General features: G+C 48.4%; 44 protein-coding genes and 3 long non-coding RNA genes across 102 annotated transcripts; 22 read left to right on the top strand and 25 right to left on the bottom strand.

Moving 5' to 3' along the window:
- Positions 1–18,546: 18,546 nt before the first annotated feature.
- On the bottom strand, positions 18,547–32,937 carry gata3 (GATA binding protein 3). 15 transcript variants are annotated; one of them, XM_078100533.1, is made up of 7 exons: positions 32,539–32,937; positions 27,921–28,351; positions 26,592–27,125; positions 24,612–24,668; positions 24,409–24,455; positions 22,255–22,380; positions 18,547–20,054 (listed from the first exon to the last, which is right to left on the bottom strand). In XM_078100533.1, exons 2-7 carry the CDS (start codon positions 28,153–28,155, stop codon positions 19,764–19,766), a joined length of 1,290 nt encoding a protein of 429 aa, XP_077956659.1. In that variant the 5' UTR covers positions 28,156–28,351; positions 32,539–32,937; the 3' UTR covers positions 18,547–19,763. The 15 variants fall into 15 exon arrangements, with proteins under 15 accessions (XP_077956659.1, XP_077956658.1, XP_077956664.1 ...); XM_078100532.1 differs by lacking the exon at positions 32,539–32,937 and adding an exon at positions 28,477–32,308; XM_078100538.1 differs by lacking the exon at positions 32,539–32,937 and adding an exon at positions 28,477–32,308 and having other exon boundaries at positions 26,649–27,125.
- A 6,016-nt stretch (positions 32,938–38,953) lies between these two features.
- On the top strand, positions 38,954–40,870 carry LOC144406113 (uncharacterized). Its single transcript, XR_013467298.1, has 2 exons — positions 38,954–39,675; positions 39,765–40,870. It is a non-coding gene; the product is annotated as an uncharacterized LOC144406113 (long non-coding RNA).
- Positions 40,871–77,783: 36,913 nt separating this feature from the next.
- atp5f1c (ATP synthase F1 subunit gamma) lies at positions 77,784–81,418 on the bottom strand. 3 transcript variants are annotated; one of them, XM_040173539.2, is made up of 10 exons: positions 80,895–81,418; positions 80,310–80,344; positions 79,858–79,989; positions 79,563–79,770; positions 79,150–79,293; positions 78,997–79,061; positions 78,742–78,897; positions 78,184–78,280; positions 78,068–78,094; positions 77,784–77,923 (listed from the first exon to the last, which is right to left on the bottom strand). In XM_040173539.2, exons 1-9 carry the CDS (start codon positions 81,011–81,013, stop codon positions 78,088–78,090), a joined length of 963 nt encoding a protein of 320 aa, XP_040029473.2. In that variant the 5' UTR covers positions 81,014–81,418; the 3' UTR covers positions 77,784–77,923; positions 78,068–78,087. The 3 variants fall into 3 exon arrangements, with proteins under 3 accessions (XP_040029473.2, XP_040029474.2, XP_040029475.2); XM_040173540.2 differs by lacking the exon at positions 78,068–78,094; XM_040173541.2 differs by lacking the exons at positions 77,784–77,923; positions 78,068–78,094 and having other exon boundaries at positions 78,180–78,280.
- On the top strand, positions 81,387–84,457 carry kin (Kin17 DNA and RNA binding protein). The gene is made up of 12 exons (XM_040173537.2): positions 81,387–81,701; positions 81,777–81,871; positions 81,965–82,008; positions 82,108–82,230; positions 82,514–82,698; positions 82,796–82,844; positions 82,936–82,987; positions 83,071–83,197; positions 83,285–83,410; positions 83,500–83,599; positions 83,688–83,788; positions 84,224–84,457. Exons 1-12 carry the CDS (start codon positions 81,588–81,590, stop codon positions 84,281–84,283), a joined length of 1,176 nt encoding a protein of 391 aa, XP_040029471.1. The 5' UTR covers positions 81,387–81,587; the 3' UTR covers positions 84,284–84,457.
- On the bottom strand, positions 84,365–90,581 carry itih2 (inter-alpha-trypsin inhibitor heavy chain 2). Its single transcript, XM_040173536.2, has 21 exons — positions 90,191–90,581; positions 89,888–89,920; positions 89,644–89,682; positions 89,172–89,344; positions 88,986–89,090; positions 88,735–88,897; positions 88,562–88,669; positions 88,347–88,475; positions 88,109–88,225; positions 87,804–87,972; positions 87,599–87,724; positions 87,340–87,521; positions 86,944–87,129; positions 86,726–86,865; positions 86,346–86,518; positions 85,869–86,021; positions 85,666–85,779; positions 85,375–85,573; positions 85,111–85,283; positions 84,750–84,861; positions 84,365–84,679 (listed from the first exon to the last, which is right to left on the bottom strand). Exons 1-21 carry the CDS (start codon positions 90,320–90,322, stop codon positions 84,532–84,534), a joined length of 2,874 nt encoding a protein of 957 aa, XP_040029470.2. The 5' UTR covers positions 90,323–90,581; the 3' UTR covers positions 84,365–84,531.
- Positions 90,582–91,161: 580 nt separating this feature from the next.
- On the top strand, positions 91,162–102,338 carry itih5 (inter-alpha-trypsin inhibitor heavy chain 5). Its single transcript, XM_040173535.2, has 14 exons — positions 91,162–91,658; positions 91,739–91,783; positions 92,233–92,396; positions 93,169–93,270; positions 93,902–94,158; positions 94,270–94,439; positions 94,705–94,821; positions 96,044–96,215; positions 96,324–96,633; positions 98,904–99,580; positions 99,744–99,797; positions 100,744–100,860; positions 100,957–101,334; positions 101,944–102,338. The coding sequence occupies exons 1-14, from the start codon at positions 91,545–91,547 to the stop codon at positions 102,201–102,203; spliced, it is 2,937 nt and encodes a 978-aa protein (XP_040029469.2). The 5' UTR covers positions 91,162–91,544; the 3' UTR covers positions 102,204–102,338.
- A 204-nt stretch (positions 102,339–102,542) lies between these two features.
- Positions 102,543–110,131, bottom strand: tmem110l (transmembrane protein 110, like). Of its 2 annotated transcripts, none has more exons than XM_040174708.2 (8): positions 108,929–110,131; positions 106,911–106,995; positions 106,667–106,762; positions 106,459–106,580; positions 105,556–105,668; positions 104,628–104,711; positions 104,392–104,517; positions 102,543–103,682 (listed from the first exon to the last, which is right to left on the bottom strand). In XM_040174708.2, the coding sequence occupies exons 1-8, from the start codon at positions 109,104–109,106 to the stop codon at positions 103,554–103,556; spliced, it is 933 nt and encodes a 310-aa protein (XP_040030642.2). In that variant the 5' UTR covers positions 109,107–110,131; the 3' UTR covers positions 102,543–103,553. The 2 variants fall into 2 exon arrangements, with proteins under 2 accessions (XP_040030642.2, XP_040030644.2); XM_040174710.2 differs by having other exon boundaries at positions 106,947–106,995.
- Positions 110,132–112,162: 2,031 nt separating this feature from the next.
- On the top strand, positions 112,163–137,339 carry sfmbt2 (Scm like with four mbt domains 2). Of its 3 annotated transcripts, none has more exons than XM_040174245.2 (21): positions 112,163–112,305; positions 117,503–117,667; positions 117,919–118,016; positions 120,220–120,460; positions 122,173–122,193; positions 127,442–127,530; positions 127,646–127,895; positions 128,131–128,228; positions 128,766–128,867; positions 129,457–129,687; positions 130,614–130,740; positions 130,902–131,015; positions 131,094–131,136; positions 131,933–132,012; positions 133,802–133,941; positions 134,286–134,395; positions 134,595–134,770; positions 134,861–135,036; positions 135,712–135,960; positions 136,053–136,175; positions 136,498–137,339. In XM_040174245.2, the coding sequence occupies exons 1-21, from the start codon at positions 112,188–112,190 to the stop codon at positions 136,636–136,638; spliced, it is 2,892 nt and encodes a 963-aa protein (XP_040030179.2). In that variant the 5' UTR covers positions 112,163–112,187; the 3' UTR covers positions 136,639–137,339. The 3 variants fall into 3 exon arrangements, with proteins under 3 accessions (XP_040030179.2, XP_040030180.2, XP_040030181.2); XM_040174247.2 differs by lacking the exon at positions 112,163–112,305 and adding an exon at positions 115,934–116,065; XM_040174246.2 differs by lacking the exon at positions 122,173–122,193.
- Positions 137,340–147,460: 10,121 nt separating this feature from the next.
- prkcq (protein kinase C, theta) lies at positions 147,461–161,108 on the top strand. Of its 3 annotated transcripts, none has more exons than XM_040172689.2 (18): positions 147,461–147,592; positions 150,722–151,076; positions 154,960–155,159; positions 155,446–155,506; positions 156,478–156,658; positions 156,752–156,783; positions 156,875–156,960; positions 157,201–157,330; positions 157,659–157,768; positions 157,967–158,087; positions 158,182–158,354; positions 158,436–158,609; positions 158,686–158,777; positions 158,887–158,949; positions 159,022–159,160; positions 159,372–159,560; positions 159,779–159,907; positions 160,033–161,108. In XM_040172689.2, exons 2-18 carry the CDS (start codon positions 150,959–150,961, stop codon positions 160,189–160,191), a joined length of 2,157 nt encoding a protein of 718 aa, XP_040028623.1. In that variant the 5' UTR covers positions 147,461–147,592; positions 150,722–150,958; the 3' UTR covers positions 160,192–161,108. The 3 variants fall into 3 exon arrangements, with proteins under 3 accessions (XP_040028623.1, XP_077956653.1, XP_040028624.1); XM_078100527.1 differs by lacking the exon at positions 147,461–147,592 and adding an exon at positions 147,729–147,878; XM_040172690.2 differs by lacking the exon at positions 147,461–147,592 and adding an exon at positions 150,452–150,642.
- Positions 161,109–162,544: 1,436 nt separating this feature from the next.
- On the bottom strand, positions 162,545–177,100 carry tbc1d30 (TBC1 domain family, member 30). Its single transcript, XM_078100526.1, is given in 17 exon segments — positions 162,545–163,855; positions 165,145–165,222; positions 165,475–165,496; positions 165,498–165,617; positions 165,620–165,683; positions 166,457–166,609; positions 166,724–166,830; positions 166,914–167,019; positions 167,181–167,349; positions 167,493–167,591; positions 167,972–168,041; positions 168,257–168,442; positions 169,051–169,176; positions 169,437–169,502; positions 169,587–169,648; positions 174,401–174,565; positions 176,310–177,100. Coding segments are annotated over 17 exon segments (3,252 nt in total). The 5' UTR covers positions 176,809–177,100; the 3' UTR covers positions 162,545–162,695.
- A 278-nt stretch (positions 177,101–177,378) lies between these two features.
- gnsa (glucosamine (N-acetyl)-6-sulfatase a) lies at positions 177,379–184,646 on the top strand. The gene is made up of 14 exons (XM_040172691.2): positions 177,379–178,098; positions 178,909–178,968; positions 179,050–179,256; positions 179,863–179,928; positions 180,450–180,548; positions 180,673–180,840; positions 180,938–181,020; positions 181,109–181,227; positions 181,336–181,439; positions 181,511–181,612; positions 181,753–181,863; positions 181,947–182,057; positions 182,160–182,320; positions 182,892–184,646. The coding sequence occupies exons 1-14, from the start codon at positions 177,937–177,939 to the stop codon at positions 182,962–182,964; spliced, it is 1,626 nt and encodes a 541-aa protein (XP_040028625.2). The 5' UTR covers positions 177,379–177,936; the 3' UTR covers positions 182,965–184,646.
- Positions 183,246–188,999, bottom strand: LOC120816984 (adipocyte plasma membrane-associated protein). Its single transcript, XM_040172692.2, has 9 exons — positions 188,900–188,999; positions 187,873–187,962; positions 187,612–187,733; positions 187,362–187,463; positions 187,069–187,221; positions 186,868–186,983; positions 186,135–186,295; positions 185,862–186,057; positions 183,246–185,362 (listed from the first exon to the last, which is right to left on the bottom strand). Coding segments are annotated over exons 1-9 (1,158 nt in total). The 5' UTR covers positions 188,902–188,999; the 3' UTR covers positions 183,246–185,146.
- Positions 189,000–190,697: 1,698 nt separating this feature from the next.
- Positions 190,698–220,659, bottom strand: rassf3 (Ras association domain family member 3). 4 transcript variants are annotated; one of them, XM_040175487.2, is made up of 7 exons: positions 220,047–220,659; positions 215,378–215,490; positions 198,525–198,632; positions 197,828–198,001; positions 195,352–195,439; positions 194,122–194,234; positions 190,698–194,012 (listed from the first exon to the last, which is right to left on the bottom strand). In XM_040175487.2, exons 1-7 carry the CDS (start codon positions 220,534–220,536, stop codon positions 193,848–193,850), a joined length of 1,251 nt encoding a protein of 416 aa, XP_040031421.1. In that variant the 5' UTR covers positions 220,537–220,659; the 3' UTR covers positions 190,698–193,847. The 4 variants fall into 4 exon arrangements, with proteins under 4 accessions (XP_040031421.1, XP_040031422.1, XP_040031423.2 ...); XM_040175488.2 differs by lacking the exon at positions 220,047–220,659 and adding an exon at positions 217,422–217,650; XM_040175489.2 differs by lacking the exon at positions 220,047–220,659 and adding an exon at positions 216,185–216,516.
- Positions 220,660–221,400: 741 nt separating this feature from the next.
- Positions 221,401–224,549, bottom strand: LOC120818426 (uncharacterized). The gene is made up of 7 exons (XM_040175491.2): positions 224,407–224,549; positions 223,271–223,622; positions 222,642–222,767; positions 222,425–222,495; positions 222,086–222,241; positions 221,872–221,985; positions 221,401–221,790 (listed from the first exon to the last, which is right to left on the bottom strand). The coding sequence occupies exons 2-7, from the start codon at positions 223,611–223,613 to the stop codon at positions 221,749–221,751; spliced, it is 852 nt and encodes a 283-aa protein (XP_040031425.2). The 5' UTR covers positions 223,614–223,622; positions 224,407–224,549; the 3' UTR covers positions 221,401–221,748.
- Positions 224,550–226,242: 1,693 nt separating this feature from the next.
- On the bottom strand, positions 226,243–258,086 carry dgki (diacylglycerol kinase, iota). 12 transcript variants are annotated; one of them, XM_040175482.2, is made up of 34 exons: positions 257,627–258,070; positions 245,124–245,232; positions 242,894–242,989; positions 241,218–241,292; positions 240,716–240,772; positions 240,514–240,582; positions 240,348–240,416; positions 239,958–240,074; positions 239,422–239,496; positions 238,957–239,052; positions 238,418–238,500; positions 238,187–238,247; positions 237,989–238,102; positions 236,352–236,477; positions 236,129–236,207; positions 235,864–235,919; positions 235,393–235,455; positions 234,492–234,565; positions 234,249–234,360; positions 234,057–234,143; positions 233,702–233,814; positions 232,691–232,753; positions 231,930–232,030; positions 231,585–231,664; positions 231,345–231,389; positions 231,067–231,136; positions 230,886–230,926; positions 230,650–230,774; positions 230,512–230,537; positions 229,905–229,942; positions 229,575–229,695; positions 229,427–229,463; positions 229,228–229,327; positions 226,243–229,033 (listed from the first exon to the last, which is right to left on the bottom strand). In XM_040175482.2, the coding sequence occupies exons 1-34, from the start codon at positions 257,845–257,847 to the stop codon at positions 228,926–228,928; spliced, it is 2,907 nt and encodes a 968-aa protein (XP_040031416.2). In that variant the 5' UTR covers positions 257,848–258,070; the 3' UTR covers positions 226,243–228,925. The 12 variants fall into 12 exon arrangements, with proteins under 12 accessions (XP_040031416.2, XP_040031418.2, XP_040031417.2 ...); XM_040175484.2 differs by having other exon boundaries at positions 240,514–240,579; XM_040175483.2 differs by having other exon boundaries at positions 241,218–241,289.
- Positions 242,245–245,589, top strand: LOC144406112 (uncharacterized). Its single transcript, XR_013467297.1, has 2 exons — positions 242,245–242,356; positions 244,878–245,589. It is a non-coding gene; the product is annotated as an uncharacterized LOC144406112 (long non-coding RNA).
- A 2,500-nt stretch (positions 258,087–260,586) lies between the features above and the next one.
- creb3l2 (cAMP responsive element binding protein 3-like 2) lies at positions 260,587–278,141 on the bottom strand. Of its 2 annotated transcripts, none has more exons than XM_078100518.1 (12): positions 277,225–278,141; positions 265,804–266,047; positions 265,499–265,716; positions 265,342–265,420; positions 265,011–265,213; positions 264,778–264,924; positions 264,584–264,642; positions 264,257–264,325; positions 263,511–263,610; positions 263,191–263,320; positions 262,455–262,689; positions 260,587–262,357 (listed from the first exon to the last, which is right to left on the bottom strand). In XM_078100518.1, the coding sequence occupies exons 1-12, from the start codon at positions 277,321–277,323 to the stop codon at positions 262,282–262,284; spliced, it is 1,659 nt and encodes a 552-aa protein (XP_077956644.1). In that variant the 5' UTR covers positions 277,324–278,141; the 3' UTR covers positions 260,587–262,281. The 2 variants fall into 2 exon arrangements, with proteins under 2 accessions (XP_077956644.1, XP_040029908.2); XM_040173974.2 differs by having other exon boundaries at positions 265,499–265,713.
- Positions 278,142–278,632: 491 nt separating this feature from the next.
- ssbp1 (single-stranded DNA binding protein 1) lies at positions 278,633–282,352 on the bottom strand. The gene is made up of 8 exons (XM_040173973.2): positions 282,132–282,352; positions 281,425–281,499; positions 280,940–281,003; positions 280,626–280,683; positions 280,408–280,548; positions 279,748–279,835; positions 279,485–279,573; positions 278,633–279,389 (listed from the first exon to the last, which is right to left on the bottom strand). Exons 3-8 carry the CDS (start codon positions 280,961–280,963, stop codon positions 279,346–279,348), a joined length of 444 nt encoding a protein of 147 aa, XP_040029907.1. The 5' UTR covers positions 280,964–281,003; positions 281,425–281,499; positions 282,132–282,352; the 3' UTR covers positions 278,633–279,345.
- LOC120817594 (bile acid-CoA:amino acid N-acyltransferase) lies at positions 282,180–287,243 on the top strand. 2 transcript variants are annotated; one of them, XM_040173971.2, is made up of 11 exons: positions 282,180–282,312; positions 284,287–284,492; positions 284,588–284,687; positions 284,764–284,954; positions 285,048–285,211; positions 285,302–285,421; positions 285,517–285,599; positions 285,722–285,815; positions 286,191–286,271; positions 286,636–286,774; positions 286,867–287,243. In XM_040173971.2, exons 2-11 carry the CDS (start codon positions 284,300–284,302, stop codon positions 286,989–286,991), a joined length of 1,290 nt encoding a protein of 429 aa, XP_040029905.2. In that variant the 5' UTR covers positions 282,180–282,312; positions 284,287–284,299; the 3' UTR covers positions 286,992–287,243. The 2 variants fall into 2 exon arrangements, with proteins under 2 accessions (XP_040029905.2, XP_040029906.2); XM_040173972.2 differs by having other exon boundaries at positions 282,216–282,339.
- A 32-nt stretch (positions 287,244–287,275) lies between these two features.
- c4h12orf56 (chromosome 4 C12orf56 homolog) lies at positions 287,276–293,826 on the bottom strand. Of its 2 annotated transcripts, XM_040173969.2 has the most exons (14): positions 293,262–293,826; positions 291,875–292,070; positions 291,279–291,294; positions 290,163–290,352; positions 289,925–290,080; positions 289,674–289,753; positions 289,429–289,573; positions 289,236–289,330; positions 288,820–288,909; positions 288,657–288,732; positions 288,489–288,563; positions 288,321–288,398; positions 288,021–288,202; positions 287,276–287,683 (listed from the first exon to the last, which is right to left on the bottom strand). In XM_040173969.2, the coding sequence occupies exons 1-14, from the start codon at positions 293,511–293,513 to the stop codon at positions 287,572–287,574; spliced, it is 1,743 nt and encodes a 580-aa protein (XP_040029903.2). In that variant the 5' UTR covers positions 293,514–293,826; the 3' UTR covers positions 287,276–287,571. The 2 variants fall into 2 exon arrangements, with proteins under 2 accessions (XP_040029903.2, XP_040029904.2); XM_040173970.2 differs by lacking the exon at positions 288,489–288,563.
- Positions 293,827–295,812: 1,986 nt separating this feature from the next.
- Positions 295,813–302,427, top strand: cd9b (CD9 molecule b). Of its 2 annotated transcripts, none has more exons than XM_040175453.2 (8): positions 295,813–295,968; positions 299,202–299,304; positions 300,002–300,099; positions 300,392–300,466; positions 300,583–300,684; positions 301,022–301,111; positions 301,355–301,438; positions 301,849–302,427. In XM_040175453.2, exons 1-8 carry the CDS (start codon positions 295,900–295,902, stop codon positions 301,912–301,914), a joined length of 687 nt encoding a protein of 228 aa, XP_040031387.1. In that variant the 5' UTR covers positions 295,813–295,899; the 3' UTR covers positions 301,915–302,427. The 2 variants fall into 2 exon arrangements, with proteins under 2 accessions (XP_040031387.1, XP_040031388.1); XM_040175454.2 differs by lacking the exon at positions 295,813–295,968 and adding an exon at positions 297,325–297,574.
- Positions 302,428–302,888: 461 nt separating this feature from the next.
- On the bottom strand, positions 302,889–309,613 carry tmem243b (transmembrane protein 243, mitochondrial b). 3 transcript variants are annotated; one of them, XM_040175456.2, is made up of 6 exons: positions 309,385–309,613; positions 308,263–308,310; positions 306,405–306,718; positions 305,978–306,028; positions 305,367–305,471; positions 302,889–304,966 (listed from the first exon to the last, which is right to left on the bottom strand). In XM_040175456.2, the coding sequence occupies exons 3-6, from the start codon at positions 306,480–306,482 to the stop codon at positions 304,847–304,849; spliced, it is 354 nt and encodes a 117-aa protein (XP_040031390.1). In that variant the 5' UTR covers positions 306,483–306,718; positions 308,263–308,310; positions 309,385–309,613; the 3' UTR covers positions 302,889–304,846. The 3 variants fall into 3 exon arrangements, with proteins under 3 accessions (XP_040031390.1, XP_077956642.1, XP_040031389.1); XM_078100516.1 differs by lacking the exon at positions 309,385–309,613 and adding an exon at positions 308,897–309,105; XM_040175455.2 differs by lacking the exon at positions 309,385–309,613 and adding an exon at positions 308,542–309,062.
- A 1,973-nt stretch (positions 309,614–311,586) lies between these two features.
- Positions 311,587–316,684, top strand: dclre1c (DNA cross-link repair 1C, PSO2 homolog (S. cerevisiae)). 2 transcript variants are annotated; one of them, XM_040175450.2, is made up of 15 exons: positions 311,587–312,121; positions 312,230–312,281; positions 312,452–312,536; positions 312,783–312,842; positions 312,942–312,997; positions 313,089–313,190; positions 313,303–313,375; positions 313,675–313,815; positions 313,900–314,001; positions 314,189–314,325; positions 314,494–314,548; positions 314,763–314,851; positions 314,972–315,069; positions 315,237–315,323; positions 315,408–316,684. In XM_040175450.2, the coding sequence occupies exons 1-15, from the start codon at positions 312,013–312,015 to the stop codon at positions 316,157–316,159; spliced, it is 1,998 nt and encodes a 665-aa protein (XP_040031384.2). In that variant the 5' UTR covers positions 311,587–312,012; the 3' UTR covers positions 316,160–316,684. The 2 variants fall into 2 exon arrangements, with proteins under 2 accessions (XP_040031384.2, XP_077956640.1); XM_078100514.1 differs by lacking the exon at positions 312,452–312,536 and having other exon boundaries at positions 311,873–312,121.
- Positions 316,685–316,694: 10 nt separating this feature from the next.
- Positions 316,695–318,949, bottom strand: LOC120818415 (overexpressed in colon carcinoma 1 protein homolog). Its single transcript, XM_040175459.2, has 6 exons — positions 318,741–318,949; positions 318,276–318,300; positions 318,056–318,091; positions 317,862–317,938; positions 317,540–317,612; positions 316,695–317,176 (listed from the first exon to the last, which is right to left on the bottom strand). The coding sequence occupies exons 1-5, from the start codon at positions 318,802–318,804 to the stop codon at positions 317,557–317,559; spliced, it is 258 nt and encodes an 85-aa protein (XP_040031393.1). The 5' UTR covers positions 318,805–318,949; the 3' UTR covers positions 316,695–317,176; positions 317,540–317,556.
- A 1,674-nt stretch (positions 318,950–320,623) lies between these two features.
- lamb1b (laminin, beta 1b) lies at positions 320,624–335,428 on the top strand. The gene is made up of 33 exons (XM_040175447.2): positions 320,624–320,772; positions 321,086–321,264; positions 322,477–322,612; positions 323,414–323,487; positions 324,018–324,206; positions 324,343–324,406; positions 325,067–325,272; positions 325,408–325,528; positions 325,614–325,802; positions 326,139–326,315; positions 326,522–326,634; positions 326,742–326,821; positions 326,909–327,044; positions 327,128–327,286; positions 327,410–327,540; positions 327,626–327,746; positions 327,935–328,121; positions 328,225–328,368; positions 328,453–328,684; positions 328,769–328,932; positions 329,143–329,367; positions 329,495–329,712; positions 330,063–330,159; positions 331,065–331,431; positions 331,509–331,693; positions 331,774–332,015; positions 332,106–332,312; positions 332,386–332,530; positions 332,609–332,816; positions 332,988–333,129; positions 333,214–333,390; positions 333,517–333,676; positions 333,761–335,428. The coding sequence occupies exons 1-33, from the start codon at positions 320,724–320,726 to the stop codon at positions 333,895–333,897; spliced, it is 5,361 nt and encodes a 1,786-aa protein (XP_040031381.2). The 5' UTR covers positions 320,624–320,723; the 3' UTR covers positions 333,898–335,428.
- On the bottom strand, positions 334,444–337,230 carry eri1 (exoribonuclease 1). The gene is made up of 7 exons (XM_040175451.2): positions 336,784–337,230; positions 336,324–336,505; positions 335,978–336,194; positions 335,816–335,899; positions 335,626–335,735; positions 335,425–335,539; positions 334,444–335,301 (listed from the first exon to the last, which is right to left on the bottom strand). Exons 1-7 carry the CDS (start codon positions 336,859–336,861, stop codon positions 335,059–335,061), a joined length of 1,029 nt encoding a protein of 342 aa, XP_040031385.2. The 5' UTR covers positions 336,862–337,230; the 3' UTR covers positions 334,444–335,058.
- An 825-nt stretch (positions 337,231–338,055) lies between these two features.
- tmcc3 (transmembrane and coiled-coil domain family 3) lies at positions 338,056–357,159 on the bottom strand. Of its 2 annotated transcripts, none has more exons than XM_040174301.2 (5): positions 356,625–357,159; positions 341,773–341,958; positions 340,753–341,531; positions 340,181–340,316; positions 338,056–340,068 (listed from the first exon to the last, which is right to left on the bottom strand). In XM_040174301.2, the coding sequence occupies exons 1-5, from the start codon at positions 356,667–356,669 to the stop codon at positions 339,763–339,765; spliced, it is 1,452 nt and encodes a 483-aa protein (XP_040030235.1). In that variant the 5' UTR covers positions 356,670–357,159; the 3' UTR covers positions 338,056–339,762. The 2 variants fall into 2 exon arrangements, with proteins under 2 accessions (XP_040030235.1, XP_077956641.1); XM_078100515.1 differs by lacking the exon at positions 356,625–357,159 and adding an exon at positions 350,247–350,600.
- Positions 357,160–357,960: 801 nt separating this feature from the next.
- fgd6 (FYVE, RhoGEF and PH domain containing 6) lies at positions 357,961–372,720 on the bottom strand. Its single transcript, XM_078100513.1, has 21 exons — positions 372,456–372,720; positions 368,836–370,837; positions 366,365–366,476; positions 365,735–365,802; positions 365,616–365,646; positions 363,602–363,753; positions 363,108–363,264; positions 362,663–362,750; positions 362,080–362,130; positions 361,913–361,971; positions 361,725–361,796; positions 361,578–361,646; positions 361,399–361,482; positions 361,211–361,290; positions 361,028–361,130; positions 360,787–360,945; positions 360,587–360,689; positions 360,165–360,259; positions 359,936–360,064; positions 359,709–359,857; positions 357,961–359,606 (listed from the first exon to the last, which is right to left on the bottom strand). Exons 1-21 carry the CDS (start codon positions 372,463–372,465, stop codon positions 359,564–359,566), a joined length of 3,816 nt encoding a protein of 1,271 aa, XP_077956639.1. The 5' UTR covers positions 372,466–372,720; the 3' UTR covers positions 357,961–359,563.
- A 269-nt stretch (positions 372,721–372,989) lies between these two features.
- vezt (vezatin, adherens junctions transmembrane protein) lies at positions 372,990–383,128 on the top strand. Of its 4 annotated transcripts, none has more exons than XM_040174536.2 (12): positions 372,990–373,245; positions 374,761–374,886; positions 376,832–376,921; positions 377,030–377,214; positions 377,454–377,738; positions 378,514–378,672; positions 379,108–379,255; positions 379,340–379,692; positions 380,345–380,538; positions 380,663–380,769; positions 380,860–381,067; positions 381,592–383,128. In XM_040174536.2, exons 1-12 carry the CDS (start codon positions 373,210–373,212, stop codon positions 382,113–382,115), a joined length of 2,415 nt encoding a protein of 804 aa, XP_040030470.2. In that variant the 5' UTR covers positions 372,990–373,209; the 3' UTR covers positions 382,116–383,128. The 4 variants fall into 4 exon arrangements, with proteins under 4 accessions (XP_040030470.2, XP_040030471.2, XP_077956638.1 ...); XM_040174537.2 differs by having other exon boundaries at positions 373,008–373,245; positions 378,526–378,672; XM_078100512.1 differs by having other exon boundaries at positions 373,009–373,245; positions 376,832–377,214; positions 378,526–378,672.
- A 1,792-nt stretch (positions 383,129–384,920) lies between these two features.
- LOC120817817 (methionine aminopeptidase 2) lies at positions 384,921–390,985 on the top strand. Its single transcript, XM_040174379.2, has 11 exons — positions 384,921–385,129; positions 387,199–387,291; positions 387,381–387,443; positions 387,562–387,664; positions 388,420–388,581; positions 388,761–388,942; positions 389,056–389,150; positions 389,230–389,326; positions 389,447–389,550; positions 389,770–389,885; positions 389,988–390,985. The coding sequence occupies exons 1-11, from the start codon at positions 384,973–384,975 to the stop codon at positions 390,238–390,240; spliced, it is 1,425 nt and encodes a 474-aa protein (XP_040030313.1). The 5' UTR covers positions 384,921–384,972; the 3' UTR covers positions 390,241–390,985.
- Positions 390,986–391,304: 319 nt separating this feature from the next.
- usp44 (ubiquitin specific peptidase 44) lies at positions 391,305–398,257 on the bottom strand. Of its 4 annotated transcripts, none has more exons than XM_040174794.2 (7): positions 397,879–398,016; positions 396,224–396,317; positions 394,417–396,127; positions 393,615–393,813; positions 393,394–393,502; positions 392,732–392,982; positions 391,305–392,630 (listed from the first exon to the last, which is right to left on the bottom strand). In XM_040174794.2, the coding sequence occupies exons 3-7, from the start codon at positions 395,956–395,958 to the stop codon at positions 392,506–392,508; spliced, it is 2,226 nt and encodes a 741-aa protein (XP_040030728.2). In that variant the 5' UTR covers positions 395,959–396,127; positions 396,224–396,317; positions 397,879–398,016; the 3' UTR covers positions 391,305–392,505. The 4 variants fall into 4 exon arrangements, with proteins under 4 accessions (XP_040030728.2, XP_077956636.1, XP_040030727.2 ...); XM_078100510.1 differs by having other exon boundaries at positions 396,232–396,317; positions 397,879–397,969; XM_040174793.2 differs by lacking the exon at positions 396,224–396,317 and having other exon boundaries at positions 397,879–398,257.
- Positions 398,258–403,378: 5,121 nt separating this feature from the next.
- Positions 403,379–418,759, bottom strand: ntn4 (netrin 4). Its single transcript, XM_078100508.1, has 10 exons — positions 417,300–418,759; positions 415,478–416,028; positions 411,080–411,358; positions 408,604–408,730; positions 408,261–408,446; positions 405,369–405,582; positions 405,170–405,255; positions 404,865–404,933; positions 404,606–404,779; positions 403,379–404,495 (listed from the first exon to the last, which is right to left on the bottom strand). Exons 1-10 carry the CDS (start codon positions 417,343–417,345, stop codon positions 404,356–404,358), a joined length of 1,872 nt encoding a protein of 623 aa, XP_077956634.1. The 5' UTR covers positions 417,346–418,759; the 3' UTR covers positions 403,379–404,355.
- A 1,347-nt stretch (positions 418,760–420,106) lies between these two features.
- Positions 420,107–422,001, top strand: snrpf (small nuclear ribonucleoprotein polypeptide F). The gene is made up of 4 exons (XM_040175440.2): positions 420,107–420,288; positions 420,741–420,866; positions 421,349–421,413; positions 421,709–422,001. Exons 1-4 carry the CDS (start codon positions 420,286–420,288, stop codon positions 421,773–421,775), a joined length of 261 nt encoding a protein of 86 aa, XP_040031374.1. The 5' UTR covers positions 420,107–420,285; the 3' UTR covers positions 421,776–422,001.
- A 105-nt stretch (positions 422,002–422,106) lies between these two features.
- On the top strand, positions 422,107–424,862 carry amdhd1 (amidohydrolase domain containing 1). Its single transcript, XM_040175438.2, has 9 exons — positions 422,107–422,346; positions 422,636–422,742; positions 422,820–422,884; positions 422,963–423,240; positions 423,309–423,534; positions 423,619–423,743; positions 423,867–423,960; positions 424,041–424,201; positions 424,585–424,862. The coding sequence occupies exons 1-9, from the start codon at positions 422,210–422,212 to the stop codon at positions 424,688–424,690; spliced, it is 1,299 nt and encodes a 432-aa protein (XP_040031372.2). The 5' UTR covers positions 422,107–422,209; the 3' UTR covers positions 424,691–424,862.
- Positions 424,863–425,078: 216 nt separating this feature from the next.
- LOC120818399 (tetraspanin-9) lies at positions 425,079–429,242 on the bottom strand. Its single transcript, XM_040175439.2, has 9 exons — positions 429,018–429,242; positions 428,189–428,220; positions 427,193–427,273; positions 426,895–427,086; positions 426,606–426,680; positions 426,413–426,514; positions 426,191–426,322; positions 425,929–426,012; positions 425,079–425,420 (listed from the first exon to the last, which is right to left on the bottom strand). Exons 3-9 carry the CDS (start codon positions 427,253–427,255, stop codon positions 425,349–425,351), a joined length of 720 nt encoding a protein of 239 aa, XP_040031373.1. The 5' UTR covers positions 427,256–427,273; positions 428,189–428,220; positions 429,018–429,242; the 3' UTR covers positions 425,079–425,348.
- Positions 429,243–429,499: 257 nt separating this feature from the next.
- Positions 429,500–439,217, bottom strand: LOC120818394 (endosome/lysosome-associated apoptosis and autophagy regulator family member 2). The gene is made up of 22 exons (XM_040175431.2): positions 438,940–439,217; positions 436,782–436,902; positions 436,504–436,693; positions 436,267–436,414; positions 436,043–436,132; positions 435,849–435,954; positions 435,582–435,731; positions 435,345–435,433; positions 434,758–434,938; positions 434,441–434,569; positions 434,098–434,188; positions 433,868–433,970; positions 433,610–433,747; positions 433,188–433,460; positions 432,583–432,756; positions 432,104–432,293; positions 431,916–432,012; positions 431,748–431,849; positions 431,461–431,587; positions 431,045–431,223; positions 430,767–430,932; positions 429,500–430,665 (listed from the first exon to the last, which is right to left on the bottom strand). Exons 1-22 carry the CDS (start codon positions 439,039–439,041, stop codon positions 430,594–430,596), a joined length of 3,018 nt encoding a protein of 1,005 aa, XP_040031365.2. The 5' UTR covers positions 439,042–439,217; the 3' UTR covers positions 429,500–430,593.
- A 1,307-nt stretch (positions 439,218–440,524) lies between these two features.
- On the top strand, positions 440,525–444,054 carry klhl42 (kelch-like family, member 42). Of its 2 annotated transcripts, none has more exons than XM_040175433.2 (3): positions 440,525–441,738; positions 441,804–441,997; positions 442,293–444,054. In XM_040175433.2, the coding sequence occupies exons 1-3, from the start codon at positions 440,975–440,977 to the stop codon at positions 442,745–442,747; spliced, it is 1,413 nt and encodes a 470-aa protein (XP_040031367.2). In that variant the 5' UTR covers positions 440,525–440,974; the 3' UTR covers positions 442,748–444,054. The 2 variants fall into 2 exon arrangements, with proteins under 2 accessions (XP_040031367.2, XP_040031366.2); XM_040175432.2 differs by having other exon boundaries at positions 441,804–442,007.
- Positions 444,055–444,715: 661 nt separating this feature from the next.
- On the top strand, positions 444,716–458,469 carry nrip2 (nuclear receptor interacting protein 2). The gene is made up of 6 exons (XM_040175437.2): positions 444,716–445,365; positions 451,798–452,127; positions 455,537–455,619; positions 456,083–456,177; positions 456,270–456,322; positions 457,012–458,469. The coding sequence occupies exons 1-6, from the start codon at positions 445,207–445,209 to the stop codon at positions 457,126–457,128; spliced, it is 837 nt and encodes a 278-aa protein (XP_040031371.2). The 5' UTR covers positions 444,716–445,206; the 3' UTR covers positions 457,129–458,469.
- Positions 458,470–460,976: 2,507 nt separating this feature from the next.
- Positions 460,977–466,908, bottom strand: itfg2 (integrin alpha FG-GAP repeat containing 2). 2 transcript variants are annotated; one of them, XM_040175436.2, is made up of 12 exons: positions 466,421–466,908; positions 466,042–466,137; positions 465,921–465,962; positions 465,668–465,839; positions 465,450–465,589; positions 465,191–465,339; positions 464,997–465,091; positions 464,847–464,900; positions 464,141–464,232; positions 463,931–464,048; positions 463,522–463,695; positions 460,977–462,555 (listed from the first exon to the last, which is right to left on the bottom strand). In XM_040175436.2, exons 1-12 carry the CDS (start codon positions 466,514–466,516, stop codon positions 462,488–462,490), a joined length of 1,296 nt encoding a protein of 431 aa, XP_040031370.2. In that variant the 5' UTR covers positions 466,517–466,908; the 3' UTR covers positions 460,977–462,487. The 2 variants fall into 2 exon arrangements, with proteins under 2 accessions (XP_040031370.2, XP_077956633.1); XM_078100507.1 differs by having other exon boundaries at positions 464,847–465,091; positions 466,421–466,906.
- A 2,917-nt stretch (positions 466,909–469,825) lies between these two features.
- ascl1a (achaete-scute family bHLH transcription factor 1a) lies at positions 469,826–471,645 on the top strand. Its single transcript, XM_040175423.2, has 2 exons — positions 469,826–470,735; positions 470,825–471,645. Exon 1 carries the CDS (start codon positions 470,114–470,116, stop codon positions 470,717–470,719), a length of 606 nt encoding a protein of 201 aa, XP_040031357.1. The 5' UTR covers positions 469,826–470,113; the 3' UTR covers positions 470,720–470,735; positions 470,825–471,645.
- A 1,111-nt stretch (positions 471,646–472,756) lies between these two features.
- Positions 472,757–506,883, bottom strand: LOC120818181 (uncharacterized). Of its 4 annotated transcripts, none has more exons than XM_078100503.1 (15): positions 506,034–506,883; positions 502,977–503,042; positions 498,844–499,027; positions 496,857–497,306; positions 496,282–496,770; positions 493,385–493,537; positions 491,112–491,297; positions 488,999–489,075; positions 488,278–488,383; positions 484,611–484,853; positions 478,293–478,363; positions 478,039–478,149; positions 477,691–477,788; positions 475,076–475,145; positions 472,757–474,265 (listed from the first exon to the last, which is right to left on the bottom strand). In XM_078100503.1, the coding sequence occupies exons 1-15, from the start codon at positions 506,199–506,201 to the stop codon at positions 474,014–474,016; spliced, it is 2,724 nt and encodes a 907-aa protein (XP_077956629.1). In that variant the 5' UTR covers positions 506,202–506,883; the 3' UTR covers positions 472,757–474,013. The 4 variants fall into 4 exon arrangements, with proteins under 4 accessions (XP_077956629.1, XP_077956630.1, XP_077956631.1 ...); XM_078100504.1 differs by having other exon boundaries at positions 491,112–491,294; XM_078100505.1 differs by having other exon boundaries at positions 496,282–496,767.
- Positions 476,266–481,009, top strand: LOC144406111 (uncharacterized). Its single transcript, XR_013467296.1, has 3 exons — positions 476,266–476,603; positions 476,691–476,788; positions 476,975–481,009. It is a non-coding gene; the product is annotated as an uncharacterized LOC144406111 (long non-coding RNA).
- A 7,627-nt stretch (positions 506,884–514,510) lies between the features above and the next one.
- Positions 514,511–522,093, top strand: pah (phenylalanine hydroxylase). The gene is made up of 13 exons (XM_040175200.2): positions 514,511–514,740; positions 515,908–516,030; positions 517,656–517,839; positions 518,886–518,974; positions 519,466–519,533; positions 519,753–519,949; positions 520,101–520,236; positions 520,330–520,399; positions 520,670–520,726; positions 520,876–520,971; positions 521,041–521,174; positions 521,274–521,389; positions 521,742–522,093. Exons 1-13 carry the CDS (start codon positions 514,681–514,683, stop codon positions 521,783–521,785), a joined length of 1,374 nt encoding a protein of 457 aa, XP_040031134.2. The 5' UTR covers positions 514,511–514,680; the 3' UTR covers positions 521,786–522,093.
- Positions 522,094–523,072: 979 nt separating this feature from the next.
- th2 (tyrosine hydroxylase 2) lies at positions 523,073–526,578 on the top strand. The gene is made up of 12 exons (XM_040175198.2): positions 523,073–523,410; positions 523,778–523,952; positions 524,070–524,158; positions 524,254–524,321; positions 524,396–524,446; positions 524,534–524,679; positions 524,881–525,016; positions 525,105–525,174; positions 525,281–525,337; positions 525,611–525,706; positions 525,805–525,938; positions 526,143–526,578. Exons 1-12 carry the CDS (start codon positions 523,078–523,080, stop codon positions 526,300–526,302), a joined length of 1,515 nt encoding a protein of 504 aa, XP_040031132.2. The 5' UTR covers positions 523,073–523,077; the 3' UTR covers positions 526,303–526,578.
- A 2,886-nt stretch (positions 526,579–529,464) lies between these two features.
- Positions 529,465–538,181, bottom strand: nup37 (nucleoporin 37). The gene is made up of 10 exons (XM_040174648.2): positions 538,026–538,181; positions 537,582–537,808; positions 537,386–537,507; positions 534,568–534,640; positions 534,278–534,372; positions 531,275–531,365; positions 530,640–530,821; positions 530,483–530,533; positions 529,744–529,837; positions 529,465–529,671 (listed from the first exon to the last, which is right to left on the bottom strand). The coding sequence occupies exons 2-10, from the start codon at positions 537,735–537,737 to the stop codon at positions 529,558–529,560; spliced, it is 978 nt and encodes a 325-aa protein (XP_040030582.1). The 5' UTR covers positions 537,738–537,808; positions 538,026–538,181; the 3' UTR covers positions 529,465–529,557.
- A 195-nt stretch (positions 538,182–538,376) lies between these two features.
- parpbp (PARP1 binding protein) lies at positions 538,377–547,186 on the top strand. Of its 2 annotated transcripts, none has more exons than XM_040174645.2 (11): positions 538,377–538,475; positions 538,819–538,974; positions 539,452–539,688; positions 539,790–539,894; positions 540,603–540,773; positions 540,868–541,022; positions 542,620–542,803; positions 542,926–543,107; positions 543,855–543,936; positions 545,984–546,170; positions 546,399–547,186. In XM_040174645.2, the coding sequence occupies exons 2-11, from the start codon at positions 538,825–538,827 to the stop codon at positions 546,710–546,712; spliced, it is 1,767 nt and encodes a 588-aa protein (XP_040030579.2). In that variant the 5' UTR covers positions 538,377–538,475; positions 538,819–538,824; the 3' UTR covers positions 546,713–547,186. The 2 variants fall into 2 exon arrangements, with proteins under 2 accessions (XP_040030579.2, XP_040030581.2); XM_040174647.2 differs by having other exon boundaries at positions 538,452–538,695.
- On the bottom strand, positions 547,153–549,137 carry pmch (pro-melanin-concentrating hormone). Its single transcript, XM_040174650.2, has 3 exons — positions 548,831–549,137; positions 547,742–547,862; positions 547,153–547,630 (listed from the first exon to the last, which is right to left on the bottom strand). The coding sequence occupies exons 1-3, from the start codon at positions 549,059–549,061 to the stop codon at positions 547,581–547,583; spliced, it is 402 nt and encodes a 133-aa protein (XP_040030584.1). The 5' UTR covers positions 549,062–549,137; the 3' UTR covers positions 547,153–547,580.
- Between the last annotated feature and the right edge of the window lie 987 nt (positions 549,138–550,124).

Below are 550,124 nucleotides of genomic sequence, written 5' to 3'. Positions count from 1 at the left end.
TCCTAATGAGGCGAGAAGCCTCGCCGGATCGGACCTCAGACGCATGAGTAAATAACACCCCGGGGAATGCTGGGAAATTAACAAAGCACGTTTCGCTCTGAATCGTTCATACGTAATTGTACACGGAGAAGGAATGAAAGCATCCGTCAGAGGCGGAATCCACCCGTAATCGAGCCAAAAAGAAAACTATTAAGTGGTTTGACCTCAGCGATGCTGTCCAGGCATTTTTGGGCCTATTAGCTAAAAAGACATCAGTAAGTTATGGAAAGAGAGAGAGAGAGGATTGACTTTCCTTTCATGCTCTGATTTACAGCCGTGTGTCACGTTAGTTGAAGGAATTTAATATAAAGTGATCGATGTGTCCTGGCAACGGCGTGACGAAAGGCTCGGCATGAGCAGGTACGTTTCCATTTGACAGCACACGCTGCGCAAAAATATCCGCTGAGTTAAATACGCTATATCTTGTTTGTTCCAGCGTCACCTGTGAAATTCAGAAGCAGAAGTTAAACTGGCCGACGGCTGAAGGCAGGTAAACAAGGCGTAACACCTGAGTCATGTTTCTGTAAAATAAGGAAGCTTTCTCTCAACGTGAAACGCAAACGCAACGGCAATAGCGATCGATCGCTGCAGGGAACCTGATAAGATGTGCAAAATAAAAAATAGGAATCAATGCACAACTTTAAGTGTGCAGATAAAGACATAAGAAATAGAAATATGTGCGGCCTGTCTGGTGTGAAGTGTGCGTGTGGCTTCGCCTGTCCATCACAGATCGGTACCAACGCCAACGTCACACGCGGCCAATCCCCCCCCCCAACGGTATCTCTGCCGGTTACACGCCGCCCTCTTATCCGACACCAACCTCGCTTCCCGCTCACAGAAACGATGCTAACGTTAGCTCGGCGCCGCCGTCGCACTGCAAAAAAAAAAAAAAAAAAAGCCCCCAGTGCATAACTCACACACAAACACACACAAACACACATCTCTCATGCAAACAAACGCGCACACACAGAGGGAGATTGCATCTGTGCCGGCTACTGCCGGCCTCACTTTGATGAGCCAAGGAGCCAAGAGTCTGGGTGCTGGATTAAGATGGCTGATCTAGATTCACACACACACACACACACACACACACACACACTCTCGCTCACTCCCTCGAGGGGTTAACCCTGATCCCCAATTCATTTAAATTGAGTAGTCTTTTTTTTTGTTGTTGTTTAAAGAGAACACAATGACTCCCTCCACAATGGGTAAAAAGTGCACCTTTGAGATTAGCCCACATCAACAAACACTTAGTCACCTGAGAGGAGGCCCTTCTCCCGCGTCTTCTCCGCCTCGCACACAACGGGCCGGGCCCGTCTTTAGTCTGGGCCCGTTAATAAATGATGTCTGGGGTCTAAAGGAATGATCCATATTTATTAGAGCAGCCGGAGGCTTGTGTGACTGTGGCTGTGTTGTGTTACACAGCGGAAAGCTCACTTGATTCTTATGGAAGCCGACACCAGCGGCCATTCAGTAAAAGAGAAAAAAAAAAAAAAAGAAAAAGGCCGGGGTGGTTACGGGTGGATTGATGCAGATTGATTCGCGGTCCGAGCGTCGAGCTCGCCGCGTCTGTCAATCACAAAGTGGTCTTTAATTCAGGACCCGACTGCTTGAAGCGTGGGGCCGTAAAACGCCGCCACAGAGCGAACCGCTCGGTTACCAAGACAGAAGTAAGTGACTTAAAAGAAGAAGTTTAGATGACGGAAAGTCAGTTAAAGCAGAAGAACGTTGTATTCATGGCGTCTTTTTTTCTGTTGTTTCCATAACAATGCAAAATCTGGGAACTGAGAGCTCCGATTGCTCACAAACAATGGTTGATTGTTTGCTGCTGTCTTACGTTGGACGTTTAAAGTCCAAACATTTGCACGTTTTTGAAATTGTATCTAAGGAGGAAGAAAAAAAAATGCAATCGCTAATTCATTTTCTGTCCGCATTTCGTTTATTGAGGTTTGAGTTCTCAGCTACACACACACAAAGAAAAAAAAATGAAACCATCATCGGTGTGTCTGTCAGCGAGGGATTTAGGAACAAATGGGTCGGGTTAACACGAAGCAGGTAGTACAGGTGGAGAGAGGGACGCCTGAGGAGCTGGTCCGGCACCGCGGGATTACCAAAGACTTTGAGTGAAAGGCAGCGAGAGCGCTTAAGTATCCACCTGATCCCTCGCCCACAAACGCACCAATCACTTAAACATCCACACCTGTAATTAGCCATTCTGCCCACTGCCAGCAAGCGTGTGTCTGTGTGTGTCTGTGAGCTTCCTCAGGCTTTGACTTTATGTTCCCGGGATCAGCGGACGAATCACACAGCCGCCACGACTGGAAAGCGTCTCCATCCATCCCTCCGATCTCCAGACGTGAAGTCATTAACTACGACGCAAACTCCTCCCGCACGTGGAGCTTTTTCTTCCCCGTTAATGCTCATCAAGCAGCCGCACTGTGCACAGAGGAGGGGGGTGCGAGGGGGTGCGAACGCAGAAGAAGAGAGGAAGATGAGACACGAGAGGAGACTGCCAAGCTCCTTGCACCTCCTCATTGCCCCTCGAGCGTGGATTTACTCGTCCGTTATTGTGCAAGCGTCTCACGCGTTTATTGTCCCGTTCGGCGGAGGCATTACTCAACAGATTCCTCCGTCGTCTGCTTGCAGTTTAACGCCGAACATCCAAAGAGGGGCATAAAGACGGGGGAAATAATCAGTGTAATTGCACACGCCACACTCACAGGGCAACGCGGCTAGGGATGTAAGCTGTTGCATTATCACCATTTCAACAACATGAGCTCTTAACTGTGTAACTTAGGGAGGCCTCGGGGCGCAGACGTGTTCTGACTGTTTGCTCCGAGAGCCAATGAAGTCTGGGCGCTCCCCGCACTTTGCGGTGGTTTTGTACCGAGCGCTTCACGGTATTTAACATAAGCCATTTGTAGTCACATACGAGAGATGTAATTGGATCATAATTCTCGGCGTGAGATCTCCTCCTGTACCTGAGGAGAGGAAAGGAGAGACTTGGCCTTCATCTAGACTCGAGTTCTCTCGTCCAAGCGGCGCACGAAGCTCCCCGGAAAGCGAGACGGAAAACGACCGGCGCGGCATCGAGCTCGGCGAACGCCGCGAACGTGCAGAATATTCGCCTGCACATGTTTTGCATCAAAAACGGGGCGGGAAAAACGAAAAAACGCTTTCTCAGCGATATGTTTGAATAAACCGACCAGGAAGCCGTAGGTCTGTCTGAGGTAAGTCGATCGGGCCTCAGCGGCGACCGGGCCGAGCCGTTCCTCTTCTTTGCAGCAGCACGGTAGCGCTAGCATGCTAAAAAAAGAGCGCGTGGAAGAGGAACAGAGGTCGTAGAAGACGAATCATTCCACAATGATTTGGTCGAGGAAGCGGGTTCCCTTTGGAGCGTTTCCAAGGCTCCATATTTAACAATCGCAGGAGCACTATCATTACATCTTTATTTCTTCTAATAAACCCTGGCAAGTGTGACTGGGTGAGTCACACCTCCCACACGCAGTCAGACACGCGGTCGGTCACAATGGCAATAACGTTTTTGCTGGATCAAAGCATGTGAATTTGTGCAGTGTGGTTTAGATCGTGAGTCTATTTGCTTCGTCGTCATTACACAAATCCATTAGATAAAAATAGGTACAGAGGTAAAAATAACCAGTCACTGGACTGAGACTTCGTAATTATAAGTAAATGCAGGAAAGGAAGCCATTAGCCATCACTTCATACAACATCGATGCTTTACGGCGGCTGCCTCGCCGTCATCCAACACCACTCAAACGAACCACAGCACATTGAAACCTATTGACTCCCAACAAACATGTGACCAGAGCCGGTGGCTGATGAGTCTGGGAAGACTTCCTCGGGCTCCGTCGCCTCCGTCTACAGGCCCCTATTTGTGCAAACAACCAAAGGCGTCACTCAGAAAGATCCACGATCCAAGTTCAGACCTCAGCAAACTACGCGATGTTCGCGGCACCTTTTCACCACCAACACTTACCGATTTCAGGGTGCCGCTCCGTTCCCTCCCGTTGGAAAATAACAAACATGTAGTGAATGTGTTGATATCGTGACACGACTGCTTGATTAAACGTGTCTTTCTGTTGCCCACAGTGACTCAGAACAACAACAGTAACCACGGCAGCAGAAAATATGGAAATTCTTATTCCTATTTAGTGCAGCCAGTGAGTGTGAAGGAGCGTTGACCTGCGTGTAAACTATATTCCTACATCCGAGTGTGACAGGCTGCTTACAGTTGCCTCTGCAACTCAGTACTGCCTGCTGTGTGTGTGTGTGTGTGTGTGTGTGTGTGTGTGTGCCTGTGTAACAGAGCCCTGGTTGGGCCTGAGTGGTTCTGATCCATCCATGGCCGGCGTTCGCATCCAGGGCTTCTCGATTCCGCTGTGTGTGTGTGTGTGTGTGTGTGTCTGCATGTGTGCGTCCTGGCAGGAGGCTGGCAGCCAGTGCAGCCACGACTGGCACTGGGCCGGCCACCCCCCCCCTCCCCGCCTCCCCCAGCCTCCCCCTGCTACCCCCCTCCCCTCTCTGTCTGAGAGCACAATGGGCGATCCGGTAAAACAATACAGGCCCGGGAACAAGGCCCTCTACAGCGAGCGACACACTATCCCTGAAAGAGAAACAAGCCAAACAGAAAGCTGATTTCTGCCCTTCCGCCACTTCGCTCGTGACCTGCTGCTCCTCTCAGGGCCAAACGTACCGATCCAGCCCGAAGACCAAAGTCACCGTCTGCATCTCTTCAAAGGATCGGAGCTTTCGTCCTACTTTGCTCTCCGGAGAGGATTCGCTCTCAATCATTTCACTTTTGGGACTCAAGCACTTCTGGTGCGAAACTGGGGTGGGGGGGGGGCATCATTACTTGATTGGCATTGTATGTGTGACAACAGCTGATTGAGGAATAAGTGTCCTTAGTGGACGTGGACATTTGCATAAGAAGAGTATTTAAACCAAGAGGCTGTGACGTTAGCCACCTAGCTAGCCGACTAGCCGACTTATTAATGTACAACAAATAGCAAATGTATTTTCTCTTTCACATCCACGGTTTGATCAAAATTTGAACTGGAAATTGAAGGTAAAAGTCTGTGTGTGGAAAACAAATCAATGATATTACCACATGGCTGCCAGCGCCAAGAAGAAACACATTTCTGATGAATAATCATCAGTAATGTGGAAATGGAACGACTGATTGTGACTTCATGTATTGTTGCCTTTTAAACCCAGAGAAGCAGATGAGCCCCGTTAGGTTACCGGAGACGAGCTCCGTATCTGATCCCCCCCGACTCAAAGGAAACTTCTGCGACCATCAACGCGTTCAAGTCACGTCCACTAAGCACACATGTTGTTTGGAAGTCACGTTAAGGTTTCAACACGGCCGACCGGTGACTCAGTCGTTTCTCTTCAGAGGAAAACCCCCGTTCACACATTTTGACTAACCGACAGTGGAGGGGGCGGCGCCAGGCGGCGGCGGGACGGACGGTTTTAGCTGGAAGTGATCAGGTGTGCGTGTGTTGCTCAACAACAGCTTTGAGTTAACTGAATAAAAGCAGCTCGCACACGGTAACGGACACATTCCCATAATGACACGCGTGCTTTGAGCTGTATAAACAGTCAACATGGAGGAAGCCCCTCCCCCTTCCCCCACCCCCTCCAGAATAACACACACACACACACACGCACACACACACCGAGCTCTGACCCGGCCCTGCGGGTCTGACAGGTAAAGGTGAGTGGAGCAACCTGTCGATGCAGGTAGGGAAACATTCCACAATCAGCCCCGACACACACACACACACTAAATACACACACACACACAGGGGAGGGAGGGGACGACTGTACTGGTTCCCTCACTTCTTCTTCCCGTGGACCCGAGTCCTCCGAAACCTCCGGACCCCCATCAGGACTCTGCGGCGTCACTTGTTTGCAGATGGAATCTCTCTCTCTCTCTCTCTCTCTCTCGCCTCCCGTCGGGAATGACTGACACATTTTATCACACCTATCGCGAGCCAACACACACACACACACACTCCTCAGTTATATTACCACTTATGACACATTACACAGCCGATAAGATCCCCGGCGCTGATAGCGTCACCCGGCCCCAGAAAAGGTCGACAGAATGGGTTTTTATGTGGGGTGGGGGGGGGGGGACATGCGCTTAAAACATGGCAACATGTCACGCTAGAGCGTTGTACAGAAGAGGTGTGACGGCTTTTCTATGACACCCTATTTCTATGATGCATATTAAACATAATGTGCTGTATTCTACTTTTGGACTTTATGCTAATAGTTGTGAGCCCCCCGAAATATTCAAATTTCTTTAATAAAAATAATCAAAACTTCATAAAATATGTTACAATGACTTTTACCGTGAAGAATCACAATAATTCATTTGTGTTTTATATTAAATTGCAACAGCAATTCGTACACATAATATCGTACTTTGATTGATTTGATTTGATTTCACATCAAACCGCTCATGTCTTGTAATATCTGCAGGTTTATTGGCAATAATGTCCTCGTCTCTCATTGTCTCCCGATATCCAAGAAGGTAAAAACATCTAAATCAATCGTCATCGTGGCCTCGCTGCGTCTGCGTCTGAAGGCGAGAGGCAGAAGTTCAGCCGCTTCGCTGCGTTTCAAGTCAAATCTTGTCTCATTCGTTGCGACAGCAGAGGAATGTGAGCAGCGTGTTCAAAGTAAGACCGACCGCTTTAATGACTAAAACATCGGCCCACAGTTGAAGTCCAAGGTTGATTTCACCAGCACAACACTGACACTTTTCTTTAAACGCTTGTCGTCGTACTTCCAGTCACATGACGTCGGCCCGAAACCCCTTTTCCCTCCATGCACTTCGCTTCGCCTCCCGACTGAACTAAAGCAAGTGTGACTCCGCGCACACGCGTGTGTGCTCAGGTATGAGTGGACCGGTGTGTGTGTGTGTGTGTGTGTGTGTGTGTCAGTACGCTTGCATGCAAATGTGTGACCTCGAGCTTTACGAAAGAAAAAAAAATGGGTTGAGTTGGAAATCAAGAATGTTAATGTTGCGAGCCGCCCGGCAGCGAATCAACCAATGACTCCTCTGTTAATGAACATGTGAGCATTCCTTCATGCAGCAGCGCGTCCCTTTCGCCTCCAGCACACGCACACACACACACACACACACACACACACCTGTCTCTGGCTGTCCCACCTGTTCCTGTCTTTTTGTCCCTGCCTCCAGCATCGCGGCAGAAGGCAGGTGATGGTTCGAGTCGGCAGCAGCGATCGAGTTTTTAACTCCCGGTAGGTGGTCAGGTGTGTGTGAACCTTTGGTATGACCCCCCCCCCCACACGCCTTGGCCTTGCCGTGAATGGAGCTTTAAATGAGGACCATTATCCGGTTGCACGAGCTCCCCAAACTGAAGTCCCGGCGGACCTGAGGGGCCGGCGAGGGCGTCCGCTGTGGCTCTTCAGCCAGGAGTTAGGAGAAGAAAGGCAGGCGGGGGGGGGGGGGGGGGGGGGCGGGGGTGAGGGGGCATCCATTACGGCTCTGGGGGATGTAATGTCCAGATGGCCAGGTGCTTTCGGAGGGGACCCGTCCCACCCTGCAACAATCCCAGCTTTCATCCAGGGGCAAGCCCCCCGGACCCTCCACCCGGCCGGGACCCCGGTGGACACGCAGGGCTGGTCAAGCGGAGAGAAGAGGAGGAAGAGGAGTGGTGGACCTGGAGAGTCATTTGGGCTTCCTATGAAAACGATTAGCCCGGCCAGGAGCTCCGGGCGCGCCGGTTCAGAGGAGCGCCGTGCGTCAGGAATCTGAGATCCTGGAGCTTCAAACCCGTGACGCTCGATGCTTAAATGATTCCAGGACTTGACTGACTTGATGACTCCATCGTCTCAATGCTGCTTATCTTTGAGGGCCGGAGTTACCCGAAAGGAAATCTATTTTTGCTCAAGAGCTCGGCGTCATCGCAACCCTTCGCCACTCACGCAAACACGCGTACGAAACCGACAACAAGCACCTCAAACAGAAAGAGCACCCGGGGGACACGCAATCGACGCTTCAAGTCCCTCCATTGTGAACGTCAGAGTCCAATGGGCCTCCAAGTGGATGCACTCGCACAGAGAACCTGTTCTGAGGCCGCTAATTAAAACCCAAACAGGCGGCCACATTGATTCGAGAGGTCCACGCCACCAATCCACGTCAAACGTACGAAACTCTCCCTCCACAAAGCGTGGGCCCGGACACTGGGAACATGACCACGAGGAAGGAAACGAACACAACCAGAGGCGAATATGACACCCGTCATCCTCAGACTGCATTCTGACGGGAATGAAAATAAACCTTCTAGGAATCCTAAAAATGTTTATGCCGAGTAAAACCCCACCGAAAAACATTCTTTCAGCGGCCCGCCTGTCAGCAAGCCGTCACGCTCCACTTTCAACTGTACTTTCGGTTGGAGAGACAAAGGTGATCACGAGGCCTCCGCGGCGAGAAGGCGAAGACAAAGGGAGCAGGGGGCGCCGCAGCGCTTTGGTTTTTTCGATAAACACGGTGCAACGCGAGCACCAAGCGCGGACGCAGCCAAGCGTTTTCTTTGGTGGAAAAAAGAACATATGACAGAAGTTGGGTGACGGCTAAGTGTTCAGTTTTTAGCGATGAGAAGACGGAAAGGGGGATGAAATCAGACACTGCAGCAAAGGGTAGAGGTGTCTTCCTGAGTTTCAGTTGCCACCATAATTACCAAAACCTCCGACAACCTGCTCTACGGGTTCAGGAGGAGGAGGAGGAGGAGGAGGAGGAGGAGGAGGAGGAGGAGGAGGAGGAGGGTTCGGGCTGCCAGGGATTGACCGGGAGCAAACAGACAGTGGGGTGTCTGTTTGACACGTGTTAATAACTCATAAACATCCCGCCCCCCCGCGTCCCCTCGTGTCCTCACCCTTCAGGATGGTCGCTGCGAGGCATCGGCGGCCGGGTGACGAAGAGTTCAACTCGCCTGCTGAGAGCAAACCTCATAAATACACGTCAGCGTGCGTGAGAAGACATTCAGCACAACGTGAAAAGAAAATAAATGGAGTCCACTGTGTTTGTAGGAGGGAAGGACGTGGACTTATTCCATTCCCCGTGCGTCGCATTTAACGCCTAACCTGTTTGGTTAAGAGCAGTTCAGGCCTCCTCAGGCTTCACCTGGTTAGACGAGAGCGTTCTCGTCTCCTGATTACTTCAGGCGTATCAGAATAGTGTCGCACCACTCAACCCGTTTCCACCCGATTAATAAGTGTGAAATACACAACAAACAAGCTTTATAAAACGTCCGGCTCGTCCGAACCCTCTTTACCCAACTTCTCTCGGCATGTTTTTCTTTTTCTTTCCACTGGGCCGACAATTACAGGGACATCTTCATCTTCCTGGAATGAAAACTAAAGATCTATATGAAAGAATAAGGACCACTTAGGGGAGGATCGTGTTGAGGGGAAGCCCTGCTTTGGGGAGGAGAATAACAGCAGAGGACTAAAGCGGTGATGGAGATTGATACAATAAAGAAAAGCGGAGCAAAAAGAAGATTGATGGCTGAGTGATGAGAAGCGTTTTCCTTCCCTGAAGACTCCCTGGCCGCCCTCCTCTTCCCTCTCGTTCTCTTTCCTCCCCCCGGGCCTCTCTCTCTCTCTCTCTCTCTCCCCCTCCTGCGTGTCCGGACGGGCTCCAGGTAAAAACTGGTCACCCGAGTCCTCCTCTGCATGGAGCCCCGCCCCCATCTCCCCTTTTGCTCACCTGCCCCCGGGGCGAGCCGAGCCCCCCCCTCCATCTGGCAGCGGGAGGTGGAACAGGAGATCCTCACCGGGACGAGGCGCGGCGTTCTGCACCCAAGAAAACGTGACGTGAAACAAAGCCGCCGCTGTGGAGCCAAACTTTCGTGTGCAACAACTTTTTTTTTTGGTCGCTTTACAACAAAATTGTTTCCAAAAAAACGAACCCATGTGTGCATTCGACAGTCCAAACTTTTGTTCGCGGCGCTGCTCTCGGGCGACAACGGGCCAGCTCTCTCTCCCTCCCTCTCCCCCTCCCTCCCTCCCTCCCTCTCTCTCGTTAAGCTGCAGATGTGTTAATGTGCGTGATCAGGCTTTTTGAGACATTTGAAGAAACAGTCGGGTGAGAAGCAGAGAAAAGGAAAAGGGGGATGAAAGAGGATGAAGAAGAGCTCATTTCTGCTGACACGGACGGGCTGCTTAAAGGGGACGGCGAGCCAGGGGGGGCGGGCGGCGGAGAGCGACCGAGCCACAATGGAAGCACAATGGAAACCCTCCTCCCCCCCAACGCCAGCCATCTCCCCTCGCTGGGTTTTTCATCCCACCGTCGGCCCTGCCAGGCGACGACGTGGGCCAGGCTTGTTCAGCAGAGCCGAAATAAGACAACACCAAAAAACACCAACTGGGGTGTGTGTGTGTGTGTAGAGGGGGAGGGAAGGGGAGGCAAACAGCTTACACTTTCATTTTACCAGCAAACTAGTTCGGGGCTAAATCCTCCTCCAACGGTTTGGGGGGGGGGGAAACACTAACCCCCACCCGCCCCTTCCTCCGCCTCTCGAACTGCACCCCGACCTGTTTATCCACTGGCGACGCGGCGCGGCGTTCCGTTGCTGCTTCCTGGTTCACGGCCGGCGATCAGGAGGCGTTCAGATAAACAAGCTCTTGTCTCGCTTGGTCCGGGTGTTGACAGCGTCGCATTCTGCTCCTCTGCTCTTACGCAATGCAAATTTTTTTTTTCGCCGGGGTTAAGGCACATCTCTGCCTGTGTGTGTCTGTGTGTGTCTGTGTGTGTCTGTGTGTGCTTTACTTTGCTTATTCTGCAGCCTAAGAATTGCTTGCGCCGGCACCATTAAGTGAGACGAGATGAGCGGCTCATCTGTCCGTCGCAGTGGGAACCACAGCCGCCCCCCTTCACACACCGGGAGCGAGGCCCTGATGGAAACTTCTCCAAACTCAGAATTACACCGTCGCCTCACGCCGGGACCAGAGGGTCTCGAACGCACAACCACACAAATCAAACTCGCCGATGGCTTTGGTCTTCCAAAAATGGAGAGCTTGTGTTCTCAGTCCTCCGCTTTAATCTCGAGGAGATGCATTTGAGGCAGAAGATGGTCAGAAGGAGTGGCGGTGGCGCCTCTGTCCGCCGGCTTTGCGCGACTGTCACTCGAGGTCAAGGTCTATTGGCGGCATTCTTATCTCTTCCCCCGACATTTAGACTGCACTTAGGTAAATTAGCGGCCGCAGTGGACGCACGGATCGTCCTTCCTGGAGTTTGTCTTCATGTCGCGGCCTCCTCTGACTGCATGGCGAGACGCCTGTGCTGCCGTACGGTTCCTTTCTGGTTCCAGGTTTGGTTCCCGGTGCACAGTTTCTAATCTGCTCTTCACTAAAACACTCTTATCATTTAAAACTCTGTTGAATGCATACGTTTCTTTTATGGCACTATAGTGTTTGCTCCTGAGTGCAGTCATTTCATTATTTGAGCTATGAGCTCACGTGCTAACTTGACTTTTCAGAGCTGAAGGTTTGACTGACAGGCACTGAATATTTGAGGCCGCTGCAGGCCACAATACGCAATCTATTGAACTTCCATAAATTACCTTCGGCAGATGAATCACATATGAAATAATTGTCAGTCATAAATGGCTTTTTTTAATTTCCCCAAATTCCATCCTATTTGTTTGCACGATACAGCGTCTCGCGCGGCGCCGGCAACATGCAGGACGAACCGAAGCGCTAACGTCTGGCTGCTAATCATTAAACCGCCGGGCCTCCACGGCGATGTGATCACAGACCCTCCGTGACCTCCTGCCAGCGCCGCGGGTCTGTACGGGCCGCAGCGGTCAACCCGGGCCAGCGCTACCTCAGGAAGGGAGATTTCGCTGTGAAAACAGCAGCCGTCTCCGCTGGCTGCCTCCAGTACAAACACTCCCAGGGGGTGGGAGGTGGGGTGGCTGTGGGAGCAGAACCGGGGGGAGGAGGGGGGCAGTTTGAAAAGCACATTTCGTTTCTCTCAGCATTGCGTCATCTGATGATCACAACTCTACCCGGTCCACAACTTACACAAACAACTTCATCAATAGGAGTCATGTTGCAATTGAGGTGACGACATCTTGAAACAAGGAAGTCTGTTAATATTAATCTGCTAAACTTTGCTCGGCGTCACCGCTGGTTTTCCGCCGAGCAGGAAACACACTGATAATTCTCACACGGCACACGACCGTTTACCTGCGGATAAGCAACGTATCCTCTTACATTGTGTCCTACGAAAAAAAGGCAACAGCAGCAGTTTTTAATGTCCAAATGTTGGTTGTTCACACGGCGGCACATGTTGACTCCTCGTGCCGAAGCGGGCCCGGTATGTGGAGTATGTCATGCTGGAGCTTTTACCGGCAGTCCATCGACACACAACATTCTGCGGTCGGTCCGCCGCGGAGGACAAAGGAGCAGAGGCGAGAGGCCTCGACCCTCCAACGTGGACGGAAGTCTCCGGCGAGTGGAGGAGAGAGAAGGTCGCACTGACGTGCTTTCTCGCTTCCCCTCGTCGCTTCGCCGGGCGCTGCAGATTGTCAGAACAGGTCCTGCTGTGCTGGCCGGCGATTGGCTGCAGCCGACTTTTTTTTTTTACCTAGTAATGCTTGTCTCATTGGCCCAAAGGGAAACAATGGCATGTGTAAACAGCCCCGGGGCTCCGGACAGTTGACCGACACAGCACTCCCTTTGTTAGTCGGCTAGCTACTCTAACTGTTGCCGCACGCATGATCGCACACGTCCTCTCGGGTTGCACTTACAGTTGGGACTTTTATGGCGTAGAAGCTGCCAATGAGCAGTAAACTGTGTCTTCAAAGTGAGCAAAGGAACCTCACTCCTGCACAGCAGTAGGAATTCTTCCATGAAGGTCTGGTAGTGTCAACAATGGATTCCCCCGAAGTGATTGTCGGGTTGTCTCCAACTGGAAAAGGCCCCAAGTCGCGTGTTTGCCTTTCGATTGTCGCGCGGGAGGGTAAATGAATCGCCGTGAGTCGCTAAATTCTATTCCGAACCAATGTGCAGCGTTTTGGCATCGGATAATCCTCCAAACCCGTGCATCTATTTTTCAAGCTGGCCTTTTCTGATTCTATTTCCCCGTCTCGTCCACGCGCTCCGACTCGCAACTTGACAAATTACCGCGGCTTTGTCGCCCTTTAGGATCTGAAGCGCCGGCATCTGGCTGGAGGCCAATTCCAGCGCAAACTACGTTGTTATTACGCTTTCGAGGTTAATGTCGTAGAAGGACGTAGTCTCACAAACACAAGACGCTCACCCGGGAGACTGCTACTAATGTCCCGTGTGAAACCGGGTCGACAGTGACTCATTTAATCCTAGCTTTGCTACGTCATTTAGCTTCTTTAGGATTCGTGGTGAGCCTGATAATTAGAACCCAAACCATGTGTTTCTCCTCAGCCGAGCCGAGTACTGCTGCTTCGTTGCGTGATTAAACCATGAAACAGACCTGAAAAGAAACGGCTTTCATGTAATACCCCCAAAATGTTTCTTTCCTGTGATACGCAGACGTTAGCAAACGTTAGCAAAGCGTTAGCAAACGTTAGCATGCTAGCTAGCCAAAACTAAGACGTCAATTGTGACTGCAAACCTCATCTCTTTTTTATTGTTTTTTTCTGTTCTGCATCCTGTGGACACATTTCTCTATCAACTTATTATATTTACTTTGACATTTCAAAGTATAGTTGCCGGTTTTGTAGAATTGTGTCTTAACGCAGATATGAAAAATAACCGATCTGTTGTGCAGTGGGATGAGAGCTTCTGCCTCCTTGAATGTGACTTTTCATGCCAAGAATTTCTGCATGGCAGATGTTTCTTCCTCCCAATTTTCTTTTGGCACGGATGGCAAGCCGAGGCTTCGGTCTAAACCTCTGTGAAATATATCTTATTTTATACGTATGAAATCGCAGGAGAAACCAGACAAAAAAAACTGAAATAGGTTAAACGTGAACTCATCCCGAATAAACTATGCAACATCTGTCCCGTGATCTCGACTTCTCACTCAGTCCATAGAGGTGATTAAAGCCTGACTTGGCCCAGTTAAAAAAGGAGCGGTGCTCTCTTAAAACACGCCTTTTGCACGTGGTGCCAAGATGTGATCAAACACGATGCATGTCCCAAACCCACATAATGACACACTAATACCAACACCTGCCCGCACTACTTGGCTGTGGATTTGCGACTCGGCTCAGAGGTGCCAATCAGCCGTCCGCCGTCCGCCGCTCTCTGTCCGGGTGACTCGGCGGTGGAGGCGTTTTTTTTCGCGGCGCCGGTTCAACCCCCCCGTTGACGGTTTGTGCAAGCGGCCCCATGCAAATGTGCCGCTGCTGCTCCCGCTACGGTTTTGACAGGCGGGTTCCAGTTTTTCCGGAGGGCCGGGAGGGGAGGGCTGTCTGTCACGCGGGGACGAGGCAGCGAGACGTGTCCGGAGGACCACGCGGTGCAGCGGCGTGCACGAGAACTCGCTGCACGGGGATCGGAAGGCCAACATTTGAGTTGAAGAAAGAACAGAAAAACACGCTTTTTATTTATTTATTCTATTTGTGTTTTTTATTGAAAACTTTTGGTGAAATAATACACTTTTTATAGTTTTTATAGATTCTAAAGGGAACCACAAAAGTTAAAGAACCAAGCTGCAGGTGCTCTGATTGTTGTGCACCAGTGGACCGTTTTGTTCGTTTCGTTGTGTCCTGGCACTTTATTTTTAGCTGCATAATACAAGTGACTTTATTTGCTTTTAAATTCCTCTATGCTTCTTGGAATCATTCCAGCACAATTTCACAAATCACAAATTTGCTGAAGCTAAGCTAACGGTCAGCATAGCTGTAACTAAATATTTGACGCAGAGATGTGACAGCGCAGGCTGCCTGAAGCATTGTGCTAAACACGTAGTCTTTTTGCCGTGTGTTTTAACTGTTGCGTACAGGGTTACTGTGGAGTAAAGATATATTTATTGTTCAGGAGAAATCAAGCAGCAAAGGTTCTCTTTTGCTCATAAACTCAAAAGCAAGAGACGATAAGAAATAAGAATAATTCACTTTTTTTTATCGTTAACATTTCGCACCACTTCTGTTTAACCCGAACTCCCCTTCGAACGCGTCGCCTCTTCCTCGTCCCCCTGCGACGCGTTCTGTCATCCGCGCCCCGCTTGGTGAACCGCTGAACTTCGCGCCACCCTCCATGACCCCCGCTGGTCCGTCTCCCCGAGTCCTCGCTGCTCGAATTCGAGAGAAATCCGAGTCATGGGAGGAGGTCGGAATGCAGATGTGCACTAATTCACGTGAACACTTTGAGCATTTCAAACTCATCTGTTGACAAATCTGTCGTCGGCAGCAGCCTCCCGAGCCTGTTGCTAGTCTGTGAGAGGGAGTGTGTGTGTGCGCGCCTGTGTGTGTGTGTGTGTGTGTGTGTGCGTGTGTGTGTGGGAGTTAGGCACGTTGTCTGCTAGGCCGTCCAAGGAGCCCCAGGGCACCTCAGCAAAAGAGATAATTATCTTTTATCTGCCATGTTGTGACGGGAGATTATGGTTCAAATTTACGATTGTTAAGGAGACAAAGCAACGCGAGGCGGCTCTTTTCAAAAGTGGCGAGGAGGGGGGGGGGGGGGGGGGGGGTCTCGAACAAGTGAAGGGAACTCCCACAATGCCGCCGCGGCTCATCCCTCATGTTTCAGGCTTCAGGTCTTTGGAAACAAAGGGACGGGATCACGGCGACAAGAGCCGTTTACTTTGAAAGAAGAACTGTGGTAATCCCGTGGTGTTTTAGGGAGGATGCTGAATGAGCAGCGCATCGCTTCTCACGTGGGTATCAAAGTGATATTGAGATGAGATGGAAGATATTAATGAATCCAATAAGATCCCAGTTAGCTCACTGTGGGAGGATGAAGTAGACTTCAAATACCCTTAAATTAACGCTTAAATTATCCCTTAAACGGCCTTGGATTTGTTAGTTGGCTGAATATGTGTCATCACAGTCGTGACAGTGTTGAGAGTTTGTCATCTCATTATAACATTGTGACATTGATACAATAACCTCTATGGAACTATTAATGTTGCAGGTTTTCAGGCGTTTTGATTACAGAATTTTCAGTGTACTTTTGAATTTTTGGTGACAGATTCTCTTGTGTATCCGTTAAACGTGTGGCGGCAGATGTTAGCGTAGCTTAGCATAGACACCGGACACTAGGTTAAATAGTTTGCCCATCTCAGTGTTTCAAACATTATTTGAAGAGCAAGAATAAATAATCTATGTTAATTATTCAGCTTCAGCGGTGCAGGATGTTTTGCTCTGAGGGAGCATCACACAAAAGGTGACGTCTGGGCCGGGATTGAATCTCCAGCCAGTGGAGGCCTGGAAAATTGAACAATTTTGTCTTTTTTCCGCTTTATTTTAAGGTTTAGGAACAAACAAAATAATGTTGGTCACAACAGAATCCTCTGTCTTCTATTTAAATGCTCAAATCAGTACAAAATGTCAATGACAAACAGCCGTACAGACCCAAATGGTTTCTCTCAGCATGGAAACACATGCACATGCATACGTGTTGTAACGTACGTATCTGTTCATATCGTTCACTCTTGATTGTATATTTTTATCTCAATCGTTTGCACCAATGTACCAAGTGAAATCCCTCTAATGTGTAACATACGTAGCAATAAAAGGCTTCTGATTCAGATAAACACTTGTTTGTTCCTTTACTGAATCACAATACAAGGCTCACGTCACAAACCCGACACTCACACGCGGAACTCGTCTTCAAATTCCGCGTTTGTGCTCAACCCCCCCCCCCCCCGATCGATCGATGACCCCGAGTCTGACCCGACCTCTGCCGGACGGTGACAGCGGCGATGCCCGGATGGAGACGGACTATTCCTCACAGCCGATTACACCCGCGGGTCTGTCATCGTCCTCACCTGCAAGACGAGAGGCAGACGCAGGAAGAGAGAGAGACAGACAGCCGGGGGGAGAGAGACAGACAGCGGGGGGAGAGAGACAGACAGCGGGGGGAGAGAGAGAGACAGCGGGGGGAGAGAGACAGAGACAGAAGTAAGTGGCCTGCGACTACGATGATGGAGGGAAGAGGAGAAGAGATCACAAAGAGTTCGTCGCCCCCCCCGTTCGTCCTCACCTGAGCCCGTTGCTCTGCATCCACTCAAAGGGGGCGGGGGGGTCAGCCAAAGGCCACGGGGTCCCACGGCGGGGCAAAGCACTCCTCAATCCCTCTATCCACACACACTCACCGTTCCCATTCTCATCCCACGTGCCCCCTTGACCTCACTGTTGAAACACAGAAGCAAATCCCCCGATTGGTCACGGCGGCTCAGAAACAAATGACGCCCGAATGCCTGACTTCTGTTCGGCCTTTTTCCTGCGGCTTTGGCGGTCCGCTTGTCCAAATATATTCCGATATTGCAAAATGTGGATCCCAACGGCGGTAGGTGGGAAAGAGTCGTCCCGTGCAGTTCAACAACAGCTTTCCGGGGCCCGAAAAGGCCGCCGACCTTAACGGGCCAGAAGTAAGAAGCGAAGGAAGCCGTCTGAGGAACGCAGCGGGCGTCGGGGGAGGTTTATCCGCGTGTTATGAATCCCCGCGGCGTGGAACCAGCACCGGGATGAAAGGCCGAAGGACTTTGCTTTGGATGTTCGGCGAGCTTTCGCAGGTGGAAACTTGCTGGAAGAGAACGACTTTCAAAGGGCTCGCGGTCACACTGCCGTCACCGCCGCTCACCCGGGATGTGTTGTGGATCTTTTATTTACATCTGGCGACACTGCAGCAGTTTTTGTTGTTATTATGAATTGATGGCAGCAGGTTCCACTATGGAAATACGTTTTCTGTTACGCGTTTCACTCCCGGGCCTTTAGGAGCCTTTTTACTCTCTTTATACTTTTACTTTCACCCGAGTTTATTTATTGTGATCTAGCTCTTTATTGTTTAGTCGTGGCGCCGTGGCGCTCGGTCACACGGGGACTTTTCCTGCGTTGAGCTAATGAGACCTGTTCTCAGCATCAGAAGGTGGAGGAAACACACCGTGTGCTCCGTTCGTGGGTCGAAACCAACGGCGTTCCTCTTATTCCGCCCAATGAATCATTGGAAAAATGTGCCACGAATGTAAGTGAAATAAATGGTGGCTGCGGGTCTGATGTGTGCGCGTGCGGCGCCGTGTGTCGGTCAGCGTGTATTCATGTGCCATGAGACAAAAGACCCGTCTGGCCTCTGTGACCCTGACGTTTGATTTGTTCCTCCATCGGCTGGTTATTTCTGCTCTTCCTGTTTGCAGCTCAGCTGACCGTACGAGTGGTTTGGGTGAAGAATGTATATACACATTAATATAAATATACATATATATATATATATATATATATATATATATATATATATATATATGTCTGAAAGATCACACAGTGCATAGGAGACAGAAAGGACGGCTCTCGACCACAGCGCTAACATGTCAACAGAGATTAAACTAGTTTATTATTTTCAAAGAGGGAAAAAAAATACGAAACAAAAAAGCAGTCATATTTTACACTAGTGATTATTATTAAATTTTTACAACCATTCAGTCTGCATAACATAAAGAAATAATTCTACATCTTTGTTTATTTCGTATTTTTGGTACTCTGATTTATACATACAAATAACAAATACAGGAACTTTTTTCACAATGCATATAATCTGTGGGCAGGAAGAAAGTCTTTCAGAACAAATGTGTGTGCGTGTGTGTGTGTGTGTGTGTGTGTGTGTGTGTGTGTGTGTGTGCGTGCACGCGTCAACACAAACCAATTGCCCGAGACCTATAGCACATCCAAAAGTAGAAACAAAAAAAGAAGAGAGCCGCTGACTCTCTGCAAACTTAATGCAACACAATTCACGCAGGCAACAAACAGAGGCCTGCCCCCCCCCCCCCCCCCTCCCCCCTCTCTCCCCCGTTTCCCTCCCTCTGGCACTCGGAGGCGTCCTCTCGTCTCTCCTACTCGTACCCTTCTCGTCGCTAGCTGCCCGGGGGCATGTTTCCTTTTTTGTTTTTCTCACTAAAATTAAAAAGTCTTCATTAAATGTACTGTATTTCATACAATTTGTACAAATATATTCAACGTCTGTCTCCCCTCGTCTCCAGCCAGAGGAGGAGGAGGAGGAAGAAGAAGGAGGAGGAGGGGAGTGGGCGGGGGGGGGAGGGGGTGTTTCCTGTTACACAGGTGCAAAGTGAAGGGAGGCGGGTTTAGAGAGAGTTCATTGTAAAAGTTTTTCAATGTTCTCGTGGTGTTCGTGTGTGTGTGTGTGTGTGTGTGTGTGTGAGGGGGGAGGGATGGCTTTTTGTACACAAATGGAGCTCCTCATCATGTGGAGCAGCTGGGAGGGCATGTTGGCGGCTTGAGGAAAGCGACCCCCCCCCCCTCCCACCTCAAGAGGCCGGGGGGCCGCGGTCAAGTCTGCAGAGCATTCACATCGCAGAGGTACACTTTGATTTTATAAAAATAAGATACAACTGAGGACAAAGGAGGCGAAGGCCTGCTGATCTCTCGCCGTAGCTCGGATGGCGGTGGGACAAAAGGAGGTGGGGGGGGGGGTCAGGGGAGTCGGGGGCCGTTTATTTGTCTTTGGGGATGTGAAGCAGAGGTACCGAGGGACGCGGCGGCGAGGCCTGCGGCGGCGCGCGGGGCCTAGCCCATGGCTGTGACCATACTGGAGGGGTGGTGGGGGGCGAAAGAGAGGCCGGAGGAGGGGTGCATGGGGGTGGGGGTGCTCAGCATGTGGCCGGAGTGCGAGAAGGGGGGGAAGGAGGACATGTGACGGGACAGGGCGGCCGGGCTGAAGGAGCTGCTCTTGTCCATCAGGCTCTTGGAGAAGTCGTCCATGCCGTCTTGGGACTTTTTGCTCTTCTTGGACTTGCTGGACATCTTCCGGTTCCTGGTCTGGATGCCTTCCTTCTTCATGGTCAGAGGTCGGTTGATCTGCTCTCGAGAGGAGACAGAAAGGAGGCAGATTAGTATTTTGTCGCGTCCGTCAGAAGGCAAACGGCGGCGAATCCCGTGAGTGAGGCGGAGTTTCAGAATAAGACAGAAAATGTGACCCACTTAGTTTCCTCTGTGGATTCTGGGGTTTTGGGAGACATAATGATATGTAATGGAGTCCCATTACGGGCCGATCTGACTGTCCCGTCGTGAAACGGATGATTGTTTATACTCGTGTGTGTGTGTGTGTGTGTGTGTTGGGGGGGATTTAAACGCTGAAGTGTATCTGAGGCTGCGACCGTGCCAGGGAGAAAACGGGGGAGACGGAGAGACACCGCGTGCAGAAACCGAGACAGAGAAAGCCTCTGGCAGCCAACGTCGACCACGGGGACACATGGCCACGACGGCGCCGCCTCGGCCAAGTCCTCCTCTGCACCTTCCTCCTCCTCCTCCTCCTCCTCCTCGACCGCGTGGCCCGTCTCCTGGCTCAAACTGCCCACCGCCGTCGTCTTCCAGCACCGGTTTAGCCGAGAGAGCCGGGTGAAGGAATTCCGGCCACGGGCCGCGTCACCAGGAGTGGACGCTGGATGAGCGGCTTCCTGCCGAAGGGCGGGGGGGAGGAGGGGGGAGGGGGCGCCAATTTCACGTGAACGGCAGAGGTTTGTGGTTTCATTCTCTAAGATGTGGGTTACCGGGCCCCCGCAGAGGGAAGGACCCCTCCCCCCCTACCCCGGGCCCTCGGGGGCCGCCCCCCCCCACCCGGCACATCAAACGAGGCGCAACGCCAAGGCGTTTGAGTCAGTGACCGCCGCAGAAACGCACAGCGCGAGACCTTCACATCCTCCCCCCCCCCCCCCCCAAACACCAGCAGCTAACCACCAGAAGCCCCCGTCCCCCCCCCGAGCAGAGAGGTGTCAAACACTTCAGTCAGAGACGGAGGAGATGAGAAAGACATCTTTTGACATGCGGTGACTGAAATGATCACTAGAGCCGGTCTGGTGTTCACGGGCGACAACGAGGCCTCGTGTTTGTGGCAACTGGTTTTTTTTTGTTTTCACAAGCGGCTTATGTAAACGGTGTTTTCGGGCACACACACACGCACACACACACGCACACGCGTGCAGGCGAGCGAGGACTTCGATGAACTCCCCATGAAGAATGTGGAATCTGTTTCAAAGGGAACGAGCCCCAAACAAGAGTCCGGATTTACCCCGAAATAAACTCCCGATTTACGCGCAGGGTCGGGGGGGGGGGGGGTCAGTTCACATGCTAACATGCTAACGTGCTAACGTGCGAGCGGGAAATATTATTCCTATCTCCCTGTTTCCCCCCCCTTTTTCTTTTTTCAATCCGCCCGTCCAAATGTGACTCTACGGCGCCTCTTTGCCAAAAGCAACAAGGGGAAATGATTTAACAGGGAGCGCTCGCGTGACAAGCCGGGCAGGATACTCCTGGGGGGGGGAGTGGTGCGTGGGGGGGGGGGGGGGGGTATCGGCAACCTGTATCTGTGGTCAGAGGGGAAAATATTACCTACATGTGGCCTTTGAGCAGTTCTTCTTCTTATTATACGTTTAGGCCACAATGGACGTTTGATTAAAAGTGACAGTTTTCTGCACAGGAGGGAGAGAGAGGGAGAGAGAGTGGGGGGGAGGGGGGGGGGAGATAAACAGGTCCCCTGGGTTTCAGATTGAGGATGTGAAATGATGTGGTGTGGGCCGCTAACCAAACCCCAAAACGAATCAGGCGGATTGGTGGTCAGGACGGGAGGACGGGAGGGGGTGAGGGGGTGAGGGGGGGACTCGGGGTCCCTGCGCGCTTGGAACCAAAAGAAATATGAAGGAGAAGAAGAAAAAGAGGGTCTGGGAATTAATGGAATTATAATTAAGCCCCCCCCCCTCCTTTAATATTCAAAGGCAAGGCGGCTGCGGGCTTAGTTCACTTCGGTCAAACGCATTTTAGATTCCCGCTTAATGCCAATAAATCATATTAATTCTACGGTATTTGTTATCGTCGTGCCCCGGAAGGTCTCTGCAGGGACCGGTCCGATCCGGGGCGCACGTGACCCTACACACACACACACACACACACACACACACACACACACACACACACACACACACACACACACACACACAGCCGCGGAGGTGCGCGCTGACCACGCCCCCTCCCCCGCCCGCCGGCAGGAAGCTTCGTTACTTACATTGTGCAGCTTGTAGTACAGGCCGCAGGCGTTGCACACCGGGTCCCCGTTGGCGTTTCTCCGCCACAGCGTCGTCGTTGTCGTCTGGCAGTTGGCGCACGACGTCCCCGCCCGTCTGGCCGCGGACTGCGCCACGCAACACGCGGGAGGGAGGGAGAGAGGGAGAGAGAGAGAGAGGCCCGAGAACGTCACATGACCACGCAATGACCCAATCAACAAGCAGATTTATTCTGACACGTTCGACGCCGGTAGTCGCGGCGCGTCGCTTCTTTAGAAAGCGCTGAAATGCAGATCGGGCGATTTATTTGGAAATTTGGAAACTTTCTGGGCTCCGGGTTTAAATAGATTAAGATTAAGTTTGTGTCATAACAGATCTGTATACGAGGCGTCTTACATTTCCATAAATAAAATAAAGAAAGTATTTATTTTCTTTCATTGCATACTAACTGCATTATTTGTGTTTCACTCGTGTGCATTAAGTAAAGCTGTTCAAAGCCAGTGCTGGTGAATAAAGGCTGTATTCTGTACACACTCTTAATGTACTTCATATTCTGCATTCAGGGCAAGCTAAAAAAATACTTTCAAATAAAGACTGAAATAGCAAAAACAGAGCTGCTTTCACTCGAGGCTAAAAATAGAGCACATACCTCCTAGAATAAATATTTACAGAAGACATAAAGAGCAGTGGTTTGAAATGGGAGAGCTATTAAATCTGATTAAATTGCCCCCCCCCCCACACCTTAAAGTTCATCCTTGTGCTACGAGGGCTTGTTTTAAACGTCGACCTCGTGGCGTTAAACAATAGAAGTGAAGAGGCCCGGGACATATAGATTCCAACACGGGACACCGTGGATAGCAGAGATGAACACATCATGCACTGAAATGAACCATATGAGCATACAATTGCGCGCCGATTAAAAGCATAATAATGGAAAAGGAAAATAAGTGGTTATTCTGAGCTTCGCCGCGGGCTACCATGCAGGGAAAGTCTTCCCATGGATTTAGCTGCCTGTCTGCGGCCCAGCTTGCTGCAGAGGCCTGACATTGATGTTATAATCTCTAAAAAACAATCAATAGACAGGTGACCGCAAAGGACACACTAAGGTAAAAGTAAAGGGACTACATTATCTCTTCCAATTATACACACGTGGTGGCCTAATCACCCCTGCTGCTGCTGCATGTGTGCTGCCAATAACCAATCAGATTGGAGGAATAAGCCTCTTTAAGTCCACATATGATGCGTTTTGCGTCTGCTTCTGATATTTACTTTCTGGATTTTTTTCCTATTAGACCAATTTACTAAATGCTTCAAAACGTTTCTGCCCAATTCAACGTTAAATATGAGCAGGAAAGACATCGGTTGGTTAACCTTATTCATTACAACTCAAATCCTCCTCTCGTGTATTTTTTTAATTTTTTTTGTGGCCTATAAATAACTTCCGGCCCTCCATAAATAAAAAAAAAACCGACAAGGTCAAATGTTGCGTGGCAATCACGCACCTGACCCGCGTATTTAAGGACAGATTCTAACGCTAAACAATCTCAAGTCGTGACTGCGCGCTGGCCCCCCCGCGGCCCCTCTCTGTTATGACTGGGAAGCGGGCTGTGTTGTTAAAGGCGACTTATCTGCGCTGCTCAGATATCCGGCAGCCCTTTCCTGGGGAGGAAGGTTTTCACATTAGAGGAGAGAGAAAAGGTCCAGAGCGGCACTGGACGGCCATCTTTGCCTCGAGAGATTTTTTTTGGTTGTCTTTTTCACAAAAAGGCATGAAGGGGAGGGAGGGGGGGGGGGGGACTTCTCTAAAGCTCGCGAGAGGGCCTTTCCCTAAAAATAACTGCAAAAAAAAAAAAAAAAGCTCCACCTGAAGCAATTGTAAGAATTGCAAAAAAAAAAAAAAAAGTATCGTAAATACTAGAATGTGAAAATAATGTTCATACGATGGAGCTCATTGAATGCAGGCCTGCAGCCACAACTTAACGGAGGCAATGCAACTCCAAAATACACATTCGGTCCTAGTGTTTGAACAGAATACTGTGAATCAATGACAATTTTAGCAAATAAAAAAAATAGCAACGTCATTGCATTTATAAAAAAAAAAAAATTAAAAAAAACTGTGCAGTTTTTTTTCTAAGGTAGTATCTGAAAACAGAGACCTGCACTTGTCGAGTCAATTTCCTGCAGCTAATAGGCCTACTTCTTCCTGGATAGGGGAAAAACAGAGAGAGAGACGGAAATGTCATCAATAGAGAAATGTGGTGGAGACGTACCAGCCGCCGCTTGGGTTTGATGAGAGGCCGATTCTGCCCGTTCATCTTGTGATAGAGTCCGCAGGCGTTACACAGGTAGTGACCCGTACCGTCCCGCCTCCACAGCGGAGTAGACGTGGCCCCGCAGTTCACACACTCTCTACCTTCTGCAAGAGCGCACACACGCAAACACGCACACACACACACACGCAAACACGCACAGGACACGGAAACCAGGTCAGTTGGTCCCTTCAAAAGTGATTCTTGATGCACGTAAAGTTGTGATTGCATCGAAACAATAATGTGGCATTGCAAATTAGTTCTACTGCAGCAGACATGATTTATAGCACTCGCACAAATACACAGGCACATATGTGGTGAACACAGCAGTTGTGTTGAGGTCCATAGGGCATTTTTATTTTCTTAAAATATTACTAAATGTTCAGGAACAGGATATTCAGACTACGCCCAATTAACTTTGGTCCTTATAGATAATAATGTAATAAATATCCTCCTTCTTTCTTTCCTCAGCCAATCTCTCGTCATGATAATAATAACATTAATAATAGATAATAGTATGTAGTATGCAAATAGTGTCTTTCAACGCGCTGCGTCCTTTGTTGTGGGGTGATTGACATCGCATGTTTGAGTGACACTTCAAGTGACGCCGACAGGTGAGACGCGCACTGACAGTTTGATTATGAACGGGCCTGAAACTGAAACGAGGTTGCTGGATTATTTGAAAGCAGAGACCCACACAGGGATTTTTTTCGTGCAACGCAGAGGGCATTTTGCATTTTCATGCAGCCACACTTCCCCTTTTTTTCTGCGAGATGCAAAAACACAAAGCTCGACTTCTTCACACATACAGAGAGAGAGAGAGACGTGCTGCGGGTCGACGCTACAGAAGTGTGTTTGCGTGGTGTGTGTATGTGTGTGTGTGGGTGTTTTACAAAGTAAAAACGGTCAGGGATCGTGCAGAGCGCTGCAGTACAAACAGGCCTCTCCATTGCAGACTTTGCATGTCGCTGACGGCGCGTTCAGGCTTTCCAGAGAAAGGAAGTTTACATCATCCTTAAAAGAACGGTTAATACTCATCAGATCTGGAAATGTCTTAAAAACGCACATTATCTCACATTATCCTCCGATTAAAAATCTGTATTTGCATTAGGAGTGTGATGTAAAATAATCCCGATGATATGCATCAACTAATCCACTGTTTTTCTATAGCCGCTGATATTAATCTCATTAAAGGAAGAAAAAAAAACTGCTTTTCAACAACCTTTAAAATAATTATCCCGCGCTACTAATTTGGAAGGATACCCCCCCCCCGTGTGTCTCTCTCCCTCGGCGGCCCGCTCTCTTCCCTGTGAGTGAACGAGCAGCATCCGGTGCTCCACCGCTGGATAAACAATGCAACTGTGGCGCGCACTGGTCTGACAGTAATGGGATTATCTTAAACATATAAACGGGGCGACACAGCCCAGAGAGCGTCCCCCCCCCTCCCCCCCTTCCCCCACTCTCCCTCTCTCTCCCTCGCTGTTAGTGTGGAGGAGAAGGGGGGGGGTGACACGAATTAATGTACAGCATTAAACTCTGAACTCTGTTGAGCATTTATTTTGTGGGGGATTTCAAGGAAGAAGGGAGAATAAAATAGTTTTAAAATGTATTTTGATATTTTTCACTCTAAATATATTTAATGTATTTATGAATACATTAAATATATTTTCATTTGTATTTTAACGTTCAGTATAAAGTCTAAAAAATATTTTTAATTGTATTATTACCGTTATTCTGCATTAATATATTTAAATACGTGCATAAAATATGTTTTCGTGGAAAATCTATAATTATTATCTGACGATGAAAGAAAGAGCATTGTGGTATTTTAATGCGCCTGCTTAGTGCAGGTCGACCCGTTTGGCCTTCAGCCCCCAAAAGAAGAGCTTTTCCATGAGAGGGATGAATGAGCTGCTCCTGGGCATTTCTCCTTTTTTTTTAAGTATGAGATTAAACATGGCTGATCATTAAGGCTGCACATCTGGGGAATAACGTTAGATCAAAAGGGAATGTAATAAAGCGCAGCCTACCTGAACAGGACCTTGCTTTTGGTCTTGTTTTGGAACCATAACTAGAAGGTGACCCACCTATCAGGCTACTTGGTGGGAAGAGGCCTGGGCCGTATTCGGGGACATAGGATGGGTATGTGGCGATGGGGTGGTGGTGGGCAGAGGATGACCCTGCTCCGATTGATGCCACGCTCCGGCTGTGAGCCGACTCCAGTTTCATACTCTCGGCCAGGGTCACCTGGTACTTTATGCACTCTTTATCCTCCTGCCGCCCGGAGCTGGTCCCCGGGTTGGAAATGCCCGGGTCCGGGGACACGTCTTTCGGCGGGGTCGGGGGAAACGTGAAGAGGTGCGGACTGGAGTGGCCGGTGGACAAGGAGGAGGAGGAGGCCGGGGGGTAGACGGACAGGCTGGTCGGGGAGCCGTGGTGCAGGGGGTTCTTGGGGAAGGGGCTCAGGTTCCAGGGAGAAGTGCTGTGGTGCGGCGCGATGCCTTTGCTCCCCTCCAGCCAGGGCAGAGAGCCGTGCAGTAACGAGGGACGGCACACCTGGCTACCTGGGGCAGCACAGAGACACAAGAAACCATCAGCGACCTGGCGACCGAAGGCCCGGACGCACAGCAGCTCACATTTACGCACTGATTTACCGCGCGCGTATACGTTTGATCGACAATATGGAACACGGCGACTTCATTTCCAGCTGCTCTTAAAAAAATAAGCGGAGGCTGCGGCCGCGTAGAGAAGACGAGTTTCTCTACGTGGCCCCGTTTTCTCCACGCAGGCCCCTTTTGACTGTCGCGATTGACTGTTGAGGAAGTTATAGTGTGCAAAATAGGGAACTTCCCAAATGACTACGTGTCTGCGAATGAGACGCTGCGATGAGCATAAATATTGCCCATGCGATCGGAAGTGAAAAAATGCTACTTGAGGTGACACGAATATTCAGTTTTTTTTCTAAACGCCTGTGCCAATACGTCTTTATTTTTAACTCAACACTTGAGAATATAAAAAAAAAAAAAAAGAAAAAAAAATTACGCGCAGGCTGTTTGAAAAAAAAAATCTTTTGATGTGTGTTTGTGTCAGATTAATGTAGCGTTTTATTCGCGTCTGTGAAGTTCAGGATGTCATAATATGCACAGAGACCAAAGAAACGCTCACGGTGGTTTCGCAACACAACGCGCTCTCGGTTTAAAACCAAGTCGGGTGTGGATCCCCGCCAGATAATACAAATATAACCCCCAACGCACTGACAGAATCTCCTGCGGGTCGGGGGGGGGGGGAGGAGGCCGGATCCCACCTGGATGCGCGGTGCACATTATCGAAGAAAAGGCCTAAAGAGGCCGTTTACTCACTGTGAGGAGGAGGCGGGTACCGCTGGACGGCTCGCACCGAGTTCCCGTAGTACGGAGAGACGTGGTTCCCCTGTGCGTCGATATTAAACAGTACATCCACATCGTCAGCGAGCTGATACTGCGAAGGGTCCATGTATGAGTGGCCGAGGCCCGGGTGATGCGAGCCGGGATGCTGCTCGTTCAACACCGCCGGATGATGGCTCATCCATCGCGGCTGGTCCGCACTTACTTCCATCGCTTTGCTTCTTTTTTTTTAATGCTGCTGTTTTTTTTTTCTGTCTTTAGTAAATGTTCATGCGCGCCGAAGCAAACTGGTGCAAGTCAAGTTGAGAAAGAAGCAGTCCCAAATCCGTGTTTCTTTATATTTTTTTTTGGAGGAGGGGGGGGGGGGGGGGGTTAAATCCACAGGTTCTGCGCTTGCTTCCGATCACCTGGAGACAAGAGAGGAGAGTTGAATTGTCTCATTTTCACCAAATTGTTTACACGCAGCGCGAATGAAACAGACTCAAACGAATTCGCCCGCAACGACAAACAAATATTTAAACACGAAACATACCCCACATTGCAAATGCAACAAAAGGCGTCTGTCATATAAATACGTCCAAAGTGGAATGCCGGCCCACGAACGGAGTTCCTCAACTTCTCCTCTCTTACGAAGAAAAAAAAAAAAGAAAAAAGAAAAAAGGAAAGAATGCGAGCGTCGGAGGCTCAACAAGTAGCGCGGGGCGCGCGTTCGTAGCGGGCGGCTCCGGTGCGCACTGACCAGCACCAGCGAGGTAAAGTCACTGATCAAATCTCTGTTTGTGCGCAGTTGTAGCCCTCTCCATTAACTCCGCTCCCCCCTCCCTCTCTCTCTCTCTCTCGTCTGTGTGGCTGTTGCTCGCTCAACCTCGCTTCACCTCTCTCTCTCTCTCTCTCTAGCTCCCCCTTTTTCTCTCTTTTTTTTTTTTTACAGTGAAGGCATTCTTTCAGGATGGCGCCAGGCAGCTCAATGCTCGCAGACAGCTGTGGCGCGACGCAACTTAAGGAGGGTCTGTCAGTGTCATCAGTTACGGGGAGGGGCTTGTCCTAATTGAATATAACGTGAGCCAAGGAGGGAAGTGCTGCACCATTTCTTTTTTTTTCAATGACTTTGCCAAAAATCTACGTGTATTATTTAAAGAAATATTATAGTTTTACATATGTCTCATAGAAGTTCTGCATCTAAACAAGTTTATATTAAATATATGTGTAGATGTTATACCCTCCCACTGCTCATGAAAGCATAATACGTTTGAGTAAAAGTAGTAAAAATAAAAGTGGTTTTGTCATACAGAGAGAAAGGGGGGGGCTCCTGTTGCTCCGGGCCGGCGGCGCGTTGCGGGACGTTCGCGCTTTTAAATTGTGTGACAGTGCGTCCTCTCGCGGTCACAGGAGCATTATTCCCCCACCGAGGATGGACGCGGGAGCCCGAGAGTCACAGCTCACTAAATAAGCCCGATGCGGCCCTTTAGTGGCGGCCGGTTAGCGCACCAACATCTGCGCAGTAACCTCCTCTCGGGCTGACCAGCCACGGCGGCCGGTGCCATTATTTATTCACAACGTGCATTAAATGCAACGCGATATTCGGGATTCCTGTGGTGAAAGTCGGCGTCTCCTCGGGGAAGGATTCTATGTCGGACGGGTCCAGTCGGTCTTCTCCGTATTCTATCAAATTGGCAGTGTGAGAGTAGAGATCTCGTGTGTGTGTGTGTGTGTGTGTGTGTGTGTGCAGTCGGGGCAGCCACGGCGACGCCGGTGGAGGTGACGTCACCGCGGCGTGTAAAAAAATAAATAAAAAATAAGAGTCAGGAAATGAAACCCCCTCCGCGGCGCGCCGGTGGGCACATGCAGCGGGAGCGCGCACGCCCGTGCACCACGTAGGTATCAGCAGCAGGATCCGGTGACTGAAAACCGCAGGTAGGCTCTGTCTAATTGGGGGGGGGGGGGTGATGATTCCGCACCAACACGCATCAAAATCAGTTGAAATAAATTTCAACACAAGGCCGCGCGACTCCAGTGTGCGTTTGATTCGACCGCAGTATATAATTCCCCCCCCCCCCCCTCCTTTTGATATGGAGACTTGGCGCAGCCTTGTTCTTTTCCCTTCTCCTGGACAGACCTACCTGCAGGAGGGGGGGGGGGGGGGGGGGGGTCCGTGCTGAAGGCTGAACTTGGACGCAAACTGCTGTCGCTGCTTTTGTCAAACTGTCAGCGGACTCGTGTAATTATCCTCTTGAAAAGTCGCGCGCAGCCATTATCCACCAAGTGCCCGTTAGAGGTGCGCGCGTGGCGGTGATTATGTTTGCGCTTTTTGTTTGTTTGTTTCTTGACTGGATGCATCCAAGCACCGGAATAAGACAAATACTTTTTTTTTTTTTTAAAAGGTTGTCATTCATAATCCCCAAAAATACTGAGAAATTGTGGCTTCACTTTCCTTTTTTCTCATCACTGGGTCGAGAACAAGTCCCCTCCGTGGGTGTATTTTTTTTTTTGCAGCTAATGGCCTACAAACAGCAGCGCGTGGTGTGCGTAAAAGGAGCAGCTCTGCGCCTGATGGCGAGATATGCGACTATGTCAGATGGCTGTGATTAAAATCCACACATGGCACAGTTTCTTTCTCTACATCGCGGCTGAGAATTTAAGACACGAGTGGATTATTCTATTGCCAGTGTGGAGGATGAAATGCTTCAGATAACGTCGGTGTGTGTGTGTGTGTGTGTGTGTGTGTGTGTGTGTGTTTACTTTGTCCCCACAATTATGGCCGCATCCGCAATTACAATCATTGTTTTTCCTCATAAATAATAATTCCTTCCGTCAGCTGATTAAGCAGAGGTCATATACATTAAAATCCCACAACAACAATCTGTAGAATTGTAATAAACGATCAATCAAACTACTATTTTAGAAAAAAAAATATTTTAAACGTGTTGTATTCATTTTGAAATATATGATAGATAAATGCTTTTTACAATCAGAAGCATGAGACATGAGAAATAAATTAACACTATTAATAATTAAATCCGTGTGTGTTACTGTTTCCATGTGGAGTCAAAGGCTTTAGCATCCGGCTCCCGTTTTTCAATGATAACCATGAATCCAAATAATAGGACACTATTGCATTTTATCACAACGTACAAATAAAAAATATATAAAATGAAAAATACAACTTTACAAAGCATTAGACGGAATGAAGCACTGAGTGAGTGCAGAGCTGCGTGTGTGCACAACAACTGAAGATGAAAAGGCATGGGATACACAATATACACATACTGGTGAAATTGTCATTTATAAACATTTAGAAACCGGGTTAACGAACCTTTATGTAACAGTGCCCCCCCCCCCCCCCGCACCCCCATGTGAGTCATCTGTCACCTTTCTAGTCTTTTCAAGAAAGCTGCAGCTGTTATTCTGTCAGCATGAGAACCGACTCGGCTTCTTAGAACAAAACCAGGGCGGCAAATTCTGCTGCTTCACTGCGCGGATTTCTTAGAATGATTCAAATGAGAACTTTACGGGCTGTGAGACAATTCAGCTTTTTCTTCGAGTGTTAAAAAAAAAAAAAAAAAGGGAAAAGCAGCAGTTTTTATTTAGTGAGACGGTCTGCCGATAGACTGCGTCGCGATGCTTATCGACGTCTGTGTCGCACTGATGTAATCTGCCGTTTAGCGCACGGGGCCTTTTCACCTCTGAGCCTCCGGATCCGCCACAGAAACAAAGTCATTCATACATGCAGCTGTTCGGTCATTCTGCCGCAAACACCAGGGGTTATTTATGCCATGTAAATTAAATCAAAGCGCAGAATTCAGCCTCTTCATATTAAAACAGCGCAACGTGCCCGCTGCCCCTCTGGACTTATTAATAATAATTTATAAATATTTCCATCACAGCACAAAATCGAGCAAGTCACAGCAAATATCCGCCTCCTCTACATCCTCTCTGCCGTATCAGGACGGATCGACCAAAGGCGACGTGGAGGGAAGTAATAATAAACAGGAACGGAACGCAGCCCCGGAAAACCCGAAACCTCTTTGTGACCCGCCGGCGAGGCAATCAGATCAATTTCACGGCTCGTGAGGGATTCTACGTGCACACCGCCAACCCGAGCGCTGCATTAGGTCGTTAAAAGCCCTCATCTGGTTCTGAGGTGAGTTAGCTGTATAGGTGGTGGGGGTCAGGGGGGGGGGGGGGGCGGCCGTTTTACGCATCTCGTTTGAAGTGGAAACGGCCCGATGGTTTTGGAAGGAAGAAGAAGCTCGTTCAGGTCAGCGGCAACAATGGCGGACGTTGTGGATATTCTGGCCAGTGTCATCAACACTGCAGACCCCCCCCCCCCCCCCTCTTTAGATATTGTAGCCACACCATACCCCCCCCCCCCCCCCCCCCCTCTCCCCTTTTTATTTTTTTTTTAATATATATTTTTTCAGCCGGCAGAATTCGTTTATTTTCCGTTTTACTTTTTTTTTTATCCTCCCGGTCACAAAAGTTTCCCGTCGTCCGCAGAGGAGCGAAGGGGAAGAGGAACAGAGGAAAGGAGAGGAGGAAACGAGGAAAGGAGCCCATCGGACGCGATGCAGAGCGGATCTAAATATTCACTGACCTGCGGCGGACGAGCGGACGCTCGCGTTTTCTTTTTTTTTTTTTTGTCCCCTCCTGCGTGCAGACGTGAAGAAAGAGCGACGTGCAGGATGGAAACGCCGATGGCATTCAGAGAGAACAAACGCACGCGCTCTCACGTCGGCGGTGGCGGTGGTGTCAGTGCGCGCGTCCTCGGTCCGGGAGTCACATCATCATCGCGCATAACGCGTCGCGAGGAAGAGACACGCGCGCACAATAGGCTGCAGCGGGCAGGCTGCACGCGCGTTATGGGCCAACCAAGAGGCGGCCCTCTCTGCCGCGCGCGCGTCCTCTTCCGGGTCTGGAGGCGTCACAGGTTAGAGGCTGAGACGCCCAATTAAAGGCAGTGGAAACCAATCACAACGTCACAATTTGACCTCTTTGACAGGCACACGTGTTTACTGCTTATATTCTAACATGGAATGCTCACACGTATATGGCTGCTATTATTTATGCTGTATTTCCTTTTGTTTTTGTTATACTATTTCTAAAAATCAATGTAAAGAGACCTGACCAGGTGTCGCCCATTGACACCAGCCGGATGTAAATGCCTCATCGTTATCAGGTGTCATGGAGCAGCATGTACATACACACGTGTATTGGGCAGAAAATACGTATATGCATGGTCGCGTGGGAGAAGAAATCATGTTTTAATCGTGCAAACTGAGGCTACACCGGCGCCCGAGCCAGCGTGCACGCGTAGGTGTATTATCTATAAAGCCAACTAATAAGAACGGAGCGTGCGCACTTTGTGTGCCTTTTGCGGGTATTTCAGTCCCTCCGTGACACGCAGGATGTTGCGCCTCCTTTTGTGCTCCGCAGATGAAGCCACGCGGCTGCTGTCTGATCGACAACACGAGATCCGCGCCAAACGCCACAGCAATTAGAGCCCGACGTGTGCGCGAACGAGTCGGTTTTCTTTTTAAAACGGCACAGCTTTATTTATTTTTATTTTTTTTTTCTACGTGCACGTGCACTCAAACCCGCAGCGACAGAGGCCTGCTAGACCACGGTTCATTGAAAGGAGCACCAAGCAAATCCGATCCCGCTCCCTGTGAAACGCACTGAGGGAGGAGAGGGGAGGATGCTGCAGGCTTTGTGTCTCTCAGCGTAAACTGATCACTCTCAAATCTATCTTTTTTGGGGGGGGGGGGAGGAATTCAATTAAGGTAATAAATTAGCGATAATATGCGAACAAACGTCGTTTCATAAACTTGCAACGAATGCATCTGTATGTGTTTTTTTTTTTTTAATAAACCGATGAATAATTCAGTATTTACACGCAGTGGAGCTTTTCATTTACGGAATTAGTATTTCAACATCTAAATAGAATTAGGAAATAACACATCCAGATAGCAGCGATTTATTAATCTGCCTCTTGACGTAAATCAAGTGCTTATTTCGGGGTAATTATTGGCTCTTCCATTTTAATGTAAAGGTGAAGTTAATAAGTGATAAATGCGCGTACTGATTGCTTTGATACAATTGCTACAAACGTGTAAACCGAATTCATGCCACAGATAATTAAAGCATATTATAGGTGAAATAAAAAGATTAATTATAAGGGGTGAATAAGGAGAATCAATTTGTTGTCCTGTTCTGATAGAATTTAATAAAGGAGAAAAAATCACTCTGGGATTTTGAAAGGGAGCGGATAAGAAATGACGTGCTTTTGGGGGTTTGGAGGGGTAAGCGGAGGGGGGGGGGGGGGGTTCCGAAGAGTCGATCCTTAATTAACTGCAAATGCTTTCGGGTTTACCGTCTCCGTTACCCGTCCACACAGAATCACTCCGGTCTCTACCGGTTTTTGGTCGTTACGAACAAATCGCGTGATTAATTTGGAATTTAACGCGAGCTCCCTGCGTGACAACAAAAAAAACTCGTTGGTCCACAACAACAACAACAACAACAAGAAGCAGCCCCGCACGCGGGCCTTTCTCCATCCCAGCTGGTAATCCCACCGGCGAGCCGCCAAAACGTCACCTTCATATTCTGATTAAACAGTCCCATGCAACTCCCACCTTTGTAAGGTTAATTTTGGCAGTTTTCAAACTGTGCAGCTGCACGAGATCCAGTGAACACCGCACCCCCCTCTGCCCACCCTCCCCCCTCTGCCCCCTCTTCCCCCTCTTCACCCCGCCTGCACCGTGGCTTCTCTGCCCCGCTATGGCGCTTAAACGGAGTAAATCATCCGCGGTCACCCGCTTTTATAGCTTCCCGGTGCAGCCTAAATTTTATTAGACACTTCCCACTCCAAAAGTGAATGAAAAGCTGCCGCATCTACCCCCTCCCCCCAATCCCCCCCCCCCCCCCCCTGCCTACACGATTCTTCGCTTTAAATGTCGAATAAGATGACCTTAATTTGAGACAAAACACCTCCAAAAATGTACGGGCCACGTATTATCTATTTACTTATTTATTTCCCCTCAATGTGTTTTATTATTCTCGTCCTGCGCCCTCCAAACGTTAAGCCACGTGTCTGCGTGTCTTTGTGTGCGCGCGCGCGCGTGTGTTTTCACGGCGGCTTCTCCCTGCGATTTTATTTTAAAATATTAGGCCGAGGTGGGGAGAATTATAAACGACTCCGCTCTTATCTGCTGCCTTCACGTATCCAGGATCACAGAAGCTGATTAAGAAAGAAGTCACAGCCAACGCTGGATTCATAATGATTTGGAATAATGAATCCTTATCTCCCCTCTGCAGATTATCAGCCTTTCAGCGCGCCATGTTTTGTTACATGGGATAATTTATTGCATCTAATACATCACAATGAATCTGATGGGGGGAAAGTGATGGCCATGTTAGGAGAGGGGCTGTTTTTTTTTACATCCCGGGGCAATGAAATGCCTTTACGATTTTTAATTGGTAAAATATAAGGGGAGGGGTGGGATCTGATAAAAAAAATAGAAACACAGAGGTATAATCTTGCCTGCTAGTGTTCCAGCAGCACTCTGCACTATAATTAGTGTGTCAATTTCAACCTGAAATTAGCAGCATCGACCTGCCATCTAACGCCGGTGGAGTCGCATGGATCCTAATTTCGCATGATTTATTTTTCACCAAGAAGAGATAATTAATCATAAACACTGGAAAAACACCGCAGCACAGTGGAGATAACAAAATATTTGCATCTAAAAAGATTCGATGAAGCTAATTCGTGCCCCCCCCCCTCATCATCTCAAGCCCACCTGATCGAGCCACCGCTGCAGTTCCCATGAGCGCCTCCAAGACTCTTTTTTTCTTCTTTAATTTTCCATGATTAATCTTGGTGATGTATCATTAATCACTACGTAAGGGCGGCTACAGTGAGGAGGAACCTGTATTCGTTGGGTTGTGGATGCGTGGGGGGGTGTCGTTGGGAAGTGTGCCATCTTTCCTCTTTTTATTCTGAAAGGAGTGGGAGGTGCAGCCCGGTGGTCTCGCGAATACGCGCAGCAACATACCAGTAATAATAATTCATATACTCCATATTTTCTTATTATTACTGGATCATCATTCTTTGTTTGGAAGCCGTCATTGGCGCGTTGCCCGCGCAGCTCGCAGGTTTTTTTGGGATGGCGCCGTGTTTAAACTTGCTCACCGCGCCAGGATAAATTAGCATTTTATTTGCAGCTGTAATTAGCTGATCAGCATCTCTCTCTCTCTCTCTCCCCCCTGTCTCTCTCTCTCTCCATCTTTCTTCTCATTATGATTGTGTGTCCTCGCGCCTCTGTCTCCTCTCCCCCATCCCTCATTTCCCAATGTCCTGGCAGCGCCGCCAGATGTTTATCTGGACTTTATACCCAGGGACACTGCCACGTCAAATAAACCAGGGATGGACACTTACAGCCCCCCCCCCCCCCCCCCCCATTCTCCTCCTTTCCTGGCTGAGCAGAACAACCCTGGACTGGGTGCCATTGTGTGTCCAGCGAGGGGAGACCAACAACCAGATCACGTTGGTCGTTGCTTGGGGGGGGGGGGGGGGGGGGGTCTCCAAAAGGCCTCGTGGAAGAGATTCTCTTGTCTGTGCAGAAACAGGCCGCATAGGAGGCCAGATAGAGATGTGGAAGATGAGTGTGTAATGAGATGCAAGGCGTGGGGAGGTGGGGGGAAGGTGGTGGGGGGGGGGGGCAAACATCCAGTCAGGACTCCTCCCAGGAGAGAGCAGCACAATGCAACCTGCCTGTTATCTGCAGGGGAATGTACTCTCCCTTTAATGAGCAGTCGTTTATTAAAAAACACTCTCTTCACCTCATAATTGAAAAAGACCCCCCCCCCCCCCCCCCCCACACACACACACACACGCGCGCGCACACACGCACAATGCGGCTCCACGACACAGAGGACGTATATCTCAATGTAGATCACCTGTGCTGCAGCAATCACAACAACGCGTCCCCAGCTGGCCGATGATACGCAAATATTTATCCGGCGATAAGGAGCCGCGGCGATGGCAGATAAGCTGTTTGCAGCGCGTCGGTCTCAGCAAATTCAGCCCGACGTTCTCCTGCCGACCAACCCCCCCCCCTGTTCCCTGCTCCATAGCGCCTTAATAGTGGAGACTCCCGTAAGCCGCTTTAGTCAATGGCTGTTTGTGGAGTCTGGAAGCGAAAGGAAAGGAAGGAAGAAAGAGGAGAGATGGAGGGGGGGGGGGGGGGGGGGGGGATGAATGGACGAGCGGCTTGGTTTCCCTCGCAGTGCACGGAACAAATAGTTCACGTTCAACGTGCACACGCGGCCCGGCGACTCTCTGGCGCTGCGGGGCCGAGCCGAGCCGGGCTAAAGTGTCCCCAAAGCCTTTTTTCGGAGGGGTGTAAGTCCCCCCGGGTATCGGGTTCCCCAGACCCCCCCGCACCCCCTCCCTCGCCTTAAATGACTGTCAAAGAGGCGAATATCAAATTGCACGCAGGGTCTTTCTCTCGTGCCAACCTGCGCATGCGTGAATGTGAATAAAGAACGTATTTCTCCTCATCTAATTGATAGTGGCTCTTCAGCAATAATTTAAACACGTGGGGGATTTTAATCTCTGTTTTACTGAATTTACACACATACAATAATTGCTATTGGAAGGACAAATATCATGAATAATGCTGTGTTTCTGCTGCGTTTTTTTTTATATCATGCTAACGTTGGGGAATTTTTTTTCAGGTTTAATACATTAATAACATGATAAATATATATAGTTGTATTAAATAGTGGGGGCTTTCTGAGGGGAGTTTGCTTACATGTTAATAGAAACACAGAAGAATTGAGTGAAGCGCTTCAATAACAAACACAACTCTGCAAACTCCAGAAAATAACAATATTAAAGGTGGTAGCCAACCTAAGGGGTGAGGCCCCCAACATGGGTCACAAGAAAAACCCAGAAACCATTTTCATGATATGTTTATATGTATTTTTTATTATGGTTTTCTTTCTGCTCGAGAGTAACTAAATGCTTTGTAGGCGTCTGATCATGTCGGTTAATCCAAACGAAAAAATCCGAGAGTTGCGTATTAAAAGTTAGTGAGATCGCGCGTTTTTCTAAATTACCTTTTAGTTCAATAATGGAAACCAGGAAATGTTCAGAAGAAAATAAACCCCCCTTAAGAGACACATTTTTGCACATATACTCGTTGATTGGTGTGTAAGAATCAACGCTGCAGTATAATAAAACTGCAAACAAAGATTACAACCCCAAGGGTTTGTCTGCTCTGTAGTCGCTGTAAAACCTGAGGTAAGTGTGATGCTTTTATGCACACATGAGGTCCATCGTTGAGACGATAAATGCAAACCCAAGGTTAAAAAATTCTCTTCATTTCACTCGCTTTTCCAAATTAGACACACCGGCGTGTTGGAAATAACCGCGTGTAGCCTTATCTACAGAGGGCCTATATGCATTGTCATTAATCTTCACCAGGCTAATTAAATTAATCCATCGCCTCTTGGCATTGGAATATAACGACCTGCACTAAATCCACTGCAGGATAACAGATTTGTTTTTTTAAAACCAAGAGTACCTCTCTGCTTTAATGGTTCACCAACGGCAGCAGGCCGGATTCATTATCAGGCTAATTTATTTTATTTTCTAACAGATGATTCTAAATAAAAAGCACCTCGTGTTTCTTGGGGGAGTTTTTCTTCGCAAGCGGAAGGATGTTGGAGAGTTGTGGTTTTGATTGACAGTCCATCCGCAGGATCATGTTTAATCCCTGGCTCTCTCGAGCCTGTTCAGAACTCATTTCTCCACCGCGAGATGGGGGACTCAGATGGTTGCCGGGGCAACGCCGATAGCGCTAAGCCATTTCCATTTTCTGCGAATAAGGGAAGGGGGGGGGGGGGGGTGGGGGGAGGGGGCTGGGGGGCATTTGCAACAGAGGTCGTCACAAAGTCATGGACAAACACAAGAGGGGCTCATTACTCGGAAGTGAACCGATTACTCGTCACTTTGCTCAAAAGCGCCGTCGCTGCTCTTTACGAGAAGTGTCCTCTTTTCTCAAGTCAGTCATGCGTTCTGATTCTAATATTCTATCATTCTAATACTGCATCTTGAAGTAAAATCACAGCAGTGTTATGGGGTTTTTAAAGTACTGATTCTGCAGAATAATGGCCTCTGTGACTTTAACCCTTGACATATTCATCATAAGGACTAAAATGCATCATAAAAAAAAGTTAATTCATTTGACAAATCAAGTAAAATAAACAAATGAACAGTTTGTACAAAGTATTCAAACAACCGGTGACAACAGCTGGTTTCATGTCAAATCTTAACCTGTTGAGTGACAGTCAATCTCAAATAAATGCAGTATTAACAAGTCTTCTTCTAGATAGCAGGAAGTTGTAGCAAAATTAAGGGACTAGTAAAGTAAAGTACAAGTACCTCAGATTTACTAGAACATGACTTGAGTGAATGTACTTGGTTGCATTCAACCTGCCACGTATCTCGAGTCAAATAAACCTCGTAGATGGTGTAAACTGATATGTAGTGAAGATAGAAGGAGGTGTCGGTTTATTTCTGAGAGAGAAGTGAGCTGCTTGTCCTTTATTCAGTCAAGTCACGTGACTTGTTGCCAAAAATGGCGGCGCGAGTGTTGATCGTGTTGGAATACAGGAAAAGCAGCTCCGTAACCAACGGAGCGGCGACAGCTTCGCCACGCCAAAGGTAAAGACGAGGGAACAAAGGTCACGTGTCAAAACCGACACGCGACACCCTTTTTCTCCCCGCCTCATTTCCTTCCCGTCTCTCTCCAGCGCCCCGGCGACGGCGTCCGCGAGCAGGCGCAGACGAACTGGCGGAGACGAGGCGGCCTTTCTGATCAAAGCGCGGCCGCGTTTGAGGCTGACGGCGGGCCTTCGTCGCGAGGACCCACACCGAGCACACACAGTACACACTTCCTTACAGTGAGAAAACCTTTCAATCCGGCTTCCTTTTTTGGGGGGAATTTAAATCAACCTCACCCGCATCGTGAATCCTGCACCCGTGTCTCCCTTGAGGGAGGGAGGGAGGGAGGGAGGAAGGGAGGTGGGTGCTTACATAAAAACCTGGTTGTCGCCGGCAGGGCGTTAATGCACCGCTTGTTACTTTTAATTAAGTAGCCTGCGGCCGAGCGATCAGCGAGATCAAGGGCCAGTTATTTAAATAAAGTCAACTCCTGGCGGGAGAGAGTCGGCTCCATCGTGGCGCCGTTAATTCAGAGAGCGCCTCTCGGTTCGACGCCACACCTGTCGGGGCGCAGCCCGCTCCTCGCGCCGTCCTGGCAACGGCGGTCTCGGGATTTTCTTTTTTTTTCCCACAACCGACCAAAACGTAGTTTCTGGGCGGAGAGGGCCGCCGGCCGTCTGTGTCTGCACGATAAGGAGGAAAGTTAGGTGAAGGACAACAATCGGGTGGAGGGGTGATGATAATAAGGCTAATAAGGTATCTCTGCGCAGCACATTGTTTAAGAGTCGGCACGTCGCCTACGAGGCTGCTTAAATTAAGCCCCATCCGGCAGGTTTTAACACTGAATATGCAACACATGGCCGACAACGAATGGTGTAATTGCGGATGGTGCTTTGGGCCTGCCTCTAAACGGGAAAAAGCTATCAGAAATATTCAAACTGCCCCTCTTTTCACATCACACAGCCAACAGCTTTTGAAAGCTGATGTTTGAAAAGTAATTGATAAAAAGAGGGAGAAGATCCACAGGCGGAGGAGATAGAAGAGCCGCTCTGGGCCTGGAAGGCTGCCGCGGTCGACACATCTGACGAAAGGTCGGGACGTTGTTTCAAAACCGCACTTCTCCAAGTGAGGCGGGTCTGTTATGCAGTTTGAACTTTTTGAAGAACATCTAATTATACTTTTATTAAAAAACAAAGACGCCCCGATTTGGACCCGCTGTTCTGTTAAGATGCATTCAAATCAAGCTGCATCCATTTATTGGTGTCATTTCATTTTATTTGGGCGATGCTGATGTTGAAATACATGCAGCCGTTTCACAACTGCATGAATGAGTCCAGTCATTCAATTAAATGTACACAAAGGTTTGAAACATCCATTTGAACACTAAAGCTGTATTTGCATGATTTGGCCGTAAGTAATTTCTTTATTCGCTCGTCGTGTGAACCGGCAGATGGATGGCGATTCATTCACTGAATCCCAGCGGTGATGTCAGAGCAGGTGTTTCCCCCCCAGATGTTAAAGGTAAAAACGCTGCCTGCTTATTTAGGCTTGAATTACGCTCCAATTTTCCCGTACAATAACAAGTAGCTTCTTCCACGGTTCGCTCAGGTGACGCTGAGACGGGGTTGAAAGGTCAGCGAGGGGGCGGTTTCTAAGAGCAAGAATGAGCTTCTTTTAAAAGACACAAAGTGGAATTTGGAGGGGGAAATGGTGAAATGGTTACGGGCCATGTTTCGTTTGTGTGCTGATGGTGAGCATTCTGCTGATCTTCAGCATTAGAGAGCGAGAAGAAGACGGTGAGACAGGGAACATAGATGTAAACATGCTTTAGTAAAGAGGAGTCGGTCCATTTTTACTTCAAAACACAACAGCGGCAGCTTTGATTTAACACTCAAAGTCATTTTACCGAGTTATTATTCCTTAACTATGAACGAAACAAGGTTCAAATCCAATATTCTTTTTCCTTGAGGTCCCGTTAAGAGGATTACGGCTCATGGTCACAGATACTGTCCAAACAAAACGACTAAAACCTGTCTGAAGCCAACTGGGACACATTGAGACATCAAACACAGCAGGCGGGAGCCACTGTGATTACAGATAACCTGTTAAATAATTCCCCCCCAAAAAAACACGCCAACACTGGAAAGTCCCCCTCCAAACCCTTGGAGCACGCGTGAGTCCGGAGCGAGCGACGCCTCCAACGCTCAGGTGGTAGATGAACTCATTAGACACTATCGTCCCATCTGCTTCTCCCCCTTCAAAAACAGATTACCGTCACATCTGACCTCGGGGTATTTCTTCCAAGCAAAACAACAGGTGAGAGATGAAGAGCGCGCTGTTGTTTTTACGTTACCTTTTAACCCCCTTTGGTAACTCTTCGTCCCGGGCCGACAGCTTCCTCGTCTGCCTTTTGGAAACAGTTTGGCGGCGAGAAAGAAAAGGCGCATTGGAGGCCGACTTAACAGATCTGGCCCGAGTTCTCGCCACGTGAGAGAAAAGCGCCTCTGCTGCAATCGGGACAAAAGCTCATGTGGAAAACATTCCTTATCAAGTGTCCAACACGAGGCGGCAAACTGCTGCCGTCTGTGTGCTTTTGCTTCGAGGAACCGGCGAACATTTCGCTTTGATCGGTCTTATCGCGGAGCAGAACTCGCCGATTGTTCTCGTCCGTCATTACGTGCTGAGGCGTTTAAAGCTAATGCATGAAAAAAGGTCATGAGAGCGATCGGGGGGCGACGTCGGGAGATTAGTGCGGTTTTCAGCGGGTGGAAGATGGGACAACATCCAAAATGGCAGCCCGGCAACAACGAGGAGGGAACGAGCATCTGGGCGCTTGGGGACGTCAACCTGTCCACTGGAAAGAAGAAGATGGATGAAAGCGGAGACAGAGGCTCACTAACTGGAAGCCCCCCGGCGGGCATCTGCCACTCAACCCATGCAGATCCGGTTTGATTTTTGACTCCTTAATACTTGATTGTATTATCTGGGCTGTTGATGGGAAAAAAACGTGCTCCTCAGACGAGCAGATGCACAGCAGATTGCGCTTTATGAGCAGTTCACGGAGACTTAATTGTGAGATCAAAGTTAACAGCGCTGCATCGGCGCGAGGCGGAGCACATTTCATCAGGCTGGGAGATATCAGCGCAATAATAGTGTCATCTGCACACACCGCGAGGCTCCATCTCGGTCTGTCTTAATAACGCACAATACGCAGGAGGAAACCCGTGCAGCCCGAAATAGGAAGGTTCCAGAATAAAAAATAAAAAAAATCTCTTAATAATGCAGAAGTGTTTTGTAATTGACGACTACATTCAAATAAGAAACCCTCTCCAGTCGGAAAACCAGCTTCATGTGACGTCAGAACGCCGTGTTTTCTAAAGCTGTAGGTGTTTACTAAGATACCGCGTTATATTGTGTACAGCTGTAACTGAATTGACATTCAGAGCATTAACAAAGCAGCCAGCAAGTGTTGGCTGTGTTCAGATAAAGACGGAACAAAGTCTCTTTTCCTGCGTGATGTCAGAGCTTTACTGTGCTTTGTTCAAATGGAACAAAGATGTGAATAGTTACTCGCAGATCAGTGTTTGGGGTAGGGGAAGAACTCAGAAAAGGCCGGACCGGCACGCGGTGCACGTGTTCTGAGTTTTGTTCCAGGCCCGCGTGCAGACGTCTCCTTTAGCGCTGCGCCGCTTTGAAGGTCCGTTTCAGCTAGAAGCCTCATTAGCAACACAAGCAGGAGAGTTCATAGCATCGAGGTCGTCTCCGTCCATTCTGTGGCCGTATTTGGACGTTTTCGGCCCGTCTGGTCACGTGACCGCTCCGTCAAGGGACGTCTGCTTTTTCCCTCACAATGTCACGGTGATTGACAGGAATCATTAGCCGACACCAGGGGTGTCCTTTGAAGGGGCCGCTCTCCCGTCTCACCTCAGACCCTCGTGGCCTTTGCTTTGCCAGACAGACGGACTTCCTCTCTGCAGAGAGCGAGCTCTTGAAGGACACATGCTCCAGGGTTGGATTTCCTCTGGAGGATAACATACCTTCTCGTGAAGGAAAAGCAAAGTATTTTGTCCTTGTGTTACATGATAAAACTCTCAGAAATGCTAAATGATCAGAATCGTTGAGGACAACAGAGGCGAAATCAACGGTTTGGGGCTGCCAGGTAGCTGCATGATTGACAGGCCACATGAGCGCCTCACAGGAGGCGTGGCCGACTGCCGCTGTGGCTGCGCGCGCTGACCCTACGCGACCCCCGCTGCAACCCGCCGGTCTCGGATTGGCCGACTCATTTTTTTATGTCTCGTCTGAGCGACGATGTCCTCTCTCGCCCCCTCAAAACGTCACGCACTCACATATCGGTTTACTCACGCGGCGCTCGCGTGAAAAGATCGTCCGACCGCTCGGTGGCCCCCGCCGGAGGGTGAGGTTAATGACGGGGAGGCGTCAGGCTTAAAGTGAAGCCAGTCCTTCAGGTTTTAATGCTGCATTCTCACTAACATCCACCAGGGGGAGCGTCCTCCGATTGTGTAGAAGTCTATGAGAAAAAAACTCAACTTCTCGGTTGATTTGAGTGAGAAAATATGGTCTCAATCTCCAGTTTCAGATACGTATCATTTGCAAAATGATTTTCCAGGAGAGGAAGGTTTCAATCGTGGTGACTCAGTTGAAGTACGTCTCGTCGCCGATAAAAAGACAAAATGTGAATCGGCCCCTTTAGAAATCTACACACATTTTTCAGTGGATTAAAAAACAACCAACTATAATAATGAGTAAAAGCTGACAGCTGATATAAACAAACCAAATTCCGCATTCGGTTTGCTGAGCTCGTGTTTTTAAAGTTGAATAAAAGAATCCGTTTGGATACACGCTTTGTCCTTTTGCAACGAGCGCGTCGTGAAGTGAGGAAGCATCGCCTTGATCCGACCTCCGTCCCACACCTGCCCAGACCTCGCCGCCCGCCAGACGCTGCAGCAGGTGATTCTGTTGTTGCAACAAGTGCGTGACAACGAGCCTGAAAGACACGCAAAGAGAAAGAAGGCTGCCCGCCGGGGGAAGCGGGGAGTAATGGTGTTGTGTCGCCCTGCGGTTTGGGGCCGGGGGACGAAGATGAAATGGGCTTTTAGTCGTGGAGGAAACTGAGGGAATCAAACACTTCCTGGCTTTAAAGTGGAAACAGCGGAGACTTCCTCCCTCATATGCAGGTAGACGAGGGAACAAAGACGCAGAGTCTAAACACCGAGACTCTCGCCCGTCACCATCTCGGCCTCGGGAGGGCCTGTGTGTGTGTGTGTGTGTGTGTGTGTGTGCGCCTCTCCTGGGGTTGGTAACACACACCGCGCTGGTGCCGTTTTGGGGGGGGGGGGGGGGGGTGTCGGGGTTGGGGGCAACTTCTGTGGAGCTCATTCCACAACCGGTCACAGGGTTAAGTGCCGCAGTCATACACACTCAAGCAGACACACACATATGAACACTGGAGCCTTTGAGACGAATGTACAGAGTAGACGCCACCAGGGGGGGGGGGGGGTCACACACACACACACACACACACACACACACACACGCACACGCACACACACGGGGTAGCAGAAAGGAGAGTCTGACCACACAGGCTGCAGGCGCTTTATGCCCAACATCCTTTAATTGACATGTAATTCTGGGCCATTGTAGAAACCGTACTGATGTCGTAACAGCAGGAAGCTAATTTCATGGATGAAACGCATGGCTAAATACTTCTAGATATAGGTGACAATATATATATCATTTACAACAACAAAAAGTCACATTGTGATTGCATTACTTTTAGGACTAAACCAGTAAATAGCTTGACTTTGATCTCTTAAAGGTACAGGTACATGTAGCATTAAGGGGGACGCTATTGAAAACATTGAATATGGAATATCATCAAGTGTGTATACTGACCGGAAAAAAAGAATCGGCGTATACGTGCGTACAGAGGTTCTCTTCAGGGGGCCACCGTGGTTTTGGGTTTTCATCACGGCCACCGTAGTTCTCCTTCACGCTCGACACACGCGACTAAAGTTTCATCGGGTTGCAATCTGCAAACTCACCAACAGATGTCCCCGAATCCTGCACACTAGACCGTTAACGTTCAATCCGTGACACACTTTAGTTCCACCTCTTGAGCCGCAGTAAACCAAATAAAAGAGGTCTACCACATGTCTGTCTGTTGGAATATTGGACCACGCATTCCACCCACAAGTGACTCGGTTTATGTTTTAGTCGCCGTCTTCGCCGGGTACCGCCCTCGCTAGCCGGTCAGCGTTCCAGGCGAAGGGTCGGGGGGACGCACTCTGAGGCTGTGCTATTTGCGCCCTGCAGACGGGTGGATCGCGCGGCTCCAGTGGAGGCTGGTGCGGCGCTGCGGCTTGGCTGGGCTGCGTAGCGTCTGTCTTTGTGTCTTTGTGTCGGGGGGTAAACCCCTGCTGCTGCCGAGCTTTTGTCTCCTCCTGATCGCCGCTAATGCTGCAGCACTAATTGTTTAACACAGAAACACGTCTTTTCTCCCTTTAATGTTTTTGTTTTTATTGTCGGCGGTGCATTTATTACAAAACCTTTGTGGATTTCGAACACACGCCTCCCTCTCCTCTTCCTCACCATCCTCTCTCTCTCTCTCTCTCTCTCTAAAATGCCCGCCCTGAGAAAGAGAGGAGAGAAAAAAGACGAAAATGTGAGCATCAGCAGAAAAACGGATGTCTGGCAAGTTGCATCATTTTCAGAAACAAACAGTGTGAAACCGTGTTAGCCAGCCCATTAGCATATATACATAAAGACCGTGTGTGCGCGGCTGTCTCCAAAATAAAAGGAAAACACAAAAAGGGACGAGCGTTACTCTCCGCTACCCGTGACGGACGCTTCTCAAAGAGATAGCGCTCTGGGTAAACATGTGATCGCCCCAGATCCAATCAGCTCAAACAAAGGGGATAAGCAATGGAGCCGGGTGAATGTGATCACGCGTGTTTCCGCGCGCGCTCCGTGATGTAGGTGTGCATCTGTGCCGTGTTGTTGGTAGACGGAGTGCAGGAGGGAAATAAAAAAGCCGAGCGCCGCGGTTATCATTTGCATCATAATGGCAAAGTGATATGAATAGTGCTGCGTCGATGCTAAGCTCTTAACGGGCGCGGAAATTGCTTACCTTCAAGAAATGTGTCGCCACGTTGGCGCCCGTGCGCCAGTATTGTTTCACGGTTTCATCATACCTTCTCTCGCCCCTCGCCAAGGTATCGTAGGAGTGATTTGGAGGCCGCGCCGCCTCTTGAAATAGGTAACGGGGATAAGACGAGCGGGAAATTTGGGTGGATCAACTTTTCATTCCGCGTTTCTTTTGTCACTTCCCAGTTTGAAATAAACCGCCCAACTTTCAGCCGAGGAGACGAAGACACACACGGAATAATAGAATAAAGAGGCGACTTCTGGTCGTCGAGGGAAGTCCGCGCTTTACTGCACCGATGTGGTGATGACTCGCTCATTGGCGACGCCTAATCGCCACGCGCTCGCCGAACAGCAAAGACCTCAGCCGGTCCAGCTGGGAAACAACAAGTTCATTACTACATTTGATCAGTCAAATAGGCACGAAAAAACATTAGAGGACACACCCAAAGACAGCGAGTCCCCCCTCCTCCCCCGTCCAACCCCCGCATCCTCAGCCTCCCCCCTCCGTCGTCCCCCCAGGAGGCTACAGAGGCCCTGTACTTCCCCGATAAGACCCTCTCACAGGGACAAAGGAGGAGGTGGTGGGGGCGTAGGGGGAGGGGGGGAGGGATGGTTGTTGGGGGGGCAGGGGGGGGGGGTGGGGCTTCAGGGTCACCTCAACGGCGTGCTCCTGATAGCGCTATCAGCTTATGCTAATCACCAGCTAAGTGTTTCGGGAACGAGGGGGGGCGCTCTCCTAAAACATGCGCCTCCTACTTAACCTGCGTCGTATCGCGATGAGCCCCCGCTCACTCAAACCGCCGCCGCTCTTTATTTAACGAGTGACGGGACACAGAGAGAGTCCAAATTGATTAAGCGTGTCACAAATTGATGTTAAGCGCCATCGCAGATACAGCCCCCCCGCCCCCCCCTCACCTCCTCTTACCTCTCTTTTTTTTGGACCAACTTGGCTTTTTGAGGGTATTGTTCCGCCGATAATGGCGAGGACGGGGACGGGGTGTCGGAGCCGCTTTGGATGTCTCGGCTGGATACGGTGAACACAGAGCGAGCGCGTAATGTAATGTAAGGCGCCATTGTTAGCCGGGCTTACTGTACATGACAGGTGAAAGATAAAGAGGTGTGCGGGGGCCACGCTTCCACTCGACCTGGGAATTTAAGATGAAAAACTGGGCTGATAAACGCGCCTCAGGAACAGAAGATTTAGATAAAAGTCCCCGAGAAAGTTGAATGGGAGACTTGGGTGTGAAGCATTTAGGATGAGACCTTTTTGCTCCATCGCTTCACGGCTCGATCACTTCGCCTTGAATCTTTTTGTGGAAACCTGCCTCTCCTCGACCTTTTTAGAACTCTCCGTGCTCACCTGCGTCTTTCACAAGTCTTTCAATCAAACTTAATTCCTCGGTTATCTCATAACTTTATCACTTTGGGTTCAGAAGTATCCAAATCTTTCAATACTGCTGTGTAAAAATACTCTGTTAGAAGTCAAAGTCCTGCGTTCAGAATCTAAATGTGACACAATATGCTTAAAGTTCCAGGAGCAAAAGTACTCGAGCGGCCCACTTCAGAAATATATATATGATATTACTGTGTTACAATTATCGCTTGCAGCTGGTACCAGTGGGACTAGTTGTGCATTACATACTGACATTAATGTGTATTATTACTTTATATTTTGTATGAATACACTAAATCTGCAAAGTAACTAAATCCAATACATATTCCTAAAGTATATTTGCCTCCAAAATGTGGTATAATGAAATGAAAAGATCCTTAAACACTTACCTACAAACCCATGATGAACTACTTTTTAGAAATGTTAATAATTGCAAGCTAAGCAATTATCTCATTGCGATTTGAATGACTTCCTGATCAGGTCCTTCACATTAAAAGCCTTCCGGCGGCTCAAAAAGACCAGTCTGCACCTCCCTGTTTTCAATGGGATCAATCTGGAGGAGTTTTGCCATTTCACCACCGTCACCCCCCCCACACCCTCCCACTCCCCCCCTCCCTCCCTCCCCCGCTAAACTCTGAAAAGGAAGTTTGGTCGGGCGCCATATCTCCTCCTCGCTCCCCTTGTCCATCCGTGTGTTCCTCCTCCTTCCCTCAGCCTCTACTCCTGCTCAGATAGAGGCGCTTTGGGGAACTCGGGGGACACGAGGTGAGGTCCACAGATAGAGGGCCCCATTGTGGTCCAACGGGAGATGCATTGTAGCTGGATTTGTCCAGTTTTATGTAAAAGCAATACTCTTTTCACCTGAACTAATACAAGCTGTGGCGTAAGCCCCTTACTGCCATGTGCTGCATTTTCCCCCTAATCTCTCTGGATTCAGCAGCGTCCCCACATACCTCGGGGCACTCACTGATAAAGCCTTAACTCGACGCTACTCTCCCTCTCTGCACTCACCCGGCCTCCTCTGCGCTCTCTCGCCCCGTCTGCCTGCCTCCTCTTTTCTCTTCCCCAGGACACCGATGAAGCAGCCTAGCAAAAAATTAAAGTGATCAAGAGATTTAGAGGAACGAGGAGAAAATCACTTTGTGAATTCCATCTCGGAGAGGAGATGAGAAATGTCGAGGGAGAGGGGGGTGGGGGGGGTGACCGGTCGGTGGGATTTGTGAACTGAGAGTAAATCGGCTTCGGCATCGTCTGCTGCGATGAGGACAAACACACATCGAATCTGCTTCCAACTGTAATCACCCAAGTTTACTCTTTTATGCTTTTCAAGAGACTTTAGTTAATTAAAATAACAACAGATGTGTATTCCATTAAACGAAATAGACGCTTTGTTCTCTGACTCGTCACCGCTCTGGTTAAAACCTCTCTCTTATGATTGGGGGTCGTATCAGGCTCATGAAAACTGAGTCAAGATGTGAACCAAAGTCGGACCCTCTGAGCTTCTTTCTGCCAACTGGACGATTAGTTCATTTTGGTGGAGAATTTTATCGTCCGCGTGAATGAAAACCAAACTTTTAGTGCTAAAGCATCTCTGGTGGGATTATAAAACACCTTGTTCCCCCTGAGAAACAGCCCACAGCTGTGTTCATCTCCCACCAGCCTGATCTGAATCAACAAAGAAGGGAAAATCAGGATATATAAATTATGCAAAACGTATCGATACAAAGATCCCGTTTTACATTTACATGCTTTTTATGCAATGCGATTTGTTTGTGAATACAGCATATTTCAACTGATAATTTTTATTTATTGTATTCAAATCCATGTCCACATCCCGACTATTTCATTGCCTACAGATGAAGTTTAACAACTAAAAGCTTAAGACGCAGAAATAAAAAAAGCACAAATGGCATTTTATTAAAGCGTAATCCAGCGTTTATCAGACTTAAAAGCTGAGGTGCCTCCTTCTGAGGTAGCGCGGCGCCTCTCTTCCGTCGGCCTTGATTTGTCAAAACAATTCCGGATCCCGCAGAAGCTTCTGTAGGTCCTCCTCCTGAGCCACACAAGGCACACGGCGCTGACAGCATCTCTATTCAAACCAAGACCCCGTCAAGAGAGATTATCTGTTGCACCGAGCCCACACAGGGATCTCCTTGCCAAAAGCTGCAGATATTTCACCAGCGACCGGCGCTTTAGCATCAATTCATGTCCTCGGAGGTCTTCCCCGCTCTTCAGCGTGACTTCTAAAAGTGTTTCTGTTTTCTTCTATCTTCGCCTAATCTACCTTGTCTCATCGTTGCAGGTTTATGGAGTTTGAACAATCCTCCTTCACCACGTCCTTGCTTTGGTCCCTTCCCTTCCTCCTCTCTGCCGCTGTGGTTTTATCTCGTCCTTGTGCTCGTGCCCTCCCTCCCCCTCCTCCTCTTCTTCCTGCTTCTTATAGCAAAGGCTTGAGTTTCCTTTGAAGACATTTTTATTCAGTTTCCTCCTTTGCCGGCGCAGGTTGAACAGGAGGCCGCACGCAGACTGTCTCAATGAGAAGTCGACGTTAGTCGCTGTTACGTCACCCTTTGGTTTGTGTAGCGTTTCGAAGTGACACGAGCGGGCGAAGCTATCACCGAACACTGAACACGACATTTCTAGGCAACCAAAATATTTCAATGAGCTTTTGTGAAGGACGAAAAAGCGTGGTAGCAGCCTGTCAATCACAAGGCAGCCCACCCTAAAGCATACCTTGCTTCTGTTTGACTCTGAATTTACCATCATTTAGGGAATGAATCAAGAGAGAAGTAGAGTCATTTTCCCATAGACGTCTATGGGACCAGAGGAGTCGCCCCCTGCTGGTCACTGCAGAGAACGCAGCATTAAAGGCACTTCAGCATCTGATTTCTCAAATGTCTCAAAATGAGTGACATTTTGGTAACGTTTAAGCGTGTGGAGGCAGACACTGTGGGTGGGGAGCTTCAGCTGTGGGTGGTGTGTGTGTGTGTGTGTGTGTGTGTGTGTGTGTGTGTGTGTGTGTGTGTGTGTAGGTGGGAACGTATCACTGCTCTCCATCAGAAAATCTCTATCAGCAGATAAAACAAGGCGGAACAACACCTTGGACAAGATACGCCGACACTAATCTCCAACACTTATCAACGTTTCCCTGCTAATATCTCCTCTAGTTTTCCCTCCTGTACTCCCCCCCCCCCCCCCCCCCCCCCGCCCACACTCACCCGACCCCGTCCCTGAACACACAAATGTGCATCGCTTCCGCTCCACTCCCACCACGCCGCATTTGCAATGTGCTTTGGTGTGATACTGAAAGAGGGCAATTCAGCTCCTCATAAAGACCCGACCATAATCTCCTCCCAGCGACAGGTCCACCTGTCCCACCCACACACCCCCGCGCACCTCAAACGTACGCACGCGGCCTCGCCACGCCGCGCCTAACACACATACGCGGTGACAAGTTAAAGCCGCACCCAGAACGACACGCACCATTATAAATAGTCTAATCTATATGGTAATAGTGTTGTATTCTACAAGCAGAGAATAGGGGTAAGATAACATTGTGACTTCGGGGTTTGTACTGCCTTCTATGGTAATTGTTATCAAAGGTTATTTGGGATGACATCGGCGGCTCCTTGTGATTGGCTAGGCCCCGTTATTTACGATATGAATTATGATAACCGCGACGTCTCTCTGCTCCTCTCCCTCGCCGGCCGCCAGATACAATAAATTGCTATCGTTAATCACAGCGCTTTGTTCTGCCATGATTACCCCTGCGCCGCAATAAGAATTTTATTTAAGGAAGAATATGGATTTGTCATCCTTCCGGCGGCAAAATGAAACCGACAATATTTTACGTCCTGACATTTAATTTGTAAAAGCGGACGCAGGCCGCATTTGCATTTTATGACGCCCTTTCCCTCTCGCACCAATCCATCCCTCTTCCCTCCTCCTCGACGTCTTCCTCTCCCTTTATACGGAGGGGAGAGCTGACATTTCTGGATCGGGTTGGAACGAGAGCAGAGGAAAGGGAGGAAGGCGAGGCGACCAATGCTTTTGAATGTCGGCCAGAGTTTTGGGGTTAGGGTTAGGTTACGCTGTTGATTGGAACATAATGGGAGAAGGCAAAGCTTCTTAAAGTGTAAACTACAACTTCTAGAGATTACTTCAACTGAAGCCCTATATTCCACTTGGGTGGGACTCTTCTTTGTAAACGTGGTGCACACGTCGTTCCCAACACGTCGTTCCCCAACGCAGCGTTCCCAACACAACGTTTCCACCACGACGTTCCCCAATGCGACGTTCCCAACACAACGTTCCCAACACAACGTTTCCCAACAAGACGTTCCCAACACAACGTTCCCCGACATTCGTTCTTCCGCCGCAAAACTAAGGACACACCTCTTCAGACTCTACCTCGACTAAAAGACTAACAAATTGTAGCACTTGAATTGTACTTGTAACGCCACTTATCTATAGCAAATTGTAAATTGGCTTATTTGAGGAAATTGCACTTTCTTGTTCTTGTTCTTCTGAGTTTGTTATTGTAAGTCGCTTTGGATAAAAGCGTCAGCTAAATGACATGTAATGTAATGTAACATAGAGTTCCTAACTCAACATTTCCTTAACACGGCGTTCCACAGCACAACGTTCCCATCACAACTTTACCCAACACGGCGTTCCCAACACAACATTCCCAACAAGACGTTCCCAACACAACGTTCCCCGACAAAACGTTCCTAACACAGCGTTCCCAACACAACGTTCCCAACACGACGTTCCCACAACGACGTTCCAAACACGATGTTCCAAATACAACGTTCCTCAACAAGACGTTCCCAACACGACGTTCCCAATGCGATGTTCCCAACTCAACGTTCCCCTACAAGACGTTCCCACCACGACAATCTCCAATGTGACGTTCCCAACACAATGTTCCCAACACACCGTTCCTCAACACAACGTTCCCAATACAACATTCCCCATGGGAAGACGTTCCCACTACAACGTTCTGGAATTCGACGTTCCCAACACGACGTTCCCAATACAACGTTCCCAACACGACGTTCCCACCGTGACGTTTCCCAACACAACATTCCCAACAAGATGTTCCCAACACAACGTTCCCTGACAAAATGTTCCTAACACAACGTTGCCAACACGACGTTCCCAACACGACGTTCCCAACACGACATTCCCAATGCGACGTTCCCAACACAACGTTCCCACCGTGACGTTCCCCAACACACCCTTCCCCAACACAACGTTCCCAATACAACATTCCCCAACAAGATGTTCCCACCATGACATTCTCGACATGACATTCAACCTTCCCAACACAACGTTCCCCAACAAAACATTCCTAACACGACCTTCCCAACACAACGTTCCCACCGTGACGTTTCCCATTGCGACGTTCCCAACACAACCTTCTTTGAAGGCCCCACACCGCAGAGATGTCCAACGGTTGAATATCCACAATGTCTCGGTATTAATGGAGAGGGTCTTAATAAACAGATGTACTGCTGTTTACTGTCGCACTGCTGCAGGGATCCATATTTTAACAGTCAACACACACACGCACAAACTCACACACACTTTGAGGGCTCTCCGGGAGATAACCGCAGTGAAGTCGAGCTGTTTCCTTTTCCTGTTTGTGTGGTGCCAGGCGAGCCACCCTGCTGCCACCGAGGAATGTTGATAATGCTGGCCCTGGGCTTTGCTACACACACACACACACACACACACAGCCCTACACAACACAACACACAGAAACACAAACAGAAGACGCCCATGTTATTCCACCAACGGCTAAAACCCTAATACATGTAAACATGACGGGGAATAAACTCCTTGAAAAAAGAAAAAAAGCCTCCAGAGGAGAGTAGACTTTGAATGACTTTGACCCTGCTTTGCCTCACAGACACACACACACACACACACACACACACACACACACACACACACACACACTCTCTCTCTCTTTCTCTCAGCTCCACCTTCCTCCCACTTGCCTGACCTTCCAGTCCAGGGTGGATGGAAGGAGACAGCGAGCCCACTGGAACCTCCGGCTAAGTTATGCAGGAGTGAGCTTTGAATAATTGTCCTGCAATATGAGTGTCTCTGATTAATTGCCTGAGATAAGGTCTGCCGCCCCCCCCCCCCCCCCCTCCTTCCATCTGAACTACCCCCCCACCCCCATCTCCTCCCTCCTCCCCTCCATCCCTCCCAGGCCTGCCTGAGCTCCCACAATCAGCCCGGACTACAGAGAGAGAGAGAGAGAGAAACTATTTAACTGACCCTGTCATCTCGGAGCACGATGACGGCTGTCCTAATTACTCAACAATAACAAAGGGCCTCATTTAGCTGTGACGGCCGCCTGCAATCAGCCGCTCTATGAATAACTTAACAAATAGGAATGAGGGGGAAAAAACGTATTTACAGGCACATTAATTCAAGGCAGAAAGACAATACGTGTCACCTCCAGCTAACTCGGGTTTCAGGTGACAATTACTAGGTGTGTGTGTGTGTGTGGAGGCACGTTTGTGTGCATGTAAAGGCTTTTGCGCATGCATGCAAGCTAGAGTTGGACTAATCAAACATTTATTATTAGTCTAATAAAATGTTTATAAAAATAAATGTGTGTCACAAACGTGTTGGTGAGACCTTCACAATTTAGCAGAAGAATTTTGATAATTGTGGAATTAAAAAGAGACGATTTTTTTAAATTAAATCTCCGTGGTTGGATATCAGGTTAAAACGTTTTTAAAAAGTCACCTTTATTTCTTAAAGTTTTCCCATGTTAGGTATTGTAAGAAATAACAAGAAAGGAAGAAAGGAAGTGAATTGACGCCGGTAACATTTGAAATACAGGACTCGTGTTGTTCAGTAAATAATACGCGTGGTAAAATCTCCCATAAGAGAAACTCTTCTTCTAGTTCATCGCTCCTTCGTCTCAGTCGATCCACGAGGGATCTCTTTCCAAAAGCTCTCTGTCTGCAGCTTCCTGGCTGACTCGAACCAAATCTCAGACCCCCTTTATTTTTAAATCTTTTCTTTTGCTGAATTTTGCCTCCTTTTTTCACCGGAGCTCTATTTTCCTTACAGTGATAATTTGTAAAATTTGAATTAAACTATTAACACAAAAAAGTCACAGACACATTTAACGCCTAAAACAGTGTACATTCTGCGTGTAATATTACATTAAACACAAATAACTGTACCGTACTGTATAACTGTACTAACTGATTGTGATGAAACAACTTCTATTGATCTGTTTCGTTTTTTTCAGGTAATCCAGAAAAGCTGTTCTCACACATTAGTGTATTTTCACACTGTTTATTAGTACTTTATGTAAAAGATCTGCGTGCTTCTTCCATCCCGGGTCCTACGATGACCTTGCAAGCGTCTCCATATTAAATGAACCGCATCTGCCTATCGGTGTATCGATCATATCAACCTTCTCATCCCGCTGTGCCTCTGCAGACTTTTACGGTGTTATTGATTGATGTGTGCGTTGTATTCATCATATCGGGGGGGGGGGGGGGGCGTGCCACTGGCCGCACCAGATCTGAATCTGAATAAGCAGGAACGTATCAGCCGTGCAGACATGCTGGTCTGAGCTCAGACGGTGCGTTTGATTCTGTGTCTGCGCGTCTCAGAAGGCGAGGAAGTCACCCGCCACCAAAGTATCAGCTTCTGTGGGCGCAGATAGCACCTGGATTTTGTTGAGCGGACTATTTGCATATCAAACGCCCCCCCCTCCCCCCCACCACCCCGCATTAGAAGACACAGGCCGAAAAGAAGCGCATTTCCTTCAGGAAAATATATATAAACTAAACAAGGGAGGGGAAAGAGTTATAATGGAGGCGGGCGACCTGTGTGGAGCTTCGTTTACTGATAAACACACACGGCCTTTATTGTGCTACAATAAACGGGCAAACCTGGCAACAAATGGACAAACACAGAGCGGGCGGTGAGGACAAGTTAAGTTTTGACTGCAATTTCAGGGTTTTGAGGGAGAGAAGATAAAGCGGGAAAGGGGAGAAAGGGGGGGGAGGTAGACGGGGAGGGGGTGCGAGCGTACACTTGACACTCAGCTAATGGTAAATCCTCAGCTTTATACTGTAATTTACTGCGCAGCCTTCAGGCCAAACTGCCTTTGAAGTGCTCCGAAATGTCAAATCAATTATTACTTAAATGAAAAAAAAAAAAATTCAATTTACGCGTTTCATGATAATCGGTAACATTTCGTGATAGAAAAAAAAAAGAGCAAAGCAATTTGAGGCGATTTGAGCCCCGGCTTCATTTTTCTGTGCAATTCTTTTTTTTTCATTCATCCTACTCAGATATGCTGATTGGAATGTAAAGTTGTTGATGATTGCGTCTTTTCTCCGGCTTTCTTGTGTCGGCGCGTTTCGCAGCGTAAGGAAAATCAATTTGGCGCCATAATACTCTTCATCAATTGGCACTGGGCGATAATGATGTTCCACACCTGAGAGTGTTAGCGGTGAACAATGCGCCTCCTTCATGACTCATTACGCTCTAATGGTGCAGACCCGCCGAATTACACTCTCGCCGCGCCGGCGCGCTTTGTTCGAGGACAGGTGGAGCCGCCGACGCCGCGCGGTGACGTCTGTATCGGCGAACTGGGGGGTGGGGGGGGCGCTTGTACGAGCCGCGGCGTCGTTGAGACTTTTGATGTTTCCATGATTAGGTCTTCAGTAGATGTGGAGGGCCACTTCGTCCTTTAATGGAATCTAGCCGCGAGTGAGATGGAGGAGGATGTTCCTTGTGGTCTCAAAGCGGCGCGGGGCTCCTTGGTGGCTCCATGCCGACGCCGAAGGGCCGCTTTGGCGCCTGAGTCCAACGCACCGGGCTTTTTGACTCATTGTGGCGCACGCCGAATCCGTTGGAGTGTGTGAAGTCGACGAATCCCTCTCATATTCTACTGCGAGCAGGAGATACGGCTCGTACGCCGGTGGGGGGGCCAAGACGTTCCCACCACGACATTCTCCAATGCAACGTTCCCCAACACACCGTTCCCCAACGCGACGTTCCCAACGCGACGTTCCCAACGCGACGTTCCCAACGCGACGTTCCCAACGCGACGTTCCCAACGCGGCGTTCCCAACACGGCGTTCCCAACGCGGCGTTCCCCAAAGCGGCGTTCCAAACACAACATTCCCAACAAAAAACACAGAAAACACCATTACATTGTGGTTTCAAAAGGGTTTATTATTTTGGTTGATGCCTCAGCAGTGACTTTTCCAAAAGTATTTATATTATGACCAAAAATAAGAAGTTCCAGGGAAGAATTGGGGGGATTATTGTCTCTAAACTCGACGCAGGCAGAACAAGAAGTCGGCAGAGACGGAGCGAGACACACTGCCAAGCGCCCACATCTCCTTCTCTCCCGTTTCCCTCCCTTTTGTGTACCGTGTGGAATAACATACCTTCCCTCCCCTCCTCCCCTGCGTCTCTGCGAGGCGATCAGGGCCCCTGATAGCGATGCCGATTACCAAACCACAGGAGCCGCCCGCACACCAAAACAAAGTGTTTTTCAGCTTCTGTTTTTTCAAGGGCCTGGCGCCACCCGGAGCACCGTAAACAATCAACACGGGGGCCAACGCCGGGGCACCGGGGACGCCGGAGGGGGGGCGGCGGGCGCTGGTGGGCGGCGTCGGCTCACCGTCGCAGGTACGGTGAGTCACTGCGAGCGGCGTGCGGGGGGCAGAGTGACGGCTTCCTGTGAACTTCACGTCAACTCGACTCACCCTCGATCCCCGACCTCACCTCTGCTGTCTGAGGCCTTCACAAAGACAGCCCCCCCCCCCCCCAACCCCCGCCAAAACAGAAACATGCGTGTGCGTGTGCTACCTTCGGCCGAGCGGAGCGTTTGAAAGCGGCGCGGCCTCCCTATCTTTACATCTCCCGTGGCCGACTCGTAGCCCCGACTTGCGTCGAAGCAGTTCCGCTAAACGGTGGACTCGTAGCAAATTGACTATTACTTCAAAGTGGCCTGTGATTATGTCCCTGAGTGATTAGGCCGGCGAGGGGGGGGGGGGGGGGTTGTTAAGAGAGAGCCACTTGAGCATTGCCAGTGAACCAGTGAAGGAATGCCGGCGCTGTGCCGACCGGCGAGGGGGAAAACGCTCAAATCCCACCAAAGGAAAGCGGGAAGAGGAAAAGCACGTTGGAGTCACACCAGAGCGAGAAGCACGGAGTCAATAAGAGAAGCCAAATGGGATGAAATAGTTTAACGTGAACGAAGAAGTCAAAACGGAATACGGCCACGCTGTGACGCGCACGCGCTCACGTGCGCGCTCGGCGCGGCCGGGGCAGCGAAATCATTAGCGAAGCACATCAGGGGACGAGACCCCCGAACGCTTCCATTACATCCCAACTGTTACCACATTTTACAACTTTTCAGCACCAAACTGTTCTTGTCTGGTCTCTCGCCCCTTCATCTCCACATCAAACAGACGGTGTGGAGAATAGAGTCAGGGGGGGTCTGGGGGGGGGACGAGCCCCCGAACGCCCGTTTTAATGGGAATAATAAGCTTCTATCTCAGGCAATTAGGTCTGCGTTCGATGCTTATCTCAGAGCGGAGGTCCGCTGTGCCATCTAAAGAAAATGTTAGCGTTTGAAAAAATCCGTCACGTAAACAAGATAAAGGGGGGGGCACGTACGCGTACGCTCGCCACCTATCGCGTCCAACCTGGGCTTTGTTCTGGGAGGGGTAAGTGACTCCGGGCTCACATGCTCGCTGGGTCGCTGAAACAGGTCGATATTTCCTATTTATTGACTTTCAAAAGAAAATATACAAGTTTCCCCTTTTAGCAGCATTTCAGTGAATGCTCTTCGGTTCAAAGTCTGGACCTGCAGATCATTAAATCCACTCTTGTTGGTAGGTAATCAATACTTAGATACTTGTAAAAAGTGTAACTGTGACTTCATAGTTTACATAAAGCAGATTCATTCAAGAAAACAGATAAATATCTACAAATATCAATACATCCGGGAGGATGTGGAGTGGAGGCGGGCGGAGGCTTTCAGAAAGTAGTTCCTGGTTTCTGTGGCGACACGAAGGAGAGAACGCGGATGTCTCACACATTCCGCCGCTGGCGTTGTTTTAACAGCGGCAGGTCACGACCGGCGCTTTGTTTTCTCGCCCGGGTCGTGAACTGTTCCCGGCCGGCGTCGTCGCGGGCCGCCGAGTCCTCGACCCTGAAATACAACATTTCAGACACGCTCACGCCTTCACGCCGCCGCACGCGCGCCCACGCAGTCCGCCACGCGGGTTCATTTGCCTGATTTACCTGTCAAATTATTTGCAGTGTGTTTAAGTAGCCGAACGCTCTTCTGTGTGTTTTCGTTTCGCTGAGGCCCCTCAGACGCCGAGAGCCAACGCCGCCGCGGGGGGTCACGACCCCGGCCGCAGTGACTCAGGGGTCACGGGGTCGGGTCAATCGGAGGGGAATGTTATCCAAAGCGCGGGCGTTTATTTGTTTAATTTTGACCTGACCCGGGTGTCTGCCTCTGATCGAGATGACGGCGGATTAGACGAAGACGGAGAGAGAGACTCGCTGCTTCAAATTAGGCTGGAAAAATAATCCTGCGTTGCCTCAACTCAATATCGTACTTTAAACCTACTGTCAAAAGTCAAATAAGCTTCACGGACCACAAAAACACTCAGTGGCCGGACGTGCCGAATATTTATCCTCTTTGCAAACCACTTTTCTCCTTTCTGTTTCAATCTGCTGAACCACTTCGACACCAGACGAGTGTCCGATTCACACGGGAGGAGCTCACAGGACCTGCAGGAGCTCACAGGAAGACCTGCAGGAGTTCACAGGACCTGCAGGAGCTCATAGGAAGACCTGTAGTTCACAGGACCTGCAGGAGCTCATAGGAAGACCTGTAGTCCACAACTTTCTAATGAAACACCTCTGGACACCTGCAGGAGACCAAGGTGGACAAAGCTGAACTTCTTTCCAGAGGGACGAACTTCAACGTCTCCTCCTGGTGGCCCAAACCTCCACCTGCTCCTCCCACCAGACCCCCGGATGACTCTTCACCCCCGCAACGTCGGAGGCAACGCAACAGTGCGCTTCATTCGCTGTGTGAGTACCTGCCGAGGTGTGTGTGTGTGTGTGTGTGTGTGTGTGTATGTGTGTGTGTGTGTGTGTGTGTGTGCGTGTGAAGGTACAGCCCAAACAGAGCGGCGCCAGCAGTCTGCCCTTCCCTTGAGAACGTAACGGCTGAGTGGCGTCGGAAGGAGAGACGGACGGGACGCGGGGAGGCGGGGTGAGTGGGGGCGGGGGGGGGGGGGTTCAGGTAAAGGCTTTCAGGTGAGGCTGCAGGTGACTCTTTGACCTTGGCCAACGTGACTCACCGGCTTCTTCCTCAAAGAACAAGTCCGGCCCTCCACAAAGAATTCACCAGCAAATAAACGTGATATTCCCGTGTGCTCCCTCCGTCAGAAATGCCTTTCTGCTGCGCTCGGCAGTAACCAAACGGCAAAAAACATTTACCCACAATCCCGCGGGCCTTTCCCCTCCACCGGGTTGCACTTCACGGCGTTTTTTTTTTTTTTTTCCTCTCTTTCTAAATCAGACGTTTTAAAAACTGGCCGAGTTTGAGTTCGAAGGAGCCAAAAAGGACGGAAACTCAATCGGGTTATCAAGCGCTCCTGTGTTTTCTTTGACTCTTAAACACTTTCTAAACACCAGCTAGTACGAGGGGGGGGGTGAAATATCATCCTGCTCTTTCTGTACCAAAATTACCAAACGGTATATTTAAGGAAGGGGGGGGGGGCTCTCAAAGCTACGCTTGTCAACATCATCCTCTCCCGTCTGATGGAGGGAAACCTGTCAGATTCAAACCGACAACCCTAATAAAAAACAAAAGCAGCGCTGTTGAGACGGCTCTAATTCCCCTGACAGCCCCCCCCCCCCCCTCCCCCAGTCCCACTTACGCTTATTATGGGCTATAAATACGCCAGTTACCATGGCTAGAATGTCAACGCTGTTTGCCCTCGTTAAGACACATAATTACATCATTTACATCTCGTTTCCTCAACCAAAATTGGGATCCATTATGCGCCTCCGCACCGCCGCTCCAAATACCCCCCCCCCCCCCCTCTTCCTCCTCCTCCTCGCTGACGAGTCTTCATCCAATCAGGCGCGTTGGGACGGGGACGAGGCTCCCAGGAGCCGGACGGGGACCACAGGCGGACGGACAGAATGCCGGCGCAGAAAGATGAGACAGGAAGTAGTGCAAGCGGAGGGTTTTACGTCCGGGGGGGGGGGGGACGTTTTGGTGTCAAACGGATTCTGCAGCGGCCGGTCTGCGTTTAGGAGGCGGGACTTAACAGAAGAGGAATAGGTTGACTTTTGGGGAGGAAAATAAATAAGACAATAATAAGATTTCTTATACGTTGGCCGGTTAGCTTAGCTTAGCGCAAAGCCTTGCTACGTCTACACAAAACTAACTGCCAATCGAATTGAATTTTTTGGGATAATTTGTGATTTATTTTAAACTTGAATATATATTATATTATATAACTTATTTAGCTAATGTGTGAGCTTTAAGCGCTACAGGTTTGTCGCCCTTTTTGATGCTGCAAGCTAACATCGATATTAATACTGTAATCATAAAGTGATGTTTCCCAGAAAAAGACTCAATCATACCAAATAAATATATATATATGTATATATATATATATATATGTAACCTCTGGGGAGGGCGAGCACGGAGAGACGCACACACACACACACACACACACACACACGCACAACCTCCATGTCCGAGGACGCCACAGACAAAACAACGGGGGAGATACGTGAGTGTCTCAGACAACAACAATCTGTGGATCACAGCGACTTCATTCCTCACATGGTCGCCGGGCTCCAGCGCCTGTCTGTCCACGTCACAGCCGCCGAAAACGACGACGACGACAACAACAACAACAACGACAACGACAACGTTGCACAGAGGTGGCTTCCCTCTCTCTCCTGATCCCTTTGCCTCCTTTCTCTTCTCTACTCCTTCATTCTCCCTCCTACTAACTATCTCCACCGGCTTACCGTGATATGGTGGGAGTCTGGTATATTGTGCGTCTGTGTGTGTGTGTGTGTGTGTGTGTTATAACAGTATTACAGCAGTTGTGTATGAAAACAGCAGATAAGAGAGCAGGATGATGAAATGTGAAGCAACAACACATGACCCAGCTTAAAGATCTCTGATAAAAACAAACACGCTATGTGCCGGGGACAAACAAACACACACACACACACACACACGCAGCCGTGAGAGCACACGCGTCTGAATGCACGTGCACACACACACACACACACACGAGGCGTACTCACGTTTCAACAGATAAATACACACAAGCTGTGAGGTAAATGTTACACGCAGAAAATGTAGCGCCGTTTTTGTGATTATGTGTGTGTGTCTCTGCATGTCTGTGTGTGTGTGTGTGTGTGTCTGTGTGTGTGTGCTCAGTAATGACACACGGTGGCCGGTTCAGCATTGTAAATGAAAAAGACTCGATAAGATCGGTGAGGACGGGCCGAGTGACTCGGGTCTGTGTGGGTGGATCGCACTGTGTGTGTGTGTGTGTGTGTGTGTGTGTGTGTGTGTGTGTGTGTGTGTGTGTGTGTGTGTGTGTGTGAAGGGGGGGGGGGGATTGGAGGGGGGGTTGAAGCAATGGATCATGGGAAAATACTACTTTCCACTGCTGCAAACTGCCCCAAAGTCCAGTGTGGACTGACGACCGGTGTGGAATTAAGACGTATAATCCAAAATAATCCCGTAAAGAGAATTAAGGTGCGAAGGAGAAGCTTGTTTTAAATATCCTTAAATATATTTTTATCAGGCTTGTTGCTGCGTAGCAACCTGCTGGCTGTATCAAGCTTTAAGTAGTACACAAATATACAGTATACAGCAAGAAATGCTAATGAAGATTGCAATAAATACCAGAAGGAGTGTGTTCTGTTAGACATTTAGATATTAGAGCACGAATATCCGACATTTACTCGCGAAGAAATCCTCATGTGACTTTTGTCATTTGTCAAATATAAGTTCTCGAATGTTTATTTAATCACATTATTAAACATTTGGGCAGATGAGTCTTTCTACAGGTGTTTGGCATCCAGAGTAAACTTTATTCCAAAGCTTCTTTTTTTTTTATCATTTCTCTCTCATTTCTTTTCTCCCGACTCGAGCTGTCAGAGAGCACAGAGCACTTTAAAGGTTGACCTCGAGTCGGGCCTGCTTGTTATCGCCGCGTTTATCAAAACTGTTTCCATTCGGCTTCCCTTTTGTCTCTCCTCTTGCTGTCTGCTGAAGAATTTCTGTATCAGAGTGAGCACACACACACACACACAGACACACACAGACACACACCAATCAGTGGCTGGTTCTCTATCTGATTTGGACTCGATCGCGGTGCCACATAGAGGCTCTCCGATGAATTCACACACACACACACACACAGGCGCTGGGCCTGATAACAGCGGTTTGGGGGGTGAAGGGGAAGCAGAGGGACAGATATGGGTTTTTTTCCGGATGGACAGGTATGGTTTCGGCCACGCTCCATCACCCCGGGACACCTCGGTGATTGGCGTGGAGGCCGAGTCGCCTCCTCCACCGACAGATTATTCATATCGCCTAGTTGGGTTTCACCAAGCAATTACACGTCTTCACACTCCGCCAGCTTCGGGGACGGCGGACTGGCGGAAACACGGCGGCGAAAGGCCTGTCAGAGAGGAGGGCGGGGGGGGGGGCGCCGGTTGGTCACATGCGGGCATTGGAGCGGCAGCGTGGGGGCATTTCGTGGGGGAGCGAAGGTCTGTTTTACTTACTCGTCATCGCAGATTTTCGAGGCGCGTTGGGGATACGAACTGGGGACGGAAAGATTTTGGGTTTGCTGCTCGAACGACTGGAGGAGAGTTTCAGGGGGAAAGGAGACAAACGGTGTCTCGTTCATCGCTGTCAATGTCTCTGGGACAAAGGGAAGGAAATCAGTTGGCGGTGACGGCGTGAATTCCTCGGAAGGAGATTCCCCCGTTTGCTCTGCAGGTTCTTCTCCGACGCCTCAGTGCTCGAGGGAAGTGGGAACACGGCTACTTTCATGACGTAAAGTGTTTCTTCATCAGTGGAGAAAAGGTTCGGTTAGCGGGAACGTAGGACGTGGTCATGATAAGACACATCTCATCTAAGAGCAACGCCACAAACAACTAAAAACAACAACAAACGAGTGTGGGGAGAATCATCTACTTCACTTCTACTGAGTTCAGATGTAAAACAAGAAATACAAGTAATAGAAACAATGTTTTTCCACTCGTGTTGCCAAAAATAAATGCGCTCCCTGTGAATGGCCTATTGCCCCGTGTCACGGAAACGCAGGTGGAGCAGTCAGGTGTGTCAGGTGTGTCTACGTGTCAGCGGGAGGGGGGGGGGGGGGGGGGGGTTCAACAGAATCGGGCTCTGATTACTCAATAACTTCAGCAGAAAATCAGTGAAGCTCGACCGCCTCTGACAACACGCCGCTGAGAGACGAGGCTGCCGCGCCGCGCCGGGCCGGGCACGTACGCAGCGCCGCTTCCAAGCCGAGGGAACAAAGAGGAGGGCGAAAGGAACCCAACGTCAGCTCGACCTGTGGCCGACATCACGGGGAGCGTGGAAGGGTGAAGGTGGGGGTGTGAGCGCTTTCTCTCCACACACACACACACGCACACACACAGACACACTATAGCGAGCACAGCCCCGGTTCTCACACCATCAGCTGTGACCTGGTTAGCTTTAAGCCGCTGTTTGAGCCTGGCCCTTAGTCGAGGTTGGCTGCTCAGACAGGGCAATAGTTTGCACACACACACACTCACACACACACACACAAGTGGAGACACACACACACACACACACACACTGGCCGCTGTGGCTAATTGATTGGCCGGGCCAGGAGGTCCAGGCCTTTATGGCTCGTGGCGAGGAGCCATGAATATCTCTGTTTCATTTGGACTTCACCCGCGGTGGGAAACGGGGAACCAGTGTGGGAACTAAAAGCTTCCAGGTTTGAATATTTATCGTCCTAAAAACTCTGTGTGCCGAGACGACGTCCTTCCCATAAGTAACATGCATTTTGTTCAAATTTTACAATTTTTTGCGTATCTGATTCATGCAACGCTTGCGGCTTCCACACGTGTGAGTAAATTACTTTTTCTGTCTTGTTATCATCTTCCTTATTGTTGCCTTATGGTTGAAATGTCTGGGATGCTAACTTTGTTAGCTAACGTGCTAACAACGGCTGCAGGTGTCATTTCTACCATGTCCACCATCTTAGTTTAGCATGTTAGCGTGCTAACATTTCCTAATTAGCATCTGACACGTTCTGATAGGAATGTCATTATTTTTGCAGATAATTTCACGTTCAACACAAATATTGGACAGACAATAATAATCTTTTTATCCACATAATGAGGACGTATATAAACTAATGGTCCTGGTTTTTAAGGATTAAAAGAGTCATATCTATGGATTATATTCAACCTAAACCAGGAAAATAACACTGAGGACTCGAAGAAAAGCTTCACAAAATTGACACATTCTTTAAAAATATAAATGATGAAATCAGACTGTCATGTTTCTCATGTTGATCAAATTAAAATTGTAATGTAAGTGACTTTGGATAAAAGCGTCAGCTGAATGACCTGTAATGTAATATAATGTATAAAATGACAGTTTTACTTCGACTGAACTGTGAAAATACATTTTGGTAAACCTTAAAACAAGGTTTTTTAAAATCCAAGTTCTCACCAAGCCATGACAACAAAGTGAAAGTGGAGAAATGTCTGATTTAATGGGTTTTCATTTCAGGCCTCGAGGCGATCCATAGCTTCACTCGGGAGAAATAAAATACTGCATCTGCGAGCCGGTTCCACAGTCCTCATACAGTAAACGTCTTTAATCACTTCCATGCACGTCGACGTCTCGTGTGCATCAATGGTCATGCATGCAGAGTCATCCCTTATCTCCTCGCGGAAAGGAGAGGAAGCAAGGAGACAGTGAGGAAATGGAGTCTCGGGGAAGGAAAATGAAACCTGGGAGCAGGAGTTGAGGGAGAGGTGAGAGGACGGCCGCAGATCGACGGAGCAGGAGAGGAGAAGGGAGGGAGGAGAAGGGAGGGAGGAGAAGGGAAGGAGGAGAAGGGGATGAGGAGAAGGGGATGAGGAGAAGGGAACGAGGAGAAAGGAAGGAGGAGAAGGGAGGGAGGAGAAGGGAGGGAGGAGAAGGGAAGGAGGAGAAGGGGATGAGGAGAAGGGAACGAGGAGAAAGGAAGGAGGAGAAGGGGATGAGGAGAAAGGAAGGAGGAGAAGGGAAGGAGGAGAAGGGGATGAGGAGAAAGGAAGGAGGAGAAGGGGACGAGGAGAAGGGAAGGAGAAGAAGGAGATGGGGAGAAGGGGATGAGGAGAAGGGAAGGAGGAGAAGGGGCTGAGGAGAAGGGAAGGAGGAGAAGGGGACGAGGAGAAGGGAAGGAGGAGAAGGGGACGAGGAGAAGGGAAGGAGGAGAAGGGAGGGAGGAGAAGGGGACGAGGAGAAGGGAAGGAGGAGAAGGGAGGGAGGAGAAGGGGACGAGGAGAAGGGAAGGAGGAGAAGGAGATGGGGAGAAGGGGATGAGGAGAAGGGAAGGAGGAGAAGGGGACGAGGAGAAGGGAAGGAGGAGAAGGGAGGGAGGAGAAGGGGACAAGGAGAAGGGAACGAGGAGAAGGGAGGGAGGAGAAGGGAGGGAGGAGAAGGGGATGAGGAGAAGGGGACGAGGAGAAGGGGATGAGGAGAAGGGAAGGAGGAGAAGGGAGGGAGGAGAAGGGGACGAGGAGAAGGGGATGAGGAGAAGGGAAGGAGGAGAAGGGGCTGAGGAGAAAGGAAGGAGGAGAAGGGGACGAGGAGAAGGGAAGGAGGAGAAGGGGACGAGGAGAAGGGGACGAGGAGAAGGGAAGGAGGAGAAGGGAGGGAGGAGAAGGGGACGAGGAGAAGGGAAGGAGGAGAAGGGGCTGAGGAGAAAGGAAGGAGGAGAAGGGGACGAGGAGAAGGGAAGGAGGAGAAGGGGACGAGGAGAAGGGGATGAGGAGAAGGGAAGGAGGAGAAGGGGCTGAGGAGAAGGGAAGGAGGAGAAGGGGATGAGGAGAAGGGAAGGAGGAGAAGGGAAGGAGGAGAAGGGAAGGAGGAGAAGGGGATGAGGAGAAGGGGACGAGGAGAAGGGGATGAGGAGAAGGGAAGGAGGAGAAGGGGACAAGGAGAAGGGAAGGAGGAGAAGGGAGGGAGGAGAAGGGGACAAGGAGAAGGGAACGAGGAGAAGGGAGGGAGGAGAAGGGAGGGAGGAGAAGGGGATGAGGAGAAGGGGACGAGGAGAAGGGGATGAGGAGAAGGGAAGGAGGAGAAGGGAGGGAGGAGAAGGGGACGAGGAGAAGGGGATGAGGAGAAGGGAAGGAGGAGAAGGGGCTGAGGAGAAAGGAAGGAGGAGAAGGGGACGAGGAGAAGGGAAGGAGGAGAAGGGGACGAGGAGAAGGGGACGAGGAGAAGGGAAGGAGGAGAAGGGAGGGAGGAGAAGGGGACGAGGAGAAGGGAAGGAGGAGAAGGGGCTGAGGAGAAAGGAAGGAGGAGAAGGGGACGAGGAGAAGGGAAGGAGGAGAAGGGGACGAGGAGAAGGGGCTGAGGAGAAAGGAAGGAGGAGAAGGGGACGAGGAGAAGGGAAGGAGGAGAAGGGGACGAGGAGAAGGGGATGAGGAGAAGGGGACGAGGAGAAGGGGATGAGGAGAAGGGAAGGAGGAGAAGGGAGGGAGGAGAAGGGGACGAGGAGAAGGGGATGAGGAGAAGGGAAGGAGGAGAAGGGGCTGAGGAGAAAGGAAGGAGGAGAAGGGGACGAGGAGAAGGGAAGGAGGAGAAGGGACGAGGAGAAGGGGACGAGGAGAAGGGGACGAGGAGAAGGGAAGGAGGAGAAGGGAGGGAGGAGAAGGGGACGAGGAGAAGGGGATGAGGAGAAGGGAAGGAGGAGAAGGGGACGAGGAGAAGGGGATGAGGAGAAAGGAAGGAGGAGAAGGGGACGAGGAGAAGGGAAGGAGGAGAAGGGGACGAGGAGAAGGGGATGAGGAGAAGGGAAGGAGGAGAAGGGGCTGAGGAGAAGGGAAGGAGGAGAAGGGGATGAGGAGAAGGGAAGGAGGAGAAAGGAAGGAGGAGAAGGGAAGGAGGAGAAGGGGATGAGGAGAAGGGAAGGAGGAGAAGGGGATGAGGAGAAGGGAAAGAGGAGAAGGGGATGAGGAGAAGGGAAGGAGGAGAAGGGGATGAGGAGAAGGGAAGGAGGAGAAGGGGACGAGGAGAAGGGGATGAGGAGAAGGGAAGGAGGAGAAGGGGACGAGGAGAAGGGAAGGAGGAGAAGGGGACGAGGAGAAGGGGATGAGGAGAAAGGAAGGAGGAGAAGGGGACGAGGAGAAGGGGATGAGGAGAAGGGAAGGAGGAGAAGGGGCTGAGGAGAAGGGAAGGAGGAGAAGGGGATGAGGAGAAGGGAAGGAGGAGAAAGGAAGGAGGAGAAGGGAAGGAGGAGAAGGGGATGAGGAGAAGGGAAGGAGGAGAAGGGGATGAGGAGAAGGGAAAGAGGAGAAGGGGATGAGGAGAAGGGAAGGAGGAGAAGGGGATGAGGAGAAGGGAAGGAGGAGAAGGGGACGAGGAGAAGGGGATGAGGAGAAGGGAAGGAGGAGAAGGGGACGAGGAGAAGGGGATGAGGAGAAGGGAAGGAGGAGAAGGGAGGGAGGAGAAGGGAAGGAGGAGAAGGGAGGGAGGAGAAGGGAGGGAGGAGAAGGGAAGGAGGATGGGGAGGGAGGAGAAGGGAGGGAGGAGAAGGGAGGGAGGAGAAGGGAAGGAGGAGAAGGGAGGGAGGAGAAGGGGATGAGGAGAAAGGAAGGAGGAGAAGGGGACGAGGAGAAGGGAAGGAGGAGAAGGGAAGGAGGAGAAGGGGATGAGGAGAAAGGAAGGAGGAGAAGGGGACGAGGAGAAGGGAAGGAGAAGAAGGAGATGGGGAGAAGGGGATGAGGAGAAGGGAAGGAGGAGAAGGGAGGGAGGAGAAGGGAAGGAGGAGAAGGGAAACGGTGTAACGAGATTGAGAGAAAAAGGGAGAGTCGGCCTTATTTGATGCGATGGTGTGTTTGATGATCACACAAATCAAGTCGCGTATGAAATGATGACACACACACACATGTTGTTCTGTTAACGCAACACAAAGTTAGAAAGCTCTCAGCATCGCACATTTGAAATAGCTGGACTTCTAATATTTTTCTCGTCTAAATTCTGCCCCACATTAGAACAAATAAACATGTAACTCTGTCTCACACTTTGACACAAACTCATTTCCTCCCGACGAGGCAGGCTTCGTTTTAAAAAACAAACGAAACCACAAACAAAGCCTTGACTAAACGTTGCAGACGCACACTCGCACGCAGACCAACAACAATCGGGGGCCGACGCAGACAGAATGTCACAACCCCTTTGTAGCGTGTAATGGTTCTCATAAGGGGGCGAGGAGGGGCCACGGCTTCAATTGTGACATAAACACTGACGGGAAAACGCACACACACACACACACACATTAGAGCCGGCGGTTAGAGTCCGCCTCCGTGTTACTCACCATGTGGTGATGTGGTGATGCAGTGTGAAAGGGCACGAGTGCTAACAGTGGCGCTATCGCTAGCATGAGCATTAGCATCAAGCGCTGCACGATAACCTCTGCGTTGCCTCGTTTTAGCATTAGCATCAACAGCGACGTGAGAGCAAGCGTTAGCATTAGCCGCCGGCTCCCAGCACTGTGTCAGTGGTTTGAATGCGGACAAAAAAACATCCTGAATTTGCGCCTGACACAATGATGAATTCTTGCTTTGCTCAGTGAATCATCAGCGATGTGCTGGAGTTAGCTGCTCATCTCATGCTTCGTTATTGCGACAACGACACGTTAATTAATGCAACGACTGAGGGATCTCGGTGTTTCCGCCTTCATCGTGCAGTTTAGAAAGCGCCGATGAGCGGCGCGTTGCGTTTTCGCCAGACTCTGTCACGCCATACAGCGAAACAAGAGGGGTGAGAGGGGGACGCGGAGGTTGGGAGGGGTTACGGTTGTTGGTTTAGCCCCCACTGGCTGCATTTCGCCTCCCATGGGCCTATTTTACATACTTTTCTCCCAGACTTCACAAACAAACGAGGAGCACAATTAGTGCTGAGTGTGTGTGTGTGTGTGTGTGTGCACGTGAATGAAGAGCGTGGGAGCCGGAATGATGTTTCCGTCTGAGCGATTGAGTTGTGCGGACACACTCGCTCACGTGAGGCCGTGCACGTCCCCTCACGCTAAACGTCATCTAATGTGCTTCATCCTCAGCTATCGGAACACACGCAAAGAGCGTTACCGCTGTCAACAAGCGAGCATGGGATGTGGAACCGCCGTTTTCATTCTCAATATGTCAAGGTTAGGGTGTATTCCGGCATGAGAGCGAGGCGGGAAGGGAAGGGGGGGTTCGGTGGGTTCGGTGTGGGGGGGGTGTCGTTCTCCATCCTCTGCTCTCCAGAGAATCCCATCATAAAACGCCAAAGCACAAAGAGCTCAGAGCCTTCGACTGAAACCGAGGGACCTTTAATCCCGAAAAAAGGAAGGAAGTGTGTGGGGGGGGGGGGGGCGGAGCAGGGAGCATCGCTGGGGCAACAGCGCCACCCGGCACCCCGCCGCGTGTACTGCGCCTCCTCCTCGGCTGCCCCTCACCTGCCTGTCTCCATCTTATTTTATAAGAGGGAGGATAGAGGGACATCTCTGCCAGCCGCACGTTTTAAATCGATGATCAGAATGAGCCACGTCCAAACAACTCAACCCTGGTCCCTGAGCAAACCGCCCCCCCCCCCCTCCTCCTCCTTCCTCCTCCTCTTCCTCCTCTCACACATGAGAGGAAGTCAAAGCCTTGTTTCTGTGTGGGAATCAAACCCTTAATGGGCTCTGAGCGCTGCACACACACAAAATCAAACTAATTACAATCTGTCCTTTCCCTTTTGTCCTCTTCACAGCGTCCCTCTTAAATCCCACCGAGAACACACAGGGAACGGAGGGAGGTGGTGGGTGGTGTATGTGAGAAGTACAGTGGGGAGGGGGGGGGCACAGTAAAATAACACACTGTGGAGGATATCGGCTTTCACTCTCCCTCATTTAAATAAGCGCCAACACTGGTTTTCTAACACAAATATGGTACTAGTGTAATAACAATGAAATAAGAGCCTGTGAAAACTCACAGGCTGCAGCAAGTATTTAAAATATCATTTAAAAAGGGCTGATCTGTAATTCAGAGCGGATGTGGTATCAGACGGCGTGCTTGTCGTTCCCGGCTGTAATCTCCACCACGCTGAGGACCACGCTGTCTGCTGGCAGCACCGGAGAGGAGGGAGGACGGGGGGACGGGGGAGGACGGGGGGGGGGGGGGGGGGTGTTTCTCCCCTCTCCTCCGGGGCTGTTCGTTTGCCGGATATCCACGGGGAAATCTCACATTTGAGAAAAAGTCACAGGCTGGAAAAGTTGTGGAAAGAGAAGCGTAATAAGAAGGTTTTCGAATGATGTCATTAGATAAAAGGCCGAAAAAGAGAAAACTGAATGCTGATTTGTCAGTTAATGTTTAGTCAACTCGCTTTCTGATAATTGTCTGTATGTTCCGGTGTTTTTTAAGTAAAATAATGTATTTTTAAGGAAGTTTATCACACACAAATGGTCATTCCCCAAAACAAAACCCACCACAGTTTTGCATCATATTCTTATTGTTTATCGTTATATTCTTGCTGAACATTTCAGCAAAAGTTGTCTTCTTTAATTTAGTTTTAGAACTTTAAAGGACTTTTCATGCATGTTGGCTTAAACGTTATGAGAGTTTATTGCACGACTTACTGCACTTTTTATTAAAGGAGCTTTTAATTGTGTCCCACGATGTTATTGACGAATATAAAAAACGAATCATTTCATCCAACGGATGGACGAGGACACATGATGTCAAGAGATGCAGTGGAACCAATAATAACAATATTAATATCATATATAACACATACAGATTGAAACTTCACCACAGGTCCCTTCAGTGAACCTCTATGGGGGGAGTCTCCCAGTTTTACCACTTTTAAGGAATCTTCACTCTAAAAGTTTAAATAGAAAGCAACATCTGACAAAAAATCTCACCACAAAATGAGTTGTTTCGATTGTATCACGATTTAATTAACGAACGATTTAATTGCCTGTTTTACGTTGTCAAATATGAGGATTTTGTGTTCTTGTTTGTTTATTTTTTTGACTGTTGGTCAAACGAAATAAGCAATTTAAAGATGTCACCTCAGGCGAATTACGACAAATAATTGATTCATTAGAACAAAAATGCATTAATAGATAAATCAGTGTCACTGTGGCAGCCGGATACTTGGAATGTTAGTTTAACAAAACAAGCCATTTTTATAAGATGTCTGCATCATTCCCACAATCCAGAGATTAAATCATTAATCACATAATCAAAAAAAAAGACTTTAAAAGATGAAACAACGAGGAAAATGTTCCCAGCCTCAAACGGAATTATGAATGAACGTCCTGGACACACACACACACACACACACACACACACACACACACACACGCGCCTAAACACACATTGGGTTTTGGTTAGACGTGTGGTCTGGACAGGAAAGGGCCGGGGCCGCCACACTCAGCGGGACACGGACCTCAGGCGCACACACACACGCAGCCAGGCCATCCTCACCCACCTATCCTGTTGCAGTGGGGGGTCGGAACCGGACCCACACGTGCACACGCACAAACACACACACACAGAGAATCATAGGCATCCTCGTATTCAAAACACACACACACACACACACTCAGTTGTGCGGAAACTGGCAGTGACACGTTGTCCGGCAGCTCGGGATCGGGGCTCCGAGGTTGGACCGGAGCCATCTATCATTCAGCCAGAAACACAGTAACCCAAGACATGAGTGGCAGGGGATCACACACACACACACACACACAGAGACACACACAAGCAGCGGAGCCATGCACGTGAGCTCCGTCTAACGAGACGCTTTCATCCAGCTTATTGAGCGTGAATATTTACAGTAAACTCATCAATTGATGCGCTTCGGTTGGTCGGCATTAAATAGACGAAAACATGAATTAAAGAAACGACTTAACTGCTCAAAAAATATGTAGAAAACGTTGAATAATCCCTTATTTCTAGTTAAAGGAAAAAAGCTTTTTGCCTTTTATGTGATGGAAAATACACATTATATGCCATGCAACTTTTTGGGGGGGATAAAAACAAAAAGGTGTTGGTTAGCATTAGCGTTCCCAGCCAGGTTTAGCATGCGAGCTAGCCAACTGAGGCAGTTAAACTAATGCGCTGATGTCCAAGCAATGTTTTGCTTATTGACTTTTCCCAACGTTAATGGTGAAGTCCAATTGTGGTCTGTGGGCAACAGCGCAGCGCTACACCTGTGCTAGCCTTAGCTCGGCTAGCCTTAGCCCGGCTAGCGCCGGCGGTCAGGTTACCCTCGAGAACGTGCTTTGATGGAGAAACAAACCCGCAGCTCCACTAGCAAAACAAGATCAGCTGCCAAGACGTCTGAAGGCGAGTGCGTCCTAGAGGAGCGGAGGATTACCACGCCGCCACAGATGCTGCCACATCTCAGCGGCGTCCTCGCCCCTAAATATCAGGCACTTTATGGGCCTTTAGAAAGAGAAGAAACCCCGCGCAAAGCCCTCGTCAGGCCTTCAGGCTGAGTGAGTGCCCCTCTTCATTTGTAAAACACCCGGCGTAAATGATACGGACCGCCGCTTCCTCCGTCTAAATCTCTTCCTCTCAGCGGGCCTCGCCGCTCGGATCGATGGGGGGGGGGGGGGGCGCTCATTTGGAGCAGGGGAGAAAAGTGGCCCAGTTTAAGGGGCTCGCTACTGTATTTGAAAACGCCGCTGGGCGTTAAAGAGACTGATGAGCCCGGCGGCGGCGACCCCCCCCCCCCCCCCCTTCTCCTGGCTCGCTGGGGGAAGAGAGAGAAGAAGAGGGCATGAGGGGGTTCGAGGGGGTTCGGGGGGGGATAAATCTGCGTGGCGGCGGGAATCGATGGTTCTCATCTGCAGGGCTGAGAGAGGCAGAGCGGTTCAAACGATCCTGACCTTGTCCGACATAAATAGTCAGAAAAGTCCACAGAGCCGATAGCTTTGTGTAAGGCTGAGGGGGGGAGGGGGGGGGGGGGGGGCGCATCGAGATAAGAAGGAAAGGGGGGGAGGTCGGATGAGATAATGCCGTGGCGTTACTACATCAGAGTCCACGTCGCCGTGGGAAACAGCCGCCGCTTCCTGTTCCTTCCTTTTACTTTTGACCCTGAAAAGAAAGAAAGAGAGAAAGAAGAAGGGAGTTGAAAGCGAAAAAGGAGGAACGCAAAAGCCTTTTTTTTTTTTTGTCTTTTCTCAAAGCTCTCATCTCCCTCTCTGTGATAACCTGAGAGGAGGACGGAGGAAGTCAATTGCCCCCCCAACGAAGGCGTGAGTGTCTTAAGCTAAGAAAGGGGCTCTTCGGTGCGGCGCCCTCTCTTCTTCTCTTTTGAGCGGAACGCCGCTGTACCTGACGGCGCCGGCGCCCGAGGTGAAGGCACCAATCTCTGCCTCCATTGTCACCCGCTCCTCTAATCATTTCCCGCCCTTCACGCCACAATGGGGGAGGCCGATAACGATAACGAGGTGAAGCTAATACAGAGCGGCGGCCCCCCTCCCCGGAACACAATGTTCAGATGTCTTCACTGGTTCTGCACATTCACACACCTTTATACCTTTATACACACCCTTAGTGCGCACACACACACACACACACACACACACACATTTTTCTCCTTCAGTCACTCACTGTTGGAGCCATTATATCAGGGGGGCAGCTCTCAACCCCCCCTCACATTACAGTTACACACTCTACACAGTTGAATCGTAACGCACAATGAAGGAGGAATAAAGGGCCCGTGTGTTTTTCTGTCTCTGCTTTGTTGGAAGAAGTCGAGTCGGTGGTTCACGACTAAACTGGTCTGAGTTCGGCTGGTTTCCTCTCGCTCGGCTGTAATATCGGTTATCGGGGACGTAGAACGATGACGATCCTGTCGACGGTATTAATGCCCCTTGTGCAGTTGCCCAATTCATCATTTATGAACTATTGACTTAAATTACAAAACAAACCGGCTCACATTGGACCTAAATTCGATGTGATGCAGCAGAGAAGCAAAGTGAGAGCAGAAAGGTTTTGCAACATTTGGGTTTGTGATAATATTGAGCTCAGTAAGTTAATTGCAGAGATTTGACGGGTGAAAACATTTAGTCCCTTCAAAGCAGGACGTCAGCATTAAACACGGTCTCCTCAAAAGCGATACACTTATTCCATTTGGGATAGAAAGCAAAACAAGATCCACATGGGACATTTTATGATTTAGTTAAAGTTGTATTCTCGATGCAGTTTTTGGTGTTGTTTCCTGAGCACAGACGTTACTGCTTCAGAGAACAAACAGTCAAAACTGGACCAAAAGAGAAAAACCTGCACGTGCGTCTTTGGTTGGGTTACATTTCATTACATTACATGTCATTTAGCTGATGCTTTTACCCAAAGCGACTTACAATAAGTGCATTCAACCAGAGACACAAACTCAGAAGAGCAAGAAACAAGAAAGTGCAATTTACAGTTTGCTATAGATAAGTTTGATAGATATAGATAATATAGATAGACATAGATAAGTGGCGTTACAAGTCTTTTAGTCGAGGGTTGAATGTATAAACAAACATGATCTCACAAAACACAATCCTTCCCGTCTGCAGTGACCTTTAACCTCATCGGTGAATGACAGACTTGGCTTGAGAGTTGAAATCTACAACTTTATCCACATTAGTTTTAAAAGGCTTTGCACAACTTTAATTATTAATGCAGCATTAAAGGGACTTTGTGACCGTTACTGATAACGACTATTTGTGCATTCAGACCGAAGCCTTAAAAGCAGCCGTGACTCCAGACGGACCGTTTGATTTGTCTCACAGGCATCGAGGCGGAGGAGAAAAGCGACTTTCCGTCCTCTCGGCCCCAAACAAACCGGCGGCAGCCTTCCAGGTTCCACTTTCTGCTCGTCCTCTTCACCTGGAACCGCTGACATTTCCACGGAATGAGCCGACAATCTGCTTCGGCTTTCACAATGGTGACCTAGGCTCTGCAGAATTTACTAAATGAAACCCCCCCTCGCCCCCCTCGCCCACGTCCCTGTGAGGGCGGATTGCTGGGAGATGGAAAGGCTGCTGCTCTGCGACTGTGTTTATCGGAGTCTGGCATCGCTGTAATTTCAGTGTTCAGATGCAATCGCTGCCCCACTCCCCTCAGGAGTAAACAATAACAAACACAATAGACAAACAAGGCCTGCAGGACACACACACACACAGTCTATATGCACACACAGTGATAAATGCAAACCACAACCTCCTTCTGTCTGGTTTTCTTTCTTAATTTGACAGTTTGTGTCGGTGGACGAGCTGCACTCAGATCAGATCCTCAGTCTCAACTAAAGAGTTTCATGTCACACTGCCGGAGTTCCTCTTGAATTCAGGTGGCTGCCGAGGACCTGCACACCTTTGCATTCCTTATCAGACGGCGCCACCCGGTGGACACTTGGTGAGCTGCAAACGTAGCGAGCACATCGGCGCTTAAAAGGTTATCGATCCCTTATTGTTAAGCAGTCACGACTCGGTGAAACGTCGTTTCATTTCAGGAATAGTTACACTTGCTAAATAAATGTGCCCACTAAAAACTCACCATACATCTTGCTTTCTGTAAATGTTCGACTTCCCTGGCAGATAATGAATTTATATTTAATCGAAATGTGTTTATGCTGATTTTAGTGATTACACTCTAGTATAATGATGTTACATTAGTTTAACAGATCTGAGTAATAACTATAAAGTTATGTCACACTTCAGTCAGGTAATCGTCTTAACTTTAAACAATTTAAGCACTTAATCGGTTTCTTTATTGTATGTAGAATTGACGTTGGCTTAGACGCCCCCCCGGTTGTAGTCTGTGCGGGTGATTCTTTGGTCATGGATGTTGCACTGTGCTACTTTCGGAATTGATTTCATATTTGTATGTAAATTCAGTGTGTTAAGAATTACATAGAAATCCACATCTTCTCTCTGAAGGACTAATTTAATGGTTTAGGTGGAGTTGTTCTCTGCAAATAGAGTAAAAGCACAAGGTGGTCAAAATTTACTTGAGACCCTTTAAAAAAAAAAAAAAAAACATACCAGTTTTGGTGAAAGGTTTGTGTAAAATATTTAACATCCATCTATTCTCTGCAGGCTCCTTTCACTAAAGGACCCATTCGACTCATTTTCTTGTCCTTTCGAATCCGGAAGATGAAATCCAGTGAAGCATCAGCATTTATTGGGAGGAATAAAGATAATGGAACACAGGGATGAAGAAAAGCATCTTGGTTCTGTAAGGGGTTTATTTTCTCCACATATTTTACAAATAGAAGCACAAATGTTCATTGACTCTCGACAACACAACAGTGTCTGAAGTACTTTGAAGAGCTATTAGGTGATGGAAACGAAGATCTCATCCGTTTATCTGGAAAGAGGGGGAAAAAAAAGAAAGTGAGGACAAACATTCCTTTAAACACGGCTGAGGACAAGGGGACACATCTGGAGACTCTTGACTACTACAGAGGAGCTACGTTACGTATTGCTACATAAAGGCTCCTAACAGTGTTACCTCCTCTCATAGAACCAGCCTCAGGTCCTGAGATCAGCAGAGAGTGAGGAGGAGCACAAGAGTTCAGAGGGGACATTTCAAGAAGGACATGCACGGTAGAGAGAAGAGACACTTACAGAGCAGCAGCTCCAGAGATGATCTCGATGAGCTCCTTGGTGATGACGGCCTGTCTGGTACGGTTGAAGGTGAGGGTCAGCTTCTCGATCATCTCAGCTGAAGGGAGGGGGGGCCGAGAAACGGGGTCAATGGAAACGTAAAACTTTGTGTATTTGGTGTTTGTATAGGAGCCATTTAAAAAAAAAAAAAAAAAAAACTTTGTATTATTTTCAATCCCACAAGATTGAACATTTCATCACACGGCAACAGTCTGTGGCCTCGTACCAAATATAAAAACTACAAAAAGACATTTGGGCGTCGCTACAAAGCATGAAGTTTGATCCAAACTGAGGAGCCAATCAGGCGCTGCAGAGAGCTGCTCTAAAGTCTATAATAATAATAATAATAAAACCTCATCACATGCTCTTAGTTTGTCACTGTTGCATAAGTTGCCACATGGCTGCACATTTGGAAAGCTGCTAAATAAATGCATTTCTCCTTTAACATGAATGATGTCCTGACATCCTCTAACCGCCGTTTCAGAGAAGCAGCGTGGAGGGAATGAAGCGCGTCCTTACAGGCGTTCTTGCTGGCGCTGTCCATAGCCGTCATCCTGGCACTCTGCTCAGCGGTGGAGGACTCCTTCATGGCCATGTAGATGATGTTGACCAGAGCGAACTCCTGGTAGTTCCTCAGCACATCAGCATCGATGTCATCATAGACGCCCATGCTCTCTGTGGGGGGGGGGGGGAGGGAGGGAGGACACACAACAGGTTCAGCATCTCTGAGGGCCTGAGGATCTGCGCCAACATCTGGATTTTTAACAGCATTACCTGAGTTAGTGACCGTGTCCACGGAAAACAAAGGCTTAGAGTCAGTCTTGTATGAGATAACAGACCTGCAGCAGAGAGAGAGACTCCGTTTAAAATCCCTCCCGGCTCATGGAAGCGCTCAAATGAACAAAACAAAAAAGGTAAACAACGTACCTGAATCTGTTGAAGATGACAGAGCCCTGATCAAACTCATACCCACAATCCAGCAGCTCGCCGGCCACGATGGAGGCGTCGCTGAAGGTGGGCGGCTTGCGGCCGACCTCCTTACAGTTCAGAATGATGTGCTGTCCGTGAGTTCTGATCAGGAACAGTCGGCGTGATTAGTACAGTAAATTAATCACCTGCACACTTGTTCTTTAAAAAAAAAAGATAAATCAGACAAATCTCATAAGACTTAATGAGACGGATTATATTGTTTAATCTGGCATTGCAATTACTGCAATGTAATGTCTAACTCTCCTAAATCTAAACAGGACAAGAAATGTCTCTTGTAAATAAACATTGACATCAGACTGATTGAACCGGTGTCTTACATTAAATGTTTGGGAGCGGTGCTCCGTGTGTACCTGTGCAGGATGCCCCTCAGCTTGTCTCCCACATTGATCACCATGACCTCCTTGCCGGCTCCGGTCAGGAGGGCGATCTCGCTCTTAATGGCCTTGGCCACGTTGGAGTGGATGGCGCCGCAGAGTCCACGGTCGGAAGTCACGCCGACGATCAAGTGCTTGGAGGCCTTGTCCTCCGGCGCCTTGATGTCGGCCTTCTCGTAGAGGGCTGGAGAGGAAACGGTGATACGGTGAGAGCTGCGTCAAAACATTACAAAATACGCACTATCGAGCGAAGGAGGACAGGTGTGCATACCCAGAGCACCGGTGCCGTACACTCGGGCCGGCTTCAGCTGCCTCTCAGCACGGGCGTACTTGGCAGCGGCCACCATTTTCATGGACTTTGTGATTTTCTGGATGTTCTTGATGGACTTCAGCCGGATGGTGACTAAAGGAAAGAAAGGATGTTATCAATCCAGGATTAAACACCCGATATGGTATGAATGCAGTTCAAAGCACATTAATCTGTCTGGAAACTTGATTATCCTTAATTACTGGCAAACTGTAGAGAAATGACATTCTGTGATTTACTATGATGAGACGGTTCATCTAAACTGACCCGGTTGGATCTGATATTTATCTCGGAATGTATTTCAGCATTTAGCATCTAGCGTTCCGTCCATGTGGGTTCCCTGTGGCTGTCTGCAGAGTGCGTGGGTGCTGTCGTCTTTGCACATGAGGAGGGGAGGATGCACAGGGTGTACTTACTGTCCTTCAGGGTCGCCATGCTCCTGACCTGCCCACTGGGGACAGAAACACCGCGAGTGAGCGTTCACTGCGAGCAGCACAAACACGGAACAGCCCTAATAACACGGCGGAAGTGCAACCGCAGCCTGTGTCACGTTCATATTTTGGATGAAACCTGACTGCTTGCTAAGTAAAGCTGCCAATGTGCTAGCATCCGTTAGCTTAGTAACCGCTGCGCTCGTAAGCGTTGACAGTTAGCCCTGGTTAGCTGTCCTCATAGGCTTCTGATGGCCGATGCAGCGACAATGATTTCAATCAATTAGCTAACCGTTTATTCTCTTTAATTAGTTCTCGCGCAATGTCAGACCGTGTAAGCTAGTGAGCTAAGCTAGCGTTAGCTGCTGTGAACTTGCCCATTCAGATCGCAGCACATCGATGTCATTCATTAGCCGCGGCCTGCACGTTAGCGCGTCCTTGCGTTCAATAACTGCACGACTTACAGACTACGCGGTACACTCTCACTCTAATCAAGTATCACACGAGGAACAAACAAGTGAGGTACAAGTAAAGAATCCCGTGAAAGTATTTAAATGCGTTTGACTTTACCATTGTGGGGAGAACACCAACGCGCTGGTCCTGGCGAACATGGTTACTGCTATGAAGGTCAGACAAGCACAACTGCGCAGGCGCAAACAACAGGCAAAATGGACGGATGGTGCGTTCATGAGCTGCCAAATATATCGTTAAGTGGGGCAAACGCATTAACGGTCCTAAAAAATAAGTATTCATAGCTATGTGTATGAGTGAATGTCTATGTAATATGTAAAAATTTCTGTATTAAAAATTGTGCTCTAGTGATTGTGTCATTTTAATTTGATTTAGCAGTCCATGCAATACGTTCGACTCACATGTATAAGTACAGTAAAATCTACATTTTTATATTTGAAGTATTGTATATCACTGGTAATTATTTTGTTTGTGCTCATTAGTTGTTATCACATTTTCTTCTCTTCATCGTTTTCTTTTATTTCACTCTAACTGATAAAAGTACTCAAAATCAATCCGACCGTCATCTCTCTTTTAAAATCCAAAGTTTACAACGAGTCCTTGACAGCAGCCACAGTTCTCGCGTGATTGAAGCTTTCGCGCGGGATTATGACGTTCGACATGCGGAAACTGTTTACGTTAGCAGCTAGTAGCTCTTCGTGGTCCAGCCGCCATTCCGGGAGCCTCTCCCCTCTGTTTAAACGTTGTATTTAAACAAGTAGTGGGTTTTTCTGTTTGTCGTCTTTGGTTAAAATGGGGAAAGCGGATTTTCTCTCCCCAAAGGCGATAGCCAACCGGATTAAGTCTAAAGGTCTCCAGAAGCTGAGGTGGTATTGTCAGATGTGTCAAAAACAATGCCGAGATGAGGTGAGACGTTGGCTGAAATCAGTCCGATTGAGTTCATTTCTTTGGTTGTGTGTTTTAACTTATTTGTCCCTCCAGAATGGCTTTAAATGTCACTGCATGTCCGAGTCCCACCAGAGGCAGCTGCTGCTGGCCTCGGAGGACCCTAACAAGTTCATGGACTACTTCTCAGAGTGAGTTCCCTTATGGCTCATTAATAACGCGAAAGTGACGTAAAGTCTTGTTCCTCAGGCGCGAGTTTTCATCAACGTTTCATTTCTTTCAAGTGAGTTCAAAAACGACTTCATTGAGCTGCTCAGCAGACGTTTCGGTGAGTCCTGATTCCACTCAACTTGTCCAGATGTTCCACAGCAGCTGTGTCATCACGTTTTTTTGTGTTTTTTTTACACATGTGTGTGTATTCTTGCAGGGACCAAGCGAGTGCACAACAACATCATTTACAACGAATACATCAGCCACAGAGAGCACGTGCACATGAACTCCACAAAGTGGGAGACGCTCACCGACTTCACCAAGTGGCTCGGCCGAGAAGGTAAACGCACCTCTTCAAACTCCACGATCCACCGTGAGACATTCAGGGACTCAACTCGGCTTCCATGTTTGCAGAGTAGACCGACGCGGAATTACTGGCATTGCAGGATTGAGTAAATATTAGACCGATCTGTCTCAATACTTACAGATGCATTTGATTCATATCTTTAGCTCACGTGGTTAAACGTGGAGGATACAGCGTTTACATTTGTGGATTTGTCACATCCATTTAAAATGCGGTGCCTTTTAAGTAAAGCGTGGTTTACATCAAAATTTGCCGCCAGGTCTCTGCAAGGTGGACGAGACGCCCAAAGGCTGGTACGTCCAGTACATCGACCGCGACCCGGAGACCATCCGGCGCCAGGAGGAGCAGGCGAGGAAGAAGAAGCAGGACCTGGACGACGAGGAGCGGAGCGCCAAGTTCATTGAGGAGCAGGTCCGCCGAGGCCGCGGCGCCAAGGAGGTTGAGGTGAGTTCGGCCTCGCACGTGCTCATTTATGTATTATGTATCATTATATGTTTAAAAAAATAAATCCCCTGTGTTGTTTCTGTATTTCACTCTGTAGGAAACTCCAGTTTTTACCGAGCTGAAACGTGAGAGCGAAGAAGAAAAAGGTCTGTTCTTTTTTTTTTTTTTTTTTTTTGTGGTTCCCTTCATTTTCCCTCGTGGACGTCTTTCCGCTCACGCTCACCTTTCCTCCCGCAGTCGCTTTCAACATGGGCGCCTCTGCGTGCGTCGCCGGTCCTTCCAAATCTAGGTACAGCGGTCTTAGCACGTTGCCAATGGTGGCGGCTAATTGTCGAGCCGGTGTGAATTCAATGGTTTTGTGTTTCCCTGAAGCGCTGCTCTGGGTGCGAGTGCCCTCAAAGCGGCGGCGGCGGCGGCAGCGGCCACCAAGAGGAAAGACGCCAGCTCCGACACCAGGGGGGACAAGAAGAAGAAATCCGCCCTGGAGGAGATCATGGAGGTAAAGATGGTCCTTTTCTTCTGCTCCTCTCATCCGCGCCGCCCTTTCTCTCGGCGCTCATCCCGCTCTGTGACGCGTCTCGTTCAGATGGAGGAGAAGAAGAGGAAGAAGCAGTCGGTCCGAACGGATTACTGGCTGCAGCCCAACATCGTGGTGAAAGTCGTCACCAAGCGGCTGGGAGAGAAGTACCACAAGAAGAAGGCCGTCATCACGGTAACAGCAAGCGACCCCCCCCTCCCCACCCGGTAGTGTGAACCCTGAAGGGGCGCGTCGCTGAAAGTTTGCTCGTTTTTTTCTCGTAGGAGGTGCGCGAGAAATACGAAGCCGTGGTGAAGATGATCGACTCCGGGGACAAACTGAAACTGGACCAGAACCACGTGGAGACGGTCATACCTGCACCAGGTGAAACCCCCGGAGCTCTTTTCAAAAGCGCCTCTGCGGCGGGAACGTCTCGCTCCTCCTTAGCTTCTCGTTGTCAAACTGCCTGCAGGTAAACGGGTCTTGATCCTGAACGGTCCGCACAGAGACGCCGAGGCTCTGCTGGAGGGGATCGACGAGAAGAACTTCAGCGCGACGCTCACGCTCGAGTCTGTAAGTGTCTCCAGAGGCCGATCCCACACATTTAGAACTGGATATTCATCAGCATTCATTGGCATCGCTCAAATCAAGAAATCATGTTATCAATTAGAAGTTAGGCTTTATTTTAAGTTTGTAAGTATCTTTCCTCCTGTCCAGTGAGGCCCGTTTATTTTCAAATGCAACAGGGACACCGTTCTTGGATTCTTTTTATTCTAGGATATTTAAATGATATTAGCGCCGTAAACCAAACCCGGGCAGTTTTATTTACACACACACACACTCTGAATTCACGCTGCGCTGGACAAGCTTTTCTTCCCATTTGATAATTAACTTCATAATATCCCACATTGACTGAAATATTTGACAACACACTCAATTTAACAAGGCTATTATGAGTTGCTTCCTTCCATCGGTTGCGTGTTTATTCTTTCTTTCTGTCGTCCTCAGGGTCACCTGAAGGGGACGAGAGTGGACGTCGCCTACGAGGATTTCTCTAAACTGGCCTGAAGCAAAAACCTCAGGGACTCTACTGTGTCAGAGTCATTTGTACATAAACGCATCATCACCCCAGAGGAGCAACGCAGTCAATGTGTTTATCTTTTTTTATTTTGTATCCGCATTCAAGTTGATCTCAGCATTGCAGAATGTACATTTTGTTCCAAATAAATTCAACAAAATGTTCTTTCGTGAGTCGTGTTCCCATCTTTTTTTTGAAAAGCACATTGTGGGTGGGTTTTTTTTTTTTTTTCCGCGTCTCAGAGCGTCTGCAGGAAGCCGCTGAGGTTCGGGACGATGTAGTCGGTGTAGTGGCCGTCGATGAAGCCCTTCCCGCTGTTGTGTACGAACCAGCAGAAGACGCTGGAGCCGCGTTTCTTATCGCGCCTGTAGTCCTTCTGCCAACCCCTGAAATACATGAACGGTTTACAGAAGACACGCGTTTCTTCAGATCTCTTTCACACGCGCGAAAACGCACCTGGTGACTTGCAGCTTGTTGCCCTTCACTTCCATGGTGGCCTCCTTCTTCAGAGGGTCGTCTCCCTCGTGGACGCCGTACACGCTCACCTCAGGCTCTCTGGAGAACTGCCCTGCGGAGATCGCACACGAACATCACACCGCAGGAAACCTAGTGGCTCATTATTAATACTATTATCAGTGCTAAGATTTAAAGTTCTGCTCGTGTGTGATTCTTTGAGGAGAAACTCAAATCAACCAAACTCAAATCGGTGGCCACCACTTGAAACACAAAGTCGGTACTTCTCATTTGGACTTTTCCTGCGAGTCGTTGCTCCATGAAGCAGATTATCATCTGACACAACGCAGTCTGAGGGGCGTACCTATGAGCCCGTGGACCAGCGGCGAGTATTGGTTGTCGTTGGGGATGTAGACGCCCAGGAAGTCCACGGCGACGGGGTTTTTCTTCCACGCGCGGTGAAGCAGCACCATCACCCGGATGTTGTCGTTCACCACGACGGAGACGTGGGAGTTCTTCACGATGGAGATCCTCACCCTGAAGACGCCAGAAAGACACACGAGAATGAAGCCCAAAGGAGCCCGACCCCCCTCTCCCCTCCTCCTCCCAGTGGGGCGTGGCGGGTTACCCGTCCTGCGTGATGTCGGCCGTGGCGCCCCAGGTGAAGGAGTGGTTGCTCCGGCCGTCGGTGAAGTCGACGCGGTCGGTGGCGACGGTCACGGCGACCCTGTCGGGCTGGTAGTAGACCGAGATGGCGCCGAAGTAGGTGCTCAGCTTGCTCTTGTGCGGCTGCTTGGAGCCGACCAGCAGGCCGTTCACCACCAAGCCTTTTTGGGGGCGGGGGGTCAGAGGTCACAGGCTCGGCAAAATACAAAAAACGCTGGCGTTCAGCGGCGTTCACGCTTTTGGTTGCAGGTACCTGTTCCACTGTCAGACACCAGGTTGAGGATGTGTCCAGGTGTGGAGTCGATGTTGAAGCACACGTCCATGTTTCCTCTGAGCAGGTGGATGATGAAGTGGGGGTCGTTATCCACTGGAGGAAGAGCGCATTGAGCCACGTTAACTCTGCAGGTGTGTGTGTGTGTGTGTGTGTGTGTGTGTGTGTGTGCGCGCGCGTTGTACCTAGGTTTATCTTCTCAGGCAGGGTCCAATCCTCTGGGCCCTTTCCAGCCTCGTGGGGGGTGGACGGGGTGGTCATCTGGACCCATTCGGGAACGTCGTAGACCAAAGCCACAGGATCCGGAAGGGTGGGCGGCGGGCCTGCGCCGAAGGTCACTGCGACACAAACAGAAAAGTAAAGCGAAGCTCGTTTAAATCGATTCCATAAGGAATGTTACATTTTTTTATTAAACAAAAATAAAATTTAAAAATCTATACATTATATATATATAAACCAATTGGTTTGTGGTCCGCAGTTCTGAAGCCTCAAGTTTGCAAATGATTGTTGTTGTTTGTATTGATAAACTTTGTTTACTGAGTGAACAAATCAAGAGAGAAGTCATTTCCTTATAGACTTCTTTGGCACTAGAAGAGTCGCCCCCTGCTGGTCACTACAGAGAATGCAGCTTGCCGCCTGATCAACGATCCTCCCTCAGGTACCTGCGCAGCAGCCGCGCTTGGGGTCCCTCGGCGAGTCGGCGAGCATCCTCTCCGTTCCGTCATCGCTCTCCACCAGCAGGGCGGTGAGCGGCGTGACGAACTGATGCTCCACGGCCAACGCCATGATCCTCTGGGTGATCTTCCTCTTCTTGGCAGCCGAGGGAGCCAGAGACCTGCAGGAGACCAGGAAACACAGCGGCCGTCAAATCCTCACCGGATGGCCATCACGCTTTAGTCCACCGTAAAGGACCTGTGGACTCCCAGGACCAAAGTCATCCGTTGCGTAGTTCGATTTCTTGGCTCATTAACAGGTAAAATAGAGACGAAAAATACGTCATTGCGCTGTTTAGGCTGAGGCACCTTAAGCTCAGTTACTTTACCTTTCGGAGAACAGCTGTTGGACGGTGATGTAGGCCCACATCTGTCTGGCGAAGCCCGTGAAGGAGTGCTGCTGCTTGGCCAGCTCCGTGTCCAACGCCGCCAAGTCCCCCTCCGTCTCCAAGGTGATGTCCAGACGGACCTGTGGGTCAACGGGACGGCGTCAGAGGACGAACGGCGAGGCACCATTCCGTTCGCGTTAGTTAGATTGTTTACTCACCGCGGCCGCGGTGGTGAAGCTGGTCAGGGTGCCGCTATCGGACGGCAGAACCTTCCCGGCCACCACCAGCTCAGAGCCCTGGAAGTACTTGTCGAAGCGGTTCTGGGTGACGTCGGACACAGTGTCCTCTGGGAACAGGATGGAGATCCTCCTCAGCAGAGGGGAGGAGACCTGGCTGTAGAAGGCCTGCAGAGCGAAGAAGAGGAGGAGGCCATCAGGGAACTAGACCCTGATCTTCTGCTTGTCACTATAAAAAAAACAGCTCAAGGCATGAAGATGAAACGTTGATGAGGTCAAGAATGAATGAATCTTCTGTCTTGGTTTTTACATTTCTGCACTTGAACATGTTCCATCGGACAGAATAAACAATGCAAGCGGCTGAGGGGGTCGTCGTACCCGCAGCTGCTCCGCGGCGTCGTGGTTGGCGTAGATCCTCTGAGCCATGCCCCGGTTCTCCGTGGCGATGCGCTCCAGGAAGTCGTAGTCCACGTCGAAGCCGATGCCCAGCGAGAAGAGAGAGAAGTCCTCCTTCATCACCCGCTTCACATTCTTCTGGATGGTGCTCAGCTTGATCTCGCCTGCGAGGAATCAGCATCTCAGCAACGGGGTGCATTGAACCGTAAACCCGACGGGCGGCTGGGTGAGTCCGTCTTACCCACAGTGGGGTCTCCATCGGACACCAGGATGACCATGGAGACGGAGCGAGGGTCGATGAGCCCCTGGGAGGTCGCCTTCACCAGCATCTGGGCCGCTTTCATCAGCGCCTCGTTGATGTTGGTACCTGGAGGCATAAGGTGTTCACGTTCGAGACTCCATCGGACCAGTGGAACACTCAATTCGAGAAGAACGTCCTCTCTCACCTCCGTTGGGTTTGATGTTCTGGATGTAGTTCTTGGCGTCCTTGACGTTGAGGGAGGTGCCAGTCACCAGATCATCGCTCCAGCAGCGCACGTTGTGGTTGAAGTCGATGATGCTGAAGTAATCATCCATGGTCAGGTCCTCCAGAATAGCGTGCATGGCCTCCACCGTCTGCGAGAGAGGTTGAACACATTCTACAAAGTCGGCGGAGATGTGGACACAGAAAGGATTCACAAAGGACTCAAAATGTCTGTGAGGGGGGAGGGGCAGAAGTCTTTGAACCCAGGATGCAGGTGCGGGCACTCACCTGCTTCATCTTCACCCCCCACATGGATCCACTGACGTCGATGACAAACACAATGTTTTTGGGAAGGGGGGACAGGTTGGAGGGAGCGAAGAAGTGGACAAAGTGGCCTTCTGACACCTGGAAGAAAAAACAGCAGAGCGAAACCTGTTTCTGCGCTCGGGCGACGTTAAAGGCGACAAATGGGGCTTCAGACGGGAAGGAAGGAGGAAGGGAGCAGGTAGGAAGTAGCGAGCGTCACCTGCAGCTCTCCAGCGTTGCTGTCTCTCGTCACGTCGTATATGACCGACAGGACGCCGTCGATGCCGCTGTCGGTGCAGTTCTCACACTTCCTCTGCTGCCCCAGGTTCGGCTTGAAGACGACGTGAGCCTGAGGAATAAAAGATGAACACCTCGGCCCAGAAAGCGTGTTTCTCCATCTTAAATATTCATGTGACATTTTGGAACGGGCCTCACTTTGTCTTTGGTCGTGGTCACTTTGATCAGATGCGCAAACTGCTCTCCCAGCGAGTTCACCGTCTTCACCGAGGAGATCCCCTTTGGCTCGAAGATGTACACGTCCACCTGAACAGACTCCGGGTCAGCTGACGCTCGGCGGGGTCGACACAGAGGAAACAAACAACACTCACCTGGAACTGGGGCACCAGCCGGCCGGGCTGCAGGTGGAGCCAGTGCTCGTAGGAGCCCAGCTTCCTCTGCATCATCTCCTGGTAGTGCAGCTCAAACTCGATGTTGCTGCCGGGGGGCACGAAGACCTCGGTCTTAAACGTCTCCATGTCCTGGGAGTTTGCCCTGGAAGAGCGGAAAGACATTTTTTTTTTGCAGTGACTCCACCGCAGAAGGAGCTCTGCGAGGTTTGGGGTGGTGGGGGTAGTCGTACCTGATGATGCCCGCTGCCTTGCCTCTGGCTCGGGCCTGCGCGTACAGGTTCCTGGCCACGGTCTTCTCCTTCACCGAGCCCGCGAAGATGATCCCGTTCACGTTCCTGCAAAGGAGACGCCGACGGGTCAAAAGTCTCATCTTCGAGAGGCCGTTGGACCTCCCCCCTTCCTCCCCCGGGACTCACATGGTGAAGTTGGTGATGAACGCTCGCTTGGGGATTTGGACGTTGAAGCCGATGCTCTGGGCTTTGGAGCCCGAGTTGACCACCGAGCTCCTAACGGTGGTGTGGGCGAAGCGCGAGGTGATGCGGCTCTCCACCTTGTAGCTCTTGACGGTGATGTCATCGCCGCGGACGGCCTGTGCAGGATGGCGGACGGTTTTACGATATCAAACTATTTGACTCTGGATCTGCTTGTATCGAGACCGGACTGAATCGGCGACGCTCCCTAACGTGGACGCCACTCACGCCCATTTCCCGCACACTTACCTGAAATGCAACAGCACCACAAAATAATAAGCCAACTGATTTGATTTGTTGGGAGGAGAAGCACGCAAAGAGAGAGAGGAAAGTCAATAACCCGCGAGTCATGTGGATCTCTTCAAACAGCAGCTTATTGACTGTGTGATAAGGTTAAACTCTGTCACAGTGGTCATACCTCAAAGTCTTCCTGCTCCTCGCTGGTCAACACGGCTCTCTGAAACACACCAACGCATCGGTCTCAATCTGCTCTGCGAGAGATTACAGATCAAATGTTCTGCTGCCGTTAAGAAACCCGGTGACACGCCGTCACAACGGATGTCACCCCGTTCCCCCTTCAGTGGGTCCATGATTGGTTTACCGCAATCGATGAGAAAGTGTGCGTTTGATCGTGAGTCCGGTTGTGTGGAAGGAGATCTCACCTTGTGTCTCTCCCGATGATCCCGTCTGTCTGACTAAAGGCAAAGAAAAGGAAAACGCCACTATCATTCTGTACCATCATGTATGTATCATGTAATATTGGAATATAAATGAACCAGTTGAGTGTTAAAGGTCAAATTTCTGGGCAAGAGTTTAGATTTCATTTAAATTTTTTCTCAAAGAATTGATTCTGAATTTCACTTGTATCTTAAAATCACATAAAAACGCTGATGTGAAAAAGGAGACAATGTCTTCTTGTCATTAAAAACAAACAACCCACACAGATATTGGTTTAAAAAACTCACCATCTCGTCCTCCCATTCTCCGTCTATCACAAACTCAAAGCAGCGGCCCTGTTGGAGGAGCAGAAGCCCCAGAAGAAGCAGCAGCGGACGCCTCATGTTTCCAGGCACATAAAAACCCTCAAACACACACATAAATAAAAATAAACAGCACTGGGAGAGGGGCCGACTTCTGCCGAAGGAGACACAGGCGAGCTGAACACCGGAGGTTAAAATCCACCGAACTGATCAACTCCCTCTCGACGTCAATATTTGTTGCGTTTCATGCAGGCCGGAGAAGAGAGGGACTCTTTGAAACTTGACCTGCAGCGTTCGCTGGGTAAATAGAACTCATCTGACTCACTTCTAGGAAACGTCAGGTCAAACTGATTGTTTGACAGCTCCGATATAAAAGGGACAACCTGAGCGTGCACCTTTAGTCAAACATCATTTCTGACGTGTAGGAGGCAAAGAGATGAACATTTTAAAAACACGTATCCACTGTTTACCTGAGATGTAATACGTAAGATGCAATGTGGCCGCAAGATGGCGCTAAATAGCCAAACAGCCGTCTCCTCCTTCACCACGTCATCCTAAAAGTGGGGATTTTACAGTCTGTTGGATCCTGGCTTTATGTTTGGGAGATTTTTGTTTACACCGTTATTAAAAGACAATAATCGAATGCAGAGTGAAATAAAGAAATATAATAAATACAAGACAAAACCGACTGAATTTATGTAATAGATACTATTTACTCCTCCAACTTTACAATCACAATAAAACACTAAGAGGAGTAAAAAAATGGTGATTAAAATAAGATAAATTACATTCAATAATCATTTTCAACATTGGGGTCATTTTAAATCTACAAGGCTCGTGTCTGCCCTCTGGTGGTGGTTATAAGTAGTACGTGTGAATGGAAAGCAAACTAATATCAGCCTATTTATTGATTACTGATGATTCCTAAAAAGATTCATGTTAAATATTAGTATTTGATTTATTTTCACAGAAACCACACTCCGAATGTATTCAATTCTTGTTTTTCGTTTTGCTTCTTTTACTCAAAATATATGAATACTTCCTTCCCCACTGAGTAGAATTACGGAACAGAGTCGAAATAAAATACTCAACTTGCTCTTTCTTCACTTTGGTTATTTCTACAGACTTTCTCCGGAGTTCAACTCGACACAATTGCCCCTGAAGGCAGCAGCCCAAGCGGCCCCTCGTCCAGCAGCGGGGCCTGAAAGCAGCGCGTCTCTCTCCTCCGGGCGCGGGGGCGTGTATCTCCGCTCCTCCCCCCGCCCCGTCGGGTCACTGGTCCGGACGGTCGGAGGCTCATTTCACGTCCCGGTGCCCCGGTTGAGTGTCAGACTGCGGGATGCTGCTGCTGGCCCTCCTGCTGGGCTGCTGCCCGCGCGCACTGGGACAACTGGAGGAATCCCAGTTCGGAGACGACTTTGAGACCGAGCTCGCAGACTTTGACCTAGACATCGTAAGACGTCCGGAACCGCGGTTGCACCTTCTGCTGTTTGGACTCCTTTGGATCTGACTCCTTTTCTCTCGTGCACGCAGGCGCCCCGCAGAGTCCCGCGGCAGGTGAAGACGATCCTCAGCAAGGTGACGTCACATCAGCGCACAGATGTGAAGATGGTTTTAATCGACCATCTTACAATTTAGTGTACCACTTTGATTACCTGAAAATAAAATGAATACAAATTAAGTTCTTATGCGTCTTGAACATGATGGGAACTAAATAGTGACGCGTCTCGGAGTTTGGGTGTTTTAGGTTAAATGACATCTTTGGTATTAGGGAAACATTTGATCGTTTTAGTGGGTGACTCAGAAAGCATGACCCAGTTTTTGTAAATGGGATGTTGTCCCACCTACTGGCCGCTTGGGCGGGACGCACAGGAGGATGTGCCAGAGTGTGTAATGCTCCGAGCTCATGGGAACACATTCCGTTTGGTTGTTGTGATGTGCAAATCCAAGCTTTCTTCATGACGAGAACTCTTAAAAATGTTAATGTCCATCTGGTCTGTCGGTTCTCATTAACGTTACCTCTGCAGGAGACGAAACCTCACATCCAGGAGCTCGCCATCAAGACCACCATCATCTCCCGCTACGCCTTCACCGCGGTGCACTGCGCCATGTTCAACCGGCACTCGGCCGCTGCAGAGGGCGTCTTCCAGTTCCAGATCCCCGCTGGGGCCTTCATCTCCAACTTCACCATGTAAGTCCCCTCGCAGGTCCTGGACCACACCTCAAAGCATCGCCGTAGAGGCGGCATGGAAGCCGGTTTCTCTCCTCGGAATCTAAAGGGTCAACTGATCTAAAGATACACGTTTGGACTCATGAGTCGGTCTCGGGGTTAGAGGACGTACTTTTTCAGTGGACGGGTAAATTAGAGGCATAAGGAGGAAACCAAGAAAAGAATGAAAATAAATTGGAAAATGTATTCTTTGATGGTTTTAATCCTCTTGATGCCCCACGAAGGACTCTTGACCCCGTTGTTAACCACTGCCTACTGGATCCTATCAAGATGCTCATTTTAACTCTTAAATGCCATCTAGACTCCTGATATGAATAATGTAAATGGAGAGCAGAGATAAAAATGTAAATGCAAAAAATATATAACAAAAGTATCAGAAATAAAATACTGCAAAAAATGTACGACTTTAGAACTAAAATACAAAATAACAACATCATCCTGACTGACTGGGAGGGTTTATGAGGTTTCTGCTGCCATGGAAACGAAGCAAGGAGACAAAAAGGGTGATGTGAACACACACACACACAAACACACAAACACACACACACACACACACACACACACACACACACATACAGTCAGAGTTCATCCTGGTGCACTCATAAAAAGGTACCAGCAGGATTTGTTGTCTTGTTGTGTGGGAGCACCCGGCTGAAACGTGACAATGGGTGGTCCCAAATAATTGAGCGGCGGTCTAATCCTCGACCTTTGACCCCCCCCCCCCGTGAAACAGGATCATTGGAGGGCGTGTCTACCAGAGCGAGGTCACGCCGAAGAAAAAGAAGGTCAAGCAGGAGAACGGCGAAGCCAGGAACAAAGAGTCAGGTGGTGCGAGGTAAGAGGAACCCGAGGGTTTGATGCCGACTCGGACTCGGTCACTGAGCGCCACTCAAAAGCCCCAAAAGGCCCCAAAAGGCTCCAAAAGCTCCTGCGTTTGCAAAGAGAGACCTCAGCTGAGGTCATTTGTCTGTGACCCCCGAGAGGTGAGGAAGGAGCGACGTCGGATGAAAAGTGACATTTCATTAGATGAGATATTGGTGACCGAATGTCTCCGCTGATTAATGGGCAGAGGGAGGAGCACGCCATGATGTCACCACGTGTTCCGTGTTGACTTTAGTGCCCCGAAGTAGTCGTACTCCATTAAAATAATCAAAGTAATTGGCCACACTGACAATTTCATATGTATTATGTTAACATTAGTTTAATGATTTTGTTGGTTTGGTTGAGTCGCTTTTAACTACTTTATGTACTTTCCGCAGTGTTCGTATTGTTTGTAAAAATCTTGATTTTAAAAGTCTATTTATTGCTCTTAACTATACGTAGTTATGTAAAAAAAGTACAATATTGTAACCTAAAATGAAGTACTTGAGTAAATGTACCACTGAGTGTTTCTCATTCTTCATCATATGAACAGATTTACTAACCAGCTCTAGTTCTGCCACTAAAGTCCCTCTTTCCTCCGCCAGTCCCGAGGAGGTGGAGGTGTTCAGGATGGCGGCCAGCATCCCGGGTCGGAACCGGGCCGTGTTCCTGCTGACCTACGAGGAGCTCCTGCGGCGGCGGCTGGGTCGCTACGAGCACGTGACCAGCCTGCGGCCGCTGCAGCTGGTCAGCCGCCTCAGCCTGGACGTCACCATCGTGGACCACTCGCCCATCACGGACCTCCAGGTGCTGCCGCTCCGCAACGGGCGGACCGCCGGCTCCAACGCCCCCAAGCGCCCAGGTCTGCGCCTGCATCCGAGTGTTGACCGTCGTAAATCGAGGTCTTATTAATACTGATAATAGTATAATATTATTACTCACAAACACACTTCCTGTCTCTGTTTGCCGCCAGCCAAGCTCGAGCTTCCCGTCACCACCGCCATCACGAAGGAAAACAGCGTCTGCAAGATCACCTTCAGCCCCAACATCGTCCAGCAGGCCCAGATCGCCACCAACGGCATTCTGGGGGATTTCGTGATCCGCTACGACGTGCAAAGAGGGATGGGGATCGGGGACATTCAGGTAGTGAGACGCAGAGACGAAACACAGACTGCGGAAAAAAAACACTGAATTCTTGAAAAAAGTGATTCCCCATCCAGCTACGCGCACAAACACACACAGACACACACACACATCCACCCACCTGTTAGTGATTCACTTCTCTGGTCGCCTGCCACTGCCGTCACTGCCAAACGCCTTCTCTCCCTTCACAACCACGTGCACACACACACACACACACACAGACACACACAGGAACTCACTGCCTGTGACCTTCTTCCCTTCCCAGGTTTTAAACGGACATTTCGTGCACTACTTCGCCCCCAAAGACCTGCCGGTTGTGCCCAAGAACGTGGTGTTTGTGATCGACACCAGCGCCTCCATGTCGGGGACTAAGATCAGACAGGTAACATACATAACATAACTTGAGTTGCAGGTCAACCAAAAGCTGACACGCCCCTGGAACACCAAGAGACCTTTTCTCCTCCATCTGCAATAGCGAGACAACTCCCTGGTCCACACTCTGGTCTGTGCAGCTTCGGTGCGGAAACAGAGGAGAGGAGATGGAACAACTGTTCCAGAAAAAGGGGAAAACACACAGCACAAGGCGTGTTCTGTGAGGGAGGAAGGTCACGCTCCATGGGGTAATGGAACTTTGTGGACAACAGCAACCTTGACCCCTTGACATCTTCACCCCGCCCATCGGCAGCCCCCAGCAGTCCGCAGGAACAGAACAAGAAGTGTGTTTGGATGTGGCTCCACAATGGGTCGGTCTGTGGTTCTGACCACTGCTGTATGCGGCCCGTATAGACATCCATAAACCCCCCCCAGGGTCCAATTACACGCGCCCACGCTCGGGGCAGCAGGGATACGGACATCGTGAAGCCTCAGAAGATTAGGAAGAAGTATTCGTACTTTTGTACTTTCATTTTAAGAAGAGACCATAGACTGTTTATTGGAAGTGGACCAGGAGGAGTGTGGGGGGGGGGTATATCCTGGCTTTTTCAACCAGTAAACAGAGGCGACCATATTTGGACTGAGGAAGATGGACGCAATGACTTGGTAGCAAATGGTCAACAGCGTGTAGCCCCGCTCCTCGACTACACAGACCATAAATTTACTAAATGAACATCAAACTGTATTGATGAAGACTTGAAACTAGAGACTGAGACCATGAACTCACGTTTACAATGTTTACTGAGGGAATAAATCAAGAGAGAAGTCATTACAGAGAAGGCAGCTCTAACACATTCTATATATACATTTTTTTCATCTTTGTTCATCCAAAACGGAGCTTTCTTAAATTGGGACGCTTCTAATGAATGATTACAGTCTCTGTGTTTTGCATAAAATCTATAACAGCTCTTATGGAACCCATTTAAAACCTGCAAAAGCTACAAAAAGGGGGTTTGTAGTTCACCAAAAACTGAAAAAATGTTAAGATCTACTAGCTCATTACCCCTTTTAAACCCCTTTTGACAGCACCGTCCTGGACCCGATTCATGGGCGGAGTGAGTCTGTCAGAAAAGCATCACAGCTGGTCGAGTTATGGTTTTGTTTCCAGCCAAGTTTTGCTTTCTAAGTGAGTTTGACCGCAGCTTACATCATCTATTTTTTGGGTTCCTCAGACTAAAGACGCTCTGTTCACCATTCTGAGGGATCTGCGACCCGGCGATCGCTTCAACTTCATCAGCTTCTCCAACCGGATCAAAGTCTGGCAGCCGGAGCGCCTCGTATCCGTGACGCCCCTCAATGTCAGAGACGCCAAGAAGTTCATCTTGACGCTGGTTCCCAACGGAGGTGAGGCAGCGTTGCGCTTCAGGCTCGTCTTCTTCACCTCATCTTTTAAGAGTTGCAGATAAGAATTGATGAACTTGTATGGGTATGGTCCAATTGCATTTTCCCCAGGCACAAATATCGATGGTGCCATCCGGACCGGCTCCGCCCTGCTGGGCGATTACCTCTCCAGCCCCGACGCCAGCCCCAACAGCGTCTCCCTCATCATCTTCCTGACGGACGGGCGGCCCACGGTCGGGGAGATCGAGTCCGCCGCCATCCTGGGGAACACCCGCTCCGCTGCTCAGGAGAAGTTCTGCATCTTCACCATCGGGATCGGGAACGACGTGGACTACCGGCTGCTGGAGCGCATGGCTCTGGAGAACTGTGGGATGATGAGACGCATCAACGAGGAGGCCGATGCCGGCGCCCTGCTCAAAGGGTAAGTCGGTGCTTTGTGTTGTGCATCCCTAGATGCGAACAAGGCGGCAATCTTGTGTGTGAAAAATGGCGACCAATATGGAGATTGCTCACGATTTGAGTTTCTAGATGACCTCCTCTTGAGACATTGGTAGCCAAGAAATCTCATGGTGGTAATTGAGTCAATAGAATTAAAGAAGGCGCCGCAATGAATATGAAACTAGTTCATAAATCATCTGAAATTGATCTCTAAAACAGGTCTGTAAAAGGCTTGTACCTGGCTTAAGACTCTTGTTTAGACCCTTTGAACCAGACTGGTTGTATTATTCCATGTAATGTCAATCAAACATTGTAGGAACCTTTAACAATCCAAACCAACAGAAAAACGGCTACGGTTTACTGAATTGGACCAGAGCAAACAACAGGTTTGAAACCGCCTAAATTTAGGATGAACTCTTTTACATCTAACCTGAAACTGTACTAAAAGTGTCCTGAAATCACTTAAAATGACTTTTACATACAACAGAATGAAATCTGAAACTTTCCGGTCTTATTTGGGTTTTGCAACTGCCGAGAGTGGCTTGAGGCCAAAAGTACCTTCTTTGGCTAAAAGCCTTTTAGATGATGGTCTCCCGAGAAAGCTTGAGGTAGTTAATTTGAAAAATACACCATATTGATTAATGGGATTTTACATAATGGGATTTGACATCTACTGATTACCTTTTCTTTAGCTTGCCTACAAAGCCCTAATTTATAAGAACATATCATAGATTATTACTTTCAATAGGTATCTGTTCCCTTTCACATGTGTATAATCCGGCTGTTATGAAGCAATAAACTGTCCTTAATCCCTCAGACACGTCCGTCCGTCTGTCGTCAAGCGACGAGGGGAACACACAACGCAAATGTCCCGGTGCTGACAACGCTCCTCTTTAATCAACAGGCACTACAACAGCCTCCCTCTCTCTTTTCCTTATCCTTTACACACACCTCTCTTCTCTCTTCCGCACTCGGACACACAAGATGTTTGTTCAGCCGACTAGGAATGTGTGTGTGTGTGTGTGTGTGTGTGTGTGTGTGCGCGTTGTGAAACCTGCATCGGAGTATGTACGTTGGGGTTAACAGATCAGACTCCTCAGATAATAGACCTCGTCCGGCTTGAACAAACACGCTGGTTAAGAGGTGAGGAGGTTTACAGCGACGTGATAACAAGGACGGGACGGACGACTTGCACACACACACACACACACACACACACATACATCCACAACCTGCGCTTTATGAATGTGTGCACAAACTCTAAAGTGGGGTTGAAGCGGCTTTGAGGGGTTGAACGAGCAGGTTGGAAGGTGGCCTCTGTTTGCATAACCGAGACGTTTTGATGAAATGTGTAACAACGCGGTTCTTTTTCTCAGCAACTGATGTGCCCTTGAGCAAAGGCGCTGAACGGGTCACTGATTGATGATCAACAGCGAAGAATAGACGTGGAAAAGCAAGTAATGAGAAAGGGGGTAAATACCAATCCCAGTAGCTTTAAAGGGGGGGTGTCAATGCCAACTGAGCCCTCCATTGGATACCCATCACGAAGCTTTGTGTGCACCTCCGGCGAGCTAATTGCATAGAGCAGAGGTTACTGCTGATGGCGGAGCTTAACCCACCCGCAAGTGCCCCCCCAGGTCAGAAATGTCAGCTCTTTTAGCTGCTTACTCTCAGCCGGCTGATGGCTGAGAGTAAGATCTGAGCACAAAGAGGGTCGGTTGCCGGTATCCTTTCACTGAAGAAGTTTCACTAGTATTTGCGTCCTGACTTATTTCAGTTCGGTTGCAACAGCGTTAGCAATATTCAGAGCGATACTGGGCATCCATCGTCAAACCGCTTATCCTGCACGCAGGGTTGCGGGGGGGCTGGAGTCCATCCCAGCCAACTTCGGACGATAGACGGGGTTCACCCTGGACTGGTTGCCAGCCAATCACAGGGCTACACAGGGACACACAACCATTCACACCTACGGGCAATTTAGAGTCCCCAATCAACCTGATCCCCAGAGCATGTCTTTGGACTGTGGGAGGAAGCCGGAGAACCCGGAGAGAACCCACGGGGAGAACATGCAGACTCCACACAGAAAGGCCACTGGGCGGAGTCGAACCCAGGACCTTCTTGCTGTGAGGCGACGGTGCTGACCACCACGCCACCGTGCCGCCCTGGATACTGGCCAGGACAAGAAAATGCTTTATTACCCACTTTATTGAAGGCGCTGACTTATTTCCAAGATGTCTTCTCGTTCTTTCCTAGCTTCTACGATGAGATAGGAACTCCTCTGCTGTCCGACATACGGATCAACTACACCGAGGACTCCGTCCACTACGTCACCCAGCACCTCTTCCCCAACTACTTCAACGGCTCCGAAATCGTCATCGCCGGCAAGCTGTCCAACAGCAGCGCCGAATCGCTCCGCGTCCAGGTGACCGCCAGCAGCAGCGACAGGAGCGTTGTCCTGGAGGCCGACGTCCCGCTGCGCCGCCGGCAAACGGAGACCGAGAAGCACGTGAAGGCGGCGACGATGGCGACCGGAGCCCAGGCCGTTGGGTCGGGGGTCGCATGGGGCCTGGGGGTCATCTTGGGGTCAATAGCGGAAGACTTTGTGGAGCGCCTGTGGGGTTTCCTGAGCGTCAAGGACGGGCTACGCTCGCGGCTACGCAGCCAAACGAGTGCGGAGAGGGAAGGCCACTTGCGTCGGGTCGCCAATCTGTCAATGACCTACAACTTCCTCACCCCGCTCACCCACCTGGTGGTGGAGAGGCCCGAGGTCCTGGCCGACGGCACCGTGGCGCCGACACCCGCCTCCCCCCTGTCGACGGGCGGGGCCGCGTCGACCGCCAACGAGCTGCCGGGCGACGCGGAGGAAGGAAAGCCTCCGAAGTCCAACGGGGAGCCGGGCAGCCAGACCTCCTCCCTGAGCAACAAGATTGGTGAGGTCGTGTCTTCTGGATTTGGTGGTTGAGGGTGTTCGACATGTGAACAGCTAAATTGTCTAAATAAACAATTTCCTTTTATCGGTAGCAAGGTTAGCGGTTTACACGGTCACACGACGGCCACTCATTGCAGTCAATATAAATATTCTCTTCCTTGCAGGTAAAGTTGGGAGAAGACCGGCCAAGAAATCCATCACCTTCTCCAAGACATCAGGTGACTTCTCTCTTTCTGAAGTAAACAGTTGAACGGGCTCGTTTCGTCCGAAGCCCACCTGTGCGGTGGTTGCGACTTGAAAGAGGCAAGCGGGGGAATGTACAGCACACTCTCTCTCTCTGCGCTCGCTGTGTGGGCGGCCTGTAATTTGGGTGTTCGCCAGCCAGTCTGAGGGATCCCTCTGAACGCGACCTGAGAAGAAACCGCCGGGGTCTAATTGAAATGCCGACGCAGGCAGCACTTTAAAAAATACAGCGAGCGCCCGCGCCGCGGGAAGAGAGGGGAGCCCTTCAGAGGCCGTTAGCCGGGACTAATGACCCCGTCATTACTGCGCCTTCCCCCTTCATCTCCGCCAGGTTCTCACGAGCCAGCGGAGACGCCAGGTACGAACCGTCTCGTGGAATCAAACCCCGAGACGGACGCGGATCTGAGAAACGCCGACAGGCCCTAATCAGACGACGCCTTTATGTTTAAAGGTTTCACAAAAAAGTTTTAATTTTTCAATCCGTGGATATCTTTGGGAGATAGTCAAAGTCTTCACGTTTTCTGGGTATTTTAGATTAGAAAGTGGCTATTTTAACTGATTTACAAGTCACCTCATTGTATGCTATTTTTGACGCTAACAGTCTATTTAAGTTAGAGTAAGCCAATCAATGTTATCGATGTAATGTATTTGTCATTATAAAACGTACTACATTCCCATAAGCGATACCAATGAGATGATAGTGATATCAGAACCAGATAAACAATGAGTCTCACAGTCATTTAATCAAAGCCAATAGACAATATATGAATGAATACCTGTTCAGAACATGCAGCTTACTGTGCACTAGTAAATAAAACTTCTCCTTCCTGATTCACATAACGTGCACCTGACGCAGTGCTGCAATGCAGTTTGATTGTGTTGGTTTATTTGTTCTCTCTCCAAACGCTTAACGGGCCCCAGCGGACGGGGACCCCCACTTCGTGGTGGACTTCCCGCTCAGTAAACTCACCGTGTGCTTCAACATCAACGGCGAGCCGGGACACATCCTGCGCCTGGTGTCCGACCACCAGCGCTCCGGTAAGACTCCTCGAGGACGCGCCGTTTTTTGAAACCTCAAGAGCCACGTTGGCCCTTTCAGCTTGGCTCACTGCCGCCCCCCCCGCGTGTCTCCAGGCGTGACGGTGAACGGGAGGCTGATCGGCGCGCCGCCTCCGCCGGGCAGCCGCAAGCTGCAGCGCACCTACTTCAGCACCGTCACCATCGTGGTGGACCGGCCCAGGCGCGCCTACATCGAGGTGACCCCCAAGAAGGTCATCCTGGACGGGCGGGACCGCATGGTGCTGCCCTGCCACGCCACGGTGGCCGTGGACAGCGGCGCCCTGTCGGTGGCCGTGGCGGGGGGGTCCAACGTGACCGTGACGGTCGGGGGCAACATCGTGTTCGTGATCCTACTGCATCAGTACAAGAACCCGGCGCCCTACCAGAGGGACCACCTGGGGTTCTACATCGGTGACAGCAAGGGGCTGTCGGCCGACTGCCACGGGCTTCTGGGTGGGTGCTGACGGGGGCTCCGAGGATGGATCACATCCAAACTGGGAATATTATTGCCAATATTAGTATCTTGAATTCAGTCACAATGTGCAGTGTGACTTAATTTACCTCACTTGTACATTAAAGACAAACCTAAAGCTTCACTTAAGGCCCCGAAAACCAAAAATATACATCAGACAATATTACGCAGCAATTCTGAAACCAACACTTTTGGGGTGTTTGGTACCACGCTGGTAGAAAAATAGTAAATACGTGTAATAAAATTTATTCATATTCAAATGTGCAGCCAGACAGAGTTCCCTAGGAATTTAAAATAAATGGTTTTGTCCCTACTGGGGCAAGAAGTTTAAATCCGGTATTTCTTTTAGCCAGGGTGGTGCTGGAGATGATGTGACAGGTCGTCATAGAAACAGGGGATTATCTTCTGGGGATCACGAATATTCACAGTGAATTCCAGTCCCAAGAGGCCTTTCTGGGGAGAGTTTGAGTGTCCGATGTGTGTTTTAGATCACAACATCCTGCATTTGGAGCAAACAGATTACATTCTGAGAATTAAAAGGATAAATTCACTGGGACCATAACTCTCCGTCCCCCCTGTGCGCCTTTCAGGTCAGTTCCTGCACGAGGACGTGGGCCTGGCGCGGCTGCCGGCTGCGGGGCGCGAGCAGGCGGCCGCCGTGCTGAAGGTGAAGCGGCGCTCGGTGCCGGTGGTCCGGAAGAGCCGGAGGCTCTACGGCGGCACCCGGACGGTGGACTGCTGGTTCGCCCGCAACAACGCGGCCAAGCTGATCGACGGGCGGTACGAGGACTACGTGACGTCGCACATGTTCGACACGGCGGACCGGCCTCACGGGACCAACGCGGCGTGACGTCACCGGCCGTTTCACCCAGAGACACACGTCCACCCTACGAATATATTTTTGTATTATTTCTAACGACGTTTTTTCATTATATTATGTATTTTACAATACTGTTGCGATTGTAAATAAAAACACTTAAACGTAGATTTTGAGGTGTTTTTCTCTTCGTGAGGCTTGAAAGCGTTTCCTCAAATACGTGCCGACCCCGAGATCACACAACAAACCGCCTGGTCCCAAACGCACACACACTGCGGTCAGCAGGTGGAGGTCACAGGGCTGCTGGCTCTGCCCACACAGGTGTGTCTCCCGCCCCCCCCCCCGCTGAGGAATTCACCAGCAAACACCACGTTCATGTGTCAATCATCTTTATTCACAGATACATTCGGTTAGAAGCACCTGAAGGCCGAATGATGACGGCTGCGCTGTGCACTTTAATCCACATGTGAATAATTTGGTCCAATAATAAAAAATAATACAAATAAATAAATAAATAAACACAACATACATTGGAATAAAAAATAAACCCTGCAGAAGAAATCCGTAGTTTTTAGCTGTGAACGGGAGAATCTAAACGTTTAGCAGTTTGGAGAGAACTCTCAAAAGTCACTAAAAGAAAACTCCTATTACAATGTAGATACCAAAATATATAGAGTCAAATACATATAAAATATATCAACGGAATAAATAGAAAAGAAGAAATGTGCCGTAAAGTTGAATACCGTCCCACACAGAATACCACTACGAGCATTAAGGATCATTTTTGGGATAAAATACGGGTGATTGAGAATAAAAGTCATAATATTCTGAGAGAAACGATGCAAGAATTTTGTGAAAATACATTTTTAAGCTCAAGGTTAAATTTGAGTGCTTTGTTTATTTTTTCTCATCCAACTATTGAAAGCAAAAAGAACAGAAATTACATTCAATTCAGGCGTCAAGTACTATCGGTCCATTCTTCACATTTTCACTCGGCCTACATTTTTTTCCTACATTTACAACGTTTGTCAGAAGTTCATTCTGAAACTCTCAGTGTTGTTTTGCAACAGCGTCCCGAGTACTTCATCATTTATTACAAACAGGAAACCATGCAGAAACATCAAGAAGCATGATCCTTTAAAACCACGAGTTAAATAAGGTACTTTGCTCACTCGCCCCTCTTTGGAATACGATACGCCTTAAATCACTCTGGAGCCTCATCACCCCCAAAAGACCCCACGGCGCCGGGAGGACATCGATTCCCCCGCACGCCGGTTCCGTTTGGGTCGCTCTGAGAGGACGAAGAGCGTTTAATGATTCGATTTACCGGCGTCGGTGCAGCAAAGGCTCGTGTTGTTCGTCTTCGGGCTCTCAGGCGGATGTTTACACCACCACCCAGCTGGGTCTCAGCGGCCCTCCGGAGTACTGCACAGGGGGGACCGGTCCCACGTCGCCGGGGTCCTCTTCCCCCTCGGAAGCCTCGTCCGTGTCCGTCTCCACGCTCAGCAGCACCTGAGAGGACCAACGAGCCGTGAGTCCCTTTATGTGGAATTCTGCTAACTTATCTCGTAAAGTGGAAAATATCGCTCAGGGATTCAGGTCCCACGGGGGGCAAAGTTCCAGGACCGCTGGACATCTGCGGCATGATGGACCACATGGGTCTGACGTGTGAAGAGCGCCGCAGACACCGGGACAAAGACAGAGACGCTGTCCCTCCATTAAAACCTTAAAGTCACACACAGCTGTGGCATTGTTACCGTAGATTTGACCCCCCCCCCCCCCGAGACCTCGTCCAAGTCAACGCCTCCTCGGCGCTCCGCTTTCCATCACGCCACAGTGGAAACGAGTCCTAAATGCCACTTTTATTCCCGGGAAGAAGGCTTGATTTATTGGCTGCCTGGCAGATGCCCAGAGAGGGGGTGGGGGTCTGTGACTAATGAAGAGATTCCCTTTCACAACAACAACAACAACAACGGGTCTGTAAAATCCACTCAACCCAAAACTCCATCAGTGTCCTTTCAGACCAACAATAGACACGATTACGTGACTACAGAACTTAAAACATACAGACGTTTTTATGGGAGATTTTTATGCTAAAAGAACAAATCCCGGCGCGAGTCGCATTCGAGCCCTGAAGTCACATTCTTGTTTCTTCTGGAACTTTTTCAAAAAACACAATTGGAGATGATTCCGACTACGACGCAGATGGTCACAGTCTCACCTGGGACTCCTCGCCGGTCGCCCACGGCAACGAGGAGTCGGCCTTCTCCGCCGAGCCGTCGCAGGAGTCGTCCGGGCTCTTGGACTTCCTCATCATCAGGCTGTCCACCACCCAGAACATGATGGACTGCGGGGGGGGGGGGGACGAGGTGGAGGTTAGAACACCTGGGAGGCGTCGTCACAAAAGGCACCAAAAATACCAAAAGACATTTTTGGATCATCAAAAAGTCTCCTCACGTTCACGATGAAGGGCACGATGAGCATGACGAGCACCAGCTCCACCTGCGGGTTGGCGATGTAGCTCAGCAGCACCTCCTGCAACTGGAAGAGGAGGGAAGCTTTGAGCTTTTATTCATTGATCAGCTTAATTCCCCCTTAAATGGAACATAAATCCAACCAGCAGGTCGAGAAGGAAAAACAGAATTAAATGTTATCGATCCTTTATATAGTATATATCTATTATATAGTGTTATATTAAATTTACTCTACTCTGGTCTATAACTGCAGATAACAAACTATAGAACGTAAGACTTGTTCAATTATATCCATTGACATGGATTTGTATTTTCAACGAATTTAGGTTTGTTTGATATTAAACAATCCCAACATTTATTTGTACGGTTTTATTGCAAACATATTAATGTTGTGATGTAATTTACATTTACTGAAATGGGCCATAAGCATAAAAAGCAAACAGAAATAGGAAGAATAAAGTGCAGAAAGACGTGATTCGCCCATGCAGAACACGCATTACTATTAATAATACCAGTATTTATCATCAGTTTCAAAGAGCACAGAAACCAACATCTCCAAAGTCATCAGGTTCTTTGCACAACAAAACCCAAAATGGATGAATGAGAACAACATTTCTACTCCTTAGAGGGGCATCTGTTTCCATGGCAAAGACTAGTTTGAATAAATAAATATGATCCCCAAAGCCCTGCAAACAAGCTGTCCTTTGAATCCACAAACGCCGCCTCCATGTTTCCATTAGAACCAAAAGCAAAGCGTTTTCCTCCTCCTGGTCCGTTCTCTCTCAGCAGAGGAATTAAAACGACAAACGCTGAATAGAAATGAGAAGATTGTTCAAATCTGCTGATTTCTTCACGGTCGCGTTAAACGAACGTTCCATCAGTTAAACGTTGACGTTGCGAGTGGTTCTTACTTTGGACCAGCCGGGGACGAGCAGCACCAGGCTGATGACGCTCTTCTCCAGCACCATGATGAGCAGGTAGACGCCGCACTGGCCGAGCCACGCCGCCGCCTGGGGGGGGTCACCTGCAGGGGGGGTGGGGGGCAAACGTCACGCGTGTCACATGTCAAGCTTGTGCAAGACTACAAGGTCGGACCAATGGATGCAACTGCAATAAAAAAACACTTTATCTGTAATATGGGGAATAATTTCTTATTTAAAGTATTTATTTTGACCAACCAGAACAGTCTTTAATTCAGTTTCATTGATTTTGAAAAAAATTTAATTTGATTCCACATGATTTTCATTTATTATTTTTACAATATAACACATTTTGTTGTAAGTTGTTGGCATAACAAACAATAGAAACCTCCACTAACTACTTTGCATTCTTGGTCGGGTTTGAGCCGAAGCATTTAAAAAAGACGAGTCAGACTGGTGTCTCAGCACAGCAGACACAAAGGAGGTAACGTCTGTCATTAGGACAGGAAGAAGGGAGGAGGAGGACAGAGACGGACGGAGAAGGACAAGTAGAAACCAGAGAGAGAGAAAGAAAGAAAGAAAGAAACCGCTGATCAAACATGATCATAAAAGAGCAGCGGACGTCCTTTGGACTGAAATGTTCCGTCACACAAAAAGAACAACGCGTGCAGGAATCCTCCTCCTCCTCCTCCTCCTCCTTTTCTTCCCAGGGGCGCTTTGCAGCTGGAGGCGCTGGACCTCCTCCAGGTGGTCTCCAGCGCCCCCCGGTGGCCCAAACCACAGCTGCAGCTGGTGCGTCATTTTCAGTCAAATAAATACAGATAAACATCAACACAACCTCAGAAATAAACAAAGAAACGGAGAAAAGCACCGTTTGTTTTTCCCCCCCCTCACCGTATTCTCCAAACATGAGCAGCGTCCACCGTTTGTCCTCCACCAGTTTGGACACCAGCTTCACCGCCAGCCAGATGACCAGCATCCCCAACGCCGCGTCCAGCAGGAAGTTCATCAGGTACCTAATTGGGGGGAGAAAAGAGAGCGACGCTCGTCGGTGAGATCCGGCCTTCGCGTGGCAACGCGTGTGTGCGGATCAACGACTCACAGCGAGCACGGGTCCTCCGCGGTGAGCGTGGAGAGGAAGACGTTGGCGAGGTGGATGAAGAGCGCACCGATGGCCTGTTTGGACGTGTCGAAGAACCTGGACAGAGTCGCACGGGACACTTTATTCTATTGTGTTCTAGCTGTTGAAACGTTTGGTTCGTCTGACGAATTCCGACACTTTGTTTACTTGGGACTCGTCTACGCGAGAGGGTCAAAGGTTAAGATGGAGGGACGGGATGACGTACAGGGAGAGAAAAAGAAAAGGAAGGAACACGTCTGACCAGATCCTCCAGGGTCGCCTGATCCCGACGGGCTCCCGGAACCTCTTCACTGCCAACGAGAGAGAAAAAGAAAAGTCAATCGCAGCGCGCTGGACCTTCGCCGCGGGGGCCTCGTCGGGCCTCCGGGGGGGCGGAAGGAGAGCGAGGACGAACGAAAGATACAGACGGCCACGTGGCGTTTTTCTTTTTTCTTTCTCGCAGCCACGACACTGCGTTCCTCCTCTCGGGGTGAACGGACGCCGTCTGCTCCGCCGTCTCTCATCTAGCGAGGTCACACAACGCGGCTCGGAATGTGAAAACAGGAGCGCGGATTCCTCCTTTTTTTTTAATTAATGGTGCTTTTCTACGCTTCCTTTTCTGTATTTTGTTAAATTCTTGAAGCCATTAAAGAGACTTCAACTGGATTTTATTCAGGGCTGAAACCTCTATCGTCCATTTCCAGGCAATTAATGGTTAGAAACACAAACTTCACCGATTCCAGCTTCCGAAAAAGTTAAGTTAAGCTTTTCCCAGATTTTATGTCATTTTATTAGTATTTTGTAGTTTTACAAACCAGTTACACAAAGACGCCCCTTCCCTTCTTTCCTTTTAATCAACAATCGATATATAAATCCTAATCGTGTTTGCAGCCAAACATCTATTCACAAATGACTTCTTTACTTTAGACATTTACATTTGCTCAGAAAATAGATCTAATAAAACTTGCTCCAGAAAAATGCTGATGTGTGCGTGAAAGAACACCGTGTGTCCTGGAAGTTGAGCGCAGACTCGCCGCGCTTAATGCTCCGCTGGTCACCAATGATGTGGTGGAAATATTAACAGACGCATGTGCTTTGCATGCTGAGAACAGGACACGGGGGGGCAGTTAATAAGTAACTGCGTGGAGGTCAGGTCATTGATCTCATTACCTCCTCCAAGCCCCCCCACACCGCCTCGATTGTGCAACACCTGCACTGCTCTGAGGCTGATGAAAACCACCTTTTCTTATTTAAACTACAGTCAAATTGTGGCTAAAAAGTGGAGAAGGTAAATTGGTAAATAAGAGAAAGAAAGCAGCACACATACAAGTCACGGAGGTGAAATGTGCATCTTCAATCAATCACCTCAGAACAGAGACACCCGCTTGTGGAATAAAGTCAGCGAGGTTTGAAATGAAATCCAGGAAGTCACGAGTAAATCAACGAGTCCCTGAGGGCTCAAGTGTTCCCACTTGACTCAGTTTCCATCCCACCTTTCAGTCTGCGACAGCTGCACGAGTGCTGGACGTGGCCCCCGGGGGCCAAAAGTGGTTTAAGATGCCCAACATTCTCCGAGTCAGCTGCCGCTGAATCACAAGTTATTCGGCAGTCAATGGCCATTGTTCAGATTAAATCCACACCACGGCTGTGAAGGAGCATCTTGTTCTGCACTCAACATTCTGATGTATTCCACTTAAACGCTGTTTAGGGAGCGAACGTCACGACACGTCCTCTCAAAATAAGGTCCTTTAGATTCTGCTTTGTCTAAAAAGCACGCACACACACGGCTGCTCGGCAGACCCTGTAATGTGTGGTTGGTTTGGGTCTTACGGGCGAATTCGGCGTGTAGAAATGCCACAAACCGTGCGTGACTTTATGACAATAAACACAAAATCAATAGTCACTGCCGTGCGAGACGTTTATTTTTGTGACCAGAACACTTCAATTAATGTATAAAATGTTTGTTCACAATCACCCCGAAGTTAATTGAGAACATTTATAAGTGAAGTTGCATTTGAACAAGTAATCAATGCGGGAACGTTTCTGCACGGAAAAGCAAGGCGATATTAAATAGGCACATTCTTCAATGGAGTCTGGTGGCAGAAGCCGCTAAACAAACCTCAACCAAAGCAGCAGCCTTTTACAAGCGGGCGTGTGACCCTTTGCGTGTCGTGCAAACACACACACACGCACGCACACAGACAGACACACACACACGGACTGTAACACACTTCAGGTACTCACACATCAGCGTGCTGAAGGCGACGATGGCCAGCAGACCCTGGATCAGCACGCCGAACCTGTCCGTCAGAGCTCCGTTATCGCAGCCGTGAGGAACCGCCGTGTGGACGTCGGACATGTTGGTGACTTCTGACACGAGTCTGTCGGCCAGCAGGACGCCGCTGTATCCGTACATGTCCATGTCGACGCGATAAAATCAACAACAACAACAACACAGCTCTCCCCTCGGTGCGCTAAAACGGGCTTAACCGTTCTTTGCTCGGAGGAAAACAAAGCGGCAGAATTCTATTTCCGGCTCTCAACTCGCGGTTAAGTTCTCCTTCAGTGTTCCCAGAGAGGTCTCCTGAGAGGCTTTATTATCTCACTACCGTTATATTCCACGTTTGATGACATCGAAGAACACGGACTGTCAAGTGACCCAGCGGTTAGCCCGGACCTGCTTCCGGTTTAAATATGTCAAAGTAAAGGTCACTTCCGTTTTCCCTGGAGTTTTGTCACGAAAACAAAGGGATGGATTTCAGACTGTGACACTGTGTTTCTTCTTAATGTGTCTTCGAAATGTTATATACAACAGACCTATGATTTTCTTTCAGGGCTAAACAAGTTTAGAGCTATGAGTTGATTTAATTACTTAAATAATTATACGTCATATACAGACTCAGTCAAAACAGTTATAAGCAGATAGCATATGATTATTGAACAATATTCTTGAACATAAGGCTGGCAAAAGGGCCTTCATGTTCTTCAAATGTTATCTTTCCTAAATATTTTGAACCCGCCTTGTTGTGTAAAATATTAACAGATACAGTCATCTTCAGGTCGTGCATCTGGTGTCTGTCTTTACGTCTGGGAAAAAAAGCAACAGAAAATTAAGAATCTGATACAGATTTATGTACATTATTTGATAAACGACCATACTTTAATTGCCTGTGTATTATGTTTCTCTGTCTTATTTTAATAGGCATATTATTTGATCTGATTTCTTTCATATCGTTCGGTTTTTCTAGTGTTTATGCTGTTTATCATCTCAATCACCCCCCTAAAACAAGCCACATATTCACATTCTTTTGTTCTTGACTACGTTCTTCACTTTATTTTATTTTGAAGTAAAGTTTCCTTCACTTCCTGTTGGTGTGCACGAGGATCTGTATCAATGTGTCAATGGAACTGGGTAATTTCTGCAAGATAGAGGATATATATATATATTTTTTTTTTTTTTTTTTTTTTTTTTCCATCAGTAACAAATAAACTGATTTGACAGGTCATTAAAATACAGTTGGCATAAAAAAGTTTTTACTATGATATTTTAAAATGCATTCTTATGGAAGCGTGTTGTAAATGTGACTTAGAATACACATAACCATAAATGCGCAGAAGCAAATAACTACATGTATTCACATTATCATCTTTAAACTGGCATTGGAATATTCTTCAACCAACGGGGTCACAGTTTGACCCATTAAAACTTAACTTTAATCTCTTTATTTATAATACTTTTTAATACTGCTGTATATTGCCATTTATGCACAATTATAATCAGCATTATTCTGCCACATTTGCATCGATAAATGGCCTAATTGAATGGATGAGTTGACAAAGACTCATGCACAAATTACGCGGATTTGTGCGTTTGTGCGTGTGTGTGCGTGTGTGTGTGTGTGTGTGTGTGTGTGCGTGAGAGAGGAGGGGGGGGGGTATAATCCTTTCTCGCGCGCTCATGGGAAAGCCTCTTCTCTGCTAGATTAATGGAGCAGGGCGCACGCTCCAACCATCTGTTCCTCCAGTGGCATCCCACCTCATCTGCAGGCTCCCTTTGTGTCTTCATGAATCACATCCGCAATGTGCAACAATGGACTTCCCGTTGCAGGTTTCAGAATAAAATCCATATCGCGCGATGTGGATTTCAACGTTTATTTTGAAGGATATTTCTAGGGTGCTCTCTCTCTCTCTCTGAACATCTTTGTCCGCTATAGTTCCTTGAAATCAAGCACATTTATTCGTCTGAAATATTTTAATTTGAATGTTGTTTTTTCAAGCTCAATTCTACATTTAAGAACAATAATGTAGTCAAAAATAAGTCGTCTAGCTGTGTCTTATCCTTTTATTAATCTGGTGACTGCGGTTATTTTATTAATAGTTATTTTTTACTTTTGGGTGGAGTTGATTGCTGCCTTTATCTAAACCATAATCATATACTTAGAATATTTTTTATCCTTATCTTTATTACCTTATCCATCTTCAAAAGCTGTTCACGGTTTTCCAAACACATATTGACTCCCAGTTATCCAGTATATGCATTACGTTTCACATTGTTCATTTCAGTTTCATGATCTCAAGATAGAAAGATAAGGGGGGGGGGGATTTTGGTGACGTTTTTTGGGGGAATTTCCAGATACACAAATTGACACAAACTCAATGGACAATAAACCTTTGTCTTTTATTTTGTTACACGAGCTCTTTTCCAAATGTCAACATTTATGTTTTAGGAAGAACATGTTCATATTCAACTTTAGCCTTTAGAAAAAGCCCCAACAGACCTGGTGTTGCTTTGGCGGTAATCATGCAGGTTTCACTTTCTTTATAAGTAAGGAGATTCCTAGTCTCACTGGGGCCGACTGATGTTTATGGAAATACGGGGCGACCTTTGAACCCGAGGCAGGACTATTAAACGTGGTGCAATGCGCTCTTACCACTAGAGGATACTGTTCACCGAGATAAGACGTTACAATAACAACATATTTGGGTATTTCTCAAGAGCTGTTTGGAGAAAAGTGATTGCCAAAACCTCCCCAAAAGAAGAGAACAAAAGGACGTGTTCAGAAGGACAAATGGTTATAAACACATCATAAATGATTGACTTGTCGGTGTTTTTCTTGCACAGGAGCAGCTCCTGATGAGGAGACATTTGTATTGCTGCTGTTATCAGCTTTGTGTTATAAATTTGTTACGACCTCTATGGTGTTTTGGTGATTACAATAGTTTTTTTCTTCTCCTGTTGATGATATGACTGCATTTGTTATTGGCTCAAATTAGCTAAAAACATACAAAATGTGGCAGATTAGATTAAATTTGAGCTACCAATAATGACTTATCTTACAAATGTTTATTTAAATGGCATCCGACATCCAACACACAAAAAACGTCCATTTGAGTATCAAGCGACTGGGCTTTTTTATTATAAGGAAACTAAAGAAAGATTTGCTGCTTGCTGCTTCGCTGGAAAAAACGAAAATGAAGGTGTTGGCTTGAAAAATATCTGTAGATGTTTTTCTGCACATGCGCAGAAGGGAGATGCCATATTGAATCAGGAGCAGCAGCCGAAAGACGTCCCTCGCGCTGCTCTGCTCGAGACGGAGAGGCGACCCGAACCACTTGGACAGGTAAGACAGGTGACGGCCCGCGCGCCGGGCCGGAAGCGGCGGCGTTTTGTTTTCTGTCGACTGAAAAAAAAAAAAAAACGCGCAGGGACTTCATGTCTCTCCTTTCTCTTTAGAGAATAAATACAAATAAACAAATACCGCCGAGGCTGCTTCTGTGGAAACGAGAGGATAGTCGCGAGCGGTCCGTTCGCGAGCCCAAGTTGCGGGAAGTGTCTTCTCTCGCGCGCTGTAATTAGCAGCCTTCAGCCGGTTTCGTGGCGCTGCTCGGGTCTTATTTCCTTGTGTGTGTGTGTTTTTCCCCCCCCCCCTCAAACTGTCGCTTATTTTAAAGGTCACGTGACAGTTGAAATGTAATTTTAAAGTGTTTCAATGTTGCGCTTGAAGCACATTTAGTTTGACGCGAGCGCTAAATTGTTTCCACAGTGACTTAACGCAGTCATTCACATATCGATGAGTCATTTGGGGATTGCCCCACCCCCCCCTCCCCCCCCCCCGCCCCCCTACAGTCACCTCAAGGTGCGTGAAAGCCATCGGAAAATACCGGACTCTGCCAAAAAATGTCAAGGCACTTTCAACATGGCGGGCTATGGAGGAGGGGGGAGGAGGGGGGGGCTGCGCCTTCAAAAATCTTTGAACGAGGAAAAAATAAAACGACGGCAGATAACGCGCCCGCTTCTGTTTCTTTTGATGGACAGGCACGAGGGGTAATTAATTAAATCCACAGCGCGCGGCCGGTGTTCTCGTGGGAGTTTTTTTCCGCTGCAGTTTTTTTTTTTTTTTTTTTTTTTAGTGTGCAAAGTACACGCGAGCGGAGCGGCAGCGTGCCGGTCGGTTACACCCGCCTCATCTTCCTCATGTGCACACGTTTCCTCTTTCACTTTTATCCCCCCCCAAAAAAAACACACAAAATATAACGTCATATCAGATTAATAACGTTTTTATTCCCAACAAAACCCGAACAACGGGAGGATTCTTGCGTAATCTCAGATTAAAATGATGACGATTGCTCAGTCGGACCGCATATTATTTTTCCAGACAGTTTATTGTGTCTCTTTCGGGCTGAATTCGTAACGATTAAGCAGATAATTGGGTGAGCCGGCAGCGCGCGGCTTATATCTGTTTAATTATTTCTCTTTTGCGGTCTGCAAATCCGGCTTTGCGTCATTCGCGGATTCTTTCGCCTCCAGATTAAATGCGTCCCCATAATGAGCAGAAACAATGAGGACCACGCGTTACGAATGAATAAATCAAGCTTTTACACTTCTTGTTGTTGCTCCAGTTATATATTTATTTATTTCCTCCACAGAGCAGTGCGAGGAGGAGGGAGGCGTGGAGAAAAAAAAGGGGAATAAATGGAAATATAACACACATATATTTATATATATGTAGGATCCGCTGGGGTAGATCAATCAGGGTCCACCTGTATTTATAGTTATTGATGATTTGCATTCTTTGGCCTTTTTTATTTTGTTTGATCATTTAGCTGCTTTTTGATGAAGACGTCCGTGGTGAAGTTTCCTCTCAGACAGTTTGAATTAAAGAGACACGCAGCAAAGGGAGGACACTTTACAGGAAGTGATGAGGTGCATGAGGAGTGTCTCCTCTTTCTTCTTTTCTGTCTGTCTGTCTGTCTCCTCTTTCCTCTTTCCTTCTCTCCTTTCATCTTTTGGTCTGTGATTCTCTCAGCGAAACACTAAACCGTCTCCGAGCTGCAGCTTGTGTCGTCTTTTAAAGTGTTGAGCACGCACACACTGTGTTAAGAAGTTGTTTCAAGTCATGAAAGTTGAAATAAGAACGCTTTGGCCGAGGAAGCCCCCCCCCCCCCCCCCCTCACACAACCCTCCCATGCTTTTCTTTTATTGCAGTCGCTGTGCACCATCACCTTATAACTGACCTCAGTGAGCATCACTGGCCGCTTTGTGTACACTTTAAAAAAAAGTGGAGGAATCAAGTGGAGGAAACAGGGAGCAAATTGCTGCATGAAGGCCTCCTGTTGCCAAGAGGAAACAACTGTTGGACGGGTCTAAAAGAGGAGAACCTAATAGGGAGTAAGCTCATGCAGTGGCAGTTAATCTCCTAAATCCTCCCCATTAAACCTTTGGCAGGGTTTAGGGAAAAGGCAGGAGGACAACATGTGGATGCCCGGCGACCCATCGGGGGCTAATCAATAAATAAAAAAAACCCTCTCAATCTGAGACCACGAGGGCAACAAATGTCCTGAGATTAACTCTCTCGGACCACTTTAATCCCCAATCTAGACTGTTCCCTCAGGGCCAGTAAGCTCCACCACGAACAAATGCCCCCCCCCCCCCCCCCCCCAGGAAGCGTAGAGGAACAGATAGAGGAGCAAAGGTTCTGCCCGGACTTGAATCAGCTCGATAAGAGGAACGGTGGAGCGTGTGACCTTTTTCAAATTCCAAAAAGTTTCCTCAGATGACAAAGATGCGTTTTGGGGAAATGAGCAACTGCAGTGCGAAAGCATTTGGACAATGACAAACTTCCTGTGTTTCCTTCGCCTGTGAGCTCCGTCCAGCGCGTTGGGATTGAAACTGGAACAGCTTTCAGTTTGGAGGTTTCGAATCATCGCTTTCGTTATCACTGTAAGAAGCGTTCTTTACAAATATCGTGGTGCATGAAATGTCCTCAGGTAGAGAAAAAGGTTCCCGTCTTTAATTTGCTTTACTTCTGTAATAAACATTCCAGAAACTTCAATCTACAATGAATAAAACAGCCAGTTGTTTTCTTGATAAATAACTGATGGAACTGTAACAAAGAGGCGTCTTGTCACTCGCTCCTCACAAAGCTTTTGTGTTGAAACTTCAGATGCAGAATTTATTTGAAGCTTTCATGCAGTGAGGAGAAAAACAAACAGCCACGTAAGGGGAATTTTAAGGGGAAAAAACAACTGCTGTGAGGTATTTTTTTGACTATTTAAAACTATCAGAGCCGCTGTGAATCATCGTATTCATTATTGATTGATCCGTGGATGTTATCTATGATAAATAGATTGAAACGGGTCAGAAAACAGTTCGCGTTTTTTCCCAGAGATCAAAGTGATGTCTTTTAATTTCTCTACCTCTGTAATAAACAGCCCGAAAACCGCAAAACACTGAATCTAAACATGAATTCCTGTTTGATGTAACTATAGAAACGAGTCATCCTGGGTTTTTAATCCGCCGCTCAGTCCTCGAATAGCTGCATTGAACGTTAGAAACATGCAGGTTTGTGATTTTTCTTTGTGATGCTGTGACGCGTTGTGGAGGAAAAAACACAAAAACAAAACAGCCACTTAAGGGGAATCTTAAGGGGCGAAGCAGCCGGCGTGAGATCCCCCTTAATGGGTTTTAATGAGCGCTGGAGAGGAATGCATGCTGACGACGGCGTTGTGTCAATGCAGCTGAAGATTGTGGAGCTCTTGTTGGGCAAGACACACACTGATAGTTGGGGGGGGGGGGCACCGAGTCATGTGAGGCAAAGTAGCTCAGCTTGTTGTTTACGCAATTTATGCTGCTTAAAACCACTGTGGGTCGTCAGGGTGTGAGAGTGGGGGGGGGGTATCTGTAAATACACTCGGCTCAAACAGCAGCGTCATCCACGTGGGTCTCGGTTTTGGACTTTCTCATCGGAGGATTTGGATGTTGGACATCTTATTTTCCTCCGTCTCGGGACGCCTGTGACCCGCTGAGGGTGTTTTCTGAGCGGCGGTGTGTTTTTCGGAGAGTTGTTCGAGTTGCTCGCTGGGGAAAGTGGGTGGAAGTTGGTGAGTGAGTCATCGGTGGTGTGTGACCACGTGACCTCGTGCAGGACGAACACCGGGCCACCGGCGCTGTTGTTGTGTGCAGAGGATCCTTCTCATGCGTTTTTGTGCAGATTATTCAGAAGTTAAGCTCCTCTGGATGATACACTTTTGTAATACACGTCATTTAACACCAAGACAAAACCTTGACTTTGTTAAGTATACAGAGTGATTAAGACTGTTATTTAAGCTTAAACCGAAATTAGATTAGTAAAAAGAGAGATTCGATGACGGTGGCATTTTATTGACTAAACGTTTGGTTAAATAATGTGCAGATTAATCGATTAATGAGAAGAATCGTTAGACCGCTACTTCAAGTCCAGCTTTAGTCGGGTGTTGTTTCTCTTCTCGGTCCGCTGTTGGATATAAAAAAATGCCACAGAACTACTTATAAGAGCTCTCGTGAGGGTTTCCAAACATGGGGGTGGGGGCCCCTAAAACGGGTCGTAAGATGCGGACGAAGTAAGGAATGAAGAAAAGACACAAATACACTGAATAGTAATATTCTATTAAATATTATTCTTCAGTCATTTAATGTGAGGTTCATGTCCTGTTCAGAGATTAAGAAACAAAGATAAATTACGCCAATAAAACTGTTTTCCGGATTATTTCACATGACAACCAATCAGGAATCAATAATGCAATCGTTACTGGAGTCGTAATCAATAACCTCTTGATGTACCAGTTCACACTGTGAAGGCCGTAGAATTCAATGTTTGCAGCCATTGTTGAGATTATAATCCTGTGACTTCATCACCAGCTCAGATCTTATAATAAAAGTCAGTAAAGTCCAGTTATTTGTAAATAACATCATGTTTACAAACTTACCTAATTGATGCCTTAATTAGCATAACTAACGAGGTCATTAGTGAACCCGATTGTTCTTGATACATCACGGAGAACGCCGCCCCCCCCTTATTTACTCCCTTTATTCTCCACAACCAGGACGTCCAAGTCGCTGTTATCTGTCAGCTGATCATCTCTGATTGGTTCATCCAATGCAGTTTGTTTACATGCAAATCCAGCCGATAACCTGATCACAGACCCTGAAGGTCGCTCTGCGGCTACACACCTGTTTCCTTTCATCTCGTTCTTGGGTTACGGGCTCTCGAGGTTTCTTCGGTTCCACCGCTTGTGTTCATTCTAAGTTTCTATTTTTCTCAGGAAACTAGATACTATACTAGAATATACCATATATACACAAATACAGTGGTTGTTTACTTTAACAAATGTCAACGCTTTTATCAACTTCCTTCAGTTTGAATCTTTGTGCGACCGTGTGGGGAGTTTTTCCTCAAAATGTCGTGAATTGTTAGCGAACAATAGCAAATATTTGCTAAATCGGCAGCAGATGAATTGACTGCTTTCATCCTTTCCTTCTTTCTGTTTCTTGTCCTGCAGCTGCAGTCAGGGAAAGTTGGAGATGCAGTGAAGTGACGACACATCTGGGCTCAAAGCGTGACAGGAAGAGGAGGCGCAGGATGCAGGAGGAGGAGCAGCCGTCGGCCCCGACTGCAGTGATGTCACACTATCCGACCAATGGGAAAGAAGAAGAGGTGAACACAGGTGAGGAGCTTTGTCTTTACCCTGAATTGTATTAGACAAAAAAAAAGACAAAACACACATAAACACAAGTGAAGGTGAGCTTGACGGATTTTCCTGTGGTTATTTATGTTGTTATTTATGTGAATATCTGATACGGGGACATAAAGTCATGAAAATGAAGGAGAAGTTGAATATGAGATCAGTTTAAAAAAAAACGTTTTTGACCAAATGTTTTCATTGCCGACGACTAACGGGTGATTTTGTCCGTTCAGACCCAGATTCCATGGAGGTTGAGGAGGCGGAGTTTAACTGGGAGGAGTTCATGGAGGAGACGGGGGCCAACGCCGCCCCTCACACCACCTTCAAACACGTGAGTGACTGCGTGTGATCTCCACCCGTCAGTGATCCCTTAAACACACCCTGGCAGATAAATACCACATGCAGAAATCCTTTAACGACACATCGGGGCCCTCGGCGTCACCGCCACCCATCGAGCGCTCTCGATTGGCTCCGACCGCTCATGACGCACAAGTTGTGTGACGAGTTTTTTCCGTTTATTTTCAAACGTCACGGGCAATAAATGGGAAATATATATTAAAAAAAAAAAAAAATTGTGGCAGATGTTCATTTCAGAAAATGAAATGTTTATTTCACGTTTCTATGTATCCAAAGAGGTGAAGTCGTGTCCTACTGGAGGTCTGATCTTCATCTCACGATTCTCAGTCAGGAAACTACTTCTACAGAAATCGAATGACATCTTAAACTTTCACAAACGGTCAAATCTCATCTACGCGATCAGGGAAGCCTCTTAAAGCGCGTAAGCTCGTTGCCATCGGCAACGGGGCGACTCGTTGAACACATGTCAAACTCACCCGTTGTCTCTGAGGCGGAACAAAGAATCCGATAATCAGGGTTTCTTTCTCTCACGAAATGCTCTTGTTCTTCGTGAGAAGGTCAGCGAGCGGACAACACGACAAGGAGCTCAGTGAAGCCAGTTGAACATTTTCATAATGGACGGACTTAAATCTGACCGTTTTTGAGCTTCCACGAAGCTTTTGAGTCACTTCTACATCTACACCTCAGAGCTGGACCCCCGTGAGGCTCGCCCCGTTTGGACCGCGAAACCCTCCCATCACTCGGAGCGCTGGATGGTGACGAGGGCCGGATTGAGCGTTCCGACGGTTTTCTCTCTCTTTTAATGTTTAACGGGCGTTTTTTTGGGGGGCCGGGGGGGGGGGAAGCGCGACGTCTATCGGGAAACTAAATCGCCTCGTTGGTAAGTGGATCGAGTCACTGGGAAACAACATGAGTTCCACTGAAAAAAAGAGAATGTGATTCACTAAAGTGCAGCTCCCCCCCCCCATCTCACCCCCCTCACCCCCCTCTCTGTGCCTGGACAAATTGAAACAGTGATTTCTCTCGGGCCTGCACACACACACACACACACACACACACACACACACACACACACGCTGCCCCTGGCTCTCTTACATAAGCCGCAGTGTTGCAGCAGGAAGTCACGGAGACGTTCTGTGTGGTGTTTATTTCTAAGACGTTGGCTTCTTTCTTTCTCTCCGCTTTATTCGCTCGGCTCGCGTTGAGCGTGAACATCCTGCCGGGCTTCTGGAGAAGCGCATCACGCCGCACACACCCACCCCTCCGCCTGCTTTCCTTTTTTTTTTTTTACTACAGTAGAGAATAATTCCTGCTCGGCCAAGCAGCTAAATTTGCAGGATGTTCTGTACTATTTATAATGATGTCATACTGTTTGACATGGGGGGGGGCTGCAGGGCTGATAACCCTCTGATATAAACCTCCAGAATACTGTGGTCCAAAACAAATACGGGTCAGTTTACAATTATGCAAAACAATCACTCATCTCAGGGATACTACGGGTGACTCCGCTTTCTGTTACACAAGCCCACAAAGAGGATGGATCCTAAGACACAGGAAATAAAAGCGAGAGATCCTGAATCCTACAATTCCCAAGATGCAGCTCAATGGCGTCTCTGTGTCCGGTCGTCCTGTAAGACAGGCGTTCATTTGTATCTGTGAGGACAAGTCGAGGCTGTTGCATCATCTGAGATATTTGCAAAGCTCCCCCACAGACATGGAACAACACTTCCACTGCTGTCGTTATGTTGTCCCACAAAATGACCTTTTATGTGCGAAACAGAGTTCTCTCTGAGACTGAACATGAACCCTTCATTTCACCCACACCGTCCTTTTTAGGTCCTAAAGGTTTTCCTCAATTGGCTTTTTACTTACTAGTTTGGGTTCTTTAGCAGGAGACGTTCTCTGTGTTTGTTTGAGATGTTGAACTCTTAATAAATACAAACTGAGAATGCTAATTTCATGCTTCACCTGATTAGGAGAATATTGCATTTCATCAAGTTCTTTAACCAAAAAAGGTGAAATTTCCACATAGATCATCACACCCTTTGACAAACAGACCCAACGTTAACTTATTAGCACATCTGTCCACAGACTTCCTCCCTGGTTCACCTTTGACCTCCAGTCCAGTCTGCAGTTACAGCAGATACGTTTTTTTTCTAATCATGTGTGTCTCTAAGGTGGAGGTGAGCCTGCAGAGCAGCTTCCAGCCGGGCATGAAGCTGGAGGTGGCCAATAAGAGCGGCCCGGACTCGTACTGGGTCGCCACCATCATCACCACCTGCGGCCAGCTGCTGCTGCTGCGCTACAGCGGCTACGGCGAGGACCGCAAGGCCGACTTCTGGTGCGACGTCATGACGGCCGAGCTGCACCCGGTGGGCTGGTGCACCCGGAACGGCAAGACCCTCATGCCCCCTGAAGGTAAGGGGGCGGGACATCGGCACTGGTGTTAATTGAACGTTGCGGCTCGTTGGCGTCGAGCGGAATTAGAAAAGGGGCGACGACGATAGCGAGCGAGCTCCACCGGGTTGTCACGGTGATCTCGTTGTGTCGACCGAGGGCGAGCAGATTTATTCAATGCTCGTTACTTCGGCAGGGATCATATCAGATGTCACTTTATTTATAGTGATAATCCAACAATACGCCACTGTACTGAGCCTGTGCAATCAAAGAAGAGAAAGAACTCGTTAAAATTCGTTGTTTCCCTTGTAAAAGCGAACTCGTTATCTTTAAAGTGTGAACAGGGACATGAGGTTTTTCTTTTTAATTAGTGTGTTTGGACAGTTTGAGGACTATTTGGCATTTGGGGCTCTATGAATAAAATTTCTATTTTATGCCTTTTTGAAGCACAGAACATTTCGTGCCACCAGAGGTTCGCCGTCACACTCGAGCCGTGTGCTCCGTGACCTTTAAGGCAGCGCGGTCAAATTTTGGAGTTGTAACTTCATTTGGCTTTGCAGCACATTTGTGTTTGTGACGACGTCTCCGTCCTGCATGTGAAGGAATCTGAAGCTTTGCCACCCGATGGCCGACGCAGCAGATCAAACCCTCTCGCCCAGACTAACATCCGATCCTCCTCCCAGCTCTCAGAGAACTTTTCCCTTCGACCGTCATTCCTCCGACCTCTTTTCCTCAGCGGCCGAATCGATTCTCGCTGAGCGTCTTTAAAAACTCGAGCTCCACAAAAGCGTCGCGCTCAGCTCCTCCTTCTTCCCGCCGTCCATCTTTCACTTTAATCCGACGCGTTTCCACAGCGCTCCTCAGATAGATGACTCGCTTTTTCAGACCATTTATTCTTGCGCCGCAACCCCCCCCCCTCCCCCCCGCCGGCTGATGGATGGCCGCGCCTCCGTTGTTGTGGAGACGACCTGGATTTGTTCCCACCCGACGCGCCCTCACTTCATAAAAACTACCCGTGGATCATCTGTCGCGCCGGTAGAGCTCGTACTTTACTTTTAGCTCGTATCGCTTTGTAGGCACGTTTCCAAGCGTCATCTATCCATTATTTTCTTAAACAGTCCTTAATAAAAATGTAAATGCATTAACTCCAACTAGACATCTTGTCTACACTTGTTTTTATTTGAAGACTGTTTAAACCAGCACATGTTCACATTAAATGATCCAGAACCAGTGGATTTAAAAAGATCAACCAAATAACCCAAAAGTCTAAATGAGAGGCAACGTAGTGCTGGAAGTGTACGATCACATGATCTATCAGTTGAGAATATTTTTAACAGGTGCATGCTAGGCGATATTTAATGGTTTATTCAACTTATTATTCTCAATCCATATTTCTAGTGTTGGATCATAAATTCATTCCTAAACTGATTTACAGAAATAATTCAGTGACCTCTGAGCTTTATTAACCGTCTCTTCCTTCGTCGCTCAGAAAGCTCCTCTTTCCCCCTTTTTTCTATTAATACTAATGATGCAAACTGCTGCATAGATCAATATAATAACCTATAGAGGCTTCTGCAGGATACCGGCAATTTGTGAAAAAGACAACGATCATCGCTTTGTTTAAAAGGCTTTGCATCATGTTGTGCACATTTCTGTTGCTTAGTCAGCTGCAATATGAGATAAACGTTCCTCCTGTGTCACTGTTTTTATTTGTTTCCCTTTTTGTTTCTCAGATAACATTTACCTAAGAAAAGGTAAGCAGCTCTAACGGTGCCTGTGACTAACCCGCTTTTCCCCGCTAGTGGCTAACATGAAATCAACACTGCGTAGGGCCGACAGAGCTGCATGTACACTGGGCTTCCTCCTCTTCCTCTTTTCACCTCTCTGCAGGAAGTGACCTCACACCTCAGTCGCCTTGCCTCCTCTTGCATGTGATTCCTTTCTAGCCGAGTGTGTCTTAGCAGGCTGATAGCGCGCGCGCGCGCACACACACACACACACACACACTGTTTGTGCCCGGGTGTGCTGGTGTGATAACTAGTCACTAGATGCAGCAGCTTAGCCACAAATGTGACGCCTCGATAAAGAGGCTTCCTCTCAGGAGCAACAAGCAAACCGTGTCCCGTATCGGTGGAGAAAAACGAGTCAAGTGAAGCAAAGGTCAGAGGCGTAACAACCGCCGTGTGTAAAATGTGCCGTTGATCAAATACGCATCACCGGCTGCTACTTTCTGCTGGTTTGATGTCAGCTTTGTAATTACACACTGGTACAGCTCTGATAACATCTACAACAACGTCGGCTGTCGGGGCGCGTTGTTGGGACACAACAAAGTTTAACGTTCGCATTCCTTCTATGGACGAACGTGACTTTATGTAGTCGATCGTACCTTCTACATTCAACACAGACCCTATGCTTCAATACAGATCAACAGGAATAGACTCTATGCTTCAATACAGATCAACAGGAATAGACTCTATGCTTCAATACAGATCAACAGGAATAGACCCTATGCTTCAATACAGATCAACAGGAATAGACTCTATGCTTCAATACAGATCAACAGGAATAGACTCTATGCTTCAATACAGGCCAACCAGAATAGACTCTATGCTTCAATACAGGCCAACCGGAATAGACTCTATGCTTCAATACAGGCCAACCAGAATAGAATCTATGCTTCAATACAGATCAACAGGAATAGACTCTATGCTTCAATACAGGCCAACAGGAATAGACTCTATGCTTCAATACAGATCAACAGGAATAGACTCTATGCTTCTATACAGATCAACAGGAAAAGACTCTATGCTTCAATACAGATCAACAGGAATAGACTCTATGCTTCAATACAGGCCAACAGGAATAGACTCTATGCTTCAATACAGATCAACAGGAATAGACTCTATGCTTCAATACAGATCAACAGGAATAGACTCTATGCTTCAATACAGATCAACAGGAATAGACTATGCTTCAATACAGATCAACAGGAATAGACTCTATGCTTCAATACAGATCAACAGGAATAGACTATGCTTCAATACAGGCCAACAGGAATAGACTCTATGCTTCAATAAAGATCAACAGGAATAGACTCTATGCTTCAATACAGATCAACAGGAATAGACTCTATGCTTCAATACAGATCAACAGGAATAGACTATGCTTCAATACAGATCAACAGGAATAGACTCTATGCTTCAATACAGATCAACAGGAATAGACTATGCTTCAATACAGATCAGCAGGAATAGACTCTATGCTTCAATACAGATCAACAGGAATAGACTATGCTTCAATACAGATCAACAGGAATAGACTCTATGCTTCAATACAGATCAACAGGAATAGACTATGCTTCAATACAGATCAGCAGGAATAGACTCTTTAGGGAGAGAAATGCTGCATGTCCCTGATAAATCCACTTTTGTAGTCAGATGGAGAAAGACAAATAAAAACGTTATACCTTTATATATACATGTGTAGCAGGAATACAAAGTGCCGTCGGTTCATAATTAAATAAAAACATTTTTTAAATTAGACAGTTTTTAAATAAAACCAAGCTGTGAGAGCAGATTTCAAAAGAGGACTGTGATTTTCCCGCCATGACATCTAGCGTCTGATGCCCCCTCTTACGGTTCCTCCCAGGACTTTTCTTTGCACCATAAGAAGAGAAACCTGAAGACCAACGATCTTTCCAACTGGACGAACCGCATGAAACAAACACACCTTAATCCCTCGTCAAACTCGCTTACACACACACACACACACACACACACACTCCTCTGCTGCTAACCGATGCGTTAACAAAGCTTTCTACATTCAGCAAATCGCCGCTCGTATTAATCAGCGACTCTGTTGCGTAATTTGCTTTACAAAGCAAATGTAAAAGCAGTTTGAATGACGTTGAAGAGGGTTTTCCCACCTCCTCTTCGATGACGTCATGGCGCAGCCGCAGATTACAGTCATTTTAAACGTGGTAGTTGGTGAAATAATGAACCTTTGTTTTTGGTTTTATTTAAGCTTCAAGGCTTATTTTTAAGTATTTTATACGTATGTGGAGCCTGTGGGTCGGCTTGTGGGCGCGCGTGGTGCGTCGGGCACGCGAGGACTTCCTCCGTCACGTCGGCTGCTTTCTAGAGCTTCATCACAGGCTGGTCATGTGGTCAGGTATCTGCTCGCCCTACAGATCTCGCCGGCGATCGTTTGCATAATGAATTCACCACACGGCTTCCTGCTGCAGAGGATGCTCGAGTGTGTGTGTGTGTGTTTTAAGGGTTAGGATGCCTTCAGGCTCACATGTGGGCAGTAGAGTACAAAGGGCTGCTTCAGCTCGGCTGTGACTGGATGTTAAAGGTGGATTCACTCATTTATTTAAGATTTATTCAATTCAAATCAATTCAACTTTCTTTAATTGACTTTAAAGTTACAGTTCTTCAAAGAGAAAATAACATGCACATTAAAATATTTCACATGTTGTAAAATAATCAACCACACAAGCCAAAGAATGAAGATAATGGATTCTCTGTTAACTAAAGTCGTTATTAAATAAATATAAACCGTTCGGCACGTAAACGGACTCGTTCATCCTGAACAATGAAATCCTGCCGATCCCGTTTCTCAGCACACAGGAACTTAATTTAAACACGTTACAGGTGTTTGTACTTCCTCCACCACTGACTGCTGGAGCACTACTAGAGACAGTGAGGATCCCTTCATACGCGCACACACGCACACACACACACACACACACACACACACACACACACACACACACACACAGCTCTGTTCCTGTGGGCCTCTTTAGCAGTAACCACAAACACACATCACTTCAGTCATTCTTTTCTACACGCTTCCTCATGAAGGCTGTAACATACGTCAACAACATGCCGTCTGAAACCACCCGGGCGTAACACACACACACACACACACACACACACACACACTGGTGGTACTCAGAGGAGGCCGGCGGTTGGGTGGAAGGAGATCATTTCGGCGTAATTTGATTGTTGGTGGAGTCAAATCGCTGTGATCGCCGCCAGAAGGAGAAGACGAGGATTTTGTTCTTTAACTGCGAGTTTGATTCGTGACGTCGCATCGAGCTCAGACGGCTTTTCACAGAAAGAGAAAAGAGCTGCAGCACAATATGCAAATCTCAGGTTTCATGTGTGTATTTTTGTTTACCTAATGCTCGACATTTGCATGAGGACTTCAGCCTGGGAGGGGGGGGGTAGTTCAGCGGAGCGGCATGGGGGGCGGGGGGGGTAGTTCAGCGGAGCGGCATGGGGCGGGGGGGGGTTCTTCCCTCAAGGTTAATTAGAAAGTCAAGCTCTCACCTCTACGTGTCTGCTGCTTTTGGGATGGAAGTAAAGGAAAATAGATCATTATTCTCTACAAAAGGAAAGCAGTGTAATAAACCTGTGAGCAGGTGGAGGAAACGAGGGGGGAGGAAGAGAGAGAGAGAGAGAGAGAGAGAGGGAGGTGGACGTTTGCATGCTTTAGCTGCCTCCTCTGTTGGGCTGAGCTCTCTAAATGGCTTCATGAGTAATCTGGGCAGGATCTGTAAAAATAGTTTATCTATTTCTGCACACCAGAGATCAACACAAGACTGTGTGTGTGTGTGTGTGTGTGTGCGCTCTTACAAAGTCCAGCAGCAGCAAGGAGAGAAAATAGTCCCACAGGAAATGCACCATTATCAAACGTTCAGCTTCACAGCTTTATTGTTTTGATCGAAAGCACGAGAGGATTCATTGATTTGACGTCGGGAGTCGACGTCGATTCGTGTTTTATTTGCTCCCGTTGACCTCTGATGACACCTAAAATCACGACAGAGAGAGTTCCAGCCTTCTGCTGGCAGGAGGAAGACAAACATCAAGAACAGTTACTCAGAACTCAGTCGGTTGAATAATTGGAGCTTTAACGCTTTGAACACCAAAGACTTTTGTCTCGGATGTCGATCATCGGGAGGAGCGTTGCGTCGGTGAAGGGGGTGGCTGCTGGGGGAGGAGGGGTGGGGGGGTCCAAGGGTGAGATCCTATCACGTAGCCGTGACAGCAACAGATGTAACAGCGCGTCACGTGACCCGCCATGAATGTCACCCTCTGCAGACATTTCTGTCATATTTCAGTTTGTTCTCAGTAATTCACTTCTGGAGAAAGTTCCTCGGAATCGGAGAGTTACAAAAACTCGTTAAAAGAATCTCTAAAAATGATGAATACGAATCGTTAGAGATTGTTCTGTGACGCTTATTTAGTTTATGTGCATAACTAATACACATTAACTTAATGAGTTATTGAAGTTGTTATAATTTACTTGTGTTCACTTCTTTTTAAACATTTATATATTTATTTAAATCATAATTTTCTCTGATTTGTATTAAGAGAAAATCATTTTATTCATTCTTCTTGTTTCACTGTTTGAAATGAATTATTTCACCCAGGAAGCTTTTCGCACGAAAAAAGAAACTGTCCCAAAAGACCTTTTGTGACAAACAAAAGTCCTCAAAGACTCATTTCCTCTCTTGGCTCTTCCCCCTGCGACAAAAAGCCACAAACAAAACTACTACGACAAGCAGATTAAAAGCACAAAGTACAAACCAGCGTTATTATGATTATTCTTATTCTTATTAGAGCGCCTGTTTATTACACTCAATGACGGTTGTGATGTTGATTCAGAGTTCGTGACGTCACCACACTGTCATCTTTCATCACAACGCGTCGTCTCAAACGCGCAGCTGTCAATCTCCACTTTAACATTTGTATTCAACATTAATAAAGCCGTGACGGATGCATTTCTTTGTTTTTACTACTAAAAACAAGACCCTTATTCCTATTCTAGTCTTAATCAAAAAAGCCTCCCTGCCTTTTCAAATATTCACCATTGCAGCGGCGTTGTTTTGCATGCACTGACTCACTGTTCATTATTCACCTCCACACACTTTGCTCACGTTCCACTCGCAGCGTTTGTGTGTTTTTCTGCATCTTTTCTTTTTTCATTTTGCAGCCATCAAGGAGAAATACGGCGACTGGACAGAATTCCTCGTTCAGGACCTGACCGGCGCCAGGACGGCACCGGCCAACCTGCTGGAGGGGGTGAGTGCAAACTTCTCAGAATGTCAAATGTTTCAAAGAAAAGATCACCGACTGGTGCAGTTCAGACGAACCAGGAGAAACATCTAGCAGCTCTTCTCCTGTGCTTCTGCTTCAGACTCTGAGGGGTAAAAACACCGTGGACCTGATCGTGGGGGGCTCGGTTCTGGAGATGCGGGACCTCTCGGACCCGTTCCTTTACTGGCCGGTCCGGGTCGTGCAGAACGTGGGAGGGAGGCTCCGACTGCGCTACGCCGGCCTCACCGACGACCAGCGGGCTCAGGACACCTGGCTGTTCTACCTGGACGTCAGGCTCCGCCCCCTCGGCTGGGCTCGGGAGAACCGGCTCGCCCTGGAACCGCCCACAGGTGAGAGTCGGACGACCTGGATTTCCTCCGGGCTCATTTGCAGGGTTAATAACAAATGTAACGAGACTTTTTCATGATTCTCCACATTTAAAAAAATGAAATCCAGCAACTATTTTGCAGATTCAATTTGAACCAAATTTCTTTTCTTTTTTTAAACACAGTAACAAAAATAATTGTGTTTAAAAAGATGCACAGAACAAATCACAGTCATGCAACTTAAGCTTTCTCTCCTCAGGGTTCAGGTCTCTGAAGACCCCCCCAGACTGGCAGCAGGCTCTGGAGGAGGCTCAAGTCCACGGAGAGAAGAACCCGCTGCCGCTAGAGGTCTTCAAGGTGAGAGTGTGTGTGTGTGTGTGTGTGTGTGTGTGTGTGTGTGTGTGTGTGTGTGTGTGTGTGTGTGTGTGTGTGTGTGTGTGTGTGTCAGGCATCCTGCACGTCAAACTGGTTCAGATGACATTTGTTTTGCTGTTGATTTATGATTTGAAACTAGATAATGAAACATCCTCATTTCTGTTGTTTCCTGATTGTTTGTTTGACCAAATTGTGTATTCTTTTATTACCAATTTGTGGGAATAAAAAAATTGATTTAAACCTTTGTCTGTATTCACTGTCATTGGGAGCTTTCGTCTCCCTTTGCTGTTCGCTGTGCTCAAAGATTCCACGTTGAGCACTTAAGAGTTAATAAGTAATTAATTAGAGGAGAAACAATCAACGTGGTAGTGGAACAAATAGGACGAGAATAAAAGAAAAGAAAAGCGAATCATCGGTCATTACCTTTGCCCCCCCCCTCTTGGCGTGACCCACATTGTCTCGCTTGCCGCGTGCGTCACACACGGGCGGAGCTCATTTGTCTCGCCTTTATTGTGTCAGGACCACGTGGACGTCAGCGAGCACGCCTTCGAGGCGGGGATGAAGCTGGAGATGGTTTCTGCGTGGGCGGAGCTACAGATCTGCCCCGTTTCTGTCACCAAGGTGAGGGAAACACATTGTTAACGTGTTTAACCCGCTCGTGCACACTTCTGCTCCTCGCTGATGAATATTATTGTTTCTGCCGGTTGTGACTCCGTGACACACTTCTTTCTTCCTAGATAAAACTGCTGTGTTCAATAGTTTAAAGATGCAAAATTCATTACAGCCAACTAATGCTTGGAGAGATCACGAAGGGATTTTAAGTGTTAATGTCCCTGTTTTCCAAAAAATGGTTTTAAAAAACACTTTTTTTAAAAAATTGTGTAATTTGAAATTTCCTATTTGTGTTTTTACAAAAAGGAAATTCAAATATATATTAAGCTAATTTTCTGTTTTTCTGAAGGATATTGACACTATTCATACATACATTAATTAACATTAGCATTAAAATGCACTTTTATATTATTTTTTGCTCCACACCAGACTTGAAAACGCCTGAAAGTTATTTCACTTCTACAGATTAAAAGAAAACGGTCTAAATGATTTCCCAAGATGCACTTCAACAGCATCTGTTTTGTCTCCAAACACGTGGCCCTTTAACAATAAAAAATGCGAATACAATTCGAGCATTTCTTCAATCTCCCCTCTGCAGGTCTACAGCAGGTTCTTCTTCCAGGTGACGCTGGACGACCTCTCCGCCGGCGCCGCTCCGCGCTCCGTGGTGTGTCACGCCGGCTCGCCGGGCATCCTGCCCGTCCAGTGGAGCCTGAAGAACGGCGTGGGGCTGGAGCGGCCCCGTGGCTACGGGGGCCACGACTTTGACTGGGCCGACTACCTGAAGCAGGGCGGGTCGCTGGCCGCCCCCGACGCCTGCTTCCCCGACGTAAGTCCGGACGCCGCGATTCTAAACGGCATGATTTGGTTTCCATCTACGGCGGGAATAAAAAGGCCGTTGTGCGTCCGTGTGTGAAGTGTGAGCCGTGGCTCCTCCTTTTTTCGGAAAAGAAGTTGCTGCTGTTTTCTCTCCTCACGGGGGACAACCGACCGGTCGGTTTGACAAATGTCGCGTCAGCTCCCCCGCCTTCCTTAAACAGCCCAACATACCGGTTTATCAATTTCTGGGACGCTCCGGCGATCAGATACGGGGGAATTCACCCAAACACAAGAAGGAAGCCAAACAGGCAGATCAGATAACACATTAGTGAATTCATGCTGGCGCCAGCTGATCAAACAAAAAATCCCACAATGTCAACGGAACGGACAAAGCTCGCCGTGTGCTGCATGTGGAAGAAGGAGAGCGCCCCAAGTCTGTGATTTAAAGTCAAGTGCATATTTAAAGTGGAGAGAACGCGTGGAATCGTCTCTCTCTTCATGTCTCATGCTAAAGGTCGACCAACTCCAACAGAACATCTGGTATGTTGCACTAAACAAAAACAAATTATTTCCATTGTCCAACACCAACACGAGTGAGATGTGACCCCAGTGGTGCGAAGCTGCATTCTCCCTTCTCGCCATCGGGGGGCAACTCCTCTGGTCCTGTACAAGTGAAGCATGATGTTCATTTAGTAAGTTATGGTCCATAAAGCAGGGGGATGCTTTAGGGTGATTGACAGGTCTCCTCTACCGTCAAAATACGTTCACTGATTTCAAGAACCGACATGGCGGCGACTAAAACATCAAACTACAGCCACAAGAAGGCCAGAAATCACGACTATTGCAAACGTCTGAGTCCAGGTTTAGTTTACAATTAATTAAAGTAAACGTCCCCTCTCTCTTCCTTTGTGTGTGTGTGTGTGTGTGTGTGTTCAGACATGGCAGAACAGGGACTTTGCCAAGGACATGTGGCTGGAGGCGGTGAACCCTCACCGGCCCGCCGAGGTGTGTGTGGCCCAGATCACACAGGTCAGAGGACGCCTGCTGTGGCTGCGACTGGAAGGTACGGACGTGTGTGTGTGTGTGTGTGTTTGCAGGATTACGGGTCGGAGGATTAAGTGTCAGAGGACTCCCGCTGCGCACTCAGTGAGACGGCGTGTTTGCATGTGACAGCTCCCTCACCCCTCTTCCACCCCCCTCCCCCCCGTCTCCCCCGGACTACAGGTGTGGCGAAGCCGCAGTCCGAGTGCATCGTGGACGTCGAGTCCACGGACATCTTCCCTGTCGGCTGGTGCGAGGCTAACGCTTACCCTTTGACCCCTCCACTCAAACCCGTCTGTACGTTCACACACACACACACACACACACGTATCTGAGTCGGGGCGGCCGCCTAACGCAGACTCTCGTCTTCTTCAGGCCAGAAGCAGAAGAAGATCGCGGTGGTCCAGCCAGAGAAACAGTAAGAAAACCCTTTAACGGATCATCACGACGTGTTTGTACTGGATGATTCATTGTCCCCTGAGGTTACATCCATGAGTCATATTATCGTCATCTTAAGACCATAATAATGTCAGTGATAAAATAAGGTAATGCACACAACTACGTTAAAATACTCAGCAGCAGCTTAAACGTTGGTGACTTTCTTATGAGTTTAGCACGAATGATTAATTACTAATCATAAGAAGAAAACGTTAAAAATGAAAGGGTGCGCCCACGTATTAATAGCAAACATGTTTATTATGAACTATGAGCTTGAAATGAACAAATGGAGTATTACTACGCAGCTCCGTTGTCTTCCTGACCAACTGCTCCTCAACGTGTTTTCAAGTGGTAAATTACAGCTGAATGTAAAATAGAAACATTAGCCTGCGTCCATCAAGGCTTCAGTGCGGCAGAAAGAATCATTTCGCACGTTTGTGTTTCCATCTTTCCACCTGTGAGCCAAAATAACAGAAAAACAGAGCCCGGGTTCTTCAGGAGAACCCTCGAGGTTTTTCTACACAACAACTTGATCCACACGCGGCTTCAGAGCGCAAACGACTTTCCTCCGGCGCTGATTGATTTGTTGACAAGTGACGAGAGAGAGAGAGAGAGAGATTCCATTCCTCACCTCCAGGGGAATCCTCTCATCAGTGACCCCCCCCTCACCCTCTCACCCTGTGGTATCCGTGGTGACCGCGGCGGTTTGATTGCCCCTGATCTGATTGGACGGCTCACTTCTTGGTCTGACGCTATTGATTGGCTCCTCCCCACAGGTTGGCTCCGTTCCAGCCGGCGGAGACGACTCCCGTCACCCTCTGCCCGCCCGCCGCCGCGCCCGTCGCCATGGATACAGGTAATCAACCCCCCCCCCGGGGATTAGTGTTGATGAGAGAGAAGGGGAGGCCCCCTCAGACACACTCGGGGAACTCGTATTTAGTTTGTTGTGTGGACTTGAAACATTGTTGTCGGTTTAAATGGCGGCTTGAGGCCTTTAATCCAGACGTGAAGGGAAACGTTTAATTGGGCAAAAGGGAGCCGGGTTTCTATCAACGTGTTTTTTTGATCCCTGGCGAGCTTTCATCTACGATGGATGTGAAATGTATTTTATTTAATTAGATAGTGTTTCCCTATTTCATAATGCGACGCTACTAGATGAGGCGGTGGGGCCGACGTTTAATTTGCTCACATCCCATAAATAAAACACTGTGAGCACTGAGGTTTTAACCATAAACACCACCTTAAAAAAAGACCACGAAGCACACGGGGCTTTTTGCACCTCAATGCAGAAGTCCCGATGTGGGTAATGAAGTGAAACATTTATTACCCCCCCCCCCCTCTCTCTCTCTCTCTCTCTATGAGCTGTTTTAAAAGCAGGAAGCCATTCGATCCAAACCCGTCAGTCTTACACAAATGTTTTAATGTTCAACCCACGAAGAATTCCAGGGTGATTTGAGTGTTGAGAATGAGGAGGAAAGGAAAGGAGACGAGAGGAAGGAAACAGGGACGTGAAAGGGGAGGTTGTGGGAAAGAGTTTAAATGTGTCCACTATGACAGTGAAAAGCCTCCCGCCGACACAATAATGATAACGTGTTATTAAAGTGGACCAAAGTGAAAAAGGAAAGAAAGCTTCACTCCTCCAACAAGACGCAGCTTGTGGCTCCAGATTAAACGTTGTTCATTGAAGCGTTTCCTCTTCTTTCTCTCACTAAACAATGTACTGCAGGAATGTACACAAATGCAGATTTATTTCCTTACTGAAAGACGCAGAGAGGAAGCGCTGGTTTGATGCCTCAGAGGGCGGAAACGTCTTTCTGTATTTGACCTTTTATCAGCTGGAACCAGCGACCCGCCCCAACAAACAAACAAAGGGGAGCTATTTAAATAAACACAATAGCTTCCGTTTATCTGGAATGTGGACATTTTTACCCATAAACCTCAGCGTTTATGGGTAAAAATCACAGTCGTCAGTGCCTGAAATCAGCGGAGTAAAGAAGGACGAAAAGCCAAGAACAGTTCAGGAACCCTGAAGGACGGTGGGAGTCACCGGAGTTCTGCATGTAAACAACGTGTCCAAACACACGACCTTTGGCCTCTTTTCTTCATTCTCCTCTTCTGCGAGTGCGCTGCTTAAAAACCGCCCACTCGCCATGAATATTCATCCCCTCACCTGATTACTATTCTCCCCCAGCGGGGCCTCTGCAGGTGCTGCCGGTGGTCGGGGGGACGAAGGGGGGGGCGGAGGGCGGATTCTTTCCATCGACCCTCTTTGTCTGTGGGGGGGGGGGGGGGGGGGGGGCGAGGGTACGAGACTCAAACTGATCCAGAAGAACAAAGCCTGCAGTGTTTAAGACCTCAGTCACCGTTTCCTGTGATCAAACAAGTTTATTCCTCATTTACTAAATAGTTTGGAACGTGTCACATGAGAGATTTGCACTTTAGTTCTTTTCCTCTTCTGGCGGGTTTGAGGTGGCTGACGTAACCCCCCCACGCACAAAAACCTGTGCACCAACATGATGAGAAAGAATAATCATGCTTTTACTAATAAAAGTTTGTAGGATACTGTGGTGCATCATATCAAGCTCTGTCCCTCTCTCTCTCTCCCTCTCTCTCCCTCCCCCGCTCTCTCCCCCTCTCTCTCTCAGGCTCGGCCAACGGGAGGTACTGCTGCTCCAAGATCTACGTCAACCACCGCTGCTTCTCGGGGCCGTACCTCAACAAGGGGCGCATCGCCGAGCTGCCGCAGGCCGTCGGCCCCGGGAAGTGCACGCTGGTCCTCAAGGAGGTGGGATGATGCCGGGTGGAGGAGGGAGGGGTGGAAGGGGGAAGATGGGGGGGAGATGGGACAGAGATGTCTTGTTAGCCACCTGCAGTTTCCGAGCAGCGAGCTTGATTTTGACTCGAGGAGCCGTCAGTCAAGTGTGTTTACCGAACACGCGGCTCAGCAGAAACCGCCTCCTAACTTACCCAGAGACTGTGTGTGTGTGTGTGTGTGTGTGTGTGTGTGTGTGTGTGTGTGTGTTGTGTTGTGTTTGTTTACACATGCCAGAGTTTTGTCAGGACGAAGGTGAGCCGTGTTTGTGTCGGTTTTCCTTTTTTCTTCTTTAAATGTGCGCTTGTTGCCCGCAGCTGCTGAGCATGCTGATCAACGCCGCCTACAAGCCTGGACGGGTCCTGAAGGAGCTGCAGGAGGTGGAGGATCAGAGCTGGGACTGCCAAGAGGAGACCCTCAAAGCCAAGTGAGAGGAGAGGAACTACCAGAGAACGATCATTCCATTCCACGGTTTCTGTACAGCCCAAAATCGCAGTTCCATTTTCCAATCACATCACGGAGATGTTCCTCAATGTGCTTCAGCTTATTGGATGAAAGGAATGAAACGTCTCTCTCACTACGCGCCGTCCTCATGCATAAAAGTCTAACCCCCCCCCTCCCCACAGATATAAAGGGAAAACGTATCGCTCCACCATCCGGATCGTCCGCCTCGCCGAGCAGATCCCCGACTTCTGCCGCAAGGTGTGCGTGAAGCTGCAGTGCTGCATGAACCTCTTTGGCCCCGCCCTCGTGGCCGACAAGTGCCCCGAGAACTGCGCCGTTCAGACCAAGACCAAATACAGTGAGTCCCTGGAGGGAGGGGGCGGGGGGGGCGGCGGGGGTCGCATCACTTCCTGCGAGGATTCGTATCCATTTGTTTCCTGCGTTGCAGCCTACTACTACGGGAAGAAGAGGAAGCTGTCCAAGCCGGCGGGCGGCGAGGAGGAGGCGGCGGCGGAGGGAGAGCCGGCCAAGCCGGCGCGCCGCAGGAAGAAGAGGAAGGCCATCTTCGTGCTGAAGAAGAGGCGCTCGTCCACGGTGGACTACGCGCCCGCCGGCTCGCCGCAGGTCAGAGGACACGCCTCCTTCGCTCTGAACGTGGTTGCGATTAGCTCAGAGGGGACAGACGTGTCCTCGCTGGTCAGACTGGTTTCTAACCGTCATTGTTTATGAGCAGAGAAATAATCTGCAGCTATTTAGAGCGATAGTTTGGGTTTTCAAAACCAGAACACGATGTGGAAATGTGGAGACTTTCATATTTACGGGCTGGGAAAAATGTATGTCTGGCATTTCTGTCTGGAAAATACATTTTAAATTGAATCATTTCAGTTCCAGAGCTTAGACAGTTTCAGTTTACTGCCTGAAATGGCTAATAAATTCATATTAAATCCGGACCACTCAGAACACGTGAATCCTCCGACTGATCTCAGCTGTGTGTGCGCGCCGCTCAAATGCTTCCCCCTGGTTGAGTGTTTCATCAACACATTTAGGCAGAAGGTTGTTGAGACGTTGTTCATCGGGGAAAGAAACGGTTGGCAGCATTAAACCCAGAGTGTGTCTTCTGATGCCAAACTGGAACACTTTGATATTTAATGAATAGTCTCATCTAGTTTATACAAACTGTGGAGCTGAAATAAAGGATACATTTAAATCTGACAAAGTAGCGTGAGAATAACACGAGGAAGATGAAAGAGTTTCTGTAGCGGCGTTTTGAGGCTCTGAGCCTTTCCGCCCCCCCCTCAGGACAGCGAGGAGGACAAGGACATACAGTCGGGCAGCGAGGGCACCAGCTCGGAGCCCCGCGAGGACCACACCGACGCCTCCTCGGTGGAGGCGACCAGCAGCCGTCCCCGCCGGGCCGCCGCGCTACGCAGGAGCTTGGGCGCCGCGGGGGGGCGGGACGCCGGCGAAGCGCGCAGGAGGTCGACCCGCTCGCTGTCGGCCTGCAGCCACAACAACAAGTATCAGCCGCCCAAAAGACCGGACGCACAGGTGCAGACCGACGCATAATAAGAGTAACGGCTCACAAACACGGATCAATGGCGTGGACTCACAGCGTGTGTGTGTGTGTGTGTGTGTGACAGGTGGAGGAAGAGGAGGGTCAGCTGGTGCTGGACAGCAATCCTCTGGAGTGGAGCGTAGACGAAGTCGTTCAGTTTATCAACTCTACTGACTGTGCGGCGCTCGCCAACATCTTCCAGGAGCAGGTACACACACACACACACACACACACGCACACACACACACTAACCAGCTGAGCCAATATTTGTACTTAATTACATTATCAGAATATGGCTCATTGTAAAACATTAACATTTGTTTATGAATTATTCAATTTGCTTTTAATTATAATTTATTTTATGTGTGCTTTATTATTTGTTTTAAGATTTTATGACCAGACGCATTTGTTAAAAGAGACGTGGCGTAAAGAGAACAATGTGGCAAAAGCCACACTTGAGGTCAGAGGTTGTTGTCTTTAAATAATCATATTAAAGTGTGCTGACGTGTCCCCCCCCCCCCCCCGTGCAGGACATGGACGGCCAGGCCATGCTGCTGCTCACGCTGCCCACCGTGCAGGAGTGCATGGACCTGAAGCTCGGCCCCGCCATCAAGCTGTGCCACCAGATAGAGCGCGTCAAGGTGGCCTTCTACAAGCAGTACGCCAACTGAGCCCCTCCCCCGGTGAGGGAGGGGTCTCCGGGATGTTTCGGGAGTTTTCACGCGCGCGATGAGAAGAAACAGGATGTTTCGGTTCGCGCTGGAGGAGCAAACGAAGTTCCAGCAGCAGGGCGGCCCTCCTGCGGCAGACGCTGAAGGATTAACCTCTGGGAGAATGAACGTGTGACGCAGGACTCGGGCAGAAGGAAACACGGATCTGTGTGCTTTGTTTTTTAATGACGAGGAAAAGCTGAGGACTCGGTTCTGAAGACATTTGGGTTTCTTTTCATTTCCATTTCATTTGTGATTGAGGAGCGTTGTCGCGTCGATGAGCTTTCCCCTCTTTTTGTGTGACATTATTGGTTCTGGAAAAATATATTTGAAGGTATTTAACAAACCAAGGAGTAATATATTTGAAATATTTATTGTAATCCTTATAAATGAGCAGTAATCTGTCCATTTGGATCCAGAGAAAATAATTGAGCGGTTAAATAATACTGTTAATGTTTCTGCTGAAACAAACCCCGAAAGGATATTTCAAAAACAGGATGTGCGACTATTAAGATTCAAACGCGGTTTGGGAAGAAACGGTCCTCTGAAACACGGCGTCACTCACTTCTCACATGACAAACAATCATCGGAGCTACTTCGTGTCCATCTATGCAAACGTTGCAGATATTTTTGATAAAATAAATTTCTATTGATTTTTCATACATTTTGGTGCGACTCGTCTTTCACAACTGTTACCGAGACCTGAGTAAATTCCCTCCGACCGTCTTCATTTCTGATTAGTCAGAAATAGTTTTGACTGGAGTGCGACTACTGTAGTTACAGTATGTAGCACGGCCGCATAGCGTTGGAGCTGACTGCTACCGGGAGCAGGGCCCCTTAAACGAGAGGTTTTCTCAAGGGACGCTGGTTCTCTGAAGCACTACTGCTTCTGTCCACAGGGGGCGCCAGAATCGACACAACTTGAAAGTCACTCGTGGTAACTTTAAGAAAATAGGTACAAGACAGAAATCTGTGCTTTTAGAGTGTTTAAACCAAGGAGGTGATTCTCCACCAAGGTGGAATAATCTGTTAAAAGTAACGGACGTTTAAGGATAATGGAGACATTTGAAAGTAATGGATGTGGATGTTTACTTGAGTTCCTCTCAGGGAAACATCTGGTCATTACTGCCTACTCATAAATAATAAAAAACATGCTGCTTTATGAGACATAAACAAATAACTATATGAATATAAATCATGATGATTTTTAAATGTACTTCTTGACTTATCTTGTGGTATTAAAATAAACAGACGGCCGTGATAGACACTAATGTATTCCACTAAAACCTGTCTGAACAACAGCTGCATTTATCTCCTCGCCTTGAAATTAAAAACATCTTTCACTCAAAGTGCACGGATGCGAGCGCTCAACAATCTGCCGTCAAGTTAAGAACCATAATTCAAAAGCGGGCATATTTAGATTTATCTGCGTTTATTTAAGCTTTTACTGGACGTTTGTGCAGAAACACCCTGAAACAAACAGAATTATGCAACAAAGAGAACTGAATGATGAAAAAGAGGTTACACATCATTCCAACACAGCAAAAATCGGTCTTCACCAAACTATATTTGACCGAATAATCCGGCCTCTTCTTACTGTCTCAGTTATTCCTGCAAACTCTTTTTGGATTATTTCCTAAACTACTAGTTTAAACTAAAAGAAAATCACTCTTTGGTTGTTTTTTGTTTTGTGCAGCTATTTGTTATTAATGCTGATACGATATAAAGAAAAATTCTTTCTTCATCTTTATTTCAAGAAATGTGTGTATATAAATCTATTTTTCCATTTAACAAAAGAAATACAAAGTTCTCCAAAGTTCAATTTTGTCTCAACAAAATAGTCTACAATAGCCTTAATATTATATATGCGTATATACATAGACAGAAACATGCACATATTCATGCACACGCCCAAATGTGCAGAGAAGAACACAGAAGGACGACGGAGTTTATCAAACAAAGTGGGACGGGAGGGAATAAAAACACCAGTCAGCAGCGACGTGGGAACTCTATTAGCGAGTAGATGGAGCCATTAGGAGGTGTTTTACGAGCAGAGACCCCCCCTCCTCCACGATGACGGCTGTTTCATGTCGCTACATAATTGGCGGTAACGCTGCGTTGGTCATGCATGTCGCACACGACCCCATTCGTTGATTCATTTGCACCGTTCTGTGTACATGGAGGCGCTGAGACGCTCCACCAGCTCTCTGGGACGGGTGGAGCTCCATTTAATAGCCCTCTCTTCCTCTCTCACACACACACAAACTCTTGACACTTTCTACTGAGTCAGTCTGAAAATCTGATGGCTCACACTGTTGCCTGGCAACCTCATATCCCAGCGTCCGCTCTGCGTGGTCTGTTTGTTGTTGTTGGTGTTTGTTGTTGTCGGTGGGCTCGGGAGGAGGAGCAGACGGACGCCGGTGATGTGAAGGGGAAGCCCCGAGCGCCTCGGCTCGGCGCCCGGCGCCTCTGGGCCTCCCGTCGGGAGAGGCAGTTGTCAGCTCGGCGGTTGTCAGCTCGGCGGTCACATGACCTCGGCTCGGCGAACACAAGGTCGCAGGCGAGGTCGCAATCTGCGTCTCTAAAGCCAAATAGAACAGCAACAAGGCTGAAGGGATACAAATAAAAGAGAGAACCAGAGGAAAAGAAGCGCTTCATTCGTCACTAATCCCTCATTTTAGATTCATCGCAAACAGCAAACCAGTAAATCAGGAAGCAGAATGTCACGGTTGCCCAGGAAAGACTGAGAACGCCGCGACCAGAATGCATGACATATGTATGACACAGCGACCTGGAAAAGTACTCGAATGCACCCCTCCCTCCCTCCCTCCCCTCCCTCCCCCCCTGCACACGCTGAGCCCACAGCCCAGTGGAACAAACTGTTCCACTGCTAATAAGGGAAGTGATTCCACGCTTCACATACAGCTAATTTGCACCTTCAACCTGGTTCTTCTGTGGCTCCGGTTGACCACATGGCTTCAGTATCTGGACGGGAAAGGGTGGGAGGCACGAGTTCAAGAAGGGGGAGTGCACTAGGACGAGTGAGGGGGAGGGAGGGAGAGAGACGGAGTCAGATGTACTGAATTGTTATTATTGAAGTTAAAGTATCAGTATGGGAGCCTCTGAGCACCTTTGTTTTAATCTATTATATTACTAACTTATATAGTTATAGTGTAACCAGCGGACTCTTCATCTAAGTGTGGATGAATAGATGAATCTCCACCGTAATGTTTACCACACGGCGGAGAGCCAATGAGCAGCGCTCTCAAACCACGCGCCGGAAACCTTACGGTAAGTGACTCACGCCGAAGCTTCAAGAGGCTGATGAAGGCCGATGAAGACTGATGAAGACTGATGAAGACTGACGAAGGCCGATGAAGGCTTACGAAGACTGATGAAGGCCGATGAAGGCCGATGAAGGCCAATGAAGGCCGATGAAGGTCGATGAAGGTGGGCGAGCTCACAGTGGCCCGACGGGCTCAACATGTGTCACGCTAAACACTCATTGCCGTTATTACTAAGGAATGCTGATAAAGGTGCAACAAGAAATGCAAAACTTGACAGAACCGCGAGTTACTGAGACGATAAGGCACTTTGTGTCGTTTCGGGAACGTGAGGAATAGAGACGGATAAAGTGATTCTCATGTAGCTCAGAAAAGACGCACAATGCAGAGAGGACTCAGGAATCATTTTCACTGTCAATTCATGTAACCCAAATTATGATTTCAATGCATCGCCACATCAATCAGGATGTTAAATGTGTGTGTGTGTGTGTCTGGGAAGGCGAGGTGTATGGTTAACCGTAGACTGAGCGCTCTGTCTCTTCCACACACACACACACACACACACATACACACACACACACCAAACCAACCAATCACTTGCATCGCACTGCAGGCTTGGAATCTAGGTCACGGTAACACACACACACACGCACACACACACACACACACACACAGACAGAGAATCAGATGTGATGAAGACGAGACGACAGAACAACTCGAGACAGTTGGTTGAATCCTTGAGGCAGAATCTCAGATTTCGTCATTGTTTCTCGCGACTTCATTTCCCTTTCGTTTTTTTTTCACGCCGCGTCGCGCGACGTTCTTTTCCGTGGACTCCGTGACGCCGGCCGTGTTTCCAGGTCAACAAGTGGCGTTTAGTTTCCTCTCGGTGCTTGAAACACGTCGGGTGTTTCAGCTGCACCCGCCGACATGTGCTCGGCAGAAGTGATCGCCATGGAAACAGAATTCTTCTGTTGCATCTTGCAGCGAATGCAAATATAGAACAACTGCGCAAACAGGGGACACAATAAGTTGAACCGCACACACACGCACAATATAGATGGTTTGTAACGCGCTCGTTCGGGGGCCCCCTGGTGGCTCCTAGAAGAAGAAGCTACTGATTCACCAGCATTCTGTTTAAATAGTTAATATGTCAACTTGAACCGTTTGAACAATGTGTGTGAAACGAACATCTTTCTACAATTACTCCTGTTGATGGACACTGACATTTATTAGGAGTTTTAAAACTTTAAGCAAAATGTGACAAAGTGTAAAATGGATGTTGGTGAAACGTTTCAACATCATTGAATCACCACCGAGGTGAATGTGTAGAATAATTATGAATCAAAGACAAAGCTTGTGTTATATTTTCAGGTGGGAGACAGTAAAGGTGACTTTACACACATCGTGGAGTTTAAGAGGGGGAGCAGGGCGGGGAGGGGGGGGGGCACTATTGATTAATGTTTAGCGGCATGGTTATCTGCAGCATCCCACCTCTGTTTATACGACGGAGCACTTTCCTCTCCATTGTTCATTATTCATCTGGACGGCCTGTGGACGCCCCTCCCAAACCGGCTCCAGCTCCAGAGAACATCTCCCCTCCCTTCATCGCTCTTGTTCAAAAGGTAAAATGCCTTCGTTGATGTTATCAGTCAGGGGAATTGATGAGATGGTAAAAATAAAATGGGAGTAAATTGCCTCTTTGAACGGAGGACGGGACACAACAGGACGAGTGAGGAGAGAGAAGTGTGTTCGAGTGGGCGGCAGGAAGGACGGGGGGGGGGGGGGAGTATAATTAGGAGTTGGCTGAGCAATCTGCCCTCAAAGACACACACAATGTAGGAAATACAGAAAATGGATCAATGCAACTACCTTTAGGAACAAAAGTAATAAATGAGCCTGTGTGTCTGTAGAAAACAGATTCAACGTTCCGTGTGAAGTAAAGATGTTCTTAGATCCACTTGACAGCTTCCTACAGAAACCTGGAAGAGGATTTATTTTAATGTAGATTGTAACGACACGAGCTGCGTTTTAAGGACCCTTCTCCATCACTGCGGAGCGGCAGGAGAGGAAGTTGCCGTGGAAACGGCCACGACGTGCAGAGACGCCGGCTCATCACGACCAATAAGTTTGTGAAAGCGATGAACGGATGAAAGACATCTGTTGTAGATGTGCTGGAGATCAATCAGATCGATCAGCTCTCTCCAGGAACTACACGGAGACACAGTATCTTCTGTAAACGACGAAGGAGCTGGAGGTCACGATGCCTCTCACAGCCGATCAGTTTGCTTCTCAGTCCACAAAAATGTCTTCGTTAGTCACTTTTAAGCTGTTTGGTGCCGAATAACTTCAGAGCACATTTTGGTTAGAAGCTTTTAAGTGATGCTTTTGATTCTTTCTAAACTGATTCACTTCAACCAATCGATTGATTGGTCAAAATGATCACATCTTCCTGAGGAATTCTAAACGCAAAACAGATCCACGACAGATAGAAGCTCAACAGATCCACGAGAGATAGAAGCTCAACAGATCCACGAGAGATAGAAGCTCAACAGATCCATGAGAGATGGAAGCTCAACAGATCCATGAGAGATGGAAGCTCAACAGATCCATGAGAGATAGAAGCTCAACAGATCCATGACAGATAGAAGCTCAACAGATCCATGAGAGATAGAACCTCAACAGATCCATGAGATAGAAGCTCAACAGATCCATGAGATAGAAGCTCAACAGATCCATGACATAGAAGCTCAACAGATCCATGACAGATAGAAGCTCAACAGATCCATGACAGATAGAAGCTCAACAGATCCATGACAGATAGAAGCTCAACAGATCCATGACAGATAGAAGCTCAACAGATCCATGACAGATAGAAGCTCAACAGATCCATGACAGATAGAAGCTCAACAGATCCATGACAGATAGAAGCTCAACAGATCCATGACAGATAGAAGCTCAACAGATCCATGACAGATAGAAGCTCAACAGATCCATGACGGATAGAACCTCAACAGATCCATGACGGATAGAAGCTCAACAGATCCATGACAGATAGAAGCTCAACAGATCCATGACAGATAGAAGCTCAACAGATCCATGACAGATAGAAGCTCAACAGATCCATGACAGATAGAAGCTCAACAGATCCATGACAGATAGAAGCTCAATAGATTGATGTACAGAAAGTAGTAGAGTATTAGAAGAGAAGAGTGCATCAGGCCACGATTGAGAGGTGAGTAAAAAAAAGTTGCATAAGCACAATGCATTTTTATCTGAATCATAGTAAGCACCTTTTGAGCGTATGATTCATAGTTCATCCCTCCATTACTCGAGTAAAGTGCAGTACTTCAAACTGTGCAGAACAAAAGTACTTAAAATGTCACTTTCTCCCTCTGAACCTCAACAACCACAAAACCACCGTCACAGTCTGACCCGGTCAGCGAGTGGATTATCAGAACCGCTAATCTCATGTTGTCCTGTCCCAGTAAACCACACCGCAGTGTGTGTGTGTGTGTGTGTGTGTGTGTGTCAGTAACATGAGACCTGTCCCGTGTTGATGGTCGGGGGGGCTTTAGAAGGTCGAATAGACTCTCCTCTTCCTCACTGCGTCAGGGGAACTTAAAACCATGTGGGCGGAGTCACAGGCGACACATTGGCACCAATAAAAAAACGTGTGTGAGGGCGAGCCGGCTGATCCCGGATCAGATATCGGAGTGGCAGCGCCGTCAACTTCTCGTGGGTTACGTTTCTGTCTGATCCAAACTGCACAGCAGCTCACACACGTTTCTCCACTTGAAAGGATTTATTTTATTTCACTTTGTTACATGTGAGATAGAACATCTCTGATCCTTAATTATTAAAGACTGTTACTTTACTTTACAAAGTTAGTTATTTCTTCTCTCTCCTTCTTTCTCCGCTCAAACGTCCTCTTCAAACCACACGTGTTTCTTGAGTCGTTTTCTATTTTACAGTTGTCCGCTCAGACTGTCCAGATGTTTACCAGAAGACAATATCACGCTCTATTCGTGCACAGTCATTTCCCCTATTTCTGTGCTAATCAACTGCACTTTTTTTTGTCACCTAACAAGGTTCAGATTAAAAACTCATCATGTTCCGAGACGCTCGGATTCATTTTCACACATTTAAACGTTTTTGCAAAGTCGACTCATTTCCTGCGGCGCTTAGTAGTGCATCACCTCTGTGCACCGCAAGTGCATGCAAAGGTCTGTGTGTGTGTCCGTGTGCATGTGTGTGGGCTTATAGTAATCCATGTGTTGGTATGCAATATGAATGTGCAGAGAAGACGGGGGGTCGTGTGTGTAAAACGATGGAGGAGGAATGTGTGTGTGTGTGGGGGGGGGTTCTCTTTTCCCGATTGTTGCAGCAGCTGGTTGGCTGCTGGGCTGGTTTCCATGGCAATGTGTGAAAAAAGAAAGAGTAGAAGCTCCATCCCTCAGTCCTGTATTGATGCTCCGTACAAAAGAATAACGTTTTACAATCACAGGTCCTCCAGTCTTCTTCTTCTTCTTCTTCTGCGTCTTATTCATCCGTCTCATAACTCATTCATTTCAATAACTGAGATTTTAGAATATGGGTTTGATTAATTGATGGAGAATCTTTTTAATCAGTGTAAATGGGTGTGCTAGAAGACCCCCCCCAACCGATCTCATCTGAATTCATATTCCCCCACAGATAGAGGGGCATATGAAACCCACCAAATCCAATCTAATCTGTATTTGTTGAAATCTAGAATTTGCACAAATACAAAATAACTCCATTGCTTTACTGCCATATTTATTTGTTAACACCAGCAAAGTGGAAATGAGCTCAGTGAGCGTGCTCAGAATCTTCCCGTCTGCGACCTGTTTGTTTGAATAATTTTAAAGAACATCCGTGTGTTTAAACATCGCAAACGTTTAAATAAAGGTAAAGGTGTTTGAAAATCAGGCATGTAATTGGGTAATGGGAATAATTTATTTAATTGCCAATGTTCTCAAAGGACTAAAAATATATTTTCCACCATTCAATCGGTTTTGCAGGCTTGAAGTTGAGGTTCTGTCCGATTACCTGATATCACACTGAATGCAAAGTGCTAAATGGAATAAAGGTTGAGCCGTCACACGAGTGACACTGATTCAAAGTCCGTCAGCCTTGAGCTTCCTCTTCCACTGAGTCAGGTCGGTTTTGGCAGAAAATCTGATGGATTGCTTCACATTTCAGAAGAGAGAGAAAGAAGAAAATCCAATCTTTCTTAAAGACCTGCAGATTTTTTGGAATAGACCCGATAGAAAGAGGAGAAAACCAACTGGATTCAGACGAAATGTGGAAAAAAACGTTACTGGGAAGTGGCTCATTTTCTGCAGAAACGGCTTCAGTTTCAGGGAAACGAAGTGCTGGAGGCACAAATAGATTTTCTCCAACAGATTCACACCACACATTATTCACGGGGTTATTCCAGTAACCTGGCATGTGGCTACCACTGCAGAAAGAAAACCTTATTTACGATGTATATATATCCCAAAAGAAGTTTCCTTTCAGCTCGTGGAGGTTATTGAAATTCAAAGCAGTTTCAAAGCCTCGAGAACACGACGGGCTACGAGCCAAGAATAATATTTGGCTCTTAAAAGAACTTCTGTTCTGTTTCGCACAGAGAAATAAAACTCCCATGAAGCACTGCAGCGTCCACTGGTGGAATACAGACTAGGACAGGTTATAAGACGATAGAGAGCAGTGGAGGACAACGCCTGCTAGTGGCTTAAATACAGTTCAATTCATTGTGCCACAATAAAGGACAGAAAGAGACAGCAGTGGACAGTGAAATACAGATAAAACACATAAAAGGTTGGTAGAAGACAGTAGAAGACAGGCAAGGAGAGTACAGAGAATTACAGTAGAGTGTAAGACATTAGAGGACATTACAGTTTGGTAGAGTAAGGGACAGACAGCACCGGTCAGTACAAGACACAGTAGAAGACAGTAAAAGACACTTCAGTGAATACAAAGGCAGTAAATAAAGAGTGGGAGACAGTAAAAGACAGTAAAGTTCAGTAAACATCCAACGTGGCCGTCGGCTGTTTTGCTGACTTCTGCACAACTACTGTGTGTAGTTGTGCAGAAGTGAAACAACTGAAAGAACCGACTGGATCCGTCAGAGGACTCAACGCGTCCCAGGCCGAGCCAGAGTGACCTCACCAACACGCAGACGCTTAAATCGGAGCAATATTTCAGTCATTTAACTATTGTTCGTTTTCCCTCTGGGATCACTGGCTAAATTCCTCCACTTTTAAGTAACTACCTGCACATTGCAGACTCCGAGGTCATAACGTGAACACTGGCACCTCCTGCTGGGGGAAATACTGAACATCTGAAGTGTAGACATTTGTTATGCTTGTAAATCATAAAATTCTAAAATCTTTATTTTCCTTTTAATAAGTGAAAAATTCCGGAGCAGTAGAGATTATTTACCCTTGTTTTGCTTATTTGATTTCAAGCATTTTGGGCAAATTGATTGTAACTTTCCTGCAACTAGTGCAAAAATCATTTTTATTTTTAACGTTTGTATTTGTATTCTTAATGACAAAACTAATTTCATTGTTTAACTTAATCAAACATAAAATGTGAAGCCCAAACAAGACTAAAGCAGACGTGCATATAATTATTCAATGAACTGCATTGCATTTATATAATAATATGAAAGTTTATGTCAAATAAAAATGTGTTTTAAAGGTTGTCTTATGCTATACAGTGTTAATTAATGTGTGAATTTAATATTTTATTGATTAAAAAAATATATATATATATTTCTGGGAAACAATAACGTGCATTTTCCCTCTAAATTGGGGTTACAAGAAAACAATAACTGTCATTTGTGCGTCACCATTGAACTCGATTTTCCACTGAAGTTCATCTCAAGACGTCACCTTCACAAGACACTAAAATTAACGCGTGACTCACTATCCAAAAGAAGAACAGAGTCGTATCACTAAGACGTTTGTCTGTCATTAATAATAATAAATAACACATTAGCACTTGGCACTTTGATAGGTTTGTGTTTCTTAACACACACACGTTATTACACACCCTGCATTAAAAACGCACCACCTATTATGGGCTAAAAGTCACTCTGTGTTGATGTTTCATGAGCTTGTTTCACTCTCACGTCGAAGGGAAGAGAAATGTTGCGTTCAAGGTCTCCCCGGTTATTGCAGACGCTAAATCCAATACTTGCCACTGAAAAACAAAAAACAATGACGAGAAAGTATTGTTGTAAATCTTGTAGAAATCAAATGTCATGGAGCTGTGGCAAGAGCACGGACCAGGTTTAGCAAATGCACAGAATGTATTATAGCAGCTGTTTCTGCGTACGTACTAAATGGTCCGTGCCGCTTAAAAGGCGTCCTACCCAGCCTGCGTGCTGCTCACGTGTAAAACAAAAAACATTTCCATCCCAATTTCCATTCACTCAACACTATCTATCTTCACCATTTGTTCGCGGGGGGGGGGGGGGGACCCAAATGTTCGGACCGTCTTTGAACGCCCCACGTCATCGCGGCTAAAAGGCAGCGTGCCCGCGCGCTCCGGTCTGTCCGGATGGAGAGCGGCTTCTGACACCGACGCGTCCGTGACAGGTGAGTGCGGCTCTTCTCCCGGTCTTTACTCAACTAACGCACCGAGCATTCGCACTGAAATAAGGGGGTTAAAACCCGCAGCAACGGCTGCACGTGGCTCTGACGTTTAGAAGCGTGCCGTTTTACTTTTGTTTGTTGCAGACTCGCTATTGGCGCGCGGGGCTAATTTAAGAACCGCTTTGTTGGGCTGATGGTGAAGTTCTGCACGTGAGAGATGAACGATCCACTTCCTAGCATTACGGGACAGCACCAAACCACATGCAAGGAGGTGTTAAAGTATTAAACAGTAAGAGTATTTATCGACCATAAACTCTGCAAGTACAGCAAAGCACTACAGTACTTGAGTTAATCTAACTAGTTATATTACAGTGCTGCAAATAAACATAAACCGGTAGAAAGGGAACTCATTAAACTACTTTATATACATTTGGGGTGTTAAATCAATTAAAATGCATTACATTTAATAACCAGATTACAGACGTTTATCTGTGTGTGTGTGTGTGTGTGTGTGTGCGTGTGAAAAATGGCAAAATACTCTGCAAAGTACCATGTAATAGCTGTCAAATACTGCTAATCCAGAAACAAAAGAGCCGTGGTTATCGCTGCAATGTTGGAGGCAAAAGTACAAGCAGCCTTTAATAATACGGCAGCACAGCGAGTAAATGTCACTAGTTACATTCCAGCCTCACAAACGGAGAAATGTTATTATTGTTGTAGCTGTCATTTTAGCTTACGTGTATTACTTGCATATCGTCTAGATTATAACCTGATCATAGGATTTGTGTGTCTGCAAAGAAACTGCAAGATAAATATGAGTAAGAAATATGCAAATACTTGAAAGTGTACTTTTACTTTAAGTTACATTCCCGCACTGAAAATCAGCATCTTTAAATCATTTTGACAAAAACAATATGAGCCAAACTCATCTGTATCTTCTGGTGGGATTCAGCTCTTTTCATGATAAAAACGTTCCCTAAATGTGAATGAAGACATTCATCAACACGTCCTCTGCGTGGAACTCCGTCCCATCTGTGGACGAGAGACCACTTCAGGGACACTCGGGCGTCGCAGTGACAGCTACAGCCAGCGGATTCTGTCACAGACATGGACGTCCTGTCAATAACAAAGCCCCCCCCTCACACCTCCTCCTCCTCCTCTTCCTGTCTTGTCTACTTCAAAAAGCTTTGGTGCACACAAACACACCCACACACACCCACAAACAGACACACACAGACAGCTTTGATGGTGCTCAGCACAGAGGGGTCAGCTGGGAGGCTCGTCGGGACTTTGCCCTCATGAAAGGTCTCCCGGTGTACTTGACCTTCGTTGAATCTCCACCCGTGTGTCTGAGGGGGCCTCTGATCACCGCGGGTTGTCGCATCAGAGACAAAACCGACACGTGAAACAAAGAGCAGCAGAGCGACGCACGAGATGAATTGCAAAGCCTTCGTCTACGTGGCTGCGTGTGGAAAAGCCCCGTCAGACTTTACAACCCGAAAAAAAGATCAGCGGCTTGTTTTAACAACGACCTCTTGTGTTGGAGGCCTCGGAATCCTCTTACTGCGAAAGTACAGCTACTCATGAGGAAGAAAGCGGCCATAGAAGGCGTAATCCCATCGGGACGTCACCACATCAGCGCAGAAGCTTTCATATCGCGCGCTGCGTCTAATTATGGGAGAATTAGTTTTGCTCTACAAGTGCGTTAAAGAAACAAGCGCGCGCCTCCGTGCAGCAGAGAATACGCCGCGTATCTGGAGATTAGATGAACCACCACAAAGAAAACTCACGATGCAGCAGCTCCAGAGTCAGAGAGCAAGAGAAAAGAAACTAGATTACATACAAGTAACACAGCGATACACACATATACATATATATGCAACTACAGAAAAGCAGCCATTTGTGTTCAATCTGAAAGACAAAAGTCATAAAGAGAAAATAACTGAAGAAAAAGTAAATATCTTTAATTAATTAAAATATTAGGATGAACTTCTTCCCAGTTTCAACCCTCATAAATCAATCACAGAGTTAAGACACTAAAAGCTCAATAAAGCAGACAGAATCGTGCTTCTGTGAAAAGTACCACAGCCACACATTAAAAGGTTTACGTTAGCACGTAATACAAATGAAATGAAATTATGCGTTTCTAAACTCGGCCTCGGTCTACAGCTCTAAATAAATCTAATGAAACAAACCTTGAACTAAATCTGCGACCATAAACCAGCAGGCAATGTGATACAGGAAGCAACAGTCCAAAAGGTATTAATGTTGTATGCTGGTTTACATTTGCAACATTGTAAAATCAGCCATAAGATTAAATATATTTAATAGAGAAGAGTCTTTTCCATCAGATTCGTGTTTCAACTCTTTTCTTTTCTTTATAGTCAAATGCAAACTTCACAGCGGCCGTTTTTTCTCTCGAGTGAAGCTTCACCGTGCAAAATAAATAAAAGGGGGACAGGAAGTGTGGTTACGTCGGAGGTAACTCTGCCACCGGAACTCCCTCCCGCGCCCCAACGCAGCGCCGAACAACAGGTTCAACCTGCACAGTCTGCTGGGGGGGGGGATGTGTTTTAATATCAAGCTCAGCCTGTGAGCACAACTGCAGCGCTACATCTTAAAAGATAAAGAAGTATTACGCCTTTAAAGGGACGGGCGAGTGTTGCACTTCACCACGGACGCCGCGGTCACACCGAGGGTTTACGGGAAAAGGTGACTCGCCTGTGACGATCCACGACGAGCGCCACCGATTCAGGCGCATGAGGTCGCATATTCCTCAACGCCGTTTAGTGTTTCAGCTCTATTAATAGTCGCTCCTTCTGCACCACTGGGACACACACACACACACACACACACACACACACACACACAGCAGGCCTCAAATATCACATCGAGCGTCAAGAAGAGACTTTGCCATCAAAGCTGCTGCAGGAGAAGCAGCGCGAGACGTTACTGCATCACACAAAGAGGTCCGATTTATTAGAGATCACTTCTTATTTTTATAGAAAGGCCCTTAAAGGTTGCGTGAAGGCTGCGGTCTACACGTCCTGAAGGTACGAGGCGTGGGGGGGGGGGGCGGTAGTCTTCTTTGGGGCCCCTCAGACTTTTTCCATCTCTCTCTTCCTCTCACAGGTTGTTTGAATCATCAAGGGGAAGAAAGCAGCAACCCCTCTTCCCCTGCTTCCTCCCCCTCTTCTCTGGAATTAAAAGGGGGGTCCGTCGCTGCGTGCTAAAGAGGAGGAGGAGGAGACGCCAAAAGTCTGCGCGAATCCGAGACATTTCCTGGCTCGAGAAGACGCCGTCTTCGCGTGGCTCCCCTGGAGGCTTTTAACTTGGATATTTGAGGCGGGAGCGTGGGAGGCCGCGGCCATGTCTCCCTTCCTAAGGATCGGCTTCTCCAGCTTTGAGATGGACCCCGGACTGGCCTACCACGAGGAGGTGCTCAGCCCCTACTGCGCGGTTTACATGAAGGAGGCCATCGACACAGGTGGGCGCCGGCTTGTGAAAAATATGCAATGTTTATTTGATGTGAACATGACAGATGTTTTGTGGTTAAATTCTAATGATTGACGTGTTCGTAGCTGAATGACGGATACGGGAGAGGAGAGTTTATGGTTTATAAATCCGTCCCCTTCAGTCAGTCGGCAGTCACACCGTCAAACGCAGGGTTTCCACGTCAAAAAGCAATCAACCAATCGAGCATTGCCGTGCTCAACAATCAGCCAATCAACGTCAGGGGGCGGGACTGATGCTGCCGTCAGACGTTGGTGTCTAGTGACAGAATTAGGTCAGAAGAAAGAACTTATCTGAACATGAACGAACAATTGAAACTGACCTGATTTACACTCATTCGTGAAGGGCTTCTTCTCTCGTAGATGTTTTGAAGGAGAGTTGACAAAACTGTCCGTAAATAGTTTTTGTTTGTGGCAAATCCTTCGAAATCCGAACGGAAAATTTGATCAGCGTCGATCAGCGAAATACGCCGGCTCTGGGAAAATATAATCAATTTTTTATTGACAAAATGATGAATGAGGATAAATTACTGGAAAAGGAAGATAATCTTTTAAACCAACAAAAAAAAAGTGTCCTGTTAACTTCTTTTATTTCAGAACCAACATGGCGGACAGATGCACATGGACACACACGTGTCGCGCTGCTTCACATGACAGATTCACATGACAACATTGTGTCTCCCACGTTAATTCCATCCAGCTCATGGAAGCTTAACATTCGGCCTGTGAGCTCCGTATGTTCACCGGCTCGTTCTCAGAAACACATTAATTCCTCAGACAGTCAGAAAAAAGGATGCGATTCATGTCCCGTAAACAACGCCGCGTGTTATGAATAAATGTAGAAATGTAGAAGCAGTATTCTGTATTTCTGGGCTGTGACGCATTATGGAGCCAAAATGTGTAAAACAGAAACGTTTGACTCCAGTTTCATAATCACTTCAAAAGAAATAAGCGTACTGGTCGTGACACAGTTGTAGTACCTGCAGCTAGTAAGTGTATTTAATTTAAAGGACTTAAAAGATGTGAGCTTGTGGGAGGAAGGCTCCACATAGTCGCACATGTTTCAGCATTCACGCACAGACACGGTTGACAAAGTAAATGACACATTTCTTCAGCTCGGCAAACTTCCCGACAGACTCAGAGGCGATAACTCCGCTGCATCTGGCTGCATCTGGCTATCTTTAACCGCAGGACGCAGCTAAAAACAGAGACGAGGGAGGAAAGAGGCCTCTGACGAGTCTTTTCCTCGGTGAAAGCACAACGTACGAGGCCCTCGGGAGGCTGCAGGCCGCCGCTTGGTTTCGTTTCAGGAGGTTCTACTACTCGGCAGCTCACATCGAAACGCCCTCCGTATCGAGACAAACATTAACAGTAGTTGGTACGGAGGAATCACATGGAATGAGTTTCGTTGGTTTCACTCGTGCTGGAGGAAGTATTCAGATCTCTAACTGACGAAAAGTTTTTAAAAACTACTCTTGTTACAAGTGAAAGTCCTTCATGTCAGTTTTATTTGGCTGGCTGAGAATACAAAAAGCATATTTGAGCTTTCTTGTCCCAGATTTTATTTGCCAGCCCGGAACAGACTGGCAGAACATTTAGTAACCGGGGACTTTTAAATTGAATGAGATATAATGAGCCCACGATGATTGGGCATGTATGTCGTGAAAGTAAAAGTTAAATTACAAAAATCTAAATGGGCTTAAAAAGGCAGAATGAGCAGGATTGAGAGTCGGTCCTCTGACCTGCCTCTAAGAACTGAAAGTAGAAGTACTTTCTATGTAAAAGTACCAAAGAAATATAACTGCTGCGGATGCTTTAGAAAAATGGGGCAACTTTTTATCACTTTATGTCCTAATAGATACAAACATATATCAATGTATCGTAATATATCAGTTGGTTCAAGTCTTTTAGTCGGATTTCATTTATTTTTTAAGTGTGGAGGAATTGAAAGAACAATATTTGTCTGTGAAATGTGGTGGAGTAGAAGTATAAAGTGAAGTAAAACAACCCAAAAAGGACAGCGTTACATTCATTCAGTTAAAAAGCTGCTCAATGTAGTGTTTTTTTTTTTGCGTCACTCAGACTGGAGGCCTCGGTGTATTTATTGGGGGCTATTGATCCACATTTGGCGCTGTAGTGTGTTTTTGGGGCAGCAGCACAATGAGTGGGAGCTAAAGTGAAAATAAACCACAGGGTGAGTTGAGGGTGATGCCAGGGAGAAGTTGGGCCCCGTTGATCCGTGAAGGCTTGTGTAACTGAACCTGTGCAGTTTCCTTTTTTTGTGTTAACGGAAAAAAGCAACAACTGTTAGACAGCGTTTGGAGAACAGTGGGCCATTCTTGTTCTTCCTACTAAACTTCCACATTTAGATCGTAATGAGGCGAGCGGAGTCTAGGCGCTAAACATGCGGCTCACTTTGTTTAGAGCTTTGTTCAGCGGGATTTAGAGATCAGGAGGAGCTCCAGCTGTGGCCAGTTTAACCGGAGCCGGTCTGAAAGGAACCAGCAAGAACTCGGAATTCAACATCTCGCACAAACTCCTGTTTTAAGACCCGATTAAAAGACGTTTGATATCACGCTGAGTGTGAAGAGAGGGAGAGATGTTGGACCCTCGAGTCTAAATGCCACCATGACGCCTTTTTCGCTGAGTAACACAGGAACTGGCTGACACACCGAAACATGCCTCCCACCCCTCTCACCCCTCTCACCCCTCCCATGCAAGTGGAGCCTTCTGTTGTGGGGAGAGAACGGACACATTTCCCTCTCCGGGTGCTTTAATCACAGACAGCAGCTGGCGGACTGACAGGCGACAGCCGAGGATGGAGAAAAAAAACAACGTCAAAAAATAAGAGCTTAGCTGGTTTTATTGTGGAGGCTTCTGGCTGTTATGCAAGTCCACGTGGGACGTTACTGCAGAGAGAAATCTGCAGACGTGATTTTTCTGGTCACGTGACGCGACAGTAAATCTCAACGATTAAACCGAACGATCTGGTGGTGAAAACGAAACGTTTATCGCCAGTGGCAACGAAGGGGGACGTGACAAGGAAGCGGACGCTTGAACAGAGCACGAGAAAACCCCATTTGAACGTAAAGAAGTCACCGCGTTTATCTTTAAAAGAGAACATCTAATCCCTCGGGGAGGGACACACTTCAGGCTCATCCGTGGCTCACAGATTAATTCCTGCAGTTGGTCTTTTTGTCTCCGGCTGTCAAAAACCTTCCACGTCTTCTGGTCGACAGTTAAACCGCTAAATGATGCGGCCGGCGATGTTCTGTTCTTTTACAAATCGTCAACAAATCAAACGCCCTCAAATGTCATTCATACCTTTTATTGTCGAGCGTCAGCTGGATTATCCGTTGGGCACTGAGGGTTTAGAAATAAAAGGTGCATTTGTTGGGGACTATTTGCAGCGGCGGACTAACACACGTTTAGTGCTCTGGTGGGTCGGCAGGATGTTCTTTGAACGCCATACTGGCAAAAGACTTTAGGGGCATTAAATCACATTTCATCCACCATTTATTTATCATTTTGAGTCCTTTATAATCCCACTGTGCTTCTTTTAGTCTCATGTGACTTTTTCCATTAAGAAGATTTATCAACACACGTTGGCACTTCTGTCCCCCGAGTTCTTTCTAATAAAATGTTTATGTCTATAGATTTACATCTACAAGATACATCCAAAACATATTTGTCAAAGTTACGAGAATTCATTTTAATTTGCTGACGCACAGGATTTCTACTTCTTGAAGCGAAAATCATCCGGAGCAGCTTTCTTTTCATCTTATTTCCTGTACGCAGCAAAGTTTAATTCCCTCACACACAAAAAAAAGCCAAATTCTCTCATGTTGCTTCTCCCAGAAAAGGGCCAGGTGTACAAGCAGAAGAAGCCCACCATGTACCCGCCGTGGAGCACCACGTTCGACGCCCACATCCACCGCGGGCGCATCATGCACGTGATGGTGAAGGACCGGACGGCTGAGCTCAAGTCCGAGACCAGTGTGGCTCTGGACTCGCTGGCCACGCAGTGCAAGAAGGAGAACGGCAAGCTGGAGATCTGGGTCAGTGGAGCTGCTGGTGTGAGGGAAGCTTTATTCTCGATGAGTAGTCGTTTCTGGGAGATATTCATTAAAATTGTGAAGAATTTGGGCGAGTTGGTCTCCTCCGGGTTTTTACTGTCCCACATTGGGAGGTGGCGAGCCCTTTGACCCCCAGACAGGTCCAATTCTCTTAGTTAAATCCGGGTTCCTGCATCACTATCTTCTCTTTTTGATCTCGAGGTAATTCTCGTGAATCTCTTCCCTAAAATGCTGCTCTCTTTTGCCCTTCTGTTTCCCTTTGTGGCAGCTGGAGCTGAAGCCACAGGGACGCCTGCTGATGGAGGCCAAATACTATCTGGAGAAAAGCGGTGAGTGCTTCAAAAAGGTTTCAGAACTCCAGCTGCTGCCCTGCATCAGTTATAGCAGCTACAGTGTTGCATGTGTACAAAGTCCGGGAAACATTTAATGCTTTGGTCTTCCCCTAAACTCTAGTGGTGCGTCACTCTTTGATAATTGTCTTAAGCTGCCTATTTAATGGTCATTTTGTAACTGATATACATACCAATGTCGTAGCAGAGAGCTAAACATTTATAGAGCACGTTTTCCTTCAGCCACTCAACCCCGCCTTAAACTTTAAATGACATTCTGTGGGGAATATTGTGTCTTTTTGTGTGCCCAGTGTAAGCATCCTCAGTCTGTGTGTGTTTGAATGAGCCTTACCCCCCCCCCCCAGTCCGCTGCGTCCCTGCGGGTCCACGTGGATCCACGTGTCCTTCGGGCGGGTTCCTTTCACTGGGGCTTTCCTGACATTGACACCACCACCAACGCCTGAGAAGTCACTCAAACTAAAAGCTGCCCCTCGTTTCTATTTACGGAGCCAGTAAAAAGGAAATTGTTGCTCAGAACAACAGGTGGCAAAGTGGCCGCCAGTCGGGGACAATTTGCTCTGCGGAACTTCCTCCTGAACCACATTCAATTTGTACAAACACACAATAAATTCTAGAGGGCAGCAAAATATTCACTGACTGCTGAATGATTCAGCAGCATACAGAAAACTTCACGCAGAAGGTTCACGCTTACAAAACTATAACAGGGAAGATTTTCATATGAAGAATGATGAAACCATTGAAAATCAACAAAAAGTAACGTACCAGTAAAGTAAGCGATCCCAATACAAGAGGCACAGTTGTTTTTATGTCAAACCGCTAAGACTCGTACATAAAGACGGTTCCTCACTCACAAGGTGTGACTTCAAGGTGCTCGTTGTTGCAGAGCTCAGCAACAACATATCAACGTTCGTTTTTTTCTTCTTCTTAAACATTTGCACGCCGCGTTTCAGACGCTGCAGGTCAGACCGAGGGAGACCAAGAGTGCGGCCCAGAGAGAGAGGGTCTGTTCGCCCTCCACCAGCGGCGAGGGGCTATCAAACAGGCCAAGGTCCACATCGTCAAGTGTCACGAGTTCAGCGCCACGTTCTTCCCTCAACCGACCTTCTGCTCCGTCTGCAAGGAGTTTGTCTGGTGCGCAAAAAACTCCAATCTCAACTACCGAGGTCTCGTTTTCTGCGTCACCACATCGGCCATTGAACCGTTTTTTTTTTTTTATCTTCACAGGGGTCTGAACAAGCAGGGTTACCAGTGCAGACGTGAGTGTCACACTATTCCCTCGCCGACTGATGTCTTCACCAATCCCAAGCCCCCCCTTGTGTGTAAGTGTGCGATCTTTGTGTCTTCTAGAGTGCAACGCGGCCATTCACAAAAAATGCATCGACAAAGTCCTCGCTAAATGCACAGGATCCGCCATCAACAGCAAGGAGACGATGGTGAGTTCTGGGATGCAGGTGGAAGACATTTGTGCACCTGAGGGTTCACTACACCGGGCGGATTTTTTTTTATCTACTGCCTCTCGTTTGGCCTCCTCGTGTAGTATGTAAAGCAAAGTAAAAAAAAAAAATGGACAAACCTGCCACCCGCTGTTTGGGTACCGGAAGTGTTTCCGGCTTCCTTTGGGCCGAGCCTGATTCAGGCGATGAAGTCGTACGATGTGGTGTTTTGTGCCGCAGATCCACAAGGAGCGCTTCAAGATCGACATGCCCCACCGGTTCAAGGTCCACAACTACAAGAGCCCCACCTTCTGCGAACACTGCGGGACTCTGCTGTGGGGGCTCGCCAAGCAGGGACTCAAATGTGAGGGTGAGAGGCGGGAATTTATGATTTATCTGTTTTCGAGTGGATTGCAATGGCACCGCGCAGACACCCGAGGCTGTGTGTCAGATAATTAAATGCAGATGGCCGAAAAGAAGAAAAATAAAACAAAGGAAATAAGAAGAGGACCCCTCTTCTCAAAGATCCACTTTTTCAGGGAAATGATTTCGAAATAGCAAAATATGTTTTGGATATTCTATGAAACAAAAGTGCTGGGAAATCCAAGAAAATCCAAATTTAAGAATTATGATCTTAAGCTCCAGAAGACACAGGATCTTTTCTTTCCCGTGCCGCTAACGCTGAGCTTCCTGTGCAGAATGCAGCATGAACGTCCATCATAAATGCCAGAAGAAAGTAGCCAACCTCTGCGGGGTCAACCAAAAGCTGATGGCTGAAGCTCTGGCCGTCATCGAGACTAAACAGCAGGTCGAGCAATAACTCATTTAAATGTCTACATCTTGAGATAGACACCATAGATCATGTGTGTTAGCATGCCACGTACTGGTCCCACCGCACCGACGATGTTACGGTGCACTAAACGTGTGTTAGGGTCTCATGATGCCTTAAGTGGAATTTTTCCACCATTCAACAAAAACAAACCGGGGTCCTACCTTTCGCCTTCAGGCCAGAAGCAACAAAGACAGCGACTGCGAAGTCGTCGGTCGAGAAGGCCCGGTGGGCGTTGGCCAGCCAGGAGCGGAGCGGACTCCGTCGGGTTTAACAGCTGCGACGCCTGCAAACAAAGGTGCACACACCGTGAAAACCCCTCATCCCGACTCCTTGCTTCTTGTGTACATGCATGTTGATTTGTCTCCATGCTGCCGCTTCCCGACCTGCAGAGCCGCAGGGTATTTCATGGGACGGGCCGACGGGCCTCGGCGGGTCCATCCCCGAGGCGCCGACGGACGAGGAGCCCCTGTACGCCGTTCCCAAAAAGGATCACCTCCGTCCCAAGTTCACCGTCGACGACTTCGTCCTGCACAAGATGCTCGGGAAGGGCAGCTTCGGCAAGGTGCGGCAGAAGATCTGAAGAAGAAAAGACCTCACATGTGTTTGTTCATTTCAACTCTAAATGTTCTCGCCGTGTTCACAGGTGTTTTTGGCCGAGCTGAAGAAAAGCGGGGAGTTTTACGCGGTGAAGGCGCTGAAGAAGGACGTGGTGCTGATGGACGATGACGTGGAGTGCACCATGGTGGAGAGGAGGGTCCTCTCTTTGGCCTGGGAGAACCCTTTCCTCACGCACCTCCACTGCACCTTCCAGACCAAGGTAACCGCGCCGTCTGTAGACTGTGACCCCCCCCCGCCACCTCCCCTCAGCAATGACCTCTCCGCCGTTTGTCCAGGAGAACCTCTTCTTTGTGATGGAGTACCTGAACGGAGGCGACCTCATGTTCCACATCCAGTTCAGCCACAAGTTTGACGTGCACAGAACCACGTAGGTACCCCGTAGAAGGAAACATCTGCCTCAGTCCACAGTGAAATAGAACAAGCAGGAGGAAAGACTAAAGTGACCTTGCCTCCTGCTTATTTGTGACTTCCTGCAGCTTCTACGCAGCAGAAATCATCTGTGGGCTCCAGTTCCTGCACTCCAAAGGCATCATTTACAGGTAGAGTCTCTGAGCACTGAAGCAGATGATGAAGGCCAGACCTCCTGCTGACCTCCTGCTGTTCCTCCGCAGGGATCTGAAGCTGGATAACGTGCTGCTGGATTCCGAGGGTCACATTAAGATAGCAGACTTTGGCATGTGCAAGGAAAACATGCAGGACGAGTCGCGAACCGCCACCTTCTGTGGGACACCAGACTACATCGCTCCCGAGGTTGTATACTCATACAAGATTATACGATAACTGAAGCAGTTTTAGACCCATAACACAAATGTATATCTCTCATTGTATGTTTTATGCTCATTATGACCATGAGCGCCTCCCCAATATAACGCTAGGAGATACACTGCCTCTTCAAAAGGTCGTAGAACGTGACCACAGACATCCGATGTTTGACCGCGTGTTTGAACTGTGCCCGGGTCAGATCCTGCTGGGTCAGAAGTACAACAGCTCGGTGGACTGGTGGTCCTTCGGGGTCCTACTCTACGAGATGCTGATCGGTCAATCTCCGTTCCACGGCCGCAACGAAGAGGAGCTCTTTCAATCCATACGCACGGACAACCCCGCTTACCCCCGCTGGCTCACCAGGGACGCCAAGGACATTCTGATCAAGGTCAATGTTGCGTCTGTGTGTGTATGGATGGATGCATAAAAGGGAACTAAACTAAATCAACTTTAGAAGAAGAAATCCTGTGGCTGATATTCTGTAGCAAGAATTCAGCCAAATCCGAACCGGTATGTAATTAGCATTGAAACAAATGTCTTGTATTACTTTAAAGATATATTTAGCCCTAGTTAGTACGGTGTGTAACCTTTGTTGTGTGTCTGCAGTTGTTTGTGAGGGAGCCGGAGGGCCGACTGGGAGTGAAGGGAAACATCAGACAGCACAGCTTCTTCAGCGCCACCGACTGGGCCGCCCTGGAACAACGGAAAGTGGAGCCGCCCTTCAGGCCAACTTTAGTAAGTAACTGGGTTACTACAGATGTTAAAGTCAATGAAAAATACAATCTGATAATGAACATATTAGAACACATTAGAAACTGTTAAAACAATATAGTAACTGTTGACATTCCCCCCTCTCGTAGACGTCGCCCAGTGACTGCAGTAACTTTGACAAAGAGTTCATCAACGAGAAGCCTCGGCTGTCGTGTGTCGACCGGACGCTCATCAACAGCGTCGACCAGACGATGTTCAAGAACTTCTCCTTCGTCAACCCGGGGATGGCTCGCATCGCGGCGCGCTGACCATCGACCTACTACCTGAGCCACGCGTCACAACCAGCACTTACTGTAACCGGAACAAAACTGCAGAGACTTTTGACTCAACGATAACCACTACGGAGGCGTCCTGGGTTTAAAAAGGCACATACAAACCATGCATTTTTTTAAAGATAAACTAAACAAAAAATAAAATAAATGAATAATAAAAAATCTAATTTCTTTTTTAAGTCAGCCAAATAATAAACAGTGTTTCCCCTACGTTATATATACCGTCCCTTCACGCAGGCAGTTCCACTCTCACACGTGCGAGCACATGTCCGCGTACGTGGGGTGCTCGCAGTGGACTACCCCCCCCCCCTCGCCCCCCCCCAGAGAGCACCAGCAGACAGAGTACCACTACCACCCCCCCCCACCCCTCAGGGGAAACACTAATACATCGGGGCAGACAAAAGAAATTTCACAAAATACCTTCAGTCCATTTTAACGCCCCACATTAAATGAGTAAAATAAATAATAGCATAAATTCCATCTTAAAGTATTCAAAGATTGTTGTCATTTACACACGCCATGTGTATTGAGCCCTCTGAACTTGCCTAACTGTCATTAGAAAATGGACTTATTGTGCCTAGTATTACTTTAAGTTAATTTCTTCCAGTAAAGAGACTTTTTTTTACACCAGATTACACCTCTTTTCCTACCCAATAGGATTCCACCGCTTAAAAAGTATTTTACCTCAACGATGGTGCAGCCCTTTGTTGTGTAAATATATGTGATATTTGTAGGTGGACGTTAGCAGGTTACTTGTTTACGCGTTTTCATATTGTACCTCAGGAGTTTTATTATTGCTGTAATTTAGATCAGGTACGAACATCGGCTGTTTACTGTAGTTTTTATCGTTTTCTTCATTGTGAATCACGTACAATAAAATATGTTGGGTTGTTTTTTTAGACTGCTGTGTATTTTGTTTTGGGTATCAGTCACAAAATATATCGAGAGTGGGGAGGCGAGGAGGGGAAAAGGAGCCCACCCAGGTTTTCCACTTACAATGCCCTTTAAACTTTAAAAGAGCAAAGAAATTATTAAAAAACTCTTAAATCCTGATTATCAGTAATACCCAAAATATTTAATACAACACACATTTATTTGTGTGGCAGAGCCCTCACTTGACATCAAATGTCTTCCCATAACCTAAATATATTTACGTGTACGGTAAGTATGTCAATTAATATTTGACTAAGCGGGTTTTATAATGAGCTGCAGCTAGCGTTAGCTCGTCGTAGCGCTAACTAAAAGAGCTAACGTCACGCTAACCACATTTAAGACTTAACTGCTTTGAACCAATTTTCGGTTATTAACGTAACATTTATCCTCTCTTCTTATAGTAGTGGGAGCCTCTTGTGACTTAAACCTCTCCCCCGTCACATGTAAGTAACGTTATAGTTAGTGATTAGTGATGGTTACCTTATGCCAGCTAGCGGCTAGTTTTTTTACTTAATCTTCCGGAGGGAAAATGCCGTGAAACAAGGTAAAGTTTGACAAACACTTACCGCCATCTAAAAGACGTCTAATCAACAAGAGGAGGACAACTTGCACAAGAAGCAACATGAAAGGAGCAGGTTCTCCTTCCAGAGCGCGCAGCCGGCTGTTAACGTAACAAAGATGGCAGCCGGAAGTGAGACGCCGGCTCGGTGCGCACTTACTTTTCTTCCCTGTTTGATGCAGGACAAATATAAATAATGAAATTGCTAAACGAGTTTTACTACATTTACGGAGAATGAGGTTTATTTTGTGTGAACGAAGCTATTATATTTTAATATAATAACTTCTCTGCCTTTTGATTTAGATTTGCCATAATAAATGTACACATTGAGCATTCACACTAATTGCATTATTGGAAATTGGTTCCTCGTGTTCAAGCCAAGTTACAAGGGGGCATCAAACATTTTAGGATTCCGAACGTTTTGGGGAAAAACTGTTTATTATTTTCCATTCACAGAAATTCTTAGGTATCAATTGTTTGCAAGTTAGTTTTCAATACTCTGCATTAAACGACTTGATGGCTATTGTGTTATCTCATAGAAAAAAAAGGAACTTCACAATGTTGCCGCCTATATGACTCCAGAAGGAAGCCGGTCAGTCTCTTCACAATTCACTCCAGGGAGAACTATTTCTAGCTTTTTAACATCTGACATAGTTCACATCTGACCTCTTATCATTTGTGTCAGCATGTGTCCTTTATAGTACAGGAAAACCTGCATAGGCAACTGTAAAGGGCTGGACGCTGTTAAGTGCTGTGTGTTCCTTAGCTGTATAACATCAATGCGGCATAAACAAAACATGAGCTTTCCTCAAGAATGAATAGTCGACGAGTCTATTATGGCTTGAGAATTTCAGGAGGAGCCTTTTATCAAGTTAACCACGATCTTCACATGTCAACATCAATGCACTACAACTTTCAAGCTTCTTTGAATAAGATGTGGGTTATTTTATCAATATGCAGGAGGCAAGGCGGCGTAGTCAGTCACAATTCACCGGCTCCCCGTGACGCCCGCGGCGCTACTGCGGTTGAGGTTGCGGCTGAGCTGCGGGAAGTGTACTGTGGGTGTCCTGGACGTGGGGCCGTAGAGGCCGAGATTTCGGGCTGCCGCCGATCTCCGGGGCTGCTTCACGCTGGGAAACGGGGAGAAGATGGGCTGCTTGTGAGCAACGGTGGATGACAACGCCGGGGTCGACGGGGAGGAGGATAAATGTGATCCAGATGAGGAGGCGATAGAGGACAGTGAGGGGGTGGAGGGTGAGGATGTTTTGTAAAAGGTGGAGGGGCAAGGAGTGCGAGAGGAGAGGCGGGGGGTGGAGTTAAGCGTCGGGGTGGAGGGAGGGGTTGGAGTGGAGGAGCCGGATGGGCCGAGAGAAGCCAACGTGGGGACCGGAGAGGGGGACGGAGTGGAGTTGACGGAGTGCTGAGGTGGAGGTAAAGTGGTGGAGGTGCGTCCGGCGGTGCTTCTTTCGGAACCTGAGGAATCGGACTCTCTGTGTCTGTTGGAGGACGGAGGGGGGGGGAGAAGAAGAGGGACTCGGCGCGCAGGTTTAGACTCTGCTCGTGCATCTTGGCTGATGGAGGAGGTCAGACTAGAAGCGTCCTCCAGATCCAGAGAGTCCAGTTGCACCACCACCTCTGCAACCTCTGCTGTGTCATTTTCCACCTGTGGATCCTCCTCCTCCAATGACCCTTCACTAAACAAAACGGGAGGTGAAGGGTCACTGCCTTCTTTCGGCTCCTCCTCATCCCGCTCGTTTTCCTCAATCTTTATCTCCTCTTCACCCTCAAAACTTCCTTCCTCCTTCCCGTCCTCCTCCTCTCCCTCATGCCCTTCCCTTTCCTCTGAATCTCCAAAGCCCAGCTGTGCTCGGGCTCTGGCTATATTCCGTCGATGAACGCGGACGTGAGCTCGCCACGGCGACCCCGCGCCTCCTCCCAAGCTCCCCGGAGAGCCGGTGCTGCTGGAGAGCAGCGAGCCACAGCGCTGCAGGGCCGGAGAGCCCTGACTCTGGGACAGAGACGGCAGTGGGGATGCGGGTGTGGAGCCCCGGGGGTCCGCGCGTTGTTTCCGACCCAGGAGGAGGTGGTTGATTACAGCGCCGGACGGGTTGAGTTGGGAGGGCAAGACACGGGTGGCCGGACACTTGTCTGGGGGGGGGGGAAGACAGACAAAGAGTCAAATGAAAACAGTAGTTTCGTGAGAAGCTGCTAACAGCTCCTCCGCCAGACACCAGAGGGCGCCCAAGATCATATAGTATCTACAGCAATATACTGTATTTTTATGTTTTTTCCACTTGACACGAACACGTTTATAATAGCTGATTAGTGCTCAGATGTTTCAATTTGAAGGAGGAAAAAACAAATCGTAATATTGTTAAACAAAGTCGTATGTTGATCGTAAGAGGAGAGGAAAAATGCGGAAGAGGCTGCAAATCAAAGTTATTGATAGAAATTCACCCCAAACCTGATGTATACAGCTGAAAAGGGTTAGTTGCAAAGATAAAGTATAATTGGAGACATCTGTCACTTATGAAAATTCTTCAGCATTTTGTTGAAAGGAATATGATTACATTTTATATATATAATAAAATAGAGTGCAAAAATGTAGCTCAGGACAGTACCTCAAAATGATACCCAAGTACAGTAAAAGTAGTTGCCTTCCACCACAGCTATACAGTAAAATGTTCTGTCTATTTAACAAAAGTGTGCCTCTGATGGACCTCCTGTTGTGTAAAGTAGTGACAGGTGACTCCAAATATATAACTGGCATAAAACTGCTGTATGGAATAAAACACCTGCAAATCTCTCGTATTCCCTCCATGTTTCTAAACATAAATAGAGCAGAAGGATGTAGCATCGGATTCCCAAATGCCCTCAAAATGCCTTCAGACTCTAAAGCACCGCTGTCAATGGACAACTCAAAGAGACGCAAACCACACCGTCACGTTTTAAAAGTTACTATTTAAAAGTGTTTGCGCGAGACACTGAAGCCACACGTTATTAATTCATAAAATGAATCATCCGTGTTTGCATCATGCTGCATTTTGAGAGCATTATGGGGGACCGAGAGGGTTTATAGAGTTAGTCAGAGAGAGTTTATAATTATACAACCTGGAGATGATTTAGTATTCCTCAGCCAGTGGTTCCCTTTACCACATTTCCAATAGTTGTTTTTTATCAAGATGAAGAGAAAACTCTTAAGAGTTAAAACAAGAGTTCGTGCACCTGTTTAAATTTCAACCGTTACAATAATAGTAATTTATTTAAACTATTTTATTAAATCATAGAGTATTTTCTTTATTTATCCAATAAAAGAGAAAATTGGAAATTGGTCTCAGGGAACCCATCCTCCTCATACGGTTTAATTAATCAGTGAATCATTAAACGAGCCCCACAACACCCGGTTTCCAGCCGACCCTGTGGTCCGACGGCAGTACCGTCGCTGTGCTGGTCGGGGCCGTCGCCGCGGTGCTCCTGGAGAACCCCTGGCTTTGTGGCCCCTTCGGGTCCAGGTCCTACGAGTCACACGTCGTCATCATCAGAAAAAGAAATGAATAGAAACATCGATCCTTCTGCTGCGTGCGCGTGTTCCTGTCCTTGTACCCGGCGAGCCTCATCATCATGGTTAATAATACACATCTCTAACTAAAGCACTTACATTGTTCTGAAATAAGAAATGTTTATCTGTTAATAAGCAATAAATCCCTCAATCACCTGCAAAGAAGAGATGTAACGTTAGTCAAGTGAGATTTGACTCCTCTTCCCACCTGTGCGTATGTAGAGCTGCAATCGCCTGCTGCTGCTGCCTCCTTTTGATGCGCGTATATTGCTTCTTCAGGGCGTAGATGTCGGTGCTCATCCGCTCCATCATCATGCTGTTGATTGCTGCTTGATGCTCTGCCTTTGCAAAACCTTTCCTCCTCCTCCTGCTGCTCCACCCACCGCTCCTGGGCTCAGCTCGGAGATGTTCCCTGCTCTCCTTGCTGGTCTGGAGGGAGAGATGGAAAGAAAGACCGACATCAAACTCTTTTCTGCATTACTTATTTTACAACGGAGATGTTTAGCATTTACAGTAAGAGGAAAAAAAAGAAAGAAATAAAGACATTCAAAGATCAATGTCAAGGGCTTTGGAAAAAAGCGGAAGGAAACATTCCAAGAAAATACACAAATCAGGAAAAATCCAATGCGCCTTTTAAGCTCCTTTTCTTACTAATCACCCGTTTTGTCTCTTTCGCCCCGTTTAATCAAGATCAGCTGAGACCAAGCTCAGCGCCCCCTGAAGAAATCTAATTCATCCAAGACCAAGTAAAGATTTACTTTGGTTCTGTTTGACATTTACTTCCTTGAATGAGTGTTTTCTTTCCAGTTCCAAAAGGTCAGAAGTTATTTATTTATTTAAAATCACACTTCACAGAAGCTTTTTGGAAGGTGCCCTTTGGTTTGTTTGCACAAACTGGGGATTTAATAATGCTTAACCGCTACTTTAAACCGGGTCAAAACAGTGGTACTGAAATGCTACGAGGTTCAAACGGTTATCTCTCTGGAGGGTGACGAGTACTTCACGTCGCAACCAATGTTTTTAATTAAGTCCCTGAAACTGTTTTCCAATTTGTTTCATCTTTGGAGTTGAAGGACGAGGGGATTTATCTGGAGGAAACAGACAGACACAGTTGGTAGGGATTTGGGGTTTGTGCCCCCCACTCCTCCTCCTCAACTGGCTGCCAATGAAACCCGAGTCCTCACTTCAGCTGGTTGCACTGACCTTTGAGATGTTTGTGGTACCTCTGCAGCTCCGGGGCCAGAAGGCCCCCCAGGGGACCCAGGCAACCGAGCGCCGTCACCATGGAGTCCTCATCGTCCATGTCGGCATCATCGTCGCTCTCCCAGCTGCCCAGAATGCCACTGGAACATCATCATCATCATCATCACAGCTGCCACACACACACACACGTAGACTACACAAACGTTGCCTTAAATAAAGGCTGCGATTAAGTCGGAGCCAGTTAGAGTGCCAACCTTCCAGTGGATTTGACGGCGCTGGGGAACGGGGTGATGTTGTAGGTGTACTTCTCTCTCAGCTCCGCCAGTTGCGGGAAAGGAAACACTGCCATGGAGTAGACCTCCTGTAAATATGAGGTTAACAGTGAACGCCTTAGTTTAAAAACATCAGCGGAGAGGTCCAAGAGGCGTGAGCGGCCTCGTTCACCTGCATGAGTTCAGGAGGATCGATAAGGTCGTGCTCCAGCATCTCCTGAGTGAGGCAACCCATCGTGCTGTAAAACTCGTCCGCCGTGTGACAGTACTCGATCCTCCTGGACGGAGACGAGGAAGACGAGCAGCGTTTTCATGAGATGAGAAGGTGGAGACGGGAGACGAGGAAGAGATGCAATTTATATGATTTAACCTTCTTTTTTTTTTTTTTTTTTAAATCAACAGAAGTCAAGCCCCTTTGTTTCTGTGATGGTCCACTCACTCTCCCAGTCTCTCCCAGATGGCGAGGGCGACGCGAAACACCACCTCCGAACCCTCGAAGAAGACCGAGTCCCAGATCTTCAGCACGGTGGGCGCCGGCAGGCAGGTGGCGAACATGGTGAGGAACCACTGCATAGTGAACACGTTGGTCAGCGGAGGCTCGTAGCTGCCTGAGAGGAGACAGACGCAAGTTATTTCTACACCAACATTAAGGATTTATGGGCCGTGTTACAGTATAACATGAGTTAAAGCTTGTAAGCAAATATTTACATATTAGAATAAATATTATAATAATCACAACACAGATCTGTACCTCCGGCCTCTCTGTTGGCAGCTTTCTGAAGGTGGTGGAGGTGCTGGGACAGTCGGGGCAGCTTCAGGCGCAGCAGGTCTCTGAACACCGCCATGTCCACTGACAGAAGGAGACGGATTACAACGTGAAGAAACACGACACAATCCGGATATTTCAAGAGAAAACCTTGGATGCTCAGCACGTTTCATAATGTCATTTCACTTAAACGCTGAAAATGTTTTCAAATAAAGACTTTAACAGTCTTTGCTACATAATAAAATGAATAATTGTGAGAAAAATCTCCACCTCAATTTCCCTGAGATGAAGTATTTTAACAATTATTAATTATCAGAGTTGAATATTCATATTTGTATCACTAGATCAGCAGAGATCTTTGACCTCCTGAGTACGACGTAGTCCACTGAAAGTTTGCGCTAATCTTTTTCCGGATGGTCTTCAGCTTCTGAATGAATCATCCGGTTGTGTGTCACTGTGTTTACCTGACAATGCTCGCAGGTTATTGGCAAAATAACTCTCGGGCAGCACTTTGTCAATCAGATAGATCATCACCTGGACACAGAAGAGAAATAGACCCTTAATAGCTCTTTAAAAATAGTCAGAAAAAAAACATAGAAACTCCACCAGTGTGTCACATCAAATTACCAGAAGATTCTCTCCCTTTTATTGCAGTTTGACTTTATTTTTGAGCATATGGTCACATACTATGACTCTGCATGTCAATGCTCTGTGTGTGTGTGTGTGTGTGTGTGCGCGCGCGCGTTTACCTTTAGTGCGTCGCTCTCGTGTCCCTCCGTCACCTCCAGAATGAGCGCAGCCAGGACGTTGAATCCCTGGCAGTAGCCCACACTCTTATTCCAGCGGGCGTACGCCAGCAGCACCCTCTTCAGCACCACCCTGTCCTGCTCCGCCTCCTGGCCGCAGTAGGAGCTGCAGCCCGTCCTGTGCAGGTCCTGGATGAGATAAAGTAGAACTTCCTTAATCCCACGGGGGGAAATTCTTGTGTTGGGATTCAACAGAAAAATCGGAAGGAACTATAAAACTGCAGCCAGCTTGGATTATTGTATTCTAAATCTGTGCATGTGGTGGATTTATTCAAACTAAAGAGTGGTTTCTAGCATTCAGGAGACGGTGAAGTAGATTATCGGACTTTGCCCTGTTGATGGAAACTCTGCGGACTCTGGTGAGTCACTGAGGAACAGAAAAGAGCAGCAGCGTTTCCATGATGCTGCCTGACGCACAGAGCCAAGCAAACATCCTCAACCGGACACCGCTCTTCATTAGTGGGATGTGCACGCACGCACACACGCACACGCACACACACACACACACACACACACACACACACACACACACAGACTTATTTTGTGTGTCGCTCTTAGATGTAAATCATCATCACTGCCTGAAGATCAAACTGTTCAGACCCTCAGAGCGTCTTTGCAAACACTTTCAAAAGCACATATTACCTAAAACCAGGTACAGCACATTTCTACACTTAGTCACAATACTAAGCACCAGAAGACGCTAAACCCCCCCGAAGTAACAGAATCAACGTGGTTACCTTGACGATTTGGATGCCGAGGGAGTCATCGTCCGGGTTGCTGCGCTCGTTGAAGGCGAAGCGGAGCGTCTTGTCCCAGTCGATGGAGATATTGTGGAGGTACTGGTCAGCTAGCGTTAGCCAAACCTACAGAGAGACACCGGTTATTCAACGGTCGTGTTATTTAAAGATATTTAAACCTTCCATTATGTTCTCGGGTTTCAGCGTTAAAAGGCTTCTTGTTCACTCACTCATCTTGTTTAGAAAGTTCAGGAAAGAAGAGAGGATTTTATTGTTCATCTCCGCTGGCAAGATGAAAATAATCACTTCCTCTTTCCCTCTCTGTCCTCCCGAGAGATGAAGTTATGACGGGAGATGAATGAAGCATTGCAGACAAAGAGCCTTACCCTCTTCCTCCATTCCTTCGGTATCCCAGTGGGGAGTCTGGCCACTGCTTTAAGGGCGTCGTACCACTGTGGGGAAGAATCACGGTTTTATTCGCTCTTGTAATACTCCATGATTAGCGGTCTTTGAGAGGACACAACATTACTTCTGACCTGCTGGAATCCATTCTTCCCCAGCGAGGGTTCGATGGTAAACTTCAGCCTCGTGTCAACTCCTGCAAAACAAACAGGCACCCGGTCAGACGGCAAAGTGATGAGGGCGATGTTTAAATATCCCAAAGTCACTGACTGATACACAATGACCAGATAATGTGACTATACCCAAGTGGCAATGACAAGGCATGACTACATACAAAATAAATATATGACTCAGAGTTCATTTTAACCGCCTCAATATAAAATATCATTTGTATTTTTATTGCAATCAAATTGATTTTTTAAAAGCTTTTGATTTCATTGACTTTAGTGAGCTTGTTCCACATTGTTGGAGTTGAAACAGTAAAATTATAATTGACCTAAGCTTGTATACTTTCACTCTTATAGGTTAAACAATCATCTAAACTCGAGTCAAGAACCAAGACAGATTGAGACGGATCAAACTGATTTATCTCCACCAGACGAGGAGGTCTGAGTTGATGGCGACGCGGAAGAGGCGCTGTCCGGTCCGCGTGGTGCTGAATCCGCTCCAGCGGCCAATGGAGGCGGATCTCCCCGCACAGAGAGGGACGGATTGAACGCAACTAAACCCTCCAGAGTCCAGACGGAAACTAAACTTGGATCTGAAGTTAAGAGGAGAAGGTCCCGACGTGCAGCGGCCATTCCCCTCCCCCTCTCCCCCCCTTCCTCCCCCAGAGCGATCCGTCTCTCTAACACAACAAGTAAAAACAACACAGTTCCCACATCAACGGAGGCCCCCTCACGAGGAGACGAACACGTGTGTGTGTGTGTGTGTGTGTGTGTGTGTCGGGGATCGGGGGGTTTAAACCTGCTCGGTCCTCCTCTGTCGTTACTTCCTGCGCCATTCGGTGCGTCGCTTTATTCCTCTCGCCGCTTTGGGGGAGGATGAAGCAGGAGATCCCTCCCACTTCCCTCCCACGGATTACGCGTGTTAGACTAGTGAGGTCCAGAGCTTAATCTCTCCACACGGGAATTAATTGAAATGAATAGGAGGGAGGAGACTGGAAAGGTAGTGAGGTAACAGAAGGAGTGGAAGGAAATCTAATCAATTAATGATTAAATGTCAAGTGTTAACAAGGTTATGAACTCAAAAAAGGATTACAAAATGTAAAAGCTGTTGGGCAGATAACCAGAAGAATATCTTGGGAAATTATGGATTTTTTTTTACTGTTGTTGGTCCTTTAAGCCCCTTAAATGTCACAGAGCATTAAATATGAGACCTGCCCTCCATCCCCCCCCCCCCCCCCGCCCCGTCCCTTTCTCTACTAATGAAGACGAACTGTTTTCGATTATTTGATTATTCTAAAAGCTCCAATTGTGCACTTTGCACAATTCTGTTCTGCATTCAAAAAGAAAAGCGATGCCTGCAAACAATATAAATAATTGATTTCTGCACCACGAGGTGTCCCGAAGACACGTCTACACGTCTATTTGTTTTATGAGCTCATCTGAAGGGCTCTGTCGCGTACAAATGGATCAAAAGCATCACGATAACGTCTACAAGCAAAATAATTATTTACCTGCTGACAATTTCAACAGTTTATATCAATCTAAAATGTCATTGTCAAGAGCAAAGCTGTACGATGGCTTGATATACAAATATAATCCAATTTGCTTAAATATGACAACCCCCCCCCCCCCCGAATCGACCCGTCTACGCGTCACCTGGTTCCAAGGTGCAGAGCAGCCGCGGCGCGCTCCTGGAGATGCCGTTCCGTTTCTTCAGGACGTTGCTGATGATGTTACCGACCCCTCCCGATCCCTGCCCCCGCTGCCACGCGCCCCCCCTCGGCCTCCGGCCGGTCGCGCCGAGCCGCTCTTTTCTCATCGGGAATCGAACCGGTCAACCCGATCGATCGATCATCGTCGTCGTCTTCTTCTTCTGCCCCCCGCGTTAATTACCCTCCTTCACGCCGTCCGCGTCGATCGGGAAACGCACCCCCCACAGAGCAGCTGTGTCAATTTGATTCAATTACACAGATTCCAATGACGGCTCGTGTCTTTCCTCCTTCGAGCATCCAGCGGGTGAAGCAGGATTTACAAAGACGAGCGGAGGCGCATCCGGTTTCTGCAGCTTGCGCTTGGTTCAGTGCTGCTGATGCTGCACACCGCCTCCTCCTCCTCCTCCTCCTCTTCGCGTCACCAGGAGGAGGAGATAGGAGCGGTATGAGGTAATGGTGGTTTGGGAGGAGGGGGTCTGAACCCATGAAGTGGCCGGCCAGCGAACAAGTAAACTCCATCCAGAAATGTTGAATTTTTAACACAAGCTACTGAATAATACACGTCTCCTACAGATGTGTTTTATTAAGAATAAAGATTCTCCTCCTAAAGTGTTTTGGTTCGAGGGCTCCACCAGCTGCCGTTTCACACTCCATCTCTGATCTTTATTTTTTTTAACCCCACAGACTAAAGTCCCCCTGCAAGATTTAAACGCTGTTTCTGCCTCGTCACCTCAAACAAAATGGAGAGCGTGAAAGAAACGAGGTGCCGGAGTAATTCAGCCTCACAGAATCAATACAAACAGCCTGATGATGATGTTACATAACCAGCATTATTACAGATTCCTTCAATAGATAATAATCAATAATATTAATCAGTCAGTGAAAATTTCAATAAAAAAACAGAAAAAAATAGCGGCGTCAATATCTTCCATAACATGAATCAAATAAGTGCACTACTTTCTATTAAAGGCTTAGTTCTGATGTTTTAAAGTGGGGCCTAATGAGGTACATGTACATCCACAGGATGGAGAAGCATGGGGGATTTAAGCAGTGAACCTACTCAGCACAACACATCTTTAATTATGTCCAACTGTTAAAATCAAGAACAAAAACTGAATCCATTGTGTGCCTTCATGTCAGTTATTTGACTCCTCAGAAAGTGCGTTTATTGAAATTAAATGATCCAGAGCCTATTGTTATTCTCCAATAAGAGCAAAATACTTAATCTCACATATTGAGGCTTAATCCATAATCTCTTCGCTGGAAAAATGGCCTTTGTAAACGAGTTTCTAGACACCTGTGACATATGAATTGAATCCATTTTAAGAAAATGAACATACGACAGTCACATGCTCTGACTCTGTGTCGCAGTGCATCATGTAAATGTGAGGGATATTTTTTATCCCCGTCAGCAGTAAAGGAAGAACCCTGTTCAGCACTAAGGGAAGAACCCTGTTCAGCAGTAAAGGAAGAACCTGTTCAGCGCTAAGGTAAGAACCCTGTTCAGCACTAAGGGAAGAACCCTGTTCAGCGCTAAAGGAAGAACCCGTTCAGCGCTAAGGGAAGAACCCTGTTCAGCGCTAAGGGAAGAACCCTGTTCAGCACTAAGGAAAGAACCCTGTTCAGCACTAAGGAAAGAACCCTGTTCAGCACTAAAGGAAGAAACCCTGTTCAGCACTAAAGGAAGAACCCTGTTCAGCACTAAAGGAAGAACCCTGTTCAGCACTAAGGAAAGAACCCTGTTCAGCACTAAGGAAAGAACCCTGTTCAGCACTAAAGGAAGAACCTGTTCAGCACTAAGGGAAGAACCCTGTTCAGCACTAAAGGAAGAACCCTGTTCAGCACTAAAGGAAGAACCCTGTTCAGCACTAAGGAAAGAACCCTGTTCAGCACTAAAGGAAGAACCCTGTTCAGCACTAAAGGAAGAACCCTGTTCAACACTAAAGGAAGAACCCTGTTCAGCACTAAAGGAAGAACCCTGTTCAGCACTAAGGGAAGAACCCTGTTCAGCACTAAGGGAAGAACCCTGTTCAGCGCTAAAGGAAGAACCCGTTCAGCGCTAAGGTAAGAACCCTGTTCAGCACTAAGGGAAGAACCCTGTTCAGCACTAAGGGAAGAACCCTGTTCAGCACTAAGGGAAGAACCCTGTTCAGCACTAAGGGAAGAACCCTGTTCAGCGCTAAGGTAAGAACCCTGTTCAGCACTAAGGGAAGAACCCTGTTCAGCACTAAGGGAAGAACCCTGTTCAGCACTAAAGGAAGAAACCCTGTTCAGCACTAAAGGAAGAACCCTGTTCAGCACTAAAGGAAGAACCCTGTTCAGCACTAAGGAAAGAACCCTGTTCAGCACTAAGGAAAGAACCCTGTTCAGCACTAAAGGAAGAACCTGTTCAGCACTAAGGGAAGAACCCTGTTCAGCACTAAAGGAAGAACCCTGTTCAGCACTAAAGGAAGAACCCTGTTCAGCACTAAAGGAAGAACCCTGTTCAGCACTAAGGAAAGAACCCTGTTCAGCACTAAAGGAAGAACCCTGTTCAGCACTAAAGGAAGAACCCTGTTCAACACTAAAGGAAGAACCCTGTTCAGCACTAAAGGAAGAACCCTGTTCAGCACTAAGGGAAGAACCCTGTTCAGCACTAAGGGAAGAACCCTGTTCAGCGCTAAAGGAAGAACCCTGTTAAACACTAAAGGAAGAACCCTGTTCAGCACTAAAGGAAGAACCCTGTTCAGCACTAAGGGAAGAACCCTGTTCAGCACTAAGGGAAGAACCCTGTTCAGCACTAAGGGAAGAACCCTGTTCAGCACTAAGGGAAGAACCCTGTTCAGCGCTAAAGGAAGAACCCGTTCAGCGCTAAGGTAAGAACCCTGTTCAGCACTAAGGGAAGAACCCTGTTCAGCACTAAGGGAAGAACCCTGTTCAGCGCTAAAGGAAGAACCCGTTCAGCGCTAAGGGAAGAACCCTGTTCAGCACTAAAGGAAGAACCCTGTTCAGTGCTAAGGGAAGAACCCTGTTCAGCAGTAAAGGAAGAACCCTGTTCAGCACTAAGGGAAGAACATTGTCTGTTCTTACGTCGTTTCTGCGAGACGGCCTGGAGGCACGCGGTGATGATGTCGTAGCTCCTTTGCAGTTTGTGGCAGAGTCGGTCGCGTCTCCTCAGCTGGCGAAGCAGCTTGGTGGACTGCAGGCTCGTACGATATTTGACCTCCTGGATGATCGAGTGCAGCTCCGCCGGGGCTGAAAAGGCAAAAAGAGACAGGCAAACAGATAAATATAAATGATGAAAAGCTCTCCCCCCGGAAAGAAATAATAATATGAATGTCAGACTTTCTCAGCAGGACATATAGACATCTCTCATTTGTTGAGTTGTATCTTCTCTCTTACATTGAATACTGTCTGTCTAAGGAGGAAGATCTTAAAGTTTTTTGCTTTAGAATCACAGCATTTATTCAGCTCTGTCTGAATATGATATCTTCTAAATAAAGCTGCTTAATATAGTTTGTAATAACATGTGATGTCTGCCCTTAATTGGTCCGTTTTCCAGGCTGCAGGCAAAGATGAAATGAAAACCAGAACACTGCCCTCCTCCCCGTCTATGGAGGAATCAGTGAAGTGGACTCACATCTGTGGCACAGTTAATCTTTGATTCTTCTCAATGTTGAGGTCAAATTATGCAAAAACACGATTCTATGCTACTAAATATAGAAAGATTCATACAAATCTGCCCCAAAAACAAAATCACTTTGCATGCGTCATCATTTTGAATTTCAAGACTAAGCAATTAATTAAAAAGTAGTAATGGAAAACCCTTAAAAAATGATACATAACCAATTTCCTGAGGTTGCCCTCGTGTAATCATGTTTCTACCAGGAGGTCAAATGTCATAATCACCTGCTGACAATGCCCAGGAGGGGGCAGGGTCGGCTTGGAGCAGGAAGAACTTCCAATGTCCCCCTGCAGACATGTCCCCACGTTTAATCCCAGACTAAACACACACTTCAGCTGCTCCGTGAGGCACGATCGGAGTGCTTCCTCTTCCTGAGTGGCAGCCCTCTGCGTTGTTTAACTAGGCCGAGCCCTCACGTGTGTGTGAGTGTGTGTCTATGTGTGTCTGTGCAGAGGGCAAACACTGCGTTTACTGTGGGATTCCACTCCTCCAGAGGAAACAATGGCAGCGTGGCGTTCACAGCAGCATGCCTTCCAAAGCTCCGAGGCAACGCCGCACAGAGGAGCAGCCAACGGGCCGCCGACACCTCTGTGTCAGTGTGTGTGTGTGTGTGTGTGTGTGTGTGTGTGGAGGTCTGCGTGGGTGGACGACACCTGTGGCTTCTCATAGATAATCAAAACATCCACGAAAAGGGCAAATAATATAATGAGCTAATAAAAACATATCAATGTGCTGGTTGAATCAGATCCGTTGTCCCTCTTTAACTCATAAAGTGTTTTCTTTTAGGTTGGGTTGTTGTTTCAGAATGATGGAGACAGATACAAAACAGGACTACAGGGTGATATCTTTGTCCTTGGCCACAATGACTTTACCCGCATAATGATGTTCAGATTTTGAGGCATTCTATTATCTCAAAAGGCTGAAGAAATAGTGCATGGCAGCTGTAAACACCCCACAGAACCCAGTGGGTTTGTGCAGAACTTCACTTGTGATCAGCGCTAAATAAGATGGGTAAAAACATGCAATGAAGAGCTGCACATTTAAACCGCTTTTATTTGCATTAATACTTGTCCCTTGCAATAATCCCTGCAAAAATGTATACGTGTGTTAACGGTGTTTGAGTGTTCCCTCATTTGAGAGTCTGGAGGGTGTTTGTTTGTTGTGCAGATAGTGTCGTGAAGCCCTTTAAGGACAGTGCGTGATGTAACCTCATGTGAATACATATTAATAAGACATATAAAACCCACCGAGGAGAAACTGTGCGTGTCGACGCACCTGACCACAAACAGCCGCCAACGCCTGCACAGCCCTCACCTTTCTGGGCCAGGTAGTTCATCTGATGCCTCCTGGTGTGCTTCTCCTGGAGCTCCTGGAGGAAGCCGGACCCGGAGTTGCTGCGGCCCAGGAAGGCGTCCGAGCCGGACGCCTCGGTGGAGCTGTCCCAGCTGTCCCGGTTCCTCCTGCCGCCTCCACCGCACGTCTCATAAAGCTCCACCAGCAGACAGTCCACGATGGAGGACCTCTGCGATTTGACTCCATCCCCCGGGCACCCGGAGTCACGGTCCCCGGCCGCGCCGGCCCGCGGGGCTCCGGGTTGGCCGGCGGGGACCTGCTGCCGCAGTCCCGGAGGCGATGACGATGCGCCATCCGGTGACTCGGCGGGTCTCGTCCACTGGTGGAACCCGGAGAAGTCGTCCTGCGGGGAGGCGGCGGAGTTGACGAAAACGCCGCTCTCGTCCCCGGAGTACACGCCGGCGTCGCATATGTCAACTTCCAAAAGTTCGCCCCCGTTTAATTTCACCTCAGACGCCATGTTTTATTTGACGGTTATTCGACTGTAAGTAGTTGTTGCTTTAATCTCTCCTAAAAGTTGTCATTTTTCCAGACAACACGAAAGTTGGAAAGTTTAGTTTGAGCGTCTCTATGAGGAGAGTTCCTGGACCATTCCATTCCTCGCGTCCATAAAGGTAGAATCCCGCTTGACAGCTTTTAGTTCCCCCCCCTGAACGCTCCGGTCTCCACTTCCCTGCCCCCCACTCACCCCCCTCCGCAGGCTGAACAATGGGCCGGCCCACTTCATGCATTTCTCAACGGCTGTCAAACTTTCGCCAGGTCGCGCGACAGGTGGCTGCGGATCGACCAATCACGAAGGAGACAAAACTTAGGCGACCAATCAGCTCTGGTTTTGGTGCCGGCAGGTTGTTTTCTTAGTGTGCACGATTTAATGTAGAACATGTCGTAAATACGACGACAAATTCGCACTTTTAAGCCCACGGAAGATAATATTTCCCATTTACGCCTCGTCTTGTTCATATATTTCTGCTTTTATCTCCAGTTAAATGTGTCGTTTAGCATTAGTGGCTGTTAACACGTTGAAAAGCAAGAAGCAGTGGGGGAAGAATTCCTCAGACATTCTCTTTGCCTCTCTTACTTTAATTAAATAAATATCAAACACATAAACATACCAATGATCAAACACAAGTTGTTGGCCACATTATCTGCTCAGAGATGCTTTTTGGAACGATGACAGTAACGATCCTTGATTCCTTAAATAAAATATTTAATCTCACACAATATCATTACTACTTATACTTTTTAGTCGTTTGCTATTTTTAATGTATTTTCGGACTGGCAATAAAGGGGTCAAGTGGAGCAATGCCGAACGAGAAGCGAACATGTTTACAGGGGAAACAGTTATTTTTACTCATTAGTCATCGTGTCACGTCTTCAAATCAGCTGGTCCGGGCTTCCGTAGCCGAGAAGCACATGACCCGGAAATAAGGAAGTGTATCTCAAACAGAAACTGGGCCGTGTCGGTCTTGTTGTTTTCTCTCCGTCTCTCCCTCTTTTTCTCCCTCGCTCTCCGTTTCACACTCGCACAAGAAGCGGAGCTGAAGGAGGAGACGCGCCGCTTCGATAGTTTGTCACTGTCGTAAACAAAATGGGTTCGAATCGCTCGTTTCTGCCGATTTTATCGCGTTGTCTCCTAATCTGCGTCACTTTGTGGAGCGAGCCGAGCAGCGGGCTGTCATCCAAATCCCCCCGGAGACCGAACATCGTTTTGATCCTCACCGATGACCTGGACATCGCGCTCGGGGGACTGGTGAGAGAATCCGGGCATTCTTCAAATATCTGTTTAAATTGACTTTAACAGTTGGTCTTGAATACCGCCTCTGAGTCAGCAGCTTTTATAAATTGAGTTAAATCTGCTCCCACATCTTTCTGCAGACCTTCTCTGCAATTTAAAATACTGTGATCCTTACCTTAAAGATTGAAAAGGCTGTCGATCTACACTTGTAGCTTAGAATATATATTTATACTTTCATAACAAGCAGGGAAGGCTGACAACGAGTTATGTGCAATCCTATATTTGAATTACTATTATACATATATATATTTATGCCCAAATCAAGTTTAAAATATTACGTTTTTTACATAACTGTTGTTGCTTATTTTAGCTGCTTTCTTTTAGTTTTGTTGGTATTGTTGTTTTCACTGTCATTCATCACTTCCCGTTTCTGCTCTTTTTAAAACCTTTTACCTGCTGCCAGCTTCACCACAACAGACTTGGCATGTTGTCTCCATCCAGCGGATCTCTCGGGTTGAATAAAGGAAGAAACTTGTGTTTATGACAAAGCATTGAAATCCACGTTGTGTAGTGGAGCGGATTGTCTCTTCTTAAGGAGCTCAGTCACGCTGCAGCTTCGTCTCACTGTGGGTGTGTGTGCGTTACTTAGACCACGATTTGGCTCGGTGAAATATTAAAAGGCGTCATTTATATAGAACATGTGAACATTACAATAAAAAGTACATCAAAACAAGTATGTAATTAAAATGTGGAAAGGGGAGCTTGTGAGTGTTTGAGTTCGGAGGCCAGTTATTCGTCTCCTCACAGTTGATCTTTTCTCCCCAGACTCCACTCCCCAAGACGAGGAAGCTTATCGGCGATGCGGGGATGTCGTTCTCCAACGCAGTGAGTATCCCCGCGACTTCCTGCCTCGTCACGCGTTTGGCTGCAGATGTTCATCCTCTGCACGCCTTCTCGCCTCTGCAGTTCGTCGCCAGCCCGCTGTGCTGCCCGAGTCGGGCCAGCATCCTGACGGGGAAATACCCGCACAACCACCACGTCATCAACAACACGCTGGAGGGGAACTGCAGCAGCAAAGCCTGGCAGAAGAGCGAGGAGGCCGGCACCTTCCCCGCCCTGCTGAGGACGCGCGCCGGCTACCAGACCTTCTTCGCTGGGAAATACCTCAACCAGGTGATGGAGTTCAACCGCTTTATAGACAATGCACCACTCATTTGTCGCTGTCTAAAAGAGTTGACGCTTTCGTGAGTACCACCGGGAACCGAAAGTGGGCTTCCGGTGATCGTCAATAGTCAGTCACAAGATCTACTGTCATGCGTTAATTAAGTCGTGATAAAGTCCAAGTCTGGATTGCATCGCCCCTTGTGATAAACAGATGGGCGAATGGGGAACCGGGACAAGCTCTTCGCCTAAACAGCAAACAGATGACACTTAACCCTGTTTGTTAACTTCCCCTCCCTCTCTGTAGCTGGCTTCCCCCCCCTTGTGACCCCCGTGGTCACAGGTTAGCAAACGCCTCCCAATCTGCAGACTGAAAACACAATCAAAAAGAGGCTGGTGGACGTTTTTAAACACAACATCCAGGCAGCATATATAAGAACTTATTGCATTCAAGGGGCGATTCAAGCTGTGATCAGTTGGATGTTGGGCGGTGGGGGAACGTCATCAACAAAGCCGACTGGTCTCTTTCTAGTTTTCTATCTTTAATTTAGTCCTACATCGTTTCTACCTTTTTTTATTTTCTTTGTGAGTAAACTAATACTGGTCGATGTGTTTCAGTACGGCCGCTCGGAGGCGGGTGGAGTGGAGCACGTTCCTCCAGGCTGGAGCTACTGGGTCGGACTGGTGAGAGAGAAACTAAAAGCCCTCGTCCTTTCAAACGTCTTTCTGCTGCAGGCTGTTCATTTCATTTCTGCCACAGCACATTAACGTTTCAGCTCACGAACTAAATAAATACGTTTAACAGAGCGCCAAACTACTTTAATCCACGTGGTCACGTGACCTAAAGAAGGAGCCGGACCGACCAACGGGCCAAAATGAGATTTTCTTTATTATGCTGCTACGCTCTTTGCGCAAGTCCTGAAGCGGAGGTCACGTCCGTAATGCGACCGCAGTGCAGACGAGTTTATCTCCGCCGCTACTAAACAAACCGATGGTCTCGTGACCTGACGGCTTTACACACACACACACACACACACACACACACACACACACACAGATAAATTCAGAGCACGTGTGACCGTGATGAATTTAAAGTCAACGGGTTTTTTTATCTGCAGAGTTACTTTTCTAAAATGTAGGAATCCAAAAGGGTTTCTTTTATCGCTGCGTCCCGGAGTATTTCCTCACAGCGGCTTGTTTTCCAGGAGAAGAACTCTAAATACTACAACTACACTCTGTCAGTGAACGGAAAGGCCGAGAATCATGGAGCGGACTACGGCAAAGACTACCTGACCGACGTCCTGGTGAGGAAAACAAACGCCTCTTATATTATGTCCAGTGATAACAGGTCTGTCTGCGGATCCTGCTTTGGGGGGTTTGACGTCTACTTATCTAGAAACAAACGTGAAGACTCTCTCCTCCTCTCAGGCCAACAGGTCTCTGGACTTCCTCCAGTATAAATCCAACTACATGCCGTTCTTCATGATGGTGTCCATCCCGGCCCCCCACTCCCCCTGGACCGCTGCGCCTCAGTACCAGAACAGCTTCAACACCACCAAGGCTCCCCGAGACCCCAACTTCAACGTCCACGGGAAGGCAAGGCGACCTCTCCTCCCTCTTCCTCAGCGAGATGTAAAACACGACAATAAAGCCATTTTAAATGCATCTTGTTCTCCACGTCGCTCCTCTGCAGGACAAACACTGGTTGATCCGACAGGCCAAGACCCCGATGAGCAACTCCTCCGTTCAGTTCCTGGACGACGCCTTCAGGAAGCGGTGAGTCCTCCTCCATTCCATCCGCCCCCGTCGGCCCGCGTCCGCGTGGCTTCACTGCAGCTCTGCTGCTGCTCTCCTCGGCCTCCAGGTGGAGAACCCTGCTGTCGGTGGACGACCTGGTGGAGAAGATAGTGAAGAGTTTAGAGATCAGAGGGGAACTGGACAACACGTACGTTTTCTTCACCTCGGACAACGGCTACCACACAGGCAGGTCAACGACACGCCGGGTTCATGTGCAGAAGAACTCCTTCACTCAAGTGAGATGAAGTTCGGGGGAAAGTTAGACATTTATTTATTCTGGTGCGTTTCTTTCAGGTCAGTTCTCTCTTCCTCTGGATAAGAGGCAGCTGTACGAGTTTGACATCAGAGTTCCTCTCATGGTCAGAGGACCGAACATCAAGCCCAACCAGACCAGCCGGGTACGCGCACACACACACACACACACACAGAGTCTGTTGCACTAAATAAATGACATCTGTCTCGTGGTCAGATGCTGGTGGCGAACGTCGACCTCGGTCCGACCATCCTGGACATCGCCGGCCACGACGTCAACGAGACAAATATGGACGGCATGTCCTTCCTGCCCGTCATGGTGAGGTCACTCGGCCGCGCTCGCTTTAAATACTACGGTCCATACGAGTCCAAAGTAAAAATGTCTACATATGAGGGAATATTGGGTATTGGATCTAACCGAGGTCCTGTCCTGCCTCTTTTTACCCGATGTCTGTCCAGGAGGGGAAGGTGAACAGCAGCAGCTGGAGGACAGACATCCTGGTGGAGTACGAAGGGGAAGGAAGCCCCGTGTCCGACCCGGCTTGTCCCCTGCTGGGACCCGGCGTCTCGGTACGGGATCCAACCCTCTTAACGTCCCCCGCAGGAGGCGAAAGAAGCCGCTCCAACGCTCTCTCCCTCTCTCCCCTCCCCAGGAGTGTTTCCCGGACTGCGTGTGCGAGGACTCGTACAACAACACGTACGCCTGCGTGCGGACCGTCGCCCTCTCGACCGACCTGCAGTACTGCGAGTTCGACGACAACGAGGTTTGTTCCGGGGGGGGCCGGACGCATCCCGGCTTCAGCAGCTTTAAGTCAGACAGTTTGACAGTAACGCGGCTCGGGGGGGGGGGCGTTTTCCTCCTGCAGGTGTTCGTGGAAGTCTACAACGTGACAGCTGACCCCTACCAGCTGACCAACATCGCCAAGACCATCGACCAGGAGGTGCTGGAGAAGATGAACCACCGGCTGATGATGCTGCAGTCCTGCTCCGGCCAGACGTGCCGGACGCCCGGCGTGTACGATACGAGGTGCAGAAAGTCCTCTCACGTTCACCCGAACCGCACTGCTGAGACGCTTTGTTTCCTGTAGAGTCCGAACAATTTGTGTGAATAGGATTTTTTTTTTTTTATTTATCTAAAAAAAAAAAGAGATTTTGAGTTTTCATACTATTAAAAATGTATTTAATATATGATAATATATAATACTTATTTAATATTTAAAGTCTGGTTGAAATGCGCACTGCTATGAAATGAATTCACCACATTTATATAAACGGTAACTAACTTACATGCTCAATTATCTTTTATACACATTAGTGGCACTTGTAGGAATTTTACATGTAACATTTTACACGGATAAATTTAAAAAAAGAAACTAGTTTCTGAATTGGGAAAATAATTTAACTCAAGAAAATATTTTATATTTCAGGAAAACTTAAGTTTGATTGGAAATGTACAGAATCAATTAAACACCTTCCTCTCTTATCAGTTACTTGGAAATAATTATTAAATAAATAAACTCCGTTAGATCTATTTCCACTTTAACATCTGCCTCTCTAACATTAAAATGGACCCTTTTGTCCTGTGTGTTTTCTTGCAGGTATAAATTTGACCCTCGACAGATGTTCCCGAGCAACAGCTGGCCGCCCAGCCGACTCCGACAGAAGAAGTAAGATGAGGAGGAGGAGGAGGAAGAGGAGGGCTGTGTCCTATTTCTTGTATTCGGGCCTTTCGTGCTGCTGTTGCCGTGTTTCTGGGCCTCACAAGCCTCTCTGGAGGAGCAGAAGGGGCCCACGTGGCACCGGGGCCCCTCTGGGTGCAGGACCCACCTTTTATAGCTTCTGGATCAACGTGTCAACGATCCAAACTGTGGGAGCTTGTCTTATTTTCTCTAATTGTCACTCATATGGTCGTCAAGAATTTCAATCTTAATCACAGAGAAAACTGCATCAAATCCCACGAAGCATCCAAACGTTTATTTACATGATCAATCAAGCAGTGCTTCTTTAAAGGTATCACTACGTGTAAATATCACGTTCCCTGACATTTCTGATCATTAGTACAAGATTTCAAATTACGAAACAATGAAAACGTGCTTGTTTTTCTTTAATTAGTTTTCTTAATTAATCCTCAACTATCGATCCCAATAAACAGCTGATCAGCAATAACATGTTAATGGTAAATAGTTTTTAAAATAGTAATCCTCTGAATTTGATGCAAACATGTTCTATTTTCAGACCTTTTTCTTGTTGAGTGGAGCTTTTACACAGCGAGATGTTCGCTGCTCTTCTCGTGTTTAAAAGCCTTATTTGGACCTTGTTTGAAGAACGTTCGCTGGAAGAAGCTTAAATGGGTTTTTACGGCCTGTTTACTGTGACAGAGTCACTGAGACGGAAAATAAAAAGCTCGAAAAACTGCTGCTGATTTAACAAGTGGAGCCTTAATGAGAATTACAAGAGCCACAAAAACGAACCAAATGTTCTTGAGTCAAAACAGTTTAAAGTTAGACTTCGAAATGAATTCCATTATGTCATAACTGTCTCCTTTTAATAAGGGCAGAAATGCGATTTTCTTTGTTGGAGGAGATTTGAACTTAAAATCAAGTATTTTGCTCCGTTTTGCAGCTTCCTGAGAAGCTGAAACGCTGCTTCAGTGCAGAGATGATCCTCCTAATGGGAAAGAGGAAGAAGCAATTCTAGAAAAATAGATGATATATTTAGCCAAAATGTCCTTTCTCACATTATCAGGGTTCCACTCAGAAGTTTTGGAGTCACTTCTTTTCATCAAGAATTTTCATTTCACTTTAAATTATATGCAGGAACTTTTAATGGGCAAATAGAAATGAAACATTTATATTTGATATCTTTTGAATGTGACCTAAAGGGAAATGAAAGGAAACGTGTATTTTTGACAGAAGTAATATTTCTTCACAGATAGTTATTTTTAATTTCAAAAGATCAACGTATTTCTAATTTCAGATCAAATCTGTGCAGATTATTAACATCCAGACACTTTTGAAGAAAAATGAGATCCAGAAAGTCTCAAGCCGTCGAAAAAGAAAAAGTCTGATTATTTTCTCAAACTGAATCAACAGTTCTACCTTTTTATTTCCAGCAGTACGTCTTGTTTTATTCTTGGACTAATATTTCCATCCAGCTTCTTTCTTCCTCTGCAGTGTTTCTGATTCACATCTGAACTGAATTAATGTGAAACTCGGGTTTCAAGTCACTGATGCACTTTTTCAACCTGTCAGAACTGTTTCATTTAGGAGCCTTTTGTTTTTAGAATAGTTGTGTGATTGTGTATTTCTGGCTTGTGTTTTCTGTCCGAATAAAGAAATGATTGAAAATAAAAACAGAAGATCTTGCTCAGTTGCTTTTGAATAATCTGATTTCACAATAAATGTGAAAAAGTAACGTGTATTATTACAACGTTGCTTTAAGAATTGAGGTTTTTATCTATTTTCCCTCTTTGAAAAATGCCATAGTCGTTTATTTAAATTCATGACCTTTATAGTTTGAGATGTTCTTTTTGCAACATTCAAACCAATTTGAAGAAGTTATAAAACTGTAACTCTTATAAAAGCCTCACAAATGTTCTTTTTATGTAAAAAATTAGCTCAATTAGCTCAATTTTAGGATTCTGGGTCCAAAGAGTTCTTTAAATCTCCCGGTTCGCCCATAGACGATTAAAGTTCTTCCACTTTGCTAATTTCTACCATTTATGTTCCTAAGTAACGTTTTTGCGACGCTAAAAACTTCATTCCATGTTTGAGTCTGAGCGCATGGAAGACGATCACGGCGGGAGTCGCCGCCCCTAAAAACACCGGCGCCCTCCTGCGAGGGTCCGCGCCGCTCATCGGCCCCCCGGCCCCTCCAGCACGGGCAGGAAGGGCAGGTCGGTGTTGCCCAGGTACGTCCTCCCCCGGTGCTGGAACACCTCGCTGACGGCCCACGTCAGCCGGCCCTCGGGGTCGTGCAGCGTCGCCACCACGCCGCCGCCGTCCGCTCCGAGCTCCAGGACCAGAGCGTAGCGCGGCAGCAGCACGTCGTACCAGCGGAGAGGAATCACCTGAGGGGGACAAAGTTCATGAAGCACATGAAGTACACCGATCAAATGCTTCACTGAGTTCACTGAGAGTTCACACTGTGTGTGTGTGTGTGTGTGTGTGTGTGTGGGGCGGCGGGGGGCTTTGGGGGTCCTGCCCCTGTCCCGTCAGATTTCACACTATCTCGTCTCGGCAGCCGTGGACAGACCCGTTTGTCTCCTGACTGACGGACGAGATAATTGGAGCCACGCGCAGCGCTCCAGATGCATCATGGGAAAGTAGCCGTGGGCACAGCTGCTGATGAAAAGTGCTCTTCCGTTGTCAAAAGCATCTGAACTCATTCTCATCGATCACATTTCTTGACCACCCGGAGTTTGTCGGCACCGAGCCAAAGAAGACGTGGACCGGACTGCGCTGGACCGGAGTGGCGTGCTCGTGCAGGAAGTTGACGTCTGCGGCGGCCCCATCGATCCTATCAGCGAAATTCATTTCAAAAGCCCATCACGGAACAATAAGACCGACCTTGGCCAGGAAGCGCTTGAAGGCCGGATACGGTGCGATCAGGTCCAGGAAGGGAGGCGTGGCCTTCCGGAACCGTGTCGTCGTCATGCCGACCAGGAAGGTCCCGCGGTCGCTGCGGCGGATGTTGTCGGGGTAACCGATCATGTTGTCCACGGCGACCTCCTTGGTGCCGGCCTTCGGCCCCTTGAGCCAGTACCTGAGGGCGGACGGGGAGTCGGCTGAGTGACACGCGTGTGCGTGCACGCGCGTGTGCGTGTGCGTGCGTGCGTGTACCTCAGCACGCGTCCGATGCTCGTCTCCGCCACCAGCAGGAAGCGTTCGTCGGGGGACAGGGCGACGCCGTTGGGCATGTAGAGGGAGTCCAGCAGGACGTCCACGCGTCCCGTCTCCGGGTCGTAGGAGAGGAGGCGGCCGAGGCGGTTCAGCTCGATCACCTGAGGACACGGAGCGCTCGTTCGTAGTGTCGGGGGTCATACGTGTCTTCAATATTATCATTATATTCCTGCGTGATAATTTAAGGTAATGCAAGTTGTAGCTTATTTAACAAGGCTGAATTTAGTCAAACTAGTTCACGTTATTATTGTCGCTCATATTATTTCAATTTCAACGTCACGATTTCCATTAATTTGCTGAATGAAAAATTCGTTAATACCGTGTTTCTTATATGCTCTTAATCCTGTTGACTCGTTATTACATGTTTTCCGTGAGCAGCCGGCCAACTTGTGAATACATTAAACACTATAAAGTGTTTAATCCTCCGAATGGACCCTTTGGATCACTCGAGGGGCCTTGTGGTCCCTGTGGGGGCTTTTCTCTCCTGATGAATGGAACCCTAATTCGCTCCGGTTAAAGTAATCACCCTGTCTGAACTCAAAGGACTTTATTAGCGTCCTTATTAGCGTCCTTATTAGCATCCTTATTCTCTTCTTCTGGCGGACCGGACGGACGGACGGACGCACAACAAGAACAGGACGGGTGTCCATCGGCGGTCATTTGTCCGGCTCACCTCCAGCCTGACGTGTCTGCGTCCCCACCGGCTGGAGGAGTCGGTGAAATAAACCAAACCGGTCTGGGAGGAGATCTCCAGGCCGTTCAGGAAGGCGAAGGGAACGCCATCAGCGCCTGAGGAGCAACGACACGGAGCGTCTCAGACGGGGGAGGGGGATCATCTACACACATATGTCTCACACACACACACACACACAACCTTGTTCATTGGAGCGGAGCAGAGTCTTCTCTCCGGTTTGCGGGTCGACGCTGTGCAGCCCGAGGTACGAGTCGGCGACTATCAGCTGACCGCGGCGATCCAGGCGGACGCCGTGAGGGCGACCGCACACGGGCTCGTAGTCCGTGCTGCTGCCTGCAGACACACAACACGAACACGTGACCTAAGGAAGGGTTTTTGCTCATGCGATCCTGAGAATTAGAAAGACAACTTATCGCCACAAACGTACAAATATCATTTAGAAGAAGGAAGGTTTTTCAAAATAAAAGGCTGACCGCATTCTGGTAAATCCTGCCCCATCTGGGTGATGAGGGTGAGCGTGTCATCAGGACCGATTCTCCACAGCTTCCCGTCCACCGTCCCTGTGAACACGTTACCTGAAACAACGCGGACGGCTCAGAAAAAAGACCCACAGAGAGCGACGCGGACGTCACGTGACGCCTCAACTCTGCATGCAGTCGAGCATTAATTCATATTAAATAGTGTAGCTAACTAAAACAATGAGGTAAAAGTCAGCACCCTCACCCTCCTCATCCGCAGTGAAGGATTCTGGTCCGTGTAGTTTCCCAGGAAACAGCCTGCGACCCTTCTGCAGCCGGGTGTTGACGGCCAGCGGCCCCTCGAGGGCCGGGGGGGGGCCCTTCAGTCTGCAGGGACCGATTTAGATTACTGCAGTTAGTCTATATCAGTTTAAAGCGCTCAATAAATAATAGTACACTGTGTTGCTTCTTTAGAAAGTAGTTGCTGTGTGTGTGTGTGTGTGTGTGTGTGTGTGTCTGTAGTTACACATGTGGTTCGGGGTCTATGGGAGAAGGCAGCAGGTAAACACCAACAACCACGGCGAGCAGAGCCGCTACTGACGACCTCTTACTCAACCTGACGGAGAGCAGAAATGTTTATCATACTTTTAGACACTTTACACGCAAAACATAAGGAATAAAAACATACAAAAGAGAATCAAATGAAAAAGGACATTTAATACAAGAATAAAACAAAGCTCGACCCTCATGGCTTCTTATTTCACGGACAGCGTTTTATTTCATTATAAAAAATAGGGAATCAAACAAGGATTCAGTGGACAGCCTGCAGTTAATAAGTCAACAGGGTTGCGTCACACACGGCGAGGTGAACTTTGACATGGACGAGATGTTTCACTCGGGATCTATAAGATGCCACACAGAGGAGGAGGTCGTTCGTGTGAATCAATCAGACTGATCCATGTTGGTCAAATCGAAACACGATCCCACGGTCCATTCAGAGGCCTTTTGTGCTTTAAACGTGCAGTAGTTCCTCTGCACATCGCTTGTGTGTAGTTGGACTGGGAGTGTGAGAACATGAGACATTGTTCTCGGGAAATAAGAGAATTCTCTGAATGAGCAACACTTTGCATGCTTCCCGTGAGCTTTTCTTTATTAAGTTTTAGCACTATTTGACAAATGCATTTCACAAACCCGGAGTTAAATAAGTCACAGAAAAGCAGGCAGGAATCACTTCTGGCCCAATTTAAACTGTTTGCCGTGTATCGTCTTGCACCCACAGCAGTTGTTTATTTGTTAGAAAATAAAATAAAAATGAAAAATGCTGCTTATTTTAATTAATGCCGATAAGGAGTCTGAACCTTCATGCTCCCAAAAAAAACTCTAATTGTTTTTTATTACGACGCCGCAGTGTTTACAACAACAATTAACGGATTTGTGAACGCAGTCTGGTGACGCAATAATAGAATACTTTCCTCACTTTCCGGCGCCGTCGAAATTAACCGAAGCCTCGTATTTATTTTTAAAGTTTAAAATGAATCAAGTGTCCAACTCACATTGTTGAGTTTTCCAGCGTCTCTTCTTCCTGCTGCAAAAAACAGGTCCGGCTGAGAGCAGCGTCAAGAACGCCGCAGCATACACGACATCATCCGGCCTGTTCCTTCAAAGTAAGAGCAGCGAAGCACACGTTTCCGGCCTATTTGTGCTTCTGCATTTTCAACCCTTAAATCAATTTAAAAGTCACTTGTGTGGATTTTAGGGATTTTATATCAGGTAAAAGTAACTTTATTTCCTTCATAACGTCTTCTGAAAATGTGAAATGACCCCAACCAAAACATAAAAGAGAGAGCCTTTACTTTGAAGGCAGCATCGGCAGGCTCCCTCCTTCAGCTTCACGTGAAAGTTTAGTGTGTGAGACAGCAGAGGGGGGGAGGGGGGGCGGCAGACCCCCACTTTTCTAGTCTGAAAGCCGGGGTCACACAGAGGTCAGGAGGAGGCGCTGTTTTCATCCGGCCTTTCCAAATTTTCCCACTTAAAGGTCTTAATTTTCCCTATTTGTATTTGTGCAGTTCATCTGGAGATCAGTTAAATTATTTAGGAATAATAAAACATGTATTACCAAAATATGTCATACAAGGAATGTGACTTGGCGGTTGGTGCATAACATCAGACAATAAGACAATGGACAACAAGACAGATAGAGAAAACATAGTGCAAGAGGAAACAAATGTCAGAATGTCAGAGTCAGTCAGTGGGGGACCGGCTCTGTTGATGAGCCCGACTGCCGACGGGAAGAAGCTGTCGGTGTGGCGGGAGGTCTTAGTCCTGATGGACCTCAGCCTCCTGCCAGATGGAAGGGGCACTAACAGGTTTTGTCCGGGGTGAGAGGGGTCGGCTACCATCTTTATAGCTTCAGGGTCCTAGAAGCGAACAAGTCCTGCAGGGACGGCAGATTGCAGCCGATCAGCCTCTCTGCAGAGCGGAGGACGCGCTGCAGCCTGCCCTTGTCCTTGGCTGTGGCTGCAGCGTACCAGACGCTGATGGAGGAGCAGAGGACGGACTCCATGATGGCCGTGTAGAAGTGGACCATCATCGTCTTTGGCAGGTTGAATTTCTTCAGCTGCCTCAGGAAGAACAACCTCTGCTGAGCCTTCTTGGTGATGGAGCTGATGTTCTGCTCCCACTTGAGGTCCTGGGTGATGATGGAGCCCAGGAAACGGAAGGAATCCACAGCGGTGCTGATGGTCCGAGAGGCTGAGACATGTTTCCCAGCTTCACGTGCTGCTTCCTGTCAGACAGGTGGAGTTTGTCCTGCAGCAGAGGCGGGATGATGTGTTGAAGGCAGAGCTGAAGTCCACAAACAGGATCCTGGCGTAGGTCCTGGGGAGTCCAGATGCTGGAGGATGTAGTGGAGGGCCATGTTGACAGCAGGGGGTCCAGGAGGGGGTCCAGAAGGGTCTTCAGGTGGGACAGGACTAGCCGTTCAAAAGACTTCAGGGCGACGGGCCTGTAGTCATTGAGTCAGCCAAGTCTGCCAATTCTCTGAATTCTGTCTTGATCTTTTTGGGGATTACAGGGAAGCAACTAAAAACTTTTCATTATCTGTTAATCCGTTTTCTACTGTATAAAATGTCAGCAAATAAGAAAATGTAATTCTCTGATTTAAAGTTGATGTCTTTAAAAATGTTTCGTGGGGTTTAAAACACAACACGAATAGTATAAAATAAAGAAATGTAACAGATTCTCCTAATTCCCCAAAAGAAACGAGGATTATACACTAATCCTTCAACTCCGATTATGCATAATAAAGTAACCATATTTAAGTTGAAAGTTGAAAGAAAAACATACAAGGAGGAGAATTTATTTGGTATTAATTCCACCTTTAATAGACGCCGCCTCGCGTGGCTCAAAGGCCACATTCTGGCAACAAACAGAAAAATAAAAACCTGCCATGTGATTCTCTGTTGAAACAAAAAACAGCATATTTGGAACAAAACACAAGGAGCGTGTCAGTAAACGGCAGGAGAACGACACACAGATGTTTGGCATTTATTGTACAGATGTACGTAAAGTCCCTTCAGTGGCTTTCTGGAGCTTTCGATCGTATCAAAGCGTCATGTGACCACAGGTTGATTTTCTACCCGGTGAAGATCGTGTCATGTGATCAAAAGCTCCACGAAGTATCAAAGCGCACTGAAAGCTCTGCAAAATAATAAGTAAGTACACCTCGAGGATTAAACACCATGGAAACAGAAATACTCAAATCTGCCTTAATAACGTTATTAAAACTGGTGCTTTGTATTTATCTGCTGGTTTAATAATTAATTTATCATCACTTTGTTTGAGAAGTTAAGAGAAGAGAACTTAAGAGAAGAGCTCAACAACATCTTGCTAAATAAGATTATAGCGTGTTAGATGTTAAGAGTCTGATGGCGGCAGGAGACCAAAATAAAATAAAAAACTGTCTTCCCTGAATTCAAAGTTAAAGTGCCCGAAAATAATCGATACGACTCATCTGGATTTAACAGCTAAGGTTGTTTATCAGATAGACAAACAACAACAACAACATGGCTTTAAGATGATTAAACTGTTTCCATGCGGACTTTCGTAACATGTTTAAACTATATTATAGGGAAGCAAAAATAGGTCAAAATATTTTGAGTTTTACAAGGGACTGAATATCTAATTTATGTGAATTATTTGAAATATTCAGTAGTTTGATTCCAGTTTTATTCATTATTGGCAACTAACTAATTTTAAGTTTTAAACATCATTTAGTTTTTCTTACACCCTGAAATTTATATATAAGTTCTTTGAGAAATCAATAACTGGGAAAAACCAAGAGGGAATTTAATCAACAAAAGAAATTAAGATGTAATTCAGTGGATTTATTATCGCACCATAAAGTTAACGTACAGGTAAAGGTTCTTACATTTCCCATAATGCAACGGTTACGTTTTCAATTTGACCCCAAATGCGACATCCAGTCACATTATACAATATTATATTTACAAGTATATCTCCTCCCGATGGGTAAAACTGAAATTTACCGTCACAATTAGACATTCAGCTGCCTGAAAGATTCAAATTTTTGGACCATTTTAGTGTTTGCTTCCCCAGCGTAAACCCAGTGTTTGATACAAGAAGACGACGGGTTAAAACCCCTTCAGATAAAACTATATATGGTTTTCCCTCCACTGGGAAAAGGCCTCTAATAAATGTTCTGCTCCAGGCAACACCACAAAAATATCTTTGGTTCTAAGAAAATAACAATAGTTTGACACGGAAGTAAGTAGCTGCAGTTTCTGTCCACTAGGCGGCGCCGTTGTACTTCATTCAGTACCTGCAGCGCAAAAAGCGTTTTTTGACTATTGATTATTTTCGTGAATCTGATTGGTCGTTTGTGAAAGTGATTATCTTCGTTTTCTCAAACATGTTTTTTTGCTTTCTCGATCACCAGAAATAAACTGAATTTTCTACAAAACTAAACGTAAAAAAGGAGCCTCTTTGGTCTCAAAGCCATAAACGATAAGCTGAATTCACTAAAGACAACATTGCATAGATATATTTAAGGCAGCGATCAACTTTTCAAAACCTTTCATGAACCTTTACTGCACAAAAGACCTCCATTTTTGTGCAGAGCTCTGTGTGTAACGTCCGTCCTTCCTTCCTTCCTTCCTTTCCTCTTCAATATTTCCCCTTTCAGACCTCCTGTGGTTTACAGGATCCCATCGTCTCCCCTTCTTCCTCCATCTAACGTCTCCTCTTCCACTTCCTCTCCGTCACCTTCCAGAAACCTGTCGAGTTTCCCTCCGCCCTCATGTGGCCACGCGGGGTCAGAGGTCACGACTAATCGAACCAGACCAAACGTCCTCCCGAGCTCACCGCTGTCTTTTTTTATTACGACGTTCTTTAATGGAGTCTGTAGTGTGCCAATAAGAACTTATCCAACTGAAGTGAGCAGTGAATCGTTTTATTGTGACGGCCAATTAAAAGTAATGTTCCATTTCATTTCTTATAAAGAAAATGAGCGTTGGTCCAATTTTGTTGCTGTTTTTCTTTCAACTTGTTGTAAATGAATGATTGGCAAGTAATGAACTGATTAATTACAAAATAAAAAAAAATAAAAGAGCAGGTTCATTAGTAAAGGAAAAATCTTAAAGGTCTTTTAATGGTAAAGTATTTGGTTATAGTTACTCAATTAAGCCGATTAAAGAAACAAAAACCTCATTATTGATGGATTATATGCATGAGTGTGTTTTATTTAAACACATCTGTTATTATAATTGTTTGCTTTTCCCGCTCTGTTAAAATAATAATTAAAAAAATGACAGTAAACATAGAACCAAACTGAATCAACCAGCAAAAGTAAATAAACATTATTCCTACGGCACACTCGAGACTCCACATAAGAATATAAATACCCTCCAATCGAGACTTCCAGTGTATCCTCTAAATGTTTCCTTTTCCTTCCACCTTCACGCAGCTTCAGCTGTTTTTAATGCTCATGTTGTGTCTTTTCCTCCAGTAGATAAACTCTGCTTCTGTACAAAAAAAAAAAACTAAAAATAAGACTTTTGTTTCTTTCAACAAATCATAAAAAGCTTCAACCATATAAATTAAGAAAAAAAATATGTACAGACCTTTAAAACAGAAAAATTAAATAAACCTCTGACTCAACACGTGGCCTTGAGTCCTTAAAAGGAATTAGATAAACTATGTGACAGCAGGACCGAGAGGAGGAAGAGGAGGAAGAGGAGGTTTGGCACGGTGAAGTGAATCTTTGGTGAGATCGGGCAGCACTTTGAGGTCTTTAATCCGGGTTTCGTCTCCCGTCGCTCGCTGTCCCGTCAGTTTATCGTTCCCTCACTTCCTCCCTCCGAGCGCCGGATCCTCACCTCGCGTCAAAAAAGTACACTTCTCCTCCTCTGAGGTGAGAATTACAAAAAAAATAAAAGGTTCTCCCTCCTCGCCGCGGTCCTGTTCGACGGAAGGCTCCTCCCCTCAGAGGCTCCTCCCCTCAGAGGCTCCTCTGACCTCGCTCAGCGCCTCCTGCAGTCTGAGGCGATACGCATCGTAGCGCCGCTTCACCGCCTCCCTTTGCTCCGCCTCCTCCTTGTCGAGGATCCGCAGGAAGTTGCGCAGCTCGGGGATGGAGAACGCGTCCCACTGAAACGAGGGGCAGCGTCACTTCAACCACGAACAACAAATAATAATAATAATAATAATAATAATAGGAACATTGCATCACAGAAGGGAGGCGGAGCTAAAGCGTTACCATGACTTCGCCATGCTGTTCCCTCAGGACGAAGCTGAGCGTGTCTCCGTCGGGTCCCGCCACCAGACGGAGGAACAGCGGCTGCTCGTCATCCGCCAGCTTACACACATACACTGGAGGACACACACACACACACAGATTAATGTGGGCTGCGGTCGCTGCAGATGGATTTGATGTGTGTGTGTGTGTGTGTGTGTGTGTGTGTAAACACGTAAGGCAGAAGATGAAATGGTGAGTGTGACCTCAGTAATTGAGAAAAAGGGAGAGTGAGAGAAAGAGACGGCGTTGTTGAAACGATCGCCGGCCCTTTAAGGCGACCCACACACCGATAGTCTGAAAAATGTTAATTACATTAAAAGAAATACGATTCACCAACAACTATAAATGGTTCAAAGAGAAAAAACACAGAATTTACTTAATCGGAATCAAGTGTCAAACAAGTTAGGTGAAAACCTGACATACATACAAACATACCTTACTTACAAAAGCCTGTTTAGCTTAGCTTAGCTTAGCATAGACACTGAAAACAGGGGGACCAGCTAGCATGGCTAAGTTACAGCGTTTTATGCACCTTTAAAGCTCGGTTATCCGGAGTAATAACTGAAAAGCTTTTGGGGTTTTATTTGAACGAGTGTTCCTTTAAGAGAGCAAAGTCACGTCCACAGCGACCTCCTTTCTACTCCCGTGTGTTTGCTCCTAAATCTGAAGGACGCTTGCAGACTTGTTTTTATACGAGAAGCTCGGGTGCAAAACATGTCAGACGTCCGTCTCCACTACGTCTCCTACTAGCGGCCTCACGGAGCGTCTCCAGTGAGACGACAACAGAGCCGACGGTTAAAGCAAAGCTCGCTGGAACCGCAACAGTGTGAAATGTTTGACTTCAAACTAGATTAAAAAAAAAAAAAACGTGTTATTAAAACCATTAACCATCTTTTTCTTTACTTGCAGAGCTGAAGATAATATTTGAAACCCGGCAACAGCTGCTGGTGTGTGTGTGTGCGTCTGTGTATATTACATGCGTGGGCATTGCCCACATTGTGTATCAACATTAGGGCGAGGCATTCAGAAACACACACAACCACACACACGCCTCAAGAGCATGTCAGTGCCGAAGCATCTGATACCGAGCTCGGCATGAGTGGCATGAAACACACTGTCTCCAGCTATGTCTCTCTCTCTCACACACACACACACACACACACACACACACACACAGGGCTCCAGTCTTACCCTGGTCCTCCCTGCGGTAGCGTTTGTACAAGCCGTATTTAGCCGGGTTGTCTGCGACGGTGAACTTGTTCAGCAGGGCGACGATCACCTGAACACACACACACACACACACACACACACACACACACACACACACACACACACACACACACACACACACACACACACAGACACACAGACAGACAGACAGACAGACAGACAGACAGACAGACAGACAGACAGACAGACAGACAGACAGACAGACAGACAGACAGACAGACAGACAGACAGACAGACAGACAGACAGACAGACAGACAGACAGACAGACAGACAGACAGACAGACAGACAGACAGACAGACAGACAGACAGACAGACAGACAGACAGACAGACAGACAGACAGACAGACAGACAGACAGACAGACAGACAGACAGACAGACAGACAGACAGACAGACAGACAGACAGACAGACAGACAGACAGACAGACAGACAGACAGACAGACAGACAGACAGACAGACAGACAGACAGACAGACAGACAGACAGACAGACAGACAGACAGACAGACAGACAGACAGACAGACAGACAGACAGACAGACAGACAGACAGACAGACAGACAGACAGACAGACAGACAGACAGACAGACAGACAGACAGACAGACAGACAGACAGACAGACAGACAGACAGACAGACAGACAGACAGACAGACAGACAGACAGACAGACAGACAGACAGACAGACAGACAGACAGACAGACAGACAGACAGACAGACAGACAGACAGACAGACAGACAGACAGACAGACAGACAGACAGACAGACAGACAGACAGACAGACAGACAGACAGACAGACAGACAGACAGACAGACAGACAGACAGACAGACAGACAGACAGACAGACAGACAGACAGACAGACAGACAGACAGACAGACAGACAGACAGACAGACAGACAGACAGACAGACAGACAGACAGACAGACAGACAGACAGACAGACAGACAGACAGACAGACAGACAGACAGACAGACAGACAGACAGACAGACAGACAGACAGACAGACAGACAGACAGACAGACAGACAGACAGACAGACAGACAGACAGACAGACAGACAGACAGACAGACAGACAGACAGACAGACAGACAGACAGACAGACAGACAGACAGACAGACAGACAGACAGACAGACAGACAGACAGACAGACAGACAGACAGACAGACAGACAGACAGACAGACAGACAGACAGACAGACAGACAGACAGACAGACAGACAGACAGACAGACAGACAGACAGACAGACAGACAGACAGACAGACAGACAGACAGACAGACAGACAGACAGACAGACAGACAGACAGACAGACAGACAGACAGACAGACAGACAGACAGACAGACAGACAGACAGACAGACAGACAGACAGACAGACAGACAGACAGACAGACAGACAGACAGACAGACAGACAGACAGACAGACAGACAGACAGACAGACAGACAGACAGACAGACAGACAGACAGACAGACAGACAGACAGACAGACAGACAGACAGACAGACAGACAGACAGACAGACAGACAGACAGACAGACAGACAGACAGACAGACAGACAGACAGACAGACAGACAGACAGACAGACAGACAGACAGACAGACAGACAGACAGACAGACAGACAGACAGACAGACAGACAGACAGACAGACAGACAGACAGACAGACAGACAGACAGACAGACAGACAGACAGACAGACAGACAGACAGACAGACAGACAGACAGACAGACAGACAGACAGACAGACAGACAGACAGACAGACAGACAGACAGACAGACAGACAGACAGACAGACAGACAGACAGACAGACAGACAGACAGACAGACAGACAGACAGACAGACAGACAGACAGACAGACAGACAGACAGACAGACAGACAGACAGACAGACAGACAGACAGACAGACAGACAGACAGACAGACAGACAGACAGACAGACAGACAGACAGACAGACAGACAGACAGACAGACAGACAGACAGACAGACAGACAGACAGACAGACAGACAGACAGACAGACAGACAGACAGACAGACAGACAGACAGACAGACAGACAGACAGACAGACAGACAGACAGACAGACAGACAGACAGACAGACAGACAGACAGACAGACAGACAGACAGACAGACACACACACACACACACACACACACACACACACACACACACACACACACACACACACACACACACACACACACACACACACACACACACACACACACACACACACATTAGCCAATATTCGTATTCAATACTCTCATCAACACCCGTCGGCCAATCAGCAACAAGATACTGGGATTCGGTCTCTATCGGTTCCATCATCCATCAACACAGAAAACTGAACCAAAATTTAATAAACCTTCAACATCTGTTACACATCTGTCACCAGGCCCTAATGAAGCCGCGCCGACGTGTGTGTGTGTGTGTGTGAGAGCCACCTGTTTGACTGTGTTATTGGAGCTGATGTGGAGGGTGTTGGTGACTCCTCTGGGCAGATAGAAGGCCTCCTCCACCCGACCTCCACCGGCACCCTTCTGACCCCCCCGCACCGTCACCGGCCTCCTCAGATCCATCTGGACTTTGATGAAACCAGTGTACACACCAGTGGGACTCTGGGAGGGAGAGACGGGGCATCCAGGAGATACGGTTATTAGAATATTGAGAAGACGTGTCCTTAAGATGAATCCTTCACAGTGACCAGTGCTCCCAATAAGCCCAGTGGGCAGCACAGATGGCCTCAGAGGGAGGAAGAGCTTCTTAATCTCATTACTCCATGTGGAGCCGGGAGGAGATCAGGAGCATGCACACGCACACAAAGACACACACAGACACACACAAAATAGATAAGATGACAAAGAGAAACTCAGAGGACAGAATGACAAAGGAGCTTCACACAGCGATGAGATGAGCAATGAGATATGAGCGAGGTGGAGGAACCGGCCTCCTGAAGACGAGACGCTCTCAAAGTCCACAGGGGCCCGAGAGGAGCTGAGGAGCTGCTGCATGGGGCCGAGGGGAGGACAATAGCAGGAAGAAGATCTCCTCCGAAGAGGGCTGAGGAATGCCGACGTCACTGGAAAGCCTGCAGGGCAGCTGTGTGTGTGTGTGTGTGTGTGTGTGTGTGTGCGCGCTCACCAGAGTCATCTTGAGGAGGTCTCTAGTCAGCATGTTGTACTGGTCGATCTTCTGGCCGATTTCCTCCCTGCTGAACTCCGTCCGAAGCTCCCGGTCCTTCTCCACATCCTGAGGAGGACGCAGGAGGAAAAGGGTTTAAAGTTTAAAACCAGATAAAAACACCACAGCTCACAGCAGCAGAGAAGAGCTCACAAGTTTATTGGAAATAAGTCCTAAAAAAAAAAAACCTCACAAAACGTACAACGTTTTCTAAATGTACTAATCTACTAAATATACAAAATAGAAGAAAATAAATTAGAGGAATATAGAATTAAAAAAATATATATAAATACAATAAAAAATAAAGTGCACTCTTATTGTGCGCACTAATCATTCTGGCTCTGTGTGTGTATGTGTGTGTGTGTGTGTGCGCGCCATTCGGCCATTAACAAATAGCCCGGGAGGTCGAGGCCGGAGGGCCGCCAAGGTCGCGGAGGGAAAGTTCCAGATAAAGACGGAGGACTCACACGTGAACGTTACCGAGACAAACGTCTGCATGTGAGCGGAGACGAGGAGACGGAGTCACAACCTTTTTACTATTAATGTACAAGCAGACAGAAACATTTCATTTAGGTCACGCCACGAAGATTAAAACTCAAAACACAACCGAATCTGGACGAAGGAAACAAACGAGAGAGTTTCATGATGCTTCTGTCTGAATGTGCAGCAGAGACCTTAATTCTCCACAGTGTGTCTGTGTGTGTGTGTCTCTATCTGTGTGTGTGCTTACATGGGCATAGTGCAGCGCTGCTCAAAGTCTATTAAAAACCACACACACACACACACACACACACACACACACACGGTGCACATTGTACACAATCCAGGGAGGCTTTGAAGGCTCATACGCCCTTATATGGAAAACACACGAAGGACAAGGTGACAATACAGCGCGCGCACACACACACACACACACATCCACACACACTTAGATTAAAGGAGGATTTGGATCCCTCTATGTTACACAAGATATTAAATGATTGTTATTAGATGGAAAATGCTGATTTGACTCATTAATAATTTCAGTGATTAAGGGAAAATGTTTGCATTTGAATGTCATTTTAAAATAATGGATTTAATGTAATGTTTAAAATAAGCATTTCAAGTGACCTCATCCTGCTCTCCGATAACTTGTGACAGTTTTCACTACTTCAATGAATAAAAATACAGTTGAATCAGCCTCCAAACTGCTTGAGAGGAAAATCATCATTTAGGTCAAAACACGCGTCGGTCTGCACGCGTCAAATCGCCCAGACACACAAACGCTGACTCATCAGGATCAAACCGGGCCGGAGACACGCGGGGCCACCGGACCTCAGCGCGTCCACACGGCAGCCCAAACACCACCACGGTGGGGCCGCAGCATGAGGGACGCGTGTCTCCGTCCCCTGTGAGCACCCGCCGGCTCAGACGAGTCAAAGCTTGTTATTAGCAGGAAGCGACCGGTAAGGAGATTACCTGTCACTCACCTGCCACAGAGACACACACGGGGAATACCACCCGATCTAGAGAGCCGCGGTGTGAGTGTGTGAGAGGGGGGGGGGGGGGGGGCGACCAGATCCAAAACAAACAGCGAACGCGATGAGGTCACGTTCCCGTTTGAGAGGACGCAGCGCAGCGAGGAGGACGGGACGGGGAACAGAGGCGGTAGCGGCGATAGCGGAGAAGAGGAGTTCATGGACGCCAGAAACATCTGCGCGTCCAGCTGCAGGAGAAACGTACGGCTCAATGCTTCCTTTCATCCCCCCGTCTCACATTGCAGAGAAAAAAAAAGAGGACGAGACAAAACAAGACAAACAAAGTTCGATCTTTATCTCGTCGAACGCTTCACCCACACACACCTGCAGCATTCCTGCCCGTTAGAGCCGTCACACTCGTCTGCAGCCACTATCTGCAAATAGATGACATCACCGCGGAGGTGACTGTGTGTGTGTGTGTGTGACCCTGCAGTGTTACCAGTAGACTAAACAGTGTATATTCTATGCTAACCTGCATTTAAAGAGGACGATAAAGACGTGAATTATCATTGGAAACCATAAACACGGGAGAATTGTGCTTTTTTTCTACCCTCCCCCAGTCTCTCCATGTTACGTCCTGTTGAATCGAGCGGGGGGGGGGGGTCAGGATGGACCACACCTTTCCTCCCAGAATTCCTTCACTAATGGGCGCACGCACACACTGCTGAGACACACACACACACACACACACACACACACACACACACACCTTTGCTCGGCCTCCTTCACGAGCAATCAGGAAAACGTGAAAACGTTTATTTTACGTGGGAACAGAGGAGGAAGACGGCGGCATCGTCTCCGCAGACGGAGGCGAGGACCCCGCAGACTAAACGGGCCGGACCGCAGGGAGACAACGCAGCCGCAAAGCATTCTGGGAGAAACGCGGCCCGGGTGGTCCTCCATCAGGAGCTTCTCCAACAGCAATAAAGAGGAGGACAAGGAAGAAGACACGGCCGATACAAAGGTGGGAGGAGGGGGGAGAAAACCGATGGATTAACAGTAAAGAATGAGGACGTGTGAAGGGGAGGAGCAAACAAAACTCCTTCTACACCTCAAATCCTTTTATCTGCAGCAGTAATTGGATCTGTGGTCGTGTTCACGTATTATAGACAAGTTTTATTTTGTGTTAATAAGGCCTCCTTTTAAACGCAGCTACTCGTATGAACACGGTGCTTTTATCAATAAATGGAACGTTAAACATGTTCAACACACACACACACACACACACACACCAATCAGTTGTTCCTGAAGTAAAAACATGACGAAATACAGGCAGTAAAAAGGTCATAAGAGTCTTTGCACATGTTTGTTTGCATGAGACGAATTGAGCAACAGGAGGTGTGTGTGTGTGTGTGTGTGTGTGTGAGCAGGAGGGGGGGGTTGAGATTATGAAACTTCATGACTCTGACCTCAGAGCAGGAATAGAGGTGTGTGTGTGTGTGTGTGCGCGCGTTTTGACACAATGAGCCACACTTCCTGCTCAGAAACACCAGCAGAATGTTTTTGTTGTTCGTCATCGAGCAGATTTTCTAATTCATCTTTTATCATTTAGTCTATGAAGCTTTGAGGGGAAACCTGTGTCAAACGTCTTAATAGCTTATGAAAGTATTTGTTCTGTAACGAGGAGGAAAGGACTCGTGTTGCTGGACATTCGTATGAAAAAGGACATTTTGAGGATACAAACCAATGTATTATTTGGACTTCGGAGATGGAAATTAAATCGGGTGTTTTGCTCTTAAATCAATGAAGGTTTCTTTAGTCGTCAACTTATTATTAAACTAAAGAATGTAAAAGCGGCTTTGGTGGAATCCGTCGACTGAATCAGACGCCTGAAAACGTCTAATCGCAGTAAACGACTCATCCCGGAGCTGTAATGTGGCGCTTTAAGGCGCCACGACGCCGTCCGGTGCGTCATTAGTTCCGCGGGACGATAGACGGCCTCGGGCACGTCGGCGCGTCGGCGTCTGCCTGTAACGTGTAGTTTAAATCCGACGGCCTTTCCCCAGTTTCTCCACAGACCTGACAAACGCCTCATGGTCTCCATGACGCAGGTGCCTCTCAGAGGCTGATTTATCTCATTATACAACCGGCCAGAGCTCTGGAGGTGTGTGTGTGTGTGTCTGTGTGTGTGTGTGTGTGCGCGTGCAGATAGCGATTCATATTTCAGGAACATCACAGGTTTGTTTCCTTTGGAAAAGCGGAGAGGAGAGAAAAGCGTAAGAAAGGAACCGATTTGAATCCGTTTGGCTTCGCCTCGTCGTCTCAGGCTGGAATGTTGAAAACTACTGAAGCTTTTTAACGTTCAGACAAAGTACCAAACAACAACGAACAGACGCTGGCTGCGGTACTTTGGGCGACTGGTTGATCGTGTTCCTCCGCCGCACAATCAGCGAGCCGTAGTCATGGAAACGCTGCGGGTCGGAGCGAGGCGAAGGTCGCCCGAAAGAACTATAAACACAACGGCGTGACCCTTGATTAGCAAACGACCAACCCGGAGCCGTCTTCTGTGGCGAAGGTCATGTAGACATTTTACTAGCGAATTAAAAAACGATAATTATAGTAATATTATAATAATATGAATGCTTTAAATCAGCAAGGCGGAGGATCTGCGGTGCTGCAGCTCCTAAACAAGCAGCAGGTCGAGGGAACAGGATGGAGAGCAGCCGGAAGGTGACATAACAATGGAGGCGGCTTCACGGAGGAAGGAGAACGTGAGAAAGTGAGATTTCCATGTGGAAATTATGAAAACGGGTTTGTCTTACGTTATTATCATGATTTAATTTTTCATGAAAGTAACAAACATTTGGTTAAATATTTTATTTTATTTATTGATGACAAACTGATCATCTGTAAGCAGATTGTTCTCAGACGTCTCCTTCAAGACTCTTCGCAGATTGTTTTGCGATTGAGGCCGTTTCAGAAACCCTGAAGGAAACACTAAACATCGGCCATGTCTGGCAGTGAACGTCGTATTTAAGGATGAACAGATTCAATAGACAATAAATCGGTCAAAACCATTTGAGTAACTCGGTCCTGGGCGCTGACGTGTTTCACTGCGATCTGATCGTCCACCTCGTTCTGCCCGTCACTCAGAGGAAACATGGCGGAACTTTTCCCACAGCGGCGCGCGGGGGGGGGGGGGGGGGGAAGTTAGAAGCGAACGGCGGAGAGCGGCCTCGCTCTAAATGCGCCCTGAGTCAACACGACGGCGTCTCTGCTCGATCAAAGCGGCGTGAAGACAAGCGGACAGACATGACATCATGATGAAAACACACCTGGCTGCAGGGCGCGGCCCGGTTAGAGGAATAAAATAATAACAGTGCGCCGTGCACGGGAACAACAAACAGCCGCCACTTACTCCTGCGCGCCGCGAGGCCGCCACCTCTCCTCTGACGGGTCGCCATTAATGCCGCCGTGTAACACTGCAGATTAAACCGTAAGCCGATTTCAGCCTCCAGCGTTTATTTATTTATTTGTGGAAAGTGGAACGTGCTGCGGTCAATTCTTCATGATCTTTAAATCATATCTGATCAAAACAAGACCGGGATTACGACCCGTTTGGGATTTTAAGCTTTCACAGCTGTCATGTGTTGGATGAGAGAAGTAAAACTCTCTCTAGGACTCCATCTGTGTTCCCTTGTGTCGGACGTGTTCCTGAACCACCAACGAATGCTGAATGTTCAATTCTCACACCGAGCTGCAGGAAATTCCTGTTAAACAAACTTCCTCCTTGAATCAAAACATCTCTGCGCGGCGGTTACACTCTTTGGAGCCTCGCGGGTTCCTGTGCAGAGCCACACCGACGCTTTGCACCCCTCCAGGGATCAACAAGGAGAGAAAACGACATCAAACGCCCCCAAGGAGCCAAACTGGTACGACTTTCAAACGGCTCGGCTGCTTTATTGGCTAATTACGCAACTGCAGCAGTTTCAAAATAAGAGCTCAAGAGTCAACAGGAGCACAAACTCCACACTCACGTCGAAAAGATGACGCACACAAACACAGAAAGCCTCACATGAAGTGTGTGTGTGTGTGTGTGTGTGTGTGCGTGCGTGGGGGTTGGGTGGGATTAACTCAGACAGACCCACTGGTCAGCGTGACATTTCCCAACAGACACACTATTCACACCCTGGAAGCAGGAGGATGAGCGGGCGTGCGGGGCAACAGTGTGTGTGTGTGTGTGTGTGTGGAGGTAAATCCTTCTTCAGGCTCCTACATCTCATTTCCCTGCTGGTTGCTGATCCACAATCAGTTTCGTGTCTCTCTGTAAACTTTCACTTCCTCCCTCGGTTTAGACCCGGTGCCCGAATGAGGGCTGTCTCCTCTCTCCTGGGAGACGCCGTGATTAAAATCAAACCGAACGCACTCCGACTTGCCCCTTTGTGCAAGTGTGATGAGACCAGCCCAAACGCCATGCACTTTAGTGACACCCAACTGTAACGGATCCGTTTTAAGAAGGTTTGTATAAATAGTACAACAATAGAACATCAGCCTAATCAACAAGTGGAGAATTGACACTTCGTGTCACCTCATCTTCCTTTGCACACAACAATTTCACGTTCACTTTTCAGGGTCCGACTGCGGCGTCTCCCGCCCTCGGTTCCCGTGGTTTAAGTATAACTCGACTCTCACAATAACCCATTTCCACCCCGATAATAAACCGGTATTCTCATCCAGCGGTCCCACACATTGTTCCCAGAGGACCAGCTCTTCTCTGCTTGTAATTACTGCCGGCATGCGGGGAACCACCATGCAGGAGCCAAGGCCCCCGTTTCAGGTCAGGAGCCACAGTTTAAGCCACCACAAGGTCACAACCCCTCTGGCAGCACTGTATGGGCCCCATTGTGCACACACACACGCACACACACATGGGCAATGAGGACCTGTGTGGTGGAAAACTGAAGGGTTGTGCATCGTTGCAGAAAACGCAATCCATGTCACACACTCGCATTCGGTGGGCAGAGGAGAAGAAAAGCTGAATTCTGAGTTTTGAGCACATGGAACAAACCAGCTGTGTTTGCTGGACCGTGAGCACGCGTGTGCGTGTGCATCGGTGTCAGTGAGAGCCACTTGAGGCCTGCAGCAGGGGGGGGGAACTCCAGGCGTGTTCGGACTGTTAGCTTCTGGTTTTCACTCAATCCGATTCGCTGTCCGGACATCTCGGGAACACATTAGAGACTTGGTTGGAACGCTTCATTTAATTTAGGCTTGTTTGAGGCCAACGGGGGTCACGAGGTTGGAGGACTCATGTGAGTCCCTGGAGGTAATAACCAATGGCCTGCTGATCAAAGCCTCATAATTCTGTGTTTTAAGAGCTTTCGTTGTTGTTTATTCAGCACTACATTTTGAATTTTAAAAAACAAGAACTTATCAATCAATTATTCTCAAATCCAAAGTAGGCCAAACCCGACAAACGGTCAAAAGAGGATTAAGCCCCCCCAAAAACGGATTCTTATGCAAATATGTATTTCACTGCTTCACAAAAATAATAAACACCCGGGTCACAAACTTTAAAGCGACTCTAAAAGCGATTATTCAACATAAAAAAGGGGAGATATTTTATTCAGAGCCCCGCCGACGTCAAGTGTAACTTCCGCATGAACGCAAACGGGCTCCGGCGGGTTCGTGTTCCATGCGCGTCTCTCACAGCGAACGAGAGAACATTAATCCGGCGATTTATCGAAGGAGGTTCTGAGCGACGCCCTGATAGCGAAGACGCAACCGCGCGTCAAGAGTTTCTCGTGCGCGTCCCGGAGAAAACGAACCGGGGCGGGTGGAAGTCGACGCCTACCTTGCGCACCGTGACCTTCCCGGAGGGCTTCCTGAAGAACGAGGTCCTGGCCGTGAAGAAGTACTCTTCAGAGTCCTCCTCCAAGCTGCTGTAGCCGCTGCTCATCGTGCTGTTCCACGTCATCTGCGGCGGACCGACTCCCCCCCCGCGGACGCGCGGCCCGGACACATCGAGGAGGAGGGAACAGGTGCGTGAAAACGAGCGACGCACGCGTCTGCTCCGGTGCTCCGGGTCCTCGTCTCCACGTCGTCCCGGTCCTCGGTCCTCCTCTCCACTCGCTTTACTCCACCGGCGTGGCCCGGAAAAAAAAACTCACCGGAACGTTTCCATAACTTTCCGCAACTGTCGCGTTTTAACGAGAGAGAAGGTGCGCGGAGTTTAACAACGTCGCAAACACGTCGAGAGACACCGACGAGGAGCGGCTCCGGTTAACCGACGTCTGTCCCGGTACAGCTGACTGTAGGCGGCCGCGTTGTGTGTGTGTGTGAGAGAGGGAGGGAAGGGCTGCAGTAAGGCCCCACCCACCCAACGCAGCAGCCAATCCGCCGCATGGCACTTAGCCACGCCCCGCCCAATGCAGCCAATCAGCGCGTTGATGTCAGTTTTGAGCGCTTTTTGCCGAAGATGATTAGACGCTTTTGAATAAATAATGAGGACTTTCACAGGAAAACTATGTTGAATATTTGTTGACATTTCTATATTTTTTTCTTTCAATTATATTTCTTATTGATATATTATATTACATAATATATACACGGGTGTTTTTATTTATTTTTTATAATGCAAATTAAAAGTTTCAGTCTGACTTTTTTTATTGGCGTATAATAAAAAGACGGCGCCACTTTCCAGTCTGTAAGTCCTCAGAAGCTTTTTCACAAAGGGTTTGTTAAAAATTGTTTCTCTTATAAATAGCCAAAAAACACACACATACACACAAACCAATAAAACCAGACCAAAAAAAAATAATCCTTCATTGTCTTGTAAAAACTTTTGAAGATGCAGTCCACAGTCCAAATCACGGAAATGGTTGGTCAATGCCTAATTGCTGGCATGTAAACAACAACAGCACATTCACAACAAAGCTCCAAAAGCCGATGAAAATTAAGTTATCCTAAAAATAAAAAGGTCAAAAGGTCAGTTAGGGAGCTATCAAAATGTAAACTGTAGGGCCTTGCCTCAGTCAGCAGGCAACTGTCTTTTGTAATGTTGTTAATGTTGGGATTGTGCAAATGTTTTCTCTGGGAGCCGAAGATGAAACCAGCCAAACCCCAAGAGAAGTCTCCATGTGGTGAGGTTTGGTTTTCCCATAAAGAACGGTTTGGATACCGAATATCCGAATATCAAATGGTCTGCCCCCCCCCAAAACGTACCTTGTACCCTCGGAACAACTCAAACACAACTTTAAAAAGGCAAGTATCGTCTAAAACGATTCTAATACAATTCAAAAAGCATTCTAATTATTTCATGAGCCAGCTGTCATTCTGCTTTCAATCATTAATATCAACTAAAGCTGCTCTGAGCTACTGTTTAAAATGTGTTTCTAATGAGGTTTAATATGAATGTCGTAAAACATAAATAAGGAGCATGTGACTTTATAACACTGTTCAGTGGAGCAGCGAGCCGACCACCTGCGGAGTTTATGTGCTCGTAAAAAAAGACTTTTATTCCAGTTTCCAGCTTGTGTTTTTTATGCCTCTAAAATAAAAAACCCACACGGGCCAATAACTGAAAGCTGGTACCGACCCTCCACCCCACCCAACCCCCCAGCTGCAAATAAAGGGCCGAAAGAAGTCCCCAAGCAGGTTCAGCAGCATGAGGAATCTACGGTGCATCATCAGTAAATCCAGACTAACACACACACACACACACACACACACACAGAGTTACGCAGCACTACTGTGAACAGCTGGTCCTCAAGCCGAGAGAGTTTCAGAGAGGCTCTAATTTAAAACCAGCGGGGCTACAAAAAGGGACCGAAAATAAACACGGCACATCTGGGGGAGGCCGAACCACCAGATTCATCCAAAACACACACACACACACACACACACAACGCAGATAAGAAGCCACCGCACACCCAGTGTGGTACACAAAGACACACTCGAAAAGCATTAGGTCAACACATAGCGATGTCTTTTTTTTTTACTTGCTATTTTAACCAAATCAGAATTGTACGCATAAACCTTCATTTCCTATTTATGGCCAAATGGTGCGTGACAACTTACACCATTGCTGCTGTATTTGGACTTAAAATGTCCAATATCAATATGCATTGTACAATATTCTAAACTTATAATCAGCTTCTTTTTTGTTCGTACAATAACCATCCAGTAGAAATTGCAAACACTCCTGTTCTAAATATTGTGAAAACATTCCTGCAAATATCAGTGAATCATCAAGTATCTGCTCATAAATATTAAAGGAGTCTGTTTGTAAACCGGATCCTGTGTAAATGTGGATGTAGGACAGTAAATATATACTGTGTACATGTATGTATATTTCCAGAGGTGATTGAGCGCGTGAAATCTGACACACACACACACACACACACACACACACACACACACACACACACACACACACACTGGTGTTAATCTGCTGTCACTTTGGCTCGGAGCCGGTCTGGTTGAACTTTACTCGCACCGACATGCAGCCGCTCTCCTGTGACTCTTTGTTAGCACAAAGTCATAAAACCATGAACTCTTCCCACGGCGGCGGCGCCGTTACTGTTTGACCGCCGGGACGCTGGAGGCTCTGCGCTGTGAGAGCAGGGACGGAGGAGAGGAATGTGGTCCGGTGGTTTCGGTGAAGTGGATCACTAGTCGTGGTTACACATTACGTGCATTCCAAAGCGGGGCGGGTGCTGAGGGCCGGAGCAAATGGTCACCGCCAGCTAGCCTAGCCTAGCCTAGCCTGGCCTGGCCTGGCCTGGCCAGCGTGAGGAGGGTTTCTTTTCTCTGCAGCCGTTACACTGAAATAGGCCAATTCATTTAACCTTTGGTCCATTGAGTATATTTTGATGATATTAATTGTTTTCTGCGAAGGATCTTTGCTTAATAAAAAGTAGTTCTGGCCATCCATCCATCCATCCATCTTCAACCGCTTATCCGGGGTCGGGTCGCAGGGGGAAACAGCTCCAGCAGGGGACCCCAAACTTCCCTTTCCCGGGCCACATCTACCGGCTCTGACTGTGGGGTCCCAAGGCGTTCCCAGGCCAGTGCAGAGATATAATCTCTCCACCTGGTCCTGGGTCTTCCCAGCTGCCTGGAACACCTCCCTAGGGAGGCCCTCGCCCAGGGGGCATCCTCACCAGGTGCCCAAACCCACCTCAACTGTCTCCTTTCAACGCAAAGGAGCAGCGGCTCTACTCATGACCATAGGTGAGGGTAGGAACGAAGATTGACCGGTGGCTCTACAGTCGAGAGCTTTGCCTTCCGGCGCGGCAAAGCGAGTGCAATACCGCCCCCGCTGCTCCGATTCTCCGGCCAAACTCACACTCCATCTTCCCCTCACTCGTCAACAAGACCCCGAGGTACTTGAACTCCTTCACTTGGGGTAAGGACGCATGCCCTACCTGGGGTGGGCGATCCATCGATTTTCCTGCTGAGAACCATGGCCTCAGATTCTGAGGTAGTTGGCAGTTCTGGCCCCGAAATAATTCCCGTTCAAATCAACGTAGCACACTGCACAAAAAGCGGCGGACATGTTGGTGCGCACCGTTGTCACGGCAACCACTGAAACTGGCGTGAAACCAAGCGACTCGGGGCGAGCCGTGGACTCACCGAGGTGAAGCGAGTCGCCACGGAGCGCAGAGAGCAGATAAAATGAGAAACAAAACGAGTCGTGGCGGTGTCGGACGGGCGGCGGGCTGACGAGAAGGCACCCCGGAAATGTGAGAGTGAAAAGTGGAAAGGTCAGACTTTGAGGAATGCGTCTTATTTAGTAAACCAAGAAAGACGAAGAGAGAGCGAGAGAGAGAGGGGGGAGATGGGAGTCGTTCCCCCCTCAGGCTTCAATGACCTCACTCTGCAAGGATGCTGTTATCTCGTGAAGGTGTGGGTTTGTGTGTGTGTGTGTGTCTGTTTCTGGAGGCGGGTGCGAGTCTGTTCTCTAATTTAAAGGCAGCGGAGATAAAAGCGCTTCGAGACGTGGGAAACAACCGCTCCATCAATCGGCTTCTTTCGGACGTCGCGCGTAAAGAGCTCAGGACCACAAAACACCGCAACAAAAAAAATGCAGGTGCATGGAGGTGGTCACATGACACCTGTGAGGTGAGCGGGTCCTTTGTTTTGGTGTCACAGGTGTTAAATATCCACCCTGAGCTCCGGGCACAGTGAAACCGATCCAAAGGTCGCATGAAAGCAGTCGCCTCGGTGGAGACTCTTCCATGTGACGGCACTTGCTTTACATGTTTGGGGGGAATTTTGGAGTTTTAGAGCGTATTCGAGTTTCCCTGCGGGTAGCTGCGGGTTACGCTTGGGTGGTTTTATCCCCCTCAAAGCGCACATCAGACCGACGGGGGGTTTTACCAGCGCGGGGTCATCTGGAGGAGGTTCCCCTTTCATGAAAGGAATAATATTTTTGCTAAATTAAATGACTTGATATCCAACGGTACGAAGAGAAGCAGCTGCCTGAACTCTGTGCGGAGGAACTGTTTGGCGGCAGCAGCAGCACAATAACACAATTGTGGGAGATAAAGAGTCACCAGACAAACTAACTCACAGTTTAACTCAATTCTGAGAGATTCATGGACCCGATATGACTTCCTAAACCCGCCAACACATCCCTCTTTGCATCTCTGCTTCCCATATTCACGATTATAAATAGAAACATATTATTGCGCACAGAGACATTTAGCTGGAGGATTTTTATAATCACAATACAGTGATTGTTTCCGTTATCTTTGCCTCCCTCCTGGTGTTTGGATCGGAGGTCGGTCGGCCTTCGTGTTTTATTTTGGGTCTCCTGGTTAAACTAAGCATGAATGGTGAATGTGTGTCATTTACAGTGAGCTTCCGCCCCGACTGGTCGCTCTATCTGAGGCTGGGATCGCCCGCCTCGATAAGGACAGGATCCGAGATAACAGCCAACACACACACACACAAACACACACCGGAGCCCTCTGCAGGTCCCACCCTGATACAGATCTTTGTTTGCCTTTGAACCAAACTCGGCAGAAACATAAGCCTGAATTTTGAGTTCAAACTACCTCCTGACACACCAAGCGCACTAAATGAAACTGGGTTTCATGTTTCAGGTTTTCATACAGGCGGCCGCAGACGGGCAGATAAACACACGCTTTCCTGTGTCGGACTGTTTGATTCACAGCGGGGTTTTTTGTTTTTTTTCAAAGAATGTGGTAGAACTAGTTTCATAAGACCTCCACCCCCAAAATCAGGAACCACAAGTGTTTCAGGTTGTGTTGTGTTGGACCACTTCAGCCCCCCTCAGGAGTCCCTCAAAAGACCCGAGTAGGTGGATCTGGTTCCCATGGCAACGGGCCAACACATAAAGTTCAAACCGGGGTCGGGGCGTTGAAGGTTTTTACGGATCCTCTCCCAAATTTCCCCTCACACGTTTCCACGCGTGCTTCTGCAGAGGAGCACGTGGGAACCCGAGAAGGTCCGATCCCAGAAGCAGATTCTTCACCCACAGAAGCCCGTCTCCTTGAGCACCTGTTGCCGTCGTTCACCTGTGTGTAACGTTTGCAGGGTCACACGACGACACCCACACAAAGGGACCACTGTTTGACTCCGTTATCAAAGGGTAAACTCAGAGAGTCCTCAGCTGTGAGACGCGTCAGCTGCACGGACGGCCGCGTCGGGACTCGTCAGGAGCGCAGAATGAACTCCATCCAAGGGGCTCGTCTGCTGTAGGATCTCTAAGCCGTCGGCTGGTGTCCTGTTTCTGCAACAGGCAGCTGATGATGAGGGGTGTGTGTGGGGGGGGGGGGTCTATCGGACCGGCATCTGACCGAGGAGTTAATCCTTCACAATCCACAAAGATTACAGTGTTTTCTGGCTGCTATAATGCATCCCTCCGGTTCTGCCTTTGAAATGTAGGGCTTGGCTGCAGTCATGGGGGGGCGGGTGCTGGTTTTTGGAGTGTCGGCCTTTCGGGAAAAAAAGCTCTAAATGCCAGTTTTGCTAAAGATACAGCAACGTAAAGCTCACACCTCAGACTTTTTAGTTTTTAGATGAATGTGGCTTTGGGGCCGTAAATCTTGTTAAATCGTTAACATGTAGTCTTAACTTAGCAGTTATGACCTGTAGTTAATGCTCTTTGACTGAAAATGATGTGAACACAGTACAGTTGTGCAAAAGAAAACAGAAAAGAAAAAAAAACAAGTGCACAAAAGCGCTGACTGTAACATATTCTGATCCTCACAGACAGATAACAGATCATTTATTCTCCAAAAACGAAACCTTGTCTTTTATATAAACATGTTGTATCAGGTGGGCCTCCACGCTGTTTGTGAGGCTTGAACATAATAGACAGCTGATTAGAGGACTGGAGGAAGATTAAGCTTGAGATACACAGGGAGGGAGAGGGAGATGGTAGCAGATGTTTCTTTACAACAAGGACAGTATTGATGCAGATGTTTGTGTGAGACACTGAGACGGAACAGAGACATCCAGAAAATCTGCCACATGATATAAACAAAAGGATCAAGATATTCTGTAAAAGATTGGCCCAAAAAAAATGACATAAACTAATAATGATAATATTACCAAGTCAGATGCTTTTCATTTTAAATTCTATAAAAGTCTTAAAAGTCTTCTTGAGAAGAAGTTTGCGCATTGTAGTTTAACTTTTATTAAAAAGGGAGTTTGAGAGAGAATGTGTGTGCTGTTGTGTGAAGGTGAAACATCTACCTCATCAGTGCGATTTGTTTTAACCCTCGTGATTCAGTAGCGGCGGTGATCATTTCTATTATAGACATATTTAAATAAAACATAATGTTCTCTGCTCAGGTTTTAAAACTCCTTAAAAACAAACCCTGAAACCTCCTTTGAAACCAGCTCACGACACAACAGAGTACAAAGTGAAACCATCAACTTAACGAAAGTTAATCAAATGTCTTCAAGACTCAAGCGTGAGAAAAGCGATAAGAGCGAATGAAAGAAATAAGTCGGCAGTTTGTTTTCTCCACTTTTACAACAGTTTTCCTTCCAGCTGTTTTTTTCTCGTGAGTGTGTATTTGTGAGTGTGTATTTGTGGGTGTGTATTTACCGCAGCGTGACGCCTCGCCGGCTCCCACCGTAGCTGTTAATGAGTGACCATAAAACCTCAGAGGGAAAACACATCAACATTCCTCCTTCATTCTAATTCACTCTTCTAACTTTTCAAACACGCTGCTCTGCTTCTTACTGAGATCCAATATTTGAACCGGAGGATTATCGAGACGATTGGAGGGATCAGAAAAAAAATCCTCAATTTCAAAGGGTCTTTGATCAGGCCTCTGTGGTGCACCACGGTTTGGGAATCACACATAATAATATGAGGAGGGGGAAAAAAGTGACCGTTTGGTATTATATATACATATATACACCACTGGGGTCAAAAGGTCACAATAATCTCCTGTTTTTTATTCTCCTGAATAGCCGACGAGGTCGTCCATGTGACATCAGCTGAGCGCCGATGCTTCATCAAAAGCGAAGAGAAACCACTGGGCTGCATCTGTATTGACTCTCCCTCCGTGCTCTTTGTTTCCTCTCCTCTCTCTGCGACTGTGTTTGACTTTCCCAGCAGACAGGAAGTGTCCCGTTCGCATCTGTCAATCATTCGCCGCCTCCCCTTTAGAGGGACCAATCGGGTGGCGGGAGGACTGACCGTAGAGACGCCACGCTCACTTCGTCGCTGGGAAAATAATATTTTATTACTTGTTAATCATTCCAAGCTCATTGTGACACTTTCCTTCTGAGATTGAACTCACTGGAAAGAATAAAGAGATTCACTCCTTAGGCCTCTTAAAATAATACAAGTGAAACGGTCAAAGGACAGCTGCAATAAATCTGGACTCATTGCGCAACAATACAACAGTCACAAACAGAAAACCAACAGTAAATGTGTCGTTTTCCACCAGTTTAACTGCAATAAAATGTGTTTGGACACCAAAAAAACAAAATGAGGACCTAATTCAACCCTTCACTGGTGTGCCTTTAACTTTTCGCTGCTTCATGCCTAATGTCGGTGTGTAGTTTAGTACTACCAGTAGTAGTAGTACTGGTAGTGACACTACTGGTTGCCAACACAAACACAGTCCTTCTTACTCCACAGGAATTAACGGAGTAAATCCGCTCGTGCCTCGGCTGGCTGTCAGACCAGATCTCCGTCGCTATGGTAACTGACGCTGGTGTGTGTGTGTACTAAATATATACTTACCTCCATCCTACATGCTAATAGCCTCACTAGTAGTACTACCACGGCAGTGTGTCCAGTAGAGAATGCCAAAGAATACCCGGGTGTTGTACTTCTACTACAGTTGTGTTTTTTTTTCTATTTACAACACAATTGAGACCCACAAGCCTTTGCGCAGGAGGTATGCTCGCTGTTAACATTATGTTATTTTCTGATACCGATGATGTGCTGATGTCATCGTGCAACCCGAGTGTTCATTATGTGTGTAGCTGACAGACACACACACACACACACACACACACACACACACACACACACTCACTCTGACCCAACAGCTCGCAAATGCAGAGGCATCAGAAATGTACTATTCATGAAATAACTGACTCAACCTAAAAGCTCACAGAACTACTCAGCACTGTACTCAGTGTGTGTGTGTGTGTGTGTGTGTGTGTGTGTGTTGGATTGACACGCGCTGAGCTCACCCTCCTCCTGCCCGTTGAAAACACGCACAGATGGACTTTACTGTCTAAAAGCATCACGATTCTAATAGTTTGAGACCTGCTGTCACCCGTCACATGACGAAGGACATAAAGTGCCACAGAGATACAGTTCTATGACATCACAGTACGAGCTGACCTGCTACACACGGCTGCCTCTTGTGAACTGCACACACAGGCCATTCTGGTGGAGTGATGCATTGTGGGTGTGTGCCTATCGACTTGGGGATCCAATGCTTTATCAAAGAAGAATGGAATTCGGAGGTTCAAGCTGCTTTTCCAACTCAGCAGAGAAGGTTTGTGTCTTAAATAATGACCCAAACTGTAAAAGTGCCACGATACAGAAAATAAGCCACAGTTGTTAAACGACTTCGGCTTTCGACTTTCTTTGAAACCAAAGACTCAAACATTGAGCTGCGGCGCCACCTGGTGGTGATTCATGGTAGTAAACCAATTACTGGAGAATCACGTTCTACCACCAATGAAACGTGTGACTTGATTGTTCAATATGATTCACTAGTGGAGATGTATTGACTTCATTTACATTCCCATTCTATAGTGTTCAATCATTAAATAGACCTCTCCTAGAATGAAGGGAAGCGACTAACAGGGACTGAAGAGGACACACACGGTCCAGTGTGTACTCACGTGTGGCGGTGTGTTGTTGTTGATCTGGTCCTGACTGGGGGGGGGGGATCCTGCAGGGTGACAGTCCAGTGACACCAGGTCCCGACAGTCGGCGTGACACGTGTACTTACAACCTGCAGAGAGAGAGTCATGAACCAAGGGAAGGACAGGGAGAGGTTGTGTGTGTGTGTGTGTGTGTGTGTAACGCACATGCAAAACGATCCTGTGTTATCGCCAAACGTCAGTTGAGGTCAGAGTTTCATTTGCAAATGAAATCTGACAACATGCAAAATATGAAGGAAGAAAATGTCTCCAAAAACAAGGTCACACAAGATTTGACCTGAATAAATGTTACAAAAGCTTTTACAACATTTGGAAGTTTAACAAATTACTCCACATTAAAAAAAATGAGAAAATGAAAGGCTGCAAAGATTTGAGAAGAAGTAAGAAAACGGACTAAATATTAGTAATAATGAATTATTATTCAATAATTGGCATTCTATGTTGTCTAATTGATAATAAAAAGCAAATATATTCTCAGAAATGATGTTATATTAAGTAAAATCCTCACACAAAAGTTTACAAACCATGTGATTATTTACATATACACTATTATATTGTGAATATATTAAATCATTTCATATTTATACACATACACATACAAACGAGCCTTTTACAAAAACAAAGACCTGGTGAGAGAAAAGCTTCAGATGACGTCTGGTGACAAACGGAGGCACGCGGCACTTTCAGTGTTTCTACACCGAAGTAAAATAGTACAAACACACACACACACACACACACACACACACACACACACACACTCCCTACCTGGTGTCCTCTTTTTCACGTGCTGTCCGACTTTATCCGACAGTTTGCACATGGCTGCTCCCATCGCCCATCTTCATCTCACACACACACACACACACACACACACACACTCACTCTCTCTCCATGCAGATGTCTCTCGCCCAACATCCAGCCCCTGTCTCACGCCCATCAGATGCTGTTCTCTGTCGGTCTCTCTGCTGAGTGGGAGGTTTAACAGTCAAACGGAGGCCACGGAGTGATGAACATGCAGATGAGGAGAGGATGAAGCTGCTGGATGAAGGACTGCTGACTCAGGCTTCCACAGCCTTTCTCTCTCTCTCTCTCTCTCTCTCACTTTAGTCGCTTGTTATGACCATGGTGTCTCCCCGGCTTCCTGCTGCAGCTCTCCCTCCACTCATCCGTTCATCCTCCTGACAATGAACCCGATCCCCGGAGGCGGAGCCTCTCCACATAGCTCCGCCCACCACGCTGTGCTCAGTGCGTGGCTTTGTGTTTCCCGTGAAACGATCTCAACAACTATCGCGTCGATCGCCGTTACAATCTGCCCTGGTGTTCATGAAATGTGATGAATCTCAGTGGTCTGTAAATCGCCACACAGAAGGCTCTTATTGTGAAAGGTCAGAAACCACCAACCGGACAGTTTTCTTTCTCCTGTGTGAGACTTTTTTTCTTTTTAGCAAAGTCTTTCTAATTATGTCTGTGTGTGCAGAGAGAAGCTCAATGAGCCTTCAGCGTCTGAAGCAAACACACTCCACCCAGGGGTCAAAGGTCAGTGGGAACACAGCAACCCCAAAAGAACGAAAGCAAGCAGACGGGATGTTTTAAGTTAAAACATTTTAGTGATAATGTTGCTCATTTTATTTTTGTATTATTTATATTTGTTAAATGATTCAGTATAAACTTGTTTGCAAATGCAAGATATTCATGAACGTAATTGTCAAACTCTAAAGACGAAGGAAGAGATTTAAATCTGTTAACAGTACAGAGACAGGTGTGTGTGTGTGTGTCATCTAATCTATTCTGTTATTTCTTTCTTCTGTTCTACATGTTAGGACGTGTGTTGATCTAGTAACCAAGAATATATATTGTTATGTGACACACGCACACACACACACACACACACAGTACGCATGAACACAACGTTTCCAGTTTCTTCTCATAAAAGCAGCAGACGAATCTCTTCTCATTTTAATATTTTGTCCCTACTCTATTTGTTCCTGTTTTTTTCGGGACTCACCGGAGTTCCTCCACAGCAGACGGAGCTCCAGGCGAGAGAAGAACCTCGACACTCTCCTCAAAGTCTCGCCGAAGCCCATCGCTCACACGCAGACACACAAGTACACGCGTCCTAATGCGTCCAAGAGCCCAGATGTGTGATTTAAATCCAGAGGTGACTCCATGTAGGTCCCAGATCGTCCTTCGCCGTCCCCCCAGGACGTGTCTCTGTCTCCGCTCAGGTCTGAACTGGTGCATCGCTGTCTGTCTCTCACACACACACACACAGACGCACAAACACACACACTGCGACCCCTTATTCTCAGCCGTCCCTTGTTTGTTCAGTCGCTGTGACAGTTTGGTGCTACAAGAGACACACTCATCTGTTGCGGCTGATAACACACAATGACACACACACGCGCACACACACACGCACACACGCACACGCACACGGCATTTTGCACAATGGTTCAAAATGAGGCTCCGTCAGCCGTAATAAACCACACTACCACGTGAAGTGAAGAATCACAAAGCATCAACCTTCAGTTGGACAACAGTCGATATTACAAATAACAAATGAGATATTTAGTGCTCTTCCACTGATGTCAAACGCATGTTTATGTGAACATACATGATGACCGTGTATGTTTATATGAACATACATGATGACCGTACCGTCTGCATTGAGAGCAGCTGCAGGAAACAAGTGTTTTTTTCTGTTCTATTATGTTAAAAGCAACAAAGGACAGATGGAAAGCAACAAACCGGGCGGACGCGGTTCGCACTTAAACGACTCACAGACACACACTTGTGTTCCCGCTGCAACATTAAACCTCGTCGCACAAAGCCGCCCCCGTCCCACCGGCGGGTTTCTGTTACTTCGTCTTGAGAAATGAGACAAAAAGGCCACAGGGCGAGAGAGAGAGAGAGAGAGAGAGAGACTAACCCACTTCAGTCTGAATACATGAATTAAACTGGGAAGAAGTCACTGGTGCAGTGAAAGTAAATGTACTTCACTTGATTAAATGACACTTTCTGCTACAACGTCACTACATTTCATGTATGCTTTGTGATTTTTACCCCCTTAAAGATAATGTGGACAGTTTTTGTATTTATTTTTTAAATGATTTAGACGTTTGGACTGTTGGTCTAATAAAAACACACATTGTCAAAGTGGCCCTATTTTCAGAATTTAAAAAAACAATTTGGGTCACGTGGGTCTTCACAACACGTGAGTGATCAGTGAACGTCTCTAACATGAATATGAAGCTCATTCCAAACCATCTAAAGCTCTGGACCCAAATATCTCCTCAATTAATGCTGAGAGACATTCAAGAGTTTTCGCATCATCGCTATTTGGAGGTTAATAGGATTTATTTTCTTACATTTTAGCTTTTTAAATGTGTCTTAACTCCAATTAAATAATTTCACCAAAAAGAAAAAGCAGAATTTATTACTTAAATCAACCTCTGTGATGTAAAGTGGAAAAGCTCAACCTGCTTTCAGCATCAGAAATTAATCTTTGAGAGAAATAACAGAGCTGATGAGTGACTTCTGAGAGTTAATAAGTGAACCAGCGAGACTCGTGTTCATCTGGAAGAAGGTTGTGTTGGAGCATTTTAAACGAGCGCGCACACACAAACACACACACACACACACACACACACACACACACACACACACACACACACACACGCGGGTAAACAGATTGAGGTTAAAAGGACAAAGTAAGAGAACGGTTTGTCTGCTTGGTTCTAGCGTTTTATATTTCCCATGTGACTGGTTGCCGTGGACGACGGGGCCCCATCACCTCCTCGACCTCAGAGACGCTTTTCCCTGCTGTTTGTGGTGCTTTTGTGCGTCTTAAAAGGTGTCCTGCGAGTCTCGTCTCAGTGGTTTTTTCATCTTTTTGTTTTATTCTTTGTCTCTCTTTAAAGTTCCACATCAATGTTTCGCAACGATTGCAGTGTGATGGAATTCGCGGTATTGTGTAGTATCGGTCCACTCCTCCTTCAAGGAATCATCAATCCACCCGAAGAAGTTTACATAGAATTAAACCTCTTTGTTCGAAGTGATAAATAAATACTTCACGAGATTATCCTTTGTGTTTAAAGCTGCACGACACAACACAAATGTAGAGAAAAGGAGGAAGTATATCGATCATGTTCAGTCACTTCTCTGTTACCCAGAGAGACGTGAGGCCTCCTTTTAGACCCGAACCGGTCCGTCCGGATTCCGGACCGCATTCCGGATGCTTCGCCGCTTCGAAACCCCGCCCACTCGCGTTGTCAAAAACAAGCGCTCCCCCCGCATGTCACTGTGATAAAATGATCCAAATGGCGTTTGTGTGTCTGCAGAGATAAGAGGACTCATTCAATGAGAGCTTCATATTTATATCACATTTCTTTTCTTGAAAAGTCCGAATGGACAAACAATTATTTCCATCACAAAGTATTCTATAGATTTAGAAATGTGTGGAATGCCAGAAATGATTCCTACAGCCAAAGATAATATATAATATATTATTATTATAAAATGACATGTAACGCAATGTAATGTAAACCCAACACACCAAAGTCTGACACCCGGAACAGGGGTCACCCCCCCCCCCCCCCCCCCGGACCAGCACTAAGCCCCCCAGACTCACCTGCACAGGTGACTCCGCATTGAAGGATGTAGCGGCAGCAGAAGTCACACCAGGTGTCCTCGCCTCCGGCCACGAAGGTGTGTCCCTCCCCGGACTCCTCTCTGACCCTGGGGTCCTTCTCTCCGGGGGAGAAGATGGTCCTCACGTCGGGGGGTCTGAACCCCTTCTTCTTGGCCCGCGGGGGCCCCCCGCCGCGACCCTCTGACCCGCTCCTCCCGTCGCAGCTCGGCGAGCACTCCCGGTGTCCCTTCCCGCTCCAGGCCGCCTGCAGGCTCTCCAGGGAGGCCGGCAGAGGAGCCGTGTGCGGCCGGACCGCCTTCAGGTGCGCTGCGCCCTTTCCCGCCCTGGGGATCCGCAGCTTCGCGCCGGGGGGCGACCAGGGGGTCTCCGGTGCCTGCTTCGGCGAAGCCGGGAGAGGTGACGGAGAGTCCCCCTGATCCGAGAAGCGCACGGGGGCATATTTCCGACCATGGTGAGAGACGTTGAACATCACGTCAGCTCCTTAAGCTCCGCCGCGGTTCACTCGGTGGACAGAAGCGCCGACAGGTGTGTGACGTCATCGGAGACGCCGACCGGAGAGCTCGCGTGTGGTTGTCGGTGGGGCCGGGCGAGGCGGTCCGAGGAGAGCAGGAGAACCGGTCGGGTCTCATTTCACAGCGAGCAGCGTCACGTGGTAGATTATCCATTATTCGAATGTCACGGAGCGGAATTTCAGTTCAAACTACATTCAAGCCAGTCAGTGAATTAATGAGACTGTTTTCTTTAATTCGGTGTAAAATTAATGATTTAACACCAAACATACAATTCAGTTTTAACTCTTATTTGGGGTCGGCCTGTTGATATAGTGACCGAATATATGACTAACAGTGGGTCGAATCTCTAAATTGAGTTTTAATAAAAGCAAACTGCTCCTATTTTATATGCCCAATAATTCGCTTGTCAGTTGAGGGACCACTGAGAAAGTAATTAGAACACGAAATACTGGAAACCAATTACAGGACATTTAAATTGGGCACAGTGTAGTTCCTCATTTGGCCACAAGGCGCCGCTTTCACTTAAAACGCCTCTTTCGGACCCGTCCAGTGGATTTTAACATTTAAAAGTCTGACATAATCTTTCAGTAATTTTACGTTCGGCGTTCACAGGAATGTAGTTAATCATTTTTAACTTCCCCCAAATGCGGCCAAAAGTTGCCTTTTCAGCCTTGTACTTAAATCTACTTGAACTTTTCAGATTAATGTCCTCAATTTAATATTAAATAACAAATGACCCGTTTATACTCTACACCGATTTTCTGCTGCACTGAAACATTTAATGTTTTAAAACAAAACTTTACCACATGAGTAAGAATCACTTGATATTAAATGAGATTTTATTACAAACAATACAGTTTATGTTCATTTACACAACGGACAGTATACATTTAAATTCATTTTTGTAAAAAAGTGCAAATGATAAACAATATATATTTCATTTTTTCCAGCGCAAATACTGATTTAAAATGACCAGTTTCCCCTTATTTCCCTGAAAAGACACATTATTATTTTTTTATGAAATCACATTAAAAAGTTGCACAACAATACTTGTGTCTTTGGCTGAAGGTAATTGGCACAAAATAAACCTGAACAAAAACTATTCATGAAAAATAATCTCATTTAAATACAAAAGAAGAGTCTTGGAGGAAAGTTAAACTCCTTTCTGCTCACTGGCTGTCGTCCTCATCGTCACTGTAGAAGGCATCTTCCTGTGCAGTAGAAACAGGAGTATTAGCGTGTGTGTGCGTGCGTGCGTGTGCGTGCGTGTGCGTGTGCGTGCATGCGCGTACATATCCTCCATGCTGCTGGGTCCAGGGGGAATAGTAGTGCTGCAGGTACCGGGCTCCGTGGTCCAGCAGTCGGTTCCTGGGCAGCGGGTGGAACTCTGACAGGCGGGTGGTGACCTGCAGACAACATCTTCACGTCTTCAACACTTTTTTTATTTTTAAACTCTGCTCCTCTTTTTTTAATTAATTAAATTTAGCGCCCTTCGGCTGCTGTCACCTCGCAGGCCACGGCGATCTGGGTCTTGGGGGAAGCTTTGGGCCCCGGGGAGTCGGGGTTGGGGCTCTTGAGGCCCATTCTCGTGAGGAAAGTCGACATCAGCATCTCAAAAAAACCGTAGTCCCAAGACAGCTTGGTGGTCAAGTCTTTGAGCTCCTGGTGGGGGCCACAAACACTACATTTATGACCAGAATAGTGTGCGTAAATCCATTACTGTTTTTATACTACAGAGAGAAATGGAGACGGCCTCAGAGACTTTTTAGTTTCTAAAACAACAACATCTGATAAAAGTCGCTTGGACGAAATCAAACACATCGGGAGGAGAAGGATGTTCCTCACCGCCTCGTTCAGGTTGTCTCCAGCCTCCCTCAGCAGCAGACCGATCATCTTCTCCACGTTCTCATTCGCATCTTGTGCAGAAAGAAAAACAACGAGGTTGACGTATGAACAATCTGTCCCTCGCTTTGACACCTCGGATGATTCCCAGGAGGACGAACGCTCTGCGGCGTCACGTTTAGGGGCATCAGGTCTTCAGTAAAAGGAAACGGGAACTTACCGGATATACCGTCCGTCTCAATATCTGGACGAACAAACGGGATCTCGTCGGCCATCTTGGTCAGTCTTTCTGCTACCTCGTTCAACTCTTCTTCTTCTTCTCCTTCGTCTTCTCTAACAAATACAGCTGAAAGAATGGATCGTATGTTAAGGTCATTTGTTATGATGTATTGTTGTCTTTCATTATCGATCATAATCTGACTATTACTATAATACTTTAATTGACACAATAATGGAAAACGCCTGCTGTTTTTATTTCAACAGCCACAGGTGTAATAAATATAAAATATATGATCCATTACCCTATAAACAAAAGAAAAGCATTGATTCTCAAGAGGAGATTTTATGATTTAATGGTTCTTTTCATGAAAGAATAACTGAAAGCAGTTCATTAAGATGATTGCATATTAACTAGAGAGAATAATCCAGCAGGAGGCTGATGAACCGAATCTTTCCTCTTTAGTTGTGTTCAAGTAAGTTTGACTGTTAATGAATAAAAATGTAAACGTCCCCAAGTATGATGTATAGGACACAACACAGAGCTCTGTCTTCATTTTGCACACTCCGATGATGGATGATGAAAGTATTGATCGTCCCCACACTGATCAGCGGCGTTCTCCTGGTTCTCACCTCTTTTCGGAGCACATCGGTCGTCAGGCGGACTCGATCCTCGGCTTGCTTCTTCGTCTTCAGTCTGAGGTTTGGTGCAGCTAAAAATGTTCCGTGTCAATCGCAGCAGCATCCTCTTCTTCTTCCTTTTCTTCTTCCCAGTCAGCTGCTCCGTCTCCGTCGGGGCCTTTGAGGCGGCTGCGTCCTGTGCAGGCGATCCCTTCTGAGGTCGCCTCCTCTTGGCGTAGGCCATGAGGACCCTGAACTCCACCGTGTCCTCCATGCTGCCGGGCTCGGAGTCGGGGTCTGGGCTGACGCTGGGTTTGGCAAAGGGGTCGTGGATCTGCACGTGTCCGTTCGCCATGGCACTTCACTGTTGACGGATCAAATTATATTAAAGATCAAACTCTGACAACAACAAGTGTTTACCATAAAATTTGTTATTGTTTCTAGGAATCAGTTGTTGCTTTTGACTTCAATTGAATTGTAATGAAAGAAAAGTCGGAGTAAATAATTTGTCTATAGATGATTCTCACATGTGATTAGATCGGCTTTTATCAATGTTGATTTTCACTGTAAACAGAGTATGAACTTTGTTTTGTTTAATCTCTATTGTTCTGCAACTGAAGACGACTTTCATTATTGACAAAGAAAGAAATGACCTTTAATAATGTGGAATACAAATGGGTTTAGTGTCTTTAAATCTACGGCCCCTGGTGGTCATAAGTGAGCATCACACTTCAATAAACCGCCATAGTCTCTTTAAATAAGTTTACGTTGACGAAACTCTATAAAAACCATTAATCTTTACCATAAACACAAAAACAAAAATTAGCCTGGGATTTAAAAACAAGTTAATTAAATGTTACACGGTAAGTTTAATACATAAAGACCGTTTTCCGTTGAGGTGTAAAGCTTGAAACGTGTATGTTTCACTGTATCGTATCATCACTTTATAGCTTCACTTTGAGACATCGGACTTTGTTCATTTAACAGCAAGTTCACCGCTACTTAGGAAATAGCATCGCAAATGCTAACGGTTAGCTTCCTGGTCGACATCTTCTCTCTACTAAAAATTACGAAATTCAACGGAACACGAACTTTGACCAACTTTAATGTACGTACAATATTTATATTACAAAACCATAAATACTTACGGTCCAAAGGAGTAAAAAGAAACACCAAGTAGGCGCCAGGTGACCGCTTCCCGGTACAGTGGGACGAATAACGACGCCGCTCGAGTCCAGGTGCATTTAAAGACTCCGGGACGACGTGCTCGTGTACGTCCGCGTCACGTGTTACGTGATGACGCACGACACGGGACATTTAATGTGTCAGGAAGCTCCTCGTGTGCTTGTTTTCTGGGTTTTGGTTACGGTTTTTTTTTTATATCTCGTACAGTTCTTTTTCAATAAATGATCCCTTTGACAGAAAATATAGAGTATTTTTATTCACAAGTGATGTTTCTACCCGAGCACAAAGAATCTCTGAAACTGAAAGTGAAACTGATCGTGACACAGCAAAACACTTCAGCTTTTATTTATTCTAAAATGATAAGATTACTCAAATGTTGTTACAACTGTACAGTCTGGCATGCTTTGTCGTTATGCCTCGCAAAATACGTACATGCACACTTTTTGCGTCTTGAACTTTTACAAGTCCACAAAAGTTCATCCCGAAATAAATAGGTGGGGATTTTCTTTTGTGAAACCACAAAGTCAGTTTTTGTTTTGCTTTGAATGGTGTGTCAGTAGTGCCACAGCCTTGTTCAACATCACAACATAAATATTTTCATTGGGGCAGTAGTGTTAACCAGAAAAACAAAAGGGGAAATGTTACATGTAACCTACATTAAGAAAGAGGAAGCTGCCGTTAAAATATTAAAAGGTTGGGCCCCTTAGAAAATAATCTACCACGGCTTCACAAACATCTAAAAAGGGATGAGACAACATACAATTCTCCCTCTCTTTCCAAGAAGTGATGCATTTCTAAATATTTTCTGACTGAAGGCTGATTCGTGAGGGGAAATAAAGGAGCACATGAGTCCAACACGCCTACATGACTCATCATGTTACACATTAACCCAAAAGAACTTTGATGCCAGTGTAGCATTTTAGCTTGTTAATTCAAACGCACAGGTTTATTTGTCAGACAATGCGTCTTTTTAAGGTGTCACAAGTGAAGGTTGGAATCCGCGGATCAATAAGACACCGCAGGACCCATTTCAACCAGTAAAGACCACAGGAGAAGCCATGATCATTTTGGTTTACACGGTTAGAATTATGAGCCGAAGCCCAAATTATGACATGAAAAGTCAAAGTTAGAAGATGTAAACTCAAAATGAGGAAACAACAACTGACATAACTCGACCCAACTGGGACCAGAACTCCTTCAAATGGTGAAAAAAAACAAAAGTCCTCGAGTGTCTTCGGGCCTCTGCAGGTTTCTTTGTTTCCAGGTGAGACGCAGAAGGTCACGCTGAACTCATCGACCACCTGAGGAATGCGCCGGCGTGGCGTCACATTCAGGAAGTTATTCGCCACAGTTATTCGTGTGAGAGAGAAAGAAAGAGTGAACAAGTGTTTGTAATCAGGTTTGGGTTCATCGAGCAGGAAAATGTCTGGAAGAAGAGACTCAACTGGTTTCATTTGACGGGCAGTTCAGAGACGTGATAAGACCACCACACCCTGTTTCAAAGACCAATAATAATTATAATAATATACCTCAGAGTTAATAGATAACAAAAAGTGTAACTTTGACCCGGATCGATTCTGTGCTCTGTGGAGCCTGTAATGTAATCTCATTAAATCTTATTTTTAACGTAACCAACAGTCGGCGACGGTTTAATAAAATACATCCAGCAGTTTAACTTAAAACCTTCAGTCGGAGTTATTGACCGATCATCTTCTCCTTCGGTCAAAAAACACACACAGAAATTGGGAAACATTCAACACGTCTGACGATATGAAAAGAAGATTCATATCTATTTAATCTAAGAGGTCTGAGTGGATCTTTTTATTTGTATTCAGAATTTCTGTGTAGCTTCCTGTAAAAACGCTCAATGGTGACAAATGTGTTTCTTAGTGTTTGCGATAAAATGATCTAATTTTTGGTCCTGATCATCTGATACCAGCAAAAAACACAGAAAAAGATTGTGAATCGATCGACGGATCATTTTCGGTCCAGACTGAAAAAAACATTTGATAAACTGATGTGAGAATTAAACACAGACATTCATGCTCTCCAGAGGATGAATGCCTGCAGACCACATGACAATAGCACGCTAACACGCTAAAGGAAGATGGTGAACATGTTTAGCATATTCGCACGCCGCCGTTAGCATTTAGCTCAAAGTAGCCCGGCTGTGGACCCAAATATCTAGCTGATGTATTTGACGTTTTTAATGTTTTAGTCAGTTTGCAGATATGATGCAGCCGATGAACTGAAGACGTAACTAAACACTCCGGGTCGTTGCAGCGAAGAGCATCGAAGAGCATCAATGAGCATCGAAGAGCATCGGCAGTTGGGTCCCAGTTTAAAATCAATGTTTTTGGCTGAAGAGGAAACACAGTTAAGATATTTTCTGACTCGGAACAAACAGGAAATAATGTCAGAGGCAAAAACAGCATCACATCTTCTTTTAACAAATGAATAAAATAAAACAACAAACTTCAAGTAATCCCATCAGCATCATCATCATCATCATCATTATCATCATCATCAGAAGCAGAAAAATATGAAATACAAAAGCAAAGAAAAACTACACATCCAACCAAAGAGGAAAACTGATTTAAAACTATAATAATTAAATAGTGTAAAACAACAATAATGCCGTCTTTTATTCCATTAGCATAAAAGAGTCCCAAGGAGGTAAGAGAACGCCATGCATAAAGGAACGCTGATGAGAGACAATCCGACAGAGAGTTTCTCCCCAAAAGAAAGAGCAACGAGTGTGTCGTCCACGCACGCTTCCTGTCCGCGGGACGGAGGGACACGCGTAGCCATCGCACGAGTCCTGCGCAGCAACGCTTGTGGAAGACAAGAGACGAGAGGCCTGAAATGTGGTTTCTCTGTTTTCACAGATCGGGAAGGAAGTAAATTCAACTTTAAGATCGGTGGAGAAATGTTTCTGACATTAGTCACTCGTTTCCCTACGAGAAAAAGTTTTCAAATCTAGTCAGATGCTGTAAATAAAACCTCCCGTGTGTTTGTTTGAATGGTGAAGGACTCATAAGCCGTCATCAATGACTCATGAAAACACTCCGAGTGGAGACAACGGGATTTTCCAACGTCAGACTTCTACGGCGACACTTTTAAAATAATTCCACGTCCCTCGAGCACTTTGGGGAAAGCGGTTCTTGCGTTTTATGTGAATTTAGCTTACAACAGGTTATATCAAAAGAGACCTCGCAGGGTGGTTTTAAAAGCTCAATCCATATACATGCACACAAAGTAAAACAACAGGACAATCATGTGACCAACCAGCTGTGAAGTAAAACGCACATTCAATACTCCTCGGTGCTAAATGTTCACAACATTAATGTAATGTAAACGGTTAATATAGAAATGCAAAAGATGTCATCGATTCATATTGCATTGAATATGGCTCAGATTTGTATCTTCTTCTGGGAAAAATGCTGCAACACGCACAGACATGCACACACACGCACACACACACACACGGTCTGTAGTTACCGACGTGCTGCACAGAGAACAGAAACAAGACGGTTCCTGTTGCAGCTTAACTGATTCTCCCTTCGGGTTAGATTTGGAATGACGAATTGTATCACACACACACACACGCACACACACACACACACACACAGCCTTGTCGGGTCAGGAGTACCAGATGCAATGAGAGGTTAAAGATGTGTTTGTGTGACGCTGGTTGGTGAGTCTTTTCCTCGAAACACGTCAATACAAACTGGGAGCTGGTGGAGTGAAGAGGGAACGAATCACAAAATGCTCCTTATAAAATACATATATTCTCCAGAGTTAAAGGTTCTTTTACTCCCCTCGGTGATCTAGGGAAGAAGGATTGTTTTAGTCAGCAGCAAAAAACATATTTTTGCTATTTTTATCATCTATTTGACCTGTTTTGTTGTCAGCTGAATGGGGATTCTGTTGTTGTTATTTATTGTATTTTTTATTTAAGTGTATAAGCGAGAAGCGACACGACGCACTGATTCAAAGAATGTAAAAACTTTGCTCCCTTCTTTTGTGAGGGCATGTTGAAGCTTGACGGGCGGCGTTACGCAGTATGAAGGCAGAGATTCGTGACTCTGGGAGCAGATGCGACACTACATCCATGTAATGTCTTTGGCACACAGGTTTCATGGGATAAACGTCATATATAAAACGGTCTCTTTTTCAAATATTTTATATAGTTTTCTAAATGCTTATCGAACACATTTACTTACAGTTTCTAAAAATATGTATTGTGACTAAAAAGAAAAAAACGCGCCTCCACGAGTTCGTCTCCCAAACCGCTCAAAGTGCACTTTCACCCACAAACAATAAATAGAATAGGAATAAATAAATACAAATAATTAAGTTGACCATTCAAATCTCCGAAGCAGTTTGTCTCTCCTCTGCGGAGACGAGCGTCTCCGCTGAGAGTGTGTGCGAGTCCAGGGAGGCCGAGAGACTGTGTGTGTGTGTGTGTGTGTGTGCGCCTCAGACAGCCGTCTCCAAGTCTTCTTGTGTGGTAGATGTGTGTTGTTTGGTGCTCAGGAAGGTGACGAGCTCAGAGTCTCCCTTCGCTACGTCCGCCGGCGTCTTCCCCTGATGGACACACACACACACACACACACACACACGGTCGCTACGGTAACAGAGAAGAGGAGCGCATGGCTGCAACTAATGCGTTGCCATATTGAAATAACAATATTGCAAAATTACCACGAAGAAAAACCAAGGAGGAGAAATATTTTCAGAAGCAAAATCAGTGAATCATTTTGGTCATTTTGTGTGTTTACCTGAAAGTTGGTCTTTTCGAGTGACGCCCCGGCTCCCACCAGCAACCGACACGCGGCGTGGTGCTTCTCCGAGGCTGCTTTGTGCAAGGCAGTGTCCCCTCTACACACAGACACGCACACACAGACACCGTGATCAGTTAAGCTGAGAGAACGTGCGCGTTGTTGTTATTTACAGCCGGAGATCAAAGAAACAACATACTTCTCTCTGTCGGTCAAATCCAGAAGCACTTTAGAGCCTGAAGATGGAGAAAGGAAAACGTAATCAGGTTCCACCTCCACGGCGGACAGCACAAGCTTACAGACAACAGCAATGCGTCTGGTGGGGGGGACTTCATGCACAGTCTCACCCGGCTGCAGGATGAAGCCGAGCAGCTCGGCGTGTCCCTTCTGGGCGGAGACGTGCAGCGCCGAACAACCTCTGGAGTCTCTGACCAGCAGGCTGACGCCTCGACGCACACACTCCGACAGCTGGACACACACACACACACACACACACACACAGTTTATTTAAAACAAGCAAACATGGCTCACATGTGTACTACTATAGAAGTAGTTCTGTTTACACTGTTAAGAGATTTAATGAGGTGGCTTCATGCTGCTGAGCGTGAATGAACCTCAGAGCAGGTTGGACCGGCTCTAACGACGCGTCGCTGCGCGGTGTGTGAGTGCACGTTTACCGTGGACAGATCTCCTGCGCCGGCAGCCGTCAGCAGAGCTGGAAACACCAAGATCAACACAGAGATTCATTAGATCGAATCCATGGAAACGCCGGTGCGTCTGTGAACATCTGCCGCTTTCTCTAAACACATCTGCCTCTAACTCAAAGTAACTGCAACACATTCTAAAGGGAGATGCACCAACTTAATCTTACCACAACACCACCCGTCACACCACCCGTCACCGTGTGGTTTCAGAATCAAAGGCTGACTGAGTCTGACTGAAAGTGAAACGATCAGATTGTGTTTGGTTTGAATCTAAGAGCGAGAGAGCGTCTCTCTGCGTTTTCAGCCCGAGGAGCAGGCGGACGGGGCGTGTGAGGATGGAACACCGGGCCGGTTAAACCGGAGAGTCCCATCAAAATCACAACGGCTTTGTTATTCTCAGAAAATGTCCCACGGCTCCTCCGGGGGAACGCTAAGGGGAGAAAAACATCTGCAGAGGCCAGAGGAGAAGAGCTGTGGCCTTCGGCTCTGGATATAAATGAATGATAACGCCTTATTAGTTCACTTCAGAGTGTGCGTGTGTGCGTGTGTGTGTGTGTGTGTGTGTGTGTGTGTTCTCTACCTTGTTCGTCGGATGTCAGAGAAACACTGTAAAGAAAGAAAACAGTAGGAATTAAACTGAGGTAGAAACATATTTCCTTATTTTTCCACCTTTTAATTCCATGAACTGAAAACAATAGTGATGAATGCTCATCGGTACCCGGAGGTCGGCTCCACCACCACATCCGGCATCGCCGTGGACGCTCCCTGGCTCGCCGCCGGGCCCTCGTGGTCCAGGATGAACACCTCGTCCTGACAGATCTCGGTCACAAAGTGGAGGTGCTCCTACACACACACACACACACACACACACACACACACACACACACACAGAGACATGTGGACACCAGCAGAAAGACCCAGTGAACATTCAGCGGCGCGGCGCGGCGTGGTTACCTGAGCCTTATCGATGCGGTAGAAGCGGTCAGCAGACGTGGCTGCGGAGCAGAAACAAGCGCTTTCTTTAAACCATTTATGTCAAGTGGAACCTAAATAATCTCGGCCTCCATCTGTTAGTCACAGCGACGAGGAGAAACCACGCGGTGCCACATCAACATCTGTGATGAGAGTCACTCACAGTCCAAGAAGCTCCAGCTGGAGGAGAGTCTGCCGCTCGAACCCGTCCTCGGGACGCCTCGGCTCTCGTCCTGAACGAGACGGGGACATCAGACACCGATCAGTGATCAGATGGGGGTCATTTGGCAGAATAGAAAAGAGAGTCCAGACAGAGAGACGGTATTAATAAGTGCTGATTAACTGTGAGGTTTTGTTTGTTTTTCAACCTGAATGTCTGATTATAAACGGCTGTGGTTGAACCATCATGACACAGATTTAATGGAGAAACAGGTGTCGTACCTGGTAGTGCACCCTGTGGCCAGTAGATGGCGCCTGGAGTAAATCCTAGCAAGCACAGCAGACGGGTTTCAAGGTTAACAAACAGCCAAAGCGTCGACGTCCCGCCCGTCCACGCACTGAGCCTCCCAGCAGAGACACGCCGCTCGCGTGTCGTGGGCGTCGTAAAATAATGATGACGGGGCGGAAACAGAACAGGACGTCAGGAGCACTGGTGATGAACATAAAAGGGGGGGAACTCGCCTCTTGTAATCTGTCAATGTAGAGTCTGCACGTCTCCAGGTCACAGTCCCCCCTCACCACCACGATGCCTACTGGGATGGCTGCGGCGCACAGACACACAAACCAGGATCAGCGGCTTTTGACTCGGCTGCTCATTTACATACAGGGTTGAGTTTGTGTCAATGGCCAAAATCCCCCGTGTTATCGCCACACACATGATATATGACCTCTGACCTCTGCCTTTATCCAGCCACGAGCCTTTCGTGGAGCTTTAGCCTGAAATGCTCTTCAACGCTCTAAAGCTCTCCTTATTGAAGCAAACACACACACACACACACACGCACACAGACACACACAGGCGCTTACAGATGTCTCGTAGCCGCTCCTTGTCGTACTGCAGTTTGTCGTACTCGTGGAGGCTGATCCGGTTCACGCGGAGACGCAGGCGGTCTGGAACCGCGTGAGGACTGGAACAAAAACACACACAAGTGCATGTAGACACACACAGTTAAGACAGTGAGAAGGACGCATTCATGCACACACAGACCGGGGGGGGGGGGCATTGAGTGAAAGCTGCAGAGTGGTGCAGGAGTAATAAGCTCCAGACAAGACAGACGCACATTTAGAGGTGAAGAGACTCTATGAGCACGCGACCTCTCTCTCTCTCTATATACAGTATATATATATGTATACATATATATATATATACAGTATATATATATGTATATATATATGTATATGAATATATAACATACAACATCACTTGGCTTCGACCTCTACGAGTTTGTGAAGACAACAGATGTCGATATTCGAGCCCTTTAAAGTTCGTGTAGGTTGATTAATCTACTAATTTGTGTGTTTTTCTACATTCGACTGAAACTTTCCAGAAAAGGAGAAACGAGATATGACTCATTTCACGCAAATTCATGGAAACGTGAGAAAATAATTCCTCGTTAGTGAGTTAAACCCAATTCTGATGATCCATCTGCGGTTTAAGTAGAGGAAGTCAAACATCTTCTCAAGCAGGATGAGATGAAATGACCTCGGTTCAATGTGCGATGGAGGGAAATCGACGACAGCAGAAGCACCGACTGGTCCACTCGCTGGCGCAGCGCTCAGGTACTTACACAGAGAAGGAGTCGGGGGGGGCAGAGAGGCGGCGCAGATCAGCTGCACACACCTTCTGAATACTACGGACACACACACACGCACGCACACACACACAGACACACAAACGGACACACACAGAAGAAGGGTGGAGAGATGTAGACCAGGGGAAGGAGGGATGGGTGGTGGAGAGGAGGTGAGCAGAGGGGGGGGAGTAGGGGGAGCAGTGAGTTAAGGGAGGAAACAGGAGAGGAGACGTGAGGAAAAAAGGAAAGAAGGGAAAAAGGAAATGGACAAAATGAGGGAGAAAACAGAAGGGAAGGAGAGAAAAAGAGATGAAAATAATAAATAAGCAGAAAGATTACATACATGTGTTGTCAGAAAGAAGAGGAGGACAGACAGAGAAAAGGTAAGAGGACAAACGTTGACAGCAGCGGTGCATCGTTACTGCAGCAAGAAGTACTTGTTATTGTTTACGGGCTGCTAGAAAATAGAGCCACAAATATCAACACGGATGTGTAGACGGAGAAGCATCGGTGCTTCAGGGGACGGAGGGACGCCAGCAGCTCTGTGTAGTCCTTATACAGCCAGAGGTACAATATGATCAAGTACTTAAACTACAGGTACTGCTCTTAAAGGGACAGTGTGCGTTTTTGGGGGGGGGTAATCTGTACAACGTGGTTCTGTATGTCATCAGATCCTAAACACTGCCCCTCTATGTAACTCTTTAAACAGTTCTACTGATGGAGTATTTTACCTACTTTCGATTAACTAAAAGGATGCGAGTACGTCTCCCGCCCACTCGGCGTGGCTCCGCCCCCGACACAGATCAATGAACGTCTCCGGAGCGACGCGTCAGCTGATTGGATTGAACCCCCCGGGGAAGTGGGTTGGTGGGAGAGGAGTGAATGTCCCACTAAACAGATTGAATGACTCACTCTGCGTGCAAACCGGGCTTTTACAACCCCGCTGGCCTCGTTGTGTGTCTGCGTGTGTGTCTGTGTGTGTGTGTGTGTGTGCGTGTGACTCACTCGTTGAGCAGGGGCACAGAGGTGCGTCTCTTGCTCTTCTGGACCATATTGGCCTGATTTCGGAGGCAGATGCGGAGGGTGGAGGGAGCCAGTCGGCACGGTTCACCGTCCACCTGCGTGCACACAGACACACAACACTTTGTGTTTCGAGGTAAACAAACCTGCCTTTCCAGGAATCGTCAAAGCAGGAACCACGACTGGACCTTTCGCTCTCCGAGCGACAAAGAAAGACTCCGAACATGCAGATGCTCAATCGTTTTAATCTTTTAAGCTACATTTCCTTCAGAGAGAACGAGCATTAGTTATTATTCAGTTGGAGAGACTCAGACTGTAAGTGACTCATTCCCACACCCACCTGAACAGGTACGGTCTTGAAGGTAGTGAGGACGACTTCTCTGCACTGGTGCAACCGCTCTCCGTGACCTCCGACCTGCAGCGCCGCCTGGTGGACACGACGCAGAGTCACAGCAGGAGAATGGAAGTTTATTCCCTTAAATCAAAGCATCTTCTCTTCTCTCTCTCCCGCGTCGCAGTGGTTAGCGCTCACCAGCGAGGCCACGGTGAAGCCGATGACCTCGATGCAGCCGTCGTCGTGGCGCTGCGGCTCAAAGTCCCGGTGGTCGCCCGTGTTTCCCCACGGCATGGTGCCAGCACAGTACCTGTTGCACACGTTAGAAACACGTCAGATCCATTGGTAGCTCCCCAGACGATTGACAGTTTGCACCGATAACGGCTCCTTTTTTCTCCGTTTTTTTGTTTAAATTGAGACTCGTGGGTCACATTCACCTACCTGGGAATGTTTAGGAACACAATGCACTGGAACTTCAGCTCCTGGATCTTAGGAGTTAGATCGGTTCCATCGCACTGAGGAAGACGTAGAAAGTTAAAGTTCAACATTCATCCCTCCAGATCCTTCACTCTCCGAACATGTCGAGTCAAGCTTCTTTCTCACTTCTCAGTTTGAACGCTCTCGCTCTCAACCGGAGCAAAGTGATGGATCTATTTCATTTGTTTAGTTAAATCATGACACCACAACCAGGGACGTTTCTACAAAGACGTTTAGTGGATCGGTATCATGTCTCACACTTCTTCTTCCCGTGTGCCACTGAACTCCTTTGTGGTCCAAGAACTATTAAAAACACGTCAAAGAGGCAACGCTGGTTCCTTCCACATGAACACACACGCTGTGGTCTGCGCGCACAAAGTCCCGCTGCACCAAATACTCAAGACAAACATTCCTAACATTACGACATTAACATCAGCCCGAGGTTATCAAAAGAGAAAAAAAACTTTTATCATGATGACATTAGGAGAAAAAACGATTCACCGTCAGTTTACAGAACATTAATCATTGTTTTTTAAGCAAAAATTCCCCAAATGAACTTGGATGGAAATATGTTCTACTTCTTTTAGCGTCTTTGGTTGTTGGATTGATAATGAAACAGTCATTTAAATGTACCTTTGTGAATTTGTGAGGCCACTGAGCGGACTGTTAATCAATAAAACAGAGACTCATTCATGAGAACCACTGCGAGGCGCCGCTGCGGTTCTACCACAGAAGAAGAGTCCTCCGGAGGTCGGCGGAGGAGTTGAAGGACGTTCCGTTTAATCACCCGGACGACCTGCTGGCCGGACGCGTCGAACGCGGAACACGATACAGATGGAGAGAGGACGAGCGTGTTAACACTCACCACCACCCGGACGTGCTTGGACAAATCCCTCGAGCTCCTCTGGAGGAAATCTGAGAAGGCGGCCTGCACACACACACACACACACACACACACACGAAGGGAGATAAATACCATGCTTCCTCTTCGTTAGTTAGTTAGAAGATCTCTTTCAGGCTCAGGATTTTAATTTGGAGAAATTAAAAAACACAAAGTGGAAGCTGGAATAAAAGAATTCCTATTTCTGCTGCGACACCCAAAAGGCTTCAGGCTATAAGATACGATCCATACGAGCGAGTCATCATTTCATCATAAACCAGGACATCCTCTTGTTTTCACCACACATGCACCATCCAAATATCTTTATGTCCTGATATTTGTCCTCCAGCAGCTTCATCTCTCCTTCTCCCCCGTTTCCTTTCCTTCACTCGCCCCCCTCGGTTCCTCTCTAATCGCCCGGTTAGCACAGAGCTTGTGAGTCGGCGGGACACTCACTCCTGCGTAGAACATCTTGTTGCGGAAGCGACTGTTAAACTTCTCCGGGTTGGCCTCTGGAAAGACACAATCAGAGAGGCGGAGAATACGTTAAATAAACACGTTAAATGCAGACGAATGAATGTGTCCTTTTTAAAATTAGATTCCGCCGGTCTCTTCCCGGGAAGTGGGAACTTGATGGAATAGAAATAGAGTTAAAGCAGGATGAAACGTGGGAGAAAGACATTCATTTAAATACATTACGTTACATTTACATTCCACTGACCTCTGGACTCGTGGAACTCCAGCGTGACATGAGCATCGAAGCCCAGGCTGAAGTAGTTGTTGAACACGTTGAGAGGCAGCTGAGGACACAAATTCACTCCTGTTTCTTTTACCTTTGCCAGACATTTATTTTGAAAGACAATGTGTTGGTGATGCGACCTCACTTAAACGCACACACACACACACACACACACACACACACACACACACACACACACACTGACCTTCTGTGTTCCCTCCTCCGGCTGATCGGCACCTTTCTCCACGTGCAGGTTCCACCTGTCCAGCTGCACCACCGAGCCGTCCTCCACGTGGCAAAGCACCTTGGACACCGGCTCGTCCGTGTAACCCTGCGGACGCACAGAGACAATGAACAACACACACAGGCAGAGATCCGCTTGTTTGGTTCTGCTGCTCAATTAGATGACTGACAGCTCCCGACCAGCTGCTGCTAAACGGAGTCCTCCAAGTACGCAGAGACTTCAACATCTATCCTTTCATTGAAAGCGATCAGCGCAATCTGCAAATGGACGGCCGAGTGATCGCATCAAAAGCTGAGCGGATCCTACAGGAAACACACACACAACACACACAATCAGCCCGTCTCTCTGGTCGACACCTGTCACTCAGGCCAGGCGTCTCTAACGGGAAGCATTTTGTCTTTCTCTGTGTTTCCTGCTTTCTATTTTCTGTCTCCCTCTGGACGGGGTCAGAAAATCAGTGAGCCAAGGACTGCAGTGACACGCACACGCAAACACGCAAACACACACACAAACACACACGCACAGCGGAGATCCCGCTCTGACACACAGTGACTCACAGGGTTGTTCACACTCACACAGAGAGCGGTGGAGAAGGTGAAATGGTGAGTAGCACCACCGAGTGTCAGAAGGTGAGGAGCAGAGGAGAGGAAAGCAAAGGGGGAGGAGAAGGAGGCGAGGGTTAGGAAAGGAAGTGAAGGGGAAGGAAAGGGGGAAAAGGAGGAAGCACAGGCAAGGATGCGAAAAGTAAGGAGCGATAAGAAAAGGAAATGGAAGCGGGAAAAGAAACAAAAGGAAAGGAAAGGAGAGGAGAGGGAAAGGAAACAGATAAAGTGGATGAAAAAAGAAACCCTGCAGTCAGAACTCATTAACCGCCTTAGGAGATACGAACGTTCTCTCGGCTCTTTACTCCTTTGAATCCTGTAATTCACGTGTCCTTGTTCTTCATTCATTTAAAGACCACAAACCTCATTAGGTGATGAACAAGGAACGAATCAACTAGGCCGCTTAAACACATGCAGCATGAAGACGATGAAGATTAAGTATTTTTAAATATATTCACTGAATAAATGAGAATAAAATACATTTGATACCATCAGAAAAATAACTGTATTTGGTGGATTATAGTTGATCCTTCTTTGTTTAATTAATCAGAAACACTCTAATGTCAACTCCACACTCCAAAGAAATGTTTAAATCTAATCCTGTTTCTTTCCCGATGAAAGCTGCTGCGACGCGTCTCCGCGAGAGGAAGCGGTCGCAAAACCGCTTCCTGCTGTTCATAGCTGTGACTTTACGTTACACGGAGGCGGAGAGGAAGAGTCAGACAGGAAGTGCTTCCTGGAATGTGGCTTTGTGTCGCTCCCGGAGGCGTCTGAGGGACGAGCTGTTGTATATTCCTCTTCAGCTAATTGAAACGTCGTCTTGGTTTCATTTTCCATCTGCAACAACTCTACGGAGGAAACCGGTTTCCATGGAGACGCGACTAAAAGGACCCGAGCTCAAAGTCCTCAAACGCACTGGAATGGATGCACAAGCACAGGGGGGGAGAAGCTGCGGGACGTCCTGCCGCTCACGGGGGGTCAAGGCTCGGCACTCACCCCGCCCCAGTTGAGCGTCCTGGCGAGGTCGTTTCCTGTTCCCAGAGGAAGAACCGCCACCGGAGGCTGTGGGTTCATCTGCAGCTCGTCCAGAGTGGACAGGATCCAGCCCACCTGCAGGGAGACGTGCACACGCGGGTCAGCGGCGGGTGTCCACAAAGGGTCACACGTGGGAACGACATCGCGACGCAGTCCTACCGTGCCGTCCCCCCCGCAGGCGAGGATGCGCAGATTTGGCACTTTGCGATACAACTCCAACCTGACGAGATCCCACACAAAGCAGAGCGGGGTTGTGGAATAATACTGAGCGCTGCCGAGTGGGCGTGATGGTGCGAGGTTTGTGAAAATTGCTCAGCCGTGAGAAGATACGGCCCCGGCGCTTCTTCGGCCGGTGTGGGTGGATTTAAATAAGAAGCGAAGGGTACTCACGCCTCTCGCAGGCCGCCCTGTGACAGGTCGAACACCTGCCGAGGGTTCAGGATCCACATGAACATCTGCAACACCTTGGCACCCTGCGGAGAGACGGGCTTCAAATACTCGTAGGAACTCCAGGTCTATTTGAAGCGGCTCTGCTGGAGCAGCTGCAACCGTGATTACTGTGAAATCGTCTCTTCATCTTATCTGATAAAAAACGAATCCAGCTCCGTTTGACGTCTTCCTGTCAAAACGCTTTGTCGCTGCAGATTGTAAAAACTGCTGAGTCAGCCGGCTGAGCGCAGAGATTTAATCCCATTAAATTAATCAAATTCAGCAGCCACACCATTTGAATCTGATAATGTTGATTTCTCTTGTATAACGTCTTCTGTAAAAAAAGGTTGTTACGGTGTCACACACTTTATATTAATGCAACTTACTTCTTCATGATTGTAGATGTTTATTTTGCATTAACAAACGTCCCTCTGGTGATCTAACAGCCTCTAACAGTGACGTCATACGTGGAATGAGTGCGTCTCTCAGAGGAGGCTGACCTGGTTGCCGCCGCTCTTGGGATTGACGAAGACCAAGATGGGCTTCATGAGAGGTGAAGGAAGAGGCTTCAGCATGAACGGACGCCATTTAGACTCCTGAGGGCGGGGAGGGACGGGAAAGTTACAGACGCGCTAATAGTGTACGCAAGAGATAATGAACCAAATTATTAGTCGACTAGCTGATTCACACAATGGATTAATAATTTATTTATCGTGCAAAAGGAAAAACGATCAAGCCGCTCAAATACTTTTTCTGCTTTTCTGCTGAATTTCTTTGGACAAAACAAGACAGCAGCAGATTAATTAATAGTGAATCCAGATTCACTGATGATTATTGACCCAAAGGGACAAAGTACACGGCCTTTATTTGGTTAGATACACATAAAACAGACACATAAAACATAAAAGCATTAACGCGCGTGTACGTGTCTTCTCGGGTTACATTCAGAGAGTTCATCCACTTACATCAAGTCCCTTCTTGCTTGTCCTTCGTTTAAACGATGTCCGCTTTTTTCTCCTGGCAGAGTTCTTAAGTGAGCTCTAGGGTGAACGCACACACACGCACACACACACACACACACACACACACAGACACAGAGTTCAATGGTTAGTTCACTGCCACCGCGTCCCTTGTGATGGTAATTTAAAGTGCAATGAAGCATGTGATGTGACTGACGGGTTGTGTGTGTGTGTGTGTGTGTGTCTGTGTGTGTGCGTGTGTGTGTGTGTGAGACACAAACCCTGAGTTCCCTGAGACAGATCAGACATGTGTCAGCTCTCATCACGTCATAGTCAAAATCACACACACACACACATGCACAGATTTTGACACACTTCAAGTCTTTAAATGTAGATCTAACATTTGCTTCTTATTACTGTTACAAAATGACAGTTATGTAACTTTATCAAGCAGTGACTGGTGAGGGGTGTGTGCAGTGCGTGTGCAGTGCGTGTGCAGTGCGTGTTCAGTGCGTGTGCAGTGCGTGTGCGTGCGTGTGCACCTGTGGTTTCCTGACTTTGATGATCCAGGAGGGGGGCACTATGACTCCAGCGTGGGCCCCCAGTGAGCACGGCTCCTCGATCTGGTGCAGCATGAAACACGTCACCTTGTTGTGGAACTGCAGGGAAAACACTGCGTGTTGTTATTTCTCCTTTTAATTCATCATAATGTAATAAAACACTGTCAGAAATATTAGCATTGGTCATTGAATATTATATAATGAGTCATTTATCTAAATTAGACTGGATGTATAAATAATAATAACAAGGCAGCAACAATGAGAATTCATTCATTCATTCATTTCTTTATACTTTTAACTTCTACTCTTCAATTGGAGAATTGATTGATTTGTTCTGCAGTGATTCCTGAGCACAGAGGATGAATTTCTTACCGCTTGTTTACACCAGGAACAACTGATGGCGATTATTTCTTTACTGTGGAAGAACTTCTGCTGAAAGCTCTGCAGAAGCCGACAGAAATACGTCAAAGTCAGTCTGTATGAACAGCGTTAATGATTGACCGTGTGTGTGTGTGTGTGTGTGTGTGTGTGTGCTTACCTTTCCACACTGCCTACATTTCCCCTCCTGTCTTCTTCTGTGAACCCAGTGATGTCTCAGTGCGTTCTGCTGTCAGAGGGAGAAGCGCTTTTCATAATCCGGTTCTCTCGTCCGTCAGAGTGTAAACGGGATCCGTAGGAAGGATTCTTCTCTCACAGGTATTAAGTCTCGCACACATTTAAACACACACACACACACTTACATCTCGCATGCAGCGGGATCCTCCCTCCCTGTAGGTCGGCTTACACCGGAAGTTAATCTAGGAAGAGACGCAAAAATAAATAAACACAAAAGGCCAAATCATTTTGTTTCATACGGCAAAACATTTATATGTATCACGTGAATATTCAACAGCTGGAATCCATGAATACATCATGCAAACGTTTAGGATTACATTATACTACTATCACATATTTATATGGTTTACACTAAAGAGATGGTATAAAATAAATAGCACAACATGTTTAAAACTCAATAAAAACTTTAAGATGGCTCTGAAGACAGAACGTTCGCTCTCTATTGTTCTACGTTGGAATATAAATAATGTGTATATAAAACATGGAAATCAATGAGATGATCTCCAGTGCTGCAGGGAACGCTCTCACAAACCTGTTCTAAATGAAATTATCTTTGAGGATGCTGTGTAGTGTGCATCGGATGTGGACATTGCTGTGTGTGTGCGTGTGTGTGTGCGTGTGTCGTACCTTTTCCAGTTGCTCTATGCACCCAGAGTGAACAACGATCTTACAGGCTGCACATTTCCTCCGGGGGGCCGACTTCTTAAAGGAGGAAATAGACACACAGCACAGAGGGTGGTTAGACAGCAAACACACAACGGACACACGGATGCAAGCGCACAACAATGCACACAGAGATGTGCTCGAGGTGCCCGGACACGTCTCCTCTTGGTATTCAGCTTTAACGGGACCATTGCACGTCTACACCTGTGATGAGTCACAATGTGATGATGCAATGCTTCTTCTCAGGCTACAGAGGAGCCACAACACCAAGGAGCCCTTTAAATGAATAGATCGTTATTTTAGATGCTCCATGTCTTTCACGCCAAGAGTGTGATGAGAAGACCGTTACCACGCTCACCTCTGTCCCTTAGAGGTGAAGCTACAGCTCAGGGACGGTTAGCTTAGCTTGGCATAATGACTTGAAGCGGGGGGGAACAGCTAGCATGGCGCCAAACCAAACCCGGTCCACCTACACTCACTTGTTCTCAGTGTTATGCTATGCTAAGCTAAGCTAAACCACTGCAGGCTGCAGCATCACATTTAGTAGACAGATAATAAGGTATTGATCCTCTTTCGTTATGAAAGGCAAGAATTCCCCCAATGTTGAATTATTGCTTCAATTATTGGGCAAAAACAGAATCGTTGAGTAAACTCAGCTTATGGAAACATGAAATATGCAGGGAGAGATTGACAGAGCTAACAATGTTGCCCCCACTAACTACCACTAGGGGGTAAATAACGATGGAGACGCCTCTGGGCCGTCACACTGAGGCCTCACCCTCTCACACCCTGAATGTTCTCGCAGTGCAAAAGCCCCACCACAAAAAGCCTCTTTCCACCAGAAGCTCATCATGATAAGGAAGGAAGATGTTCTTCTTCGAGATGCTCGGGCCGAGCGGGGAAATTGCAAAAGCAGCAAAAAGAGGAAGTTGACGGGAATCTTTTTCACCGTATTCTGAGGGTTCACTTCGCTCTCGCAATCGTTGTTTCAAAAGAGTTTGCTGGGAGACACCTAATAAGAGTTAACGTCTCTGCGGCACAGCATCCTGCAGACGCCCACGTCCTCCACCGTTAAGACCTGAGTCCTATCCAGCGGGGCGCAGGTAGGAACGCGCGCCCGCCGCCGCCGCCAGCCGTGACTTGTCAGAGTAATCTCCAGCGAGGTCACGTTGTCCTTTCAGCCGGCTGGAAGTGTGCATCGCTGGACGAATATTCATCTAATTAAACATATGACAGCAAGAGATTATGATGAATATATTTTCCGATGGCAGCAACCTCGTGTTCCCGTCCCCTCGCTGCACTGTAATCACACTCCATCACTGGAAATGACCAGACGTGTCATTATGTTATCGTCAGGATTATAGGCTGTTTCTCGGCTCTGCAATCGCAAGTGCTTTTGTCCTCGCGAGGATCCAGAGAGGGTCCTAATACCTATAATTTAACGCCGCTCTTCTCTGCATGGTTAATGTGAAAGTTCACATTTCTTTGCTCTTCCCTGCGAGACGCCCGACTCGTGGGCCACAGAGCGGACGACCAGGTGGCTCCACAAGCTTTTAAAAGCTCACACGGTTTTTTTTAGGCATTCAAATTGCTCCAATCGACTTTCGTGAATTTGAACGGTCGGTTTGTGCACTACTCACAGCGGCCTTCAGCAGGCAGCTGTCCTCTCCCAGATAGCAGAGATCGCCCGAACAGCTCGTCTCCATCCACAGGTGATCCCCGTTCAGCGCGCTCTCCTGCGTGAGAGACAGTGGAAGTCATGATATAATAGCTCACGCTGCGCGCCGCTCGCTCACATCAAACCGCAGCCACGCCGCGCGATAAACACTCGCCGGGGAGAGAGCGGTCAACGAGGGCGTCGAGCACATAATTGCCGGTGCTGAGGAGGCGGGTGGTTTTCCAGCGCGTGTTAATTCAAGGCGCTGGTTGAAACACAACACGGAGGGCCGCTGATTCATGTGGAAAACACGCTAGCCTCTGCACATATAAACACGCCGGTAAAGCACGCGTGTGTTTGTCAGCGAGAGACGTGACGGCGCTTTTTTAGATGGTGAAAAAATACATAAAAAAATATGTATAAATATATATATATATACACGCAAAATAACAATTAAAAAATCAGTTTGGAGCTTCATGAAATTACTTCTATGAAATAAATCAGTGGAAAGTAACTGAGGGACGTAAATGTAAAACCTTCACTTTGGTTTCTCCTTATTTGCTGCCTTAAGTCGGTCATGTGAAGAACGCTGTTGATCTGCGAGCCTCCCTTCCTGATCTCCGTCTCTCACTTGCCTCCCGTCGATCAGCCACACGCATAATCAGCTCTTAAAGTGGCCGTTTGTAACCACTTCCTCCTCCGATACCTCGACGTACGACGCACAGCAGAGAATAAATCCGTATCCCATTCATTAGCGTCTAAGAGGGAAGGATACATATCAGTGTGTGTGAATGAGAGATGAGCTGCAATGATTATGTACAAGTGTGTGTGTGTGTGTGTGTGTGTGTGTCGTGCGGAGAGCTAAAGGCCAGCGGTGACGCGGTGGAAGTGTCCCTGCAGACGGAGCCAGAGGGGAATCTCTTCTTCTACTTACAATTAATAATACAGCAGTTGTGCTCCAACTGAAAGAAGCTCCTGCATTGATGCTGTCAATCAAATAGAAAGAGGCTTCGTCTCGCTTTGGTTTAAGCTCGCTGCGAACCAGGTCATTTGGGATATTTCTGCACGGGAGAGGACTCAATGGGCAGTAGAAGGACTCTGGTGCGACATACACATACATCATATGCAAGTTGGAAGTTATTTAAGATGTTGTTGTTGTTTTTACCATGTATCTTGTGTGCACTGTCCACGCGATCCTGTGAATATCCCCATTGTGGGACTAATAAAGGAATATCGAATCTTATCTTAAGAGGATTTTTTTGTATTTATTTCACTTTGGGGTTAAGATTTGAGGATTATTTTATGAAGAAAATGATAATGATTCATTATTATTATCACACACGTTGCTTGAGGTTTTGAATTCTCCTATTTTGGATCTGAAAGGATTGAAAGTGCTTTGCTGCACGTTTGAATGTTATATCATGACGTGCTTTTCTTTGGCATTTCCCTCAGCATTGCACTGTTATTGTATATCCATTTCTAACTGTTCATATTGCATAACTATTGCATAACTATTTCTTACTGTACATCTATTTTTTCACTTATTACACTTTACATATGCACATACTCTGCACCTTTTGCTATTTTGCACTTCTGGTTGGATGTTAAACTGCATTTCGTTGCCTCAGTACTTGTACCCTGTGCAATGACAATAAAGTTGAATCTAATCTAATCTAATCATTGGACCTTTGCTACTTTTTGAAGCAGAAAGCCTTTTATGCTTTGTAAAGAATTACATGAAACCATTAAACTCAATGCAAAATAAACCCGGGAAACGTTCCGTTCTATGACGCTCACATAAAACGATATTTTATGGTAATAATTTATAACAATATTTTATGGTAATGATTTATAACGATATTTTCTGGTAATGATTTATAACAATATTTTCTGGTAATGATTTATAACAATGTTTTCTGGTAATGATCAAAAAAAAAAGAAAAAAAAAATCTGCGTTTCCATTTCAGAGGCTTCGCCCGGCTGTTGAATCTGCTGACAGGTCTGTTGCCATGGAACTCCGAATGTCCTTCAGTGACTCAGCCAGACGGAGACGGGGACAACTGTCCAGCCTTTGAACACCGATGTATATGCATGAGTCACATTACGCAACTAAGCCCGCGTGTGCAGCGACTAACAAACGGCAACGGATACGAACAAACCAAAGACACAAATTGTGCTCAGCATTCAGATTTAATTCTGTGAGTGCGTCTGACCGTCCAGTCCATGCAGGTACGGAGCTGCTTGTTGGGCCCGTTGGACGCCGGCGGTGGGGAGGCTTGAGGCGGGCCGAGGTGCTGGAGGCCGGAGCGGGAGATGGCTTTCCTAAAAACAACAAGACAACAAAAAAACGTGTCACCGGCAATCAACAAAAGATGCAGAAATCCACCGCGACGGACTGGACTCGCCGCAGAGGGAAGTAGACTTCGGGATCATTTAGAACGTGCGTCCATTATTCATGGCGTGAGAGCACGTTTCGGCGGACGGAGCTGCAGATATTGGGTGGAGGAGAAGCGGGAACAGCTTGGGGGAGAGACTGCCAGCAGCACTTTGGGGTGACGGAGACAGATCTGTTGTGTCAGAGGATGAGTCAGCAATCGTCTCTCTTACTCTCCACCCGTTGCATTCTTCCCGTCATCTGGGGGGATATTTAATCCTCGTACTTTAATAAAAAAGTATCCATGAGGTTGTTTTGTTGTGTTACTTCCACACGAATGTACATTTAAAGATCTTTTAAATACTTGTATTACATGAATCCTCTGTCTTTTCGTGCAGAATTTGCAACCCAACTGATTTATTTTTATTAAATTGTATTTAAGTTCATTATAAATAATTAGACATCTCCAATTCTGAGAAAAACATTTGGGTTTTTTTTGATAAAAAGTCCTGTTTTTTTTTTACAACGTAATAGAGAAGAAAAATCTTCTCCAAGAATCTGCACAAATGTGCATATAATTGCAGATCTGAAAGGCTGACTTCCTTAGAAGTTTAATAATAAACAGTCTCTGTGTGTGAGTGTGTGTGTGTGTGTGTGTGTGTGTGTCTGTCAGTGGAAAAGGTTGCACAGGAGCATGTGACCCCCCTGTTGAAAGTTTCAGTGGCCGCCTGTCTAAAATTATCCATCAGGACAAAGAAGAGTCCACTTACACACACTGTAACCTGATGACACCCCCGACACACACACACACACACACACACACACACACATGCATGAACTCGCCCTCACGACTCTCGGGATGAAAATAGTATTGCGTGGGCGACGTAGGCGAAAATACAAGGACGTATGGTGACTGGACATGAGCCGAGTACAACAAGCATCACACGCCCGCACACACACACACACACACACACACACACACACACACTCTTCATGTATCAATTCATTGTGATCAATCACTGTTTGGGGGCTGGTTCAGGTTTGAAGCGGCCGTGTTCAGAGACGTGGGCGGTCCGACATGTGGCGTTAACCAAAACACGGGTTCTACTGAAACAACTTGTTTGCAAGTGAAACCAGAGGCACAGAGAGAAGGTTCACTTTGTGCCTCCTGCACTTCCTGTTGTTCATTCCAGACAAGCGTCATCGATGACCTGGATGTTTCATTAAAATAACCGGGTTTTTGGGCGAGATTTATTATGAACTGATTATGATTGAATAAAAAGCCTCTGTGTGTGTGTGTGTGTGTGTGTGTGTGTGTGTCTGAGCGTGCAACGCACTCAACGTACTCATCACAAAACAAGGTAAACGTGAACACACACTTAAAACAGGCAAACACACACACACACACACACACACACACAGTGCGTCAGAGGGCAACACTATATTTGAGTGAGTTCTAATCTACTAAAAGCGGACTGGATCACCGGCATTAAGCTCAACTCTAAAACTCCAAAAGAGAAGTCGGAGTTTCTGTGTTCTGCAACACAGCAACTATGTTAGCACATAGCACACAAAATAACACACACACACACACACACACACACACACACACACACACACAGTGAGTGCTAGTGGATCACAAAGACATGCAGCATTGATGAAATGTAATTTAAAGACAATAATAAACAGCACCGACAACCCAACAAATTCGGCCCCACTCATCGACTGGACTCGGGTTCGAGCCGGTGTGAGTTTTAGAAGCCAACAATGAGACAAACGTGTGATGCACAGGTAGTTTCTGCCTTGTGTGGTGAAGACGAGTGTGAATATCAGCGCACCACATATTCTTTATTCCCTCTCATCACATCGCTGCCTGTGGAACTAATCCACCTCCTCCTCTGCTCCCATCCATCCCTGCCTCTCGCCTCCTCTCTCCGTCGTCCTCCTCCCTTTTCTCCTCCAAGCAGAGGTGGGTTGTCGGCGTTGCCACGGCGACGGGCACAGCGGGAGCACCGGCGGCGGCTCATCCAGTGACTATGTTGGCGGAGAGTCGGCCGCGTCGTCGAGCAACTTCAGCGGTAAACTGTCAATGCAGATACTTCGGGCAAGAAGTCACGGCGTGTGGGACGACCGTGTGCACGCGCACACACACACACGCACCATTTTCATCTCACAGCCTACACACGGTGGATGATGTAATCTGTGTAATTCCTCAACTGCTTTCTATATACGGCTCCTCGGTAACCATGGCGGCAGGGGTCAACCGCTGCGAGAGGCTGGAACCGTTCTCAGCCGGTTTCGGGCTTCTGGTGGTGAGCTAACGAGCCATTACCGGGGGGGAGGTAAGGGGGTAAGGGGGTAAGGGGGGGCATCCGGCCGTCCAACCCGTCTCCGTGCACACAGCCGCCCGCAACACTGCTTGTGATTAATGGCAAAGTAAGAACAAAAGTAAAAGCCGCACAAAAGAAAAAGGCAGCTGCAAGTGGGAGGAATCCAATTTAACATCTTCTGACTGGTGGAGCAGAGGATGTTGTGATTATACGTGGGAAGACGTCGCTTGACAAAAGAGACACAACTGCACCGTGTGGGTTCGGGTTGAACCGGTTTCTCAGTGCAGGAAAGATGTTTGTTTCTGGGCAAATGAGAAATTCTAACTTTGAAGGTTTTTCACAACAACAGAAGTTAAACCGCGCGGTTTCTTTTGTAAGAATATTGTTCCTTGTTTGGTTCTAAGCACTGAGGAGCGGGACACACACCAGTTTCTTCATCCAAAATGGTTCCAATGGGTCTCTATATGTGACACTATAATACTATACTCCAATATATATAATATAATCTGTATTTCTCTTGAATCTTTGAATCCCAATGACTTTAAAACCAAACCGCACCAATGTTCAATCCACATTTCATACTAAGAGGATTTTGTTGGTTTCACCTGAAGTAAAGGTGACCCCCCCCACCGGCTAAAAGCCCCCACAACATCTGTGTTTAAATATGCATTCAGCACCAGAAGCTGAGCAACAGCACAAAGTCATACAGCCAGAAGAGGTCACAGGTCACAGCTCACGGGTTCAACCTCAGACGGACGTGAGGCGGCATCTCAGGACCCGATTGGTGCAAACGCATCGCTCACCTGCAGCAGAGAAGCCGGTGAAACCAGCGCATCTTTTTGCTCCGCCTTCCACGTCCGACATTCATCATCGTCAAAGCTTCGCTCTCTCCAACGTCCTCGCCTCCGGGACCGAACCCCCCCCACCCCCACCCCCAGCGGGCCGGCTGCCTGCAGACTGGCAGCACCAGTCGAGGAGTCACGCCGATCAACGTGACGGGCAGCCGGACACCTGACACACGACATCCGAGCTGTGTGTGTGTGTGTGTGTGTGTTATACGTCGGGCTGGAGGAGGTGGTGAGATCAGGTTTACCTGGTAGATGAACGCGGGTGAGGAACGCTACACCTCCAACGAGGAAACCAAGCGTCAGAACGAAGGCAGCATAAAATGAAAGGGCGACATAGATAGATGGAGGTCACTTAGGATGTTGAAGTACACTAATTGTCCTTTTCTGGATAGAATTAAAAAATATCAATATCTATTCAGTGACAATTTACTGGGCCTTTATATTGAGGGTACCTCACTAAAAGACCATAATGCCCGGTATAAAAAGCACAATGGATGGTCCAACATTCGGTTGCGTCCTAACAGGTGAATGGGTTCTATTTTTGGAACATTACGTAAGAGAAAACCTGGCAAAAGGCGACCCGGAGAAGCGTGTTCGGACACACGAGCGTGTGAGGTCATGCTTTCACACGCAGCACACACAATAATCAAGGTTGTTTTTTCAAGAGGGGCATTTAGCTGAATGCTGGTGCAGCGCAGAGATGATACGGGGATTTAAAGGACAGGGCGAGTTTTTGTTTTTAGGCTTTTACCCTGATGGAGGATTTAATGCTTGACAGTTTAGGGGGGGAGAAAAAAAAGCATTCCGGAGGATTTAAATGTCTCCTCCTCCTGCTGATGACATTAATAGATGTTCGGGAATGATAAAAAGAGTTTTCACAAGACTACGCTTTCCCAAATGTGCCCCTTGTTCGCTAAAACTTTGAAAAATGTGGGGTCCTAAAGTTAAGACGGACGACGGTAATCCACAAGGCGTTTCAGTGGAAGGTGGCTCCAGACGCTGGATGGGGATTAAATCCTCTGCAGATGACTCATCGACGGCAGAACACGGCTCACAACGCCAACAACGCCGTGAGCTCAGAGCCGCTGGACTTTCTCTCATCCTCACGGCTCCGTTTCTCATCGTCTCCACCTCCTCCCTCTCTCTCCTCTCTCGCTCGATTTGGGTCAGTGTGTGTGTGTGTGTGTGTGTGTGTGTGTGTCTCTGCAGGCCTCCTCGCGCGGGGCCTCAGGTGATTGGGGTGTGGTGGATGAAGGTGGATCACCGCGTGAAAAGACTCTGAAGCTCACACGGACGTTACGGGATCCAGCAGCGTTTGAGCATCTCACGAGGGGCCCGTCGCCGTTCAAATAACAGGAAACACAATCGCACAACCTTCACACACGTTTCATACAAATACATATGCATTGTTGAATGCATCCTGTCTCGACAAAGCTTTTGCAAGCACATATGGGTGTGCGTCCAGAGCGGCAATAACAGCAACTTCACACATAAGTGCTCGGCCAATCGAAAACGCACAAGACTCCTGGAGATTATTTTGTATTTTTCAAATGAAAATGACTCTTTAGATCGGATCAGATCTTCTGAGTGGCAACAATTTAACATTTAAACATTTGGTTCTTTTAAAAATTCAAAAACTCCGCAAAAATCTAGAGATACCCGGTTTTCACTTGGTGTCCAAAAGTGTGCTGGTGTTTTTAGGGGATCAGAAAAGCCGGCGAGCAGAAGCCGCGTGTAAATATTACTGTTCAGCGTGTGTGTGTCTTCTGTCCCCAAATCACACAAAACACACGCCAACGTGACTGCACACAATAGCAGGATGAACGCACACACACGCACACGCGCGCACAGAGAACAGTCACTACGGCGAGCCACAGACTGAAGGGCCTCGTCTTCTTCTGTGGTCGTTTATTGTCAATCTGCACAAAAACAATTCTCTTATCGGGACACACACTCCAAATAATCGCGCAGACGTTCCCCCCCCCGCCCCCCCCCCACTCGCCTTGCACCGGCCGGCGTGCTCGTGTGCGTGCAGGGTGTGGTCGTCATGGCAACCCCACTCAGACTTCCTTCCCAGTTTTATCTGAGCGCGCCGCATTGCCCTCCGCGTCTGTCTGTCTGTCTGTCTGTCTTCCTCCCCGTCGGGCCCAGAAAACGGCCCCCGATGAGCGGCTCCGGGGACCCACAAGCGACACTGAACACAAGGACGCATCAGCCCGCCTGCGTTCATGAAGTGTAATATATTTAATTACAGCCCAGCTCTCTGACAGCGAGTGGGTGTGTGAGAGCAGCTGCAGTCACCATCAAGTCTTATTAGATCGCACACACACACGCACGCACACACACACACACACTGTCATGGACACAGAAGAGCAGCTCGTTTCCAGAAATAAAGCATGTTAGTAGATTTGGGAGTTTAACAGCAGGAAACTGATTTGCGGAGCGAACGAAACATCCACGAGTTCATCGACAGTTGATGATAAACTATTTTCAAGCGTTTATGAAACAAAAATGCCCAAAACTTTGTTTCCTCGAGCTTCGCGTGTGAGTTGATGATGATTTGCCACTTTCAGTTTTTAGCTCTTGATATAAAATAAACTTCTCAAACTGGAATCGTGCAAAACGTTACCTTTACATTCTCGTTTTGTGTGTTTTGTGTGTGTGTTGTGTGTGCGTGTGCGTCCTGGCTGCATGCAGGAAGCCTGCCTGTTTCCCTCTGACCTTCCTCCCTCTATTTATAATCCCTCAGCATAAGGATTGCATGTGTTGTGTGTGGTTTTTGGGGCCTAATGTCTCCACCGTTGTTACATTCGGTTTGTGGCATGAAGGTCCAGTCTGGACGTTCGCTGATCCACATCGGCGCCCCGGACCACGTCCGCTCTCACGGCCCCGCGAGACAGAAGACAAAGACCAAGTCTCCGAGGGACTTTGATGTCCTTCCACTGGACGCGGTGAGGGTCTGTCTGTGTGTGTGTCTGTGTGTGTGTCTGTGTGTTGGTTTTTCCAGCCCTCCGCTTCGCTTCTCCACTGGCCTACATTGCTTCTCCTCGGTGGGTGGAGGAGGAGAGAGAGTGAAACAGAGAGGGAGGGAGGGAGGGAGGGAGTATGTAGGCGGTCTTGGCTTTGCCCAAAGGCCTTGGCTTCTCTCCTCCTCCTCCTCCTCCTCCTCCTCCTCCTCCTCCTCTCTCCTTCACACGTCCTCTTTCCCCTTCATGACTTCACCCTCCTCTACCTCTCTGCACACATCTTCATCGCTCCATCCACCTACTATTTGCTTTGGGAACTTTAGGTTCAAAATCAGTTAAAATACTGAAAGTTGAAATAAAGCAGCAGCTCCAATAAAAACAATAAAGGATGAAAACTGGACTATTGTGGTTAGAACCGCTGCGTCTTTCTCTTGTCTCTGTCCTCTTTGTCCAGTCAGCAGAGCATCTTGTCCATAACTCCCACTCAGGAGCCCACTCTGTTTCTATAAGTGGAAGAGCAGCAGGGCTTATTGTGCTCTTGCTGTCTGTCGTGGTGGTGCAGTGTCCACTCGACAGAAACACGCACCCGTACGAGTAAAGAGAGCAAAGACAAAGAAAGGGAAGAGCCTCCGAAGGTGATGGAGCTTCATGAACCTTCACGCCCCAAAAGAAGAACCACAGACATGTTGCAAACCGCTCGTCCTCCCCGGAGGCCCGAGGCTTCGAAACGCAGCTCAGGAAGCGGAATTCACCCGACGCCCGTTTGCAACCCCGCTTCACTAATGAGGTCATCGTTAACAGGTAACGATTCGTCTTCTGCGTTAACTGCAGAGCCTTCGTGAAGCGTTTGCTCCGGCGGTTTGAAGCGGGTCCAAAGCGCTGATACATTCGCTGCGGGAAAAAGACGAGGAAAAACGGGCCGACGGGCCGAGAGCAAAGAGACAGAATGGAGAAGCAACAAAAAAATGCAATTAATTATTTATTGATGGCTCTCATCAAACCAGAGCGATTAGTGCACGCGCACACACACACACACGCACACACACACACACACGCAGAACGACATCGAGATAAAGATGCTGTCTCACTAATTATAGCCCGTCTCTGCAGCTGAGGTCTGCTAGGTCGTGTGTGTGTGGGTGTGTGGTGAGCTTCTATGTGCGTGTTTGACAAATCCAAAACCAGCCATGTGTGTGTGTGTGTGTGTGTGTGTGTGGGGGATAAAATAGTGCGTGTCAGAAATCAGCAGAGGTTAATTGCAGAGAAAAGAACAAGCTAAAAACCAAGTGTTTAAGTATAGAGCTTCATTATAGAGTGTGTGTGTGAGTGTGAGTGTGAGTGTGTGTGTGTGTGTGTGTGTGTGTGTGTGTGTGTGTGTGTGTGTGTAGGTAGAGTGGGGACTCATCTTTCTGAGAGCAGGGAGATGATCAGTAATCCTTCCCAAAAAGCTGCGTTCAACCCACGCAGCACATACATGGTCACAATCACGCTAATGTACATGTATGTGCACATATTAACAGATGTTAACAGTCTCTCTCTCTCTCTCTCTGATAATACCCGACAATAAAACGAATAAACATCTAAAAATAAAAAGCCCCTTTGTCCTTCAGCGTGGGAATCCAACTGGCAAGAAGATAAAGAATAACACAAATTAGACCTCGGAGGTTAAACGTGTTCCACCAATAAAACGTATTTCCAAAATGAAAAGCTTCTCTTGGTCTTTGAAGCAGGACTCTCGCTCGCAATGGAGGATCCCTCGCATACGCCGCGATGTGTCTTGCCTTCATCTGAGTGGACGAGTGACAGGTCGGCCCCCCGCGTCTCGGTCAGCTGGGCCCTCCGGCCCACTATGGCAGTGATCCGGGGGCCTCCGGCCCGCTCAGAGAGTCAATCAATCACTCAGCCGCCTGTCTGTCTGTCTGTCTGTCCGTCTGTCTGCCTGTCTGTCTGTCCGCACACAGGCGGCGTGTACGGCGTGCGCGGCGAGCTCCGATTGAATGGTTACACGACACAAGCCAACGTCCATCGGGAGGACAAAAGAAAGTATTCATACACCAACTAATACTAATCAATCAACGCCATCGATGGTTTGGACAGAGACACGTGGACTGTGTGCATTGGACACGTCTCTGCCTTGCGTCCGGGCTAAAGTTGCGTCTCCCCGCCGTGAGGAAGGTAAACAGACACGTAAAGGGGAGGAACGCTTAGACCCACGGAGCGGCGCTCGTGTGGAGGCCGGTTTGCTCGTAGTCCAAAGAAGGACACTTCAGCTCTTTGTCTCCACACAAGAGAGGCTCCTTTTGCAGCGACGGTTCCTCGCGGACCAGTTAAAGCCTCACGGGAAGAAAAAAAAAAACCCTCCTCGCACAATTGTTCGAGTGTGTGACGGAGGAGGAAGCACTTGACCAATGTCTTTCTCTTCATCGGGGTTCCTCTTCCTCTGTGCTGCAGATCCACTTCTCTTTTCTCCTCACCGCTCTATTCTTTCATTTTCTCTTAGCTCCGTCTCAAAAGCGGGACGAGCCTCTTTCAGGCAGCCAGACGACTAATAAGGAGCGGCTCCTGACAGCCAATCCCCCGTAATGCCTCGGCACACTACATTACTAAACCCCGGCGCCGCGCACGCACACACACACACACACACACACACACAGGCTGTCAAACACTCCAGAAAAGGCTGGGAGACAGAGCGAGAGGGCAGAAATCTCACTTCTGTTCCCTAAAACAAGACACCGTGATCCCCCTTCTGAGCAGAAGATGATTGACGTGCACAAACACACGCGGAGAGCAGAGGAGCGGGAACGCGGGAATGGGACAAAATGTCCCATTATAAGCAAAACAGCTCCTCCAAACCAGACCTGCATCGACGGTTATGGTTTTAGGCCATTCCTCAAGAGCAAATAGTCGGAACTCGCGTAGCCGCTTCACTGAAACACGGTGATCCAATGACAGGAACAGCTGAGACCGGAAGGCCCACGGGAGCTTTCTACAGCAGCGCAATGTTTGAATATATGCATCAGTCGACCCGTTTTGTCTTTATTGGGGGGGGGGGGGATTGTGTCACTGAGCCTTGTGTTTCACCAACAATTGGGGATCGCCGATCGTCCGCTTAAAGATTCATGAGTGTCTTTAAGTGACGCCAAAGTGACGCGGAGCTCCAGGGCCGAGTGTGCAGAGGTGCTGCTCAGGTGGAAGCTCTCGTTGAGTTCGTAGGTTCAGATCCCCCTTCAGCCCCCGGGGAGGGGGGGGGACAGCAGTTAATCGCCGACCGGAGAAACACGCGGCCAAGAGCCCTTTGAGCCACTTACCGACACATTTAGTCTGTTATTCTCCTGGAGAGATTTAAGCAGCGGATCACCAAACTTATTACATCCTAAAAACAAAGTCTGGGGCCTATTAGGCGGCTGAGGCAGAACAGAGGTCTCACCATCCCAACGTCTCTCTTTGGGTTCCTTTAAGAACCCCGCGGGGAAGAACGCGGATGAAGTGGAACAAAAAGACTCAAGCTGCTGTGCTTTTTGTTTCATGTTTTTCTTTGCACCAATAAGCTTTTAGGCATAAATGGGGAACGTTCTGGTACAAACGCATCTGTATCACAACGTCAGCGGCCTGGGGGCAGTTTGTTTCTGCAGCAGAAACGTCACCACGCGGCGAGCTGCCTGTCAAAACAAAGCGTTTTTCTGTCCCCTTTTGGGCAAACGGGGCAGGTTGGCGCGCTCAGGGGCAGTTATCCTGCCATGGGGGGGGGGGGGCTGGTAATGTGCTCACAATGGTTGTGTTACTTCATATTACTGTTATTTACAGGATCGGATTCCAAGCACGAGTGGTAATTTTATATCAAATATCATGAGGTCGACGTTTATAATTATGTAACATGAAAAAGCTTTGCCTTTTATTGCATTTAATATCACAAAGATTTAATATCTTGCAGATGAATACATGTCATCACTGCCGTGAGTCGGTGCGGCTCAGCAGTCGGCCACTGGGGCTGGATTCAGCGTCTATTAAACAGAAGCCAATAAAGTCTAGAATGAATGACCAATCGATCGCATCGATCATTTCACTCAATTCTCACGCATTAATGTGGGAAATGTTTTAGCCGCAGCAGAATGCTGTGCTGCTCTTTGTTTGTTTGTTGTTGTTTGGACAGACGGACGGAGCAGAACGCGGACGTCTGGATGCACGCTGGGGACGCTGGATACGCCAGTCGGATGGTCCAAAGAACTGCTGACTGCCACGGACACAAACGCGGCGTGCTGACTAACTGGTTGGCGTGTAACACACACACACACACACACACTCTCTCTGACCGCCATGCAGGCCGATCTAAGAATAGATAAAAGGAGGGCCGGCGGTCTGAGAGCACACGCAGGCAAAGTGTGTCTGCACGATAAGTTACGCGCGCGCCGCGGCAGAACACACGCGCACGTTTCCGCTTTTATGTCGAGCGTCGGCCTTTCTCGGCCCTTTCATATCGCCTCGTATGGTAATTCCGCCCTCGCCACTGGTCACTTCAAAGCTATGTAAACTAGCTTCACGCCGACGCTCTCCCCTGATCCCAGCCACGGGCATGTTCCCGAGGTCAAAGGTCAAAGCAGCACCAGGACCGGATGTGATCACAGACACCAGACTGCGTTCATCCAGCCCGGACAACAGGCACGCTGTGCGGAGGAGAAACGAACGTCATAAATAAGTGAGACCATCTCACTGTTAGCGTTGTCGCTAACAGTGAGATGGTCTTCTTCTGTTTTCACCGAGTGCATTTTTACGACCAGCAAACGACGCATCAGACCTCTTTCAGCGCTGGAAACTCTGAGTCATGTGACTTTAAGTCATATGCACGTTTACGCACGGCGAACGACGCCGTCGTGTCCTAAATTTAGGTGGGATGAATAAGGAAAACACACAGAAACTCTCCAGCACACAGGACAACGGTCGGAAAAAAACGGTCCCGACATGCGCGCGTTGCTAAATCTCTGGTGTAACGCCGGGTTTTAGTTTGGTTTTCTCAGAATAACCGGCAGAGGAAGAAAGACGCCACAGAGGACGGTTCAAGTGAGCGACGGGTTGCATTTGCTTTGCAGCGTCTTTTAAGAAGACTTTGTATCTTCCAAATAAATGTATAATAACAATATAATGAACGATCATTTGTCAAATGGATCGTAATAGGATTATGGCGTACCATCCCTTCTTTTTAAATTGAATATGGCCAGCTAATTTTGTTTTAATGTGTTTAACATAATATATATTGCATTTTAATCTGATTGTGCCGTTAATTGCCGGTGTCCCTTGTTTCTAAGTTTGAATTACATGAATTTGTTGTGTTTTGGAAGACTTTTTTTCAATGTATTGAGATTGGAGGGTGAAAACTTATCGCCGTTGAACTCAAATATTTAAAATAATATTTTGGTGACATTACATCGGCACACGGATGCTTTGTTGGGCCACAGCTTCGCCAAATAAATCAAACAAGTTACAAAGGATCGATTTGACCTCCAAAAGCCGATCGCTTTGATTGACATTCGTTCACATAGGCCTGGACGTGAACGAAGCCTAAACTAACACCGTCGGAAAGTCAAACGCCAAACATTCCTGACTGACATTTGACAACAAAAACGCGTGCGTGCGTGCGTGTTTGTTTGCGTGCGTGCTCGTGTGTGCGTGTTTGGTCTCTAGCCAGATTTCACTACCAACAGCAGCTGCCAGTCGCACCAGGGTGTCAGGCTGCAGCTGGCATTCACATGCACGTGCACGCTCCTCTACACACGCACGCACACGCACACACACACACACACAAGCACGCACGCACGCGATGCCCACAAATCGATACTGTTTCTGCTGCCACTAAACCGCCCCCTCTTAACATGCTCCAACACAACAGGGCTCCAACAACACTGTGAAATGCGCGCGCGCGCACGCACGCACGCACGCAGGCGCGCGCGCTGTTGCATGCGCAGAATGGTCACAAATGCCGAGTGAATTTAGCTTTAACCACATAAAACAACGCGCCTCCAACGTAATCTGCCCCTCTTTGTGTGTTCATCATAAGCTTCAGCCGGCTGACATGTCGTCATCCTCGATGCTGAACTGGTTCAAACAAAACCCGTATCCCACTCTGACCAGTACCCCGTCCCAGCATCTCGTCCCAGTACCCCGTCCCAGTACCCCGTCCCAGTACCCCCCCAGCGGCTCTCTCACCGGTACGACGTCTGCTTTCTGAACGCCAGCCCTCGCAGCTTCTCCTCCAGGCTCTCCTGCTCCATGTCGGGCAGGCTGCTGAACGTGTCGCCGAAGCCCACGCCGGCCTCCTCCGAGCCGGCCCCGGACTCCGAGTCCCCCCCGTCGGCTCCCAGGGAGGCCGGACGCCCGCCGAAGCCCCCCGACAGCGGGCCGGCTCGAGGCTTCGCTCGGGGGTCCATGCCGGTCGGTTCTACGCTGTCACGGCCACGCTGTGGACCCCCCCCTCCTCCCTACCGGCTGGTGAGAGGGGGGGACACCGGGGAGAATCGGGGTCGGTCTTAGGAGGGGGGGGGAGGGGGCAGGGAGGGAAGGACGACGCCGTTAACGTGGTCGAGCGGTTTTGACCGTTGTGATTCCGGACCGTTGGCCGCGTTTGTGCCCCAAACCGACTGGACGCGAGCTACGTCAAGCTGGTGGCGTTATCCCGGAAGTGATGCGTCTTGTCCTTCAAAATAAAACACCTCCCGACATCTAGCCGTTGAACCACATACGGGCTGTTTCAGAACTGGTTGAACAAAAAATAATGCAGACTGCTGGACTGATCAAGAAGGCTATATTGGAAAAATATGAATTTGACATGAACGCGTAGCTGAATATACGGCTATGTTATTTATATTATCTTCACATTGCCAGCGTATTTTTAGAATGAAGGCTTTATTCCTCTTTGAACATGATGAATAAATAAAACACTTTGTTGTAGAACCTCACATACATTTTATTATTCATTATGTGGACATCATTTTAAAAGATCACAATCTTTTTGACCACCAGCTGACACCATGAATAATTGATTTGATTTTGTCTCAAATCAATTAGCAGCGATTTTCCATGATGTCAAAACACTAGAATCTCATGTTTGAAAACACAATGTGCCCTATAAATTGGAAACCTTTCACTCTTTCTGACTTCCAGGACATAATCATGGACTGTTTATGTGAGGTCAAACATGTAATGGAAAAAATAATCCAATAATATTAGGTCAAAAACTGTAGTCCAAAAAAATGTAGTTAACAAAGTCATAGAATAAGGGTGAAAGTGTCAAAAAAGTTTTTGGTTGGTAATATATTGAAAATAAAATTTAAAAAAATAGTAGTTAAAAAAAAATCGAAAAAAAATGTCCTCAAAAGATATCATAAAAAAAAATTCAAAAGAAGTTTGGTCAAAGAATTTCATGGAAAAGAAATCCAAACTATTTGGTCAAAAAATGTCAAGAAATATTTGGTCGGAAAATGTCATGGGGAAAAATCCAGAAATATTATGTAAAAAATATAATGGAACAAAAGTCAAATATTTTTGGTCGAAAATGATCATGGGAAAAATTATTATGTCATGGAAAAAACGCTAGGCCTTTTTCATGATTTGCAGCTTATCGTCTCTGTAAAGGGCTTTTACTTTAACATCCCTCACCGGAAATCGATTATAGATTTTCTTTAAGTGACGAGGAAACTTTAAAAAAAAAATGCTGTGAAGGCGGGGACAATTAACGCGTTCAGTGGCGTGCGGGCTACAACTATCTGCAGCATCCGCGCGCGAGTTCCGTGCATCCGCGCGCGTCCGGCCCATGGGACGAGCAGCGTGGCATTGTGGGATATTCCCTCTCCTCCTCTTTTCTGCAGCATCATCGGTCACAAAGTAGAGCAGCGGGTGAGCGTGTGCACGCTCGAACACACGCACAACTCCTCGGCGTATCACTCTCGCACATGAATCTCTCGTGCACCGTCCATATGCTGCGTCGCGCGCTGCGCGTGTCCGCTCCGCTCCGGTGATGATGTTCTCACGTTGCTTTTCGTTGTGTTGAATCGTTCTCCGCAGCGCTTCCTGATAAAAACATCAGGCCACATCTGTCCGCCTCCCGGTGTCGCTTTGCTCCACTGAGCGATGTTTACAAAGAAAACACTGACCTCAAGTGAACTCTGACCTTTGTGCTCCTTTTTTATTTCCAGCAGAGACGCATCTGGCTGCAATCTGGCTAACCATAAATCATTTAAGGAAACGCACCACCGGACGTGAAATAACTTCCGTTTAGCTGCCTTCATTTGTCATTATGACGCATTTGGACATGAGTTTGGCAATAAACATATTCATATCAAAACCCATAACTTTGACTAAAATGAACACATTTTGAATTCAAATAATTCAAATATTTTATCTTGTAATTTCCACTTTGTGTAAATCAACATTTTGCCTATAATCTAATATAATTATATCATTTAATTCTTTAACTCATCATTCTGTGTCAGTATGTCAAATGTTATATTAGCGTCTCTTATAATAGCTCAATGGTTCAGTGGTTAAAAACATCTGACTGCAGATGGAAATGAGCCTCTCTGGCCAACTCCGGCTCACTTACAGTGCAACTGATTGTCCCTTACAAATAAATGAATAAATAGTTTGTCACTTTTTCCTGGAGGAAATGCGCTTAGAGGGTTGAGAGTCAAAGGGGGAAACACACTGTTTTTAGACAGCCGGGTGAAATCCATCTTTAATATCTGATGAGATCAGTCTTCCACACACTGAAAACAACACAGAAACTCCCTCTGAGCTTTCATTCATATTTAACACGACTTGTGAAATCTCCTCCGATCCCGTGAAATACGACCCCGGGGCCCCCTTCACCTGTTTACTGATCACCTGATCACGCGCCGCGAACGCAATCGGTATTATTACAGAGCACAACGCACCACAAGCGCATGGCGGTGATGGAATCCGTCGGGCTACCGTGAGGCTGTTAATATGAAGCGGGGCTGCGCATCGTCTCAGACTGTCACAGCGATCTGCAGCTCTAATGAGGCGATGCTCTATTTCAGGCCCCGTGTGAAGGAGGAGGGGGGGGGGGGGGGCTTGTCAGTCCTAATGGGGTTTAACTTCATTTAAGACGACTAAAAATGTGACTAAAAAAAGACCAAACACAATTGGAATCAGTTTTGTAAAACATGCTTTTACTAAAGAAAGTATATTCATTTGCAAAGAGACGGAAGAGTTTTCAAACTGAAGCAACATGGAACTTAAAGCTGATTGGGGAGAAGAAGGCTCGTTTTCCACAGGAGGAGAAATGTAAATAAACTTAAAATCTTGCGTTTTATGACTCAGCTGTGGCTGCAGAGCAAAGGCCATCGCCGATGCGTCGCGACCTACGGATAAACATCTCTGATTGATGTACAAAGCTTAGAAATATGAGACACGGATACACAGATGTTGTTTTCCAGTCTCTGAACACAGTTTGATTCATCCGCAGTTTGCAAAATAACATTTCTGGACTTAAATAACTTTGGGTAGTTTTTAACAAGTGGGATGTTTGTATTTACAACCTGGCTGCAAAACAAAGTGAACTGTCTGTAACACACATGAAAAAACATGTTTCAATAAAGCTCAGGAATAATAAAAAACAACAACAACAAGTGTAATACACTGTCAAACAAATAAGACTTTTAAAGCCATGTTGTGTAATTAACAAAATTAACCCGCCGTAAAGCGTCTCACGTTCATCAATTCCCAAATAAACTCTGAATGAATTATTATCGCTTTATAGACTACAGGTCCCACTCACATTAAAGCTTATTTATTCACAACCCATATTTACAAAAATAGATACCTTTTTTTTTTTTTTGGCAACTGCAGAGTCGACCGTGAAAAGCATCGCAGGTCCTGCGCACATTTCAAAGAGAAAAGTTTGATACTTGGCTTAGATGAGAAGATACCAGTGTCACGTTTCCACAACCGCATTTGAAGATGGCGAGCAGCCGCTTAGCTTAGCTTAGCATAAATACTGGAAACGGAGGGAAACAGCTAGCCTTGCAACATCAAAGCTCACTGAGGAATATGCCGAATATGCCGGTTAACGGGTACATTGTTAACGGGTACATTGTTGCTGGTAAGAAATGATCAGAGCAGGCCCATCTATGTCCGTATGCTTCCAGTCTTGATGCTAAGCTAACGGGCTAACTTTTTTTGTATTTTCTTTATGCTAAATGTCACATTTGAGCTGATTGATCAACTCAACTAAAAACATCTCAAATACGACTTTATAACACCAAGAAACTTTTCTTTGAAGTGAGCACAGGAACTAAAACCTCATTGTGTGAAATGCCGAGTCAGCTGAAGAGAATATATAACATTTAAAAGAGAACATTGAAATAAGAAAATATATTATAAACACATACATGTATCAAAATGGGCTGAAAGCTGGAATGAAAAAAAAAACATTTAACAATAAATGAACTACAAAGAGCAATAATTTTATGAAAATAAAGTAACAAAAGGTTCTATAAATACAAAGGTTCTCTGTCAATGTCCTGTAAAAAGCCTCACATATCTGAATATACTTTCCACTGGAATAAATTCCACGCTGCATTGTTCAACACATCTATTTAAATTTATCACAATGTGAGTCAAGCTAGAAACAAGTTGAAAAAATATTCAGTGCAACTTCACTTAAGGCAACCACCCTCGTTATTAATATTATTATTATAATTATTATTAATATTATTATTACAGTGTATCTGATTAAGCAGAGATGGAACAATCAGCAGTGGAAACTACTGTATGAGGTTTGCTCCAGGACACTGAACCAGCACTACAGGGGGCAGGTCAAAGGTCATCGCGGGGGGTGAATCTCAGGAGGTCTCCTTCACTCTTCGCTCCAGCTCCAACACTTTACTGCTGCTCTCATTCGTCCTCTGCTCCAGCGACCTGAGGCAAAGCAGAGGTGAGTTCAGCGCGTTTCTGGATCAATATATCGATCGATGGGCCACGGCGGCGGCGGCGGCGGCGCGGCGACCCGGCGTACCTGTGCAGCTCCAGCAGCAGGTCTTTGGACGTCTGCGCGTCGCCGCTTGTGTTCCTGAAGGGCGCGTGGGCCTCCGCGGCGCCGGGCTCCACGGACGCCTTCTGCTGCTCCGAGCGACGCCACGCCGCCATGACGACGGCCGGGGTCTCCTCCCATTGGTCGGGGTACTCCCCGCCCAGGCCGAGCAGGTGGGGCTGCTCGTCCTCGAAGGTCGACAGCAGATTCCTCGACTTCACTGAAAGAGAAACGACACATCAGCCACCAATAAATCACAGTGCTGGACGCGTTAATAAAGGTCTGTGCAGGGTTTTGTGCACGTGTGTGTGTGTGTGTGTGTGTGTGTGTGTGCAGGACGAGGAAGGAAAAAATAATTTGATTGTCAAGAAAATTATATCTGGTCTCTATCATACGTGTGTGTGTGCAGTGAAAGGGCAGCTCGTGTAATCAGCTGCTCTGTAGGTGGAATCTGATTATTGCCGATGTTATTATGGACCTCCAACGTTTCACAGCCGGAGAACTCCGTTACAAATAGAAACAGCAGCAGGAGTCCGCTTGGCTTCCAGTAATGCAACAAGACTGCGTGATGTATTTTAATTATACCGAACAGAAGAATGAAGACGATGATATTGAAGCAAAACATTAAAGCAACAGCTTGTGTAGCAATTCAGTCCGTTATAAAGATGCTAATATGCGTGTAAACACTGTGAATAAATGACGGGATGGAGAGTTTCATCACCTGTGGTGGTGTAAGAATCTTCTACAGGCGGCTGTTTGGAAGCGAGGCCGCTTTCAGTGATGCTGGAACACGGACTCAAACCGCCGGGGTAGAAACTCCCCAGAAACAGAGCGAAACACAACACGACCACCTGCAGAGAGGACGGGGGGGGGGGTAAATATGTTATGAATGAGTGCAGCCAATAAAGCAGCTAACAAATGGAAGCAGATGTTTTTAATTCAATATTTTAATCAATGACTCATCACAACAATCTCCAGTTAGCGCACACGCACACACACACACACACACACACACACACACACGTGCGCGCGGTGTAGTACCATTAGGCACGAGGACGTCTGGGTGCCGGCCATCCTGCAGGATTTGGGGACTTTACCGGCCACCACCGCCTGCAGAGACTGCAGCTGCTGTAAGAGAGACCTGAGGAAGACGCACACACACACACAGACACACACGCGTTAGACACAACGCACACGGACACACACAGAGCTGATGAACCGAGTTTAAAGGCAGTAGAACAGTATTTCAGAGCGGAACTTTATCTTTAGTAAAGAATCTACATTTTCTATCCGTATTCACCTGAATCAATACTATTAAAGTATTAATAAGCAGTGGCGTCTAAGGGAAGTATTTGTGTATTACTGCTGTAGAAATACTTACAACTACCACGACATATTAGAGGAACATCATGTACTTTTTACTCCACTATATTTATCTGATAGCTTTTGTTACTTTACTGCAGATTTCCAATAATACAAAATAAAATCAACGATGACATGATATACATCAAAAGTTTTAACAAATACTTTTTGAAGGATTGTAAAATCCTAAAAAGGTTAAATCTAAGTTAAGATTAAAGACAGTAAAGATAATACATCGTCATTCTATCTCAGAACTTCAGGCGTCTTTTGGGCTCCATGTTTTTTATTTTATTCTTCTTCTGATAAATGAATCAAGTATGTGAGCAGGTAAGTGATGAAGTATCAAGTATTTGATCAAATACAACTCGAGTCTAATCAGCCACATGTTGTGTGGGACATCTGTCCTGTTTAAAGTAAGTTCTTACTTGTTGGTGGACTCCAGAGTTTCCACTTTCCTGCGCAGCTCGTGGTTCTCGTTGGAGCAGGTCTCCACCCTGTGGTCAGAGAGGAGTACTGCAGGGTCAGTGACCGGAGGACAATGATCACTTCAGCCAGACGTTCACACACTCAGAACGGCTCTTTAGTTCAATTAGTAAAAAAGGAACAGATCCCGATTTGATCGGAGGACTTTTTACAAACAAAGGCGCCAGAATCCAGCTGAGAAAGACGGGCGGTGATTCGTTTACAAGCACTTTGGTTTCAGTCACTCGTCTCTCTGATGGGATGAAGAACGAAGAGGAGGCTCCACTTACTTCTTCTCCAGAGCGTCCATGTACTCTTTCTTCTTCCTGCGACTCTCTTGAGCCGAAATCTGACACAAAGAGGATTTAATTTAGAGGAAGAAGCGAATACGGTCGCTGTATTTCTAGTTCATTCAGGGTTTTTTTATTTTTTATATTTCCAGACAGACATTATGTCCGTTTTCTGGATTCCCATTAACTGGCACCTTATTTTTGATCTTCCTGCGGATCTTCTTCAGCGCCTTCTCCTCCGCCTTGGTGAGCGGCAGCTTGGTGGGGACGGGGTAACCTTCGGCCACCAGCGTGCGGCGCTCCTCCTCCGTCAGCATCAGCGGGCCCGAGCCCTGCAGCTTCTACGCACACGGAACGCAACGTGAACGACCTGCCCGCGTGACGGGGTTCGCCGCGACGTGTCGGCTGCACGCGCGCCGTTACTCACATGGGCGGCGGTCAGCAGAGGGGAGTTGGACAGGGAGGAGGCGGCGCGGGGCGACGCCTTCGGGCCGGCCTGGGAGGGAGCGGGGCTGGTGGGGGAGGCGGGGCAGGACAGGCCCGGGGGGGCGTGCACGGGGCTCTGGCTGCCCTCGGAGTCGCTGCCGTGGGAGCTGGGAGGAGTGGGAGGCATCTGCAGCGGCTCCAGACCTGAAGCGGCATCGTTGGGGAAAAAAGGACGATTAAAAAACGCCTCGCGTTTGGCGTCGCGATGGACTGCCGCGCCAGCGAGCGGCCAGCAGGGGGCCTCGTGGCATCAGACGGGGGAGGAACCTCACCTTTGGGTGAAAGATTGAGGAACTGGTCCACCTCATGAGGCTCCAGCTTAATCTGAGGGATGACGTTCTCCTCTTTTACCTGGTGACAGAAGAAGAGTTTCAGGAAAACATGAAACGGCGATTTCACAAACATCCCGGCGGCCGCCTGAAGCCTCACCTTGAAGCCGTTGCCCTGGTTGTGGCCGCCGGCCGCGGCCCGACCCGGGGAGGCGGCGGCGGGGGGGGCTGCGGCGTGGCCCTGGGGCCCCCGGGCCCCCTCGCTGGAGGCCAGAGAGAGGGAGAGGGCGGGGAGGAGGGAAGGAGTCTCACACAGGAAGCTGTCGATGGCGTCCTCCTGCTCCATGGGCCAATCGGCGGAGTCTCCGTCGGACTCTGCTGCACCAGAGGCCACGCGTGTATTTAATGCCTCGTCTAATGCTTCTAGACTCCCTTTACATAAGCAGTAATGGTCATGCGGCTCACCGGCGTCGCTGCCTTGCTCTCCGGTTAGGTGCGACAGCGGCGACTGCGGCCGGCTGTCGCCGCAGAGCGAGTAGCTGTGCTCGGCCGTGATGTGGGGGGGCAGAGGGGAGGACGGGGACAGGTCGCCGCCGTCCTCGCCCTCCATGGCCTCCGCTCCGCCTCGCCCCCCGGACAGAAAGGGGTCGCTGAGCAGCTGGCCCAGCAAAGCATCCTGGGAGAGATCGTCCAGGAGCTCGGAGAAGTGCTGCAGAAAGACAGGAAGAAAATGCTGTTCACCGTCTTATATATTATACACACATATGTGTATTTATATATATACACATCATGTATACGGGCATTTGTTTGACATTCACAAAAGAAACTACAAAATAAAAGTCCTGTCCTCATTCAAACCCATTGTTCTGATGTAATCATGTGGGAGGGAAGATGAATGTTTCCAATGAAAATTGGTAATATGAGAGCAGTCTGTGCTCAGCCAATGAGAAGTAACTAAACCGTTTAAAATACGTCAAACTGTGGCATCTGAAACGGTTTACCGAGGACAGGAAAGAAAGGAAAACGTTATTTATCAGGGACACATTTCACACACACACACACACACACACACACACACACACACACACACACACACACACACACATACATTGCAGTGCAGTGAGAAACAAGGAAAGAGAATCCAAAGTATAGGAAAGGATGTAGAAAGGGAGGAGAAAGGACTACGGGATAAAATAGAAAGGAAAGAAGGAAAAGGGGCATAAAATGAAAGAAGTATAAAAAGATGAGGAGGGAAGAAAAAAAATAAGGAAGAGGGAGAGGAAAGGACAATACGAAAGGAAAGGAAAGGAGGGGAGGAAAGGAAAGAAAATCTACCATTCAGGCGTATTTTGTTACGTAAAAGGAGGGACAGACGGACGAGAGGAAAATCAAGATGGAGGAAACAGGAGGAGGCCGAACCCAAACATGTGGCTTCAATTACAGGCCAACAGACTTTCCACACACACACACACACACACACACACACACACACACACACACACACACAGTGAAACGACCCCTTAACTCCATAAACACACAGCACACGCCGGCCACCACATGCTGCCCTAAAAGACCGCTGGTTTCAGGCTGCTGTGTGCGTTTGAGTGTGCGTGTGCGTGTGTGTGTGTGTGTGATGCAAACACTGACAGCGTACCGTGAACCTACTCAAGGAGGGAAGACAAATATTTACACTTTCATCCATCAGTCGGGTGAATTTCCATCTTTGAGCCAAGATAATAGTGCACGTGTGAGTGTGCACGGGCCCAAACCCGTCGCGTCGCGCGCACTAATAAACTACGTTCATTTAAGTACTGAGGTATTAAACGTGTTTTCTGCAGATTGACGAGAGAGAGAGGAGGAAACCTCCCGACGGCTAAAGAGGGTGTAGTTTTCTGGGAGGAGTAATTACACACTAAGCTCTCGGAACATCTTTAAAAAAAAAGCAACACATATTTTGTGGGTTTAAATGACATTTGAAGATCTTTGGTGTTCTACTGTGTACGCATGCGTGCAAACCATCGGCTACTTACTCCACAGACACAAACACTTAAGACTGAATTAAATTCGATGGAATCTGCAGAACTTGCCTCCAAAAACCACTGATGCTGGTCTCTGTGTGTGTCTGTGTGTGTGTGTCTGTGTGTGTGTGTGTGGTGGGGTTTGGGGGGGGGGGGTCTTTGCACGAGCAGGTTTCACGTTAAGCTCGTGTGTAACTCACAGCAACGGACGTTCCAGGTCTGCAGAACCACACACAACGCACACGTAGAGGAGGTGTGTGCTCGCTCTCTGCCGTCTTCTGTTTGAGGGGAGATGGCAACGTGATGCACGCGCGCACACACACACACACACACACACACACACAACAGGAAGCCCTTTGTCTCTGCAGCCCGACTGCAGGTGCGTTATTTGGGGTCGACTGAAACGCGACACTCTGATTTGGAAAAAAGCGAAGTGGGCCGAGGGCCGGAGTCAGTAAGCGGACGTTCTCATATTTATTCGGATTAACGTTCGCCTGCTACGTCACCGCCTCTTTTAGTGAAGCCAAATTGAAGTCTGTCGACGGAGGACGAACGCGAGGAGAGATCGTCTTTAAAGTTCTGGTGAAACAGCAGAAATGTCGCGTCCTTCAAAGGGAGACGATCCCTTCAGCAGAGTCACAAGGATTCATCCTCTGGGGATGAAGAGTGGCGAGTGGCGAGGCTTCACAATAAAAGCCTCCACAGATGTGTTGGTCGGTAGCGCGCAGTTAAACTAACGGCCCAGCAGGGGACGAGGAGACGAAGGAATGTCCTCTCGGGCCTGTAAAGCCCCCCTAAAGGGAAGGAGGACGTCCGTTTTAACCCGTAATGACTTCGGAGGGAGGAAGAGGAGGGACCTTTAATGATGCAACACCTTCCTCCCCTGAAGAGCAAAAACCAGATGTGAGAAGGCAAAGTACACAAACACACACGCACACACACAACCAAGGGTCATCTCCCTGGAGTGTGAGTGTGTGTGTGTGTGTGTGTGTGTGTGTGTGTGTACCTTGCCCTGGACTCCACAGCGTGTATTTTTGCTGATGCTAGAACTCCACAAACACAACAATAAAAGAGACACATGTTGTGGAGATAAACCCCATGAGTCATCATTGGTTGGTTGGGATCCAGGTGGAAGACGTGTCCCATCAAAACCAGATTAAACCCGTTTTAAAGTCCAGAGTGAATAAATCCGGCGCTTTATTGGTAATCATTTCCTTTAGAGATCTTTATTTATTCATAGTTTTGTACGTCTAATAAGTCACCGATAGGTTTTATAATGTGTAACTAATGGTTAATTCATCACTGACAACTTTATTTAGAAGAAAATCCCTCGCAGAATCCAGTTGGAGACCATGGGAAATAAAAAATGTCCTCATTAGCTGCCCGACTTGCCTCGAAAGCATCACGTTTTTACATTTTCTTTGAGTGTGGGAGAACTCCAGGTACAAATGCACAGTGTCAGACTTTAAAAAGCTCTTGCTACGTGTCAATAATCCGTTAAAAGGTTCAACAGCTTCTCGCTATCTAGTTATCGTCTAATGTTAATATTTAATTGAAGATCTTGATAACTCAGGGATAACGTTTTGGTGTGAATACTCTGCACCTCTTCTACAGAGGAACACATTGAAACTGCCTTGCAAATGAATGTATATATATTAATAAATGTGCCTTTTCTTTTCTTTTCGTTTAAGCCTCGGCCGATGCGATTGCTTCCCCGTTGCTGCAGCTCTGAGCCGGAGGACAGCGAGTATCTGCAGGAATGCCGACAACGTGTGAAAGTGCATGAGGAGAGACTTTTGTCTGCAGAGCGGCTGACATTCCTTCAGCAGCTGTGAGAACGAGCCAGAAGACGCGCGGAGGACGGAGGAGTTTAGCAACGAAACCATCGAACGCGTTGCACTTCTTTTCTTTTTGTTGCAAAGAGGTTTCTAAGAAATCACAACTGTTGAACTGAACTTGTGTTGTCGTCATTGTTTTCAGCATGTTATAACAGTGCAGTTGACAGTTGTCATCCATACATGCAGTAGTATCAAAGCTGTGGGGACATTTACTATTTTCGGATTGTTTCGTGACTAGAAAAGACCAAAATAATCTCACAAAACAACTACAAGTACCACATGTTTGCAGCAGATTACCGTGATGCTGAACAGGAATACTTCACGGAGCGTTCCTGCTGTCTGGGTCTTATCGGGGGGGGGGATCAGCTCCAAGGCCTCGCGCCTGGGCCCCGTCCGGGGAGCCGACATGACGCGGCTTCATGTGTGACTCCATCACACACACACACACACACACACACACACACACACACACACACACACACACACACACACACACACCACACACACGTCCGTCTTGTTGACATCATTCGTTCCGTAATGTCTGAGGAACTGAGATGTGTGAGATCACCTCACAGAGACGTCCTCGAGGAGAAGGAGACTCAACGTATAAATATATCCATATATATATATATATATATACACTCCCTCTAAGCCAGGTCAAAGGTCAAAGTGCTTAATCAGATACATGAGCGTGTGCTGCTCTCGTCATGTTTGTCTGAATATATTCAATCAGCTGGTTCTTTAAACAGGACTCGCCCCGGGAGCTGTGAGAGGGGGGTTAACGGACGTGAACAACAGGATGTGAGGGAGAACGCCAGCAGGCGGGACGTCTCTGTGTTTACTCTCCGCCCACCGTGGTGACGACAGGGACGCCTGAGTGGGAGAGACAATCGGGTCCAAAAGTCTGAAGGAGTGCGAAGGCGACACGGTGAGGAATAAGAAAAGACATCAAGGCTCTGTGAGTCAGCCTCTATCTGACCAACCCCTCTGCTGGTATTAGGAGTGCACGCGTGTGCGTGTGCGTGTGCGTGTGTGTGTGTGTGTGTACACTTGTGAGGCCTCACCACGCAATGTGAAAAACAGACCCAGACAAATGGAAAAATATCTCGTTTCCTCCTCCTTCTGGTTTAATCCCCCCCCCCCCAAACTCCCAGCCTCAAAACACACACTCTCTCTCTCACACACACACACACACACACACACACACACACACACACACACACTCTCCAGTCTGTCATTGTGACCGATGCCAGAGTACAACCTCTACTCCTCCCACACACGTCCAAACACACACTGACCCTCCAGATGTTACACAATGACCTCACTGATAGAATATCAGCTGCAGGCCGGCCGCATTTCAACTTTCCTGATTCGGGAAAAACAACAATGAATCGATCGGACGCATCCCGATGAATCGCTATTTCCCCCGTTATTATAAAAAGGGGCTTAATAATCGCCACATGTAATCGAATCCAGACGATACTTCCTGTCCTCAAACACAGCTGATAGTGTTTGTGGTCAAAAACAAGCACAGCTGTCTTCTGAAGTCCCTCCCTCGCTCATCCTGAGTGTGTGTGTGTGTGTGTGTAGATCAGCACACACACACACACACACACACACATTCTGGAGGAGTGAACTTCGTAACCTCTTTCTAGTTTTTCCAGCTTTCCTTTAGTCAGATTTCAAAGCTCGCGCTTGAGAGGAAGCTAAACTCTACTCGTGTTTACGTTGTTGTTTTCTGCAGATTTAACCAAAAAAAACACGTCTGTTGTCGCGGTCGGCGGGGACCTGATCTTCGTCGAGGGACTCGTGCCTCCAGCTCTGGATTCTGGGTAAAAAAAGTGTCCCGTGTAGGTCGCGTTAATCACTGCCGATCGCTCCCGGGGATCCTGTTCGCCGCGCCCACCATCTGAATTTCCCTCTGGGAGGAGGACGCTTGCCAAGTAGAGGCACGCCTGCATGTCACACACACAAACACACACACACACAGACGCACACTGAACTATGCAGGGACCGACGCTTCTTTACGTCCCTTCAAATGATAAGACAAAAAAAGAGTGTTGTTATTTTAGAGGAGCGATGAGACAAGTAGGATTTAACCAGAATGGGGTTTTTTTTAAAGTTAATCCACTACTGATATTATGGATTAAAGTTATATTTATTTTTGCAGGATTTTGTATTTTACCATGTTTTTATCTGCCTCCACCTCGCTGCCTCAAACATCACGTCCCAGTTTGCGGTTCATGTATTATTCTCCATCACAATCTTTTCCTTTCTTATCAATGTCTAAGTTATAGGATTAACAAATGCAGCGCTGGGTTTACATAGCGGACATTAAAAGTACCTACAATCTGCCTCTAATCTCAAACAACAGATTTGGTTGTGATATTTCAATGAACGTCAGAAATCCTAATCCGGAATAATACGTTTTCTCATTGCAAAACTGTCCAATATCAATATTCTTATATGGGAATGCGGTTTGCAGCAGACTGCATGACTCATACTTTCTCGGACGCTTCGGCCCGCTCGGTTCCACTCGCTTGCAAAGGAACTCGACTGATTATCGGGGAACCAGACGGTCGGTACATAGTCTGATGTACGCTCAAAGTCGGGGATCTTTCTATCGGAAGAGGACATAAGGACCCGGGGACAGCGATGGACGTTAAGACAGCGTCTTCTAAAAAAACTAAAGACGAGAGTTAAGATCATTTTCATGTGAACAGAGGGGACTGGGTGAAAGTCGTGTCAAGACAAAGCACAACACAGGAAGGACGAATAACTCACAGTTGACTCACAAAGAAAAGGGTCAGGGGGACGAACGAGGACGTTAAAAAGCAGACTCCGAAATGGGAGCAGTGGATTTTGGGGCATTTGGGACAGGAGCCGACTCGCCCCGACTCTCCCCGGAGGAGTGGAAGGTCAACTAAAAGAGATGGATGTAAGGGTTCTGTTTAAAGCTGATTCGTACACTTTGAGTCCGGACAGAAATAAAACCGCTCTCACAGCGCGTGCCGTTTAATAAAAACTTTACAGGCCGGAAACACTTTGATGTTTCAAGCCCCAAAAACTGTTGATTCTGCAGCTTGAAAGTGTGCAACATTTCATCTGATGTTTTAGCATCGATAAAGAAAAGAGAAAGAGTGGCGAAGAGGCAGAAGTTGTACTGAACGGCTTCCAGACTCGTTTTTTAGGGCGTATGAGCTACTCACATGGATATTAAGCCCACGCCCCGCTAACCACACACACACACACACACATCCCTTTAAAACCTTTTATGGTGACTAACGCTCCACCAGTGGGGGCAGATGGGGGACGGGGGCAATGCAGCATCCAGAGAGACAGACAGAATTACAGACAGAGGAGGTAAATTTAGCTTCGTCTCAAAGAACTATGGCGTCTGTGGATTTTCCATAATGACCCCTGGCGCGCTGATTGCTACCTTCGCCTCGCTCCCAGGAGGCCGCCCGCCCGCAGCAAAAACCTTACGTTCATTTTCAAATTCGGGAGAAAAGTTGCATCAGATTTGGGAAAGAGACGCACAGCATGTGCAGAGCCGCTGTCACAGTCAGAGACAGAGAGTTAAGAGGGTTAAGAGGGACAAATCGGAGACAGATATTGTTCAATTTGCCAAATATTTTATGGCTATCAGGTTTATCAGTTAACCTTTGGACCCTGAGACACCAAAACCCGCAGCGTTTTGTGTGCGGCCTTTACATAAAAAACAGTTTGCCGTTGGGTTGGTTTAATCTTTCTACCTGGTTTTTGGCTGTGGATATTAAAGTGACTATAAAATGTTTGAAACATCATACAGCCGGCAGTAGCTAGTAGTTTAGTACACATATGATCGTGAGATAAAACATGTTTCCATATCCAAGTGCAGATCAAACATTAATGCCATGTGTTTTATTCATTAGACCAGAAATAAACAGAGAAGTTAGCTTTATGGATTAGCTATTTAAGCTAATTGTTTCTAACTACTCGGCCTCCACCTTTTGTAAGAAACATTTGCTGTATTCATCTGTGTATCTTTAAATAACCAAATTTAAATCAGTGACCAAAACACAGAAACTTCACATGATAATAAACAGCAGCTCCACTTTCCAAAGTTAAAAAACGAATCCACAGTCGTAGCCATAGCATGCTAACCTGCTAACATGCTAAAAAGGCTTACGCGCTGTTGCTAAGCAGGTTCACCACGTTTCCTGTTTCAGCCACCGTATCCGCAGCTTAAAATACCTCATCCATGTATTCATTTAACCGCATTGTGATAATTCCACCGCAGCGTGTTTCAGACGCTCAGTCGACTGACCTGAAGATCCAGCACCACACCTGCAGTAATAACACCTGTGTACCAATACAGGTCGTGAGATGGAGAGGCCGGTCCGATTGGAACATTCAAAACTGGAACTGCACAGATTTAGTGAGTACGTCACTACACCTTCCAGGGAAAAACACTTATCGCCGGCTGTGTTAATGTCGAGTGTTTAGACTGAAGGAAATAAATGAAATGCTGGGAAATTCATTGTTTTTATGAACACGCGGTGAGCGCTGCAAACATTTGATGAGCTTTTGAAAAATGATTGCGTTGATGTGGATTAGAATAACCAAGATGTAAAGAAGTTAAACCAAACAGACACACGTGAATAAAGCAAAAATATTAACAGGAGATATCAGTTATTGTAGTGAAACACTGGAGGGGAACATTTTACTTTTGGATACTCGCCAAAAACTGTTCTTTTCTAAAGGTTTTGAATGCCTGGTGGAGTATTTTCACACTTTGTTATAAGTACTGAAACACATCCAGACATCAGAGACACTCTGAATGTCAGTAAATGGTGGGATGAAAACTGTGAAATGATCATTGTCATTATCTGCATATAAACTATTGCAGCTGTGTGTGTGTGTGTGTGTGCGCGCTGCCTACGCACTGACACTGCAGAAACACACGGTCCATTCACAGAGCGACAGAGCGAGGCCAGCGGCGAGCAGGATGCCCTGCCCCGACGGAGAACAGGCCGGGCTCTGTGAGCACACGGATCCGGCTGTTTACCTTTCGACTCCCCGCGCGTGTTTGCTCACGTCGAATGAAGCCGCTCTAAGTGTGTGTGCTCACAACCTTCACCGCAGCGAAAGTTACATCCCCGAGTAACGATTTTGCAGTAAAACGTCTGATTCTGATGTTTCTGCTGCTGTTTTGTTTTGACTCGTTAAATAGATTAATTTGCTTTACGGCGTTCAGATGAGTCAAAGTCTGAAGAGAGACAACTCTGCGCCGCAGGAACTCCCCCCATGCTGGGAATATACTCCAGTAAAACTTGGGTCAGGAGCTTATTCTTAAGCTCGTCATCAGTTCCACCGGGTTGGATTCTGGTGAAACCAGATGTTTGGAGATCAGTAACAAGGAACGAGGGTTCTCTCTCAATGTGTTTAAGTGAAATACAGTAAAACACACTAGAATCGGTTCCAACATTAAAAGAAAATCCCAGTATTTGGACCGATTTTTTGTTAGAATCCTATTGAAAACTGTAGAATCTACAAAACGGTGTTGTGATTAATTTTGCCTCCCGAAATAGAAACATTCACGTCACACAAACGCGTCAACTGCGGCCTCGGAGCCGCGTGAATGAAAGGAGATAAAAGAAGAAACTCCACCTCTTATTATCGCTCAAACCTGAGGAACTTGATTAACGGTGCGAGCTTCTCAACAAAGCGCCGGGGCGAGTGGAGGAAGACGGGCGGGACGTCTGATCGCTGGGACGGTCGGCCGGGGGGGGGGCCTCTACGTTGTCGCGAGGAGTCTCGCGTCGGCAGAACCCTGGTGGGGAGAACGCGAGGCCCAACAAAGACTCCAGTCTGCTTCTCCACACACACACACACACACACAGACACACACACTCTATTCATGCTTTACTATAAATAGAACATTCACCTAACAAGAGCATCTTAGTCCCCGACGGCTGAACACAACCTGAGCTCTGTGAGGCAGGAGCGAGGCGCCGCGTCGGAGGAACTTTAACGCCGAGCTTCGCGGTTGAGAGCGGCGAAGCGGCGCCGTGACACAACGTGGTTTTAACGAAAGGAATTAAAAAGCAGCCAAACGTGGGTCGGTGGATGATGTTTGTCGTGCTGGTCTTGGGCGGCCGTAGAGACACAGAGGTGCGACATAGAGGTCGCCGCTCCCAACAAAGTGTTGTTGTGTTCCATTTCGGCTAAATGCTACACAATGGCCCTTTGCAGCTACTACTGGAAAACTACTGGAATAAAGACGCAACTTAGAACGAAATGTGTGCAGAAAAATACAGAATTTGGATCTTAGCACGACACCATAAAATGATGAGAGGCAAATTTAACAATAGAATTCATTGCAGTGGAAGTATCAAGTACGAGTCAAAAAACTGCATTTCCCATAATGCAACTTCCCCTTAAAAGGTGAAAAGTAGAAATGCAACAGTCAAAAAAAACTATAGTACAAGACGGAAGTATTGACTGCAAAATTGACTATTGAAGTATCTAAAGTAATAGTATTCATTATAAAGAAGTGCTCAGTTGCATTACAATGTGTATATACATGCGTGTGTGTGTGTGTGTGTGTGTGTGTGTGTAAATGCTTTCTATTGTCGTAGTTTGTCAATGTGGAGACGTTTTCAGATACTTTGCATACTAATCAGTAGATGATCAAACCCAACATATTTACTGCTTTAATTAATAACTACAAAGTGCCACACAAATCAAGCTCTATATTTCCCTCTGATGCGTAATGAGTCACAAGAGTCTTGTTCTCGTCGCACAATCTTCAATAAACACGCAATAAATCTTCAACCGCTGCAGCCCGCCGGCCCGATGCTGCAGGAACTGTGGCCTCGGGACTGAAAAAGGACCCGCATTAACAGCTGGAAAGCTCTGAAGTTTTATCAGCACAAGTCGTTACCTGTCTGCAGGTCTGCTTAGAGGAGGCAGTGTGTGTGTCTGTGGGTGTGTGTGTGTGTTGTCTCAGTCTCGGGGCTCAATAGGCCTCTGTGGTGTCTGATTCCTGTGCTGCGAGCCAGCTGGATTTTTCTCCTGTAAACCCGAACGCTCCCTCCCATCGTCTCACACACACACACACACACACACACACACACACACACTAACAGCCTCTGACTCACACAGACACACACTCTCTCCTTTTGGCCTACGAGGCTGGATAACAAGCTTCACGGTACATAACTGAAGGTTAAACTCTCAGCGTTCCTGAGGAGGTGCCGTGTGGAACTTTGTGGTGATTTGTAACTGGGCTGAACGGCAAAGACTCACACAACAACTTCACGTCTTCAACAGACACCGCTTAAAGCCACAACTTGTGAGCCTCGAGCAGCATCCCTGCTGGTAATGACTGTATTTAATGTAAAAATGTGCTTCCACACTGACGCATTGCTCCTAAAAACCTGTCAGTATTCGGTTGGACAAATTACCTGAAATAGTCCAAAGAGAAAGTATGAGGTATTATTTCAGTATGATATTAAGTATGAACTATGTCAAATGTCTAAAATTCTAAAAGAACATTAAAACTTTTACTTTGATGTCATCAAAATAATCCTTTGAGGTTACTTTGTTTTCATCTTACAATTAATTAATGCAAAAAGACAAAATATTTGTCTATTTTCAGCTTCTCGAAGGTGAGTAGTTGTTCCTTGTGTTGGTTTTATTGGATCGAATAGTAAACTATACATCTTTGGGTTATTCGCTTCTCGGTTTATCAATCGGACTCGGGGGAACTTATGTCTGTTTTAAACTTTTCAGTCCTTCTGTCACATACATCCACGTCCTCTCTGCTCACATCTAAACCATTGCTTGTATTCAAACTGTGTCTCCATCTGGCAACAAATGCGTTTGAAGGAGAAGAGAAAGGAGGCTGAGAAAAAAAAGAAGAGAAGAGTCGCATCCTGGACCTCAAGGCTGAATGGAGAGCCGGGCACCAACGCTCGCGCTCTCTCTCTCTCTCTCACGCACGCGCACGCACGCACGCACACCTTCCCTGATCGATAACTTACATTGGTGTAGAGCACACGGTCGATCTCTCCAGCCTCGGACAGCTCGCTGAGGTTCCGGTCCCAGTGCAGGAACGGTTCACTGCCGTCCAGCATCTCCATGATTGCACGCGCACGCACGCACACGCACGGACACACACACGCGCGCGCGCTGGTCTTCTGGCCGGTTTGTTTTTGTGTATTCTGGCCGAAAGGAGAAAAGGAAGCGACGCAGTCGGGCTGGAAACTAGAATGTCGCCCCCACCTCCTCCAGAAAGAAGCTCCGGTGGAGGAAGAAAGAAAAAAAAAAAGAGAAGAAGCGGAAAGTTTCCAACAACTTGTTAAAGTAGAAATAAAAGAAAGGAGAGCCGGGTGAGAGGTGAGGTGTTGAAGCTGCTGTTGTTGGTAATCATCTCCTCTCGGGAAGCCTTCTGCAGCCTCTCATTCCTCCTCCTCCTCCTCCTCTTCCTCACTGGCCAGACGCACAGGAATGCGCGGGGCGGAGTCACGAGGAAACGGGCCAAAATAAACGCAGCGGGTCAAAGACAAATGGACAGAAAGTCGGCGAGGATGTTCACGGGAACGTGCTGGAAACCCTTCGCAGATCGACCGGAGGCTTTAATGTGCGAGAAGTGGTTCTTCTGCTCCAGCTGTTAGTGACGCCGGCGTCAAATGACCATAACAAACCAGTGTCCGGTTAAGAGTTTCAAAATAAACCTCCGGGCCTCATCGTTTCGGGAAGGTTATATGCGAAGACTAAGTGAGTAAACGGGAAAGAAAAATGTTAAAGATTCGTGTGTCAAATAAGTAAAAGATCCACACTCAGCATAACTATCATTAGTCACATATGTCTGAGGTCGATCGGTAGATTATTGTACACCAGTGTTAACTATACAATGTATAAATAATTCAGTCACTGAATAAATACATCAGTTAAATTCAAGATATCTTACTTTGCTTTCGTGTTATGAAGGAATACAATTCGTTAATTTACTGAGTTGCACATTCCTTTTGTTAAGACAGGAACATTTGATTAGAACTGTTAAATATTAATATTTTAAATTAATGCGTTCATCCCTTAATCTAGTTAGCTTTTATTTTTTAAACCAGCTAACCCATTTCCGGTCTTTCGCTGGCTAATTGCGATAAATTGACGCAGCGTCTTTAAACTGAATCCACAGGTTTCTCAACAACTCAGTGGCCGGTCGACCCACAGCCAACCGACCAATCAGATCTCTTGCCGGTTTCCATGCGCGTTGCTGCTTCTAATTTGATTGACAAGTGACGCAGCCAATCAGGAAAGGCTTTGACTATTCCTGCGACGAATCACGTTAAGCCAAGAATACCTCTGGTTTAAGCCCGCCCCCGCTGGCAGAGAAACAGCCAATCAACGTCCACAGGATAAAACTTATCATTTTAAAACATCACATACTTTCATCGAGCACACCTTTATGTTTTAATGCAAATATTTCTCTATAACGTTCTTGGTACTACTTTAACAAAGTTTTTAAAGGTTACTTGTAACTCCTACGTTTTCTCCTCTACAGAGTGCTTTATAAGCTTACAAGTTGAGTCAAACATGCGGTGACTAAAGATGAACAAAAAAGGTGGAACACAAAAGTCTATTTAAAAAAAAAGAGAAAGTCAGACAACTACAGAGAAATGAACCACCAGCGGCGAGCTGAAGGAAGGAAATGATGAACAGATAAAAAGACAACTGACGAAGCAGAAAACGGGGAGATAAAGGTCGACATCAACGTGCTGTTACACGTGTGCACAATTCAGAGACGTCAACAGGAGAACAAAAAAAACAGCAAAAGAGAGTTCAACTTCAAACAAAGCGAAACGTTTGTCTCTACTAACCTGCATCTTTAAGGGTTATGTACAAGTGTCAGAATGAAAACTATAAATCAGAATGTGTATTTATACTACAAAAGCTTTCTGCTTCTCTCTAGGCCTCAAGTGCTGCAGGAGGCGCCAAACATAACCGGTGTTTCATCACGTTCAGCCACCCTTCTCTTTGGGTACAGCTCTTTTTAGTTAGGGGTGGGGTACATTGGCGGGTGTCCCCGCAGTCTTCTTCCTGTATGAAACTGGAGACTAGAAAAAGCAGGTGTCCCGCTGAGCGGAGGAGAGGAGAGCGCTTCATGTTCTGTCCCGGATGTTGTCACTCAGGAAGACGATGTTGTCTGGAGAGAACAAAACAAAGTGGTTTAAGTAACACGAGTCCATCTTTTCACATCAGCGGACGGGTCGGTGACCCGAGGACACTGAGCACAGTCACCTGCGATGATGGTGGTGGCCTGGCGTCTGACTTGGTTCTTGTCCACGTACTCGCCGTAGTCCAGTTTCCCCTCCACGAGGATCCGGGAGCTGAAACAGACACTTTGAATCGGTCAAAACAAAAAGGACCTCAAACTTCGTACTTTGGGCTGAAAACGAGTTTATAAATGAGACTAAATAAAACAACGCACAGAGCGTGTATGCTTCCTCTCAGCTGTACCATCAAAGCACGTACTAAATGACCAAATGTACTCCAGGTCGTACCCTTTCTTGACGTACTGGTAGGCCACGTCTCTCAAACCCGGCTTGAACACAGACACGCGGTGCCACGTCGTCTTCTGACTGATGTCCCCTGGAGTCACAACAACACATGGATTGTCCTCTTTACACACAACTTTGCGTGTTACTGTTAATAATATATACACGCATATATGCAATGCTATAAACATGCAGCACCTGATTTATTAGTCTTATTGTGAATTAACTTAATTCATTTTAAACCTCCTAACTTGCAGGGATGCCCATTTCCATTTGTTTATTTAATTGTAAATATGCATCCAATATTCTTTATTTGCAGTGCTTTGATTATTTGTTTTATCTTACTGCGTTTATTGTTATGCAAGAAATACGGATGCAAATTCCTAATATGTTTATAATCTACTTAAACTGATACTAAAAATAAACAGGAATAGAATAGAAAAAATACTAGAACATAATATCAACGTAATATAAATATGAGTCGGTAACTGGAACAGCATTCCTCATTTGTTATCCTTACACATACTTTAAAACAAACTATTCTCACTGTCAGAAGACGCGGCGTGACAGTGACCTCTAGTGGACGACGACTCCTACTACAAAAAGCGCCACATCAAATACTGTAATTGCATGTTCTTCCATCATCAGCATCACATCACACCCTACCTGTGGGGCTCGTCTCTCCGTCTCCAGAGCGCCACATTTCATTGGTCGCCAACGAGAAGATGGTGACCGGGTTACGACCCTCCACCTGTCTCATCACCGGGTCCTGACCCACTCGGCCCAGCAGCTGCACGCGGTTTATCGCTGGAATGCAGACGTTTCGTATCAGTCATGCGTACTTGTTGAGAGACCGGCAACGTACGGACCCCCCCAGAACTCACATCTCTCCAGGATGAGGCTGGCGTCCGTGCTGCCGCATCTCACCACCTGCCTGAGGATCTGTGGAGGGACGGCGTTAAATATTTACGGTCTAAAGACCAGCGAATGCGGAGCTCATCTCCCTAATTGCACATTTTCACCCCTTCATTTCTCCTCAATTGAGGTGTTTTCTTTGGATGAACAATGCAGTTAATAGAGCGCAATTTAAATCAAACGTCAAAAGACATGAAGACTTGATTTTGCACATTTTATAAACCAAACAACTTTGTATTTAATTAAGAGACTACTTGCAGAGTAACCACGCCCCTCTGCTCACCTGTGAAGAGGCTCTTCTCAACATCTTGTCCGCACTGCACACAGCTGGGGACACTTTAAAGAGACTGATCGGAAAAACAACATCAACAAACAGCACCTTAAAGAGAGACGAAGCATCACGCGCACTAAAAGAGGTTTTATAACGGATACGAGCACGACCGTCGTTATCGAACTATGTGAATTGACTACATCGATAACCAAACGCTCTCCACTTTAATTGGCCGCAGATCGATGCAAGTCCCACATATCGACGTGTGTGACTGCGGGACGGACAGCGTGGACTCGAAGGGGCTTCTGTAAATCTCCCGCCACGCGGATGTGGAAATAAAGAAGCGAAATCGAACATTTAACAACGTTTGAAATCCACCGCTTAGGGGGGGGGGGTCAAAGGTCACGGACACCTGGAGGTCGCGCGACGTGTGCTTGGTAGAAAACGGTGTCAAAGTTTCCCGAAAGAAGGACATGACAAGCGGGCTGAGAACTCACCAGGCGGCGGACTTCTGAAAAGCCTTCGGTAACCTCACGCTGCTTCCGGTCCGTCCGTCAAACGGGTCCGACCAGCTACCAGAAGACAGAAGTTCCGCACAGTAAATGACTTAACAACGAATTAACCTATTTGATCGATTTTGAACATTGGACAGATAATAGTGTTTAATATTAACACACATTATAATTTAAAATATTGGTAACAGTAGCATCGCTGTTACCAATATTTTAAATTATAATGTGTGTAATACTAAAAACAAGATAGTATGTTAAGATGGAGTAAAATGCCTAAACATGCAAATAGGTGCTAAATAAACTTGTATTTATTAAGTAGTATTTTTAAAGATGCAGTTAAGAGCAGGAGATTTACGCCTTGTTTGTAATTCTTCACAAGTTCACCCAGGTGTCTGATAATCACAGCCAACATAAATGACATAACGTTCCTAAGATTATATCCTGCACTTGATGTTATGACTTTAATAAGCTGCTACATAACTATAGACCCTGACAATAGAGATTTTGACTACATGCAACTATTATCGTATCCCCTAATTACATTGTTTCTTAAATCCACAAAGGCTTCAATCGACACTGTAATAGATTCATTGGATACAACTGCAGATAATTGCAACATGAGCAAGTGGGATACATTAATAATACAATAGCCACGACAAAAAAGTATTTTTTTTGAGACCTTGCCCACATACCTCTGACCAAGGACACAGTGTGATACGAGTGTTACATTTCGGATTGAGACCTCCCCCCTTTAAAGGATTTCCAACCCAAGGAAAGCGAGCAGAAGGGGTTTAAAGTCCGCCGGAGAGCTTGCAGGCAGTGCCAGACCTCCCCGAGCCGGCGTGGACCTGCTGGCAACGTGCCTCAAACCGCGTGAGTCAAACTACACGGAATCACATTGTGAGCACGTTCAACTTTGGGTGTTCTGGGTGTATTTTTATACTTTTGTAGTGCAGGAAAGATTTGTTGGTTTCTAAAACTTCCGATTTTGACTTTAATAAGCTGCTACTTAATAACTATAAACCCTGACAATATATATTTTGACTACATGCAACTATTATCTTATCCCCTAATTACACTTTATAAAATCGCTAATTGAGATGAGTACGTTTTTACGGTTACATTTAAACCTGCGCAGCTTTTTCAGCAATTACAACGCTGCAGAAAACACACCGACCAATTACATGCGTTATGATCATGTCACGTGATGCCGCTCCGCCAATCACACACGTGTTTTCCCTTAAACGTCTGCGGGCGGTGCTCATCGGCACGGCAGAGAGAACTATGCGGGGTAGAGAGGTCATTATGACCCGCTCTTTAAACAGAAAGAGGGACTTTAACCTGGAAAGGACGTCTTTATATGTCTCATCACGTCATTATAAGTCCACAGCCTGTGGTGATTATTCAAAAGGGAGATTTATGTGAATCTTCTCAGCAAACATACCCAATAAATATCCAAACGAAGGCTCATAAAATGAGCCACAGTAGAGCTCAATGCGAGCTGAATCCTAAAACATTAATTCCCTTTTCTTCAATTGTGTCACCAGAAAGGAATAGTGCTGCTTCTAATAACCACTGACAAAGTTCTTTTTTAAAACATCAGAAGTATATATTGTTGTATTTTCTTGTGTTGAATCACTTCACAATAAATGTAAAGCTGTACACCTCAATGTAATTGTCAAATTAATGACTTTATTTTAGGAGTTACATTTTACAAAAGCTTTCTGTTGTGTAACTTATTCTTAAATGCGTCCCTTTGTTGTGGTGTTATAGTGCTGGACCCAGGAGCAGCGTTCAGCCAGAAATTGTTAAGTGGCTTTATTGGGGGGGGGGTTGGAGGAACGCTCAGCAAACCTGAGCAACCGGAGCAAATACGTTGACGATGTTCTTTAACCGTAGCGCAAGTTTGAGGAGCGTGAACTGTGACCGACACCATGTAGCTCAGGATTTATACAGACCAGCAGACATCGCAGCAACCAGCACGTTCGGTTCTTCACAATAATTAAGACACGACACCGTTGTGCTCCTTGGAATATAATTAAAGAAGTGTCTCAATGACACGTGTAAACTTTACATTGACTGCTGGACCTCCAGTGTTTGTTCCAGTGAGATTCCTCTCCCTCAAAACTGGACTCTGGTTGCTACCATCAAACCTCTGAAGGATGTGACGGCCTCTGTGTGGTTCAGTGGTCCCTCTCTCGGGTAGTAACCGTCTTTGACCTGAGTTGATGACCTTCACTGCCATCCACATGTCAACCATGGCTCGATTACCCGGCTTGGTTTATTTAAGTTATAAGTTCCAAAAGCTATGTTTTAGTTTATTCCTTAGCTAAATAAATGACTTTTGATCAGTTACGCTGCCTCCTTCCCTCTTTTGTCCCTTGAGCCAGTTTATGACCAGGACGACTGGTGAATCGCAGTAAAAGTGTTGCATTGCAACCTTCAAAGGAGATCATCAGTTTGCTACCAAACTAAACCCCTTCTTTTAATTTATTGTTTTATTCATTATTAGCTCACTTATTCCTTCCCTCTTTTTTTAAATAGCAAATCTGACTTTATGAAGCGTTCAAAGGACAACGTCCCTTTTTAATATGAGACGAGATGTCTGATAATAAGAAGGTGCTGATAGAACAGTTCCCTCCCTGTGCTCACATCCATGTTTTCAACAATGCTTGAAGAACTTTCTTTGCAAGGGAAGGATTCTTAATGGGACCCATTAAAGAAGCCCAGTATGGAACCGGTAGTTACCATGGTTACGCTCCTCCATCCCCTTCGTTCACTTGTCCGCGCTGCCGGTGGGAACCGAGGACCCTCCTCACCCGTGTTGCTTTTTGCTCGTCTCCTCAGACCATCGTCCACCATGTCCCCGGCCGTCCCTCCGGTCCTCTCTGTCGTCCCCTCGCGGGCTCTGGTGGACGAGACCTTCAGGGTGACGGTGCAGAACCTGCCTCCGGGCTCCGCGGTGACACTTCACTCCCTCCACCGCTCCGATGACGAGGACATGTGGGAGGCCTTCGGACACTACGTCAGCGACCAGGGAGGAAGCGTCTCTGGTGAGCTCACCTTCAGACACACACCTCAACTGTGTGTGTGTGTGTGTGTGTGTGTGTGTTTGTTTGTTTTGTTGACATTTAAAAAACGTCTGCAGTTTCAGATGATTTCTGCTTTGGGGGAACCTACACGGGGAAAGAAGCCATGGGGTTGCTGTGGAGTATGCGTCCCGTCCCGGGCAGCCGCGAAGGCCTCAGGTAAAACGTCCAGTGACGTGAAGGTCGCATTAAGGTCTCGGCCTTGATACTTTGAATCTCTGTTCACCCCGCCGAGGTTGAGGAAGCGGGACGTCTGCACCCCCCAGCTGGTCCACATCTCGGTCTACGGCGGGCACGCGGAGCAGGGCTTCGCAGTGCGGCCTCCTCTGGCCTCGGTGCTGTCGGAGAGGTGGTTCATGGGTCCAGGAGTCCGGAGGGTGGAAGTCAAAGAGAAGGGAGCGCGAGGGACGCTGTTTATACCTCCAGGTCCCTCCTCAGGAGCGCGTCCTGCTCTTACACCGTCTGTGTGTTTTAGGTAGATGTCTGACGATCAGTAAAACCTCTCATTCCGTGCCTCAGGTCCAGGACCCTTCCCCGGCGTGTTGGACATGTGGGGCGGAGGTGGGGGGCTGTTGGAGTATCGGTCGGCCCTCCTGGCGTCTCACGGTTACGCCTCTCTGGCGCTGGAATATGTCAACCCCGGTGAGCTGGAGTCGGCCGACATAGAGTTCAAGTATTTTGAGGTTTGTGTTTATTCATATTTCAAAATAAAACGCTTGTATGGCTCATTTTGTTTGGAGGGTGGTCCGTCTCAATGTCTTAAATCCCCACAGACGGCGTTTAATATAGTCAGGCTCCATCCCCTAGTGAGCCCAGACAGAGTTGGATTTTTCGGTCTTTGCCTCGGCTCCATCATGACCAATTATTTGGCGGCCGAGAGCACCGCCATCAAGGCAAGTACAACACGCAAAACGTCTGGGAGAACTTTCAGTCCCGATCGAGAGGAGAACCGCGAGGTCTTGACAGTGAACCGCGTGTTTTGTTCCAGCCTCGTTGTTGCGTTTGTGTCAGCGGCGTCCACCTTTATCCACGCGGGGCGGCTTTCACGGAAGTCTACCAGGCGATCACCCTGTAGGTAACACAAGCAGCACAAAGCCAGTGCACGCACACACACACACACACACACACACACACACACACACACACACACACAGTTGTACTGATGCCGCGGTGAATCATTGTTTTTACGACAGGAAAGCTCACAAGGTACGACTGGATGAGAACAACCACGAGATCTGGCGGTACAGGGAACTTCCGATCCCTGGTGACCTCTCTGGGAAAGTTGACGTAAGTACTTGTTGCACTGTCGAAACACAATGAGACGATGTGTCGGTTTCGATCACCGTGGCGACGTCCTCTTCTGCTGTCAGTCAGTGCGTTGCAGTGAAATGTTAAAACATGTCTCATGTTGTTCCGCTTTGTTTCAATGGTTTGAGTTGATACAACGTTAGTCTCAGTCAGCCGTCCATCTTCTGACTTTCACTGAGCCTCCCTTCCCCTTAGTGGTGAGATGGGGACACCTGCTGGTCGACCTTGACACGACACATCTCCATTACAGCAGAAAACTAGTCGCCGAACAAAAACAATGGTTATAAAACAACTTGAATACATCTATGTTACACTTACACTATATTACACGTGTGGCGGTTGGTCCTCTTGAAGGTGGGGAGAATAAACTGCCCGATGTTGTTGGTGAACGGCCTCGATGATCAGAACTTGCCCACAGTGGAGGCTGCTGAGGATGTGAGTGTGCACACACACACACACACACACACACGGCAATGAGGTGGCGTTAAGAGCTGTTTGTGCTCGTCAAAACTGCAAAGTGAAGAAGAGCACCGATGAATTTGCCAAAGTCAACTTGTTGCATTTAAATCGTGGGAATAACTAAATGTTAAATTAATAATGTATTTGTTACAACCAGTGCAACAATGGACTAAACGACTGAGGCCTAAATAAAATTCCACAACTGCAATGAAAAAGGATATTTTTGTGTTCTTTTAGGTTTATTTTCCTAAAATAATCTGGAGATCATTTGGTGAAGACAGTCTGTCAGACAACAAAAAAACAATGAAGTCTGCTGTTTTGACCTTTTAAACCCCCCTAGATGGCCCGCATGATGCGAGCAGCGGGGAACGACCACCTGCTGACCAGGATCGAATACCCAGCTGCTGGACATCTGATCGAGCCGCCCTACTCGCCTCACTTCAGAGCCACCAAGTTCATAAAGCAAAACCGAGAGAAGGGTGCGTTTTTGAAGCCGATCAAATATCTTCTGATGTTCTGTTTCTGTGTTGCCACGATGCATCTGACCATCGCTACATGTGGCGCGTTCCAGTGACTCTACTTTGGGGAGGACGAACCAAACCTCATTCAGATGCTCAGGAGGACTCCTGGAAAAAGATCTTGGCTTTTCTACAGCAGCATCTGTACGCCAACAACCCTCCCAGAGCCAAGATGTGAAGGCCCGAGGAGCGCGCGCGTCGCCGCGGCAACCTCTGCAGGAAAAGGTGGCGCCGCGTGACAAGACGGCGTCCATTAAACGATGATGCAGTTAAAAGGTCGTTTTGGTCAGCTCGTGCCTGTTCACATTATTTAGTGTCCATAAAACCATTATTCATTGAAATGAATGTTTCAGTTTAAATGCTTCACCCACAGAAGAGTTTCAAGAGAAAATGTCCAAAAAATGATATTATTAAAGATGATTAAACTATATTTGGTGTTTAATTTGTAGTGTTTGAGACGACTTCCACTTCAAAACCTTTTATTCAGAGCGTGTAAAGGACATTTACACGTTTTTTTTAAACACACAGAGGGCGAATCCAAACATTCAGGGAAGGATGTTCACACAACAGATGTTTTAGTGTCAATTAGCAGCTGACTGCATGCTAACATGCTACAGAGGAGTTCTGCTTCACGGCAGTAAAGGAATACTGATAAGAAAAAACAGTTATAGAAAGAAGTGCTTTCGTGATTAATTCTGCTGAGTTCCTTGTTTCACTCGTCCCGCTCAGTTCATCCACTGCAGAGCACAAACCCACCATCACCCGTGCCGGTGGAGAGTCAGAATCTGGCCGAGCAGGTGGAGGGTCGGTTGGCTGATCGGGTAGTGAGGCGGCAGCTTCTCCTCGGCGCACGACAGCTTCACCGAGTACCTGCAGGGGGGTGGGGGTGGAGCCCATTAGAGCGCTTCCATTAGAGTCCTAATTAATGCCTCCACCCGACTAGATCTTTGATACAAAAATAATATGCAGCGCTATATTCTATAATGTAGCATTCTACATAATAAACACTTTAACTTTTGATACATCTAAGTATAGTATAGCTTGGAGCTACACCTTGACCAGTTTGCATATGTCTGTAAACCCCGGGAGGTTTATTCAAGTGGACCCCTGAGGAGGGGCCACAAATCCGATTGAAATGTGCGGACTTCCACGGTGGTCTCGGACGGCGTCCGTAGCAAAACCCTCAACAAACGATGTGCCGACGCACCTGAACTCCTCTCTGAAGTGGGAGCGCAGGTGCTGGGCCAGCTGCTCGTTGTACTGCAGGCAGGCCAGCAGCAGGCGGCAGCGCTGGAACAGCAGAACGGACTGAAGTGGACTCAGGAAGGATTCCTGCGGGTCCGACAGAACCTGGACCACCTGCTGGACCTGGTACCCCATGAAGGACAACTGCAGAGCGGTGGAGGAGAGGCTTTTAAAACGTGTCTCAGGGGGAACCGTCCTTCGATATCGTTTAGAGACGTGCGTGTGGAAGAAGTTCGATGTGTTGGTGTTGCTGTATGAGTACCATTTGGGGATGAGGCTGCAGGACGCCGAGGATCCAGCCAATGGACAGGAAGTGGTCAGCGGAGGAACATCTGCTGGCCTAAAGTTTGAACAAAGCGTAAAGTCACAACCAGCAGAGGCCAGATCACCTGATCATCGCAGACCAGGTATGTTTCTTGTATAAACTCACGTCGTGGCCTAAAAGCAGCAGCTCAAAGAGCAGCGAGCAGGCGGCGTCCAGGTACTCGGCGAGCAAGGCCTGCCGCTGACAGAAAAGCACGGCGGGGGGGGGGGGGGGGGGTGTTAAAAACCGGCGAAATCAACGGGCGCGGTGGACGCGAGCGGCGAGGAGACTCACCTCGCAGTCCGTCGGTGACCTTTGGTCCTCTGCGTCACACATCAAGGCCCGCAGCATCCTGGAGGCCAGGGCTCCTCTGGGGGGGGAGGAGGAGGAGAGGGGTGATGAGGAGCAGCGGCTGCATCCAGCAGCTCTATAAAGGACGAAGTGTCTGGGTCTTTACTTTTTGGCGGAGAGCAGGTTGAGCCTGGCGGGTTCGACCTCCGTCTCTCTGAACATGACGGCGAGCGTCTGGGCGATCAGGGCGCTCAGTCTGCACGGGAGCATCAAGCCAATCAAGCTGCACGTTTGCATTACTGCATATTCAGGCGTTAGTTGACCACGAAACCAACGGGTTTATTCCCAGAAGCTTCATCTCTCGTGAGAGAATCAATGTCCAACACACACACACACACACACACACACACACACACGCACACACACACACACCTTCTCCAGCAGCCGTAAGTGTGTTGTATAAAAACAAAGCAGCTTATCAGCTCAATGGGTTATTTCCCCGTTTGGATTAAGAATCTAAGATCACACACGCAGACACACACACACACACACACACACACACACTCTCTCTCTGGAGCTTACAGTAGCTGATCTGCTGTGGAGACTCCGCTGGGGCTCTGGGGGCCGTGCAGAGCTTCCTCCAGAGTGAGAACCAGGAAGTCCAACAGCTCGCTGGACTGAAGCACAACAGGGAATCCTCACAACCACACAAGCGTTTAACAGCGGCGTCACGACACAACACGACCACTAACGACGGAGGCCCGACGTGTCTCACGTTCCAGAAGAGGCGGCGCAGGGAGACGTCGCGCTGAGCGGCGGTTCTCAGCTCCTGCAGCAGCAGGTAGAGGCTCTCCACGCTGATCCCCTCCTGCAGGAGCTCACAGCTCAGCTGACCGAACAGGTGAGCCGTCCGCTCCCAGCTGCACACGCACACACACACACACACACACGCACAGCCGGTCACAGACACGCATGATTCTGCTTCTCTCACAGCTTTGTGATACAGGAGAGCTCGGTTACCTGGCGGCAGGGAGTCGCGTTTTGGGACAGGAGTCAGACGAGGCCCTTTTGTGGAGGGGGTCCAAGGACAGCGTGGACCTCTGCACACACACACACACACACACACACACACACACACACATAAAGGAATGTCCATTCCCTTCTGAATCAGATTGTGTGTCTAGATCGCACCGATGGAGGACGCGTATGGACCCCGTCGGTACGCGTCCCTCCATCGCGGCGTATCGCCGGCTGGCCGGTGACCCGCTCACCATGATGAAGCTGTTCCAGGAGCTCTGCAGGTGGAGGTAAAGTCTGGACGCGTTCGACACGGCGTAGAAATGCAGCTCGGCCTCCCTCTCCTGTCCGCCGCTCGCCGAGTCCCTCCTCAGCAGGCGAGACAGGACCGAGCCGATCCTCCTCGGGACCTGGACATCGGGTCATCGGGTCAATGAGGAGGAACCAAAAACCCAGAGGGGGGGGCGGGTGGGGGGGTGACATGGTGTGTACCTGCCCAGTGTCGGGGAAGTGAAGCCCGCGGCTGTCCGGCGAGAGAGGCGAGGTGGGCGAGCCGGTGGGGGAGGGCGCCGTGGAGGGGGGCCGGTCGGGGGGGTGCGGGACCCCGGCGAGGCCCAGGCTCTCCGGGTCCGGGCAGGAGGCGGAACGCGAGGGAGGTAATGGGGGAAGCTCCCCGGGGGGCCTGAGGGACAGGAAACAGACACCAGGACGTGTTTTTCCTCTTGTTGAATGAGTTTAATGACCCCCCCCATGTCCTCATTCGCTGAGTGACATAGTTGAGGAATTCAGGACCCCGCCTCCCGCCCCCCAAATAGAAAACAGGACGCGAAGGGCCGAGAACAATTTTACTGAAAAGTTGACACAAATACCTTAAATTTCACATTATAATTAGATTAAAAGCTGAAAAACGGCACAACTTGTTCGCATTAATTCAGATGTGCATGTTTTAATGTTTAAAGTGTAATTCTTCACTTTTTCTTTAAAATTATGTAAATCTTATCCACCACAATTACTTTCATGTTTTGGATAAAATGCAGAAGTCAGTACAGTTTATACCTCTGGCTGGATGAAACAATCTATTTTAAGACAAAGGTAAAAAAACAAAAAACTGTTTTAACGATAATAATAATAAACAATATATTGAACTTTCATGATAATTTCTGGGGAAAATAAATACATTTGGGTCTCTGTGACGAGTCAGAGGAACCGAAGAACGACGCGCCGAGCGAGGTGAAACTTATTCAATAAGTCAGGAGCCACCTGAGACCCGGAGGAGGATCATCACGGCGCCGTCAGCGCGAGGTCGCTTTCACTCATTGCTCAGTCGATCCCTTTGTGAAGAGCGTGGAACCACGTGGAAACACCACCGTAAAGGCTTCGTGGCTCAAAGGGTTTGTCCGTCTCCCTGACGACCGGACGCGTTAAAAACTGATCATAAAGTGACAGCTGGAATCACTGAAGCAGGAACCGGGCTTCTTTTTGCACCAGCGGTTAAAAACAGTATTTGGCACTCAAGAGTTAAAAAGTAAAAGCAACCGCAGCCGGTCTCAGGTTCTATTGTGTGTGTGTGTGTGTGTGTGTGTGTGTGTGTGTGTGTGTGATGCTCACCTCTGTGCAGGATGTCCTATCAAGGAAACAAAGACATGGGGAGAGTTAAAGTTACACAAAAAGGCCTCGAAGGAAATGAGCCAAGAGACGAAGGACACATGAGCCTCACTGCTGCCGTTTGTTACAGATTTTAAAAATTAAAAAAGGACCATTGAATAACTTTTCTCCAAACCTGCATCAAATTACAGGAGTTTTTCTCAAATAAAAGTTGTCACACAGTTTCCCTTGATCTCTCGTGTTCAGTTAAAAGTCGCAGATTATTGGATAAGAAGTCGACGTATTCGTCGCCCCCCCCATTGGTCAGCCGACTGCGCCTTTGAAGCGTCGGGTTCGCCGTTCCGGCCGTCGCCATCTTGGCTTTTTTGGCACCGATGAACGGAAGAGACCTTGTTCGGACTGAGTAGTGACTCAGAGGCGCCTTAAAAGCATCTGGCAGAGACCTGTCAATCACAACGTAGCCCCCCCCCCTCACTATAGCATTCCCTGCTTGATGATCTATCACCTGCTCTTCCTCCTCGGCCACGGCCGCCATTACAAACAACGGGGATCTAACTTGAAAATTAATGCATTTGTTACATTTAAGCCCAGCTCTTTACCTTGTAAGGTGTACGTGATCGTCGGGCAGTGGCTGGTCCTGCGAGAGGGCGGGAGCGCGGCGGGAAGCCCCACCCCCCTGTCTCTCCTCAGCCAATCACGGCCTCTCACAGCAGGCTTGTCCGTGAGGTAGGTGACTCGAATGTGCTGGCAGAGGTCTCGGCTCCTCCCACGGAGGAAATCTGGGAGGTCGTTGACCTGAAGAGATGAAACAGGGATAAAGATCCGTGTTCTAATATTTACTCGGACGCACAGCAGCGTCTTTTATGGCGTTTAAGATTCTACCTCATTACTTTACATCAGCTTCAATGAATCAAAGCAGGTAATTGAAGTGTAAGTAAAAGTGAAATAATCGTCTCTGTTATTAATTGATGTCCACATACTGTATTCATTTAAATAGAGGGGAGTTTCAGCCTGACGTCTCAGTGAGTCTACAAATAATAATCTGATGGGATTAACTCTGTGGGAAGGAATGTAAAGCTTTGACCTCTGACCTACGTGACATAACAAGGGGGTATAAGAGGCGTGTCCTGCCCCCCGGGGGTCTAGACGGGGTCAATCGGTGTAATCTGATCGCTTCCTGATTAGTCAGAATCTTTATCGAACAGCAAGGAGACGAAAACTGATTCTTTGTTCTTTATCCCGTCATTGATTTAGAACCAGAAGCAGTTTAGTGTAATCCTGACAAATCGTAGGAGTTTCACAGGCACTTTGATTTAGGCTTTCTAAAGGCAAGGTCAGATTACCAGGTAAAAACAGATCATATAATCACTTTAAAAGCAATGCAGATACATAGAAGTGAAGAAGAAATGGGTTGAAAAGTACTACTATATTTTATCAGCTTTATAAAGTTATGATTTAGTCATTAGTCAAGTTTGGAGTGTTAAGAAATCCAGCAATTTATGTATTTTTTAACTTTAAGCCGGGGTACGGTCTAATAAGCGTTTGTATAAATAATGAATTCAGAATAATACCAATAATAATAAGTGAAAGGAGGCCAATAAAAGGTGCTTAAGTGCTTAATCGAGATAGTTTGACACAGAAAAATAAAAACTTTTTAGATAATTGAGTATTCCCATTTTAGAGCACGAAGCAGTTCATCTGAACGGTGGGTTTCCATGACAACTGCGTTGATGACAATGAGGAAGAACTAGAGATCATCGAGAGGTTTCTTTCTTCCGTTAAAAAGTAACTTTAAAATATCTCACTGTTATTTGAACATACATTTAATAGTTTACTATATTAGTTTTTCAATCCAGATTAATGGAGAATTAAGTGACGTCCTGGAGCTGTTTTTCCGTCGATCCCTTAATTGATTAATTGATCATCGTCGGGCTGTGATCGCATCGTTTGAGCGAATCATTTGAAACAAAATTTCCGTGAACTCACCAGCTCGATGTCACGCACGCGCCTGAAGCCGAAGGCCTCGGTGAGCGTGCGCGGCGAGTACTCGGCCAGGTACACGCGCTCGTCGCTCAGCACCACGTGCATGAACACCTTGTTGATGGTCTCCGTGATCACCACGCACGGCTCGTGGGCTCGGATCCGCTCGTACACCGCGCGCTCCGTGTTCCGCTTCAGGAACGAGTCCAGCTTGACGTTGCGGCGGGAGAGCAGCGCACCGGAGCCCGTCCGCGCCATCGCCGGTTACCGGGGGGGGGGGGGGGGGTCGAACTTCGTGGCCGTTAACCTCCGCTGGGGCGCCCGGCGGGGGGTCCCGTGCCGCTTCCCATCCGTTAGCTTTCAACTTACAACGCAAAACGCGAGAGAGGGAGAAACCACCGGGCGACGCTGCTCCCGTCCCGTGAACGTGTGACCCGAGCAGGTGAACCGCCGCCGTGACGCGCCGGCGGCGGAACCGGCGCTCTGATTGGTCCGCGCAGCGAGGGGGGAGCGCTGCTGATTGGCTGCAGTCTCGAAGCGGCTCTGGACGAAGAAAGAACGAGTGATACGCACGCGCTGCAATGAGGCAACAAGGAGTCTCACCGTGTAACATCACACGTGCACAAAACAAACGAGCATAACACACAAAACAAGTGCGTGTACATACAAGCAACATCTATTTATACTATAGTTATAGTTGCATATGTAGAGAGAGAGGGAGAGAGAGAGATATGGGAGGATGAGAAAGGGAGAGAGAGAAAGGTGGGGAGGGGGGGAGAGAGATATGGGAGGATGAGAGAGGGAGAGAGAGAAAGTGGGAGAGGGGGAGAGAGATATGGGAGGATGAGAGAGGGAGAGAGAGAAAGGGGGAGAGAGGGGGGGAGAGAGATATGGGAGGATGAGAGAGGGAGAGAGAGAAAGTGGGAGAGAGGGGGGGAGAGAGAGATATGGGAGGATGAGAGAGGGAGAGAGAGAAAGGGGGAGAGAGGGAGGGAGAGAGAGATATGGGAGGATGAGAGAGGGAGAGAGAGAAAGTGGGAGAGAGGGGGGAGAGAGAGATATGGGAGGATGAGAGAGGGAGAGAGAGAAAGGGGGAGAGAGGGGGGGAGAGAGATATGGGAGGATGAGAGAGGGAGAGAGAGAAAGGGGGAGAGAGGGGGGGAGAGAGAGATATGGGAGGATGAGAGAGGGAGAGAGAGAAAGTGGGAGAGAGGGGGGGAGAGAGAGATACGGGAGGATGAGAGAGGGAGAGTCGCTGCAGCTTTGAAGGGGAGCTTTGTAAATGGACTCAGAGATGAACGCAGAGTTGTTTTACTAACCAAAACACACACACACGCACACACACACACACACACACACACACACACACACACACACACACACACTGGGCAGGAGATCAAGGCCTGTTGTTCCACAGAGGAACAGATCTGTCTTTAACACCATGACTCTGTTGGATGAGGCTGTAAACGTTGTTAATAGGAAGCTCTGTGTTTGAACAGATCTGTGTTTTCCTCACACGAGCATTAAGATGACACATCTCATCGCCCGGATGTACATATACATTTATATACGGATGTATAGTGTCTGTCTCGTGCTGCCAAAAGGCAGATTTTTGGAGGTTTTGTTGGAGAAGTCGCATGACATGGGTCACTTTCCTCCCTCGCTTCTGGTCAGCTGAGTCGCTCTGTGCTCCTTCATCCTCCTCCTCATCCTCTTCATCATCTGTATCTATATGTGTGTGTGTGTGTGTGTGTGTGTGTGTGTGTGTGTGTGTGTGTGTGTGCAGCTGCAAACAAAAGTCGTGGGCTGGCCGGACACACTGTTGTCTTTGTTCTGCAGAAGAACCGTCACATTTCCACCGAAAGAGAAGGAGAGAATGTAGTCACACACACACACACACAAACACACACACACACACACACACACACACACACACGCTGGTTTTAGCATGTTGACCTCCATGTCACTTTGATAAGGTTTAAAATCATTAGTCATTTCCTCCGTTATCTTTTTATTATTGCTTATCTTTGTGCACGTTTTCCTGGTTTGTTGAGTAAGTCATTCATCACCCAATAGGAGATTTCATCTCATAAACTGCAATAAATCTAAATATAAAAAATGCATCCTTCAGTCACATCTATCTTAATGTAGACAATGACTGTCATGGGTTAGTACGCATTAGGTACATAACAATAAAACGATAATAATAACATTGCAAGTGTGAAATGCGTCATTGATTTGAGTACAACGATATGATGCAAATTATTCCATAAAGGGCCATTGTGCTACTTCTACTTTTGGTTTATGTATTTTTTATTGTTGAGTCTGAATTCAACCTTTTAATACAGGCGTTTATATATATTTGTAAACCACCTCTAGTTTACTTATTTTGTTGCAGTCGCTGCTTCTATTCTGTGTTTTATAACCTTACGTGTGTTTTTTTCTCCCATAACTCGTCACTTGGTTCCTCCCGATTCGGTGCCCGCGCGCTCCGCCCGAGTGACGGAAACTATCGAAGGTGGCCGAAGCGAGCCGAACGCCTCGGAGCCGAACCCACCCCTTAAATAGGAGCACGAGCGGGGAGAGACTTGCAGATATTTGACAGTTTTATTTCGAGCTAACTTCTTCCAGACCCGGAGCCGCGATGACTGCTCTCAGCAGCTGGGAGATGTGCCTCAAGTACGCGCTCTTCGTCTTCAACTTCGTCTTCTGGGTGAGAAACACGAATTCAAATGAGAGCAAGATTCACTTCTTATCGATAGCTTTATGCACTTAGCAGATTTACTTTATTCATACCCAGTATGATGCATTTCAAAGTGTAATCATAAGGATATTCAAGTATAGAAATAATGTTCTCCACCTTTAGAAGCTGCAGCAATTCATGTCCACATGAATGCATTAATGATCTTTTTGATTTATCCATTTTCCATAACAGGTACTTTTATTTTTGATACTTGAAGTTCATTTTTATGGCAATAATCTCTTCTGTGTTTTGTGCAGTCGGCACAGATGGAGAAAGCTCCCAGACTTTGCAGTTATGTAGCAACAGAAAAGAAAATACTTTACATCCAATATTTAAATAAATTAAAAGCAGTGATTGTGCATTTCATACCACACCCCCTTGTTTCCTTGTTGTTTTTCTCACAGGTCTGTCAGCTATTCTAAACTCCGTCGTGTTCAGAATGTTAGGATTGTGCATTCGTCTGTTGACATTTTGAATATTCTCCGGTACTCCGAAAGCACGAGTCTGAATGTGTCATTTAAAAGTGATGGAGTCAAACATGTTGGCTATTCAAACAGACCATTCCACTTCCCTCACTGTCTCTGTGACCTCTCACAGTTTGCTTATGCATTAATTTATCTCCATTATGTGATTAATTGATGCGTGCATTCACCTGCCACGAGCAGATGTGCCGACACCGGCACAAACACGCTTTAAATAGCTTTTCCCTTCAATTGTCAAGACAATGCCAATTTTTGTAATTGTCAAAGAGAAAGAAAGGGCTTTTCACATGGTGGTTTAGTTGTGGTGTGGAGGGCCGAGCGACTGCAACTGTTTTCTGGGCGTGCAGGTCAGAGACATAATGATGCAATCCAGCAGGGGGCGTGATGGAGTCCAATCTGTGGTGAAAGCTGCTCATTCAATGGCTTTTATTGCACCTCTCCTCACATCAATGTCTTCCTTTTTAGCTTTTACCCCTCAGAGAGAGAGAGAGGGAGGGAGAGAGGGAGGGAGGTTGTAGCCCCGCTTGGGGACAAAGCTGGTGTTGTTGGTTTCACTGGGTCTACTGGGAGGGGAGGGGAGGGCGGCTCCAGTTACCTCAGCAAACACCACAGAGTCTGTGTTGCGTCAGCAGACGGTATTTGCACAGTTTCCTGTAATTAAAGGTCCGTTTTGGGCCGGTCCGTTTGCCCGTCGTGGGCCGGTGGGCGTCGGGGGGCCTCCGGCCTCCGTTTGATGATTGCATTCACCTGCTCGGGTTCTTCACACCTCGAGGTCCCCTGCCCCGAGATAAGCAGGAAGTGAAGATACCTCCCACACTCCCCAACCCCTCCCACTCCCTCCCTCCCTCCCTCCCCCTGCCTTGCTGAGTCCACCCAGGTCAACCGTGCAAGGGTGTGGTTCACATAAAAGCAAAAACACTCCCCTCCTGTTCTTTTCTGTTTGCCCCACCACAAAGAGGACAAGTTTGCTCTTGAACAGGAGACACTCGCGTGTGGGTTTTTCGTCTTAGAAGCACCTGAATCTCGACGTTGAAGCCATGGCGGCCCTGCAGTGTATCAAGTACCTGATGTTTGTGTTCAACTTTCTCTTCTGGGTATGTACATACACCTGGCACTCTTCTGCTTAGTGCTTTGGAAACCGGTTTCAGGGGGAAGTGAAAACCGTTTAAAACATAAGCCCCAGGTTCTGTGAAATTTGTAGCTGCGTATTGTTTTTGAGGAACCGCTTGGCTTCTGTTTTTTTATAAAACTTAGATTGTAAACCTAAACTGTTTTTAGCCCACAAACTCTTTCTGATGGAAATACAGCTCAATTTGAATCCTTTCTGGGGGCTGATGATGTTCTCCAGTGAGAACTGCAGAGCCCGATTGGTTAAATGCCTCCACCTGATTCCTCCTGGGTCACCTGGTCCCCTGAGAAGAGCAGGTGAAGACTTTGATCTCGTTGAAAGTCACGAGGTGTTCCTGAGAATGGGGAGTTCGCTTCGCTTCGCTCGGTGCCTCTGAGATGAAATGAAGTTGTTCAGAATTTTTTTTCTCTATGATCAGGCAGTTGGCAGAACAAAAAAAATGCATTTTGTGCTCATCAACACTGGATCTGTAATCGCAGCGGAGCTAAAATATTAATATACCATCTCACATTCCATCTTCACGATAATCCAAGTGTAAAACGCCGGTTTTCCATTCGGCGCCTTTTTGCGGCTTTCTTGAGATTCCCGTTCCAGTTCTGTTGTTGTTCCGTCTCCGAACATCTCTGCAAAGTCCCGAGCCCAAGACGTGAGGCCGCGTTCGCCATCCGCCGAAAGGGCAAACAAGTGTCCCCCAATTGAGGGACGTTTTTTTTGTTTATTTGCTTTGTTTTCGGCTGAGCTGACGGGAAGGTTTTCCACCTCTGCTGTGTATTTACTGCCTGGAGGTGTTCACACGTTCTGCGAGTCCACGATTAATGGTTAACGTGTGCAGTGATCCCACAGACTGTACCCACGAGTGGACACACGAGACCGCCGCCTAAAAGTCAGATCCCGCCAGTTTGTTCATTCCAAAATGTCACCCAGCTGTTTTTTGGGGAAGTTCCTCACTGCTGTAAATAAACCGGGTTTATCTTCCCGTCCCGTCTTCCCTACTTGCAGTAATCGTGTTAAATGGGATAAATGTTAAAAATGAGTAATTTCGGTGATGTCTTCCATGCGTTTACCACTGAGGTGGGTAAAGTGTGTGCGTCTGTCCGCTGACTCACGGTTATCGGGCTGAAGGAGGACGTGTCTGCACAATGGCTCCAGTCAGACGTCTCCTCTCGCCTCCGGTTGCACAAGACAAACACGTCAGACTGACTGACTTATGGAAGATCTTCGTGTTGGTTGATGTAAACTTGTGTTTTGCCGTTGCTGTGGACACAGTGAGTCATTCCAGGGTGTATTTACTGAGGTAAATGCCACAGAAGACACACACACACACACACACACACGTGGAATCTGCTCATGCTTGTTTACGGATGAACCAATGTTGTTCTACGAGCTCCGTTAGTTGAGGTTCTGCTGGGTGGGGTTGGAATGTGGAGCGACCAGTCAGGCTTCCTTTTTTTTTTTTTTTTTGCCGCTTCCGGTGTTTCCTGCCGGCTGAGATGCCGCTACCATCGCAGACCCAAAGGCGACGGGCGAGTTTAGTGTCCTTTTTTGGGTTCTGACCCTTTTTGTGTGTGTGTGTGTCCCCGTGGCTCTCGTAGCTCGCAGGTACCGGCGTGCTGGCCGTGGGCCTCTGGCTGCGTTTTGACTCCAGGACGGCGGGACTGTTTGACGGGGAGAACTCGCCCACTGTCTTCTTCACCGGTAAGGACGCGCCCACACACACATCTCGCTGCCGTCTCTCACCTGCGGACCCTTTCCAGGTGTGTGTGTGTGTCTGGGGGGGGGGGCGGGGCCAAGCTACCAAGCCGAGTTCGGGGAGCCGAGCTGCAGGGCGCTCGGGGCAGCTGAGGCCAAAGCGAGGGCGGAGGCCTCATCACACGGCTTCCATTCTCCGCCCCGGCTGACAGGGACCTCTTTGTTACCCCCCCCCTCCCTCCCTTCCCCCCCCCCCCCCCCCTCCACTCGGGGACAAGAGACTCCCTCCCTTCCCGTCACTCGTTGTGTTTTGCTGCCATCAAACTGACAAGGGAAGTGGGCAGTGAGGCGGCAGAGGATTGTTCCAAAAATGACAAACATCTTAACTGCTTGGGAGGAGGAATGTTTGTGCACGTGTGTGTGTGTGCGTGTGTTGTTAGGTGGTCAGAGTCTTGTGTATTTAAAAGGAATGAATCGGCTCCCTCATTAATGCAAATTGGGGAGAAGGTTTCTGCAAAATGGCTCCAGAAAGGTGGTGTGAAGAAAACCCTCCATGTTTCAGTCATCCAGCTGAAGTTATCGACCTGCTCGACTAATCGTTCAGTCTGTGCTGATTGGATCAGTGACCGTGGAGGAGGGAGAATGTGGTCCGAGGCCCCCCCCCCCCCCCCAGGCGTGACCTCATTGTGCATCTGCTCTGCAGGCGTGTACATCCTGATTGCGGCGGGGGCTCTGATGATGGTGGTGGGCTTCCTGGGATGCTGCGGCGCAATCAAAGAGTCGCCGTGCATGCTGGGATTGGTGAGTCATTCTTAATTATATATAAATATTAAAGGTGCAGGAAGCGACCGTTTCTATTAATGGGTCACCTAGAGATTTTCAAGTGGCTGTTTCTGTAAAACTCGTAACGTTTGTAGTGTTTCTTTCAAATCCCCCGTTTTATCAGTTACTCATTACCCACAATGCACTCACCTGTGCCAGTTTTTCTCAATGTAGCGTTGCAGACGCCGACCTTCAGCAAACGACGACTAGTATGATCTCATGAGAACGTTTTTATATCAACAAACGTGCTGACTCTGGTTTTCCTGTCTAGTTCTTCTTCTTCCTGCTCATCATCTTCGCTGTGGAGGTGGCTGCTGGGATCTGGGGTCTCTCCAACAAGGACAGGGTACACAAGACACACACACACACACACACACACACACACACACACACACACACACACACACACACACATTCAGCTGTCAGAGTCTGCAGGTTGTTGTTTTCTTTCTTTGCGTTCAGGTGGTGGAAGACGTCACAGAGTTCTACAAGCAGACTTACACCAACTACAAAGACACCCGACAGGAGGCGCTGAAGGAGACGCTGCGTCTCATCCACTTTGGAGTGAGCGCGCACACACACACACACACACACACACACATTGATAAGTCCCAGTAAACTCCAACGCGTCCTACGTGGAGCGCAGCCGTCACAAATGCACGTGTGGCTTGTTCGTGTGACACCATCCCCTTCATCAGGGTGACCTTTTTATCTGTATTTATCTGGCAAGCCATCTGTCATCACGAATGATCAGTTCACGTTTTAGCCTTTAAACAAACACGGGATCATTGTTTTCTGTACTTTGCACCTGATCTTTATTCCGCATCAATTAATTGATCACTTGTGCGATCTTTGTCTCCGGGAGGAACTAAAGTTGCGGCGTTCTTGTTTCCTCCCCCAGCTCGACTGCTGCGGCCCGACGGGGACGGTGATCGACGCCGCCAAGGACATCTGCCCCAAGAAGGAGGGGCTGGAGATCCTCATCACCACGGTAACGCAACACGCGGCCCCACGGTGACGTCACCACGGGTTCCTTTCTCGGGTGGAACGAATGAACGAATGAATTCGAACCGCAGACCGATGAACTTGTTCCACCTTCCCCTGGTCCATTTATCCCGGCGGGCCTTTTTTAAGAATTAAAAAGCAGTCGACTCAAATCGCCCAAATTTCTCCTTTTCTGTTTTTTTTTTTTTTTCTCAATTAAATCTATTTGTCCTGCTCTCTCCTCCGACAGAGCTGTCCAGCCGCCATCGACGCGATGTTCAACAACAGGCTGCACATCATCGGCGGAGTCGGCATCGGCATCGGGGTCATCATGGCAAGTCTTTATTTATTCTTTTTAGTCTTTATTCGCTCCGTTAGGGTCGACTGTGGCGCCCGGAGTAGAGCCTGTGGCGCCCGGAGTAGAGCCTGTGGCGCCCGGAGTAGAGCCTGTGGCGCCCGGAGTAGAGCCTGTGGCGCCCGGAGTAGAGCCTGTGGCGCATGATTCGCTTTGGATAAAAAGCTTGGACTAAATGACCCGTGACGTTAATGTCAGTGAGATTCCCGCCACCGCCCCGGTGATTTGTTGAGTCACTCAACAAAAACAAACTCATTCCTAAGTGAGGGAGGAAAGGGGGAGATGATGACCTGCACAGGAGTCACCAGTAGACGTACTCCCTGTACACACGCTGAACTTTGACTCCACAGCCGTCTATTCCCCTTTAACGCGTCTCTCCTCCTCCTCAGATCTTTGGCATGATCTTCAGCATGATGCTCTGCTGTGCCATCAAGAGGTCCAGGGACTACGTCTGAGCGGAGACGCGCTCTTTTCACCTTTTTTCTACAAGTGATCTCCGCGTAATCGTCCTAACAGTCGTCTCTTAGTTTACCGCTCGGGTCCGTACGGGAGGAACACACCTGTGAGCGTGCGCGACCCGAGCTGGTTGTTGTTGTTGTTGTTTTGGCTCTTTTCCACTCAGAGGAAACGTGTAATCTCCCCACAAAGTAAACTGAACTGTTGTTCCCAACGTGATGATTCACATCTTAATGCGTCGTGGCCTCTGCGGCCTCCTGGAGGACTGACTGTCGCTGCACTCTGCACATTTGGTGTCATTTAAATTGTGTTTGACGTTTGATCTAACCGGCTTTTTGCTGCGGATTTAAATTTTAGTGCGTGTATTGTTTTTGCTAGTTCCTCAAGTTGCACTTTTTGGATTTTTTTTTTTTATTCTTTTTTTTTAAGATGTGGAGTTTTATGCAAATATTTTGATTTGAAGTTCAGATTTATCTTTTAAAATGCCAAATAAATTAACTCTAGAACAGTGACTTGTGTTGAACTGAGACTTTGTAAGACGTTTGTCAAACATTTCTACACTACACTGTTGGCTGATGATTTAAACGCAACATGTTTCTGGTTAATTTCCTTGAACGGCTGCTTTTAAATCTACAGGAAAATAAAGAAACAGAAAATGTTCCCCCACTTTATTTGGAACATGGCCGATTTGACCGGGTCTGAATTCTGCAATTGCCATTGAATTGTATCTTACATGTGAACACCTTTTCATCAAGCTTCACATAGTAACTTTAAATGTACCAACAGTAACGGTGCCATAGCTACAATTTGGGGGGGGGGGGGGATATTTTCACCAACATAAATGATGGAAATTAAAACCTTTTTTATTGCTAGTTTTAAATGGCCGAACAAAGTCTCTGGTGTCCACTTAAAATTTATTAATTTAAAATTGTTTCTGTAAACTGTCACACATTTGGAAGAAGTACAGAGGCAGTCTGGGTAAATTGTTTATTACATAAAACCAATAAAGGACCACATGGCTTTGACAATCCTGAAGTCGTGGCGGTTTGAGTCGGCTTTGTTTTCCCGCTCAGTGCAGAAGACTTTGGTCACGTGACGTAAAGCTAAAGATAAGAATCAGAATCTGAATCTGCTCGTGTTCTGTGTTCTACCACGTTCTGGTATTTCCGTGGGATTTGATGACACGTGGAATAAAGATAGCGGTGGGAATAGATTTGGCAGAAAGTTAATAACTTAATCGGCATCAAATCAAGTTTCTTGAATATGAATGTCAAGTCTTTCTTTTGGTACTGCACGTAGAAAACACGATGCTGCGGCCGACGTTAAAGCCGGTTTCACTCGTCATTTGCAGCTTTTCTGCTCCACGTGAATCCAACCTGCGAACCAAACGTCTTTGACACAACCGACGTGCCGCCGTCGTCGTTCTTGATGTAAACCCAAAGGAAGTGAACTCCAGGCTGCTTCTGCAAATCCCCGGCTGGGATTTGAAGGGTGTGCGTGTGCACAACTTTGACAAAAGTGTCACGCAAGACTTTGTGAGAATCAGAAGCTCTGACAATAAAAACGTTGTTTGCATATGTGAATGTTGCATATATGTTTGTGCTACAGCTCAGTCGGCGTGTTTACATGCTCATTAAGGGAAACATCCACCCCGATCACATCCACAGTGCAACATATTGAAATTAAACACAAAATCATGTTGGCAAAACGCAAAAGACGCTGATTTTTAAAAGCCTTCACTCCGGGTGGTTTGCTTGCAGCAGATTACCTCATGGAAATAAATCGGATTCAGCAGTAAGAAAATACTGATTAGCTATTAACCAGAAGCATCCGGATCTTGAGGAGACACTTCTTTAAAAAAGAAAAAAACATACATTTGTTCCCTGTGAAATTTTAATCTTTATATTCTGAATATTAACCTCCGCACTAAGTTCCAAAACGGTTTATTTTTTTTCCTATAATGGCATCAATTGGTTCCAGCTTCAAGTGTGAGACAAAATACAGAATCGGGTTTTAAAATATTCTTTTACATGATTGCATTTTGGTTTCCCGATAAATCGAGTTGCATGACTTGTATTCTAATAGTTTGGCAGCTTATAGATATTTAATCTCCTTGATGTTTCGTTAAATGATCCTGAACATTAATTAAAGCTTTGATTGTGTCCCAATTATACAGTTCATACTACGTTAAATATAATTACAATATGCGTATACCCACAATGCATTGCATGAAGGAATCTGAGGCGTCGCTCACAGCTGCACAAATCTATCACATCTTTGTAAGAACCTGTTTGTCCCTGATGGAGAAGTTTCACATGGAGTGAACCGACTGTAAAACGGTCTACGTAGCAGCACTGACGCCACAGTAGTCGGATGTAGGACGGAATTGGGGCACATTCCGTTATCTACCACCCACAGCGCCGTCCTCGCCGTCCAGCTCAAGTGATTCAGGATTTTCTGACGCCAAAGCGCTACTTTAGAAAAACGACTGTAAATATCGCTTTAAAAGAGGCGAGTCGTAAAATTCAACCTGACTCAGCCGGAGGAAAAGCAGCGGGATAAAAGGGCGGATGTTTCCTTTAAGTGTTGAAGAGCTCATTACTGCGACGATCCGACTGTGATTAAGGATCTTTATGTTCCTGTAAACATCCTCCAGGCAGCCTCATGGCCTCGAACGGTACATCCTGGTTTCTACACTGACGCCTTGTGTGTGTGTGTGTGGAGTTCATTATGCTTCAGCACCAAGTCCGGCCGTCTTCGTCCCACTGGAACCAAAACGCTTCTCTGGTTTTGATCCGAGAATCTTCAGTTTGCTGCAGCTCAGCTGGGAAATTCATTCCTTCAAGTGTGCGTCTCCCCGAGTAGTCCGTCCTCCACGTGCCAAGGCCATGTCCTCCCTTCTTCTTTGTCCTCCTCCTGGTGTCCTCGTCGTTACCTGACATCGTGGAAGTAGAGGTTGGCACAAAGACACAGCAGCAAGATGGACGCCAGCATGTAGTAGATGAGATTCCTGAACTTGGGCTCCAGGTCGCCCTGCCGGTACCAAAATATCTGAGGGGGAAAACAGGAAAAGGCACTTGTTAAGTTTTACAATTAACAACTACGCTGACAAAGACTTCAGTGCAAAAAATAGCAAAAGAAATGTCCTAAGATTACTTATTCTATAGTATGATTTCTCATTAAAATACTCAAAATGTCAAGTTTCTTACTATATGTAAAATAACGTTTTATTCACAAATCTTTTTCTCACAGCAACAGAAAATAAAGTCCCGTTGTGCAGCTTTTAAGAGCAAAACGACACAAAGAATCTGTAGAAAAAAACAAAAGTATGCAAAAACATGGCTATGACAAAATAAAAAGTCAGTAAAATAAAATCTGCTGCATCCGTCGTTCTGCAGCAAAGTCGTGATAAATGTTGCGATTCCTCCGGCGGGATGAAGGAGGGATTTACCAGCACTATCGCCGATCCGCACGCCAACAAGATGCACACGGCGAAGAAGACGTTGAGCGGCCGCGGAGGCAACGAGGGGAACACAAACGAGCTGATCACAGTCACCTGCAACACAAAACAGGACCGATATGTCAAATGTCTGAAACGAGCTCCTTTAAAGAATAGCACACTCTGTGTGTGTGTGTTGAATTATTAGACATTTTGTGTGTAGCAGCACATGATCAGCAAAACACCCTCTTCCTTCTACGTTAGTCGGCAACAGATATTGGATAGAGGGATTTTTACAGACTAGGAAAGTGATTTTCAACACTCAACACAAATGAGTAGAATCTGAAAATAAACCAGTTTGATGTGTCAGTAAGGAGAATGCACGATATCAGCAGGAGAGACGTTCACTGGCTGTTTGAGGGGGAAGGTCAGATCAAAAATAAAAAGCATGAACACAGTCCGGCCTCAACCATAATAACTGCTTTAACATCTACTTCTGTTTAGTGCTGGTTGGGGATCTCGTTTGATACAAAAGCTTTCATCCCAACAGATGAAAATCCGGGTGCAACATCGACGTCTATAAATAAATCGGCACAACGTTGATCCAGAAGATTTGAACTCACGAGAACGACCAGAGACGTGAACCCCCCCACTGCCAGGTTGATGATCCGATCCTGCAGGAAAGACAAACAGTTCAAAACAATGAACTAAAATCAGCGCCATGTTTCTAATGAGGATGTAACACTATGATGATTATATCTTCTAATGAGATATCGGGGAACACGTCGGCACCGCCTAACTTCACATTGACACAATAGCGACAGTGAAAGACCTGATTGTTTTGCTTTTAACTTCTTGATTAAGAGAAGAAGCCTTTTCTGAATTCAGAGTATTCAAATGCTTGTGACAGCTCTCTTTATGAAACTTTTAACGTCCATGTATAAAATCTTATAAGCTCCATTGTTGGTCATAAAGTGGTTGACAGCGAGGACGTTTACTAAAAGAATCCATCAGGGCGTAATCGAACCACTTCCTGCAGGCTCCTCCTACCCGTGCCGAGGTCTCCCCGAACAGAGGCCTGTTGTCCATGCCGCTGGTGCCGTACGTCCTGGTGGTGAAGTCATCCATTGCCCGGCGCGCGCACACACACACACACACACACACACACACGCACAAACACAGGCCTCTCGCCTCTCAGCAGTGCCGCCTCCTGGAGACGCCGGGCCTGTGCTGCATGTTAGCGACGCTAACGAGCAAGCTAGCTCCTAGCCGCCGCCCTCTGCGCGGCGTGCAGGAAGCCGCCGGGGTCAGCAGCCCGATGGGGCCATTACGGAGGCCAGGGGGGGGGGGGTTTGTCACGTTACCTGTGAAACAAGCAGGGAGTGAACTCCTCAGGCAGACCACAGAAAAGACCTTTCATTTACTTTGACAATTATCTTAAATCAAAGGGCCTTTGATTTTAAAAATGGTTAAATAAGTTCATCTAATGATATTTACTTGCTGCCATAAATATTATTTTGGGGTAAACCTCAAGAACAGAGAACGATTTAAATAAAAAGCATTCAGCTTCACTTCCTCCATTTCCAGATGTGAGATCAACCACAAGTCAGTGCCATCTTTCAAGAAGACAGAAGAGTAGCGACGACGATGATGATGATGATGATGATAGCGGTTTAAAAGAGGAAGCTGATACGAAACCAAAGTCTTACAACACGCTGATTACGCTACAAAGGAAAAAAATCTGTTTTTCTTGCACATCAATTGATGATGAAAGTCATAATTAGCTCATCATTTTACCCTTTAATAAACTTGGGGGGGGGGGGGGGGTTATCCACAGATCGTTTAAGAGGCCTTGGATTAACCAAACAGCCCTGAGTTATGATCCTTTGAGCCCGGATTTAATACAGTAAATATTGCCAAATGTCTCGTGAGGAATTTGAGGATTCTTTATCTGCTCACAGCTCAGAGTTCAGTCCTTTCGCAGGAATGAAGGAACTTCACTGCAGACGGCAGTGTTCGCTAAAAGCAGCCAAAGACAGAGGAAAGTTCAGACTCAGCACGTTGATACGGACTGAAGCACATCCCGTTTCAGTTTGCACAGCTGGTGGCAAAGTTCACGTGGGACACAGCTGAGTAATAACTTTGCAGAGAGGTTCTCTCACTCGGGAGTCTGCTAAACACGTCTGTTGAACGTCGTCGGCCACAAAGGCGGCCGCTGCTGCTCGCTTTCTGGGTCAAAAGGGAAATAAAAGCCATGCAGAGATTTCTCAGCAGAAAACACCCGGCGGAAAACAACAGCTTCATTATGAGGCGCCATAAAAGCTCCATTGCTCCAGAGCCTTGTGATTCACTAGGCTTCTTAGAAACAAGACTTAACCGCGCTAAGAAGAAAAATATTTGTCTCAAATGGGGCCAAAGGTGAAAATGTGACACCGCCATAGACGGTTTATACAAATCCAGTAAATACCACTAATTACTGTCATTTCACAGCAGGTTGGTGTAGGAAATGAATAAAAATGTGGATACTCTTAATCGGTTGCTCAACACAAGAATTCCCTCAGATCATCTAAAGTGTACAAGCGCTAATAAATATGCCATGAAGAAGTAGAGAAAACAGATTCGCTTGTCACAGCGACAAAACTAAATATTCAGTTTCATTTCATAGAAGATTTTTAGAAAAACAACGTCCGAAACTCAGTTTACGTATGAAACTGAGAAGATCCAAAAAGTTCCTCATTAGTTCTCTGTTGATCAACTAATTGGTTGATCACCTTCTTTTATATTACGAAGTCAAAAATAAAAGCAAATGAAAGGTTTACGTCGAAAACAAGCTGCAATTAATAAATGAAGATGATTGAATGCCTTTTTCAGATGGAGCCATTTGAAAACAGGGTAAGAACTTGTTTACCTCCTGGTTCTGGGTGGATGTCAGTGCAGCGACAGTCAGCACCGAGACCTGCAGAGACCGAGGAAGAGACACTCAGGGGACAATGTCCATTTGTTGGATCCACATTAAGCCTCAGAGATTAAGAAGATATCGAGCGGCTGCGGTCAAAACATTAGCAGCACGTTTTCGTTGAGAGGTGAAGAGATAAAAAAAACAACAACCCCTCTCTCACACACACACACACACTTTTCTGTGACAGCTGTCAATCACGGCACAAAATAGTTAACGTTAGTAGCTCACCTTGCTAGCGAAAGCTAAGCGAACACCTTTAACGTTGACAGCCCGTTAGCCTTAAGCGACGGCGCGACGCTACCGGACCGCGTCCCTTGTTGAGCGGGCGATAAATCCACCGTTTTATGCGGTTATTAACACGCGAAGGATCAGCGTTACACCTCCACTCGCGTTACTCGTTAGCTAACGTTCACTTGAGCTTTACGCGTTAACGTTACGAGGACAACTGTGAAGCGGCTCGCTGAGCTAAGCTAAGCTAACAACCCCCCCGCCCCCCGCAGAGTGGTCGATAACGTCTTAAAGACCCGCGCGAGGACGCCGACGAGCGGCCGTTTCTTCCAATCGACTAAAGTTGATCACTCGCCTCAGGAAAGGTGACTCCGCCGGGGACATAACTTCACACGAGCCGGTCCGGGGTGACTTAAAGGCAATAAGCCCGGTCGCTCCGGTCGCAGCCGTTAAAGGGGAAGGCGAGCGGCCGTTGGGCCGACACGAGCTCCGCCGAACCTCGCTCAGAAAGTAACGCGTTCTACGCCGCATGAGAATATGTTTTATTATTGCGTTCATTTGTTTATTTGGGAAGAACCTTTTGTATATTTAAAGGATGTAAGTTGCGTTGAATCTTAAAAAAAAAAAAAAGTATTATTCTGAAAAGTGTGTGACGTCGGAAGTTTATCGAATAGTTTGCATTACCAACACGATGGCAGACTTCAAATGAGAATAAACCTCAGAGATGACATCTAATCGTAGTAATTTAGTGTGCTTTTATAAGAATTAAAAGTGGTCACACATACATGTAGACATACATTTTTTTATAGCTGCAAACATTTGATTTAATATGATCCTACTCACTTGCCCTGCTTGTTATGGCGCAGCAGGGTGTCCTCCCTTTAGCTCGTATATTTTTCTGTGCAGCCCCAAGGGGTCAACTGTTAAAATAACAAGATATTGAAACATGAATGTCTTATTCTCTAAGCAAGGCAATGTGTTCTTCATCCGAAGAAAAAATACTCTGATGTGAGAGCAAGTGGGCTGCATGGATAATCTCCCCCCTCATGTTACCATCACATGAGGAGAGTGTGACGGGCCTGCTGTTTAATCTGCAAAAAACTTCAGTCACATTTTTAAACACGTCATGATAAGTTACGCTGACGTGGAATCAACAATACGGAATCTCTCCTCATTCAACCGCAGACAAATGCAGTAAAATATATATTTTATTACAGTAGAAATGTAATTTAATCACACTTTTTTAGCGGTGCCAGAACAATCCGTACAACTTCAGGTGAACATGACGTAGTTTTATTAACCACTTTGTGACGTCTTCAACTACAAATAAACATAACATCAAACAATATAGGGGTAAAATAAAAAGAAAGAGCATCCTTGCTGTCTTTGTTGCACTCCAGTCTGGTTTACTGCTGTAGATTGAGACTTTGAGGTGAATCATGTCGACACAGACGCTGCTCAAAGAGAAACACAGCCACACGTTTCCACAAAAAGCAATTCCCACGGGCCGTTTTTTAAAATCCTTCATTGTAAACTGAACAGAGCTCACTTTCATCAGAAGTAGAACACCTTAATATGAATAAACTAAGACTTTGTTGACATCACGGTCCTCACATTCCCTCTTCCTGCTGTAGTAAAAGACTGTGTTGTCTCGGCGTTGGAGCTTCTTCACGAAGCCGGACTTTGGCCATTTGTCAATCTAAGAAACAAACAGAAACGCAGACACGCGTGATATTTAGAGCTGATTTGACGTCTTACATGCAGTAAGTAGTAGGACCTGTTATTTCACAGGAATTCGTGTAACCTTTAGAGGAAGAAAGGAAAAGGGAAACACTTATAACCAGTTTTATGCTGTAGAGTTAATGTCTTTTAATTATTAATTAATAACACTGATTTGTTTGCTGCTGCTGCTGCTGCTTGTAAATAAATGTGCAAACACTTTATGGATACAGAAATATTCTGAGTGAAATTTCAAGAACGTAATTGCTGACTGGTAGACTCAAACGCTCCATACACATCTGTTTTCATTCATGCAGGTTTTTATTTGAGAACATGGAGTATGAAAGTATGAAATAATTCTACAGCAGGACATGTTTCGAAAACGTTTTTCATTCATGTGCAGAGAATCTGTGCCTGTATGTTCTGCACCAAATTCAGAAGCTCAAACACCTTGATTGTCTCTTTGCTACCCAAAGCCTCCAATACCGGCCCGCCATTAAACTTTCCCTAAGAAAGCTAAGTTTGAAAAAAAAAAAAAATTGTGAGATTGGTGCTGCTATTTGGGAATCAATGACACAACTACACATTCATATTAGAATATTTACCAAGGCTCCTTGTTTGATTTGTCTGTACTCCAGTTCGTCTCTGTAGCCGGCCTGCTGGAATCTGAACAGGTTTTCCACCTCTGCCGTCCATTCTTTGGCTCGGCTCATAGCCCGGGGCTTGGAGTTGTTATCAGTAGCAGTCGACATAGCGGCGATGCTGGAAGATGTTACGGAAACGCACAAGTTCTTACATTTATGGCTCGTCTCTAATTACTGACAAGACGTGACAAGAAAATGCCTTATAATTAAGGTTGTAACTGTCCCATCAGTCCCTCTTAATTAACCTCAGGCTGGAGCAGGAAATACATAACTGCCTTTTATGGTTAAAAAGGATGAACTTGTTTGTTTTCCATAACACAAAAGCAAAACGGTTTTACATTCTGACTTCACCAGACTTAAGTAAATACATATTTTGTCGAATTGTTTAAGGAAGATCAGGCAAATTTGACAAACAAACAACCAGCAGCAGGTCTGAGTGTCCGAATGAGGTCAGATGAGACTGACGCGTCTCGGGCTACAAAACAAAGACGAAGTAACTTCATTCACTTAACATTACTCCCTTATAGACACACGTAACGTTAACGCTCCTATTTAATCCAAAGACTGGTAACACTTACTTACATGAGTTATTTTTAAATTGGTTTATGTGTAGACGCCAGTTAGCTTAGCCGGTGGCAATAGTTAGCTTCGGTTGCCTGGTTACCGTGAACTTTCTTCTTCTGTGTTGGAGGACGGAAGGTTTCCAGGAGATGGCGCAAATTTGCTTTGGCGGGATAAGTGTAACAACTAACTGGTTCAATATTCTAGACATGATTCAGGTGTTCGGCGAGTGTGGGGGGGAAAAGCATTGGAAAATTAAATATACATTTAATAAGATAAAAGCAAAGTGTTGAAACGTCGTTTGAACGAGGTATAGTCGTAGTTAGTTAATAACACAGAAGAATACATGTAGGCAAACAGACGGTAGATGGCGCTGACAGCAGTTAAACGCATCTGAACTACCATAAAAAGAAACGAAGAAGAAGATGAACTGAAGTTGGTGGGCAAAAACGAAAAACCCCAAACAGACGATTTGACGTCAGACGGAATATGCTCCGTCCGCTGGAGGCGACTCTCACACGATATCACCAAAGGCTTCGGTCAGAAGATGAGTTCCTTTGCGGGTCGAATGAAGGAGTATCCCACGGTGTCTCTGGACCGGTTCGACCGGGAGAACTTATACTCCCGCGCCTTTTTCCTCTCGCACTGTCACAAAGGTGAGGTCCGCTATGCTAGCACCATCAGCCGGTGTTAGCCTTTAGCTAACCGCTGATGTGCAGTAAGATGCAGCTCTCACTGAGGACCGCGTTCTCTCTTATTGACAGATCACATGAAAGGACTAAAGGGACCAAAACTGAAGAGAAAACTGCAGTTCAGGTGAAGTTTACTTGCATTTTGGCTCAAATTACTATGTATTAAAGTGGGTTTATCATGAATCTTTGATCCAATAAGCAACTGTCAGTCACGGTTGAAAGCAACGATGTCATGCCATAACAGTGATAATAACCTTTTAAATTCGTATTAATGTAATCTCTCTGGGTTTGTAGTCGTACAGTCAGGCTCTACTGCTCCTTTGTGACCAAAGAGCTTCTGCTGAGCAATCCCAAGTACTCCTTCTGGGAGGAATACATTGTGAGTCCAATCTGTTACTGTCTTATTCACCGTGTATGCAAATGGTAATTAAGAGTATCATCTTCTAACCCACAATCAGGCTATTAAGACTTGACAAGATGTTTTGGCAACTTGCTCAAAACATTTGGATATTTGTACACTATGGAATATTATGGCTTATTTAATGTGTTTTATTCTACTTAGTATTTTGATTGACGGTTTTGACTCTTCTTCTGTGAATAACTTTGCCTTTCTGTCATGCTTTAGGTTCCCTTGGAGCTGGAGAGCCCAACTCAGATTTCTCTGGTCGACGAGACATCTGGAGAGGTAAAACCCGGGTGTTGTCCCTTTTACACATGTAGCTCATCAGCCGTGTCCCCACCAGCTGATTGTCTTTAACCGTCTTGTCCATTGCTTCCTCGACAGAAAGAAGACGTTGTGGTCACGTTGCTTCCCGCAGGCCACTGTCCCGGCTCTGTTATGCAAGTCCAAACCGTTTAAAATGCTCCTTCATCTTGTGTGCGTTTGTTTATGAACACGTGAAAGTGTGAAACGGTGCGTTTGTGTGTGCAGGTTCCTGTTTGAGGGTTCCCATGGCAACGTGCTGTATACAGGAGACTTCAGGTTGGCAGCTGGAGACGTCTCGAGAATAGAACATCTGCACTCTGGCAGCCGGTGTGTTTTCTGTGTCACAGTTTCCCTCCATAGTAAAAGCGCTAGGCTCTCACTGTGGCCGTTGAACAATGTTCCTTCAGCTAAACCTTCTTGTGTCGTGTTCCACACGCAGAGTGAAGGATATTCACAGTGTTTATCTGGATTCCACTTTCTACGACCCACGATTCTACCAGATTCCCACTCGGGTAGGTTTATGATATTCGGGGCAGAATTCACGTTGTCTTAACGTCTGCCTGAGTGATATCGAAGAGAAACTGTTTATTTTAGGAAAATGTAAAAGAAGAAATGCTCACACTAAGTGATAAATACAATAACTGCTACATGCAGTGGATTTGTTTGGTGCCAGGAATCTATTCAGAAACTAATGATGTGGTTTGAACCTCGCTGATAAAGCCCATATGAAGTGTGTGTCCTGTGTATTGATTGTAGTGTGTATCTGTGTTTGAACGGTATCATTTAAAGGTGTGTGTGTGTGTGTGTGCAGGAGGTCTGTCTGAACGGGATCTCGGAGCTTGTTGGAAACTGGATCAGTCAGAGTTCGTATCACGTGGTTTGGCTCAACTGTAAAGCCGCGTATGGATACGAATACCTGTTCACCAACCTGGGGGAGGAGTTCAACACGCAGGTGACGCAAACACTGATCTACCTGAACGAGCAGACCCAGCGTGCATTCATGTTGAACATTGTGCTGTCGGGTCGTTGCCCTCAGATCCACGTCAGAAGTCTGGCGATGTTCAAGAAGATGCCGGAGATCCTGAGCTACGTGACCACCGACCGCAGGACGCAGATCCACGCCTGTCGACACCCGAAGGTGCTGCTCTGCAAGCGTGTCAGTCTAGGGTTCCTCTCGGCTTTAAACCAGGATTAAAGCAGAAAGACGTTCAAGGCTGTTTTATCAGAAACATATTTTGTTATGTTCAAGGTCTGTGACGCCCGTTGTTCTTTGTTAATTCCTTTAATTAACCCCTTTGTTTAAATGTATTTGTGTGTGCGTGCAGGATGAGGAGTTTCTCCACGGCAGCCGACTGCCGTGCGGCTGCTCAGCCCCCGACGGGACTCCCCTCCACATCATCAGCATCAAACCGTCCACCATGTGGTTCGGAGAGAGGATGAGGAAAACCAGCGTTATCATAAAGTGAGCGCAGGTTCACAACGCGTATCCAGAGTTGGTGGAAATATGAATCCTCTGATTACATAACTTCATCTTTCAGGCATAAGATGCTTGGTGAAAGAAGAATTCCTTTATTAACCCCCCTCAGACGTTATGAGCCCTGAATTAGTCTTTGTGTTGTTGTGTCTCCAGGACGGGAGCCAGTTCCTACAGAGCTTGCTTCAGCTTCCACTCCTCCTACTCAGAGGTGCCTCCATTTCTTTATTTAAATGATTAAAGCAGACTACTTGGCTGCTCACACATGGACGGTATATTAGTCTGCTACATTCTATTAGAAGCTGGTAGCGTTCTGCTAAAATGTTAAAAAAAGAGGCTTATGTTTCCCCACTTGGTATATTTGATTACTGGTGTCTTTGTTTATCCACACACACATGTTGAATGTTCCTTTTTCTGATCTTCAGATTAAAAACTTCCTGTCGTACCTCCAGCCAGTCAACGTCTACCCGAGTGTCGTCCCCATCGGCCGGACGCTGACCGAGGTCACTCAGATGTGAGTGGCGTCGACTTCTGTCGCGAGAAGATTGCATCAATATGCGACAACAATCAAAGGGACGTTAAAGCCGGCGTGTTGATTACAAACACTAATCATGTCGTCACTGCGTGTGAACAGGTTGAAGCTGATGTGCAGGAAACAGTCCGACCACGCGGCGTCCGTATACAAACCTCTGGGAGTCCTCAAGCGCTGCACGGCAGAGCCACCCGCGCACGGTGAGACACACACACTGAGGACACACTGTTTGCATCAGACGTGTAGAGACTCTGGGCTCTGGTCCATGAACTTTGTGATGAGATGCTGCACGTCAGGCTTTGCGTGTTGAAGTGATTTCTCGTGCGGGGAAACGTTTCTACGCCTCCTTGTCTGTTCTTCTGATCAGACTCGGACAGCGATGACGGGCTCTTTGGCGGGCGGCACCTGGCGCCAGTGAGGAAGAAGACAACGCTGGACCAAGACATGAAAAGAGGTGCGTAATCACTTTAACTTCTACCATGACAAAGGTATTGATTAGCATTCACTCAGTGTTATTTTTGATCTCTGCCAACCTCAGTGAAGGCGTCGAGTCGCCCGGAAACGGCGCCGCCTGCGGACCCGATGGACTCTTTCCCTCTGACGGTCACAGAAACGAAGCCCGGGGCTCGGGACTTCGTGGACTGCACCGAGTCCAACGACGAGGAGGAAGATGATCAGCGGGAAGAGGAAGAAGAGGAGGAGGAGGAGGAAGGAAAGGAGAATATAAAGGAGGTGAAGGAAGACCAGAAAAAGGAGATTGAGGTTGAAGGAAGCGGCTCCTCTGATCCTCCCAAATGGGACGACTTCTTTACAGCGGAGGTGCTGACTGACAGCCAGAACAGCCTCAAAAGCCAATTACATTCCTGCTGCTCCGCCCCCAGCCCCGCCCCCTCCAAAATGACTGGTTCCCAGAGCCCCGACCTGTTCGGTGACGAAGAGGAAACCCCGGATCACGAAGAAAACTTCAGCCTCACCCTCTCCGCCTCGCTGTCCAATCATTCCTCGCAGAACCTGGACGCGTATTTGCCCGACACTCTGCTCCTCCAACCAGAGCAAGGGGGGCGGGACCAAGGAGACCCCTGGACCAACGCCGTGTCTCAGGTTAAGGAGAGCTACGGCCAATCGGAACCGGAGGAGCTCTCTGGGTCGCAGGTGTCGTCTGATTTCGATATCCCGTCCACGCCAGAGTCAAAAGTGCCTCAACCCGATGACCTGTCGCAGTTGTACAGGAAGCTGGCGTCAGGGGAGGAAGTGGTCGTCAGAAAAGGTTCATGTGAAGGAATCCGTTAGGGCAACGTTTCTTTGTCACGATGAGCGCTGGTTTGATCCAAATGAGCTTCTGTAAGCACCTCACCCGCCGTCCAGGTGACGCGCTTCCTCTGCTTCAGTTAGACCTCAAAACCACATGAACCTCAGCATGTAAACACACACACACACACCATTTATTCCAATGCACTTTATATGCACACCTGCCTTGCATGCATTAATGCGCCTGTGCAAAGAACCAGATCAGGCATTCCTTTGTACGACAAAGTGGGCTGAACGCACTTCCTTTGAAACATGGAAACATGTTTAGTGAAGCTGAATTCTTTCCATCATTCACTGTTCATATCAATGCATTTACTTTATTCCAGTTCAAACAAATCAAATATTCCGTTATGAGAAAAGAGGCAAAACTTTGTTTGTAAATATTTAAGATGTTCATTTTTTTTTTTTTATAAAGATTATTTTTAATTAGATTATTGCAGAATTGTGACCAAAATGTGTAACAACATTTTACATTTGACAAATAAACTTGTTCAATGACGACACAAATCCTCTTGAGTCACTTCTGTGCTATTTTATTAACGTATTTGTACCAATCAACTTGTTGCAACACGTTCTCACTTCCCACTCTTTAAATAACTTACATTCAATCTACAGAAAACAATCTTTAAATAAAATACTGTGATTATTAAAAAAAAGGAAAAAGTACAAACTTTGAATCTCATCGTAGATGTTTGAGTGTTAAAAGTGGTCGCCAAAAAAAACCAAAGGCCAATAACTGGTTGCCAGTGGCAACGGTGCAAGCGTCACCGTGGAGTCCTGCTCAGCGCAGTCGGCGGCTCGTCGACGTGCTCTTGTTATTTTTGGGGATGAAGAGGACAGAAGTGTGTCCGGCTTTGGAGAAACACAAATGCTTGCTTTTGGTCTTTTATGAGTTTTATTGGGTGAATATTCCCTCCATGTGCTTTCAGATGTGATAGTCGGTCCTTACGTCAGTGTCCTCTGCCACGTCCCCTCTGAGACTCCTTCGTCATCATTCTTCTGTTGGTCCCAAAGGAAAGCAGCACGATTCATTCGACCGGTCGAAACGAGAGGATGGAGATTAGAATGTTCTTATGAGTTATGATACAACTCGATTGTAAAGTAGGAACATTATAGCAAAATGTATATAAAGTAAATAAAAAAATGATAAAATCAACCCTTCACGGTTTCACTCTCCAGGTACAAATACTGACAACAGAAGTTATTCTGATCCTCACGGAAGGTTCAAGGACCTGCAGATGTATTTTCACACCACACTGACATCACAGCTGGTTAATGGGACACGTACACACACACACACACACGTTCAAACACGCACGCACACACACACACACAGACATTGAAGGAGGCGCGCACACACACCTGGATCTTCATTAGAATTAGAATCCGTCCCCCCACAGAGGCCTCCTGAGGGACAACACGTCTCTCTCTTGCTCTGTGGACGCCCGTTTCATTAATTAACACACACATTAAACCACGTGAGTCACTAACGTGTTTTACATGTGCAGCACACGCACACTCACACGCATAATGGTTAAAAAACAAGACAATAAACAAAGCAGGAACACATGCAGATTGTGAAGAAATCATCAGTGTTTCCTCTGTCCCACGCCATCATGACCCTGCAGACTCAACAGGAAATTGTGTGTGTGTGTGTGTGTGTGTGTGAGTGTGTGTGTGTTACCTCTGAGGGATCCTATTTGTGCTTTGGGAATGTTGCTCAGGTCTGCAGGGAAACCCACATACACACCTCCATAGTTCCTAAACACACAAACACGTTATGCAAAATGTGAAATATATTTTTTAGAAGTCATTTCTTTATTTACGTATAAACCGATGTGACATCCACAGATGGAAAATGCGAACTGAACCACTCACTTCCTTTTTTCATCCTCGGCCACAGACTCCTCTGATCTGTCACCACACACACACACACACACACACACACACACACACACACACGCACACGCACACGCACACACATTCAAAGCTCCACGTTAGCAGAGAACATCCCGGAAAGGTCAAACAACGCGGACGTGTTTGTAAATGTGTGTGTGATCTTTTCCAGAGAGACGTGAAAGGTTTAAAATGAACTTACATCTTTGGTGAAGACTCGACTCGTCCTGAAGTCACAGCAGAGGAAATAAAACGTTTAAATATTCATCCAATTATTTATTTTTTTCCCGTTTAACTGATGACCTTCATATTTATTTGAATTTGCAGACGTCTCCTATTGTTTTGGCATTTTGAAGCAAAATTTAAGATTTAAAAAGGAGCATGCGGTTCATATCCAATCAAAAAAAACAACTTTATACAATAATCAGACATTAGGTTGGAAATGTAGGATGAACAGTAAGGACGGAGCATTGAACTCTGCTCCTCTGATACCCTTCACAAACATTCAGACTGATTCAGGGCCTTCAAAATTGGCCTTTTGTGTTACACGGTGAACAAAAATGACAAACTGAACCTTTTAACAGAATTGTCTGACAGAAAAAAAAAATTACTTAAAGCTGAAACACGGATGAAGTTTGATCGGAATAAACAAAAGGTCTTTTCTCACCTCCAGCGTTGCCGCCGCCGCTGCTGCTGCTGCTGGCGGCCGGCGAGGAATTCCCACATCCCATCGCTCACCTGAGGCTGTGACACCACAGAAGAAGAGGACGAGAAGAACAGGGCGGGGGTGAGAGGAAGGAGAAACGAAGAAGCCGTGCAGCAGCAGCGGCAGGTGCGACGCGGTCCTTCCTGCCAATTTCCTCCTTTCCTTTCCTCTCTCCTCCCAGTGCGCTCCACCTCTCAGCGGGGAGGAGAGACACGATGACGGAGACAAGAGGGAGGAGGGGGGGGGAAGAAGCAGAGTGCGTGTCTCTGGCTCTAAAATCATCACGCTAGTCGCCTTGAATCTTTTACCTTTTCGCAGAACACAAGTGGATTTAAGTGGGATCGGTGGAGGCAGAACGTTTGTTGAGGGAACACAGACTTTAATAATTGACCTAAATCGAATAAAGCTGGAGCTTAAGAAGAGGAGAAACCCTCGGGCTGCAGGGGATGCTGTAAACGGGAGAAGGCCCGACGCGGGAGCGTTTATTATCAAACACAGATGCTGTAAATCCCAGCGTCGCCACGTCGCCACAGGTCAGCTGACTCAGCGGATTGCTGCGTGACGTGGGAAACACACGCATGTGGGGAGACAAAGTCGTCGGCGACAGAAGAATGAGGGTTCTACTGAGAACCTTTAGCCTCTGGAGAACTCGGGAGGGGGTCTTTCAGGGGTTCAGGGACATTGTAAAAGAGATCACAGATAATCATGTGGTGTTTTGTGTGATGAATTAGTTGTATAGAATCTTCACGCACGAGCAGCATCTTCATTGCCGGTGAGAATATGATGTGGTTTTTTTGGGGGGGCGAGATTAACTTCTTTAAAGCACAATTAGTCCTTTAGGCTTGAGCGAAGGAAGTTAATAAGTTATTAATAACTGAATTTTTACATGGTATTAAACCGGTTTGGGGTTTTCCTGAACAACTTAAAAAACATATTTTCTTAATTATAATCTCAATTATTTTATTGCACTGTTCATGTTCATGTGAGGAAAAAAAACATAAGGACTTGAATTGTTAATCTTCAACCCAATTACAATATAATCACAACAATTATATTTATTAATTCAGGTCTCATTTGTTGCGGCAGCAGCGTGATGAGCGGATCAGGATACGGTTAAAAATGATAAACAACTTTGTGTTTAAAAATTAAACAGTTTCCACAAACATTGTCTATGGAGAATTTAATTATCATTATCATTAGAAATGTTTCGTGGTTTGTTGCTGCTTTGTGCACATATCTCATTGTGTTTCTGTTATACATTCATATTGTGGCTATGCTTTCCTGCAGCTAACTTTATTAGAACATGAGAAGGAAAAGAATAAAAGTAAAGACCAATGAGTTGCGGCTGTTTTAAGCTGTAGGTCCTCATTAAGAACACAAGGGGGCAGTGTCGTTATATATTTATCAAATATTAAACCCACATATTGAAATGAAAAAAAGATTAGCACGCTGTGGAAAGATTAATGATACAAAACGTAACCAACAGATATATTACTCTGTGGCTAGAGATGAAGCTTCATCAATCAGGGGAAATCTCTGCAGCCGATAAAAACTATGCAAAGTAATTCAAATTAGCTCCATATGTAAAATGATATGGACACATTAATGCATCTTCTATGCAGCATAATGGTCACGTTGGCTATAATTTGATGCTCATGTTTTTGTGCTTAAATATTCTGTGTATAATAATAATGACGTTCAAAGAAACAAATAGTGTCTAAAGACACTTAACCCCAACATTGCACCTTTTACTACCATACTTGAATAATTCAGCATGGTGCACGTTTTCAGTGACTACTGGGGCACTGTTCACACTGCATACCCGGGGTCATCCTGGGATCGGCACTTCCCACACTCCATAGAGGCGGACTGGTACAAGAAGTGAAACGCTGTAACTTCAGACTCCGTGAGAGCTGCAGGACGCGTCCACATCGTCCACTGACGATGCTGCTGCTGGAAATGTCGCCCGCGGTCCTCTTCATAACGACTTTGGGTGAGTTTGTGTTATTTTGTGCTGGAATGTCCAAACCGTATATGAGGCGCTGCGATGGAAGTAACACATGACGTGTAACCACTCAGTCGTTATTATGTGTTTTGTGAGTTGAGAAATGGCCAAGATGCCACAGGAAGATTTGATGATTAAATTAGATATTATTGCCTAAGAGAATCCACGTGGTTTTGATTCAGGCCAAAGGCGTCTGCTCTGCTTCTGGGGTTTTTATGGTATGAAGGAGAATATTTGTTTTCGTGATGATGGAGATCCATGCGTGTTGGCTGAGCGGGCTCCTCTCCTCTCCTCCCCGCAGCGCTGTGCTGCTCCGTCAGGGCGCAGCAGCAGCTGCCCGAGTTCCCGGATGTGTGCACGGAGGGCAGCTGCTATCCGGCCACAGGTGACCTGCTGATCGGCCGCGCGCACAAGCTCTCCGTCTCCTCCACCTGCGGCGCGGAGCGTCCGGAGCGCTTCTGCATCGTCGGGCATCTGGAGGTAAGAAACGGGTGGATGCTGCACGGGAGGACGAGGTGAAGCAACTGTGAGCCTTTGGCCTTTATGTAGACTTTAAAAGTAGTTATCTGTATATTTAAACGAATCCACGCCTTTCATCCAAACACAAGACATCTTGGTGTCTTTTGATTTTAGGAGGATTTGAAGTTTAAGTTATAAATCCATACGAAGAGAATAAAGGTGCATGAATCCTATTGGCCCATAATCTAAATATGCTCATAACACATCATTTGTACACAGAAAATGTCCCATTTATTTGTATTTTGTACCACGTTTCAATGGGATCTGACCTGTAGTTCTAGTTGTACATTTCTGTACGTTCTGTTATAGCAGAGTTATTAAGTTAGTTACGTTTAGAAGAATATCAGTGCAACTGTGTTTGGAAATAAATAAATCAAAACATTGGCTTTGATTAAAAAATATCTACTTTTGTTTACAAGGACGCGCTCACGTGATGCGTGGGTGCGTGCACGTGATGCGTGGGTGCGTGCACGTGATGCTCGGGCGCGTGCACGCGTACAGTATCTGCTCGCCGTCTTCTGAAGTGTCTGTCCAGACATTCCTCTCCACAATAAAAGCGCTGTGTGGCCTCACAATCGCTTCGCTGTGTACTACATGGGAGGAGAGGGGGGGGAGGAAGGGAGGGGGAGGGGGGGGGGGGGTGATGTTCTCCTTTTTTCTAATCAAACACCCCTACGGCGAGTTGGCTGTGTGAATGGCGTCCTTATGAAATGACACACTGCGGGGCCTTTTCCTCCGCTTCCTGAGGATGAGCACAGCCCTCAAGTATGAGCCGCATGGCGACGCGTGGGGGGAGGGAAGAGAGGGGGGGAGGGAAGGGAGGGCGGAGGGAGCCTTTTAGTGGAAGACGTCCTCTCAAACCACTCTTGTTTATTCCCATGCTGCCATATTGGGACAGTCGCGCGGCGTGAACTCCGTGTGATGCGTCGTCGGCGCTGGAGACTCACAGTCGATTAATCAGTTAGCGGATCGACAGAAACCAGCTGGGAACTATTTTGATAAAAAGTAAGATCAGATGTTTGAAGAATATTATGTCAAAGGGGACAAAGAACGGAGAACACGCCGTCGACCTTCGGTGGATCCGGTTACTTTTCATTTTCACTGATCTGGTTTTGTGTCCCTCCCCCCCTCTCTCCCCTCTCTCCCCCCTCTCCCCCCCTCACACACACTCAGGAGGAGAAGAAATGCTTCGTGTGCGACTCGCGGCGCGTCTTCGACGAGGACAGCAACCAAGGCAGCCACGCCATCGACAACCTGGTCACCACCTTCGCCCACAACCGGCTGAAGACCTGGTGGCAGTCGGAGAACGGTGAGAGGAGGGGGGGAGGGGGGGGGGGGGGGGGGCGGCGAGGGGCTCTTCTCGTGGGAACCGCGCTCGGTAATGAGTAGCCGGGAGATCACAGGGACCCTCGCTGCAGGGACGGGAGGGGGGGCGGGGCTTACAGGTGTGCTGGGGCCGAACAGGTGTGTCATCACAACTCAAAAACGAGTGAGCTTTTTGCGTCCCTGTGAGACTCGTCTTTCCTTTGTTTGTTGTTTTCTTTGTGAAGAACTACGCGACTCCTCCGAATGGCGAATCCGGACTTCGCCGTAACATCTGTTCTAGAAACAAAGCCCTGCCTCATTCGCAGTGTCCACTCTGGGGGGGGGGGGAAACCAGCAATCATCACCTCCTTAATTTGCGCCCTGACAGACGTCTCACTGGTGGTGAGAAGCTGGAGCTGCAGTGGAACGTCTCCTCCGTCTCTCCCTCCCAGCGGCTCTGAACACAAGCAGGAAGCCGCAGACGCACAATAGCTTCGCTTGAGATTCTCCCGATTCCCCCGGCAGTCGTCCTCCAGATCACATCCGGGCTTTGATACGTGTGACGAACAGAGATATTTGTATTAACTCCACATTTACACATAAACTGGGGGGGGGGTGAAGGGTTGCGGATCAGCTGCTGCGACACACAATCCTGAGCCGCAGACTGACGAGGCCCTCAAGAAGCCTCAGCTGCATAAACACGTGCGGAGGAGCCGTAAACACTGGGAATGAATTACGTTTGAGTGCGTGAGAAAGTCCGTCTGCGCCTCGGCGTCACTTTTCAATGATTTCCTTCTACCTGCAGGTGTGGAGAACGTGACGATCCAGCTGGACCTGGAGGCCGAGTTTCACTTCACGCACCTTATCATGACCTTCAAGGTGCACACACGCACACGCACACACGCACACGCACTCGCCGTCCGCTCTCGTACCCACGGAGATAAACGCGCCGTCGGACAGCTGCGCCGGAGGAATGTGGGGAAGTGGTTTATGGTCTCTGGAGGCCGGTGGGAAGAGAGGAAGGAAGGGGCGGAGCTTGAGGGTCAGCGGTGAAATAACGCCGCTCTCCCGGCTTTCACGTGGTCGGCGGCTCCGTGACGAGGACCAGCTGGCCTCGTACCTCTACATCGTAATCGTAATCCCGCTGTGGGATCGGGCCGCCACCCTCTCAGGAACAACACATATATAACATACATACAGGTGTATTTATTATTATGGTCCCCAAAGGAAAAATATGAGATATTTAAACTTAATCTCATCGGAAAAACAATCAAAGAGAAATCAAACGTATTCCCATAGATTTGCTGCCAGACACATTAAACAACACACACTTTTATTGTTTTATTAAAACCTTCATCAGAGGCTTTTCGTTCGGAATGCGGCGGTTAACGTTTTTTTTCTTCTCTCAGACGTTCCGGCCGGCCGCCATGGTGATCGAGCGCTCCATGGACTTCGGGACAACGTGGCAGGTTTATCGGTACTTCGCCCACGACTGCGAGGCCTCCTTCCCCGGCGTGCCCTCCGGGCCGATGGCCAAGGTCAACGAAATCATCTGCGACTCCCGTTACTCCGACATCGAACCGTCCACGGAGGGAGAGGTGAGGAGTGTTTTATTAGTATTTTACTCTTTCTGTTGATTTGATTGTAGTTTTTTTTTACGGAAATCTCTGAGGATTTGAGGAGGAAAAGCAGCTCATTAAGAGTCACCCTGGATGTAAACTTTTACTCTGTTAGGTGATATTTCGGGTGCTGGACCCCGTCTTTGAGATTGAAGACCCCTACAGCCTGAAGATACAGAGTGAGCTCATCCTTAAACTGCCTTTATAATGTGTTAATTTGTATTATTATGACTGTTGGCCTCTTAAAATGTGTATAAAGTTGATGCTCTGTCCGCCTTTAGTTATTTATAAGGAGAAACAACCAGTTATTGACAAAACCAAAAAAAGTATTTAAAAACCTGCTTATAATCCTAATATTTATGGCCTTATAATAACATCTGCCCAAAATAAAAAAAGAGCGAACACTGTGGGGCCTCTGTTTGCCCGCAGCGTGACCTTTGACCTGCGCGGCGTGGCGTCTGATGAGCACATGGCGTTGAGGTGGTTCTATCAGCATCAGACGGGACGAGCGCTGCACGGAATCTCACATGTGGGAGCGAACCCGGCCTTCGTGCACCGCATCCAGACTGAGACACACACACACACACGCGCACGCACACACACACACACACACCTCGTGTTAAGTACGTGGTGAAATACTGTGGGTGTGTGAGGAACAGCGGCGGCGTCTTTGAGGTCGAAAACCCTGCAAGTAACTTGAAAATATAGAAACGTATAGAAATATATAAACGAAATAAAAAAACGTGATGAACCTGACACTCAATTTCCTGTGTGTGTGCGTGTGTGTGTGTGTGTGTGTGCGTGTGTGCGTGCGTGTGTGTGCGTGCGTGCGGCTGCAGACATGCTGAAGATCACGAACCTGCGGGTGAAGTTCCTGAAGCTCCACACGTTGGGCGACAACCTGCTCGACTACCGCGAGGAGGTGACGGAGAAGTACTACTACGCCCTCTACGACATGGTCGTCCGCGGCAACTGCTTCTGCTACGGCCACGCCTCCGAGTGCGCCCCGATCGACCACGGAACACCGGCCGCCATCGAGGGAATGGTACCGAACACACGGCGCCAATATACGAAGAGCTGATTCATAGAATAAAGAAAGGGTGGAAGGTTTCATCTCTATTTAATATCAAATCGATATTAACTTGACCTATTGTGTGTGTGTGTGTGTGTGTGTGTGTAGGTCCATGGCCGCTGTGTGTGTAATCACAACACCGAGGGACTAAACTGTGAGCGCTGTCAGGACTTCTACCAGGAGTTGCCGTGGAGACCAGCGGAGGGCCGAAACAGCCACGCCTGCAAGAGTAAGAACGCCGCCGACGCGGACGCCGGTTCACGCCGCGCTTGACCACAAAAAGCCAATCTGCTCCCCCGACCTCCCCTCCGCAGGGTGCGAGTGCAACCGGCACGCCGCGTCGTGCCACTTCGACCCGGCGGTGTACGCCACCACCGGCGGCGCCAGCGGAGGCGTGTGCGACGACTGCCGCCACAACACGGCGGGGCGCCAGTGCGAGCAGTGCGCGCCCTTCTACTACAAGCACCCGAACCGCGACCTCAGGGACCCCAACGTCTGCCAGCGTGAGTGACCTCCCCCCTCCCTCCTCCCCCCTCTCTCCTCCTCGCCATCACGTCGTCGTCTCCCCCAGACGAGCAACACCTGGATCCGCCGCCTTTGAAGCGGCTGTCGCGTCTCGGTTGTAATTGGCCCGTGAGTACGGGGTACGAGTGGGACGGGGGGGGGGGGGGGGCCGTGAGACGCCTCCCCCTCCCCCTCCCCCCGAGTCGCACGCTGTCTGCAGCGCTGCTCGGTTCTCGCTGACAGATGTGCTTTTACTACAGGATGAGCTCATTCCAACGTCACGCGTCCCCGCCGATCGCACGTCCCCCTCATGTCCTCTTCTCGTGTGTCCGCAGCGTGTGACTGTGACCCGGCCGGCTCTCTGCAGGGCGGGCTGTGCGACCCGCGCACCGACGTGGCCGCCGGGCTGATCTCGGGCCAGTGCCGCTGCAAGGCCAACGTGGAGGGCGAGCGCTGCGACCACTGCAGACAGGGCCACCACGGCCTGGGGGCGGAGCCTCACGGCTGCCTGCGTAAGGCTCGCGGGCGACTCGTTTCAAATAAGGCTTCATTAAGGGTTCCTCTTTGTTCTCCACTTGTGTTTTGCACATGAATCTACACTGCAAACACGTTATTCTCTGCGGGGAAACAAGGAGTAGCATCATTGTCATGGATTTGAAGGTTCTTGAAGGTTGGCCTTCGTTGGAGAACATTTGACGGGTTGACTGTGTGTGTGCAGCTTGTACCTGTAACCCGCTGGGCACGCTGCCCGGAGGAAACCCCTGCGACCCGGATGCCGGAAGCTGCTTCTGCAAGCGACTCGTCGGCGGACACAACTGTGACGCGTGTCTGGTGCGCACAACGCAAACGCACAGCCGCCTCGGCTAAGGCATTGTGGTCTTTGTTGTTGCTTGGGAACAAAGGAAGGTCTGTTTTGTTTTTTTCCCCCGTCCTTTTAGCCGCAGCACTGGGGTCTGTCCAACGACATGGACGGCTGCAGGCCGTGTGACTGCGACCACGGCGGGGCCGTCCACGACGAGTATGTTGAGGGGTCTTATTTTGTAATCGTGTCGTATGTGGATTCATCTCGAAGCGTGAAGGTCATGCATGTCCTCCGCCTCCCCAGCTGTGACCCCCGCTCGGGTCAGTGTGCGTGCAGGGAGCACATGCACGGGAGGCGCTGCGATCGAGTCCAGTCCGGCTTCTACTCCGTCTCCCTGGACCACTACACCTACGAAGCCGAGGACGCCGCGCACGGCCCCGTAAGTGCGTCTGTCCGACCGCCCTCCGTACACGCCGCCGCCGTCACGCAACGTTACAGCTTGGCTCTCTGACCTCCGGGCAGGGCGTGACGGTGGTGCCGAGGCCCCGCCCTCTGGACCGCAGCCCCACGTGGACCGGCCCGGGCTTCGTCAACGTCCCGGAAGGAGCCTACTTGGAGTTCACCGTGGACAACGTCCCCGAGTCCATGGACTACGACGTCCTGATCCGCTACGAGCCGCAGGTGACAAACGGCTTTCAAACGCCGTGCGTGCGTGCGTGTGTGTGTGTGTGTGCGTCGACTACGAGTGGCACCGCGTGGACGCTTTGAGGGTGAAAAGGACACACGTCCTCTGTGTGTTTGCAGCTGCCCGAGCAGTGGGAGCAGGTGGACGTCCGGGTGCAGCGTCCCGCCTCCACCCCCCAGGAACACGCCCCTTTCTGCAACAGCCGCGAAGACCAGGACGACCAGTCCGTCTCCCTCCCGCCTGGATCCAGGTAGAACCGCCCGCCTGTGTCCCTCCGGCAGGACGTCCACACACACACACACACACACACACCCCGACTGCCCGCTGTGTTTCAGGCACGTGTCGCTGGGGAGGCCGGTGTGCTTGGAGAGAGGACTGAACTACACCATCCGTCTCACTCTGCCGCTGTACTCGTCAGCCGGCGACGTCCAGAGCCCGTACACGCTCATCGACTCGGTACGCCGATTAAAAGCCGCGAAAAACGTTCCCTTACTGTCGACGGCTTGTTGTTGTTTTGCAACATTATTGCATTCTGTTGTCGGTGAAATTGGCTCAGTAGCCCGAGGGCTGCTGCTCTCCTCCTCCCGAACTGTGTTTTCATCACTGCTTTCATGACTCCTCCTCCTCCTCCTCCTCCCGGGCAGTTGGTGCTGATACCCTCGGTGAGGGAGCTGAACATGTTCCACGGGCTGGACGGGGACGAAGCGTGGGACACGTTCCAGCGCTACCGCTGTCTGGAGAGCAGCCAGAGCGTCATCAAGAGCCCTCTGACCGACATCTGCAACGACTACATCTTCAGCGTCTCCGCCCTGCTGCACAAAGGCGCCGTGGGTACGTCCGTCGCTTCGTGTGCACGCCGTGAACTCCCGCAGCACCTCCTGCAGCCCGACGGAAGTGCTTCTTCCTTTCATTTCATTGCTATTCTGTCCCCCAGAATGCCGCTGTGACCCCCAGGGTTCGCTCAGCGCCGTGTGCGAGGCCAGCGGCGGCCAGTGCCGGTGTCGACCCAACGTCGCGGGCAGGAACTGCGACCGCTGTGCGCCCGCCACGTTCCTCTTCGGCCCCGCCGGCTGCAGACGTGAGTCTTTTTTTTTTTTTTTTTCAGGCCCCCGACTCACCCGAGGAATATGACGACCTTGTTTATCTCGCCCCCCCTCCCCAGCCTGCGGCTGTGACCCCCTGGGCTCCGTCGGCGCCTTTTGCCACGAGGCGACGGGCCAGTGCGAGTGCGCGCCGGGCGCCGCGGGGCGCCAGTGTTCCCACTGCCTGCCGGGCTTCTGGGGCTTCCCCCAGTGCCGAGCGTGCCAGTGCAACGGCCACAGCGAGTACTGCCACCCTCAGAGCGGCGAGTGTCAGGGCTGCAGAGACTTCACCGCCGGACGCCACTGCGCGAGGTCAGGCGCCGCCGAGTCGCAGGACCTCCGAGCACAGCCGAACCCCCCGCCCCCCCCTACTTCACCTTTTTCCTTTACTTCCAGGTGTCTGGCCGGTTACCACGGTGACCCACAGCTGGGCTCGGGTGGCCACTGCCGTCCCTGCATGTGCCCCGACGGCCCGAGCAGCGGACGCCAGTTTTCAGACAGCTGTTACCTCCCGGCTGCCGCGAACCAGCTGGTGTGTGTGTGCAGCCCCGGATACAAAGGTAAGCAAACACACACACACACACACACACACACACACACACACACACACACACACACACACACCATAATTAGTAAGAACAGATTTGTTTTTATGTGAGCAGCTCGTTGCAGCTCATCTCATCGCGTCTTCACGTGAAACCCGAGCAGCACTTGAGGCCTCCTCTAACGTTAAAAACCCCTGACTTCACTTCCTGCCCCCCCACCTCCAGGTGCCAGGTGTGATGAGTGCGCCCCCGGCTACTTCGGGAACCCTCAGGTGCCCGGCGGGCGCTGCTTGCCCTGCCAGTGCAACAGCAACATCGACATGCACGACCCGGGGTCCTGCGACGCTCGGACGGGCGCCTGTCTCAAATGCCTGCATCACACCGAGGGCTACGGGTGTCAGCAATGCAGACAGGGTTACTACGGCGACGCGGCCGCGCAGACCTGCTGGAGTGAGTACAGCTGTTGACGCCGCTGGATTACTGTGCGCCGGCGCACGTGGTTCAGCTTAGACGTTGCGACACAGGTAACAAATCGCATTTCCCCTCGTTGCATAAACGTCTCTCCTCCCGTGCGCAGAGTGCACGTGCGACTCGGCGGGCACGTCACCTCGGGCCTGCTCCTCCCCCGGCGAGTGCCAGTGCGACCGCCGCAGCGGCCAGTGCCCCTGCTTGCCCAACGTGGTCGGTCAGAACTGCGACGCCTGCGCCGCCGACACGTGGGACATGGCGGGCGGGGCGGGCTGCCGGCGCTGCGACTGCGACCCCGTCCACTCCTTCGGGTCCTCCTGCGACGAGGTGAGCCGGCGTGACAGCCGAGTGGCGACGCCATCCGGTCTGTCGGCGGACTGGTCGTTGGGAGTTTTTCCCCCGTCTGTGTTTGGGTTTGCGTTTGATGGATGGACTCCAGCTGTTGGGGAAGCGCTTCTCTCTCTCCCTCTCAAACAATCGTGCACCGTGAGAAGAGATTAGCGAGCGCGCACACAAACATTCGGACTCCTGTGTTTACTGGCTGCGCTCCACCGCAGGAAGGAAGCTCTGAGTACTGAGTCAACATTTCTCTGTGGAAGAAAAGACGTGAAACAAACAGTATTTGTCTGTAACCCCCCCCCCTCTTTATGTTCTCTGCGTCTCGGCTGTCGCTGAAGGTCACGGGACAGTGTTCGTGCAGACCCGGTTTCGGCGGGAAGACGTGTCGAGAATGCAGGGAGCTCTTCTGGGGGGACCCGCAGGTCAAATGTCACGGTAGGTAACAACAAACCTTCTCCAGCAGACTCCTTCATGGAGGAGCACTGTTCACTCCGTGCAGCCGTGTGGTGTTCAGATGTTCATGAGGCCACCAGCGGGGGCTCAAATGTTTGTGGGATGAATCAGCGAGCTGCAGCTCCGCTTTTCGGTCTCATCGTGAGTTGAACAAACCGTGCAGTTCTTTTTCCCAGTAGCTAGCTCATCCTCAGAGGACCCGAGAGGGAGGGAGGAGGAGGAAGAGGAGGAGGAGGAGGTCGTTCCCAGCTCATGAGAACCAGATGTTCTTTCCAGAACTCCCCAGGCGTCCCATTTTCGTCATGCACCAACGCCCGGAGGGCTCAGGAACCCTGAATGATTCCCGCTGCATTCCCCGTGAGAGGGCCCGTGAGTCGCTGGAGCAGCTGCACGTCGCTTTGCTTCCACGCGCTGAGAAACGCGTGGGAGTAACGCGTAGCTGCGCCGGCGAGGAGGCCTCTTAACGCGTCCCCCGTCTTCATGGTGGCTTTAATCGCCTGGCTGGTGCTTTTTAAAAACAGATGTAACATTTTCTCTTGACCGTTATCTTCATGAATCCTGTGATCATAAGATGAGGGGGGGGGGGGCCTCACCAACCTTGCATTCCTTCCTTGTGACTTGTGACCAGACCTCCTCTTCTTCTCTGGGGAGGGAGAGCCGCTGTGACCTTCATGGTCTGCAGTTTATTTACAGGAGGTCAAATGTCTCATTTTCCTTCGGGAGACTTAAGAACACAAACACTCTGCTGCAAATCTTTTTTTTTTTATATGAAGACGTGAATCTTACTTTTCGAGGTTGAGAAAACTCCCGGTGAACGTTTGGTGGCTCCGGTTGTTTCTTTGGATTCCTGCGATGAGCTTTTTTTTTTTTTTCTCCTCCTCCTCCAGCTTGCGACTGCGACTCTCGGGGGATCTCCAGCGGGCAGTGCCACCGGGCCACCGGCGCGTGCACCTGCGCGGCGGGCGTGTCCGGCCCGCGCTGTGACCAATGTGCCCGCGGCCACCGCGGCGACTTCCCCGCCTGCGAACCCTGCCACCGCTGCTTCGCCGCGTGGGACGCGACGGTCGGCGAGCTGACCAATCAGACGCGCCGCCTGGAGGCCCGGGTGACGCGGCTGCGGGCCAGCCGGGTGACGGCGCCGTACAAAGACTTGTTCGGCAGCCTGGAGAGGAACGCCGACGCCGTGAGAGGAATAGTGGAGAGAAAGCCGGCGGCGGAGCTGGAGCAGATCCAGGAGCTGATGCAGCAGATCACGTGAGGACACAGACAAGTGAAAGCGACCCGCGGACGCGTCCCCCGCTCGAGTTCACCGCCTTCTCCTGCTCCTCCAGCGGCGTGATGTCCTACCTGAACGGAAAGCTGAACACCACGGAGGAGACCGCGAGCCTCCTGCGGCGAGACGCCAACGCCACCGACGCCAACCTGGGTGCGCTGAGCGACGCGGCCGAGCAGCTGCAGCGGACGGTCCGGGAGCTGCAGCAGCGGGTGTCCGACATCAAGAACGCCAACATCCAGGGTGGGAAAACATAACGTGACAACCGAATAAACCCTCCGTTCCCTCCGATTTACAGTGATTCACCTCTCCCGACTTTCCAGGCGCCGCGGACACCATCGCGGAGGCGCGCGCGCAGTCCGTGGCGGCCGAGCGCAGCGCCAACACCTCCACCAGCAGCCCCGGGAGCTGGGTGGAGCAATCGGCGGCGCTGCGGAAAGCCGCGGAGGGCAAACTGAGCGGCGCTCGGAAGGAGTTCGACCGCAGGAACCAGAGGAACTCGGAGAAGCTGGACAAGCTGTCGGCCGCGCTGGAGACGCTGGTCCTGTCCCCGCTGAGCGAGGCGGTGAGAGGCGCCGCCGGGAAAATACCTTTCATTGTAAAGCAGTTTCATCTTAGTGAACGACGTCAAAGTTCATTGTCTCTCTCTCTGCAGACGTGTGGCGGTGCAGCTGAAGGGGACGGATGCTCCGGCTCCCCCTGCGGCGGTTTGGGTTGCGGCGGCGAGGGCGGAGCGCCTCGGTGCGGCGGGGAGGGGTGCGGAGGCCTCGTCGCCGCCTCCCACGCCGCGCTGACATCAGCCAGGGACCGGGACCGGCAGGTGGTCGCAGCGGGCCACGAGGTGGACGAGCTCTCTCGGCTGGTGAGTCAGCGCGGCGGCGTGTGAAAACCACGGCGGGCCCGATTTGAAGGCGTGACGTGGCGTTTGTGATCAGGTGTGGGAGGCCAACAACCGCGCCAACGAGGCCAAGGTGAGCGCTCTGGGAGCGCTGGTCGGATCCAACCGGAGCAGAGAGAGGGTGGAGCAGAGCAACCAGCAGCTGCGGAGCCTCATTATGGAGATACGGGACCTGCTGAGCGGCGAGTGACACGGACGCGGAACCGCCGATCCAAAGAGAAGGACGCGGTTTGACTCGCTGTGCACTCCGATCCCAACAGACGAGAAGGCGAATGTTTCGGTGATCGAGGCGGTGGCCGACGAGGTGTTGGCTCTGAAGATGCCGACCTCCACCCAGGAGCTGCGGGAGCTGACGAAGGAGATCAGGGAGAAGGTGGAGAGTCTGACCAGCGTGGAGGAGATTCTCAGCCAGAGCGCCGAGGACATCCGGGCCGCAGAGCTGCTGCTGAGACGAGCCGGGTCGGCCAGGTGATGTCGGCGTGTCGGTTTAATTAGTTTAAACATGACCTTTCCCAACATGAATAGTATTGTTTTCACAGTATAAAGTCTGATCATTCCTGTAAATCACCACAAATATGAATAACTCAAACACGGGCGACAGACACATAAGAGCTACTCTAAATACATGTACTCCTTCAGTAAGGAGGCGTCCAACACAAAGGAGGCGGCGGATAAGATGCAGGCCGTCCTGGACGAGACTGAGCGCGCTCAGAGCGTCGCCACGGACGCCCTCCAACTGGCCCAGAACAACACGAACGCCACCCGGGAGCTGCTGAGCTCTGTGAGTCTGACCTCTGACCTCCAAAGTCACGGAACTGTCTGGTCACAATGGGAATAAAACCACCGTTGGCGTGTTGTGCGTCAGGTGGAGTCGGAGACGGCCGCGTCGGAGCTGAAGCTCGGTAACACAACGGGCCGACTGCTGCAGCTGGACAGGGAGGTGGGCCTGCTACGACAGAACAACCTGGAGGTGAACCGCCGGGTGGAGACGGCCAACCGGACCACCGACCGGGCCCGGCTGGACGCAGCGGAGGCCCAGCAGGTCGCTCTCTCACACACACACACGGATTACTCACCATTACTTCTCAAACACGCTTGGTTCGGATTCTGGGACGCTCAAGAAAGGTTCTGCCGCCGTCCTCCCAGTAATGCTCTGTTCCATGTGCAGGAGTTTGACGAGGAGGTGAAGGGGAGACTTGTGACGGTGGAGGACCTGGTGGAGGACAAAGGGGAGTCGGCGCTGCAGGGGAGGACGACAGCGGAGAGACTGCAGAAGGAAGCCAAAGAGCTGCTGGCTCAGAGCGTCAGCAAGCTGCAGAGACTGGAAGGTGGGTCACATGACTATTCGACACGCCGTGCTACGGTTCCACAGCCGGTCTCTCTGTCTGAAGTCGCGTCTCCTGTCTCCTCAGAGCTGGAACGCTCCTACGAGGCCAACCAGCTCCTCCTGGAGGCCAAAGCTGCCGAGCTGCTGGAGTTGGAGGTACAGGCCCGCTTGGCGCTGGAGGCGTTCAGCCACAAAGTGATGCTGTACAGTACCTGTGCGTGAGGGTCACCCAGTGTTCTACAGCTTTTAGGGCCAAACGCTGTAAAACGTAACACGTTAACGCTCCAGTATTTTGATCAGCTGAAATGCTGCCAATAAAGTATCAGAAGAAACCACTAAAAGCCGATGTGACCTCAGTCCTCAAAGCCGAGAATGTGTAGACAATATTAAACTATTTAGTTGTATCGGATATTCATATAGTTTGTATTTAAATATAATGTATACTATTAAGTACTTAAATAGCCAAAAGTATTAAACATTTGCTAATTCTTTTTGGTGGATCCAAGCTTGTTTTCCCTGCACACATTTCCATCAATATATATATATATATATATATATATATATATATATATCCTATAAAACAAAACAAATGAGCTGATCGAAACCACATTCTGGAGACCTGAGGAGCTTTATAGTTTGGAGCAAATGCTGATGAATCTCATGTGCATCCCAACCGCTCTCACTGTGATCAATGCAACTTCAACCTTTATTTTACACGTTTTAGGATTAAGATTAATTCACCTGTGGCCAAGATACTCACAAAGATGATTTACAAGAACAGAGAAACATTTTATTTGAGATATTTGGCATTTGGAAGAATATTTGTTCCTGTTAAAATAGAGCATCGTCCATGACATAATTGAACATCAATACAAAAGATGACGGAACACTACGGCATGAAGCCTTACAGTACTAACGGACTTGTGTATTCTCATCACTGGGTGTGGTATTATGGCTGTTATTATGTGCACGTAGTCCCTTGTGTTTATCGTATGATCTATGGCCACACATTGTGAGGCCATAAAAATGACAACAATTCTAGGTTTTCAAAGAGTTGGATTTCTTTAAAGCGGAACGTGAAATAAAGAATTCACATCATGGGACAAATAAATTTAGCGTCATAATCAAATTGTTGGAATACTAACAAGCAGCACAGTAAGGCGGAGCGAGGACGGTCCAACAGAAAATCCTCCCACAACACACTGGTGTGATCTCTCATTTTAAACATCTGGTGTAAAAATATACGGCGTGGTGGTCGGAGAGGAAACGTCGACTCCGTTCACCAACTACAGCTCCTACACCCCAAAACAAACGCAAATTCACTTTTCTCTCTGACTCACGGGGGTCAAGGGCTGAGTAGGAGCGGCCTCGGCTCCCCGCGGTCTAGTCTCTGCTGCGGGGGTTGTGTGGCGGGGGGGCTCCTTCCATGGGGGCCGAGCTGGGGACGGAGAGCAGCTGGCCGGCGTGCATGCGCTCGTTGGCGCGCAGCTGACACCCGTCCTGCAGCATGCGCAGAGCGATCCGGGCGATGTTGCGCGAGTCGTCCAGACCGGAGTGAGGGCGACCTTCGTACTGCAGACCCAACTTCTCCAACATGGTGCTCAGCTTGGTCTGTGTGCGCGGGACCTGGGGGAGGTGGGGGGGCATTTTATCAACAAACTGGTTATGAGTGACTTGCATTCCTTCATTGTGACACAAAGGCATTGAGATAAAGAGTCTCTCATATTTAAAACTATTAAAAACACAAACCTTGTAGAAGTTCCCGTATGATTTCCTGATGTTGATCCACTTCTTCGCAAACTGAGGGTATCGGATCCGGCTGATCCGGCACTGGATGTTGAGGAACTTGCTCATGTCCCAGGCCCTAAAACAACAAGAGTGGTGAAAGATTTGACTCCACTGACGAGAGGCGGCACAGATTGTGCAGCATCGCTGCTCTTCAAAACATACCCGTCGGTGAGGATGGCGTATTTGTACTTTGTCCCGAGCTCCCTCTCCTGAAGCCAAGCGACGACCCGCTGGAGGACATCCGGAAACGGGGCCGCTTCATCCACCATTTTCTGCTCAATAAAACGACAGCGTGTTCGACGACAACTAAAACTAAAACGCCCCGATGACGCCTTGATGGTGCTGAACCAACCTGGGTTATCCCCGTTAACTGCACACAGAAGTCGGAGAGCTGCGGGTTCGACTCTGGCTTCACGTATTCCTGAAACGAGTCCACCTGCAAAAGAAACAACACTGAGGAATACAGGAGTCGCCCCGCTGGTTCTATAACGGGAGCATCTCAAACTCCACTCACGATTTCCAAGGTGTGCGTGTTGATGAGCACCATGGGGAACTCGATGATCTCGTGGTGGAAGTCGGACGGGTTGTCCTCTTCACACGTTGCTTCGAAGTCCACCACGCAGATGTAGTCATAGTAGGTGTCGGTGGCCCCTCCCTCGGCGGCAGACTGCAGCAGCTTCTGCTTCTTGTAATGGCTCTTCAGCCTCTTCTTCATCACATCCTTCACGCCTCTTCTCACACACACACAGAAAGAGATTCAGGAAACACTCGACATGAAACGTTCATGAACTAAGCAGAACTTCCTGCACGATACACAAATCTAGGATGTTCTGTTTTAGTCTTTCTTAGTATTACATTACCTCGTGTCGAGGTGCAGCTCTGACAACTTGATCCGAAGCTCGTCCATGGTCATGCGGTTGATGTGTCCGTTAGCCATGGAGATCTCTTTGTACACCGGGTGACTGAAGTCACTGTTGGACTGGGACGGGGACACCTGAGGAGCAGCTTCCTCGTCGGGACATATCCTGCTGCAAGGCTTCACCTGAAGACCAGTTAAATCGTTCTTTATGTGTGATAGGGACATAACACTAATAGGACAATAATAAGGTCAGATAACTATTCTGTGCAGGTCATTGATTATGCAATACATTTACCATACCCGGTGAATAGTTTTTACCATCACTTGTGTCATATAGTGATGTACTGTTTTGTAGCATGTAAGCTAGCGTTTAACGGTTAGCATGTCAGATAAATAAACAGTGACGTTGCCTCCAGGGTAAACACGACGCTAACGTTAGCACACTGCGCACACACACCAACCTCCTCATCATCTGCTCTGGCATCCGACATCTTCGCGTTCAGGTCCTCGGTGTGAATATTCTCTTTGTGCTCATCCATTTAAAGTGGTTAAAGTTAATCCAGAAAACTGCCAGCAATTAAACAAATAAAACCTAAAGGTAATGTAAGGTGAATTCTGTAGCCACACCTGCTAACATTAGCTAGCTAACTGAATCATTCCGGTGTTTGACTTCAGTTATGCACTTTGAACCGCTGGCCTATTACGAAAGTAACTAATCCAGTTATAGTTATTAAATACTTAAACACTAATCAATGAAACCGGTTTTAATCCATAGCGTTTCTATCGTACCTCAACAACCAGCTCGCCGCGCAACATTCAACTTTTTCTAACGGCGACCAGTTTTGACGACTTCCGGTCTGCGCCAAACTCACTCCCCGCCCCCTACCGCCCCCTGGTGATGTGGCTGATCAGATGAACAACCGATACTGAACATGTATTTTTGCACACATTTAAAAATAATGTTTAATCGATACTGACTTGATGTTATTTATTATCTTGACAATGTCGCCTGATATAAATGTAAAAGGTTTTATTCACACGAGCAGATTATCTTATCTATTTACTCATTTTGATCACATCACATATCATAGATATGTAAATAGATAAATGGCCCAATCAATAGTTAGTGGAGTCTGTATTAATATTTGTTATTACAAGAAGGTCCAACATAAGAGGGGATGCATAAAAGGTGCTTTTTTGATTTGTTTTTATATAACTCATATAAATCATTATAGTTACAATTATTTGTTTTTGTCTTCATTATAAGAAATCCAAAGAAAAATTCTCAAATATATTTTCCAAGTTTTTAAACACATTTGGAGACACTGCTCATGCCTGACAGCCAGATGGCAGTATCCTCCAGAACAAAGATAACCATATTTCATTTGCCCAACAAATACACATGCATGGTTTAATTTGTTTTATTTTAGAGATGTAAAATAATGTAATTTATGAAGTCTTGCTTATTAATAATGAGAAAATTCATAAAATTCACTACATGAGGTTTTAATGAGGAACAGCAAACAAGTTAAACACCACTAAATATATTAATTTAAGTATTATAAAAAAGAGACTTTCACTTGAATTCATTAGACTCGTTTTATGTATGAATTACTTAAGGTGCTTCCAGAGTGGTTTGATTCCTGTCCTTACCTCACACAGTCCGACGGATCGTGGATAATGCAATATAATAATAAAAAGGACCAGAAAGAAACAGAAAATATGGAAAGATCTTTAAACAAAATCAGGTTTATTTTCTCATTTGAAAATATGAGGATGTTACGGAACCGTCACCAGAAAGTGATGCACATAGAAGAGACAATAATATGAAAATATACATTATGGACTTTCAGCTTTGGAGAGGAGGTGCACTGAACTCATGAAGAGCACATCAAACGAGTGTGATCCGATTTAAGAAAGAAAAAATAAAAACACCAAAGACCGATGGAAAGAAAACAGAAAAAAGCTATTTCAGTGTTGCTTAGAAAGGCCGTGCTTTAAAATTTTCCATATTTGGCTTTAGACTGGACTGAATACAAAGAAGAAAATAAGCTGCATTGACAAGCCTCATTTCACCCCCCTCATCATCACAGGGATGCTGGGTAACAGCAGCTACGTCGCTCGCCTCCCTGCATGGAGACTGTCATGCTGCATTCAAGGCACCTGGGAAAAACAGGCGCTAAGGGGTTGATACCACCACTTTTTTGGTTTCTGACATTTATTTATTTTAAATAGAACATCTCCTGAGTTATCAAAATTCATATTTATTAAAATATGACGACTTTGTGTGCAGGTTTCACCTGAAATGTCACTTCTCTCAGCTGTCATGTATGAAAAGAAAGTAGTAAGAATAATTATGTGTAATTAAAACGTAGGAGCAGAAATCCATCCAGCGATCTGTCTGTTGCTTGAATACAAGTTTCATCAATTGGAAATCCTTTCAAGTCAGGACCTTGAGCCGCCATAACGTTGTTATGGTTATTCCCACAGGACTTGAATGCAGCATCAAAGGCTTTACACTCAAGTAAATTTGTTCTATTCACATCGAGAGGAAAAAAAAGGCGATTTAATTTAAAAGCCAAGACATGATGGAGCTTTTCTCCAGTCGCCCAATGCTGCCTCACAGTTGACAGGCTAGCTTGTCGACGCTAAAACTGCAATCATTGGAGAAAAGCACAGCGACTCGTATGTTACCCGAAAAACATACCACACGTTTTACAAAAAAAAACAAAAGCATCAAAACAACAAGACCGGAAAAGTTTTAACTGTCCCGAACAAAGGAAACGCTGTCAAATGTACACTTCACGAACGCACAATCCCACACCCACAGTTAAAAAGACAACAACTTGTAAAATGTCCTCATTAAATGAGACAGCGACGGGGACAAACACGACGTAAATACAGTACGGCTGCACCTTCCGGTGGAGGTGTCGTTGTGATGTCACAGCTGGCGGGTGTGCAGGACCTGTCGGCCTCGTGCAGCCAGGGAGAGTTTGTTCACAGGGCTGCGGAGGATCTTCTACACATACGGGAGAGGAAACAACCGGCTGTGTTCCCAATGCGCCGACGATCCTTCCGGGTTCTTCCCTCTGATGACCGGAGGAGAGCAGACGGGGAATCCGACGGCCAATGAAACGGCCGATCGATTCCAACCGACTTGTCTTTTAGTCGCCGGGTACTTTGGACTGTAGTGATACGCATTGATGTCAGCGTGGTGTAAAAGTCATACAAGCTTACGCCCGTGTGGAGGAATTCCAGTGGAGGTGCATTCTGGGAAAGTCTGTCTGTGGACCCCGTTGAGGCACGCGAAGAACAAAAGCCACCAACCAAGTCACCGTGGAGCCCAAAAACACGGCTGGCGCGAGGCTGAATGTAAGCTCCGCCCCCACGAGAGGAAACCCCCGGGCCCCTCCCCGGGTCTCGTGCCGTGACCCCGCCGATCAGCGCGGGAGGAGCAGTCGTTCCACGGCGCCCTGCAAGTGTTCCCAGTTCTTCCACAGCAGCGCCAGCACGGACACGCCCACGCAGGTGAGCGCCATGTGCAGGCGGCTGCGCAGCAGCGGGGCGGTGAACTTGGCCGCCGTGGAAACGCAGACCAAGATGACGGTGACGATGGCCAGCATGATGTTGATGCACTTCCCCAGCAGCACCTTGGCGTCGGTGTTCTCCACCTGCACCGTCTGCTGCTGCTGCTGCTGCTGGAGCTCCAGCTTGGAGACGCGGGTCTGACACGACTCCAGCACCTCCTGCACAACGCACACGCAACACAATGTCAGGGAGGTCCTGTCACGTTGTCTTATCCCTTTACACAATGAATAGATTGTCGCTCTGTGTTGTGGTGTGACTGTGGCGGACTACCTGGATGTCCCTGGCCCTCTCGTAGGCCTGGTAGGCCACCTTCTCCTCGATGCTCGCCAGCTCCTGCTTCAGATTGATGGTCTCGTTCTGGTGGAGCTCCGTCAGGTCATTTAACTGGTCCTCCAACCGCTCATACCTGACACACACACACACACATGCAGAGGAGGAGGCAGAGAGCCAACAAGAGAGAGAGAGGGAGGGAGGGAGAAGCATAATTGAGCGTGTGAGTGGGTGAGTAACTACAGCAATGTATGTGCTGCTGCAACTCAGCTGCTGCAAACGTTTGTCCTTGGACGACTGAAGCGACAGTCTGAGGGTTTTGTTGTGGAAGCACTGAACTCTATATTTAGTTCACAAAGGCTTATAATAACCGTCAAAAGCTCTCTGAGGAGCAACAGATGTACAGTGCCGGATTCACACTTTGGTGCCACTATTTATAAGGGAATCATTTACCAGTAACACAAAGTACTCGGCCCTCTGGGCTCAGTACAATCAATCAATAATCTATGATGTGTCTTCGTCTTTTATTGACGTGTTCTAAGAGCTTCCTGCTCCGGCGGTTCGATCCCCACCTGTATCTCTCCTCCTGCATCATCTGCGTGAAGTAGCTGTAATCCCGTTTGAACTGCGTGTTCATGCTCTCCATGTCCTCCGCCAGCTGCACCTGCGCCTCCCTGACCTCCCGCACCACCTCCAGCACCTCCCCCAGCCGCCCGTTGGAGTCCGACCTCCCGGCGCCCCCGGACTCCGCCCCGGAGCCCCCGGCCGGGTTCCCGTTGGAGTCGGCGGAGGCGGACGTCCCCGTGGAGCACTCGTCGTCGCTCTGGTACTTGGTCGCCTTGGCCACCGTGGTGGCGCTGCCGCTCAGGCCCCGCGCCGCGCCTTCCGCGTGGAGCCCCGCCCCCGACTCCATGGAGCTCTTGAGGTGGGCGATGTTGTCGGCGCTGCCGAACTTGTTCCTGATGAGGTTGGCGAACTCCCGCGACTTGTTGAAGAAGAACGGCGGCGAGAGCGACACGCCGGGCCCGATGGTCTTCACCTTGTCCAGCGCCGGGTGGCGCCCGGCGGCGCTGACGTCGCGCAGGCTGCCCTCTTTGCTGTGGGTCCCGGACTCCTTGTGGTTGGGGAGGGGGTGGGGCTTCCCGTTGGTCTCGCCGTCCTTCACGCGGCGGTGGTACTGGTCCAGCTTCTTCTGCAGCCGGGCGATGGTGTGCGCCGACTTCTGGTTCTTCTTCTCGAAGACCTGGCGGATCCGCCCCACCTGCTGCTTGTCGGCGTTGTTCACCAGCTTCAGGTACTCGGCCACGTTCTGGTCCCGAGCCGCCTGCTCCACCTTGATCTGCTCCGTCACCTGGAGGCGGAGATGATGGTTACGTTCGGGGTCCCGACTGACCACATTATTATTATACGTTCGTATAATAAGAAACTTTATGAAAACCAATTCCAGAGTTACTCGAACCAATTTAAATTAAAAAAATGTAATACTGAAATCTAATCTGCTCATTATTGGATAGAGAAGATAAACAAAGAACTCTACAAAGAACCACCAAACTGAGCCGAGGAGATATTGGATTTGTTCGGTAGGTTCCGACCTTGAGGACCTTCTGCTGCAGGCTGTCGATGCCGAGCGCCCCCTTGGTGAAGTCCAGGCCGACCCCGTCGTCCCCGACCCCGCCGTCCCCGGCCCCGTCCACCGCGTGCAGGTTGGACTCGGAGCCGCCGCGGCGCATCGGCACCGGGACGCCGAGGACGTTGGCATCGCAAGCGCCGCGCTCCGCCTGCGAGCACACGCGCACAAATAAAACATCGTCACGAGAGAAACTGTCAAATTAAAAATATATACATGTATTTCACAGTGACATTTAGAATGGTGACATTTCATCTTTTACAATTGTTTGCTTTAAAAGAATGAGTGAAAGTGTTATTTCTATGTTGGACTACTTAAAAAACACTTAGTGATCGAAGTGACATCACTATGGTGACCGCTTCCACAAAGGTCTAAAAACGCCTCACTCTCTACAACGTCACAGAAAGGAAAACAAACTATTTCCTGCCGTAGTTTTCGACGTCTACTCGAGCTTCCTGCAGGAAGAGCTGCTGCACAATACGGAGCCATTGATACGGAGCGTCAGGAAAAGCTCCTCTCATCTCCTCTCGGCCCCCCGAGCGTCTGCAGATAAGAGCGCAGCGTAAAGCCGGATGGGGAGAACGCGCAGCCTGCAGAGGCCGACGGGGGGGCGGCTACTCCGTCAGTCAGAGGATCAGTGCGCAGAGGCCCGAGGCTCCAAACAAACCCAAAATGCACTAGAGCAGACATTACGTAACGGCCGACTAACACATCAGTGTTTAGCAACCTCTTGTTGCCACGGGAAGCAAAGTGCACATGGATGGACTAAGCTCTAAAACACGCACGCACGCGCACACAGACGAGCAAACAGCCGATGAAGGCTGTATTCTTTTTCGTCTGGTTCTTTGTGGCGCGGTCTGATTGCGCCATTCCGTGGCCTCGCGATGCTTCCTGCAGAGTCAGCGAAACCCAGCAGCACAACACGCGGACCACGCGGTGCAGACCAAACATCTGCGTGACGTTATTGATGTGACTCCTTTGTTCTGGACGCTGCTGCTGCTGCTGCTTCTTCTTCTCGCCTGTCTGTCAACGTCTGGTGGCTCGCGACTTTAAATGTGTACAGCTGTCAGTCAGCGTGAGGAGGAGGGAGACGGAAAATAATCTTAATGTCATGTTTGTAAGTCCAGCTCGCGGTGGAATATGTTCAAACTCGGATTTGTATTTTTTAAATGACCAAAAAAAAGTAGTACAGCCCGGATTTGATAAATGCTAATCCCCCTGGGAAGGACATGTTATCCGTCTGTATGTTCCGCTGTATTGTGCTTTATGTAAACGTAGAAACCCTGCGTGACGATTCAAGTGATGATGTAAACGTCTTAAACGGCGCCACACGTTAACTGCAGGTGTTTAACGTGACTTTTCAAAGTGCCGGCGCCTTGTGGCTGCAACAGTTGGCGGCAAAAGGTTAATAAGAGAAAATAATGATGATTAAATAATTGAAATCTGTTGCAGGCGGATTAGCCCGAGACGACGGGCTGCGAATCACGCTCTCCCCTCTCTGCACGAACCAAACGCTCATCCCTTTACCCTCAAACAGCCTGGAATGAACGCGCGTGTCCGCGGGAGATTTAAGGGCCCGGCAGCCGGCGCACGTATCGGAGGTCGCTGGGAAAAGTGGGTCCGAGGGCGGAATCGTTAACATGTGAGCACGCAACACGTGTGTGAAGGGCAGACCAGGTCAGCGCCCCCGCGCCCGGGCCTTTTAGATCATTGTACAGATGGGCGGACACACAAAACACACACACACACACACACACACACACACACCAGGGCGTTTGGCCAGCGGCAGATATTCAGATAGTCACCAAAAAATGTATGAACGGATGTGAATTAAAAGTGAAGCATGAGCAGCCATAAAACGGCGTGCAAAAACGGGTATTTTTTAGAAATGTAACATCCTGTTCATTTACATAACATCTGGAGCTGTTTCGTTTCGGAAGCTCTGATGCATATAAAAACATCTATTTATACTTATTCTTGCACCGCTTTGGTAAATTAACAATGATCCTTCCACAAACCACCACCCAAACATATAAACTGTCTGAGGCCACTTTGGTGGAAGTTTGGATGCATTTAAGATGAAATAAGACAAATAGTCCTCAGTCACGCCAGCGGTTCTATGAGGCGTTGGAGTAAATGCCAACAGCAGCACGCTAACTTGGCAAAGAGCTCATGTGTGCGATCGACACTTGGCAACATTTATTCCGATCAAAAGTCAGATGGAAGTTATTGGAATTCATCCTGAAGGGGAAATTAACATTCGTGCCAAATTTCATGGCAATTTATTCCAAATGTATCGAGACCAAAGCGATGGACCGACTGACCCCGTTGTTCCCAAAGCCAAGCCGCTAAAAATAACCTACTGATTAACTGACAAAGAATATAATGATCACTCGGAGGCAAGCAGGACACTGGGGGGGACGCGGGGTGGGGGGGGGGCATCTGCGGGATTTACGTCGACTTTCTACAACCGAGATGTGAGATGGGAAACTGGAGAGGAGGCTTTGCTGGAGCCAAAGTGGGCCGACAAGTGCTACTCCAACTCCCTCTGAGCTGAGTGTGGGGGGGCAAACCCCCGTCTCCTTGCTCCCGCCCCCAATCCATCCATTCATAGCCCGTCAGCTGATCAGAGCGGGGACACAAGAAATACATTTTAATTTTTGTCGTGTTCGTGTTAAATACAATCATTAGCTCCTTATTGGTATCTGAGAGAGAGAGGAAATGCAAAATATGTCAAATCGGTAAAGTGTTTATAGATGATTCTTTACTTCCTGTGATCAATCCAGCAGAGATTATAGCACATTAGCCGTCATTCAGTGGAGCGTAAACCAGCATGGAGCCGCACACAGTCTGAACCAGCACAGCAGATTAGCAGCGGCTGATTTAAACTGGTGGGTTTGAGTATTAAGCGAGGAAATAATGGGATTTGGAGATCAAGAGGTTTAGTGGAAGTGGAAGTTTAAAACCAGACTTCTTAAGCCAATAAAAGGAAGCCAGTTCAGCATGAAACCACGGCAACGTGAGGCTGTACATCCGAGCTGCGTGCTTAGCTTAGCGTTAGCGCGCTAACTTCAGCGCCAAGCACAGAGGGAATATTGTTTGTGTTGCACCTATCTGGTAGTAAAGTCATGGACGCATTAAAAACGTTGACCTTGGTGCTGAAAAGTCAGAATAACCCCGAAGTCAGGAGGACTCATCCGCTGGGCCCCGCGGATGTTTCATGGAAATCCCTCAAATTGTTATTCAGGTATTTCAGGTCACCAGCCGAGCAGCTGAGCGACGTCCTGCAGCGACTTGCTAAAAACAACACATTACCTTTACCTTTGTGCCTTGTGGACTTTTCATTACCGTTCTGCATTGCTCATTTGCTTCTTTATAATGCTTGTTTTTTTATTTGCTTGCTGCTGACCTGCGTGACTAATAAAGCATTACTTTATCTGATCTTGGCTCTCCTGCTCCTTTGTAATCGCTCTCTTCTCTAACAGGACAGAATGCAAAGCGGCCCTTTGGACAAACATGGAGACGTGCTCGGACTGCAGGCGCAAAACTCCTCCTGCAACTCACTCAGATGGACTCAAAATGATTTGTTTACGCGTCAGGAGTAATGAACCAAACCACTAAGGGACACGCGGAACAGAACTATTCATTATCGATTCAAGCGACCCCTCCTGGGGGGGCACGCTTGCCCTGATGCGCTCTCTGACGCTGCCACATTACCACTGATGGGGTTTTAGGGCTCATAACTTCTGCTGACTTTAATGATGCAGATTCTTAATGATTAGATTAGATTCGTTGTTGTCCAACGGGTGAACAATTAGGAAAATAATTAGTTTAAGTCATACAAGTTCGGTTTTGGTGCAAGGCAACGCCCCCCCGCCTCCTCCTTCGCCTGGGAGAATAAATGGAAAGCAAAGCCGCCACAGATCACAGATATTATCGAGGGTCATTATGGGGTCTAATGATGGATGAGGTCATAAACACGACAAAGTCCGGACACTTCAGGATAGTTTATAGGTGGAGGTGCATCTTAATCACATTGCGTCCTTATGAGCAACGTATAATGCATATTAATAAAGCCAGTAAAGTGAATATTATTTTAATAGAAGCACCTATTAACATTCAAAGCATATTTATTGATTTGATTAAGAAGAGGAATCGTCGAAGAAATGTTGCAACGTTGCATCTCTGCGGGAGACACAAAATAACAAATATGAACATTAACTTCACTGTGGCTGCAACTAACTACTATTTTTATCAATGTGGACCAAACGCGAGGAGGGGCCGAACAGCTGATTTCTGATTACGTGAAAAAACTATTTAGTGCAGTGAAATAGTGAAGTTTCATACATGTAAATGATTGTTGTCACTGAAAGCAGCTAAACATCAGCTGTCTTGTGTTCTGCAACATTCACTATTAAATGGACCTACAGTGTGTCTGTGTGTATACAGACATATATATATATATATATATATATATATATATATATATATATACAACAGACACCTCTATATTCTAACTCTATTCTAACGAGTGTGAGGATGAAAAGTCGAATGCAACGAGACTTTTTCTACATTACGTGTGTGCAGAACATCAAAAGTTCAACATTCCACGGCTTCAAAGCCCTTTTCAAAGGCTCCTCTGCTCCTCTCCGTGGATGTGCTCCTAAGAACACGACGCAACAAGAGCCTTTCACAACATCAAGGCTTTTTAAAGTACGAGGCCGAGGGCGAAACACACACAGGATTTCAGGTGTTAAATCTTTTCCGTAGTCTGGTGCAAACGCAGGCCGCTAACGACGCTTAATGACAAAGCGCTTCATTCAGAGAGACGTTTATTTAATTGGCCAGCGTGTGACGGATCATTTAACACGAGTCTCGCTGGGACTCAATTTACTTTTTAGAGCCAGCAGGAGGAAGAGGAGAAGCGATGGACTCATTCGTCAATCAATAAATCACAGGATCAATGGACGTCGAGCTAGAAATCCATTTACTATCTGGGGGCTTTGCAGCAGTATGATGACAACACATAATAATACATATAAAGCTTAAAGACTGAGCAGGGAGAATACAACACACACACACACACACACATAAAAAAAGTTGTAATCTGTCCTCTCCTCTTGTAATCTGAGATTTTAATCCGCTGCTTTCCAGAGCAACGATTACCCAGCAGCCCTTGCGCCCACTTTGAAATGCTCGGCGACGGGAAACCAAAGAAAGGAAGCGATTTTAGCGTCGGGGAGGAATAATAAAACAATTGAAAGTGTCAACAAAGAGAAGAATGAAGAAAAAGAGGCGCGGAAGAGGAGAGAAACAGCGGATGAGTCGAGGTTTGAGCTCCACAGGTGGACCAGCAGGACCGGATTAGAGCTTGAAAGGAAGGTCAGGGTCCACACCGCGGCCCTCCGTGTTGGTATCCTAGGTTACCAAACTGTTGACCCCAACGGGTATATTATCAGATTTGACTTTACGACCTGGATTCATCATGAGATTGTTGAGTAACCATCAGCTGACCTCAGGCACATTTCTACAGCTTATATCAAGAGGGTAATTTAAATGAATCCATGGGGGGGGCTTCAATGCTTCTATATCATCAAAGGGGGGGCTTGAAAGAAAAAGTGTGGCAACCACTGGTCTTATGAGAAGCTATTTATTTATACCACACACACACACACACACACACACACACACACACACACTGAGCTGCATTCACCACCCAGATGGAGAATCGCTGCATTTTTAGACGCCTGATTCATAAGAAACGGTCACAGTGACTTTAAAATGTGCCCACGTGTTGTGAATGAGTGAATGACTCCTTCTGTCAACACACTGTGCAAACAAGTTACGCCGCACTGACTGGCAGGTGTGTGTGTGTGTGTGTGTGTGTGTGTGTGAATAAACTGTGTAAATAAATGTATAAATAAGACAAACTATTTTCCTTATAAACTGATTTTTTTTTTTTTATTGAATAGTGAGAAACGGTAAATTACCGTTAAATCTGTCCAACAAGCATCAAGACCGATTTTTTTTAATGATGAAACTAGCAAATATTTGACCCTGTATTTCCTTGTGTGAGTTCATATGTTTCTACATGTTTAAATATTTAAGACGTAACCTGCCGCTGCTGCAGGTTGCAGTGAGTAAACAGAAGCTGTTCTGTTGAGAGGTTTAGAGGAAAGGAAATCCAAAAAGCGGCAAATCCAAAATTAGGCAGCTCGTTTAATACATCTGCTCACAGAGAGTAATAACAGGCGATGCATCAGCGTTATGTGATATGAAACGGCCCTGTGTGTGTGTGTGTGTGTGTGTGTGTGTGTGTGTGTGTGTGTGTGTGTGTGTGTGAGCCCAACACCAGATCTCTTTGACGAGCAGAGGGTTTGTGCGTTTTAATCCACACGCCGTGTCACTCGCACACCCGGCATCACTGCTGGTGTGTGCGGCTTCCCTGCCCGGCTCAGCACACTCCATCCCAACAGGAGGAAGATAAACCCGCGGGAGGGGGAGGGGGGGAGACACACATGCGAGATCACCCAGACGCCGTCCTCCACCCAATGGGGGCTCGTCGGTTGCCCCCGACAACGGACGCCGCAGGAAAACCGGTTTCCAGCGTTCCGCTGAACCAGATTTAAAGAGCAACGTGCTCGGACCCGCCGGGCGTAATTATTTCGTTACGCTCTGTTCACACGAGTCGATCCGTCCGCAATCATCCGGAGACGCGCGTCTCAAGACCTAAAATGACCCCCAACAAAAGAGTTAATGCGAGATGCGGAGAGCGGGAGGATGAATGTCAGAAGATGCTGTAAAATGTCATCGCGGTGGTAATTTCCTGAGTTGCTGTCGTCATGTAACATGCTGAGTTTAGCTTCACACGAGGTAAACAGAAGCTGCGGGGGGAAAGGACACCGGGGACATTGTCCTCTAGGAGACGGGCCAGCCCGTTCCTTCCTTTGTTTTGGGTTTGTTGCGTCAGCCGGGGGTCCCGGGGGCCGCACCTCAGCCCCCCTCCCTCCACCACCATCACAACAACGGTGACAAACCGTCGCTTGCTGCTAAACCGTCCTGATCGGAGTCGCAAGTGTTTCTGGACAAACAATCAAGGATTTGCCAAATGATTCTGAGAAAAAAGAACTGCAGTGGCTTCAACGGCCCCTGAATGTAAAAAGAGAATTTCATTAAAAGAGGATCCCTCAAAATAATCCACCCATGACTTCCATTCATTTTCGGCCATTTCCCTTATGACCCCAAACTGATCCGAAGAAACCTGACTTGACCCGTTGAGAAATTCACAGATTCTCGTCCTTTCTTTTCCAAGAAGGACGGAGCGGGACTGAGGGCGTAAACAACAACAAGTTCTCCTTAATGACATGAATCTAAAGAGAAACAACAATCATTTTAGAAAAACTCACTGCTGCCCAGAGGGGAAACTCAGGAGCTCAGAACCCCCCCCCCCCCCCCCCCCATGCTTAACATCACACACACACACACACACACACACACACACACACACACACACACACACACACACACACACACACACTCCTGTAAACAGCCTGCAGACATGCAGGAAATCTCCCCTTTGAAACTGATCCAACGGTAGAAAGAGAAAGGGCTGCTTGGTGTAATAAACTACACAACACAACCACCACACACACACACACAAACCTGGATTTATTTCTTTATCTAGCTGATGTTCTTATTTTGATACTTTAGTAAATGGATTACACATTCGTCTTTGTGATCTATTATTGAATTAATGTTTTCTGCAGTAGATTATTTCCTGTGTAAACGCTGCTAACTAGATTAGGGTTTTTGTGGTAAATAGGTTAGAATTAAGCGTAAAATAAATCAATAATCGCTCTAAAGACTTCGGTAAATTGCTCGATTAGGCTTTGACTTTGGTCTGAAGCAACAGTGCAGTACTTCTTACTTCTTATATAACAATGTAGATAATGCAAAACCTTTTCTTAGATTTTTTTTTTTTTTGATCAGTTATGATAACCTGAATATTTTCTAGAGCTATACATGCATAAAAGTAAAATGTATTTTTGTCTGTTTTTAAATGTGTTAGAGTAGAATTCAGAGATTATAAAATAATTATAATATATATAAAATATAGGGTATAATATATATATATAATAAACATACACTTCCACAGCAACCGTGGCCCTTGGGCAAGGCTCCTCATCCTGCACCCTGATCACCTGCTAGACGCTCAGCCGGCACCCGTGTGTGTGTGTGCGTGTGCGTGTGTGTGTGTGTCTGTGTGTGTGTGTAAGCACCCACAACAACAACGTGTTGTGTCAAACAGAGTGGCTCCTGGACATTTGGGGGGTGGGGGGGGTAACTCCTTAACGCCTCCTTCCTCCTCTCGAGCCTCCCGGCTGATGGTGTCGCGTGCTGTTAGCTGCCGTTAGCTAGGAGTCGTAAACGCGTACTTACCATCGTTGTTACCGTCCGCCGCGCCGGTGTGACCGCGTCACTGTTCCCGGTAAACTTTTGTCCGAGGCGGCGGCGGCACGCGGAGCTCCGGACATAATCTCCCGGACTGCAGAAAACAACAACAACAACAACCGGAATCTCCCGCTGTTGTTGTCCTCAAAGCGTGAAGTTGCCGGTTGCCCGTCAGAGAAACAACCGACCGACCGACCGACGGCGACGGTGTGGTTTCAGTCACCGAGCCGGCGGTAATCCGTCTCGAGCCAGCGAGCCGGGGAGGACACACACACACACACACACACAATGTGCGATTACGCCCCGCCCACCCGGTTTGTACAGCGGGAGGGGCAGCGGGGGATATCGAATACACCCCCCCTTGAGAACCAGAGACCGCAGAGCTGCTCTACGTAAATTATAGAGTGCGTAGTTGTTTGTTTTATTGAATGCTGGCAATCATCAATAAAAATGCTCAGAGGTGGAATAAGTATTAGTATTTCCCTAAATCTCTTCCTTTGAACATTAGTGAAGTAGAAGAACAAAATGAGACAAAAACGAAGAATTCAACTAAAGTACAAGTACTTGAAGAGTCAATTCAGCTCCTCTTTAATATTTTCCCTCATCAGTTACCGGCAGGTGAGGTCTCACAGGGTCGGATGAATTACCCGACAGAAGGTCTGGGCGAAGACTCGTGAATGATTCACGTGGGTCAGAGCCGGTCGGCTGCGGCATCGCTGATAAAGAAAACCAATTAGTGAGGTCATGTGATATGGCGTCCCGGCTCACGTGACGTCTTCATCCACGCCATACAAGGGGAGTCCTCGCCGTCCGGTTGGGAGGCACCGACGCGCCGACGGGTGTTTCCCCCCCTGTTCACCACGTCGGCCTTCATCGCCATCTGCCCTCCAGTAGGCCGCTCTCTGGCGAGGAGTCGGCCATCTTTTAATCGGCGTGAGGGTGTTGGCTGTGGTGCACTGCTGTTAATCAGCAACAAAAGTCCACTTTGAGACTATTCTCTGTGCTCAGATTGTCTCACTTCGAGGACAAAAAAAATCTGTCAGAGTTGAGCACGCACACATGCACGGACGCACACACGCACGGACGCACACACTGACTACCATCAATGTCTGTGTTCTTTTTGAGACTTCCTGCAGCGCTTCCTGTCTCCATCTCAGCAGCCTGACCTCCGGGGCACCAGAGACTTCCTGGACATCGGCACTGGTCTGGAGCGGTTGGGTGGGGCTCTGGATTGTTTTGGGGAGGGGTCAGGATGTTCTGACGGAGCTCCGGAATGTTTGACGGAGTCGGGAACGTTCTGGAGGGATTCCGATGTCTCTCGTTTCCAGCAGCATTTGCCGTTTGTTTGTCTTGTTTTTTATCTGCTCGCCACTGAAGAACGGAGACCAATCAGAGCGGAGCGTGATAACAGCTGGTCAAAGGTGACAAGCTGTCATCCATGTTTACAGCATTATTCAGTGTAACCGACCTAAACCAATACCCAGAAAAATAGAAACACCTGTATCATGAAACGTTTGACTTTACTTTATATTACTGGTCGATTTACTTTAACATTTTATACTTGTTCTCTTGTGTTGGACCACATTCATGTTTCCAATATTTAGCCCACCTAACATACACACATGGAGGATAAACGCCGGTAAAACTAGCGCCGGTTCCCAGAATCTCAGCGACTTCATTTAAAGTGAGAAGAGAAACTCGGCCGTGAATAGAAAGTGAGACCGGAGGCTGACGTCTGAAGGACAGACTTGCCGTCCTGATCCCGTCCTCGCTGCTTCCTTTTTTCTCTTCAGCTCCGCCACTCAGACGACGCGGTGATGGAGGAAATGACCCGGCGAGAAAAACATTACCATCAAGAACATTAAGATTTTGAAGTCGCAAAGTCACCGCCTGTAATGTCTGGCTGACGTCACAGAGACGCTCTAATGGGGTTTTAATTAAGCCTTTTGTCAGTCGGGAATATGTGTGTCCACATCCAGATGAGCACGGTGGCAAAACAGCTGCTGCCAGCACATCTGTTGGGGAAACTCATTTCCGCCGAGGGTCCAAGGCAGAACCCACCCAACAGGGAGACGCATCGACAGGCATTGGAGCAGCGAGGTTATGATGTATCTGGGATTAAATAATCCCGGCAGACAGAATATCATCACAACCCCCCTCGGTTCTTATCGCTCGTTGCTTGAATGTCTAGAACTTTATGACCCTGCAGGCCTCGCTTCAATCGAGCGCAGCACGTCGTCACCCTGAACTTAAAATCATGTAATCCCTTCCGCCGCCGCCTCTGCCAAAGATGATGGATTTGTCAGCCGGGAGCCGGTTTCAACCAGCCTCAATGTTCTGGGCTCGCTGCGGGAGCAGCGATCCTCGCTCACACACAAACATGCCGCAAACAGAGACGAGCGTGATTCACGGGACGCAGCGTCCCCGTATATCACCGGGCTACTGAAAGCTGGTGAGTGATTTACTGGTTCGGCACCTCGAGCTTCTGACCAAACAGCTGCAGACGCGGAGAAACATTTGCATTAATTGTTTTCGGGTCTCCGTCCGCTCATTTGCTCAGCCGGCTCTTTGGCATTCACACCCGAGTAGTTTGTGGAACTGGTTTTTGTGTGGTTTTCTGATGACACCTGAATCTCCGCTCTAACGTGAGGTTCTTTTCTTATCTGCAGCCTCAGTTAGAATCCATAAAGTTAGGGTTCGGGTTTCTGCCACAAATGAGCAGAGGAAGCTCGGCTCCTCCTCCTCCTCCTCCTCCTCGCAACCTTTTCAGCCTCCATAAAAGCATTTCTTCAGGGAGGACTACGCTCCCCTGCTCTCCAGCCGGGTCCTTTGTCCCCACATAGCAGGGGAACTAAATCATCGGGGCGCTTGAATGGGCACGCCGGGAATGAAAAGGGGCTGGTGTTTTGTTTTTGTTTTTCCCGGGGGGCTCTGGTGGTAAATCTAAACTGATCTGATAGGGGCTTTGCAGCAGATGGATGCTCACCCGTCAAATACAGCCAGGCTTCTATCTGGAGCACTTCTGAATGGGGCCCAAACTGCTGCAAAGCAGCAAAGTAAAGGGCCTCTTACAGGCCGACAGAGGTTTTCTACACAGTAATCAGAATTCTTGCTGACACGCCATTTTTTAAAAACTGCTTTCAGCCACAAGCTTCTTCTGTCGGTTTCCTCGTCATCTCTTTCTTGATGCGTGAGCAGCCCTGGATCGCTTGCCCTGCGGTCGGCATCTCCTTGTGGCTAAAACGCCGGGCGCGTTTGTCTGGAGCTGCAGCTGGAGAAGTTCGGAGTGATCACGGCGCTGGTGCATTTGGCCGGGGGAAAAAAGCAGCTGAATTCACGTGGCCGACATCATTTTCGATCACTCGCTTGTGAGTGCAGCTCAACGTGCAAAGGCGATGACAAGATGAGCGCGTGTGCGCCGACGGCCGATTCGAGACACGTCTGAGGCTCAGTGCGAATAATACGACTGCGGAACGCGTGAACACTCGTGAAGGGGACAGCTCGGCCTCCAACAGGTTTGAAATGAATATCTAAGGGGTCAGACTTTCAAAGTGTGCGCTATGCTTTCATCTGCCATCGCCACCTCGCTGCCCACCCTGCACCCCCCCCGCCGGTGACATTTAACGTCCCTCCGTCCTCCTCTGACAGGTTGCCGACCTCTCTGCGGGACGAAGGTGTTTTTCTGGGGCAAAGGCGGCTGAATGATACAGAAGTGAGATTTTAAAGCAGAAGGAAACCGCCTGGAACCCAAATGTTGTGTTAAAGCCACGTTCATTGAAGTGTTGTTGTGTCAGAGATAAGGAACTCGCAGCCGGAGTTAACTTGAAAAGAAGAAGACAGAATGAAAGTGAGGACAGTGGGAGGAAACAGATGACGATAAAGAGACTAAACCTTTATTTACGGTACAGAGCCTGTTTTTCCTTTTCTGAGCAGGTAGCTGGAGGCTTGTAACACAGACAAGGTTACATGTTAATGAGGCGCGCGCGCACACACACACACACACACACACACACACACACACACACACACACACACACAGCTCTTTATTCAACCAAGCAAGTCAACTGTGAATAAATCATATGATATCTGCAATAATGGCGTCCTTATACCAGGAAAGAAAACGCGCTTGTGTCCCAAACACACAAACACACAAAGCACAGACACACAAACACACACACTCTGTTCTGTGAACTGAAACTCTCAATAGCTGGTTGGACAAAACAAGACATTCGAAAACATCCATTCGGTCACTTTTCAGTGTTATCTGGACTGTATGGATGATCCAATTAAAGACCCACATTATGCTGTGCTAGCAGCTTTAAGAAGCTAAATGCTAACTGTGCTATCATGGCTCCTCAATGAGAACGCTGGCTTAGTTTCTCCATTAACGCTCTTTTTTGTATTTTAATGCTGGTTTGAATATTCCCATTATACCTAAGGATGCATATGATTTAAGTACTTGTACAACAACAACAGGTGCTGTCAATAGTTTTGCTTTACTTCGCTTCAACGGCCGTGTTACGCGAGTGGGCGAGATGTGTTTTCAGCCCAGCACACAGAGATGAAATGCAAAGGTCACAAGGTCAGCAGACTTAACTCACAGAATAAACAATATTCACAACTGGTCAGCGTGGGCTGAGAAAGGTGAATACATCACAATGCAGAGATGCAGGGTTTGGTTTTACAAGACACATTATTACATCATACAGTTCTACACACGGTGACTATTGATCATAATATGCTGCTCTTTAGTTTCACGCTGATTTGCTTTCGATTCATGTTAAGGATTCAAAAGGGGAAGCAGAGATGTGAGAAATGCCTTTTAAAAACACTGGTACAGTATTTAGTTAATTAAAGTTAATGTCACTTTAATCCTCAGTGAAAAGTTAATGTCATTTTGACCCTCAATGAAATGAAACAAAATCCTAAATGAACCCTGGTTTCAGGGTGGGCAATGTGTCTTTCATTAACGTTCATGTATATTGCAAAGAATAGACTGTTGCTGTGGTACATTTTCAGAAAATGAAATGATGCATGAATGATGTAACAAGAGTCTACAGTCATAGCTGCTACGGGAGGCTTTTCTGGGACACAGAGCTTTGCACTAAATGCTAACATCAGAGTGCTAGCATCGGAGTGCTAACACGTCCATAATGACAATGCTAACATGCTGATGGTTAGCAGGCATATTGTTGACAACGTTATGCATCTTAGGACAGCAGGTCTGAAGGATTCCTTGAGTCAATTACTCAAAGTACAGCCAGCACTGAACAAATACAGAGGATCCCCAAAGGGAGCACGATTCATCCTCTGGGGAACAGGAACGCCTTTGCAGTCATTCACGACAACTGATATTCGTGGAGATATTTAGGTTTAAACGAGGTACATGAGAGACATACTGAGTGCTGTGGACAACACCCCTGTTGCACACACAGCTTAATGAGTGACAAAAGAAGGGGAATCATTGCACTTTGATTCACTGCCATGGTTACCATGGCAAACTGATGGAAGGGACCAGGGGGAACCGCTGGGGGGGGGGGATCCCTACGGCTCAGTAGGTTCACCACTATACACAACAACATATCCGGGGGTTGGTTGTCGCAGGACTCTCCCGTAGAGCCGAGACCCTGAATGAAAACAGAAAAGAAAGCTTCTTTCTGCGACTGTTTCCTTGTGCGTGGACCTGCAGAGGCTGCTTGCTTGACAGAAAGAGCACCGTTATACTGGCGGGGTTACATAACGTTGTTTATGTGGCACCTTGTTGTGCACACGCCGGCAGGTTGAGACCCGTAGCGCATGCACACACAAAAACACCACGTCAGCACAATGAAGGCAACGGGAACGGGCTCTTTTTGCAAACATGACTCCCTGTTGGAGCACTCGGAGGAACCAGGCGGAAAGCTGCGTGATCTATGACTCGCCGTACACATTCCTTAGATGTTCCTGGGGCAGCAGGGGCCAATCACATGCTTCAACACGGACTCCAAACGTGGTGAAACTTGCCCGACTCCAACTGTCAAAAAAACAACAACTTTCCAGCTCATCTCTGGTAGCATGAAACAACAAATGTATCACCAAAGCAAACCACGAGACAACAACCGATCCTTCTGGATGCCGCCTTCAACGCACAATCACAGCAGTAGATGCCAGGACCACAAGGAATAAATCAAAATGCACATTCTCATTCCGGCGGCGAACAAGTGGCCGCGTCTTTCTATCTCAAACATCCCGTATACGGCTTCTCGCGTGACTCACATAAAAGTGGACCTCTCGAGGCCGATAACGCGCTGCTGATTGCATGCGGTTCCCTTATCTACCGAAGAAAAGCCAACAGATTTTTAAAGTTTTAACGAGTGCAAACGCTACCTCTGACACGTAGATGAGCGGTATGGCGCTGAAGTTCTTCCTCATGCCTCCTCGTCCTCACAGCCCGAGGTCGAAGTGCACGCCACGGCAGCTTTTCAGGAAGGCCCCCCCGCACACCAGGGAGCTCCGTCCTCCTCTTTGAAGTGAGAGCGGAGGAGTGTGTGTGTGTGTGTGTGTGTGCAACCCTCTTATTGTGAAATGTCTGGCTTCCTGTGTCTCATAACTGCCCGCTTCCCTGTGCAGCCCGAAGCCGCTCCCCTGCACGGCGTTGGCTGGCGGCGGGGAGCGTTCCCCCGAGCTCTCCTGTCCCGGGACGTTGGGTCACACACTCGTGGGAATAAAACCGCCTTAAAAGGGCAACCGAGCAGCCCGGAGACGGAGAGTCTTTTGAGCCCAATCAGCCACCCTCCACCGGCCAGCAACAATCAGGGGGGGAGGGGGGCAGACGAGAGGATGGAGAGCTCGTGAGAGAGGGAGATTTTAAGGGAATGTGGGAATATTGAGTTAGTGCGGGAAGGCTCGCTGCAGGCGGGATGAACGCTCTCAGGACGCAGACAGATAACACTGTGTGTGTGTGTGTGTGACGTGGCTGGACTTCGCACACACACACACTCATAATCAAAGGCATACACGTGGGAGCCGGGGAGGGGTCAATGTTGTTTTCTGGTCATCTGACCAGGATGGATGAAGCGACGGTTCCCCTTAAAAGGAAATGAAAAATGAAAACTTTCATCCTGCTGAAAAGAGTTTTATGACAAAAACTAGAAGATACGATTTCTAAGGGAGACAGTCTTTAGTATGGACTGAATTTTCGTAGTGAACCATTTCTAGTTATTTCCCCAAAAACACTTGTACACGCGTGTAAGTGCAGATGTTCTTCTCAAATTTTGCCACCTTGTGATTTGAATCAAAAGTAAAGAGCCTACTTAAGTTGTGATGAACACCGTTCACTGCTCACCTGACCGATGATGTGTATATATATATATATATATACACTGTATCTCTATGGGTAAAATGACTTAAAAACTGTTCTGCAGAATTAGTGTTCCACTCAGACAACAGAAGGCGTGGAAGGACAGCGCCCCCTGCAGGAAATAAACAGTACCACAGATTTTACACTTAGGGGACTTTCTTCTTCTTTCTCCTTCAAACTCAACTTGCCTTCGAGCTAGCTCAAAGCTAACGTCAGTCATATTGGCTAATAATGCTCGTACAATTGCATTGGAAGTTAGCATGCTAACGAGAGCTAATTAGCACAAAGGAAAGTATTGCTATGTAGCTACTAAGGAATTTGTTATGAAGTAATAAAAGAGAAAAAGAAGACAGCAGGACGTGATGTGTTTTATTTTTATATTTATTTACTTAAAAACTGTTGCCTGACAGCTTATAATCATTGTTTATTAGACGTCTCCTACTCCGAGAGAGCAGAGGTTTACAACCAGTCAGTTAATGAACAATCATGAAGCTACGCGTGCTTGCTCGTCCCCCACTAGTAGATTTACATCCCACTGACACAAATCGATGACAAATGACAAGTCTTAAGACGACAGCAGCCAAATAGCTCTACGACAGAAGTGACCGTTTCTATTCCTTCACTGAATAAAAAGCAGGATTTCTGTTTCCCCAGATGTAAAATGTAGCACAACTGCAACAAACAGCTACCTAACCGAAAGGAAACAGACCTGAAAGATGGAATTAAAACTACCAACTTGAGTACCCTGGCTAGAAAGTGAGTAGTCAAGCAAACTGCATGCAAAACATGTGCTTATTTAGTGTCAGACAAAGCACCGATATTATTGCAATTCATCTCTAAACAGGAGATATAAGACACAACGTCTGCATAACCAAGCATCAAAATCCCAAATGTTTGCTTTCCTTTGAGCATTTCCTTAGAAATATAGTTTGTGCATACTTTGTACATTATAAAAAAAATCCACTTTGTCTTCTTTCAAATTTAAAAAAACAAATGATGGAAACATATTTCCTGAAAAAAAACCTCCCAAAATAAGCAGCAACCTGTGCTTTTAAAATAATAAATCTTCCTATTTCATAAATATTGATATAAAAAAAATGTCAATGATGCTCTTTCACGTCCTTACGCGCAGTTTTACCCATCAAACATTTCTAATGGGGCTTAAAAGGCAAAATACTTTTTAAAAAACTGACTGAAAAATATCTACATTATTCATGACAATTCCAGTTTTCTCCAGGACGTTGCTGCTTCAACCCATCATCAAAATGTTTTGTATGTAAAATAAAAAAACAGTAGAATCTCTTAACCAGAGAGATCAACCTTGTGAGCAGAACACCAACTTCCTGTTTTGCTGCCGGATTTTCACAGTAAAATCCCACCATGTTATACTATTAAACTCTTAAACAACATCATCAGTCGGGTAAAAAATCTTACCAGTTTGAATATGAATTTTAATGTGTGTCTATTTATTTTTTCATTTCTATCTTTCTAAGATTTTACTTTAACATGGATATGACAGCAGCTTATAAACAAGCAAATTTCAACAAGATCAAATGAAGGCGACAGTTTTGTGTATTATGTTTCCCACAAAAAGTAATTCCTTCATCCGTTTGCAGTTAAAATAATTCCACAGATTCCTATCCGAGGGCTTAAAATATTCCTGACACCTGTTCTGTCTCACTTCCACGGACCCGCTTCTGGACTTGACCTTTGACCCGCAGCTGCAACAAACGATTCCCTCCCACGTCTGCTGAGCATCAGCAGGTTCAGTTGGCGTTTAAGAGAAACTAAATGAAGTTCTTTGAGGGTTACGCAGTGTGTGTGTGTGTGTTCTTTTGTGTTTTTTCCTGTCTGCCCTTCCGGAGTCCTTCCTGAGCTGGTGACCCCTGACCTGAGATCAGCCGATCAGGGTTGTGAGGTGTCCGTCAACCGGCTCCGGGGCCCCTCTGTGACTGCAGAACGGACATTACTGTTCAAGAATCATCGCCTCTTGGAAGGCTTCAATCCATCTGAAGACAAAAGAATACCAAAAAGAAGCCGCTTAGCCACCGCCGGGACAGACACACTGGAAACAAACGACAAAACACTGAGGTGAGGGTCAGCTCGATCACCTCTGAGCGGTGGGGATGTCGTCGGCTTTAAAGATGTAAAACAGCGTGTTCTTGTGATACAGCTTGAACTGCATCTTCTGGGCCGGCCCGTTCTTCTCCTCCCTCAGGAAGAAACCCAGCAGAGGCTGACTCTCCAACGCTGCGACATCCTGAAAAGGGGAGCGCTGATCAGGAAGGCTTGTAAAACAACAACAACAACATGTAAACATGAACCTGAGTGAGCGCACCTCGCTGGCAGCGTAGGTGTACAGGACTTTGTTCTTAATGACGAACCACAGCCGCTTCCACTGCTTCTTGCTGCCTTTCGACCGGTTTAGGTAGCCGCTCATGGAGGAGTTCTCGGTGTTGGCGGACACCTGGAAATAACGCCGCGAGCCAAAACACCGTCACACACTTGAAGGGTAAACGACGCGCCAGGAGAATGACGCGGGCAAAGTGTCGATTAAGGTTCCTCGCCTCTTTTAGTGCAGCGGGAATCTTCTTCTGTTTTCTGGTGAAGGAGAAAGCTCCGGGTTTGATGGGAGAAACTGATGTCGAAGCACAGCGGTCACCTAAAAAAAAAGGGTTAGCAGGAGTCAATAATGTGAAGGATCTTAAAAGGTGATGGTGACTTTGAATCAGTTTTCATAACCGTTGAAAGCAGCTCACGGATACACAGTCCACCTCAGCTTGTATCAAACCTAAACCAAACTGGAGGGTTAGTGCATTTTTTCGGGACTATTTTCAGCGGCGGATGAATCCACATTCGCCGCTCTGGAGAGTATTTCTGCAGGACGTGTGTGACCTTGTGGGATGGAAGCAGCGAGGCTCACCGGTGTTTTCACCACAGAGAATACCTTACTGTAAAATGACTATAACGAATACAATGATGAACTTACTATTCTCCTGCAGTTTGGCAAAGCAGTGGTCACACACTCGCGCCGGTTGGTTCTTCAAGTACTCCAGGTAGTACTTATTGGCGGAGCACGCCTGACACACCACCTGTGGGACACAGGTGTAGCTGCGATGAGAAGGGGGGCGGGGGCGGGGTCATTGAACAGTGTGAAGCCGGGGCGGCGGTAGGCGCAGCGGTACAGACCCTTCCACAGGCGCGGCAGTGATGCCTCCTCCAGGTGAGGGTGAACTCACAGGTGCAGATCATGCACATGGTGGCCCTCAGGTCCGGGATCCAGATGGGAGCCTTGGAACCCAGCGGGGCCCCGGTGTCCACGACGCCCTCCGGCTGGGTGGAGACAGACTGGGGGGTGGGGGGGGTTAACGTGAACACATCGAGGGGGAATCTGTGGCCCTCACACACACACACACACACACACACGTACCTCCTCCTGACTTCGGCTCGACGTGAAGGTGATCTTCTTCTTGGTGTAGTCGTCGATGGCCTTCGCGATGGCCTCCAGCCACTCGTCTCTCTCCGTCGCCGAGCTGCAACGGAGCACCAGAACTTTCAGCCACAGCGATCGCAGCGATCGACTCTACGCAACTTGTCGCGAGCTGAGACTGACCCGGCGGACAGGATGAAGGAGCGCTCTACGCTCTCGATGTTCAGCTCGTTCTGATAGGCCTCCTGGCTCGGTTTACTCACCTGGGAAACAGAAATAGCAGATTTCCACCAAGAGAATAGAGGAAAAACCCACGGATAATATTTCAAAGAAAAGGAAAATGAAGAGCACCGCCACTGTGTGTCTCTAACCTTCATCCCGGCCAGAGAAAGGACACTGATGAGTTTGTACTGGCTGGACTGGACCGGAGTGGTGTACATGAGTGCATCGTTGAACTGGGCAAAGCACAGACACAAGAGAACTTCAGAAAAATTGCTTTTGTGAGACAGATCCACAGCAAACCGTGAAACCGGGTGGAATTATCGCTCACCAGGAAGAACATGCGAGGCTGCATGACTTTCCTGGACAGCTTCATCAGAGTGCCCTCCTTCAGAAACACCTGGAAAACCAACCGGCCACGTTCATTAAACACGTGGGGAATTTCTTTCTTTCCACCGGCGTGAGAATGCAGACTCACCCTCCCCGGCTGAACGATCTCATGCTGCCCGTTGAGGCTGTACTGGATCTGCATCAGCTTCTGGAAGTTATCCTGTAAGACAGCGTGAGAGCAGTGAGCGGGAACACGCCGGACGCTCCGCGATGACGTGCTGAAATAAATCCTGCCGCCCGCCGTGGCGAGCGCTGTGGGGCGCAGTGAGGCCTCACCCCTTGTTTCATGATGTCATTGGCGTGGTTGGCCACTTCTTTCACGATGCCGAGGGCAGCTGCGTGGAGAGCAAAGGCAAAACATCAGCGGTTGGCAAGGGATCCTCCTGGTGGACACTAAAAGTGCGTGAGCGGGGGGGGGGGGGGCAGGTTGACTTTCATCTGACCTTGTGTGTCTTTGTAGTCCTCTGAGTCCTCCGGAAGGTTCTTCAGATAATCTGAAAAAAAAAACAGTTTACATTCATTTTGAAAACAGCAACAAAAGAAAAAGTGAGACTTTCTGCCCGCGGCAATTTAGACTATTAAATATTATTAACTATTTTAACAGAAACTCGCATCACATCACGTCCTAAATAGAGGATGTGCAATACAGGTTTTGTGCTGCACGTTTTAAATGTGTACCCCGTGCACAATACGCTCGAGATGAAAACCGTTCCGTATCTGCTCTTGGTTTTGGCATCAGGGGGAGACATAAAGCACCAAATGTTATTTCATTTTTCCTTAATGTTTTCAGTGTGCAGTCAGCTTCTAATCTGAATGAACTTCCTCTGCAGAGGTTGTGTTGAGCCCCTCAGGCTGCCGTTACTGTTACTGTCCACAAGGTGTCAGTACGGCTCCAACACACAGGAGCTCCTCACCTCAGTCCAGGTTCATTCGGGTTTCTGCTAATGAAAAAAGAGCGCCCCTGCCTCAGGAAACCCTTTGACCTTTGACCTTGCCCGAGCAGCGAGTGTGTGTGTGTGTGTGTACCTGTGAGCAGCAGCTGGTACTGAGGGATCCTCTGCACGGGTTTCAGCAGGTAGTGTTTCAGAGCCAGACTGGCACATCGTGGACTCATCTGGGACGAAGCAGGTACAGAGGTACGGATACGGTGCGATATTGTGATTCCAACAAAAGCACATCTGGATTGCAGCCGCAGGCAGCTGGACTGTACTAATTTATCTTATAAGGTTAGTTACAGTGAAGGAGGAAAACTCTATTTTGCACACGATCCTGCTTGAAAATGCCGCTAATGTGTTATTTGATCTACTAAGATGTGCTAGTAAAATGTGACTCGCTCACATTGTCTTGTCAATTATTTAAAACTTTTCTGAAAGACAGCTAATTCAATAGTGGAAATAATGGTTGGCAAATCTGATCATGCAAATATGACAATAGTATTACAGAGTTGTCACAACTGTATTTCCTGCTTTACCTCAAACTCTCGGACGACGGCGGCAAACGCGGCGTTTTTCCGGCACTGCTCGTCTAACAGAGCCACGTTGTTGTCAAACTGGCGGATGTAGGTGGAGTACATCTTCAGGTAAGGACCCTTCTGGACGAAGATGTCCGACAGTCTCTGGTGATCCGTCCTGTGAGCCGGCAGAGACAAGCGGCCCCCTTCAGTCAGTGGGCCGAGGCATGAAGTGTTTGTGTGCTCACACTCTCTAACAGGAAACCACACTGTGATTGAAGCTGCTTCTTACTCCGGTGAGACAACTTGGAAAAGTACCATATTTAGTGTTTTTTACAAGCTCTATGACACTTTACTCAGATACATCAACGGCTAAGTGAACGTGTGTATCGCTAAAATAAAGTCCAGAGGAGCTGCAGCATGAGGACTGAAATGATCTGAGAGGTTGTAAACGAACCTCCAGTAAAACACAAAAAAACAACAACATTGCATTGTGGGAGTTGCTGTGTGTTTACCAGTGTGCCACTCGCTCCTCCAGCTCCCTCAGCAGGTCTCTGTTGAGCTGGTACAGTTGTGGCAGGTAGTACAGGATCTGGCTGAGGATCCGGTCGTCCACCACCGCTTTCCCATTCTGACGGGTCGCCTTGGCAACAGCATCCCGAAAGTCCTGGAGAGACGCAGAGCTGCTTCAAAACGTCTCGCTCTCACACACACACAGCTGACTCAGCAGTAACTGTGTCCAGTGAGCCAACAGACACACACACACACACACACACACACACACACACATCCACTAGGGAGGAAGCAAGGAGGCCTCTCTCTCTCTCTCTCCTCTCTCTCTCTCGTCCCCTGATTTCAACAAATGCGTTTGCATGACTTTTAACGCAGTTTGATGCATTAAAACGTCTCGCTTGTGTTGCGCGGAACTTTTACCAGCATCAACTAGACAAACACTCAATAAAACAACACATTTTCTTTGACACAAAGAACTGACAAACTTCCCCAAACCACGATAGAAAACAGCAATAACGTTCACTTTATAGTATGAAACCGACAAACCGCCGTCTTTATACTCACAAAACGGACAAGAATGTGGCACTAAATGAACTAAAAACGTCCCGCACACCAACCCAAACAACACACACTCACCAACCCACACAACACACACTCACCAACCCACACAACACACACTTAACAAAAACACACACTGCACACACTCAACAAACAAACACTCAACAAAAACACACTGAACTAAACACACATTTAACATAACACACACTGCACACACTCAACAAACACACACTGCACACACTGAACTAAACACAGACTTAACATAACACACACTCAACAAACACACACTGAACTAAACACACATTTAACATAACACACACTGCACACACTCACCAACCCACACAACACACACTTAACATAACACACACTGCACACACGCAACAAACACACACTGCACACACTGAACTAAACACACACTGCACACACTTAACATAACACACACTGCACACACTCAACAAACACACACTGCACACACTGAACCAAACACACACTGCGCACACACTCAAGAAACACACACCGCACACACTTAACATAACACACACCGCACACACTGCACACACTTAACATAACACACACTGCACACACTTAACATAACACACACTGCACACACTCAACAAACACACACTGCACACACTGAACCAAACACACACTGCGCACACACTCAAGAAACACACACCGCACACACTTAACATAACACACACCGCACACACTGCACACACTTAACATAACACACGCGCGCACACAGAGGATTATCTAAGGCATGTGTGCGTCTGGAGGTCGTCTCTGTGGCCTGAGGAAGCAGCTGCTGTGCGGCCGAGAGGAGAATGCGATACGGCCTCTTTTTTTGACCGAGCGCCACGACCCCTCCCTGACCCCCCCGCCACCCCCCTCCTCCCTCCGCTCCCCCCTCGCCAACGTAGAGGAGGGCAGAGAGACTCAAACGACAGACTTGCACTCTAATCCAGTTAGTTCTGACATCAGGTGTCACCGTGTACAGTAGAACACTGACCTTTCACCTCCACTAAAAGGAGTTTAGAGAGACCCAGTCACATGGTTCCTGTCCTCATTCAAAACACAGGAACATGCAGCATGGGGGGGGGGCGGGGGGGCACACTTCAACTCCTCCAACTTATCTAAGTAATAAAAGTTAAACTTTTTGACATTTGAACTTGCCGGTAGAGCCAAACGAAACTTTAGCTGGCAACTAGACACACACACACACTCAGTGCCAAAAGGCCAAATCAAAGCGCTGCCGGCCTACTTGTGGCCGCGCGTTTTACCTCCAAAACCCTCCAACGCAGCAAGTTGAAAAAGGGCTGTGGAATGACTGCATTCATTATTAAGGATCTCATTGATTCATCTGCAAAGCCCCAAAACAACCACGAAGAGATGCTGAGATTTGTAAAGTCGGGGACTCTTCTTCCTTTAAAGCAACCCCTGGATAAATGAGACACTTACTATGTGGAGAAGTTTCAGGACGTCCACAAAGCTGAAAGGACAGCAGAGGAGCGGCGGTTAGGCGACGCACGTATGACACACGTATGACGTATGGCGGTCTCGCTCTCGGAGAAACTCACACTTTCTCGGAGCTCATGATCTCCTGCGCGATGTGCACCACCTTCTTCCTCTTCATCTCGTCCTCCTGCTGAAAGAGGACAAAACACCAGCAGATGGGCAACGTTTCCGGGACAAAAAGCACGTCGCCATAGAACTCACGGGCTCGCCGCAAATCACCATGACGACCGGGACACCGCCGCGCCGCGCGAAACCATCGGGATCGATTCGCAGCCTTCAGAGCGACGGCGCGATCCCTTCTCCCTCTGTCCCTCTCCCCCGTCTCCCCTCCTCTCCCTGTGTCTTTCTGATGGAGTGTGTTGTTGAATGGTAATGGGGCGGTCTTTCAATGACTTAATTTGGACCGCGGCCTTGGCCCCCCCGCCCACCACCACCACAAGCCCCCCTCCCCAACCCCAAACCCGTCCTATCGGAGCCTGCGCGCGACACCCTGGAGGCCTGAGAGGCATCGGACACAGACGGCGTCACACAGGAGGAGGTAAGGGGGGAGAAAAAAGAAGTAGCCCATTGAGAGAGCTATTCCTGAACCTGCCCCCCCCCCACACACACGCCCCCTAACACACTGACAGACTTTGATCGGAGTACCAATGCAGATATGATATCGGGGGGGGGGGGGGGGGGGGAGGGGTTACCTGCCGGTCTGCCACATCCAGGTGCTCCTTGCTGGAGGTGGAGCTGTCATCCTCTTCATCTGAACTGTGGATCTCCTCCTCCTCAGAGTGGACGTCCTGCCCCAGCCAGCCGCTGCAGACACATTGGGGGGTAAATGAAGATGGCGGTTTGGTGCAAGAGGGGCAGCGGACGGCGTTTAATCATCACTCACAAGGAGCACGTGAGTGAAACCCTTCTGAAGTCTGGTGCTGATTACCATGTATGAGATGGGAATCCTTTTTTCACTACAGAAAATGCCACAAATACACTGGTTGAGAATAATCATATCTCCTCAAACTGTCACAATTCTACATTAAAAAGTGTATTATTGTTATTATTTTTCGATTTCTCTCGATTCTCTCTAGAACGATTCGGTCTCGATTAAAAAAAGTTAATAATCGGAATTAAAAAAAAAAAAAGTCTGTCTCGCGCGAGATATTTGCTCGCTCGCGAGGTTAGTCTCTGTTCGCGCTCGGAGGTGTTTTCTACGCGCTCGCTGTTTTTCTTTTTGACAGTAAGGGGGCGGAGCCAGTCACCATGGTCTCTACACCTGATTGGTTACAAACCCCGTCTTTGGATTGGCTGGAGTGATGCATCCACACAACTATAGAAGCCCATTTCCGCACTGAAGAAAGGGGATGGAAAGTCTAAATTATGAGATAAAACGTTGTCAAAAAACAAACGCCCCCCTTCGGTGATCCTAGTGGACCGTAGATGACAACCAGCTACAACCATCATTTACCATCATTACCGGCACATTAAGAGCAATGCGTCCAGCTCGCAGACCGGTCCGTCAGTCTGAGTCTGAGTATCTAATAACTTTACCGAACTATGGAGGAACCTGCGCATATCTTACCTCATTATTTACATTTTCCAAAAAGTCGATCCGTATAGAAAGTTGGCAAGATATTCACAGATTTGGACTTTTTTCCCGGTATTTTACGAATACGGACCGGTCTGAGACTAAGAGCAGCTTTTTCTTCATTTAAAAGAAAAATGAATCTGTTTAATATTTTTTTTACAACTACTGGCTACTTCCATATTGAGTTGAAATGCAAACTGCTGATAGAAAATCATATTTGTGACAAAGATTTTTTCTCTTGTAAAAAATAAGAGAAGGTAATTCATCTGTTGATTTTCTTTAATTATCAAATAAAGTAGGAAGTGATTAGCAACCTCTGAGTAGCAAACTCCGATTTGAGAAAATTTTGAAAATCGAGATGCATCGATAACCGTTTTATCAGTTTAGAATCGATAATTAGTTTAGAATCGATAACCGGTTTAGAATCGAATCGTTGACCTTTGAATCGGAATCAAATCGTGAGGTGCCAAGAGATTCCCACCCCTAATTGCTATGATTTGGTTATCAACTCAGTCTTTTCATACGACTTTCATATTGACGTTGATATAATGACATCATGTGCCCCCCCCCCCCCCCTCCCCTCATGATTTCAAAGGAGTGAGGGTGAGTTCATGTGAGTTTATGCCTTTTCAGCCCTTCTGCTGCCGTCTCTCGCCATAAAAAAGAAAAGGGTGATGGCTCAGAATAAATATCAAGAGAGGAAAGACTGTGGGACTCACGTTTCCTTTCCCTGTCATCAGCGGGAATAGTCTCCCCTCTCTCCCCACCCCCTCTCTCCCCCACCTCTCTCTCCGCTTGCTTGATTTCCTTACGTGCCTCCCGAGCGTTTCCTTCACCTAAATAGTGATGCACACTCGCTCGCCCTCCTCCCGGCTCCTCCCTCCCTCGCTCCTGGTCTACGGCGGAGCATCCGGCACAGAGCGCCGCTTGTTTACTTGTTTCCTCACATGAAGCCAACGGGCTCAGAGGCCTGGGAAACACAGCGGACCCCCCCCCCCCCGCTGACCATGTGATGCACAGCACACAGAATTAAGAGAGCTGGTTGGTCCTCCGCGTCCTCGCTGGTGGGGGGCCACCTCGCTGAAACAGGAAGCACGGCATCATGGGAAGTGGCGCTGTCGCTTGACTTGTTCAATCAACATGTATTATTCTGCCCCTTTAAGCAGCTGGAATCCATGTTTTATATTAAAATAGATCAGATGAACGTATTGTTATTATTGTTATGAGAATGTGGAGTGAATTGGACTTGGGAGGTGGGGGTAGAGGAGGAGGAGGAGGAGGTGGGGGTAGAGGAGGAGGAGGAGGAAGGAGGTTTATTATTCCCTGTTCTAGAGTGCCGGGTGCCGTTTCGGCGATTCTCAGACATTTCCTGCCGCGGCCACTGAAAATAACCCACAGGAAAACCGGCCGACCTGCTGCACATCAACGCTCCCATCAAATTCAACCCCCCCCCGGCCGGCCCCTCCCCCTCCCCCGCCCACACCCACGCCTCAAAGGCCAACTTTTACACGTGTAAACACAAGCCGCCGATGTCACCTGGGTAACTCGTCCCACGCAGTGAACACGCACACACAGCGTTTAACACCGTACCTCTCGTACTCGTGCTCATAGCCCCCGTGATACGGATCCTGCACTTCGTAGATGTCTGAATCCGCTCCGTCGGGGTCATGTGACCAGCCCGGCCTGGCGCCGTGAAACGGCAGGTTCATGTACTCGGGGATCTCCTCGTACAGGGGGACGTTCTCGTACTCCACCGGCTCCTCTGCGTACTCCCCGCGAATATCTGCCTCCACTACGCAGCTGCTGGGCCGCCGCAGGCTCCTCCCCCCCCGGCCGGAGTCCACGCCGCTGCAGTCCGGGGACTGGCCCCCCTTCGCTCGCAGCTTTGGCAGCATCTTGACGGACAGCCGGAGCTCCAGCAGCTTCCTGAAGGAGAGGCTCCTCTTTTGGGGGTCGGCCCGGGTCGCCAGGTCGGCCGCGGAGAAGGACTGCGCCCGCTGCTTGCCGCCCAGCGCCGGAGCTCGTCCCTTCGGCGGCACGCTGCTCCTGGAGGGCGCCTGCCGGCTGAAGAAGGTCACGCTGGGTCGGGAGAAGCGCCAGGCGGTCCTCTCCTGAGGGGGCGCCGGCAGCTCCCTCATCGGGGTGTTGGCGTGCGGAGGCGCGGGAGGGCAGGCGGAGGGCGGGGGCGGCGTCGGCAGGCTGTGTCGCTGGGGTTTCCTCGGCGGCGCCCTCGGCGAGCGCTGATCCTCGGCGGAGAAGGCCTTCCTGGCGTGATCCAGCGGCGGGTGACAGCCGAGTTTGATCTGCTTGGGGAGGCTGTGAGTTATCGGGTAGCGCTCGAAGTCGCCGTACCCGTCCTCCTCGTCCTCCTCCACGCGGTGCTCCGCCCCCCCCTTTGGGTGGCTGTTGGAGTCGGCGTGCGAGAGCAGGACCAAGGAGTGGGAGGTGTTTTTGTTCAGAGGGGGGGGCTTGTGGGCCGGTCTGTGGAGGCGAGGCGAGAGGGAGGTCTGTCGAGGAGGGGGCACCGGCGCGCTGGTCTCGTCGTCTCCCGACGCGCAGTCTTTTGAGGGAGGGGTGAGGTCGTCGCCTCCCGGGTCCCCCTCGTCCTCTCGCCCCTCGAGCTCACGTCCCCATTCCCCCGCCGGCTGATCCCGGGCGCCGCGCTCCACGCCATCCTGCCTCACCAGGGCCGGCTTTTTAGGCTTGCGCGGGTGGGGGACCGGGAGGGGTTTACTGGGGGCGGCGGGAACCTGCAGATCCGGGCGAAGCCCGGCGGGAGATGGTGCTTCGCTGATAGTCCCGCCGCACTCCACCTGCGAGGACTCCGCGGGACATTCGCGGGGAGGGACGCTCGGGGGCGGGGCAATGATGCTGCCTGCAACATCACAGGGCGACGCGGGGTCCGGTGAGTGGGTCCGTGCATTCGCTTGTGAAACATCGAGCTCGGCGACGGCCCCTTCCCGATGTTGGACCTGCTCCTCGCCCCCCCGTCCCCGGTCCAGGTGTCTCTGTCTCTGAGGTTTGTCCCTGGGCTTCTTGCCAATCCCTCCATCGCCCCCCTTCTCTACGGCGACTCCCTCCTCCGGGTGTTCTGCTCCCTCTTGCGGCCCCGCCCCTGCGAGTCCCGCCGCAGACGTCCCATTCTGCAGCGGCTCTCGGGGCGCGGCGCCGCCGCCCTCGGCCGCGTTTCCGTTCTCCAGACGGGGGCACCAGGGGCCGTCCTGGAGCCCGCGGGAGTAGGGGGGAATTATGTAATCCGAGTTACGTTTGTTTGCCTCCAATGAAATCCCATTTTTGGAGTTCAAAAGTAAGAGGCCGTCGCCCAAAGCTTCCCGCCGCTCCCGCGTCAGGAGGAAGGGTTCGCTGGGTTTGGGCGGCGGCGGCGGCGAAACGGGGGGAGACGAGGCAGAGGGTTTGGGAATGCAGGGTTTGGGGGCGACAGCCGGTTTAGTCCTCTTGAGAGTAGCAGGGGAGGGTTGGGAGATGCCCGCCGAATGGGAGGGAAGACCTGGTTTGGGGGCGACGGGGGGGGGCGAGGGTTTGGTGGTGGCAGGGAGTTTAGGTTTGGGAGCTAATGGAGGCTTCTTCACACCTGCAACGGGGAAAAAAAGAGTCACTCACTTCCTTGTAGTTGAATCGTGCAGCTCCAGCACGTCACATAAAAGATGCTTCATTCACACGCTTCCACTGCGAGCACAGACATCTCGGGTCAAAGGTCACCTTCTAGGTCAGAGGGACTTAGGGCCGGTATAATGCCTGGAATTAATTCAGGGGTTGAAATGAGGATTCAAGTAATTAAAATTGGATCTGCTTAACTATCTCATTCAGATTCACAGTTGGATTGGTCCTTTCCTTCCTGTTCATGGGACAACTTGAATTACTTCTCCTAATTCAATTGTACAAACTAACTCAAGCCAACAGTGCAAACGGTGTATTTGTGTTGTCTGTTGTTTTGTTTGTTGCTCTCTTTCTTCAGCTGAATGCCTCTGACAGTTTGTCTTCTTGTATTTCTAAAAGGCATAAATTAAACCGCTCTCGAAGCTCTGTTTGTATTGTTGTCAGATTTTTTGTATGTATTATAATATTTACTGTGAAAATAAAAACGGATATGGATATGATGCGCACGTCGGACTGAAGGTGACTGGTTAATTTGGTCAAACAAAATAAAAATAAAAAACAGAGTTGCTACAATTAATAAGAATCTGTGGGCCGACGTGCTGGGGGATGTTTTCCGCTCTCCTGACTGGAAGTCTCGGCCAGCAGTGGAGTCATCGAGCGGATGTTCCCGAAAAAGGCCGACGACCAGAAAACCGCTGTTCCCCCGGTGCCCGCTGCCGGGTGTCGCCACCCGGAGCCCCGCAATCCGAACCCTAACGTTTTAAAGTAATACTAGTAATGTTTTCAGCCGGCGATTACCTCCTCAACCAGTCCCCGGGAGCCTGCTTTTTATATCCGCACCTCCTGGTAGAAAAGCGCAACTTTAAGAAGGTGTTTTTACCAAATGATTGGTGTTAAAATCCACCAGACCAGAGGGCGGAATCAACCCAAAACGGGGTTAAAATGTCGTTGTTCATCTTTATTCATCGGCCGAATGTGCCGGCACAGGCCGGCGATGCCGTGGACGTTAATGAACTCACATCCGTGGGTATTTAATCCCCCCAAGACGCCGTTTAACAACCAAATGCAACGTTTCCGAGCGGAGTTCGGCCTCGTGTTTTTGCCCGTGAAAAGTAACACCGGGTATCTGCACCAAACGCGCTCCTGCCACGGGCAAGATTAACGATTATAACACGTCTATTACACACGTTCATGCGGGGAAACGCTGCCCGTTTTGCACCGCAGCGCATTGTCGGGTGTCGCTGCATCAACAGCAGGACAGATGTTTTAAGACAAAGGATTTAACCCCCTCCAGCTGCAGCGTTAATATCACGCGGAAAGGGACGTTTCACGTCGCAAGTTGTGATGGAGTTTTTAGAAAGCGCTCACGTTGCGGTCGTGCCCGTCTTTTTATATGTTTTTGAAAGCTGTTATTAAGAAAAACTGTAATTAAGTGTGGCTGAGTAAAAAAAAAAGAAATCGTTGCTGCTATCCACTGCTATGACGTTTAAATCGCATAGTTTCTCCACACAGTGAACTTTAAAGTGTTTAGAAAGAGCTAGCCACATAGCAGGGATGAGCTAAAGTTAAATTGGGTCCACCAAGAAACAAACCTGTGCTCATGACTCCCGACTTGCTCTTTTCTCCATGAGTAAATTTGCTTTCAATGGAATTGCGAGAACATCTGCGTGCTTTCCTCCTTCGACACCATTGTCAGTTTGAGAACCGCTCCTGGGAGAAAACATGCAAAAACCCTCGTTGTCTCTCCTTATCTCGCCAGCGGATGCACGGTTAACGTCTTTACGCTTATTACTTTTCCCATTTTCCCCAAAGTTTTCAGCCACGGTGCCTTTCCCAACAATAGTCAAGTAGAACGCAAAAAAGAAAACATGCACTTCTCCTTTAAGATTTTCAAAATAAATCTTTATTGAAGAAGCTCTGGTGCCGTTGCTGTATTTTGATGTTAGTCTCGCCATTAAGCGCACGAATAAATACAGTTGAATACGTCGCGTGAATATAAATGAAATTCAGGTTGATTCCAGCATTCAAACTGATCACATGTTGTTTGAAAGAAACCGCAGTTTTATTTTTCAAATAGCATTTCCGGTGGTACACTGGCTGACTCCTGTTAGCTTTACACTCGCTTTTCTTCGTAACGGTTCGTCCACTGCCGCTCGAGGCGCTCTAACGTCTGATCGCATTGGTCCGCTCGCGAGCTGCGGCGGTTGACGACGAGCATTGTGGGAATTGTAGTTTTGGGTGAAGTTTTAGCAACCGGCTAACGACCAACTTCTCAGCGGCTGGACGCGACCGCCGTCGCCTACAACTTCGGAATGCAAGCGGGCTGTGTGTAGATGGCGCAGAGCAATGACTGAAGAGTTTGACGAAGATGTGGTATTTGAGGTTCGTATTACGGCCGGTATTTTTAATTTTTTTTTACTCGAAACTTATGGATGCTTTGTCACGCCACCCGAGTTCTGAGGCGACAGCCGCCGTGTTCTCGAGCCGTTCATGGGCAGCTAGCTTGCACGGATAGCGCGCCATGCTAGCAGCCGTTTGCCCTGTTGCCACGCATTGGCAGCCACAAACAAACCCACGAAACAAAACCCACGAGCGGCTCCCTTTGCCGTGTTTCTGCTGTGGAGCTTCGTTGGTGACGAGCGGAGGCTGAGCTGTGCGAGTGTGCGCATTGTTGTAGTTGTTTCGTCATCACTAAACTGGTACCCAGAGGTGGGGCGCGGAGGACCGGGTCCAATGCGTCGGTTCTGGGAGGTAACAGCCTTCACACACACACACACACACACACACTCATCCGTCTGAATCGATATGAGCTCCGACTTCGTGTGACAATGCATGTGAGTGGCATTTAATTGTCTGACTGCCAGGCAGGCGTATGTATTGCTATGATGTACAGATGCTGAGTTTTGTATTTGCTGTAGCAGCGGGGAACCGGGTTACACGTTCTGATTCTATTATGGGATGTATTCTCCTCCTCTGCTTGTATCATGGCCGATTTGAGTCCGAGCTGTCTTTTTTTTTATCAGGATAAGAAAGAGCATCGCCTGTTTTTACCCCTCTGTAAGTAGATAAGATCAACACTTGATGTCTTGTGCCTGCACGTCGTGCAGTTTCCATGGTGCAAAAGGCTAAAAGGACATTCCTGGCATCTGTACAAGGAATTTACAGATTCCGAAAAGTACTTTGCATGGCGAAAATTAGTCTGACAAAGAGGGAGAAAGAGGAAAAGTACACTGGCCTGTTGCAAAAAACTAGCGCAGAATTCTCCCGTTCTGCTTTAGGCTTTCATTGTTATCCAACCTTTATTGATCAGTTAGTAAGGAACAAATTCTCATTCACAATACTGACCTGGCAAAAAACAATAAAGACATGCAGACTGACACACAAACATCGGGCGGTACAGAACAACAGCCTCGGGCAATACAAGAACAACACAACACAAGAGGTAAGACATGCCGCACAAACCTGCAGAAGAACGAGAACAAAACATGCACGAGATAAAACGGGAAGAAGCAAACACACAAAGGAGGCTTTTGCAGATAAGCATGAGCCGATTAATATCACAATGAGTGTGTAAAGACGGCCCATCGTGGGACGGACGGTCATCTGGGCAAGAGTTGTGAGAGAGAAAATGAGCTGCCTCGCTTATGAAAGGCCGGTCGACAGTGTACGATGCTTTCGCTAAATCAATAAAGAATGCTGGCAGGTGATTGTGGAGGACCGAGGGAGAGAGGACCGGGGGCGTGCCAGAAGAGACGGTCAGAAGGTGCTCCTCTGAACCGATGACCGGATCGCCACATGTCTCGACAGGTCCTTCCCCCTGGGACTGCGTGTCTCTGGCTTCTCATCCATCCTTCCTCAACCACTCCAATAAGTCTTTGTACTCTTTTCTCTTTGCAGAACTCCCCTCTTTTCCAGTACCTGCACGATCTAGGGCACACAGACTTTGAGGCATGTCCGACGGCATCGCAGGAGGACGAAGACGGCGGCCTCACCTCTCCCGACGGAGATCCGGGGAACACTTCAGTGAGTCTTTGTTTTGTTACACTATTTGTTGCCTTTTTTACAGGCCGCGTTTTTCATTAGTCCAGAAAAATGACTCTCATCGCTCTTCAAACGATGCCCCTCTCCCGTCGCATCGCGTTTGTCACTGTTTGACTTGCGCAGTCAGACAGAAAGTAATTAATTAGACTATTGACTCTATTGAAGTGTATCACAGCTCCGCTATATGAACTGGTTTATGAAATGCTGTACTTCAGCCACCAGGGCTCATCACACACAGACGCAGGTATTTCTCGTAGCGTGATCTCTACTCTTTAATCGTACACAGAGGATTCCCTTTCTGCATCTCTCTCCTGCTGCTGATCCCATCTGAGAAGAGATTTGATCTCTCTGTGGCGCCGTGAGCGTTCTCTTAATATTTTCCACTGCACGCTTGTTTTTGGTGGATTTATTTGTCAGTTTGCTTCAATTCTTCCATCAAAGGAAGGTGTGAACTCTGAGTAGCACCTGCCTCTAAATAACCGTAGATGACCGTAGTTTGAGTCGGCCTGTGATTCATACAGACGAGGGATCACGTGACCTCCCACCCCGTCTTTGCGAAGGGGAAACGGTCTTGTGTTTGTTTCGTCCAGGAACTTTCCATCCGTGTCATGCTTCCTCTCCAGTACGCTGTTGTTCTCGGGAGTTAAGGGGGATGAGGGAGGCGGATGAGACAGGAAAGCTTTTGGGTCGTCCCCGTGTGACCCGTTTCCTGGAGCTCTGATAAAGTCGGAGCCGGGGCAAAAACACAGTGTCAACTTTGACGGATGTTCTCTCCTCTTCACAATGACAGTGAAACGTCTCCTGATCCTTGTGAACAGTACACATGCATCAAGAGCTGCCGCTGATCATTCTTATTTTAGTTGTGTCGTCTGTCAAATGTGACACAACTGGCACGAGTCCAGTACAAAGTCCTCACTGCATATCTTGTCTGAGCAAAATCTAAAAGATATTCAGTTCTCAATTATCTATAAGAGAGAATCGGCTAATTCTCACATTTGAGAAGCTGAAACTAAAAGCATTGTTTTCCACCGTGTCGGTGAAACTACAACAAGCTTCAACTTCAGAAGTTCTGGAAGCGGCCAGCTGTTTCCACAACTCCAATCTTTATGCTAAGCTAGGCTAACCATCCCGTGGTTACTTTTTGTTTGTTAAAACAAACCAAAAAACACCCTAAGCTGATTAGTGAAGAAAAGATCCTAATCGTGATTAGGCAGTACCCCGTTTGGGATTGTACGTTGGCCCTTAAGCACCTGCAAGGAAAACGTGAACAGGCTGAGGTTTGTTATGCATTGAAATCAACACAATGTCAATTGTGAGGGACCGTGTAAGTGGTTGTGATTGGATGTCTGAGACAGAGCGTAGAGAGTCCTATAAAGCAAATAAAAACGAAATGTGTGTGTATGGGGTTTTTTCTGTGTGGGTCTTTTTCTGTCTGGTGTCTCCAATGAAAGACGCCCAGACTTATTTCTTTTCCTGGAGCTCAACGGGTTCCTTTACATGTGCTCACAGTGTACTTGAAAGGGATCAAAGCTTAAATTTTATTGATGCTGAAAATGTAAACATTCAGCCATAACAGCAAAATGAAGATTCAACCAACTTCTGTGGTTATGCGTTTTTTTCGCCACAACAGAGACCGTGCAGTGAGTGATTTTACAAACTCGCAATGCACTTATTGTTGTTGCCTGAAAGAGTTTGTCCCCTGGGATACTCCCTTTGACCGTCACAGTGTGTGTGTTGGTTGTACCCAAGCTGCAATAAGCTCACTGAAATGAGCGAAAGCCTCCCAGGTGAATCCTTTGTTTTCTAAATCTGGAATAAACGTCGCTTATCCACTGGGGTAGCACCAGGTCATGAAATAATAAAGAGTCCTTCATGAACCTGTGACTTCATTGGCTGAATAACAACCTTTCCGCTGTGTGATCCTCAGGGAGGACGGCTATGGAGACTGGCTGAGGCTTTCTGGAGATGGAGTCCGATTCGCCAGGCGGCCGCGTCCCGGCAGATGGGCCAGCAGCTGGTGGGCAGAATGGGCAACAGAAAGGAATGCTGGCACGGGAAAACCGGCAACTTCTCATCGCTGTGGATTTCAAGGCCTCGATCCATGTGTCTCTCTCTTCTTCCCCAGGATGGCGTGTTCGGCCAGTACTCGGTCAAGTGCCTTCTGGACCAGGACGTGCTGCTGCAGGAGGACGTGGAGCTGATCGAGCTGTTGGACCCGAGCCTGCTGACCCTCGGGTCGTCGGCCTCCGGCTCGTCCAGCCGAGCGAGCGTCCTGCCCAGACCCGGCCTCATAGCCAGGCCGTCTCTATGGTACGTTGTTAGGGAACAAACACGCCGATGGAACTGTGGGTGGGCTGAGTGATCGCTTCACCAGCCAATGTGAAGGCATTCCGATGCCTCGCCAAAAAGAAACGTGTAAAGTAAGAGCATTTAAACTTTGACTTGTGTCCCTGAGGGTTTGTCCCTTCGCCCTCGTCCCTTTATGGATCCAAACCGTCAAATAACCAGTGGGCCACCCGTGAACATTCCTCCCTGCTGTCATCACTCAGGGACATGGCGGGGCTGGTCGGCCTGGCTGCGGTGCTGCTGGGCGTCTGCTCCGTGTCCGAGGGCCTGTGGTCGCTGGTCGCGGCCCCGTGGGGGCTGGCGCTGTTGGGCTGGCTGGGGATGAGGGGGGTCCTGCTGTGGAGGCGGGGCCGCATGCAGAGAGCCGTCCACTCGCGGGCCACGCAGCTACAGACTCTGCTCCACAACAGCAAGACGCTGACCGGCCTGTCTCGTAAAGCCCTGCGGCTGGTGCAGGAGACGGAGGTCATCTCCAGAGGCTTCACCCTGTAAGTGTGCTGGTTTTTATATCTGCGCGTCACCCAATCACATCATGGTCGTATGCATTTCCTGTCACGTCTCCACTGGCTCCAGCCTGCTCTGTTAATTCAATCCAAGTGTGTGTTGGTGATTTGTAGTGCACGGTAGCTCTTGTCCTAGACCTCTATTTGTGTGTAGCTCTAGCATTGTCCATAACCCCCCCTCCTGCATTATGCTTTAATCGCACTAAGTTAAGGGGGTAGTTAGGCTTTTTGCAGGGAGTTGGATGAAAAGACCAATAACAAAATAACTGCATCCAACTAGTTTAGATTAGCTGCTGATTAAAGGCCCTCTGCTACGTCCATAGACCTTCCAGCACGGCCTTTTTCACTTCGTATGAATTAAACAAAGTAACGTGTAAAGTATTGAGCTTTTGAGGTGCTGGAAGGTACGTTCTCTTTACACAAGAGCCAGGCTAGCAATTTGACCCTGATTCCGGTCTTTGTGCTAAGCTAACCAACCGTAGCTCCATCATGAGAATGCTGTGGATCTCATCACGTAACTCCTGGTGAGAAAGCGGTGGAGCGCGTTCACTGAAACGCCGAACTACCCCCTTAATAGCATGTCACGCTGTCGTGTTCTGTGGCGCTTTCATTCTCTCAGTTTGTCGTTGTTTTCGTCTCTTGTGTCGTCTGTAGTCGTGTGCCGTTCAGTGTTCTGTGTGCCCCCCCCCCCCCCCCCCCCCACACCCCTTTTTACCTCTTTGGGACGTCTCAACAGTTGTATCACATTTCACTTGTCAAGTTTGCTCGACAGGGTGAGTGCAGCGGGCTCCTTTAGCAGGGCGGGGCCGGGGGCGGTGCCTCGCGGCCAGCAGCTGATCGGCCTGAGGAAGACGCTGTACCGGGCGCTCCGCACGGCCTTCAGAGCCTCGCGCAGGGCCACCTGTCACATGCTCAAGGCATATCCTTTACCGTGAGAGAAAGACTTTGAACATGTATGTCCTCAGGCGTTTCTTTCTGTCTCTTTGCAATGTCACAGAGGGAAACTATTCTGGATTTGATGTTATTTGTGGCAAACAAGACACAAGTTCCAACCAGCTTTTGTAAGCTGTGAGATCATCTCACATTAAAACAGGACTACGTATCTGTATTGTCGAGGGAAAGTGTAACTGGGTTTTTGTCTCTTTAGGTTAACAACTATTACTCAGCAAGAGGAGAATGTTATTACTGAAAAACCAGGTTGGAAATCCCTGATGTCATTCAGTTCAGAGGATTTGATGGCTTTTATAGCCATTAACAAACTATTTGAAGTAGAAAACAACACCCTATTAGTTCCTTTTATGAGACTCAGATGTTGTTTTAATGGAAGAGTGACGTGTCCTTGACCCCTCTCAACGTTCCCTCTGAACTCTGAGATCGATAACGTGACCAACTATGTGTCCGCGGTGCCTCTGAAGGAGCTGGGCCTCGGCCTGGGGGTCGAACACCTGGGCGACGAGCAGGCGCAGGAGCTGACGGACGACTACAGCCTGCCTGCCCTGAAGGTGAGGCTCAAGATGTCAAAGACGGGGGCAGCGGTTTCATGACGAAAGCCCTTAATGCACAAACGTTTGCTGCACCTCCTCAAGATGCTGTTCCAGCTGTGGGTGGGGCAAAGCTCCGAGTGCTTCCGACGACTCGCGCTGCTCCTGTCGCCGCGAAGAATAGAGGAGCCACAGGAGGGGGAAAGCGACGGCGACGCCTCCCCCCCTCCCCTGCTGCACCGCTCCATCGGCGCAGTGACGGAGCCCCTCCATCACGCTCTGGCCAGCTGCCTCTGCGAAGTGCAGCGCAGCTTCGACTTCCACCGACACTTTGAGACCCAGCTGAAGGCGCCGGGCTCCGACAGGACGGGGAGGGTCAGGGAGAAATGCAGAGAGCTCAACACCCTTCACTCATCCATCCGGAGCCTGCAGCTGCACCTCAAGGCTCTGCTCAGCGAGTGAGAGACACACACACACACACACACACACACACACACACACACACAATCCTGACCACCTCGTTCTACACCCCCCGTGGGAGGAGATGACATGTTAATGACCAGTGAGCGGAAACTGGCTCACTCCACCAGCAAAGCAGTGATATTTCATAATAAAGAAATAAATGTGTCAGGTTGCAGGGATGCACTCGAAAACATGTCCAAACGTGAATCAAAGTTCCTGATCGACAATAAAAAAGACAGATATGAAAAAAAACTCTAGGGACATTTGTGCTTTGGGTGAAGTAGATTGTCAGTGAAGCTGTTAATCCTCACAGATTCACTTATTCATTTTTAACAGCAGTCACAAAGAAGGAGATTAAAAGAAACCGATTAGTCGAAGAAGGATTTATGAATTCACCAATTGTGGAAACCTTCACAGAAGATTTCCCTGCATTCCACGTGTCCTGAATATAAACGTTACATTAACCTTGAGCTCCAGCCTCAAGGTTCATTGTTATGAGCACACATCAAGTCCGTAACAAGAAGTAGGAGAGATTTATACACCAGCAGGTGATCGCATTTTCATTTTTTCATTTGACTTCTGTCAGATCTGGTTTCTGTCAGATCTGTTTTAACAAACCGATTGAAACCGTCTTCTTTCTATCGTCAGGATGATCATCCTGGAGGACGACCTTGAGAAACTGATGGTGTCCAAGGAACCGACTGAGTTGACGCTGGAGGGCTACCAGGACCTCAGCGACCGGCTGCACCAGCTGCAGCCACACATGCAGGCCAGCTCGGGCTGCTGGGAGGACACCGTGGGGCAGGTGCAGCGCATGCTGAGACGGGTCCACGCCTGCCCAGGTGACACCTGCTTTAGCAGAGTATCAGTCTCTGCATTTAAACACCGACTTCCTCCTTCCTTTACCACCATTCAAGACTATTGACCTCGCAGTGACGTCAGTGCCGCCCCCCTCCCCCTCTGTAGATAAAGCCGAGGGTCCGGAGCAGTGTGGTCCCGCCGTGCCCGAGATGCCCGTTGCCCCCCCGTCCTACCCGTTGATTCTGGACAGAGACCCTGTGCCAGAAGAGCTGGTAAGAGGAACCGTCCTTCACTGCAAGAGTCCCTCATCACAGGAAAGATGGTTCTCTGCTTATTTATTAAAAATATATATCATTTGACAGGAGTGGGAGGCCTATGTGTCCGACTCTGACTCCGACGGCGAGGGCGGAGGGTCCTGGTCCGACACCTTGTCCCCGGAGGAACGGGAGCGGCAGCGGCGGGAGAGGGAGGAGTCCCGGCGCGTCCTGTCGGAGCTCAAAGCGGTGCTGGGCTTCCGTGCGTCGGAGGGCGAGAGGATGAAGAGGAAGCAGCTGCTGTTCAACGACCAAGGTCCGCACTGACCCGCGTCCCCCTCTGCCGCCTGTGAGGCTCCAAAGACCAGCACGCTAGAGTCCGACCGAGGACTTTGCCGACGTAGTTGTTCATGTGTCGTCAAGATGGATAATATACACTTAACTGCAAAGCAACTTTAGAACTAAAACAAAAAGAATGTCCTCTCTATAACTTGAAACTAACGTTCTGGATTAATGATGAATGTGTTAACAGAAAAGCAAAAATGTCATTGAGAAGCTGCAACCTGATATATTTCTTATTTTCTTGGAAAAAAAGATTAAAACAAACACAATGATTTGAAAAAACGGCCTCAGCACCATTCAAAAGCTCAATGTAACTTTTACATTTTTCCACTTTGTTCTGACGCAATGTAGACAATTAATTTAAAGTATGATTTGTAGATGAATCAATATGTTTAAATATATAAGTTGAGCATCCGATCACACATTTGTATTACACGGTGAAAGCGTGAAATCATCATTCTAGCTTCACCCTGAAAATGTCTGTCTTCGTCCTCGCAGCGGCTGCGACTCCGTCAGCTCCCGACGAGAGTCCTGACACCGTCACGACGCTGCTGGAAGCTCCGACTCCTCTGGGATCAGCAGAAAGGGGCGATGACGAAGGAAACCATCTCTCTGAGTGCTCCGCGGGAAACGGAGGGGAGGCTCTCGACGCCTCAGCGGAGCCGGTGACGGAGTTCAGCTGTGGTCCGGAGGAGAAGGACGGGTATTTGGGAGGAACTCTGGTGTGTGCGAGAGGAGGAGGTGGAGCGTCCGAGCTGCACCAATACGACGGTGGCCTGGAGGAGGGGGGGAGCCAGAACGGCCTGGACTGCTGCCTGAAGCCCAAAGGCCCCGCTGTGTCCGTGATGGACAGGCTGACGGAGATCCACGGCTCCGAGGCCCTCAGCTTCAGCTCCGCCCTCGCCGCTCAGGTGGCGGCGCGTTCGCACTCGCTCATCGCCATGGAGGAGCAGACGTTCGGAGACGAGGAGGAGGAGCTTGTCGGAGAGGAGAGCGACAGGCGAACCCCCCGGAAGGACTGAAGCTAAGCCCCGCCGAGGAGCGACTGTATTTATGTCTGGTGTCTTCTATCCACGGGTCTGTGTTCCATTCTTGCTGTTTCTGGTGTGGAGGCGTCACCCATCCGTCCCTTTTACTGCACATTACTACCCGCAGTTATTTCTGCTCGCTCGCTGTTCAAACTCAGGTACCAGAACCACTCAAAAATATAAATATAACCTCTCGTTGTTGAGGTCAGAAGAGCAGAATGTCTACAGTCTACACAGTGCGCGTTCTTCAGCAGCTGTGGAAACTAGTGTTGATTTAAATGAAAATATAATGTTTTAACTGCGGTTTTCAAAACCTGTAATCTTGAGTTACTGTCAGGAGGTTTTGGGCTGCAGGACTTGATTTGGCAGCAGTCAGGTACAGAGGTGCTTTGTGGCGATGTGAAAATACATGTACCTAAATAATGCAAACAAAACGTAGTTGAAGTATTACAAATAAATCGTAAATCATAGGAGCACATTGGAGTATTTGTAAAACAAACAAAGAATCAAAATATAAGATTTGGGGAGCTTAACTTGTACTTAAGTCAGACAGTTACGTGCCTACACACGTAGTACGAGTTCTGCAAAAACAGGAACCAGAATGACATTTTTATAATTGCCCCATTATTTTTGTCCGATTCCACTTACCGGACTGGACACAACGGGGGTTGTACGCACGGCCCACCGAACACAACACTATTGTATCTAAGAACATGTCGACTGAAACGGTCCCTTTATGTTTACGGGGGAAACACCTCACATACTGATGCGTGTGCTGCTGTGAGGTGTGAAAATCAAATACCTGTGTGGGTGAAGTAATCAGAAAAAAGTGGGGGTTCATTTTTACTCATGTGAGGACGATCAATAAGAGTTTGATGGTGTATTCTCTCCCTCCTTCCCTGTCTGACTTGTCACCATGTCTGCCTTGTCCTGACCCCTCCTGCCCCCCCCCCCCCCCCGTCCTGCATTTTCCAATGTTAAATAAAGGTCCCAAACAGATCACTCTATCCCGTAGTTTTTATTTTCCTGCAGCTTGTGTTTCAGAGGCTCTTGTAGGTGATACGAAGTTGAGGAACAGGTTTGGTGAACGACTTTTGTCTCACACACAAACAGCTGCTGCTCCACTTTGAAGCCGACCCGGCCTTTGTGTTATTCGGCCTTAATACCGAGTTTTGAGGCCTCTCTCGCAGACATTTTGAGCTTTTTTAACCCTCAAATCCACATTTCTCTAGACGTTATCTAAGGGAATTTACCCACACTACATGCTCATGCCACGACACCGCCTCCAGCACAAGATTAAATGACATAATCCTTAAAATAATTAGTCCCACAGGGGAGAGAATTTACAGCATTGTAGGTTGAAATGCAGACAAGAGAGTAAATAGAAACGAGATCAAAAAACGTTTAAAAATATACATTTCTATTTCTATTTAAATTTTATATGTACATTTAACATTTACATTTAGCATTTATATTTACATTTAAGCTTTATATTTAACATTTAATTTACATTTAGATGAATCATTTATATTAGTTGACAACTTTGTGTTGTGCCAAACATTATCCTTGGAAAAGTTATTGCATGAATTTACATGAATTTCTCTCTGAATGTATGAAAAAGTGACATGAATATTGTCGTGCTTTTTTTTCTTCATATAATAATGCTAAATGTACCAAAACTGAGCAGGATTTTAGAACGTGTGGCAAAAATGTCTTAAACTCTCTGCGTACTGCAAAGACGTCGTTGAAAACTGACCAAATGCTTACCAAATACCTAAACACGTGCACTTGTGTGGGAGGGGTTTTTTACGATTTTACATACAGTAAACCTGTGGCAGACTGGGAATTTTCTGGTCAAAATATGACTGGTCACTGTGTCTGCCATCTGGGCTGTGCAACGCTGTGACCTCTCTCTCACACACCCATCGGAAAACATGAAATGAAGTTAAACCATGGCTTATTACAGAGGTTAAGCCACGCCCCCCACCCTTGAACACAATGGGACCTAATTGTTTTTTTAAAGATTTTTTTCAATAAAGTGGCATCTTCTCATCAAATAATTTACATATCGATATGGAATACACCATTTTCTCACATTAAACACACATTACACAAAATACGATTTGATGCCACCCATATTCAAAATGTTTTGGTCTGTTCAAAGTTGTGTCACACAACTTTGTTGTTGTCTTAATTAGGTTGTCTACTGTTGTGTGTCCTCCACCTAGTGGTCAATTTGGGGATTGCCACTCTTTTTGGGGGGACAATAATGTTTGTTTTTTGCTGTAGAATACTGTTTTTGAGATTAATTATCTTTCGGGGTTGAGATTGAAAAATGTTTTTGTACTTTGTTAAACGTTTATTCTATTCATTTTTCTCAAACATCACATATTTCGTTAATGCTAAACATCTGATATTTACATGATGCATATAATATTGTAATCCGTTCGGTCCATCAGTTTGTTTTGCACCCACAGGTTAATTTACCGGTTGGGGTCACCCCTCCATGCACGAGACCCCTTTAGCTGATTCGGCATGTTTTACTTTGTGCTGCCTTCAAGTGCTCACATTTAAATTCCCGTTTTTTTGAGTAAAAAAACCTAATTAATATATGCACAAAGAGGCCCGAATCCTCAATGTTCTCTGTGATGTAGTTAATTTGCGCCCTATCAAGAACCATTTCGATACAAATACAATCAATAATACTACCAATATTAATAATTACAATAATATACAGACGATTAAGAATGGTGTTGACCATCCCCGGATTTAACGAGTGTCCCTGAAGGCAACCACACACACAGCACTCCCACAGTGCATCGCGCTTCCCTTTCCAGCAGCGCCTGCGAACATGGCGGACGTGGTTGCGGAGCAGGTAGCGGACCAGATAGCAGTCCCGGCCCGGGAGCAGAACGGGGAGGCGGGGGACAGAGCCGAGGCCGACCCCGTGGGGGAGACAGCAAAAAAGAAGAAGAAAAAGAAGAAGAAGAACAAGTCCGCAACGACAGGTGAGGCTGGCTCCACCAGTTTATTGCTAAAAGGCTAGCTAAGCTAATAGTTGTCATTACTGCTAGTTAGCTACAGTTAGCTGTGATAAGCACGGAAGTAATGGGAGGTGGATTTCAAAGTAAAGGTTACCTGTTTTAGTTTTCTTTTATGGGTTGTTGAACAAATTATTAACCCGATTTGTAAGGACCGTAACTTTGGTATTTATCCATCAGATGAAATACGAATGTTTCCAAAATACGTTTCTTGGAGTGCTGCATCTGCCAAATTGAACTGACAATATAACGATACCGTCCGGACATAACACATACAGTATTTCTATAAAGTTGTTGGAAATCTGGACGTATTAGAAAAGTATTTGTAAATGTATGAAACTGATGGGGCATTTCACTCAGAGCATTAAATTAATTTAACACCAACTTCCACATTCCATAGGAATACAATCCAAAACATGCGTTGTCAGTTCCTGTTTGTGCTTTACATAAACAACAATTTACACGTGTACTCCTACTCAAAGAAATTCTTTGACAGGTTTACAATTTTGTGACCGTATCTTTGGTATTTATCCATCAGATACGAATGTTTCCAAAATACGTTTCTTGGAGTGCTGCCTCTGCCAAATTGAACTGACAATATAACGATACCGTCCGAACGAAACACTTACAGTATTTCTATAAACTAAAGTTGTTGGAAATCTGGACGTATTAGAAAAGTATTTGTAAATGTATGAAACTGATACGCATTTCACTCAGAGCATTAAATTAATTTAACACCAACTTCCACATTCCATGGGAATGCAATCCAAAACATGCGTTGTCAGTTCCTGTTTGTGCTTTACATAAACAACAATTTACAGTAATTCTTTGACAGGTTTATAATTTTGAAAGAAATCGCACCCCACTTTCTCGCAGATTTGTATTTTCTATGTTGCAAACTCCATTTGCATTCCCACATTTTGGTGGACATTTTATCAGCAACAATGCCGCTGAGATTGTCTGACTCGGTTTGCCAGTCATATTTTGCATGTCTCGTTTTGCTTTTTCTTTTTTGTGTCCCACCATACGACCACACCTGCTCAGGGGTGAGGTTTTATTTTGAAAATCACGACTGGAAAGGCTGTGCAAAAACGTGTGCGGCTTGACGCCGCGCCTCATTGGCCATGCGGGCTGCGGCCGGTCAGGGTGGTGCCTCCGTCAGGCCTTATGAAACACGCCAGGCTTCGCTCAGAGCCTCGGCTTGCACCACTGACATCTGACACAGCTGATGTAAAAAGAAACGCGGGGTTTATTTTGAGAGGAATCAGGAAGAGCTGATCGCTCCTCTTAGGAGCTCTGGTGCTCTGACCCTCTGCCAAGTTTTCCTCTTTCGTAATTCCCTGTTTGTTGTGCAAGTAAAGGAAATCTATAAGAGGGTTTCTTTTAATACATCCACCACATGCTCACATTATTAATCTATGGTTCCTTAAGGGCCTGACAGACTAAAATACCTGAAATATGGAGATATTCTTTTACTATACAGAAAAAACAGCGAGGCATTAAAATGGTTATGTCATAAGAACAACGTGCAAAGTCCTACTTTTAGAAAGTCTAAAAGGAAAAGGGCTAAAAGGAAACCTCGGGGACAAGTGGCGTTTACGTTCAAGGGAAAGCAAACGCTCTCAGTAATTATATGAGCTTCACTTTCAGCGGCTATTTCTGCTGATGTTGACTCGACCTTCTTGAACATCAATTGTTGGAATGGCTGCAGCTTTGAGCGAGAAGTAATTAATGCCCAAGTGATCCCCCACAACTCACTCAATGCTTTCCCTTAAGAAAAAAACGACCACGCTGACCATTTCCTAATGGAGGCTGTCCAGATTAGTGCGCATTTGTCGTTCCTTCGTAGCTGCTGCAAACATATACGTATATGTTCTTAATGAGGATGCAGAGATAACAATGATCTTTTAATGCCACTTTTATTTCCCCACGTCACCCTCTACGCCGCTTTTTGGCGGCGACTATCTCACGTGAGCGCTACGATGCACTGCAGTGTTTATGTGCGCCTGTTGCTGATCATTCTCTGGTGGCTGCAGGCGCTGAGGAGGAGGCTGACGTGGTCGAAGTGGTCAAACAGCTGGAAAAGCAGGCGATAGGAAACAAAGAGAATGAGGAAGACGGCGAGGAAGGTGAAGTCCGTTGCGCCGCATATAACCCGCGCCACATGTGAGCTGTACCATTGGTGGGTGGTGTAACTTCAGTATGTTCACTCGCACAGATGGAGACGATGGAGAAAACTCAGCAGGGAAGAAGAAGAAGAAGAAAAAGAAGAAGAAAGGACGTGAGTCCATCGCACGTTATTTTGGCAGAGCTGTGAAGAACATCTCCTTGAGCTTTTACCGCTTTGTGTTTGTCGTCCTGAATTCAAACATTTGATTTTTTTTCTTATTTCCTTCCAGCCAAATGTCAGACTGAGATTCCATCTGTGCCCATCTGTGATTTGTACCCGAGTGGAGTTTTCCCCATCGGACAGGAGTGTGAATACCCGACCTTACAGGACGGGTAAGAGGAGAACACACTGCCGCACCTGCATCCGTGTTTGGGCGCGTTCCCTTCACGCTTCGTCCATCCTGTGGAACCAAAAGAGATCCTGCTGTGATCCAAACAAATGTTTCCCATACACCGTTCCGCTGGCTGCTTCTATATTCATTTCAATTTCTCTTTTCCCCTTTTGTCTTTCTGTGAAGCCTTTTAAAATAATATCTTTGTTCAAACACAAAATCCAAATCAGTGGGAAGCACCTCTGGGTCGGTCGGTCCTGCCTGCAGGTTTTCCAAATGTTGTGGATACAGTTTTAAATGAAGTGTCATGAAATTCCATCTTGCCACATATTTTGTCACCAAACTGTCCCAGAAAAGCGTTTGCATGGTTTGTTATTTGAGGGTTGTGGTGGTGATGATACTGTGTGTCTCTGTGCAGATAAACCCGTTGACCCTGGTCAGGGTGGTGCTGCTTGTTATCTTGTACGAACAGTTACTGTCGTCGGGGTTAAAGGTTAGATTAAACATGAAAGGCTTTTTTAACTCCGTTTGAGAACACATCACCCGTCATACTCTGCACTTTTGTAACAAAATATAGAATAGGTGACAAAAGCAATTGTTTCGTATTTTTAAATGTTTCTTCTTCCTGTAAAACATCCGACGTGTTTTATGCAAGTGACGGCTTTTTCAACAGCAAATATGACATCAGTCAAGCTGCCCGTTTACTTTCACTCCCACCTCCCCGTGTGTAACCGCGTCGCCTTCTCCTCCTCCCAGTCGCAGCGCCGCGTGGCGTACGACCCACGAGGAGAAGCGGGTGCTGGACAAGGCCAACGAGGAGGTCTGGAACGACTTCCGACAGGCGGCCGAGGCGCACAGACAGGTCCGCCAGCACGTCCGCGGCTTCATGAAACCCGGCATGACCATGATCGAGATCTGGTGAGGCTGATCGCTTTACGTCCACCTCGCCCGCCGTGCTGTCAGCGTGATAATTATATATCTATAATAGAATATAGAATAGAAAAAGTATATATTTTTTATAACCGACAAAGACTTTTCAAACAAAGAGCAGACCGAATTCTCCCTGCGTCGTTCTCTAACGTCCCGTTAAATGGCAGCGAGCGATTGGAGGACTGCTCTCGCAAGCTGATAAAGGAGGACCGCCTGGACGCCGGCTTGGCCTTCCCCACCGGCTGCTCGCTCAACCACTGCGCCGCCCACTACACTCCCAACGCCGGGGACACCACCGTGCTGCAGTACGACGACGTCTGCAAGATCGACTTCGGCACGCACATCAACGGTACGGTGAACCTTTGCGCCGCGCTTTACGTGATGATTTATTGGCTTCGTTTTTCTATTCAGGTCTTCTGAAAATGTCCGACGAGCTAAACGCTGCTCGCTGTGTGTTTGCAGGCAGAATCATCGACTGTGCCTTCACCGTCACGTTCAACCCGAGGTACGACAAGCTGCTGGAGGCCGTGCGGGACGCCACCAACACCGGAATCAAGGTGCGACCGGCGCGCCGCGCGCTTAGGCTCTGACGCGGCGATCCCCTTCCGCTCACCCCCTCCTGTCTGTCCTCCGCAGAGCGCCGGCATCGACGTGCGTCTGTGCGACGTCGGAGAGGCCATCCAGGAGGTGATGGAGTCCTACGAGGTCGAGCTCGACGGCAAAACTTACCAAGGTGGGTTTCTGCCGATGTGTGTCGCTCGTCGTTTTCCTGTGGGACGACCGGGGGGGGGGCGCCGTTCAAAACGCCGCGTCGCCTCTTTATTCATGAGGCCTTTTTATTGTTCCGTTCCAGTGAAGCCGATCCGAAACCTTAACGGCCATTCTATCGGTCAGTACCGGATACACGCCGGCAAGACCGTGCCCATCGTTAAAGGAGGAGAGGCAACCAAAATGGAGGTGAGTTGATTCTATATTTGATCCAACACTGAAATATCTCGTCAATCCCATTGTGGTTTCTGCTCATCAGTTCTTTCTACATTCCGGAGACTCACTTGTTCCCGGGAATATTATGGCTCTGATTTTCTAAGTGACGCCTGAAACGACAAAGCTATGCAGATTCATGCAAACCTCAGAGGGCCTTTTCTCTGTTACCGACGGATTGTTTTTCCTCCGCAGGAGGGAGAAGTTTACGCCATCGAGACGTTTGGCAGCACGGGTAAGGGGATGGTGCACGACGACATGGAGTGCTCCCACTACATGAAGAACTTTGACGTGGGCCACGTCCCCATCAGGTAAAAGCTTTGTCTCTAATTCACTCACCTGGGACTCGCGTCGTGTGACACACACACACATATTCTGGTGCTCGTAACGCCGACACGCTGCGTCCTCCCCAGGCTGCCCCGAGCGAAGCACCTGCTCAACGTGGTCAACGAGCACTTCGGCACGCTGGCGTTCTGCCGCCGCTGGCTGGACCGCCTGGGCGAGACCAAGTACCTGATGGCGCTGAAGAACCTGTGCGACCTGGGCATCGTGGACCCCTACCCCCCGCTGTGCGACACCAAGGGCTGCTACACCGCGCAGTTCGAGCACACCATCCTGCTCCGGCCCACCTGCAAGGAGGTGGTGAGCCGAGGGGACGACTACTGATGGACCCCCCCCACACCCCCCTCTTTAACGACAACACACCCGCCTTCACCTCCGTCACACAGCGCCTCCACACCCCTCCCCTCCCCCACAGAACCCCAAAAAAGAGCCCCAGAAAAAATGCCAAATGCCGCCGTGTCCCACCCACAGTGCACCGCTCGCAGCTCGCGTGGGAGGAGGGGCGCGTCCTTGCAGAGGTTATGCAACATTGCCGCGGCAACGGCGCCTATCCGGTCGGAGGAAGGAGCTGTCGGCGGTGTTTGCGCCCCGTGTTTTACAGAAATAAGTGTTTATTTAAGCTGCTGCTGAATCTAGAGCGCGCCGAGTATTCAGAGAGACGGTGAGCCGCTTTCTTTTTATGTTTCCTCCGGACCCGCCGGCTCGATCTACGGCAAACTCTGCAAACGCACGACTCCCAACGCGTTTAGCTCCGGGTGTCTTATTAATGAATCCTCACGCAGCTGTATGTTTGGTTCTGTTGAAACCAGGTGGTGGGCGGGGGGGCGGGCTCTGTCCCCTCTATTTGTTTATTTGAAATTGGCGCTTCAGTTTGTTCCTCAGTTTAAAAAAAAAAAAAGTTTGATTTCCTCCCTGAAAATGTTTTTGTAAGAAAAAAGTTGATTAAAATGGTTTTGCGCATTGTGGGTTTTGGTTTCTTCTGAGAAGTTCTGTGTATATTTAACAGAACATGAATAACAATTAACTGTTTTAATGAGAGCATATATCTTAATAAATCCACTGAAGTAAACGACTTGTGTCGGTGCACTATGGGACTCTTAGGTTTGACTCATGCGTGTTGGTCTGGTCCCGTGTGACAGGAGGGACTGATTAAACACACGCATGTCACAGCAAAGGGACTCTTATTGTGTGGTTTTGTCACATGACACAATCCTTAATCAGCCTCCTGATGGGTCACATGTGTCAGGTGGATGGACACCAGATTCAGCCAAAGGTTTCTTTGATACCTTCATTTAAGACATTTGACTTAACAAATTTCTTTCTGTAACATTTTTTGACCCACCATATATTTTACAATTTTCGCCACAAAAAGCAGAGACACTGGCAGCTTTTGTAGAAAAATGAAAAAATATTCTCATTTATTGAGGTAATTTTCTCAAAGAAATTGAGGTAACAACTTGCATAGTATTACTTTCATGAAGACGCTCGCTCCCGTCGAGTAGTGACCGCCAGCGAAGGAAAAAACGTATGAAGTGTGCTTTGAAGGGAACATTGTTGAGGTGAATACCTTGTTATGTTGTACAGTTTTTCTCCAGTATGGAGATAAATATTCATCTGTATACATTGCAGACATCTGGATATTGTACTAAATAAAATGTAGCAAAAAAAAACAGCATGTACACATACTTAGTGGTGAACAACAGTCATCACTGCTGGTGTCGAACAATCAGCCAATGGCCGCTTTTTTAAACCCTCTGAGGACGATCGTATAAAAATACATTCACATTCTGAAGGCTGGTCGTCTGAGTGGGACTTCAGCCCCGAACAATCCGCTGAGTTGATATGAGATATAAAAATATACTCAACAAAAAAGGGCACTTTTACAGAACACTAGTCTGGTTCTCACATGGGGAGTTACTCTGGAACAAAGAGGAAGGCAGGAGCATTTACCCCCCCCTGCCACCAGCTTTTTTTTTCCAGAAAGAATAAACGCAGCCGAGAAAATGAACAGCTGAGAGGTTTTCCCATAAACCCCCCCCCCCCCTTCCCCCTTCCCCCCCGGCTTTGGTTGAGGTTTGCTCCCCCCCCCCCCGGCTTTGGTTGAGGTTTGCCCCCCCCCCCAACAAAATCATAAACCCCATTTAAAAATACAGCAACAAACCGTTTCTGTAGAAATGAGTGCATGACGTTACATCCAGTTCTGTGACCACTTTCTAAAGTGACAGACATTTTCACTTGATTTAAACAAAAACAAAACGTCATTCACAAAAAGAGCAGCCAGATGCACCTGTTGGGCCTCCAGAGGACGCTCGAGTCTGTTGGCTGCTACTGAGAACACATCTTGGCTGATACTCTTTAATAAAATACACTTGTAGGCAAATCACAAACGTCACCCCTTTCTTTAAAAAAAAATATCTACATATAAACATGTAAGTTCACAAAGCAGAACCAGGCTTTAGGAGTTTTTCCCCACTTATTTAGAAAAATAGACTAAAAAAGACTTATTTTCCTCCCGGGGTCTGAAAATGCCCAAAGGAGGGGAGGGGGAGGAGGAGGAGGAGGAGGAGGAGGAAGAAGGGCACTCTGGTCCTATAGCGGCCGGTCTTTGTCCTGAGTCACCCGCTGTGTGTAGAACAGGATGTAGGCCTGAGCGCGGCACACCTCCTCCACCGAGCACACGTTCAGCTTCGAGTCGTTACAGTGAACCCAGAAGCCTGCAGAATGGGAAAGAGGGGGGTCGGGGGCGGCGGTGATTAGACAAATCTACTCCGCCAAAGAAAAGCGCCGCATGCAAGATGACCTCCTCTTCACTCACCTCCCTCTGTGTTGTAGCAGTAGGAGGTGTAGTGGCCGGAGCCGAAGCCCTTCCCGTGGTGCATCACCACGGCGGAGAGGTCGTACAGGAAGTGCTTGGGGCGCGGCGAGCCCGGGGCACCGGGGCTGGCGGGGGCGGAGCAGGGCGCCGCTCTGGGCGAGGGCTCGCGGCAGCAGTACGGCTCGATGTCGAGGAGCTGGTCGAAGCGGACGTGAACGCCGATCTTCTCCCGGTGGTTCCGCCCGGACCACCTGAGGACGGGTCAGGCATTTAGACGGAGGCCGACCAGAACGTATCAAACATACAACACATCAAAGGCAGGTCTGACATGTGTTAAAGCTGCATTCTCTGTAGTGACCAGCAGGGGGCGACTCCTCAGGTCACATAGACGTCTATGAGAAATGACCCAACTTCTCTCTTGATTTGTTCCCTCAGTCTCAATCTGTAGTTCAGTTTCTTTAATGCAGCATTATGAATTATCAATTTAAAGAGACAGTTCTCTTCAGTTCAATGATTTAAAATCTTCCCCTCTGGTCACATGGCCGTCGCTCTATTCTCAAGACAAACTTTCGGCCCCTATTTTTCTAACCTGATCGGCTCCGTGTGACTAGAATGGCTTTTGGTTCCACGCACCAACCCGCTCGGGTCCAACGGGATCCTACCTGAAGCGCTTGAGGTGAAGCCGCAGGACCTGAGGCAGTTTGTGCACCACCAGCCGTTTCTGCGCCTCGGTCAGGAGGAGCGGTTTGGAGGAGGAGCGCCGGCGAGCAGCTGCACAAAGAAATCGAAAGGGTCGGTACAGACGTTACTCCCTGTGACCGGGAATCGGGTGCAAACCACACGGGACGTTCCCGCTCTAAAATGTGACTGTGTGTTTACTCACAGTTGCACTGCTCGCAGGCGTAGATGTTTCCCTCCAGCGCTTCCGTCTCAGTAAACTTGGCGAGCATTTCCGTCAGATGGCACGAGGCCTGAGCGGCCGACTCCCTGCTGTTGCTGTGGTAGCGCTCGGGGAACTCCAGGGACAGATCCCAGAAGGGCTCCACGGTGTTGGAGCGATGGTCGCACGCCAGGCACGTCACCTGCACCCCCCCCAGGGAGGGGGACCAGAGCCGTTAAGAGGGCGCAGCGGCACGTTTGTGCATCTTACGCGAACCTGGGCGCCTGTTTCTAATGCAAAGTGGTGAAAAGGCGGCGGGCCGAGGCCACACAGCCCTCCATTGAGCGGGAGCAGGTGTCCCGCTCGGCCCCCACAAGGAGACACTAATCTCTTGTCCGCCAAAGTTAATCCTCTGCATCCAAAAACTGTACAAAAGGAGTTATTTCTTTTGATTTGAGGAGATTGCAATTTTGAGGACTGAAGAAAGAACCATGAATATCCTTTTTGAAGCAATAATAAATTAACATTGAAACAACGTAATTTTTAGTTTTTTAGGAATTTAGGATTCTATCATTGAGTAATCTGGTAAAAAAATACAAGCGCAGCTGGCCAACAATTTACTCACAAAAATGATTTCAATTTAGTGTAATAAAATGCAATAAGTGCTCATAGTGGGGACGTAGAACCCAGACAAACCATTTATCACTAGTTTTGCAGGAAGAAATCCTGAAAAGGTTTGTGTTATGACCGAGTAGAGCTGAAAGTTCCCTTAATAAGTGTGTGTGTGTGTGTGTGTGTGTCGTACCTGGCTGAGCAGCTGGCCGTGGAAGATGGTGTTGACCACGCTGAGCACCTGCTTGATGAGGCGTTTCTGCGGGACCCCCGCGGTGGTCGTGTGCTTGCCGGTGCTCTCCAGCTCGTGCTGCACTTTGTCCAGCAGCTCGCACAGGAACTCCTGCGCGTCCTGCTGGGCGTAGCCCCGGAACGCCGGGATCAGCTGCCACACCGAGTGGAGCATGGCGAAAGGCGACACCAGCGCCCACTTGCCCGACCACATCACATGGAACAAGGTGTGCAGCTCGTGGCAGAGCGAGATGTGCTTTGAGCTGGGCTCTTTGGGTTGTATCAGCTCCATGCTGCGGGTCCGGGAGGCGCCGCCGCTCAGCCCCGCCCCGGAACCCGAACTGGCCTGGAAGCCCCGCCTCTGGATCAGGGGGGACGGACTCCCCGCCAGTTGGCCGTGGACGGCGGACGCCAGCAGCTCCAGCGCCTGCGTCAGATCCAGGCGCAGGAAGCACTCCCTGAAGACGAGGAGGTGGCTCAGCACCTGCAGGATCGAGTTCATGTAACACGTGTTGCCCAGGTTCCTCAGGCCCGTCACTCCGGGAGTGACTGTGGGACGCCGTTTGAAGGGCGAGCCGCTCTGCTTGGCGCCCTGCTTTCGGGGAACGGGGGTTCGGGCGGAACAGGGCGTCGCTGAGGGGGCTTTGGGCCTCGGTTTGCTGGCGGAAGAACGCGTGCCGGGTTTGGGAGCGGGCTGGGCATTTTTCGTTCTCCCACTCCTCCTCGGGAGAGCGGCGGCAGGGCTCCGGGTCCTGGGCCTGCGGGTGAGGGAAGGAGTCACGGGGGGTTTTGTCCGATTGCGCGTCCTCTGAGACGGCCGCGAGAGCGCCGCCTCCGCCTCCTGCTTGCTCTTCCAGCGTAAACGGCGGCTCTTCCTGAGAGGGGCGTTCCCCAACTCCTCTCGTAGCTGCCTCTTTACAGCGCGCCTCCTCTCCCGCGCCTCCCTCTTCAGCTCCTCTTCCTCCTCCCTCTTCCGCTCTTCCTCCTCCCTCTTCTTCCCGCAATCGGTCAGTGCGAACCACAGGCGGAAGACGCGTCCCATGAGCGTCCTGCGGCGGTGCCAGAGCGCCGTGAACATCCTGTCCTCGTCCCTCAGCTGCAGCTGGCGGGCTCCGGACGGCATCGGGGCATCGGGGGCGGCGCTGGCCGAGCGGAGGGTGCGTCCGCTGCGCGTGGTGACCTCGTAGCGCTGGCTCTGGATGGCGCTCAGCGTACTGCGCAGCAGCTTCAGGTCTCCGGTGGCGTTGTCGTTCAGGACATAGTCGTCGCACAAGTAGCAAAAGACGTAGAGCTCGTTGACCTCCATCGCCAGCGGGTGGTGCTGCTGCTGGAAGTGCTGCAGGGCGTGTTCCTCGATGTAGCGCCCGCACGCCACGTGGGCGCAGCCCAGGCAGGCCCATATGGACTCGCTGGTGTTGCAGTCGACACAGTGCCACTTCTGCGGGTTGAGGATGGAGTGGTCCGGGGCCAGCCGCAACCGCCCCACATGCTTACACCGGTCCATTGCACGCGCCCGCCCGGGCCGGCCGGTCGGCTGTCAGTCAGTGACTGACCGTCTGTGTGCAAGCCTGCGTGTGCTGTGTGTGTGTGCGCCCGTGTGTGTGTGTGTGTGTGCGTCTCAACGTCTCACACCGGCAGTTGGGAAGTGGGACCCTCCCCGGGCATGATGGCTTCTAGGAGGCGGGAGAGGACAGATGTGGTCAGTCAGGACGAATGAGAAAGCAGAGAACTTGCATTCAAATGGAGCGAGTTGGATGTATGAGGTTTACATAATTACTGTGCGGTCGCCGTCTATTTGAGCATCCACCTCTAAAAGCCACGTTTGGAGTTTTTCCACATCGTAATAACATCCTTTACTTTTTCCTGGAAACAATAAAGTCAAAGTCGAACATCCAATGACTGTTTTATGAGGCAATAGCTTCGCACAATTAATTGCGGCAAACTGCCGGCTTCAGTGTTTCCAGAAACACGGGCCAACAGATAAGTAACGCGAGTGTTGCCAGGCACCTCCACAGAAAAACAGAGAGGTGGTGTTAGCTAACATGACCCTGCTGAACGGTGATGTAAAACCATCAACGAGACGAACCTTTGAGCTGAAACTGAGTCACCAGGAAATAAAAGAGAACCCAGCTGGGCGCGATGGATGCAACTGAACTCAATCCAAAACCCAATATCAGTCTCCTCTCGGCAGCTGAGTATGTTGGGATCCTCGAGTGGGCTCGGCCCCATCGATCCACCCCACCGAGGTCAAAGTAGTAAGCTTGTGCGGCCTTTGTCTGTCTGCAGGACTACCTTTGCAAGAGGAAACGAGTGTGCAGCAACAAGAGAGGAAGGGAACGATGCCAGTGCAAGGAAGCATCGCGTTTCTAACTCTCTGCCCATCACTCCCACGTCCCTGCATGCAAATAAACACAAGATACGTCGGGTAACGTGTTCTTTTCGCGGGAGGGGGGCGTATTTTGTCAATCAAACGTCGCGTGTGCGGGACAGACGTCTGTAGAACCTGCGGGTGTCATCGCGATGTCACCGTGAGATCAGCGGCAAGAGGACGAGCCGACACGCGGGAGGTGATCAGTGTCCGACTCGAGGGAGAGTTTCCTCCAGAGTTTCTGATGACACTGAAGTTGTATCAGCCAAGTGGGCGCGCTTTGCCTGGTTTGTCCGTGTGGCTGCGTGGTCTCAAGTGGCTCCGGGTTAAATACGACAAATCAAAAACGCCATCAGCGTCTCGGGCCTTTCGACAAAGTGAACCGCATGACGGCGAAACGAGACGTGCGACCAAAGAGGTCAAAACAGCCCGACTTTTCCTCTCCTGCTGAGGTTAGCGCGCTACTGCTAGCATGTAATTGATACAGACGAGAGGAGTTGCGATAACAATATACATACATCCTACATAAAAAGCACATTAACCGCTTTGAAAACTAAGAATAACTGAACAGCGTAGTTTAAAACACAGCTACACAAACCACGCGTCACGCGTGTCACATCCGCTGTTCGTCTCGTATTTATCAAAGAGATTAGTGAGCCATAGCTGCCCTGCTAACGTTAGCCCAGCATGCTAGCTAGCAGTAGCCCGCCGGGCTAACGTTAGCCCAGCATGCTAGCTAGCAGTAGCCCACCGGGCTAACGTTAGCCCAGCATGCTATATAGCAGTGACCCGCCGGGCTAACGTTAGCCCAGCATGCTAGTTAGCAGTATCCCGCCGGGCTAACGCTAGCCCAGCATGCTAGCTAGCAGTAGCCCGCCGGGCTAACCACGATAATCCGAACAAGTTGGTGCCTTGACGGGAGGTCAGCTCCCGGCGGCCGCCTCGGCGTTCCAAACAAACCGGCCGGGTGAGTCCAGTCGACAGCGAACGTACCACCGGCCTCGCTGTTCGGCGTTTATCACAAATGACAGCGTGTGGAGGGAAAAGCGAGCATACCGAGCCTCTCCTTCACGGCCAGGACTCCTCCGGTTCCAAAGGGACCGCCATCTTGTCAGTCCCTGTCGCGTGGTGTTGGCTCGAGCGCGTCCTCGATACGTGACGTTGTTGTTGTTGTTGTTGTTGTTTACAATGACGACGGAAGAGCGGAGGCGTTCACCTTTCTTCTATTAACACTGTTTCCGTATTTAAAGATGCATTATACTGTCATTGTTTTGTATTTCTTTCACCCCTTGCTGTTTATAAGTTTAATGTCAAACTTGTTATTTGATTATTATGTGATTTGTTTTCATAGTTTCTATGTTAGTTATAGCGGTGCTTTAGTGGGTCATATATGTAAGTTATTACTGTTAATTGTTTATTGTGCGTTATGTCACGGGGTCACTTTTAAATTAAAACAATTAACAAGGCAGAATTACTGCATTTCACTAATAAAATCGATGTAATTTTATTCCGTGCCACTAGAGAGCGTCGTTGCATTATCTACAATCCCGTGTTGCCTCAATGACTTTAACACGAGCCATCAAAAAAATACTCCACTACTAGTGAAAATAAAACGTTCTTACATAAAACTACATATGTCCAAAATAATGCAAAATATAAAATTAAAGCTCAGAAAGAACCAACGATAAAAAAAAATCATGATTAAAGCATTTGAACAGCTACATATATAAAGCTAAATATTGTTGCTGATGAAGTTTTATTGGTTGCAAATTAATCACGTCTTAATTCCACAGTGATAATATTTATCAATATATTAATGAAACTGAGTAAAAGGCGAGACTTCGTAACACGTAGTTGTATTTCAGTGTTTGTGCGCGTGTGTTTTATCCTTCCCCCTGAGGGCCGGTGGAACCTTCTGAGGAGCTATTTTAAAGGGGATGCAGGTGTAGCGCTCCATGCTGGCTTAATGGGGGCTGGTGGAGCTCACTGTGTAGATCCTATCGTCTTCTCCCAGAAAACAACACGCATGTCGCGTTAATGTCTGCTGAGTCTTGTGAAATTGATCACCCACGGTGGTGTGATCATTACACAACGTGTACTAATATTAATCACAGTAATTTCACATCAAACAAGAGAATAAAGGGAGGAGGCGGCCTCTCATTGAGGAAAGAGCGCCCCGGAGGAGAACTTTTAATCTCAACACACGCAACCGGCCTGCATGTGAAGAATCCCTCTCATGTACTGATTAGTGGGGAACTGATCCATCCGAGCCTCGTTAAACCCCCACTGAACAGGGGGGGGGAGTAACATGTGCTGCTGTGTGTGTGTGTGTGTGTGTGTGTGTGAGAGAGAGATTAGGGGGCGTTTTTGAGTGACTTGGAGAAAGAGGTATGTGATGATGTGCCATGCGATGCTTGTGAATAACCTCTAATGTTTTTCTCCCTCCGTGTCTCCGGGGCCTTCACCGCCGTCATGTCCACACACGCTCCCCCCCTCCCCCCCACACACACCTTCTCATGTACTCTCGCATTAACACACTTTATTTTTGTCACTTTTACAATACTTTTGAGGCCCAATTCAATAACTTCTTTAAAGCTGCATGAAGTAATATTGTTTTATTGAGACTGAACGCGGGTTTTCCGTAGCTGGACTTCTTGCGTTGTTGCTTCTTTTAGCAGCTCGTTTTGCTTTCACAGCCTATTTTAAAGGAAGGTTCAGTGTCGCTTTTGTTGTGACTCGTTGTTTTCCGGCAAACACGCTGATTAAACTCTGAACACTGAAACTAGAAGCTGACAATCTGCTGCTTTGGAAACTTCAGTTGTTTGTTAGACCTTTAAACCGGTTCTAGACAGATGTAGAGCCAGCAGCTGGTTTTGTTATGCTGGTTATCTTTCTGTATTTTTGACTCAACAGTGAATAAATAGTCCGCCACATAATCCCCATGAAAACATGTCATTCATTTTTACATGTAAAGGATCAAAACCAAGGGAGATTTATCCTGCAATTAGAGACCTTTACAGTGCTGATAGTTGGCAGATTATTTTACCCAAGCAAGCTGTTTTATCTTTTTTAAAGTCGTTGCACTAAGCTAAGCTAAGCTAAACAGCAAAAATGATATTGATCTCGTCTCAAGGAGAAGAAAAAAAACAAGTTGATGATTTTCTGATGTCGTGGAACAACATTTTGTCATAAATAAATCACGACGGGAAAAAGACAACACGAAACTACAGCCGACCGGTCGGGTGTTTTAATCAGTTTATTGTTGTCTGTCCTGACTTGTCACGAGGGGCCTCGTCCGCCCCGTTGTCACGGTGATGCGCGATAACGCCGTCACGTCAGGCTCCTCGTTTTCACGGCCGTACAATAATCAGCAGCAGCAGCAGCGTCTCGATCACTCTGCTATGTCAACACCGCCCTCCCTGTCGTGGCTTGCTCCAGGTGATCTTCAGGTGCAGAGAAACATTCCTCGTGTGTGTGTGTGTTTGTGTGTGTGTGTGTGTGTTTTCATGTGCAATTAAGAAAAAAAAAGAGCGGGTGTCCTGAGGACGGGGCTGCATGTTTTCAGCCCTTCTCATTTCCCGAGTGAATCACAGCTGACGGGTTAATGCTGCCCACATGACTCGATCATCCAGCACACACTTCCTCCCCCATGAGGAGAAATCCCCTCCCTCCGTATGCATCCCCCCCCCCCCCATCGGGACCTGTGGGTGCTCGTAGCTGTGTGACACCCGTCGCAGGCCATTGTGTCTCAGGGTGCTGCCGTGGAGGCTCCCAGGGAGAGGAGTGGAAGGTGTGTGTGTGTGTGTGTGTGTGTGGGAGGAGGGCGGGTGGTGCAGGGTGGGGGGTGGGAGGTGGTGGTGGGGGGGGGGGGGGGGGTATTGTCCCTGAGCCTGCGGGAGCTGCCATGCACTGCGCGGCCAATAGCAACACAAGAATGCTGACGGGACAAAGGCCATAACTCCATTCTATAGCAACACAAGCGGGTCATTGTGCTCACACGGGCACACACACACACACACACACACACACACACACACACACACACACGCACACGCATGTATTCGTCATTACTACAATAACTCACATATACGCTATAATGGGGCAAACTATGTATCCGTGCAAGCGTGCCAAACACTCATTCATCAACTAGTTTCCCACACCGTGCCCCCCCCCCCCCCCCCCCCCAAAAGGACATCTCCATCACGGGCTGAGAATGGTCAGTCAATCTGGGGACAATGAGTTGGGGGGGTTGTTGTGGCTCCCTGTTGCGTCTACGCTTCAAGGCCAGTTCCCACTACACGAACCCCCTCCTTCCTGCCACCTGCAAAGTGAAGGAGCGCGCGGGGGGGGGTGAGAAATCAACGGGGGTCACAACAGTCAAGATCCCACACGAGGCGCCGGAGTATTTTCGGAAAAATGTGCGCAGGCAGCGTTTTACTCCGTACTGTCCTGTTGCCGCGGCAACGTGGACCAAAACAAAGTCTCAGGCGACCACGTTGGCCCCTTTTAAACGATCACAACCTTCGGCTACTGTCCCCCCCCCCCCCCCCCCCCGTGCAAATCAAACACAGTTTACCACCGTTGCTGTCCCACTTAGTAAAGACAGCAACTGTTTAAAGGCCCTTATTGAACATTGATCCCGTCTTCACCTGCGATTGCTCATCTAATGTAGTGTGTCTGCTTTGATGAAGCCTTTCTGATAGCAGATTTTTGCACATGGAGACCAAAGACACAAAAGGATTTGAGCGGTTCCCAACCTACAGGTCGGCCCCCTTCTGAAGGGTTACCGCCATTATTAAAACGAAGAATGTTTACGAGAGAACGGATCAGATTGAAGAACTTTTGTCGGAAGAAATGCGTAATTATTGGCGGGTTGTAGAAGCGGGTTGGATTCACGGAGGGAGATTGCCGCAAACGCCGGTTTGCCGGTCGAGAGGTGCGCAAAGTTGTGGAGGAAAATACGGGACGAATGTGTCTGCGATTAAAAGCAGCAGTGGCGATGCACGGGGCAATAAAGTCTATGATAAATAAATAAACAAACAAATAAATAAATAGACGTGACTCTCTAGGTCGTCTTCAACAGAAACACGTCACTCCGCCTGTTGTTCTGGCGGTGAATCGCTCTGCAACACACGCAGAACCGCGAATTGAAACGAGTGCGTCGACGCAACGACGCAGACGCAGGCGCCGGCCTTCACCGGGGATGTCATGAGTTGATTAACGGGGAAGGAAGAAAAAGCGAAGGTCTTGGACGCAAGTATGCAAAATCTTGCTCACGATTGCTTCTATCGGATGAAATATTGGATAATTTCAATTTGGGCCTCAAAAAACAAAAGTTTCCACTGATCTCTTTTCGCCACATTTGTATTTTGAAAGTGCATTTGCAATTTGGTTTGAAGGAAATACCCCAATTATCGCTCAGTTGGTAAATCAATTAACTAAAGACTTTTTAAGGTTCTAGTAAAGTACAGTTTCCCTGATTGTGATGCGCGTGGTTACTTCCCACCTCTTCCCACCGGTCACATTCCTCTTCCCGGGCGCACTCGCTCACCTCCTCGCCGCCGTGACCCCTCTGCCACTAATCTGGGAATGAGGAAACACGGATAGGAGAGGTCCCGCCCCCCCCCCCCTCCTCCCATCCACTCACCTCTGGTCGAGGAGGGCGGGCCGGCCCGACAGGTGAGTGACCTTTGACCCGGCCCGCTGCGGAGCGCTGCTCAAACGCGGCAGGAATGTGTCCGCACCTTTTCGGGCCAACCGCGTCACGGCGAGCGGTCGGCGGAGGACGCGCGCAGGCCGCCCAAACAGAGGGTGTGTGTGTGTGTGTGTGTGTGTGTGTGTCTGCCTCTCTGTTATGGTCTACATTCTGTGGCACTGTGTGAATGCAGGGGAGAGTGTTTTGGGAGCGAGATTGATGGATGACTTAATCTGAAGGGACACAGGGAATGTGTGTGTCTGTTTGCGTGTGTGTGTGTGTGTGTGTGTGAGAAAGAGAGCAGGGTGATAAGGATATTTTTGTCCATTTTATGTGAAGCATTTCAAGGCCTGGGCGGTTATATCAACTGTTGCTGAGAGTCTCCGTTTATCTGACAAGAGAATGTTTCTGGGAAAAGTTTCGATTGGCATTTAAATAAAGCTCGTCAGCCATCGTCAGCTGGGACTTTAAAGGAGACGTTTGCTTTATTATAACTCTTAATTCAGTGGTTGGTTTCGTCTAGCATCACGTAAGCTAACGTGCTAGCTCGTCTGCTATGGTTACCCCCTGCTGTTTGCTTGTGTTGCGCTGCGCGCGCTGCTCGTAGCTCAGTGTACCGCAGGACACTGGGACCTTCCCTCGATTTATCTGCTGCTGAAAAAGCATCGGTGCGTCTCAGTAGGAAAGTACATTATTGTCTGGTTACTTACATGCTGTATTATGTCCTCTGGGAGTCTTTCAAACATCACAATCCCATTAGCTAGAACTTATTTGATGCCATATTTGGAGTGAAGTTGGCTCACATTGTTTTGTTGTTGTTTTTACGTTGTCCGTCGAAACACGTACAAAATGAGAACACGGTTGGAATCATCCTTTAATGTTACCATGTACAAAAACAATTAAACAAAGCGGCAAAAAGATGAACATAATATTTATATAGATATATACAAATAATACTGTACAAGAGCCAAAAGGAAGCAATAACAAAGGATTTTCCGGAGGGTGTAATAGGAGATGAATCAAACACAAACCCAGCGCTGCATCATGAACATTGGACTGGCAGCGTTTTGAAAGTCTACACAAACCTACGGCAAAGAGCTGGACTTGATCTGGACTGTGCTCGTAGTAAACCTCTGCATTCACACACAAACGCACACGTTTCCCAAAACGGGCAAACGCATTCACACCACGGTTGTAAAATCCATTCACTCCCGTTTCAACACAGGCGCACCTGGACTGGTTTAAGATTTAACCACCTGTAGTGGCTTGTATGGCTTGTTCAGCGTCAACACACACACACACACACACAGCTGTGTGGAAAAGTGTCCCGTGTGATCGGGAATGGTTGTGCATTTAGTGTGCGTGTGTGTTAAATCTTGTGTGTCTGCGTGTCCTCAGTCCATCTTCGGCTAAAGTGCTGCAGAGAGGAAGAGATTCAGTCTTTAACGCACGTCGACGGCGTCCAGATGGAGCAGAAAGCACTCGGCCCCAAGCGCTGAATTCCTCAGCTCCTTGAGCGGCGGCGGCGGCGGCGGCAGAAGAAGAAACCCTACTGTGCAAGACGTGAAGCGACTTAATAGAATGAAGGTCCCGCGTGCTTTCGGGGTGGGCGGAGTCCGCCGCCGGCTCCCGCCGGACCGCAGCGGAGGAGTAAAAGGGCCTTTCGTTCACCTCGGTTTCAGCCGTCCCAAAACCCCCGAAGCAACCAGCTCCCAGACCAGTGCGATTCGGCCCTCCACATCTGGAGGGGAATGAAAGTCAGAGGCGTTCGCGGTCCCGTCCGTCCTGCCGGGGGAGGGGAGGGGAGGGGGAGGGGTGCGTTTCTCGACCCGTCCCGCCTACCAGTTGCAGTCTTTCTTGAGGAGCGCGAGGACTTTGCGCCCCAAGCTTGCCGTCCAAGGCTTGACGAAGCTCTTCATGTTGACCAGGAGGCGGCCCTGCTTACGGTCCGAGTGGCCCGCCATGAGGTACTCCAGCCCTGAGGAGCGAGGTCAGAAGGTCATGGACGTTTAACCCACCTCCATCGACTTCAACGCGTCCGAACAAAAAACGTTGAAAATCGTTGAAACGAACGAGTGTTGGTCTCACCTGGGTTGAGGATCGGGCAGGTGCACCCCCGCGCGGTCCAGGACTCGGGGTAAAGGGTGACCGGCCCTCGCCGTATCTTCAACTTGGTGCTCTGACTCAGCACCTTCTGAACCTCGGCCTCCACCTCGGCGTGGGAGCCCTTGTCGTGGGCCGACAGCACTTTCACCTTCAGGACTGAGAGTCGAGCGGAGAAGAAGAGAATCCATTAAAGCCTCGATAAAATCCTTAAAAGGGTCAAACAGCCCGAGAGGATCCTCACCGTACGCGTAACTCATGGTGCAGAAGAGTTTACTGTTGGTCAGGGCTTGCTCTTTGCACACGCACTTCTCTGCAGGAGAAAGACACAGTTACAGATTCATATCTATAACATAACTGGTGTGTGTGTGTGTGTGTGTGTGTGTGTGTGTGTGTGTGTGGTCTCAGATACGGCGTCCTAAGAATGCGATCGCGGCGTGCGTGTCCCGTGAGGAATGTGCTTATGAAAGCTGCGGTTACAGGCAGGTGGTGGTGGGGGGTACACACACACACACACACACACACACACACACTGTCTCTGTTGCTCACCTGGGAGGCGGGCAGAGAAGAGTTCGTCCGCTCTGAAGATCCACCCCGAATCGCTGGAGTTCCTGTCGAAGTTGTCCAGGTCGGAGCTGCACAAACGCATCACAACGTCAACACACACACACACACACACACACACACACAAGTGGGTATGCAGATGTCTTTGCAGATGAGTACGGCTATCTATGTGTCCTCCGCTCACCCGTACACGCAGTCTCCGGTGAACGGGTCGCAGTCTCCGGCGCAGTCGCAGGGACGGCAGCCGTACTCGTGGAAGCCCCAGTATCCCACCATGCACCTCTCGCAGCGGACGCCGTCCACTCCGGGTTTGCAGATGCAGTTTCCGTTGGAGGGGTCGCAGAGTGAGCCGCCGGCCGGGTGGAAGGGCGTGGAGCCCAGGGGGTGACAGCTGCATGCTGGTCAGTAAGGAATTAAAAGAAGGATGAAAATAATTCAGTGAAAGGTCGTTTCAAAGTAAAGTTACAGTTACATCTTTTTTTCGTCTTTTAAATGGGCGTAATTGCACGGCCGACTCCAATAGATTTATTGCAATGTGTATTGTATACTATCAAAGACACTTGTATCGCCCGATGAGCTCTCTTATAATATATAATCTTATAATAAAATAATTCAAAATTCCAGGAAAACAAAAGAAGTCCTATCTGGCAGCATTGAGTCTAAAGGTCTTTTAAGTCGACACTTTGCTGACCTGTAAATTACAAATTTATTACCAGGACTCGAGTATTTCATCACTCATCAGTTGTTCTATTTGGCTGCCTGATGTTGTTGCAGGACCCCCCCCCCCTCTAATTGTGGGCTGATGTTCTTTAAACAACCTCCAAAAACAATATACACACCCATGTTTCCACTGCTGAGAAAACTACGGTCTGCTTTCTTCTGTTTTCTACGGTACTGTTATCAGCACTTGGACCCGGAGCTTTTCTCCCCGGGAAGGGGGGGGGGGGGTCTGGAGCCGTGTCTCTGCTGTTTAATGATGCTTGAAGCTGGACTGGCGGTAAATTACTCCAACTACTTACCGTACACCCCAGAAGCATCATGTTTTCCTCAAACCGAAGCTCTTATTGTGAAATTCACGTGACCGCGCACACAGTTGACTGTAAACAAAGTAACACGTTCCTAAGATCGGGAGCTTTTCGTAAACACCTCAAGAGGCTGCGATTGAAAGTTCATCCTCGAACCTCGGAGCAGACGACAACAACAAGCGCCATTTAGCGGCTTTTCTGGAGATTTTAATTGCATCACCCAAGTTGTCCACTTGTCATGAAATATGCAGCTAGATGTTGTGCCGACTAATTTATCCATCCGTCAATTTCTGATTTTTGAATAATAAACAGATTAATTCATAATGCAAACAGTTGATGTGACTCACTAAAATGATTATTTCGCTCTATTCTCGTACACGTGTTTCCTCGTTAAAAAGGAGCAGCAGTGACACATTTCCACACGTTGGTTGGTGAGCGGCCTCCACACGCTAATAATTAACAGCGCGGCACCTCAGTTCCGTGTGGAGCCGACGAACACGTGTGACCATGTGTTTGATGAGGCCGCGTGTTTACATATCTGCTTGAGAGTTTATGAGCACTTGAAAGGGGAGGATGGGAGGCGGGGGGGTCACTACACAAGGACTGCTTTGTGTAAATATGACTATGATAACTTTATGAGACATGACAAGACACCTGCCCGAGCGAACCGGTGTGGACAACAATCTCACACACACACTAAAGAGTTTTTGTGTCTACAAGCGTAGTGTTTTCCTTCCAGCGCCCCTCGAAACCTGGTATGAAAAAAATGTTCCTCACGACGGAGGGAAATTCCTCCGCTGTCAGCGGGATTTCACAACCCGTACCTCCGTCTCGGCGGTTCTCCAAAGCCGGCCCTCGCCCCTTTTCTGTCCTTATCCCTCCCCGGTTACAGCCACAGGCGGTTTGCAGGTGCAGAGAAACCCCCGTATTCCCGACACCCAATCCCCGAAATCTAGACCCTGTGACACGTCTGTCTTTCAGGAAAAAGTTGGCACACTCGTTCTCTGACTGTCAGGGGTGTCACCACACCTAAACGTCACGGCCTTAAATTGGCACGGGGTAAAGATGTAAAATGATGAGGTTATAAGCTTATAAAATGGAACAATGGAGCGGGGGCTGTATCATCTTGGCATCCATTAGCTCCAAAGGGAGAAAACTCAAAGAAGTTGGTGGGCTTGAACGGTTTGAAATGACCATTCATTCAGTTACACTAACCGTCTACACGCTGGAGGAATTCGTAACCCTCAAGCCTTTCAGCCCCAATGTCCTCACTCTGAAGGAGTGAATTGGTCCTCACAAAGATAGCTGCAAAAGCTCACACACACACACACACACACACACAGACGATGTGTGCGTCCAGCATACCTGCAGGACGGAGCTGACTGGGTCAAATCTGACACATGATCAGACGGGGAATGCAGCCACCACCGCGTGTTTATGGATGACTATCGCGTGTTTACTTAAGAGTCGACTCGTCGCCGCAGGGCAGCACGCCGCTCAAACACGCAAACACACCGAGGACCCCCCCTCCCCCCCACGTGCACCCCGCCAAACCCACGCGTGACTCGGGGGAAATCGTGGGTTTGGCGGGGTGCACCTGAATAATGGCGAAACAAGCCGGAGATGGACACGCGGGGGGGGGGTTTGTGTGTCAAGAGAAGGAATGCCGCCGTCTGATGAGCCACATGGGTGTAAGAGCTGGATGGAGCGTGGGCCGTCTGCTGACTCACACACGCACACACACACACACACACACACACACAGGGCCAGGTGTCCATCAGGTGTCTACCCGGCGCCATCCGGCACGTCCCAGCTTGCGATCTCGGTTCCCTCGCATTCCTCGTGAGCGCGTGGTCGCCGTGCCGGCGGTGGGTGCACGAGGCCCGATTGTTGTGATTCCCACCAGCAACATGTTTCTTATCAACACGGGAATGATTAATTACGTTGCGTGACATTTACTGCGTTTGCGGTTTGCCAAGAAATGCAGGGGCGGGGCAACACGTGAGCGAGCGAGTGTGTGTGTGTGTTGTTGGCGTGTGTGCGCGTCTCACGTCTGCAGGAGTCGGCGGCCGTGCGCGGCCTCCGGCGGTCCCTGTAGAAGCCGGCTTCGCACGCGTCACACCGCCGGCCCTCGGTGTTGTGCAGGCAGTCGCAGACGCCTCCGCTGCGCTGGCCGGACTCGCGCCACGCCGTCCAGTCGAAGCGGCAGCTCTCGGCGTGCTGGTTGCACTCGCACTCTGGCGTGAGAAGGGGGCGGGAAAAAAAAAAAAAAAAAGAGTAGAAAGTCGTCTGTCTGTCATTTTGGGGAAGACGACTTGTCCACACAACCGCACGTCTTCTCACAGGCAGAGGTGTCGACCCCGGCGGCCGTTAGAGAGGTTTGTTTTGACTCACTGGAACATTCGTGCGGCGCGCCCGTCAGTCCGTCGGCGGGCTGCCAGGGCCGGTCGTTGTAGAGCGGCGTGCAGCGCTCGCAGTGATCACCTGCAGTGTTGTGTCTGCACACACACTTGCCGTGAACCTGAGGGGGAGAGAGAGAGAGAGAGAGAGAGAGCTCGTTAGCAAGCAGCAAAGTGATAGACGGAGGTAGAGGAACAAAGAGGTCAGTGTGATGGAGAGGAAGGTTTCCCACGTGAGGACGAGCGAGCCGGGGGGTCGGGGGGGGGTTCCTCGCACATTTTTACCCACTCTCCATTTCTCTCCTTCGTCTCTGCCTTTCTCCTCCTCTTCATCTCTCCCTCTCTTTCTCTCGTACTCTCTCGCCTGAAAATTAGTGAATGGACATTGATTGTTTGGCTTAATCACTGGAAACCAGAACGGGCCTCTGGTCTGAAAAGCTTGTGTGTGTGTGTGTGTGTGTGTGTGTGAGAAAACTATGCAGTGAGAGCGAGCACAATAACAATCTCCTTGTCATTCCTGTGAGCTGGAATGCCATGCATGCTGGATAATGATTGAAGGAGAAGGGGGGTGGGGGGGGGCAATGCATCTGAGGAAGCTCTTTATTTGTTTGCGTTGCACCGTGCAACTATAATGTAGGGACACACAGTGTTATGCAACGATCGCACACACACACTGGCACACGACGTGAAAGATAACTGGACAAAAACACACATTAGTTTCCCACGATGTGCGGCGGCTCTGACGTGGAGGCAAACACACTGGACTTAAACGCATCCACGCGCTATAGAACGCAGCCAACAGGTCCTCTGACGCCAGACCAGCGCTGCGACGGAGAGGCGATCACATGACCGCTCTCACAGTAAACAGGCAGAAGCAACACGAGAGGGAACTAACGACGCAGATCGCAAACATAATAAATAACAGTAATTAATGGAAAACAGTGGATGGAAATTAGTGGAAAAAGACGACATGGACAAAAGGGAAAAGGGCAGCGGCAGCAGCCGGCTCGGGTCCAGACAGCTGGTGTTTAAACCCACTTCACGTATTTAACATGCCGTGATACGGTGCAAATGAACACACGTGCACACACGCATGTATGTACACTCCACCACTCATGGGACATAAAAGAGAGCGATTGATATCGGTTACTTTAAATTTCCCTATACGTTCCAAAAAGGAAGAATCTAGCGGTTGTGTGACTAAATCGGCCAGAATAATTTGAGTCTGGTAATGTGATGAGTATTGTTAAACATTGAAGTGACAATGGACGGCTTCACGCATTAAAACCAGCAGCAACTGCCATTTGAGATTGATCTCGAAGGATGAAGTGTCTTCAGACCATTTAAGTGTGTCCAGTTTTTATCCATGTGTTCCTCAGACTTCATATAATCTTCACTCACGTGGACGTGAAATAATGTAAAGATCTGACACACAAATATCTCATAGAAGTGTCTAAAAGCAGAGCCGACAAATGAATGTGTGTTGGCTTTGTGGCTAAGGGGGACGGACCAGACCTTTGGTGTTGTTACCTGAGGACCGCGGCAGCTCTCTCTCTCTCTCTCAGTGAGGGAATACTTCCAACTGGGCAAACGCCCGCGCCCTCCCTGAGTCATCCGTAATCTCTCCCCCTAATCTCCCCTCTCGTGCTGCTCTGCTAGTTTGGCTTTCGCTCTCGGTTCGATACGGAGACACAAAAAACAAAGCGCCGGTGAGACGGCTGTAAAACTTATGTAACTTTTGGTGTGTTGACCTGCAGGATGCCCTGCTAGGATCTACCTTTTGAACCCGCGGGCCTCGGGCGCAGTTGGACTAATATCTGCGATGAAAAATGAATCTGCCACACATGTGGGCGTCGAATTGATCTGTTGCTGATGTTGTTACCCTGGCGTGTGCACTTGGTGGGTCAAGTCTTGCAGCCTGGTGGTCTAAAGACTTTTTTTCCATCAGATTTTTTATCAAAAGAAGGAAATCCTGATGAAAACATTCAGTTGAGCTGCTTGGAATTTCTTGGCATGGAAATAGCCAAATTTAAGGACTGCGTCTAATAAATCATCTATCAGCAACTTAAAAAAAGAAGAAAAAAAAATATATCTCTCATTCATCACGAATAATACCAAACATTCTGCTTATCGGGACAAAATATGTCGCAATGGAATTTTTAGCATTTGATAAGTTAAAATATGTTTATGTCCATGCATCATGCAGTAGATGACTCATGGTTCGGTTGTTGACTCTCACTGATTGCAGCACAACAGACTGTTGGTGCAGATAGTTGTGATAAGAGCATTAATCGATGTCTACATCTCTTGGCTTTGTTATGACAATCAGCGGATCGCGTCGTGCACGCCCCGACACACTCTGAGTGCACAACAGAAACCGCTTCAATTCGGTCAGAGCCAAAACCCGGTGAGTTAGCCCACGGTCGGCTAACGAGCTAGCTCGTCACGCTGACCCCATGCTGCTGCCTTACCACGTGGTTGGTGCGGTCCCTGACGGGCTGGTAGCCCGGGGCGGTCACGCACTGCTCGGCGTGCCCGTTACAGAAGCAGCTCCCCTTCACGATCAGGTCGTAGATGGCGAAGTGGCGGGTGGGCGGAGCCTCGCCCGCGGCGGCGAGGTCTTTGGCCTGGCAGGGACACGGCTGCCGCTTCAGCAACCTGATCCGGACGTTGGTCACCCTCAGCTGCTGCTGGCCCTCCACCCCGAACGGATCCAGGGACTCCCACTTGGGGAGAGCGCGGTAGATCACCTGTTGGACGGAGAGAGACGCATTGGCTCTCGTCATTTCGGATGGAATCGAGTCCATTTTGAGAAAGAAACTGGCAACAAAGCAGCAGAACGATGCGATTCGTCGCAGGCCGTGTGCGTAGGATCCAGTGAAGAGTGTGAAGATCATGGGGCGTCGTATTCCAATAGACACACAATAACCTTTTTATTCAACATCCTGAACTGCCGACGACACCTTAGTTCAACCTACGCGACCCCTTCCTAGTTTTTCATTTCGCAGAATGCTTAAGACAGAAAACCTTGTGTGAACGAGTACGACGCGGTGTCGCTTTTAAACTGTCGGCTGAAGGAATTTGGCCGGTCAGGAACTTTTCGTTTCCTTCTCTGTGAGGCTCTTGAACATAAACTCACACGGGGTTGGCGCTCCACTCGGAAGGTGAGGTTGTTTTGTTAGCTCCGTGGTTTCCCCTCATCCTTGATTCACCTCTTCTTTATTCCTCTGAATCCTAAAAAGAATAATAGAATTCCCTATAGCCCCCAAAAAAAGGGCCCTGTTCTCTGTTGCAGCCGCTGAGGCGGATTAGACGTATTCAGCGACACAATCAGGTTCATTGATGCTTCTCGTGTCACTGAATCTGTCACGTTTGTTTTGGTACCGTTTGCCCACCAAACTACGACCTTCCACCCTGTCGTCATTGGCTACGTTCTCACGTGACCACGGGGGGCGCTGGGTGTCCTCAAATGAGTTTTCCCAACCTTTACACCCCCCTCCATGTCTGGTCCCCTGGACATCCTTCAAATCCAAGATCCCTTTTATGGGCGGCCTGCCATCGCCATGGCTACTGCTGCCGCTAGCAACCAACACTACTGCCGTTGCCGGGGTGAAAAAGTGGTGTCCGCCACAACTCCCGCTGTGAAAGAAATGTGCGTGTTTGCAGTGTGTCTCTTTACAAAGTGTGAGTCGTTGTCGCCGGCCGTCATTGATATCGTTGGGACGACCGGTGTGTGTTTGTATGTGTGCGCGTTCTCATTGGTTGAAGCACGACGACAGCGAAGAAAGACCCCATGTGGCTCCCTCATTGGCCCCGTGCCTGTGCGAGAGTGCGATGGGCGGGGCGCCATTGATATCCCCGTTGTTGTCAGAGGTTGCGGGGTCACAGCATTGTGGTCCACAATTAAGAGAACACGACAAATAGGACGAGGGGCGCCGGCCCGCGGGAGACCTCGGAGGGAAGGGACGAACAAAGACGAAGACGGAGATCCAGCTTCACATAACTCAGGGCCGCACAAAAGGCCGACGACAGCCCGGTGACACCACAGCAACACACACACACACACACACAAACACACACCAGTTTTTGCTTTCCTTTACAAAACACAAATTCCTCACCAAGCGTACATGGAGCTTTTACTACTCGGTAGTAATGCCTCGTTGTTTTACTGTAAATCTGGAGACACAATATTAGCGTTCGCAAATACGCTGATGAGACCCACATTTACCTTTTTGAACGGTCAGTTTTATTTCAAGCATTATTTTACTCCCAGCTGCTTATTTCATTTTCACTATGAACACGATGCACATTCATTGCTTATTCGTGTTGTCTTTCCCTTTTTTTCCCGCCTCCCTTTTATCACGCAAAGCGTTTTCCAAGCTTAAAGACTTATATTTCATTCAGATAACAGTGAACAAGTTTTTGATTGAGATCCATCATCGAGGTGAGATGTGGCGTTGAGGAATTTTTGATTAAATCAGGGTTACGGAGCAACGTTTTAACAAGTGGTTCCTCTTTTTCTTTGCATCTCAAACTCACTATAGCAAGCAGAAAATGAGAAGTGGCTTAGGTTTCAAAATACTAAATGATTCTTAATAAGATAAAGGACACACGATGCGGTTTAGTGAGAAACAGACTGTACACATTCATATTGGTTAATAAGGGAACACAACAGGGGGCCTTTAACTGTGAATTTACAGATTGAAACTCTATTTCTAGCTGCTGCTGCTGTTTATATGGTGGAATCTGAGAACTAATCCATTAATAATAGTAGTTAATAGTACCGTATGACGTTTTTCAGTGCAGACCGCATGAAAAAGGATTTGAAAGCGGCGTGCGACTGAAAATGCTCTAAAGTCTTTGACCGTGTTAGAGAGTCACTGCTCAGATACCCTGCAGACTAAGGGACTAGAAACCTGGAGTCGGGTGAACGGCCACTATATTAATCAATCGTGTAATTACAGACGTTTAAACCCAACAGTCCCGAAAGCGTGTATACCTGCCATTAAAAACATGCAAGAAATGAAAGGGCAAAAAGAACCACATTTTAAGTTTTGTCCACTTGGGCCCCCGAGACAACGGGTTCAGTGTGGGCCATGTGTTCACCTCAGGCTGAATAATAGAGTAAGTCTGGCTTAATTCCATCAAAGCGCTGTGGACTGTAATCTGGTAAACAGGCACAATGGGCCTGATGGAAGGAGAAAGAAAGCAGGGGGGGGGGGCAACGGTACCAAAATCCATCAGAGCAACACTACTTCCTTCCCGGAAGACTGACGGAAAGCCGACTACGTGTTAACTGAAAGGCCACGGACGAGTGTGTATGCGTGTGTGTGTGTGTTCGAGGAACTGTGAAAAAGAGAGAGTGTGTCTGTTGGCTGGTCTGCCTCCCTCTCCTTCCCAAGGAGGTCAGTCTCTACAAGAAGCCCTCACATTCTTCCAGCCCAGCTGACCTCATAAATAAGGAAAGAAACCCAGCGCACACACACACACACACACACACACACGCACACACCACCTTTACAGGTGAAGGCCAAAAGCTTTTAGTGAAATGGTGACGTGCTTTATGTCAGATGTGTTTTACCATTTCTCTTACTCTGAAATGATTATCCCATGAATAGAGTGTGTAATCTGTCGACATACTGTACGTCTGGTGGGATTTGTGTGACGGACGTCACGTCAAGCTGCAAATTCTCACAACTGAGAATGTTTCTAGTCTGATGTCGTGTCGACTGAGCAGAAGCCACGCGGTGCAGCTGAAGTTAGCGAGCGTGAAGCGAGGAAACGGGGAGCTACACCCATGAGCCTCGTGCACAGTAAAAGGCTTCGTTGTCATCACTTTGCACGAACCACGCGCTGTAAAACCGCCATTAAAGCCGTACAACAAAAACACACAGGAGCAAAGAGAGAGAGAGAGAGAGCGGCGACAGGTGGGCAGCTGCTGGTCCGTCAGAGCGCTGCTTGAACTCTTTTTAACCCCTGGCTGGAGGGGTCAGAGGTCAGAGGTCACGCTCACACAGGTGCTGACTCGGAGAGATACGGGGAAAAAGGCTATAATTCACACCTTTGAGTAAAAAAGGTGTGAAACTTGTGTAAAAAAAAATGCACAGCTGCTTTATTTCGTACATGAATGAATGATTGAGTGTCCAGCAGCAGAATGAGGCCTCTAACAGTGAAACACATGGAAGAGGTTGTGGAGGTGGTGCACACACACGTTGAATATCACAGCGCTGCGGGGAGTCCGGAGCAGCAGCACGCCTGGCATGCGCCTCCAAGCACATCTGCAGAGCAGCTCCCGACACACACGGCTTCAATTAAACATCGACGGGCTGCAGGAAGCCGTCTCAGGCTTCAGTCAATGTACGCCTGCACACACACACACACACACACACACACACACACACACAGACAGACAGCTTCCCACACCTGGCTGAGCTCACGGGACCGGATCTGTTCCAGGAGGACGGGTAATGAACTCACTTTAAATCATTCGCTGAGAAAAGAACGTCTCGTATTACGATTCAACCAATGTGACCCAATTATCGTTTCATTGATGGAGGAAGAAAGAGCCGAGGGAGGAAACTCTCCGCCCCCCCCCCCCCCCCCCCTCCCCTGCAGCGCTTCACTGCAGGTGTGCGTCGGTCTCGCCTACCGCACCTGCGTCAACCTGCCTCCTCAGCCGCCCGGCTGTGTTCCGATTGAGAGAAATGGTGTCGAATTCAACCGGTGAGGCAAATCGGATCTTTATCAAAATCTCGTCCCTCCGCTTAAACACACTGAGAGGAAACTGTTGTTTGTGGGAGAGAAAAGTGAGAAGTTGTTTTTCGTCGTCTGATGTAAAAGATGAGAGGCCTCGCGGCCCCCCTCCTCACCTCGCCGCGGTCGCAGGGATAAGCCCCGGAGTACTTGGCGGTGCAGGCGGCCCCGTCGCGGCCCGCCTTTCCCCCCTCCTCCATCCCGAAGGCGGCGCTGCAGTTGCCGGCGTAGTACTGCAGCATCCGCCACGACCGGCCGAAGTCCTGCGAGCGCTCCAGGGTCATGGCGGCCGGCCTCGGCGAGCGAAACACCACGATGAGGTGGGTGAAGTAGAACTCCGCCTCCAGGTCCAGCTGCACCGTCTCCGACTCGACCCCCTCGGCCGACTGCCACCAGGTGTTGGGGTGACGGAAGGAGGAGTCCGACATGGCGCCGGCCAGGTGGGACAGCAGGGGCAGGCCGGCGTTGCACTTGGCGCACCTGGCGGCGTGGCAGGCCAGGTTGGCGTCGGGGTCGGAGTAGGAGCAGTAGAGCTCGGTGGCGTTGTTGCCGCAGACGGTCTGCGTCAGGACCCGGCGACCCAGGGCCAGGTTGCCCATGCGGGGGTTGCAGGCCCGGCTCTCGCAGCGAGGACCCACGCCGGCGCGAAACACCTCCACCGACAGACCTGCGCGGGAGAGAAAGAGAGGGAGGAGGAAGGAGGGAGGAGGGAGGGAGGAGGGAAAGATGTCAAGTGGGTTATCATACCTCGGATTAAGTGTCGTTACTATTAATCCGATTAAAATAGCTCTAAAATCACAAACTCTACAAGCCACTGGGACAGACGAGAGACAAGCGTGAGTGCTTTTCTTTTGGAACTTGTTGTTTTATAAAGAAGAATCCAAATAGACAGAACATTTCAGTTAAAAGCCACTTTTCCCATCTGAGCTGATTTTATTTTGTGTAATAACTGACAATATAAAAGCATTAAAATGCGTCGTTAGTAAGCATTTAATGGCCCTATAGAGCTAAAACTTCTTTTAGAGGTTTTTGGAGATTTTCATGAACAGACAAATGTGGATCCGAGTAACAGAGTCTGTGTGAGAGTCTGTGGGCGAGCTGAGAATAACAGTGACTCAGTGTGTGTGTGTGTGTGTGTGTGTGTGTGTGTGTGTGTGTGTGTACACGCACACAAGCCAAGTGCTTTACCTCGATGGGAAATGTAACGCAAAAGGGATAATAGAGGCATTGTGCACCTGCCTGCAGCCAGCGTGGACTCTAACGCAGACAAAGTTTGGCAGCTCGCGTGGGATGAGCAGCATTCAGACGCTTTGCACCCCCCCCCACCCTCCCTCCCCCCCCCCGCCCGAGGGCCACCGTGTCATCTTCCAACGTGGATTTATTATCTTACGTGGGAGACTCGTATTAAACCGTAGGGCCTGGATGGGTGAACTTTTGCACCGAGGGACCTGCCCTGCAGGGATGTTCTTTGTTGGAGTGCAGTTCATGTCGAATTACGTAACTGTCTGTCTGAGGAGAAGACTGAAACTCTTTGGATTGAATAACCTTTTGTTTTGTGCCAACTAATAAATAAGTTAGTGATGATACGTATATTCAAATGGATATATATATAAGCATATGTGTGTGTTATTTAGGAAATATGAATCTAAATGGATAAATCACATCTCTTATACTGCTATTATCATTATCACAAACCGTGGCAGGGACCAGCGATGAGGCGATGAGACATGTCCTCACTGCTCTGTCCCCGAGGGGTTTAAAGGGAGACTGTTTCATAATTTAGTTGATGACATAAAATCAGGCATAAACGTTTTATAGACGAGGGTTCAGCTTCTAAAAGCATCCGGGCCACTTCTGCATCGCTGCACTTTGAATTGGTGACAATATCTCATATGTCATTATGTTTTTACACGGCTATTAAAATAAAAGCACACTAACCTGCATTTGACAACAAGGCCACGCTGATGGCGAATAACATCATCATGTCTGCGCGTTTCAAACGAATAATCCCAAATGCGCGAGGAGAGGCGGAGAACCCGTGTTGTCACTTCATCCGCGGACGGTCGAGTGCGCGGGTTCAAATCCGGTGCGGACTTTCTCTCTCACTCAGCCGCGAGCCGGTGAGCCGACGGCGGCGCGCGGAGGAGCGACGTGAGCCCGGACGGCGCGCGGCGTCCCGCTGCGAGAAGAGGAGGAGGAGCAGGAGGAGGAAAGGGACCGGTCGGCCCGGCTCGTCTGCTGCTTCTGGACCCGCAGCGTGTTTCATTTCTCTCTCCCCCCTCCACCCCACCCCACCCATCCACCCAAACCCCGAGTGTGCGCCCGGTGCTCCGCTCTGCCGCCGCGCGTCTGCCCTGCGGGGAGCGCGCACGGGGGACGCAGAGCTCGTGCGCCGCGGCGGCGGCGGCGGCGGCTCCGCCCCTCGGCGCGGCGCGAGTTAAAGGAACATTCCAGTCGGAACGGGGAGGAAGGGGGGGGGGGGGGGGGGGGTCCTGCTCCTCTCCCCAGCGGGGGGTCAGCGGCGGTGTGTGACTTTACTCCATCCGAGACCTAAACTTCTGTTCAGGGATCCGAAAGCAGCAATTACAAGAATTCAAAGGTGTCAGTGCCGATTTACATAATGAATTCACCATATTAATCAATGATGTCATAATAATATAGATCGAGCTACCCAGCGGTAAATTAAATCAGCTCATGTTTATCTGATGTACCAAGTATTTTTTTTTACAATCCAGTATTTTATTGATATTTGGGCACATTTTCTGACTAATTGGCTTCGGATGGAGGGAGAACAAACACACACAAAGTAATACAGGTTTCACCGATTGGCTGCTCGGCTGCAGCCTTTGTCGACAACATTGTTGGAGTTTCATTCAAAACCAGTGAAATGTGCCCCAATAACAGCAAACTTTTCAATTCTGCTCTCCGCATGGCCGTCTGCAAACAACAATGGCTGCTTGAAGTCCCTCAAAAAGAGGGATACCTGCGTTCATATGCGGAACATATTAATCTTTCAACTGCCACAACTTGTGTTTCGGTTGCGCGTCATACGTCTGCCCCCCGGTGCTCGGTGACTGTACACAAAAAGTGCATGTTGGAACAACCGCTCCTTCCGCTCCGGGCCTCCGGGGTCAAGCTCCACTGAACACAGCGCGGCTTCGGCTTTTCTGTCTGCTGTTCCCAGGCGTTATGCTAAGCTAAGCCAATGGCCCTCAGACATCTTATCTAACTATTGGCAAGAAGGGGGTAAACCGGGTCTTCACTACGGCGTCTGACAAACACTGGATTTATTTTTTCCCACAGCCACGGAGGTGTGTGAGTCCCGTGCTTCACACTTCCTGCAGTTCATCCTCTCCAGTCAGTTAACTTCAGTCTCTCAGCTTTCCCCTGCAGACTTCAAAGAGCTGAGTGGCATCAGACTGGAATGATCCGGCTGGCCTCTTCCACAAAGCCGCCTTCCTCCTCATTGAGGTTGTGCTTGTTGTGTGTGTGAAGTCTTTTATCTCTTTTGCATGGACACTTTTTGGTCTTTTGGCGGTTTGGCGTCATCTCGTAGTCGTTGTGCATCTCTCTGTGTTTGCACCTTTTCATGGAGGCTCATATTTTCCTCACAGGGACCTTTTGTGTCTTTATGGTCGTCTTTTAGTCTCCGTGGACGCGGTCCTTGGCGCTGAAGTTTTGTTGTGTCTGTTTGTCTCTGGTCTCTTAGTGATGGTTTTCATTTTTTTAGGCCATTTTCAACATTCACCCACCCACACAAAGTGTTATCATGCCTGCCTGACACGGTGACTGACTGACGGATTGGTTAATTACACGGAGAGCGACTCAAGAGGAGAGAGAAGAAGAAAAGGCTAAATGATGTAAGGACATGAGTATTTCAAACATGCAAAGAAAGCTTGAAAGCAATTTCAGAGGAATTTTCTGGCAGAACCCAGAACTTCACCGTAGGAAATCAGATGTTGCTTTTATTCAAGGGAGCAGGTTTGGACTTGTTAGAGGCTTAAGTAACAGTCGAATGCTTCAACACCAGAAAATGAGTGAACACTTCAGAGGGTTTGTGCCCGCAGAGAAATAGCTTCCCGGACAGTGAGCTGGCACAGCCCAATAATGACAGTCATTTCCCCTAAACAGATCAGAGTTTATGATTATTGAATCATCCTTTGAGGGGGTGTGAAATATCCTTTAGAGTCTGTGCTGTAAATGCAGTTTGGTTCAACTAAGATGACATAGCGATTAAGAAATGATGCCTGATAGAGTTCAGAAATAAATGTATCAAACTTACTTTGCTTTAGACCTTTTAAACACATTTTGATGCCAAACAAGAGGGAATAAAACTTCATAAAATAATATATGAAAACTGTAAACAAACCTTTGAGGATTAAACAGTAATTCTCAACTGTTACCGAGAAACCGGTGATGTTTGAAAATATCAAACATTGAAGGAACCATTTTGCTATCTGGATTAATTGTGACAACAATTCTTAACATTGTAGGAAGAAACCAAAAAATAAATGTATTCATTAAGAAAAAAATCCACAGATTGATCCATAATGAAAACAGTTGTAGTAGTTGCAAATGTACTGCAACCAACTAAACAAGTAAAATGTACAACAAAAAGTTAACCAACAAAAAAAGAACAGATGAAATTAAGAGAAAATAAATAAATAACAGTAAATAAATACAAATAACTAATGTGGTAATATTTGCAATAATATTATATTTTTTTTGATAAAAATGAGTGACTGCCGTGTAAACCCCCACCACCAGGTGGCGGGATGCAAAAGCCGGAACACAACTCAGAGTTCAGAGGTTGTATTTCCGGTCTGGCGGCAAAGCGTGTGTGCTGCTCGGCGAAGTGCATACGTTTTTGAGACGAACATATATTAAGTTTATTCGCTCTCAGAAGACATTTAGTAAAACAGAAATGGTGAGTACATCTTATTGATGGTTACCAGCAACCACTTGGATGTTTTGTGCGAGTTATTTTGGCATCGCCGTGCCAAGATGGTAGCCTATTTGTTAGTTAGCTTTAGCTTTGTTAGCTTCTCATTCATGCAATCGGATGAATGAATCCCTCACTATTACGGAAAGCAGGCTGTGTAATAATGTAACGTAGAATCACTTAATCAATAATTAAGTAGGTTTAACCGTCTCGTCGATGACTACGGTCCGTTTTCAGGTGGATTTATGCGGTCCTATGTTTTGAGTTTGGCCCGATTTCTGTGGAGACAAAGTCGCACCAAACACATTCTCATTTAACGTTATCTTGCGCGCGCGGATTGGCAAACAGTGCGTGGTATATAACTATGATAATTTATTTTAATTTGTTACCGTATGTTCTAACAATACGTTTCACAACCTGCCCCCTCTCCTCCGTAGAGTTTACCGTTGAACCCGAAGCCATTCCTGAACGGCCTCACCGGCAAACCGGTGATGGTGAAGCTGAAGTGGGGGATGGAGTACAAGGGCTACCTGGTGTCCGTGGACGGGTACATGAATATGCAGGTGAAGTCAATTGAGCGTGTTGTGTGCTTTGTTCCAATAATGCAATAAATGTAAATTAAATCGAGCATTTTAAAATAACCCCGTTCCTAGATGTTCACTTTTTATTTTTTCTGAAGATGGAAAAGAGTTCTTTGCTCTATGACAAAATGTATTTCATTATGTTATTATTTTCTTTGTTTTATTACCAACAAAATTGTGGAGGGATTGAGCATTACGAGCTGCAGAGCTTCCCTTTGTCCTTAATGTGAGCAGTGACTTGTATAAACATAACAATATAAAGAATTTTGCAAACATGTATTATATTTCATACAAGTCGCCTGCGTCTCTTGTCTAGAAGTAAATCGTGCAAAGTTATTTCTATTCAAGAAAAAGCTACCACAAGAATTATTCGTCATATTTTTGTCGACTTTGTGATTGCCGTGCAAATACACCGTACGGATGGCGTCTTGACCTTTTTGCTATTTGACGCATTTCCCTGACAGCTGGCAAACACAGAGGAGTATGTGGACGGAGCTTTGGCGGGTCACCTTGGTGAGGTGCTGGTCAGGTATGTTATAAACCTAAAACATCTTTACTCCATAACTGGTTTAGTTGTAGCATCTCGTTACTTACTTCTACCTTTTCTGATGTTCTTTTCTTCGAGGGGAAACTAAACAAACAAACACAAATCACGCAAACAATACAGATGTTCCTTGTTTTTGGTCAATCCTTAAGATTTGCCTCCACTAACCCGTGTCAATAATTAACCAAAGGACAGCTGGTCCATCCTGCTTGAGTCTTTTCCCTCGAGCGGTACCCAGTTTCGGCAGCATCGTGCTAACGGCTGTGTTCCATTCCCACAGGTGTAACAACGTTTTGTACATCAGAGGCGTAGAAGAAGAGGAGGAAGACGGAGAAATGAGGGAGTGATGTTGAAGATGACCCGGCCCTGTTGTGCGATTGAACCTCTTAGTTGAGTTGAAGTGTGATTGTGTTTTCACCATGTGAAACAAGTGGACGTGTGGGGTTTTTTTTCTTTCTTTTTTCCAAGCAGTTTTAAAACTGATTTTTTTTTTTTTACTGTATGTGAGGACAATTTAATGTTGTGGCTTTGTTATACAGACTCAATAAAATGATTATTGTACCCTTTCTTAAACCTGGTTGTTTTTTTGCATGTGATTTCTGACCGAAGTGGTTCGTGTAAGTACAGGTTCTCTGTGGCTGAAGCACCTCCCCCACTCTCTCTCTCTCTCTCTCTCTCTCTCTGCACTTTAAACTCTTCTTGACAAATATTTGCCTGATCCAAAACAACTTTAAAGCCCGTGACTCTTAAGTTAGTGGTCTCTGCTTTTGGCTGAATCAAGATGTCCAGTAATCCCCGGCTGCTGGTGAAGAACGCCCAACAGGTGGTTCTGATCTGCAACAACGGAGAGAAGTTCCTCACCAAACCCGGGATGCAGAACCTTTGTGTGATTGAAAATGGGAGCGTAGTGATTGGGAGGTAAGGTTTCAAGCAACGGGCCTCTGAGATCAGGTCACACCAGGAATGTGGCCGTTAAAGAAAATATGCGATATATGTTGGCGCCACTCACTATCGTTTAACATCACATAACAAATTCTGTATTGTTAAAGTTTAGAATAGTTTTCTTCATAAATTAATTACCCCATTATCTAATAATTATTTAACTTCTGCTATATCCTCTGATTTAGTTTAGCTCGTAGTCATTTATACAAACGACCCTCTGGTGCTTTTTAAGCCCCCACCTTAAAGCGTTCATTTCTTCACCCAGCGACGGGCTGATTGAAGCCGTGGGCCCCGCGGAAGTCCTCCGCGCGCAGTACTCACGCGCGTCCTTCGATCACGTGATCGACGCGACAGGCATGTGCGTCGTGCCCGGTGAGTATCGGCCCGGCGGAAGTTTGTGTGCTAGTTGTGTTGTTGTTGTTTTTTAACCGTTTGGACACCTGTCGCAGGGCTGGTCGACGCGCACACGCACCCGGTGTGGGAGGGGGACCGGGTGCACGAGTTTGCAATGAAGGTAAATCATTGTGTGTCTGTTACACGTTGACTTCTTCCTCCGCTGCCACAACTAAAGCGCGTGGTACGCGTGTCGCAGCTGGCGGGCGCCTCCTACATGGACGTGCACCGGGCCGGCGGAGGGATCCACTTCACCGTGGAGCGCACCCGAGCCGCCGCCCCCCCGGAGCTGCTGGCCTCCCTCCGCGGCCGCCTGGTCCGGATGCAGCGAGCCGGCACGACCCTGGTGGAGTGCAAGAGCGGGTACGGGCTGGAGCTGCAGACCGAGCTGAAGATGCTGGAGGCGATCGAGGAGGCCCGACGCACGCTGCCCATCAACATCTCCTCCACCTACTGCGGAGCTCACGCGGTGCCCAGGTACGCGCACCCCCACGCCCGCGCACACCGCCAAGGGACCCCTTCCAAACCGGTGTCCTTCTATCCAGAGGGAAGTCGGTGGCGGAGGCCACGGAGGACATCCTGCGGGTGCAGCTGCCCGAGCTGAAGGAGCGGATGTCCGCCGGGGCGCTGGGAGTCGACAACATCGACGTGTTCTGTGAGCGCGGCGTGTTCGACCTCGGGTCCGCGCGCGCCATCCTGCAGGCCGGCAAAGACATGGGCCTCAACATCAACTTCCACGGGGATGAGCTGCACCCCATGAACGCTGCTCAGGTATCACCCGCTGCTCGTGATGTGAGCAGGACCGAGTGAACTCTCCTGCCAGACGCATCAGAATAATAATCGTGTGTGTGTCAGTTGGGTGCAGAACTCGGGGCCTTGGCCATCAGTCACCTGGAGGAGGTCACCGATGAGGGGATCGCTGCCATGGCGACAGCAGGAACGGCCGCCGTCCTTCTCCCAACCACGGCCTACATACTGAGGTATAAAAAAGTAGCTGTACTTAAGTACAACATCTAGGTAGGGGGACTAGTGCACCTTTTTATTGCAACTTTAGTTTGTGTGTGTGTGTGTGTGTGTGTGTGTGTGTGTGTGCGTGCGTGCAGGCTGCCTCAGCCTCGGGCCAGAGACATGTTGGAAGCCGGAGTGATAGTCGCCCTCGGCAGCGACTTCAACCCCAACGCCTACTGCTGCTCCATGGTGAGTAGGACGGGAGTGATGCATGATGGTTCCAGCTCCTCGCTGCTCTCTACATTCTTCTCTTGCCCCCCCGCCCTCAGCCGATAGTCATGCACCTGGCCTGCGTGAACATGAAGATGTCCATGCCCGAAGCTTTGGCCGCCGCCACCATCAACGCCGCCTACGCCCTGCGGCGCTCCGACACACACGGCTCGCTGGAGGTCAACAAACACGGCGACCTGCTGGTCCTCGACACCCCGCGGTAAACAGGAAAATATACACGTGCTCCAAGAAAACGACAAATAGAAGGATAAAGAGTTCAAATAAGATGTGATCTATCATTAGATGTAAATACAAATATTAGTTTTGATGTGCAGCGTTGATTTGTTTACTATAGTAAAAGCATTTCTCTATTTATTTATTCATTAATAGCAAATAGAAAGTTTTTTGGATTACAGCTTGTTGTAATGATATTACACCATCTACACCACATTCAATCAGCTGATTTGATCTGAACACAAGGTCCAACTGTCTAGTAGTGTAACATCTAGATGTTTTATTCTTTATTCAGATGAGTGACACCTTCTGTGTTTTATGTGACGTATGAGCGCGTAACACAGACGCACTCCTGTTTTTTGGCTGCAGGTGGGAGCACCTGATCTACCAGCTGGGCGGACATCAGGAGCTGATTCGCTACGTCGTCATCAAAGGAAACGTCGTCGTTGATAATAACAAAACTATGCAGCTGTAACCGGAGAATTAGTGACAGTGCTTTGAATAATTCTCCAGAATTTAAGAAAATACTTAAAAAATATTTTTTGGCTCCTGTTTGTAAAACTTGTGTTAAAGACTGACCATATTTACTATCCTAAGTGCTTTAAATGTCCTGTTAGCTTGTGATTAAAATCTTCCCCTCTGTTCAACCCGGTTTGTCATTTATAGCTAAACATGCTTTTAATAAGTAACCAGTAGATACAGCAAAGAGAGGAATTTCTTCATCACCTAGAAACTATGTTCTATTTTGACTCAAACTCAAAAGGTTTGTTTATTGACCTGCAGCTCATTCGGCTTTTATCTGTATCATCAAGCGTAAAGAGAGTCTCACGTCTTAAAAGCGCCTGAAACAAAACATTATCAAATTTGTGAAGAGTGCTTTTATTGAACAGGTTCCTTTTCCTAAATGGATCCATACATTATATTTTACTCCAGCGACTTGGTTTTTAACAAAGTTAAAAATATGCTCCTCTCGCCCATTACAAATATCTCACATAACATGCATGAGAATGATTATTTTCAAAAGCGGGCAGATAAAAAAACGGCTGTAGTGGCACACATATTAGGCTTCTTCTTTACAATGAACCGAGTGATGCATTTTATGTAACCAACTATTTGAAATGATAAGATAATCGTCAGGCTTCGTACTTCTTCCCTGCTCGGTGGATCTGCTGGTAAAGCGTCATGGAGAACGCCATCCCGAGGAGCTGGAGAGACAAAATCAATCCGGTAACAACAGAAAAGAGCGAGTGAAACAATCGTGTGGAGCGACTGAACTTTCAGCACCACGGACAGCGCTAATAGTATTTTTTAATGTGACTTTTCTAAACACTGGTTTCGACGTACTATATAATTACTTTTTGACAAGGTATACTATGATTTTTACATGGCCTACTTTATTTTGAAATGTTCATGAAACATTACATATGACGATTTTGATACACTATCCTTGGGCTTTTCATTGCATTTATATTGCACGCCAACTTTTTTATATTATTTTTTTTAAGTTACTATAAAAAGGACATTTATTATGCCATGATACACTTACATTTATTTTACATTTGTTTGTGGCATGGTACACTGTAAACTTCATGTTGGCTTATTTAATGTACTCATTTCTTATTTCAAGCCATTTTAGTTGAATACAAGCTAAATGGCTGTAAATGAAAATAAACTATTGCTCTTTAGATGAGTGTTCTGCATTGAGCTGCTCACCTGTATTACCAACACACACATGGCGATGGTCCCCAGAAGGTGTTTGTGGTCATCCAGCCACTCCTCCACCTTCTCGTAGCATCCCTGAAAACACACAACGGACAAAGTCCCTCAGAAGGAATCCAGTTATTACGCTATAGAAAGCACCCGGTTAACTTAGCGTCTTCTTAGCTCCATTTAAAGGTTAAATAAATCCAGCTCAAACAGCCCCTACAAGCTCACTCCTTCTACATCCTTGAGTGAGCTTTAGAGACACACCCACCCGCGTCCAGAAGGTATTGGAGGCGTTGCGTCCGCATCCCGGGAAAACCTGCTGGCAGCAGCGGTCGGGCACCACGTTGTCATGCAGGGCCGAGTACCAGTCGTTGTGGTTGCTCACACCGCAGCACCTCCACTGGTGCACAGGCAGGTAAGAAGTTAGTCACATGACCTCATTTGCTTTTTAAAAAGAGAGATCTTTTTCCTTTTAAAGCCGGTGATGTACCTCTCCCTGGATGGCGTTCCACGCCTCCCTCAGCCCGGCGTTTTCGTCCGTGTTGTACAGCACGAGCCCCTCTTTCAGGTCCCGTCGGGCGTTTTCGCTCACCTGGGCAAGCGAGATGAAAAGGTGGATCACGGAACATGTAGCAGGAGAGGACCATCGATAACCCTGAATGCTTTTTATTTGTCAGTGGTACCTGGTCGGTGTAGACAAAGAACAGGATGAGGAGGATGAGTTCGGCCAAGAGGATGATCAACAGAACGATGAAAAACTGGAGAAAAAGGAGAAAACTCCAGCATGAGAAGAAACCCTCACTAGGGTTGCAAAACAATTCAATATGACCTCCTTCTTAAAAATAATGATGTCCGTAATTACATGTGAATCATACAAACGTTAAAACTTGTTATTGTTTCCTTTCTTCACATTGTGTCAACATCACGAGAACGAACGCCTGGGATGCACGACAGACACGGCGGCACACTCACGCTCAGCAGCAGGCACTTGTTCTCCTTGATGGCGCCCAGGCAGCCCAGGAATCCAGTCACCATGACGACAGTGCCCAAGGTGATGATGAGGTTGGCGGCGGAGAGCGACGGGAAGGAGGGCGACAGGGTGGCGAAGCTGCCCTGAGACACCGACAACCACACGCCCACACCCAACAAGCCACACCCACCCAGCTGAAACACAAACAGACACTTCCTGTTGATGGCATGATATTAAAAGCATCTAGCGGTCACGCTGATCTTACTGCTGATTCATTGTAACTGCGTGTGTAGAAATTACCCAGAAGAGCAGGTTGAAGAGGAAGAGCATGTATTTAACGCAGCAGATGCACCCGCGAGCCATGACTGAGTCCAACAGGCACTGCAAGAAGAACATTTAAACACACAAAAATTAACCCATTTAATTATCCTGCTGATAAACTAGCAGAATAATTAAGACACACATTAAATCACAGTGAACTACATCGTTATCGTCATTAGTTTAGTCAAACTTCAGCAATGTGCAGGGATGGAGCTTCAACTTAAAGCAAGATTTTAAATCATGTGAAACCTACTTTGAGGACGTGAAGAAGTGCTGTGAAGTGAAATTAAATATCGTTTGATAACCTTTTTTAAGACCTGATGGATGCTTTGAGTTTTAACCAGACACACTTTAAATCGCCAACTTGATATTGATACTAAGATAGCAGTGTAACATAAATTCACTATTATTTATCAATTATTAATTATCAGCTGGACATAAAGTTTTCTTTAAAAAGCAGATAATACATTTAATAGAAATAAAAATGATGCCAAATAAATTATAAAAAAAAGTCATAGCATGATTCCCACAAGCGTCAGCGTCATTTGAAAAACGGTTGCTAAAATCATTTAGGAGTCAAAGTGAAGGAAGATATTAAAAAAGTATAATATGCCTTTAAAAAAGTCGTAATATAATTTATGCTTAAAAAATGATTAGTTTAGTGTGTCGTAAAAAGTCATAGTATGTTTTGAAAAATACCATAAAAAAATACTATATTGCAGCATAATAACAGTATAGTATGTTATTATTGTTGTATCATACCGTTCTATACTTTTAAAGTTCACCAGGATGCAAACATCATAATAACTGGAGTTTAATAGTCTTTTAAAACACAAACAACAACCGCGATGAGAGGAAACGAGGTCCTTGTGACCTCAAAGCAGACATCACAGGTCGCTGACCTCCTGGTTTCACTTTACATCACAGCAACACAATCTGCTCAAACCACACAAACACGGAGCAGAGGAAACGTACCGCTTCAACCAGCAGGAGATCGGGTGGTGAACCTGCACACAAACATTTACACCGTTATTGTGACCACAACACACACACACAGTGTATATTTAGCTACATCTTTGGTTGGTTGGGTAGGAGTTGGTAGAGAACTTTAGTCACAGCACATCATGTTTTTCTTCCTATTCCTATTTTGGATTTGGACCAATAACAATCTCTTTATAGTTAGTTTATGATTTTCTGTTTAAATCCATCTTCCAGTAACAAACATAAAATGTCATTTTATTGCATATGCTTCAATAACTTATGTGGAAGTTGTTAAAACAATAACAACAACAATAACTGGCACTCATGTTTAAAAATAATATGTTTATTATGAAATACATATCGTATATGTTGGCCAATAAATCATACCCTTGTTTAACGTATATAATCACATAACATATATAATCATTTGGACATATAAATGGTTTGATTAGCAGCGGCTTTACCGTGGCTCTGGAAGAAAAAACACTTTTACTTATTATTCTGAAATCTTAATCTGCCATTTTTTTCAATATTATTTGACACCGGTCTTTCTCCTCGGTCTCGCGGTGACGTCACGGGACGAACAGTTTGCGGTTTTTCCAGAAGTTTGGGTAAAAAATAAAAAAACAAAAAAAAAACGATGGTAATCTTCGCGAAAAGGCGCAGATTTATTAACACAACGACGTTATCGTCGCGTTCCCACCGTCGGCTGAACGGCCGTGTTTGTTAGAACGTCCATGCGAGGGGGGGAGAGAAGAGAGAGAAGAAAAGAGACACAGTTGAGTCGCCCCCCCGCTCCGGGCCCCCGTGTCGATGGACTCACCTCCGCGCTCACGTCTCGGAATTCAACGGCCGAAAAAAAGCGTTCACATGCCGGCGCGACGTCTGCCGCTTTCCCCTCACCGCATCACCCGCAACACAGCGGACCTACGGGCGCAAAACGGCGGCTGGAGAGTCTGAAGTTTTCTTTTTTCTTCCGTCGACTTTGCGGGAGGAGGGGAAGAGTCGCTCTGCGGGGAGGGGGCGGGTCGGGGGGAGGGGCCACACGCTCGGGGGGCGTATCCGCCGGGTGACGCAGAGAGCCGGCGGCTGGGGCAAAGTGCCCGGATGTATAAACAAAGGCTTTTAAAGAAACAGCACGCGTATTGGTCGGCTTCTGGCTGAATCGTGCGGATCTATAAACTGTTATGAAGGATGATCATCAATTAATAACGAGAAAATCAGCAGAACATTAATGCTTTTATATTAATGTATGAGTACTCATATTTTCTATTGATATAACATAAGTCACAGTGGCCATTTGCATTGAGTACATTTACTTTTAATCAAGAAAATGTTGCTGATTATACTTACACACGTTTACACAAGTAACCATTGAAATGCAGTACTTTTACTTGTAATGGAACATTTTTACAGTTTAGTATTTTTATTAATGATTTCCTCCACCACTGACAATTACAATAACCCTCCAATATGGAAGACACGGTTGATTCGATTCATTAATTAACCAGGCCCTTTAGTGGCCACAATAGTCAGTCGCACTGTTGGTTTTGGTAATTTGATTAATTGCAAATTAGTTTTTTTGAATTTGAGCTTTTGTCTGTAATGAGGGAAGTATTCAGATCCTTTACTTAAGTAAGAATAGTAATACTACAAGTAAAAGTCCTGCAAAGTATGTCTGTGTAATAAGGGACATGTACTTAGTGTTAAAGGGCAAGTAGCTGGGACTGAAGCGGTTCAATATTTCTATGAATCTATCGCTGATTATTTCTCAATTAATTGATTATTGGTTGTAATAAAACCTGAAAATTGTGAGAAATACCTCCAGTTTCTCCGAGCCGAAAGGGACACATTCACAATAAAAAGTCCAAAGCTAAAAGTTATTCAAGATGCATAAAAAAGATAAAAAGAAAAAAGTATCATCCGAGAAAGCTACAACTAAGAAATATTGGCAGAAATAAACAAACAAATATAAAAATCCATCTCACATACACTGTCACACACGACGTACATTATCCACAACAAATTTCAAAGTCAAATAGGACTTTAATAAAGGCTCATCATAATAACATTAATATAAATACGTAACTCTGAACAGAAAATATCTCAAACAAAAATACAAAAAACATACAAAAAACATTAAAAGCATTTTTCTCCCTCATCTGCCGCCCTCGAGCATCAATGGCGTTACAGCGGGGGGGGGGGGGGGGGGGTTCCTGTGTATTCTAGCAGTAAAAGCCATTGTCCAGCATAAAATATTTCCCAGTGAAAACGGAGGTCTGTATTGGTGCCCCGCCCCCTCCCCCCACCATGAAGGGGGCGGGGAGGAGGGGAGTGACATCACTGACTGGCTTCTCCTCTGTTCCTCTCCTCTGTCCTCCCTCGCGGTCGGCGTCCGTTCATCCCAAAACCCATCGATCGCACTGGGACGAGTTCAGCTGCACGGACTCGCAGCTCTCTCCGCGCTCGTGCTGAGAGACGCAGACACAACAAGACGTTACGTCAAATCTATCGACACACCACAAAAAACGCACACGCTGGGACACACAAGTCAAGTGGCCAAGAGTCCCACCTTGTGAGCGATGGCCCGCAGCTTCCCCAGCAGGGAGGGCTTCTTCTTGGTGTAGACCACGTCGTCGTCGGGTTCCTCCCCTTCGGCCAGGGCACAGCTGTCTGCAGCTGGCAGCTCACACTCCTTGTTGGCGGACATCACCAGGCGAGAGTACTTGTACTCCAGTCTGAAGACAGACCACAGGCACGTCCCCCAGAGACAACAAAAGGAGAGCAGTTTAAACCAGAAAAGATGATGTCTACGATGTTTTATTAATTCAAAATCAAAGTGATTCTAACCTCTTGTTTTTCTTCCAGAAGTAGCAGGTGAGAGCGATGAGAAGCACGGCGACGAAGGCGCCGCCCCCGACCCCGACCTTCAGCCACAGAGCGATGGCCTCGCACGGGGAGGAGCTCCTGGGAGGCAGCGAGACGCCCTTGGTGCACACCTTGGGCTCGTTCCACACGTACAGGGTTTCCTGGAGGGGGGCGCAGGGAGAATTCACTTAGTGGCGAGAGGGAAGATCCCACGATGCGAAGGAACGACTCCGGTTTGGGATGAAAAGTTCACACAACATTAAACCCAAACACTGAAACAGAATCCTATTCAAGATGTTCCTTCAATCGGGTGGTTCACCCATTCATACTTTCAAATGGAAACTATTGCAACACATTCCCTGTTACAGAGTCAACGGACGGGACGGCAGGTGTGTTACCTGGACGCCTCCCTTGCACGCGCCCTCTATCGGGTGGTAGTCGTCCTCGGCGCAGCGAGGACAGCCGCTGGCGCTCTCCCACAGGAAGTGAAACGTGCACCCGTCACATGTCCCCGCAGGACAGGAGCTGCACCAACAGAGTTCTTTATTATCCATTTTCTTCCTTTAACATCCTTTGATATCGTACTTTCCCTCGTACTACACAGTTAGTTGTGTCACGTTCACTCGCATGTCACCGTGTACATTCTTTGGGGCCCCTCGATGAAGGTGGGGACACAATGGCCTACCTGGGCACCGACAGCTCTCCACGGTCAGACTTCTCGGGGTTGCAGCGGACGGTGATGACCGAACTGCGACCGTGATCACACGAGGCCGTCGGCTGCGTTGACCTGAATGAAAACAGGGATAAATAACAAAAACACCCACTCACTCCGTCCCAGTTCCTCATGTCGTACCTGTAGAAGAAGTTAATGTCTGGAAGGTCCTTCGTTTTTGCGGGAAAAAGATCCGGTTTAGCGTCCACCCAATCCAGGACCGAGTCCACCGTCGCCCCTGGAGGAGAAACGAAAGCCGACGACATCAGAGGCGACGTCACAAGCTAAGGGCCACGGAGCCGCGGGCCGACGTCGGACGGGCGCCGTACCGACAAACGCGTCCGCCAGGCTGATGGACTGGGAGGAAATGGCCATCCTGAAGCCCCGCCCGTCCGCCGGGATGATGGTCGATTGACAGACGAAGCTGTCCACCGAGTTGACCAGCTGAGCCGAGTCGCTCTGGTCGTCCTTGCTGGACACGTCGGTGACGTTATCCGTGCAGACGGCGGCTCTCCTCCCCTGCAGACAGCGTCCAAAATGATCTTTTGGTTGCTACGGTTACGCACAACATTTTCGATGCCTCACATTTCAAAATTGTGATCAAATCTTTCCAAACGAGATATGGAAAATGTCAGTTAATATCGTAGTGGGAATAATTACAAGTATGCAATATTTGTAGAGAGCAAGTGAAGAAATCCACACATAATATGTGATAATAATGAACCCGACATTAACAACAACAACAAAATAAGAAACTAAGAACAGCATCAGATCTGAAGGATGAAAGATGCTGATGTGTGTGAATCACCTCGTGGCCACACAGGCTGATGTTGAACAGGTGAAGGTACTTGGTGCCCTTAGAGGTGAAACTCGGCCCGATGATCAGCGAGGCCACGTCACTCAGGGGGCTGAGGTCAAAGGTCAGTGTGCGGTTGTTCTCTGTGTGCGAGAAGGAGCAGTCGCTGTAGCAACGAGAGTGTTCCTGAGGGAAAAGAAAAAACACACGTGTATGTAGCAGCTACATATACACGGCAACCCCTCGATGCTGTAATTTACAGACCTAATTTCTGATGTGTTATTGTAGAAGATGTAGAATCAATAAAATAAAAAAAAAATGATTTGCTCTATGGTTTTTATATTCTTTTGTTTACGACTGGATATCAACATCAGGTATTTTCAAAAACAATTTACTGTTTATTATTTAGTTCAATAATTACAATAAAGGTTTTAGTTAAAACCTTACTTAATACATACAATAAAAAATAATTTAACAAAAAATATATCAAGTATGCGTTTATATATATATATATATATATATATATATAAAAAAAAATAATATATATATATATATATATATATATATATTTTTTTTAGCTGTCTAAATAAGTATTGTTTTAGTGTAAAAAAGGCTACCTTGTTGCTAATACTTCCCATCCCACAGGCCACGCATGCATCCTGGCCGTAGGTGTGGTGCCCTGCCAGGTGCGTGTTGGGTGGACACTCCTGGCACCGGTTGGTTCCCGTGTCGATGTAAAAACCCGCCGGGCAGGGGACGCAGGAGGAGCCGGCCCGCTGGGAGTTCTGAGGCACCAGAGCGCAGGCCCGACATGCCGACGCGACGCCGTCCAGGGCGTTCGTCACGCTGATGGAGTACAGCTTCACCATGTCGCTGACATAACGACGCACCTGTAAACAGACGGGCACAGAGCAAGGAGGGGAACATCTGTTACAGTACAGATGTGTATCTAATGTACCTCCTCATAGGAGCCCTGAACACAAAGCTGAAGGTACACTTGCAGGTTGCAGGTTGCAATGGAGGTACTTAATGTGCTTACGTCCAGCGCGTGGTTGGTCCTCTGGAAGGCCCACGTGAACGTGACCGAGGCGTTCCTGGACATGCTGTGGGAGTATGACTGCTTCTCCTTGCTGCCTTCCCAGGACTCCACCACCGTGGTGCTCTTCATGTTCACATCCTGCAGGGGGGGGGGCGGGGGGCGGGGGGTATCACGGTGAAACATGTGCAAAACAAACAGTGCAAAACGAGTCACCTCACTGCTCCCTTTCCCGCTCACACACACAATCAGAGCACACACCATCATGAAGTAGAGCTCACAGTCTCCGGAGCAGATGGTCTCGAACACAAAGGTGATCCAGCCAAACTCGCTGCCCGTCATGCCCGAGAGGGAGGCCGGCACCCTGTCACCAAGCACACAACCCGGGGTGAGATTCAGAGGGACAATTACTCCTTTTTCTTCCTTCCTTCTGGATGATCTGACACAAACGGGAAGCGGTTCGGCGGGCGAAAGAAAGCGCGCGTGCTCACTTGAAGCCGGGCACGTGCAGGCTGAGGATGAGGTAGTCGTTATCCGAACTGCCTGCTGCGCTGCGAATGTGATCTCCTGCCACCGCCCATCCTGATGGACAACGGACAGAACCCACGCACATCAGTACCTCACATGTTCTGCATTACAGATCTGTGCACTTATACCAGTCCACGCTATTGCAAAATGAGATGTCAGACCAATCAGAGGACGTGAACGGTGATTTAAAGGTGACAGAGGTCATGGTTCAAAGTCGGTAGTAGTTTGGGAGCTTTTGAGCTCATCGCATAATCTTCATCTGTAGAAAAGAAAGTTGAATTAATTGACTGATTCATCAGTTCTCACCACTCATGTCGTCACATTTGGAGTTGCCCACGTTGAAACAGGAAGTCTTCATGTTGGAGGGGAGCACGTTCCACCATTTATACTCGTAACCCAACACGGGTTCCGTACCTGCGGGACACTCCGTGCACACTGGTACACACACACACACACACACACAAAAGCTTTATTGAGGGCAAACAATGGCGTGTTCCTGCTTTGTGCACATCATCGCTTCGGGAGAGGAAAAGCCAGCTGGCTTTCCTTGGATAAACACTGATTGAAAGGCTTGCGTGGAGGCGCGGCCTCGGGGACGGTACCCGCCGGGCGAGCGGCGTTACCGTAGGTGCCGTCTGAGTAGGTTCCGGGTGGGCAGGGCAGACAGTCGTTGTTGTTGCTGTTGTAGTAGCCGGGGTTGCAGGGGGGGCAGGGCTCCCTCTGCACCGCCGTCGGCAGCTGCACGGCACCCGTCACGTTTTCCACACAGATTTTAGGCTCCACCCAACGATACAACACCTGCGTCTGTAGATTTACATCGCGGGGATAAAAGAAGCGACAAAAAGCAACGGTTAATGTTCCCGGAGTGTCTGACGATGTCTGTTCTTAAACAACCATCACTGAGCGCTTGCAGAGAGTCAAAAGGGGCCACGGAGGTCGACTGGATCAGATGAGTCATCGTTTCCCTTCTCGGCTCATTGTGACACTTTGCCCATTTCGGATAAAAGACCTACAGTATATGTTTTGGGTTTGTTTTGGTGTGCTGATCTAGAAATCTTAAGCAAAAGCAACCGATTTGTCGATTCATCTTTGGCGGTTTATCCGATACGACCTCAAAGCTCCCCAGTATCTGTTTGTAAGTGTGTGATTCTCCTCCACTATTGAAAAGGCTGCAAATAAAATTAAAATAAAAGCTGCGCATGCTGCTGACCTTCCCTTCGCCATCACAGGCCGTGTGGATCTGGAAATAATCCTTCTCCGAGCACGGCGGCCTCCTTTTACACTCTCCCCATCCCTCATCTGAGAGAAGGGGGGGACAAAGGGGGTCCAGTTCTCAGCGATGTGAAGGAAACAACCACAGAAAAACACAGAGAGTAAATTCGTACTTTTGTAAGGACATCGTAAGCCTACAGGCGATTTCGGTTTGAGTGGATTCACGCGTACGTACGTGCGTATTGGTGCTCGGGGCAGTTTGTGCAGGAGGACGCCCCCTTGCTGGAGAAGGTGTTGGTGGGACACGGCTGACAGGACGAGGAGCCGTGGGCCGAGCTGAACCAGCCGGGCCGACACAGGAAGCACTCCGATGTGTAGGCGACACCTGGACACACACACACACACACACACACTGAGTGTAATAATCCTGCAGGGCGGTTTATATCTTTGAATTCATCTCCACTAAATAACATCGTCGAGTATTTTGGAGTTCTTCCTCTACCCTCTATTTGGATGTTCTTGAGCAGCACCGGTTTCACCATCTTCCCCCCCACCAAGATGCCGGTGGTTCTCCAGTAAAGGATGTTCGTGCCGGACTTCAGGTTCACCTGAAAAAACCGAGCCGACGCGCACGAGGTGAAGCGCACAGGCGACATAATACTTTCCCCACCAACACCGGCGGAGTCAGAGACTCACTGTGTGCGTGTCCCATTCTCCGGTGTTGGTGACTCTGATCCACTTCTGGTCGTCCGTCTGAGCCATCTCCTGACACTGCTCGTTCTGCACCTGCACGCATGTCCACACGTTCGCTTTTAGCCCAAAAACAGACCTCCACCGTGATCCAGTCGGATCATAAAGATCCAGGATCTTAGTCGTAGTTTCTATGTCGGCAATATTAGCTTCAGTTTAGAGGCTCTTACGTAGAACTCAAAGAAGATGTTGTTGTCGGGGTACTGGTAGGTGAAGGAGACCGAGCCCTTTTTCTCCAGGTGGACGGCGTAAACCAACGACACCGTGCACTCGTCGCGGTTCGACTCCAGATAAACGCCCTGCGGCGTCCACGACGAGCTGAGAGGAGAACAACAGACAGGACACTCATCCACAGCAGCTCAAAGGATCGATGGCTGAACGGCGGCGCTCGTGAGGGCCAACGCCACCTGTTACACGCCTGGACGTCCTCCCCGTTCGGCCCGGGGTCCAAGAAGCTGGCCAGGCTGGTGAAGCCCGCGGGGACGGCGTCCCATTGGTCGAAGCGCAGGCCGCTGCCCAGCGAATAGGAGCCGGCGGCGCACGGCGTGCACTGCTGGGTGCCCATCTCCAAAAACATCCCGGCCGGGCAGGAGAAAGCTGCGGGGACGGGCGGGGACAGACATTGAGGACATGTTGACGTGTGCACACGCACACGCACACACACGCACACGCACACGGTACTTACAGCAGTCCGTTCCTCTGGCTGGAGGTGGAAGGTCTGAGCAGGAGCTCGGGCTGAGCGGGATGGCGACCCTCCATCGTGACCCCGTGCTGTCACACTCTGTGTACTGGTAGTAGTAGTCGGTCTGCAGACCGCAGGTACACAAAGATCAACACGCCATCTTCACTATTGAATGGATTGCGTTTACATTTGGTGCACATATTTTTATATGTGCACATATTTTTATATGTGCACTTTTTTTTTAGAAATGGGTAGCAGGGCAAAAGTGGCGGCTGACCTGGATTACCACGGCAACCAACCCGCGTGCACCCGGATGGTCCATTAGGAGCACTACGGTAGTTTTCTGCTCTTTCCAAGGACTGTTGGCTGTGACATCAATGCTCGATGACTGAACTGATTGAAAATTCATGTCGAGGAACATTTTGTCCAAAGCATTTTAATGAGTTGCTTTCAATCGCCATAGAAACAAGAGCTAAAGATGACAACCGGGAGTGCGTTTTAATTATCCTCAAATCTAGTGAATTAGATTAAAAGGTTACTGACCTGCTTACAGCGTATGAAGCCCTTTCCTCAAACGGCCTATATTTCTTTATTCTAGTTCAGCCCGTCGTTATATTTAATCATGAGATCATGATTTGGAAATAAAGTCAGCACGGTTATAAAATTAAACCAGGGAGGAAAAAATATACGACTCCCCCCTTTGCCCAAAGCCTCCCCCTGGCACTCCCCCCTGAACCTGCTGCCCAACTGGACAGACGAGTCACCGGAGCGCGCGGAGCCAATCACCTCGGATCAATCACAGACGGACTGCGTTGTGTGTGTGTGTGTGTGTGGGGGGGGGATAAGGTTTGCAGCACAGATAAGCCTGAGCTGTTGTAAAAGACGAATCACCTGCACAGCTGCAACCGCCCCCCTCTCTACAACCCCCCCCCCCCCCCCCCCCCGCCCCCCGACAGGCAAACAAAGCCACACTGTGGATGTGAGAGGACGAGTCCTTCTTTAACATGGAGCTGCCCAGTGGACAAACAACAGGTCCTCATGGGTTCAAAGGTCGGGGGGGGGGGGGGGGGGGGGGGCTGATGGGTTTCGCTTAGTCTCTCGGGTGACTCACCCCCGGTTACCACGGAGACAGATGAGAAGAAGCAAGGGATAGAATTCTACGGCATCCTCTCAGTCGGGAGGTTACAGGACCGGAGGTTTGGGGGGTTTGATGTGAACAACAAGAAAAAGGATGGAAGGATGTTTGAGGGCAAAAGCGTCTCCTAAAAATAAACATCCAGATGTTGTATAAGGCAAAGAAATACTTTAGATAGTTAGAGATTAGATCATCATGTACTGTGCATATGTACAACATATTGTTTTGTTTATTTTTATCGTTTGTTCGGTACATTTGAATTAGTTTAGTTGTGACAATACTGATACTTCACCTGATTGATAGATTTAGTTATTTGGCATATTAGGATTAAATATACAAAATAGGACATTTTAATGTAATGCTTGATTATGGGAGGTTTTACTCCAGACTTTCTATGTCGGGAGCTTTATGCTAAGCTAACAAGCTTCTGGCTTCAGCTTATTATTGAAAGAAAAATAATGATGAAACAATGATTTCTGACATCCAACAGAAAAAAAATTGTACATCAATTGTGTTTAAAATGTGAAAATTTAAATTTATGATTTCACAAATTGTGTAAAGATGTGGATGTTTCTTTTTTTTTTTAAATGTCGTTTCTCATCCTCCATGAAAGCTCCATGAAAAAGATGGACCACAAGAGCCGCTCCGGCCCCGGTTCTCTCTCCGCGCCAGCGGGGGATGGTGGTCCGGGGAGAGGGGGGGAGGAGAGGAGGGAGGACGCGTCCTCTCCGAAAGGACAGTGTTTATCAACATGAACCGCATTTCTGTGCCGATCAGCTGCTCTCACAATATTCTTATTACGCTCGAGTCATCATTTTTAATCAAAATGGAAAACGACTTAGTGAGATCATTGTTATTGTGCATTTGGGGGAAGCCTTTTAAATATACGATTATTATTATTATACCGTTATTTTATTCGATCAGAGGAATAAAACATGGGACAAACTAGTAATTCATAGATGATAATATTGAAATAAACTAACACCAAAAATAAGCAGGGTTTGGCCTCTGTTGGGTTTAACTCACCTCTTGGCACGGCCGCGGGTCGGCGGACCAGCACGACGCGAGAGCCGTGATGATGAGCACCAGGCACCGGGGGAACCGGGAGGCCCACGCCTGCTCCCGCATCCTCAACTCGGGTCACTAGCAGCCGGCGGTCCGCTGACTGGAGCCGGGAACATGGAAACGGGCCGAGCGGCGGGTGTTTGTGTGTCGGTTTGCCCGTCATCGATGCGCCCGCCTGCGCGTCTCTCACTCAGCCACCCACCCACCACCGTCAGTGCTTCCTGTACGGACTGTCAAAATAAAACCAACTGCGGCCCATGGAAATAGTGAGCGTGAGAATTAAGATTATTTTCATGTTTTGTCATTGTGAGTCATAATTATTATATTTGTATACACATTTTCATTAAATTGAATGGATACACGATCATGATTTTCAATACAATAAAGCATTTCTGCACAATACTACATATTGGACCATGACGTTACCAAAAAGGAAAAAAAACTGTATGCTGTTTTTTTATAAAGGTTTCATCAAATGAATTGACACAAGTAAGGCTGTCAAATAGAATCTTAGAAGCACCCTTTTTTTTGTACATCAGAGTATTTATTTTATATTTTATATATCAGAGCTGCTTTTATTCTGAACGTTCCATCATCCGTCTCAGCCTGGTGAATTATTGGTTTCTTCACATCTCTCTCAGACAGTGACGCCAGGATGTGACAACTCAGGTTAACACTAACATTCTGCAAGACAATATTCTGTAAATCCACTTTCGCCATAAAATATATTGATCTGTATTACAATGCTTCTAAACTTACGTGTGATGCTTCCCGTTATGTAAGTTATTGTCATTCATTTCACGTTAGAATTAAAGTAATTTTAGTGGTAAAGATTTGTTTCATCTTAGGTCATTTAATGATATCATTTTTTTAAAGGACATTTCTACAAGACGATTCCCTGTGATTATGCCTCTGAGTTCAGAACTCTCTCGACCTGCAAGTTCGATTAGGTTTTCAAATCAACATGCAAGACAAGAACACGCAGTGTTTTATAGAAGCCAGAAGAATATGTAAAGCCAACTATAGACTCACTAATTACAATAAAGTTTCTGACTTTCACGGTTGAGTAAAATCTCTTCATCCTCAACAATTTAATTTAAGCGTATTAAAATCCACATTTAAAAACAAGCGTAGTCCTAAACAGAGAAAACATAATAAATAATGAGAGTTTAGCCCAGAATACAGGCTAATTTCAATGTCTGAAACGTTTTTCAATCAATTTAATTTAGATTCATGTAAAAACCGGCGTAAAAAACATCTGTAAATCACTAGCAATTTTAGCAAATGTAAAAAGTCAACATGAGGGAATGTGATCAATATTTGTATGTACTTATATGAGGTTTTTTTTATGTTAGTTTGATTTCATTTCTTTAAGTGTATGTACATGTTTCCTTTACATTACTCTGTCCCATGCTGCAGTGAATGTTTGGCGTTTTGAATGTCTAATAATGACATTGTTTTATGACGTCGAACTATTCGTCCAGTCACCAGCAGGCGGCAGCAGCAGCATACAACAGCTCTACCAATAATATACCCACGAAGAAGTGATGAAACCGGAAATTACGCAATATACAGAATCAAAACAGAACATTTGACAGCTCGACAGCTCAGCACCTCCCCGCAAAAGTCATATACAATGTGATGGGAGGTCACTGACAGAGTCAAAAGTGAACTACATTTACATTTAACCACCGTCTCAAGATAACGGGGGTACTTTATATCGGACTGTCCAGGAATGCAAACCCGAAGAAAATGTACTTCTGGCTGTTTTTTGCGGTAACCGCGACAACCGCTCTGTGTGTAAATAACGTTAGCTCGTTAGCTTCAACGGCTAACGAAAGTTGCTCCATGGCTATCTATGGGCCGAACATGACCATATATAGACCGGCCACAGGGCTCCCTCGCCGGTGAAATGTAAACAGTGACTCGCCGAGGAGGCAGACAAGGGGCAAGGCAAAAAAAACAAAACTCCGAGATAAAGCAGGAGATCTTCGCCATGGCATCTGAGCAGATTATTGCCATCGTCATGGATGACAAAACCTACGAGGTGAATAAAAAGAAGCTGATCGAGAAGAGCGACTACTTCCGTGCGCTGTACAGCTCCGGGATGAGGGAGTCCACGGAGGACTCGGTGCAGCTGCAGGGGCTCAGCGTCCCCGGCCTGGAGCTCGTCCTGGAGTTCATCAACACCTCCAAGGTCCAGGTCGTCAACGAGACCCTGGAGGACCTGATCGAGACCGCCTCCTTCCTTCAGGTCACCTCCATCCTCAAGCTCCTCAGCTCGGAGGTCCGGCAGGACAACTGCGTGGAGCTGTACAGCCTCTCCGAGGTCTACGGGACCCACGATCTGCGTAACGCTTGCTTGAAATACATGAGCTGCTACTACCATCCCATGCTGAGGAGGCCCGAGTTCGGCGGCCTCCCCTCCGCTGTCCGAGAGCAAGTCAGGGAGATGCGCATGAAAGGCACCGCCACCCTGGTAGCCATCGGAGACTTCACCTGTCTCTCCCTGGAAATGCCGGATCAGGACGAACACTGGTCCATGCTGAGGTACGGAGAGGTGGAGCAGCGCTGGAAACCGCTGGCAAACAACTTGCCCCCAGACATGATCAACGTCCGAGGATACGGCTCCGCCGTCCTGGATAACTACCTCTTCATCGTCGGTGGCTACAGGACGACCAGCCAGGAGATCAGCGCGGTGCACTGCTACAACCCCTGCAGGAACGAGTGGAGCCCGGTGGCTCCGCTCAACCAGAAGAGGTACGGCGTTTCCTCTCGAGGTATCAGAAGGTGCCGTCGTGTTTTACCGCGCCCTCTCCTCTCAGGTCCAACTTCAAGCTGCTGGCGGTGCAGGGGAAGATGTACGCCGTGGGAGGCCAGAGTCTGGGAACGGTGGAGTGTTACAGCCCGGAGCAGGACTGGTGGACCTGCGTGTCCTCCATGCCCGACCCGCTGGCCGAGTTCTCTGCCTGCGAGTGCCAGGGGATGATCTACGTCATGGGTGGATACACTGCAAGAGGTGAACGCAAGTCAGTGAGCGGTCACACATTCAGACAGAGTGTTACAGCACAATGTAAGCTGCTGCACATTAAAGGCAATGGCAATGACAACTTAGCAATCAGGACGACGTCCAGTGTTGCTTCTACTTGTTCATTTTTAAGGTTCTTGGCAGTGGCAAAGTTATTTATTAATTGTTAAAGTATGTTCGCAGCAAACAGTTTCAATATTAGAAGGATTTTTTAAAATTTACCCTCAAAACAAGTCTTCCGTTTTACTTCTTTGAGTTTTTTAAGTGTATATTTTGTGTCCGACAGACAGGAACACGAGCGTCCTGCGCTACTGCCCGTCCTCGGACACCTGGACAGTGTTTCGGACCTGTTCGGCGCACATCCGCAAGCAGCAGATGCTCTCCGTGGAGGACACCATCTACCTGGTGGGCGGCTACACCCACGAGCTGGAGTTCGGCCAGAGGCAGCGGCGCCCCAGCCAGACGGAGGACGTGCTGACAGTGCAGTCCTACAACGTCTCCACGGGCGAGTGGGTCCAGCTGAAGGAGAACACGTCCAAGTCGGGCCTGAACCTGACGTGCACGCTGCACAACGACGGCGTGTACATCATGAGCCGGGACGTCAGCCTGCCCACCAGCCTGGAGCACCGCGTCTTTCTCAAGTACAACATCTTCTCCGACGCCTGGGAGGCCTTCAGGCGCTTCCCGGCTCTGGGTCAGAACATGCTGCTCTGCTCGCTCTACCTCCCCAGCGTGCTGTGATGGTGGGAGGGAGAGAACCTGTTGTTTGGCTCGCTTGCACTCGCCTGCACAATGGGGCGTGAGCGGGAGCAGCGTCCGGTTGCCAGGGGGAACGTGACCCCGTGACCTTTGTTCCTCGACAAGAAAAATAAAAAAGAGGAACGCACTGCGTTGTTCATACCGCTGTGGATGCAAAACGCTACAATGGCAAGTATGAAAGGTGATGAAGCGCCACGGACGGTCAACAGCATCGTAACCGTAACATGCTTTATATCAACATTCCTGCTGTTTACACTCCAAATTCACTTAAAAAAAACATTTCCTGTCTTTATGAAGCAGATAAACATGAACCTTGGCTTTGGTTTTACACTGCCGCTCTTATGGATGTAGCAGTTGACGATGTGCGACGAGAAGGGGCTTCGGGGGGTCTCAATGTGTTGTGTGGATCCTTTGCACAGGCTTATTTGTCCCCGAGTCACACTGAGCTTAAAGAGCAATTCAATAAAAGAACGACGTGCCTTCTGCAACCTCTGAGAACGCAAGCTGAAATAAAAGCACACAATGCAAAAAGACACTGCTGCGATTGAACTATTTGTACGAAGCAGATCGGGTTTTCATCACTAATTGGTTCCTGGATTGAAGAAAACGGGATTGTGGAGACATGTGACCCTCAAGGCAAAATGTCCCTTTGAAAGATTTATGTAAATGCGGCATTTTCAGTGTTTGATTCAGCGGATTTCAGATTCTCTTTGCGTTACTTATCTGTTTGACAGTTTAAGATCATAAAGACGATGTTCAGGCGTCACTTTTGCCATTTGTCCCGTTTTTTTTTTTCAAAATGTCCAAATAAGCAGAAAGAACAGGCTGATCAAACGATTTAACCCCCAGGCAGCATGTGCCCCCCTGCGGAGATAAAACCACGTCTGAACTCTGTGTGACAGAATTTGATTACCGATGCATCTCAGAAAAAACAAAATTCCAGTTTAAAGTTATTTAAAGAGCTTCGGTCACTGAAAGTATCTGAAAATATTTATATTGTTAAACTAACTAAAAAAAAACATTGTCTGGCGCTTATGTTTTATAAATATATGGTTAATATTTCTAAGTGTTTTGTACTTATTTTGCTTGTGATTTTATTTTGCTCTAATTTCACTTCTTTATTGTTTTGAAAAGACCAATTTTTCTGTATTGTATTCATATTTATTTCGTCTCATTTGGTTCACTGTCTTCGCCTTCTCTCCTTTTTGGTCTCATGTTGTCATCGTCACTTTGAATTGCATTTGATTTGTTTAAAAGATACTGAATGAATAAAACTTGATTTTGATTCATTTACTGAAAAGTAATCCAAGAAAAGATTCAAAAGAGGCGACCAGCAGAGGGCGGCACATACTTTTTATTAATATTGGACATACAGCGTCCAGTCCAACAGGAACCTCCTTCAAATAAGAAGCATTTAATAAACAAACGGCCTTCTGATTTTACAGCAAAATCCACCCTTAAAACTCGAGGGAAACCGGTAAAGGAAAGTTCACGCTGTCACAAAAGAAACCGTCTGAAGCCTCGGTGACTCATCTGCGTTTGAAACACGTGTCATCACCCAGAGGTCACAGACGCAGATGGATTTGATATTTTTAGCTGGATGGATGGTTGAAATTGTGTTTCTCCAATTCACTGCGCCGGCTACTGGTGAGTCAGAGAGGAAATCAATCGCAATCGGTGTGATTGATCCTGTGTGTGTGTGTGTGTGTGGGGGGGGGGGGGGTCTCACACCTCCACTGCTCAGGAGACTTATACTGCAAACTGGTATGAGAGAATCCACAGTTATTGTGTAAGAGACTGTATAGTAGTATTAGTACTATAGTAGTATAGTATTATAGTAGTACATCGGTATCAGTGCGTACGTTTTACATAATGCACACAGTCTATTTCTGTGTGTTCCCTCTGCTGGGTGTCAAGTGAGAAAAAAAATATAACGTGCCCTGTATTCAGAGTCGAGCTGTTACAGAAAGAAGAGGGCTCGAGGGGGGAGGAGAGAGCGAGAGAGAGAGAGAGAGAGAGAGAGGGAGAGAGAGAGAGATCCAAGGACAGGCAGCGCTGAGGGAAACAAGCCACACTCACCACAAAGCCTCCGTCACCGACAGATCACATCGAGACGCTGTGAGGAAGATGCTTGTTTACATCAGAGGACGGGACAATAGCTCCTAAAGCTGCTGAGACAAATCCACGCCGAGGACCGAGGGAGAGGGAGCGCAGGGCAGTGGGGGACGGGGGGACGGGGGACGGGGGCGGGGGACATTTCACCGCAGGTTTGTTCTGTGGCTTTAAACGAACAGCTTGAAGGAAAGAGGGGGAAAAAAAGAGAAGCCGCGGGGTTCTTCATCGTCTCCTCACACGGACATCCGTCTCTCGCCGTCTCGCTGCAGAGAGACACCCCCCCCCCCGGCGTCCCAGAGGTCTTAGTCTCCGTGCACCCAGAGACCATGAGCGAGGCGAAGAAGAAAGGCGAGCTCGCCCTCCGGGACAAAGCCGTCCTGCACCAGCAGAGGCGTCTGAAGCAGGCCACCCAGTTCTCACACAAGGACTCGGCTGACCTCCTGCCCCTGGACGGGCTCAAGAGGCTCGGCACCTCCAAGGACCTGGTGAGTGGACGTCTAGAGCCTCTAAGGTCATGATTCACGAGAGAGAGGGAGTGAGGAGTGAGAGATGGATGCTCACCCAGCAGCATGTCATGTTTAAACGGAAAGAAAAAGAGGACTTCACCCGTTGAGCATTGAACTACGCGTGATGGAGAGTTTTAAGATCAAATTACGTGCAGCAGAAGCACAGATGTGCATGTACACCTTCTACTGTGCTCATGTGGTGGTGGTGTGTATATACAGGGACCGTTGCATCAGTAACAAGAAGATGTTAACAAATAGCAGCATAGACAACATTTGTGGAGTCAGTCACGCTAGTGGGGGGCTAACGTAGCATCCAGCGGGGCTGCAGAGGTCTGAGCTCACCTCCACCCCAACAGGCGCACGACTTAGATTTCCCCCGACTTAAGAACTCACTGCTTCACCCGCTGTGGGTGATAAAGTGCAAAGGTTCATGAAACATTCCGGCGTCTCGCACTGAAAGAGGAAGGGAAACATCGAGTCGGGGGCGATGCAACGGAGCGCAGGCCTCAAACCGAAAGAGCCGTGGTTCTAAATTCTGTACTCGTCTTTTATGATCTCCACTTCCTGTTCCTGTAGAGGCCTCGAGCCGGTGTAAACTCAGGAGGAACTCCCCCGTGATGCTCTGAACAGTTTGTCACTCCGCGGCTCCTCTGACACGGTTTTCATGGCGGACCCCCAGCTTCCCCCGGAGCCCGCCAAGAAGCTCGCCGCCGAGCGGTGCTGGCGGCGCTCCGTGTCACGCGCGCGTACGACTGCCAGGCTTTGATACCGACAGTCGCAGCTATTAGAAATATTCCACCCTGCTCCTCTGAGTCACGTTCTTCTGAGCTAATGACGGATTGGTTTCCTCTCTCTTACCTCCTTGATGACTTAATCTTCCAGAGGCTGCGTATCATTTAAAACCACTAGAGCCAAAATTAATTAGTAGATTTCGTTTAAAGGAATAATAGATACACGTCATTCGCATTGAGACTGAAGCATCTTTACTTTTAGAGATTGGAGAAAATGTTCATGGTCCCCAGAGGGTCTTCAAATTGTCCATTTTTAGTCCTTCCACCTAATGAAAGTGTGGTTTGGGGAAACTTTGGGACCTCCGGTTGCTCCGTGTTAAACCAAATCTAAACTATTCAAACTATAAATTAAAGGCATTCGAGTTGAGGTGGATTGAAGGAGCTCGTTTGAAGGAGCCTGTGACTCGGGCTGCAGGGCCCTGGACACTTATCATAAAACCGATTCCCCCCCTTGAAGGCCGGGAGAAGCTCATCTTGGTAGTTATCTCAAACACAATTTGTGTTACAGCTGTGGCCCTGGGGGGGGGGGTGCATGTCATCTGAAACACTGTGGCGATACTGAGAGACGCACATCCCGATCTCATTGGAAAGATGACATCATCGGTTACGGCGTTTCGCTACAAATCTGCTTTTTACCGTTAATATTATAGTATTTTTAAAATTGAATAATTTCTGAAAAAATATTTTTTTCCCCTCAAACGAAGGTGTTGAATGTCAGACGCGGATCTTTAACAATAAACGATCATTAAAAAAGACATGAATCATTACTAGTAGCCTAGTGTTTAAATTAGAGGAGTCGCCCCCTGCTGGTCGTTGGGGAGAAAGTTCAACATTGGTCACCTTGTTACAGTAAAGAGGGCAGAATGGAGTCATTTTTAAATGTAGACGTTCTACTTCAACTCCATGAATCGCCGCCTCCTTAAAGACGACAGCTTTGATCATCAATCAAGGGATGTTCAAACCAACAAACAAGCCAAACGTTTCCTGCTTCAAGCTCCTCGAATGTGAGATTTGCTGAAATTCCCAAAGTGTTGCAGCTTTTCTTTGAATCCAAATGACTGGCGCGCCGCCCCCGAATCACACAATCACACGCAAACACACACAGACACACACACACACACACACACTGGCTGAAACCTGGTCGGCCCAGTGTGTAACTCAGCAGCAGAGCCCGTTATGTAACAGCAAATGTGTTTAGCTGTTCTTTAGCCCGAGGTCGTCTCGCAGCATCAGCACCGCGTGTTGTGCTGCAGAGTGGGGGGGGTGAGGCGGGGGGGGGGGGTGCAAAGGGCAAAACCCAGCGCTCCAACGCTGGAGATGAGGTCATGGAGGATGCACGGTTTACTGGGGGATGATTCACGGAACACAGCGTGGGGCTTCGAGTATAGATGCACGGGTGTGACACCAACGAAGGAGGATACGAGTGTGTGTGTGTGTGTGTGTGTGTGTGTGTGTGTGTGTGTGTGTGCTTGGGTTATTGGGTTGGAAACATTGGAAGCCCAGTTACGTCTGAGCTCAGCACGGACCGAGATGTTAGGTAACCTGTATATTCTCCACTGTACACACTCAGCATTTACCCCACAAAGGCCAAAATGAGGAAGACACATAAAAAAGAGGAAATATGAGTTAATCGTTTCTATCTCTCATCTGATTGTTTGTCAGGCTGCTCTTTAGGAGCGCTGGTCAAGTTTGACGTGTCTGCAAAACACTAAAGTCATTCCCTCATGAAATGACATATCAGCCAATTTGGACGCTGAAGTTTGTTGTGTGGATTCTGACAACGTGTCGGAATTGGTGACAAAAAAAAAAAAAGGCGTAAAGAAATATTGGTTGTCAGAAGCTTCAAACACCTTTTGAAGCCTCTTCCTTCTCAGCTCAGCAGTCTGTTGGCTCACGTCTCTTACAGATGAGCGAGTCGGAAACCCCTGACAGCGTGTGTGTGTGTGTGTGTGTGTGTGTGTGTGTGTGTGTGTGTGTGTGTGAAGGCCTGTCTCACGGAGAGGCTGCCGTCTCCAGATGCTTTCTGAGGATGATGAAAAGCTACAGAACTGGGCTCAGAGCGCAAAGGAGCACCGAGTACAACCCTGGTTTACCAAACATCTGGATCCATTATGGACCAAATAAAAACACGTCTTATGTAGATGAACCCGTGGAGAGACGTCATGCCGTCTCCTGTCCTATACGAGCAGCTGGTGCACAGTCCTCTCGGTCTGCAGCCGGTTTACATTCTCATCCGCATCGACGTTACAAACTCGGCTGTTTATTCTGCACAGATGGCAAAGTATCACTTCTAAGCGGAGAGCAAACACGACAAAGTCCCTCTGCGTGATCTCTTCCCGTCCCCTCCAAAACAAACACCGCTCAAATGGGGTGCGGGCCTGATTATTAGCATCGGGGGCAATTAGGCCGGCAGGGGAGATGTCCGGGTGAACCTGTCTCTCTCGGTGTCATCCGGAGCCGTGGAAGGGCGGCGACGCTGCCTCAGCTGCTCCCTCGGCGCTGTGTGGGAAGACGGGAGGTTAAAAATACCCCACGAAAACAACAAAAACAACAAAAGTGCCCCAGCGACCGAGCAGAGGGCACCGAACGGAGAGCAAAGGGACAGGAGTGTTTCTGTTGCGACTAAAAAGGAGGCTTCATGATGGACCATCAACCAACTGAAGGCTTCAGCCCTGATGAATGAAGCTTTTATTCCTCATACAAATAGATGAGTGATCATTCAGCGTTGCCCCCTCGAATGGGACCAAAGCAAAGATCTGGTGCCACATCTGTTTTACTACACTGAGCAATTGCTTTTTTGTCTTCGATCAAAACTCTATTTCATGCAGGATCTAGTGAAGAAACCCGGCGTGAGGTGAGAGAGAGAGAGAAGAGCAGGAAGTGTGGGGAGGAGGGGGGGGGGGGGCAGCAGATGTGACCTGGTTGGTGCAACAGGAAGTCAGCTGCTGTGGACCTCCATCCGAATAAGACAGAGGGCATTAGAGAGAGAGAGAGAGAGAGAGAGAGAGAGAGAGAGAGAGAGAGAGAGAGAGAGAGAGAGAGAGAGAGAGAGAGAGAGCTGCCTGTTGCAGCCAGATAATTAGTCCACATGAGCCTCTAATCTGACTCAGAGGGATAAATACAGAGGGAAGGAAACGTAGAAAGAGAGGATGAGGAGGAGGAGGAGGAGGAGGGGGAGGAGGAGGAGGGGGATGCTGGCCTCATACATTAACACTTGTTTGGAGGACCGGTTTGGACTGGTTAGTGTTCCGAGGGTCACCACAGGAAGCACATCAGCAACGGACCATGTAGACCTTTTACCTCCAGCATCCTCGTCCTGGTACGGCTAAAAAAACGACTAATAATAAGTAGATGTTAATATTTCAAAGGGCTGATATAAATAGAAATAGTGCATATGTTGGGCAGCATTTTCAACGGCGGATTAATCCACATTTGATGCTCTGTATTTGTGTCATAGGAATAATTAAAAATACACCAAAAGACTGTGATTGAGGAACGTTCCGCCTAACGGAGCTTTATATGCAAACCCAAATTACTTGTTGTATGAAAAACAAGTCCATCGGATTTGTTGGAAATAATTATTACAGCCAAATCTTTCACGTAAACAAAATGATCCTGGCGAGAATCATCTGCTGGACTTGATAAACGGCGGTAGCCATAATATCTCTGACGCGTCTCAAATCGGGGGGGCGAGTGATAAACATGCAAAGTGACCTCCTTCAGAAATCCCTCCCCATGCCGCGAACAATTAGCAGCCGGACGCTTCAACAACACGTCAAGATGCTGTTACGATGCAAGTTAAGACAACAAGTGTTTAAGTCCCTTAACTGCCTCCATTCAACTGTCGCACAGTGTCCTCCCACACTATTCGCCGTGCGTTTGCTGACTCACATCTCAGCAGATGTCCACAACATCTGCTCTGTTATTTTCTCATTTACATCAGAGGCTGATTCGCGCGAATTAGCCGGCGAGTGCTCGGGTGGGAAAGAGGTCGGCGTGCAGACTATTGTTGACCTGACGGTTTATTGCAGCCCAGCGGCTGATTGAATCAGTTCGGGCGTCAGGCCCGAAAAAAACGTTTTTGGTTCCCGGTGGCAATTCTGAGTGGATGAGATGAGGAACGATGTGAGGAGACGAAGAAGAGGTGTAGAGAGGAGAGAGGTCTGAAGAGGAGCAACGTGAGGAGGCTCATCTCACGGGGGAACAACGCTTTCCAGCCCGGATGACTGAGAGAGACCTTTTCCCAGAATGCATCGGTGTGAGAAGATGTGTTGCATTAAAGCCGGGCGCACCTCCGAGATGTCTGATAAGACACTATTACAGCCGCGTGTCCTCGGCCTCTGGGGGCTCGATGCTTTTTCCTGTTTGTTGTTCCGTATTTCCTCTTCTACCCTTCATTCAAATTCTAGTCAGGAATATTTGCATAACAGCAGCTTTTCCCCGTGCATGTTGAAACAAAAGAGGATCTTTTCCTTATTTCATCTACACAGCTTCATCTTAATGGGAATCAGACCAAACGATCCCAGCGGCCGGATGCAGTTTGCAGATTTCAGCGAGGAGCAGCGAAAAGCACAGGGTGGACAGATGGGGACGTCCTTTTGCAGACACTTCTAACGGGGGCTTTATGGCTCCGGCGATGCCGCTGTTGGCTGGTGAGCCGGTTATTCAGCCAGTTGTCGAACAACGCTTTGTTCCAGTGGAGGAGATTCAATGAAACACAATGTCCTCCTCAACGCATGAAAGGGAAATGAAACCCACGTTCTCCTGCGATAAGTACACACATATGCAGGTGGACATGAAATATTCTATTTCACTGATTGAGACATAGAAACTGTAAGAATGAAAATGAATATTACGTAAACGGCGGCGTGTGCAGGTATAAACAGGAAGTCTGATATTCACTCTACTTTGGTTTTTTTTTGGGGGGGGGCTGTCAGGATGAAAAGAAACCATGCTGGAAATCTTTTCATATCTGCTGACATCGATGAGCTGGAAGCAGTCGCCTTAAGAAGGCAATTTCTTCCTCCCCGCTGAAGCTCAAGTTAGTAATTTAGATCTCAGCGTGTGTTTTGGGGAGGAGGAAGAGGAGGAAGAGGAAGAAGAGGAGGAGGAATCCACAGTTAAAATGCTCTCAGCCCGACGGCTTCTGGATGGTAGTTGATGGAATGTAGGAAAACTTCCCGATTCAAACTGCGACGCACATCGTTCCCCTCAGGAGGAGCAGCGTTTCTCACAAAAAGGTCTCGCTGAGAAATAAGTAGAAAGTTCCTCCGTTACAGGAATCTTCCAGTAATTCATGGTCCAATTATCTGCTGCTCCAGACCTCACGAACAAACGAAACAGTATTCCTCCCGTCACAGAAACAAGAGTCGTCAGATTAAACTAATTATTCTGTTATCTGTCTGTATGGGCACAGATTTAATTTGTCCTCTTCATAATTAAACTCTAATCATCCTGGACACGGTGTGACTTGTTTAGACTTTTCAAACTCCAGGAGGACGTCTCCAAAGCTTCAGGTGACTGCAGCAAAGTCTGATGATGTGTAACCATGAATCCTTGCTCTTTTTCCGCACAAGCATCCTCCAACTGCTTCAATTAATGATGAAACTTCATGTTGCAGCAACCTCACAGCATCGTGCAGCGCCGCCTGATGGAGGGGAACTTCACGCGGCTGAGGGGGGACCTCTGGGACCCCAACGCCAGGGTTCGCTCCCCGCTGGCCGACCCCAAGGACGGAGCGGCCGACGCCGAGGAGAAGAGCGAGAGCACCGCCGAGGACTCGGAGGCGGAGGAGAGGGAGTCCCTGGAGGAGAGCGAGAAGAGCCTCCGCTCGGACGAGGAGGAGGAGGAGGAGGAGGAGGACGACGACGACAGCGAGGCCGGAGCCGGACGGACGGCGGAGAAGACGGAGGGCTCCGCCCCCCTCACGGCGCTGCTCGTTCAGTGCAAGGTACGGCGGCCTCCCCCCCCCTCTTTGTGTATTCTCCCTCTGCTAGTGATGGGAAGTTCAGATCATTTTACCGACTCGGTTCTTTGAATCTCGTTCAGTAAAATGAACGAATTTTCGAGTCATTCGTTCATTTCGTGGTGGTAAGATAAATTCCTGCGTTAAAATAATGTATCATGACAGTCTGGATGATTTGAAGTGATCATTTATTTTCACACTAGCATTCAATTATAACGGCATAACTATTATAACTATTATTATATACGCTGAACTCTAAGTAAAGTACAACAAAAAGTTAAAATAACGACACCTGTAATTATTACTTGTGAAGGAATATCATTCACGTCTTACTAAACCTATAGCCACGCGAAAGTGAACGAGGTAAACAAATCCTTTCTGTTTCCTCTTCTGAGCGCAGGTCACGTGAAAAATGACCCTAAGATCCGTATCCGAAGACCCAGTCAAAATGAACGAATCATTGATCCACTCGCTACCAGGGCTCATCGTTCATCGTTCATCTTCCACGTGACCTGCATTCAACGAATCATTTCTGTTTCCTTGGCTGAGCCGATGCAAGTCCCGATGCGTGGCCACGAGAAAACGAATCTTTTTTCCTCGTGGGTCCCGGTACATTCAGGCCACAGGGGGCGGAACTGCTCCCACGTGTTCCTGTCCGCTCTCCACTCGATGCCTTCATCCGGGACACGCTGCAGACGTCCAAGTGTTTTAGTTGTATAATCCAAAAAACACACAGAAGTACCGCAAACAGAGCGGCTCAGGCCAAAGGTAGAGGACCATTTGTTCCCCCCAGGTTCCTTCCACCAGCGCCTCATCAATGAGGGGGTTGCATCACATCACAGCTCGCTTAGAATCGTTCCCCTCAGTCCTGCTTTAAAAAACGCCGTCTGCAACCAGTGAGGGTCGACAACGAAGAGACCTGCACCATCGTGCCGTCATTGAGTCGCGATTCGCGCTCACGATTTGTCTGAGAAACATGAGCATTGGTGCACAATCTGACACTCCAAGATGCTAACGGGTGCAGAAAGGTGCTTCAGTTAATCTCCAACGCAGCTTTTCCCATCGAGCCACCAGAGACGGACAATAGTTTTACATTGAAGTGTCGGCACGAAGGACATCAGGCATTACTCAGCAGGTACAAGAGCTTCACTGAAGACAAAGTCCATGTTAAATATATATACGTTCTTATGGTTCACACAGTTTAAAACTGCTGTTCAATGGTAATTTCGAGGATTGAATACTCGCACAGCAAAAGTCTCTGACTGTATTTGCTGCTTCTCTGATGTCACTGCAAAGCGACACACACAAACACGTTTGGGGTTTAAAAAAAAGATCTCTCCTCGGACTCACGGGCATTTTTCCATCTGAACTGTCAATTAATAAATGAAAACAATAATTACACTACGGAAGTGCACTCCGCAGGGGGTTACTCCCCCTCAGCTCCCGAGCAGAGAGGCACCGACTCTCTCGACGGTCCCTCCCGACTCTCCTTACGCTCTAGATGGCTGCACAGGTAACAGGGATTCATTAACCTCCTTCGGCGTGGAATTAGTCTGGAGATGCTCTGAATCAAAAAGAGAGGGAATCTTTCCAAGTAGGTTTGTTCTGTTTGTTTGTGCCTGACGGAGGTAAAGATGATCAATTATTAAACCGTCTGCATCCAATAAAGGAAAAAGATGGATGGTGGATATATAGTGTCAACATTAGATGTCTAATAGTTTCACATTATTCTCATTACAGATCATTGCTGTCACGTATGACACCGATCCTTTGGATAAATCAATAGAATAATCAAACATCAGCTTTTCTCTGCAAGTGCAGTTATGATTAAACAACTTCAGACTTTTCAGGTGGATTCAGCGTTTCCCCCTATTACTCATTGCGCTTCGCTCGGCTCAATCGTCTACTTTTTAAATGCAAAGTGTTCCTCGGTTACTCATTCGGCGGCTATTTTTAAACCGCAGGAATTCTGCACCGCCGCGAGACAAAAGAGAAGGTCTGTGGGTCCGCTGATAAGCTGAGAGGACAAAGGAGGCTCGGATCGGCCGGTACGGAGGGTGAAGGATCAAAACCAGGCTCATAGAAACCAAACGTGTTTGTTTCCAGGAGGGGGGGGGGGGTTATCCTCGGGTCAAGCGCATGAGATATTGATTGACGACAGAGAGAGAAAGACCTTCAAATTCAATCTGACGTCAAATTCAATTTAACATCTTTAAACGGTTTCTTTAAATAAACACACAGTCGCATATTCCACAGGCTGAAATGAGCCACTTGTTAACCATCCGACAACCTGAGATAAATAGAGCAGTGAAAAAGTATTCAGCTAAATCTAAATGGATGAGAAAGACTGGCAACGCAGGCGGAATGATATCAACTCTACCAGCTGTGAGAATGTGACGAAATGGGAGAATTAAATAAAAAGAACATGACGCCTTAGTTTGGAGACGCCTGGTGGGTCCTCGTGTCCCAATGCTGGACTTTGGACGCCTCTGTTTAAAAGCAAAAGGCCTCGTGGGGCAACGAAGCTGCGGTCGTTCCGGCGGTGCACATGATACTGGGAAAATATCCAATTCATACATAATGTGCTGCACAGAAAGCAGCGTGGGCGCGCTGCTTATCTCACATGCATGCAGGGCCGCCGTACGAAACCCATTCTTCACTCCACCGATGTTCCATTTCACCCACGAACATGTTCCTGCATGAGAACAGGAACCAAAGAGAACATGCAGCATCAAGCAGACGACGCTGCTGGAGGTTTTCCTCCTGACGCAGGAAGTAGGAACGCTGAATTATGCTGGAATCGGATGTGCAGACGTACATTTGCTTCTTTGTTTTTGCAGAGGATTCGCGTTCAGAATCAAGTTTGGTTTCTACACGTCAGTTTCGAACAAACAGACGATACTGTGCTGATTTGTGGGCGTCGGAGGTGCCGTTTGGCCTCTTTTTGTAGCTGGGAGAGAACCGGGCTTGTTATCCTTCCAGTCTATAAGCTAAATGAAGCTACAGCTTCTCCGAGGAGGATGGTGAGCGTGACGCTCGGCCTCATGAGTCTCACTCGGTTAATATTTATACGCCCTGGTGATGCTTTTGAAATCATTAAGTCTGAAAAATCAAAGTGCGCCCGACAAACCCGACAATCATGCATTTTGTCGGGAAACAGAGTCAGCGAATAACAAAATGAATGATCTACAACGGCGTGCCGAGAACGTCCTCGTTGGTTTATATTTAACTTTGTTAACTGCGTTTAACAGAAGAGCAGTGAGTCCAACACAGAACCAGTGGACTCACAAACGAAAAGCACTTGAAGCTAAAAACAGGCGCCGGATGGAAGCGGAAAGCAAAAACACCACACTGTGACACTCAAGACCCCCCCCGTTCTGTTTTTACCCCTCAGTGCCGCGAGACCGAAGTCAAGGCGTCCATCAACACCGGCAGCCAACACAACCACATCTCCAGCTCCTGCTGCCAGAGGCTGGGGTGAGAAGACTTCCTCACGTATAAATACACCACAGCATCGTGACAAAGAACCAAACAGGAAATGATACCATTTATACAGAAAAGGAATCAGCACAGAAGGTGCATTTGAAAGAATTTCCTTAAATAACAGGCTTTTAGGAGGAAGATAATGACTATTATAAGCTGTTAATCCACATCCTTAAAGAACCAGACGTCACCTTCATCTTTGAGGGAGGACATTTAAATGTAGTCTTCAGAGTTCTATTCTGCCACGTGTGACATTTTGTTCCACTTCAGGGTTCTAGTGTTCGTGTTTGTCTCCGAAATGCCAGTTAATAAAACCCCGGCTGCACAAACTTTTGATCGGCGTTTAAATTGGAAAATCTCGAGGCGGAAACGTAATGAGAGATTCTATATTCGGAGTGAGCGGCAGTCTGAAACGAGATGAGACGTTGCCGCTGTGTGACTGTGTGCGTTTCATCAGACTGGTTCCCGGCGGCGGCGGCGGCGGCGGCTCGGTGGCGTGTCTGCAGCTGCAGCTGGGCGGGCAGACGGTCCAGTGCTCGGCCCACGTCACAGGTGAGAAACACACCTGCAGCCGTTCGGGGGGGGGGATTCGTCAGCGAGCGCGATCCGACTTCATGCGTTTCTTTCCCTGTTTGCGCTTTCAGAGGACGAGGCCTTCGAGCTGCGCCTGGGCCTTCAGACCCTGCTGGAACTCAAAGTAAGCTCCTCGTTGGCTCTGATGATTCTTCATCTTCTCTTTTTCTGCTGTTTGTGCTTCAAAGGACGAGCTGCGTGAAACGGATTTTATAAATAACCCCCTCGAAAAAAGAGGAAGAAAAACTGCAGCAGAGCGAGAAAACGCCATTTCCTCGGAGAAGGAGATGTGGTGTAAGCTGGGTTATCTGAAGGGGGGGGGGAAGCTGGTGGTGTGAGTGTAGTGGCCCAGGTGCCTGCGCCGTCCCCACCGTGCAGGTGAATCCCACATAACAACGGGTTCAGGACGTCATGTCACAGGGAAGTGTTTGAAATTGAACATCTGAAAATGCAATTTAACCCTCATCCAAAGGGAACAATTCACTGGTGACCTGAAGGCAGCGTTTTCTCTGCGTGGAGGTGGTCGTGTTTTGGGATTGTCTGCACAATTACACAATTTCAATTTGTGAGTGTGTTTGAATCTGGGGGCAAATACACACCTTGTTTTCCGTTTAATGGCCTTGAGGTTTGAACTGCGTCCCTCTAGTTAATATTCTTCTGAAACCACGTTAAGAGACGTGAGGGCATTCAGGGATTACCGTCTAGATCTACGATTATTACGCGGGCTGCAAAAACAGCTGCTAAACCACTACATTATAATAATATAATATTTCCATCCGGCTTGAGAAGCGCTGACCGTGTTCCCTCTCACAGTGCTGCCTGGACCTGAGCACCCGGGTCCTGAAGCTGCGCGGCCTCGGCGAGGAGCTGCCCTTCCTCAACCCTTCGCCCGCCAGCCAGTGCCAACACGACACCAACGAGAACCTGTGAAGATGAAAAAAAAAAAAAAGAAGAAAAAAAACCTCCACTTTTAACTCCACCCAAAATCCCCCGGCGGTTGCGGCGGTCGTGTCGCTATAAGCGGCGTTGGCGTCCGGTCACGGTGTCTCTCGCACACCGCCAGAACGTGGATGAGTTTACATCGATGTGTTTGTAGAACATTCGCCGTGATTATCTCCTTGTGTTAGATTAGCCTCGTTTACAGAGCGGGCACAATTCGGTAGATCTGTAGATCTGATCATTTATGATTATAACGTGCGTTCGGCTCCCTGAAAAGGGAAAACCATTACAGGTATTCTAACGTTGGCTTTAGTGGCATATTTTGTGATTTGGCAGTTTAAACTTTAAATCATCAAGTAGATGACAAGAGGGTGTTTCAAGCTGTGTGAGAAGACGACGGAGAGCCGCTTAGCGTAGCATTATAGCTGGAAACAGAGGGAAACAGCTAGCATAGCTCTATCAAAAGGTAAAAAAAAAACTACTAGCATCGATAACGAGCAGGTAAACTTGTTAAATGATAAAACCAGGGGCCTTTAACCTCTAACCTCTTTTCCAGCCTTTATGCTAAGCTAAGCGCTGCTATCCGTAGCTTCGTTGTCAACGTCCAGCATCGGAGGAAGCGTCTTCTCCCTCTCGTCCAACCTACAAACTAAATAACTGTTCTTGAGCAGCAATTGGGTTCGGATCCTCTTTGAGACAATGACGGGTTCTTTCTTTCCCCATCAGAACACACCGACGTGGCCCCGTTTTTCTTCCCAGGAGCTCACTTTTCAGTGGTTGATGAAATAGACGTCCGACCTCACTTGACCCGGCCCACATGAAAAACATTCCATCTGCATGACCGATTAAAAGTTCTGCCTTCGTACAAGTCTGCATGTCAGTGCACCAGTCGGATTGCGTGTGCGTTAGCGGTCATTGCAGGTTGTTTTTTTTAAATATTTTTCGTTCCATTCCTCGTGTTTCACACGGGAAAAATAAGTTGCCAATGAGTCGAACCCCCTCCCCGAGACGCTGACGCGGCGCTCTGTGCCAAGGCCCCCTCCCCTCTTCACGCAGGAAGCTGGACCGTCAATCACGTCATTCCCTCCGGCTGCGGTGGCGCCTGCCCGGAGGGACGGCGAGCTGCCTCAGACGTGCGCTGTGCTTCAACGACGCCCGAGCCCTGCTTTCCTGGACCGCGTGACGTATCGACGCATAGATTTGTTCCTCTTTGGCGTGCTAGTCACCTTCCAGCAGGGTGCGAGAGGAGTCCATGTGTGACAGAAATTTATTTTTGGTGTTTCCCTGAACAAGTATTTTATCTGCCTAATAAAAATATGTATTCTGGCTAAACAACGTGTTCATCGTTGTGAATCATTGTTGGGCCTTTTCGGGGGGGGAGGAAGCTCCACTTTTATTGGCCCTCACGTGGATTCCCATGGTCAGTACTTGCCAAACGCCCCTGCGCTCTGCGTGCCCTTCACTGGCACTTCCTACCATGCAAACAACCGAGAAAGCAGACGTTCTCACAGTGGGGGGGAGGAGGGCTCTTTGACTGTTGACCCCACTCTGATCAACGACCTAATGCCCCTTCTTCAGACACAGATCTGTTTTATTTCTGTCTTCTGCTTGCAGTGTGCGGGGAACACGGGGGGGGGGGGGCATTAAATTACAAGAGAGCTTGTAGAGAAGATGCAACGTCCAGACGCCGCCCCCCCGCCCGCCCGCCCGCCTCTTGCTTTTGAGTCGCCTCCGCGCACCACATCCTGTCAAGAGCTGCAGCAGGTGACGCCTCTGCCAGGAAAGCACCATTTGTCACAGATTCTCTCAGGAGACACACTTTGCGCTTTGCGTCGGCGTCAGAAAAGTGCACCGCGGCGTCTGAGAAACAAGCCGAACACCGGAAGAAACAAGAAAACGCTGCACGCGTTCACTCGAAGACTCGAGGTGCTGCAGGACGATGCGTTGGACGCACACTGCAAGCAAAGAGGGTAAAGTGATGTGCAGGCGGGAATGAATAATATGAAGCTACAGAGGGATAAAGGCCGTGGTTTCAGGAGCCCAGAGAGCCACACCAGGGGAATTCTGATCAGACCAGGTCCTCTACGGGGGGTGGGGGGCCCTTATGTAACGCAGTGAGTGGGAGACGCTCAAGAAAAAGAATTTGGAGAACATCAAAGCACACGCTCAGAAATAATCACATAGAACATGCAAGTTATGTAATTACTGCACAATGTCTCTGAACTGTAATTAACATTTATGACGGCATCCAAGCCGACGAGCCGTAATTAGGAGCGGAAAACAGATCCGAGAGCTGCGACGTGTCCGATTTGGCAGGAAAATAACCAAACAAACATGATGTACGTCCTCGACAACTAACACACACACGCCTCGTGTTTCCGAAGGGACGATTACCACTTTGTCGCATTGTATAAAAAGAAGTAAGCCAGTGGCGTCATTGGGCCTCCGAGGTGAATCCCACATGCTGGAAAACGCTGCGAGATGAATTCAAACAGAATTGCTTGCATTGACTAGCTTTCATACTCAAATGGAATAAACCAGTTGCAGTCCACGAGCCCAAAGATGGAAACACCGGTCAGAATTACAGCTGCACCCATAAAGCGTATTACATAAAACCCAAACCCAGGCAGTGCTGCCGCGCGTAATAACAGCAACTAAGCTAAGATAAATTGGACGGTTTTAATCAGCGTCCCCCCAGCTGCTTGGAGCCGTTGATGCAGCGTGATAGAGCTCATGTCAAACCCCCCCCCACCCCCCCACACACGCTCGCTCACATATTTCAGAGGCTGGGGGTCCAGCTGTCTGTCAGTCAGGATCAGATCCCCCCCCACACACACACACACACACACACACACACAGCACCAGGCTGAGGAGGGAGATGCTGATGTGAACCGACAGGAAGGCCGGAGAGAAATGAACAATTCCGCAGCACAAAGTAATGTATTTCAATGAAATGTGACCACGACGAATCCGTGACTCTGAGCCTTTATCGGGTGACAAGTGAAGAATACATTAAAGTAATTAAAGTCCTGCATTCAAAACGGTGGATAAAAACAATCTGTTTTTGTTAAATGTTGGATCATGTTAGCACTTTGTAGTATTGTCAAAGCCCTGCGGCTGACGCACTGATCATGACTCTTATTCATCAAATGAAAAGTATAATTTTAACTGAACAAAGCTGCTCTTCTATCCTTTCACTAAACCCAATTAAACCAAGATGGGGCTGGACGGCCTGAATCAACATGTCATTAACTTGTTGAAATCGAGTAAGTTAAAGGCTCCTTTTTATGAGTAACCTCAGCTCCAATGTAATGCTGTGAAAAGTGGATTAAAATGGCCGTTGTGTAAAAGTCCACATTAATCATCAGCAGGTATTTTTGTCACGTACTGCTGCACAGTTCTGAAGGTCAAAAGGTTAAAAAAAAAAAAAGTTGGATCCATGCTCTTTAAAAGCCTGCAGGTGATTGTCCTCATGTGTTCAGCCACAGCCCCCGCCGATGGCGATTCTTTGTACTCAAGACGGACGACGCGTTTGAGTGGAAGGCGTCTTTGTGAGCGGATGAATCACTGCACTGGGTCGAACTGGATTGCGCAATCAAACATAATAGCAGACATGTGCTCCTCTGAAAATCACATTTGGCATTTTCAGGTAAACAAAAAAAAAAAAAAAGCCTCACGTGGGGAGCAGTTGAAAGCAGACAACCAAACGCACCTCGTATGATGACGGATTTGAACTGTGGGAAGCACTAAAATCACCATGACGACGGAGGCACACATTTACCGTCAGTCTGCATGCAGATCACATTGATATTTAGTGTTTGATGTAAATAAAAAAAACATTTATTTAGCATTTGATTTATTGGTTATTGTTTTTTTTAATGTTGTAAATGTTTAATGAAATTGTAAGAGGTCAAGATGTAAACATTTAGTAAAGCCAAGCCAATATTTTAATTCTTGATTGCAAAAATAAATGTGGATATAAAATCATGATCCCCAAATGATGTTTCCTACCATGAGGTCGACATTTGCAGCTTCCATCAAAAGCTCAGTTTCCTAAAGTAGCCTCAGCTGACCTTTGTGTTTATTGCTAATTAGCAAATGTCAGCATGCTAACGCGCTAAGCTAAGATGATTAAGACGGTAAACATCCTACCTGCTGAACACGGGGGTGTTAGCACGTTAGCATTTAGCTCAGAGCACCTTTGTCGGTGCAGCTGCTCGCATGGCGGCAGACTTTTAGTCTTCAATGTGGTTCAGTTTAAAAAAAGAAACCCACACCTGGCTACGGACAGATGTGGCTCACGCTCTTTTGAAGTTGGTTCTGATCATTTTGTGACGCAGGAGAGAAACAAGCAGAAACGTTTTGAGCGATTCTTCCCTCGGCGAACAAAGCACATGATTAGAACAAAGTCACACGAGAAATTACATTACAAAACAAACTATATGGAAATGAATCCTGACAGAAAGTAAAACAATTTGTGAAATGAAACGAATAAATAAAATATATACTCAATTGATATTTTTTAATTTGACATTTTACTCCATTAATCATGTGAAGGGTCGACCCGCATAACCCAAGAATATGAACCGGAGTATTCTGGGCTGTGAGACATTTTTCTTGCAATACTTCTCTGGTACCGATGACCTTTCAACTCCTCAGAGAAGTGAACTAAAGAAAAATCATACACGGCTCCGAGCTGCATGACAACAAACTCTCCTGAGGCGAGATCTCTCATGGGCCGACCTCCAGATGAATAACGCTGCTAAAAAGGGCAGATCGGAGCTCTGAGTGTGGTCAACAGAAGAAATGATGAGGCTGAAATAGCTCCAGCTCGGGGGGGGGGCAAAGGTCACAGTCCCACAGCGTCACTGGAAACCAGGGAGAGTCAACGTCAACACAGACAGACTGTAAATCCATCTGTAACAGCCAGGATCCATAAGGACGACGACGAGACCTTTGATGGTCATGAACAGAAACGAGTGTTTATGGCTTGTGGGGACGAACTCTGTGACGTGGAGCTGTGAGCGAGGAGGACGAAAGAAGTCCCCCGACGCGTCTTCTAAAGGGCAGAAACTGAGGAGACGAGAGGACACCTGAGCCTGCGTTTACCCTTCACACACACGCGCTGATTTATATTGCATGAGGGGGAAGAGAAGAGACGAGCGGCTCGGTGCATCGGTGGTTAGAGGATCCTCCCATCTGGAACAGTGGGCGATGCTTTTGATGCCCGCCCCCCCCCACGGCGTGCTGCCCCCCCACAAACAGCACCGACGGCCATCTTAAAGATCTCACCAACGCCTCTATCGGCGGGACCGACGAGGGGGGGGGGGGGGCCGCGTTGATGAGTTTTCTATGTCTGCGAATCCTTGTAGAGAACATTCGCCACCATGGCTCTCACCGCCGCCGGGTCGTCCGTATCTGTGGAGGGCAGACAGACGTTCTGAGGGTTTTCTGCTTCTCTGGTGGGGGAGGGGGGGGGGGGAGGTCTCTAAAACCTCAGTCAAAGGAGGACAACAGGTTGAATTATTGACAGCAGGCAGCTTCTGGAAAATCAGCCGCAACCTGTAATTTTCCTCTGAAGGCCCCGCTGATTAAACGCTCGTCTGGCATCGTCGCCCAAGACGTTTCCACTCATTTAACAGGGAATGTCTGACATCAGCAGCTGAAGAGATGGTCATCCATGCAGAGAAAGAAGACTACTTTGTGATTTAATGGGAGCTTCTTAAAAAACAAAACACACTGGGGGCTGAAATGCAGCAGAATAATTAAGCTAAAAAAATAATTTAAAAAAAAGCCTTATGCGCCTTCACAATAATTAACTTAGAGTTAAACATTTGTTTGTTGTGTTTGTCGGGCGGATTGCGTTGGAAAGAAGCTGTTCAGAAGACATCAAGGGAGAGAAACTAGTCAGAGAGGATTACAGCGCCACTAAACATGCTGGTTATTTCTGCAGTTGAGTGACAGACTACAGATTAATACATACAAGATTTGGAATCTGGCTCCCTGAATCATAACGGCAAGAACCTTAACGTGAGCAATGCAGCCACTGAATCAAAGTAAGGTGGGCAGGGTTGGTTACCTTTGACCCGAGTGTGTGACTCAAACTAAATATGCAGAATAAATCACACAATCAGAAAGATTGTGTTCATTACTGGAAAAAACAAATCATCAGAGAACTGGTTACATCTCAGTACGTCACCCTGTGAGAAAGAATCCGTGTTCCTGCACGAGTCCCATTCGGGTCGCAGTCTGAGTGGCACACGAGTCGACAGCGAATAGTCGCAGTCGGTCTCGTGTCGAATTACAACGACCAGCAGAGGAGCTGTGGCTCTGACTGCTGAACGCGGATCGTAATGAGCTCGGCTTGCTGATTGGTGCACGTACCGACTCCCAGAAGCCTCAGGTGCCGGCTGAACTCGGGTTTCTCCTCCAGGACCCGCAACATGTTGGTGGACTCCATGCGCTCCAGCTCCACCTTCCAGTAGATGTAGATTTTGTGATTGAAGCTGACGTAGACCAGACAGGGGCTGTTCTTACCCTCCTTACACGTGTACTGACCTGCACACACACAGGAACATGGAGGATTGATCAAAGTCGCTTGTCTTCTCTCCTCATCCAAATGTCCTATTAGCTCTATTTGTGAGAAGGATTTGAAAAGGAAGGCGAAGCCCAACGCCGCCACCTGCTGGAGCCTCCGGGTGCTGGAGCCTCGAGCCTTTGATACGTCGCTCAAACCTGCCGTGGCGTTTAATAAAAAGGGGGTCACCCCGGGGACGAGGGCGAGGCCGCTCACCCGCACAGAAGGCGTTGACGTTCTCGTCGAACTGGAAGCGCACGACTGTGCGATTGTGGTCAATGATGTAGGTCTGACCGTCCCAGGCGCAGGCCACCACCTCCTCCCGGCCGTCTCCCTGGAGAGAGAAAAGAACGACGCTTTCATCCGTTTTATATTTGATGTCAATAAAACAAAGTTAGCTCTTGATTTGAGCACAAACTGACTCACAGTGACGTCCAGCTTCTGCAGCGCAAACAGCTGATGATCCACCTGCACGGACCACAGCAGCTGCTCCGAGCTGTCCATCAACTTCAGCGTACCTGAACATTTCGAGGCGAAAAGAGAACATTAAAACCGTTTGTATATTGAACAAAGGAAAAAAACCTGGTTTTGAGAAGTCTGCTGAAATGAAAAGCTAAATATCCATTTCAGGGAAGAGAAACGCTGTGAACAAAAGGGCCCCGCAGAAAGAACTCCGTCCAAACACGTTCACGCCAACACAGCGAGGAAATCAATGCCGCTCTGCGAACCCAGAGCCCTCCCACACGGTGGTTTCCTTGACAACTAATCCCTGAAACGGGGATGAAATGAGAACCGTTCCTCGGGTACGAGGCTCTAACCGGTAACGTGTCGGCTCATCAAGGTGTCACGCGGCGCCTGTTGGGGTGAAAGGTGGACCGTTTACGGCCTTAATGATTCTAATCCCACTGGATCCTCTGGAAATATCGATGCTCTGAGAAGTGTTTGCCAGCTATCTGCTGAGGACCCTCTACAGAGGACACAGAGCAGCGGTGTGTGTCTGTGAGATATAGATTTATATATATATATATATATATATATATATATATATATATATATATAACACACACACACACACACAACTAAAATGATTTAAGTCAATTTAAGGGGACTAAAATACAGAAACTTAACTCACCGTCCAAAGTGCAGAGAGCAAACAGCCCACATTTAGAAGACTCCTCTTTAGAGCCTGATGACAAACAGAAATCAAAATATAGTTGGATCTTTTTTTTTAAATAGAACTCATGAGTTATTTCCACTAAACGTTTGTTAAATAAACAGCGACCTTTACTGATGCTACCGATGAGGTGAGTGGAAACATTCTTGTTGTGAATCCGCCCGCTGGTCAGGTGGAGAACTACATCTCTGGAAGGCGCCTCACTGTGGGGGAGGGGGCGGGACAAAAAGACGCCGCATCACCAATCACAGCTCCCCGCGTCTAACCCGTCTAGAGCTCCTGTTGTTTGGGACGGCGTCTACCTCCCGGGGGTGGGGGGGCCGTCTTCTCCAGAGCTGTTGGAGTCCTGCTGAGTCCAGGAGCACAGCAGGATGGCGTAGCCGCAGCCCGGTTGGGACACCATCAGCTCGGGTAAACCTTCGGGACCCGGGTTCACTGACAGACTGTCCACCTGCACATCAGCATTAAACGGACGCGTGTGGTCGGATAAGAGGCTCGTGTATTTATGTGTTCTAATAAAACCAACCCCCACCCCCAAGATTCACGGTTCAATGAGTGTACCTGCCCCTCCAGAAGCCATTTCTTCAGCAGGACCAGCTGTCCGGATCCGAGCTCCGACCCGTCGGACGGCTCCTCCCAACGGAAGGCTCGCACCACACGGTCGGTGTAGCCCACCACCAGCTCGCTGCGGCCGTCGCCGTCTGCAGTCACAGGCGTGTCAAATTCAGGAAGCCAGACCCACAGGAGGGCGTACGGGAGACGGAGGGGGGTCTGATTACCGATATCACTGATGAGGATGACCTTGGTGTTGGCGGGGATGTGTTGGGTGAAAAAGGGCTTCTGGTCATCGGAGCACGTGGACTCATGCTGACTGGACGAGTCCGCTTTACTCGCAGCGGTCAAGTCGAAGAGGTGAAACCAGCCCTCGGCACTGACCGCCACCACAAAGTTCTGTCCAACAAAAGGTGGGGGCACCATGAAGGGGGGCGATCACCGAAAGAGTTGTGCTGCCGTGCGGCCTTAAGCACTCACCTTCCCTTTGTTGCAGACGTCTCCGACCGCGACACAAGTCAGCTGCCGGACAAAAGACACATCGGCGAGTGAGCGAAAGGGAAAGAAACGAGGCAACGGGCGAGGCCTCTGCTCCACTGACCATGCCGGCGCAGCTCCTCGCCGCCCACGGCCTGGAGTCGTCGTTCTTGTACACCAGCAGCTTCCCGTTGGTGTCGCCCACGATCAGCTCGTTCAACTGAGGCAGAAAGCACGTTTAGGGTCAGTTTGATACGGCGAAGGAGGATGAGGGAGATGATCACGGTGTGTGAAGACAAAAGCAAAGCATGTGTGATTTCAACGTTTCATCCTCATGAGACGCAAGAGGTCAACATGTGGACTTTTTTTGATACAAATGAAGCCACTGGTCACTAATTAGGTCATTAATTGGATGTTACCAACAACCCAAAAATACATTTAAGACAAGAAAAAAAGTAACATTTAATGTTTTAAATATGTATTGCACACAGAACTTTACTCACAGAGTCGTTGTCCGCATCTCCCAGGCAGATTGCGTGAGGAAACAGAGTTCCTGTGAAATCCAAACTGACGCGTTGAACGTAGTTCAAGGAACGCATGACTACAGTTATTAGTTATTAAATATTAAAGCCGCGAAATCACACGAGTCATTTGTGCAGCTGCTGATGACAGTTCGACCCAGGAGAGTTCGTGACGGCTGGTTATGCTAAGGCTGGCTAAGCTAGCAGCCTGGCTAAGCTAACGGCTGGCTAAGCTAGCAGCTGGCTAAGCTAACGGTAGCTCAAAAATGAGCTAAAGGGAATAATAGCTTCTCCCAAAGAACGTAATATAACATCAAATCCTTCGGGCCTGGCGGCTTTCTTAGTTAAATAACTTTAAAGTCCATGTATATGTATAATGTTAGAGAGGCTAAGTGGCTGCATGGTGCACTGCTTGTCTTGGTAAACAAAAGCACGTGAGTACGGCAGCTCGGTAGAGACAAACCGTCTGTTTCGCAAACTTTAGCGCGCTTTTCAAATGATAAAAAGCGGTGTTTCTATGTGTAAGGATTCTATTTTATATTATATAATTTATAAAAATGCTTTGCAATAAGAGTGATATAATTATCAATATCAATCGATCTGCTGTTTCAATGTTTCAAGACAAAACATATTTCACCTCACAATTAATCAATTTATCCAGTGTTAAGAATTCCTCTGATCCTCTTCACAAATTTCTCCGTCGATGCAAAGCAAAAACACTGCAGAATATTGCAACAAATGATACATCTAATTAATATATATAGAACATTTCACTGACAATGATATTGTTTGTATATACATCTTTCAAGCATTTTATCTAGATGTCACATTGCATTTACAACACAATATTTTAAAAAGTCCGCATTTAAACCCCAATGCATAGAACACCAACACGTCTGAAAGTGATATTCATGCTTATGTTTTATTTACCCGTCAACCCCTTGAAAATGTCTTCTATTTAAGTTTAGCGTGAGAGTTTTGTAAAATGGGCAGCAGTCCTCTCCAGCGTGACGTGTCATTGTTGTCCGCTAGAGGGCGACATTCCATCACAACTTTTCAGGCCGGGCAGAAAGCATCGCATCGGGGAGGAGGGATGAGTTTACACTGCGAAGAGGAGGCAGGAGTTCATGGCAGAAATATTGATCCGAAAATGCAACAAACTCTTTGCAATAGGATAATTAATTGTGTGTTCTGTACTTGCACTTTATTTTATCAGTGTTGTAGGCAATGGACACATGGAGAAAACTAAAGCAAAGGTGACAAAAAGTGACATTTAGCGTCTGCCCTCTGAAAACCTATTTTCAGAGGGCAAATCTTTAATACATTTCTCATCATTCCTTTGGTGTGCTGAAATATTTTCAGCCTGTAGAGTTCGGATTCTTTTCAAAACTTTGTAGTAAACACCAATGTAAAAAAAGGAGAAAACCAAAAAAAATATATGCATTTGTAATAATCAGGAAGCAGGAATCAGGAAACATTTATTGCCAAAATATGTCAAACATACAAGGACTTGGCGGTTGGTGCGTGACAGTAGACAGTGTAACAATAGACAACAAGACAGCAGTGCACAAGTAATAAAATGAAATGAAATGCCAATGCAATGGGTTAGTAAAGGCTATGGGTTATAATCAGGAATCAGGAAACATTTATAACCAAAAAATGTTAGACATACAAGGAATTTGACTTGGCGGTTGGTGCTCAACCTTAACTATGGAAGCATTCGCAAATTCGAGGTATTACAACTGTGTAAACTGTAAAACTAGTGTTTAAATATATCCATTACTGATGGTGCACCTGCACGACAGTCAGAAAAACAGTTTTTAATGACAAACAAATTGAGAGGATTACCCCTCACATCACACACAAAGATGCCATGGACGATTATGAGCTTTTGTTTTATTGTCTCCACAAAGCACAAACCGCACAAAGAACAGAGCGAAATACAGAAAGTGGTTAAAGGAGAACTCCGGCGCCCAGATGTCATATTAATTATTACACTCGGCTGTGACTGGAAAGCCCCTCGAGAGAAAAAGAAGTAGCGCCCTCCCAGCCTCTGGAAGACCAGCAGCGCGGGAGGGTGAGGGAGGGAGGGGAGAGAGAGAGAGAGAGAGAGAGAGTCCTCACAAAGCGCTAATTGGACTCTGGAAGCACACTGACAGGGCATGGATAGGTTTCAGAAAGCCGGGCAGGAGTGGAGGGGTGCTGGGGGAGGCTGAATGGAACCCACGCTTCTTTTCTAAACTCTCTTGCTGGGCGAAAAAAAAGGGCGAGAGGGAGAGACAGAGAGAACAAGGGGGAGGGAAAGAAAAGAAAGTATTGGTGGTTGCGGTGGGGTGTGTGTGTGTGTGTGGGGGGGGGGGGGGGGTCCTCAATGCAAGCTTTTTTCTTTTTTTCTACCCCAAAGACGTGACTTCTACACACGAACAACACCAGCGCAGTTAGAGGGACGTCGTGCGCAACATGGAAATGTACTCACGAACTTAAACAAACAAACGCACACGCGCACACACACACGCCTGTAGCCACATGCATACAGAAGTGCGTCATGCACTGTTTTATAGTTCAACTCCAATGGAGAGAACGGTGCGCGTCCACGCTGCCGTGTATCAAATCGGACACAAAGCCTCCTCCGAACGGCTTCTGAGGGGCCCTCGGCCGATTTGCGCTTCTCCGTTCCGCCTGTGCGCGGCTGATGATCTGCCTTAATCAAAGTGGAACATTTGACGCACAATGGGCCCTGAAATGAGCGGCGTTCAGACGCGTCCGTGACGCCGACAAAACCACCGGGTTGGAGTCGAAGCCACCGACGCACGCGCACGGCTCCCACAGGCGCTGTCTTTCAGCACCACCGTTTGGCTCTGCAGGAACATCTAAAGGTTGAAGAGCAACACGCGCTTCTCTGTTATTCGTTTTCTTGCAAAGATCTTTACAGATCTTTACAGATCTTTGCAAGCAAACACAAACAACCCTTCTTCAAAAACACAAAAGCCATCGACTCTATTTCAAGAGCAACGCGAGCGTGACAGTTGTGATGTCACTTGTTGGTGTGACACTTTAGAAACGTTTTTTTCTTCTTGGGACATCTTGGACCTTCCGCTCGTCTTAACTTTACAAAATCAGACAAAGTTAAAATGTGTTAAATGATCTAACGCGAGGGCCTTTGGTCACATCTGATATTTACAATATTGGCAAAACATGTTAAATAAACCCAATAAATGAAACAACATGCGGTTTGCGAACATGTGGGTGCGTCTCGGTGTGGAAAGCTTTCCTCTGCGCTCTGCCGCTCCCCCCATCTGACCCCCCCGCGATGGATAGAACAGAGAAAGAAAAAGAAAAAAACTCCCCACTGACTGTTTGCTTTTTTTTTTTTTTTTTTTTTAGCGCTTCCAGTGGCACGCGTCCGGCGCGCGCGCAAACGCACCGGCACCGGGGCAGGAGCCCAAGGTGAATCCACGCGACCGGGGGGCGTGGCTTGTCCCACCACCCGCACGCATTGAAAAGCGGTGGCGTCTGTCCTCGAGGACTCAGAGAAGCAGCGGACTGCCCCCCACCAATACACGCGCGCGTCAACACGTGAACGGCACGAGCGGGACGCACCGCTCCGACACTCGGCGATTCCTCACAAGTTTATGTTTTTTCTTTTTTTTTTCTTTTAAGTTTCGACCTCTGGGAATGGACTTCACAGCCAAGATGGAGATTAACGTCAGCCAGCATCAGCAGCTGCTGCCGCCCGCCTGCTTCTTCTCCTCCGTGGCAGCGCAGAGCGTCCCGCTGAGCCCGAGCGGCAGCAGCCAGAGCAGCGGGAAGTCGTGCTCCAAGCAGCCGAAGCGGCAGCGCTCGTCCTCCCCGGAGCTGCTGCGGTGCAAGCGGAGGCTCAACTTCGCGGGTTTCGGCTACAGCCTCCCGCCGCAGCAGCCGCACGCCGTGGCCCGCCGGAACGAGAGGGAGCGCAACCGGGTGAAGCTGGTCAACAACGGCTTCGCCACCCTGCGGGAGCACGTGCCCAACGGCGCCGCCAACAAGAAGATGAGCAAAGTGGAGACGCTGCGCTCGGCCGTGGAGTACATCCGCGCGCTGCAGCAGCTGCTGGACGAGCACGACGCCGTGAGCGCGGCCTTTCAGTCCGGCGTCCTGTCGCCCGCCATGTCGCAGGGATACACCGGGGACATGAACTCCATGGCGGGCTCGCCGGTGTCCTCGTACTCATCCGACGAGGGCTCGTACGACCCCCTCAGCCCGGAGGAGCAGGAGCTGCTGGACTTCACCAACTGGTTCTGAGCGTCTGTGTAAAACGGTAAGAACGGATGAAGTCAGACGAGCGTCACCGACGCGCCTCCCGATCGGCGGCTAACCGCTTTTCTCTTCCTCCTCTTCCGCTCGCAGACTCGCAGATGGACTCGCTTTCCCGTTGGAGTGCGCTTGGGTTTGTCCCGGAGGAGGCCGAGTGTCCGCACGCAGGAACAAGACGCAATTGTCCTTTTACGCCCGGTGCGCCCGGACCGACGGAACGACAGTGACGGCCTCAAAGTCCCCCGAGGACTCGCGGGTGGATCGAGCCGGAGAGATCAGCGCCGGAGGAATTAAAGGAAGACGGCTCTCCTGACAGCGTGGGAATCCGACACACACACACAACGACCCTAAAGTCTCCAGCATCAACCATTAAAACATCTCCTCAACTATGCTAAACCCAATCACAGAACACGGACCCTTCGGTAAAACCTCCCAGAAACATGCTTCCAAGTCACGGATTTATTCTATAAAATTGTATATCAAACGCTTTTTTTGAAATATATTAAGCTATTTTTGTATGTAAGAGATTTATAGATGTTTTGTACACATCATTTTTGTATATATTTTGTCTATATATTGCGAAGTTGCTTCTATGCCTCCGGCCTGTGGAGACGTGTAGTCTATTATTCTGGCTCTTCTGTTCACGAGGTTCCCAGAAGGAGTTTAACGCTCCGACGTTTTATTCTATCGCACCGACGTGTCTTATTTAATAGCAAAACCATGTTATTGCGTTATGTCATGAAGTTCACAAAGATCAAAACGTATGCAGCTATTGTCCAAACAGACCGCATTCATTGTCTCTTTATACTGCCAGCTCTATATTGTCTTCACATTAACAAATGTTGGAAAAAGAATAAGTCTTATAACCATATTTTCTACTCTATAGTCCAAGAATAAAACCATTTGCTACTGAATTCTTTTCTGTCTTGTGTTTTTTGGGGGCGCATTCAAAGGAGTGGGAGCATCTTTGGTTCCAACTTATGTGGTTTAATTGGAGGCGAAAGTAAGAGGGAATTATGGAGCAATAGAAAGGACTTTACGATGTATTTTCTCTCGAAATCCACGATATAATTGGTCCTTTTAGACAAATGTCCCTCCTCTAACCCTCAATGTCAGTCTCCTTGATTCATTCTTTAAAATCGGACAGCAAACAAAAAGTAAATCTGGCATCACAAACTTTAAACGTGAAGCCACATCTGTATGTGTCACATATTCTGCAAGAGGAAATCAAATGGATGTCAAGTTAACAAACACCATCAAAAAAATAAAACCAAATAATAATAAAGTAGACTCGCAACGCAGGCGTTCTGTAGATAATGAGACTTAGAACGAGAATTTTTTTTTTAATCAAAACTTGTCGGTAAACTTTGAGAAAAGATAAACTCATTTCCTCTTTGTGAAGGAGCAGCACGTCGCGTCGCCGTCGGACTTTGCGGTGACAGGTAGCGCGCGGACACGCGCCCGCTTTAATGAGTGAATGGGGAGCGCGTGGTGGTCGAGTGGAGACACGGAGCTCAATGAGCTGACGGCGTGTGTCTCCTGAGAGCGGCGTGCCGCTGAACACACAACCACCACCACCTGGGAAGGAGAGTGTGTGTGTGTGTGTGGGGGGGGGGGGGGGGCAGAAGTCGTATTACATAAAGTTATTTTTGGTATATTTTCGACAGTAGACTCTTAACAAAAAAAAGAGAAACCAATGCACATAATAGAATGGGTGGGCTGTGGTCATTGTGCAGGATGCGCGTGCGCTCCATCATTTGTGCTCAATGGTGGGTTCATGGACCACCAGGGGCCCCCGAGAGGAGACGAGAGGGACCCTCAAAAAGGTCGAAAAAAATAGTTTCTGACACATGTGTATTCTGAGGAATATGTTTAAGCAACAACATGTTTTTTACTTTTTGAGAAATGTTTTTGATGACCTTTAGGCGTCAACATGTCTTCTATTTTAAAAAAACTGGTATCAAAATCAATTAAAAAAAAACAGCCCACTCTTTTATTAAAAAGGAACAAGATCCCACCTCCAGAAGAGACAAAAGTTTATTTTTCATTTGAAACAGAAGTATGAAAAACTCAAAATGTAAGACTCTTCACTTCTAAATGTGAATATAAAACATGTAACAACTTCAACTACAAAACGTGTCTCGTCAGCATTTTTTATTCCTAAATTTGATTTGGATAAACAAATAAAAGACAACTTGCCAAATAATGTCCAATAAAAGAAGAGGTAAAACGATTGCAAACAACAACGTCTATGCCCAAATACACAACCACAGACTTTTAGTATGTAATTTATATTATATACTGGATTCCTTCTGTTCTGTTGTTAAATATAACAAAGTAGATTTGTATCAAACTTTGTGGAATCATTTTTTTGAAGGACAAGACAGGAGGAATCCAGAGAGAGATTGTATTTGGAGAATGTCTTCCTCCCAATCAGTGTGCTTGAATAAATGTTTTTAGTTACTAAAATGAAAACATAAAGACTCCTTTAAGTTCAATGTTTTGTGATCCATACTTGATTAGAATATTTAGAATAAATTCTTTCTCTAGTTTGTTGGGATTTTAGCAGTCCGGGTCTGTTGCCCTGTCACAGTCCATTACCTTCTCCTCTGTGGCGGCCTGTGGAGCGTGCATGAGCCTCAGGAGAACACGGGCCTTATCTAATTGGCAAAGCTGAGGCAAAACAATGGCTCAAAGTTCATTGGTTGAATATCTCATTGAGTTTCATTCATCAGTGTTGATTAAATTGGATAGAAGACCACGGCAGTCGCAGCGTTTCACATGTTGTTTTCTCCAGAACACCCAGATGTTGCATCTGAACGTTTTAAGGTGAGTCCCGCCCCCTGAAGAGGAGAGCCCCGCCCCCCAAAGAAGAGAGCCCCGCCCCGTTTGGAGGTGCTTTTATTTAATGCAACTTTTTGATGCGTTTAAAGCTTTTTCAAACGGCTGCAACATCTACGGAAACATTTCAGGACCATAGACAGCACTTCACAGCTCCATGAAACGTTAACAGGAACCACATAACAATTTATTAATCAATGAGACAAACATCAAGTGGTTGTGAAAACAAGTTGCAAAAGTTTCATAACGCTCAACGTGCTGAGCTGGCAGTTAGCAGCTAACTGCACGTTAGCATGCCAGGCTAACTAACTAGCTAATAACCAGACTTATCTTTACTAGTAATGTAAAAACAAAACAAATTAAATGAAGGGTTTCTAGTTTCCTGCGTGTTGGTGGATTTAACGGCAGTGACGCTGCTTTGCCAGGTGCCAAGGGCCGAGGTCAGAGGTCGCCGGAGTCATTGAGAGGGTTGGCGATGACCGACTTGTGAATGAGCATGAAGAGCGGCAGGTAGGCCAGGAAGTCCAGCAGGTCCAGGGGGGGGATGCGCTGCAGCTCCAGCCGCACGGCCGCCTCCTGCTCCAGGTGGATGCCCCCGGCCTTCAGCTCCAGAAGGAGCTGCTCCGCGCTGATGGAGCCCCGCTGGGCTCCGGCGTCTCCTTGCTGCTCCTCCATGAGGAACAGGAACAGTTGCTGCATAGTGATGACAATAATATTTGTCATACATAAAAGGTGCAAAAAAACAAGGCAAACCGGCTGTGAACCCCCACTCCCACCCGTCCCCCCGAGCAGCGTGCGGGTGCAAACACGATATCGTGTGCGATTCTCAGCCTCAGATTACCCGTTTCTGGTCCCGTCCGAGTGCACCTGTTTGCACAGTTAATGCAGTGAAGGTGATAATTGCGGTGGTAGGGTGAATAATCCCTCTGGAAATCAGCCCGTTCTCATGTTCCCCCTGCCTTTCAGTTGCTCAGCACTTCCTCGTGTGAATGGGGGCCGCCGGGCCTGGTCGCGGGCGGGCCAGCTGGTGGGCCGGTCCGGTCCATCCGAGATGAGCCGTGTGTCTCAGGCTGATTACAGGGCTGGGCGGAGCGGACGGCATGTTCGCTGCTGGGCACTTTAATGAGATTAGGGCTTTGCTAATCTATGAAAAGGGAAAGGGACCCCTCTCTTTCTTCCTCCGGCCGGCTTCCCTCATTTCTATGCATGCGGGCTGAGTGTCTTTCATTTAAAAAAAAGAGAGAAGCTGGCTTTACAAAGCATGCTTTGGAATTGCTCTTCAAAGTGTTTACCAGTATTTATTTCATTATAATTATACCCGCGGAGCCATGAAAGAGGGGTGGAGACGGAGTTTGTGGCATGAATGTGACTCATGTGAGAGTTAATCTGAGGTTGCGTGGAGCCAAGTGCACCTTGTGAATGCAAATTCAAGAGCACGGGGAACCACTAGCCAGCGGACGCTTAAGAGAATTTGGGGAAATGCAAACCGAACCTTTATGTTACCTTCGCTTTGAAGAGCCTCACTTCTAACGAGCGGAAGTCCATGTCGGTGATTAGCGATCGCATGAACTCACTGGAGGAAAACAGCAGAATGAGTTAGTTAGTGGGTGAAAGTGTGAGCACAGTTAAAACATGTTTTTATCAAGAATGAGATCTTGAGCTGGAATTCTACACTTCCCATAATGCAACTCAATGGCGTTTCACTCTGGTCAAAGCCAGTTTGTAAACTAGGATTTCGGGAGAAATGAAAAAAAAAAAATAATGCTGACAAGTGTTGTTTTTAAACTGGAAGCCTTAATTCCTCCACACAGGCTTGTTGGCGATGACAATGACGGTTGTTAAATACTTGGGTGGCCGCTGTTTGGGCGGCGGGTGATTTTTGGCGGGTCAGTGCGGCGCGATGTCGCGCTAGCAGAGGAGTGACGGTAAAGTGTTCTGAGCCCTTTGTGGTTGCTCACAGTTGCCTGGGGGGGGGGGGGGGGGGGGGGGCAAACAATGCGCGGGCACACGTGGACGTCCCGCCACAGTAACGGATAAAAACTGCTCTGGTTTCGGGGGCTGTGTGTGTAGGGGGGGCGTTGGGGGGGGGCGAGCTGGGGCAGGGTGAGTGGGGGTCAACGGGGGTTCGTGAGGAGGTTAGAGGACACGAGCAGACCATCGATAGCTGGTTCCGCTGGGGCAACTGGAGGGAGACGCGAGCTCTTCTAACGAGCGGCGGTATTAACGAGCCCCTCCTCGCCGCGCGCTCAGCGACCTGCGAGGGGGAAGGACAGGCCGCGCGCCGGGCCAACGAGTGCAGCGCACACGCCCGAGTGCTCCCCGCGCCGCGATTTGGCAGGCGGCTTGATGGGGATGCGGCCAGACGGGGCAGCTAATGATCATTAATTGCACTTGGTTTGCGGTAAAAGAGTCCAAACGGCGGTGTGCCGAGGACACTGGCGTGACGGCGGCCAGCGTCCAGGGGCGACCGCCGACGGGCCGCGGGGAGGATTGTAGCAGGTTTAACCCATTTTCCTTTGTCAGGCCTCCCCCCGGCCCCCGCTGGGGTCAACACGGGACACTTCGCGCTTACGCAATGCCCAACATTTTGGCGGCCTCCTCGCCCGGGGAGGCGGCGTGTAACCCGGCCGGGGGGGGGGGGGGGGGGGGGAGTGGAGGGACACAAACATATCCTGACCTAGTTTGCTCTGACAGAAGCCAGGAAGAGTTGTTTTGGGAAACTTTTGAACGCAGCCCTGACTCGGCGAGAGGGAAGCTCTCCGGAGGAGGAGGAGGAGGAGGAGGCGGGACCCGCGCTGGCTCATCGCGTACACGCTCTCACGGCGCCGTTTGGGAAACCCTGTATGGCAATGTGCTTCTTGGCAGATCATGTGACTTTGCCCTGAGGGAATGCGGCGCCGCGTGAGCACAATGCCACGCGGAGACAGATGGGCCCGAGTCGAGGGGGGGGGGGGAAACGGCGCGGCACAGAGGGCGAGAGGTGGGCAACGAGAGAGCCGGAGGGAGTGACGCACAGTTGAAAAGAAAAGAGGTGAGTGACAGGGGGGGGCGGCGGGGGGGCAATTAGTAGGAAGTAAAAGAAGAGGACAAATAATGATATATAAACTCGCCTCCTCAGATTTCAAAGCCCGAAATGATCAGAAAGGCTGATTGTGTAACTACTGTTGCAGCTCAGCTCCGAAATAGGATTAGAGGCAACCGGATTAACTGAAACAGGTAAGAGGATCAATCTGGTTCAGTTGGGATGAGGCGACAGAAGGATGCCATTGTTTTCTCCTTGTTTGGGAGGCGGCGTTACGAACGCTGATCTCCCCTCTTATTATTCAAATGGCAAAGAGGAGTTTTGTGAAAAGAGGTTTAATATGGTCATTCATTATCATTACTATAATTGCCTCCATACAGAGGAGACACCCTGGTCTCTCCCTCCCTCTCTGTTGCCGGGCGGAGCAGGCCTCCTCCAGCACACCACACAAAGGGCCGGCCGTAAATCAGAGGACCCCGCGACCCTGACCCTGTCCTCGCTGAGAGCCAGCTCTCACTCCGGGGCGAGGCCTTGACCCTCGCAGACCTCCAGAGCAGTCTTGGCTCCACACACTCCTGTCTGTAGGAAGCTGTGCACCCCCCCCAGGGCAGAAAAAATAGCGATGTGTGTGGGAATCTGTGGCGGCATGCGGGCCATAATGCGGAGAGACGAGGACGCCAGGGACGAGATCAAAGCAGAGAGAGGTCTTCTGTCTGCACGGGGGTCCGACGGAGGGACGCAAAAGGAACAAACGTCGAGGCCTCCGAAGACCCGTTTCCACGCGCGCACCCTCAAACGTCCCGGTTTGAGTATTCAATTCAACGGGATTCAAAGCGGAAATAAAACCGCTGACGGCTGAGGAGGTGGAAGCAGCAACCGTTGTGTCGTTTGGTTGCTCGGCGCCATAACTTTGACCTCTAAAGTCATCAAACGTTTGAAGAGGCCGGAAGAAGCGGATCAAAGGAGCCCCACACACGACGGCAAAATCGCCGGAACAAATTTGCGCACACACTCTTATTCTTTTTTTTAAATTTTTTTATGGCGGGTCAGGGGCCTCGCGGAGGAGTTCACGGCGGGTCTGCCGCAGGTCACTTACTCCATGGCCGCCACTTTCTGCGCCAGGCTCGCAATCACAGCAAAGAGCCTGAGGTCCACCAGCCCATCTGTCACGCTGAAGTCCACCATCTCTAAGATCTGGGACGGGCAGAGACAAAAAAAAAAAAAAGGACACGCATAAGTAGTCGAGGCGGCGAGCGTGGCCACGGAGATGACGTCATCGGCACCGGTTGACAAGGGAATGGACCGAAAAAGACAAAGAGGTGTCTCCAGCATCCTGTGGACTCTTAATCTTAATAACGATGAGGCGAGAAACATTCTTTGGGAAGTCGAGACTAAAGTTTGAGGGTGAGACTCGGTCAGAGCGACTCGGCGTGCGTGTGCCGACCCTGTAGACGTAGATTTCTTCTTCGTCGGACAGCCGCTCCGCGGGGATGACGCTCTTGAGCGCGAGCAGAGCCTGAAGGCAGGATATGTAGCCGTCATCATCAGCGTCCTCCTGCCAGGAAAGATCATCATCATCATCATCACCTTCATCAACCAGAGCAGTGGTTCAGTTTAATTCCCCAAAGACGACGACATATTACAGTGAGTGACAGAGAATAACCCCGACATAAAGGGCTTGAATGCCTTTTCACTTACTGCTTCAAAAGCCCTTTTGTACTCGGCCAGCTTCTCCTGACTGAAAATGCAATACTTTGCCAAAAAGTCAACTGCAAAGAGAAGAGGAGACAAAGGCGAACCTTTAGGGCCACACATTGCTGCATCACGTTTTATTCCACAGCACAGATTTGCAGCTCCAGAAGCACGACGAGCTTCTCTGTGTGTGTGTGTGTGTGTGTGTGTGTGCAGAGTGGATTAGAGCAATATTTCTCTCCTCCGGTCGCTGCGGGGTCACGGAGGAGGGACAATGCAGGGCGAGTGGTTCACAGGGCGTCCAGTTGGCCGTGGTCGGGGGGGTCGGGGGGGGGCACTTGGCTGGAGAACCTTTTTTTTTCTTCATAAACACAGAAAGTGAGATGAATGGAAGCTATAAGTTGAGCGGACGAGAGCTGGAAATGAGACACATATTAAAAGAAGGGAGCGGTTATTATTACTTCTTATTGCAGGCGGCAGTTTGTTGACCGGCAGAAAAATGAACTGAAACTGTTTTGTTAGTAATTTAAGTAAAAAAAAAAGAAAATGCGTGACAACGGTCTAAACGCAGCGCTTCAAATGAGATCATTTGAGTGATTTTCTTTGTTGGTTTGTTCAAAAACGAACTTGTAAAAAAACATTTTTTTCTGTTTGACAGAACAAACACTAATGAAGAAAATAATAAATATGGATTAATTCCTTTAAATTAAGTGTGAATGACAGAAATAAGCCAAAAAGGTAAGTAAAAAAATCTCCAGAAGTTCCAGAACTAGTTCTTTTATATTTAAGTGTTGTGAATCATCAGAAACCTTTTTTTGAGCAGAAAGTGGCGCCATTTTTAACTGAAATGTAACGGCGAATGTCTGCACTATAAAAACAATGTCACAAACAAACAGACTCACCCATGAGTGAATATTTCAGCAGGCAAATTTGTGAGGGAGAGTGACTCAGGAGAAAAGGCGGCAGAGGGATTGGGTTGGGGGGGGGGGGGGTAGAAAACGGGGGCTTTTAAGCTGCTGCCACTTCAATTTAGGAGATGAGAGTGAGTCTCCTGAATAATGAATCTATTCATTGGTTTGGAGAAGAAAGAGGAGCAACAGAGTTGATATCGGTCTGGACTTAAAGCTCTGCACCGCTGGGGTTTCTCGGCGATAGCAGGGGGGCTGTTTGGATCCGCCATTTATCAGCTTAGGCCTAATCGAAAGCGGGCCTTCTCCGGACCCGTCCTTTCACATGCAAAATGTTACACTCGCATCCCGTCAACTTGACTCGTTAAAGCGTGATTGATCAAAAGAAAGAAAAGGAAAGAAAAAGGAAACCCCGCGGGCCGGCTCGCCGCATCTGTTTGCAAATATTCCGCGATTTGAGAACCCGAGCTCAGACCTGAAGCTGGACATCAGCTTGTCCGCGTGCCGAAAGTGAAACGGCGCCCTTTGTGCAGAGAGAGCGGATGGCTGCAGCTCCTCTGCCCCCCCTCCCCCCGCCCTCCACCCCACCGGGCCGAGCTCCACTGACCTAGAGGAGGAGTCCGCCGCGACGACCCGGGCCGCTATCGCCGCCGCGCTCTCTGCTGGAGCCGCTCAGGTGGGAGACGAGCTCCTGCCTCACGAGTCCGGCTTTCCACAGGTGGAGGCGCCCCGTCACCAGCAGCCCTCCATGTAGTGTAAACTTACACATCGTGGTTCAGTTCAACGCAGTCCAGCACACGGGCTCTAACTGTGATACGAACGGTGGCTTTAAGCAAAGCAGAGTTTAAGGAAGTTCAACGTCGGCTCTGACCACAGCCTGCCTGGTCTTGTCTGCAATACAAGTAACCCCCCCCCTCCACACACACACACACACACGGTGGTGCTGCAGGAGGTCGGGGGGTCCTTGTCTGAGGGGAGCACTCCGTCAGGGAATCAGCCGGACAAAAGGTGCAGCGGAGTGAGAGATTGAGGGAGGAAGCGAGGGCGGGTGGAGGAGCGGGACAAAGGCGAGGCAGCAAAGCCTCCTGCCTGATAGCCTTATCTGATTCCACTCCAGCGCTTGATGGCTTTTTCTTTTTTTTCACCCCGCCTTTAGAGCGCACAGGTTGGGCCTTTGGTGTGAAGCCTAGCAGAAAATGTTAATCAAGAGAGGGACTGTGTGGAGAAAAGGCGAGAGAAAGGGGAGAGTCACTCCGCGGAGGCCGTAATCTGTAATGAGGCCGAGGCGATTCAGTTGCAATTGAGAGAGGAAGAATGGGGGCCGCGATGATGATGATGAGCGGGGAGGTTCGGGCCTTTCACTGGCGTTTGTTTTTTGGGGGTTTTGTTCCCTTTCTCTGGCGCAGCCGCGGGTCACGACTCATTTAACGCGGACGCCGTCTTCGACGTCTGCAGCTGACGGATGGACGTCTCTGGCCTCCGAACGCTCATCTGTGCATGATTTATATCTCCTTGTGTGACCTCCACGCTTTTATCTGGGAATGTCGAAAGAGTCAGATGTGCTGTTAAGACATTTTAGAGCCTGAAAATGTAATATTTGAAAGCTTTTGTTCAATAAAAATAATTTTTCTGAAGGGAGTCGAATAAACGTTTAAGGAACGTCGGTTCTGTTATAATTGGTATATTTTACCATCCATGTATGAACAAAAGCTGTTGTATATCTTTTTTGGATTTCTTTACATAAAGAGTGAGGAAAATTCTAAAATTCTAATAAAGACCTTTGTGGGGTAACGTGTTATTAGTTTGTGTAGAATGTATTTTAAATCGTGCCCGACTTCACGGACTTGGCTGGAGACAATGTTTTAGTATCGACCCCCATAACTAATTTGCAACTGATGCAACGTGTGACACACACACACACACACACACACACACACACACACACACACACACACACGGGTCTATTGTGCTCTTTAACGAGTTCCCCTTGTTTGTTGCTCTTTCCCGCTTAATCCCAGACTTTTGTTTCTGCTCCTCATCACACCGTATTTAGTGCTCCATAATTCCTGTAACAAAGGTCACATTCAGCGGTGGGGCGGAGGTGACCCCCTTTTTTTTGTAATGGCAGGAGAATGTCAGCGTGCAACATGCCCCACATACGCGGCCCTAACATACGTGATTAAGAGCGGCGATTTAGAGCATTCACACGGGCGGAGATGAGCAGAACCTCGACGGCAGGTGAGGGAAAGCGGTGCTGTAGAAATCTGCCGCCTCGACGGAATGAGACAGAAGTGTGGTGCTGGGAGGCGAGGACGCGCCATGTGACCCGGGCAGGCGAAGCCCGGCGCAGCAGCACGGAGGCGTCGGACGTAGAGATGGAACCTTCAGTGAACCAGCAGGAGGTGCAGTGGAAGTGACCGAGCCCATTGAGTACAGTTAACTTCATATTTATTAATGATTTAAGCAGCGTTGTGTAGAATAGAATGCAGGTGTGTTTTTTTCTGTTGTCTCTTGACATTTAAGTAATCAGAGCTGTAAAAAAAAAAAAGGATTAATTCTACTAATTATTCCAAGTCGTGAAACAATACGACATAAAAACTGGGGGGAGTAAATTATTTTGAAAATGTCTTACACCTGTCGGCTGAGTTTATATTCTTCACCAAGGGAACTAAAACAAGCGTACCCAACCGCACGGATGGGGTGGGGGGTGTAAGAAGGGAACATATTATCAATATGAGTCGAAGGGCACGACCTCTGCAGACGGTAAGACGATGTTTCCTTCTGTGATAGAAAAGTTGCGATCTTTTTCATTACGGTAAAGTCAGATTTGTGGTTGACGGTGAGTTACGCTGTGGAAGAGACGCAGAGCTGAACATCACAGACCGGGTGTCTCTGGAGTGGGAAGGACGGCGTAAAGGAGGGGGGGGACATTCTGCAGCAGGAGCTGTTGTTGCTCCACGAGTGCACGACTCCTCCCCCTCACTTTCTCCATAAACACTGAGCCGTGTGTGTGTGTGTGTGTGTGTGTGTTGGAGGGAGCAGTCAAAGCTCAGGCAGAAAAACAAACAAAGAAAACGTAGTGGCCACACTCCTGTCTCATGGCTGCACGCCATCGGCCTCGCCGCAAACCACAACTTATTGCACACACACACACACACACAAAGCGCGTCTCAAACACACACACACACACACACACACACACGCCTACGCCCCAATCAGCTCCAGCCGCAGATCCACACGGATACGAGCCCGCAGAGAGTCCAGGTCATCTGTCGTCTTGCAGTAGCAGATCTCCAGAGATTACCTCACAAAGCGAAATCATCTGCTCTTATTGCCCCGCCGCTCCTTGACATTGTGCCATTAATAAGGCCATTGTGGAGGGCGCTCTGTGTTTGGACGCCGTATAATAGACTCTTTGACAGATTGACTCCCCCCCCCCTCCTTTCCTCCCTTTCTCTCTGTGCTTTGAATGCGGCATATTCCACGCCGCCGCTCGTCAATGGGCGAGCTGTTTGTTTGCCCCCGTCATTCGGGGCTGATGGTAAACACATAGAGGTATTCCAGCCCAAAGGCTGAGCAAACAGGGGTTACATAAAAGGCACTGTACACCCCCCCCCCCCCCCCCCCCCCTCCCACCCCCATTCACAAACACCTCACACTAATGCCCGTAACCTCCCTTCATCTCGCTCTTAAGAGACCGGTCTTTCTTGTTCATTCGGCCGACCGTACGGTTCTTTTTTAGGCTCATTCACTGCTTGACAACAACAATTAGGGCCTGATCTCCGCCCACAGAGGAGGGTAATAGAGGCTGCTGCTGCTGCTGGTGGTGCTGGTGGAGGTGGGTGGGGTCAACGCGTGGCTGGCGTCGAGGCCGCCAGGTGTTCCATATCAACATCCATCAGAGACCTCAGCCCACAGAGTGACTCACGCCGCCGCGAGCTAACAGGCGCTAGCCGGGGGGGGGGGGGGGGGGGGGGGGCAAAACAAAGGAGACCGCAGCTACTTGACATCGGCGTCGCTACGAACCCCCCCCCCCCCCCACCGCCACGCGCCCACAGATCCCCCGCGGCCACGTGTGATAAAACGATAAATATGGCAAATTTCACATGGAAGCACTGCTCAACGATTAGGAATCCGACACGTGGGGCAAATTAATCAAACCAAACGTTTGGTAGCCGTCGACTTCACCGATCAAGTGTTTTGTTTAGAAGCTGAGAAGTAGTTTGGTTATGTTGAAAACAGGAATTTAGTTGGCTGGTATTATTTATTATTAACTTTTTAACAGTCTTTGCTTTTGTTTTTTAACTGGCAATAATTAAAATATCTTCTATAACTGCAAGTAAAAACCACCATTTAGCTTTTAAACACAACTATTGTCTGCTTGTTGATCAATACGTGTAATCACATTATCTCGTAGCTTTTAAACTGCAGTTTCACAGTAAAAAGTAACGCCGTGTCACTGGAGATGTAGGAGGATTAAAAGAAAAATACTTCTTTCAGTAGCAACACGGCTCATCTCGTGCTGAGAACATAAGTGCATCTGCTCTTTGTGCTTATGTACATATTCCCTGTTCGCTCTAAACAGAGACTGATGACAACCTGGAGCGCCACACGAGTGTGTATTCACAAGGACACACACACACACACACACACACACACAACACCAGAGGACCCTGGTGAATATTGAGGCGCGTGAAACGACGGATGGAAACAAATCCGACGCTTCTTGAGGTGTTACAGTCTGATGTGACGGATAGATGCTGCTGACCTGCAGCTCTGAAGCCCAGTATCGCTCTGAAAAGCTCTCACACACAAATACAAGGACACGCACAGACACACACACACACACATTCTCCTGTAACACAACAAAAGCTCTCCATCAGTAATAACCTTGGCGCAGAATAGTGGAGCCAGCTGCAGGGTTCTTCATCCTGCCTGATTGTGGTCTGAACAAGCCCGTCCAATCAGTCCCTTTCATTGGGGGGGGGGGGGGGGGGGCGGCCCTCACGGGGGAACTCTGACCTGACCGACCTCTGCGGAGGGCCGGCCCCTCAGCCTTGACCTTAGGTGTGGATGCTTATTGTTGGGAATGAATGCCAGATATTAGGCACTAGAGGGAAACTGGAGAACTGACGGCTGAAGTGCGATTCAAAAGAAAAAAAAAAAAAAATCAAGTGCAGTGATTGAGGGTCAATTTTCACAGGCGAGAGCGGCGCTGGTGGAGGCGTCGGGTGCTTGTGTTTTTCCATCCATCGTCTCCGGCGTGGAGGCGCTGCCTGTCATGGTAAAGTCTTCATCTGCCTTTCTATGCGTGTTGGCGAGCCCGCGTGTGGGAGTTCATGTGAGACGGCGGTTGACGGGCTGTTGCGCGGCATTAAATAACGTCATTTTCTATTAGAGGAAAAAAAAAACTCACAGTCCTGGAAGTTGGAGCAGCTCCGGTGGCCCTTTGGTTGCCGCGGCCCGTCGTCCTGCAGCTTGGAGAGCAAGCTCAGCACCTTTGTTTTCCTCTCCTCCATCCTCCGCTTCCTCTCCTCACTTCTGCCATCAAGGCTCGCGGGCCTCCGTCCTGCGGCTGAGGATTTGACTTGTTGCCCCCATCCCGGATAATTGGCCTCCTCCTCCTCCTCGGCGGGGCCCCCTTCCCCTCCGCTGGAACCTGCAGCAGAGAAATACAACATAAAACCCAATAAAATGCTAAATTAGCTCATGCATCTCGTGGTATTTGGCTTATTGCTCAGCACATGGATTAGCTTTTTAAATATAAACACTGTAATCAGTCCTGAGTCAGAATCCCCCCCCACCCCCCCACATATATGTATGCATGTTCATTTAGGAGGAAGTAGCTACTAAAAGCATTTCAGCTCCTTTAGGAAACATCCCATTGTCCTGCTGAAGGTCCCTTTCAGAGAGGACGTGCTCCCCGAAACTTTAAACAGCCGTCCGTTTTGTCACTGACCAGCCAATTAAAAAGCCCCGTTATCCGGGAATAAAAAGTCCACAGAAAACACGTCTTGGTGCAGCGGAGCAGAGACAAAGCGCCTCGTCAATGCAGACTTCAGAGCTCCGATTGTCTTTTGCAACAGTTTCCACAAGAGTTTTGGGGTCTTTTCCTAATTCAAACAGGATGCATTTGGAGACGGCTCCGTCCACTTGGAGGAGGAGGAGGAGGAGGAGGAGGAGGAGGAGGCCGGACCAGTGAGCTGGCCGACAGGCAGCAGATTCATCGAGTCGTCCCCGACGCGGTGGCGTGGATTCATTTGTCCCGTCGGCAGCGCAGATCGATGGCGCCGCGTCTCATTTGACGGGCCGTCTTCCGCCGCGCTGCACACAATCAGCCGCCTCCCGTCAGCCGCCACGTCCCGCTGACGTCTCAATGCCACCGGGGATGAAATGAATTCATCTTCTTAAAGAGCAGAATTCATCATCTAAAAGATGCTCATTTTTCAGAGATGTTGATTTGAGAAATCAACAAAAAATGAATACATTCAACAAGCTTGTTACTAAATGTTTGAACTCTTTCCTCTATAAATTGTCTTAGTGATAAAAAGATGAGTGAGTGAGTGACTTGTTGCCCTTTAGCATCCAGGCAGAGAGCAGAAGGTCGGACTTGTATCTCCTTCTCTCGGTGTTTGAGGAAGGGATGAGCATGGCGAGCGGGACAATCGGCGCGCCGGGGGCCCTTTCACCGATGCCACCCAGAGCTTTCAACCCCCCCCCCGCTATCGGCTGACAGAGAGGCAGAATGGGAGAAAAAAAAAAAAAAAAAAAGTCCTGCACAACTTATTATTCATGGGGAGGGGATTTTCCTTTCAGGAAACACGTCAGCCTCTCTATCAGCCCTGACAAGTGCCAATCAAAGAGCTCGAACGTTGCAGGATTTCAGCGACAATGGCCAATGAGTCCACAGTGTCGGTGGCTTAGAGACAATGGTGACATGGCTACACTGTCAGTGTGTGGTCCTCTGGTGGGGTCGGGATCCTCGCTAAGTACACGGCTAATCTCTGCCTGCTCCGTCTCTGTCTATTTGGAGGCTAATCTGTCCCGTAGCTTCCTCGGCTTCCTGGAACAATTCGCCGGGGTCAGTTGGGCTTAGTGCTCTTTGTGGCCCCCGCACATAGCGACATTCATTTTGGACGCTAACATCTTTAGTAGCAGCTGAATGCTAAACTCCGCAGTGACCGGGGGGGGGGGCACATTCACCCAAAAAAAACAACCAGGACGCGAGGGATTATTCTACCTATGAATTCCCGATGAGCAGAAAACCTCAAAATGAGCCTCGCCGGGGAGCCGGAGCGTCGCAGCTTCGCTTTAATCTCAAGAGTTCACTGACACGGAACCTGCATCGCACAAGCTTTGACTTTTACGCAGGCAGCGCTTTCCCTTCGAGTCGTTTACCCGTCAACCTGGCTGATTCAAGTCCATCCGTGTTTCATGCTGCAGGACAGAACATCTGCAGTGAACAGAAAGACCCCAACAGGCTGAGAGCTGAAGCTGCGAGGCCACGCTGAGCACCGTTGACGGTATCAAACTGAGACTGGAGCAGCTTTAAAATCACAATTATATAATTCAAAGACAGTGAAAACCTTTTATTCAAACATATTACGCTTTCATTATCTTCCCCAAATACTCGTGTGAACTAATCAACTCTTCCAGATCCAAATGGCGTCGCCGGCCCACTTCCTCCTCTGTCTCATCGTAATGGGGGTCATTCCCTCCATTACCCTGGAGCCCCATCCAACGGGTTCAACTGCCCACACCTCCAGGGTAACCAAATCTCACCTATCCACACAAAGACACGCCGCACACTGGGCATCTTTTAGCCAAGGTGTGACCTCAGCCGTGACCCCTCCACGCCCTGCTGATGACCCCCCCCTCCCTCCCTCCCCCAGAGTGTGACCATGCCTTTGGCCTCCAAAAGGTCAAAGCACACAAGCCACCGCCGAAGTCCTCTGGTTGACGTCTTCCTCCATTCGTCCAGTTTGCCCGATTCTTACGCGGTTAGATGTTTAAACAGCTTGATCGTTAAATGCTGCATTTCAACAGCCGAAAGGGAATTTTGGACGTTGTGTGCACGTACACACGTGTGTCCCTTTAACAAGCTAATAAATCAGCTCTGCTTTGTGAAGAAGAGGCGGTTAGATGATATAAAACCGAGTCCCGGTTCCAGGGGTGACGCCTGTGATCACAGAAGAGGCAAACGCGTGGGATAAACACGGCTAAATGTCATCATTAGCTAATTTGAGGACAAATGGAGCAGAGGTATAAAAACTCCACCAGCATACGACAGCGAGGCCGCAATTCACCTTCACACGCGTGTTTGTGTGAGTCGCACCGGAAATCACACAGCCTGGCGTCCGTTGCGCTCGGCGTCCGCCATGTTGGATCAGAGAGACGTATCGCTTGTGCCTTTGGCCTCAGCGGTTTGCCGCGGCTCGGGCCCTCGGACCCATCAATCACAGGTACGACGGACGCGGGGGGCCAAGGGCCATTAGCGCGACGGAGCAGTGACTGATGCTGGACGAGGGAGTCGCCAGCGAGAGGGGGGGGAGAAAAAAAAGCAGCCTTGACGGATGTGGTCGAATGAAAACAGGAGGCGAAAGAGGCGGCGGGGGGTGGGGGAGGGGAGGGCGGCGTTCCATTTCTGCCCTGGTCGGCCTTTTCCCTCCCTCGCGCTGGCAGCTTTCCGATGTTTGTGCCGCGTACAGTGAGCGCTCCCCTTCGTGAGTGTACGCAGGCCCGGCCGCACAGGTAAAAGGTGACACCGCGAGCCAGCTGGCCTCCACGCGAGGATTAGCCGGCTTAACTGTACCGGAGGGAAGGGAACGCCAAACACGGCGCTGACAGCGAGGAGACAATGGCTCCTCGCGAAGCAGAGCCGGCAGGGCCTGAGTGGGCTTTTACCGGATCAGACGCTAATGGCGAGGACGGGCTCTTGTATTGATTAACTATTGTTGTTACAGGGCTCTTAAGGGAGGGCGCCGGTTTCGAGAGAGAGGCGGCGAATGCCGCCACCGCCGCACACACACACACACACACACACACACAGATGAAGAGGCGTCATTATTCAAGGGTTACAGTACCGAGATCGGACACGCAGGGGGAGAGGGCGGATCTGAGCATGGCGAGCGATGGACTCGGATCGATGATCCACGAAGACGGAGAGCCAGAAGCGTCTTCGGACCCCTCCTGCAACAAACAAGAGCACGGAATGAGCACACTGGGTACCATCGTGCCGCGAGTCTCTCCTTCGTGAATACTCGGCTCAGCGGGGCGCATCACGCAAACGCTCGCTGGTCATTGTGGTTTGGCGTAACCGCGCGGGGGGGGGGGGGGGGGGGGGGGGTCCTATGGGTCTCATTCCTGCTTTTCAGGGGGCCCTCTCTCATTCGTCACCAAGGGGAGCTTAATGGAAGGTCACGTGGAGCACCTGCCTCCATTCCGCTGCAGCACAAGCCCTGTACGCTCAGCACCCCCCCCTCCTGCAGCCCGTGACTGATTAACCACACACCTGCTGCACGCCGCGTGCCCTCTGTTATATTCTGTCTCAATTATCAACAACAATCCAGCTCTTCTAGCCGGAGTGACAGTTCTAAATGCTCGCCGGCTCAAGTCCGTGAAAAGGGGGTCTTTGTGTCGGCTGCGAGCGCCACGTTCGGGAGGGGGGGGGGGGGGGGTGCTGCTTTTGGAGGAAAATTTGATATATGAGCGGAGGAGGTGTGTGGGGGGGGGGGGGGGTAGAGAGTGAAAGGGCGGCGGACCAAAGGGGGATCTGGGGGGGGGGGGGGGCGCGGAGGCACTCACCGATTTGTTTTCGTGGACTTTCCCTGCGGAGTCACACCTTTCAGAGACGCCGCCAGCTGTGCGGGGCCTCACGCCACCTGACAAAAAAAAAACCCCACACAGGACTCGGCGTCAGGCCGAAGGCAGAGGAAGCGCTCGTGTGTTTGCAGGCGCGTGCGCGCGTTGCGCTGAAGGTATCGGCCTCCGGCGCAAACTTACCTGCACTCCTCTTTTGTAGTTCAGCGTGTGTGCACAGATATGAGTTGCGCATTGCCTCCAATTATGTCTCTTAACCTCTGAGCAAATAAGGGGCAATAAATAAACAGAGGCCCGGTGGAGCACCTGTCCACAGGAGCGTGCCAGGTGCAAACATTGTTCTGGAGACACAAAGGGAGGGAAGACACGCGAAGCCGGACAGATTTCCTCTTGCCGCCAAACGTTTGTGGCACAAAAGCGCGGATCCCAAAGAGAAAAAGCACCATTGTTAACATATTCCTCTTTTCGTATTATGGATCTGCTTCAACCAAGTTCACATTCGTGTGAATCCGCCGGTATCTGCACAGCCACGCTGATAGATTGGGCTTGTCTTTGTTCAGGTTTTGAGATTTCTGCGGCCGCCGTCACACACGATGGAGCTCGATGGAATTTTACGCTGGTCGGGATAAAGTGCCGCTTATGATAACCGTTCACGGGGAGGTCTGCGGGTGATGCGGAGCGAAGGGACGGCAAATTAGTTTGTAGTGAGTTTCATCCGCTGAGGAAGAAAACAAATCTGCTGTGAATGACGACACAACCGGTGACATTCTGCCGCCATCGAGCGGATCTAATAACTCAAACAAAAAGGTGCTCAATTATGGAGAAGTCTGTCCTAAGGGCATTCATGGTGCTTGTTTGCATACATCGGGCCGGGGGGGGGACAGAGGTAACTGTGTAAAGGTTGCTGAGATCAAAATCCGAGTTGTGGGACACGTCTCTTGGGACAGAGACATAAAAACTCAGCGACCTACATCTCAACGCCCGGACCAATGAACCCTGAGCAGTGCGCCCAGCACTAAAGTGAAGTCAGAGGTGTTTACAATAACCTTTAAACGTCTGCAGGTAAGTTATCTCCCCCCGTGTTGGTTATCAGACTATAAACAACAGGCGCTAGACTGAAGAGCTGTCCTGCCCCCACCAACCCCCCCGTCTCAGTGTCTTATCCCCCTGTTGCTTCTAAGCGTTCCCAGCTATCTAACCGGACTTTCCCCGGTTAATGATCCACTCCAGCAGTTTGATCTTTGTTAATGTGGCAGGTCCCGATATCCCTGCAAACGTCCCCTCCGAGCAGCCGCACCTTCGGGCCGAAAAGCGGTTAGGAGCTCGCGGCGGCACGTCTGGGATCAGATGAGAGGCGATATGACGGCTCGTTAAAAGGAACAGCGGCTCGGCGCCATAAAGACACCGCTTGCTCTCAAGGCCGGAGAAAAAGCCACCCAACAGTGATGCGTTTTAAGCTCCCGCACGCACGCACACACACACACACACAGACACCTGCTGCCGGTTAAAATGACGGTTTTTGCTTATCTCAATTGAGCTGTCAAAAAGATTTGTCAGAGCAGGAGGCTCAGTGAACTGACGCTAGCCTTGAGGAAACACAGAATAATCACTTCACGTGACCACGGATACCGACACTTTCGATCATTTTAGACAAAATTAAGAAGCTTAAAAAAAGGCACTTCCTTTCAATTCATTTGGAGTCGCCCGTTTTGCTCAGGAGACCGACATTGGTTCTGCAATGGGAAATAAGGTCATTACATTACACTACATGTGATTCAGCTGACCCTTTTATCCAAAAGCTACTTACAATGAGTGCATTTCAACCATAGGGATGCAAACCCCAAAGAGTCGAGTCTGAAGATGTGAAGGCCCTCCGCAGGTCCCGGTGTCTTCTGAGAGCTCGTTGCACCATTCAGGAGAGTCGTGATCTGGTGGAGTGTTTTGCTCTCAGCGAGGGAGATGCAGAGCGGAGTGTGCGGGTCGGGATGTCGGAGCCCCATTCAACGGGTTTAATTGTGTTTCGGTCAAATCTGTTGCTTGATTTGATGCTGTATGACTTCTCTTTCATTCAAACGTCTACTTGTGCACACGCGTGTACCTTCATATTGTATCCCGAGACGAGGCCAGTCCTGCACCGGCGAGAGCTCCTCTTCCGGGCCGAACAGACCCGGCCGGGTGTCGGGCTGCGGCCGGTCCAGGAGGAGCAGCTGCACCCGGGACAGAGAGCCCAGGGTCCCGGAGTCACAGCCCACCGTCAGCGCCGCCAGGCCCGGAGACAGCTCTGCTAAGAGGGGACAACAAAGGCTGAAAGGAGAGGAAGAAACATGCCGCGGGGCGCAACGATTCGACTGCCGTCAAACGGGTTTGCTTTCCTCGTATGCATATATACATATATTAACCTTTCTGACATGTAAAGGGGATTTATTATGTTATCTTCAACGGTCGGCTGATTACTTAATTCTAACACGATTTTTCAGTGTGATAGATATTTAAACTATATATATTTGCTGACCTGCTAAACAGCTGACCTCTGAAGATAATAGCTCCTAAATCCCCTTTGCACTGGATTATGAAATTACTGTAAATAACACTTCCCCCCCTCCCCCACACACACACAAACACACACACACACGCACACGCGGCACCAAAGTTGTCATCGTCCAGCCACTTAAAAGCGTATCGGTGTCTGCGTGGCCCGTTGCCAATGCAAATCCCCACACCGGCTGGGTGTGGAGCCGCCATTCAAGCCGGGGGGATTTTCACACAACACGCTTCAGGTAACCCACTTAACACACACGCACACACGCACACACGGCTCCCTCGTAGTGTTTTCAGTTGGGACGTGGCACACGTGTTGGTCGGCGCTGGCGTCTGGTAAAGTAATCCCCGCAGGTGCGAAAAGGGAAGGGAGTCGTTGAGAGGAAACCCCTGGGATGACCGGGAGTGTGTTTCCGTTAGGCCGTGGAATCAGTCCGTCATTGGCCGCCAGATTGAAGGACACCCAGCAAAGCCAGGAGCAGCAAACCAGCGAGAAAGCTTGCGATCGAGGTGTTGGACGCACTCGGGAGGGAGAAAGACCGCTGACACACTTCGCACTGATTAGCCTCGGTTCGCTAACAGGCCGGCCTCATTGTGGAAAGATCTCACCGCTTCTTGTCCTGCCTCAACTCCAGTGTCAAATATGAGAAAGACGCCATCTTCCTGTCTGGGTAATTATGGTACATGATGTGTAGCCGTTAATACGCGGAGGATACTCCCAATCATCATGGTTCACGCCTTCAATGTCAAATTGGCCAAATTTGCCAAATTTGTATTTGCACAAGTCAAAGCAGAGCCCGGGTCCCCACATCATTTCTTCTCATGTCATCCCCTTTGTGATGGAGGCTGATAATCTCTACTGGGCCAATAAAGGGTCCTGCTCAGCGGAGCTTTAAATCTGCCACATTCTATACAAATGGAAATGCTGCTTCACGTCGGCCTCCGATAAAAATCTGTCTGGCGCATTAGCTCACGTTCGGCCTGGAGCCCCGGGTTGGTTTTTATCACGCTGCGGTTGCTATGGCAGCGGTCGCCCTGATCCTTTCACATCCTCGGGGGGGGGGGGGCAAAGGTCGCCGGGGTCAGATGGAGGTTCGGGTCAAACAAGCAGGTTAAACACCTTGTCGGGGATTAGCGGGCTACGAGGGAGGTGGAGGAAGTCTTCATTGGCTAATGTCTCTCTGAGCAGCTCACTGAAACAGCCCCGGGACACACACACACACACACACACACACACACACATGCACACAAACACATCGCACTTACTCTGCTGTCGTTGGGAAACATCTGCCACATTTATATCAGATTAAACTGAAGGATAAATTACTCATTTACAAAGCCTGGATATGATGCTTTAAAGCCAATATGCAGAAATATATTCGAGCGAGATCCAGAGCACCTTGAAGAGTCTTTAAAAAGGCTTTTGCTAAGAAGTGAAACCTCCTCTACAGCCTCCTTGTGTCTAGACTTGCCCTCGAGCAAACTTTTCCTCCCTGGAGATCGATTTCACCGGGGCCTCCGGGCAGGAAATGCTTTTTGCAGAAATCAGATTACAAGTTAGATGTCAGTGGTGCTGATGTGACTTCATGTGGCTGTTGCTTTACAGCTGATCTTGGCTTTTTAAGAACCAAAACAAACGTTCGCCACAGAGCTTTTGTTCCGCGACAAGCAGGTTTTTCTCTGTATGAGGTCTTTGGGCCTTTTTTTTGGGAAACTTTCAAATTATTTCAGATTATTACTCACCCGGCTAATTTTCACCTTTTTGTGACATTTCATAGACAATATCATCGATGCACTGATGGAAAACAGCGGCAACACTGTGTGCGCGGGTACCTGTGTCAGGTGAAGGGCACCCGGAGGAGTCCGACAGCCGGTCCAGAGACGGGGAGGACAGCGAGCGAGGGGCGATGGCCTCCAGCTCATCGAACGCGCGGGACTGAGTGCAGCTGAGCTCGGAGTAGCGGGATGCTGCGGTGCCACAGCGTCCTGCAGACGGCACAGAGCGGGCGCGTTGGGTGGTGATGACGAGGGTTACAGGTTCCTTTGAGGATACGCGAGGGCGCGGGGGGGGTCGATTCATTGGGAAATATTTATTGGCCAAAACAGCAAAAAGGCTGCGTACTTGGAAACAATTAAATCTATTCTACTTGTGTAGATCGATCGATCTATCTATCGTCCATCTATCTATCTATATATCTACGCAAGATGAATAGATGTCATTGTTTCCAAGTACGCAGCCTTTTAGATATTCCAAATATATATTTATGTTTTTCATTCAGACCTGACAATGAACAAAGATTAATTTTTTCCATTATATGAAGCGTTGGGGAATTGCATTTGATTGGGGTAATAATCAGTTATGTCATTTTAAAGCAAAAGACGAGAAAAGTCAAACTCTTCCCGTGAGAGGAAACGAGACGGCTCGATTTGAAATGCGTGATTTGTTGCAGCAGATGTTTGGACACCTTAAGGGATGGAGATCGGATTGATACCCGAGGGGATGTAGATAAATCAACAAACGCCACAGAAGCCGACAACCGAAGGAGCTCCCAGGCGACCTTTTCTTGTGTTGTAGCGGGTTTACCTAAAGCCAAAGTAGTCTCACCTCACTCGAGTCAAAAAGGACTCGGTGAAAAACCGTGGAGCCGATCGTTGATCGCTCCTCTCCACCCTCATAACCAAACGGTCTCGCTCTGCCTGGTTTACACACCAGAGGATTAGCCGCAGGAAAGAGGCTTTTTCTCACATTAGAAATGCAGAAAAGCTCGGGCCGCCGGACAAAAGGATAATATATACGGAGGGCTCTAAAAAGGAAAAGAGGCTGACTGCGCTGCTCGGCGTCTGCGTACACACGTAGCCTCCCTCGCACAGTCAAGTACGCCAGCAACGGCGCGCACACACACACACACACACTCACACACACACACCGCTGCACTATTGTGCACTTGAGCGGCCCGGCGCTGCGCTCAGAGACACAATGGAGGGACTTGACTCGACACTTGAAAGCATATTGCTGCTGTCAACTCAGCTGTCGTTCTCTGCGGCGAGGAGGGCTGCAACCCAGGCAGGCCGAGTTTTTCGGGGAGGTTAAAGGTGGCGGTGGTGTGTGGGGGGGAAGGGGGGGGGAGAGGGGCGGACAAGGCCTTCTGTGTGTCTGCCTGTGGCCCTTTTAGTTCCTGGTGACAGCGCCAGGGCGGAAAGAGCCCAGAGCAGAGAGGACGGGACGGGACGGGACAGGACGGGACGGGACGGGACGGGGGCCGCTTCATTGTCAAGTACAGTTACACTCTGGAGATGTTGCTCTGGGTCAAGCTGTGGAAACATCTCCAGTCTGGAGTCCTGCATGAGTTATGAACTCAATGCATTCCTCACACGGTTGAAGGTAATCTAAATTTCCTGCCGCACAAACAGGCTCATCTAATGCACCTCACCAGGGACCTCTAACGTCTTTCGGGCCCTGAATAAATGCCGCAGACCGACACAATTATCTGTGAGGAAAAGCTTTGGTCCGGAGAAGAACCTCAGAAACAGTCCAGGGAAGACCTTCAGTTCTGGGAATTAAACAGCAAGACTGAAGGATCTTTAAAAAAGTAATACTTTTTCTGAAATGTACCACTGCAACTTCCTTTTTAGCTTGTTTCTGTTTTAATTGCGCTTTGTGTTTGGTTTAACCTCCAAAGTGATTTTGGTGATCTGGCTAAACTGTGCAGTGCTCGTTGTTGTTGTTGTTGTTGTTTTTTTACTTTCCCCTGATAGACCTTCTGAGAACAAAGTCATCGTAACAATTAGAAATGACAACCGAAGCTAAAACTAGAAGCAGCTCGTAACAAACCAGAACCGCCCTCTAAGCTTCACACGCTCAGGCCGCCTCGGGCATCTGCAAGTGAAACAAATGAGCCGGTGACACTCGCCCTGTGTCCGCCGTGAAGAGAACAGCGTGCTCCGATACAGCGAGGCCGCCCCCCCCTCCTCCCAACGCCCCCCGCAGTCGACGTCTCTGAGGACAGAGACAGAAATCCCTGCACAATTTCCACATTGTTTTCTCTCTTTCATAAAGTTCCCCGGGAGGAGTCAGATGTCAGCGGCCCCCGTTCTTTATCCCCGTCCGGGACGGTAAATTAGCGGCCGCGGGGAAGCGGCGGAGGTGTCCCATTGTGGGGCGCCGCCTCAGTGTTCGGCCGCCATGCGAGCGCTGGCCAGTGTGGATTTATGACCGTCGGCCTCACGTCTCTCTCTCTCTCTCTCAGAGCCCGGAGAATAGGGACGGCGCTGGGGGAGAATAGGGACGGCGCGGGGGAGAATAGGGACGGCGCGGGGGAGAATAGGGACGGCGCGGGGGGAGAATAGGGACGGCGCGGGGGAGCCGAGGCTGAGAGGCGAGGCACACGAGGCAGAGCACCCCCTGCGTCTATTGTTGGGGGCCCAGCGCCTTTGAGGAGGGAATCAAACGGTACCAGCTTTTCATCAAAAACCCTCCTTTCTATCGCTGATTTAGAAGAAAAAGAAAAGCTTGCTGCGTTATTTATTGCGGGGCGGGAGGAGGCGGGAGAACCAGGCTGACCGCGATGCTTTCACAACGTGTCGATGCCTCGCTGTGGAAGCAGGCTTTGAGTTCTCTGTGTCTGTCTCTTTGTCCACGGGGAAATGGGGGGGGGGGTTGTCCAGCCATGTTCGGGGACAATCGGGGGAGGGCGGAGGACGCATGCGGCCGGCCGGGGCTCGTTTCTCACCTCCGACAGGGGAGATGGGAGGCAGCGGGGACCAGCGACGAGACTCCAGCCGGGGCGCCGACGCAAGAGGGGTCGGAGCCGGTCCTGACCCCGAGGAGCGGGGAGTGGTCCTCTGCGGACTCGGGCAGGAGGACCAGGTGGCGGAGGGGAAAGCCAGGCCGACAAGGCCGCGGTCGGAGGCCATGGATGGGTGGGGACCAGGAGCTTCTGATGGAACTGGTTGGAGATACTTTGTCGCATCGGGGCTTTCGCTCCTGCTCGGAGGGTTATCTGATTGACGAAGCCCACCTGACGTCGACGGCGGCGAGAGGGGTCGGGTTTGCCCAAATAGCGGTTCGTAGAGGAGAGGGGTGGCCGAAGCATTGGCGGATGGTTGGCGAGGGTGGGATGCCGGCGGAGGGCGAGGAGCCGAGGGTGACCCCGTCACCGGGCGAGGCTGGAGCGGTGAGGAGCAAACGCTGCCTCCTGGTTCCGAGTCACCGAGATCTGCTGCGAAACCACAGAGGAGAATTAGGCCGCCGCCTTCAACAAGGCGCAGAGACGCCGCGGCGGCGGATCGAGTTCAGCAGTCTTACCGCCGGACAGGACGCTGCTCCGGCCGCTGGCGAGGTCGGTGCTGCGGCTGAACCGGCTGGACGGTGGGCGGCTGAAATCTGAGAGCGACCCGTGTGAGATGGAGGAGGAGGAGGAGGAGGAGGCCGCCGGCGGTGGCGCTTCCAATCCATTCGGCTCCGCAGGCAGCCGGCAGCCCGGGTGGGGGGACGCGGCGGCGGGTCGCGGAGCCGTCTCACGGACTTCAACGCCCCCCCCCGGGGCAGGTGGCTCGTCGCAGGGAGATGCCGACCGGCTTCTTCGCCGCCTCTCGAAGTCGCCGTGCGGGGAGTTTTGGCGGGGCGGTGTTGGGTTGGCGGTGCGTGGCGGTGGGGCAGCGGAGGGTGGAGGACAGGGAACAACAACAGCAGCAGAGCGCCTTCCCGCCATCGGCGCACTTTTCCTTCTCCCGTCTGGATGGAGACGGAAGAAACCTTCAGGGGACACAGAAACACAAACGCTCAGAGGACGGATATCGCTTTGCAGACCCGGAGATTTTGGTGTGGGAGTTGGATTCTTATAAAAGCCACTTTTCGCCATTAATCGGCAGGCACAGGGAAGGTCATTGTGGGTCGGCTCGCTGACTGAAGCAGCGAGAAGATTCCCAACAGATGATGATACAGATGTGAGAACCCTAGAGCTCACACAGGTTCTTAGAGGAAGACTTGAACAGAAGAGGCACATCTTATATCATCATATATTGGATGTCTGATTGATGGTGAAATTCTTTCCTGTGCAGGTTTGAGGCGTTAATTGGCCTTTTGAAAACGTTGATTATTTTCCAGTTAATTGAATATTTATATGGTGAAAAACGCCGTCGAGACGTTCTGCCCTGTTTTGTCCACATGTTTGCATTTGAGAAGCTGGAACAAGACCCCCCCCCCCCCCCCCCCCCCCACCTACAAGCACTTGTTGCACCGTTTTAGGCGTCTTCCTCTCTTCCCACAACAGCCATTATCTCCCCTTCTCCAAACCCTCTTTCTTCTTCTGAACATTTCCTTTCATCACTCCCAGATTGTCTTCCACCAACATCAACTCCGTCCAGCACCGCCCATTTCCCTTTCACCTCCTCCGTTCCTCCCCCGTTGCCTCAGCACACCCCTTCCTTTCTCTCTCGTGTGTGCGTGTGTGTGTGTGTGTGTGTGAGAGAGAGATGGGGGGGTGGAGGGTGTCAGACAATCTGCTCTTGTTTCCTGGGGGTCTGCCGCCAAGAGGAGTCAGCGCAGGGGGATAAAGAGGAGGCATTGGAGAGCACATTTCTGCACTGCCTCCTCTTACAATGGCCTGCCCTTCCCATCTGTTTCACACACACACACACACTAGTGTACGTGTGTGTGTGTGTGTGTGTGTGTGTGTGTGTGTGTGTGTGTGTGTGCGTGCGTTCCGATGTGCATGTGTCGGAGTGCAAAGCCGCGGCGCGGGGCGCAGCACGTTTCTTCAGGGTTAAGGGCGATTGTGAGGGAGCCGTACGCCATATGGCTGAATAATTAGTATTGGACCCCGGTGCTGAGAAATGCCCCCCCCCCAATCCCTCTGCGCACACACACACGCACACACACACACACACACACACACACACACACACAGCTAACGTGGTGAAAGCAGAGCCCTGCTGTGGAGCTGAGGTGTGCGCTGGGAAAAAATGCCTTCACATCAGAGGCTCCAATGAAAGGAGCGGAGGGTCTCGTGGCCCCCGGCCCTTTCACTCCCTTCACAGGACCACCAGGAGGGCGGCGCTGTGGGCACTTCCTCGCCAGAGAGGAGATTTGCACTTAACCAAACAACCACAGAGGGAGATTAAGGGCTAACGGCGAGTTTGGTGGCCTGTACCTCCACTGCTCTGCGAGGGGGGGGGGAAACCAAAGAGAAATGGTTAATGAGCAGCTCTGTGGAGTCCAAAGAGGCCGTGTCCTCCCCCTGTTGGGGCTGCGATGGTGTGAAAGCGGCAGGTGTTTAGTCGGTAAGCCTCACCATCCAGCGTTTGTGTCTTCGGTGCAGCGAGGGCGTGCGTTACCGCCGTCTTCTCCCGAGGGGGGGGCAGCGGTCTGGACCCGGAGCTCGGGACACAAGGAGGCCTGAGGTCCTCGGGGCGGGCTGTCATGTGAGACAAGAACCGTGGACACAATAAGGGACCGTGGTTTGGACGTTTGTGGGCCTGGAAGAGAATAAAGAAAGAAAAAACAAAATAAATCTGTTTGCAGAATGATTCTGTAACACACTTTGGCCCCAAGATAGTTAATAAGCACAAAACCCTGTGAGAAGACTTTGTTGTGACCTGTAGGGAAAAAAGGGCTGGCTTTTTAAACAAAAAGACGTGATTGGATGAACCACCTGTCAATCAAACTCTTACTTGCTAAGACCATTTATAACCTACAAAAAATACATATCTACTTCACCTAACTTTATTATATACAATTATCAATATAAAAATAAGTATTGTGTACATGTAAATAAATGAATAATTAAAAAGTCAAAGAAACAATGGAAGAAAAAAAAATTGATCATGCAACAAAAAGTGTAAAAATGGAACGAAATAATACATAAAAAATAATACATTAAAAAAATGTAAAAAAAATCAAGTTTCATTTGAAAAAGAAATTTTGTAATAAACTTTTAAAAAGAATATTGCAAAAAATGAGGAAGGAAATGAAACCAAACAATATATTTTCAAATGAAATGATTTCAAACAAATAAAAAGATAAACCTTGTTTTTTGTGGTCAAATAAATAGATTTGTTTTCACTATCTCCCTTCTTGTTTTTCTCTCTTTAAACCTTGTAGGTTATTCAAAGTTATTTTTAAGAAATCATGCGTCAAAATAAAAGTCAGTCTGTAAAACATCTGTGTCCCGTGTTACTTACAAAATAAAAGCCTGCTGTGTGGTTAGTGGAGCGGGACGCCACTGATAGATGGTACCACCACTGCCCCCTTGTGTTATTGAAACACATCACCGGCCTCGTGCCTTCAGCTCTCTCTCCTCACACCCACATTCCTCTTTAATATGAAAAAGGAGGCTGAAAATGAGCTCGAGGGCAATAAAACTCACGGGAGATAAAAGCAGGCGGCAGGGTCAACATTGGAGCCGGTGCCAGTGACTCACTCGGTCCCTCTCTGGCCTTTACAGAGCAAACAGATGTAATAAATAAGCCGAGGAGCCGCGGCGTTGTTTGACTTGGATTTGAGCTTCATCGAAAACAAAGTTCAGCTCCTCACTCTTTTAACACGCGACTAAAAGACAAACAGAAAATGCACAGACGCATTTGTGTGAGTACAATGATGAACCAGGAGAGCCCCAGACAGAGAGAGGGCGGGGGGGGGGCAGGACGGAGGGGTCACTGTCTGTGACTCACACAGGGAGGATCAGCTTTTAAATCCCTGCACCATCTCCACTGATTCCCCTTCCTCAGATCTGGAGGCTTTAAAGATTTGCATTCTTGTGATGTACAGCGGGAGAAGTGAGGTAGAAAAGAGCCAGAGACTGGGGGAGCCTTCCTCCTCCTGCTCCTCCTCCTCCTCCTCCCTTGCGGCCTCCTCGCTACCTGTCGCAGGCCCGAGGGGGGCTTTGTGAGGCTCGGCGGGTGTCATCAAGCTCCTGACCTCCCGCGGGACAGGCCCGGGCGCGCCCTCCGTCGCTCTGTCGGACTTGACGCTGCTCCCGCGATTGCAATAAAAACTTTTAAAACTCTAATAGAGCAGTTTCTGCACGCGTGTGGGTTCCTCTCCGGCCCCCCCCGGTCCCCCCGCGCCAGGAAACATGGCTGACCTCCTGGCGACAGTCAACCCACACGCTGCCCTCACACAGCCAGAGCCGGCTAATGTCATTACGGCCGCCTGCTCGCGGCCAGCGGCTCCCTGATTGAGACGTGCGAGCAGCGCTGCCCCATGAATGTAGGAAGTCTATTAGTCACCCAGAGTCCCAGATGGCCTGCAGCGGACAGACATGCGTGTGCCCCCCAACCCCCCCCAACCACCCACCACCTCTAAACACTCAAGCATACATAACACACACACACACACACACACAGAGTTAATTGCCTCGGAGTGAACCCTCTGACAGGCGGAGACAGAAGTGTGTCTATGTCCCAGTGTCTGCGGGGACAGAGAATTCTTCACAGAGCCGGAGCACAAGCAGGCAGCCGGGCTTAGGCCCTAACAAGGTTAAACCCCTGAAAAAGAGTGACTTTTTAAATCAGGGAGATTTGTGTTTCTGCGGGGTGTAATTAGCTTTGCCGCGGGGGCGCGGGGGTGGTGGATGAAGGGTCCGTGGTGGGGGGGGGGGACAGTGGAGCGCATTGTGGAGGCCGGCTGATTCAGGGGAGCAAATCTGATTATCAGCTCGTGTCAGAAGCCAGGCTCGGATGCAGCTTAGCATTCAGAGCAACTTTCTACTCACGATGGGCGGACAATGTGCCTGCACCCCCCCCCCCCCTCACACACACCCCAACCCCAGCCAGCCTCAGAGCAGCTATTCCCCCGAAGCCTCAACTGAAACAACACAACGCTGGAAGGAGAATTCAAATACTTATCGTGGACATCAGAGTCCGTCTGCAGGTGCGTTGGGGGAGTCGTGTGACGTGTGACTCCAGTCTGCTTCTGATTAAAACAACGGAGCTAACGAGACCTCGAGGATACTTCAGCTGCTATAAAAAAAAACCACACACTTCGACGCAAATATCGTGCTAATTTCCACCTTCGTGATCCAAGGTATTTACATTCTTTACATGTTCTTGCCTCGGGACGTTTTCTCCTCTTTGAACCCGCCCTGCTCTGATTGGCTCGTAGGAAACATGCGGAGCACCTTTGCGACGGCCGCCCTCGAGCTCGAGGCAGAGCTACTCAGATATGTTTCAATGAGCCTAAAGAATGTTGTCGCATCACTTTTGGGGGGCGGTTTGCACTCCACACAAACACCACACAAACGTTTACAAGCACTGAACAGGTGAGTTTCTCTCCACGGTTGACCTCTGAGAAGGACCCAATGTGTGGTGTACCATGAGTTACGTTCTTAGAAATCCTTGGATATATTTACATTGTCTATAGCCATAAAACCTTGTTTGAACTCCCCGAGCACAGCACGCACACGCACACACACACACACACATGCATGTTGGGTGTTAAATGGCAGCTCTGCGGCCTTGTTTGGGCCCGTGTGCATTCTGACCCACTCCGTCCCTCAGCAGCCTGCTGTCCCGGGCGACGGCGTGAAGCACGCCGCCTCCCGCCTGTTTGGACAGGAGGTTGTGTTGCTGTATGACGGGAGTTTTACTGCCACGGCGCCCTCGTGATTTATTCCGCGGCGGCGAGCGCCGAGCCGGGCCCCGGTGCGCTGAATGCGAACGTGCTGGAGGCCGTCGGGGATGTAAATGAGGCCGCGAGGACCAGCGCGCGTCTTTGTCTGACGACTCCACTTGTTTGTTTAACCGGAGGCCAAGACAGGAAGCCAGCCCACACAACTCTGCCGTCGCCACGGCAACACCACTGTTAATTGCGGCACATCCACTCTCAGGCTCTTTTCAGCAGAGGGGAGAGGTGGGGACTTTTGAGTGTTGGACGAGAGAAAGAAGAAGGGGACTGTGTGTGTGTGTGTGTGTGTGTGTGTGTGTGTGTGTGTTTCTTTTCACTTGTTAATATTAGGATCTGGTTTAATCATTTCAGATTAAAGAAATTCCCATCAGTGGGTTTTGGACCACTTTTCTGTTTATGGATTAAGAAAATCTCAATAATGAACTCAATCTTCGTTTGATCTTATTTTAAATCATTAGATTCTCAAAGCAGCGTTACGCGCACTAACATAGTCGTACTGTTTGCGTGAACGAGGAACAGGAGGACGGGGTTGAAGAAGACGCTCCTGCAGGATGGATGTGGAAGACTAGTGGACATCCGGGGAATGTTTTCCTGGGAAGTCAAACTTTCATTGGACGCAGAAGGGGGATCGCCTGCAACACTGTAGCCAGTTTTCTTCATTCATTCATTCATTCACAAAGCTACAACAGCTCCCTCTTAAAGGATATTGGCTCCATCACGTTCTTTTTTCCTGCTCGTATTATTCGTGCAAAACAAACCCGCCGCGTCCGAAAAACAACAGACGTTTAGGAAAAAACTCACGGTTTGGCGGCAGAGTCCTCGTTCCCACAAGATGGCCTTGCTGACAAAAGACACGTAAACTGGGCTCTGCGAGGAAGAAAAAACACGCCTGATTAATATCTTAAAAGCATTACAGGAGAAGGGCACATGTACATGTTGAAACTTATAAACAGATGCGTCATGGAGCGCCAATGAGCGAAGCCTGGCAAAGCAAATGTAAAGCCACGCAGTGAGAGACACCCCCCCCCCCCCCCCACCAGTGCATTAATAACCCCTCTGTCCTGCGTAATGCGCTGCTGTGGAACTCTTCCAGTGGTTTGAGCCGGTGGCGCCTGCTCTCCCAACATCTGCCCCGAGCACACAACGTCTGCTCCTCGTCGCTTCGGCCTGTCGCCTTTTTTACGCATCGGGGCGCGTGGGTTTGACCCGAGGAGCAGGGGCCGCCGCGTTAGCTCATCAATCAGCAGGGGGGGGGGGGGACACATCACAGGCCGCCGCCGCCGCCGCCGCCCATCCATCTCCAGAGTCGCTCCACGCCGGAGAGCGAGAGGAGCAGGTCCTCCCGGGGTTAGGCCCTCCATTCATGGGGCCGTAACCCCCAGACAGGGGGGAAAAGACCATGGGGCTGTCGGCCCGGCTTGTGCCAGACGCTCCGAGGCCCATTCGGGGGCGCCGCGAGAGGCTCGCGGGGCAGCGTCAGGGTCCGGCCATCTCACCGCCTTTGTGCGTGGGCCTCAGACCGTACCTGTTGTGTTCAACGGAGCTTAACGGGAGTCCGCAATTGCAGCGGAATAGTGAATACCAACCAATTCTGCCAGTGAACGTCCACCTCGACGCCGTTGTTGCGCTGAATGGGAAATCAAGTGCATTTTGTGGGACCCCCAGTGGACCTTTTAGGAATAGCAGCTACTTTTATAGAAATGCAATTTATGTCTTTTTGTCATTTTTACACTTCAATCATCCGGCGGGCCGCGCTGGCACCGCCCGTGTCCCCTTTTTCCAAACTTCCTGTCGGAGACACCAGAGAGCACCGGGGCGGCAGACAGGAAGTGCCGCGGTGCCGATCTGAGGCAGCGGGGGGGGTCGATCGTAACAACGGTGAGTTGGTGGAAACGGGCTGCATCAAATTACCAATTTACAGCGAATGGTCAGAATGGCGGCTGGTCTCCTCCGCATCCCCTCTCCCACTCCGTTTCGTGTGATTCCGGGCCGCCATCTGTCCGTCTTCCTCGGGGGAGTCCTTCCTCCTCTCCCGAGCACCACGCTGGATGTTTTATTAATTCTGTTTCACCTGATTACCCCCCCCAACCCTTTACCGTCCGTGAGTCAGGGCACATAAATAGGCATTTAATCAACGTTTAATCATGGGAGCAGGCATCGGGGCCGGGGAGCAGAGCTGCATCCTGGTGAGGTCACGCTAACACACACACACACACATACGTGCGGAACACGGTTTACTGTAAAGCGTTTCACATTAGTGACCCGGGCGATGACATGCACGCACCCGCCGGAATAATCCGGGCTGCATTCGGGACACCGAGGGATTTCGAGGACACAACGTTGTGCAGTCATACACGTGTCGATCATTCTAACGTTCCTGCAGGACATTCGTTGGTTAATTAATGCTCATCTAGCATCTGCAAAGTTGGGATATTCTTACATTTTGAAATGTAGTCATTAAGTTACATTTTAATTAAGCCTACCATTTTTTTAAACTTATCAACTTTAGAGGAACTTAAACCCAAACCCATAAATGACTACTCCATGGAGTCAAATGTCTTGAACCTGCAACAATGAATAGCAACTAGTTGCAACCACAGCTAACATGTTAGCGAACATTTGCTTATTTACAACTTCATCAGTTTTTACTCTTTCCACCTGATGTGAATATTCTCGCTCTTTTCTCTCTGTTTTCGGTTTCTACCAACTTCTACCAACTCCTGTATCTGTTTCTGTAGCTGCTAAATGCTTCATATGTTCAGAAGTTAGCGGTTATGGCTAACTGTGCATGAAGGGTAAATCCATACCGGGACAGTGGTTAGAGGGAACCAGTCGCAGACTGTTTTTATTCCCAAAACCCCTTCGGTGCATTGAGGCCGAAGAAGTGAGAAACATCTCTGCCTTCACTCGTAAACGCTATCAGTTCGACTCCACTGCAGTGAAGGCTCCAGGATCGATACACATAAATCAGCCGCCAGCTCTGTCGATAAACCCACCACCTTCGAGAACAAAAGAGCGACGCAGTTTCTAAAGCGATGACAAAATCTTTAAAACAGCGCACCACAGGAAGTGGACAATGCAGCCGCCGCCACAGCTGATCGGGAGATCCAGCTCAGAAAAACAATCGAGCAAGCGGCCCGGCCATCAATGGCCAACAAAGGGCGAGTGTGACCACCTCAGCATGCCTCGGGCCAGGTTAGAGGCGCAGATAGAATGGGACGGTCCCCCAGATTGAGGGGGAGAAAGCCCCGGGGTCAGCTATAATGAGCCGTGAATGTGAGCATCCGACCAATCCCGTTTAATGGGGTTCACCCCTCGAAAGGCTTCTGTCCTGCCACGCACCGCTGTTTTCTGTGTGCTCGCGTCGGGGTTCGGGGTCAGGGGGCTGCAAGGACTCCGTGACCCTGAAATGAGCTCCTGGAGTCAGCGGGGGTCCCCCCCCCCCCCTGCTGGCCGGACAGAGCTCCTTTATGCTTTAATCTGCTGCCAAAGGCGGATCAATACGGCGACTATCGGTGCTGGGATTGTGTGCCCAAGTAAGCGGTCCAGCCGTTTTAGACGTCTCACGGGGGGGGTCGGCGCATCCCGACAAAAGCGCAGCCCCGCTGCCACCACCGGCCACAACAATGACCTGCGGGACAGTGGCACACCAGCAGCTAAACCTACTTAACATTCATTAGTGTCAGAGAGGTGGACAGATGCTCCGGGTCTTACGGGTCTTCCCTCTCGTGCGCCCTCGGTGGGGCTCATTCGGCTGCGTTTGACGTGTCTTTCATTCGGGGCATCGGGGTTGTGGCAGGCGGCAGCGGCAGCGGCACGTTTCGGGGAGGGGCCGGGTTGTGCGCTGAGGGGACTCACCCTGTCGGCGTGGCATTCGCGGCGGAGGCCGTCGGGCCTCCGGGGGCTCGCGGCGGCCGGGTGTCGCGGACGAGCCAGAAGCCTCCGCGGATACTTGGAATCCTGATTAATGGAAGCTCGGTGTTCCCGCCGAGGGGGGGGGGCTCCTCTTCTCTCCGCAGCGGACATGTCCAAAGAGCTCTAGTCTTTAGCTTCACTCGTCTTCTCGCTCAAAACAGAAACAGAAACCCTTAGTGAGAACAAAGGACTGCAGAATACACCTTCAGGGGTTTGTAGCCGACTGACTGAGGGGGGAGGACCTGAGGAAGCTCTGTGGGAGGGTGAAAAGTGTTCTGTATTTAAAAAGCTCATTCCCGTTAATGATTACAACCCTGCTAAACCGGTGCAACTTTCTCATGCACATCGTTTCCCTCGGCCACCAGTTAAAAAAAACAGCACACGAGCTGCAAAACCCAGCAGGGAAATAACAAAGTTAAACCTCCACGTGGAACAGAGAAACGTGGCCGACGACGACGACCAAAGCTTTCAATTAGGAAGTGAAGAGCGCTGCAGAGCACAGAGATCGGGAGCAGCTGGACAGAGGGACGGCTTCTCAGGCCGACTCCAGACACAACATGGATCGGGTTCTGGTCGGCTGTACGGCGGCCATAAACCTCCTGGGCTTAATTACATTACGGGGAATATAGTGGCCAGCTCTAAGGAAAACAATGGACCCTATCAACTGCACAAATCAGAGCTCCGAGGAGTGTGTGTGTGTGTGTGTGTGTGCAGGTTGTGAACAGCCTTCTATCTGGATCTCCAATCACAGCTTATTGTCTGGAGAGCGACTTGTGTTTGAGCTTAAGATTTGCAGTGCAGGGATAGAAAAAAAAAAAAAACGCTCCGGGTGCAATATTAACAAGGGTGGTGGAGAAGCGGGTGGAGCGGTCAGTGTGTCCGTGGCAACCGGACCAAACAGTTGCAGAGGTGACGCACTCGTGTCCCGCCTCGGCCACAAGGAGTGAAAGGAAGAACTTAAAAAGAAGAATCTGCGTCGTTTGATTTCTCGGAAAACTGACAAAGAAATGAAAAAGCGGAAGAAACATGAAAGCGCTCCGATCACATAAGCCCGATTTAAGACGTGTACCAAAGCCCCTCCGGACCATCTGAGATCAACTCCTCCCTGACGTCTCCCCTCCTGAAGCTCCCTCTCTGCCCGGGCTCTCCCCCTGTTCAGCCCCGCGGGGGGGCTCCGCGCTGCTTTTTGGGGTAATCCAAGACGCCACAATACCGGTTGCTAAGACACTGCCGGGATATGCATTGTGCGAGGGGACGTGAGGTTGGAGATCGCAGTGGTTTTGTGGCACGAATGTGAATGTTTGAGGAGAAGTTTTAGTATCTTTTCAAGTCGAGTTCGTGCAGTTTTGATTGGAGAATCAATACTGCAAACGGGTGGGTTTTATTTGGTAGACTCACTGCTTGACTTTCCCTTATAATCCTCAACTGTTTTCTCTCGCTTAGTTTCAACCGGAAGTCCGGTGTATTATAATGTTAAAGGCTAAACAAACATGTGGCTTTTATGATGTCTTATCAAAAGTTGTTCATTATTTGACACAAATTCAGCAACTAGTGTCAATTTACCGCTTGGAAATAGAGTTTACCACTACTGTCCGCGTTTAGACAAAATAAAAGTGCTCTTATGACCTTTTCTTCTCAGACGGACAACAAAATAGGCAGAAAAGCTGCCACGGGCACACAAATAAACACATACATCAGCACACAAAAGCTGACAAAGCCTCTCCCCGAACACATAAAAACACAATTACAAGGGCTTTCCTGCTGTTCCGAGGCGAGCGGGCCGGCCCACCGCGTGCTGCCCTTTGTCGGAATCAAAGAGCGCTGACCTGCGCCCGCTCGGCCCGGCGGGCCCGCGGGAATTCCTGCTCCGACTCCAACCGCTGCCTCGCCATGCAACGCATCCCCCCCCTCCTTGCTCCGTTATTTCCTCATCTCATCAATCTGTCAGCTAAGCCCTTTGACACGCGGCACAATATGGTCCCAGGATTTCTCAGTTCATTCCCCCCTCTTTTCAATATGGTCCCCAGCATTTCAAGATTAGTCAGCTCACCCACGAGGTTGGCTCCCCTGGTGCCGTTAGGACCAAAGGGAGGACAGGGGGGGCTGCATACAAGTATGGTTGCTAGAAGCCGATAGCAGTTGCAGCTTTAAGGCCTGAATGACAGCCGGACGATGTCGTGCATTTCAGTGATCTCCACGTTTTAAGTGTTTTTGCAGAATCAACTTTGTTGAAACTCCAAATGAGAGCTTTCAAAACTGGATGCAAGTTCTCACTAAATGCTGCTTCTTTTTTATCCAGTTCCAGCTGGAATTGGGTTTTGTCACATCTTCGTGACTCTTAAATATCAGTTTTTTTTATCTGTGTATTATAAATGTTCTCCGTCAGCTATGAGGTCCTAAATAAACATAGATTGTGGGCGGTTTTGGGGTATTTGCAGGTGTCACACTACCACTACCCGGGGTTTTACAGCCAGCGTCTAGGGTTTTACTTATGCTTAGCGTTGTAGAGCAAACCGAATTTGAAGATACGACTCTTTACCCTCCAGGCTGGACTCTAAAACTAAAAGACTTCTCTAGCTGCTATGCAATAAACTGCAAAATATATATATTTTACATCATACAATGTAATTATCTGGATTTGTTGAGTATCTATAATAAAAATTCAACCTGCAAAATGACTTTTTCTCCCCGCTGTACTTCTCACATCTGTTCACTACACACCCACATTACATTGCAGGTCATTTTACCGCACATCAGCACTCAAGTGACAAATACGGCACAGAGACTTCATGAAAACCAGTCGCAAAGATACTTTAAGCAAAAGTTGGCCACCTGTGGTGAACAGTTTCATGGAGAAAGGAGGCGAAAAAGAGAGCGGACCGGACTCACTCGAGAACAGACCATTGAATTTATTTTCGAGTAAGGATGAAAGGAAGACTCCAAACTATGCATGTCGCCTATTCACGGGTGACGCTCTTTAAAGAAAGAAAGAAAAAAAAAGACAGCAAAAAAGAGTTTGGGGGGGGGGGGCGCTGCATAAATTTTATATACACAAGGCAGCAGACAAAGTGATTGTTGCTTCCCCAAAACTTTTTTTTTCCTCCTCCAGAAAACACTTTCCCCGCTGAATGGGCTCCTATTAGTGACTCCATTATGGGCACAGGCCCCTCGAATGGCTCCTCGCTGTGCGTCTTTATCACAGTCAGGCCCTGAATGCAGGCGCCCCCCCCTCCCCCCCCCACCAAACCCCACCGAACTCCTCACAGCTCGTATTGATAGGTGCTGCGGTGCGGGTGATGATGAGGGGGGGGGGCGTTGTGTGCTCCAGGTGTGCAGGGTTAAGCGGAGCGCTCCGTGGACTCCATTGTGCCCTTTTTCTTTGCCACTTGTTTCCGATAAAAAGAAGGGGAAAAAAAAAAGTTTAAAAATGTATAAATGCGGTGTTTTACATGTAGAGGCTGATCTCCATAATGCCCTCCCCCCCCCTCCCTCTGCATCACCCCAAAAAAAAAACCCAGCCGGGCCTCCGGCGAATCGCTGCACACCGCCTCAGAGCCCTGTATTGTTGCCGGATTATTCCGGAGTTAGCGGAGAGAAAGGGACGGCGAGAGAGGGGTGTCTCCGCTTTATCTCCAGGGGGGACGGGGGACAGAGGCGGAGCTTCTTTTGAGGAGTGAGTTACCGCGACGGAAAGCCCGAAAACACCTGCAAGAGACGAGCCAGGGGAGGCCCCCCCTCTCTCTCTCTCTCTCCGAGGCGCCGTCAATAGCAGGTCGCGGCCACCACGAGTGTCACGGCATCATCAGCCCAGCCGCCAGAATGAGCGGGATCAGTGTGCGTCACTGAGAGCTGAAGTTACGCGCAGTTGAAGGAGGGCGGCGTGGAGAGTGAGCGGGACTTTATGATGAATATGGAAGCATTGTTCGGCCTCGCTTACCTCCACAGGGGACCATCTGCTCCCTGTCAATGCATCACCTGCTCGTCTGAGCCGTCTCCAGGGCAACCACGGGTGGGGGGGGGGGGATTAGCATTGATGGGAGGGGCGGTCGCTGGGGACGGGGAGGAGGCTGACTGGAGGGAGGGGTAGGGTGGTTGTGGTGGGATGGAGGGGGGTGTGGGGAGGTTGCCAGGCGGATGTCGTCCTCTGCTGGTGGAGAGAGATTTGCGGTCGGAGTGCATATTTGGAGCGCTTTGCTCGCTCTGAGGACACTTGTTGAACTCGTCTTTGGTGTTGTAGAAAGAATTTACAAATTATACACTTATTTTTTACATATCTGCCTCCTCCTCAGTAAAAAAAATCTCCCACGATGCCTTTTATAAGCTGCGCGTATCATCGATACCCTTGAAGAGACTCGCATTGTGCACGTACGCAGCCGGAAGCGGCCCGTTGATGAGCCTGCCGCAGAGCGACGCCCCCCCCTCGGCGTTCGGGGCGCGTCGGGGGCCTTGCGTGACGAGTGGCGTGGATGTCGGTGCGTCACAGAGTTCTCATCGAGCACGGGGCGTCCTGCCAGGTGACGGCTGGGCAAACAGACCCAAGGACAGCTCAGAAGGCCGAACGCACACCTGATGATATATATATATATATATCTCCTGAAAGTATAACAAAAGAATGACCAATACGTTCTAATTTCTCATGTTCTCCCCTAAAATACAAACACTGAATGGAAACACTTTTACAACAAACTGCAGTAAATGCCAGATTTTTGCCAACGCTTGAGTATCTGCACACTGATGACGAGGAGGCCCTCTGGGCGGAGCCGGCGCTCACCTGGAGCCTCCCCCCCATGGACTCCGGGTGACGGAGAAAGTCTGACTGACAGGTGAAAGTGAGCGCGGCCGCGGGGCGGAAACACCTTTTGTGTTTGGTCAGAGAGCCGGCGAGGGCGCTGAACCACGTCCTCCCTCCGCCTCGCCGGATCATCGGCCGGAGGGCAAGCAGCAAGGATCTGGATCGCCAACAATGCATCACAACCTTAACAGCCCCCCCCTCAGTTAGGGACGTCGAATCTAATCCCCATCTTCATCACATGTGTAGGAAACAGGCAACACAAAACATCATCCACCTGCAGGTGACACTACGCCTCTGTTATCAGTTGCCCGCTCTGCCACTAAAAGCCTTCCTATCGTGCCGTCGGTTAAACCCAATTGGAGGAATAAACCCAAACTTGTAATGTTCAGAAACACTAAATCCACACAATATTAACAGAGGGTCGCATCCCGTCTCTTTACATTATTGATTTACGCCTCTCACGAGGCAGAAGACGCCAATAAAGCGAGCCAGGTGAACGCGGGGGGCCTGTGATAACGCTAAATGCTAAATGCTAACACGCTGGCGATGCCAAACATGGCGGGCGCAGTAAACATGTGTCCTAGCACTGCGTCCGACAGGTGTGGAGATGTTTTGCCTCTCCTGTTAAAACCCCCCGTGGGGGCCGAACTCGGGCCCTCGGCCCGGCCTGAGACGTTGATCCTGGGAGAGTCGCTGTCAGGCCCACGTGTAGCGGAGAGAAGGCGGGCGACTTTCCCCCCCCGGGGTGTAGAAATTCAATTATCCGGCGGCTGAGCGTGTCCGAGCGTGCCTGTAGCGGGCGGCGGGCGGCGGGCGCGGCGGCTGCCCGTTCCCAGCATGCGACAAGGGGGTTAAGGACCCCAGAAAGGCCTCCATTATCCCGAGTGAGAACGGCCCATGTGGCTGGCTGCACGGCCCCCCCGCTCTCATTCACTCCCCTTTACAACAGCACTGCCGAAAGCCCCAAAGTTTAATTCTCTATTCTGCTCCTTTTCTTACCCCCCCCCCCCCCCCTCCCCCCTTCCCCCCTCGCCTCCCGTCCCCTTTCCTCTCTTGCTCTCAGAAAAGAGCCTCCACAATGCCGCTGGAGGGCTGGAGTGGATTCCTCAGCCCCCCCCCCCCCCCCCCCCCTGCGGTCAGCGCACATGTGGACGACATTCACGGGACGTCCGTCAACTCGTCCATTAATCAACGGCGTCTCATGAAAGCACAATTAGGAAGCTCGGGGCTTGGCGACAGGTTATCAGCTCTAAGCACCCACGCTGCTCGTGCAGCAGAGCGATGCTCCGACTCGAGTCCACATGCACTTTTTTCAGTTAGGAAGAAAGTTGCACAATCGGGACTAAACTTTTTTTTTAATGGAGGACAGCTGCAGCGTGTAAAAGAGCTCATTCCTCTCGGCCTGAGGACGAACCGACGCATCTGGCTAATCGTCAGTGTTAGAATGGATCTTCAGTACGCGAGGAGGGCCGCTGCGGACGCACACTGCACCACTTCTCCGGATAAATGAGCGATTGTCTCAGTGCCCACCGCAGACAGTAAATGACGCAGTGGGGAGGGTCTCCATCCACTGTCCAACGCGAGGGGGCCGTCCAGGGAGCAACACACACACACACATAGTGGCCCATTAATTCAACACAGCTCAAAATAACCAAATCTCTACATAAGGTCCCTATACGGTACTACTATGCTATTATTATTATTATTATTATTATTATTATTATCATCTATTAGCACTTTTATCTAAAACTACTTTCTAGGACTGTATCCGGTTAATAGAAAGCCGAGTTCCGTTTGTACGACTTACTGTCACGGCACAACAGAACCAACCAAATTTCTATATTTGGTCCGGTTTTAATAGTAAAAATGGATCTCGTCACTCCATTCTAACTCAAGCGGATTCTGGCCTCTCAGTCTACCAAACTAATCCTGTGGCAGACTATAGGACGTTGAAAAGAGCCCCAGACTCTTTTCACAGTGTGCACAGTTTCAGGTCCAAACCTTGAGAGGAAAAAAGAGTTCTTGAGAACTCGGCTCGAAGGACCAATTATGTTTGAAAGATTCTCACCTCGACACGAAACAGGATATTTAACGTTTGCAAACAGGAGACCGAGTTGACACACATACAAGTCATGCGCTAAAGGCTACTCAAAGGTCTTCTTTTCCAATGCCCACATATACTACTGGGATAAGGTATCATGAACAGGGAGGTTTTGTGCGTTCTCATTGTACAAGGAAGTCATGTTCTTTATCCTGAGACACACACCTGATCATCATGGGACACCGAGTGGCCTTCTGGACACCGGACACACACACACACACACACACACACACACAAGTTGTTGTACTAACGATACCTTTTTAGTCTAAACCCCCCTTATCATGACATGACGTTATCGCATTTTCCAACAGGGTCCCACTCGGCAAGAAGAAGCAGATTTAAGTCATTTTACATAAAGTGATTTTGACGGCTGCAGTTTTAATTGTACATTTTTCCATCCGACCAATTTAAAACACAAGAAATAAATACAAACATTTACAACAGTATTTGAATCGCTCTGGGGTTTTCTAACGCAGTACTTTTACCTGATCTCCTGTAAACCGGTTTTACTCAGAGCTTTAATGTGCTCTCAACATTACCAAACCTACACTGCCCTCCTGTGGCCCTCCTGTGGCCCCCGTGTGGCCCCCGTGTGGCCCTCCTCCCAGTCAGGTGGGGACGGGTTTGTTTGTTTGTATATGGACTCAATAAAAAAATGCCCTCAATTTAACTTTTGTATTTAACGGGGTCAACATTGCGTTTGGTCTTGTTTTACAAAAACAGGGATTGTCTTCGTTTAAATTCTGTTTGTTTGACACATGATTTGTCCCACCTGATTCCACACCTGAGCAGGTAGATGGCTGCAGGAAGGGGCTTCCTGAGTTATTACCTGAGCCTCACGACCACCTTTACACAAGTAAGCCAAATGTTACGAGCATGACGTTTCTTGTCACGTAACATACGTGGAAATTATCAAAGAAACGGCCGGCATTATTAATTACACTTTGCAGATCAAACAGACCTCACAGTCTCTTTTATACTATTCCCTTACATAAGAAAGTAGGCAATTCTATTTTATTTATTTTTTATATAATGTCTTTTGTGTTCCTTCAATCAGCGGAATGAGTGTGGTTACCTGTAAAGCAGGTGTCTAGTTCTTCAAGGTGTGTGAAAGGTTTGACCTTGGATTAGATCAAATAATGTATATATAACGTTGCATTATATTCCTTAAAACCCTATTTTATATCAGACGTTCATAAACGGATGCAAATGAAGATAAAGAAAACCGGACAAACTACGTTACCTGACATTTGAGCAGACTGGGACCCGCCATGGATTTAGCCACGCCCCCACACGTTCGCCGCTAGCTTCATTAGCGCGCAGACGACGTTACGTCATTGCGTCATGACGTCGTTTCTTGTAGCGCCACCAGGCGGCTCATTCAAAGGTGAATGGAATATATTAAATAGAATATTTTAGTAGTGAGCCCCTGTTCTGTTCCCAATAAGTGGAAAAACAATCAACACAAACGAGCCAAATATTAAAAAATATAAACGTTACAGCGCATGCGCAGGGCCAACTTCAACCCAGCGCGGGACAACGAGAACCAGATGTGCCGACGTCATTCCGTATTACCACAACCGTCCCAACGGGGGGGTCACGTGGGCCGACGAGTTTTATAGCCAGGGGCCGCGCACGGGAGGCTCTCCTAAAGCTCCACAGCAGCGCAGAGGTTGTTCCACCTGAAGAGCAAGAGGATGGACGCAGCATACAAGAGAGTGAACGGAGACCACGGGCCCGAGGAGCCGGACACGGGGGTAAAGATCACCTATGATTGTGTAACTTTAAACTAAGGGGCTGTGCGTTTAATGTGTTCTTCTTCTGTGAGGAAAGAGTGATTTTAAGGAGAGAGAGAGAGAAGAGGGGGGGTCAGATCAGGGAACAGAGGTGATGGAGCGAGTTGTATCTGGAATGTTCCTCGTGGACAACACAAAGCAGGTGGGTGTGGGGGGGGGGGTAAAACACAACAAAAAACAGCTGAGAAATGGATTACAGGGGGGGTCAAATAAGCCACATGCATTTGAAGAAATAATCATATTATGTTTGTCATGTTATAGAACTTTGGTTGAAGACAGAAAAAGTATATGCAACAATTTTAACCATAACTGTATTTTAAAAACAAGCTACGTTAAGACGTCACATTGGGGTGTTTGCTTTAATCACCATACCGTCAAAAATTTTAATAAAGACGTAAAACCGTTCAAAAAAGAAAAGACTACCTTTACAGGATTGTTGAATGTAACATTTAAATACATGATTTCTCTCAAGCAAAGATCCATATGAAATGTTGGATGCAAAACAACTATCTGGACTGTGCAGGAATTTCTACATCTGTAAGATATTGTGTTGCGCTGCGCGTACATGTGTGTAGCACATGATGGGGCCTTAGTGCACGCGACTTATGTAACACTCACACACACACACACACACGCACACTATGTGGCATCTGGAGTTGAAATTGGACAAAAATCTACATTCATTTCCTTCAAACAAAATTATTAAAATAAATAATAAATATTAATTTAGTTAAATGTTATTTTAGCCCCCGCCCATCCCATGGGTCAAGAGGTTACAGGCGTGAAGCCTCCAAGCCCTAAAATCAGACACCATGACTGCAGTGTCACGGCCCTGAATTACCACATTTCACGCACTTCCTCCCACGCGCACAGAATGACGTCAGCAAAAAGGCAAAGGGAATAATGTTTCTGAGAACCCGACATTGATTTAAAAAGTGGCGTGGCGTTTTAAAAATGTTCATACGTCATAAAACAACTGAGGCCAACTATGAAAAACGCTTACAGGTGGTCCTCCCCCCTCTGTCATTGGCTCCTGCTGGTGTTTGCTTCAATGTGACCCTGCTTGTGTGACAACAGCCCATAAAGTCCACATTAAAAGGCCCGGGTCGTCCTCTGTGTCTTCCTCAGCGAAGGAGGAGGGGCTCCATGTACCTGGAAGAGGAGACCAGCAAGAAGTCCGAGGTGATCTCCTGCATCTTCTCCCTGAAGGAGGAGGTCGGCGCCTTGGCCAAGGCCCTGCGGCTCTTTGAGGTGAACATCTCGCGTGCATCCGCTGACCCCGTAAAGGAAGGCAGCCCCAACGAGCTGCGCTTATCTGCTGCCTGTTTGTGTGCAAACACGACGGGAGACTCTTTGATCCGCCAACCAACCTTCCTACATGCGGTGGTTAAATATTCCCTCCAGTCAATCATCAGTGATATTAATCCGATATGACGTTTCTGATAATAGGCAAAGAACATGAATACAGTATTTCCCACAATATCCCAAATTATAGGTGGCGCCTAAACCGGATGATGAAACTTTTTTAGGTCATTCGTGATCCCAAAGTTACCAATTAACAGTAAACAAAACGCCAGCGCGTGTTTGCCAGCGTGTACGTGACTGCGGCCGAGTAAACACGGGCGCCTTGTCCAGGCGGATCCCATCAGGATCCCTTGTGGACCTATGAGCTGCCACCATCCCGATCCTCCCCCTGCTCCACCCCCAGATCTCCTCTTCTTCCCAGCCTACCCTGGCCAATATACCCCCCCCCCCCCCCCCCCCCCACACACACACACTTAACACGCGACGAGTCCCCTTAGAAGCCCCCTTTGGAACACACGGGACGTCTCTGCCTGTCGGCTCTGAGCCGAGCAGCCGCGGCATCTCGTCACGCGTTCGCCCCGTTCCCTCAACCTGTGAAAGGTCTAATCTCCATATTCCAGTCGCCACGTTAACCCCCCCCCCCACCCTCCCCCCCACAGCACACCACACACACACACGCATTGGGAGTTTATCCGACCGGGACTCCGGCCCACGTGACCTCGGCAGCGAGGCTATCATGTGACGAGTCGGCGTCGAGGGCCCGCGGCCCCCAGCCATGCCCACCGGAGGATGAATGTCTCTTACTGAGGGGTCGGGGGGGGTACAGAGCTGTGACTGGGTTTAGGATTTAGGGTGGGCTAAGCTGGACCAGGCCACACATAGCAGTCATGTTACCAGTATTTCCCACTGAGGGGGGGGGATTAAACATTACCCTAACAATACGGTAGTTTTAAAGGGGAGATTAATACTATTATTGTTTTTCTTATCTGATGTGAGTAGAAAGCTACAGCAACAGATAACTGCCCAAGAAGAGAAGAGCTGGAGGTGCAAACCTGGACTCTTCAGTCGCGTGCCCCCCCCCCCCCCCGGTGGGACCACGTGGTCTTAAAACACGCTGTTAAATGTACAATAGGATCCAGATGGGATCAGCCCTCTTCACGTAGCCTATGGAAGTCAGAGAACAACGTCCTCCCCCTCCCTCCCCCAAAGTTACATGAACAAAAAAAGACAACTTTAACGGTGCCAAATAAAAACAGACACGCATTCCTCGTCGAGCTGGAGGCGCTCCGCGTATCGGACATTACGAGCTTCAGTTTCAGAAATACTCTGGAAACATCCCAACGGCTTTGAGTTGATGCTGAAGGCGAGAAAAGGCTCGACTGCTCTGCGAGTCCAGTCCGGCTGACCTGAGGTCAGGTTGGACGCCACAAGGCCTGAAAGTGGCACCGCGGCGCCATCTAGTGGTGGAATGAAGGCAGTGCCGCTTCTCACGCGCACGCTCTTTGTGATCTTATGAGACTTTTGCGAACTGTTCCGCATGTCTTACCGTTGTCTCCTGCCGACGTCCTCAGGAGAAGGGCATCAACCTGACCCACATCGAGTCCCGTCCGTCGCGCATGAACAAGGACCAGTTTGAGTTCTTCATCAGCGTGGACGCCTCCTGCGCCCAGGCCCTGGACGAGGTCATCGACAGCCTGCGCACACAGATCAGCGGCCACGTGCACGAGCTGACGCGCAACAAACAGAAGGACACGGGTCAGTGAGTGTGACGGGGGTCAAAGGGGGCGGACGAGGTCACACGCAATGACGGCATCATTAAAACACTAAATGAGCTGCAAAAATGAAGTCGTGAGAGGAGAGTTTTTCAAGTGAATGAGTTCATGGTGGCGGGGGGACGAGAAGTCAGCAGGATTCATCCGCTGGGGACCAGTCTGGACACACGGCCAGCTAGCATGGCCGAGCAAATACATTAATGTAGCGCTGCTGCGTTGTGGGCGGGGCTTCAGGAGCCTCCGGTCAGACGGGGCAACGGACAGCCAGCGCCTCCCCGCCCGTCCTTTTATTAGTGGTTTCCAGAATGACATTAGTTTAGCCGCTGAGGACCAACAGGCCCGGCGGGAACAGAGGGGCCCTGTGTGCGGCGTCCCGGGGCCAACGCTGGGCAGGAGGACACCGCGGGGTCACAGCAGGCGGAGACAGACAGGGCCACCATGCATCCTCCTTTGACCTCGGGGAGAGCAGGGGAGGGGGGGGGAGACGCCGCGGTCTGCCGCTCAGGGTCAAGTGGACGGGGGGGGGGGGGGGGGGGGGGATATCTGAGGCCTGTTTTTGGAGAGCGCCTGTTTATCGAGGAGCCCGGCAGAGACGTATTGTCTCCTCGCGGGGGCCCTCGGGCTGGACCACACTGCACAAATGCAGATTAATGATGGGGCCGCGGTGTCTTTGAGCGTCATAAATCCAGATGAACAAGCCGATGACACTTGATTGCTGTTCTGCTGAGTGTCCAAATGCCACGGCGCTGACAAAAAGAAATCCTCGTTACTCATTTAATGCGGAGAAACACGCGATATTCAGGCTACAACCAACAATTAATGTCACTAACAGTTATTCGGCGATCCAAGATGACGTCTTAAAACCCAGAGACGGTTTAAAGTCTAAAATAAGAGACTAGACGTCATTGTGACGACACATTTGACTTATTTGGCATGAAAAATGAAATCTACAAAATATCCAATATTTTGTGTTTGTGGCGTATTTACATGTTGAATGAGACATAAACTGTCGCTGTAATTATTCCCCAGTGCCGTGGTTCCCCAACGACATCCAGGACTTGGACCGCTTTGCCAACCAGATCCTGAGTTATGGCTCCGAGCTGGATTCTGATCACCCGGTACGGACCGACTCATCCATCACTGCGTGCGAGCCACATCCTGCCGCTGCATGTGTGCGCGCGTGTGTGTGTGTGTGTGTGTGTGTGTGCATGCTCGGGTGTGAATACGTGTCCACTCCCGCCCACGTGTCTCATGAAAGAAGGGGCTGCCGAGATGACAGGCCGCACTCTGCCGTCCATTCTAATGGAAAACTACCTGGACACACAAATTGATGTCATTGCTTTCATTGAGCCCCTATAATTATAGATAATTGCTCCCTTTTGCCACCGCCATTAAAGCGAAGTGCATTCATCGTGAGCGGAAAAACCTCTACAAAGGCTTCATTTGCACACGTATTTGCATAGTCTTATTAGAGACGGAGTGCATGATGCTGTCAGAGGCCGCAGGGCTTCGCCTCAGCACAGGATTTCCACTCTTTGATTTAGCTGTGAGTGGCCATGAGATCTAACGTGGCCTTCCTTTGTGTGTGTGTGTGTGTGTGTGTGTGCAGGGCTTCACAGATGCAGTGTACAGAGTCCGCAGGAAGGAGTTTGCCGACATCGCCTACAACTACAGACAGTAACTACTCCTTTAGTTTGAGAGGTCGCTCCTGATTTTATGCTTTTAGGGGCCCTTGTTTCTTTATGTGCACAATTGAGAAGTTCTTTTCACCGGCACGGCAAAACCCGAGCATAAACCCACGGGGGCGTATGTAGATAAATAACAGCAGAGGCGCTGCTCTCACGCCTTTGAAACCGCACCTGAAGTCTCCCGGTGTCCTTTTTTCTTTTCACCCAGCGGCCAGGCGATCCCTCGGGTGGAGTACACGGCGGAGGAGAAGGCCACGTGGGGGACGGTGTTCAAGGAGCTGAAGACCCTGTACCCGACCCACGCCTGCCGCGAGCACAACCGCGTCTTCCCCCTGCTGGAGCAGTACTGCGGCTACAGGCAGGACAACATCCCGCAGCTGGAGGACGTGTCCCGCTTCCTGCAGTGTGAGCGGCCCGTTGCTCCATGGACTTAGAGGGGGGGGGCAGGACCGGTTTACAGGCCCTACTTCCTGCCCCTCTTACTGGCTGTTATCTAACCCGGTCAGACACTCACCTGCCCCCCCTCTCCCCCCTCCTCTCTCTCTCCTCCCTGCAGCGTGCACAGGCTTCCGGCTTCGCCCGGTGGCCGGCCTGCTCTCGTCCCGGGACTTCCTGGCCGGGCTCGCCTTCCGCGTCTTTCATTCCACGCAGTACATCCGCCACGGATCCAAGCCCACCTACACACCTGAGCCGTGAGTGCCCCCCCGAGACTCTGCTCGTAATAAAGAGGGGGAAAAAAACACGTTTGGATTGATTTTAAGGAGTGGTTTTGGTTTCTGATGCAGGGATGTCTGCCACGAGCTCCTGGGACACGTTCCTCTGTTTGCCGACTCCAGTTTCGCCCAATTCTCACAGGTAACCAGGCGACCCGTCAGAGAAAAAACGGGAAACACACACGATTAATGAGCTGATAGCAAAGTTAGTGTCATGATGATAATGTATAACAAATCATGGGCTTCTAACTTAGACTGCATCATATCCTCTGTGTTGTTTGACCTCTGAAACGTGTACTTTCTCCAGAGAGGATCAATAAAGTTGCATCTTAACACACAAATCTATGAAACGTTTGTGATCTTTGTGAACTTTTTTTTTATTTTTCTGCTTTGTCGATTTTATTCCGTGTAGGAAATCGGTCTGGCCTCCCTCGCCGCCCCCGATGAGTTCATCGAGAAACTCGCCACTGTGAGTACGGCGTACGGATTTACCTTCCTTCTGGTTACTTTTGGTGGTTATTCGTGCAACTTTAAGGTTAATTAAACTGCTGTTAAACTGCTTTGGTGTGAACTTGCGACGACAACAGTCACACGCGCTGACCTCGCGCGTGTCCTCAGGTCTACTGGTTCACCGTGGAGTTCGGCCTGTGCAAGCAGGGCTCCGAGGTCAAAGCCTTCGGCGCCGGCTTGCTTTCATCGTTTGGCGAGCTGCAGGTAAGAGGGGAGAGAGGGGAGGGAGGGGGGAGACGTCCTCGTACACTGACGCTCGTTTTTTTCTTTCAGTACTGCTTGTCGGACAAGCCCACAATCCTGCCCTTTGACCCCGCCAAGACCAGCCTCCAGAAGTACCCCATCACGGAGTACCAGCCCGTTTACTTTGTGGCGGAGAGCTTCGAGGACGCCAAAGAGAGAGTGAGGCGAGTGAATCTCACACACACACACACACACACACACACACACACACAGAAGGATCAAGTAGAATATTTTTGTTTTAAACGTTCACTTCCTCCTTACAGGAAATTTGCGGCCACCATCCCGAGGCCTTTCACGGTGCGCTACAACGCCTACACCCAGAGCATCGAGGTGCTGGACAACAGTCAGCAGCTGAGGAACCTGGCCGACAGCATCCACAGTGCGTAACAATCATCATCGATGTCACACTGATTTACTGACCAGCCCACAAAGAACGGTGCCGTGCGGCAGACTCACAAGGTCACAGGTCACAAGCGCTTTACTTTCTATCACTGGCGATTGAAAAGAAGGTCCCCCATGAATATCTTCATGAAAAAATCTACTAGATCGTTAGGATCAATATTGTAAAACGGACAAATACATTAAGAGCAATATGAAAAGGACATTAGCAGGAAACCCAGTTTGCTAGTGAGGAACTTTAAGACACTGTATTAATTCTAGAAATTCTAAAAACAGCCTTAGGTTGTTCATTTTTTTTGTCTAAATATTGATTGTTTTTTTTCTTCTTTCAGGCGAGATGGACAAACTGTGCGAAGCCCTGAAGAAACTGGATTAAGTGTGAATGTTCTCTGAACCGAAAGCGCTCTGAGAATCTCTGTGTTCAATAAGGTTTCAGACGTCTTTTCTTTCTTTGTAGTTAAACAAATATATAATGGCATTATTACAGTGACAATCATATCCGTATTAATAAAGATAATAATAATCACTAAACCCAGTGTGTAAACATTAAAATTTATGTGTAATATTATGTAAAAACCGCAGAAGTGACGATTTTCTTCAGCATGCAGATATTTTTTTTGGCCACAAAACATTATGTTTTGTATGTATGGAATGTTTTGATGAAACAATAAACATTTCTCTTCTTTCTTTGTCATGTGTGTCTTCCTTTACTCGTAGCTCCTTTTTGTATTTTAATAATATTATCCTTGCAGAATCATGTGTGGGACATCGAACAACCAATTAACCTATTAATGGGTTATTAGAACTGTTATTAAGTAATGAATGAGTAAGATTTAGGGTCTTATATTATTAAAATGTGTTATATTGTATGGTCATCCGTATGAGTCAATGACAAATAAGGCGTCTAAGAAGGGAGCTATATAAAACGTCTAAAAGAGAAAAAGAAAAAAAACAGCAGTTTGTAAAAAATATAAAAGTCCTAACAGTTGTTATAAAAAAAAAGGTTGATATATATGTCCTACTATTTGGTCAACGCTTGTGAAGATTTGTTTGAGAAGATGCAAAACAAAGGTTTTTGAATCAACTAAACAGTTTACATGTTGGGGTATTTAAAAATAAAATGGCTTATTTATTTAAGCATATGCATGGCAGATTATTTTATTTTACTATATTAACCCTTAAATGCTTTTCTCAATCGTTTTTTGTTAATTCGCTTAAACGTTGTGCTTCTTGACAATTGCCGGGTAAAAACATAAAATTGGAAAATATTCAAAATGTATTGAAACTAGGTTTTATAGAATAAAATGATATATGTCATGAATTGATATAATTATTTTTAAAGTGAGAGAAATGGACTCACAAAAATACCATAACATTACATATTTTTAGTGTAAATATATCTGTTAAATAGTTTGAGTTATTCCTTTTTTAATTAATAGAAAGTCCCCGTGTTCAACAAAAACCGCTTAATCTCCACAAATCCAGAAGAACTGCGCTTGATGCACTTAAATAAATAATAATAATAAATAAATAACCTAACAACAACAACCTCTCTCTCTTCTATGACTCATTTTGTGGTCTGTTGTCACCTCCCCCTTTTTTTTTTGGGCCCCCAGAAGAGACATAATCATGACGTAAATCAGGCCCTGAAGAGCCCGACTCATCTCCATGGAGCCTCTGATGACGGTTCTACTTAAGCGCGCAGGTGTCGGTGGCGCGCATCCAATTTGGCTGCGGTCCCGAACCCGAGGAGTCTGCGGCGGCGGAGCCATGAAGACGGAGGGCGGCGCGCAGGCGCCACCGTTCGCCGGGAGGAAGCAGAGCCTGATCGAGGACGCTCGCCGGGAGCGCGGCAGCGGCTCCGCGGGCCCCCCGGGGCCCTCCCGGCACGCCGACGGCCTCGTGTTCGAGGAGAAGGACGGCCGGGTCACGATCAACGTGCTCTTCGCCCTCAGCGGGGAGAAACACGCGGGCTTCTTCAAGACCGGGAAGATTTTCGAGGTACGATTATTTTACTGCGTCCAAAAAACACCTTTTTAATCGATTTTTATTAAAAAGGCAAAAATCCTACAATGATGTCATGTGTTTATGTGAAATAGAACGCTGCGATTTAAAATACAAAAAGGCCTAATTGAGTAAATGCTTAGTTAATTACACTAATGCGCACTGCTTATTATCTCTAATTCCTGACTGCAACAGTAACATTACTGGTGTAAACGTGTTTTAATGTAATGTAGCATCACCTGAAGTTAAAGGTGCGTTGAGGTTGTAGCCCCTCACATTTCCTCATAACAAAGACAAAAACGCGACTACAAAGCCAGTGAGGAGCTTCTTCTTGCACGGAAAGAATAACCTTGGTCCTCCACAGACGTTCGAGGCCAAACTTCTCCACGTCGAAAGCCGCCCGGGGAGGAAGTCGAAGAACGGCGCCACTGACCTGGAGTTCTTCATGAAGTGCGAGGTGCACAGCTCCGACCTGGACGTCTTCGTCAACTCACTGAAGAGGGTGGTCGACGACGTGCGCTCCGTCCCGGAGGAAAAGGGTGCACGGTTTCATCACTGCGCTTTTTTGTTGTCGTGTTTCATTGAACACTTAAAACCAATTACTGGTCCTTTCATATGACAAAAGCATTAATTACATCTTTTGCCTCTCGTCACAGTTCCATGGTTCCCCCGACAGATAAAAGACCTCGACAGGTGCAACATGTTAATAACCAAATTTGATCCAGACATGGACCAGGATCATCCAGTGAGACTCTCCGTTCATCTGCTACAGGATCTCAGTTTTTAATGACATGTAGGCCGATTTGTACTAATGTCGTGTCTTATTGGTTTGTCCCTCAGGGACACAGCGATCCGGAGTACAGAAAACGACGGGCCTTCATCTCGGAGCTCGCCTTCACGCACAAACAGTGAGTCGGGCGCTCCTCCGTCTCCATGAGCCGCCGCGCCGTCTCTCTTACGTGGGATATCGTCTCTGTCACAGGGGGGAGCCGCTGCCCACCGTGGAGTACACGGCAGAGGAAGTGTCCACGTGGTGAGGAGGAAGCGCAGGTTACAAAAAGGGCCGGGGGGGGCGCAAGATTACCGTGCGTAATGGTGTGCGTGATCGCTGTGTTGAAAGGAGGCACGTCTACCGGCAGCTGAGGGGCATTTATCCCGGCCTGGCCTGCAGGCAGTTCCTGGACGGGCTGCAGCAGCTGGAGGAGGAGGCCGGCTACGGAGAGGACCGCATCCCTCAGCTCAGGGAGGTCTCCGCCTTCCTCAAAGGTGACGGGAACCTTTAGATCCAGGACAGTCTCTGCGGGACATGGTAAAGAAGTAGAATTCTGGGGGAGGTGTTAGTGTCTTTGGGAGAAAAGGTGAGCGAGATGAGAAACCAGGTAGTATAGGGGGCAGTTAAATGACGATAGGGACCAACGATGCCATAAAATGTGGGCTCATAAGCATATTTTTTCTGCGGCTTTTCAGGCAAAACCGGTTTCCAGCTGCGTCCAGTCGCCGGCCTGCTGTCGGCCAGAGACTTCCTGTGCAGTCTGGCCTTCAGGGTGTTTCAGTGCACGCAGTACATCCGCCACTCCTCTGCGCCCATGCACTCCCCCGAGCCGTGAGTCATCGTGTCAGGCCCGATTCATTCATTCATTCATTCGTTCATTCGTTCATTCATTCGACCCCGCTTCCGTCCGCTCCCACAGAGACTGCTGCCACGAACTCCTCGGCCACATCCCCATGCTGGCGGACAAAGAGTTTGCGCAGTTCTCCCAGGTAACCGCGTACCGCCAGGTCACTTCCTGTGACGTCATCGGGGGGGGGGGGGGGGGGGGGTCTGGGGTGTCGGACCTTTCATTCTATTTCCCTTGCACTATTGCAGGAGATTGGACTGGCCTCGCTCGGAGCTTCAGATGAAGACATTGAGAAGCTCTCGACGGTAGGTTTGTACTACAAACTACAAAAAAAGGTTCCTGAAGTGCCGTTTTTTAAGTAAAGGATAATTCAACCTAAAGCGATTCTCATTTTGTACCATCTGTCTTTGTGCTGGAATCATTTCACACGTTACCTGCTGCGTTGTTTGACTTCTTCTGGACCGAACCTTGGATACGAACCGGTCATCCTCTGAGGGAAAGAAGCGCTCCCCGTGTCGCGCAGTGGGCCTTCACTGCCGCCTAGTGGCCTAAATAAAACACTTCTTGTCCCTCATCAGTTGTATTGGTTCACGGTGGAGTTCGGCCTCTGCAAGCAGAACGGGGCGGTGAAAGCTTACGGCGCCGGACTCCTGTCGTCCTACGGGGAGCTCGTGGTCAGTTAGTGCAAACGTTTCGCTGCGTATTCCTGTTTTGTTGTCGCCGGGGGGAGGGGGGGTACCTACAGCCCGTGACCTTTGACCCCCGTCTCCAGTATGCGCTGTCTAACGAGCCCGAGTACAAGCCGTTTAACCCCGAGGAGATGGCGACGCAGCCGTACCAGGACCAGACCTACCAGCCGGTTTACTTTGTCTCGGAGAGCTTCGAGGACGCCAAGACCAAGATGAGGTCTGCACACTTACACTTATCTCATGGTTGTCAATCAATGGAAAGGTTGAGGATAAGTTCTTGTTTCTCCGTAGGCTTCTCTTCTTAATGTTGTCCTTTACAGAGTGGAGTTACCCCTAAATGACGTTTTCTCTTAATATTTGTGCACACTTCTGTATCCCTGCCTCTGTTCATCGCCCCGGTGCGTTTCGTTCACGTCCACAGGAGATACTCTGCCACCATCAAGCGTCCCTTTGCGGTTCGCTACGACCCCTTTACCTGCAGCGTGGAGGTTCTGGATCAGCCCGGCAAGATCCAGGACAGCCTGAGCCGGCTGAGAGAAGACCTGAAGACCCTTCAGAGCGCCTTGGAGAAGTTCAGCTAATCCGAGGAAAGTCCTGCAGAAACAGAAGGATGCACCTTTGGCCCGTGTGAATATATGAGATCTACTGTTACAAAGAACACGTAAAGTCTGTTTGTGTGGTGGCACATTTGTTTGAGTGTTTCCTGTATCATGTAAAAGAATATATAAAACAAATATTTTCATAATGTCTTCAACACATACTTTGTTAAGTATTTAGTTTGCTTCTTTGGTGAAAGTACTTTTAAAAGTCCTGTATTTTAAACTTTATTTAAATAAAAGTATTGTCAGCAAGAGAGAGAGAGAGAGAGAATATGACCTTATAGGAGATTTCTTAGCTTTTTAATTCCAAACCGACTATTTCCATTTGGAAAATTCTCGGAAGCCATTTATCTTCATCTGTTATTAAGCAAAGGGAAGGAGCTAATTATGCATGATTTAGGTATCGCGTTGCCTGCGCTGGCACCGGCGCCTTGGTGGAGCTCCAGGTCACCGGGACCTCCACCAAGGCGCGCCTCTGCTGACGGACGCGCTCTTCCCTCTTCACGTGTCCTGAAGATCGGGGACAAATCACCTCCGTGTGCGTCGGTCGGCGCGTCGGGTAAACCAAGCCCCGCTGCGGCCTCGATCCTAAACCCCCTGTCTATGCGGGGGGGGGTGTTAAAGCAAGTGGATCTACTGCTTGACGTGCAGGAACACCCAAACATGCAAACATCTCCAATTTATCGAATCTCATTCTGCGTCCAGCACCTTTTAAAATCCACAAATCCGGCGCGGACGCCTTCGCCAGGATGCCGATCTGCTGCGCGCGGAACCGGGCCGAGCTGCCGAGGAGACGGGCGGGAACCGCCGAGGGCTCCAGGCGAGATTAGTGCGCCTCCGCCGCAAATTCTCGAGCGCTGCGTCATCTCGACTCGTCCGTGTCAGGGCCACGGGGTGGGGCGGGGGTCACAAGGTCACGGGGTACGCCGTGTCCTCGGGCAAAAAGAGATGCATTTACACGGTGGGCATCGAGATAAAACGACGGGGTTCATGCAGAGACCCGTGTCCATGTCCTCGTGCTAAGGGAGGCTACGAACGGGCCACAAACCCAGATTGTTCTACTCAACTTCATATGTGAAGAAGCTTCTGTCCAGAAATATTGATTTACACTTAAAAAATAAATTCTTTTGGGTTGCCAGGTCATGAAAACATCTGGTTGGCTGTTTTTTTCCCCTTCTTTTTTTTTTTTTTTTTTTAGATGTCCTCGCCTGGCATTCGCTTTAACGTTTGGGTTGGTTTTAAAGTTCATCACAGAAACTCCTCCAGTGACGCACAACCAAACGCTCCCGTGTTTCTCACCCGAGTGGTAAAACGCTAAAGAGCCGTTAAGGACGTTCCTCGTCGTGCGAACAACGCTGCTGCAATAAGTGTTAAATAAACAGGAACGCGGGCTTGTCACAAACATCGTGGAGACATTAGACGTAAATCACATCTCCAAGACGCGTAATCGACTTTTGGCCGCGATGCTCCGCAGCATTTTCCACGAGGAGGGAAATTAACAGTTTGTTCTTTTTTTTCACAACTCATAACTTAACTACAGAAGCATCGGTGAATCATTCTTGTCCCATTCCCCTCTTTAATAAAGCGATGGCACACACTTTTTGTACAACCGCTCTTCTACTAAATCAAGATCAGGGTAATCGCTTCATCGTGGGAGAAGAATCCGGAGAGAGATTAAATCAAACAGCGGCCTCAAAGAGCTCTAATCTGCGTCTTTGTTTTCCTTCATATCGCGCTGTTCATTATTTGTATCTGCTCTCTTCTCGTTGAGCCCGCGGCTTAAAGTTGGCCCGCCGAAGAACCATCTGAGGGGGGGGGGGGGGGGGGGGGGGGGGGGATTAGGAGAACGTTGCTGAGGGTTCTAAGGCGGTCGGATGTTTATTTGATCCATTTTCGGTTTGTTATTGACGAACAGAACTGTTCGAGAGGCACCGTTGCTTCATTCGGTGCCACCCGAGGACGCGCTGCACCAGGTCGCTCCGACGCACCACGCGTTGCGCACGTTCCCTTGGGTCTCGACGCGGTTCTGCTCCTCGGCCATCAGATGGTGTCCTCGAGCCACAGAGACGTTTTATACTCCTCTTGGAAAACCTTCAGAGTGAGCACGTATGAAAAAGAAATCCGTTGAAATAAAAAGGCAGCTTCTCGCATCTGCGCTTTTACGCGCCGCGTAACGCACAGCAAGACGCAGAGAGAGAGAGAGAGAGAGAGAGAGAGAGAGAGAGAGAGAGAGAGAGAGAGGACCACATTGGACTAGTCCAAACACAAGCAGGCAGCACGGGAGCAGTAGCATGTTATGCTTTGGCGGTTCGCGCGTCCCGTCCAAGAAACACACGCGGGCCGACGCGCCGGGTTTGAGGGACCGGAGCTCCGCGCGGCCTCGCTCTGTCGTGCAGAAGCGATCCGTGTGTTGGAGGACATATAGTAAGACGGTACAATAAGCGGGCGCGCGCGCACACACGCCCCCCCCCCCCCCCCCCCCCGGGGGGAGATTGAACACATCTGTGGAAACAAGTGATCAGCAGTCACCCCCGAATGATTCATGATGGAGTTAATTAAACGAGCCGCCAGCCGCGGAGACGGCGGGTTCTTTTTTTTTCCCCCCTCACACATGGCGATCCTGCTCCGGTACAATGCGTCCTTGTGTTTTACCAGAGCGCGTTACAAGTTCCTGCCAAACGATCCGTTGTCTTTCATGTTTGGTGTGCATTGGTGGTTACACACCCAGGTGATGCGTATCTCCTCCACCTCCCTTCTACCTCCTCCTACCGTGGAGGTGAGGTTGACCTGAAATGGCACCGTTACTTCCCGAAGCTCTTCCCATGACTCCAACCGTACAACCCCCCCCCCGGGCCTCCCCTGCAGGTTCTGCCCGACGTTGATGTGATGGAGAGGCTCGTTGACGGTGAGGATATCGTGAGAGAGAGAACACCTGCGGTGCGATGATGGCGTGGACCGGTGGAGCGGAGACTTGGCGCTGCGGCCCGGGTGCATTCCTCTGAAGTACAGCTTTCTTGGCAGCACATGACAGAACGCTGATGTAACTTAACACTTGAGAGACACCCGACCAGCCGGCCGATTATCTGCAGCCGACCTGAATCCGCGGGCACATGTGAAAAACCTCCAACAAACGCCAAAAAACACTTAGCAGATAAAAATGCATTTTATTGGACATTCACAGGAACAGAAACACTCGTTTGGACCTCGTCCACCGGGGGGGGGGGGCGCCGTGCGCGTCTACATTTCGGTCATCCAAAAGCTGAGCTTCCTGTCGCCACCGACCACGCACAGCGGGAGCGTCCGGTGCCAGCTGAGGCCCGATCCCACCGCGGCCGATCCCACCGTCACCGGCTGGAAAGACAGCGGGATGTAAGACACGGGAGCCCGAGGAGAACAGGGGGGGGGGCGAGGCGACCCGCTCACCTGTGGGTGTCCCAGGTGGTGGATCAGCAGCTGGGTGGAGATCTTGCCCGGACATCCGGTGGTGGCGAAGAGGTTTTCGTTGGCGCGGGACCACCTGCGGAGAGGAGCGGCGCATAAATGGCATCGCACATTTTTACGGCACGCCGTTAAAATGTGCGTGACGTTTTTACTGGTAGTTTTATGTGCATTAAAAACAGCTGAGAGTAAATGCTAATCCATATGAAAATGATAAATCTTCATGCACGGCGGCGTAATACAGCACCGAACCTGCGGGTGGACGGGAAATGAAAACACAGTAAAGAATTAAAACATGTGTTCCTTGGTAAAAAAAAAAAAACATTCATTATTTTATTATTACAAAAAGAGATATAAAAGAAGAAGTCGTAAATTTGTCATTTTGCTGGTTGCCAGCTTTGCTTTTTGGAACCAGAAGTGACAACGAACGCTGAAATGTTGTAATTAACTTTCACACGGTTTAAAAAAAAAAAAAAGGGCTAAAGCTGTGAAACACAAACACAGACTGAGATTTAAGACTATTGATCTATTGAGACCATAAACGTATGTTATCGTCGTTTGCGGACGCAATAAATCAAGTGAAAGTCATTTTCTTACTTTCGTACAGCCAGAATTATTTGCGCAGCCACGAGGTCGCTGCATGCCAGACATGTGTCTCGTGAGGTCGCAGTGACCTTCAACTGCGATCACCCAAGGAGACCCTGCAAGGAGACATATTTCTTACTTGAATAATCGCGCTTTATCCACGTGGGCTGGTCTCTTTTCTTGTGGGTAACTGCAAACCCCCCCCCCAAAAAAAAAGAAAGGAAGGAAGCAAAAGATTTAAATCCCATACAATCATCTACCATAAAAACCGACGCAAGGTGCGCATCAGTCATTACCTGGAGCGAGTTATGTCCCAGATGAGCCAGTCGTTTCCCGCCGCGGCGCCGACTTTGATGGTGTTGGTGAGGCACCAGTCGGCGGAGAGGAGCGGCGACTGGCCGCAGTCCAGCGACAGGATGGCCTGCTGGGTCAGCAGGTCGTAGAAGCGAATCGTTCCCTTCTTCTCGGCCACCATCAACTGTTTGAGACAAGAGTTCTGGGTGTTTTTAACCGGATGCAATTAGCCGTACGCCAGAGATACGCATCTTTGTTCATATTCTATACGCTTTCAGACGGTTGAACGGCATCGGAAGCTCTCTCCGCCCTCTTGGCGTTGGAAGTTCAGTAACTCTTCCAGAGGTGAAGGAGAGGCGGGGCATGAACTTCTAGCTCATCTGGATCTGCCAAATCACCCCGCCGCTCCTCCAACAACAATCGCCATCTTTTTCAGATGGTCTACAAACGGTAAAAGCAGCCACGCAAAGATGGCAGGAAATGCTGCTTTTCTTGTATTATAAATCACATTAAAACCACATATTGTAGATTTCCAAGATTTGACATTTTAAAGACCAATGGATCTCGATAATGAACCCCCGAGCTCCAGCGCTCGACCCCAGAATGGGAGCGAGCGTCTGAAACGGAGCCCTCCCACCTTAAAGGCTTCCTCCGGGTGCCAGCACACGCTGACGCCAGGAGAGCGAAGACGGAGTGTGCAGCTTTCCTTTCCGTCCAGGTCCCACACCCTGCAGAGGGGAAGAGAGGAGCGTTTAAATAGCATCGATCGGGCCGCTTTCAGAGGCAAAGCAGGTCAGAACCGTTTGCAAAAATCCCCGGTAGCCGCTTCCCGATAACGTGAGAACTAACGAACAAGGGACTTTTAATTAGCGATCGTGCATCGATTCGATGTGGGAACCGCTCCGAAAAGAAATCCACTAATTCTTAATTAACAACAGGGATTTGGAGGCATTAGAGCGGCTCTCGTGCAAAAGCATCTGAACCTCCCGCAGAGGGTTACGTAATACGTGAAGACAGTTCCACAGCTTCTGTGTCTCCGTGGAGCTGGATTAGAAACACAGACCCGGAGCGGGCCAAACGGAACCCGCAGGCTCGAGCTTCCGCTTTTTATTTTTTTTGGGGTTTTGACCGAATTCAAGCTCAACTTTTCAACACCGGACTCTTTCGTGGCGCGCGGCGAGCGGCATGTTTTCATCCGACGTCACGTTCGCTCCTAATTGATCCAGCTTCTGCTCGCCGAGCCCAAAGTGACGTGCCGGGTTCTTTGTGCTTTTCCAGGCAAAAGGGGCCCCCTTTCTCAGACCTGGGGCCCCCCCGAGCTGTGAAGACAGACGGACCCGCGCTGGACTCCCCTTTCAGGGAGGAACGCCAGCCCCTCATTACATTGAGCTATGAGCAGGGGGAGCGGGGCGTTACGCTCCACTCGCGTTACAGCCGGCGCTTCGCCGTGGGCGGCCCGCAGAGGGACAGAGGACAGAGAGGCAGAGAAGGAGCCCCTGGACCTGGATCCATGGTGAACCACATCAGGATGAGCCCCGGGCTGCAAGTGTTTCTGGGTATTCAGAGCGAGCGCTGGTGAAGCATGGGAAGGCGCTGACTGATGAGGTCATGCAGAAAACATCATCCAATAAAGGTCAAAAACACTCAACCTTTCCTGCCTCGTCTCCCCTGCAGCAGGACGGGGCAATAAACCCCCCCCCCCCCGTCCCCCCTCAGACCACACCGGGAAAACAAGGACCAAACCCTATTGTTTCGGCCCACTGGCCAAGCCGAGCTCAATTGCACGCTGCACCACCGAGCGGCCAAACTGTGGTCGACCACGGTGCCCTTCAAACGGAGAGCGCCGGCGCCCCCAGGAAAACAAACCCGCCGCCCAACGAGGTGAAAGACACGAGGCACGAAAACACGCGCGGCCGCCTCGGATAACACTGCAGTACGTCGACACTCCGTCGAGCAACGCCGCCGGGGCTTCCGCGTACGACAGACATCTCCAGTCCCGTATTGTGTTGCTGCCCAAGTGGGAAAACGGCGCGTTCCCATAAGTGGGCCGTGGGATTTTGGGTCTGCTTGACATATTTAATGGTTCGCCGGTTTGTCGCGGGCGCTCTCCCCCCAGCACGGACCCAAGAAGGTGAGAGGAAGAGGAAGAAGGTGCAAAACGAGAAGGAGAACACTGAGAGCAGACCCATGGTATAAACTGATAGTAACGAATGATCACTAAAAGTAAAAGCTGAACACAGCTGAAGGACACACACACACACACACACACATACACACACACACGTAGACAATTCCACTGTGTGAGAAACTGTCGACCTCTGATGACCAGCAGTGTAACACAGCAGACCGGAGCCCCTCTGATGTGGCTGCGGGGTTTCGTGAGGTCGCAGGCGAAGCCGAGGTATCAAGCTGTTGTATTACGTGTCCCTTACGCAACACGAGGGATCAGGGAGGAGGAAAAAAACCTCTCCAGGTTACGGCTGAGAAGAGGACGCGGCGGCGGCAGGTGATCTCGCGTCCCGAGTTTGTTCGACCCCAAAATCCCCTCAGGAGCCTGCGGAGTGCCCCCCCCCACCCCACCGTGACCTCTAGGTGGCACATTTCCCCACAGACTCCCGCGGGAGGCGCTCACACCCTGTGAACCGAGCCTTAGCGCCCCTTCCTCCTCCCCCTCCTCTCCCTCCTCCTCCCCCTCCTCCTCCTCCCCCTCCTCCTCCCCCTCCTCCCAGCGGCATCAGGTTGCACGTTGGCAACGGCCGAGTTCCCACAGCTGCAGGGGGACAGCGATGACGCAGCTAAGCTAACTTATAGTAGACGCTCTGCTGCCAAAGCCAACAGAGCGATGGAGAGGTCACGAGCATATGCATGCGGGCAAACACTCCTCCCTCCCTCCCTCCCTCCCCCCCCCCACCCAGTCTGGCTTCCTCCTCTCACATCGGCGCTCGGCCTGTGTGGGCCGACCGGACGGTCCTCTCCCGTTAACTTGATCCTTCCCTCGTTCCGCCCCGCGCTTCCTCCCCGCGTCCCGTATTTTCTCAACATGACAGAATTTAAATCTTTCAGCAGATGGAGCGCACCGCTGTTTTCTCTGGCCGGGAGAAGGGGGGTAGGGGAGGGGGCGGCCGGTGACACCGACGTGCCTCCCTCCCCCCCCCCCCCCCCCCCTCCCTCCGCCCGTGGACGCTGTTTATGAGCTTGTGTAATGTGCAACGCTAGAAGTTAGAGGTAGAGGTTTGGATTAAAATGTAGGTGTTTTATTTCAAGCGACGTCCCTCAGGGATTCTTTTTTTTTTTTTTTTTTTTCACGGTTCGCTCCGGTTGCAATTTGCCCCTTTTCTCCGTTGTGCTTCACTGCGGCATTTCTTCACATTTTCCCTCCTCTAGCATCAACCGAGGGGGGAAAATTTGGGGACCTTGGAAAATCTCTCTGCAGCTAATTGGATTTCCATATTTAACCAATTAGCGAGAAAAGCTACAAGTCACACCGGAGCGTGTTGTGTTTAGCATCGCGTTTCACTGTGGAAACACAGTCAGGACTTTCTGCACCATTAAGAGAGAACAGCACTGAAAATCAGAAGCTGGGAACACACACACAGTCTCTCTCTCACACACACACACACGGCAGGGAAACAGTTTGGACCTGCAAGTGTGATCATCGCTGACGGAAGCAATTTGTTTCCCCTCCGTGGGCTCGAACACCAAATGGTTAATGTAGCTGGTGTGACCCTCCATCACCTAGGAAACAAAAAGAGCAAACACGCCATCAACACGGAACTGTTAAATGAGCGTTCTTCTACCCGTCCTGAGTTCGGTTGCGTGTGCGCCTACACTTCCTGTTTCACCAAGTACCAAACGTCAGAGCTTAAGAGGAGGCTTGATGCCCACTGACAAGCGCAATGTCTGGCCAATGTGCTCCAGATGTTGCCGTACCTTGACTTCATGCCTATCCTGGAGATCAGAAGTCAGCAGACGCAGCTTCCTGTCGGCCGCAGCGGTGCAAAATCTGCAAAAAGAGAGAGGGAGAATGTCAAAATAAACCAGGAGGCGATAAAAAACAGGTCAAACGGAGCAGAATCAGTGACGGACGACGTCTCTTCCCGCCTGGACGGACACCTCTACATTTGATACTGGCTCTGTGTGTGTGTGTGGTGGACTTGGAGAGTGATCAGTACAACGCGCGCTGCCGGGGAGATTCTAATTGCGCGCTTAGATAAACACGGAGCAAAACAAGATCCCTCACGCCACTCGGCAGGTCTCTCCGCGCTGAAGCCGGGCAGAGGACTTTCCCCCTCTAATCAGCTGCAGCTCACACCGGCGGCGGCTGCAATTACTCACACAATTACACCAGCTCACTCATGGCAAGAAAAACACACGCGCATCACCAGAATAAACAGACGCCGGCTCACGCGTCTTGGGTCGCAGGCACAGATGGAGTCGGCGTGAGGTCACTACAACCCCCCCCCCCGATGTGCTTCGGGGTTCTGCTGCTGCACTGGATTACATGAGGATCGGCCTTCTAACGCTGCGCATTAGCGCAAGAGAGTGAAACACCAGAGAATCACAGCCCTGTGATCAGTGAGGAGAACAATATGAATGCCCCTTTTTAGTTGCAATATTAGTATTTTTCAATATTCTGGGGAATGTGCTCATTTGCTTCCACGAGGAGAAGATTGCAAATCTACCCTGAGAAGAGTTTGGATTGGTTCTCTGTGGACACAACGTGAAGCTGAGATGTACTTAATAAAAGAATGCTGTTGCTTCTCCGAGGGGGGTAAACAGGTCTTTGTACTCTTGTTCGTTTAGTGCAGGGACGGCTCGACCTGATTCATCGGATCACTTTGCAGAACACTGCACGTCTGTAATTTAAACAGTAAAATCAGTTTTTCTGAAGACAAATCTGTGTTTGAGGTGAAGCCGTGTTAGGTGCGCTGCGTCTGGCCTTTGCAGGATTCATTATTCTCCCCATCTTCCCATTGCAAGCCGCCGTGGCGGATGGGAGCAGAGCAGCCCCCCCCCCCCCCCCCCACCTCCCCCCCTCACTTTCCCTCGTCTCTCTCTGGGCCCCTTGCGCCCGTGAGAACGCTGTACTTTTCCTGGAAGGCACGGCTACGTGCAGATCCAAGGGAGGGATGGAACCCGAGTGGGCAGTCATCAGCGCAATAACATGTGCGCACGTCACAGCGCTGGCTCGGGGGCCCTGTGGAGTGAACCGCAAGAAGGCCGGGAATTATCGCTGCTTTTCCTTTTCATTTACAGAAAGCCCGAACACCTCTGGGGAGGGACGGGGGGGGGGGGGGGGGACGGGGTGCGACCGTGGGACCCAGCAGACGCTCCAATTAGGAGGAAGCTCTTGCTTTCTAACAATCTACGCTCGGGCCACTTCCCTCCTGTCCGCCGCCACCTGAAATAACTTTGCTCACATCCTGGCAGCTGCAGCGGGACGGCGAGAGGCGGCGATGAGTGCTTTCACACAGCGGGACCGCTGCTGTGCTTTCGCTACAACCGCCTCTTGTTCTGGTCAATAGGAGAGTATTTGTGAATATTCATTGCGGCCGCGTTTAAAAGAAAAAGAAAAAAAAAAAAAGGCACAGATGTCAGGCTTCTGACGATGGGGTGAAGTACGCTGTGACGGTACACACACACACACACACACACACACACACACACACACACACACACACACACACACGAGCTGCAGACGTCCCACCATAAATGTGCTAATAACACCGTCGCTTAAACTGATTAATGACTCAGCCAACGTGTCGGCACCACTTCACATCACATATGCACGGCTCTGCTGGCGGAGGGACGTGACCATAGAACGCAAGGTCTTCCCTCATGTCAGAGTGTTCTAGCAAGATGCGCAGCCCCCCCCCACCACCACGCGATGCATGTGCACGAGGGGCCGCTCAGAGGGTCTGCCACACGTGTGAAGGGCGGCGGCGATTAGCTACCCGGTGTGACGCGCACGCAGGGACTCACATGCACTAAAGACTGCAGTCAGACCGTCTGCGTAAACAAACATAGAGCTCAGATAACAGCCCCCCCCCCCATGGAGAGTGACTTCATTGTGACATCTTTGCATTGGCTGCCACATTGATGCTCTGCATGTTAAATTCAGCATCTTTAATGACACAGCATTCGACCTTTTATAATTTGATGTTCTTCTTTCCTTTACATTATATTTCTCTAAACTAGAGCTTTCCTTATTCTTGGAGCAACCACTCAGCCCTTTCCGTGTTTTGTCTTCTTTACTAAAGTTACCACAAGGGACTTGAACGGATTATGAAACCGTCAAAATGAAGAGGGATCACTAAAAGGACTTCAGCTCAGGCCGGGTCCAGCTTCAAAGTTACACCGTGGCCTAAACTGTGTTGGAGATAATCAGTGAGTGACCTTTGGTCGTACCGCTTTCCCATCAAGTAGTGAGCGGTTTTGTATCATACAATTAATGCAAGGAGGACTTACAAAGACTTGTCTGACTCACTGGATGTCCACTGAGGGCATCAGGCGCCATTGTCCCCCCCCCTCCCAGTGGCGCCTTTGAATGGGTGAACTGGCGGCATCCCGGGCTGAGTGCCGCCCAAGACGATGCCGATACATACAGCAGAATAGTAATGCGTGGAGCCGGAGTTCTCTTTAAAGCTGTGAAGTGAGGTCCGGCTATACGGGAACTCGCCGCGCTGTCCTGCAGCACCTCACGTGATATCATCACACCGAGAAGTGAGTGAAACAATGAAAGCAGTACCTGAGAGTGGGTATCCGGTCCAGCCGGGACTCTGGGCTCCAAGCCAGAGCGTCAACGCGCAAATCATGGTGGAAAGCCCGAAGTACATTGAATTCCACTCCTTCGGTCTCCACGTCCTCCTCCTGCCGGGGACAAGTTCACATTGAGCAAACAGCCCGCGGGGCCTCGCGGTTACAGGTGAAGCAGCGGCTCTCACCTGGAACAGGCAGGTGCCCACCACCACATACTGGTTTCCCCCGTAGGCCAGCAGAGAGGCGGGGGAGCCACAGCTGAAGGGACTGAACTCGACCACGTGCACGTAGTCCTCGCAGGTCACAGTGTAACTGGGACTGCGGCTGGAGTCCTCCTGCATGCTGGGGGTCCTGGCAGAGCTGGCTTCAGATCAGCGACAGTGAGAACAGCGATTTACACACGATCGTCAGTCTGAAATTGGAAGATCACATTAAAGTCAACGTTAATATTATGGATGTTTGTAATACTAATAATAGACATAACGCTGTGTGATGTGTCTCCCGTCAATGGGATGCAACGTGACAGTGACATGTAACGTTAGTGCATCGCTAGCTAGCAATTAGCCAAACAAAGATTTATATTGGCCGTTTTAAAACTTTAACGCTCTCATAAAGAGCTTAATACTTACCTCCGGGTTATGGGAGTCTATTCCGGGTCAAATCACAGGAAATACTGATATACTTTATCACTTTATTTTTCGAGAATTTCCTCGAATCAAACGGTGCGCGCGTTTGGGATGTTTTCACGCTGTTTCCGTATACGTCACGGACTGTACCATTGAGAACAAAGGTCGAGGGGGATTTTGGGCAATGCGAATGACCAAATCTACACCAACCCGCTGATATATTGGCATATTGAGGAGATACAAATATTTTTTTGAACAAAAGAATATTTTGCAGACTCATGCTTAGAAACAATGAAAGGTTAACGCAGTGGAGAAACACTCTTGTAGTGAACCTCGCCGATTGTTTTGTATTAAAAGCTGATTGGCTGGAGGCTGTAAACGTCATCGGCAGTTTAAAAATTCAAAACAACGGCTTTTTGTCGTGGACGTGTGTTCTCGGAGACTATTTTAACGGTAGAGGTTTGCATTTCTTTCATTGATAATGGCTCTGATTTTATATATCAATGCCTTCTGTCATCCCTGACGTGAAGACACACTGTGATCATTTATTTTGTGGAGTTAAACAGTCATTCAAGTCGCACGGTATCTGAGCCAATGAATTTTAAGGTTTTCCTTTCCATGAAAATGGACGGCTGTTACCATTTTATTAAGAAATTAGTTTCACGTTTAAAAGGTACAGCGTTTCTGTTTTTATATTCGTGTGCAGCAAGACGTGGTTTATTGAGACAAAGAAAAATGAGGGTAAAGGATTTCGCCATTGATGGTCACACATTAATTAACTTTACTTTGGTTTCAGTGGAGAATGGAAGCTTTGGGAGATCGTCTCAAGCTGATGGTGAAAGTCTTCAGGCGCGAGTGCCACAGGGTTTTCCACTCTGAGAGGACCACCGTTCATGGAGCTGATGGCATGCTGATGTTGCTGCAGCTAGCCATGGCTGAAGTTAGCAAGCAGGTAACCGTGCATTCACAGTTCACACAGTGCACACATGGTCAAATACAACATCTATCTGTATGCAGAGCAAACCGGCCATGTGTACTGTGGCCTCTGATGCGTGTGCCTCTTTTTGTAAGATATTCCAGCATTAAGCTTTGTGAGGGATCTCTCTTTAGAGTTAAAAGTACTTTCAATGCAATGAGTAATTGAACGGTGTGATTACTCTCCGGCCTTCCGCTGTAAGTAATCCAGCAACCCCAAAAAATACAGCGGAACAAGCCCAGTTCAGATCATCGTCATCGTGGCATAATTCAATTGAACCATCAGGCTGGCTGTCATCACGTCCATAACTGACGACGTTACCGCAGAGTTTCCGTCCGAAGCCGCCGGTGGCCCGTTGTTGCGGAAGGTCTTTCCTGCTCTTGAGCTGATTGGTTCCAGGCCGTCGGTAATTATGGCTGCTGCAGTTCACTGTTTTCTCTCTTCCTCTGACAGCATGCTGGGGAGTTTAAAGTGGCCCTGAGTGATGTCCTGATGGCCTGGAAACACTTACTGCTGGACAAACTTCACCTGCAACCCCCCAACTTTGCACGCTTGGAGAACTATGACCTCATCCGGGAGGCTTACGAATCCTCCCTGAAACGCTCCAACACCGTGGACCTGGTTGATGTCCTCTCCATGTACAAACAGCTGAGACTAGGGGACTCGGACCCGGGGGAACCCGTGAGCCCGGTGAGCCGGAGCCAGTGGACGTCAGACTGATTGGCCTCATCTCTTACTCGGTAGCCAATCGGTTTTGTGTTCTTAATCACTCGTTTCCTTCTTTTGCAAAGATCCAGCTGTTTGAGTTCTTACTGGGAAATGCGGATGTCTCCGAGTTACCAGACTCTTCAGTCCCGTCCACTCCGTCTCGTAAAAGCTGTCCCTGCAGCTCACAGGTAGGCTCCGTCCGGCTTTCGCATACCAATAAAAAGGTGCAACCTGCATCATAAACCAATGGGAGGAACCCCGTTTTTTTCCACTTTAGCCTCATTTCAGTTTTCTTATAGGAAAATGAAATGCCTTTTCTCCTCCTGGCAACAATCCATGCGTTCACTTTCCCAGTCTTTCCATCTCTCTTATTGACGGGAACTCTATATCATATCGCTTAGATTTAAGAGCGCAGTTTGAATTCAATTACCGGCAGATGTTTAAAACAACACAATGTGGGGCTGGACAAGTGCTTCTGTTTCGGAGTCTCTTTGCTTCACTCTTCTGTCACTTGTGAATTTATGAGCTTTTTTTTTGTGGAAGCTTGCAGCTGCATTACCAGTGATCTCATTTTTGGAGTTTAATGCACGCTGTCAGCGGCTATTTTTAGGGGTTTTACTCCGGCGGTAAAGCCACTGTCCGCTTTTGGTAGTTTTATAAACACAACCTGAACTTGCCTCAAGTCTTTATTAAAAAGCTTTATTAAAGGAATAGTTTGACCTTTTTAAAAATGTATACATGGATGTTAATACCTTTTGGGGCAGAAACTAGCGGTTCCCTGTCTTTGCGCTAAGCTAACCACGCACAGCTCGACATTAAAACGAAAGCCAGTTAGCATTTAGCCCCAATTGTCGTTTGTTTTCTGACGTTTCCGTGACTGCATTTTGAATCTCCAGGTGAAAATGGCAGTGAGGCGGGTTTTCTGCTCCTATCTGAATCTGCTCGTGAACGCCAAGAACAACATGGCCGCGGCGCTGACGCTCGACGTCCCCGGCCGCGCGCTTGGCCGCCAGGCGTTTACCGAGCTAAAGCACGCCGCTCGCAACGGCAACACCTCCCTGTTCCTGGTGAGAAACAAACCCCCCCCCCCCACCTCACGCCTTCCATCAACCCCGCGGCGTCCCACTCGGGAGCAATATCCTCTCTTTCGTGCGTTCGCAGGCCGCGACGTCGTTCGTGAGGGCCGTCCAGCTGGGGGGGAAGGGCTACGCGCCAGCGGAGGCCGACCCGCTGAGGAAACACGTCAAAGGCCTGACGGACTTTGTCCAGTTCCTAGACAACCTGCAGGACGTCCTGGGAGAGGTTCCTGACCCGAGGTACACGGAGCAGCCTGATCCGGGCTCCCGGTCTCACTGACCCCCGTGACGGGTTCGTCCCCCATCGGGGACTCGGCTGTACGTTCTTGAGCCTGAGCCTCCAGTAATGGAAAGGGGAAGTCCGCTTGCAGACAGAAAAACAAATGCTGACAGTTCTGTGGGAGCTTTGGCTGGAGAGATCAGTGGCCGGTTAAAACGCTTTGCTTGGCTCGTGGTATTTGATGACTTTATCGTCGTCTAATAATCATTTGCTCCTGATCTGATTAGAGGAACACAAAGTGGCCTCTGGCAGCGAGGTCGAACTCGCTGAAACTCCATATTCACGAGTTCCTTGAATCGCTTCTTCCCGCGCGAGTTCATGTTTTATTTTGTCCTCTCCGGCGTGCTGAGTTCAATTCTCATGAAGTGGATATAATCTTGCGAGCTCTGAGTGTGCGCAGCGGGACCCCACCTGTCTCCCTGCAGCTCGCCCTGGTTTCCTCCCTGTAATGACTGCCAGCTTCTCCCGAGGAGCGTTTTTTTTTTTTTTTTTTTTTGATTGCTAAAGCATGTCCATCTTTGCCACATCAAAGCCCGTCTTTGTAAAGTAACTTTAGTTTCCTTCTTCTGATGAATTATCATCAAACCCTGAGCTCCACAGATCCTTCCCCACGCCATTGTTTTCGAACGTCAGTGCACTTGGCACCGCAACAGAGGCGGCTATCAGAAGTGATGTAACCGGTCATTTGAGTTAGCTCCTCTCGCCGGAGCCACAACACCACATTGGTGGTGTTTGCGTAGCGGTGGAATCGACCCCGCTGCTCTCTGGGGGGGGAGGGAGTTCACGTCCGATGACGAACCGGGTCAGCGTGTCTTTCAGCAGGCAGGGCCCTTCTTCGCGCTCTCGGTGGAGTACTGTGTTTCCTCACGCAAACACCTTCCACGGAGAGTTCAGGGCTTCTTGTTTAACGAACATCTGGGTTTTTTGTTTTTTGTTTTTTTTTTTTTCCCCCAAAATCGTCCCGTTGCTGAGCCGCGCTCGCTCACCTCAGAGCCGGGGTCAGGGCCGGACCACCACCCTTCCCACCCGGCTGCCACCTCCTCCAGCACGCTTTACTGCAGCTCTGAGTCACGGGAGAGATGTTGTGATATGTTGCTATGACTTTTGGCTGTTTTTTTTTTTTCTTCTTAACTATGTGCAAGCGTGGGTCAACCCCCCCCCCCCAAACCATAAAAGGGGTAATCGTGGTGCTTTGTCTGCGTGGTGACGGTGCCCAGGGTGACTTTTATAACTGTTAACATTGGCAAAGCTGCGTTACAGTGAAATAAAGCTCAACTGGATGTTGACGCCGAAACAGTTGAGCCCTTTTAAAGTCAGCGTCCAATTAATTGAAAGCGAGGTCGCAGTATATCATCAGACTGAGCGGCCTTTCTGCGTTTTTAGGAGCGAGTTTTTCATGTTGGCAAATGTTTGCTGAACTCTTAAAAGCATTAATTCCAACCAGATGAAAAAAAACGAACGTACGTTCCGCAGAACCGACATTTTGGTTTCTCGTCTCTACGGGCCGCCGTGTGTGTGACTGTCGCTTGTGCACCCTTTTTTTTTTTTTTTTTTCAGCGAGTGCGGCGCCCGGCTGTTGACCGCCATCAGGGCGGCGCTGGTGAAAGGACGCGGCGGCGAGGACGCAGTGCATGCCGCCGCCGAGGAGGCGACGGCGGAGCTGAAGGAGCAGATCTGCCTCCTCCACCGGCTGCAGCAACGGGCCGCCGATGGGAGGGGCTCGGGGATAAGCCCCGCCAGGGTAACGCGTGACCTCCGCTCTGCTCGCCAGGCCGCTGCTCTTTTTGCGGGGGGGTGGAACCCAAACCCAAACCCACTTAACACCTTCTGACAGCGCCCCCGTTTGTTGTTGTTGCTCTGCAGCCAAAGGCCTACGCGGTCAACCACTGCACCGCGTACGGAGGTCGGGACACCGTGAAAGTGCTGATGGCGCTGCTGGACGAAGAGGCGCTGGCGCCGCCGTGTCGGAACAAGGCGGACCTGCTGTCGGAGGACCAGCCCGTCCTCGGTGGAGCCGAGGGGACCTGCGTCCTCGCCCTGTTCAGGTCGGGCGCGCACCGCCCAAGCCGTGATACCATACCTGTAATAGGCGAGATGTTGAGATGTTCTGGTAGTGACCCGTCAATCACGAGGTAGCCCCGCCCCAAAGCATGCCCTGCTTAATGGTGTGCTTCACTCTTAGTAAATAAACAATGCTGAGAGATGGAAATCAGTCAGTCCAACACTTTAGTCCATGAAGTTTGACCCCCCCCCCCCCCCAGATTGTTGCTGATCCATGAATCGTAGGCTTAATAGTCAGTTTGATTTGAGATCATCAGAACAAACGTATGTCTCATCCTTCAGAGGTTTTAGTAACACTGGCAAATTAAAGCTCAATGAAAAGAGTCGGGCCTTTTTGAGTTGGATTTGACTATTTTCAGTCAGACTGGAAAAGCCCCTAAAACAGCAATGAGACTCTCCACTAAAACCATATGGAGGAAAATCCTCCCACTCCACACTGGAACAAGTTCCCTGGTCAAACATCTGAAATAAAAATAATTACATTTTTTAAGAGAAACAGCCACTGGCTGTGTTCGGGGTAGCCTACATTTATGTCGGGGGTGCGCGACCTTGAATGGCTGGCATCCAACCGGCTGCGAAAGCCCAACGTCATCGGCTCCGTGTGGCGCTGGTGAGAGCGGCCCGATGCGCGTGCAGAACACGAACATGCTGAGGAGCCTTAAAGCGGTGGGTTCGACCATGGAACCGTCCCGCTCTGCTAATTCCTAAAACCGCCCGTCTTTGCCCCTCAGATCCCCCGAAGTGTCTACTGGGCGCTCTCCAGAACCTCTGAAGAACCGAGTGCAGAGCCGCCTGGACCTGCTCAAACCCAAGGTAACGTGGGCCCCCGTCGCCCGAGAGCCCCAAATCCAAACCGCTTCTTCAAATTATGTACCAACATAGGATGTCGCTTTTGAGGCCGCTGTTTAAATGCGCGGCATAAAACGACCCTTTTCGGGCAGGATTCTCACCAACGGCCGGTCCTAATGAGAAGTTCTCCCATCGTCGGGGCTCGGCTCCGTTTGCTTACTGTGCACAATGTAACGCGCGGCGTATCCGATATCGATATCCCTCGTTTCCTCCCGCCCGTGAGCTCGGCTGCTCTGTTTTGCTTCCCTTCGTGTTTTCTGGGGTCACGGTGAGAAAATCGGTCACACTGCGATGAAAACGGCTTTTGTCGCCGACGAGCGGTGAGGACTCCACGATCTAATCGGCCCACAAAGCAAACCGAGGAGACCAGCTTCTGGTTTGAAGGCCGGACCTCTCTTGTCGTCGGCACGCCGCGTGAACCCGTGTGCTGAACACATTTTGTCTTTTTCATTCGATTGCGTTAGCAGATGTCATTTCCAGCTCCCCACAATCTGGCCGCCTTCCTGTTTTTTTTTTTTTTCGAGTGCGCCGTAATGGTCCCTGGGCAGCTCACCGCTTCCTGAACTCGGCGAGCGGAAGCTCTCTGCATCAATTCCACTTTGAAGACGCCAGATCGGTTGCGTAATTCGACTGGTGGCGGGGGGGGGGGGGGGGGGGGGGGTTTGAAAGGTTATTGTTGTTCCTGTTGTCTGCCAAACGATTTAATCGCAGTTTCATCGTGGTGACGTCAAACGCACACACACACACACACACACGGAGACGCACTGATTTCAGTTTCTACTTTTGGGACGTTTCCAAATCTTTGCCTCCTGAAACGACTCGGCGTCGGCAAACAGTCAGCTGACCGGCGGCGGGGGTCTCCGGGGTGGAGACGGTATCGGCGCGCCGGCTTCTATCGGCCTCCGTCTGAAAATTGCTTGCACCTGCTTTTGGAATTACCGTCAGGAATGTCTGGGTCAGGTGTCTCCGGGTTCGGGCCGTGCGCCGAGGTTATTTCAGGACGGCCGTCTTAGAGGGAGGAGAGGGAGGGAGGGGGGGGGGGGGGGGGGCTCAAGGGCCGTCTGACCCCGCGGTGCCATGTCGCGCCCCCACCTGTGGTAATTGGATCAGACGTTGGCCGTCAGTCACAGTTTGGCCGTGTTCACTCTTCAGTCCCGTCCCGCTGCTTCGCAGGCGTCTCAAATGAGTTTTATTAGCCTGCACTCGGAGGGGGGGGGGTTCATTTTTGCTGCGTTATTGAAGGGTGCCCAGTTCTCTGGGTTGCTGTTAGGTGTTCTTTAAAGAATTCTTTTGAAAAGCACAAAGGCTTTGATCGCGCCGCGCCTGGCGGCCCCGCCCTCCGCTATGCTCGCCGTATTATTTTTCCCCCCCTCCATCCTCTGGTTGTGATAATCCCGAGCAGTCGCGGATCAAACGGGGGGTTGAAAAGCCGCAGATCTGCATCGTAATCTTGACTATCATCCACTTGGGTTCATCTGGGCCGCCTGAAAAGGCTTTTTTTAATGAGGCTCTGCTCTGCGGTCTCAGGCTTGCAAATGCAATAAGTCGATGTGTCGACTTCCCGTCAATGACAACAGCCTGTAATTGGTGTGATAAGTCGTAGTGGAAATGGATAAAAGCCGAAAAAGAGGTGGAGCTTCTCTCGCATTGAAAGCACTTTTTTTTGAAATTCCAGAGAGAGAAGATGTAAAGCCCAGAAAGTATATTTTCGATCAAACTTTTTTTCAGCTCCGTTATTGATACGTTAGCTTTCAATATTGAAAGTTTCAGAGCGCCGATCCGATGCCAGTGTTTAATTAATTAATTAATCTGCAGGATGCCTCGTGTGAACCGGCCTCTCTTGAATGTGGCTTTACCAGCTCCGAGAGTCAAAATGCAACAAATAAATGCGTCCATTTACCGGTTTTTCCTTATTGAAATATTAAAACCTGTATAACTTATGTGGATCGTCAGCCCTGAACTGGGTCAGGTCAGCTGGTTTAAAGTCCCCCGCCCTCCCTGTCCATTCCAGGCTAAAGAGAGAGGAATTCGATCGCAGTTTGCGTGCACGTACAAAGATGAGGAGATGCCGCTGAGCCGCGTGCTGGAGTTCCCCAGCGCCAGCCAGGTGCCCACCTGCATCCACCCGGCCCCCAGGCACCGGACCCCCCCAGCGCCGGAGGAGGAGAGTCGCTCTGACGTGGAGGAGACGACCAAAGGTACCCACGTCGACAGTGAAAGGGCCCCGACCCGCCCCCCCCCCCCCCCCCCCCAATCTTTTTCCGTGTGAATCGGTGCTCGGCTGCGTCGGGTTACATAACGAATGTTTACATTTTGGCTTCCTAGAATAAACACGGCCGGCTTTGAGTGGCAGCTAACGGCAGCAATGTCGTCACCCAAGTTGTCACATTTGCTTTTCTTTTGTTTCAATCTCTCTCTCTCTCCAGCCACGTCTGCCGCCGAGCGCCCAAATCAGGAGCCCGCCGGGGTGCGGCGGGGCGCCGCTCTGGGGCCAAGGAGCGGAAACCTCGGCGCGGCCCCCGGCCGTGTGGACAAAGCCGTCCCTCGAGGACAGCGGGGGGGCGACAAGAGGAAGCAGGCGGACTCCGACCGGCGCGGCGGCTCGGAGAACGAGCCCCCGGGGAAGAAACCGCTCGCCTGCGTCTCCGTCAGGGCGCCCGGCAAGAAGGTCGTCAAGGCCCCGAGCAGGAAGAAGCTGATAGCGGGACAGGGGAAGCTAACCAGCTTCTTCAGGCTGTAACCAAAACGCCTCATGTGGGCGCGTTCATCGGCTCGCTCGCTGGCGGTCGGACGGTCGGTGAAGCGTTTAGATTGTTCTCGCATCAGGCGAATCTAAATGGCCGTCCTGGCTGCGCTTAATAACAAAGAGTTCATTAGTAAAAAGAGAAAGTTTGCTCTAATCTATCCGGGCTAGCGGTAGCATGTAGCGTACATCCATTTTTATTCCACAGAATAAACAAGACATCATGCCTGGGGGGTGTTAATCGTGCTCCATTCATGTTCTCATTTAACACTCCGCACTTAACAGAGTGAGTTTTTTATTTATTTGAATTTTGGTGAACGGAATCCTTTTATCAAAATTATTTTTCATTAACCGAGTGACTGTTTCGCACTGATTCACCCATTTAGTGGTGTGGAAAATGTTGGTGGCAGCAGCATAATGAATCATTTCCAAGACACTTTTCCATTTTAATAAACATTTATTCTTCTTTTACATGTTTGTCTCATCTTTAACCAAGCGACGCACTTCACTGTAACACAGACACACGGGCGCGTTTGCACGTACACGATGAAGAATGGCGGACTGCAGTCGCTCGTCAGGCAAACTTTCCACATCCGTAATGAAATAAATGACTTCCAATCGTCCCTACAGGACCAAATACTGTGATCTAGACTATATAGAATGGGCACAACACACGTACGCTTTGGGGTTATTGATTCTGTCCATCCAACATGTGAGAACCCGCCCTTTTCGATGTGTGGAGGGCTCAGGGAAAAGAACACACATTTTAAGATGTCTGCTGTAAAAACGTCTGTAAGAAAGATTTTCCTTTTCCTTTTCTTTTTTTATAGCACATTCAGGGCTTGACGTTAGCTCGGGGAAACATTTACACCTCCCAGCAGGGTCGGTACACTCTTCCGATCATACACCGCAGCACTAGAAGGAAAGAGAGGAAAACTAAACATTAATAAACATCAAGCAACTCGATAGCTCCGCTTTATCGGCCCGCTGTGTTATTAACGTCGGTGTGGGTCTGCGGCTACTCACTATCGAGGTCAGAGTTTCTGCGATCGATCTTCACGCCGGAGCTCCGGTCGGCGGGCGGAGGAGGGCTGCGGCCGAAGGTCGGGCTCAGCCCGCGGAGGCCGCGTCCTTTCGGCCTGGCGTCCTGCAAAGGCAAAGGAATGCTGGTGGATGATTACACGTGACAACGCGGCACCATCTGAACTCTGGGTCGACGAGGCTTCTGCAAAAACGGCTTCCAGAGATTATTGCTCAGCAGGTGTTGGATTGTTGGATGAGGTTTTTGTTTTCCAAGCCGCATGTGTTTCCACTACATCAAAGTTGCCCGTTTCGATCCCGCCCCTCCCACCCCACGCCGCCGATGGCTTTGTTCTCTCCAACATGGCTGCCTGTTCCCCCGTTACCGCGGAGATAACCACCATGTTCATGACAACCGGCAGATAAACTCTAAACGCAGCGCGGCCAAACGTTTGAGGCGGCGCAGAAACGATCATTTTTCCCCAACTGAGATTCCAATAAATCGTTATGAGCTTGTGTTCTTTTGACCTTTCCGCTTAATCGTGTTTCCCGCGTTCCCGTGGCGCTGCCGTAAAAGTTTTTCGTAGATGTGTATGAAATATTACTTGGAGTGGGGACGATTTGAAAAAACAAGGGGGTTTTGAATCTTCAGCTACAGGATGGAGATACTGTGCTCGGTCAGCTGCGGTTGTTTATGGAACGAGATCTCGTACAGTGAAAAGTTATGACGCGTGACTGTTATTGGTAGAACCCAACGGCTGCAAACCGAGAATCACCTTTACAGGAGATTAATTTCGGAGGGTAACAGAGTGGTCCAAACAGCTGGCAACTTCTGTTGTGTTTCAAAAACCGAAGACACTCCGGACGGACGGAAGACCTCTTGTGTTGAGAGAGTTAAAATCAGTAGTATTTAATAAAGGAAAAGGTGTTGTGCCAAAAAGAACATCTCATAGTGACTGTCTGCCAACGAACCGCTGGAACAATGGGCGCCTGCAGGTATACAGATCAGTAAAGTTGGTGTCCACGCCCCTGGCAGGAGGAGGTCTCCTGATTTTGACCAAATCCGAAGAACAACAATTGCAATGTGACACTCACCGAGACGAAGATGATTTTCGGGCCGCCGTCTTCCTCCCTGGCGTCGGCGTCCAGCGCCAGGCGTTGCCGGTACCCGGGCGAGATCACGCCGGGCTCGCCCATGGAATCGTCCCCTAAGAAGAAGCCACCTCGCTCCAGCGCGCCGTCCTCCGCCGCCTCGGAGGCGGGCACGGCGCCGCTCAGCTCAGAGAACAGCGCCAGGGTGTACAGGACAGAGTAGACGGAGATCATGGTCGCTGTCGAGATGTTTGGCCCCTCGCCGTCTCGGAATGATCTTCTCTCCCCTGACGAGTACGGCGATGGTGCTTTCGCCTGTCTTATATATATTCAGGGCGACGAGCACTTTTGCTCACAGCCTGAATCGGTTCAATGTGAGAAAGCCTCACGTCTCCAGCAGGGGTTACTTCGTTGCAAAGGTTGAAGGTCGCAGGAAGACTGAAGTCACCGTTGCGATTCTATTAACAGGTGTTCTTTTGATAAAGGAGAAGGTGAATAGCTCTTTTTGCTAGGAGGGAGGGGGGGGGGTCGGGGGTGAGGGGTTTTGTCCGTTTAGAGGTCAATTCAAATTGATGAAAGGGGTTTTCTTCCGTCACAGAGTGGCGGCGAGGCGGCTCACGCGAGGGGGGGGGGTCAAAGGTGCCGGCGTTAAATGTGAACCTTTTGCTTCAAAATCCACGCGCTGAAATGAACTCGGCAGGAGAGCGGACGGCGTCTGAATGATGCATTGATGGACCGTCCACGACAGTCGGCAGCACGGGTGAACAGGTGAGACTAACAGGACAGATCTTTGCACCTTGTGATGAGCTGTTATGTGACACGCACTCACTCGGTCGCTCGCCCAGAAGAGCAAACACCCTAAAATGCTAAACGGAGATGGCGAACGTGGAACATTACACGTGTCAAACATCAGCATGTCAGCTCTGTTGGTGCGTTGGCGTTGGCCAGCCCGTCACCAAGGGCAGATGTTGGTGTTGGACCGCAGATCCGTTGAAGTTTTGGAAACTAGTGACTGTAAATGACATTTTTAAGCAACCAAATAGGTTATAATGAACTTGCTGCAAATGCAGCATAACTTCCAAAGTTGAATAAGACTCGAGACTAGAGATCGAGACCGTGAACATCTACGATGTTGACCAAGGCAAAGGGAATCAGACCCCATCAGGCTTCTGTTGGCAACCAGAGATGTCGCCCCCCGATGGCCATTGGGGAGACTGCAAGTAAAGGGCCCCCTCGGCATTGGCGGCACTTTTCGGAAAACGGAGATTGCAGTCAAAGTATCCTGCGGTTGGCAGAA

Source organism: Gasterosteus aculeatus, chromosome 4 (genome assembly GCF_964276395.1).
Source record: "Gasterosteus aculeatus chromosome 4, fGasAcu3.hap1.1, whole genome shotgun sequence".
NCBI classification, from domain to species: domain Eukaryota; kingdom Metazoa; phylum Chordata; class Actinopteri; order Perciformes; family Gasterosteidae; genus Gasterosteus; species Gasterosteus aculeatus.
The sequence above is the reverse complement of the archived record's forward strand: the minus strand, read 5'-3'. Positions and strand labels throughout refer to the sequence as shown.

What these genes read in the sequence shown, in the direction of transcription:
- gata3 (XM_078100531.1), bottom strand. Translation starts at nt 28,155, where the DNA reads ATGGAAGTAAGTGCGGACCAGCCGCGATGGATGAGCCATCATCCGGCG. An exon ending in GTACCCGCCTCCTCCTCACA is followed by an intron (nt 27,126 to 27,920) that starts GTGAGTAAACGG and finishes GTGCTGCCCCAG; the next exon opens with GTAGCCAGGTGTGCCGTCCC. An exon ending in TCAAACCCAAGCGGCGGCTG is followed by an intron (nt 22,381 to 24,522) that starts GTACGTCTCCAC and finishes TGCGTGGCGCAG; the next exon opens with TCCGCGGCCAGACGGGCGGG.
- atp5f1c (XM_040173539.2), bottom strand. Translation starts at nt 81,013, where the DNA reads ATGAACGCACCATCCGTCCATTTTGCCTGTTGTTTGCGCCTGCGCAGT. An exon ending in GTACGGCACCGGTGCTCTGG is followed by an intron (nt 79,771 to 79,857) that starts GTATGCACACCT and finishes TTTCCTCTCCAG; the next exon opens with CCCTCTACGAGAAGGCCGAC. An exon ending in CAGCGCCAGCAAGAACGCCT is followed by an intron (nt 78,281 to 78,741) that starts GTAAGGACGCGC and finishes CCCTCCCTTCAG; the next exon opens with CTGAGATGATCGAGAAGCTG.
- kin (XM_040173537.2), top strand. Translation starts at nt 81,588, where the DNA reads ATGGGGAAAGCGGATTTTCTCTCCCCAAAGGCGATAGCCAACCGGATT. An exon ending in TTCATGGACTACTTCTCAGA is followed by an intron (nt 81,872 to 81,964) that starts GTGAGTTCCCTT and finishes ATTTCTTTCAAG; the next exon opens with TGAGTTCAAAAACGACTTCA. An exon ending in CCCTGGAGGAGATCATGGAG is followed by an intron (nt 83,198 to 83,284) that starts GTAAAGATGGTC and finishes CGTCTCGTTCAG; the next exon opens with ATGGAGGAGAAGAAGAGGAA.
- itih2 (XM_040173536.2), bottom strand. Translation starts at nt 90,322, where the DNA reads ATGTGTGTGTTTGAGGGTTTTTATGTGCCTGGAAACATGAGGCGTCCG. An exon ending in CGATGGAGACCCCACTGTGG is followed by an intron (nt 87,522 to 87,598) that starts GTAAGACGGACT and finishes GATTCCTCGCAG; the next exon opens with GCGAGATCAAGCTGAGCACC. An exon ending in GCTTCACCACCGCGGCCGCG is followed by an intron (nt 86,866 to 86,943) that starts GTGAGTAAACAA and finishes GTTGACCCACAG; the next exon opens with GTCCGTCTGGACATCACCTT.
- itih5 (XM_040173535.2), top strand. Translation starts at nt 91,545, where the DNA reads ATGCTGCTGCTGGCCCTCCTGCTGGGCTGCTGCCCGCGCGCACTGGGA. An exon ending in GCCGGCGCCCTGCTCAAAGG is followed by an intron (nt 96,634 to 98,903) that starts GTAAGTCGGTGC and finishes GTTCTTTCCTAG; the next exon opens with CTTCTACGATGAGATAGGAA. An exon ending in CTCCCTGAGCAACAAGATTG is followed by an intron (nt 99,581 to 99,743) that starts GTGAGGTCGTGT and finishes TCTTCCTTGCAG; the next exon opens with GTAAAGTTGGGAGAAGACCG.
- tmem110l (XM_040174708.2), bottom strand. Translation starts at nt 109,106, where the DNA reads ATGGACATGTACGGATACAGCGGCGTCCTGCTGGCCGACAGACTCGTG. An exon ending in CGCCTTCAGCACGCTGATGT is followed by an intron (nt 106,996 to 108,928) that starts GTGAGTACCTGA and finishes TCTCGTTGGCAG; the next exon opens with TGAAGAGGTTCCGGGAGCCC. An exon ending in CGACCGGCGAGGAGTCCCAG is followed by an intron (nt 103,683 to 104,391) that starts GTGAGACTGTGA and finishes TGGTCCTCTCAG; the next exon opens with GTGCTGCTGAGCGTGGAGAC.
- sfmbt2 (XM_040174245.2), top strand. Translation starts at nt 112,188, where the DNA reads ATGTTTTTCTGCACATGCGCAGAAGGGAGATGCCATATTGAATCAGGA. An exon ending in GCCCCGTTTCTGTCACCAAG is followed by an intron (nt 128,868 to 129,456) that starts GTGAGGGAAACA and finishes TCCCCTCTGCAG; the next exon opens with GTCTACAGCAGGTTCTTCTT. An exon ending in CGCCCGCCGGCTCGCCGCAG is followed by an intron (nt 135,037 to 135,711) that starts GTCAGAGGACAC and finishes CCCCCCCCTCAG; the next exon opens with GACAGCGAGGAGGACAAGGA.
- prkcq (XM_040172689.2), top strand. Translation starts at nt 150,959, where the DNA reads ATGTCTCCCTTCCTAAGGATCGGCTTCTCCAGCTTTGAGATGGACCCC. An exon ending in ACGGCAAGCTGGAGATCTGG is followed by an intron (nt 155,160 to 155,445) that starts GTCAGTGGAGCT and finishes CCTTTGTGGCAG; the next exon opens with CTGGAGCTGAAGCCACAGGG. An exon ending in GTCTGCAAGGAGTTTGTCTG is followed by an intron (nt 156,659 to 156,751) that starts GTGCGCAAAAAA and finishes TTATCTTCACAG; the next exon opens with GGGTCTGAACAAGCAGGGTT.
- gnsa (XM_040172691.2), top strand. Translation starts at nt 177,937, where the DNA reads ATGGGTTCGAATCGCTCGTTTCTGCCGATTTTATCGCGTTGTCTCCTA. An exon ending in GGAGCTACTGGGTCGGACTG is followed by an intron (nt 179,929 to 180,449) that starts GTGAGAGAGAAA and finishes CTTGTTTTCCAG; the next exon opens with GAGAAGAACTCTAAATACTA. An exon ending in GGACAACGGCTACCACACAG is followed by an intron (nt 181,228 to 181,335) that starts GCAGGTCAACGA and finishes CGTTTCTTTCAG; the next exon opens with GTCAGTTCTCTCTTCCTCTG.
- LOC120816984 (XM_040172692.2), bottom strand. An exon ending in CTTCACTGCGGATGAGGAGG is followed by an intron (nt 187,464 to 187,611) that starts GTGAGGGTGCTG and finishes GCGTTGTTTCAG; the next exon opens with GTAACGTGTTCACAGGGACG. An exon ending in AGCATCGGACGCGTGCTGAG is followed by an intron (nt 186,058 to 186,134) that starts GTACACGCACGC and finishes GTCCGCCCTCAG; the next exon opens with GTACTGGCTCAAGGGGCCGA.
- rassf3 (XM_040175487.2), bottom strand. Translation starts at nt 220,536, where the DNA reads ATGTTCAACGTCTCTCACCATGGTCGGAAATATGCCCCCGTGCGCTTC. An exon ending in ATGCGGAGTCACCTGTGCAG is followed by an intron (nt 215,491 to 220,046) that starts GTGAGTCTGGGG and finishes CTCTCTCTGCAG; the next exon opens with GTTGTAAGTACACGTGTCAC. An exon ending in ACCTCCTCAAGATGACTCTG is followed by an intron (nt 198,002 to 198,524) that starts GTGAGCGCGCAC and finishes TCTCCCTCCCAG; the next exon opens with AGTCCCACTGGTGTGTACAC.
- LOC120818426 (XM_040175491.2), bottom strand. Translation starts at nt 223,613, where the DNA reads ATGGCGAACGGACACGTGCAGATCCACGACCCCTTTGCCAAACCCAGC. An exon ending in CCGATGTGCTCCGAAAAGAG is followed by an intron (nt 222,768 to 223,270) that starts GTGAGAACCAGG and finishes CCATTCTTTCAG; the next exon opens with CTGTATTTGTTAGAGAAGAC. An exon ending in CCCAGCAGCATGGAGGATAT is followed by an intron (nt 221,791 to 221,871) that starts GTACGCGCATGC and finishes TCTACTGCACAG; the next exon opens with GAAGATGCCTTCTACAGTGA.
- dgki (XM_040175482.2), bottom strand. Translation starts at nt 257,847, where the DNA reads ATGGACCCCCGAGCGAAGCCTCGAGCCGGCCCGCTGTCGGGGGGCTTC. An exon ending in GTACCTGCATGGACTGGACG is followed by an intron (nt 242,990 to 245,123) that starts GTCAGACGCACT and finishes TCTCTCACGCAG; the next exon opens with GAGAGCGCGCTGAACGGGGA. An exon ending in CCCCCCGACTCCTTCTCTGT is followed by an intron (nt 232,031 to 232,690) that starts GTAAGTACCTGA and finishes TTTTTGTTCCAG; the next exon opens with TCCTCACGCGGTTCCAGACC.
- creb3l2 (XM_078100518.1), bottom strand. Translation starts at nt 277,323, where the DNA reads ATGGAGATGCTGGACGGCAGTGAACCGTTCCTGCACTGGGACCGGAAC. An exon ending in ACTCTGGAGTCCACCAACAA is followed by an intron (nt 263,611 to 264,256) that starts GTAAGAACTTAC and finishes CGTCTTCCTCAG; the next exon opens with GTCTCTCTTACAGCAGCTGC. An exon ending in AGACGTCCTCGTGCCTAATG is followed by an intron (nt 263,321 to 263,510) that starts GTACTACACCGC and finishes TCCTCTCTGCAG; the next exon opens with GTGGTCGTGTTGTGTTTCGC.
- ssbp1 (XM_040173973.2), bottom strand. Translation starts at nt 280,963, where the DNA reads ATGTTGAGAAGAGCCTCTTCACAG. An exon ending in CGGAGAGACGAGCCCCACAG is followed by an intron (nt 279,836 to 280,407) that starts GTAGGGTGTGAT and finishes TTGTGACTCCAG; the next exon opens with GGGACATCAGTCAGAAGACG. An exon ending in TACCAGTACGTCAAGAAAGG is followed by an intron (nt 279,574 to 279,747) that starts GTACGACCTGGA and finishes TGTCTGTTTCAG; the next exon opens with CTCCCGGATCCTCGTGGAGG.
- LOC120817594 (XM_040173971.2), top strand. Translation starts at nt 284,300, where the DNA reads ATGTCCCCGGCCGTCCCTCCGGTCCTCTCTGTCGTCCCCTCGCGGGCT. An exon ending in TAGAGTTCAAGTATTTTGAG is followed by an intron (nt 285,212 to 285,301) that starts GTTTGTGTTTAT and finishes AAATCCCCACAG; the next exon opens with ACGGCGTTTAATATAGTCAG. An exon ending in ACCTCTCTGGGAAAGTTGAC is followed by an intron (nt 285,816 to 286,190) that starts GTAAGTACTTGT and finishes GTCCTCTTGAAG; the next exon opens with GTGGGGAGAATAAACTGCCC.
- c4h12orf56 (XM_040173969.2), bottom strand. Translation starts at nt 293,513, where the DNA reads ATGGCGCGGACGGGCTCCGGTGCGCTGCTCTCCCGCCGCAACGTCAAG. An exon ending in CCTGGAACAGCTTCATCATG is followed by an intron (nt 289,754 to 289,924) that starts GTGAGCGGGTCA and finishes GTGTGTGTGCAG; the next exon opens with AGGTCCACGCTGTCCTTGGA. An exon ending in TCCACAGCAGATCAGCTACT is followed by an intron (nt 288,910 to 289,235) that starts GTAAGCTCCAGA and finishes GCTCCCGTGCAG; the next exon opens with ACTGAGCGCCCTGATCGCCC.
- cd9b (XM_040175453.2), top strand. Translation starts at nt 295,900, where the DNA reads ATGACTGCTCTCAGCAGCTGGGAGATGTGCCTCAAGTACGCGCTCTTC. An exon ending in GTCTCTCCAACAAGGACAGG is followed by an intron (nt 300,467 to 300,582) that starts GTACACAAGACA and finishes CTTTGCGTTCAG; the next exon opens with GTGGTGGAAGACGTCACAGA. An exon ending in TGGAGATCCTCATCACCACG is followed by an intron (nt 301,112 to 301,354) that starts GTAACGCAACAC and finishes CTCCTCCGACAG; the next exon opens with AGCTGTCCAGCCGCCATCGA.
- tmem243b (XM_040175456.2), bottom strand. Translation starts at nt 306,482, where the DNA reads ATGGATGACTTCACCACCAGGACGTACGGCACCAGCGGCATGGACAAC. An exon ending in TCACGTCTCTGGTCGTTCTC is followed by an intron (nt 305,472 to 305,977) that starts GTGAGTTCAAAT and finishes TTTGTGTTGCAG; the next exon opens with GTGACTGTGATCAGCTCGTT. An exon ending in GCGGATCGGCGATAGTGCTG is followed by an intron (nt 304,967 to 305,366) that starts GTAAATCCCTCC and finishes TTTCCCCCTCAG; the next exon opens with ATATTTTGGTACCGGCAGGG.
- dclre1c (XM_040175450.2), top strand. Translation starts at nt 312,013, where the DNA reads ATGAGTTCCTTTGCGGGTCGAATGAAGGAGTATCCCACGGTGTCTCTG. An exon ending in TCGACGAGACATCTGGAGAG is followed by an intron (nt 312,843 to 312,941) that starts GTAAAACCCGGG and finishes CTTCCTCGACAG; the next exon opens with AAAGAAGACGTTGTGGTCAC. An exon ending in CACTGTCCCGGCTCTGTTAT is followed by an intron (nt 312,998 to 313,088) that starts GCAAGTCCAAAC and finishes TTGTGTGTGCAG; the next exon opens with GTTCCTGTTTGAGGGTTCCC.
- LOC120818415 (XM_040175459.2), bottom strand. Translation starts at nt 318,804, where the DNA reads ATGGGATGTGGGAATTCCTCGCCGGCCGCCAGCAGCAGCAGCAGCGGC. An exon ending in GCCGAGGATGAAAAAAGGAA is followed by an intron (nt 317,939 to 318,055) that starts GTGAGTGGTTCA and finishes TTGTGTGTTTAG; the next exon opens with GAACTATGGAGGTGTGTATG. An exon ending in ACAAATAGGATCCCTCAGAG is followed by an intron (nt 317,613 to 317,861) that starts GTAACACACACA and finishes GGGCGTCCACAG; the next exon opens with AGCAAGAGAGAGACGTGTTG.
- lamb1b (XM_040175447.2), top strand. Translation starts at nt 320,724, where the DNA reads ATGCTGCTGCTGGAAATGTCGCCCGCGGTCCTCTTCATAACGACTTTG. An exon ending in AGGACGCCGCGCACGGCCCC is followed by an intron (nt 327,045 to 327,127) that starts GTAAGTGCGTCT and finishes ACCTCCGGGCAG; the next exon opens with GGCGTGACGGTGGTGCCGAG. An exon ending in TGGACGAGCTCTCTCGGCTG is followed by an intron (nt 332,313 to 332,385) that starts GTGAGTCAGCGC and finishes GTTTGTGATCAG; the next exon opens with GTGTGGGAGGCCAACAACCG.
- eri1 (XM_040175451.2), bottom strand. Translation starts at nt 336,861, where the DNA reads ATGGATGAGCACAAAGAGAATATTCACACCGAGGACCTGAACGCGAAG. An exon ending in CCAGAGCAGATGATGAGGAG is followed by an intron (nt 336,506 to 336,783) that starts GTTGGTGTGTGT and finishes ACTGGTCTTCAG; the next exon opens with GTGAAGCCTTGCAGCAGGAT. An exon ending in GAGCTGCACCTCGACACGAG is followed by an intron (nt 336,195 to 336,323) that starts GTAATGTAATAC and finishes GTGTGTGAGAAG; the next exon opens with AGGCGTGAAGGATGTGATGA.
- tmcc3 (XM_040174301.2), bottom strand. Translation starts at nt 356,669, where the DNA reads ATGAGGAAGAACTTCAGCGCCATACCGCTCATCTACGTGTCAGAG. An exon ending in CGCTCATCTACGTGTCAGAG is followed by an intron (nt 341,959 to 356,624) that starts GTAGCGTTTGCA and finishes GTGTGCTCGCAG; the next exon opens with GCGGAGCGCGGCGCTTGCGA. An exon ending in AGAGGGCCAGGGACATCCAG is followed by an intron (nt 340,069 to 340,180) that starts GTAGTCCGCCAC and finishes TGCGTTGTGCAG; the next exon opens with GAGGTGCTGGAGTCGTGTCA.
- fgd6 (XM_078100513.1), bottom strand. An exon ending in AGCCTCGCATGTTCTTCCTG is followed by an intron (nt 361,483 to 361,577) that starts GTGAGCGATAAT and finishes TGCTTTGCCCAG; the next exon opens with TTCAACGATGCACTCATGTA. An exon ending in TCCTTCATCCTGTCCGCCGG is followed by an intron (nt 361,131 to 361,210) that starts GTCAGTCTCAGC and finishes GCTCCGTTGCAG; the next exon opens with CTCGGCGACGGAGAGAGACG.
- vezt (XM_078100511.1), top strand. Translation starts at nt 373,210, where the DNA reads ATGACTGAAGAGTTTGACGAAGATGTGGTATTTGAG. An exon ending in ACGAAGATGTGGTATTTGAG is followed by an intron (nt 373,246 to 374,760) that starts GTTCGTATTACG and finishes TTCTCTTTGCAG; the next exon opens with AACTCCCCTCTTTTCCAGTA. An exon ending in GCTGCTGTTCAACGACCAAG is followed by an intron (nt 381,068 to 381,591) that starts GTCCGCACTGAC and finishes TCGTCCTCGCAG; the next exon opens with CGGCTGCGACTCCGTCAGCT.
- LOC120817817 (XM_040174379.2), top strand. Translation starts at nt 384,973, where the DNA reads ATGGCGGACGTGGTTGCGGAGCAGGTAGCGGACCAGATAGCAGTCCCG. An exon ending in GAACAAGTCCGCAACGACAG is followed by an intron (nt 385,130 to 387,198) that starts GTGAGGCTGGCT and finishes TGGTGGCTGCAG; the next exon opens with GCGCTGAGGAGGAGGCTGAC. An exon ending in GAAAAAGAAGAAGAAAGGAC is followed by an intron (nt 387,444 to 387,561) that starts GTGAGTCCATCG and finishes ATTTCCTTCCAG; the next exon opens with CCAAATGTCAGACTGAGATT.
- usp44 (XM_040174793.2), bottom strand. Translation starts at nt 395,958, where the DNA reads ATGGACCGGTGTAAGCATGTGGGGCGGTTGCGGCTGGCCCCGGACCAC. An exon ending in ACGGCCAGCTGCTCAGCCAG is followed by an intron (nt 393,814 to 394,416) that starts GTACGACACACA and finishes GGGGGGGTGCAG; the next exon opens with GTGACGTGCCTGGCGTGCGA. An exon ending in CGCCTGCGAGCAGTGCAACT is followed by an intron (nt 393,503 to 393,614) that starts GTGAGTAAACAC and finishes TTCTTTGTGCAG; the next exon opens with CTGCTCGCCGGCGCTCCTCC.
- ntn4 (XM_078100508.1), bottom strand. Translation starts at nt 417,345, where the DNA reads ATGATGATGTTATTCGCCATCAGCGTGGCCTTGTTGTCAAATGCAG. An exon ending in GGCCGCCGACTCCTGCAGAC is followed by an intron (nt 405,583 to 408,260) that starts GTGAGACGCGCA and finishes CTTACTGACCAG; the next exon opens with CATGCAGCTGTCACCCCCTG. An exon ending in ACCGGAGACTGCGTGTACGG is followed by an intron (nt 405,256 to 405,368) that starts GTGAGCGGAGGA and finishes GCGTTTGTGCAG; the next exon opens with CTCCGACCTGGACAACTTCG.
- snrpf (XM_040175440.2), top strand. An exon ending in ACGGGTACATGAATATGCAG is followed by an intron (nt 420,867 to 421,348) that starts GTGAAGTCAATT and finishes TTTCCCTGACAG; the next exon opens with CTGGCAAACACAGAGGAGTA. An exon ending in CTTGGTGAGGTGCTGGTCAG is followed by an intron (nt 421,414 to 421,708) that starts GTATGTTATAAA and finishes CCATTCCCACAG; the next exon opens with GTGTAACAACGTTTTGTACA.
- amdhd1 (XM_040175438.2), top strand. Translation starts at nt 422,210, where the DNA reads ATGTCCAGTAATCCCCGGCTGCTGGTGAAGAACGCCCAACAGGTGGTT. An exon ending in GGGAGCGTAGTGATTGGGAG is followed by an intron (nt 422,347 to 422,635) that starts GTAAGGTTTCAA and finishes TTCTTCACCCAG; the next exon opens with CGACGGGCTGATTGAAGCCG. An exon ending in ACGCCTACTGCTGCTCCATG is followed by an intron (nt 423,961 to 424,040) that starts GTGAGTAGGACG and finishes CCCCGCCCTCAG; the next exon opens with CCGATAGTCATGCACCTGGC.
- LOC120818399 (XM_040175439.2), bottom strand. Translation starts at nt 427,255, where the DNA reads ATGGCTCGCGGGTGCATCTGCTGCGTTAAATACATGCTCTTCCTCTTC. An exon ending in TCTTCAACCTGCTCTTCTGG is followed by an intron (nt 427,087 to 427,192) that starts GTAATTTCTACA and finishes TTTGTGTTTCAG; the next exon opens with CTGGGTGGGTGTGGCTTGTT. An exon ending in CCAATACCTTCTGGACGCGG is followed by an intron (nt 426,013 to 426,190) that starts GTGGGTGTGTCT and finishes GTGTGTTTTCAG; the next exon opens with GGATGCTACGAGAAGGTGGA.
- LOC120818394 (XM_040175431.2), bottom strand. Translation starts at nt 439,041, where the DNA reads ATGCGGGAGCAGGCGTGGGCCTCCCGGTTCCCCCGGTGCCTGGTGCTC. An exon ending in GGAGAGCTGTCGGTGCCCAG is followed by an intron (nt 431,588 to 431,747) that starts GTAGGCCATTGT and finishes CTGTTGGTGCAG; the next exon opens with CTCCTGTCCTGCGGGGACAT. An exon ending in CGTGCAAGGGAGGCGTCCAG is followed by an intron (nt 431,224 to 431,460) that starts GTAACACACCTG and finishes GCCCCCCTCCAG; the next exon opens with GAAACCCTGTACGTGTGGAA.
- klhl42 (XM_040175432.2), top strand. Translation starts at nt 440,975, where the DNA reads ATGGCATCTGAGCAGATTATTGCCATCGTCATGGATGACAAAACCTAC. An exon ending in GCTCCGCTCAACCAGAAGAG is followed by an intron (nt 441,739 to 441,803) that starts GTACGGCGTTTC and finishes CTCTCCTCTCAG; the next exon opens with GTCCAACTTCAAGCTGCTGG. An exon ending in ACTGCAAGAGGTGAACGCAA is followed by an intron (nt 442,008 to 442,292) that starts GTCAGTGAGCGG and finishes TGTGTCCGACAG; the next exon opens with ACAGGAACACGAGCGTCCTG.
- nrip2 (XM_040175437.2), top strand. Translation starts at nt 445,207, where the DNA reads ATGAGCGAGGCGAAGAAGAAAGGCGAGCTCGCCCTCCGGGACAAAGCC. An exon ending in TCGGCACCTCCAAGGACCTG is followed by an intron (nt 445,366 to 451,797) that starts GTGAGTGGACGT and finishes TTCATGTTGCAG; the next exon opens with CAACCTCACAGCATCGTGCA. An exon ending in CGCTGCTCGTTCAGTGCAAG is followed by an intron (nt 452,128 to 455,536) that starts GTACGGCGGCCT and finishes TTTACCCCTCAG; the next exon opens with TGCCGCGAGACCGAAGTCAA.
- itfg2 (XM_078100507.1), bottom strand. Translation starts at nt 466,516, where the DNA reads ATGCGTTCCTTGAACTACGTTCAACGCGTCAGTTTGGATTTCACAGGA. An exon ending in CATCCTCATCAGTGATATCG is followed by an intron (nt 465,590 to 465,667) that starts GTAATCAGACCC and finishes CTGTGACTGCAG; the next exon opens with ACGGCGACGGCCGCAGCGAG. An exon ending in GGCCCCCCCACCCCCGGGAG is followed by an intron (nt 465,092 to 465,190) that starts GTAGACGCCGTC and finishes CCTCCCCCACAG; the next exon opens with TGAGGCGCCTTCCAGAGATG.
- ascl1a (XM_040175423.2), top strand. Translation starts at nt 470,114, where the DNA reads ATGGACTTCACAGCCAAGATGGAGATTAACGTCAGCCAGCATCAGCAG.
- LOC120818181 (XM_078100503.1), bottom strand. Translation starts at nt 506,201, where the DNA reads ATGTCCGCTGCGGAGAGAAGAGGAGCCCCCCCCCCTCGGCGGGAACAC. An exon ending in GAGGACTCTGCCGCCAAACC is followed by an intron (nt 499,028 to 502,976) that starts GTGAGTTTTTTC and finishes ATTCTCTTCCAG; the next exon opens with GCCCACAAACGTCCAAACCA. An exon ending in GTGCCCTTCACCTGACACAG is followed by an intron (nt 491,298 to 493,384) that starts GTACCCGCGCAC and finishes GTCCCCTCTTAG; the next exon opens with CAGAGCTGTCTCCGGGCCTG.
- pah (XM_040175200.2), top strand. Translation starts at nt 514,681, where the DNA reads ATGGACGCAGCATACAAGAGAGTGAACGGAGACCACGGGCCCGAGGAG. An exon ending in AGGCCCTGCGGCTCTTTGAG is followed by an intron (nt 516,031 to 517,655) that starts GTGAACATCTCG and finishes CGACGTCCTCAG; the next exon opens with GAGAAGGGCATCAACCTGAC. An exon ending in ATCGCCTACAACTACAGACA is followed by an intron (nt 519,534 to 519,752) that starts GTAACTACTCCT and finishes CTTTTCACCCAG; the next exon opens with CGGCCAGGCGATCCCTCGGG.
- th2 (XM_040175198.2), top strand. Translation starts at nt 523,078, where the DNA reads ATGGAGCCTCTGATGACGGTTCTACTTAAGCGCGCAGGTGTCGGTGGC. An exon ending in AGACCGGGAAGATTTTCGAG is followed by an intron (nt 523,411 to 523,777) that starts GTACGATTATTT and finishes GGTCCTCCACAG; the next exon opens with ACGTTCGAGGCCAAACTTCT. An exon ending in GACGCCAAGACCAAGATGAG is followed by an intron (nt 525,939 to 526,142) that starts GTCTGCACACTT and finishes TCACGTCCACAG; the next exon opens with GAGATACTCTGCCACCATCA.
- nup37 (XM_040174648.2), bottom strand. Translation starts at nt 537,737, where the DNA reads ATGCAGGAGGACTCCAGCCGCAGTCCCAGTTACACTGTGACCTGCGAG. An exon ending in TGGGCACCTGCCTGTTCCAG is followed by an intron (nt 537,508 to 537,581) that starts GTGAGAGCCGCT and finishes TGTCCCCGGCAG; the next exon opens with GAGGAGGACGTGGAGACCGA. An exon ending in TGGGACATAACTCGCTCCAG is followed by an intron (nt 530,534 to 530,639) that starts GTAATGACTGAT and finishes GGGGGTTTGCAG; the next exon opens with TTACCCACAAGAAAAGAGAC.
- parpbp (XM_040174645.2), top strand. Translation starts at nt 538,825, where the DNA reads ATGGAAGCTTTGGGAGATCGTCTCAAGCTGATGGTGAAAGTCTTCAGG. An exon ending in GCTGTCCCTGCAGCTCACAG is followed by an intron (nt 539,895 to 540,602) that starts GTAGGCTCCGTC and finishes TTGAATCTCCAG; the next exon opens with GTGAAAATGGCAGTGAGGCG. An exon ending in TGGACCTGCTCAAACCCAAG is followed by an intron (nt 543,937 to 545,983) that starts GTAACGTGGGCC and finishes TGTCCATTCCAG; the next exon opens with GCTAAAGAGAGAGGAATTCG.
- pmch (XM_040174650.2), bottom strand. Translation starts at nt 549,061, where the DNA reads ATGATCTCCGTCTACTCTGTCCTGTACACCCTGGCGCTGTTCTCTGAG. An exon ending in CGAAAATCATCTTCGTCTCG is followed by an intron (nt 547,863 to 548,830) that starts GTGAGTGTCACA and finishes TTGCCTTTGCAG; the next exon opens with GACGCCAGGCCGAAAGGACG. An exon ending in CAGAAACTCTGACCTCGATA is followed by an intron (nt 547,631 to 547,741) that starts GTGAGTAGCCGC and finishes CTTTCCTTCTAG; the next exon opens with TGCTGCGGTGTATGATCGGA.